At 39.8% G+C, this 576,716-nt stretch overlaps 15 protein-coding genes, 2 long non-coding RNA genes and 1 pseudogene across 39 annotated transcripts; 8 read left to right on the top strand and 10 right to left on the bottom strand.

Annotated features, from left to right (window-relative positions):
- Nucleotides 1-9,366: 9,366 nt before the first annotated feature.
- On the bottom strand, nucleotides 9,367-31,453 carry amacr (alpha-methylacyl-CoA racemase). 2 transcript variants are annotated; one of them, XM_031754556.2, is made up of 6 exons: nucleotides 31,341-31,453; nucleotides 27,750-27,999; nucleotides 27,177-27,320; nucleotides 24,453-24,613; nucleotides 15,961-16,147; nucleotides 9,367-10,151 (listed from the first exon to the last, which is right to left on the bottom strand). In XM_031754556.2, exons 2-6 carry the CDS (start codon nucleotides 27,994-27,996, stop codon nucleotides 9,742-9,744), a joined length of 1,149 nt encoding a protein of 382 aa, XP_031610416.1. In that variant the 5' UTR covers nucleotides 27,997-27,999; nucleotides 31,341-31,453; the 3' UTR covers nucleotides 9,367-9,741. The 2 variants fall into 2 exon arrangements, with proteins under 2 accessions (XP_031610416.1, XP_031610415.1); XM_031754555.2 differs by lacking the exon at nucleotides 31,341-31,453 and adding an exon at nucleotides 30,986-31,130.
- A 26,690-nt stretch (nucleotides 31,454-58,143) lies between these two features.
- LOC120440936 lies at nucleotides 58,144-60,040 on the bottom strand. The gene is made up of 3 exons (XR_005613643.1): nucleotides 59,905-60,040; nucleotides 58,386-58,590; nucleotides 58,144-58,267 (listed from the first exon to the last, which is right to left on the bottom strand). It is a non-coding gene; the product is annotated as an uncharacterized LOC120440936 (long non-coding RNA).
- A 12,378-nt stretch (nucleotides 60,041-72,418) lies between these two features.
- LOC116331705 (lysosome membrane protein 2-like) lies at nucleotides 72,419-101,001 on the top strand. Of its 2 annotated transcripts, XM_031754471.2 has the most exons (13): nucleotides 72,420-72,859; nucleotides 85,352-85,509; nucleotides 87,266-87,413; nucleotides 87,607-87,798; nucleotides 87,939-88,030; nucleotides 88,560-88,679; nucleotides 92,302-92,480; nucleotides 95,321-95,439; nucleotides 96,100-96,173; nucleotides 96,264-96,315; nucleotides 97,166-97,318; nucleotides 97,466-97,507; nucleotides 97,829-101,001. In XM_031754471.2, the coding sequence occupies exons 1-13, from the start codon at nucleotides 72,737-72,739 to the stop codon at nucleotides 97,937-97,939; spliced, it is 1,563 nt and encodes a 520-aa protein (XP_031610331.1). In that variant the 5' UTR covers nucleotides 72,420-72,736; the 3' UTR covers nucleotides 97,940-101,001. The 2 variants fall into 2 exon arrangements, with proteins under 2 accessions (XP_031610332.1, XP_031610331.1); XM_031754472.2 differs by lacking the exon at nucleotides 97,466-97,507 and having other exon boundaries at nucleotides 72,419-72,859.
- Nucleotides 101,002-103,223: 2,222 nt separating this feature from the next.
- nup54 (nucleoporin 54) lies at nucleotides 103,224-118,712 on the top strand. Of its 2 annotated transcripts, XM_031754552.2 has the most exons (14): nucleotides 103,224-103,374; nucleotides 103,762-103,869; nucleotides 105,323-105,406; nucleotides 106,100-106,180; nucleotides 107,585-107,749; nucleotides 112,942-113,159; nucleotides 113,246-113,433; nucleotides 113,533-113,729; nucleotides 114,407-114,461; nucleotides 115,084-115,177; nucleotides 116,336-116,443; nucleotides 116,706-116,825; nucleotides 117,539-117,649; nucleotides 118,122-118,712. In XM_031754552.2, the coding sequence occupies exons 1-14, from the start codon at nucleotides 103,332-103,334 to the stop codon at nucleotides 118,248-118,250; spliced, it is 1,701 nt and encodes a 566-aa protein (XP_031610412.1). In that variant the 5' UTR covers nucleotides 103,224-103,331; the 3' UTR covers nucleotides 118,251-118,712. The 2 variants fall into 2 exon arrangements, with proteins under 2 accessions (XP_031610412.1, XP_039470938.1); XM_039615004.1 differs by lacking the exon at nucleotides 105,323-105,406 and having other exon boundaries at nucleotides 118,122-118,258.
- A 1,692-nt stretch (nucleotides 118,713-120,404) lies between these two features.
- LOC116331851 (serine/threonine-protein phosphatase with EF-hands 2) lies at nucleotides 120,405-126,988 on the bottom strand. Of its 2 annotated transcripts, XM_039615002.1 has the most exons (18): nucleotides 126,536-126,988; nucleotides 126,109-126,179; nucleotides 126,003-126,020; nucleotides 125,657-125,784; nucleotides 125,119-125,173; nucleotides 124,764-124,939; nucleotides 124,546-124,660; nucleotides 123,870-123,916; nucleotides 123,612-123,778; nucleotides 123,395-123,431; nucleotides 122,836-122,985; nucleotides 122,374-122,724; nucleotides 122,101-122,286; nucleotides 121,882-122,024; nucleotides 121,568-121,674; nucleotides 121,272-121,435; nucleotides 121,081-121,168; nucleotides 120,405-120,877 (listed from the first exon to the last, which is right to left on the bottom strand). In XM_039615002.1, the coding sequence occupies exons 2-18, from the start codon at nucleotides 126,158-126,160 to the stop codon at nucleotides 120,693-120,695; spliced, it is 2,169 nt and encodes a 722-aa protein (XP_039470936.1). In that variant the 5' UTR covers nucleotides 126,161-126,179; nucleotides 126,536-126,988; the 3' UTR covers nucleotides 120,405-120,692. The 2 variants fall into 2 exon arrangements, with proteins under 2 accessions (XP_039470936.1, XP_039470937.1); XM_039615003.1 differs by lacking the exons at nucleotides 124,546-124,660; nucleotides 124,764-124,939 and having other exon boundaries at nucleotides 126,536-126,986.
- Nucleotides 126,989-133,263: 6,275 nt separating this feature from the next.
- Nucleotides 133,264-136,670, top strand: gsdf (gonadal somatic cell derived factor). The gene is made up of 5 exons (XM_031754438.2): nucleotides 133,264-133,495; nucleotides 133,968-134,125; nucleotides 134,229-134,321; nucleotides 134,411-134,541; nucleotides 135,219-136,670. Exons 1-5 carry the CDS (start codon nucleotides 133,371-133,373, stop codon nucleotides 135,366-135,368), a joined length of 657 nt encoding a protein of 218 aa, XP_031610298.1. The 5' UTR covers nucleotides 133,264-133,370; the 3' UTR covers nucleotides 135,369-136,670.
- Nucleotides 136,671-141,566: 4,896 nt separating this feature from the next.
- Nucleotides 141,567-160,286, top strand: aff1 (AF4/FMR2 family, member 1). 2 transcript variants are annotated; one of them, XM_031754500.2, is made up of 19 exons: nucleotides 141,567-141,805; nucleotides 145,962-146,082; nucleotides 146,926-147,771; nucleotides 149,662-149,703; nucleotides 149,843-149,929; nucleotides 150,575-150,608; nucleotides 151,757-151,814; nucleotides 152,465-152,606; nucleotides 152,698-153,606; nucleotides 153,693-153,781; nucleotides 153,868-154,081; nucleotides 154,250-154,344; nucleotides 154,429-154,492; nucleotides 154,588-154,724; nucleotides 155,606-155,677; nucleotides 156,005-156,098; nucleotides 156,221-156,258; nucleotides 156,370-156,584; nucleotides 157,261-160,286. In XM_031754500.2, exons 1-19 carry the CDS (start codon nucleotides 141,789-141,791, stop codon nucleotides 157,380-157,382), a joined length of 3,396 nt encoding a protein of 1,131 aa, XP_031610360.1. In that variant the 5' UTR covers nucleotides 141,567-141,788; the 3' UTR covers nucleotides 157,383-160,286. The 2 variants fall into 2 exon arrangements, with proteins under 2 accessions (XP_031610360.1, XP_039470408.1); XM_039614474.1 differs by lacking the exon at nucleotides 141,567-141,805 and adding an exon at nucleotides 141,927-142,083.
- On the bottom strand, nucleotides 160,286-184,130 carry LOC120440940 (macrophage mannose receptor 1). 2 transcript variants are annotated; one of them, XM_039614473.1, is made up of 50 exons: nucleotides 183,921-184,130; nucleotides 182,791-182,936; nucleotides 182,581-182,693; nucleotides 182,160-182,293; nucleotides 181,214-181,437; nucleotides 181,030-181,136; nucleotides 180,828-180,946; nucleotides 180,580-180,715; nucleotides 180,308-180,390; nucleotides 180,074-180,193; nucleotides 179,863-179,964; nucleotides 179,629-179,787; nucleotides 179,446-179,528; nucleotides 179,103-179,247; nucleotides 178,969-179,013; nucleotides 178,716-178,883; nucleotides 177,718-177,837; nucleotides 177,507-177,617; nucleotides 177,391-177,423; nucleotides 175,941-176,078; nucleotides 175,657-175,803; nucleotides 175,419-175,553; nucleotides 175,134-175,291; nucleotides 174,834-174,978; nucleotides 174,684-174,738; nucleotides 174,483-174,549; nucleotides 174,015-174,148; nucleotides 173,883-173,926; nucleotides 173,579-173,752; nucleotides 173,306-173,460; nucleotides 173,110-173,223; nucleotides 172,883-172,998; nucleotides 172,392-172,546; nucleotides 170,424-170,629; nucleotides 170,157-170,334; nucleotides 169,841-170,065; nucleotides 169,522-169,691; nucleotides 169,373-169,443; nucleotides 164,312-164,412; nucleotides 164,079-164,198; nucleotides 163,811-163,948; nucleotides 163,563-163,717; nucleotides 163,337-163,436; nucleotides 162,981-163,216; nucleotides 162,345-162,528; nucleotides 161,979-162,227; nucleotides 161,691-161,870; nucleotides 161,494-161,550; nucleotides 160,786-160,928; nucleotides 160,286-160,701 (listed from the first exon to the last, which is right to left on the bottom strand). In XM_039614473.1, exons 1-50 carry the CDS (start codon nucleotides 183,961-183,963, stop codon nucleotides 160,657-160,659), a joined length of 6,486 nt encoding a protein of 2,161 aa, XP_039470407.1. In that variant the 5' UTR covers nucleotides 183,964-184,130; the 3' UTR covers nucleotides 160,286-160,656. The 2 variants fall into 2 exon arrangements, with proteins under 2 accessions (XP_039470407.1, XP_039470406.1); XM_039614472.1 differs by lacking the exon at nucleotides 183,921-184,130 and adding an exon at nucleotides 183,111-183,223.
- Nucleotides 184,131-186,112: 1,982 nt separating this feature from the next.
- Nucleotides 186,113-199,807, bottom strand: klhl8 (kelch-like family member 8). 2 transcript variants are annotated; one of them, XM_031754562.2, is made up of 12 exons: nucleotides 199,595-199,807; nucleotides 197,289-197,508; nucleotides 195,843-195,904; nucleotides 194,754-194,919; nucleotides 194,234-194,554; nucleotides 193,849-194,035; nucleotides 191,882-192,025; nucleotides 191,282-191,393; nucleotides 190,913-191,081; nucleotides 190,666-190,825; nucleotides 188,461-188,662; nucleotides 186,113-187,673 (listed from the first exon to the last, which is right to left on the bottom strand). In XM_031754562.2, the coding sequence occupies exons 2-12, from the start codon at nucleotides 197,484-197,486 to the stop codon at nucleotides 187,550-187,552; spliced, it is 1,845 nt and encodes a 614-aa protein (XP_031610422.1). In that variant the 5' UTR covers nucleotides 197,487-197,508; nucleotides 199,595-199,807; the 3' UTR covers nucleotides 186,113-187,549. The 2 variants fall into 2 exon arrangements, with proteins under 2 accessions (XP_031610422.1, XP_031610423.1); XM_031754563.2 differs by having other exon boundaries at nucleotides 194,405-194,554.
- A 2,065-nt stretch (nucleotides 199,808-201,872) lies between these two features.
- On the bottom strand, nucleotides 201,873-209,880 carry sdad1 (SDA1 domain containing 1). The gene is made up of 22 exons (XM_031754582.2): nucleotides 209,668-209,880; nucleotides 209,460-209,564; nucleotides 209,281-209,379; nucleotides 209,072-209,182; nucleotides 207,862-207,933; nucleotides 207,670-207,770; nucleotides 207,517-207,574; nucleotides 206,465-206,539; nucleotides 206,189-206,290; nucleotides 205,944-206,013; nucleotides 205,733-205,836; nucleotides 205,425-205,482; nucleotides 204,996-205,054; nucleotides 204,828-204,904; nucleotides 203,956-204,053; nucleotides 203,793-203,869; nucleotides 203,301-203,430; nucleotides 203,121-203,212; nucleotides 202,782-202,963; nucleotides 202,523-202,607; nucleotides 202,175-202,336; nucleotides 201,873-202,078 (listed from the first exon to the last, which is right to left on the bottom strand). The coding sequence occupies exons 1-22, from the start codon at nucleotides 209,755-209,757 to the stop codon at nucleotides 202,031-202,033; spliced, it is 2,055 nt and encodes a 684-aa protein (XP_031610442.1). The 5' UTR covers nucleotides 209,758-209,880; the 3' UTR covers nucleotides 201,873-202,030.
- A 4,406-nt stretch (nucleotides 209,881-214,286) lies between these two features.
- On the bottom strand, nucleotides 214,287-266,020 carry ptpn13 (protein tyrosine phosphatase non-receptor type 13). Of its 3 annotated transcripts, none has more exons than XM_031754713.2 (49): nucleotides 265,664-266,020; nucleotides 255,288-255,407; nucleotides 252,168-252,334; nucleotides 250,348-250,413; nucleotides 247,917-248,102; nucleotides 247,568-247,655; nucleotides 244,935-245,567; nucleotides 239,661-239,753; nucleotides 238,301-238,400; nucleotides 237,587-237,779; nucleotides 235,790-235,864; nucleotides 235,520-235,691; nucleotides 233,070-233,220; nucleotides 232,796-232,934; nucleotides 232,499-232,651; nucleotides 231,899-232,081; nucleotides 231,593-231,755; nucleotides 230,934-231,357; nucleotides 230,273-230,376; nucleotides 230,105-230,158; nucleotides 229,566-229,655; nucleotides 229,127-229,234; nucleotides 228,840-228,971; nucleotides 228,266-228,732; nucleotides 227,710-227,841; nucleotides 226,732-226,825; nucleotides 226,543-226,628; nucleotides 226,263-226,434; nucleotides 224,402-224,616; nucleotides 224,204-224,302; nucleotides 223,747-224,120; nucleotides 223,489-223,648; nucleotides 223,219-223,374; nucleotides 221,638-221,809; nucleotides 221,277-221,487; nucleotides 221,028-221,110; nucleotides 220,828-220,889; nucleotides 220,476-220,631; nucleotides 220,057-220,222; nucleotides 219,905-219,961; nucleotides 219,712-219,815; nucleotides 219,548-219,603; nucleotides 219,357-219,454; nucleotides 219,118-219,266; nucleotides 218,940-219,030; nucleotides 216,626-216,963; nucleotides 216,008-216,223; nucleotides 215,859-215,921; nucleotides 214,287-215,751 (listed from the first exon to the last, which is right to left on the bottom strand). In XM_031754713.2, exons 2-49 carry the CDS (start codon nucleotides 255,400-255,402, stop codon nucleotides 215,674-215,676), a joined length of 7,644 nt encoding a protein of 2,547 aa, XP_031610573.1. In that variant the 5' UTR covers nucleotides 255,403-255,407; nucleotides 265,664-266,020; the 3' UTR covers nucleotides 214,287-215,673. The 3 variants fall into 3 exon arrangements, with proteins under 3 accessions (XP_031610573.1, XP_031610574.1, XP_031610575.1); XM_031754714.2 differs by having other exon boundaries at nucleotides 227,725-227,841; XM_031754715.2 differs by lacking the exon at nucleotides 227,710-227,841.
- Nucleotides 266,021-269,014: 2,994 nt separating this feature from the next.
- mapk10 (mitogen-activated protein kinase 10) lies at nucleotides 269,015-307,746 on the top strand. 2 transcript variants are annotated; one of them, XM_031754591.2, is made up of 14 exons: nucleotides 269,015-269,285; nucleotides 279,820-279,891; nucleotides 281,011-281,180; nucleotides 286,032-286,161; nucleotides 286,623-286,681; nucleotides 287,055-287,193; nucleotides 287,851-288,016; nucleotides 289,185-289,256; nucleotides 295,275-295,457; nucleotides 298,595-298,719; nucleotides 299,438-299,464; nucleotides 301,145-301,208; nucleotides 301,462-301,539; nucleotides 303,756-307,746. In XM_031754591.2, the coding sequence occupies exons 1-14, from the start codon at nucleotides 269,283-269,285 to the stop codon at nucleotides 303,896-303,898; spliced, it is 1,431 nt and encodes a 476-aa protein (XP_031610451.2). In that variant the 5' UTR covers nucleotides 269,015-269,282; the 3' UTR covers nucleotides 303,899-307,746. The 2 variants fall into 2 exon arrangements, with proteins under 2 accessions (XP_031610451.2, XP_031610445.1); XM_031754585.2 differs by having other exon boundaries at nucleotides 269,270-269,285; nucleotides 279,820-279,917.
- Nucleotides 307,747-309,576: 1,830 nt separating this feature from the next.
- Nucleotides 309,577-385,946, bottom strand: arhgap24 (Rho GTPase activating protein 24). 9 transcript variants are annotated; one of them, XM_031754553.2, is made up of 10 exons: nucleotides 385,463-385,946; nucleotides 375,455-375,670; nucleotides 357,482-357,569; nucleotides 325,925-326,047; nucleotides 320,394-320,601; nucleotides 316,729-316,861; nucleotides 315,190-315,263; nucleotides 314,995-315,116; nucleotides 313,706-314,876; nucleotides 309,577-311,554 (listed from the first exon to the last, which is right to left on the bottom strand). In XM_031754553.2, the coding sequence occupies exons 2-10, from the start codon at nucleotides 375,653-375,655 to the stop codon at nucleotides 311,290-311,292; spliced, it is 2,385 nt and encodes a 794-aa protein (XP_031610413.1). In that variant the 5' UTR covers nucleotides 375,656-375,670; nucleotides 385,463-385,946; the 3' UTR covers nucleotides 309,577-311,289. The 9 variants fall into 9 exon arrangements, with proteins under 9 accessions (XP_031610413.1, XP_039471162.1, XP_039471165.1 ...); XM_039615228.1 differs by lacking the exon at nucleotides 385,463-385,946 and adding an exon at nucleotides 385,064-385,080; XM_039615231.1 differs by lacking the exons at nucleotides 357,482-357,569; nucleotides 375,455-375,670; nucleotides 385,463-385,946 and adding exons at nucleotides 327,193-327,284; nucleotides 328,502-328,695.
- A 2,545-nt stretch (nucleotides 385,947-388,491) lies between these two features.
- LOC120441011 lies at nucleotides 388,492-395,694 on the top strand. Its single transcript, XR_005613711.1, has 3 exons — nucleotides 388,492-388,657; nucleotides 390,891-390,935; nucleotides 393,409-395,694. It is a non-coding gene; the product is annotated as an uncharacterized LOC120441011 (long non-coding RNA).
- A 1,125-nt stretch (nucleotides 395,695-396,819) lies between these two features.
- On the bottom strand, nucleotides 396,820-398,333 carry esm1 (endothelial cell-specific molecule 1). The gene is made up of 3 exons (XM_031754623.2): nucleotides 397,803-398,333; nucleotides 397,369-397,512; nucleotides 396,820-397,183 (listed from the first exon to the last, which is right to left on the bottom strand). Exons 1-3 carry the CDS (start codon nucleotides 398,107-398,109, stop codon nucleotides 397,089-397,091), a joined length of 546 nt encoding a protein of 181 aa, XP_031610483.1. The 5' UTR covers nucleotides 398,110-398,333; the 3' UTR covers nucleotides 396,820-397,088.
- A 956-nt stretch (nucleotides 398,334-399,289) lies between these two features.
- On the top strand, nucleotides 399,290-457,984 carry LOC116331850 (probable E3 ubiquitin-protein ligase HERC1). Of its 5 annotated transcripts, none has more exons than XM_039614893.1 (80): nucleotides 399,290-399,465; nucleotides 402,131-403,136; nucleotides 404,128-404,223; nucleotides 404,319-404,501; nucleotides 404,872-405,084; nucleotides 405,560-405,658; nucleotides 405,779-405,875; nucleotides 405,979-406,122; nucleotides 406,258-406,385; nucleotides 406,705-406,849; nucleotides 406,954-407,125; nucleotides 407,302-407,436; nucleotides 407,530-407,695; nucleotides 408,465-408,590; nucleotides 409,007-409,228; nucleotides 409,933-410,085; nucleotides 410,277-410,409; nucleotides 410,653-410,856; nucleotides 410,965-411,183; nucleotides 411,553-411,726; nucleotides 411,909-412,023; nucleotides 412,160-412,277; nucleotides 412,492-412,690; nucleotides 412,800-413,100; nucleotides 413,197-413,245; nucleotides 413,333-413,378; nucleotides 434,194-434,447; nucleotides 434,575-434,769; nucleotides 434,881-435,001; nucleotides 435,091-435,331; nucleotides 435,451-435,608; nucleotides 435,714-435,866; nucleotides 435,970-436,067; nucleotides 436,221-436,316; nucleotides 438,080-438,247; nucleotides 438,367-438,606; nucleotides 438,696-438,779; nucleotides 439,041-439,266; nucleotides 440,363-440,651; nucleotides 440,996-441,756; nucleotides 442,127-442,340; nucleotides 442,995-443,164; nucleotides 443,882-443,965; nucleotides 444,696-444,882; nucleotides 444,956-445,083; nucleotides 445,209-445,417; nucleotides 445,624-445,883; nucleotides 446,019-446,071; nucleotides 446,171-446,368; nucleotides 446,866-447,031; nucleotides 447,133-447,382; nucleotides 447,864-448,092; nucleotides 448,179-448,453; nucleotides 448,945-449,072; nucleotides 449,322-449,449; nucleotides 449,901-450,128; nucleotides 450,380-450,507; nucleotides 450,721-450,920; nucleotides 451,077-451,191; nucleotides 451,316-451,447; nucleotides 451,600-451,698; nucleotides 451,839-452,012; nucleotides 452,101-452,385; nucleotides 452,489-452,554; nucleotides 452,666-452,791; nucleotides 452,884-453,022; nucleotides 453,258-453,439; nucleotides 453,670-453,825; nucleotides 453,920-454,042; nucleotides 454,136-454,238; nucleotides 454,479-454,648; nucleotides 454,738-454,876; nucleotides 454,954-455,123; nucleotides 455,247-455,416; nucleotides 455,648-455,813; nucleotides 455,912-455,988; nucleotides 456,084-456,336; nucleotides 456,494-456,646; nucleotides 457,024-457,329; nucleotides 457,432-457,984. In XM_039614893.1, exons 2-80 carry the CDS (start codon nucleotides 402,162-402,164, stop codon nucleotides 457,615-457,617), a joined length of 14,421 nt encoding a protein of 4,806 aa, XP_039470827.1. In that variant the 5' UTR covers nucleotides 399,290-399,465; nucleotides 402,131-402,161; the 3' UTR covers nucleotides 457,618-457,984. The 5 variants fall into 5 exon arrangements, with proteins under 5 accessions (XP_039470827.1, XP_031610527.2, XP_039470824.1 ...); XM_031754667.2 differs by having other exon boundaries at nucleotides 411,906-412,023; nucleotides 441,020-441,756; XM_039614890.1 differs by having other exon boundaries at nucleotides 411,906-412,023.
- Nucleotides 419,573-424,514, bottom strand: LOC120441121 (annotated as a pseudogene).
- A 29,333-nt stretch (nucleotides 457,985-487,317) lies between the features above and the next one.
- Nucleotides 487,318-555,000, top strand: LOC116331823 (potassium/sodium hyperpolarization-activated cyclic nucleotide-gated channel 1). The gene is made up of 8 exons (XM_031754631.2): nucleotides 487,318-487,878; nucleotides 493,927-494,350; nucleotides 517,514-517,675; nucleotides 529,507-529,725; nucleotides 534,826-534,972; nucleotides 539,116-539,356; nucleotides 544,684-544,848; nucleotides 553,913-555,000. The coding sequence occupies exons 1-8, from the start codon at nucleotides 487,523-487,525 to the stop codon at nucleotides 554,998-555,000; spliced, it is 2,802 nt and encodes a 933-aa protein (XP_031610491.1). The 5' UTR covers nucleotides 487,318-487,522.
- The last annotated feature ends 21,716 nt before the right edge of the window (nucleotides 555,001-576,716 follow it).

Genomic DNA, 576,716 nt, shown 5'->3' with positions numbered 1-576,716 from the left:
GGTGGGTAACCTTTTGTGTGGGACGTGGCTCACGTGTTTACTACACTCACTGAAATGGCAGCTCAGGTGCTTTTATATTATTATGATGATTATTTTGTTACATTATTGTTACATTTTTCACCACCCCTGTTGCTTTCATGTAGTTCATTATGTCTATTATTTTAAGGAACATCTCCCTTTTTCTTTCAGTTCCATTCCTGCTTTAATTTAAGGTTAAATAAATCTCTTCTTGTGTAAACATTATAAATAATAATTGGGAATTTTACTTTGTTATGAAGCCAAAGTACTTTGTAACCAAAGTTTTACAATCAGAAAATTGTCTGAGGTAAAAAGTCAGTTGATCCACTCTCCCTCTTACTGTCACCATCTCATCATGTGCTTATTGGAGCCAAGTTTTTATTGGTGTTGTAGTAAAGAAAAAAAGAGGCTGATCGTCAAGCTCTTCAAGCGTGGATGACGACATTAGAAATAACAGAAGGCCCTAGAATGCTGTGACCTCTAAATACTTAGCGGAAAACCTACAAATATCTCTTTACATCAAATTAGTCGACATAATGAGCTAGTTGTAACTGATTTTCTAACCAGTAACAGTTACCTAAGGCTGCTACCTCAAAAGAGCAGTTTCAAAGTTAACTGTCTTTCTCAGAATTAGCATCTTGTGTGTATCACCAGAGGGTATAAACCTGGAGACAATCAGTCTGCATGCAAGTAACACACAAAACATCCTTTGTTCTCACTTCAACCATTCAGACCGCATCCTGAAAGTATATTTTCCAGCAGTTGTCCGCAGTATGTATAAGTCCCCATATCTATAATAAAGCCACTGGATTAATCTTGTTGGACAAATCAGTGCTAAGCAGCGTGACAGGACAGCCTGAAGTGATGTACCACTTCCCAGAAGTCTAACACAGAAGTGTTACTCGATTGAAACAGAAAAAAATGACCAGTCCAGAATAAAATGCTAACAATTACATTCATTGAAGTTAGGAAATCCTGAGCTATTTGTACTTGTTTCTTTTTTTATGAGTTTAAATTCATTTGAAATAGTATTTCGTGCCCCTTATCTCATAGCTGAACTTCTCTTGTAACATATTATATCATCAAGATTAAGCCGTTTCCAAACATCTTGAGTGATTAAAAAACAAACAAACAAAAAAACAACAACAACAACATAGCTCTTGATTTACTAAACCGCTTGGTTCAGATTTCTGTGAATTATCAGCAGGTCCACGAAAAAGTCTTTCATGTGGTCTCAATCAAATTTCCAAGACATCAAAACCGACTCAGGAGAATTTACTTTGACCGCCTGTTTCTTTCATAGTCACCACTCTTTTAACCTAAAAACAAACAAATAGAAAAAAGGCAGTTTGGAAGCGCTGAACTCTTATAGCGAGTCTTTAGAAAATGTATATAAAGGACAAGTGCCAGTTAAAATATGCGTCACAGGAAAATGCTTTGAGCTAACATGCTAACATTTATGTTTACCCAAGGGTGCCATGCTAAAATGCAGAACTTTGTTTTGTCTCTAATTTACCCTCTAGACATAATGAAACATGGTTTAATTGTTGAGGTTGGAACAATTAACCCAGTGCAAAAAGACTTCCAGTCCTGTGGAAGTATATGGGAAAACAGCTTTCTGTCATGACCTCCACAAACACTTTCCTGTTGGGTTTTTGGTCTCAGTCCATCTTTTTGGGACTGCACGCTCATTGACTAATGAGTTATCGATCACAAGTCATTATCCAGTGAGTGTGCAGTTTCAAAGACAGACCAATCCTTTCTCATCACATCCAGTTTTTTGCAACCAAGAGGGAGCAACTGAAAAAAGAAGGGTTGAAAGGCTTTAAACGCGGACTTCAGAAACTAGCAGCTGATGCCATGGTCTTCTTTCATGCTTTTGGGTCTAAAAATTTACCCCAACAACAGTACAGGAAGTGATTTGTTTTTTAATAATTCTACCTAAACTTGATTAGGGCTAAGTCTGTGATTCATTTTGGTCAGCAGATGAGTGATGACACAGGCAGAGAACTGTGTACTGCTTCATCTCAGCTACTTCACATGAATGGACTGCATCTCTTGACTGTGTTTGTGGTTTTGGTGCTCTTTGGAGCACTTTTCAATAGAAAATAATCACTAGTATACTTCCTGATGTGTGATTATTTTTACAAAGAGAGAAATATCCCCTAGAGAGAAATTTCATGTTTTTTTTTCATAGCTAACTGTTTTAAACATTAACTTACCATCTCATAGTTGCCTTTTTAAATTACCAAGAGATCTTCGAGAAATGATGAAAGGATTATCACTGTGCTACATGCTGACATTCTCATTGTTAAATAAAGGCATAATTCAAGGCATCCATCCATCTATCCTTCAGATCATTTGTCACTGTGCCAGGAAACATCAAAAATATATCAAATACATCTGGAACTTCTTACTGATGTTGTAGAGTTTGAATAAATTCCAAGCTTTTGATTTCAATCATGAATAATAATTTTGAGATTATTTTAGTTTGACTTTAGGGCAAAAATTGGTCATGATCAAGAGTCACTTTAATGGGCTCTAACACAATGCAACCTACTGTTTATATGCACTGTGTGACAGAATATTAATAAACATGGATCATGAAAAAAACAAAGCCTCAGGCAAATGTGTTATCCAAACAGAGGATAAGATATAATATCATTAATTTTCCATTAATTGGATTGGCAGTGAGCCTACAGGAAGTCATCTGAAAGGCTGGATTAAGGGGGTGATTAATGACCTGGCTGTGATGCCTTAATTACAGTCGTCACACGCTTGCCTGGATGCACTCACATGGTGAACCATGGCCTGAAATGTACAAACTCTTTGCCGGCTGTGAATGCTGCGGTAGTGTGTTGGCCAGAATTGTGTTATATTCCCTCTCCTGTGTCTAAAAATACCTAACAATGTCATCTTGTTAAGTTTATTCACTGTAAACGAGGTGAGGGCCAAAGCTTCGGCTGCATGTGGTTATTTTGTGCTATTTTGTAAAGTAAAAGTGTGGATAGGCTATAACTGAAGTATACTGCCGGTGTCATTCAGTAACATTTTGTTCAGACAGTTCAGGAAGACAGATGTAGGAGTAAATTTCTGTAATCTGTGAACTTTAAGTACGACTGTGCCCTTTAACGAGGACCATCTATTTCATCTTGGGGGGGAAAAACATCCCCAAATTATTCAACAGCTTCACTACTACAAGGGTAAAACTTCAAAATGATGCTGATTATGTTTCAAGTAAAAAAGCTCTTGGTATCCGGGATATGTTCCAGTTGATAACAACCAATTATGAATTAGGATGAATATGCCCTTTTTTTTAAAATTCGAAGGGGAAAAAGTTTTTCTGTTAATGTAATAAATGTATGGAATAATACCAGTGGTGACTTTAATTTAGGTGGCACTTTCCAGTTTAAATATATGTCAGTTAAGAAAACTACAGATACTTGATTTATTTAAAATGAATATAATTGTGAAATACTGTTTTCTGCATTGTCAGTTTCTGGTGGCTAAACATTGCATTATGTATGAGAGGTAGGCACAAATAAGCTGTTGTTTCTGCCTACACTCTTTCTGCCTGAAATATAGCAGTTCTTTTTTCCCCTTGACTTTGGAAAATACTCCTTGATGTGCTATAATCACACAGAAATAAAATGAATGGATGAACCAACCTTAGAATGCATGGATAAGAGACACTTGCAATAATTTTTCAAGATCATAAATCTATTTAGCCCCATCACCAATTTCTTAAAGATTCTTTAATTTAACTTTCACTTAATCAAAACTGTAAATTACAGAGTAAGAAGTGCTTTTATAATGATGAGTCAGTAAATACTGACAGCGGTGAAACTATTAGAATAGTCTTTCTTGGAATCTGATGCATCTATGTGACCTTTATTTAAAAAGCCATGCTCGACAGCCTTTGAAAAATGGAGATAGGCTTTAAGAGCAGATGAGACTTCAGAACCTCCACTGGACAAATGATGCACTCAGTGAACTGGTTTGCTTTAAATGACTGCTGAAAACTAATTATGTCAGCATCTCCTCAATCCTTTGTTTTACTGTTTTTGGAAATATTTTCCATATGATGTATCTATAAAGGTCTATATGTTTGACTACTGGAACATGTACACTTATCTATAATGTGTGGTTTCATTCAAACTCTGAAGCACTTTGTACCTCTGTGTTTTACAAAAGTGCTATACAAATAAAGTTATTGTTAATGCAAAGGCTCCTCAAAGCACATGCTATGATGGACGACTCGTACATTAAACCATGAAATCACAAGGGGCTTGTGGTTGACTACAGAAGTACTTTCAGTTAATCAAGTGATGGTGCATGTGATCCCTTGGGGTAAAGGTGGGAGCAGTCAGATGTAGGAAGTGAGAAGAAAAAGGTCATTTTCTTTTTCTAATGAATGCTACTTCCGGCGGCTCCCTTATGCACACAAGGGGTCATCATGGCAAGCAGCTCCACATGTTTGATTTGACAGATTTTTATTATTTTTTTTTTTACACCAGATGCCCTTCCTGAGACAATGCCAAAGGGACTGGTTTCTCTTTGTGGGATCAAACTGGGGAGCTTTTGTTTTTTTAGGTGAACATGTAAACCACTACACTGTAGATCCACTTTCTTTGAGACTGCTCATACTGACATACACAAGAATGTGTTCTTGGCTACATTGTGCATATGATATTACTTTATAGATTAGTTTGTGTTTGTCATGTTCATATTTAGAATAGACAACCAATATATCCCAATATTCAACTTTATGAATGCTGAAATGATACTTAATAAAAAAAGATGTAAAAAAAACATACCTAAAAAGAGACAGATCCACAAACTAAAGCATCAAGACTTCTAAAGCGTCTGAAGTCTGAGGAACAGCTCAAAATGTTGCAAGGCAATTAAAATCCTTATTAGAGACTTATTTTTCCTCTTCTTTAACTTTGAAAACCCAAGTCTAAAGTTACCTTGCTAAACCCCATTCCTGCTTTATAGTAGAGACATCTGATGTAAGCATTATGGAGTCTGTGTGGGCATCAAAAGAACCGTAAGAGACATTCTAAATACAAAGAAGATTTCATGATATAGTTGTGGTCAGAGCTGCAGATACACTCATCATTGGCATAAATGTCATGGTAATTTTGAGCTTTTAATGATTTGTTTGAACTGTTCTTTTCCCAGAGTGGAAGGATTGTACAGCATGCATCTTTAATAGCTTTGAAAACAAGAATTAGATGTACGAGTTTGAATTTATTTTGGATTTTCTCCAATCCACACAGGGTCAAAAGAGAGTTGAGGGTGGGGCTTTGGGAAGGCCATTCCAGAAGTTTAGCCTTCTTTATCTATTCCAAAACACGGTTTGATGTGTGTGCCTTGCTGGAGCACCCAGTTGTATCCAAGTTTTAACTATTTGGTTGTTGACATCAGGTGAAGCTAAAATTGGAGGTGGTTCCATCCAAATTGTGCAATGTACCAGTACTACTGGCAGCAAAACAGTCCCAGAGCATGATGCTACCACCACCATGCTTTACAGTTGGTACAGTGTTCTTAGGTCTCACACACTCTTGTCATCGTAACCAGATAGCTCAATCTTTGTCTCGTCTGACCAAAAAACTTTTCCTCACAAGGCATTTGGCTAATCCATATGCTGAAAATTTTAATCAAGCTTGAAGATGTTGACTTCAGAGCAGGAGCTTTTTCTTGGTCAGCACCCTCTCAGTCCATGGCGATGTAAAACTTGCTTCACTGTGGACAATGATGCTGGATTTCCAGCAGTTTCATGGCAGGGTTAAGCTTTGGTGCTTCCTGAGTTGCTAAACAATTTCCTTACATCTGAGGGTGACAGTTTATATACATCAGTGACATAACTGAATAACTTGTATTTATGTACAATTGTTTGCACTGATGGCCTGCAGTTGTGTAGAAATGGCTCCATTAAGCTTTTGGAACTGCCAAAGGCACGACATCAAGCCTACTGAAAATTTGTGGATTAAATTTTTGACATGTAAACAACTGTACTGACAACAACTGTACTTGGAACGGCTACAGCTCAAGCAAAGCATCCTCATAGCAGATCACTTGTTTTTCTCTGTACACTATAACAGCTATAGTTAAAAAAATCACAGCATTATTTTTGAAGCCATTCTCGCTTTACATTATTCCTTAAAACTTTTGACAGTCCTTCACATGAAAGCGTGTTTAAAGGTAATCCCATGATGGAAGCTCACATTCAGTTGCCCTGTATTTGACCTGACATGATGAGAGTCAGATGTTTCAAGTCATAACGCAGACATTCCTCACATTCCTACATGTCTCAAGGTCTTACACTGAAGCACAATCTGTAATAGTACATGCAGAAACAAGTAAAAAGTGACCAGGTAAACAAAGCTGGCAACTCTGCTATTGTTAGATGGAGGGAAACACTCAGTTGTAAAGAGCCAAAGACTATGTTAGCTTTACTGGGAAGTAGTGGGAATGTTGCCAGTCTATAAAAGCCCACTGTGACCAAAGTGTAGTGCTACATACTGAGGATATATAGATACTGTATACGTGGCTCAGGGAGGACTCCTAATTAGGGCATATTACAATCAGTTTCCACTATTTTTCCAGGAGAAAGTACCTCATTATCATTTTTAAAAATAATTGTTTTTTAAATTCGATTTTGAATTTGAAGGACTGACCTGAAATCTTTGCACACTTCTGCTCTCTCTCAACCAAATGACATTTGTCCTTGTTTACATGTATTCCAAACGCAGCCAGTTATTTTAAACATACGGTGAATCATTAAAGCTTTGCTAATTTTGCAGACATTAAAGCACACCGCTCGACACACTGGGTCACTGTTACTTTTAGTACTTCCTGCTGTACTTCCCTGTTCTGTCTTTAAAGGATGCGATCACAGTGGAATGATATATACTGTACAGACAGACGTGTTGCAATACTCCAGGAAAGAGGAATATATTTGCATTTTAAAAAGGCATTGTGGTGTTTGCCAACTTTCGATGAAGTCGGGGGGAAAAAAGACTGATTTACTTCAGGGGCAAAATCATTCAAACCTTTAGCGGCATCAGTGGGCTGCAGTGAAGTGATGCAAATATGCAGCAAGATGACTGAATAACTTGTGATGTACAAAATGTTACAGATGAGAAAAGAAATGGAAGCTCCTAAAGAATGCAATATCTCCTGTGAGGATTTCCTTAGCCTTCTGTATGTGTATTTTAAAATTTTCAGCTTCTTAGGAAATACTTTAGGGAGCCATCTGTAATAAGACTGTAATATACACACACCTACACTATTTTTTTCAATTTTTAGACTGTTGTGAAAGTATGTTTATGTTTCATTTATGTTTTCAATCCTCTGGAAACCCGTTAGCACTTTTAACATGCATGACTAACAACAGCTATGAGTGATTGCAAGTATTTATGAATATGTAGGGAGGGAAATATCTCACTTGCACATCTTTTCTTTGCTTCACCATCTTCTCTGCTGAGCAGATTGGGGCTCTAAAATTTAAATTTAAAGGTCTGTATTTATTAGTAGTGGGCTTTAAATAAATATTTAATAATATTTCTGAGATGTTACTGACTGTCTCGAGGCATACTAAACATAACTTTGGTAATTTCTCATGTTCTTCCACATCATTTGTATTTAGGTAATGCACTGTTTACTTGTTCTTTTTACATAACTACAATGTTAGTCAATCAATCAAAAACATACATACATGCATGCATGTATCTATGTAACTCTTATCCAACATAGGGCCACAGGGGGGGTTGGAAACATTGGTATTTAAATGATGCTCAGTTGCTTCTAAGTGTGTCAAGTGTGTCAAGAAAATATTCCCCACACCATTACACCACCATAATGATGAACCACTGATACAAAGCAGAATTGATTTTTACATCAATTTCCTGCAATTCAAGACTCATTGGAGCACGCAATGCGTTATCATTCTTTCACTGTCAAATTGCAGCCTTTTGCCTGTTCTTATCTAACAGGAACAGCACCCGGGGTGGTCTTCTGCTGCTGTAGCCCATCAGTTTCAAGGTCTGAGGTGTTGTGAATTCACAAATGCTCTTCAGCATACATTGACTGCAATAAATGATTATTTCAATCTGGCCTCTTGCATCAACCAAACATTTTCACCCAAATAACTGCCACTCAGGGGATATTTTCTCTTTTTAGGACCATTATCTTTGAACTTTAGAGAGGGCTGAGCAGGCAGCCAGCATGCCGAGTCAGCCGTTTCTGAAATACCAACATCTGTGCCCTGTTTAAAATCACTTAAATCAGCTTCAGTCTCCATTCTGATGCTCAGTTTGAACTTCAGCAGGTGACTGGCTAATTAGATTAGGATTAACTAGCAGCTGAACAAATATACCCAGTGAGCTACTGAGTAATTTATTTAGTCAATCTGAACCATCTTCTGAGCCTCCTAACTAGAGCTTGCAGACTTGCATTTGTAGCTTGCAACAGAGATATTGGTAAGTGACTTAAACTTCACTTACACGAAAAAGGACGAAATTGCCTGTCAACATAATCACTGCAGTAGTTTTACTTTCACTTTGTAGGCGTAACGTTTCCTGTCTCTGAAATGTGCAGTTAGTGCAACACAAAAGTCGGATCTACTGAATGTTAGACACAGCTCTCCATGTTGTTTTGAAAAGTTAAGCCTATGGAAGTCCCTCAGAACTTCATTCTTTCAATTAGCCAGCAGGGGGCAGCTCCTCTGGATATAAACAAGCCTAATGCTAATTGAAAACTTCAGTAAACAGTTTACCGATGAGTCACGATCACTGGTTTCTGATCTCATTTAATACAGCTTGACATTCATCGTGTAAATTATGGCCTTCTTTAGAATAAAAAAATGCAGGGTGAGCTTTGAAACCCCAAGCCAAAGTCTTGAAAAGATGATTTTAGTGGGTGACATCATGTCTGGCTTTTTTCTAAACAATCTGTGTGTCAGAATTAGTGCACACAAATCAGAAGCTGTTGAGGGAGAGCAAAACAACAACAAAAGTCAGATTAATTTAATGTTATTGGCACTGCTGAGCTTTCAGGAGATATCCAGTCCTCTTTCGCTATGTATGACCATTGTGCACCCTGAGCTGGTTAATTTAGCAGATATCAGTAGTTTATGATTAATAGAGTAGTTGTGCTTTGCAAAAATGTTTTTCTTTTAATGTGAAACACTCAGGGGGCAGTAGTAGCACAACAAAATATATACAAAATATCAAAGAACAATGAATATAGTTATTAAAATTAGTAGCTACTAACCATCTGATCAACATACCAAAACCACATATTCTGAGGACGTCTTGTCCAATCAAGACACATAGGCAGAAGTGAATTAGTAAAAATCTTTGTTTACTTTGTACACAGCAGCCTCCTGTGGCCTTGGAGAACAAATTTAAAAGGTGGAAGTTAAGCGATATTTCAAGTTCTTGAGGTTGAAATCCTAGCTTATGAAAAGAAAATAATAATTTTCTTAGTTTCTCTTTTATTTTGATTTGTACACAGTTGTGTTAGACATAATCCGAATGGTAGATCTTACTGTTAGTCACTCAAATGTGCTCTGCATGTAGTTTTGCTTTATCCAAATCAGTTGTTTATATCCAGTATGACAATCACATGGTTAATCACTGATTCCTTCAAATCTTAAAAGCTGGTGCCACTGTGTGATTTTCAAACATTTATAACTTGACTGTTTTGATTGTTTGTTTACAGCTTTGCCTTCACAGCATTGCACTCTATGACTCCTGCTGACAGCATCTGGTCTATCTGTGGGGATGTGAAGCCGTACTCCTGTAGGACCTTAGCCGTGTGTTCTCCAGTAACGGGGTCGGAGGTGAGGCAAGGCTCAGCAGGAGTGCGAGACAGAACCGGGGCTGGTCGGGGGCTTTCTTCCCCACTGGAGTCCTTCATGAAAGAGCCTCTTTCCCGGTTATGTGGGTGTGAGCTCACCTGGTCGAAAGACAACACAGGTGTAACACAGGCATCAGTCCCATCAAAAATCTCTGACCACTCCGCCTGGGTCTTTGAGGCAAAACGCTCTGTGAAGATTCGTCTGAGCTCCGGCCAATCATCAAAGCTCATCTGAGAAGGCAACTCTCCAGCATCCAACTCTAAGCCTAGAAAGAAAAAAAAACAACAAAAAAAACCTTTTTATGACCCGAAAGTAATATCAAGTTAAATAAACTTCAGTTTAACAAGATGGTGCAGAAGCAGCCAACACGTTCATCTCAATATGGGTTGTTGATCTTGCTGAAGGTCCAAGTTGGCCACATGATGTAATCATTTTAACCACCCGTTACTGCTCTACTAAATAATGAATAGTGTGCAGGATTTAAGCACTGACTTTTACATAGCAGTTTTTTTCTGTAATTTCTTATGCACACTCATATTTCTCTTTCAACCAAATACAGAAGACAGGAGTGATCAGCAGTGCACTATTTTTATATAATGAATAAATAAAGGTACATAACCTCCTAGGACCTGGCGTCCACATATGTGGACATCACATTTTGGGTTGTTTAGACCAAAATACACAATTTTGCTCTACAAGGGCCTGATAACCACTTACGAGGACATTATACTGCCACTGTTCTATCGAAATTTAAAACAAATGTCCTCATATGTGGATCTCATTTTTCTCAGAAACACTAACCAGGTACAAAAAAAAAAAAAAACAATCAGGTAATTCTTTGTTTTTACATTCATCAGGTCCTAATCAACCCAAATAGCAAAGAGAAATTAAAAATGCATGACAAAGTTCAGGTCTTAGGAGGTTAACACACACACATATCTATCTATCTATCTATCTATCTATCTATCTATCTATCTATCTATCTATCTATCTATCTATCTATCTATCTATCTATCTATCTATCTATCTATCTAATGTGTAATATGAAAAATATGCAAATATATATAAAAGGTAGCACTATGAATAACAGTGAATGCAATCATTATTCTTGTATTCTGGAAAGAAAATTGAAATTGATACTAGTTTTACTCTGTGTGGTCCCTGGCTCAGCTGCAGAGGAGGCGTGGGGCAGTGAGCTCATGGGGGCAGTGCCAAGGAGGCTGTAGGGACAGGTGGCGGTGATCTGACTAATACATATTAAATATAGTGAAGCCGGAGACCAGAGGAGGAGTGTCTGCTGTGCTGACAACTGACTGGAAATTGAGGAGTGCTGGAAGTGCGGGTCCTTCGAGTGAGGTCCCAGCAGCTCCGGAAATTCCCCCCACGGGAGAGTTCCCACTGGAGCAGTTTCGTGACGACAACCTACGCTCAGCCTTTGACCTAGACATTGCTTGGAATTAATGGTCACGTGTTGCGCCCTGAAGCCGTGCTGACCTACTCACGCTTCGTATTATTGAGAGATTATACGGTTATACCGTGTGAGTCGTGACGCTTGCACGGGAAACACACACCCAGTTGTTGCTGCCTAAAAGCCGCCAGGAAATGATTTTCGAGGCGGGTCATTACAATCCCATGACAGGGCATATGGGATATGATAAAACTCTAGAGTGAATAATGGCCTGATTTTATTGGCCGGGCATCCGAGTGGTTGAGCGACGATGGTGCGGAATGGTGGTCTGGAATGCCAACTTGTTAACCCATTCCAAAAGCACCTTTGTACCCACTACGATTAATGGAGGTCCCGTTTTAATGCATTGGCATGGACCTCATCGGGCCATTTCACCAGAGTGCACGTGGCTTTGTATTAGTTCTGGTAGATTATGCAACGCAATACCTGGAAGCAGTGCCGCTGCGCAACATTTCTGCAAAGAGTGTGGCGCAGGCGATGTTTCAGGTCATCTCCCGAGTCAGCATCCCGAAAGAGATACTGACTGACCAGGGCACGTCGTTCATGTCTCGCACAATCAAAGAGCTGTACGAATTACTGGGCATTAAATCTATTCAGACCAGTATCTACCACCCTGTCTAGGAGGCACTAGGGAACATGCGAAAATATATAGATACATAATACGCTAGGCTTTCTTGTAATTTTTTAAGTGGTCTTGAACAATAGTTCTCCAGGCTTTCTGGATGTCTAATGACCAGGTCTTTTTTTGGACATTGGCTGCTTTTTTACTAATTTTCAGTTCAGTCTTTTTTGACCATTTTTAGAGAAAGGTTATGCCACATAACATTGACTTATGAATTACCCAAGCATCAAAAAGGCACCTAACTCAGGGGATGATAGCTTGACAGGCATACAATAGTTTTTTCACCATTGAGCTATTAGCTGAAAACTTGACATATGTGCATGATGTACATTATGTTAAAAAAATGAGGAAACTGGACAGGTGGACAGGAAAAAAAAGTGACAGGACCAAAAAACTCTACAGAAGATGAGCAGTATCTGAAAGTCACGTCCTTATGAAAAAGGGGGAAAAAAATCCACACCTGACAAAGAAGCTGAGAGATGCATCTGGCCCTTCAGTTGATTCATCCACTGAAGCCTCATCAGAAATAGTCTCAGTGGAAGCGTGGCTCTAAAAAAGCCATTCTTGAGGAAGGCAAACAGGGAGAGAAGGCTGAGATATGCTAAATTTTCTGTTTGTGCCTGCATTTCAGCCAGTGGTGTTGGGCATCTTTTCAAAACTGATGGAATTATGAAAGTAGAAAAGTACTGTCCGATTTTGATCCCCCATGTGATTCCACCTGGAAAGCATCTGATTGGCAACGGCTTCATTTTTCAGCATAAAAACACACTGTCAATGCAGTAAAAGCATACCTGGATAGAAAGAACCCAGACCTCAAGATTACTGAAAGAGTTATCACTGAAAAAGATATTACTGAAAGATCATCTTGACAGAGAACGAAACAAAAAGCAGCCAAATCCAAAGAAGGGCTTTGAATGATCTTCAACAAGTCTGGAGAAATATTCCTGAAAACTACTTAAAAAAATTACAAAAAAGCTTGTCCAGGAGAATCCAAGCTGTGTTGAAGAGTAAAAGTGGTTGTAAGAATTCAGTTTTTGCCTGTTTCAACATCCATCCATCCATCTTCATCTGCTTTATCCGAGGCCGGGTCGCGGGGGCAGCAGCCCAAGCAGAGAAGCCCAGACCTCCCTCTCCCCAGCCACCTCCTCCAGCTTATCCGGGGTAACACCAAGGCGTTCCCAGGCCAGCCGAGAGATATAATCTCTCAGCGTGTCCTGGGTCTGCCCTGGGCCTCCTCCCGTGGGACATGCCCGAACATCTCACCCAGGAGGCATCCTTGTCAGATGCCCGAACCACCTCAACTGGCTCCTTTCGATGTGGAGGAGCAGCGGCTCTACTCTGAGCCCCTCCCGGATGGCCGAACTTCTCACCCTATCTCTAAGGGAGAGGCCAGCCACCCTTTGGAGGAAGCTCATTTCTGCCGCTTGTATCCGCGATCTCGTTCTTTCGGTCACTACCCACAGCTCGTGGCCATAGGTGAGGGTAGGGACGTGATCGACCGGTAAATTGAGAGCTTCGCTTTTACACTCAGTTCCCTCTTCACCACGACGGACCGGTGCAGCGTCCGCATCACTGCAGCCGCAGCACCAATCCGTCTGTCGATCTCCGGCTCCCTTCTCCCATCACTCGCGAACAAGACCCCGAGATACTTGAACTCCTCCACTTGGGGCAGGAACTCATCCCCGACCCGGAGTGGGCACTCCACCCTTTTCCGGCTGAGAACCATGGCCTCAGATTTGGAGGTGCTGATCCTCATTCCCACTGCTTCACACTCGGCTGCGAACCGTTCCAGTGCGAGCTGGAGGCCTTCACCTGATGAAGCCAACAGAACCACATCATCCGCAAAAAGCAGAGATGAGATTCTGAGGCCACTGAAGTGAAGGCCCTCCGCCACTTGGCTGCGCCTAGAAATCCTGTCCATAAAAATTATGAACAGAACCGGTGATAAAGGGCAGCCCTGGCAGAGCCCATCACCCACCGGGAAAGAGTCCGACTTATTGCCGGCAATGCGAACCAAACTCTTGCAACGGTTGTATAGGGATCGAATGGCCCGTAGCAATGGGCCAGACACCCCATACTCTCATAACACCTCCCACAGGACACCCCGAGGGACACGGTCGAATGCCTTCTCCAAGTCCACAAAACACATGTAGAGTGGTTGGGCAAACTCCCATGCACCCTCAAGTATCCTTGAGAGGATAAAGAGCTGGTCCAGTGTTCCGCGACCAGGACGAAAACCGCATTGTTCCTCCTGTATCCGAGGTTCGACTAGCGGACGAACTCTCCTTTCCAGCACCCTGGCATAGACTTTCCCAGGGAGGCTGAGGAGTGATCCCCTGTAGTTGGAACACACCCTCCGGTCTCCCTTCTTAAAGATGGGGACCACCACCCCGGTCTGCCAGTCCAGGGTACTGCCCCTGATCTCCACGCAACATTGTAGAGGCGTGTCAACCAGGACAGCCCTACAACGTCCAGAGCCTTCAGGAACTCGGGCGGACCTCATCAACACCAGGGGCTCTGCCACCAAGGAGTTGTTTAACTGCCTCAGTGACCTCGCCCCGGAAATTGGCGGGTCATTCCGTCATCCCCAGACTCTGCTTCCTCCTCGGAAGACGTGTCAGTGGGATTAAGGAGGTCCTCAAAGTATTCTTTCCACCGCCTGACAATTTTCTCAGTCGACGTCAGCAGCGCTCCGCCAGCACTATACACAGTGCAGGTAGAGCACCGCTTTCCCCTCCTGAGATGCCTGACGGTTTGCCAGAATCTCTTCGAGGCAGTCCGAAAGTCTTTTTCCATGGCCTCTCCGAACTCCTTCCACACCCGAGTTTTTGCTTCAGCCACTGCCCGAGCCGCATTCCGCTTGGCCTGTCGATACCTGTCGGCTGCCTCCAGAGTCCCACAGGCTAACCAAGCCCGATAGGGCCTCCTTCTTCAGCCTGGTGGCTCCCTCACCTCTGGTGTCCACCATTTGGTTGGGATTACCACCACGGCAGGCACCAACCACCTTGCGGCCGCAGTTCAATGCAGCAGCTTCGGCGATGGAGACGCTGAACATGGTCCATTTGGACTCAATGTCCCCAGTCTCCCTCGGAATGCTGTTGAAGCTCTGCCGGAGGTGTGCGTTGAAGATCTCGCGGACTGGGGCCTCTGCTAGATGTTCCCAGCACACCCTCACTCACGCTTTAGGTGCACCGGGTCTGTCCAGCGTCCTCCCCGCCACCTGATCCAACTCACCACCAGGTGGTGATCAGTTGACAGCTCAGCCCCTCTCTTTACCCGAGTGTCCAGAACATATGGTCGCAGGTCTGGTGGTACAATTACAAAATCGATCATCGACCTGCGGCCTAGAGCGTCCTGGTGCCATGTGCACTTATGGACACTCTTATGTTCGAACAAGGTGTTCGTTATGGCCAAACTGTGATTTGCACAGAAGTCCAATAACAAAACACCGCTCGGATTCAGATCAGGGAGGCCGTTCCTCCCAATCACGCCCCTCCAGGTCTCGCTGTTGTTACCCACGTGAGCATTGAAGTCTCCCAGCAGGACAACAGAGTCTCCGGGTGTGGCACCTTCCAGCACCCCCCCCAGGAACTCTAAGAAGGCTGGGTACTCTGAACTGCCACTCGGCGCATAAGCGCAGATGACAGTCAGGACCCGTTCCCCGACCCTGAGGCGCAGGGAACAAACCCTCTCATCCACCGGGAAAAACCCCAACGTACCGGCAGCAAGCCGAGGGGATATTATTTGTTTCAACAAATCGCTGCATTTATTTCCAATTTTCCAAGTAAAATATGAAGAAATGAGGGCTAGCTCGAGACTTTGGCAGTGTACTGTAATACTTCACCTTGCTCAAATCTTGATCAGAGTCATGATTGGATGGGTTACAGACAGTTTTCTGATTCATTCATTTTTGGATTGAACATTAAACTTGATTCTTAGCCACCATAAATGTTTCCTATTGTTGATTCAAATAAGTCAACAAACCTTTAAGCAGCCGTTTGTAGAACTGAGGTTCAATGGCACCAACAGCCATGAACTGTCCATCCGAAGTCTGGTAGGTATCATAGAAGGGAGCTCCACTGTCCAACATATTTTCTCCTCTAGACCGGTTCCACAAACCAATACTACGAGATTTCCATAAAAACGAACCCATATATGCTGCTCCTTCCACCTGAAGAGTATAAGACAGGAAGACAGAAGTTCATATTTCATGTCACTGAAAAAAAAAAGAAACAATTTTCTGTTGTTCATTTTTATTTTTTCCTTTAATTCATTAGTGTGAGTGTAGATAACTGTCACACATATGGCAGACCAAGGATATAGCTTTTTAAGCAGAGGTTGGCATGAAAATCTTTAGAGAACAGAAAATACAAAGCAAAGATGAAATGTGGTGTCAGTGCAACAACGACACACACAAATTACATTTTGAATACTAACACAGCTCCCTGTATTCACAGCTTATTTAAGTCTGAAACTGGTGCTGCTTTCACTGCTGCTGAGTAAACAGAAAAAGCTTGATCAAAAAAATAATGAATGCATGACATGAAAAACGCAAATAATTACATTGCTGGGAGGGAATCAGTCAGCAATAGTCCTTCTGCAGAGGCTGCAGGAATGATAACTACTATCGCTCTCTTACTGCTGATTACAATCACTTTGTGTGACCTTTAATTAACAGCATGCTTATTTTAAGGGTTACACGAGCAAATACATGTAACTAGGGATTTATCAATACATCAGCTAAACATACATACCACAAAGTTAACATTTAACTATGGCAGTGGCTGAAGTTTAAGTTTTGAGTCACATCAATCTTGTGCTTGGACTTTGTTTTTTCCCTCACGTTTTTTTTTTCTTTTCTTTTTTTTCTTTCTTCTCTTACTTGCCTGCCACTAGAAGGGTCAACGACAACACAGAATTAGAATGCACAAAAGCACTAGTACTGGCCAAACTGTTATCATTAAAAGCGGTACTGGCATCAGCCCTGAATTTTACAAGCTGTGCATCTATAATATAGTTCTGTGAGTCGTCATGGACAAAGCAGAGTGGAGAAAGATCTCCAGCTAGTCGGGGCTTCAGTGATTTCACTGTTACTCGCTGCCAAAAAACCCCCAAATTATTGCTTGAAGTAGGGAAGGCGCTCTGAATGTGCATTTTCTCTTTTGATGATCTTCACTCATGAAAAATGCATTTCTGGTTTAGAACTATGAGACCATAAGTGTGGAGATTTGAGAAGCAGTGTTAATAGTCCGTTTTTCCTGTGTACCTCATACTGTATACAGCAGTTGAATGAAATAGAAGTGGTAAATGTAAGTCTCCATAGGATTAGAGAGCGCTATAGGAGCTTTAATAGGACATTGTTCTCACTAACCCTCTTTCTTTCTGTGCGCGTTTTGAGCTGCTGCTAAATAACAAGACCTTTAATCCACTCATCCCCTCAATAAAATCTCTAAGAGCAAGAGCTGACACAAAAATAGGAGATCATTCTCTCTGTCTTTATTTAAAGCTATAAAACCTGCAATCATTGATGTCTTTAACAGCTTGGAAGCAATGCAAACAACTAAGGAACATGACACTGACATATCATAGATTTTTAAATCGATTTGGCAAACATTAGCAAGCAGCTGCTTATTGGACTTGTGTCTGTATCCACCTGCTGAACATGCACCCAGTATTTATTATCTTGAGTTATATTTAGCTGTGTTTGTGGTATCTATTAGCATCTAAATACTGCCTGTCTGTTGTCTGCTGCCAAGTATAAAGTGTAGTGTTGAGTGAGCCTTCCAGAGTCGTTTCTCTGAAAAGAGCTCGTAGGGCAGTTTGAATGAACACTGAAGCTTCAGAGTAGATTGCTAAACAATGGGGAAAAAAATCAGCAGAGCAAAGGCAGCTGCACACACAAGTAATCACACCTTTAAGTGACTCTTTCCATTGTCACATTGGTACACAATCAATGTTTCTAAATTGCCCGAAATTGTCTGTAAAGTGCCCACAGGTGTGAATTTAAATATGTCCACGTATGTCAGCATGGTAGAAAAGCACATGCTCAGCGTGTAATGCACCCTGCCTTCAGATTCAGAGCGTGCTGGCACTGGCTGCAGCCCACCTAAGCATCAAAACAATAGGCATGTTAGGTACGGACGGACAGTAATGGACAGTAATAATATAATTGATAGCAGACCAGAGAAAAATTGAGAGAAAAATTAGAGATCATGTCGAACACGTGTCACAGTTGGTAGTTCTGATGCAGTTGGTGTACTGCTGGGCATTTAATCAGCTCCTGCACCGACACATAGAACAGGCCACACAAGGTGTTTTTACAACCTCACGCTTCATATGAAGAATATTTTCCCATTTAAAGAGAATCCAAGGCAATATAATAAACTAATCAAATTGATGTTCTGTCTATGTAGTATCATTAACAACTTGAAAAACAACATTAAATATTTTTTGTCAACATCTGCATTATTCTATGCAGATGTTGAAAAAAATGACATCTAGTGGTGATATATTACACAATCTACCTTTAAATAATTATTTTACTTAATCATTTAAAGGTAGATTGTGTAATATATCACCACTAGATGTCAGTAGATGTAAGTCAACAGAATTCTGTTTTCTCAGCCCTCCCAATTAAAGTGGATAATCTTAGCTACAGTGGCCACTGTAGGACAAACAGCTCTGGCCACTGTTCATCTTTAGTGAGCGTAGGCTGCCAGTCTGCTGTTTACCTTACTTACTTTACTCTGCTGTTTGTGGCCATGTCTATTTACTCTGGAGGATTCTGTAGAACTTTTAGAAACGACTCCCATACAGGCTGATGAGTCAGTGAGGCTAGCTTCTGTCCAATGACAGCAACTGAGGTGAGTTGTTGAGGATATGCTGAATTTTTCTGCTTTTGCTGATGTTAGTTGCCATAAGTGAAACTTTCTTCGAAGTGGATCTAATTTTGTTTGACTCAAACCTTTCCAAAACACGTCCCATCTACTTCAGACATTGATGGGTGTTCTGCTAAGGATCCAAATAAGTGCAGTGCTTGAAAGGAATTTCAATTTCTCTAGTGTTCTTTCAGATGTTGTAATTTCTACAATTATATGGTAGGGTTTGTATGGCTTTGTAGTCCATTTAAACGTTTCTAAACATGCACCTAAATGCACAGATGACTGAGGCTTTTATTTTGTAGACAAAGCTAATCTGCATATAGTTTCTCTGTAACTGTGATCAGTTCACCATTTATATTCCTTGCAACTGTGTCTAGAACTGTGAGGCTGTGAATCAAAACACTAATTGCATTAATTGCTGTTATTAATAATGCCTTTAAGTCCATCAATATATCAGGAAATCAGTTTCTTAGCACACAGGCACAGCATCTCACTATGAAGGAGTGCATCTGCATTATTAACTGCAGCAACAAAAAGACACTAAGCTGGCTAGTGGGGGAGAGAAAATGCCACATGCTGAAAGGTTAGTGAATAATCAGAAGCTTATCAAGGGACTGACAAGTGGGTAGGATGCACTTCATCAGGACCAACAAAACTGCAGGAACTAACCTCAACCTTCAGCTTGCCTCAAAACTTTAGGCTGAAGAGCCATGAGACTGAAGCAGCTCATTTAAAGCTGGAGGGGAAGGAGATGAAAAACAGGTGGGCGAAGGATTTCTGTAGAGAAATTGATTGAGACTGCATAAAGAGCAACAGGACAGAGCCACAGCTCTGGCACCACCCCACAGCTTTAAGTCCACCTGCACCAATATAACATTCTCCTCTTGGAAGCCCAAATGAACGAATGCTCCTAGTAGCAATACCGACAGCCATATCAGGCACAGAATAAAGCTGTAAGTACTGGCACAAAATGCAATAAGTTTCAATAAACTGCCAGCCTCAAACCTTTGAAAATCAAGCTTGCAAGAATAATTTAAATACTACAGTATCTTAATTTTGGGTTTTGATAGGGTGTTTTTTTTACAAATATGCACATCACAAATAATAACACTCAAAATTGCCCTTCAGTCACAACTTATTACCACACCTATTTAGGACATCTCAATAGTAACAAAACCCCCAAAACACTAATAAATCTGGCCTTAAGAATTCTACAAGTAAAATAAAAATACATTAAAATTAAATACAATACGAAAGATGTAAAATTTTAATGTGCAGTCCTACATTTTCGATTATTAATGGTCTTTTCCCAACACCTCTACAATCTAACCAACTGCCTCTATTCTAATTGGAGGATAGTTGTTTTTTTTAAGTTGTCATAAAAGCGTAAAATCTAGTCAACATATATACTGATCATGTTTGTATAGGATAGGATTGTAGGTAGGATAAAACCATAATCATGTATGCATTAATAAAAAATGTAATTTAATATACATATTATAAGTTTCATAAAAAGGTTGAATTTAAACCAAAGGTTTTATACTGAATTGTAATACTCTGCATTACGCATCCCTCATTAAGTGGACACTGAGTGCAATCCAGTAAATGTCTGCGTTGACATGCATATGCTTATGCCACTAACAACCTGTGTGTGAGGACACTAAGTAACACAGCATGAAAACTGAAATCAAACCAGACCAAACAAACATAAAATGCATTAAACAGTTCTATGAATTTGAATACAGCACTAATACATACACTATATTGCCAAAAGTATTTGCTCCTCTGCCTTCACACGCACATAAACTTAAACATCCCATTCTTAATTCATAAGTTTAGTATGATGTTGGCCCACCCTTTGCACCTGTAACAGCTTCCACTGATCTGGGAAGGTTTTCCACAAGGTTTAGGTTTAGTGTGTTTATGGGCATTTTATGGGGCTTGCTTTGTGCACTGGTGCACTGTCATGTTGGAACATGAAATTGTACAAAATATCTTGGTATGCTGGTAAGAGCATTAAGAGTTGGTTTCACTGGAACTAAGGTGCTGAGCCCAACTCAGTCCGGTTGCAGCATGCTTTACACTACCGCACCCGACGCTTTGCATTGGGCATGGTGATGTAATGCTTGGATGCAGCTGAGAAAACTACTAGTTGTAGTCAATCAAGATCACTAACAAGAAGTTTAAAGGCCTTTGCCTTGTCAGGTTAAGACTTTGAACAACCTTCAGCATAACTTTACATGAGCTCTAAATGACTGTATGTACAGTCCCAATCAAAAGTTTAGGACCACTTGGAAAATGGCAAACAATCATATGCTTACTTCAACATGCAACAATAAGAAGCTCCCACATGCAATTTACTGAAAACAATGCTTAAACTGAAACAGGCTGTTTTACAGCTGATCAAAAGTTTAAGACCACAAGCCTTTAAAAGGCCAGATCTGGGCAAAAATGTGGATTCATTGTCATTTTCTGTCAGGTAGTCACACTGTCATGATGTTCTGATGGCAAAGGCAAAAAAACATTCCCTTTTTGAACATGACTGGGTTGTTGAACTGCATAAGCAGGGTCTCTCGCAGTGCACCATTGCTGCTGAGGTGGGATGCAGTAAGACAGTCATTTGGAATTTCTTAAATGATCCTGAGGGTTATGGAACAAAAAAGTCAAGTGGAAGAACCCAAAAAATTTCACCAGCACTGAGCCAGAGGATCCAACTGGCTGTCTGTCAAGACACTGGACGGCCATTACTGGTGCCAACTGCAGTCCCATAACCATCAGACAGCATCTGAGACTGAAGGGCTTCAAAAACAAAACGTCTTCAAAGGCCTCGTCTCCTTGAACACCACAGAACTGACCGTTTGGACTTTGTAAGAGAGCACCAAACATGGGACATTGAAAGGTGGGAGAAAGTTTTATTCTCTGATGAGAAAAAATGTAACCTTGATGGTCCTGATGGTTTCCAACGTTACTGGAAAGACAAGCAGATCCCACCTGAGATGCTTTCTACGCACCACAGTGGAGGAGGCACCATAATGGGGTGCTTTTTCCTTCAGTGGAACAATGGAGCTTCAGGAGGTGCATGGGTGTCAAACGGCTGCTGGCTATGTCCAGATGTTGCAGAGAGCATTTCCTGATGGGCCCTTGTTTGTGTGGTAATGCCTGGGTTTTTCAACAAGACAATGCTACGGTACACAATGCCCGCAGGACAAGGCACTTCTTCCCCTGATCTAAATCCAACTGAGAACCTTTCGGGATGGATGGCAAGGGAAGTTTACGAAAATGGACAACCATTCCAGACAGTAGATGCCCTTCGTGTGGACATCTTCACCACTTGGAGAAATGTTCCCACTCACCTCGTGGAAACGCTTGCATCAAGCATGCCACAACAAATTTTTGAAGTGATCAACAATAACGTTGGAGCTACTCACTACTGAGTTCATGTTTGGAACTTTCATTTATGTTTTGGGGGGTTTACAGGTTTTTTGGAGGTGTGGTCCTAAACTTTTCATCTGCTGTAAAACAGCCTGTTTCAGTTGTTTTCAATAAATTGTATGCTCAGAAAAATGTTTCGTCTCAGTCCCACTTCTTCTTGTTGCATGTTGAAGCTCTACTTGGAACATTGTTAAGATCCAAATATGCAAAATATGATTTTTTGCCATTTTTCAAGTGGTATTAAACTTTGAGCCTGTATTAATAGCTTTTACCTTAAGTGGATCTGATAAAACCCCAAATAAATTCAAACTTGTGTACCCAAGTTAAAAATGTAAAACTATTAAACGTCATCCCCTCTCTGATATTTAGCACTGCATCTCAAACCTCTCTACAGCCCAAATAACTTTCACTTTCAGAACTTGTGATCAGTGAACAGTTCCCCACAGGGGTGAGATGTGCAGCTTCTTTCGACTTGCGAAATTGCAGCTATCTACTAAAGCTGCTGTCTGGCACATCCTTCAGTTATGAAGGGCATCTCTGAAATTACATGTACAGTTTGTTGGCTTTGCAGCTGATGGCACAGCTGCTGTGCTGAGCTGATAGAGTGTGTGAAAAAACAGAGTGAAAAGATCATCTCTAACTTGACCGTCATTCCTGCCATCAATTACCTGTGATCCATGAGTCTGTGAAACACATTACAGAGCTGCATCGTTTTCACGTATTTATAACTCTTAATCTGAAAGGTTTGCTGCTGATCTCAGTAAACATAATCAAGTTTCCTCCTTCCCTGTCCAAAGATTTGCAAATATGAGTAAAAGAGAAGTTATGAAGTGCAGAGGATGCTATATGGGAAAGCAGGAAAAGTCCATCCTAAAAGCAGACTGTTGTCTTAGGAATACAGAGGCATATTTATTTATCATTTTATAAATACACAGCATTTTATACCGTTGCATTTTTACATGATTTCATAGTAAACACTGAACTTAAATGGAACAGCTAAGTGAAAGGGCGTTTTCTTGTTAAACTGTTTACTGCACACACACACACACACACACACACACACACACACACATATATATATATATATATATAACACATTACACCATACCTGTAAATGTTGTTATATGTTAAAGTTCTGAAGTCGTTTTGTTTAAGTTCATATTATTCTACAACGTTACACTGAGAGCAGCAATAAATAGATAAATACTCTAATAGGCTTGAGAGTATACAGGACCGCTCAGTTAGTGAAGTATTTTATATAATTATTATTTAAAAGTATCCCGCTTCTTGCCCTATGGCAGCTGGTATAGGCTCCAGATAGTCCGATCCTGAGTTGGATAGGCGGAAGAGAACAGATGAATGGATGGATTATGTAAAGTCAGAAAAACTGTAGAATTGCTGTAACTTCAAGCCACATTGGTAGCTATTTTTTTCTAACAGGATAAAAGGATTGCAAACGTATTGCACTAAACAAAAATCTCCAAAGGATGTTGTGATGTTCCTGTTTAAAGACAGACTCAACTCTGTTTATCTGAACAGTGCAGTACATTTGATGTGAGGGCTGTCAGTCTGTAGTTGCACTTCAGAGCAAAGAATACTGCTCATTTTTTTTCAGCATTTTGACAAATCATTTTAAATACTTGTCACTTTCTATCACTTTAATTCAGCCGACTGGTTATAAACATTTTTCTGTCATAAGACAAGCTCAGAGCACACATTTATATCTGTCTCACACCCACTCGCATTTTTCTGACTGCTTAAACCAGATGTTTGCAAGGAATCCACCTAATGACTTATCCTACTATCACAGGAAGTACAATCACTTGCAGATGCTCACACGGGCAGCTGTGTGGACATCACACTGATTACTTTTTTATTATACTACAATAAGTACATTAAACTAATTTTTCATAGTGTGCTTAGAGCCTAATTGTTTCCTATTGTCTTGCAGGGGGAAAAGTATAACAGCCACAAAGTTTACCACAGTGCAGTGCAACATAAAACAGAACACATAGTCTTAAGTTTGTGGTGCTTCTGTAAGTCTGAATATGTACCAAGCACTTTGTACCAAGCACCTTCAGCATGTTATGATAAAAATAAAAATTTCATACTACTACATTTATACAGTTCATGATAGTAAATGTTTACATCAGTGGTGCTTACCATGCTAGCATCAATGATCTGTCCTTTCCCTGACTTTGTCCTCTCCAGCAGCGCCAGGACAATCCCCAGAGCGCACGTAAGACCGCCGCCTCCAAAGTCTGCTAACAGATTCAGTGGAGCGTAAGGCTTCTCTCCGCTGCGACCCAGCCGGGATAAAAGGCCTATGACAGGAATGAAAAAGTAGAAGCTTTACGCAGAAAAAAAACTATAGTTTAGCTTAGTGAAAACAAAAGAGCCACAACAAACAGCAATGCATTAAAGATATTTAGTGGTGTGCAAGTGAACATGACTCCTTCAAAGGGTTTGTTTTTCTTCTAGTCTTTCAAATCCATTGCTGGCATTGTTAAAGCAGCATGTAACCTTTGCTTTGTATTTTTTTTCCTCCTTTTGCTTTTCCTGTAACAAAGGAATAGTATAAAAGGAGCTCGGGGCACCGGTTTAGCTCACTGGGATGACGCGACGACCATATGCTGTATAGCAGAGTGCGTCCGGCCCAGGTTCAAATCTGACCCGTGGCCCTATAATAAGGCCAAAAAAATACATATTAGAAAAAAGAAAAGGATCTTGAATGAAAAGCAGACTGTCAAGCTAGACATAAACTATGAGAGATAACATTCACAACCATCTTCTACTGCATAGGGTGCCAAGTAAACACATCTACTATTGCGGATGTATCCACCCACTGCTTTAGTTTGCATAAAACGTCCTGGTGTATGTGTGGGGGAAGCACACACACAGAAAAAAACTCACAGCTTCATATACACACATCTCACCTGCCTTACAGTATACTAGATATACATTTACCAAGGTCACTTTTTATGCTAAACAAAGCCACTCGCTGCATTTCACCTCTACCGTTAAGTGCCAAGCTAAGTAAGATTGAAAGCTTTTCTGAGCATCATTTCTGATGTTTTCTCACAAACTACCATATAAAACCATATTTTTGGCTCGGCTTACATTGATGTCATCATTCCCTTTAATCCTTTATAGACATGGATAGTTTGGCTTGGTGTGCTGCAAAATAAAGCCCAAACAGACTATCAGAATTTGTTATCTAGACCTATAAAATGCAAAGACTCTCTGAAAAAAATAAAATAAAATAATGCTGCAGTTAGTGAGTACAATTTATTACCCAGCATCTGGCCATGAAAGTGCAAGAGGCCATGCAGACGGCCTTTTTTCATTTCGTAAAACCACCAAACGTAGGTGAAAGAGAGGAGAATATGTATGTGTGGGGGTTAAATGCTTTTTAATATATTTTCAAAAATCCATCAAGCTCATCTGCTATAACCGGTGCCAAGTGATTGATATCAACGATATGAATAAAAGAAATATCTAGAACCTCTTCTGAAATTCTCATTAATGCTTTAACAAGACTGAACAAGAAACCTTTAATAAAGCAGTAAATCCTGCTTTATTAAAGGTTTCTCGGGGCTTGTTTAATTGGAGGCACAACTAGAAAGTACGTTTACATTATCAGACCTCATTTGGGAGTTTGTAGTCATATGCCCACTGGTCATTTCCAATAGATAGACACGCTCAACTGCTCATTAACACAAATATCTGAGTAAGAGCACATAAGAATGTATGTATGCTAGTCTGCTGAAATGCAAGCTCTGCTCCAATTACACCTTACGATGCCCAAGTATAGCAACAATAAAGGAATCTTTACCTTTATCTATCTGATCAGCCAATAACAACTGAGTGTATTTCGGCACGCAGACATGATCAACACAACCACCACGACATCAGAATGGGGAGGAAAAGTGTTCAAAGTGGCTCTGAATGTGATATGATTTAGTTCCAAGATGTGCTAGGCTATATTTCAGAAACTGTTGATCTACTGGGATTTTCCCACACAACCATCTCTAGACTTTACAGTGAATGGTCAGAAAAGCTCCCTGCCTCCAGTTCTTCTGGTGAGATGCCGACATCTTTCTGAGTGACATAAACCCAAACCACAGTTCTCGGAGATTCACACAGTACACTCTTGCTAAGATTTGGATTTTTTTAGGGTTATCCCAACCTCAAATTATCAAGAGGGCTCCCTTGTCATTTTGATCCCTTGTCATTTTAAACCCTTTTATTTAAACCTTGTGTCAGTCTGCAGTCCTTTACACAGTTTATAGCGCTGCCATGAAGCAGCAGAAAACCTACGTTTTAAAATGGGAACTGGGAATGTGAGTACATACCTTTTTATATATAAATTTTAAGTTTGAAGAAATGGTTCTAACTACACTGTTTTGAAAAAAACTAACAGTTTAATCACAAAGCCACAGAAGGATAAAAAAGCCTTTGTGGTTGTTAAGGTAACACCACATGGTATGTAAGAAAATGTTAACATTTCTATTTAAAGAATTTTGAAATTAAGCTATTTAAATATGTTGGGGTTTAATGGATTGGCCCATATTCTCTCAATGTATCCTGGTTCTGCTCCAAAACACCTCACCTTGGAAATGACCAGGAAGCATCCTAGATCAGTGCTTAAACCACCTTAACTGGCTTCTTTTTTTTTAAACATGAAGGAGCATTGAGCTCATTTCTAACTGTGAGATGCAGACGCCCTTAAAAGGGCCTGTTTCACAGCTCATGTGCACACGTAAAAGAAGGAAAGCAGATGATAAAATAAATGTCAATTAATAATAAATACATATAAATACTTGATGAAGTCTGCAGTCTTATGACTCTAAAATTTTGATCTGAAAGCATTAACAGTTGTGTTACCTGACATGGCAATGTAGTTGATGTCATGCCCAGCTGCGGTGGCATAAGATCCACTCTGACCATATCCAGTCAAGCGAGCGTAGATCAGCCGAGGATTTTCCTTTAATAGCTCATGTGGACCAAGGCCAAGTTTCTCCATAACACCTGGGCAGTCAAAATTAAGTCCACATGTAAATTTAATCACACATTACCTTTTCTGTTTCTGCTACTGCTTATGTTGGTTCTCAAAGACTTTCATATTCCTACGTGGCTCGTCACCTTATGTAAACCCTTTGAAGACACATAACAAGAGTCAATGGCATTTAAAAATTAAGAATCTTCTAAGAGTAAAAAAAATAAGAGCATAAATAAAACACAAAGTTTTTTATATAACTCAAAGAGCCTTACTTCTGTGTTACATTAGGATATGTAGTTTTCTTTCCCTAAATTGCCAACTTGTTATGTAAGTGAATTTAAAAGAATTAAGTTGTTTTTAAACATTATAATTACTTAAGTAATTCTGTACCTAAGTACCATAATGTTGCAGAGAGCTCGTAAGACCCCTTGTTGGCACTATTGTGCTGCAGGTCTCACCTTTGCGATACGGCTCCAGGACCACATCAGACTTTATGCAGAGCTTCCTGAGCAAAGCTATACCCTCCGTGGTCTTCAGGTTGATGGCCACAGATCGTTTCCCCCGCGCTTGTGTGTCCAAAGACATAGGAACTTTGGTCCGGTCCACACGGATCACCTTGGCGCCAAAGTCTGCCAAGATCATGCCGCAGAAGGGCGCGGGTGCCAGGCCTGCCAGCTCAATAACTCTAACCCCAGCCAGTGCCATGGACTATAGGATCAAATAACAGAAACTTCTTTCAGTATAATGCAATCCAATGCAACACCAATAGCAGTAGTTGGGGGATGGGGGTGGGGAGGCTAATATCAGAGCCTGTGATGTTAGGAGAAATTTAAGTTTAGCTGACAAAAATCTGTTCAGACACACATACAGTATAAACGTCTGCCAGTCTATGTCAAAGTGTTTGCAAAAATATGCAGTTCATATAATAGTACATGTCTCCAGAGCAGCAGTTTTCCATGATGACTCACACACACACACTCAAACTGAGATGAAAACAATAACAGCAACACTGTACTGGCTGGTAATGAGGAACCTTTAAAACTAACAGTAAGTGTAGCTTCATTTCTGGACTCAGTAACAGAAATGGTATGGTCTTATTATGCCCTGCAGCTCGTAGTGGGTGTCACATTGTCACAGAGGAGAAAAAGCTGTTAATAACAGCACAGCAGCAGCCCCATTCCTGGACCGGTAACATCAGTTGTTGTCATCTTGTTTCTATGTCGCTCATGGCCTGCAATCACATGATCTTTTATTATTATTGCGCCTACATTTTGTGGGAAAGACAGAGAAAAGGGGGTCCTTTTTATGCTTTGCACATCCCTCAAACATCTACATTTCTGATGCTGTGGTCATGCTGCAACACAGCAACATCATTTTTTTTTTTTTAAGATGGAAAGCTTTGCAATCCATCAAAGGGAAACACACAGGCAACCGGGACAAATCTCTGAAAGTGCAATTTCGGGTGAAAAATCCTTGGGCGACAATCCTTCTGTTTAGGGGGAATGAGGTCGACCTTGGGAAGGGTGAGAAATCAAAAAACTGATTTCAAAGGCCACATCGCATCACAGGATCCTTAGAACGCTACTCTCTGTGTGACTGCTATTGGCAAAGGAGCCAGACTGTGTTAAGAAGCAATGACACACAGCCTCAACACTGTACCTGAGCTGTACTGTAATGTGAATTTGCCTGAAGCTGAACAAAATAGTGAGTTTTCTTATGGCACACAGTTTCTATATGAAATGAAAGAAACACAAATTTATTTAAACGTTGGTAATCCAAAGACAAAGACAAATTTGAAAAGAGTTCAGAGGGATGGATGATGCTCATTCAACAGAAACACCCTTCACCCATATTATGAGTATTGATATTGCATCAACCAGAGCTCTGGATTGTCTCTATTGTGACAATAAAAAAAGTTTAATTTATACTACACTGTCATATTAGCTTAATAACTAAATAACTACAGATAGCAGCTTATCTTTTCTGAAAGAAAAAAACAATCAGACTTTTACTAAACATCAGTTTTGATATTGGCCTTAAAAGTCCTATATTGGTCGGGCTCTACTGCGTATCTGCGGACTTTCTTAAGAGACCTACCCAAAGTTAATTGCAAAATTGGTGAGGTTTTAATGTGGTTGGTCTGCTAAAAACAAAGCAAGAAAAACTGGAACTGCTACTATTAAGGACATTGCTGTTAAGAAAAAACAATAAGTGCCAGATTGACTGCCACAGTCAGTGGAAGTGGAAGTGATCGGGAGCAACAGCAACTCAGCAAAAGTGGAAGGCCACCTAAAATCACAGAGAGCAGTCAGTGGATGCTGAGGTGCATAGTCTGCAGAAGTAGCCAACTTTCTCCAAATACATGAGTCAATCACGACACGTTTCCAAACTTCATGTGGCCTTCAAATTAGCTCAAGAACATTGCATAGAGAGCCTAATGGGATGGGTTTCCATGGCTGAGCAACTGTATCCAAGCCTTACATCACCAAGCGCCAAAGCCTTGGCTGAAGTGGTGTAAAACACGCTGCAACTGGACTCTATAGCAGTGGAGATGTGCTCTCTGGAGTGATAAATCATGCTTCTCCATTTGGCAATCCTATGGATGAGTCTGAGTTTGGCAGTTGCAAGGAGAACGGAACTGACTACATTGTAGCAAGTGTAAAATTTGGTGGAGGGAGGATTATGGTGTGGGGGCTTGGATTTAGACCTGACCTCAGACCTGACAGAACACCTTTATACCTGCAAAGGGTTGGCCAACATCATTTTAAACCCCATGATTTTTAAATGAGATGATGTTCTTATTTTTTTCTTTGGACCAAGAGAAATGGTTTAAGAAAGTGATAAAGGAGGTCATCTACATCCACTCTGAATGACCATCACTAAGCAGACACTAACTATCAGCCACCTACAATGCAGTCTTGAGATCCCTCCCCAGGTGATTGAACCCCCGTTCACAACTTGACCCATGTGCCCTTAATAGCTCACATTGTGGCAGAGGGTGGTAATGTCTCAAAAACAATTCACACCTTGGCCCTGTGACTGTAACAGCCTACGTCTGTTTCACACCTTGACTCATCCTGAGGTATCCACAATAGTGAGGACACGGGATCATTGAGAATCTCCAATAGATCTTTCAGAACTGAAGAACCCTCTTGTCTAAGGGGTGAAAAGTCCAGTTGCCTTCTTTCCAAGCACTCAAGACTACCAGAAGAGGAAAAACTAAACCACAGACAGTTGAAATTTTGGCAGTGGAATACCCTTCATGGTGGGCTACAGCAACAGAGCCGTTTAAACTTTAGACTTTGAAACTGGACCATAGTATTTTATTCAAAGGTCAAAGTGACATCCATTATCAGTGAGTGCAACCATGCACACTACCGTCCACAAAAGTCCACAGACAATATACCATTCTATTTTTATACTGAAATCCTTTTTTCCGTTACTTTATACTGTCTATGGCACCATGCACACGCAGCACCGTTTAGTACACAAGTAACAACACTGCACTGCCAACAAACCCAATACTTTTGATCTAATCATTGACTGCAGTTTGGCTCAAAATGGGCCATTTCTCGGTTATGTTATGCGTTATGTGCAGTCGAAGCAACAAGCGGTAGCTGCAGCACCACTAGTGGAGCACATCTCCACACTGCGTACAAGACTTTGTATAGCACTAAGGAGCAGTTCGGCTTACTTTCAAGGAGAAGACAGGAAACCTCTGCTGAACCTCTGCGTGCACGGGGCGCCTGAGCAGACTGACGTTACAGTGACCGCTGGATATGTCAAAAACACTTGGCGGTGAATCACGTGTGGACTAAACAACAACTACATGCTTACGACATAACAGTAACAAACTTAAGAAAGAAACACACACGAAACAGTCATACCAAACCGCTCATAACTGTCACAGAGTTACTATCGTCGCTAAATCTCTAAAAAGTAATTCTGGCCAAATTACACAGGCGCTGTGTGACCCACAGGCTGTACAAAACCTCTCTATAAAAATTCTTACTAAAATACTGTCCTCCAAACCTCCTGCTCGTCCTCACCTGTTCAGCCGAAGTGATTTTTTGTTGTTGAGGAGAGGTTTAAACTGAATAAAGAACTCCGAAGGAGCTAGTTTTTATGCAGAGTGGTAAACTCCGCCTGGCTGGGCTTCTTGCGGTGTACGCCGGTGAATAATTAGCGAATACCGTCTGTTGTGAAGAAGCGGCTTCCTGGTGACCTCAGAGAGACAACTGCTAGATTTTCTGGGAATTGTAGTTTCCACATGTCGCTAACGTATAGGGTAATTTTAAGTGAGTGACTGAATGAAAGAGCCTTCAGCTCCACAAAATAAAATATGTAAACACAAAATATTATTTATTTCCATTGTTAAAGGTTATTCTCAGTATATAACAACTTACCTTAGGTTTACAGACAGTATTCTGAACAAGCTCAAAAAGGAAGCTCAGATTTAAAATGATTGCTAATACAACACAAACATCACATCTTTAGCATTTAGAAGACAATTTTAATTTATTTTTCTGCATCACTTTGGGTAATTAGTATTGTTAATATACTGTAGCGGGCCAGGGCTGTTCGGGGTTTTGAGACCACACCAGGTGTGGTTTCAGCTAAGAACATGAAATTGAGGCTATAAGTCACACAGGTTCACCAAAATTAGATAATCGAAGACTGGAAAATTGCATGATAAGCCTCAAATTCACTAAATACCATAAAAGCATGGATCCATCCTGCCTCACGTCAAAGGTTCAAGACAGGATGGTGGTGGTGTAATGGTCTGGGGAGTATTTTCAACCAACTGAGCCATCATTTAAACACCAGAGCCTAGCTGTATATTGGTACTCACCATGTTAATCATCCTTTTATAACCACAGTTTACCCATTTTCTGACAGCTGTATGTGTAGCATAACATGTTAATATGGACTAAAATCCCTGAGAAATGTTTCCAGAATCTTGTTGGATCTGTTCCGCAAAGAGTTAAAGCAATTCTGAAGGCAAAAGGAAGTCCACCCTAGCACTACCAAGGTTTACCTAATTAGTGAGTGTACTTCATCTGTGGTCAACTGTTGGCAGCAGTAAGGTAATAACCAGTCATCTTCAGAGCTAGGTGTGTAAAGACGTAAACATTTATTTGAATAAAGTAGTTTTTCATACTGTTGCTTATGGATTGATTATAGCATGAATGTTATTGGTCATCTTTCAGCTCTCATCTTCAACATAACCATTTTTTTGAGTAATTTTGTTATTTACTATATAGCACAAAGTACAGCTTGGGCTTGAAGGCATTTTGACAAACAAGAAGAGTAACCTAACATCAATGCAAACAAACCACATGATGAGCTCACGGACCTCACACCCACCCTAACTTTAATTCAGAGTGAAAAAAGACCCTGTGTTAGAAGTGATGGTGTGGTTTTCTTCCACTGCTCCTCTACTATGACCCACTACCAGCAGTTAACAGTGAGGAAGGCCACACACACACCAGAGCAATTTTCTGAGCTCACATATAGTCTGTGCTGAAGATCTACGACCCGAGGCGAAATCCAGACACTGCTTTCATTCTTTTTGTTGTCTCACTCCTTATTCTCTAACGGCATACTTAATCTACAGCGTTTAAATTCAACACAAGAAAAAAGAAATCATAAAAGAAAAGTGCACCAGAGCAACAAGTAGTAGCTGAAAACCCTGTGAAATTATTTTGCATTTATTGTGTTTCGCAAAGACCTTCATGGGAAATTGTTTAACTCACTTTAGCCACTTTTAATCGATTATTGGTCTGATATTTCACCACCTGCAGGTAATATCAGATGCATCAAACAACAAAGGTGCTACTTTTGTTTATTAACCTGTTAAATTACATTCCCCAGAAGCCAGCACTTCAGTTGTTCACTATTTCTCGTTCAATGTGAGAGAAGATATCATAATTTCTTTCAAATTATCTCTCAGACACACAGCATGTGCTCCTTCAGGATGCACTTTGAGATGATGTTAAACATCCTGGTTTCAATGTCACTAACAGTGAGGTCATTAGTTGTTTTTCTTTGGTTCTTTTTCATGTGTTTTCTGCTTTTATCGGTATATTCTGTTCATCTGTACTTTGCTTTTTTTCCCCCATTTTTTAAAATCTAAAATCTTCATATACCTTCGGAACATGTGCATCAGTGATGAAGGCCTTTGAGTGCTCTTAAGAAGCCAGATGGCCCTTCTGTGTCTGGAGGACACGGCGAACGTGGACAGTTCATCTCCAAAAGTTGATTCTGTTCATCTGGACGTAGCGTTTTGTGGGAGAAACGTTTCGTCACTCATCCAAGTGACTTCTTCACTGGTTGTTGATCAATGGTCATGAGAATTTGGATAATTATGATTAAGGAACTGACCTCCCAGCCCATTGTTCCTTCAGTGGGCTGGTTTCAGTCATTATGCAAATGTACTGTTTATAAGATTTGGGGAAACCTGCAGTCAGCTGAGACTGAAGAAGTCACTTGGATGAGTGACGAAACGTTTCTCCCGCAAAACGCTACGTCCAAAACAGTTTTACTTCTCAGTCTATTTAAAATGAGCTTTGGCTCAGAGAAGTCAGCTGTGTTTCTGGTTCACATATGGCTTCTTCCTTGCATCTCATAGTGATTTTCAGTCTTTTCCCTTGAACACAGAGATTTCTCCAAATTCTCTGACTCTTTCGAAATATTTTTGTGTTGAGAACATTATTCAGAAATTGTTCCACGATTTGTTGACAACTTTTGCAGATCAGTGGTGAAACTCAGCCCATTTTGGCTTCTGAGAAACTCTTGCCTCCCTAAGATGTTCATGTTACTGACATGTTAGCACCTGACCTAGTTAGTTGTCACTTGCTTTTCCAGCCTTTTGTTGCCCCAGTCTCAGTGTTTTTAAGATGTTGGTGCCATCAAATTCAAAATAAGCACGTATTTTCCATCAAATACTGAAATTTCTCACTTTAAACATTTCATATGTTTTTCATATTCCAGTTTGTGTTGTATAAAGTTTCACCAAAGCCTTTCGTTCCTCGTTTGGCTCTTGACAAAGGCGGTCACCCTTTTCTCCCTTTCCCTTATCTTTCCTGCTTGGTTTCTCATGTCCTTGTCTAGTCTCGTCTACTTCTCTCCTTTTTACCCTGGAAGAGTCTCATGGTCTGTTCTCTAAAACCTAAAAAGAGGAATTATGGATTTGATCAACTGGTCCCTGAATGCAATTGACACTCTCTTCTCGATGACAAGCCTGGTTTCGGGTGAGCCCGAGTGTCCTGGAGCGATGTTCCTTGCCGGATACACGATGGACGGGTGGAGGAACTGGAAGGGTCGTGTGTCTGGCGAGATTGTCAATCGAGGACACTGAAGACATCTAACTTTTCGGAACCATGATAACGGGGTTCTTGCTGATCGGAGCTGGCTTGGCCCTGACTTATCGAAAATTAAAGAAAGCGGAAACGGCTGTTCAAATCCTCACAAGGCTGCCCAATATGATGATTGGAACGATGGAGCGAGTTTCTCAAAATGGGCTCATTGAACGCAGCACGGATAAGATCTTGGAGAAGCTTGCGGCTGTTGTGAGTGCTCAGACTATGCTCTTTGAGCGCAAATTTAACAACGTCTTGGAGAAGCTCACGGCTCTCCAACGGGAGACTGAAAGACCAGTGACGGACATTAAGATCAACTGTAAAAAATTGACATGCATTTGTTCGCACTAAAGGAAAGAACACCAGCGTTATTTCATGCGGCCACCATGTCGGCGTCAGCTGCGGTCTCAAGGCTGGAGCTGAACAAAAACAAATTCTCTCCCTGATAACAAACTGTGTTCAGACTCTTCCTTCCCGTTCCACGTCTCCCAATCCTCGATTCCAAACGCCTTCGTCTGCTTATCTCCAAAGCTGAGGTCAGACGGCGGGTCTGGCCCAACACTGATGAATAGCTGCAGGGCAGGATGGCTGTGACTACATCGGCTTACTTCTCACCCCTTACCCATACCTGTTGCTTGTCATGTGTTTCATGGTGTTGTGATGTGGACATTTATGTGCTCTCTGTGCAGAGGAGTTTTTTTGTTTTCTGTTTTCATGCTGACCTCCCACAGAAGCCCAGCATGAGTAGAGGTCTCTTTTTTCCCCCTCCTCCACTTACCCATTGTATTGTACATTTCAGTGTTTTTCCATACTACTACCTGTCTCCGACCTGTCTTCCCATGTGATGTCTGTGTTGTGTATGTACGGTCGGGGGGGATTAATCAGCAAAATAATCATAGAATTCACTGCAGGGCAACTTGCATGTGACAAAAAAAGGTTTCTTGACTCTTGAAGCCTTTTCCATTTTTGTATTGATTTATTTGGGCTTCTGGACGGCCTGTTTTGTCCCTGCAATGTCTCTGCTCCATGACTTAACTAAGGTTAATTTTAGAATGTGCCAGTTTGCCTCCTTGTTTCTTTGCAAATGCCCCTGCTTAATAAACAAAAACAAAACAAAACAAAGAAACAACACACATAATAGAAGATCCCACAGAACGGGTTAGGTTTAGTGATTTAATTGTATCCCATCTTTACAGGATGCAAATTACTGTATAAATGTGGTTGCAAATTTTGTTTTTCAAATACTGTTCATGCCTTTAGTGCAATTACCCTTTTTCAGTAAGTGCTCTCAAGAAAATGCTGGTATGCAGGCATTTATTCAAGGATAAAAATGAATTTTATGCTGCTGTTCCAGATTCATTAGCGTTCCATTAAAAAAGGCTGTAAAATGTCAAGGAAGGAGCAGTATGTTATTATGATTATTATTATGGTTTACTTTTTAGTCTTCCCTTTACCTTATTCCCCTGTAAAAAGCAGCTTTTAAGGTCAGTGGCGACTGAACATTTACAGGTTTTACTGCAGAAAAATCACGTCTTTGCACATTTAACAGATGGTATTTTGACATCTGTTTTATGTGCTGAGCAAGAAGTATTAATAACAGATCAGTTTTATACCGAATCAGAAAACACACACTCTATCAAGGAGAAGCAGTACTACCTGTATACTTCACATAATAATACCTTCTGAAAAAAAATTGTGGTTACCAAAACACAACTGCGGGCTTAGAATGTATTCCATTAAAATTTTCCAACATGAATCTACAGCTTATTAGTTGCAGTTTAAAAAAATAAAAAATTACATTTCTCGATATACACACTTTTTTCTTTTTCATAGCATTTGCTTTCTCATAAGCTAAATGCAAAGCCACCAGCAACAGCTGGCAAAATTAACTTTGTATAGAAACAGAAATCAGATGGGAGGAGATTGTCAGGTGCTGTCCAAAGGCAACAGAATCCACAGTTTTGAAGGTTAGAAAACTAAATATTACATATTGTTGCAGTTTACAGTTTTACAGAGCTGAAGCCCTTTTCATTGAGAATAGACAGACTGAAATGGCAGGTTTTCTAAATTAGTCTCTCACACAAATATGCTGTGAATGACTGGCAGCACGTCACGACAGATGTTTACTGCGTCTACACACACAAGCTGATAGCACATGTTGTGAATGACAGATCGCAACAAGGCTTGACTCTGTGTTTACATATGGTATAGAATAATGTGACAAACCATATATGTTAATGTTAAAAACTAATCTGAAATCAAAATGTTGAAAAAACTAAAAAAAAAAAAATTTAAATTTAGTTGTATACATGTCGAAGAATCTTCAACTCTTCTTAGTTTTGATTTTAAAGTTTGGTTTTAATATATCTTTAAATATAAATGACACATGATTGTCTATTTTTAATTACGTGCATCTTGTGTTTAAGTTATATAAATGTTCTATGTTCCCTCTTGTTATTCTTTTTAAGAAAAAGAACAAGTGTACCTTAGGGATCGTTGTCAGTTCTGTCGCCGTGGTTTATACTTGGAAAGCAATATAATAGTTGTGTGACAGAAGGGCACCTGGCTCAAAGACAGAGTTAGCAGGACAGAACCCAAATTTTTATTTATTTATTTTTATCAAGAACACATTTTGCTCTTGTAATTACAGGAACAAGAGCAGAACCCCAGAGACTAATGAACATTTTAAGAGCTTTGAATTTGACAGGATTTTCAGACAAAGAAACAGGTAAGTTTTAACTTAGATAAGCTGTCCTTCAGAACAGTAAGCAAGCCGGTAAATTGTGTTTCCTTTGTGATTTGCAGGCTGGGGAGGCAGCAAAGTCTCCAGAAAGCAGTGCTGGTGAAGAGTGAGGTGAGTTTGAATATCCTTCCTCTGCAGGTGAACAACAAGGTCTTGGCAGTAGTGCTGGCAATCCTGCAAATTATGGTATCGATCCAATGCCAAGTACATTTAGTTTAGAATTCAGTTTAGTATTATTTTTAACCTATAAAGGCAGTTTATGTATGGAGAGAGCAAAGTTCATAAAATATGAGATGAATTATCATCAATTTACCAATTCTGAACACATTTTAATGACCTCTAAATCACAGATTTTTACTGTCCCTAATAATAGTTGTAGTTAACAGAATAAAACACACCTTTTAGCTATTCATGTATTTTCAAAATGTTTTTTCAGTACCTGTAATTTAAATGTGTCTGTCTTTAAAGCACCATAAGTCAAATTCTGTTTTAAATGTGTTAAATAAATAAAACAGGCTTGACAGTCAACAAAAAATTATTCAGAGATTTTTCACAAATGAACTGGAATTATTTCCAGTTCATTTCCAAAAAACAAATCAACAAAAATAAATAACAAAGGAGTATGGAGTATCAGTGTTGGTGTCGATACTATCATATTTTGATCAGTTCAGTCACTTTTACCCAACACGTTTTACCAGCCAAGAAACAGACAGGGAGAGAAACAGGAGTGGAGACAAGAGGAGGTCAGGTAACATGAAGTAAGAGTGAAAAATAGGTTGAGCGCCAAGTTACCAGCGCACAGTTGACTGGTGAATAGTGAAGAGTTCAGCTGGCTTTTTATCCACAGAAGATAATAACCTAATGAGTATACCTCCTGAGCACCTTGTGGGTGAGGTGTTCTGGACATGTCCCACCGGGAGGAGGTCCTGGGGCAGGCCCAGGACATGCTGGAGAGATTATATCTCTCAACTGGCCTAGGAATGCCTTGGTTTTCCGCCAGACAAGCTGAAGGGGGAGGTGGCTGGGGAGAGGGATGGGCTTCTCTGCTTGGGCTGTTGCCCCTGCGACCCGGCCCCAGATAAGCGGAAGAAGATGGATGGATGGATGGATGATGTCTTATTTAATTCCTTCTGTAATTTAGATCCAACAACTTAAGTGCTGAAACTGTACATATATACATTTCTGTGTATTCTTCCATTTTCCATAAAGCAGCCAGCAGTTCCAAATTCACAGTGGTCTGTTACTTCAGATTACCAGTATAAACTGCTCTTGCAAACCTAGACTCTGGTCCTAGCTATCTATCTACAATATGTTAATGTTTCTGTTTTGTTTTTTTAAGACTATGTTCAATAGTTCCTTCATCTATTTATTTTGTACTTTTTTAATCCAAATGTGAATAAAATCTGTGCTTTTCATCAGTCTAAATAATGCACATTATGTATGTGTTTCTCTTATGTTAAACATCTGCTGAAATTTTGTCCTCTTACATAAGAGAAACATAACTCTGTGTTTTTTGTCTATGCATTTCTAAATTGGGTGAGTCAAACCAGCAGATCACGACAGACACTATAAAATGTAAAACATAAATGTGCCGCCCCACCAACACACACAGCTATCACCAATTCTGTTCCTAATTTTTATGGACAGACTAATGATAGCCAGATGTGCTGGCTGTACCAGGTCAGGAACACCCTATCCTTAAACTTGACCCTAGTCTACTCAGGGCAAAGTAGATAGCACCACAAGAAGAGCGAGATCAACAAATATAGAAGTTAAAAGGCGCATGACTCATACACCTGACTCATATTTCCTTTGAATGTACCAGTAAGAAGAAAAATAATGTTTTATTTCGTGTATTTTGTGTTCGTTTCATGCTAACTTGTAGCAACTTGTTTAAAGAGGTGATATAGTGTAATCTCCACAACAGTAACTTCCATTATTTTCTTTATTGTGATGGTAATATCAGGGTTTGAAATGCTTTTCAGTAGGCTTATATCACTGGAAATATTGTGTATTAAATGAAACTATTACTGTTAATATTAATGAAACACTCTTTTCCGGTCTATGCATTTCTTTATTGGGTGAGTCAAACCAGCAGATCACGACAGATACTATAAAATGTAAAACATAAATGTGCCACCCCACCAACACACACAGCTATCACCCATTTGTTGTTTTTATTCTTAAGATGAATTATTCTTGAATGAAGAGACATTGATTTGACACAAGTAAAAATATGGTTGATTATGTTTATTGTTAGTCAAGAATAAGTTAAGTGAGGGTGAGAAAAAGAAAAGAAAAAGGATGAAGAAGGGAGGGGAGAAAGAAAAAATGAAGAGTGATGGAGAGGACGAGGAGAGATGGTACGAGAGAAAGGGAGAAGAGGAGAGGTGAAAAGAAAGGGATATAAGGGAGGAAAGAGAAAGGAGGAGAGAAAACCCCAACAATCCCCTCTGAGCAAGCACTCGGCGACGGTGGATAGGAAAAACTCCCTTTAAAGGAAGAAACCTATTGCAGAACCAGGCTCAGGGAGGGTCATCTGCCTTGACTAGTTGGGGGGTGAGGGGGGGAAAAGAAAAGAAAAAGGATGAAGAAGGGAGGGGAGAAACAAAAAATGGAGAATGATGAAGAGGTGGAAGGAGAGAAAGGGCAAGAGGGGAGGTAGAGGGGTGAGGAGATGAGAAAAGCGGTGGAGGAAGACCACACTGTAAAATGTAATTCTAGATGTTTGTTATTTCAACATATTATTCTATATCAGTTTGACGATAGATGACTGAAGTTGTTGTTATAACATAGAATTACAAGTTAAAAACGTCCCAATTACACCAAAAAAAGCTAACTTGAAAACTCATGTCCAGCTAAATCAGAAACTTATGTGAACTTGACAACGTGGGTAAGTTGAGCACAGCAGGATTCAAAACTGCCTCACGTGACTGCTACCGAGGTGCATCATGGGGAATTGGCGGTTAACGACATGCTCACTTTACTTGGACGTTTTCTAATCGTCTTCTTTGGAATATGCTTTCAAGGTGAGTAACATTGGTTATAACTATAAGGAAAGAGAGCTACAAAAGTTGGAACATGTTTTGAATCTATGGCATGATGTGTGTTTTTCTCTTTTACCGAAATGTTTGCTTTAGCTAATGTAACTTTAGCCGACAAGGTCCAGCTTGTGTGTCATGACCAAACTTGACCTAATAAACTGACACATGGCCTTTTTTATGGGTTTAATGTGGCACTGACCTAATCACAAGTATTGTGCCGCTAGCTTTAAGGTTGTGCACTCAACCACTGTTGCGATATTAGCAAGCTAACTCGGCTAATTAATAAAGCTTATTTCATATTGTCTCTGTACTTGTAAATTTCTTTCAAGTTCACAGGCTGTTGTATTTTGGTGGAAGTTCATTTTGGCAATATTTCCAATAACTGACTGGGTTCAAAAAGAACTTTTTGGCAGGACTCCGATGCTTGTTGTCATCTGTTTACTCTTATGTAATCACTTAAGTTGTTATTAACTGCTGCATGCTAAGCTGCAAGAGTGCACTGAGGACTGAGACAAAATATGGTCTACAAACCAGCATTATATTTTTTATCAGATAGTCCTCCAGTGTGTTTATTTTTTGCTTTAATTCTATTGTGCAGTTATTTGTTACCCTGAAATGCTTTATGCTTAACAACAGCTCACTATTTTGACTTATTTTTGAACTCTTGTGATCAGTATGACTAGATTGTGTGAGTTTCCATACTAAAAGAGCTGTAGTGATAAAATAATTGGCATCAGAGACACTGATTTTTGGCATGGTATACTGCAGAAGTTTGGGGTTTTTTTGCATAATTTACCTTTTAATTAAACTGCATTCTCTGTATTGTAACAAAACTAACATTGTTTATATGTCAGAAAATTAGCAAACATGAATAAATGGCGAAAACAATATAATTATAACATATATTTTTATTTTACTTATTTTAGGTCTGTGAAGCCAAACTTGATGCTGGGGATTTATTTTTGTCAGTGGAGTCAAATGGTAAGTTACAATTTGTGCATTTTGTCATACTGGAAACCCACAGATTATATTGTAACTTAATAGCTCTGTAGAACAAATGATATAAAGATTGTAGTGTCAGGGTACTTCTTAAGAAGTAATATGGCACTATTGATGATCACATGCAGGTGGCATAAACTAAATATTCAGATGTGTTACCAACAAATGATTCATTAACAAAAGCAATGGAGCAGACTGTTTAGGTTCTTGTGGTTGTAATAACATCCATAACTGCAGGTTTGTCATTAATTTATCTTCACAGGTCTAGATGATCACATCTGTCTTTGTCATTTAAATGAGGTGGACTTGCAAACTTTGCGCTCTTTTGGGTAAATTGCTGTCCACTACATATACACAGAATGTGCACAGTATTTCAGATCTAAAAAGGGAGTATGTAATGGACTTGCTGGCTTTAATGTAAAAAGCCTGTTGTGTAACTTTAATGAGGCAGTTGGACTAAAACAGTATTGCTCATCAAGGTAAACATCTGAGGAATAAGGAAACTGTTACTTGTCCTTTTAGTGTTCTTTTAATCGCACGTTTACTAAAGTTTTACATCACATAAGCCATTTTCACAATCATTCTACTTTAAAAGATTTTGAGCTTATTGTTCTCTGAACTTCCTTGTTTGCTGAACGGCAGGTAAAGTGCATCTTTTTGTTTGTTTGCTTTTGTGTGTTTGTGTTTTCTCTAATGGGCCTCAGATGACTGTTTGCTTGAATTTGGGTCTCAAAGAATCTTTTTTTTATTCTGCCTGCACTCTCCACCCCTCTTCTTCTATTGCTCAGGTTGAAGCAGAATTTGCCCGTCTTACATCTGTTGGCCTGAAAGGGTTCCTTTTTGCTGTGCTTGACCATTATGGAGAGGTTCGTGGAGCTGTACAAAATCAAGAGTGGCATAGGAGGGCTAACTAGGCTCATAAGATGCTTCGGAGATGATGTAAGTGTTCAACTGCGAAATCTAATCCTTTGTTTAAGTTTTAGGTTATCCAGTTCAACTGATGAACTCATTGAAAGAAAGCTGATAAGTAAAGTCTGTCATCATATTTCACAACCGGACATTTAGTGTGGTAACTTTTACAGAATCTGTGTATATTGGTGGTAGGTTGGATATCATATTCTACTTGAATGTCCTGATAAGCCTGATTCAAAATCTCCAATGATAATCATATATTGATGGAATCATGTATCAAAAAGCTGTGAATTTGGAGCTGTCTACATGCTTCATAAACACTGTTTAAAAAGTGTTTTTGTTTTCTTTTTGACTTCTTTGACCAGAGCCCTACACAAAGGAAGAGGACAGAGGACCTCATTTTCTAAAGGCAGATCCCTCACACACTTTCAAGACTGTGAAGGTTAGCATTGTTTCTTTTAGTAAATTTAATAATGACAGCACCACAGTGGATTTTAAATGAAACGTGGCATCTATGAAACAATAGATGCCACATAATAACATGTGTACTTTTTCCTCACCAAATGTATTATTACAAGATCTTTGACACTGGATTTGGTCTGGGTTTCAGAGAAACTAACTGGCAAGCTAGCATTGATATTATTAGTGTCTTGTGTTTATTCATGTCTTCACCAGGGTCTTTGACATTTCGCTGCTGTACTGTTCACTTCAGCTTTACGTTTGATTTCTCACATTGTATATTGTAATGGCAGAGATATTAGGATATTTAAGGGGCTGCAGTGGCTGCTACAGCTGTGGGGGCAATACTTTGGTGAAATGTCCTGGACCCTGGAAAAGAGACTGTGTAGACTGGGTAAGCAATTAAAGGTTACTGGCCCAGAGTCATTGGGCAGCCGGGTAAAGGTGGATGTTGATATTCAGTGCCAATTATGCAACCTGTTCAGCCATGTCTATATGCTCTTTTTCATGCTGTTAATATAGGGGGAAAAAATAAACTTTAATCAATAAACTGATTAAAGAAGCATTGTCTATGGAGCCATAATCTGATCCTGTAGTGTAGCTGCAGTTTGCACATTTCATGTATTCTCAGCCAGATTTGGTTTAGAGCACAGCCAATATTTAGCATACGTGAGATTTAAATTCACACACTGGTGATGGCAAGCTACATTGTAGCCACAGCCACCCTGGGGCGCACTGACAGAGGCGAGGCTGCGGGACACTGGCACCACCGGGCCCTCTGACCACCACCAGTAGGCAACAGGTGAAGTGTCTTGCCCAAGGACACAACGACTGAAACTGTCGGAGCCGGGCTCGAACCCGCAACCTTCCGATTATAAGACCTAACTGTCAACTCTTGAGTCACGATTCAGTCATCCACCCATGTGTGAATGACTGAATGTGTAAAGCACTTTGGAATCCTTAGGGGACTAGTAAAGCGCTATACAAATACAGGCCATTTACCATTTAAATTGAAAATTTTGTTTGAATTCTGCAATTGAAGACATGCTCAGTTATTTATGAACATGGTCTTTGTTTAAAGCAAGAAATGGATTTGTAACATGGGGGTGCATATCTCATTCTGAAAAAACTTTAACTACTAATAAGTGTTACCCAAAGCCAATCACCATCATCCAAGGCATCAGTATGGCTCTTCTTTGGAAAGACATGAATTCTTAAGCACAAGGGATATTGTGTAATTGTAATTGTGTAATTTTGTTTGGTTTTTTTGTCTTTGAACCCTTTTATAGCCGACAGGTATTGAAGACACGTTTTCTAAGAGGATGAAAGTTGGCATTGCGATGGTGAAAGAAGAAGACATCATCGATGTGTTGGTTGTCCTTGAGGCGGCAGTAATCCTGTCTAATCTGAGGAATGTCTCAAGTGCCATTTCCATGCTGATGGGCCTTCTTTTTGCCTTCAACATAGACTATCCAAAGGAACTTAAGGACATCTTTGAAGTCATTCAGAACATCCTAATGAACATTGGTGGAAGGCAGTGCATCTCACTAGTGCATGGTCTAAGAAACAGACTCTTGCAGAAAGCCATGCAGAACTGTAATTGTATGCTGACAGCATACAATTGCCTTGGTGTTAAGGACAGTTTTTATTTTACTGTTTGTTTTTTTATTCTTGCAAGTTCTCATTCTCACTTTTGTATGTCACTAAATGACTACACTTTACATTCCAGATTAAACAATTACTCATTTGTTCATGGTTTAAGAAACTTATGTGAACAACAATATAATGGTGGACTCTGCAGATGCTTATCTCATGCAAGTCAGTAGTTTTTCCTTTGTTTTGCAATTGAGCAGACTCAAACTGATGTTTCTGAAATATCCATATTATCAAATGTTTCAGAAGCCTGCACTCATTTTCAGAGATATTGGTTCTGTGGAATTTGTTGCAATTGTAAAAGAAGACAAGTACAAGAGTTTGATGTCTTAGTTGTTATAAACTGATCTTTACTGTCACTTATCAAAGGTTTTGTACTATTTTAATATTTCAAGTTTTATGCTAACAGGTGTGACTGAGCACAATGAAGTTTAAAAATTTTGCAAATGTAAAGAATAACTTTTCTAAAATAGCAAGTGTCCCGTTGATACATTACATTAATGCAGACTTTATGTTGTTACTTCACAAGAATCACTACTGCTCCTAGAGTATTGGTCAGAATTTAATCTTCACCCAAACTGGGCTCAAGACCAAGTTCAAATTTATTGTTTCACAGGAGCAGCCTTTGAGTTTTGATGGATTGTGAGCCTGATGAGCTACGTCACTGATTTTTCTGTTTCTCAGATGACTAAGATGGTACAATAAATGGTGAATGTTGGGTGCTCATGAGTAATTGTCTTGTCATGTTCTTAAAACAAACTTTCTGTATGAAATGATCAGATACACTTTAATGGAATCTGTGGGGTTTTTTTTTTTCTGTAAACAACAGAAAATTAATTTAAAGGAATGTAGATATTTAAACCTGAGATCTAAGATGAACCTAACAGGTAGTTTTGCTGAAATGGATGTTAGAAAGCTAAAAAAACAAAAACAAAACTTAAGATGTTTAATACACATTTTTCTTTACATCCAGTCACTCAACTCTGATAATTAAAATGAAACTGATTTACAAGTTCACTCAGCTACCTTAAGGAGCTCAGTTAATTAATAAACTTAAATCAACTTAGCTAACAGATTATGTTAGTTAAGCTAAAATAGATTCCTAAGTTAAAAGAACTACTAAAGTATTTGAATTAACTAAAAAACCCAAGTCAACTGAACTAGGACAAGAGTTTAAACAATAGATTATTTTAATTTAGCTGAAAGGGTTTTCCCAAGTAAAAATGACAATTAAAGGAGTTGAACTGACTAACAAATCTCAGTCAACTAAACTAAGACGAAAGTTTAGACAACATGTGATTTTTCATTAAGATAACAATTGGTTGTGTTATAAGAACAAACTCTATTTCTTGACTTAACTTAAAATTTTAAGGCAGCCCTGTACCTGATATTTTTAAGTTGAAACAACAAGTTATATTTTACAGTGCAGGCTATGCTGCCTTATTGTCAAGTGAGGAAGCAGGAGGGTCCCTTCTCCTGAAAAACCAGAAGCGTTTCTTCTTCTTTTTCAGGCACTGTTCCTGGAGCTCTTTTTTCTGTAGGATGAGGGTTTTCAGGTCTTCAGTTGTTACTGTAATTTCCTCCTCAAGTTTCTTGCATTTTTTCTCCAGTTCTTGTAATTGTGCTTGTTTTTCTTCAAGCTTTTCTTTCAGATCTTTAGATTTTGCCTCCTGTATTAGCTTTTCCTCGTGCATGTCTGTATTCCTCTGTTGTACTTTGTTGTACATGTCTTCTAACTCCTCATTTCTGCTCTGGATTTCTTGAAGCATACACTTCAGGTCATTATGCGCTTTCTCCAGTTCTTGCTCTTGAACCTGCATGTCATTGTTTTTGCACTTCAACTTGTTATTAAGTTCCTTGAGCTCTGCGTTCTTCGTCAGCATGTCATTGATCCTATACTGCATGCTTGAGCATTGTTTTTTCAGTTTTCCCCTTTCTCCTTCTAGTTCAATGGTTTTCTCCCTCATTTCATTATGACATGCGTGTATTTCTAGATTTTTCCTTTTTAAGTCTTGGAGAATAAGTTGTGTCTTTTCCTGCATTTTTTCCAGTTGCTCTTTTTCCTGAAGAAGCTCTTGGTTTTTCTCCAATGCTTCATCAAGCTGTACTTGCAGCTGCTGATTCAGGTTGACAGCGTGTTCGAGATTCTCACAGATCTCCAGATTAACAGCTTGTGCTTGTTGAAGCTGGTAGCTGTTCTGCTTCTTTTCTGTCATCAGGCTTACAATGCGCTGCTTAGCTTGATTAAACATTATTCCCCTTATTTCTTGTTTTTTGGGTTTGTTTGTTTGTTTGGTTTTTTTAATTGAAGCCAGGGCTGCCCTTTGCTACCAATTCTGTTCCTAATTTTTATGGACAGACTAATGATAGCCAGATGTGCTGGTTGTACCAGGTCAGGAACACCCTATCCTTAAACCTGCCCCTAGTGTCACGGTCCTGGGTCGGTGACCGAGTGTTTTGAGTTTCTTGTGTCTCTGAGTTTTGTATTATGATCTTAGTTCCCTTTGTTCCCCCAGTTTATTCTTTAGTCTAGTGTCTTAGTTTGGCTTTCTTGTATTCTCTTTAGTTCTCCGAGTATTTAATAGCTGCCCTCTATGTCTCTTTGTTGTTGTTCTGTGTTTCTTAGTTGCTCTGTCTCCCCTAGTCTAGTTTGCGTCTGTGCTACTTCCTGTTTTACTTTGAAGGTCCATGTCTCTTGTGAGTGTATTCTACTTTGCTCCCTCGTCTCGTCAGTTCTGATTTCTCCCAGCTGTGCTCTCCTTCTGTGTCTCATTCCCCTCGTTACTTCCCAGTGTATTTAAACCCTGTGTTTCTCTGAGTCAGTGTCGCGTCGTCCCTCAAGCTGTGTGTTTCCTCGTGTGCCTCGCCGTCAAGTGTAAGTTTATATTTCCCAGTTTAGTTTTGTATGCTTTCCCCCGTCAGCAAATAAAGCTGAGTTTTTGAGTTCATCCCTCGAGTCTGAGTGCCTGCATCTTGGGTCCTACTCCTGCCTGCCACACAGCGTTTCATGACACCTAGTCTACTCAGGGCAAAGTAGATAGCGCCACAAGAAGAGCGAGAGCAACAAATATAGAAGTTAAAAGGCGCATGACTCATACACCTGACTCATATTTCCTTTGAATGTACACTGTAAAAAATGGCAGTGAAATTGACATAAAAACCATGTAAAATCCCTACAGAAATGTATAGTAAACCCCAAAACACAATTTTTCTGTTTTAATCACAGTGAATTTTTGTAAACTATTAAACAGAATTTTTTTGTTATATTTATAAGATCAATGTGTGATTATAATCAAATTTATTTGTTAAAACTACAAATATTGGGAACAAAAACAGTGAAATACTTTAATACTCATAACAAAACAATGATGTTAATCTGACATGCAAATATTGTAAAAAAAAAAAGTTTTAGTCAGTTGTTTTTAAAAAATACACGAATTATATGTAAGTCACTTTACAAGTTTATACTGTAGGCCTGTAACGGACCTACTTTTAACATGATTCATGAAATTATGCAAATTCAGGTATAGGGCTAATAAAAATGTTTTCACAGAAAATGTCATTGTGAACCTGAGAGGTTACATTCTCTATTATTATGCTATATAAAGATATACAATTATAATGACATTGTCGATTTTTTAATCATTCAGGCTATTTGCAGCCTATTGTAGAGTAACCTATAAGAAATTATTATTATTGATAGCCTTAGTAACACTTCTGTTCAGTCATAATCCTTGTATTCTTTATGTTTCTTTTAATTGTAATGTGATACTGAGACTAGACTACTGTTTTGGGGTTAGGTTAGCAATGTATCATATCACAGGCTAAACAACCTAACAGTGCCTCCCATAGGATGTCTATGGTGCCTCCTCTCCACAGAGCTGTAGGCTACTGTAGCCTGCACTGAATGCGCCTAATTTTGAATGTGCATCTGTAGTTCGTCTCTGATTGGATAATGATGTGAGGGCGGGAGGAGCGGGAGAAGAGCTGCTAGTTCACCGCGAATGAACCAGCATTTTCACACTTTTCTATCTTGTTTAAACACGCTCAAAGTTCAAACCTTAGTAGAAAAATAAGTCCAGTTTTATAGAATGGTTGTATGCATGTGTTTACAAAAAAGTAAGGAAAAAGTGTAGGAAGCATAAAGCATGTTCCCCAGATGGTATTGATGACATGTACAATCTCACCCTCAGCCCCCAAATGACAGTACAGATTATTAAGAAAACACACATAAAACCATGTCATCTGCTAGTTCAGCCAGTGATACAGGGAATGATAGTCAGTCTTATCTCAGAAACATGTCTCTTTTACCCTAAACTGCAAGTACAGCTGCTAATTCCTGCCTCTATTATACAGACTACTTGGATTTGAAGGGGAAAAGATCTTCTGGACTACATGACCACAATTGGTGTCAGCAAAAGCAAGACGTTCCTTCAGACTGATGCAAGGCTTTTTGGTTATATTTTGTCTTGAATTTAATATGCTTTTATATGATTTTATTCTACAGGTGTTTCTTCTCCATAAACCCAGAAAAAGGAAACAAAAAAGAGAACAAAAACTTGAAGCATCTTTCCAACAAGAGCCCTCGAGTCCTCACCCTGATTCAGGATCTCTCCGACCACGGGTGGCGTTAAGCCTGAATATTGACTCTTTGTGGACTGGTAGCTTTTACTTTGTTAAATCCACAATGTGTACTTTGAAACTTTTTCTGGTCAAGAGTCCGCCACCTGCTTGTTTCATGAAGATGTTCTTGCTTTGAAGGAATGTTCCACAGTTTTGTTTGTTTGTTTGTTTTTCTATAGTGCTGTTACTGCAGTGTTTATAGGTTTGTTTCCCCACAGGTGGTTTCCTGATGTTTTGGTATGGTAACTACACATGTGTTTTCTATGACCAGGGCCATGGTTGTGGTGACAGCAGAGTGCGTGTTGCGCGGGATGGTGATTACGGTAATTTTCGCACAATATGTCATTTTTGTTTTAACAGGTTACTATGTAACTTTTTGTGGCAGAGGGTCTGCCACATGCTTGTTTCATGAAGATGGTTCTTGCTTTGCGGGAATGTTCCACAGTTTTATAGCATTTTGATTGAATTGTGTGACTGTTGTGTAAGTTGGAAAAAATGCATCCAATTGTTGTCAATTGTTTTATTGATGATGGCTGCAAAATAAATTTCCCAAAAGTGATATTTTCCTCACTAGTCTTTTCTGAAGATGTATTTTTGCATGTTTAGGTGTAGGCATAGCAGTAAGAAGTTTGCAGGTTTATGATTTAAACTTATACATTAAAACATAAAAATACAGCATAGTAATAGATTTTATGTATAATATACAGAGCAGCTCCATTTAAAATGCACAGTTTCACAGTTGTTTTACCAGTTCAAATGAGTTTTTTGTTTGATATTTCCCTGTTAATTTTACAAATTATGGATCCACAATAAGCAATTATTACATGTAAAAAAAAAAAAAAAATACAGGAAATATTCTATGAATATACAACAATTGTGTGAAATTATTTTCTTTTTTTGTAGATTTAACAGTTGTGAGTTTCCCAGCTGTGTGGTAACCCCAGCTGCCAGCGTTTTCCTGTAAAAACAGCACTTTTTCTTTTTTACAGTGTACCAGTAAGAAGAAAAATGTTTTATTTCATGTATTTTGCGTTCATTTCATGCTAACTTGTAGCAACTTGTTTTTTGTTTTGTTTTTTAAAGAGGTGATATAGTGTAATCTCCACAACAGTAACTTCCATTATTTTCTTTATTGTGATGGTAATATCAGGGTTAGAAAAGCTTTTCAGTAGGCTTATATCACTGGAAATATTGTGTATTAAATGAAACTATTACTGTTAATTTTAATGAAACACTTTTTTCCGGTAATTCATATGTTGCAGTTTGGCTAGAAATGTTCTTTGTTCTTAACTATGAAGGATAAAGACCCGCTTTATCCATAATGTGAAAGCTTGTTGACTCTGCCTAAATATAGCAGAACATACTGTGATTTTTCACTCTCAGAGCAAATACACAGAGAATGAAAGGTCCTTTATATAATGCAGATGGATGCAGCTGGACATGAGGTTTAGACAAGATTTATGGGGATCATTTGAAAAATGCCAATTTTTATTAAAATTCAGGGAACTGCTTTATTGCAATATCATCTGCAATATTTCTTAAAGAGAAAGCAGAGCGGGGAAGAGGAATATTCCTCAAAGGAAAATGATTTATTTGCATTCAGCAGCCATGTAATATATGATTATAGTTTGTTGCTAATTTACTACTCAAGAGTGAACATATTTATACAGTGCAAAACCTTTCACCCAGTCTTTGCCAGTCTCTGTGTGATTAAAAGCAAATTTCAATGACTGGATCGTCTTTGATTCCTAATAAAATTGAGTAATATTCCATCTGCTCTTGTATTATTGCCTGGGGATGAAAAATACCACTTTCTCCAAGAAGGTGCATCAGCAGTTAACAGAGAACAGCAGTCTGCACGGTTTCTGAATAGTGTTTTCTTATTCGTGCAGGTGCTGTGCTGCAGCCTAAACATCTGTGATTAAAGAGAAGCAGGTCAGAACCATTCGCAGCCGGTACTTCCGAGTGGATATGCTGCCACTGGAGAGACAGAGTGGGAGAAAAAAACATGTTTTGCTTAATAAATGTCTCCCTCTGGGGTTATCTAACCTTGTCATTGAACTCCACACCTACATTCACAATCCAACCACCTGTGTACTAATTAACAACATGCATACATAGCATTGAACCTGAATTCTGTTGTTTTCATGTCAAATAATTGAAACTTAACCTTAGAGCAGCTACACGTCTATTTACCGTACTTGTAATATTGTTATCATGTTGCCTTCATTTACCACCTTCATTTATTCACATTCACACAGATGAAAATCACTAATCCAAATTTATCAGCTGCATTAGTAGCTAATTACAAATTGCACTTAAGTGATCTCTTGTTGTTATGTAAAATCTCAAACTCAAGCAGGGTTACCTGCGGCACAAAAGTAAAACTTCAAGTAAGGAAAGCCAAAGAGAAATAATGTGAATAAGAAGATCTCTGATTGAGAGTTTCTGCTGCAATCAACGAAAACAAGTGAAAACAAAGAACTTCAAGTTGATGTTGCACTGTAGATTTAGGCTATTGCTGCTCCTGGAGAAAGAAACCATGTTCTGTACAATCTATACTTTTTGGATTATAATACTCTTTTGCATCCATAACTGAGCTGCTCATCAATGCCATTACAAACCCTAACGAGGCTTTGCAGATTTCCATTTCAGAAAGCATGAAGCACGTGAGCCTGCAGCTGCTGTGGCCATGGATACAGTAATGGAAAGAGGAACCGGCACTTCCAAATTTTGACAGGTGACTCCAACAAAAACAATAAATTATCACCATAGTGCAGTAACCACTGTAACCAATGATTCATGTCTTAATGAAACTGGGTCTGAAAAAGACTTTTGTTTTTTTGTTTGCTTGTTTTTTAAATCGTATGCTATGAAGGGGCCACAAACATGATTTTAATAAACAGCCTAATCTGCATTACAGGTCAGGCCAGCAGCGAGCAGAGACATGAATTCTGTTCAGTCACCGGAAGGCTTACATTTTCAAATGTGTGTTATTTCATCCTTCACTGGGTGGAATACTTACAATGAGCTGCCTCAAGGATCTTCTGTGAGTTATGGAGATATCTTGGGATATCTGCGGAGTGTTTCCACATATCATGGTTTAATTACCTCAAAATAAACATTAAGATTATTGAATTTGTTTGCGAGACAAATTATTGTAAGGTTCAGTAACACAAATCATCAGTTGATCTAATTTTGCTGTTGATTTAAATGGAAATATTTAACGGGGAAAAATACAATCCCGAATGCTGAAATGCCTTTTCTTATTTTTGTTTTTAATGATCATGTAATAGACACAGCTGGGTGCACTGTTGCCATTAGGGCCATTCTGCTAACAGCAGCTCTTTCGATTTGAAAGACTGAATAGTCTGGCTGCACTTTCTTGAGGAATGTTCATCCAATTATAGCCACAGACCCACACACCTCACACAAAGAGGTAAATAACACTCCCGCAGGGCAAAATCTTGTAGATTCTAACTACAGCTCAACAGCACTTCGGGCATCATCATTTTGTCTTTGTTGTGAACAGACGCGGCACAATAGTGACTTTTTTTTTAGGGGCTGGCAAAAATTCTGTAAAACCCGGAGCAGATTTCGCGAACGCCTCCCTGTCAGCCACCCTGCAAGTCAAGACGCTGGAGTTTAGATTCAGCTGATGTGATTATGTGACAGAAGAGTAAAAGGTTGCTGCAGAGCTCTGCCTCCCTCTGTTGGCTAGCCATTTAAAACAAGTTGTGTTGACAATGTGTTGGATTAACTGTGGAGCAAAACTGCTAATGATTTAGTGCTTTGTCCAGGGAGAAAAGCTATAAGAGAATGAACTGTTTCTTGTGTGTGTGTGTGTGTGTGTGTGTGTGTGTGCGTGTGTGTGCGTGTGTTCCTTTACATGCGTTCATGCAGAAAATGATCTCTGCAACACCTCTAGGTGTGCAGGCGAGCTTCAAAGCTCTCTGTCAAGCAGCATGCAGGAGATTTCGAATGCTCGGATTTAACTTTGATGAAACGTTTTTTCCTAGAAGCGTTATCTTTCTGTTTATCCAGAATTTTGATATGAGATTAGGGAAAAATGTAACCGACACATTGTGTTTGTATCCCTTGATATTCATCAAACTTCCCATTAATGTGTATCTATACTGTATTTTCGTTTATCCTAAAGCTGCAGCTATAAAACCCTCCTCGGCTGTGCTTTCACTTGAGGATGCAAAGAAAGTCACGTTTCACATTCAACAGCTGGCAACCATTCAATACATTTAAGAAATTGTCTTCTTTTCTTAGCATTCAAGCACTATTACTTACAGATAAGTGTCAGAAATCCAGTTAATATCTAGCTAGACTACCTGGAATTACATTTGAATAATGCAGTTTCTTATTAACATGGATCACTAGAGGTGGAGGCTTAACAGCATACTCTGTTTGACTGTGTCCAGACGCATTTTAATAGTTTATAACCAATCTTAATGCCTAAAAACACCTTAAAAGCACACTAAGTTTGAATTGTACAACTATGAAATGTACTGTCGGTGATTTTTTAAATTTACAAATAATCCACAAACGATGGTTTCTGGTTCACATAGATAGATAGTTCCAACATTAACATGCAGCAATGTGGCTTTTCAGTATTTGTGTTTCAGGTGTGTTTTTTGAAGTCGTCCTGTGTGCATAGAGCAACAACTATCCCACTGTCATTCTGCGGAGATGAAGGGATGACAACATTTCTGAAAGCGCTGACACCTGCTGACAGATAGATGAGACAGCGAGGAAGCACATCAATCTGAAACAAGAAACGCGGAGGAGGAAGTTCTAATCTGTGCATGCATTTCTTTTCTTTTTTCTTTATCTAGCAGGTTTCAGTTGAGCTTGTTGTTGTTGTTGTTATTTAGTTATCTTTGATTTGATTATATCCCCACACGCTAATACGTGCATGGGCATATGCAGCTGGACACATGCAGGGAGAGAGGGCAGCGCAGGCCCCTTTAAAGATAGAGTATGCTCAGAGGGCTAAATGTTTTTCACAGCCACGTTTGAAGGCGAATGATAAGACAAACAGGATACAGAGACTTGGCAAGTGCCAAAGTGAAGATTAGGACGTAATCTTCAGATTGTTGAATGTGAGAGTAGTGGAAAAAAAGCAAATAAAAAAATACACTTGAGAGTATTCGATGTGTCTATTTTTTGGAGACAGTTTGAGGAATTCCTTTTCCTGTTTCATCATGCCCGCGCCTCAGCGCTGCAGAAACAGGGTCTGTAAAGAAAAGGCTTTTCAAGAGTGTACTAAGCTTTGATCTCAAACCCATCCCATCAACACCTTTAGTGTGAACATTGAAATGAAGCAAAGACTTTGTGGAACAGACAGGCTTATAGCAGCAAGTGGTTTAGGAATGACCTCTTCCTGATTAGCATACTGTACGCTGTGTATGGGTTAGGGATGCAACAATACCAATTTTTTCAAACCGATACGATACCGATACTTGGATCTGAGTACTTGCCGATACTGAGTACAAAAACCCATACTTCTACCCAGAGATGGGCAGTAACGCGTTACTGTAATCTGATTACTTTTTTCAAGTAACGAGTAATGTAAGGGATTACTATTGCAAAAACGGTAATTAGATTACCGTTACTTTCCCGTAGGAACGCTGCGTTACTGCGTTACTAAAACCTTGATTTTTTGCCAGAATGTCTCATGACAGTGACGTAAGCGAGTGCAACGTTTGTGACAACAGCTGTCTGCAGATCAACAATGGATAATATATCGAGTGCGGGAGAGAGTATGAGCATGCAGTGTTTAAAGCGTGGAAGTACTGACCTTACTTTGAGTTTGATTCCATAAAAAGTGACAAAAACATTAGTGTCCACTGTTCACTGCGTGGCAAGAAAACTTCTTTTTAAACCCCTAAACTTCCAAGCAAGCACCGAGTGCGCTACGACATAATGTGAAATTCACAGAGAAACTCGCGGATTCATCCACTGACCGCTGCGGCACACCTGCACCAGAGTAAACCTCCGCCTACCCCACTCCTGCTTTATAGGTGAAAATAGAGCAACAGGGTCGCTGAGTCTTTGATTTTATTTATTTTCTGCTGTGTTTTACTTGCATCTATGCACCGATACCACTATCGGTATCGGTGCATCCCTAGTATGGGTGTTTCGCTCTTTAGATATATTAAAGAACCGTGTTATGCATTTTTTTCAAGTATGTAATTTATCTGTTCCGTTGTTCCTAAAAAGTATCCGTTGTTTAACAAAAGTAGCATTGGTCTATATTTATTATACTAGTAATAGCGTATAATATATGCATAGGTAATATATATTAAAATCGAACAAAGAACATTTTTGTTTTCTTTGTTGCTTTTTTTAATGAATTTATTTTTATATTAGCTCTTCAAATCTACACTTACAGTTACGTATAATTCCTGTTTAGCTCTAAAAAAAAAAAAACCCCATAACAAGTATATTTCACTGGATTTGAAGTTCCTGTTTGATGTCGCTTCAAACTTAAAACCTATTCTTAGTCTATATTTTAGCTCAACAGTAGAAATCGGGGATCTGTGAGTTTGAGCATGGTGCGTGACAAAAGTCGATAAAGGCAAGGATCTTTATTCGTTGCACAAACACACAAATGCAATTACTACCGCGTGATGGTTACTGTCAACATGGACTTTGCACAGAGGAACACTGAAGGGAGAGGGAGAGCATGTGCAATAAATCTAATAATAGCCAGCAGATGAGTCTGTAGGAATGCATTTATCTTATATGTTTAAAATGCTAGTCATTTTCAAGTAATACCACCTTATAAATTATAAGGCCTGGATTGTGAAAACTTTGGTCACTTAGTGTCAATTTAAGCGGCCAGCACATAAACAAAGGGTTGGAGAACAAAACAAAAGCCCAAAAAAAGAGCAAAAACTACTATTTTAGTGTTTGCGTGTCTGATGAGAGTTGGAATTTTGTGATGATTTACTGTAACATGATGCCAGAAGTACTGGAAACTGGAGGTTAGATTTAGCAGTGTATTGTTTACCTGCTGTGTTTGTGGCCATCGAGGGTTTTCTGACATTTGCAATGATTTATGATTTTTGTTTTGTTTTACCAAATGATCATATGCGCACAAAACAATAGGTTCAGAGTTGGCTTACCTACATGTTACAGCAATAATATATTTTTTCCTTGCTGCCGTATAAGAGATCGGATGCCAAGACAATTCCAGGATGTCGGTGAGTCTCTGCTTTTCTCTCTGTTTAGATTTTTGTTTGAGAGAGAGCGAGACACATCAGCAAATACCAGCACGAGAGAAGGAAAGGAAATCAATAATGGACTAGTCGCAGGTCTGTGTGACTTCCAGATGATTCCTCCAAAGGTCACTCTGGTTATTTGATCAGAGCTATAAACAACTTATTTATCAGTAAAGTTGTGGCCCAGTATTAACTAAGGTGCATTATTAGCTAATTATCTTATCTCTTTTTTAGCCCTTTATGGCTGTTCTTTTAAATATGTTTGGGGGAAATCTTGAAGAGGCAGACACAAGAGGCATTTACAAAATTTACTGCTCAGAGCACAAACTCAACTGTCATTCAGCGTTTTCTGTTGGATACAAGTGCGCACATGGCAATAAAAAGGGCCTGAAAGCACAGTGAGCAGCAAAGAAAGCTAATGATTAACGTGTATAAATAAAGGGTCACTGTACTGAAATAACGCCTGTACTCTTTTTTTTTTTTTAACTTAAGCAAATAATGCCGATTAGAACTAGCCCAGCGCAGTATGTGCTAATGGGTTAAAGATGGTGTAGAACAATGAGAGGAAAACAGTGTTTAATCATAAACTAACACATCAAATACTTAAAAAATAAGACAGAACCTGACATTTTACAGGCACATCTAGCTTCAGCCATCCACAGCCAACACATAAACCTTAATTTAAAATGTGTCATAAACATAGGAAATGCACTGTAACTGACAGAAGAAAAGTCACCTTTAAGAAATACACCTATTAAGAAATACAGCTCACACACTGAGTCAGTTGTGTCCTGCTGTGTAAAAATGAATTCACAGTGTGTTAGCATTTTAAAAAACAGAAATAATACACATTTTTTATTAATACTGCTAATATTCCTCCAGCAGAGGAGCTTCTGTCTGTGTACAGTTCTGTAGTAGATCTTCTAACTTGCATCTATGACTTGAGGCTGAATCAGTAATGTCTTTATCCAATGATGAATTTTTACTTTATCTTATGAACTGTTCTTCAAGCCACACCAATTTGAAGAGTTGCCCGCTGTACCATAATCATTTACTTTAACTTAGTAATTAAAAAATAATAATATTTTAAAAGCTGATCAAATTTATAACATTGCTATTCACAAGAAACTGCTGTGGTAAAATACTGCCTGATTCAATATATATTTTTGCCTATTAGAGAAGAAACAAATATATATACTTTTACGTGCATGTTACATATTTTGGACAGAGCTGTGTTCCTGTTAAGTAAATGCACCTATCTATTGTTTTCATTTGTTTCATCATATTTGAAGAAATCCCCTGTCTACGACCTTGGCGGAGAGCACAGGATATGTGTCCCCATCAGTCATGCTGTAAACCATATGTTTGTGAGCACAGTCTGGACAACAACTCTCTAAAATATACTTTTCCATTGAGATACTGTGTTCACTCATTTGGCCTTATTTGGTGGCTTCCACATATAGGCACGTTTCAGCATCCACAGATTTGTGTGATAGTTTTATTGCACTGCATTTAATAACATTTGTGTTTGTGTTGTTTTTGTGTTGTGCTTTATGATGTTATAAAAAAAAAAAACACTCATACTGTGTGTGCTTCCTGAACTAGTACCTGGCAGACAAGCACAACTCAATAAAATTTGTTTTTATAATAACAAACTTGCTGCGTGTGTCTGTGTTAGACAACCTGCACTTTACAGAGAACATGCTAACTTTATTGCTCCCATGATTGCTATTATGCAAGCCGATGGCAGTTCAGATAAATATTGAGTTATTTTAAGCTGTGAAAAAAAAAAAAAACAATTGGTAATAAATCAACAAAGAACATGCTGTAACACACGTTTAATTGGAAATGCAGACAGAATGTAACAATGGTGCCAGCTATTTTGGGGTTCCTCTGTATCGTCTCAGCCAAATTGAGGGAAAGGTCATCTGGAGAAAATTTCAGTAACTAAATGCAAAGTGATGAATTCGGAAACAAAATACAACATGTGTCAGTGAATGTCATTATTTTTAAAGGGGGAAAACCCCAACCTTTAATCTCATTTAAAACATAGTATTGCATCAACCTGTTACTCCTTTGTTTGTGTTGGGTGGGGCGTTCTATAGTGTCCTTCGATGTTTCCTGCCCTGTATCCTCAAACTGCGTGGAAAAACATTGGGAAATGAGATAAACACGCATGCTACGTCCAAGGACACGATGCATCCTGTGCAGTGGACGGTAAGGATCTCAAAGTTGAACGGAGGCGATGCGTGGAAAATTCCTTTGGTTCACTGGCAAAGAAACAAATTCAAATTATAAAGGTGTGAGGTACACGTGATGGCCCGTAAAGTCACCTTTCATATATTACAATTTTGTTTTTGAAAATCTAAATGGTTCACTGTTAATTTTTTGGTCAGTACATTTACTTGACAGGTTCTTGGATAGCAAACTCAAAGTATTTGTAGGCCAAGATAAACAATGTTAAAATAAACTTTTGAGCACTTCACTAAAAAAAACCTTCTTCAGAAAGTGTTGCCTTTAATATATTTTCCTTGAGAAAGTGTCATTGTGTTGAATTTCTGCCTTAATCAGTAGAGGAAGAGCGAGGCCACCGAGTTTTTCTTTTTCCCCCCCAAGTCAGACAAAAAACTGATTTCAGATGTTTTGACTGTCCTGTTTGAGATCTTTTCCCAAAGTTGGAACACAATGAGAAGTGACAATGATGATGTGTGAATTAGAGAAGAGAGAAGGTGCCTTCAGTGGAAAAAGAATTGGAAGAATGAACATGTTTTATTCATTGTAACCGTGTCACCAAACATACAGACTTAATCATCCAGAGTACACGGACTGTTTTTCAAACCAATGCAATTTAGATTTTACTCTAGCCTGCCCGATGAGGCTGAGTTGTAGTCGTAAGAAAATTAAATAGCAGCAGGGAGTTTGTGGCAATATTGTTTCCTGTAATCTTGCTATAGCCAAGATGTAATGCATATGATGTTCTTTTGGCAGGCTTACATGGCACCAAGACCTGCAATCACGCATTTCTGATCATGCATTTTATTTCTTTTATTTTAGTAGCAAAGACTCTTTCACATCTTTGTGGAAGAATTTTGGCCCATTCTTCTTAGCAGAAATGTTTTAATTCAGCCACACCGGAGGGTTTCAGAGGTTGAGCGGCCTGTTTAAGGTCCTGCCAAAGCATCTCAATTGGATTTAAGCCTTGACTTTGGCTAGGTCACTCCAAAACCCTAACTTTTATTATTTTAGCCATTCAGAGTTGGACTTACTGGTGTGTTTCAGATCAGTTATTTTCCACACAGATCCAGGTAGGTTTGGCTAGGCTAAATCAACACTTTTTAAAAAAAAACTGGCTTCTGCCAGTGCTACTCTTCAGCCCAGCAGACACACCTATGGTATTCATTTGTAAATCCTACGTCACTCATTCTCAAGTTATTGAGAAGTAACGTTTGAACTTTGCAGAAACATAAGCAGTAAAAGAACGCTGTGTTAACATCTAAGCTAAACTTAAAACACAGCCTGCAATATAACAGTTGTTAGTAATAAAGTCACCAGCAACAAGAAACTCATTGCCTCCCCTGACTCACCTTAACGTGTAATTGTAACAACTGTATCTTCTGAGAACATGATGGATGCATCGGCATGGCACCTTGATGTTCAGCAGTCCTGTGGGCTTAAATTAACAGGTTTGGGTGCTGTGAGAATATGTCAACAAATCTGGGCACACAGATGGACCTTGAAGTGAAACAATACAAATTCTGGACCAAAGGGGGGAAGGCCATGGCAACTATTTACTGTTGCCTACATTGTAGCTGGGTGACTTTACCAGGTTGCAGTGGTGCAGTGTGGGAAAGAAACATTTAGACAGAAGTCACAATAATTTCTTTTGTGAGCTAGGGTAGATTTTTTTCACAGTCACAAAACTAACACTGTACCTTTTTTTGGATTTTTCATGCCAAAAGAGGCTTTTGGTCCAGCAACCCTAAATGTCTTGATGAGAGCCAGGGGCGATTTTAGCCCATTTTTGGGCAAAATGAATCAAAGCACCCCCAAAGATTTCTTACTTTTTTTGACAATATTTTCTGTTTTTGGGACACACTACTAAAAATAAAAAAGGCATACAGTACTTAATTGAGATGGAACATTTTAACAACAAAAGTATAGATAACTCGTCCCCCCTCCCAAAATGGTTTGTTCCAGCTCGGCTCTCCCCTACTCTGGCTCTAGCACCGTTGCTGCCACAGCGATAGTGGCTGAGACGCAGCGGAGCGGAGGTGTAAGTGCCTGGCTTAAAACAGGACATATTAGCTGCATTTAACCTTCAGTTACTCTTTATATATTTAGGTAGGAGTCAGGCCATGTTTCTTTTTAGCTGAAAAGCATTACACCCAGGTAACCTGCAGTGTTGAAAACGTGTTTCCCGACTGTGTTTGCTGCCCTACAATCCGTCCTGCTCTGTAGTAAAATCATCGACATTTGACCGTCCTGTTTCTCCCATTGAAATGTATACAACCTATTTAAAATCTAAAACTTAACATTATCCGTAGCTACTGCTGTTACAACTGTCCTGTTTAAAATGTAATGAGAGAAAATGGTTATTTTGTCATATATGCATGTGCTGATATTGAACCCAAGGAAGGTACTAACTAGCTAACTGACTGGATGCCCATTAACCTTATAACTCCTGTTGTGTGTGTGTGTACAGAGACACAGCCAGGTTCATATTGGATATGAGGAAGTTTTTTCAAAAACAGGAGCCACATTCAGGTAAAAGTGTAAAATCAAATGATCCATCAATAAAGGATAATGTTGGATCAGTGTTTCAATATTTACATCCTTTATTAGATGTACATGTGGTTTGGTTATTTGCCTTTTGGTTGAAAGTACACTGAGAGAGGACTTTTTTATTAGTGATCTTAATAGTATTTTTTTCATCTAATTGAATACAATCTATTTGTGTATGATTGTCAGTCCATAGAGGGAGAGAGGAAAGAGGGGAACATGAGGAGAAAGTACAAGATCAGGAAGAACCAGGTAAGAAAACAGACAGGGAACAGTGACAGGCAAAACAAAAAAAGTTAAACTGGCAAAGAAAAAAAACAACTAATTTTACTCGTACAATCTGGAAGTTGTGTTCTCCCTATATTAAAGCTGCTATACAGAATCTGCAAAACAAACTGGGTGGTCAGTCCTGGCACTGCATTACCATATTGAACTTCAGTCAGAGGAAGTCACAGTTGCCAAAAACTTTTTGAAGCTCAAGAGTGAGGCTGGTGCCATCCCAGATATGTTAACATTGTACAATCTTCTGGATAATCAGATTTTCCCCACACTGAAAACTGTTATTCAGGTTGCCCTAACAAACCCAGTTAGCAGCTGTATCTGTCAAAGGTTTTTTAGAGTCTTGAGTCAGCTCCATACCTGGCTGAGAAGGACCATGGGTCAAAGCAGACTCCAGCACCTGGCTGTGATGTCAGTTGAGAAAGAGATGCTTGACAGACTTGACCACCAAAATGTGATAGACAGATTTGCCAACCTCAAGGTGAGGCGACGTAGGATAAAAGAAAAGAAAAAATCTGCAGAGCCATAGTAGTATCTGCACTAAAGATCTTTTCATACATTGTACAGAAACAGAAACAGCTTTAGTGAAGGTTACAAATGATCTTCTTATGGCCTCTGACAGTGGACTCATCTCTGTGCTTGTCCTGCTAGACCTTAGTGCAGCGTTCGATACTGTTGACCATAATATCCTATTAGAGTGATTAGAACATGCTGTAGGTATTACAGGTACTGCACTGCAGTGGTTTGTATCATATCTGTCTAATAGACTCCAATTTGTACATGTAAATGGAGAGTCCTCTTCACACACTAAGGTCAATTATGGTGTTCCACAGGGTTCAGTGCTAGGACCAATTCTGTTTACATTATACATGCTTCCCCCAAGGCAGCATCATTTGAAGACATAGCATAAATTTTCACTGCTATGCAGATGACACGCAGCTCTATCTATCTATGAAGCCAGATAACACACACCAATTAGTTAAACTGCAGGAATGTCTTAAGGACTTAAAGACCTGGATGGCCGCTAACTTTCTGCTTCTTAATTCAGATAAAACTGAGGTTATTGTACTCGGCCCTGAAAATCTTAGAAATATGGTATCTAACCAGATTACTCTGGATGGCATTACCTTGGCCTCCAGTAACACTGTGAGGAACCTTGGAGTCAGTTTTGACCAGGACATGTCCTTCAACGCACATATTAAACAAATATGGAAGACTGCTTTCTTCCATTTGCGCAACATCTCTAAAGTTAGAAATATCCTGTCTCAGAGTGACGCTGAAAAACTAGTTCATGCATTTATTACTTCCTGGCTGGACTACTGCAATTCATTATTATGAGGATGTCCTAAAACCTTGCTGAAAGGCCTTCAGCTAATCCAAAATGCTGCAGCAAGAGTACTGACAGGGACTAGAAAGAGAGAGCATATTTCTCGTGTTTTGGCTTCCCTTCATTGGCTTCCTGTTAAATCCAGAATTCAAAATCCTGCTCCTCACATACAAGGTCTTAAATAATCAGGCCCCATCCTATCTTAATGACCTTGTAGTACCATATCACCCTATTAGAGCACTTCGCTCTCACACTGCAGGCCTACTTGTTGTTCCTAGAGTATTTAAAAGTAGAATGGGAGGCAGAGCCTTCAGTTTTCAGGCCCCTCTTCTGTGGAACCAGCTTCCAGTTTGGATTCGGGAGACAGACACTATCTCTACTTTCAAGATTAGGCTTAAAACTTTCCTTTTTGCTAAAGCATATAGTTAGGGCTGGACCAGGTGACCCTGAATCCTCCCTTAGTTATGCTGCAATAGACGTAGGCTGATGCATCCCATGATGCATGAAGTTTTTCCTTTCCAGTCACCTTTCTCACTCACTATGTGTTAATAGACCTCTCTGCATTGAATCATATCTGTTATTAACCTCTGTCTCTCTTCCACAGCATGTCTTTATCCTGTCCTTCCTTCCTCATTGTGACGAGTAAAGTTTACCTTGCCTGGATGGGCAGCTCTCTGGGTGCTCAGCACCCCCAAAGCTCTGATCCTAGAATCGCCCCTGATGAGAGCTTCAACCAATCATTTTATCTTTGTTAATTTCTTGCATAAAATACTCTTAGAGTGACAACTGAGTTTAATTGGTTAGGCTGAGCATGAATAATTTATGTCCTTTCTTGGAAAGGCATTGCTCCCTTGCTCTCCAGCAGCACTACGCCTCTGTGTATGATTGAACAGAATTATAAATGACAATTGCAGTGGGAATGAGTGGAGTCACGTGGGGATCCACAGGTAGGTCAGGTCAACAACTTTGCACATTGCCATTGTTGTAAAAAAATAAAAGTAAAAAATAAAAAATAATGTTAGAGAGCCCAGAGTTCCCTCCTATGGAAAACAGTATGGTATGTGCGCAAAAAGAAATATGTATGCAATGAAGAGTTGAAATATTGTTGCACAACCCAAACAATATGAGTAAATGAAACCACTACATACTTACATAGCTAAAGTAATGCAAAATAGACTGAGAGACCGCATGTTTTTGTTAAACAACACAATCAGGTGTTCAAAGGCCAACAGGGAATCCAATTGAAATCAAAGCTTCAAAAAGAAATTGTCATGTTCTTTCTTTTAAACAAGTCATCTGACCAGAGGACCTGGGGGGCCTGAAGGGTATAAGATGACATCAATCTATTCAAAGCCCTCAGTCATAAATCATAGCTGCTTTTTTGAGATCGTACAGTATAATAAGGTGTACTCCTACTTCTCTTAGTAAGAAGGCCTGTTATAATTATCGAAACATTATCACAGAGTCTCTGATCCCCCTCACTAACGAGAGCTCTTTAGAGTTGGATATCTCTAAGATCAAAGAGCTGTGCAATGGGAGAGCTGACATCTGGTGCTGCTGCCCACCCACTTTTTCAGCTGCTGGGAAAAGGGGGAAAGGTCAGGTGGAGAAGCAGGTGGGAGGAACCGCAGATATCTGGGCACCGGAATAGAAAGAAATGCAGATGTTTGAGCTTTTCTGAGCACACAGACTCTGTGTAGCGAAAGTGGTTTTTGTTCATGTTAAAAGAGCATGTTAATACAAGAACTAAAAGTCAAACACAATTACTTGAGATTGCTTAACAACTAAATATTACTCAAGGCCACATTTCCTGCCTTCCAGAAATCCCATTCCTATAAAACTAAATTGCCTTTGCTAATTATACTGTGATACCTTTGTGATCAGAGGCAGCACTTTATTTTGAATGAAGCGGCGTTTACATTTAAAAACAAAATATCAAGAAAACTGCACGACTACAGGTCATCACAAGCTACAGTACACCTAGTAACGGTTGCAAGGCTGGGTAAAGGGTTGGGCTGCATCAAGAAGGGCACGCGGTGTAAAATCTGTACCAAGCCAGAACACAGATGGATCCATCTGTTATGGCAGCCCCATGGGAATTAAGGGAGAAGCTATGCATGTCAGAGGAGGTGGATGGGGTGCCTGCAGAGCACTCAATTTTCCCATGAACTTTTTTTTTTATTTATTTATTTTCTGCTTCTACAACAAAAAAGGGGGGTTGTGATTTAAAATGTAAATGAAAGTGACATGCAATTAATTTGAATTTATAAAAATGTATTAATTTAATACATTCATTTATTCAAATCATATATATTCATTGAAACTAGTGAAAAGATTCTCACTTGCTTTGTTTGATATGTTATTTTTTTTAATCCCACACATCCACATAGCTGAACTTTTCAGCTGCAACTGTTTCAGAGGGAAAGAATCTGCTTCTTGCATTAGATGATAACAGCTAATTAAATGAATGACTTACAAAGAAATGTACTTGTTTGAGTGGGAGGAATGTTTCCACATTCCTCCACCCTCTCGCCATACACATATGGGAAACACATGCTGCTTATTTTATTCTTTTTTTTGAACATCTCTCGCAGAAGAGACAAATAAAGAAGCAAAAGTAATTGTTTTCACACTTCCAATATGCCAATGTGACTAATAAACCCTTAAGTTTCTTCAAACATTGACATGTTTATGTAACTACTGTCTAATAAACTTGACATTGTCTTTCTGTTGTTGTTAAACTGTAAATGTATGTATCCTGTTATGTCTGTCAATGTTTCTATGCGCAGTGGAATTTCAAAAGGGAGAGCATGCTATCACAGCTGAGTTCTGCTGATGCGTTTTCCTGTTATGTGTAACATGCTTGATGCTTATACATAGCTGGTTCTAAGACTTTCAGCACGCTGTAGCCTATACAATGAAAACCACAGGAGGACAATATAAGACAATGGATATATTTCCTAATGCCTATTTATAAAATTAGGCCAACACATGAAAAGGGCTCTGGATTTTTATTCTTCAATAGGGTTCTCCTTTGAAGTTGTATGTATATTATGACTGTGTTTGCATTTGAACCTGTTTTCCAGGCATGTTATTTGCATTCTCAAAGCGCCTATTCCTGTATGACAACACACCCTGTGGATGTACAAAGGGAAGTTGCAGACGAATAATGGATAATGGCAAAGGCATGTGCCTTTCAAGGCTGAGCAAAGTGTCTCAGTACAAAAACAAGATAGTAAGACTGCAGATTTACTTCTGTGAGAGAGAGAACCAGAGCGATGAAAAGGTCTGCAAGAGTCTGTGATAATGAGTTTTCACATTAAAGTCATGCAAAGAAGAAGCCATCAGACAATGTGATCCAGAACAATTCTGTCACCTTCTTTGGTCAAAGCCCATTTAAAATGCAGTGAGGCAAAGTGGGAAACTGTTCTGTGGTCCGACAAATCGAAAAGTTAGCTTTGTGGAAAGCACAGATGTTGCAATTTCCAGCATCCTCGGCAGAGAAATCCAGACCTCAGCCACCTCTTCTAGCTTATTCAGGGGAACACAGAGGTGTTCACAGGCCAGCCAAAAAATATAATCTCTCCAGCTTGTCCTGGATCTACCACAAAGCCTCCTCCTGTGTGGACATGCTCAGAACACCCCACCCCGGAGGTGCCCAGAAAGCATCCTAGACAGATGCCCGATTCACCTCAACTTGCTCCTTTTGATATGGAGGAGCAGCTGTACTCTGAGCCCTTCTCAAACAGTATTGAATGGTATAAGCACTTTATTATAATAATGCATCAAGTGATAATATGAAAATAGTTCACAAGGGCAAAAGCAAATTTCAGCTTATAGATTTGCTAAACAATCGAACTTTATTGTTTAAACTGGCAGGCACAATTTTCAGCATAAAAAAACAATTTCTCATTTCATAATGTGGGTCATCCAGTAAAAGTAAAAGTGCACAGCAACAAAAATGTTCACATTTACATTACGCCATACTAAATTACACTTACTAAGATGTCTGCAGATAACTATGTGCAACTTTAATTTCTACTTTTACAAATTCAAGAAACAGCTTTTGCAAGTCAATAAACACTTCAGCTTAACCGCCCCACCACACACAAAAAACCTCAAGATGATTCGCTCAGAGTGAGCCTGAAAGTGCAGACTTGTGCTTGAGAATTTCATTCCAATCATGTTATGCCTTCCTCTTTAAAGTAAATGCAACTAAAGTGCAGTAGTACTTAAAAAGCCACACCTCCATTAAGACTGTAATACTGAGAAGGATGACTGCACTTCCTAATATAACTTGATTTCAGAAGCTTCCGATGGCACAAAAAGATGCATCACATATAAAGTGGTAGGTTAGATCAGTGGAAGTATTTCCATTTTCCTCAAATGAGCAACTTCAAAGGCTTTTATTGTTGTCTACACCCTCTATATGATGTATTTGAACTTCTACACTCAGAGAGGAGATTTGGTATAGTTCCAAGTGCAACACCGTAAGAGTTTATATCCTTTATACTCTCATATCCTCATTTAGGTAGCCCTTTCGATCTTAAAGGTCTCAGCATGTGGACCAGGTGAAGTCATTCAGTGAAGTGGAAGCCTCCTTCCAGTATCATCAGAATGGGCACCGGATTGTTTCACTGGTTTTGGTATTTATCTCATAAAACTGTTATTTACACTCTGATTTACAGTTGATGGAAGTTTTCAAATCTCACAGAGACACAGAGAGATATACAGTCATTATTAGAGCTGTAGCTGAGAAAAAGTTGTATTTATATTAATTAATAAACACATACAGCATCCAGGAATTCAAACTAAAGATGAACTAAGAATTATCTGAACTTAAGAGAGGCCAAGGTCTCTACAGACGCTGCTGAGGATGTGAGGCCAAAAAAACGACTTCCTGCACCAGCCACATCCTCCAGGTAGCATAACCTGCCTTTACGTCCAGTACAAACCAATTCAACCTGCTAGATGGGCCAGACGCTGTAGACAGAAGTCTAGTGTGCTCTACTGGCAGTCACAATTCACCAAACAGGAATTACATTTTAGGGTGCTTCAACACGTCTACTCTGTCCTGTACTTTAGTATATTTGAGGCCAAAGTCTACTGCATTTTTATGAGTGTGAACTTGGTGCACTGTTGCAAAGCACAGTATAACAATGCAGACCTGTATAAAAGAGCTAATACCTGATGTGGTTAATATCAGATGTGAAATGTACTGTAGCTCTCCAAATGCTGACTGGTTGGACAAAAACTTTCAAAATCACCAAGAAATGAGGAAAGAAATATCCAAGTGTGTTGAGTGTCACAATGTGAGGAAATAACTATGCTGCAAAAAGCTTTAGCAACCAGATTAATGTGTCTGAAAAAGTGTGTCTAATGCAGTGGTGCTGCTGTGGCCCACACCAGAAGCAAAAAAGAAAAAGAAAGAAGAGTTATTGCCCCACATACTACAATTATTATGGAGTATAGGAGTATTATAGGTGTATTATGACCCAGCAACAACCATAAAAATATCTGAATGCATCAGCATGTCACAACACCGACCATATTACTGATATGTAATGGGGACAGGAAGACCCTAATCTTCCTTCCTATTAAGATCATGATGCTTATGATCTAACAGGAAACAAGTATGTGTTAGTGTTAGTGGGTGAAACACTATTTCACCCACTAACAAGTCACTCTATCTGACAAAACATTTTTAGGTTATTAAATAATCTGGTATTTAGTATATTACACAATGTGAAACCATGTCATATTTTACAAAGTTATTTTGGGGTCCTACAGAAACACTAGATTTTGTTGTATCAAAGCGAATGAAGAAGAGAAGTCAAACGTCATCTATCTCTGGTAAACAGGTTAGCACAAGAGCGTTTGCAGGAGAGGCTGTACACGAGAAATACCTGAAGCATTTTAACCCATTTACTGAAAGTGACAGGGATCAAAGCGATACATGTATTGCCAGGAGGTATGAGTTTTGCCAACCTCTGGAATGCAACCTGGAAGGAAGCAAGTTACGGCAAATACAGGCCTATGGGGAAATTACACCAATGAATTACAGATTAGACCAAAAAAACCCAACCCATATATATATATATTTATAAGCAACCATTAGATGTATCAGACTGACAGGGTGATTGGCCTTAACATATGCACATGATCAAATCACAAAAACCAGAGAGTGACGAAAAATTATTATTCTTTATCAATATGTAAAGTTACAAAACAGCTCTCAGCACTACTTGACCTTATAATTCATAAGGGGGTGTATTGTGTAAACAGACTGCCATAAAGAGTAGTTTGTATTTCAAAGCTGGTTTAATTCAGTATTTGGAAAACATTTTAATTGCGGGGCAGGACACAGAAATCCTATAACCTGAAAGAAGTGCTTAAAAGCCTAAAACTAATGCTTACAGAGGGAATATACTTTCACCCAATTACACAGTGTGTCATACTTGAGAAATGTCACTGGCGCAAAGGGAATTCACATGATTCCAAAGCAGCAGCACCCACTACCACTACTAATAGCTGTTACTAGTAAACTACATTCACTTCTCCATTTGATCAGTCACTATAGTGAGTCCATGTCTAATTTTGCCACTCCAATAACCCCGTGACAGGATTACTGCAGAGACTGGGAGTCGTTAGCGTCATGTGATAAATGCCCCTGATTTTAGCTGGATTTATTGTGTCTGTGAGATTTATTATAAAACAAGTGAACAGCACAGAAATCCTGATGAGTTATCCTGACTTCCATTAGCAGATCACAGATTTCCTAAACCAAACACAGCGCTCCTGGTGCCTCGCATTCCTACCGCCGCATATGAAAAGCAGAAGAAACACAAAAAGATTTCGCACAGCGTATGTTATCTGAAAAATCAAGTATACACAGCAGAGGACGCTTGCGTTTGTGAAACTTAGATTTGACCTCACATGAAAACTGTGTTCTCAAGAGTTTCAGGGTCATCTTATAAAAAAATGCGCGGCAGGTTTTATTCCAGAGATAGGTTTCAGCCACTGTGGGAGTGAATGAATGCGCTCTCCAAAGGCCTTCTATAGCGGTGTACACTTGATACAGTAATTGAAAAACAAGCAGAATCTGTGTAATATGCAGCAACGTATAGAAAACGCATTTCACAGACTGTGATTTCTGCATCTGGGAGAGGACACACCTTCAATTTTCAAGGGAAGTTAAACAGATGCCTGTTATGGATGGATATGCACGCTGGCCTGACATAATTCAAATGCAGAGCACCGCAGCCAGCAAAACAACTGCCCAAAGGGATAGTGACAGATGATGGACCTCAATTTACATCAGGCGAATTTGAGTTATTGCTAAAGTTGAAAGCAGTCAGACATCAATAATTCATTCCACTGCCCAGCCTCAAATGTGTTGGCAGGAAAACTGCAGTAGCGAAAAAAAATCTCCAAAAACAAATAGACCAGCTGGTGGCTTGTGTTATTACAGCACTGTATTGCTAATTTGTTGTTAGGTACACAAACATATGGCCCACAACTACCAAGAATAGACTAGCCATTTCTGATAAGAGAGGCCTATACTAGACTGTCTCTAGTAAAAGCAGAGGTATCTCAAACTGGTCTCATCACTGATGTAGCCGGTGAACGCAACGGGAACATGTGATGATATGTAAAATGGGCTTTGTATACAAAGAGAAAAAGAGGGGTTCATGAACACACTGGAACAAATGCTGGAACAGACTCAGATAACCATAAGATTATCATGGACACAAGGCTGATAAATGGAATAACCTGAGCGTCTGAGACGGCCTTGAGCCAGCCATTGTTTTTCTTGTAATTTTTTTTCCCATATGGCATGGTGTCACTGAGTTTGCATCACTCATCTGACTGAGGTGAACATCCCCTTTACAGAGATGTGGATGAATGACGTGTGGCCCAAAAGACAAAAACTACTCATCCTGATTCATTGTTTCCTCATTTTGCTCCCTCCATAAGGGGTTTTTTTTTTCATAAATTTTAGTTTAGTTTTTTTTAAATACATGTATATGTATATTTATGTATATATACATATATATTTACTGCTCAAAAAAATTTAAGGAGGCACTTTTTAATCCGAGTAAACCATCAAGTCAGTTAAACATCAGGGATATTGATGTAGCACAGTGGGTTGTTAATCACTTTCAGCTGCTTTGGTGTTCACCAAATTAGACTAAAGGAACAGTTGGAGCAGATATGGAAGGAAAATTTCAATGTGGTCCCAGTGGTACTAGGAGCATTAGGACCTTTAACCCCAAAACTGGAAAAGTGGTTTCAGGAAATTTAAAGCACAACATCAGAGGTCTCAGTCAAGAACAGTGCAGTATTAATAATGGCTAAGATACTGCGCAGGACCCTCAAACTCCCAGAGCTCGAGGATCATATATATGAAGCTAAATTCCATCTTATTTTTAACAATTATATTTTTTGTAAATTTTAGGTTATTCACTAGAATTTGGAATCGCACGTCTTTTTCTAATTTTGACGTTTCATTTGACCTAGTTTAATCTATTTGTAATTTTTTAAATAGTTTTTTCTTTGTTTGTCTTTTATTAGGTGTTTCTAGGAAGCACTCTGGAACACTGGTTTTGAAAAGTAACGGTTTTTTAAATGGTTTAAACCAGGAAATATGTGTGATGCAAGCTTTTGTTCTTAACAACTTTTAAGAGCAACCCATTTTGCTCTGTGGGCCAGACCAGTGGAATTCCCCTTTTTGTCAGTGTAAAGTTCAATTACTCATTTAATCCTTGAGATATCTTAACATAAGAAAAAGAAGTCCAATTCTTCTTTTTCTTACAGGACATCTCATTTTTCTTTCCTACATACAAAGAAATGCTGCTGTAGTAAATGGACCCCCCCCCGCCATATTTTTTACACCTTATTGTAGGAGTATTCGTATTATGTAAAGCTTTGCAAGCATTGATTTAAAAAGTCACCTAGATAATGAAACAAAGCTATCCATTTTATTTTAATTTCTGCCTCAGCCTGTAGTTAGGCTGTTTTCCCACAACCGCAGTGGAAAGTAAGGCATGTTTATGGAAAGTAGTCCAGCAGCCTTTAGCTCACGGTTTGATTAAATAGAAACAAATTTCTTTGGGTTAACCACTTCCAGCTCACTGCAGAAACTACTATCTTATCTGCCCTTGAGCAAGGTGAAGGGCTTTTGACATAAAACAGTAGCCGGAAGCGTTGCGCGTGTATATGAGTGAAATGATATCCGTCTGGTTCGTCAGCTTTTTTAATCAGAGCACGAGAAAGTGTCACGTTTTCTGGTGTCACGGATAGCGCTCAGAATACACATAACGAGAAACGTAACCACAGCCTGAAAGCATGAATATCGCCTAATCAAACTACTTATGATTATTGCTAGCACACTTGTACTTCACTGGCGTGTTCTGCTCTGAACTATTCACATAAAACAATAAATACGTAATTACTCCTATGGCTTTCAGTCATAAAACCCCTCATATTCAGCTGTCCTTCAGTCACCTACAGTGAAACCGCGTTTCAGTTTTGGAGCAGTTGCCTGCAGCTGCGCTAACAGTGATACGTTTAGGGTTGCTCTGCATGTGGTGGTGCGTTCACGGGGCGCACGCCCGCGCACACACCCTTGCTGGCTCGTAAACCCTATCAACCAATCGGCGCTCCCTCGTAAGGAGGGAGGGAGAGTTTTTACAGCCCGCTACAAATACTCGTGGCACATGTTTTATTTTAAGGTCGCCGCTTCAGACTGACTGAGAGGAATGGGGACCTCATGGTAGTCAAAAAATAAACCTTTCACTATCAACAGCAAGTCACAAAAAACTTCCTCGCAGCTCTCTGTAATTTTGGAAAACTAAACACTCAGCACCTTGGAGATATAGCCTTGAAGAAACTTTTCTGCAACTTTTTTTCAATAAGCCAAAGAGGGGGGAAAAATTTCTGTGTCTGCAGTGGGGAAACGTGGGGACATTAAAGTGTCCATCCATCCTTCAAGAGTCCCGCTCGCATCTCTCTTCCTGCCACCTGCCAACATGACACGGAGATCGTGTACCATTTATGTGGTTGGGATCACCTGCGCCGTCCTGCTCGCGGTTGGGATTGGCTTGTTTGCAGGGCAAGTTTTCCGCACATTAATGAACAACCGCCTGAAAAAGGTAAAGGGAAAACACACACACACACACACACACCGTTATATTATTCTACTTTTTAAAGCTCACGTGCATGCATGGCTGCTTGAATGAGTGATGACGTGCATTTTCCCCTGTGAATGGGCTGTTGTTTACAAGGAGAGTGTTGAGAATGATGAACACTGAAATGATGCCATTGTCTGTGTGCCTGTGTGTGAAACCCTTACTTATTTGCATACCCTCCAATTCTCTTCAGACTTTCCAACATGGGCTGTTTTTTCCTGTTGGTTTGATTGCATTCATTGTTTGCGCTGGGATTCCACATGTGCCCAGCTAAACTCTGAATAGAAACAAGAGTAAAAGAGTTGTTCAGCGACTGTAACGACTCGTCAGTTGTTCAAACAGATAGTGATGGGCTACGTGTCTCAGAAGGAATGGCTCACACAAGAAGCCGAACCGCGTGAGGTGGAGGGGGATGGGCCAAAAATGGGCTGTTATGGGTTAATTAGCCTGTACTATGCAATCAGCACTTTCTCTTCTCTACAGTTACCTCAGTCCCAGTTCGTGTTGCATGAGCACACACATAACTAGTACTTCTTCCTAGGGAATTACTGATCTAAAGAAATTCCTATCGATCTCTTATGATGTGATATGTATATCTTGTCCCAACAAGTCACTCCCCCTGTGCAAACAAGTTACTTTCTTGTCCACACAAGATAAGAAGTCAACTCAAATGTAACAACATAACTTTTCATTGACTTAAAATGAAGTGTAACAAGTTAAGATGCTGCAGCCACTGTAGCAACAGAAAGACCTCAGTTTCATACGGGACTGTAATGAAATACCACACAAGATAATAAGTCGTTCTCAAAAGGTTAAATAAAACATCACCCTGAGGGGACCCTACTCTATGAAGACATATGTTACAGGAAATTGTGGATGCAAAGAAATTTGTGTTGCTGGTGGTGTTCCAGTTCAAGTGGTGGCCCTGTGATCTTATGGCTTTTGTTTACATGTTGCATTCTTATATGTTCCAGATGGTGTCGTCAGCAAATTGCTGTCTTCCCAGTGAGATTGTTATGTTTAGCGCTATTGAAGACCATGTTGGGAGGGGGGCTGTGCTTAAACTGAGGATGTCACTAAAGCAAGTGACACTCTCAGTTTAAGCACTCAAAGTGCTTTCTTACTATAAGCCACACATACACACGCACACGCACGCGCGCACACACACACACACACACACACACACACATATACAGAGATAGACACTTTTAAGCTAGCATTTACACACTGACAGTCTGCAACTGCAATGCAGGTTGGAGGAGCCAGATATCAAACCACCCTGTCAGGCATCCAGCATAATGCACAGTCTGTAAACTCAGCGACCTGATTGGTACCTATATGTTACCCTATTTCCCACCAATTGGCTGAAGCCCTGCTTTACCTAACAACAATGAGGTTCACTCTGTCAGCTGTTACTGATTTGGGAAAAGACTCCCATGTTAACTGCTAATAGTCACAACCTAAAATGTGCAGCTGCCTGGTCAACAGGTTGTAATATCTGGCACTAATTTGCATAAAATAAGCAAATGTGCTTTATCTTTTCAGTTCAGACAAGATAGGCTGCTGGGTTCATTAAGTTTGTTAACGTTGCACATACACTTACATGCATGCTTATTCCATTTAAAATTGGTAAATGTGATAACAGGATTTTCTGTAACTAAAATATTAACTGTGTAAACTTTGTTCAACATGCCACACCAGTGCAACAGGTAAGATAGTTGCCAGAGATCTTTAATGCCCTTAGCGGGGATATTAAAGATTCAATTAGTAGTATGTGGAAAAATAATAATGAATACCTTTTGTAGTTCCCAGCATTTGGTATCGTTTTTAGCGTTGTTTTTAATCTTAAATCTTCCTACTTTGTTTGTCATGGCAGTGACAAATGTGCAACTCTTAACATCATGGACTTGGTTCTGATATTAGCTATTCTAACTATGCTAACTACAGTTTATACTGGTCAAAAAAGTTAAAGGAAGATTTTTAAGTCAGAGTATAGCAGTCGGTTAAGTAGCAAAGGGGGTTGTTAATCAGTTTCAGCTGCTTTGGTGCTCATGAAATTAACAACAGATGCACTAGAGGGGTAACAATGAAACAACCTCCAAAACAGGAATGGTTTTACTCGTGGAGGAAACTGACATTTACCTCCTCATTTTTTCTGACGTTTTTTTTTCACTACTTTTGCATTTGGCTAGAGTCAGCGTCACTACTGGTAGCTTGAGGTGATATGAGGACCTACAGACGTTGCACAGGTAGTCAAACTCCTCCAGGATGGCACATCAATACGTACCATTGCCAGACGGTTTGCTGTGTCTCCCAGCACAGTCTCAGGAGTATTAGGAGTAGGAGATTCCAGGAGACAGGCTGTTACTGTAGGAGAGAGAGCTTGACTCTAGACGAGCTAGAGGGTCCTTAACCCATCAGCAAGACCAGTATCTGCTCCTTCGTGCAAGGAGGGACAGTTTCAGCACTGCCAGATTACCTACAATATGGCCACCAGCAGGCCACTGGTGTGACTGTCTCTGACAAATCAATCAGCAACAGACTTTATGAAGGTGGGTCCTTTTAGTGGGTCCTGTGCTCACCACCTGGCACTGTGGAGCCTGATCATTTCCAGAATTGGTAGGTCCATCACTGGTGCCGTGTGCTTTTCACAGTTGAGAGCAGGTTCAGCTTCAGTACATGTGAGAAGGAGGAGAAGCTGCAGAGAACATTCAGCATGTCTAGTTTGGTGTTGGGATAGTTATGGTCTAGGGAGTGTGGAGATTCAGAAATTCTTTTATTGCTGCCATATAACCTGCATTATTAATTGCATTAATAACATATTTTACAGCATTATTCTATTAGTAATATTTCTTACAGGGTTCATATTGTATTGAAGATGTTTGTCATCACATTGACCTTTTCTATTTACAGGTTTAGTTATGATCAATCTATACACATTGCATATTTGTGCTTATTTGGAGTTGATGTTCCATCCAAAAGGGTCTTAAGCTTCACTGGTGCGACTGTCCAGGTGATACATGCTGAGGGAAGATGAGAACATAGAAGGTTGACTGCATGCATGCTTACAATACACATAAATCTAGTAACAGGCCTGAGCGAAGGCCCAAATGTATTCTGCTTCTTTTGTAACCTGTTGCATTTTAGTCTACTTGGTGACTGATGACGAGGGTCAATAATTAGCCCTTAGAGACCCTGAAGCTTGAAATTTATTGTCTTGTATGGAAGGTGTTATAGAAAAGAGAAGTTTTATGTCTGTTTATAGCCATTAAAGATGTACAAGATGTACCATTGACTGTAAACAATGTATTTTTAATCTGTAATTGACGTACGTGGGGGTGTGATCCCCTATGCTATAAAATCAGCGTCCAGTGTATTTTTGTTGGAAGACATATGCTGATATTTCTTCTCCTGTGTTATAAACTCGCCGTTTGAAACTCATACTCATAGCAACGTTAACTTAAAAATTGTCTCCCAGACAGACCCCAGTCAAGTCATCCTGTTTCAGGAGTTCTGTGGTTTTAGAGCATTCTCAGATGGTTTATCTTGAGTACCAAAGGTGAAAAGGTCAGAGGGACACAATTACAAATAAATAGACCGTCAGGGCCTCGTGCATTCAGTGAATTTATGTTTATTCAGCTGCCAGTCATAGTTCCTAGAAAAGAAAATATGAATTAGCAGGTCATGCTTTTAAAAATAATCCGTATTGGCCAAGAACATTGCAATCTGTGCATCTTCAAAAGAAAGTTTGCATTCTCAACATGTAGAATAGCTACTGTTTTCACTTCCTTTAACTCTTGTTTTTTTAGCCAATCTGTTTTGTAGTACATTGAACATTGGTCTTTGATTTCTAAATGTTTTAATTAATTAAAGCCAACTGAAGCACTTAGTCTTGCTGCATAAGCTTAAAAATGGGTCCGAAACTTATCAAATTGGACGGGTGCATTGAATACAACAGTTTTGCGATCAATGTTTGATCCAGCATCTGCTCAACATTGAAAATATTTGTAGTAATGTTCATCGTATCTTTAGTCACTGAGGTCTAGGCATTTCCATGATTTCCAACATTTCAGATGTAGGAAAGTAGTGGAGGTTTCCCAAAAGGTTCACTTTACCTTGATAATAGTGCAGACATGAAAGACCCATTGGCCCACAGTCAGTATTCTCATATGGCACACCTTCATGCTTGTTTTCATATCAAGACTTCATAACAGGTATCAGATTATTCTTCGCAGAGAGGCTCAGGGCTGACTTTAGAGGTCGACAGCCACATGCAAGACTTTCTATTGACGATGTGGAAATTTTCATTTTCTTTGACCATTAGGCTTGGTGTGGAAAATGGAGATAAAAACAAAAAGGTAATGAGCTGAAGATGAGCTTCTGCAGTTAGTATATTTTGATCACAGATGTCACAGAACTGATTAATGTCATTAAATTATTTTCACGCTTGAACAAGAAATTTGTCAGAATTTTTAGTTGTCTGTAACAGAATAGTCTTTAGTGGCTAAATAACACAATTATGTGACATTTATATTAATCAGCAGCGTGTCAGTTACAGAGATAAATATACTTTTTACTCAAAGTCTGGAGCCTTAAGAAAATCTCTATGTAAGTGGATTGCACAGTAGCTCTTTCTAAAAGAGGTTTAGGTACTTTTATATGCTCATTAGTAAAACTCCAGTACAGTCAGTTTCTAGTCCAGAACAAAAGAAGAACATACAGGTCATTAAGTTATTGAGGTCAAGAGACTAGGGGGAGGGTTGGTGTTTACCATTATTCTGAGGAGGGGGGTCTGGGGGGTCCTACTACATGCCTTGTAGAGTGTACTGTTGCAGTTCACACAGATCCAAAGTAATTTTGAAAAATGTTTTTTCTTTTTCATCATTACTGAGATAATATGACAATGTAGTTTAAATAGTCAGAGTACAATTTGGGTTACTCCTTTACACATTGCACAACTCTGCTTGGATCAGCTGAGATTTGTGGTTGTGCAGAGTGTGCTGTTTAACAAGGTGCAAGGTCAACACACATAACATGACTGAAATTAGATTCTCCCATCTTTTCTTTATCTTTTTCAAACTTTCATGTTTGAATGTTGCTACTCAGATATTAATTGATACTAAAAACAATTACAGATGCACCAATCATTTCCACCAATATTGATGCCAACAGTGTCATCATCACCTCCTTTATCTGACACCACACCCAAACAAGCAGGCGCACAGCCCTCGCTTTCGCTAGCAGATAAATACATGAAGAGCAGCAAAACAAACTTGAAGCATCGTAAACATGAAACAGCTATTAGCTATCATTAATATAGCAGCGAGCAGAAATGATGAAAAATAAAAACACTGTATTAAATTGGGAGGGAGGGAGGCAGCAAATGTTAATGGTCCTGTCCATATATAACATAAATAGTTATTTGTCTTAAATGCGATATCTTTGTCTTAAAGTTCCTGATTAAAGTTAAGAAAAGTCTACCAGCAGCCAGATAGAAAGGGTAGAAGTCTACCTTAAAAATATTTAATCTGCAACAAAAATATGATTCAAATTAACCAGAAGCAGATGAAGTAATAGAGGTTATTCCTACAAACATTTGCACAGATCAGTATTCGGTATCAATATCAATGCTAAGCGTGAAATGATAGCATTTTGACAACCTAGTCTTTGGTTACAATCTTTAGAGTTCAGATTAGTTTCCATTTGAAAGACACATTTACAGGGAGTGCAGAATTATTAGGCAAGTTGTATTTTTGAGGAATAATTTTGTTATTGAACAACAACCATGTTCTCAATGAACCCAAAAACTCATTAATATCAAAGCTGAATGTTTTGGAAGTAGTTTTAGTTTTAGCTATTTTAGGGGATATCTATGTGTGCAGGTGACTATTACTGTGCATAATTATTAGGCAACTTAACAAAAACAAATATATACCCATTTCAATTATTTATTTTTACCAGTGAAACCAATATAACATCTCCACATTCACAAATATACATTTCTGACATTCAAAAACAAAACAAAAACAAATCAGCGACCAATATAGCCACCTTTCTTTGCAAGGACACTCAAAAGCCTGCCATCCATGGATTCTGTCAGTGTTTTGATCTGTTCACCATCAACATTGCGTGCAGCAGCAACCACAGCCTCCCAGACACTGTTCAGAGAGGTGTACTGTTTTCCCTCCTTGTAAATCTCACATTTGATGATGGACCACAGGTTCTCAATGGGGTTCAGATCAGGTGAACAAGGAGGCCATGTCATTAGTTTTTCTTCTTTTACACCCTTTCTTGCCAGCCACGCTGTGGAGTACTTGGATGCGTGTGATGGAGCATTGTCCTGCATGAAAATCATGTTTTTCTTGAAGGATGCAGACTTCTTCCTGTACCACTGCTTGAAGGTGTCTTCCAGAAACTGGCAGTAGGACTGGGAGTTGAGCTTGACTCCATCCTCAACCCGAAAAGGCCCCACAAGCTCATCTTTGATGATACCAGCCCAAACCAGTACTCCACCTCCACCTTGCTGGCGTCTGAGTCAGACTGGAGCTCTCTGCCCTTTACCAATCCAGCCACGGGCCCATCCATCTGGCCCATCAAGACTCACTCTCATTTCATCAGTCCATAAAACCTTAGAAAAATCAGTCTTGAGATATTTCTTGGCCCAGTCTTGACGTTTCAGCTTGTGTGTCTTGTTCAGTGGTGGTCGTCTTTCAGCCTTTCTTACCTCGGCCATGTCTCTGAGTATTGCACACCTTGTGCATTTGGGCACTCAGTGATGTTGCAGCTCTGAAATATGGCCAAACTGGTGGCAAGTGGCATCTTGGCAGCTGCACGCTTGACTTTTCTCAGTTCATGGGCAGTTATTTTGCACCTTGGTTTTCCACACGCTTCTTGCGACCCTGTTGACTATTTTGAATGAAACGCTTGATTGTTCGATGATCACGCTTCAGAAGCTTTGCAATTTTAAGACTGCTGCATCCCTCTGCAAGATAGCTCACTATTTTTGACTTTTCTGAGCCTGTCAAGTCCTTCTTTTGACCCATTTTGCCAAAGGAAAGGAAGTTGCCTAATAATTATGCACACCTGATATAGGGTGTTGATGTCATTAGACCACACCCCTTCTCATTACAGAGATGCACATCACCTAATATGCTTAATTGGTAGTAGGCTTTCGAGCCTATACAGCTTGGAGTAAGATAACATGCATGAAGAGGATGATGTGGACAAAATACTCATTTGCCTAATAATTCTGCACTCCCTGTACAACAAGCTTAATCTTTCTGGTTCATGGTTTGTAGCTTCCACTTATATACCCATATTTTAGCCTGCATAAAAAAAAACCTATTTAGTGAAGTGTGAAGTATTTTGTCTGTAAAGTAATGTGATATTTTTCTTGTAAGCTTGTAAACTTCGCTTGGGTTAGGGTTGGGCATGACCAAACAGTTTCAACATACCCAAGGGTATTTCTCAAGAACAGGGGCCTGTTCTTCGTACCTCGCTAAGCAAGTTAGCCGGATTTGAATGTTGACGATTTGGCGTGATCTTGGATCGTTCGGTTCTCCGAAGCTCATCTGGGGCTTGCTGTCATAGCAACAGAGCCGTAAAAGTAAGCCTGCTCGGGAGCAGGTTTACTTTATGTAAACAGGATTAGATCGCGGCCTCTCAGGTATGTCCGCTGCAGTTATATGAAAGCAAGAGCGATATTTCGCCACTGTTTTACCATAAATAAATATTATCAATGTAACTAAAGATAATGTATTTGATTCTTTTATTGATTTCATACAGATACATACAGGTCATTTCCGAAAAAAAGGGAAATGTACTATTAATCATTCTATTACATGTAGTAGATCATGTCAGATGTAATTCATAATTTAGAGTAGTAATAGTAAATTACTACGTGCAATCAAGATGAGAGACCACGGCTAAAAAGCGAAGGTGGATTTGGGAAGTCTGTCGCAGCCATGTCCTGTCCGTTTGTACGCGAGCAAGGAAGGTGCAAGATTGATAAGGAGAGTTTACAGAATTTAGCGTATATTGCGGGATAGACGGGATCCTTTAGCTCGGCGCGACGGTGTGCTCATAGAGAGATATCGATTCTCCCGTGAGGTTATTATTACTTTCTCTCTCTCTCTCTCTCTCTCTCTCTCCAAATATATGTATATATATATATATATATATATATATATATATATATATATATATATATATATATATATATATATATATATATATACTACTGTACTGTATATACTTACTCCCGACTTACTGTGCATGCTTCAGTCACCCCTTGCATGGGAACAGGTAAAAGTGATGGAGTGTTATTCAAACTACACACATAAAAACCCACAATGTCAATAAATGTCACAGTACAAAAGGGGTGTGACGAGGGGTGCAGGACCACCACCTGTCTTTATTTGCTCTGCCCTTTTCTTGGTTGCTGTTATAAACAAACAGATTATTCCAGGGTCTCTTGTCATAGACTAAAAGCAATATAAGTGATAAATATTACCATTCTGTAGAATATTCTTATATTTCACTTTTACTTTTTCCCATGTTCTAGTGGGTCCTGTTGTGGCTCTAATGTGAAAGAGGATATGATGTAATATAATATAATGTGGAATGAAATAATATCACATGATATAATGTAATATCATGGATCACTTACGAGTGTAATTTGTCAGCAACTTTCTGCCAGCCCTCTCTCCTTGCTTTTGCAGCCTTTGCAGTGTTCCCCTGCGTTTTAATTAAACTCTGAAACTCCTGATATCCCTCAATCAAGAGTTCTTGGTCTGCTGCCGTGAGATACTGCGCGCGCTCCTTCGACATCTTCGCCGACCAATCACAGGGTTGCCGATCAATGTTTCTACTATCGATGCGTAGCCCCTTTTAAGCCACCCAGTGATCTCAGATTACTTCAGCCAGCTATACTAATCGTCAACAACAGGTGCGTTCGGACAACCGGATTAGCGAGCTCACGGTTAGCGCGATGATTTGATCTTGGATGTGTCATTTGATCTTGGATGTAGTAAGCGAGGTACGAAGAACATCCCCCAGGAGATCTTTATCGGGGGCGTTTTTGGCAATTTCTGGAGCAGTGGTTTCTTCCTTTGGATTAGCCTTTTAGTTTACGCCTGCATTGATTGTTTTTGTTTGTTTGTTTGTTTGTTTGTTTGTTTGTTTGTTTGTTTGTTTGACCGACCGACCGACCATGTCAACAAATGGCACATTGAGTTGATAGTGTAGGCCTAAAACTGGATCTATACATATATATATATATATATATATATATATATATATATATATATATATATATGCCTCGAGGTGACATAGCTCAAGTGAACTTCTTACCCACTGGCATTACTGGACTGAAAGTGAAGTAATCTGTCTGTAAAAAGTTGTTGAAAAAATGTCTTTGTATCTTGCATAAAGTAGATGTCCAAATCATCTATGGTTTGCTAAGATGAAATATGTGTAGAGGTTGGAGCGGGAATTTTGATGACTTCGGCCTGTTTATGTAAACACATGTTCATATGTAAGTGTTCAAGCTCAAAATGAAAATGAAAATGTTTGCATTTTCCCAGATGAACACTCTGGGATTTACCCAGGGGTTGCTATATATGGTCATTGTTGTGGCTTTAATGGTCACATTAAATCATATCAAGTCCTGTTAAAACAAGAAATGAAAGTTTTGCAAAGTACACCATGTTTAATAAAAGAATTCGTCTTCACTTGTTCAAGCAAGTAGACAGATGTTTGTTAAAAAATGGCTGGAGAAGATATCAAGTTTCATTTTTAAGTGGAAGAAGAATGTATCTGTGGGAGTGACACACAAGCATTTAACTCACATGGAGACATACTCAGTTATCTGCTAGTTTGGCAATATGATATATTTCAGCTGCGTCGAAATACTGCCTTTTCCACATTGCACCAGCATGAAGGATCTCTTCCCATGGATACCCTCCCAGCAGTAGACTGTCTTTGTGTGCTAAGCCTCTTTCAGGTTGAAAGATTTATTGGGAAACTGGCTAGGCTGGCAGCCTCTCAGCTCATATGTGACTCCACCAGGGTCAGTATCAGTGACCTACTGATGAAGTGATAATGAAAAATGACTTAATCCTGAAAGGAAATTTCACCATCACTGCACAGACTTCACTACAGTTTTTGACTAGTGTCCCCTCTTTGGACTTTGACTGGATTTCTTTTGCTTATTGGTTTTATTTTGAAAATGTTAACCTGCTTAATGAAGCTGGCGAAGATGCACAACTTGCAAGTAAAATAAGCTTATTTATATGTTAACTGAGGGAAATGTTGTTGCCAACTTGTTAGTCATACTCATAAGTGTGAACCTCGTTGCAGTGTGAGGGGAAAATCTTTCAATTAAGAATTTAAACATAAATATTTAATTCTGCACCACCATGATGGTTCCTTCCACATCTGTTCTACTAGCATGGCTATAAATTTTATTAGTGTAACTAGCAAAACATGCCATATAGGAAAATACACAAAAAAACAAGTTTTACGTAAATTTAGAGGTACGTGTTGTAGGGGTTCAGTCCTGATGGTCATCAAAAACGTCTTCAGCTTTACTGGAATGAATTGTCGTCTGTTAAGCTTTATGTCTGTGATACTTTATTTCGAATTCTTTATTGCGTATTTAGTGTTGACCCAAACAAAATTCTGTCTCGGATAGAAATTTTTGTGACTGTAAAGCTACGTACGGGCAATATACATTAAACGTGACACGTGAAACGATTGTAAATGGCGAATGTAATATTGAATTCGCAGTGGGATGATGAAATGAAGATAATCTATACAAAGATGAAAAGAATTGGGATAATTCTTTTTTTAAATGCATGGGTGTTAGTAATTGCTGTATGTGTGATGATGTCTGTGCAAAGTTTTGCTCAGATTGGCCCAACCATTCAGAAGAAAATATATAGATATATATACATATATATGCTGAAATCATTATAGTAAGATTCAAGTTGCAGGATCATCACAAAATCAAACTTCCACCTTTTGGTTGTGTTTGTGCCAAACCATAATTTTGCCAGTCACTTCTGCAGTTTGGTTGTAAGTGGGTTTTATGGACAATAGAAAACTAAATGGACCTTGATATCTTCTCGATGGTTTCAATAATATCAGGGCTGGTCTACAGTTCTTTGGTTGGCTTTGTTGAATCTTTTAACCACTACTGAGGCAAACCCATTTAGAGCCTACAAAGCCTGTGCACCATGACTGCAGGACTTAATGAATACCGTGGCCTCTTGCTGTGCCCAGTGTTGTTCCCATCTATGTATGTGAATGTCTGCACATCAAAGCACTAGCTTTAAGTGTATTTATGTATTCACCTGTTGCATGTGTTTTCATATGGGGAGTGGTGTAAGGAAAGCAGTGGTAGATACTGAGATAAGAGGGGTTTTTTTCTGTTCCTGTTTTCCATGTATTTTATGTGCCATGCTGGGAGGTTTACCCTATTGATTGTTCAAAGCCTGAAATAAGAACACAGAAAGACCACGCTCTCCCTTCCTCAATCTAAGGTGACAGCTTTATTGTCCTTGGCCACTCAGCTAAACTTTTGTCTCTGAACAAGTAGAGGGGACCCCAGAGGAAGAGGGGGGAGGAGGAAGAGGGGGTGAGTATTCCCCTAAAGCATCAAGCAGTTCTGGACCTATTTCTCCAGCTATTAACTTTAAGATAAATCTGACACAATTAGGCCAGAGTGAGATTTTCTCTTAATGTTCTCTTGAAAGAAATGCTAATCCTCTCAGAGCCTTCAGTTTTTGCCTCTTTCTTTGCCAGTATCTCAAAATGTTCCTGCTACCAGCCAGAGCATCGTTGTCCGCAGGCAATGACGTTTGCTGTGAGAATGAAGCAGGATAGTTGCCTGTGTTCCACCTCCAGGGCCTCATAAGGGCTCAGTACCCAGGAATGTGGCTCAGTTCATTAAGGCTGGAGTTCTGCACAAACAGTGTGCATCCAGCTTTCTGCATCACATGATTGGTTAGCGGCTCTCCCCCAACTGCCTGTTGCCACAGGCAACCGCTAACAATTGGAGCAGTAGAAGGGTCTCCCCTCATACCATTCATGTGTGCAGTCAGTGTTCTTGTTTGTACCGCTCAGACAGCATCTCCCCTCCACGACCCCCTACGGACGATTTGTTGTTACTATTTGTTTTTATTAGAAGCACATTGTGGAAACTTCATGTTCAAAATGTGTTGGCCGTTGCAAAAGTTTCCACTGTGTGCAGGAAATCACCTGAAAACCACATAAAAAATTATGTCAAACTCCTTATTGAATAGAAAAATGTTTTAATGCCGTATGTAAAATGTGCAGTCAACGTTTTTATATTAATTACTCCCAAAAGATTTGCTTTTCACAACCATATTTGTGAGTTTGAATTACATATGATGATGAGTTTTCAACTAAAAGGTGTTTCTTATGTCTCAACAGGAGATCGTGTTGGTAGAGGGCAGCCGCGTGTTTGACTCATGGAAAAAACCTCCCCCTCCTGTCTACATGCAGTTTTTCTTCTTCAATGTGACCAATCCAGACGTGTTTATTGCAGGGGGAAAGCCAGAAGTTAAACAGATTGGACCCTACACGTACAGGTAAGAAGCAGGACCAGAACTTGTCAACTTCTTGTTGATATGAATGTTAGCAAACAGATGTTTATGGTGAGTGTAAAAAAAAAAAAAAAAAGTCTTCTGAGAAATCACTGAAAGCACACAATCTGGTAAATGTGCTCTGGGTAGAGACTGTAAATAAAAGATGGATGTAGCCACAGGGACATGACAAATTCCTTTTTGGCTCAATGTTTTCAAGCCTCAGTGTTAGCCTTTTGACTACCACTGTATGTCTTTTTGGAGCCAGATGTTGCCATATTTGAATGAAAGGCTGGAATGCTAAGGTATCGGTTAATGCTAGCAACCTCATTAGCAAGTTGCAATCATAAACTGGGATAGACAGACATGTCAGATAATCAATGCTAAGTATTAAACTGATAAAATACTACAATTTCACTCGTCAAAACTAAACAATAAACTTCTTAGGCAGTATGTACCAAGCAGTACGCAGCATTATGTGCACCAAATATGAAGAAGTCCAGTTAGCTTAGGTGAAGCCTAATAGATACTAGGTGGCTCCAGTGACCTGCGTTAGGACTACAGTTGGCAAATCTGATGTGACAATTAAGGGTGGGTCTGACTGTGAAAGGGCACACTAATTATTTCTTGTTAGCCCATAAGCATGCAGTTTCATGTCACAGAAAAGCATTTAAGACATGCTATGTCCAAGATTTACAAAGAAGATGTAATTCTGTATTCAGTATTATCCAAAATGATTGTGTGAGTCCGTAACCTTACCATGAACGTGTTGATAGAGGTTTGTCTTATCTGGGAACGTAAGTCTTTTTGCAATTACAGCTGTCGTCATCTGGTGGGCTACAGATTGAATGCAGATTTTTAGGCACTTTTATAAAGGCTTAATTTTTCTAGCTATAAACATGGTTTATTAATGCTGTAAAATTTGGCAATTGATAGTATAAAATGTATTAAATATATATAATACCACTACTACTGTGTTGCCATATACTGTGCATGTTGAATTTCTGCTTAGGTTTTCTAGATTGGACCACAGCCACAGGTCAAACCCTCAAACTGTGTCAGCATGCGGCCTTCTGCTTTTCTGCTTCCTCTTTTGCGATCTATTACTTTCTTCTTGTCTTGTCCTCAGGAGGCCTTTTTTATTTTTTTGTGTGGGTTGCTGGTTTGTAATCACTAGTCATCAAAATCCTGCACTCACTTAAGCCCTAAATGATGATAATTGCTAAAGCACCAGAAACGTTGCAACAGCCAACATTGCCTGTCAAGATAATCTATTCCTAGAATGTCATTTTAACAGTTTTGGGTTGGTTAATTTCAAAACGATGAATGATAAAACTTTTGCTTCACAGCAAAAAGGGCCTGAGTTTGACTCCCCAAACTGGCTGGAGCCTTTCTATGTGGAGTTTGCATGTTCTCCCTGTATCTGTGTGGGTTCTCTCTGGGTACTCCGGCTTTCTCCCACTGTCTAAAGACATGCACTTAATGTGGTTAGGTTAACTGGGCATTCTAAATTGCCCATAGGTGTGAATATAAGTGTTAGTCCTGCGTCACACTGGCAACCTATCCAGGGTGTTCCCCGCTTCTCACCCTATGATAGCTACAATAGGCTCCAGCACCCTCCACGACCCTGATAAGTGGAAGAGAATGGATGTAGGGATGGATGAATGGTTGCAATGTTTTGCTAAAATATAAATGCAGTGCTACGTTTATGTGGTCTGCGTTTGGAGATTTTAAATGACATTCTTTTCCCACGTTTGCACAGGGAGTACAGGTACAAGGACAACGTAAGCATGGTGGCAAATGGCAAAATGGTCTCCGCGTATAACACGAAAAGCTTTGTGTTCCTGAGGGAGAAATCTGTGGGTGATCCAGCTGAGGATAACATCACCACTGTCAACATCCCTGCCTGGGTGAGTCATGAACTGAAAAAGTAGAGGAAAGTGGAAATCCAAGTGGGTTAAAGAGGACTTTATGTTCTCTTTGTTACTGAACATTGTTTATTGTGTCCTCATTTCCATCTCATTGTCCACCACCACCCTCTACCTTATCCCGTATTATTAGTGCTATTTTTTTTCTCACAACTGCTTCCATTCCTGTCTCCAGGCTGTCATGAACAATGTGAAAGATAGTTTCTGGAGGACCTCCATGGTTTCAATCTGGATGAACTCTCTCAAGAGTGGTCTGTTCACTACACGCACTGTGGATGAACTGCTTTGGGGCTACGAAGACCGTCTGCTGGTTCGCGTTGCTAGCACCAAACCTGAGGTGGAGACGGTGTTTGGACTCATGTACAAGGCATGTAACAGCTCTTTACAAGCAATATAAAGCAATGAAAAGAAAGTTGTCAGAGCACATCCTCCATGAAGTCTTGAAGATGTTTTGTTTCTCCAGAAATAACATTTGAAAAACATGTTTTAATTATTTTTTTTTTTTAGAAAAATGGAAGCAACGATGGTGAATTTATCTACCACACTGGAGAGCAGAACTACATGGATTATGGCCGGATCGAAACATGGAAAGGCCAAAGGTAGCACTGATGCAGTCTCACGCAAACACACTCTTCCTCTCTGTCTTCATCCAGAGTGATGAAATTTTATTGGGTAACCTTTGTATTAACAAGCCTGTGAAATCCATTTTTTTTCCCTTTTTTTTGGCAGTAATAGAGATACTGTCTGCCTGTGCCTTTCATTCTGTTTGTATCTTCATCCTGGTCTTTGCCCTTAACACAGAGCACAGAGCAGGATATCCTGATGCCTTAAAAATGGCCTTTACTGAACCTTCTTATCCAGTTTTATTGTCTTAGGTCCCCTGGAGTCTCTAATTACCCTTGTGCTCCTGGGAAACAGTGTTTTTTGAACTGTGACTTTCAGATAAAAACACATTTGATCATCAAAACGTACCACTGCAATTTACAGTTATTAAGATGAAAATGATAAATTTGTTTTCACTGGACGGGATTATTTTGAAAACAAGATTTGTTTTCTTTTTTCTTTTATTTTTTTCGATTTTAAATACAAGCCTGCATATTCCAAAAGCATTTTTTTGTTGTTTTGTAGGGAGTTGTCTTTCTGGAGCTCTAACTATAGCAACAGCATCGTTGGATCAGATGGAAGTGCTTTCCACCCCCTGCTTGACAAGGATGAGCGCATTTACATCTTTACTCCAGACCTGTGCAGGTACGGTTCAGCACCACGGGGCATTCCAGCCCTTTCGTGGTTTACCAACCACATCTTAGGTTTTGTGTGGTGGGTAGGGTCAGATCCTTCCCTAGGAAATTATTCAATCAGACATTTTATTTTATCCACTGTGGTGAAGTTTTGTGCACCAATTTTTATCTTTTCTGTACTAACATATAGTGAAAATGTAAAAACTTAGTAAAAACAATTATAATTTCAGAATGAGCACAGCTTTATTATTAATCATCAACAATGTTTCTAGAAGGCACCAACACCAACAAACGTGATTGATCAGTCCAATTTAGTTTAGTTTTTAGCTACTATATATGTAGCGAAACCCAGACCTTTTCTTTTAAGAAATTCAAGGCTGTGACCGTGTTTTTTTTTTTTTCCTGTAAAGTTGGTCTTTTTATCACAAGTCTATAGGGAAAAACTAATTTTTAGAGAGAGCCTCAAGTGGCCATTATAGGAACTGCAGTTTTGACTTCTTTTTTCTGCTCTTTGAGTTTGCCTATAGCTGAAAATTAATGTAGCTGGCAAACAGGAGGAGGGAAAGGGCATCAGCTTTGGCCTTAATTTTATTAGTCATGTTGTAAAAATAAAGTGTTATTTCAATTAAAGAGTCAAACACATGTAATGTGGCTACCATGGTGATTTGTGTGGGCCTGTCAGTTTCTATTTAGTGTGCCATTTAGGATGTTTTACATGGGGATTGCATGTTCTATTTGTGGTACATGACAAGCAGACCAGGGTGGAGGCTTTCACATCTACTATGGAAATAATGTCCACAGCCTTTGGATCACATGGTATGTTATTATAACATGCTGACCACTTCCAAACAGCTCAGTGGGTGACCTCTCTCTACTGTTGACTTTTTCTGCTTAAAGCACGAGGACTGTTTCAAACACTTAAGTGGCATTTTCCAGAAAACACCATGAAAAGGCTTCCTTATTAGGAGAGTTTCCGTCCGGAACATCAGGGAGAGGGTGACAGAGGGAATGGAAGGACAATTGTGGGAATAAGAGTAAAAAAAGGAGAGAGAGAGAGAAAGAAAATGCTTTTAATGGTTGATGATTGATGGTAAGTGATGCTTTGTGCTAAGCACAGCACATGTATTTCCTCTTGGACGTGTTTGTCAGAAATGTTCTCAACTAATGCTTTTGGGGAAATTTATAATGCTTCCTCCAGTATTTCTGGGATGTCTTTAGGGAATGTTTGACGACTGCTGAGAATTGCAATGAGTACCAAATTTAATCCCAAACCTTGTTTGTTGCAAAACAGACGTGCTGCTTCCCTAGTGTTCATAGCAAGAGTTTGTCCTTTAGAGAGCACAAGCTGTTTCGGACGTCTTCCTCATGTTGTTGAGCGTGGAAAGAATCTGTTGGAGTGGAATGGTTGCACCTTTGACTCTGATTGGACGTGTGTCAAAAACCCTTGGACCAAATATTTACAAAGCACTTTCACCTACTTGTTCTTGGCCTGGTTGTGTCATCATGGCGTCTGTGTTACTGTGACTAAAGGGAATACGCCTTCCCCCTTTATTGTACTTACTACAATAATTTGAAGTGGAAGTGCTCCATTAAGTCACACATGACGACCTTTCACACAGAGTCTCTGCCCTGTGTATAAGTCACTCGCTTAACATAACTTTGTGTTTAAAACACATGTTTAGTTAAAAGAGAACATCTGGGACTGATGCATAGCAGCAGGGTGGTGGCCTCTCGGTCCAGAAACTGACAGCTGAGCTACCAGAAAAAATGAATTGGTAACGTGTCATTGTTCGAAAACCAGCTTCACCATCCTTTTGCTCTTCGTCATCATTACTGACTTCATTAGATGGTTTTATTTCATTTAAAAAATGTTGAAAAAGAAAGTCAAAAACACACGAATATTAAATGACAGAAATAGTAGACTCTCTTATATCATTTTAATTTAACCAGCCCTGTGACACTTTTTCAAAGCCTTCATTCTGTATTTAGTGGTAACTCTAAACAAAATTCCATCGCAAATACATTTTGGTGAAGCTTTAAGTTACATATGAGCGATATGTGAAAATGATTAACCCTACAGAGGGCTGAGTTTAAAGACACCCTAAAAATGAAAGAAAAAAAAATGATGCACAGCAACTACGCAGCAACTCAAAGGCTTACTTAGTAGTAGCCTGACAACATCGGTGCATGCTCCTAATGAGATGACAGATGGTGTCCTAGGGGATGTACTCCTAGATCTGAACCTGGGCGTCACTCACCTCCTGTGCAATCTGAGGTGCGTAGGATGGAAACATAATGTCACAGAAGTGTTCTATGGGATTTAGATCAGGTGAGCATGTGGTCCAGTCAGTGGTAACAAATTCTTCAGCCTTCAACACCTGCTTCCATAGTCTCCTGCACATGAGATCGGACATTGTCTTTCACAAGGAAGAACCCAGGAACCACTGCACCAGTGTGGCGGCTCCAAGGATTCATCCCGACACCTAATGGCAGTCCGGGTGCCGTTGCCTAGTCAGTAGATCTCTGTACATCCCTCCATGGATATGCCTCCCCAGACTATCACTAACCCACCATCAAACTGGTCATGCTGAATGATGCTACAGGCTACAGGTTCCTCCACAACCATTAATGTCTATCACATAAAATCTGTTTCTGATTGTTTGGTCAGAGACATTCAAACCAGTGGTCTGCTCTAGGTCATTTTGTAGCTCTGGCAGAGCTCAACCCGTTCCTCTTTGCACAAAGGAACAGATACTGGTCCTGCTGGTGGGCTAAGGACCTTCTACTGCCCTATCAAGCTGTCCTATGGTAACAGCCTGTCTCCTGAAATCTTCCTTTAATTTACACTAATTTTTAGAGATGACTTTGGCAAAAGAGATGCAACATCAAAGTTAGGTGTTTTCACATTATCTGGTGAGCTGTTTGAAATACTTCTCCAATATATTTAGGAATTTAGTTGAGAAGAACAGTGTTTGCTCTGCTTATCTAAAATGAATTCACACTGTAACAGTTCTCATTCCCAGCAGTGTAAGGCCAAGGATTTTCACTTGGCTTCTCCCAGGAAGGTCAAGGGAAAGGTCTGTACAGTATTGTTGCACGATTGGTGGGCTGCACCCTCTCAACCAGCTGGCAGACACTGTATAGAGTGCTTTGTTCTCACTGAGACTGGTTGGGATTCCCTCGACAGGACAAAGCTACAGATATGCAGGGCAAGGATGAACTGCTCTCAGTTCTCTTGGATGTTGGGAAAAAAACCACACACACTGAAAGATTTCCCAATGTCTTTGCTCCCAGTAATAAAAGAAGGTTAACACCACAATATATCATTTGTCTTCCCTCCTCCCCTTACAAGTCTAGATTTAATGATGAAGGAGCCCCAGCAGGATTTCAGCATATTGTTGAAATCAATGTAACAGATAACAGAACATTTATTTCTCATGATCACATCACCTGTTATGAAGTTCCTCACCTAAGCTGCAGTCCTTAAAAAGATTAGTTTGAAGTATTCAGCATTCACGCTTGATCATGCTGAGAATTTCCAGCAGTCACGTGTCACTATGAAATTCTGTGGTCTGAGTGAAGTTGTTCGTTAATTGTTTTTGTGTAATGTGACCGTTCGCTTTATTCTCCAGGACCATCTACATGGAGTTTGAGAAAGATGTCGAGGTGAAAGGGATCCCAGCGTACCGCTTCACACCACCACGCTCTGTCCTGGCCAGCAAAGAGGAGAACCCTGACAATGAGGGTTTCTGCGTCACCCCAAAGGAGTGCCTGGGAACTGGCGTCCTTAAAGTCAGCCCCTGTCGGAAAGGTAATCGGTGCAGCAGTTTCTCTCTGAAACTTTCGATGCATCGGTCATGATTCAGCTCCAACATAACAAATTTTATTCTTTTCTCTAATTTCTTTAATAACGGCACAAAAGCTTTGCTTAGACTCTATGTCCAATGTAGTAGCCATTAAATACTAATGGCTACTACACTGATATCAATAAAGTCCTTCTTTTGTTTGTAATGCTAATACCCCCTAAAATACCCATGTGACACAGCTCTCCCCACACCTCAGGCGTCATCTGACATGACTGACCCAGTAGCAGAGTGGGCGGTAAGCCCTGTCACCTGATTCTGCCCTTGAATATGACCGGGCATTACCTCAGTGCCTTTTCATAGCTCAGCTGTGCTTCATCTCTCCATAACTTCCTGTAAAATCACAGTACTTGTGGTTTTAACATTTCTTTTACATATTTAAAGTTAAAAATATGGAATGTTTTACATGGTCAATGCAGCTGATGGCCCATACTGCACCTTTCTGTCACAGCATGCAGCCATTTCTAACTAGTTTCACAGAGTTATTCCAGCAAGTGAATATCCAGGGGCGTAATTTCCAGGGGGGTTGGGGGAGTTATGACCCCCCCAATAATCAGACCCAACCAATATAACCCCCCCCCAATAAAATTATGAATTATCTTGCATGATAACAATAATAATAATAATAATAATGATAATAATATTACTACTACTACTAATAATAATAATGATACGTTTTATTTGAGGGCGCCTTTCTAAAACCCAAGGTCACCTTACAAGAGAAAAAGAGATCAAATAAAACAGTAGATTAAAATAGATTGTAATAAATTAAAATACAGAAACCAGCAAAATACAACCACAAACAACAAATTAAAAACAAAACAAAACAAAAAAAACCACGATTTGACAGCAAGTAAAATCTGTATTAAAGCAAGTAAGCCAGTTTAAACAGACACACACACACAGCACAAAGTTACGCCGATGTGATTATCGAGCCCTGTTTTTTTCATGTTTTATTATCAAGGTTTTATTATTGTGAAGCGATACATTTTAAAAACTTCATGCTTTGCTACAGAATAATGTAACTGTGCCAAAGATTAAAACGGACATCACAGATTGGCGTTCTCAAAAGGATTTTCATTGTCCACTAAAACAAATGGAATGACTGCAGTTCACTTTAAAGGTAAATAGCTAAGTATTTTTGAGCTTATGAATGTCGTTTAGCCATAAAGAGAAATGTGAGTGCATGTTTATGGCCCGGAGTTAAAGAACAAACGCAGTGAATAAAGGCCACTATAAGTATACCAGCAGAGGTGTGTGTTAGCACGCCTGCGGTGACCTTGTCGGTTGTCATGTGAACAGCCTCTCAGGTGACTGCATGTGTCCAATGTTTTTGTCAAACGTCTGTTGCTAAACAGGAGAGCAGGAAAACTGTCACCTCTGCCCCACTTTATCAGCACCTCTAACTGCCCCCTCCCTCCCCCCTCCTCTCATGTCTGACTTTGTTGCTGTTGCTGCTGCGGGAACACCTGGTTCTTACACCCTTGGACCATTTGTGTTTGTTGGGCCACCCACCAAAAATGGCTCACTCGACTTTATAATAGCAAGTTTGACCGAGGTGATATTGTAGGAACATGAAGTCCTCCATTGACAATATAAGGAAGGAACTCAGAAAGACTAAGAATTTTTATCTGGATATCAGCTGCCGCCTTTAATTGCTCACACAACAGGGGTTATTGTCCATGTGTGCTGATTTATTGTTTGTTTTTGTTTTTCTTGGACCCCAAGTAACATGTTGCATCCCTGTCAGATCGTATCTCACCAGCTTCTTCGCCTTTTGATCTGTTTTGTTATTGTTGTCATGCCCTGATTAGATCAAACTTCAAACATTAAGGAAATGTGGCATTAAAATGTTTTTTGTGCTGCCGCTTTAGTGGCGACAGTTGTTATGTCATCTTTGTGGTGCTTAACATGTGTAGATTCACCATAGTCGTGTGAAAAAGAGGTTCGAAGGTTTTAAATAAGAGGACATAAAACACGATCTGAACAACAGCATGTGACTTTTCTACTCTGCTTGAGTACTCAAAGTGCTTTATACTGCAAGCCTCATATCTATATAGCATTGAGACACAGTCACACTCAATTCAGGGTTCAAAATCTTGCCCGAGGATATCTTGGCCTGCAGATGGGAGCAGCCAGGGCTCGTGCCACTAGCCTTCCAAGCAGTAGACAACCTGATCTAGATCCTGAACTCTCTTCTTTTAAAGAGAAGAGGCTTTCTCCTTTTCAATCATTTTTCTCACTGTAGAATGACGGACTTACTGGAATTTTTCGAAAGTGGCTTTATAACCCTTCCTATGTTCATGGACAGCAACAATAGCTTCTCTAAGATCATCGCTGATGTCTTACGCACCCAAATTTTCCCAAAACTAGCAAACTGCCAAAACATCTATGTTTAGACAAGTGCTCACAGTGGCTAATGATCAGTTAATCAAGTGCGTTTAATTCTAAGCACCTGACTGCTGCTTATCCTCTTGATTCCAATAGTAGCAGTAAGGTTGTACTTGTGTTTTTCACACACTGCTCCTGCGTTTTGGCTTATCATTCTACGCATACTAACCTAATTTTAAGACCAGTAAGGACCAGATGATTTTTTTTTTATTATGTCCTGATACTCACAACCTTAGAACCGAAAGAGCGTGTTTTCTTTTTTACGACTGCATTGTAAATGATGAGAAGTGCACGCTAGAAACATGTATTTTGCATTACAAATAGCACAGCATAAAATATCATGGACACCATCTTAATATTTTTATATGATAATATATACATTCATTTCTTCTCTCAGGTGCACCAGTGGTTGCCTCCTTTCCTCATTTCTACCTGGCAGATGGCAAATATGTGGCTGCCATTGAAGGACTGTCACCTGAAAGGACACATCACCAAACTTTTCTAGACCTAAACCCTGTAAGTCTTCAGGCTTAAGGTCATCGGCTTTAAGTTGTTAGCATCCAGCTATAGTTTGTAAGGCATAACTTGTGTTTTGTTGCACCACAATGCTTCAGGTCATGTACCAGCAACATCATATACTGAACAAGGTTAAAAGAAAGCCCAACAAACATTAAGATGTGCTGCTCCGCCACCTAGTGGTGGAGTTCTGAAATGTATCAGCTGTGCTTTATTGTGTGTGTGTGTGTGTGTGTGTGTGTGTGTGTGTGTGTGTGTGTTCCTGTCTAGCTATCTTTGTGAGGACCGAAATCTGCATTCTACTATACTTGTGAGAACCAGCAGTCACTTGTGAGGACACACAACCGGTCCTCACATTTTTGAAGGCATTTAAAGGCATTTTGGGGGTTTTAGTGTCAGGGTTACAATTAGGTTATGGTTAGGTTTAGGGTAAGGGTTAGCGTTAGGCATTCATTTTTATTGGTTAGGGTTGGGGTAAGGGGCTAGGGAAACCATTATGTCAATGAGGGTCCTCACTAAGATAGCTGAACGAGGGTGTGTGTGTGTGTGTGTGTGTGTGTGTGTGTGTGTGTGTGTGTGTGTGTGTGTGTGTGTTTGGGGGTGGGGGTATGTGTTTTTTTAAATATATTTGATGTCTTTATATATTTTTTTTTCTCACAGACTACTGGAGTGATTGTACGTGCTCACAAAAGAGCACAGGTGAACGTCTTGATGCAGCGAATCCCTGGAATCCCGTGAGTAGCACACACTTCTGTCGTTGTTCTAAATGTATGTGTCTGTGCTGTTTTTGATTACCAACCATATTTTTGCTGCACTTTTAACAGGAGCACTAAATTCCTGAATGAAACAGTATTTCCTGTAATGTTCCTCAATGAGGTAAGTGATATTACACATGCTGAAACACACAGGAAACTCCTAGATTCTTATTATGAGGTGCAATAAAGAAATTAAACAGTATGTCAACATTTTGAAAAAGACACGTGTTACTGAGAGTTAGATGATTATGTCGGTCCAGCTTAGCTTTACTGAGCTGAGTGTGGCTTAGAGTAAAGATGGAAAACAGCTGGAAACAAGCGACCTGGCTCTGAACTAATGTAACCGGCACAAGGGTGCGATGTGCAGAGAGTTCAAGTAGTAACTGTCTCCCAGCCAGGAAATAGTCCTGCCCCATAACCTCCCTAAAGAAACAGATGGGCCTCACAGCAAGAATGTCCTGTTTTAGAATCCACCAGCCTGCTGGGGCTCTTCTGTGTGGAGTCTGCATGGGTTCCTCCCTCGGGACTCCTCCCCTCACACCGATTGAGCAGTTAGAAAAAGACGGACAGATGGGTTTTGCATTGATTAAGCACTAAACACAGTGCTTAATAACACAACGAAGTTATGTTTTTCTGGTGCTATTACAGTGTCTAGTGCAGGATTCTAGTTGAGATAAGAAGAAGCCCAGCTCATTTAAATCAGGCATTGCCAAACAAATTTGGTGTTTTCCACTGAACATGTATCTCTCAGTTATGTATCCACTCTCAAAGGGATTTCTTTTCAAGAGATTTAGACAAGGCCAACCTAATCAAAAGTAGATTTGGTTCCCAGAAGTCAAAGCCTGACTAGATTTTCCCACATTTTCAGCCTTGATGCTTTAGTGCTGATTGGTTTCTTCATCTTCTGTATGCTCAGCTGAATTCCCCTCTTCCTCTGATGGATCTTTTACTCTCTCTCTCTGAATAAACAGAGCGTGGAGATTGACGATGCGTCCGCAGAGAAATTAAAGAAGCTTCTGCTGATTAGCAATTTGGTGTCCAACTTCCCTCTCGTCATTGTGGGACTGGGTGTTATTCTGCTCTTGGTCTTTGTCATCCTCCTGTGCCAGGCTCGCAAACAGAAGGTATGAGACTGCTTCTTGCTGAGTTTGATCCTAACAACTTACAATTTGCCTGCTCCTAATGAGTCTTAATTTTTGCACAATTCATTCAGTTGCTTAATTGCTCACTAATAATACCGAGCTTGTGTTTCTCACTGTGTTCCTGGGCAGAATGAAGTTAAGCGCATTGTGTTTACCAAGCCTCTTTATGCTGTAAGTGTTTATAATTAAGTTGCTGCTTATTATATCTGCTTTTTTTATTTATTTGTCTTACTTTGGTTATTATTTATCACCTAAGTGCCTTTTTTCATTAAATCTTTCATTGCACAGCTAGACCAGTTTCACCTGACTTAAAATAACTCTGCTAATGTACAGTTAATGCATTGAATATTAATACTGCCTGTCTTTTTAATTGTCGTGAAATGGCATGCTTGAGGGCATCAACCACTTCCCATTACAGGTATAACTTTACAAATTTAAATAAGACGTAATTAGTTTCTAATGCTGCTTTATGTCCTTAATGTCCCTCTACAGTCTTCTGCTGAAGACGACACCGCTTACTCTCCAGTTAATGATAAGGAGAAGGAGGATCCCCAGAATGGAACCTACATTGGTCTGACACCTAAGGCTGACGTGGAAGCTTGAGGATGAGCAAGGGGGCTTTGCATAGAGGGCTCAGGTGAAAAGTATATGTTTTTAGTTTCAGACGTCTTTTATTGTATGCTCTTAGGTTTATTTAGAGAGCGCTAAACTCTATTCCCAGACAAACATCGTGTTTAGAACACTATGGTGGCTTCTTCTAGCTGCTGCTAATTATGTAAAAATAGTTGAGAACAGTCGTCCAATAAGCAGAGAAGAAGAGTGTGCTCTGTGGTGGTTCTAAAACAATCACACCCTTTAAATGATGGAGGTTCAAAACTGCCAAAATTAAGCAGACATGGAAAAAATGACTCAGTAAATTAAGGTTAATGGAATTTATTACATGCATTTGTAAATGATTGTGTTTGCTTTTGTATTATTTGCCTTTGTACTATGGCTCCATAGTGGTGTTGTTGTGATTAACACCTCAGTCACACTCAGGCCAGAGACTGGTCACCAACCCCCTGGCAACCTCTGGGGAAAAAATGTGTACCGATTGGGTAATACTAATCTTCTTTTCCTCATGTGGTTGCCAAGCAATTGCCAACTGGCCTTTAGGCCTGTGTGACTGGGGCCTTCTACATTCCTCTGAAATATTAAAGGATGCACAAATTCCTAGTGCCAGTCCCAAATCAGGAGGGTTGCAAGAAGGGCACACAATTTGAAACCTGTATTGAATCACATATTCAATACAGGCCTGCTGTGGCACCCCCTTGGAAAATCAGGGAGCAGCTAGCAGTACTCATATTATTTACATTTGTCATAATTATTCTGTTTATCTACAATCAGATTTAATTTAAACTCTCTGTTGTTTTTTTGTGTTTTTGGGGTGGGTGGGGTTTACATTACGGCTAACAAGTAGTTTTTCCTGTTTTAGAACCACTCACTGCTTAAGGAATTGAGAGTGAAAGTGGACATTATATTCTTTCTTTTTTTTAACATAACATTCATTTTTGCAGCCAAAGAGGCTTTTCCCAGACTGCTTTTATTATTTTATTAGACTGCTTTTTATTATTTTATTATTATTATTTGCTTTTTAAGTGTCCTTGTTGTCCACTGAGTTACTGAGTGTCACTAATTAGCTAACATAAGCTAATGTAAGTCTATTAGCAGCAACCAATCCAGTGATGTCATATTCTGTACCGGACGCAATATAGCACAAAGTATGTTCTAAAAACTTTAACTTTAAACACATATTTCTTCAATCCAGCTTCACAGACAGTTTCTAGAGGTTTATTTTGAAAATCAAACATGTTTGGCACAACAGTGCATTCAGATCATAATTATGATTATAACTTTTTTTTGAAAATTTGGCAGTTTTGGTCCTCCATACAGAGTTAACTTCCTTTCATTATTTGTATGGCTAAACCGATTTGTCTTGCTTTGGAATTCAGATTTTATGGAATGACTACTTGTACAAGCGCACCGAGGTCATTTGGGGAGCAATGTGATGAAATCCTTAAACTGATGTTTTTTGGGGGTGTTATATTTCACTCTCAGGGGATCTCATCTTAGATGCTGTAAAGCAGTTATTAAAGCAGAAGAAAGAAAGCACAATATACTGGATGATAAATCAGTGTTACTATGTCTCATTTCCATTTCATTTTCATTTTAATGTTACAAAAAAAATGTCACAACTTAATATTTTCTGCTCATCCATGGCGCATATCGGATATCTAACAACCAGCATACCTGAGAATCTTCAGAGTATGGAATTTGTTTGTATATACATACAGTGTAAGAAGTGATGAACTGCTTACATTCCTCTCAGCGTATGATGGGGATGAGTATTGGACAAAACACTGTATATTTTGGAAATTTTAATTTGTAAAGTAAGACATACTTTGCTTTTTGTTTTTTTGTGTTGTCTTTTTTTTTGTAAATGTGTAATTGTAGAAATGTTTGAATTAAAGACATTTCATGTAAGAACTTTATAAATGTTTATAAAGCTCTAAAGCAGGGGTCTGCAACTCCAGGCCTCGAGGGCCGGTGTACTGCAGGTTTTACATCTCACCCTGGGTCTACACACCTGAATCAAATGATTAGTTTATTACCAGGCCTCTATAGAACTTCAAGACATGTTGAGGAGGTCATTTAGCCATTTGAATCAGCTGTGTTGGATCAAGGACACATCTAAAAACTGCAGGACACCGGCCCTCAAGGCCTTAACCACGGCAGATTTGCTTGGGTTGAAACCATCATTCAGAAAGTACACAATTTGTGTTGACAGTATTTTGCCCTGTGTAACTGTGTATTACTAAGTGATATAATGAAATGTCTTTTAGATGCTGTAGTGGTGCCTTTAAAGTTACTAGATTTCTTGTTCCTTTTAAAGATTTTTGTTGCGTGAAAAGAATACTGTGCCATATCAACAAATCTACTCTCAAGTTTTTTTTCCTTCTTCTTCTTTTAGCTACCAAAAAAATAAATAAAAATAACAAAACCTTTTGATATTTCTAATATCTAAAAGCAGGGTCTAACTGTAATTTAAAAACTCTCTGCCTGACTAGCAGGTTGTTGTGCAGGGTCACAGTTTTCTCACTCGATGCTGGTGATGAAAATGTGTCATTATAATGTGATCTGGAAAATGCTGCAGAATTCCTCCGGTAGAACTGTGACGAGTCCGCCTTTCATTACTACTCTTGTAACATTTTAATTAAAGCCTTATATGCACTGTGATAATGATAATGACTATATCAGATATTAGTGGATTCATGTGATTACAGTAAAGTGTTTAACATGTACACTATAATAAGGAAAAAATGATTGCATTTTAGAAAATTTGTGCACAGCGTTTTATATAAGAGTTACAAACTCACAAGGAGATGAAAGACGGGATTCATCTGAATCCCTTTGCAAAATACACACTATACAGTATAAAAACACAGTTGTGGTTAAAGAGAATAAATTATTTTGCTATGTCGATAAAACCAAAACACATAAAGCGGAGCATGGACTGTTCGCTGCTTCCTGAAATTATTGTTACTGCCATAAAACACATACTTGTTTTGAAATGTTGAACGTTTTTATTCTGTATACAAAAAATAAAAAGTAGTTTCAGTACATGTCTTGCTGACTGGTGTTTGTCTCTTTTTCTTCTTTTTCTTTTTTTAGTGAAGAAGTCCGATTAGAGAGTCTGCCCCAAGGGGCAGAGAGGTAGTTGGGAATAAAATAATATCAGAAAAAGTACATCGCTGATATTCTTTGTTTAAATTACTGGATCTGGAGTGAGCTGTGCCCAGATAATGATGATATAACTTACACCACAGAAAAGCCAGAAAATGCTTTGAATGACATTTGATTTCACTTTTTCAAATATCAGTTAGCAGATTTTTCAGTTGGCATCTCTGAAGGTAGACATGAAATGTGCAGCTTAAAGGCGCTGCTATGCTAAACACATGTAGAGGAGAGTTATTGGAATGTTTTTTCACAAAGAGTTTAGTTTTTTTTAATCTGCAACCCGAATTCCAGAAAAGTTGGGATGTTCTTTAAATTTGAATAAAATGAAAAATAAAAGCCTTTCAAATCACATGAGCCAATATTGTATTCACAACAGAACATAAATAAATGAGCTCATTTCAAATTTGATGTTTGCTACAGGTCTCAAAATACTTGGGATAGGGGCGTGTTCACCATGATGTAGCATCTCCTTTTCTTTTCAAAACAGTTTGAAGCACGTCTGGGCCTCGAGGTTATGAGATTCTGGAGTTTTGGTGTTGGAATTTGGTCCCATTCTTGCCCGATAGGTTTCCAGCTACTGAAGAGTTTGTGGTCATTTTTCGTTTAATGATGCACCAAATGTTCTCTGTAGGTGAAAGATCTATACTGCAGACAGGACAATTCAGCACCCAGTCTCTTCTCCAACTAAGCCATGCTGTTGTAATCGCTGCAGTATGTGGTTTTGCATTGTCCTGCTGAAATACACAAGGCCTTCCCTGAAATAGATGTCATCTGGAGGGGAGCATGTGTCGCTCTAAAACCTTTATATACAATATTGGCTCATGTGATTTGAAAGTCTTTTAGTTTTCATTTTGTTCAAATTTAGGAAACAAAATATTATTTCCAAACTTATATCATGCTAGTTGTACACCTGCTCAAATGCTTGTTAGTGCAATTATCTGATCTGCAACTTAATGCATTTAGGCATGTAGAGATGGCCAAAATGACTTGGAAAGAAAGATGATTTAAGGGAATTTGAATGAGGCAGGATTGTTTGTGCCATGTGGGCTGGTCAGAATTTTTCAGAAACTGTTGATCTGGGATTTTCCCACACAAGTATTTCTAGGGTCTAAAAACTATCCAGTGAGCTGTAAAGGTCAGAGGAGAATGGCCAGACAACTTTGAGGAGAAGATTATCTCTGAACGCATAACACATCAAACCTTAATGCAGATCTGCTACAGCAGCAGAAGGCCACAGCGATGCCACCCCTGTCAGCTAAGAAGGGGAAACTGAGGCTACAATTCACACAGGCTCACCAAAATTGAAAATAGAAGGTTGGAAAATGTTTTCCAGTCTCAGTTTCTGGTGCAACATTTGAATGGTGCTGTTGTAAACATCCCGACTTGTATCAGCTGGGCAGGCTGTTGGTGGTGCTGGTGTAATGTTATCTTCTTGGCACATTTTGGCGCCTCTTAATACCAACTGAGCATTGTTTAAACATGACAGGCTGCCTGAGTATTGCTGCTGACCATGTCCATCCCTTCTAACAGTGTACCCATTTTCTGGTTCCAGCAGAACAATGCATCATTTCACAAATCTCAAATGGTTTCAAGCTAATTTTTTGAACATAAAGAGTTTATTGTACTCAAATGGCCTCTACAGTCTCCAGATCTCAATAAATAGAGATACAATGTGCTAATTTCCATCATGCATGTGTAGAAAATAAATCTGCAGGGTGCCCAAAAATTGATTCCCAGAATTTAAACAGTTGTAAATGACATGCTGGCTTAAAATCTTCCAGAAGGAAGATTCCCATTGCAATGTAAAAAGCTAAAATAAAAAAAAAACCGATATAATTATATAACATATATTTTATAATGTTGGTACAGTATTGCAGAGTAATAATCATACTTGCAAAGCAGGTCATTTCTTTATTTATATATAAAACCCCTTCATACCCCCTCTTGATTGCAATCTATTTACCAATATAATCAAATATATTGCACATAGAAGACACACGGAAACATCTCACTTTTTGGCACAACACCGGTCCTGTTCCTTGCCACAAATATTTTTCATAAAAGTACTCTATTTGTTTCGGCGGCTGTTGAATTAACATTTTGGGACAGCAGGTGGCGGTAGTGTGCCACCCAGTTGGACCAGAGTCAGACGAAGAAGCAGCAGCAGCAGAAGACGAAGAAGAAGAAGAAGAAGGTGTCTGTGGTGACAGCACTCAACATGGCGTTCAATTTTGGCGGTGCCACGAGCAACCCAGCAGCAAGTATGGATATTCTTTAGTTAATTGGGAAATACTTGTAAGAGCTGGTAATGTGTTACATATTTCATGTCGAAGCTAAAGCTGTATTAATGCTTGTACATGAGTTATAAATAGAAATGGCAATGCTAATGGTTCACCCTCAGTTGTTACGGTGGGTTCGTCTACCGGCTAACGACAGACCTCACGTGAAAACGGAGAGCTTTTACACTTGAGTCAGTGCAACTAATGAACTGTAGTCGGATTTGTGTTCGCGTGTTTCGGTGCTAATCTGGGCTCCAATGAGACCGAGCTCTTGTGGCTAACCGTTTTGGATGCCCGTGTGTAAGCTAAAACAAGCTAAACTCACCCAGTACTTACAGCGCTCTCTCGTTGTTTGTTTGTTTCTAAAAGGCACGTCCGGGTTTTCATTCGGTTCATTTGGAGCCAAAACTACGCCATCGACAACATTTGGCTTCGGGACCCCAGCCACTACCACCACAGCCTCATCCGGATTCGGTAGTAAGTCCACAGCTCAGACCCAGATTCCTCCTTGCGGGGATTATCCTGTGCGTGGGGCATTATCATCACGTAACCGCCACCAATATGAACATAGAATGGGTTTTTTCCCAAACCCTTCTCCTCAAAGCATAACTGAGCCCACTGGGTTCCCTCAGTCTAGGGCTCAAAGGTTCTGGGTTGTTTTGTTTGTTTTAAATTGGGCATTTCTTCACCTCTCGATGCATTTTGAACACATCTACCAGTTGGTTTCTTGGGTTTCCTTTTTAAAGCTTTAACACTGGCAAACTAAGCACTCACTATATGGTGCACCTCACAGATACAGGCAGCTGCTAATCAGTCCTAAATAACAAACTAATTAAATACTCAAATGTCACTTATAAACCCAAACTGCTTGGATGGATGGTATCACACAGCAAGCCATATTATTTGTCAAAAAATTCATTTTAAAATGCTCAAAAGGGCACCAACGCTATAAACATTGTCAGGGGGTCCAGTTCATGATGAGCTTGATGAAGACCACCACCTGAAAGGCATTGGTGGTAAAGCAAGCATTCCTGGAGCTTCTCCAAGAGGTCTGGTTATTTGGATTAGCAACCAAATGTGCATTTTCTCACTGTTTAGCAAGTGGTTGTTGGCTGTTGTTGCTGTGAAATTGGTCTCAAAGAAGAATGCAGTGCTGCATTGAAAAGCCTCCTTGTGATTGCTAACAGATAAGTGGTCGCATATAGTTTGCATGGAAGATACACCAACTGCTCTCCATGCACTAGTAAAACTGCGAAAAGTGTGACACAAACTGTAAACTGGGAGTGTTCACCTTCAGAGTAAAAGTTGTATGTTTTGAAACGTATTGGTTGAAATGCTGAGGCATATGTCATTTGAGGGCAACAGAACTGCGTTTCTGGTTTGTCGCACTTTTTCCAAGTTTCACTACTACTCGACAAGTAGTTAGGTGTTTGCAGACAAGTCATCATCTTCCATAAGATGCTTTTGATGCAGCATTTTCGTTGCAACCGATTTCACTCAGTGACAGCCAGCAGTCTTCAGCAACCAATCGCCAATCAGGGAATGTCTTTTTTTTCCCCTTGCAACCAGTGGTTGCCACGTAGTTGCCAGCTAGCCTCAAAGCCTGTGTGACTGGTGTCTAAATAGGGCCTTACTAGTATTCAACACAGACAGTTACATACAGTCCAAAACTACTAGGCTGTTAATGTGGTTTTCATAGCTGAAGTTGAGCATTTTATCATGGGAGTCTGGGGATTCACTCACATCTGGGAACTGGAATTGTGGGCACTTTAGTAAACGGTCCCTTTTTAAAAAAAATTTCCTTCAGCGGTTGCTACATAGAAGTTAAAGACCCTCTTCTGCTGGCTGTTAATGTTTCGTTTTACTAACTAATGCAAAATAAAGCCATGCATATATAATGTATTATTTCTGTGTGCTTTGCCTTCATTAGCTCTAACAGCCCCTGGTTTTGGGGCAGCCACCACCACCACTGCTGCACCAGCCACAGGCTTTAGCTTTGGCTCCACCAACACTGGTAAGATGCTCATTGTTCAGACGCGTAGCTTTTCTTTTAAGACACTTGAAGACTGTTTTTACAATAAATGAGTCCGTGCTGAATCTGGCATTGTGTCATTTAATTCCATGTCATTCTCTCTTTCTCGCTGCCTGCCTGCTTTGGCTGCAGGATTTGGGGGGCTGGGAGCTGGAAACACCACGGCTGGTGGGTTTAGTTTTGGGGGGTTCGGTTTAAATGCAAACCCGGCAGCAGTCAGCTTTAATGTGGGGTGCTTTGGTACAGCAACCACCACTGGCACAATTTTCAATTTTGGTAATAGCCTGGCTAGCACAGGTAGATGACCTTTGTGAATCAGTACACTCTGTCTGTAAACTTACATTTCCATCCATTGTTTGATATCTGTGTGGATCAAGGATCGTTTTATCTTCACCTGGTGATTCATTTCATGAACACAATACATCGCTGTGATTGCATGAAGAGACAAAATGTTGAATTTTTTTACTCATTTCATTTGATTGCTGTGAAGAGTCAGTACACTTTCACCTTTGTGTAGAGGTAAATCGCTATATTGTAGTGAAATTCTCATTCTCTTATTAATGGTAGCAGTTGTGAATTCATTCTGTCATTCTCTCACCTGTTTTGTTTGTTGGTTTGCTTTTGGGGGTTTTTGTCGCCTCGTTGAGCACATTTCTTTTCTCTTCTTCTTCTTAGGCACATTCGGTGGCTTCGGAACAACAACGACAACTGCTGCTGCACCAGGGGCAACATTTAGCTTTGCTCCCCCTGCAACGGGTTAGTTATAGAGCTGGTTTGAACCCCCACTCTGCCTTATTACAGTTAAATTCATTTCAGTTTTATTTATATAGTGCAAATAAAGACCCTACCATAATAGAGATAAAACCCCAATAATCAGACGACCCCTAAGAGCAAGCACTTGTCAGTGAGAAGGAAAAACTCTTTTAACAGTACGAAATCTCAGGCAAAAGCAGACTTCGGCCGGGCCAGCCATCTGAGCTTAGGTGGTAAACATCACCTAGGCTGTGCTTACGTTTGATTTGTGCTGTGCCGCTCTACGTAATGCTTGTTTCAGTGGATTCAAACTTCAAATTAGGAAGTGTGTCATGAGTGGCAGTAGCTTACTGGAAAAGGATAGAAAATTTCCTTCATTTACTCACACCTAAAAATGCTGCTTCCTGTCGAGTTGCAAACATCAATGAAATGTTCACAATTTTATTTATTTATTTTTTTTAGATTGTTACTAGGGCTGTTCGATATAACTATATATATATTGGATGACGATATAAAAACATCTATCGTTGCATTTTACGCTATCGTTTGTTTCGTGGTGTCGCAAAATAAACTGTTTACGGCAATGTTTTTTCATTATTTTGATGGTCACTGTAGTGGCTATATTAATTTCTTAAAGTTCTCTCTTTCTCTTATATTTAATATAACAACGCTACAGACGGACAAGCGCTTGTTTTTATGCATTGTCATTAGCAACAACGACGGTAACACCACCGCATGTCCTCTTGTTTATTTTCCACATAAACCTTTCACAATAAAGCTCAAGATCCTGTTGAGACTTTTCAAAATAAACTGAATCACGTGAAAGATGCAGAGTATTTATGGATGAGAAGCAGAAAAGAGCCGTCAGGCGCTAAAAAATAAACCTTGGACTCAAACGTAAGAACAGGCTTTTCCCCGCAGCACGCCGTGTAATAAATACTCACAAAGAAAACGGCGGCCGTTACAACTTATGTCTAAAAATGTATCGTTTCATGCATCTGTTAAAACACTCGACTCCAGGTACATGACGCGCAGCTGGAAACACTTCCCGCAAGTCGAGCTGCCCGAGATTCACAGAATTTACAGAAAATGTTACATTTTTGTGATTTATATCGTTATCGGACGATAGATGTCTGAATATCGGGATATGAGATTTTGGTCATATCGCACAGCCCTAATTGTTACCACAAATTTTCTGGAACTCTTATATCACTTTTAAGGCTTCCGTTGTAAAATAACAAATGCTAAAACTGCCAAAAGTCCTTTAAATTTCTGCGGTGTCTCTCTGGCAAAGCTGGAACCATATTTCCCAAATATTTGGCATTGTTTCCTTAACTGGTTTTTCATGAGCACTTGTACTTCCTCAATCATACTTCCTCCCTGTGTTTGCACATTGTTTTGTTTTAGGAAGCCTGTTTGGTAACACGCAGAACAAAGGGTTTGGGTTCCCGACTGGGCTTAGCACAGGGACTGCTGCAGGAACGTCGGGATTTGGAACTGGAACTGGACTAGGAGCAACTAGCCTGGGTGGCTTTGGAGGCTTTAATATCCAGCAGACTCAGCAGCAGCAAGGTAAGAACCTCAATTTCCCTGCAAATAGAGGAAAAATACAAATGAAATGTATATCTGTTGAACAGAGTTAGAAGCCAGCCACAGCTATTCAGACTGATATTCTGTTAGAAACAAATTTTTTACAAAGTTCAAAACTGGTGCCAATACATTGTTGTTATAATTATGCAACTTTGGGTATCATGAAATTGGAGACATTCCACTAAATTCCACATGAATTTCTTGCATCTTTTGTTTCTAGTAAAATGTTTTTTGAATACATTTGAAGAATAAGATAAAACTAGAAAGCGAAAATTTCTGAAGAAATTTTAACTGTGTCTATGCTACTGCCCAGATCAGTTGTCCAAAGACATCAGGATGTATGTGTTTGGAGCAAAAAACTTGAGTTTTAAGCAGAGAGTCATCAGCTCAACTCCTGTGAGTGGCAGGAGGGGATGAGACACACACACTCTGCAGTTGGGGTCAGACACAGAGATGGGCAAACAGGAATTAAGCTCTGAAACAAATGATTGCCAAGAGAAAACTGTAGGTCCGATCGCAATAATTCTTTCACCGTGAGTGGCAGGAACTTCCACACTACAACATATTAAATTTTCATGCCTGTAGAGTGTATCATACTGACGTGGTGACAGTGTAAAGACACCCTTCAATGTTAAGTTTGAGCTGAAAATTGAGAGCAGTTTTAGAATGGTCGTCTATGGGGGACAGAGAGGGAGGAGGCTGCGCTTTGATGGCATTTGTGAGAAAAACGTAAATCTGATCTTGATAAGAAACACATTGGATGAAAGAAGACAACGATAGCTACATTTTGATGTATAAATTATTGATGTAGGGCAAACGGTTTGGGTGGGACAGGACGAGAAAGACAAATTTTTTCAATTATTCTCCACACTCTGGTTTTTTGGCAGTTGACAGTTGGGCGAACATTCCGTGAAAATCCCAATTTTCCTAAAACTTAAACTGCTCTTGTGAAACAACCGTAAAAGATATCGCAACGAGGATTTGGTCAATAAAAGTCCAAAATCTTGTGACCCGTTTAAAGTTTAAATGACGTTTCTACGACAAAGTATGGCCGAGCGGTAGGCCTTCAAAGTGGCCTGGGTTGGCGCCACCAAAAGTCATAGCACACCATTCCAGATCCAGCTGCACAAAATGATATAACATATGTGAAGCTTGTATCAAAACTGTGGGGTGAGTTACGTGGCGAAATTTTAGGCAGAAAAAGGAGAATAATAAGCAGCATAAATCTGTCGAATAGTAATAAGTGTGCCGTTACATAGGCACACTTGATTAAAAAAAAGAAAAGAGAAAAAAAAAGAATGTTACGTTATGTTATGACATCATCATGATGATCAAGGCATTTCATATGCCTTTGAGCTGTGAATCCTTAAATAGGGGTAAGAATCCCATACTTTCATGCAGTTTTCTTGCAACACTCAAGATTGCAGCATTCAAAGGTACGCCTGAGAAACATTTTAAAACAGTTGAATCTTTAACACAGTCACTTCAGCAACACTCCAACATGTCTCAGAGTAAACACGCTGGCTTTACTACAATGGACCACCAAAATCCAGAGCCAAATTCGGAAGAAACTCATTTCCAGCTTCCACTCAAGAGGAAGGCAGGCCCGGATTATGTTGCACAGAATTGCACAAGTGCCGACAGCTGCTTTCCACCAAAGAAAAACAGACGAATCTGTGAAGAAAAAACTGTGTTGAAAAGACAATCCAGTCAGACCTCAAAAGGCAGCAAAAACAACTCTGAGAGCTACTCTCCAGAGAGAAAGAGGAAGAGGAAGAGAATAGACACTGAGAAAAAAGAAACAGCAGTGACTCCGAGCATCCAAAAAAGTTGGACGCCAAGGTCTATCCAGCACCAAGTTGGGGAAATGGACGTTACGACCTCGAGCGATACTTTAACCTCTGAAATCGCACCAAAAAGAAAACAAAAGTCCAAAAGAAGCCATAGTGACACAGAGCATCCAAAAAAGTCCAGAACTATCGATCTCCCAGGTCAGAAAACAAACGATACGGCCTTGAGTGGTACCAGAACCTCTGAAAACACACCAAAAAAGGAAGAGAGGCCAGAAGACCAGAGAGAGAAAAACGTGTGGCTCATTGGGTCCATCGACATCAGACGAGCCGAGGGTGAAACAACAAAGATTTTCGGAGAAAATTTTGGACTTGATGCCAAAGTCCAGTGGTTTGGCGAAGGAGGAATGCGCTGGTCGGGAGTCCTTCCTCGTTTTTATGAGGAGCTATCCACACAGAGCCCACCTGACATACTGGTAATCCATGCTGGGGGCAATGATTTGGGACTTTTTTCTGCTGATGAACTTTCTTCTGTCATTGAGAAGGAATTGATGCAACTGCACACAGAGTTCCCCTCAATGACAATTGCATATTCATGCATCGGCGAGCGTCAAGTGTGGAGACATGAAAATCCAGACGAAATCAATGAGGACAGGAAGATTGTGAATGCCAGCATTAGAAAGGCTGTCGACCGCTTTGATGGAGTGGTTATTGAGAATCCGCCCTTCAAGCTTTTCAACAACTCCAACTGCTTTGGAGTTCATTTTTACACGAAAGCAAATGAAGTGTTTCTGACAAGCATCCGCACGGCCATCAAGAAAAGTCTTAAGTCACATCACTGAAAACTGACTTGAGACATTTCTTTCACAGTCCAGAAAACCATACGTTGTTCATTTTAGGCAATGTGAACAACATATAGCTAACATGTGCTCTCATTTTTCTTTTCCTCTGCCTCTCACCCCCAACCAGTCATGACAGATGGCTGCCCCTTTCTTAGCCTGGTTCTGTCAAAGGTTTCTCCCTTTTTATAAGGGAGTTTTTCCTTTCCACCGTCGCCCAGTGCTTGCTATTAAAGGGGATCATTTGAATGTTGGCGTTGATAGTTTAGAATCTAAACTAAACTAATAAACATCAAACTTCAGGTGAGGGGTTCACATAGTAGGGAGCACTACAAGAATTACAAATAAAAACATGTAATTGGCGGCTAATCAAAATAAAGAAAACAATAAAAAAAACATCTCTTACTGCTCTGTTTATTTATTTAAATGAACACTTGTACTTTTTGTCATAGAAGAATAAGAATATTAATATGAATATGAACACCAAGGCGTTTCCAGGCCAGCCAAGAGATATAATCTCTCCAGCCTGACTTGGGTCTGCCCCGGGGCCAAATGCCTGGTGGCACCCTTGCCTCCATGGGCACCTTAACTCATCACTTTTGGCGCAGAGAATGTATTTTATGATTTAATACTAGAAAGCGAAAATTTCGGAAGAAATTTTAAGTGTGCCCATGCCGCTGCTAATCAGTGTAGTTTGCCATTCATACGGCTGCTTTGGGTGCTCTTCTGAGTTTTGCCCTTTCTCCACCATGAACTATGGTAAAAACAAACACCGCTCACGCTTCACAGATGACAGCTTACAGTTTTGTGTAAAGATGAAGTTACTTCGTACAGCGCCGATTTGCAGACGCTGTGCACACAGGTTCATGAGCAGAAGTCCCATTGTACCACGGCAGAGCCGACAAAGTTTGCATGAACACGCTTTGAAGCATTACGTTATGGACCACTTTTCACACATGGTTGGTGTACCCACACAGCCAGCTGTAGCTTTTCAACTCACAGCCCGACACACACCCAAAAAACAGCCGAGAGAGCACAGACTACGCCCGAGAGGCGTGATTGCAGATGCCGCTCAGGTGGGTCCACCTCCCCTGCAGCGGCACTGCAGACCACGCCCCGCCACACACATCAAACATGTAAAATAAATATTTATGCACTTTCACATTCACTTTTTGTTTTTTGTTATTTTTACACAGTGTTCTGAATGATGAACAGTGGTCTACAGCCAATCTTGTGTATTATTATACAAACTTTGGTTGTAAGATTCAGATAACTATTTAATAAAAGCTAAATATTTTATATGAGAGTAAGAAAGAAAAGTATATCTTTGTGTTCACCTTTCTCTGTTAATGCCCTACCTGCCCCCCTGGCAAAAGCTTTGCTAGATCCGCCCCTGCACAGTTACCAGCTGTCAGCTACACAAAATAGGAGCTTGGTGTTTGTCTCTCAGAAACAGTTCATAACTTCCCTTCAACTCATTCATGTCACCTAAATTGTAAACCTGTTTCTCCATCACCAGTTCAGCTCTGATGATTCAGTAAGGACCTCTCCTGGTTTGGACCAGTCCCTTTTTCAGCTGTGGCTCCAGCAAACATCAGCTGATACTAGAAATTAAAATCAAATGAATTCTAACAACAGCTGATCAAGCTTAAACGTGCTGCTGTTGTTTAGCGCGATAAACAAACAAGAGCGAAAAGCCGATCATTGATCAGTTTCATGATTGAAGTTTCAACAGGCAGAGAATGACAGGGGAGGCTTCGTAACGACAGAATAAATCGTAATATTTTCTCTGAATGTGGGACGATTCCGTTTGTACGGCAACTCTACGAACTAACCCTTATGAATAAAATAAAGTTCGACGTTAGTAACTTAGCGCGCACACAGCTGTATAGAAACTCCCGTCGTGCTAGCTAGCACGCAGTACGATTGTAAAAGGTCAGCACAACGAAAATAAACTACACCTAAACTCGGTTTATATCTGACCCAAATAGAGTGCAGTTCGTAACTTCTTACCTGAAATTCAGTTCACCTCACACTCCTGCCTTCGGTATCCCTGATCCACGATTGAGCTCCGCGTTAGCCACCACCGGTCGATCGGCGGTCGCCTCGCCGCCTCGTATGTCTCTTTCCCCGCATGTCCTTTCTGTCACACACCGGTGGATAGCTGCCCTCGGTTGTAGCTCCGCGTTAGCCACCACCAAACAACTCAGTTATTTTTTCCACATCGACCAGCATCATCGGCCCATATAAATGAAAAATAAGTCCAGCTAAAACACAGACTCTTGGCGAGCGATCGGGTGATGAAACGAGTGTCAGCCGCCTCACTGTAAGCCAAGCCCGGGTGCTTTTTCACGAAGGGTCGCTAGCGGCGCTAGCTAGCTAGCCGGCTATCAGCAACACATAAGAGAACTGTTGCTAATATGGGATGTCTTGATAAAACGAGCAGATATTTGAAGTTTACACACCTACATTCTCGCCTGAAAATATCATAGTAATAAGTAATTAATGAGCTGTGACATGTTTTACCTCTCGTTCCCGTGGCCAGGAGGCTTGTTCGGTCAGCAGGCGGGTCAGAATCAGTCCACCCAGCTTTACCAGCAGGTCACCGCTCTGTCAGCTCCCACCTTGTTAGGAGATGAGCGTGACTCCATACTTGCCAAATGGAACCAGCTGCAGGCATACTGGGGCACAGGGAAGGGCTACTACAGCAACAACAACCCACCTGTGGAGTTCAATCAGGAGAACCCATTCTGCAGGTTCAAGGTAAAGACAGAAAGCTCAGTACAGTGTGTTTGGTTTGTTTTGCTTTGAATTTTACATTGTAGTCATGTGTATCTTGTGGTTCCTAGGCGGTGGGGTACAGCTGCATCCCGATGAGTAAGGATGAAGATGGTTTAGTAGTCTTGATTCTGAATAAAAAGGAAGCTGATGTGAGAGCTCAGCAGCAGCAGCTGGTCGAGTCCCTCCACAAGATCCTAGGAAACAACCAGACCCTCACTGTCAACGTAGAGGGTGTCAAAGCCCTGTCGAATGACCAGTAAGTCATAAATATGTGATTATTTTTCTTTTTTTGTTTTTGTTGTAGTAGTAGTAGATCACGTAGAAACACTCTTCTTGTATCTTCTGTCCTTTTTAGAACAGAGGTGATCATTTATTTGGTTGAGCGCTCTCCCAATGGCACCTCCAAGCGAATCCCAGCGAGTACCCTCTTCAGCTATCTGGAGCAGACTAATATAAAGGCCCAGCTCACTCAGATTGGAGTGGCCATGTCAGTGACACGCACAGAGCTGTCCCCAGCACAGCTCAAACAGCTGCTGCAAAATGCTCCTGCAGGTAAATGTGCATTTGGTGTGTTCTTTTCTTGTGTACAGCGGTCCCTCGTTTATCGCGGGAGTTACGTTCCAAAAAGACCTGCGATACGTGAAATCCGTGAAGTAGCCAGCTTTATTTTTCACAATTATTATAGATGTTTTAAGGCTGTAAAACCCCTCATTACACACTTTATGCACTTTTCTCAGACAGGCATGAACATTTTCACACTTTTCTATCTTGTTTAAACACTCTCAAAGTTTAAACCTTCGTAGAAAAATAAATCCAGTATTATAGAATAAAACCAAAGGCACCCGCGGTTGCCTTTGACGGTGCAAAAGGTTTCGTCGACATTGTTGTTTTGGTTGGGGAGAAAACTTACAAACATACAGTACAGCACTTCAGAGTCACACTGCTAGCGATCGAAGATTTATGTAAATTTGACAAGCTGAACGCATTCTGTACTGTATAGAAGACACGGCACGATATTGATTGACAACGCTCTACAGCCAATCAGGACGCAGAATATAAAGCGCTGTTGAAAAAAAAAACATGCAAAATTGTACACAAAAAATCCGCGAAACAGCGAGGCTGCGAAAGGTGAACCGCGTTATAGCGAGAGACCACTGTAATAGAAGAAAGTGTCATTCTTTTAAGTTGGTTGTTTTGAATAGTTGCCAATAATGTTTCTTCCTGAGCAGGAGTGGATCCTATCATTTGGGAACAGGCCAAGGTGGACAACCCTGATCCAGAGAAGTAAGTTGGTTGTGGTATTATAAGTTTTTATTATAATTAACGCAAAGTTACACTAGCTTATAAAAAGCAAGACATCCAGCTAAATAATATAATTTTATTTAACTTAGTTGAACCAATATGGAAAATGACAGATAAACATGAATCGACTCCAAGTCTTCATCAGTCTATAACAAACAGTCTGAACTATTTATCTGTTATGATAAATAATTCAAAATCTAGTCTACTACATGACCCATAGAGGGCACTAAAGTATAAGCATAAAGTCTGGGCTGACAATAAGATAACTGTTCTATATTGCAAACCATTGAGGGACCAGCAAACGCTAATAAACAGCAATACAAGAATAGAAAAAGCACACTAGCATAAACATCCATGACCCCATTTCACACATTTTTAATAAATTAGTTCATATTAGGAGAAATCTTTTTGTAAAAGCCTGAGTAGGAAAAGCTGAGGCACCAATTCCCCAGATTTGATCTAGTTCCGATAATCCATAGTTTCTAAAGTTTTTTTTTAGGGTTTGTTTTTTTTTTTTGTTTGTTTGTTTTTTTGGAGTTGTTCACATTAACTACAAGTTTAAAAAATTTAATAAAAGCTGCTGCTTCATTTTGTGTGTCTCCAGGTTGATCCCAGTGCCCATGGTAGGATTTAAGGAGCTGCTCCGCAGGCTGCAGATCCAGGAGCAGATGACTAAACAGCACCAGACCAGAGTGGATGTGAGTGTAGTACTCACTGTTCCTGCTGTTTGTGGTTTTAATTTTCCAGATTTTTTTTTTTTCCTTTTTCTCAAAGGACTCAACATGGGTGCAGTGCTGTTAGTAATGACATGAAGGTTCTGCTTTAATATGATTAGAAACACCCGTGTTTACCTGCTATTTCAGGTGGAAACGTTCTGTTAACAACAAAATCTGTTTGGAAGCAAGTATATTTATATTGTAACACTTGGTTAGGCTGACCCCAGCATGAGACACACACAGTTCTCAATTGCACTTTCAGGGGACGTTTATTTACACACTGTCCAGATCGCTCAGTTCTGCTTTGGATCTCTCTCCTGCTCAGCCCAGCTCTGCTCAGCTCTGCTCCACTGCGCTCTGTCTGTACTGCTACCCCCAGGCCCCTGCAGCTACTGCAATAGGAGAAAGTGTGATTAGTATGATGAAAATCAGCTGTGTCGGCCAGCCTCCCTTGGCACTGTCGGCTGATGATTGCTCCACCCCTCCCTGCAGCTGAGCCACAAACCACACTCCACCACATACATATGTATATCATAGGACATTTCAAACTAAACTAGAACATGAGTTATAAATAATGTTATAAATGTCAAAGTTCTCTTCACTCTGTTAAACGCTGCTTCTAAATGAGTCACATTAGTATCTGTTGTAGCGAGTGGACCTTCAAGTTGCATAGAGGTATTAGCCACACTGCTTTAATCAGGAAGAGAAAGGAGCAACAGAAACACCTGGATCTTTTTAACCTAAATTTCCTGGCAAAGCCACTTAGTCAAAGTCACGGCCAAGCACAGGAGAGACGGCTACATAACTCTAAAGAAGTACTAAATTTAAGCTACCCTGTGATTTACAGTCAGCTCTAATATCTGTGCAGATTGAGCATCCTTGCCAGGTCAGGTTTGGCATTTTTCTCTGTTGTCCATGGCTCCTGCATTCAAATAATAAATTAATTTTGCTCCAGTTGAAACTTTTTCCAGGTCTTTTTGCATTCGGGCATGAAATTTTGGATGTGTGAAGACCTCTAATATCAAACATGTGCTTGTTATCAGTTTTAAAAAAGCATAAAGTACTTGCAATCAAAATAAATTCTTGAAATGTCAAAGCTTCATCCTCACTGTTTTCAACCATGCATGTGTGGACTTGCAGATTATCTCCAATGACATCAGTGAACTGCAAAAGAACCAAGCGACCACAGTGGCAAAGATCGCCCAGTACAAGAGGAAGTTGATGGATCTATCTCACCGAGTGCTGCAGGTAGCTGTCTCACTTTTTTTATAAGCCATTCAGACATCCTTGCATCTCTGTTAAACTCTAAGCTCAAAATTCACTGTTTATATAAATAAAAATAATATAAGTGTGGGAATTGAAAAGTAGAACTTTGTTTTGCATGAAATAAACTGATGTCATATCTGAATGAATGCCTCAGCTGTCTAAAGCTTTCCCTTCACTACTTTATCAAAGTTTTTTTTCTTTTTTCCTTCCATATTTATCTCTCCTCCTTTGTTTTCCTTGGAAGGTGTTGATCAAACAGGAGATCCAGCGAAAAAGTGGCTATGCTATCCAAGTGGACGAGGAGCACCTCAGGGTGCAGCTGGACACCATTCAGTCTGAACTCAATGCCCCCACACAGTTCAAGGCAAGTGTGTTGAAACTGTGGCTGCACAGTGAGATGTGTCAAACAATTAGAGTTGCTATGAAATATTTTTGTAATCAGGTATTCTATCAATTCTCTATTGACTAATTGAGTAATCGGATAAATACTTTTGTCTTAATGAGCCAATGGAAATTATTCAAAAGGGGGGAAAAAGACTCATACCATCAGCAGGGCCTGGTCACAGGACCTCGGGGACATATGGGTGCAGAAGCCCTGTGAAATAACCTGGTGCCTGTCCATGAAGAGCTCTCAAAGAATCTTAAATTGCACTCTGGAATAAACTTGAAGCCAGTGTAGCTGCATCAAGATTGGAGTCGCATGTGAAAACTTGGAGGATTTTGTCAGAAGCCTGGCAACAGCATTTTGAACAATGTGCAACAGTTGTGGGGAGGTTTTGCTAAGACGTGTGTGTATAGTGCATTGCTGTATTCCAATCGTGACGAAACAAAAGCATGAATAATCATTTCGAGTTTGGGACGTGACACAATGGAGCTTCATCTGTTAGCTTAGTTTCTCTTAGCTGAGTGCTACAAAGAAACAATGCAAAGATTTTTCACTGAGAATATTTTTGTAAAGTTTTTCAAGTTACTTGATGAATCATTGCAGCCCTAAAATGAATAAACAGTTCTTAGCAGCTGATAGACGTCAAACATTTGTTTGTTTTTTACAGTGTTTGTTCTGTCTTTGTCTTCCAGGGTCGGTTAAATGAATTAATGTCCCAAATCCGGATGCAGAACCACTTTGGAGCTGTGAGATCAGAAGAGCGTTACAGTGTGGACGCAGACCTCCTCAGAGAAATCAGACAGGTGAGTCGGAATTCTAGCACCTCTGACCTGCAGTTGTTGTGCAGGCATTCCCATCATGTGTTCAGTGATTCCGGAAACTCAGCCCAGGACTTAAAAAAAACACTAAGAAGGAGAACATTAAAGTAACTTTTGAGTCTTCCGATACCAAGTTGCAACAAGCAGAAAGACTTATCATGATGGTAACATCCCGTCAGGGTTCTCACCCACCTTTCTTTATGCGGGTAATCTCTGAGGTGCTGACAGCGAAAGACAGAAGTAATCACTTTTGCACAGGAGCGTTTTTTCTTATTGCAAATAAGTGTAACATTGTAAAAACATTAGCTTCAAGGTCTGTCTCAGAGCTTCTGTGTTATTACTGGTGGCTCCAAACTGAGGAAGACTGCTCTAAACTTGTGGATGAAGGCTGAGACAGCTTGTTTAAGTTGTCTTCTCCCAGTAACTGAAACACTGTCTCCTTTTCTCTCTCTTTCAGCACTTAAAACAGCAGCAGGAAGGTTTAAGTCATTTGATCAGTGTCATCAAAGATGACTTGGAAGACATCAAACTTATAGAGCACGGGCTGAGCGACAGCGGACACATGAGAGGAGGCATCCTCAGCTGAGTCTGCCCCACCAACCTGCACATGCTCAGACACACAATCCTCCAAAAAAAATGGTGCCTCGGCCATTTAATTTAGAGGTAATCTGCACTGTAGTTCCCCGATAACCCCAGTGATATCTGAACCTGCCTGCTCAGATGATCATTTTGACTAGAATGTGCCTTTAAGTCCCCACGCGGACAGGTTTATCATTTGCCCCACTTTCTGTACCAGGTAAACACTGACTGGTTAATCTGTGCTTTCTCAACTGACAGAGCCCTAATGGAAAAGACTCAACAAAGTCTAATAATAGCTGGGATCCCTTATGTCAAATCAGATTATAATTATAAGACTACAAATGTGACTGGCATGTAAACAAGTTGTGTATGTCACCAGTGAAGACATTGTAAATACATGTTTGTATTTCTTTTTTCTTTTTTTATTCTCCTAGAATGTTAATAAATTTCATTTATTGGAAAAATTAAAGCACAGTGAACTTGCATCTCTTACACACATACTTTAAACAATGGCTAGTTTCCCTATTAATCTATTTAATTTATTCTTGTAAGTCCACCTATTTTGTGATTTGAGCATTTTCATTGTTTTGGTGCAAATATAGAAACACCTGACGGTCCTTCTTTAGCTCTTCAGGCCAGCCCTTTCCAACATCTCATCAAAGCAGGGCTTGAGTTGATAGGATTTATGTCTCGGATTCACATCCCTGCCGAGATGAAAGACTGATTGGCAGTTGAACTTATTAGGCAGCTTTCATGCAGATTACATCCCCTCATCTAACTTCTACTTCAGTAGCTGGCAAAGAGCCAAACATCTGAATTCTCCAGACCCGGCAGCCTTTGCCTCTTTCCTTTCTTATTGTAAATATTTAATACCTATTATTTGTCATTATCTGTTCATCTGCCTGTAAATATTTTTGGGAAAAAGTCCACATACACTACGTTGCCAAAACTATGTGAGCCACCCACACATTACACATAACAGCCACAGGAGCTTTTTATGATATCCCCTTCTAAATGGAGTTTCCCCACCATTGCTATGAAAACCATTCCCATTCTTCTGGGAATTCTTTTTGCAAGATTTTCACCCAGAAGAACATTTGTGAGGCCGGACACTGATAAGAGATAAGAGTGCTTGGATTGCAGTCTCCGTTCTACTTTCTCCCAAAGGTGTTCAGTGGGGTTTGAGGTCAAAGATCTATGTGGACCAGTCAAATTCTTTCATATCTAATTTATCAAACCAGGCCTTTATGGACCTTATTTTGTGCACTGAAGCATAGTCATACCTTAGTCCTTCCATGGCTAAGCAGCTGCATGCTAGTCTTACATCTCCAAGAAGTAGCATACAGCTTTTATACTGATGTTAATCCAAGAGGAGGTTTAAAATTGTGCAGTTATTGAGTGCATAGAGGGATGGTAGCATTTACACTTGTAGCAATGAGACTTAAAAAAACACCTGAATTCAAAGATTAAGAGGTGCAATTAAGCAGCTTTCATGCAGATTACATCCCCACATCTAACTTCTACTTCAGTACCTGGCAAAGAGCCTGCGTCTGTATAGTGTATCACAGCTGTTATCACTAACAGAAACTGAGGTCAAGAAAATTATGACACATCTGTGGGCTGCATCTGCTTATCACTGGGGAATTTCCTGCAGTATGCCCTCCTACACCCACTCATACAGCTCACTATGGAACCACGAAAGACCTCATACTGTATCTGTTTATCCGTTAACACTTTATAATACAGCCTGTGACTAAAGGCATAATTCCCCAATAATTAAATGAAGTTTCAGTGTATTTTATTTGAAATTGCAATTAAAATGTATTTACCTACAAATACTTAAATGTATGTACACTAGAAAAAGGGAGTAATAACTCATGTTTTAATTAGTAACAAACAAATATATTGTACAGTGCATTGTGAAGTACATTTAATTATGGGGAAATTATGTCTTTAATCAGTTGGTAGTAAAATACATTGAAATTAAACTTAATTACAGGGGAGTCACGCCCTTATTCACCAGCTGTATTAAAAAGTGTTACCATTTTTCCCTCTCCTGTAGTAGTCTCAAGGAACTGTGAATAAACTATGATGTGTATCTGTAACAGTATCTGCTCCAAGGATGTTAATAGTACACGGAGTACAAATAGACAAGCCAGTATTGCATGTGTTTGATGTTTTTATTCACCAACTAAACAGGTGAACTTTCAGTTAGATAAAAACTTTAAAAATACATATATAGAAAGTTCTTAAAAAAGTGGTCAAAAAGATCTATGTTGCAATGCAAAAATAATCTTTTTAGTTCATGATGTAAAATACTACTAGTACTACAACTATTAAACTTTTCATGATTGTGCATCCAGGTAAAAAGTAAACACAGTCCTTGATGTTCTCTGTGCATCATCCGGGTCATTTCAGCTGGTGCAGCTACAGCTCCCGGTCCCGCCTCTCAGGAATGTGCAGAGAGGTCCACCAGACGGAAAGCCTCCATGAACTCATTAATATCGATGCTTCCGTCCTTGTTAAAATCGATGCTCTGGGCCAGGTTTGCAATGACATCATCACTGATCTCTGTCTTGAGATGAGAGCTCAGGAGTTTCCAGGTTTGACGAAATTCCTCGTAAGAGATCAAACCTTAAGGGGGATGTGGAGGGAGAGGAAAATTCACAAACGTGCTTTATTGTGTTGGTGACCTTGGCGCTGATCTCAGGTCTTTCACCCATTCACAGAAATAACAGGGCACCAAGAGCATATAAAAAAGCCCAAAAAAAAAACAGTCAAGCCGAGTAGTACACTGCTTATAAACAGTAAAACTGAGAGTTTGGTTGTTAACTAACCTGAGTGATCTGTGTCTATGATTCGAAAGATAGTTTCCAAGTTGGAGTGGTTTTTGTACATCGTCTCCAGTAGGCTGGTATCTGATATCTGTCAGGACAAGATGTGTGTTTTGTATTTTGGGGTGCCATACATTTTTCATGGTTTTACAGCTCTGAGCAGAAGGGAAGTAAGTTAAGAACAAATGAGTCACCTCTAGTTTGGGCTCAGTGATGGAGAGCTCTCTTATCCACTCCTGGTAGTCCACCATGCCATTCTTGGTGCTGCTTACAAGCTGTGGGCGCAGCACTCTCCAAGGCAAACCCAGCTTCAGCACGCTCTCTGTGGCACTTGCCCAGTGACTTGGAGAGATTATCCCTACGAAAAAGATGGGAAGAATGACTAGCCCTCACGCTCTCATATGCTGCCGTTATGATGTGTTTTATGTTTTGAGGAAATTAAGTATTAAACATTCTGAATGCTATTTAGTGTAAAGCAATTACAGCTAACCTGTGTTGTTGGGATCAAACTCTCGGAAGGCACTGATGAGATCTGACTTGTGTACGAACAGCTGTCGCCTCAGAGCTTGTAGAGCTGATCTCTCCGTCCAGCCAACACTGCCGAAAAGCCAAGGAGGAAAAGAAAATCCTCAGGGATTTCATATTTATTAAAACAATGTGTACAGCCATCTTCAGCAAAGGTTACCATTTGATTTTCCACTTTTATTTCAACTCAAAAGAACTTTTTGTCAGAAAATCTCATGAAAAACTCTTTGAATTGCTAGTGTTAAAATAATGCTTGACTATTTCTTTGTGCTCCTTTACCTTTGTCTCAGTGTGAGCTCTCTGCAAGTCCTGCTGGCCTGATACTGAACGAAGTGAGGGACCAGATCAGCTCCCATTCTTATATAGGCTCCTCTATTGCTGCCCACCTCATAGTAATTTGAAGCCGAAAAAATTGTTAGTACCTGGATACAAGAGAAGAGATGTTGGGGAAAAAAAGGTTTCTTCTGTCACTCAGAAACCTGTGCTTTATGTGCTTACCCTGCGGTTGTGGCAAAACTCATAGCCATCCTGTTTGCATTCATGGGAGCGGATGAGGAGCTGCAGGTTGTGTCTTCCGAGAACCTCCTCTGTGACATCTGGGCCCCAGTAGCAGCCTCCACCTCTCACTTCATTGGGAATGCAGCCATTTTGGGGCATAGGATCACTCCACAACAGGTCTACCATCTGAACAGAGGGTATCAATCTGCCTTCTGAACTGTATGAGCACTCTGAAGAATTGGTCTATGTTTGACGATGCTCACTGCCACTTACTTGTTCCCACTCATGCTCGTAGGTCTCTATTCCTTCTTCACACTCTGGGTCTGAGTCAGAGTCTGGCTTCTTCCTTTCTCCATACGACTGGTCAAACCCAGCCAACCTACGTCTTTTCTTCAGCTCGTTATCCACGGACCAGTTCATTTGCTGATGGCTGATGTGCAGGTTATGTAGTGAACGTCGTGGGGGGCCTTGAGATGGGGTTGAGCTGTGGTGAGTCAGAGATCGCACCCGACGTCGAAAGTCCACTGGAACGCCGGCGTCTCCGTTCCTGCTGTTCATCGTCTGGCTGTTGCTGCCGTTCACTGCTAGTTTAGTCATCTTTGGAGGTCTGAGGGCTGACACATACTGTGCATGTTGAAAAAACAAAACACAGATTAAGTATGCAGACATTTCTGTTTCCTTAGAACAAAATTGAACTTAAAACACAATGAACTGAAAGTGAAAGGTCTTTCTTACTTTGTGTCTGTCCACTCTGGCTATTACGTTCAGGTCTGTTGTGTCGGAGATCCCTCCATGCACAATCAGCACCTTGTGATCAATCACAGTAGCCAGAGGTAGCCAGCTGAAGATCTTTTGGAGAAGCTTCAGGATCTTCTTGCCGTGCACCTACAGATCAAGTCATCTTTATCATACCTTATATATAGTCACGGTCAGTATTATCATAATCCATCCTCTTCTGCTTAAGAAATTCAGGGTAAAGGTGGGGAGGTTGGAGAGAGAGAGGCAGGGTACAGCCTGGACAGGTCACCAGTCTTTCACAGAGCTAAACATACATGGATATAGACAAACATTCACTCCTAAGGGAAATTTTCTGGCAGTAACTTTTTTTTTACAGATGTAAATTAAAAACAGTAAAATTGAATGCATGTTTAAAAAATACATGAAAATTCCTTCTTTTTAAAATGGTACATTGTAGTGTATTTTTATGCATTTTGTTTTTTAAAATTATTTGTTTATTTGTTTACTGTTTGGGTGTCAAACTGAATGCTAATATTAAAGTAAGTTTAAGCCTTACCCTATATTTTCCCAAAACCTCTTTAGTAAAGCCATATCTGGGATAACACACAATGAATGATAAAATTAGTAAACACATCACATGTTGGATCGATATAAAAATGATTTCTTAAAGCTAGACTATGACTGTATTCTGACTGAAGATGTAAAACAAAAAAATAGAAAGAAAACAAAGAGCGCGAGATTAAGAGAAGAAAGTGTTCTGCAGACTGGCTTACCTTAGGTTAACAATGTGGTCCTCATGGTTCCCTCTGTTTAAATGAACATCATTGGGGTAGAGTAGCAGGAACCCAAACAGGATGAGCAGAATCTCCAAGGAGTTTTTGCCACGATCCACAAAGTCCCCATTGAACACATACGGTTTCTCAGGAGATGGCAAACCATTCTGGACAGTTTTAAGAGGAAATTTTGATCAAATTGAACATCTCTGAGTGACAAACCTTTTTGAAATGTGTGGATTGTGTAGCCTAACCTACTTTATAGAATATCAATAGCAGATCTTCTAGCTGCCCATGGAGGTCTCCTGGAAAAGAAAACATAAAACCTGTTTTTATCATACGACTGTTGTGACTACAGTAGACTGAAACTGACAAAAATAACCAAATAAATCATGTGGTAATGATCATATCAACAACAAAAATACAAACCATAAATATGAGGTTTAATTATTTATAAAGTGTTACATAAATCAATATATTTGTAGGTGTTTGCCACCATAATAATTTACCCATCAAATAATTTCACTATTTTTCTTACTTTCCCATTTTATTTTATTTTATTTTGTTACACATTTTCTTATATTTCTTCCCAGGACATATTTATTTGTTTAATTTGTCATAGAAAGTCACACATTTATTTTTTGTTTCATTGTGCAAAAAAGACAATAACAACAAAGCAAAGAAATAAGTAATTAATTAAATAAAAAAATAAAATAACATGGAAAAATACATGGAACTGAAAAGCAAAGCTACAAACCATGCTACAATCATTTAAAAATGATTAATGTCTACATAGATTTCTGATCTGTGTTTAAGTATGTATTACTCTTGATTTTGACAGTTTCGGTCCTCCACAGATGAGTGCATGCTCAAATAGTAGGAAATAAAAAAGGCACAGTTTGGGGGTCAAATCTAGGAAAGGCCTGTTGTGTACCACATATAGTAATCTCCTTGGTGTGACAGGAGGAGAGATGACTGATGTTTGGAAGAATTCTTAGAAGTCTCCAAGTCTCCCCAAGAATCTGCAGAACATATCGTGCATGGAGCTGCTACTGGGGGAAAGAAATCATGTATGAATAAACCGAGTGTGGAAGAATAAGGCAATAAGGTCTATATCTGCCATCACTGTGCCTAATGTGGCGCTGTACCTACTTGCTTGTGCTTAAAAGCCTCCACAAGCTTTGACACTCCGCAGAACGTCATGGGGAAGGTCAGGTGGGGCCCCGTGTAGCTGTCAGGTACATCTATACTCTTGTAGCAAAAATATCTTTCCCATTCTGCATCACGGCAGATTTCGTTCTCACGAAAGATGTGAGAAATTAGATTTCCTTCATTAGAGACAGAGGAAGAAAGAAACGGACGTGGATCAGTGCAGTGAGGAAAAGCTACTTTTGTGCTTCTCAGCAGGGAGCAGGCTGGGTGAGCTCGGATTAGCTCACCGACTGTAATCTAATGAAACCTATAAGACCGCGAATGAAACTGTGTGTAATAAGAGTCACTGTCTTACTTTCACTGCTGGCTGGGGTGAAGTGGTCCATCAAGAAGCCAAAAAAATTGTACAGCTGCAGGAAGTGAAAAAAGTAACCATAAAAAATGACAGTTTATGAAATCATACAACTAGTCCGGTAAAACTGTACTTAAGCAGAGTGGACACTGGAGCCCCTGTCAGTGCAGGTATCATAGTTAGCTGATATTGATGTCATGTTTTCTGGTGTCTATTATCTATATATCAAAGTATAGGACACATTAAAATTATGGCCTATGGCTAAAAGAAAAGTGAAAATAAAAATAGCATGGCAGACAATTAATGTCTGTATTAAATTCAATAGTAGTAAGTGATGTGATGACCTATCCTATAGTTAAAGCAAATATGCCAGTTTCATAGTGGTGCTATCAAAAACAGGCAATACATCCATACATAGCTGTGCAGGTATTCCAGTCTCTACCAGAAAATTGCATGGTTATAAAACACCTTAGAAGATGGCTAAAAAATTACTTTTATAATGCATATATGACACCGACTAATATCAGTTGCGTAAGCTCACCTTGATCTGATCTTGTTGTCCTGCATATTCAATAGACTGGAAGATGTTCCACGTGCACCTGCGTCTGATCTCCAGCCGGGCAACATACTGCCGATACCAGCGCTGAATCAACAGAGCCGCTCTGATTGCTGAAGATTTCGAGAGAAATAACAAAGCACTCATCTTCCATTACCAGTACTTTTACACTCTTAGTGAGATCCAGGTTAAAACACTTACCAGTGGCAGCTTTACCGCATGCATAAAAGTGGGGTTAAATTTACAAAGTTAAACTTACTGAGAATTTTTCCAGAGAATAGTTTGAACTATACACTATAAAAGGTACAGCTGACTGAGTAAATAAACTTACCTGGGACTGAGATGCTCACTAAAATGGGAGAAGAAACTGAGTTGTAGTTTTACAATTTAAAAAAAGCATTTCTTTAAAGAAGAAAAAAATTGGAAAGTAGCTGCACCTCTGTCACATTTCTTCTGCTGTACTTCTGATTTTCTCAGGCCACAGCCCATGACCTCTTTGCTGTTGTCACTGTCAGAGACAAAGACAAAGATACTTTCACGTGGTCTGAAATTTCTGACCTTGTGTTTTGCAACCCGGGAATAGTGCAATACTAGATCTCAAGATACAAAATAACATCCTATACTTATTTTTACAGTTTAACTGACACTTGATTCATGAAATGTTCCCAGTAAATCCAAAACAGCATTAACAACACAAGTAACATAAATGTAAGTACCTTGGAAAAACAAATTATTCCTTAAAATGACTGAATTTATGATGTTAACCATTAATAGAATAAGAACCTTGGCATTTAATATTAATATAAAACTGAAGAATACACAGCAAAATTAAAACAAATCCCCACACTGAACATTAATACTTACCTGGCCACGTCCCCTTCCGTTCATTACCTCCTCTCTTACACCTTATAAAAAGGAAAAGGAAAAAAGTATAGGTTATAACTTTATGACTATTTTGTTTTCCTTGTGTAGCAGCATGGGAAACTGCACGTCCTCTCTCCACAGCTACAGCACCCCAGCCATCACAACAATACACCAGTAAGTGTCTCAGACAGGCTCCTGCGATCGCTTAAACAAAACAAGATGCAAGTGGATTAGGATTAAACCTTACTACAGCTGGCATCTGCGCTGAATAAACACATGACGGCTCTAATAAAGGGCAGCAAGTGTTTTGAAAGGAGGCTTAGCTGCAGTAAATACAGATGTATTCATGAATGAAGTTACAAGTACAGCGCAGCATGTACTCTAATTTGCTCTCTTTCAGTTCTTGCAGTAAGTTTTTGCTCACACCTAGCCTCAGTGTTTCCAGGCCTCTCTCCCTGAAGGAAAACGTTTTTCAATTTTTAGTTTTGTAACACTATTAATGCGTCTCAGGCGCTTCATAATATGACTGGCAGCAAGACAATTGGATTACATTACATTGTTGCACCTTTATTATGTTCCATCTGCAATACATTTCGCATGTTGTTGCATTTTGATACAGTCTACAGTACTAATATTTGTCTTTATTAAAATGCTACCACTGAAGTTTCCCCATCTTGCTGTGTTAAATGCTGCCACACCTCCCGTGCCCTGTTAAGCACCAATGAAAATTGTTCATTAAACTCAGCTTGTTTTCAGCGTCCTCAAGAAAGTCGTCTGTGATGTCTGCTTCTGGGACATCACGGTAAACGTTTGTCTGTGTATAAAATCTCTGTGTGATCCCAGCCAGCAGCACCTGTTGGTGCTGTGACTTTCTACGACAAGGAAGTGGTGGGAGACGTCTGCTACTCAAGGACTCTCATTCATACATAGCTCCAAGCTGTCTAAAGCTGGAGAATCCCACAAGGGCTACTACAATAGGGAAAGAAAAGGAAGTAAGAAAATGAAAAGAACTTTTTTTGTCCACATTTGTAGTTTTTTTATACCGCCCGTTCTGTAAACAGACTGTATAAGAATGATGGATGCAGCTCTGAGACAGAGTAAAGTAAATGAAATGTAGTGCATGAGTCAACTGGTTGCAAAAGAAAGGAATATTTTATAAAATCCTATGAAAAAAATCCAAATGTATGCTTAATTTATTACATCAGCAAATATTTGTTAGTTAGTTTATATTGTTAGTTATGAGTGTTTAATACAGCATAATATTTACTTCCTAATTTATGGTTCTAGTTTGATTTAAACAGACAATTCAGCAGGGTACAATTATTCGCTGTCATGGTTTGTCTGGCCGGATTTAGATGGACTCAGGAATGAAATTTCATGAGTTTATTTACAGTGCTGGTACAGATACAAAGTCTTTTAAAGTGTTCAGTCCGATAGGCACAAAACCCAATGGAAGGAAGTTTCTGTGAATCCAATTCCCAGATTCTCTGAGTCTCCCGAAACAAAATCTACAACAAACACTCTCTCAGAACTCCGCTGGGGTTTTCTGGGCACAGAAAGAGACTCACTCCAAATCTTCAGCAACTAAAGTGAAACAGAAACTTACAAAGAGGCGAGGTGAGCACTACCACAGTTTAATAACACTCAGGCAATGATTGAAGGTCAGGACCCAGCTCATATAGCAGACAGTTGATTGCCAAATAATTTGCTGGCGCTTGATTGATTCAGGTAGAGAAGAGGGTGGAGATCCCAATAGGAGATGAGCGTGCGGTGGAGATGAAGCCAGCTGCGGAGGTGTGCAGATGGATAGTGAATGAGCAACATCTTCTAACTTTCCACAAGTACTCATTTATTTAAAATATCAAAAATAAAAGTGCTGCCTCTAACACACATTACTGCAGAGCACACTAGTCCGCGTACACCCGGAGGAATCCATTACAGAGAGATGGTACGAAGAAGAACAAAAAGGGGGTGACACACCAGTAATGAGACAGGAGGCGCCTCCATGTAGCGATGCACTGCATTACAAAAGCAACTGTTACAACACCCACACACAGAGCAACAAGCACACAAAAGAGAGAAAACAAAGGGGAAAGAGAGAAATGGTGGAGACCCACAGGAGGACTGGAGCCCCGTGACTATTCACCACCCAAAAACCAAAAATGGCAACAGCCAGTACGGGCATAGTAGCTATGTCCATCTTTTATATACAGTCTTCTACACCTTTGTCATCTTGGGCATCTGTGTCATGTAAAATCACTTTTCCCTGTCTTTTGCCTTCCCTTTCATTAATTCGCCTCTTGATGTCTCAAAAGTGTCCTGTGACCATTTAATGTGTCTGATCTCCATGCCAGATACCACTGGATTAAAACCATTCAAGTAAGCTGAATGTAAAAACTAGCATACAAAAATGCTACTCATGTATTTTCAGTCTGAAGTTGTTCATATTACAGATCTTTAAAAAAAAAAAAAAAAAAAAAAAGCACTATACCAGACTTCATCTGCACAGAAAGTACTTGTTTGCACATGTTTCAATAAAATTACTGGTTTGGGATTTCCACAGGGTTGGATGACATAAACAGATTTATATAGAATAGCATTACATAACTATGTTTTGTGTGTGTGTGTGTGTGTGTGTGTGTGTGTGTGTGTGTGTGTGTGTGTGTGTGTGTGTGTGTGTGTGTTTTGCATGTGGTAACAATCTACAAATTAAAGCATTCCAGCCCTGAGAAGCTGAGACGTGTGGAAAATTTGAGACCTGAGGTTAAGATCTTTGCAGTGTTGTTGAGACCCATACAACATCTTACGCAAGACTATCTTCCATATTTAGATTATGTGGGTTTAAAAGGCTATAAAATATTGTTGCAATAATATGAAGCAGTTACATTCTGACAGAGGTATTTGTACTTTTACGTAAGCAAAGTAGACCTACAATATGTTCATAATTAAACTCTTTCCAAAAACAAGTGTTTAAATAAATTCTGTTTACAGACTTCTACGTTTGGTAACACTGTATCAATTTGCCCCAACAAATTAACATACTATATTTTGTAAACTTATCACATTATTTTGATCATAATATGACATTCTATTTTGAAATTAAATTTAAGAAAAAAATAGTACAAGATACTGAAGAATAGAGAAGGGGTATCTTTCTGGTAGTACAACCCTGAGTGAATATATATTTTCCAAAACTGTGAATTGAGGTAGAAACATCAAGGCACATATTTCTTTTCCATATAATACATAGATATAGATACATGCATACATACATGTAAATATATTGAACAGACAGTTGTTTAGCTTAGTGCAGGTCTTTATCTCAGGTGAAAGACAGACCTGTTATATCACCACCAAAGGAAAGTATTGCAAGCAACAGCTTGCAGCAAGAATTCCTTTGGCAGCGTGGAAGAATTCTTGTTTGGTATCTGCAGGCTGCAGATAAGAGAACCAATTTGGGCCTCATGAGAAAGTTTGGCTGATGCAAATTTAGTTGTTAGTTGAGGAATCTGAAGAGACGGAGGTCAGCTAAGGACGCAGAACTTGTAGCTGCCATTCCATACAAGTCTGTGGCCTCGCATGACCCACTGAACTGTGAAAGGTTTTTTTTTTTTTCCAGATATTAACATCACCTGCAGCAATCATTGTTGCTTTGTATTACATTTCTTCCCTCTGGATCCTGTCCTTGAAAAACAGCTGCAGAGGAATAATATCGTTTTTTTGTTTATCAGGGGAGATTTCTGCCTTTCATGTGATGCCCGAAAATGTGAGGTGTGATACAAACTGATAATCACCCATATGCAGAAATAAATGCTAGTTTGTTGCAGTTTGTTGAAACCAACTGTATTTTTCCCATGATTATAAACTGGGGGCCTGTTGGTGGGTCATCCTTTGCCATCTTTGACTGTTCGAACCCAAATGTGTAGTGCAAAAAACACACATATATGATATAAATGGTTTATTTTGTTGTTTTAGTCAGGTTTTGAACCTCATCACAGTACAAAAACAGTGTTAGGAAAGGTTACAAGTGATCTTATAGCCTCTGGCATTACTTATTTCTGTTACTGTTCTACTAGACCTCAGTGCAGCATTTGATAATGATGACCACACTATTTTATTACAGACATTAGAGCATGCCTTGAGAATTAAAGTTACAGCAGAGTAGTGGTTTGAATCATATCTATCAAATAGACTCCCGTTTGTTTATGTAAATGACGCATCTTCTTCACACACAAATGTTAGTTATGGAGTTCCACAGGGTTCTGTGCTGGGAACACAACTTCTTTACTTTATACATGCTTTCCATAGGAAGTATCATTTAAAGGCATAGCATTTCATTGCAAATTTACATAGTACCCAGCACTATCTATCAGTGAAGCCAGATAAACACACACAACAGTTAAACTGCAGGAATGTCATAGAAGACATAAAGAATGGGATGACGTCTATTTTCAGTTTCTAAATTCAAATAAAAGGTTATTGTATCCACCCCTGAAATTCTTAGAAAAATGATATCTAACCAGATACTTACTCTGGATGTCATTATCTTGGCCTCCAATCACACTGTGAATAATCATGGAGTAATTTTTGACTAGGATGTCTTTCAGTGAACATATTAAATAAACATGTAGGACTGCTTTCTTGCATTTGTGCAATATCTCTAAAATTGGAAACATCCTGAATGGTGCTTAAAAATTACTTCATGCATTTATTACTTTTATTATCTGCTTTTGTAATATGTTATTTTCAGGCTGTCCTCAAAACTCCCTGAAAAGTCATCATTTGATCCAAAATGATGCAGTGAGAGCGGGGGAGAGTACTGCATCATTGTACTGGAAATAAAGAGCATATTTCTCCCATATTGGCTTCTCTTCATTGGCTCCCTCTTAACTTCAGAATTTAATTTAAAATGGTTCTCCTCACATACAAGGTCTTAAATCATCAGCCCCCATCTTATCTGAATAATAATAATCATACACGTCCCCCTAAAAGAGCACTTCACTCTCAGACGGCTTACCTGTGTTTCCTAGGATATTTAAAAGCAGAATGGAAAGCAGAGCCTTCAGCTGTGGGACCAGTTCTCAGTTTGTATTGGGAAGACAGACACCTCTACTTTTATAATTAGGCTTAAAACTTTCCTTTTTTATAAATCTAGAGCTGGAGTTGGGGTGATCCTGAATCCTCCCTGAGTGATGCTGCAATAGCCTAGCCTGCTGGGGGCTTCCCATGATGCACTGAGTGTTTCTTCTTTACTCACCTTTTTTACTAACTTGGTGCTTACGCACCATTCTGTATTTAATGAGTAGTCACTATTTATCTCTGACTCTCTTCCACATTCTTTGTCCTGTCTGTCTTCCCTCACCCCCGACTGGTTGCCGTTACTGTCTGGTTCTTACAGAGATTTCTTCCTGTTAAAAGGGAGTTTTTCCTACCCACTGTTTCCAAGTGCTTGCTCAAGGAGGATCATTTGAATGTTGGGGGTTTCTCACTATTATTGTAGGTTCTTTACCTTACAATATAAAATGCCTTTTGAATTAATTGTGATAAAACTTTATAGGGGTGTAGACTGGGGTCTGATTAACTATTAATTAAAATCTGACATACAGCCATCCCGATCTTCAAGGTCAAAAATTTACTAAAGCTTTATAACCTAATATATTGTGTAGAAAGTATTAAAATTTAAAAGATCATGTCACATTTTACAAGTTATATTAATGGAATATAGAGCTATTTAAAACTGTTTTCTACTTTAATTTTTTTTGTACTGACAACATATAAGCATATAGGGAATGATATATGGATATTCCTAGTATGACGCCACTTTGGACCTCTGATCTCTTCCTCAAGGTCAAAAAGGGTAAAACTTTCATAAAATTGTGCTTAAAATTCTGCTGCCTTTGTTTGTTTTTGCAACATTCAGGATATGACATCACATTATAGTTTGCATCTAAATATCATGACGCCTGATCTCACTTTTACTTTTCACATCTGCCTTTCTTTCAAGTTGACTGCAAAGTGCATGAAGTCTTTAATGAAAGTATTGTAAAGAGAAAGATAAATAACTGCCTAGTTAGAAATATAATAGTTTTTATATAAAAAGCTCAAGTTATTCTTTTCCAGTTTTTTAAAAATCAGTACCTATCATTCATGACCTATTCTGACATAATGTTTGTATAATCAAATGAAACATCTGTCACGCTACCCTTATAGGAGTTTCACTGCACTACAAACTGCTTAAAGTATGTTTTAACAAACAAAGAAAACTAGGTAATTATAGAAATGCAATACTGCCCTCAGAGTGAGCTGCCTTGGTGAAGGACAGTCTCAGAGTGCCTCTTGTTAAATTAGGTACTTCACTGATAAGGTCATTTAGTCAGGATGTTTAATGGACTGCATTACGTCGAGAGGTGTTCATAATTTTCCTTCAACTATGGAAATAACAAAAATACATAAGTAATAATAATAGAAACACCAACTTTAAATATAAATTCAAACCTTTTGTCAACATTAAACCTGATGTCAGACATACTATAACATGAGTACATGTTTTTTTATTACATATGTGTACCTCTTGTTCCTCAATTTTTTTGCCTGCAATTGTGACCTCTCTTTCTCCACCCGTTAATCTTCGTTCATTTATTCTTTCACACAGAACAGGGGAAAAGTCTACAGTGTTAACTATGTCAAGGCCACCTTGGGGTACAAGCAGATAAAAACCGTGGTTCCCAGACCCTGACAAACAATACCTAGGGCAGCATCCCAGTTTTGTCGCTACTATCTCCTCCTCCGACCAGACGTTCGGGACCAACCGCAGCTTTTGTCTGCAGCCAGTCTTATGTGTTCATCCACCATGGCCTTTGCATTCATTGTCATGACATTACTTTTGGGCTCTTCCATGATGATGGCATTTGTCTTGGATCCATCCAGGAAAGAACCCGAAGCTGCCGTCTTAGGTGACAGGTCAGTATCGATATCAAATCAGAATCTGTGCAATAACCACACCACGATTTTGCCTGCCTATGTAGTTTTTGTTAGTACAGCCATCTATTTGTATGACGTTTTAATTATGTTTTGGGAATGTTTCAAGGAAATCTTTCTCTATTGTTCACAAATCAGAGTGAGCTGTGTGCTGATGCACATGCGGTGAGGTCACATGGGTTAAATAGTAAATTCAGTGTGTGATTCAGGGTCATGTTGCCCAAATGGTTTTCAGGGAGAGCTGCACAGAGACATAACAGACTGTTCTGTTCAAGCTGCAGTAATGAAATCAATCACATTTGTCTCACTTCAGCCAAACATCTGCAAACCACTAGTCCACAAGGGTATTTGAGGGTATCTAGAAACAAACTACTTTTTCTTTTAATGTGGTAAAAACAACAAAGATTACTTTCTTTTATTCTTTTTCCAACACAACATTGTACGTTATGTTCAGGTGCCAAGGTGAGTCATGGCAGTCCATCAGAAAGAACCTCCTTAGGGTTCTGAACTTGCAGACTGAGCCGCAGCTACCTGCCGGTGCACTGGACAGTGTCAGAGAGCAGTGGAACCGAACCTTCAGCAGCGTTTCTCACACAGCCAAGCATACTGCAAGTATGTGAAATCAAAAGATACACAGAAAAATGTACCACCCTCAACCTAGCGCTTAGTGGCAGTCAACTCTAAAGTCTTACAGTGCCTCTATATCTCCTTCCAGCCCCAGCAGTCCCAGGCTACTCTGCATCAGCTGATAATGGAAACAGTGCGAGCCTGAAGTGTTGTTCCATTGCCTCAGAGATCTTCATGAAAGGTGTGTAACAATACATTGTTATTTATGCGTAACAATAATACTGATATGCAGCATTTTTCAGTACAGTAATCAAGTGTTTAATTTTCCAGATCTGGGCTGGGACAGCTGGGTGATCCACCCGTTGAGTCTTACCTATGTTCAGTGCGCAACCTGCAACTCTGCCATGACCACTGTTCAATGTCCATCATCCCAAGTAAATGTCCAGGATGCCAACACACAGGTATAGTTAACAAAGACATTAATACAAGAGAATAATTCACTGATTTATATGTTTTGTGACTCACATTTACATCTATAGATATTTATATGTTGTGCTTTAGTCCCAAAAAAACAAAACCTGGCATAGGAAATTCTCATAGGTGTGTGGGAACAGCACAATGCTTAGATTTATGATGTACTTTGTTATTTTCTCCTATGCTGCCTAAGAACAGCACGTATCTTACCATGGTGTGCTCTGGAGGTGAAACAGCTGCATGTAGATAAGCACGTGACCTTCTTCTTCCTGCCAACATAAATGAACTTTACCAAAAACAAGCCAAGGCATTCCCCAAAGTTCATCAACCAGAAAAAGCATGACAGCAGGAGAGTATTGTGGAAACAGAACAGTAAATAACTATCAAAACTAGAAGTTGAATGGTTTGTTATTTTGTTTAAATCATTTTGTATTTAAAGAAAGTAAAAATGTAAATCATTTCTTGACACCGTTCTTGCTTTATTTGGTGTGGAGCAGAGCAAGTCCTGCACACAACAGATGTTTGCATTTTTATCACCACAACTCTAAATGTTTATGTTTTTTTCACTGAAACAGTACATTTTTTTTAAAATGCTTAAGCATCAGCTCTATAATCATGAAAATATGCACCATGTCTGATTCCTGCTCTCTTTATCTTTTCCCAGGACCAGGTGCCATGCTGTCAGCCCACCTCCCAAGAAGAGGTGCCCATAGTCTATATGGATGGATCCAGCGCCATTGTCATGTCCTCCATGCAGATGACCCGCAGTTGTGGCTGTGAGCTGGGCAACTCTGAGGATCGTGGCAAGGAGTAGGCTGAAGTTTGTTTAACAGTCCTGAGTGTGTGGTATGAACCGCTTGGCTTTTATGCACACATCAAAAGAACAAAATATCATATCCATAATTATGTTCTCACACAAACGCTGCTTTTGTAGGTCGTCTTTCTCTTTTAAAATAGAAAGTGCATTCAGCACTGGCTCCAGGAACCAAAGCAAGTCTGGGCTTTCCATTCCTGCAGCTGTGCTTTATTAAAACAGGAGTTTTGGAAAGCTGGACACTTATTGTTCAACTGATTTAACAGTAATTACACAATCTTGCTTGGTGATTATGCACTACATTAATGTCTTGGTCTGTAACCGTTGAACCAAAGGAAGGTCCAGCCAACACATGTATGGTAAATCCTCACAGTCTGTCTTTAAATAAATCTCATGTGGACAGGCTACTATTAATAGCTGTTAACTATTACTGAGTGTTCCCTCAAGAAATGTAAGACTTGAGCCAGACCCTCTCACAAGAGGATCTGGCTCTACTCTTAAAGCAGATCGTCTCTGATATGTAAAACGATCTTTTCTCATTTCTTGTTGTGGAAAAGAGCTAAAATTCAATCTTCACAGATTACCTTTCATGCTCACAAGATAAATTTAGCAATCTATTAATTTCTCTGGGGCATGGGCACCACCTTCCATTGGTTAGACTCTATATTTTCATGTTTCAACTGAGGAAAAAGAAAAACAACGTTGGCCCGCAAACCCCAAAACTGCAACTTTAATATTTCATAATTAAACTATTTACTGGTGATATGACTGACATGCTTTAACAGAGGAGACCAAACAATCTTCTGTCCACATTTAATTTTTATTTTTATTTGTCATATGTATATAAATTCTGCCAATTGCAACAGTTAGATTTTCAAAATTGAGATTGTTATTTTCGAGATTGGCTGCTTCGTTTTTATGTGTTTGTGGCATAATTTACATTACATTATCTGACTGCTTTTATATACATTTACATGTACATTTACATACATTTACATACTGAAGAATTCTTGTTTTTTTTGGTTGCTTGTTTTAAAATTTATGCCTTTTTGATTAAGACTGGTGAGAGTTCTCGGTTGTAATTTTATTTTGTTATATACTCTGGCTTACTTTACAAAATTACCACCATGTTTTAAGCAATGTTTCACAAGTGCTTACAGTGCTATACAATAAAGCAATCTGACTAACACATTTAAATAAACTTTTTTTTATTGTGCTCAAGACACTGTTTTCACATCTTAATCATTTGTGCCATTCAATAAATTCTTGCTTATTCCAATAAAAGATTATAAATGATTGAAATCAGCTAATTTTTGTATACTTCTCAGTTGCTATTATGTAAGTAAAATTCACAGATTAAACACAATGCTTCACAGTAAAACACAAGAAACAGAAGTATAACATGTCACAGCAATGTATTGTAACAGTCGCAATTGTGTGGTGTCTCTTTAAGACCACCTAAGTTAATGTTTCGTGATGTCACAAGTATGCGCCACTGCCCCCTGTAGAGTGTGTGAGAAGCGTGCTGGCACATGGACTCAGATGGACCTCATATCTTTACCTCCCTAACTCAAAGTAAAGTTACAGGTTGTATGAACACTGCTCGCTTCATGTATGATAAGACAGCAGCCGTTCAACCGGGCCTTGTAAGGTTGGTGAAGAGTGTGTTTATTAAAGGACAAGCACTGTGGAATTCCCAGTACCAGTATGGTCGTGGGCTGAGTGGTCCTCTCAACCACTGAATACAACCCACGTTACAGTATTCTTTATATTATTCTCTGAACTGACATTTTTAAATAAAACTTTCCTTATACCAGCCCCTCATGGCTTACTGCCAGCCACAGACTTGCTGTTAATTCAAGTGGGAGGGAAATAGTAGATGATGAGGAAAAGTTGGCACTGTACTCTATAAAACTAGGTGTTGGTGTGAGGGAGAGCAACATGTTGCGTACTTTTGAGGAGCCTCTAATGTTTTTTTAGCTGCTGTACATGCAATCCTTTCCTGGCTGCAGTGAAATCCTTACATATAGTTCTAAGTTTAAAGTCTGTGAAGATTCAGGTCTGTAGCTCAACATTGGCAGCTGCCTCGGTTTTTGATTAATGCTGGACAGAATGCCAGGACATATCGGCATATGGTTGTCTTTTGGCATACTGTCGCCACTTCTGCTGGCTGTCGGCGCAATTGAATGTTCAGAAAAAGAAACACTGATCAACCCGCTTCCCAGGAGGGTGATACAACCAAGTGACTGTTTAATGGAGTGTACTGGGATGACGTACATCAAAAAATTGCAGCTTCAGGACAATCATAATATACGGCTGTCAGACTCAACTGAAGGTAAGGAGACACAACGTGACACATCAACTCTGGGTTGGAGGCATGGGGGGTGTTTGTTGCAAAATCAAATCTCAGGCTGTGTTCTGAAAATAACTCCTGAGAGACATCATCACTAGTTAACGTGGTTCTGCTCCATCTATCTCCGCCTGACTGACCTGTTTTATATTTCGCATGTGTATAGGCCTTCACAAACTAGTTTCCTTTCCTAGGAGACCTCGGGGAATACTGTTGGCCTACTGACCTCAAGTGCAACATTGGTGAGAGCTTTTTGCATGCCTACGTGGTATTGCCTGTGGAAATATCTGCTGTGGGACATGAGCAACTGGAGGTCAAAGCCACTGCTCCATCTGCAACCACACTACATGTACATAACAGCCCTACAACAATTGCAGAGAGCTGCGGCCTTCGTTACGACGTCACACAGCATTTCAGCACACAGAACCCCGGGACATCGCTCTGCGTCCAGGTTGCTACCTTGGAAGATTCACTGGGGGACACAGTTCTTAAATGTCCTCCATATCTGGTCACCTTCTGGCAAAGAAGTCCAAATCAGCACCAACAACAAAGTGCTGGATAAAATATCAGAGGTAGAGGTATCCAGATCTTTTAAGTAAAAGCACCAATTATGGTATTAAATACTACTAAAGGTCCTGTATTTTTAGAACTTTTAATGGAAGTATTAGATGCAAAAATACAGAATGAATAAAAAAAACAGCCCCTTTGTCACAAAGGAGATGGAGCTCACTCTATAACTTATGGTGATTTTCTTTAAAAATTGGCATCTTTTTCTTTTCATTAATTTAAAGCTGCCACAAATACCCACAGGGGTTAATATAAAATTGTCACAGAGCTTGTTTTTTTTAGCTAGTTTTAATTTGCTCATACCTAGAAGCTGAAAGTGTTACATTCTTATTGGTTATATGAACTGTTTGGACATTTTACTTTATTTGTTCTTTTCATACTTTGTATGTTAAAAGCTTACTTTCTAAACTATCTAGTAAGTAAACCTTTTATATTAATAGAATAGAATAAAATATTCACTATTTCCTCGTGAGCTGTTTTGAAGTAACAAGTAACAAGTGTGTCTGGAAGTGGTTGTAATTTATACTTAAGTGACCAACAGCAATAAGGAAAATCTATTGTGGGTCTCCAAGGCTCAATAATAAAATAGGGTATCAGAGATGCTAGTAATGGATGGTTATGCCTGGACTGTAGTTCTGGGGTAATGCTGGGGCAGACTTTAATTTCTCAACATTCTTAAGCAAGTTTAGATTTATTCTCTAGTGCGCTTGATGTGCATTTAAATCCCTTACCTGAATGAACAGAAAATGAGAGTGCTGTGAGTGATAGTAACAATATTATCTACTATTTTGACAAAATGCATTTAATGGACTTGCTATGATCACTGAAGCTGTATACTACATTCTTTAAGGATTATCATAAACACACCATCTTAAATAGGTTTTAAGATGATTATCAAACATATGAGCATGATGATGTGGGTATTATGAACATTGTATGGCACATATACTTCTATTATCCACAGTAATATTCTTACGATATATATTTGGTTCATGTGACTTTAGTTGTAAGGGTGTTTCGTGGCGCTTGGGCCAAAAGGAGCAGATGGGGAATGATTTTAGATCTGTCAAGCGCTCGGAAACTTTCAGGGCAAACTTGTTGCTCTGCTGATGTATTCAAAGGCAAAAAGTTCTGTAAATGTTCTCTCTATTAAATGAAGAATGTAATGATGTTAATGTTGTGTTATGAGGTTGAAGGCTGTATTATTAAACTATTTCATTTTCCTTTCACTGTCACATCTTTATTGAGTTTAACTATTTAAGAAAGCTATGATAAGATATGATAGTAATTATATTTTTGCCCCCCCCCCCCTTCCATTTTCTCTGTTTCCGCTTATCTTATCGTTTATTTTATGCAATTGTTATGCATAAAATCCTCACAGTGTATCTTATTGCATTTCATTACTACACAAGGACACGATATACTGCCACCTCCTGGGTATGATGTAAACTAATGGAAGTACTGGAATGTAGTCCCGTTTACCGTCCAACCACTGGATGGCAGACTTCTTACAGGGTAGAACTGATCCAGACACACAGCCAATATAAATAAATAATTTACTGCCATCAAAAATAACTACAACTAGGGTGTACAAGTAGGGTGAAACACCAATTTCTCTGTGAAATGTTAAGCATTATTGCTGTCTTTTAACAAACACCATATTTTCTTGTCCACGTTTTTGTATCAGCTTCAAGTAGGTCCATGTTCCATTGCAGTTTTTGTGATCGGTCTCAAAATAATATTCAGTCCCTGTTAGTTGTTTAAAATAATATTAACCTGGTGGAATTATTCCTAATGATCAAAACGGTTACCAAAAGATCCATTCCTACTGCATGTTCAAATGATAAGCAGCAAAATATGAGGCAAATCTAAGTGAAATTTTTCAAATATGCCATTTTTCTATGTAAAATATCCTTCTTGTATTTTTCTCCTGAGCTGTAGCGGAAACTCAAAACCTAACATAGGAAATTTTAGACAGAAAAGACCTAGTATTAAAAAAAATCAATTTGAATTGACTAATCAATCGCAGCATTAGTTTGGCCACGACAAAAAGTCATGCTCAGCAAACCTCGGCAAATCTCAGTGCCAGAATACATCAACTGATGGCTCAGCTGATACCCTTCAACACATGCAATTGGAAAATTTCATGTAGTCTGGCTACATTTACTGAACATCTGCAAGCTGTGTTGCAGCCTACCCCATCCCAGCTCTCTTCTTTCTATGCATGATGTAATCAATGTCATATCTGTTGTTATTGATGTCTGTTTTGTACAGATTGAAATGGTTTGGGTGCGGAGTGGGGGAAAACCTTTTTGTGTTACAGTGTAGACACACTATTAAGCCTAAGCACTATTGAGACTTAAATGAAGGATGAATTCTGTTGGTTTGCTCTGCTGGCAGGCGACCAGGGGCAGCATAACATAACCCTCCTAGTGGGCCTCCAGACGGACCTTTCTCAGCCTGTATTAAAATGGAAATATCATGAAAGGTGTGACTAAGGTGAAAAGTGAGTCAGGACATTTTGCCAGTCTTAATCACCACCAACAAATAATCACAAGAAAGTGTGAAAAGAAAAAAAAAATGGTAGCTTGTGTGTGTGTATATCAAAAGCCAGTCATACTTGCCTTTAAGCTGTCTGCTTCTTACGGAGTCATTTTTTAAGTTCGATGGATACATATCGCCAAGGACAATTTATTCATGTGTCCCCTCAAATGATCTTATTTATGAATATATATTAGTCAAATTTATCAAACAGGACCACACAGGACAACGGGGATGATTTCCCTAACTCACATTTCTTAAATCCCTATTTTTCCATTACATATAAGCATGAGATCAAATGATTATTTGCTGTAGGGTTTTCAATACTAAAATTATGGCAAGAGCTCACTGTAAATAATAAATATTAAAAAATAAAGCATTGTTTTTGCTTGTGCAAATTTTATGTTTTATTATATCATATTATAATAAAATTACTTAGATCTATTCTCTATCTTTTCTTGTTTTACGTCAACCTTCTATTCTTCAGGTACCGACAACCAAATTAAATTACAATGGAGCACATAACATGTAAATATAAACACAGGTGGCTGTACCATGTGTCTCAGGCAGGGGTAATTGTGAAAAGTTTGCGCAAACTGCTCTAAAGAAGAAAAAACTGTGAATAATGTTGCCCCTACTGGACTCTTTAGACACATTTATTTTCGATATATACTTAGAAAAGCAAATCGACAGCTTTAGCAATCTTTCTTAACAAATTTGAGTGTATAAAACTGAGGTTGGTCCCCGGATGGCTACGAAGAGTAGAACAATCCAGTAGGCAGACAGAGTGGACAACCCAAACACGTAGTGGCAGCAGACAACTATCAAACAATGTCGCCCTGACAGTTTTTAAACTAACAGCCCATCTTCACCGGTAAACAATGTGACCAAGTGAGAAGAAGACCTCGGCGAGGACTGTGAGAGACGCATGACAACCAACTTTGGTTGTTGTGAGACGCACCATGACATCTCAGCCGAGGTAGGGAGACACAGCCGACGCTAGCAGCTACTAGCTGAACGCTAGCTTCCCAGTCCGACCCGTCGGAGTAAGTTAATTAGTTAGATAAGGTCAGCCTGCTCGGTGGCAGCGCTCCGAAGGGTTTATCTGAGCCCAGATTTAGCTTGAAACTTTGTTGAAGTGTTAGAGTTAATTGTTATTTTGTTTACAGATTAATGTCAAACTAAAAGCCGTGCAGGGTTTTAGCTCGGTAAGCATTTCGAGGAAGAGGTGGAATCAGCTGGAAACTGCAGGGTCGTGTGAGTTTTTGCAGCTGGGTTAACGGGGCTTGTGTGTTTATAGCAGCTGTTTTGTGTTTCCAGACTGCACATTTTACGTTCATGTTTGGAGAAAATGTACCGCTTCATAACTCACGGATTATCAAACCTCAGGCGTCGTTTCTTAAAAACTTGGATTTAGTTGGAAAACAGCTGGAGTCGGAAGTATGTGGGCGTCCAAGGCTCTTTAAAAAAAAAAAAAAAAAAACGCCGTGTGTGTGTGTGTGTGTGAGAGAGAGAGAGAGAGACTATATCTGAATATATCTGAATATATCTGCCGAGACCAGTTGTGGGTGAGGGGAGGGAGACGGGATAAAAGGCACACTATTAAGAAAGAGCTTAATAATAACTGATTGAGTGCAAAATGCAATGAGAGTGTAAAAAGAGGTGAGTCTAGAAGAAATGCTCAATGATTCATGGGAAGCCCCCAGCAGCCTAGGCCTATTGCAGCAAATCTAAGGCAGGGTTCAGGGTCACCTGATTTGCTCCAACTATAAACTTTATCAAAAAGGAAAGTTTTAAACCTAATCTTAAAAGTAGAGCAAGACCGGGAGTCTGTCTCCCAAACCCAAACTGGGAGCTGGTTCCACAGAAGAGGGGCCTGAAAGCTGAAGGCTCTGCATCCCATTCTACTTTTAAATAACCTGGGAACTACAAGCAAGCAGTCTATGAAAATGTATGCAATGCCTTCTAAGGATACTGGCCAAGTGAAGCTTTTATAATGTAAAAAAGCACTGGTCCCGGCACAGAACCCTGTGGAACACCCCATTCATATGAACAAACTGTTTGACAGATATTCTTTGAACCACTGCAGCGCAGTACTTTTAATACCTATGTCATGTTCTTATCTGTATAGTAAAATATTGTGGTCTATGAAAGTGAATGCTGCACTGAGGTCTAGCAGGGCAATCATAGAGAAGAGTCCACTGTTGCCACAAGATGATGAAGTCTAAATCCTGACTGCAACTCTTCAAATAAACCATTCCTCTGCAGATGACCATTTAGCTGTTTTACAACTACTCTTTCAAGAATTTCTGAAATAAGAGAAACATTGTTGAATTAGCTGAGACAGCTGGGTCAAGTGAGTAGTTAGTATCAGGTTGATGGTTTTGAAATTTCTCTGCCCCTGATTGGCAGCTCAAGTTCTCTATCTGTCCCGAGTGTCTTTATGGAGGTCATTAAACATTTCAAAAGGGCAAGAGAAAGTTGTTCACTAAAGTCACAACTACTGGCTATTTTTTTTTTTTTTTTTTTTTATAATAATTGATTTATCTAGAAAATAAAAGCCATGGGTTCATTCTTAAAAACAAAAGTGGAAAGCTAGACTTCTGCAGTGAAGGAATCCTTTGGTTCTGCTGGGGGCACTTCTGTTGGCAACCCCCATGCCAATAGGAGTGATGTGAATGGCTTTTGGAGTCACAAATCTCAAACCAGTTATAATGACTTTAACGAAAGAAAGAATTTAAAATGGGGAGATGTGTCAGTGACATCTTCCAATTACTTGATTTGAATATAAAATCAATCTAAAAAACATATAACATGAGTAGTAATCCTCTCCCCACACTTTTAGACAACACAGTAATAAATAAGTAATTGTTTTTTTTATCCTTTATTTATTTACACCCCCCCCCCCCCCTTTTTTTTTTTTTTTTCCCCCAAACACCTCAGTTGTAAAAGGCTGATAAGGTATTGTTATCACACTGCCGGATGGGAGGGCAGGGGGCGGGGACACCTAAGTTTGTGAATGCAATAACTCCACATAGGAGCTCCAAATTCATACCATAGGTGTAGCTACTAAAAATCTCAGACAAGTTTGAGTCTCCGGGATATTGACATCTAAACGTGAGGTCAAGATCACTTTTTCTGAAAACCTTTTGATTGCTATAAATCTAGAATTAGGCGACATAAGATTTTGAAATTGATCCCAAAGGTCAGTTTGTGTCTACTAGGTGGCTGAGAGGTAGCACTGACGGTAGTATTTTTGTTTTTTCTTTTCTTGTTTTCCATCAGTCATCTGATAAATTACCAAATGTTAAGGCAAAAACGCTTCAGAGGCAAAGCAGTGTGGTCAGTCATGACATTGACTGTCAGCCATTTTCAGCAAAGTTTCAAGATGTAATTTTACCTCATACTACCTGTGGAGACTTGACTTGAGTATCCTTGCCATAGAGGTGGTTCTGCATTATCTTAAATTTGAAACAGATTAGAAGTATGCCTAACATTTGGCAGGATATATTTATCTGATTTGAGTGCTCAGCGTTTGTGACTGCTGTCTCACATTGCTTTGAATTTGTGTTGCCACTGACACTCTGCAAGATTTTTCATTGAAGTGTGAACTGTTAGAGATGTAGGTGGAATTTGCTTCCTTTGGCTGTTTCAGTATCAGTACTGCTTTCTTGTGGGTAATTATGCAGGGTTGTTATTTTGCTGTTTTGTCCTGCAGTCACTTAGATTGTGGTATTTTGTCTTCTGTGAGTGGCATTTGTATGCTAGAGCTCACACTTCTGTCTCCCAAAATTCAATGGAGTCAGCCAGACTCCTCAAAGTAGTTGACATGAGCCCACAGAGGGTTATATGGATTTTTTTTTTTTTTTTTTTGAACACCTCCACCCTGCTTGCTGGCTGCTGTCTTTCTGTGTGGAGTCTGCATTCACCCACCAAAGATATGTATGTTAGTTTAACTTGTGATTCTAAATCAGCTATAGGCTTGGAAGTTCTCTTCTGTGTTAGCACTGTGACCTGTCTCCGGTGTAACCCACCTGTCACCTTTTGACCGATGGAATACTCTCCAACTACATTCTCAAATCTAAGCTGGATAAGCAGAAAAAGTGTATGAAAGAACAGTTAATAGAATCTTTTTAATGGTAATGTTTATTGTAGACGTGCTATCAATACAAATGAAACTCAAGTCTGTGGAAAACACGCTCTGTTGTCTTTGATTTTTCAGTATTTACCATTTACCTTTTACTTTCTATAAGGTACTTGGGTTGTTTCACTTGTGCATCATTGTTATCACCATATACAATCTTCAGAACAAAAGCATTCATGACTGTTTTGGAAGACTATCCAGTAATTTTAATACAATTAGTTGTATTGTTTAGCCCTTACTGTTTTTGCGGAGGAGCCTGTTACTGGTTTGTGCTTTCAAAGGAGTTTGGCCTTATGCATTTGGCTTAGTCCCAAATTTTTGCTGTTACACTTGTTGCCATGGAGGCATTCCACTGGGGCCGCTCTCAGCGAGGATGATAACACTGTTTTGGGAAGAAAACAGAAATTTTAAAAGGTACATTAAATGCTTAGTTTGCGTGAGTATATCCAAAGTATGAAGCATGTATTGATTTCTTGGAAATGCTTCCATTATAATTTATTATTGTAAACAAGCTTTCTGCCAATGACAGAATATCAGGACTATTAGTTATAATCATCTATTTGATGTCTGAAGAGCTGCATGTTATCTTTGGGGACTAGAAAGAACAGATGTGAATGTTTTTGGTGAATCCTCAGGGCACCTGTGAGTCCAATTACAAATGTCTGTTGATATGACTGATGGCACCTTCTCCCATTAGACTTTGCTGCTCTGTCTCTGGGGTAAAGAAGAGTATGATATGATGCCCTAAAATTGTAGTCACTAAATTTTAGGATCTCTTAAGCCAAACCCAGTTTCAGTAATAATGTCAGAAAACAAATAAGGGCTGCATTACAGTCTCAAATCATTTAGTTAACCATGTCTCCATAGTTTGATGGTAAGCTTTCCGTTTTATTTTCGATCTCTGTGTCTGGCTATTTTGTTATGCTGGTAATGGTATTCTCTTAAAAGCAGGGTTCAGTTAACATGTGACCTTCTTTGTAATCTTCTGCAGTGCACACGATGGAGAGAGGCACCTCCTTCGCCTCCGAGCATGGCAACAGAGGGTCCAAGAAGCCAGCCAAACCCAAGAACCTAAGCCTGAGAATGTACCCCTTTTTGGGGAGCCATACAAGGTAAAACATGCACCTGTAGGTTTTAATTATTGTGGTTATGTATAGCAAGGTTTTTTTTGTGTGTGTGTGAGGGTTTTGGTTTTTTTAATGTTCACGACTACATTGTGACAGTATGTGCAGAACAGATTTAGGCAGTTTTTACATCATGAATACAATATCTGGTGTATTTCATATGCATTTAAAGAGTCCTACCAGATATTCCTTCTTTAGTCTTTGCAATACTGGTACATGACCCAGTCTTTACCACTTTCATTTCTGTCTTTAAATCTATTCAGTCTCCTGGAAAGTGAACATTACTGATCATGCTTACTCACTATAAAGAGGATTTAAAAGAGGTTTTTTTCCATTGCCTTAATTTTAATTGATGGTTAATTGTAGCGACTTTTAGAAAACTATTGGATAAGAATAAAATATTATTGGGTTGTTTTTTGTTTTTTTTTTCTCCAAGGGTGAAAAGAGAAGGACTATATGTAGCCTGAGAGGCAAAAGCCAAGGCCTTGTGGTCAGCTTTTTATTTAGTTTTTTTTTTTTTTTTTTTAATTCACCATACTCCCTCTCCTGTGTGAATTTTAGGATCTAGAAACCTGCTAAACATTTCTTTGTGAGTTTTACTACATAAAAGTGAAATAGGAAATATTTCCAGGACAAAAATAGGATTTGATATGCTGATGGATTCCTCTCAGTTCATCCATCACTATAAAGTTGATTACATTCAAGAAAATGTGCTGAAGATTTTTTTTTTTTTTTTTTTTTTTTTTTTTGAATATCTATTTGTTAATTTTTGGAAAAATGTTTTATGACCTGAATATCGGCCTTCTATTAACATGTTGATCCTTTTTGTAGACAAACAAAGGAGATGAACTTTCCAATCGAATCCAGAGGATGCTGGGCAATTATGAAGATGTGGATACTCCCTCACCCCTTTCCATTGAGACAGTACCCACTCCCGCTTATGCAAACTTCTCACAGTCTGATCAGGGTCAGTTAAACACAGATAAATCAACCAAACCTCCATTTCAGAACCAGGTCCTTTCCATGTCCACCCAAAGCCAGAAGGAGCCTTCTAGTAACTCCTCGCACCCCATGAGAGGAGTTACCACCACTTCCCCGACTCACCATGGACATTCATCCACTTTCTCAAAGCCACCTTTAAACCACAGTCAGGGCAGTCAGCTTAACCACTCATCACATCATCATCAACAACAGAAGAACGAAGTCTTCTCAGACCTCAGGGACCGTGCCAGTCTTTACCACGAATTGTCTGATCAGTCTGACGATGTTAAGCCGCTACCCTTCCTACATTCCAGTGACCATGATCACATGGACACTGACACTAAGGACACTGTTGATGGATATCAAGGGTCCACAGACCATGCCCCTCAGTCTTCCAGCAATGTCGATGTTTCCACATTGAAAATTAAACAATCCCCTAAGGATGTATCACTGCCTCAAGCTAACAAAACTAACGCACTACCCTCCCAGACTTTTCCTCTCCTCTTGTCGTCTAAGCAGCCCAGTGTAGTCATGACCCAGAAGCCAACAGCATACGTGCGGCCCATGGATGGGCAGGACCAGTTGATCACAGAGTCACCTGAGCTAAAGCCTTCACCAGAACCATATGCTCCACTGCCAGAGTTGATAGGCAAGTCTGACCTGGGTAAAACAAAGAAAACGCCACAATTTTTGGAGGTGAGTTAATTGTCTTAGATATTACACCTTAGCAACTGTGAAATGTGCAATTTTTTTTTTTTATTAAAAAAAATAATGACAAAGTACTCAAATTTATTTGAAAAAACCTAAATGAAATGCATTTATACAGCACTTTATCCAATTTTGCCTCCCATACTCTTGTTACTAATGGCTGGCAGTGGGCTACCATGTTGCTAACCCAACTTTCAAAACTTTGTTGGGGTTAAGTGTTAACAACACAATCTCTCCTGGAACAATAATGCTTAAAGAGGTTGATATGGTGCTATGGTAAATGCACTTTTCGGGATGCGTTATAACTAATAAATAGGTTTGAGTGTATCGAGCCAGGAGAAAGTTAGCTTGGCATAGATGCCACACAGTCAGTAAAAGTTAAGCTTGTTGTTTTTGCCTTATCACTTGTACCCGTATAAAGCAAACAAGACGAAACCTATCAGTTGGCGAAAGAAAGAACGAGGTTATTTGGTTTTTACTCTCAATGCCAAGCTAAGATTTCTAGTTCATGGCTGGAATGTCATATTCATCATCAAGTGGTAATGTTGCAAGAAAACAAATGTCAAAGTATTCATTTAAAAGAAATGTCAGAAATGTTAGTAAAAGATAAAAAACTTTTCATACAATTTCAAGGTTAGCTACTGCCACTTGAAGTCATTCATTCTGTTGAGCTTGTGATATTAAGCACACAAGAGTCAAGAGCTGGAGGGAATTTGGTTTTGTTAATAATGTGCAATATTACAAATACAGTCGTATTACAGGCGAATTATCTTTAATGTCTCCACAATTTGTGGTGATTCTGCTTGATTGTTCACTACGTTGAAAACATCTTGTTCTTTTTTTTTTTTTTTTGTTTGAGAATTTGGCAGAACTCCAGTTGAACTCTATTCATCGGTTCTCTATCACACGCACAAACATACACCCAACCCTTGCACCTGCACTGCTCCGCACCTCCCCCTTACCCTCCTGCAGCAGCAAATCGGTGCTGAATGAGCTGCAGTATTTTTGCTGCTGGGACAAATCCAGTGCAAGATAGCTTCACAGTGACTCACTTGCATTTCTTACTAACACCTCATCAGCATACGGCTATAGATGTCTTATGAACTGTTCTGTTGTCAGAAGCACAATGTAATCATTATTGTTTTATTTTACGATCGGATCAGTTCTACAATATTTATCACAAGAGCATGGAAACTTCTGAAAATGATGCAGCGTCTTGAAAGTTTACTGTGTAAATATTACAAAATGTCTTTTGAGCACGTGCTCATGTCTTTCTCAGGTGGACAGTATGATGTTGCAAGCAGCCTGTGTTTTGTGTCTGTGTTTTGTGACCTCAGCTGGCTCTGATAAATTCACCCCTAGGCTCAGCAGAACAATAAATGAGCTTTGTCACCAACTTGCATAACTGCTCTGGGGGCCCATTCAGTCTGACCTTATCTCAAACACTATCCATTCAGAAGGAAAAACTGGGAGAGACTCCTGAAAACAAACAGAAATGTGGCATGTGGACTCATGTGTATGTAGTATTTATCTAATGTAGCTGCCTGATATAGAGTATTGACTGTTGTTGTGTATTTTGAATGTTTAATCAGAAACACACACCTCAACCCATTGTTTAGTCAAATGTCATACATATGAAATAAGATTTTCCACCCTCTTATGCAGAAGTCTTTCTGTATCTAGCACAGGGATGAAAGTCTTTTTTTCTTATTATCTTATAACAATATTCATTACTATTACTTTTGAAAACTATACAATTTTTTTGGAGTTAATGATGTAAGATGTTGAAGACAGATTTGCTGATCTTTATTTTGTTTAAAGATCTTTGGGTGCTTTCAGAATTGAATAACTATTGTTTTGGGGGTTTTTTCTCCGTAGACAAAGACGGATGAAGCTCGATGTGTGGAGGACATCTTAAGGGTAAAAATACCTGCTTGCATTCTCATTTTCAATTCAAAGGCAAAGGATGAAATTAACAAACTTGTTGGGACTCCAGTGAGAGTGTATGCAGCATGCACCACACATACAATAAATATCCCTTTGTTTTTTCTCTCTATAGGAAATGGCTCATGCTTGGCCACCTCTCCTAAAAACTATACGCACACCAAGCACAGATGAGCCCCCCAAGTCCCCTTTCCAAGCCAAGGTGAAAAATCTGTCCTGATTTTATGTTTCACATGTCTGTATAAGTGCAGGGGTCTTGGTTGCTTTATTATTTCATTTTTTCAAACTTGCAAATATTGTGCAGAGGTTAGTAACTGTAGTCTTAATTCTTCTAAGGTGCTACAAAGTATTTTGTGGATTTTATATATCTTATAGTTTTCAATGAAGTCCAGATTGGCCAAGTTATTTTCTTTTAAACTATAGTCGTGCAAAAGCCCCCTCAAATTTTGACAAATTGACATCAAGTACTGTGGTGTGATTGAGTCACACACTGGCAATAAGTCCATGCAGCTGTGCAGTGGCTCTAGACATTAGGAGATAATTTACACATCACTTTTATGCTTCCCCAAGGATCGATATTTTTGGCTTTCACTAGTGTCAGCCAAAGGTCAACTTCTCAGTTACACAAGTCAAATAAATCTGTGATTAAATCAGCTTTTCTTTTGTGTTTCTCTCAGAATATTTTTTTCATGACCTCTAAAATCAGCACAAAAAAAATCTTTAAAAGCTGTAACATAGGTCTTGTTGCTAAATTGAGCGTAAATGTGGGCATTAATGTGCAGATATAGCTCAAGTACAAGTATGACCTCGATTAATGCTAGCATGTTTTTTTTATCTGTCTTTACAGGAAGCAAAGCATGCCTCTTCATGTCCAGGACAGAGTGAGTGAAGCAAAGAGGCATTCAGTCATGAATCAAGCAACATTAGTTAAAAATGCTGTATTCTATATTATCTTGAAAAATCGGCAGTGAATGCAAACCAGGTGCTAGTCTGTTATGTTTGTGGTTGATGGTGGTAGCAGGCGGCTCTGTCATGTGATCTATTAAACAGGCTCTACAGGCTCTGTTCTGTGGCCACAGATTTGAGAAACCACCCACAGTTTTATTTCATCTTATCTAAATGAGAGAAGTAGTGAACGGTGTTTTACTTCTTAGTTTGCAGTTAGTATTGTTTTCACCATGATGACTTTCATTTAAGCAACAGCACACAGCTCTGACCTATCAAGGCATAGATGGAGGACCTGTGAGGGTGTACTATTGTGTCTGGCACTTAAACATTGGCATCAAGTCCCTTGGGGGTCCTGTGGTTTGTGAGGTTGCTCAATCAGATTGAGATCTGGAGAGTTTGATGACTCCATCATTGCCTTGCACCCTTTGTAATATTCCTAAAGCTTTGCTGTTTCTGAGCTATTTTACAGTGTAGTCTGGCATATGGTAATGCAGGAGTAGGCTCCTGCCTGGGGAGTGCAATGCGCATGTACACCCTGGTTTGCAAGCATTTTTTGATAGGTGGTAGGTGTCAGTGTATAAATACTTAAATGGTAGGAATCAACATAGCATTGTAACAAGATGATCGGTGTCATTCATGTAACCTTTCTGGAGATCAGTGGATTTCTCCATCAACGTTTTTACATGAAATGAATTAAGTACAACTATGGTGCTCTCTCAAAGATGGAAAAATGTTCTATCGGCAAAGTGAGTGGAGACGGTGTATTAAGTCTTCCTTTAGCTAGACATATTGGTTAAATGTCACCAAATTTCAGGTCCTACTGGCAAAGGCAGATGTGCAGTTAGACTCTCAGCTGTTGAAGTACCTGCCATCAAATATGGGGGGTGCAGTGTTTTACCAACACAAGTTAAATGTACACACATCGCAAATATCCATGTACTGCATTAATTCCATGATATGAGACATAACCTTTAAAATCCAAACTCTGCCACTAGATTTCAGTGCAAAGTTTACAAAGGCTTAAAACCACTTTGAACTTCCATTGTTTATTTTGTGGTACTAACTTGTTTACTTTTTCCAGGAAACCATGACTCCTCACCTCCTGAATCATCTCATCCCAGCCAGCAGATGTCCTCATCGTAAGTGCCGTGGTAGATAGCTGAAATGTGAATTGCCAGCCAAAGAACCATGCTAAACGCAAAAGGAAATCACTGGTTTCATGGAATTTATTGAATTATTTTTCTAAAAAGACTTTGTTTTTTTCCTCCACATTATAAAATATTAATAGCTGTTGTTATTGGCTACTCAGAGAAAAAGGTTGACTGGCATCAAGATCAGAAAACAAAGAGCATAAACAACTGCACATAAAGATCATTATGCATTATGGATTATTCGGGATGATGGTTTTTACTATGATTAATCATCGTGTGTTATATCAGCAAACGGTGGCAAATTTTATTCCACTTGCCTCACTCCATATTTAAGTAGTACTATTTAACTTAACCCAAGCATATCAGCATTATTATTGTTATTATTATTATTGCTAATGAAAAGGCAAAAAAGTTCAATGTTACTTGAAAAAGTCTAAAGTGGTCTATTATCAAAAAAGTAGCAGATTAATTTAAATAACTGATTATTTAACTCAGTCTTTGTGGCTCTAAGTTTATTTAAAAAAACGGCAGTTATCAAATTATTCCTCTCATCAATTTCTTCCTGGCACATAGTTGCCGTATGTATTACTACTAGAGAAAAACTGAATATTTATCCAGTGTTTGTGTTTTTGCTGAAGTTCATTTGAAGCAGCACATTCCAGCGGGGTAGAGTCGATGAGCTCCAGTGAATCAGAGAGTAGCTCGGGATCAGATTCAGAGAGTGAAAACTCCACTGTGGAGCCACCTCAGCCCCCAGCTGGCACTTCAGTTAAAACTGAGGTAACCATTCATTTCATTTATGTACATGTAGAGAATATATTACTCTCTTTCTGTTCCTAAAAAATTTTCTAAAATCAACTTGTGTTTGCAGCCTGACGCCTCAGCAGTGAGCCATGAGGACTGGCAGTTGGGAAACTGGATCAGGTCCAGCCAACCAAATTCTGGCAGTGAAAGTCAAAGCGCGGTACTTGTTCCTGAGAACGCTTCTCATAAAGAACAACAGTTCACTCAAGACTTCAAACACTCCAGCGTTCAGGTGGTTGACTCCACTGGGGAGTCTCAGCCTCAGCTTTCTTCTCACCAAAAAGAGTTCGCAGACAGCACTGCCATTTCTCAGCAAAGCAGTGAAAGCTCTCAGGACAACTGTTGTCTGCAAAGTCGCCAAAAGTCTCTCTCTGCTGATGTGAACAGCTCAAAGAAATTCTCAAAATCGGTGAAAGGAGGTTATCCAGACCGCACTGATGCAGCAACCCCTGTGAAATGTGAGGAAGCTGTAACAGCTCAAACAAAATACCCGTGTTTCACAGATAGACCCAAGGTAAAGACGAAAGTAGGACACTGCAAAAAAAGCAAGGATGGCAGTAACAGTAAAAGGGACATTAAAAGGAATAAACTCGGTTCACAAAATATTCCTAACTCCTGCCCCAACCAAAGCCCTGTTCAGCCTGCCCCACCAGTCAGCATCGGTTGTAGCAAATCCGGCGCAGAGACCATCTGCCAGAGGGGCACCGAGATGTCTCACAAAACAACCCACAAGCACTTAGAGAAGCCTGGGCATACAGCCAAGGCTTCTCGGGAACTCGAGAGGACTCCCAGATCCCTAATGGTGAAGATAGAGCTAAGTCTGCTCTCAAGAGTCCCCCAGACCTCTGGCATTCACCAAGGGATTCCCAGCACTGCAAAACAATCGGCACAGGTCACGGATCCAGATAAAGTAGGCAGTGGTACTTCTGCAACACACAACCACACTAAAACCAGCAGGAAGAGTAAACCACAAAATGTGAGAAGCATGAGATTTGGTGCAGTTCTAGTAAACATACATGTGCACGGAAAGTTTTTGTTTTATTGCTTGATTTTCCTCTTTAGGCTGAGGTAGACAACAAAGGTCTTCCCAGGAAGAAACAGAAGCTGGAAAACAAGAATGCTTCCTTGACTAAAGTTTCTGTGAAACTGAAGTAGGTCCCCTAAATTCGTCAGATCTTTATCATTTAACCGTCTTACACTGTGTACCTTCAATTGTCCTCAATCGTCTCACCTGTAGATGTTCAAGCCATCCAGCAGAGGCCCAGCAGCAGAAGAAGGCCAAGAAAGATTGTCAGCACCCTGAACCATCTGAAGATACTGCTAAAAAGTCAAAGCTTCAGAAGAGCCAGGCGAAAACACAAGAATCGAGTAAGAAAACAGAAAAGAACAAGGCGTCGCATAAACACAAGAAGAGCAATGGAAAGTGCACAGAGCATCCACAATCTGAAAGGGTAATTAGCCAAAAGTTAAGAAGTTTACTCAGCTAACTAAAGTTATTACCTTCCTTCTTTTCCTTTAACCAGTGATTTGATTAAGTGATTTGTAATCTAATCAGAATACTTGGCTCTTAGTAAGCGGAATCACTCCAATTTTAACCAAGATGTACCCTGCAATCCTAGAATAAGTCCCTAAAGGTCAGCTTTGCTGTAACATCATCATCACAGCCCCTCAGCAAAGCTGTGGCTAACAGGTCCTTGCTCAAATTTGAAGAGGGGTAAGATTCATTGCTCATAATGTCAGCTAATATCCTGCTTATGTATTTTTGGAACTCCTGTCACACTAGTACTTTATCTCACAGACAACATCCAGTGAAGCATTACATAAAAGAGGCCAAAAGACTGAAGCATAAAGCAGATGCAGAGGTAGGTTTTCTTTAACTTGATTTTATAAAGTCTTATCCAGTTCAGAGTCATACAACTAACTAATGACCAATATGTACATGTTTCTCTCTCCGTAGTCAGATAAGCTCAGTAAAGCTTTCAACTACCTTGATGCTGCCATGTTCTTTGTTGAGAGTGGCATTGCCATGGAAAAAGATCCGCAGACGTTGTTGTCTTCCTACACAATGTTTGCAGAGACTGTGGAACTCCTCAAGTAAGAAACTGCATGTACCAGAGCTTGTTTGCACTATTATAACTTTTGTTGGTATAATGGCAAAGCTACAGAGTAAAAGTGCTCCAGGTTTTGGATACATGTAACAGTTCAGCTAAGTTTATTCTAAAATTGTTAACATTTTGAATGGAGCCCATCTGATACAGTAATTTTACGACTGATACAATTTTTTTTTTTTTTTTTTTTTTTTTTTTTTTTATTAATCTGATATTCCACTACAGATTTCTGTAACATTTATTCTCTGCCTATCTGCTTGGATCATCTGGTTGTTGTTTTTGTAGTGTTTGAACCGTGTGTTGCAGGGAAGCTGCAGAGTGTCCTGTTGTGGGCAAACTATGTAACAATGTAACAGTGTAACTCTTTTTTTAAAATTTCATTTATCCACTGTTATAATCAGCTAGATAAAACATAGATAAGTGACTGATATCAGCCAGTAAAATGAGATCACAAGTAATGTGGACTCGAAGTACTTTTAAAGTAAATAATTTATGTGATGCAGAAGCAGTCTATCATAATGTGATATAAAATCGTAATGTTCCCATGACAGCCTTATAGAAAAACAATAGCATCTTATAATGCTGTTTTAGTTATTACAGGCAATTTTTACTGTGCTAAGCCTGACACCAGGATAGATTAAAAATTCAAGAGTGAATTAATAGTGGAACCAGAGGCATGCCTGTTAATCATGTCGCCAAGTTATAGAGCAGGGAAAAATGTGCCTTTTAACTTTCCAGCAAAACTCAAGCAGGTAATTTATATTTCTCTAGAAGAAGAAGACAAACACTTGTCACAGTGTAGCTATGGTATTTGTATTTTGGTTCTGAGTTTGATCCATGACTTGATGTGACTTTCTAATTTCGCAGGTTTGTGCTGAAACTTAAAAACTCAGTGGACCTTTCTGCTCCACCCCCAGAGAAAGACTTTCTAGTTTTATGGTAAGGTTTAAATGATGATTAATGTGCTGCTTTCTCCATTCATTACAGTTTCTGAGACCCTATTAACCTATGAAGGTTTGTCTTGATGCCTCCTCATGTAACGTTAGTTCAGGCTGTATCACTGGAAACTGACTGATGTAGTAGCATAAAGTTCTTATTAAACAATTCCCACATGTCTAAACATGTTGTCAAAGAAAGCGTAAACAAATAGAAATAAGAAATTAGGAGTTGTAGAATAGATGGATAATATTCACTATTATTCTGTTTTTGTTTGTTTTTTTTTGTAAGTCATGTGACCTATAAGTAACAGTCATGTGTGTCCTGTAGTTTGAAGTGCCAGTCTCTCCTGCAAATGGCCATGTTTCGACACAAACACAAAGCTGCACTAAAGTATTCAAAGACCCTCACTGAACACTTCAGTGTAAGTATTTAAAGGAGATGGCTTGTAATGGCAGATTGCCTTATTACGTGTAGAAAATGGCATTGATGTATGAGTACAGGAGCTGGTCAATATTTGTTTTGCTGATTAGATTTCTCTTACAGAGCTCTGCTCAGGCAACACACAATCCTCAAACATCCAGGCAAGTCATTTTCTTTCTATATTACAGTAACAAGTACATTGCTCTCAACTGTGTAAAGCATATCATAGAAGACATTCTGTACTTATATTTTTTTTAACCTTTCTCCCTTAGAGTGGGAGACAACCTGTCCACCTGCCTGCCATCTCCAGCCACCACCTCAGGTCCTAGCTCTAACCACAGTGCCAGTGGGTTGGTTGTGGGCAGTACTGTGCCAGTTCCTCAAGCCATTGAACAAATGACTTTCACCTATGTCAACATCACATCATTGTTTTTGAGTGCTCATGACATCTGGGAGCAGGCAGAAGAGTTGGCACGTAAAGGCAGCGGTAAGAACAAAGGAAAAGAGACCGAAGGTTAAAGAAGGTTAAAACGACCTGGAAAGCACAGTGAATGTTTGTAGTGTGGAGGGCCTTAAAGGCATGGTTGTGCTTTTCTAACCATGCAGGACACTTTATTTGCTTTAATAATGATGCAAATAGTTACTTGTCGGATGTTCATAAGCAATTAATCTTTTGATTTTAAAAACTCCAATAGGTTTACAAGAAACATTTTATCAATCATAATCCACAAAGCGTCATCATCACAGGCAAAGGATGCAAAGTTGGTCAGCCAGTAAAATGTAGTTGTGCAGCTGCAGTGAGAAGGGTTTTCCCCCTCATAGCTGGCATCTGCTTGACAAGGATTTAGGACATAACAAAAAAATAGTGTATTTTTTAAATACACTATTGTGTGAGAAACTAAGGTAATTTTGAGAGAATCTGCAAAGTAAAGATAGTAAACTAAGGAAATATTGAAAGATCCAGTTGTTTTGCTTGCCCTGTTGCTTTGTTGTTCCTGTGGGCAGCTGACATTCTCAGTATGCATCACTGACTAACTTGTACTGTGCTACATCACATTTATTTAAAAAAAAAAAAATAATAATAATAATAATACTTAAAATTGTTTGACTGACTTGTTTTTGTTTGTGGAGCTTTCCCATGCTTTTGTTTGCATGTGTTTCAGGTATGTTGGCAGAGCTGGACACTGTTATGGGGCCCTTAAACCTGTCTTCAGATATGACCTCCATGGTCCGCTACACAAGACAAGGTGTTTACTGGCTGAGGCTGGACAGCCAAAAGGTATGACACTGAAGGCCTGTGAACCCTTCAAGCTGCCTCTCACTGCCTTAAATTCACTTTGGTATGTTTACCCTGATCACAACCTCAGCTTACCCTCAGGCTTGTGCCATTTTTGGCATGGACACTGACTAATCTCGTCAACAGTATCGATGCGGATGCATGCTCTAAAGGCTAGATTTTGGATTCCCCATCAAGAAGACGACACACACTGATGCTCTTGTTCTTCCTGACGCTTTGTTTTCCTGGCACTTTAAAAAACATGGACGTATGCTGAAAACCACACCTTCACATGATGTCAGAAAATACTTACAAATCGGGGCTTAACGGCGTTTGGATGGAAGCACATCGGATATTTGTGAAAATGGACTTTGGTCCTACTTGGCAGATAAACACAGTTCTGGTGGAAGTACTCACAAAGGTGTTACTTATTTATGCTGATTATACCAACTTTTGTTATTGATGTCAGGAAACACAGCACTTAAATGATATTTAGACTCAGTTTTTCCTGGTTGATTTTATTTCGTATCTGTTTCATTCTGAAAGTTAAACTTCGGCTTTTGTATCTTGAATTTTTTTTTCTGCTAAAGACCATGAAGTGTGTTGCAGAAGTGCCAGATGGTTACATTAAATTGGCATTTAATTTATTCATTTTAAATTCTCCATATTGGAATCTGTTTTCTGTTGTTTCAAATTGGCTTTGTCAGATTGACAGCACTGTGGTTGTACAGAGACACAATGCAGGTGCAATAAGGAGACTAAATGATGAGCATATGCATTAATCACAATCAGATGAATGAAGGTAAGTTGGGGTACAGCTGACATATGAACAAAGGTGAGAGGCAGAGTTGGAAAAACTATTATTTCAGAGGAGCTGTATCTGCACAGGCATTTTTAGAAGCTGTTGTGTATCAGGTGCAAGTGTAGTCTTGTTGATTTCAAGCTATAAACATTTCATTTTGTGTCTTACCTTTCTGCTCCTGTGAGGAATGCTGTTTTTGTGTGAATGATGATTGGGAAGTACCTGACTCACTGGTGAATCATGTTTCGTGGTTTTTGGAATAATGGTGAAGTTGTGGTACGGGGTGAGCTGGCTGCTGTACCGTTTAACTGTAGTGCGTAGTTTGTTAGACCAAAGCAGACTTCATTTTATTCCTGTCATCAAGTCAAAGAAGATTGCACATTTGGCGTTCTCCTCGTGGAAACTATAGCGTACAAGTGTCAAATAAAAGCACGCTCACATTGAAAGAGTTTCTGGTCCATGTGATCATTCCTCCTGTCCATGCTGGCTGTTAAAAGGTACACAATTCACAGTGCTGTTTTTGTGTAGCCAAATTCTTGCTACATACTGTTAGTTGCACATGGTTGGCACAGACAACCAGGTATGAAAATATCTTGCAACCTGATCTCATCTCAATTTGTGCATTTATGAGGTGCAGCTGGCCAAACATGGTACATCCTCAGGACAAAGGAAGCACAGTGCTACTGTTATATCACTGCTAATGCCTAAAGCTTTTGTTGAGCTTGCTTAAAAGAACAGAAAGGTAGAGTCCTGGCTGAAGTCGGCCATTACAAGCCAATATGGTCAGATTCAGTGGACACGTCACTGTTTTTAACTTGCATTTTTCCTTATATGCTCTTGATGCAGATCAAATGTAAACACAGGTCACTGGATCTGCTTCCAGAGATGCAGCTGAACACAAAAAGGGAATTTTGAACAAAAAGATCAGATTGAGTTCGGCTTACAAAAGCATTTTTATGCAAAATGAGGACTGTGGATTTTGTCCCCTAACACTTTCATTTTTATTGCTTCATGAACAGAAGGAAACATTTCAATATCCAGTGATCGTTTCCATGCATGCAAAATGTGAACCTAGCCTTTAACCAAAGGCGTGTCTTCAAGTCCTTGTGTAAACAAAAGAAAAAGGTCTTTCTTTGGCTGTGATGGTGGATGTAGTGGTTCACTTTAAGCCTGTTTGTCAGTCTGTGTTGCCTTTAAACTAGATTGTTGTATTCATTAACAAAGGTGACTCTATGTAATGTTCCCTTCAGTTTTTGCACCAGTCAGCTTGATTTGTGTTCTCACACTTTGGTTGGCAAACTTTAACTTAATCAGTGGGAAACCATAGCTTACTAATGAGAGTTTTGAGTATTTTGTACTTAATTTCAGCACATTATTGTGCAGAAGGGCTGTTTCCAAGACCAACGTGACTGTGGTAGTCATTATTGTTTACTCCAAGTTTGGCTCAAAGCAATACAGTTTGAGTTGGTAACATTAGTTACACAAGTTTTGTTTGTTTTTTTTTTCTACACAGGGAGGGGGATACAGAAATGATTAGTGAGTAATTATTGAAGCAGAAAAAGAAACTTTGGTTTAGACTAGTGCCATACGTGCCACTGGGTTTTGGAAGTTTCACTTTTTAAATTGGTCGTTTCAGTGTAGTTACAAGATTTAAATAAGGGCTGAAAAACGATCAAAGTATTCTGAATTTTATTTTCTCATAAATAAAATTATTATTCTTTTGTAAGTAAGGACCGCGTACACTGGTGCCATGGAATGTGGGATTACATTTTATGTACAGATCTTCAGCAGTTTCTTACCTTGGATGCCTCCATGAATGGAAACTGCAAAATTTGTCATTCAGGATTTATAAATTGTGCAACTTTATCAGTTTTCTGAATTCCTGGGTTCTTGTACTTTCTCATCTGCGGCTTTATTCTCATTATCTTTGGTTGTTGGTGCTTCATTTATGAGTTGCGCCACAACAGATTTGTCCAAATAATTATTTACTGGAAACATGTCTAAAAATGGTTTTTGAAGGATGCTTGTTTTTCATTTTGTAAAATATGTAAAAAAAATAATAAAATTTTGTGTTGCAGTGTACAGACATGAATAAACACTGGAAATGAAAACACGGTTGTTTACGTTTGTTTATTTAAAAAAAAAAAAAAAGAATAATTTGGCACTTTGCTATAAAATCAGCAAAACAGCAACTGGCTATATATCGACATCATTACTGCTGCATGTGGAAAAATGCGGAAATGTTATCTCACTATATTTTAATGGTATTAGCTTATTACAACATGTTGACTGGCAGCGCTGATTCCTCACAGCAAAAAGTTTCTGGGTTCAAATCCACCGGCCAGCTGAGGCCTTTCTGTGTGGAGTTTGCATGTTCTCTCTTGCCCTTTGAGAGCAGGGATAGTCTGCATTGTATAAAAATAACAAACTATATTATTGATTTGCAAAAAATATCAGTGTTAATGCAAAAAGCTTGACGATTTATGTGTCCGATTCTCCTACAAAGTTGGGGTTGGTAAAGGCAGGCTGCAACACAAGAATGACATGAGTTTTAGCACTGACATCAATACATTTGTTTAGCCAACCATGATGGGCTAATTAAAAACTTACCACATCAGTTTTACTGTTCCTTGCTGGCCAGCTCAAGGTGCTCGGTTTATATCCACGCACACTGAAGACGTAGAACAGTAGTCCTACTATTATGGTGACGACCACAATGACTGCAACGACGACGCCGGCTATCAGCCCTACGTCTGTATGGAGACAAACCAGCTCAGGTGAGATATTAACCAGCTAGAATCACCCCAATGTCTTACTTTGCTTATACCTATGCTATTGTATTGTATTCTAACATGCTCAATAGTTGTGTCTGGATGTTAAATTGGCAACAAAGACAACATAAGGTTGAGGCAGATGGGAAATTTTAGAGGAAATAAAACTTTAGTCTGTGTGTGGTACTAAATAAAATACGGGGATCAGTACACTTGTTAATTATGGCAGGGGACATTATTAACGGTTGCCATGACCATTCATCCACAACTTAGTAACTGAAATCCACACTTAAACCTGTAAGGCTGCAACAGGTGAAAAGTTGGGGAATTTCCAAAGTAGTTGTGATTTTTGTCATCTGGGGACCACGAATGTCCCCAAAGTCTGAGAAATCCAAATGGGAGATTTTGCTCTACAAGGACTAGCTGATTTAGACCTGTTGTTGTTGTTGGGGTTTTTTGTTTGTTTTTTATTACATGCATGGCTTAAAAATTATTTGCTGGCATGAGAACCAAGATATATTGTAAAGCAACCATATTTGTCACTTACTGTTAGCTGGAGCTTCAGTGGGATAAATTGGATTTTTGTTCTCATCTGTTTGATAAACTGAAAGACAGATTTACAAAGAGCCTGTTATTCCGCTGCTTCTCATTACCAAATTCAATAAGCGTTATTAAAGCTGCAGAAATTGCCTTACATCTGTGCTGCATTAAAATATCTAAAAAGGGAAATAGAAAAATGCTTACACTGAGGGTGGCGGCAAGCAAAACTTTTCTTCTCCAGGCAGTTGTTGTCATTCCAGCGTCCATCTTTGTACATCTCCACACAGTTCTCGGCCATGTTCCCTGGGTGAAACGCTGCATTGGGCTCATTGGGAGCCCAGTTGAGGAAGCTTACAGAGGTCTCATCGGTCCAGGCCCAGCCAACTGGAGGTTTTAAAAAAAAGTTGATGCATTTTACTGAATTAATCCCTGGTACAATAGCCTTGTGAAAGCAATGAGTCTCTCTCTTTTTCTTTCCATTTTTAAACTCACAATTGTTATCCCTAGTAAGGCCAATCCAGAGGTTCATATTTTTGCTGTAGTTGAGGCTCTTGATGAATTCCACCTCTGCTCTGCTGTGAATGGAGACCAGCGCCATCCTGGCTGCCTGGCAGTAGTGTTCAGAGTCCGGCCAAGAGAATCCGACCTCACCGCTGTACACATAGTAACAGTACTTGCCATAGGGTATCGCAAACTCCAGACACTTCCCATCACCAGGGGCGGGAGTGGTTGGGGGTTTCTCTGAGAGACAAGTGTTATTATTAAAGGTTATATAAATGAAAAAATATATAATTAGTCAGAAACTGACTAAAAGCAATTAAAAACAAAAAAAAAGTTCAGTTCTGATTGAGCTTGTACCTGAGGTTTTCTTGCAGATGTACGGTTTCTCTAGGTCACACTTGGTGTCGTTCCAGGTCCCGTGGAACATCCTTGAAGCATGCATACTCACACAACCCTCATCCTTAATGTTAGTGGGCTCTCCTGGTCCCCACTGAGTGAAAAAAACTGGCCAACCATCTGTCCACATGTAGGAACCATCATCCTGCATCACAAGGCAACAACATATGATTAAAGGTTTAGATTGTTATGGATCACACAGTGCCATTAGACAAGCATCAAGGAAGTGACTCCATAAGTGCAGAAAAAAAACAAAGAAATACCAGTGAGTGAAGACACAGGAGGTTTAAATCCACAACTGATTACTCAGCTGTTGTTTTTTTTAATGGCTCTGGTAGCTTCTTTCATATTAGAGATGTCTGCCTTTGATTCCCAGTTTAATCGAAATGCATCTACTTTTTTTTAAAGTAAATCTTCCTAGTAATATTTTCTCAATACTTTTTATAAATGTAGGATATTTACTTGCAATGAGGTATTTTCAGCTTCTATAATTAGTGGCTTTCCTGGAGTATTTTTGTTCTATTTGTAGCATATTTAATGAGAATTCTTCTGAATTCTACATGGAACAAAACTTTTCTGTTCCTCTCTAAACAGCACCTTGCGCTTCAGTCCAATCCAGGCATCAGCTTTTCCCTGCAGGACTGCTCCAGCCACAAAGGCCTGGTCGTAGCTCATGTCAATGCTGGCCAGATTGCCTCCCTCATTCTTGCAGGCTGCCTGAGCTGCATCCCAGGTCGCTGGCTTCTCCACCAGTTTGTAACAGTTCAGGTACCATGAGATGTAGCCTGATGGGCAGGGGCTCTTTGTGGGAGGAGGCGGCTGGATACTGCTTGCTAATATTTAGGGAGATTGACAAAAAGGTTTAAGCTAGCATGCATTTAAAATGTTTTCTGTAGTCTGTGAAATGCAATTGCATCTAAGCAGGAAGAATTATCTCTGGAGTGTTTACTAACATTTCTTTCTGGAGCAGACGAAGCTGTGATTCTTATCACAGTTGTCATCGTTCCATTTGCCAGTTAACAGCGGGCTATGAGTAATCGTCACACAGTTTTCCTGTTGAGCAAACCAAGAATAGTCAAGGCTAAATGTGTCCTTTCCCTGTTTATGAGCCCACAACTTTACAGTACTTTCCCATCTGCTTCACTCGATTAGTGATAATCTGAAGCAAAGTGTCCTCACCGCTCCATTCGCATTGTTGGGCTCTTTGTCATTCCAGTTGGTGTACAGAACTGGGCTGACCCCATCGCTCCAGGCGTACTGATTCTCCACCAAGAGATCTGACAGACCGATCCATGTGGGGAGCTCCAGGTCCCTCAGGTAACTAGCAACAAAGTCTGTAGGAGGGAACAGAAATGTAAAGAGTCGTCTCTGTGGAGGAAACCTCTGTTCTAACAATGTTATGTTTAATGGTTATATGCTGAGCTTACCATTCTCATACTGGTTATCAATGACTGCCAGGTCTCCACCTTGCTCTCTGCACCAACTTCGAGCATATGACCAGTTTCCTTTAATATCATTCTTCTTTCCTTTGAACATGAAGCACTTATTGTTGAAACGCAGCCAACCTACAGGGGAGGAGGAAAATCGTAATGAGTAATAAACAGAGAAAAAATACTCCAGCTGATGTGAAAGAACCTGCAGCATTAGTCAGCCTGTGTGATTTAACCAAATTTGTATTTAAACTGTGTATGTTACCTGCAGGACAGTTGCCCTCCCAGGGCTGTGTTGGTGGAGGCGGGGTGTGAATATCTCCAGGGAACTTCTTACATACATAACCTGCTGAAGCCCGACCACAGTTGGCATCGTTCCACCCACCTTAACAAGTCAGAGTATATTGCACGCATCATTATAGTTAAGTCATGAAGACACATTAGCTAAAAAAAATAGTGTATTTGATCTAAATTGTCAGTTGACAGAAGGTGCAGTACCTTGATGTCTGTTCATCTGCACGCACTGCTCCTCCCCGTTAGCATTGTTGGGCTCACCAGGAGCCCAGTGAGTGTATGTCATAGGGGAGTGGTCGACCCACCTGAGCACATAAAACAGAAATTTAAATTTCACAGTTTTACATTTAAACAAAAGATTTTCCTTATCTTCAAATCTGTTAAAGTATGTTGAATGTTTTTAACCAGTAGTAAATTTGTGAATTTGGTCTAAATTTACTAACCAGAGCAATGATAACAATGGTCACATATATGAATACCTAACTTATCATCATCAGTGTGACAGCAACGCAAATTAGGCCAAACAAAAATAACACAGCACAGATTGAATGCATGTTTTTCTCTTTGTAATCAGTATGGCATTGTAGATAAGTGAGATAAAGATGAGTCAACATGTTCCGGTATAAGGGCAAACCTTTCCTTCATAATTTGATTCAAACTGTGGGATCTTTGAGGTTGGGGCAGCTGTTCTCTAAATAAATCAGGCAATTCACGTGGTGTTCATCTAAGCAATGTGCATGTTGATGAAGTTACTCCTGCCGTCCCACACGTGTAAATATGTGCATCGTTCTCATTTTTTCTGCATACTGTGAGGTTGCAAATATTTATTGAAGTCAGATGAAATAATCTGACTTACAGTCAGCTGTGGGCACCTTACAGTTTTTGCATTTTTATAGTACATAAAAGGAAAAAAGGAAAAGCAAAATGTATGAAAATCAATTTGTGAATTTGTAGGGCCCCGTGAGTGCCCAGCACTGAATTAACACACAAAGATATTTTCTGTCTCTTGGCAGTTCTCATTGTGGACTGATTTTTGTGTATAAATGTGACCAAAAAACTAAAACACAGCAAACCAAAGACTGTAAAACTTTGCTATTTGTAATACAGCCCTGGCTTATGCAAATTTTGTTCTGACATTTTCTCTCCCTCAGCATGAAGTTCTGATCTGTTACATTAACCCTTGTGTTGTCCACGGGTCATTTTTGTCCTCTACAGAAATCTTTTGCTATCAAAAATATGTTTTTTATTCATCAAATGGTCTGAAAATAACAGAAGTTATTCATTACTATACTATGCATGATTGGAATAAGTTTTAAGTAATTTGATTTATTTATGGGGTTTTTATTCGATTTTATAACACCTGTTGTCCTCGTGGACAAAAATGACCCCAAAGTACAAAGTGTTGCAAAAGGTCAGATTTTCACAACATACTGCTATCAAACATCTTTGATCTTGGATCACTGATGTTTGGGGTCAAGCACTGGTCATAACAACCACAACAACAACAACAACAGGCAGCACAATGAGGAGGCAGGTGCTCTATATTCAATAAAATGTTATTTATACTGCGCCAAATCAAAACAACAGTCGCATCAAAGTGCTTCGTGTTGTAAGGTCGACCCTACAATAATACATACACAGAAAGTATGCTCACAAGCCTCCATTGCACTAGAGATTTGCATACTTTGATGAGCATACTTTTTTACCATGTTGTGCAAAGCAATGACCAGTAGGACAAAGCACATATTGTCCTCTAGTATAATGAGGAGGAAGAATCAATGTTCAGGAAGATCCAGGGTTAGAAGATATAGAAAATATTGTCAATATTTAGAGCACATGCTACCCTTTCTCTGAAAAAGCACATCACCCACCTGCAGAAGTGGAAGAAGGCTATGAAGTGAAGAAAAGTGATGAAGAATCTGAACTATGTTCAAGTAGGTTCTTGGGCATCCAGGGCATTGTAGTCTGAGGAACTTGGAAAGAAAGTGACTGGGCTTCTTGAAGTTTCTTGAGTTTTCAGAATGTGAAACTGGAATAGAAGATGTGTCAGAGGACTGCACATCATCCATTTCAATTATGATGAAGACAAAGAATCAAGCAGGAAAGAGGAGTCAGCTGAGACGGAGGAATATTTGCAGTAATGTGAGGAAACATTGATCTGGTCTTCTAACATCCCAATGACAGACGATGCCTGACTCTCTCATGTGCCACAGAGAAAGATAATCTATCACAGTCCAAGCACATATGCCAGGTCCCATACTCCTTCATTGGCTTTCTACTCGAGTACTGAAAGCATTATACACAGTGTTCTGCTTGTATTCTGCTTTTTAACGTTCACATGCCAATGGATGCATCAGAGACCAAGTTGGGGTTCAGTAACTTGCCCAAGGACACCTTGGTAAGAACTCCAGACTAGAGCACACAGAGACTGAACCAACAACCATCCAATTAGCAGATGAGCTGCTCTACAGCTAACTCAATGATGAACAAGGAGGGACAACAAGAGGGGAAAAAAATGGATCGAATGCAGCTGTAGTCTTATGTGGGTATGTTGATTCTACATCCGGTGGAGTCGCTACGGACAGTTTATGACATCCTGAGTCTGGTAGAGCAGTTTTAAAGGTGACACAAGATTAATCATAGAAGCGCAAAAAGGATATAATTTCTTGATAAAGACACAATAGATGATCATCGTGCAGGGCCCCGCCCGTCGGGCTATATGATCGCCCGACTGGAGATATCACTAGCTCCGCGACGTTGGGCTAGCGATTTTGCGAGCCCTGTCGTTCATGACACAAACGCGCTCCCATTTGAGGTGTATGGAACAAGTGGGTGTTTCTCCTGCTGTGATGTAAGATCCTGATACTGATGTGACTGTATGAGCACAAAGTCCCGTTCAGAGGACTCTGTCCATTCCAACAGAACATCCCAAGTAAACCTATGAGATAAAAACATGGCAGTATGTGATGCCAGGTCCAGCTGTACATGGAACATGCTAGTGTACCGATGGCAAACGTCTGGCCTGCAGTCAGGACACGCGAGTTGTCCCTAACATTGCAGGTTTCCAAAAGAAAACAATCATCTGTAACAACTTGTTTACTGTATATGACCCTTGCCTGCAACTGCAGAAAAGAAAGCTGTCCATGATGGGACCAGTGCAGAGGAATAAACCTGAGCTTCCTCCTGCACTTGTGTCAAATATGGACATGAAAGTTTGCCTTCACTCAGACCCATGCCCTGGTGTCCTACCATGCCAAAATATAGAAAAATGTCAGGTAATGAGTTGGAATAAAGTTGAATAAAACCTTGAAACACAGAGATGGATGATATTTTATACTTATGGCTTTATAAACAGTCAAAGCAAACAGGGTCATTTTTGACCGCAGAGGACAACAGATGTGATTATTTGCTGCCAGTAAAAAACTTGAAGTAGTTTAAAACGGCTTTCTAAATTAACTTTGACATATACCCGTCTGTGATCATCTGCTAAAGCAACTGACTCTGGTTGTGAAACGATAATCACAATAACTGATGATTTGATTTATTTTTACCCGAAAACAAAGAAAAAATTCATTTTATGAGGTTTTTAACAGACTTAAATTTGAAATGGAATAAAAAAATGTGTCAGAATGTTTGAATTAAGTTTTAATTAAAAGTGGGGAAAAATCCACTTCATAGTAATTAAGTATCAATCAAACCAGATGGGGACATTTTTTGACCCCTGAGGACAACAGGTGTGATTATGTGCTGCCATTTAAAAATTATAAATGGTTCAAAAAAACTTTTTCACTAAAGTTCAACATAGAGCACTCTGTAGTTAGTCAGATAGTCAAAATTATCTGAACTTTTAAATATTTTATTTTCTTGTTTTGTTTCCACTCGAAAACACAGTGTATTTTATGTAAACAAGGTCTGGTGGCCCTAAAATGTAAAATGTTGGGTAAATTTTGTGTTAATGTGTTGGTCTTAAGTAAAACTAAGATGTAACATTGAATTGATTGACAAAGTATACTTTATATTTTAAAAACAGTCAAATGAAGTGGGGACATTTTTGACCCCTGAGGACCACAGGTGTGATTATGTGCTGCCATTAAAAAATGTAAATGGTTCAAAAAAATTTTTTCACTAAAGTTCAACATACAGCATTCTTTAGTTAGTCAGATAGTCAAAATTATCTAAACAATTAAATATTTCATTGTCTGATTTTATTTTCGCTCAAAAACACAGTGTACTTTATGTAAACAAGGTCTGGTGGCCCTTAAATGTGTAATGTTGGGTAAATTTTGTGTTAATGTGTTGGTCTTAAGTAAAACTAAGGTGTAACACTGAATTGATTGACAATTTATAATTTATACTTTAAAAACACTCAAATGAAGTGGGGACATTTTTGACCCCTGAGGACAACAGGTGTGATTATGTGCTGCCATTTAAAAATTATAAACACTTCAAAAAAAAACTTTCTCACTAAAGTTCAACATACAGCACTCTGTAGTTAGTCAGATAGTCAAAATTATCTAAAAATTAAATATTACATTGTCTCATTTTATTTTTGCTCAAAAACACAGTGTACTTTATGTAAACAAGGTCTGATGGCCCTAAAATGTAAAATGTTGGGTAAATTTTGTGTTAATGTGTTGGTCTTAAGTAAAACTAAGGTGTAACACTGAATTGATTGACAATTTATAATTTATATTTTAAAAACAGTCAAATGAAGTGGGGACATTTTTGACCCCTGAGGACCACAGGTGTGATTATGTGCTGCCATTTAAAAATGTTAAATGGTTCAAAACAAATTTTTCACTAAAGTTCAACATACAGCACTCTGTAGTTAGTCAGATAGTCAAAATTATCTAAACAATTAAATATTTTATTTTCTTGTTTTATTTCCGCTTAAAAAACAGGGTGTATTTTTGTAAACAAGGTCTGGTGGCCCTAAAATGTGTAATGTTGGGTAAATTTTGTGTTAATGTGTTGGTCTTAAGTAAAACTAAGATGTAACACTGAATTGATTGACAATTTATACTTTATTCTTTAAAAACACTCAAATGAAGTGGGGACATTTTTGACCCCTGAGGACAACAGCTGTATGGAAATCGGGAGGACATTATGAGGGTTAAATACATGAATACACATGAAATATCCCTAGAAATATTATGATCTGACATGGAAACTCTGCTGCTCAGAACAGTGAAAAAAGAAAATGACACAAAAAAGATCTGTTTAACATTTCTTTGCTTTGGTGCAATTGCTTAGAAACATACTTACACGTATTGTCCATCTACTGTGCCAAACATTCTCATTCCAATCCAGGCTGCAGTAACCTTTCCTGTCCCCACCTGAAACGGCAGCAAAACTTATCACTGATTTTTCCACAGTAAATAATCTCTAATGAAGTTAAAGATTTAAAAACATACCATGCTGTTAACATATGCTTGTTCTTCTTTGTTTAGGATGGACACAAGTCTGGCTTTCTCTGCATAGCACCGTGTAAAAGCTGTGTGGAAGTCCACTATGTCGGTGTCATTGTAGTAATAGCAGATGTTTTTGTTCTTCCTCCAGCCGGGGTTCGAGCCACAATCGGGAGCTGAAGTTTAAAACGTTAGGAAAAAACAAACACTCAGACATTGTGAGGGTTTGTGAGGGTCTGAATTCATATAAAAATTGCTCTATCCTTAAGGTAAGCAAATTCATGACTTGATCCCTCTGTAGAGAAACGACAGGTGCCTTAGTTACCTGGTTCAGGGGATGGGGGCTCAGGGGGAAGGATGGGATCCTTTCCTTTAGTAATCTTGCATATCCAATCCTGATGAGCGTCACAGTTGAGATCGTTCCACAACGAGTAGGTGCCATTCGCGTTGCTTACCATCTCTACACAGTCCTCCCGACCCTCGTGATTGTTTGGCTCCCCGTCACCCCAGTTGGTGTGGGACAGAGGCGTGCCATCGCTCCAAGAATATCCTGCAATAAGGGAGGAGTTGTTCTTTAGGTTTATTCTTTATTTGGCTTCCATTTAACCAGGTCCAGTCTGCAATACATATATTTTGCTCACCTCCTTCTATTGGGTTGCTCCTGAGACCAATCCACTTGGTAGTGCCTTTGCTGTACAGGGCAAGAAACTCTTCTTCCTCCTGAGTGTGGATGCTGGCCAGATTACCACCTCTGGCGATACAGTCCTCAAGCGCTGCTTCCCAGCTCTTCTTCAAGGACCAGTCCACGTTGTGGAAGAGCTGCAGTAAATCACCCCTGGAAAATGAATCACTGACCTTCTCTTGCAGATAATCACACTTTTAGATGTTCAACTTGGTGCTGTTATTACCTTATAACAGTGCCTGAAATGGGGTTTGGCTGTCCAGCCAGCACCACAGCCCTGTGCAGGAGGAGGAGTCGGGGCCTTGGTGGGCGGGCTGATGTCAGGTCTGTATTTTTCACATACGAAGGCATATTTGTCCAAGCACTGCTTGTCATCCCAGAAACCACCAACCTGACCCGTTGTCATAGCCACACAAGTACCACCACCGTTGTCTAAAGACAGAAAGAGATTTTGGTTTCTTGTGTTTATTATTGATAATAACAATAACAAAAACTAAATTATACAATTCTGGAGAAATTAGGGTGGGATTGTTGTTACTGGCGGACTCGTTCTGTAGTTTGCCTCTGGTGCAGCGAAAAAGTTGGGGGTAAAAGAGGTTGGCTAACAATTTTTGGGGGGGGGCTTTATTCAGTAAAAGGACTAGATGTTACAATCCCTAACAATGCATTGCTTTTACTGGAGAAAATCTTGGGGGATGGCTGTTATGAGGAAAAGCAGCCCAGAAACTTTACCAGCAGCACACATCGTTGTGTGCCTCAACTTTCGTTCTTTTACCCAGGCTAATCTGCCATTTTTCCTTGGTTAGGTTTAGGGATTAGAGTTCTGATCTAAATTATTAAAATTTGGGACACATCGTCAGTAGTGGACCTTGGATTCATCGGGTGTTTTGGCCATTTTCACTAGACACCCTCATCCAAGGAGGCCCTGCCAGGGTTGATCAGGCCCCGGAGTGTGTCACTGGTTTATGTTAAAATTGTTATTTCTCTTCTTCTTTCTCCTGTTTAGTTTTCTACAGTTTATTCTGTCTATTCACTGCAACTGAGAAATACTTATGTCTTTAACATTTATGGAGCCTCATTTCTTCAAAGGGACAGAAAAGGTGATAGAGAGGAGTAAGACCAGTAAGATAAGATGGGAGAGAGCAGAGAGGAGATCCGGAAGGGGGGCGCCCGATCTGGCTTCCCACACCTCCCCACCAGATTGGGCTGTACGCTCTACCTCCCCACTGCCTCCCAGTAAAGGGAAGAAGAGCGGAACATTTTTCAGACATTATATTTCCATCCATCCATTCGCTTCCGCTTATCCTTTTCAGGGTCGCGGGGGGCGCTGGAGCCTATCCCAGCTGTCATAGGGCGAGAGGCGGGGTACACCCTGGACAGGTCGCCAGTCTGTCACAGGGCCAACACACAGGGACAGACAACCATTCGCACTCACATTCACTCGCACATTCACACCTAGTGGCAATTTTGATTATCCAATTAACCTATCCCCACAAGCTGCATGTCTTTGGACGGTGGGAGGAAGCCGGAGTACCCGGAGGGAACCCACGCAAACACGGGGAGAACATGCAAACTCCACACAGAAAGACCCCGGCCTGATGGTGGAATTGAACTCAGGACCTTCTTGCTGTGCGGCAACAGTGCTAACCACCGTGCCACCGTGCTGCCCTTATATTTTTTTAATATATATTTTTTGGCTTTATTAGATAGATGCAGTGAAGACCGACAGGAAAGTGGTGGGAAAGAGAGAGGGGGAGACATGCGGCAAAGGGCTGCAGGTCGGACTCGAACCCAGGCCGGCCACTATCAGCCATGCGGCATATGGTCGCCTGCTCATCCAACTGAGCTAAACCAGCCCACCTCAGGGACATTTACCTTGTTGTAGTAAAGTTGTCCCTCTGAAATAATTTTGCACAAAGGAAAATGTTTACAGTTTTCTGTCTAAGATGAGGAGAAAAAAATCTGAAATATGTGTTGATGTGTATTACACAATATATACCAAAAAAAACCATTGTGAAAAATGCCCCATGCTGTACTTGAAGCCACAACCTTCAACATACAAAGCAGAGGTGAGAGAAAGCTGGTTCTCCATTTAAGGTCAATGGGACTTTAGCACCAGAAAAAGTGAAATATTTCAGAAATGCAGAGTGAGACAAGCTAGCCAGCTTTATCTAGGTCAGTGTTAGGTCAGTACCTGGCTGGTCTCTGTCCCAGTGAGTAAAGCTGAGCGATGAACCATCATCCCAAATGTAGTCCACCCCTCCACCTGCCCCCCCATGAGCACGCAGGCCAATCCACCAAAAACCAGTCTTTCCTGACAGCGCCGCTGTAAAATGTGACTGCTCATAGCTGCAGGAAAACAGAACAAAGAGATGATAATGACAAAAAGACAATGACGTACAAAAAAGACTATTGGGGTGCACTACCTCAGCTGGAAAAATGTGCCCCTATACAATTTTGAAATTATTTGAATTCCAGAGGAAAAAAACAAGTATGAAATATTCTGTGAATCACAGGGGAGGAAAATTCTTCTTCGTGAGTTTTTCAGAGATAAGAGTGTTGTTGAGTGACACTGGATTATAGCACCATAAGTATAGGTTAAGATTGTATGCATCATGATCCAGAATCTGTAGTTTGGCAATAATAAGCAACCTTATATCACCCTCAGACAGACATGTGACTCACATGTCTTCAATATGCAGCAAGACGGCATCCTGCTCCTCACAGAAGGCTTTAGCATCAGACCAGCTCCTAGTCGTCTCCTCCATCCAGTAGCAGGAGTAGCGATATGCTTCCCAGCCCTGACACACACATTAAACACCTTATTACACATCTGGCATTGTCACTTCTGCAGTGCGAGGTTAAACTTGAAAAGGCAGAGAAATGTGACATTAAGTCGACGTTTGTCGCACCTGAGGACATCCGTACACAGTGGGCTGTACAGAAGGCGGTGGGTAATGTGCTTTGGGCATTTTGCAGACGTATGTATTGAGTTCTGTGCAGGTCACGTCGTTCCATCGGCCAGACTGAAAGAAAATTATGAATAATGTCAAAAAGATCACAACTGACTACAAAGATCACTTTATTTGCTTTCACCAGGTTTCTCACCTGGTGCAACATCTCAACACAGTCCTCACTGAACCCATCATGGTTGTTGGGTTCCCCTGGAGCCCAGTAGGTGAATGTTGCTATGTGTTGATCAGACCATGAGAACAAGCCAGCATAAAACAGGTCATTTAGACCAATCCAGACGTCACTGGTGGCTGTGAAGGACAAAAAATATCAAGTTTAAATCAAGTGTGACATAAGAATGTAAAAGGCTTTTCTAAACCTTTAACATCTACTTTAGTTTAAACACAGAAAATAAGTGTAAATCCATACCCATGTACAGGTAGCCTTCCAGCCAGCTCTGCTCTGTCATGGAGAGGATGGAGACAAGTTCAGCACCCAGAGCCCTGCAGCTGCTCTGAGCATCATGCCACGTCTTTTTGTCTCCAAAAGGTTTGTAGCAGAAGTCCCCAAACTCAAACCAGTCAGGTCCTGAGCATCTTAGCTCTGTGGGAGAGAGTGGAAAAAGAAACGGCAGAATAACAACACAGAACAGATTAACTCAAAAATCATCATTATTTCTTCAAAAAGTGGAAGCTGAAAGAAATTATGAGGTTCAAACTGCATGTCAACTCACCTCCATCTGCAAAAGAGTAAGACACTGCATAGTTTCCATCATATCTGTTGAAAGTAAAGGCATTGAATCAGCCTCTCGGGACTGCCCCGCTACTAAAAAACAAAACAAGAACTAGGAACCTCATCTACTCACTGCCGTGAGGTGATGCCATTCCTCGTGGATCCAGGGTAGAAGTTCTGTCCGTCAGCTTTTAGCAAAGTGCAGTCTCCTCCAATCTCATTCAGCACCACTCCAGCATGGATAGCTGCTGCACAGATGTTTGAGTCCTGTTTAAGAAAGAAGAGAGAGGTAATGCATTGCACTGCCAGAACAACATTAAGAAAATCTTTGAAAAGACATCAGATTTCAAAAGGGGAAAAACATGCTGGTTATCTTTCTGGGAGACACAAACATTCTGGCAATGGTACGTACTGATGTGCCAACCTGGAGGAGTCGGACTAGCTGTGCAACCTCTGTTGGGTCTAGGTATCAATGGTGATACCGACACTAATTAGCAACCTCTGCTACTTAACTGACCATATCAACATCCCAGAAGTTTAAGTGACGTGATGCTTTACTCTAATTAAAAAGTGTTCCTTTATTTATGTATTTTTGACATACCCCTCGATACAATGTAGTGCCGTACACTGTGTAATCAGCTTTGGCACAGTCTGCTGGACAGTGGACACTGAAAGACATATGAAAATTAGTTTAGAAATGTGTGACTAATAATCCGAAGAACAATGACACAAAGAGCTACAAATTCAACTTTATTACAGTATATTTGTTTAAAAAAAAGAGGAAAAATATATTTTTACTTACGTCATTTTATCATTAGCAAAGTTGAAGTTGGGCTTGCTGGCACATGTAACTGCATCTGTTGAACAATCGATATTTTATAATGACAAACCGTATAAATTTAGATTTGTATTTGAAAAAAGGTTTAATCTGGAGTTAAGTCAGTTTCCTTACAGTCTGGCGTGCATCCTAACACTTCAAACCGAAGGCCTGCCTGAATGCTGAACTCCACTGGAAGGATGCGGATGAACTGAGCTGACACAGGCGTCCCCAGCAGCTGAGTCTCAGGAGTGTTTCTGTCTGTTGCTCCTGGTAAAAACTGGAAATGAAGGAGAGAGACAGAAAATTGTTATCATGGATATTTAAACAGATAAACCTGTCCAAGAGCTCCCAAGTGTGGCTTTGAACAGTCTTGATCTGGCAGGTGGTAGACCACAGAAAGTCGCTATGCAGTTTCGTGTACTTCTTACTCACATTCCCATCAGCTGTGTAGTCAGTCCAGGTCAATCCATTCATACTGTGCTGAATCTTAAATTTGGTGACCCAGTGGTCATTCTGTGGGCAACCCTGAATTACAATCCCTGTCACTTTTCTGGTCTCACCAAGGTTTACCTGAATCCAGCTTGAAGCAGCTGTAAGAGGACAGAGACAGGGTACAAGATAAGACCTTTGTTGTGCCAAAACCAGAACCCTAACCTCAAGTTTTAACTAACAATTCAAATATTATTACACATGTGTGATCCCTGGGTTGGTGCATACCATTTCCTGATGGCATCCAGCAAGAATTTCCATTCAGACGAGCTTTGTTAGGAGTGAAGGAGCCAATGGAGGAGGAAGCAGAGAGCATGGCATCTGAGATGTTGCCATGTTCAAGACCCAAGCCATGCAGGCACACTGAGCATTCAAAGCACAAAAGCATGAAGCCGGAATTGCACTAACTCAAGATAAATATGTAATACTACATGAAAATGTTTAGAGAAACCGATGGAGAAGTTACCTTTTTGTTCACAGCTGTAGATGAGCTCAAGATATTTGGAAACAGTGGGGCAGGGGTCTGGGTCCACATTGGCATACGCAAAGCAGAACGGATGGTTGTCACACATTTTTCTGTACCGAGGAAGGATGCCGTCTACTGTGCAGCTGCCTAGAATATAGTAATATCAATATTTACTTAATTAGTTAATTTGATTTACATTGATGCATACCTGCAGATAAAGTTTTCAAAAAAATCACTGAATCAAATACAAATCATCAATATATGTTGTAACAAATGTGCAGCACCACTTCCTGAGCCATCGAAGTGTGGACAGATGTCGGCATTCTTTCGTCCGTAGAAAGCAGACTGGATGTTAATCACACTTTCCTGTGGACAGTGAAGGACAGCAGCGGAGCCCTGGCACACCAGTGCAGTCAAAAAGCCTACAATAAAAAGTTGATGCGTTATTCCAGTGCAAAAGTAATATATATTATAGATGAGGGTAGACTAATTAGCCTAAATATGAAAATTTCCCAAGTACCTTTAAACAGAGCAAGGAATTTTTAACACAGCTTTTCCAAATATTCTAGTATTAATTTGGAGGCTTACAATTTTTTACTTTGCACATAGAAAAAAAATATTTCAAAATATTTCACCAAAACCAAAAAATTATTAGCCTCCCTTATACCAATAGTCAGTTTTGCATTTTTTATATTTTTTTGCGGGATAGCAGCCTGCAGGCGTTTGTTGTAGTTTTCAGCAGGTCTCACACGTCTCCTGAACGATCCCAGTCCATTCTCTCAACCTCCTGCAGATTTGATGGTCTTCTTTCATGGCTCTTCAGTTCACCCCACAAATTTTCAAGATGTTCCAAGTCAGGACTTTGTGAACGGCAGTCAGTAACGTCCACTTTGGTCTTCTGGTTGTTGCTCTTTACCAGGAGTGATGTACGTTTTGAGTCATTGTCAGTGTTCTTCGGGTTGTAAACCTCTCCCTTCTTTCTCTAAATACAAGCAGTGTCTCTGTGGGCAAAGAGCTCTAGTTTCATGTCATCTGACCAAAGGATATGCGTCCAGTGTGCATAACCTTTCTCCAGGTTGTCTATAGTATACTTCAGTACGGCTTAAACTCATCTTTTCTGCAGAAGCGGAGTTTTTCTTGGTCTGTAACCTCACAGTCCGTTCCTGTGTAGAGTTCTAGTGATTGTCCTTTTCAAGATTATAATTCCTGACTTGGCTGAGTTATTCATTAGTGTCTTTGCAGTTATTCTGGGGTATATATATTTCTCATTCTTTGAAATCTTTCACTTTCTACATCTGCCAGGTTTGATTTTCTTTATAATAGTTTTCACTCCAGTTCTTGAAACATCTCCTGCTTTGTGGGCAGCGACAGTTCTTTTTCTCAAGTCTAAACTGATTTCTTTTGTTTTTCAGGTGATAAACTGAGACAGCAGTTTTTTATATTGTGTGTAAATTGGAAGATAAACCTCAGTTTTAACTTGATTTTACAAATTTTAAGCATTAAAAATTTACAGCGCATCATTCCACGGCAGTGGATTGTGCTATTAGTCAGTAAAAGGGTTAGTTTTTCACAAGGCCATTTTTGCTTTTTCTGTAATAATTCTGTTATTATGTGCAAACTGAATGCTTTTTAAAGAAAACTAGTATGTTTAGAAAAGCTATGTTGGCAATCTCTTGCTCTGTTACTCAACTGTGTCTTTTTATTGTTTCAAATTAACACTGAGGTTGCTGTTACCATCATGAGGTGGAGGCGGCTCAGGTGTTCTTCCTGGAATAAGTAAACATCTATCAGCAATCTGAAAATTGTCAAATTCTTATTTTCCAAGCATCATCTGGAGCATCATTTCTCACCTCTCCGCTTGCAGACATATCCTCTCTTGTACCCACAGTTGTCATCATTCCAGTAGCCATTGTTTATGAGCATACTCAGACAGTCTTCGCCATAATAGTCATCTGGGTTCCCTGTGAGAAAGGACAAGCATATTTTTCACTTTAGTTTTTGTTTTTAGTCTTTAGTTTTAAGTCTGTAAGTATTTATAGAGCATCAGATTTGGCCTTTAACCTGCATTCCAGTGGATGAATCTGAACGGAGAGCCATCTGTCCACTCCCAGCCACCTTCAGTGATGGAGTCATGACCCCCCATCCACATAGAGATCCCAGTGGGACTCTGCTGGATTAAAGCTGAGAGAACATTTAAAAAAGCAACAAATTATAGCAAGTTGAGATTATTAATAGATCTAAAGAAAAAAAACAGTAAAATGTGAAGATAAAGATAAAACACCAGACTAATGAGCAAAGTTCTATGCCCTTTTCACTCCTTGGTTGCAGTTATGTGTGCTTTGTTGCACCAGCCACACCCAAAAGTGGGAGTGTACCTGTACACCCAGTCAGTCTTTGAAGATGATTTACAGTATTTAGGGGAGGAAAAGTCTCCAGTGCCCACTAGTGGTAGCATTGAAAAAGACATCACTAGTGACACCGCTCCAAAATTCTATAATACATGAAAGCTACACAATATCCAAACTGCAAAATTTTTCAAGCATAAATTTCAAGCAAAGATCTGCACATATTAGCTCTGAAACACCTACAAACTGAAAAGTGATAAGTTGACTGAGAAATTGAGAAAAGCAGTTAAAATATGTCGTCTAAAATTAAAAAAAAAAAAAAAATCACATTTAGCATATTATTACACTGAAATACGATTTAAAATGTCATAATTTCATATTTAGGAGCAACAGCACGATTCAATAGAATCCATTAGCCCTCAAGTTATCAACCTATTTTAGCAACTCATATGAAAGAATAGGATCATTCATAGCCCCTTTTTATTTCATACAGTTACAGTTCATTCAGTTTTTTTATCTGTAACATGCATTCTGTAATCTTCCTATGTAATGTATTATGTTTTTTAATCGTTTTGTATTTTGATGTTGATGTATTATAGTATGATATGATTCTAATACCCAAATATTAATGAAGCAGTGCCTCTGTAACTCTGTTTAACAACAAATGACCATCTTTTTCATCTGAACAGTGAAATAAAGATGTAAGGATCATACCCTGTATGAAGGTCTGTTCAAAGGGCTCAGTGATACTGAGTAGATCTCCTCCCTGATTGACGCAGTCAGCTCGAGCCTCTGCCCACGTCCTCATCGACAGGTAGTTAAACAGGTAGCAGTAGTCATTAAAAGGATCAGCGGTCCAAGAACCGCATTTATCGTTCCAGCCTGTAACAAACACAACTGCTCACACATTTGCATATTGAGATAAATGTATTTAATCATCATTTGTCAGTGTAGCTTAAAGCCTGACCTGGTCCAGATGTTGGAGGCTGAGGAGGAGGTCCTTGTCCCTTGGCTACAGAAATACAAAACAAGGATTAACTCTAAATATAAACTCAATATATAAAGTTAATTCAGGAAGAGGCAAAAATGCATTTATCACACCTTTTTTGCAGATATAATCCCTTGTGGCTGTGCAGAAGTCATCATTGAGTTTTCCTGGATCATTGTGAGTGGTTCCTGTGATGTGCATACAGTCCTCATTATTCTGCCAGTTGTCAGGCTGGTTTTCCGCCCATGGGAGAAAATCCTGAGATCAAGAGAAACCGTGAGTATTTTCATGTGTAAAATTTTGACGCTGTAAAATATTATGAAGGATAGAGGATAATCTCAAGAAAAAGTTTTTTAGGTATGTGATGAATGTTTTCACAGTTTTACACAGTATAACAAAATAGGTTAGAAATACATTTTTTGGTCCCAAATAGGTTGCTCTGGCTTTAGCACTTACTGCAGGGGTTCCATCGGTGTATACAAACTGGCTTTCAACATTGATGTCATTCAAACCCACCCAGGCTGCCCCTGGCATGTGAGCTATCAAAATGTCAAGACAAAAACACATCAGCATTGATAGAGTGTGTTAATGAAATACTTCACTTTAGTCATAGTTTGATGTGTTCTCTTAGTAACTCACCAATCAGGAAACTCAGCTCTTCCTCTGTGTGGAAGCTGGCCAAGTGACCCTGCTCTCTGGTACAGTGTGCTTCAGCATCTTGCCAGTTTTTCACCATCTTGGTCTCAAAATAATAGCAGAAGTCCCCATACAACAAATATCCAGTGTCACAGTGGGACTCTAAAGCAAATCAACAGTCATCAGTAAACGTGTGGTCTGTCCGCAAGGAAAGAGAGAGTGTGAAGTTTGACTGACCAGGAGCTGAAGTTGGTTTCGGGTTCTGTCCCCCAGTCATCTCACAGATGTATCCCAGGCTCTTAAAGCAGTTGGTTGTTTCCCATTTGCCGTCATAATTTCCTGGATGGGAATGTTTAGGAACGTTAATCGGTCTTGTAATAGCAGCCTCATTCTAATGACACACGTAACGATTAGCTTAGGAACAGAGCAACAGAGCACCGATCCTTACCCGTAAAAATCTGTCCACAGTCCCAGAAGTTCTCAGTGTTTCTGGGCCAACCGGCACCATAGTTTGAGAAGGTTATTTCGGTTTTATCCACCCATTTGAAAGTGCCATCCTGGTCCTTATCTGGTGATGTTACATATATAAATAACTTTAGATTTTAGACAGCTTTCTCAGTAATCATGTATAAAATGGCAATGTCTTTTTTCACATTTTCATGAGCACCAAATCATAGAGGACCTGATAAACCAATCCAGATGTCAGGTATGTCCACTTGATGAAAGTCTGGGAGCTTCCCATTCATGAAATATTGTTCCTCTTGACTACACATGAAGAACAGAACAAACATGGCAGATGAGAATCACCGTGTGTGATCAAATGCCTGAACTCACGAAGGCTAAATTCTTAAGACCAGACTATGCACCTTATTATTATTTAGGAAGTTGGTAACACTATCACTGGTCAGAATAGTCTCACTTTGATTGGGAACTTGCAATTCTCTTTTTCTTTACCTGTTTATAATCAGGAGGTGAGCCCCTATATCAGAACACTTGGTAAAAGCCTCGTGCCAGGTGGTCAAGAGATTGATATTACTGACCATCCAGTAACAACTGCCACCAAAGCTCTGCCAGCCAGCAGGGCAGATGGCTGCAGGTGAGAAGGGAAAACAAAAGTCGGAAATAGTGAGAGATAAAAACAGAAACCAAATAAAATGCTTTCACAATGGTAAACCTTGTGTTTCCAAAACAATCAGTCTTACTATTCAGTGGACGTTTGCACATGTAAGGACGCTCGTATCTGCAGACATGGGACCTCCAGTCTCCAAATGAACTGGTTTCATCCTTGATCATTGCAATACAGCTGCCAACCTGAGTGTCACTGTTGGAAAATGCAAGTTTGAAGCAAGATTTAGTCAATTAATATTGACTTTGAGAGTCTCTTTCAACAGTATGAAACCTTACATTGTGGGTTGACCTTCAGCCCAGTTTGTGTAGCCCACTTGTGTAGCATCAGACCAGGCAAGCTGACTGTTCCCCACTTCCACTTGACATGAAATCTTGTTGCATTTCTGGAGAAACAAAGGTAAAATTATCCATTTAGAAAGAAGTAAGTCTGTTTCCTAATCCCACACTATGCCTCTCTTACCAGTGTAGAAAGCCCAATCCAGAGGTCAAGATGTGTTTCACCCATGTTTGCCGTGACGAACTGGTTTTCTTCTGCTGAAGTAATGGACACCAGGTCTGCTCCATCCGCCACGCAGTCATGCCTAGCTGATGTCCAGCTCTTTCTTGTGTCTGATTTAAACTTGTAGCAGTTGGAGCCATACGCCATCCACCCGTTAGCTAAGTCACACTGTGGGCTAGGATTTGCTGAGGAGGAAGGAAGAAAATATGTTAAAGCTGCTATAGCGAAGAATGATTTACGATATGTCCTTAGGCACAGACTAAGCTCTGGCCACATCACACAGCCAGTGGTATGACATGTTTGGGGTGTTACGCTCATACTCATAGAATCAGGGTTACATTTAGTAACTACTGTTTTTTAAAGCCAAACTTCTTAGGCGCACTACTATTTCTCTGGTTGTTATTCCCAAATAGACATCACAAACTTTGCACTTGATTTATGGGTATTATAAACAATTAAAGTTTAAGTTGAGAAACTTGCAGATTTGTTTAAACAGCTGACATTTTAAAAAAAAAAAAGCTGTTTCCAGCTTATAATGGCATGGTGTACTTATGCATACTAATTTTGCATGCACATGGTAAAAGTAACCAGAGATTTTGAGTATTTGGCCCCAATCCCACCACACAGAGTGGTCTCAGGTGACATGAATGTTCAACACGCAGATTTTATTATGGTTACAACATACATGGTAACTAGGAAAATGTCAAGCAATTTTTTTATCTTGTATTGTTGGCGTGGTGTATAAACAACAATGTTAATACATCACGTAAGTTTTACACCACAATCCATTATATCAAATGATCACTGCATGCGATGTGTGCAAAACTTGTATAAATAAAACTGGATTGAACTGCATGGCTAAAGAGGTGATCAAACCAATTTCCCTCACTGTACTCTTTTCACTTACAGTTGATGTGTTTGCAGATGTATTTCCTCTTGGTATCGCAGTTTTCATCATTCCACTCTCCAAAGTTATAGCCTACCAACTGACCACAATCCTCATTATCATTCCAGTTATCAGGCTGGCCTGACATCCAGAATCTGAAATAGGAGCATAATGGTTAATTATTATGGATAAAATTAAGAAAGATACCTTACATATCTTTCATTTATTTCTTAGTCTTCCCTTTTAATGATCAGGTATTATGTTAATTACTTTCAAGCCTTTCTGATATGCCCAACCATGGCTTTGACCCTCAAGTCAGATAAGGAAAAGCTCACCCACAAAGATGAGTACACGTGCAATGGAAGTTGTGTGAAAGAGAACCATGGTTACTAAATAAAATAAATAAGTTGGGCTTCACTGGAGTAGTAAACGCATTACATACGACAGATATTGTATAAAAGGACTCCCATCACTCCACTCCCAGACACCTTCCACGGTGTGGTCATTCAGGCCGATCCAGTAGATCTCTGAGCTGATTTGTGTCCTCACCCATAACTAGAAACAGGACATGAAAATATAAAACCAGAGAGTGAGAAATGATACAACATTATTTATGTAATCTCTGTAATGTCTCCCATTATTTGTTTCTCACCCGCTCATGAATGTCCTGAATGCTCATCAGGTTGCTGTTATGCCCCAGACAAAATTCATTTGCCTCGAACCACGACTTTGTATCAGTTGAAAAGAAGTAACATTTGTTCTCATACTCCCTCCAGCCTGACTGGCACTGGCTATGAGCTGAAAATATTGAAAGAACACAGCATAGCAGGAAAGTTAGCATGTGAGGCAGCACATTTCCAGCCATAGAAACATAGATATAATATGCTCCTTTTCGGTTATGATGTAATACTACTTATGGGAGAAAATGATCTCTTCACTATGATCTCTCTCTGTTTTTTTAAAAAGACATACAGAAAAGAGAAGTTTTGGTGGATGACTGCACTGATTGAGAGACTTCACACGTCACTGCCAGCTCAGCTCCACACAGCATGGTCTGATGTTTAGATATTTACATTACTTCTCCGCTTCATGTGAATTTCTGTAATGGCTTTTATTATAGAGACTGTGACTACTTTGCTGGGTTGATAAGTACACAACTCCCCTAGTTGATGAGCTGAACGCTGAATGCTCATCAATCATAAAAGTCGCATGACAGAGCTACAGTCTAGCCATGTCAGTCAGTTTGCACAAATCTTTGGGTAAATGTTTCACTTTAACAGCTTTGCGCATGATTTCCACGAATCCTTAATTAGTCAAGCAATCATAAAAAAGCACTGAATTCTAACCTAAATCTAACCATCAATTAATAAAGAATAAAAATTAAAAAATAAATCAAGCTTTTCCTGTGACATCTGCAGTTAAATATACTGCGCTAATGGAAGTAATTATTACATTTAGATTCGTAAGTCTGTTCCTGAGACTTTGGGTCACATGATCTTCTGGGCATCATGTTCTTCAAAATGCTTTTTTTAAACCAATAATTGCAAAACGTAATTATTATTCCCGCAGCTAGGTTACATCAGAAAACTTAGGATTGTAAAATGTGCAGTCCATATTTCTGATGTTTTGCTTTTTAAGATGATTAAAAAAAATCTCTGTTTTTCAAAATAAAAAACTAAATCATTACTTTCTGTGATTGGCACACTTTTGGGGGGAAAAAAGAGGAAAAATAAGATTGTCAAACATACAATTTAAAAATGTAATTATAAGAGCCGGACTTACCTCCAGTAAGAACAGCAGCAAAGCTCAACAGCTTCAGAAGCATTCTTTGTCTGTTTGCTTTTTTAATTAATATTTTTGGTGTCTTAAGGAGTGCTTATGCACATCCTACTATTGCAAAGTCGTTTCTCTAACGTCCCCTGAGCCTGGCAGTGTATGTGTGAGCGAGTGATGTGCTCTAGCTCCAAGTGATGCCACCTCTGAGAAGCTTTTCTTTGGTTTTCCTCTTTTCAGCAGTCTTCCAGGGTCCAAAGACTGAAAGTAGTAAAACAGATGTGACGGTCATTTAAAAACTGCAGCAGTCTGCTACTGTGAGTCAATAAAACCCAAGCCAATAAAAATGAATAAAAAATAAAGATGGGTGTTTTGATTTCACCATGTGGTATTAACCCTAACAACAATTATCAGTAATAAACAATGTTTTTCAATTGAAAACCGAGATTTTTTTCTAAACCTATTTTTACATTATTTCATTTCAGACTGTTGTTAACTAAAACTTTTTTCCTCGAATATTTTTAAAACACAAAACCCTGATTGTTCTTGTACGAGTAAAATGTCATTGCTACTCAAATATCAAAAATTTATCAGCAATTAATTTGATGTAACTGATTTGTTACATTGTCACAAAATAATTGGTCCAAATAGCATGTGAGGTAGGTTTCTCATAGTATATAAAAATGCAAACACACCAGTTTTGAGATGTTTTTGTTTTTGTTTTGTTTTTTTACACAAAAAGATCCAAAGATTAGTGTGGCTAGTAACTAGTGCAACTATTTGGAGAAAGAGCGCACTACTCACATTCCACTGCAGAATACACAGGTTATAAACAACCACGTGTCGACTGTCAATAAACATATATGTACAGCCAAACCTCTGCCTTGAACTGTTACTTTTTAACATGGTTTATAAGGATGTTACAAAACAATACACTCAAATTTGCAGTTAAATTCTCATTTATTCTTTTATTGCTACAATTATGTATCATATTTAAAAAAGTGGTATGAAATGCTAAAAAATAAAAAAGCTGTAACAAAATTTTCTAAGAAGCTGAACTTCTACTGTAAACACAATAAATAGAAATGCAATCAGGAATAAAATGGAAACAACATTTGATATTTATTAAAAAAGAACATGTATATTTAAAACAAATTCCACAATTATGAAAAAAATTATGTCACGCAAAAGTGGGTGAAAATGTCAGGCCACTAAATTAAGAATATTCATTAGTGATCTGCTAGAGAATCTCAAGCAGTGGTGGAGTTCACATAAAGTTAGGGGACTGCAGATACTAGAACTAGACCTTTTATTTAATGAAAAAAAGGAGTAAGTCTTAAAATCAGTTTAGCACAATTTAACAGGTAGCCAGTGAATCTGAAAAATTCTGTTGTCCTTAGCCTGCACCAGCATTACTAATCATCTGCACTCTCTAGATATTTCACGTGCTAGAAACTAGAGGGGACATAGATCATAGAAAACAGGTTTAATTTTACATTTTAAATTTTAAATTACCTTTTAAGGAAAAATATGGGGTCATTTTGAGTCTGTAAATATCTGGCAAGTGAGGACACCAGTTGATGGACTTTTGGGAAAGGAATGTTCTCCCATTTTACTCTGACAGGATTATACATAGTAATTAAAAGGGGACCCAAGATAGATCCTTGGGGAATACCACAGATTAAAGAGAGGACACAACAGGTATCAGGCTATATAGCATCACTTCCTCATGCTACTTGCTTGCTGCTAAATATCAACAAGCAAGACCCATAAACAGCTTCTGCATTTGACCAAAGTCACTGTGTCAGGACTCCTGATAGAGGTGCTCATAAAATGAATGAGTAAAGAGAACAGAACAACCTCATAGGAGGACAGTGGCTGACAGTGAGGGTAAAACAGACAGCTGGTTAACTCAAGTAACATATAATTCAAATGAATAATAATGATGAACAGACTAACAGCACAACACAGTGAATAAATTCCTATTTTCTTTTCTTTTTTTAATTTTTGCTTCTTCAGAAAACCAGATATTGCATCTATTAGAGGAGAGTATCTTGCAGAAGTTTTGTACTGTCTATGAGGTAAATGTACTAACTTTGTAATATCCACTGTTGTTTCCATGATTGTTGTTTTTGTTTTAACATTTTAAGCCAGAAGACAAACATCAGATTATTCCAGAAATAAAGAGGAATAATACCAAGTAACATTTACATATATCTTTATTGTGCCAACTGATACCATGTAAATAAACCACCAAATGGAAGCAGTCAAAAGGAGGAAGAACACCAAGTTTACACAGCAAAGTTTACAAAAGACTCATTTACTAATAAAGTTGGCTTCAATTTTATTGTAAAAATGATATTAATAATACCAGAGAGAAATCTGCAATAATATGTATTTTACTCATACAAACATTATCAGAAATAATATTTTCTTTCTTCATATGGCAGAAATAAGCATGTATTGATGAACAACTTGAAAATTTTTAAATTCTCCATTTCTGACAAAAATATACTCAAGACTTCACATCTAGTCTAGGAAAATAGTGCACAGCAATGGATTAGTTAGTAAAGAATAATGCCAAAGATACGGCTATATTGGTATACAAAAGTGTTCATATATTAAAATATAACGGAACAACCATCCACAGACACAATCTTTTACAAATCTGAAAACACTGACAGTGTTTTCAATGTCAGCCTCTGTCAGTTATGACGAGATCTCGATGCAATAATGGAAAAGAACCAAAGAGGTGCACCATATTGCTTTAATCACTCATCTCTCAGTTACAGTCATAACACCTTTCTCAGCTCTAAAGTCGAGGTAAATGAGTCGACTTTCAGCAGATTGTTAAACCGGACTGGCATTTACAGTTTTTGTGTGTTTGGCACTTGCAGCAGCGTAATTCACCAGTCAGTCGCTAATCATTGATTTAGATTAGTGAGCTCTAAATGATTATCCAAACACAATAACGGAGAAAAAAAAATACCTACAAATACTACAAATACAGCTGTTCTAAACCTTTAAAAGTTTGTTTTCACTAATCTGGAAATGCGAGGGCAACAGTCTTGGACATTTCGTGGCATTTTCACATCACATTTCAGATTCATGGGAATAATTTAAATGAACTGGTGCACAGGCAAGTGTTGAATCCAGTATGAATACCTTCAAACTACTAATGTGTCACATCTCTCTGAAAGATTACAATGGAGTACAGAGAGACTTATTAGGACTGATGTGAAAAATGCTTTCATACTGGCCGACTAAAACGTTCTTGTTCACGATATGAATCAAAGCACCCCTCTCATTCTCATGTGGTCTGTATATATACATGGCTCAGCTACTATTTTCCCTTAAACAGTCAAAACTCAGTCAAAGCAGGGAAACAGAAGAAAAGTACAGTACAAAATACAACATCAATGATTGTACAGAACACCTGCAGGAGTCACAAAGAAAAAGATACGTCTTCAAAGTCTCTTTTTGTCACAGAAGACTTCAGATTTGTCAAATGTGCACTTCAAGTCATTAAAATCTCACTGAACAAACTAAACATCGGGTGAAATTTCTCCGATTTTGTGCAGTGATCGGATGTAACGGTGGCCTGGCAGCCAGTCGCCTGATTGTGCCTGGAGTGGAGCTCACATGCAGTTGACCACGTTGCTGGAGCCTTGTCCGACGTCTCTGATCTGGCTGACGTGAGACGAACAGACAGCGACTCCAGCTCCAGCACGGCAGTGAGACACTGAGCCCACCAGCTCCCATCTGAACAGCAAAGGTACACAAGTCAATAGACAATTAACAACAAGAACACTGTGGACTTCTAGAGGTCATTTTAAAATTCCATTTTTTAGAAAACTACTCAAGTCCTTCAAATGTTAGATTATGCGGTACATATATAATGTACCGCATAATCTATAATTATGGACTTTACGGAGTATAGCTCAAATAAACAATCAAATTACAATGGTAGATGGTTCAAGTCCCTAAAATATTTCAATATCTGATTAATAACATTACAATATTTTGCAGGTAGGAGACTAATATATTGAAATCAAGTGATTGGTTTATTGGTATTCAAGCTAGGCCTGATACCAGGAACCAAATCAGCAGTTGTCATAATCATCTTGTGACAAGATGATTGATGATGTTGGATTATTTTGCCCACTGCCAGTAATCCTACTTTCGTCAGACTCTCTTGATAATACTTTTTGGATTATTTTAATGTGCTTGAATAAATAGCTCATTTATATGAATTTGTATTGAAAGACTGTGAAATGTGTCAAAACTTACAAAGAAAAGAATAAAGTTTTCTAGATTTAACATTTACAAACAATGTATGTAAAAAGGAGTTATCTAATAAATACTATACCTCATTTTTGCTTTTTTATGTATATACATATTCTTGAAGAATAATAGTGGGGAAAAAACAGGTATTTTAAACAGGAATGCATCAGAGCATTTACTGATCAGTTTTCCGCCTACTGAATAAAGTTATCCTCTCACACCTCTGTACACGCAGAAACACAATCCCCATTCTTCTCCTACTGACCTGTTCATTCGTGGCTCAAAAGCCTCCACTGTGTTCAGGTAAATGTTTCCATTGTGTCCCCCGACTGCAAACACTCTTCCCATTACAGTGGCGACCCCGACCCCTCCACGTGGGGTGGTGAGCTCTGACACGTACTCCCAGCGGTGTATTCGTGGGTCAAAGCGCTCTACGGAGCTCAGTGGTGAGTTGTCATCAAAACCACCTTTGGAGAATTATAAGATAAGACAGTCGTGAAAATGTTATCTCTTGGGGATTTTTAGGATATTGTTATAAAATATGAAACTCCCATGCGTGATAAAAGGCAGCATGAATTGCTGAGAATATTGGTAAAACCTCACACTCAGGTTTAACACCTGTTTTTTTTAACTCTGTCTCACATAAAGACGGCATTTAACGACCTCCCCAGTACACTCAATGATGAGTTTTAACACCTCAGTATAGATATCAACACTATGACCACTATTAGAATACCTTCTGGGGCCTGTATGTCTGTGTCTATATGTCAGGTTGGGTATCAGACGCCACCTCTCTGGGAACATCTCAGGCCCTCCAAGGTTTGGAGGCCTATCTCCCCCCACCACTTCCCCTGCCGGTGGCAGACGCCCTCAGACATCGGTGCGTTGGTGGTTCTTTGTGTCTGGGGATGGGCGCCCATGTACCCACCGGCTCACTCCTTGGCGGCTGCTCATTGGGGCCTGGAGCCTGGGGCTCACTCGGGCCACTTCGGAGGCGGGGTGCCCTCGGCCTCTCGGCCTAGGGCTCGGTCACTCAGGCACAGCTGGCTGCCGGCGGAGCCCACGGGCACGTCACTGCAGCCCCCCCCCTGGCTTCTGCTCCGCGGCTGCTGAGTGACGCCTCATCTGGGACTCTCCTCAGCTCTTTCGGGGATAGTGGCGCGGCTGCCCCTCTGTTGGTCTTCCTTGGTCTCTTGTGTTCTGGGGGCCCCTGGATGTCTGGAGTTTCGATCTCCTCCATACCTGCTTCATGCCCTGGAGGACGGGGCAGTGGCCCCCCACACCCTCTAGCAGATCATTACATGAAGGAACCTTTTAAAAAAAACAAGCGCGTCCATGCTCTCAGGTGTACACACAGGTGATCACACACAAACTACACCCTTTTTGGCTCCTACCTCAAAGCACACTGTGCGCTGTCGATCTTACGTGCTGCACAATAATGTTTAACATTTAGTATTTACTGCCATATTCCCATATATTGTTGTGATGTTGTTTATCCTATTACTCTCGTTTTCTTCTGCTTGTTTTCTTTTTTCTTTTTCAACAGGTGATCCAGGTGATCGATATATGTATTTTTTTGTCTGCTTGCTCTGTTGGTTTTTGTTTTTTGCCCTTTTTTCCCCGTCCCTCTTCTCAGCTGTTTTTCTTTCCCTGTTTCTTTCTCCCCTTTTCTTTCTCCCAGTAAAGTCTGTCCCGTATTCAGCAAATGAAAATAAAATAAACAATAAAAGGTGAATCAAATGGACCATTACGGCAAGGCTGGGATGGTCAGTTTGGTAAAGTAAATCCGTTGGGCATCTTTCTTCGCCTTTAGACAATAATTCTGATGGCAAAAGAGCCAAACGGGACAGGCAAAAAAAAAAAAAAAAAAAAAAAAAAAGAATACCTTCTGGGGGGTTTTCAAGGGTAGCTGCAAAGGCAGAGAGAACCCTCACCAACTACTCAAACAAACATAGTTATTTTGTTCTATAAGCAGGCCTGAAATATGACAGAAACTGCGTGGTTCAAAAAACTAGCTTCAAGGGTTAGTCCTGGTAGGCTTGAAATAACTAAAGAGTCAAATAGCTGTATGCCATTAACCAGGCAGCTATACAACAGTATTACATGTTTTTACCTGAAGCTATTTACCATGTAAAATTTCATAACAGACACTTCAGTGAACCTCAAACAACTCTTTAAATTGAGGTGGTGCAATAAAATCCTCTTCCTGTGAATCAGTTACCAAACAGCTTTACAAATGATGAACTTTCGGCTTTCCGGATTCGAGCGTTTGTTTATAAAACTCAGGGGTGTGTACATCAAGCATGTGATCTGGGTTCACCAAAGAAGCACCCATGAAAGAGGAAGAAAACATTGACAAACTGCATCATATAAAGTCAGTGCAGTAAATTCCAACAAACATTATTGGACTATCCAACGAATCAGCCTGTAGAGAAGAATATGACAAGCATTCTCCTACAGTTCCTCTTACCCACTACATAGAGGCAGCCATTAAGTTTACTGACTCCATTTCCAGCCCGACGCTGTCCCATCTCGCAGACCTCAGTCCACTTGTTGAGATGAGGATTAAAGCGTTCCACACTGGACAGTGACGCCACGCCATCGTTGCCTCCCACAGCATACACAAAATTCTGAAATTGGGAGAGTACAAAGTAGTTACGTGCTGATTACATATCACAGATCAGATAGATGGTTTTTACTTTTCTCTTCAGTTTTACCCCCAGTGCCACAGATCCAACTCCTCCCCTCGGAGTGTTCATCGGCGCCACGGCACTCCAGCAGTCACTTTCGATGTCATAACGCTCCACGTCGTTGAAACAGGAGTTGTCGTCCAGACCTCCAATAGCATATATAGGACCACCAAGGGCTGCCAGGGCTATCCCCCTCCTGAAATACATATGTTCATGAAACTTGCCATACAGTAAATGCTTCACAGAAAGAAATGTACATTCCTTACTATGGAACAGAAATTTATGCAATCAAAATTTTATGTTTTTCTTCTTTCTTTGTGATCATAACATTAAATATTTTTAAATCACTCCAACTTTTCTCCAGGAGTTGCACTGGAGCAAATTTCCGATTTATACCTTTTGGTGTTCATCGACGCTTTCATCATCCACTTGTTAGTGAAGGGGTCAAACATCTCCATGTTTCCCAAGTGTTCGTTACCATCATGGCCGCCAACAGCATAAACCTTGCCTGAAGAAAACAAACGGTAAACAAACAGGGAATTACGATCATGTGACCAGAATATGAACTGATACCATTAATACTGGCATACTGCACACTAATTAGAAAAATCACTGATTGGCCACATCTTATAAGTGCTATCAGTATCAAGCATTAGCAGCAGATCCTTAATGTCCAGTTAACTGGAAGGTGCAGCTATCCTGGATCAGACTCATCTGTTCATTTTTTTTTCTTCATGGTTATGATTTCTTCCTCCTCAAGAACACTTGCCTGGAGCTCAGCACCGCTGAACAGGAGCATCCAAGTGACAACCATATTAATATGAGACAATTTAACTGTGCGAGTGATCAGGAGGATGTGGCTCATCTGTGCCCACTTTTGACTTTACTGAGTATGTTGTACTCTAGTCCCTCAGCTTCCATACCCAACATTTCATCATTCAGGTGAAAATGTTCTTGTTTACATTCAGTAATGCAATCATATTCAATCTTTCTTACCTCCTACAGATATTACGCCCACGTGACGCCGTCTGCTGTTCATTTCAGGGCCAAAAAACCAGCTGTTCTTAGTGATGGAGTAGCACTCAATGCTGCGAAACGGGTCACCAGAACCGCCCCGGCCACCCACGCAGAACAACACTCCTGAGGAAACAATTGGACAGATAAAATGCCTCTGAGCACTTCAGGAAGAAGATGAAAAACACTTTAGCCAAGATGGAAAAGTTAATATAAATGAGAAGTTATTAAAAGTTTTGAAAGATGTATTTGAGCATGAGATTCAGGGCCCTTATTTTTCATGGCATGGCAGCAACTTCTAAAATCAGCATCCCCATTTGTGCAGTGTTTTTGTTACAATCCCAGAGAACAATGCACAAGTGGACAGAGCAACACACACATATTAAAATTACTCTGCAGAAGCAGGAGAAAGCAATTTGTTAGTATGCGAGTGAACATTAGGTCTTGAATTTTTTTTGCTAAGATAAGTGTCGAAACATCAAGCAGAGCATTGCTTTCACTTTTACACTGTCTTACATTTCTTTTAATAAAAAACATGTTTGCAAACAAATGAGGTCTGACATCAGTGCAAAATATAAAGTCTTTCACTCCATTTATTGTATCTGCATGACGGACATGACTCAAACCTGTAGCAAAATACTCGGAAGCCCTGAGACACCCCCGCTTTTTCCCCTGTGATGTTTTGCACACAGTGCAGGTTTTGCCACTTTCGCAAAATAACTGTGGAAAGGCATAATATGTTTACCATTTTCCCAAAGCCTTTGTCCATTAAACACTGTGAGTAACACAGTGTTTAATGGACAAAGGCTTTGGCCAAATGGAATAGGACTGCCGGTGGTTTTAGTGCATTTTTGTGAGACACACTCTACAGGTTCACTTTATGGACATTTGAGGTTAGCAAACATTGCATTGTTTCTCTTGGCCTTCATGCATAAATTGCATTTCAGGTTGTGGTGTTTTCAGGTGGCTGAAGTATTGCCAATTAAATGTCCAGCACCTTCTGTTGTGTCAGAAGTTTGATTTTTGTTGTACATCTTCCTTTTAACATAGTTTTACTTGGCCAGATGAATCCAGGAAACCTCAAACTGCATGGTACAGGGAAGAGCTGTGATTGGCTCATGCATACATGGAGTCAGACACTGATTCAAATCTTTCCCTCCTGAACGTCTACTAGGGGTAACTCGAGTTTCTGTTTTCTGAACAGAGTAATTTCTGTCGTATTTCAGGCCTGCTTCAGAAGTTACTGGGGATGGTTTCTGCCTATACAGCTAACCAGGCCTACCCTTGGAACAACCTGGAACCTATTCTAAATGGTCATCAAACCTCGTCTTTGTTGATATATACCGAGGTGTAAAACCTCGTCATTAAGGGTACAGGAGAGATCATTAAATGTCCTCTTTATAGGGGAAGGAGTCAAGGAGCCCTTGATTTGCTTTTGCATTGTGTTCAATTGACAGAGCACACATTTTCAATATCACTCAATCATGTGTACATTTAATGAATTCAATTAACTGCGCAGACTTCAGACTACTATAATATGCCTCTGCAGCTCAGGAACAATGTCTCACTGCCTCCTTTTCAATTTTATTATTACGTTTAATTCTCAAAATGCAAGCACAGTTACACGTTACAGTGACTACTGACTAAGCGAGGAGCATGAGGAATGATGAGATAGTCTGGATTGTTTCAGTGATATAAACAGATTCATCAGCACGGTGCTACTTATTTCTAGCTTGACTATAATTAAAAACCCCAAACCATCTGTCTATAACAGCAGATTTGAGGTACTAATGTAATGTAATGTAAATGGGTCCAAAAAGCCACTTGATTTTATGTCTGCAAGTGTGCTTTTGTAAAGATAAGAAAATGTGCTGTAATGTTTTTCTAAATGCCATAAAACAAAAAAACTTGTTACATGCTCACAGCAGAGCACCACCATATAAAGGTACCTGCAGTGTGCTTCCGGGGTATAGTACGGACTGAATACTCAAAGTCTGGAACCACCTTGTTGTTGAGGTGCAGGTGGTAGTTCCTGGCTTCATCCATCAAGTCACGACAGCTCAGGTTACCTTTGATCATCTCGTCTTTTGCCACTGTTCCAGTCAGAAACTCTACTGGTAGTAGGGGCAGGCGCACCTAAGGAAGAGACAAACATACATGCGGGTGTCATGCGGATGCTAAAGTGATTATATAACACTCCTTTTACTCACAGTTATTCACCTAAACATTCAGGTAATCAGTAAACCAGGTGATAAACTCTGACTTCTGACACACATTCAAGAATACAACACTAATAAAAAAAAAAAACAAACCCTTTCTAGGTCATTCTCAAACCTGAGACATGATCTGGTCCAGCCAGGCCTCATGATGCTGTGGGTTTGCGTTTAGCCATTTCACTGCTGCATTGTACACCTGTGTCTCCGAGTGAATATTGAGGTCGCTGGAGGACAGTAATGTACGCAAGTGCTGGGGAGACACACATGTGAAGTCCTCACACTCCACTACCTCTGTGAAGTGCTCGCAGGCGTAGCGGTCAGCCATGTCCATCAGATCCACACGATTGTGGCTCTCGGCAAAGGTTCGAACTGCCAGGCAGTTGGTGGGATGAAAGTGTGCCTTCATGTATTCACAGCAGGCTCTCGCCACCAACTCAACCTATTCGAAAAAGGAAATAAATCAACTTCAAATATTATGATTTGCATTATATAGTTCAGTGTTTTTCTAGATTAAAACTGTCATTATGCATTAATTTGGTAAATCAAAGTTTAAGCAAAACTATACTTGAAATGCAGGACACCTCTGTTCATGTTATAATCAGCTGCTAGTGCTTGTAGTGCTTGTTGTGCTTGTCTACCTGAAGGATGCAGGCAGCATAAAGCAGTGGCTGGACATTATCCACAGTTAAGGTGAGCTTGGAGGAATAAGCAAAATGCACCAGGTCCTGAATGGCATCCCCATCAAAGTCCTTAATTTCTATCAGTTCCTGCTTGGCTTCAGACATCTCTGACAGGAACATGGCCCTGAGGAAATGAAACAGTCACTTGAAAACAAAGATTAAAAACAAAGCACCAGCTAATGTTTAAAAATGCAACCATGGTTCACGTTAGTAGTCAAAAATAGACACTTTGATAGCAGTAACCTTTCAGTCTATAAAACCTCATTTTAGCTGAAAATAAACTTTAAATACTAAAAAGAGTTTGGATTTTTAAATAAATTATTGTAATGTAAATATTTAAAAACTTTCAAATACTGTTCATCTGCAGTATATGGTTGGTTTTTTTGTTTTTGGGCATGCCACTTTTTTGTGAGAACACACTGCACACCATGCTGTTGCAGGTTTTGAGCTGACAGATCTCTGGGAATCATCTTGTTGGTGCAAAAATACCAATTTATGACTCTAGATAACAGTGTTATCAGTTCTGGCATTTCTTTTAGATTCTACTAAAGAAATATAAAATATCATATGTTTTGTGAGAGCTGCAAATAAAACTGAATGTCTGGTACATGCCAGCACAACACTGATTCCTTCCCTGAGTTGGTGCTTTTTGTAATCCTTGAATGATTCATAGTTACAAGGGCTAAAAATGATTGAAAAAGCAGCCAATGTCGTAAAGAAAAACTAAAAATGAAAAAATAAAAGATGGAATAAAGTCACTGGTTTGCCAGTTTTGGCCATTGTTATCTTATTTCTTTGCAAATTGGGCATGATGAGGGAGTTGTGGACCGTTCTTAGAACACAATATACAAAATCAAACCATACTGTGTTAGATAAGAATTAAAACTAACAACTGAGACGATAAACCCATAAGTAAAACTTTGTGTCCTTAGGTTGTACATTTTTCTGTACAAGCAGATATCTTTTTTTAAATCTAAGAAGTCCCCTCCCTTTATGGCCGTTAGAAAAAAAATCCAGGTTTAAGACACCGATACAGGCAAAACACACCTGAAGTAAGGGATAACACAGGCCAGCACCAACTTGTGACACTGTATCAACCTGCTGCCGACCTAGAAAAAAAAAGAAAAAACAAAATACATGATACAAGCACACGTTGACATTTTATACATTAGAGCTACACAATATATCAAATTTTAATCTCAATCAAAACTAGTTTCCTTCAGTGACACTGAAAAATGTGTGCTCCAACAGTGCAACAAACTCAAGCATTCCCTAAATCATTGCCTGACTATATGTCTACATGTGCCAAACACCAGAGTTCCCTTTACCACCCAGCATCACTTTTCCTGGAATAGTGTGGATGAAGTCGGAAGTTGATGAACTTGTTCCTTTAAGTGAATCATCATCTGCTGTTTGGGTTAAGTGCAACCAAAATAGATTCTGTGCAAAAGGTTACACCACAACACAACCCACCTAACATATTCAGCTGTCTGAAAACACACCACAAACTGCAGTATGATAATGCATGAAAGCCAAGAAGAACAATTCAAGGTGAACCTGACAACACCAACTCAGACGTGCACAAAAGCTGTGCAGTGCGACAATGCATTCATGGAGCTCACAAACACTGACTGAAATCACAGACGCAATTGCATTCTTTTTTGCTAAAGATGTGTGTCCACTAAAAATGATGAGTATATGGATGTTTCAGGAGAATAATCAACTTCACTAAAAAACATATTTTATCCCCTCATAGAGTTATGTGTGGTGATATGTGGCGATAGCTGCGCTATATACAAAATGAGGGACCTCACTGCTGTCAAGTGCTTTGCTACAAGTTTTATTCACATCATGAAAATCCAATAAATAGAGTGAAACGTTAGCTTCTAGGGGATGCACTTGAGCAAGATGAATAAACACCTAATTTAAACACCTATTTAAAGAAAGGAACACAGCACAATGTAAAAGTGAAAGCAGTTTCTGGTGGATGTAGTTTTCCTCTTAGGGCTGCACCCAATCAGGTGGATAAGGGGGACTAATTTTACTTCGAAACACAGATTTGTGCATTATTAAGAATGTAATATGGATGTTATGATGTATTATACTTCCATGAAAGTGCAATAAAAATGTCTTTGTCATGGAAATCAATAAATTATCCTGACAAATAATCACAATCTCAATATTGATCAAAACTAATTCTACAGCCCTAATATAAATAAGTTACTCCTTATTACTCCTTATCACCATGTGATAAGGAGTGATGGTGATGTGATAAATCACATCCCCATGTGATGTGATTTTGGCATTAGTTTTGAAATTTTGAACAGGCCAATCTAAAACAAAAAACAAAAACAAAACAAAACCCAAAATAAATCCCACTCTTTATAAAACAGTTTTCATTTCACACTGACATTACAAAACACACAAAAAGCTCCTCTAAAACAAAAAGTATAAAGGAACAAATCTTTCTCGAGTCCAGGTGTAGAGGCCCACCTTCAGCGTGACGTCACAGAGCTCACCCACTTCATAGAAATGCCGGAGCGAGTTATGGAAGTCCTTCCAGGCTTCATGAGCCTCAAAGACAAAGGACCCGTCAGGCTCACATTCTGATTTCAAAGCCCTGTTTGCAGGCCGCTTCTCCTTGGACTTCAGCTGTTTGGCATGGTCTGGCACCACATCCCCCGGTGCCATAGTGGGCTACAGGAAACAACACCTAGATGGTAAAAATAGACGCCGGTAAATACATAAAATCATATTCACTCCACTTAGATCTTTTTTCTTTTGCAGTGTATTAACAATACAGATGTTTTAATTTGATTTGATTGAAATCAGATGATTTTCTGTTAAAATAACTGCAAATTTTTACACATAGGTGTCTGCTACAAGGAAAACAGTGGAATAGTGAATCTCCTCTCCCGTCTCTATATTCATCAGGCTCTATCACTGTTCATCTTTTCTCACTTTTATTGGATTGTAGCGTTACGACTGTTAAAAAAACAACAACAATACTAACAGTCTAATCACAGCCTGTAATCAATAATAAGAAGCGCAATTTTTAAATTCCACTGACTTCAACTGCATCCAACAACTGCAACTCAGCACAAATAACAGCAACCTTCAACAGAGGCAACAAAGAGGAAGTGAGGGGTGGGAGACATGGCCTGCCAGCTGAGCAAGTTTTGTCAGTATTCCTCCCCCGTTTTAGTGTCACTTCTTTCACTATTTTTGCAAAACACAGGAAAAGCAGTTCTCTAAAACACACAAATTACACTTTAGAAAGAAAAAAACTCAACAATTTAACCCATTAAAAAAAAAAACCTACCTATCGCTGAATCTGATGAACAATTTCCACAATTGATATGTCTTTATTTAAAAACAGAAAGTGAGAGTAACAGCTGAAGCCTCAAGCTCCACCTACGCCTTACAGATGATGTACTGTCTCGCTTTTTTTTTAGCTATGCCCCTGACACTGAATAGCCTCAGTGTATCGCCCCCTCATCACTAGTCCTCTCACCTAAAAGAACAGAAAACATCAAGTCCCATCATATGCATTATGATCAAACCCAATCGCCACTTCTGTTCTACTTTGTAGGCTTGTGGATAGGCTTCAACATACGTAGGGATGCAGCAATATCCATTTTATTTAAAAGGCAAAAGCTGGGTTGGCCTAAGCAACCGTTGGAGTTTTTAAGATGCTAAGATGATCAGACTGTGTTATTTTATTTATAAAGAGGAAGTGGAATGAGAGAGTCAATAATTTAACGACAGAGGCAGTGCACAACTACTGCTCAAAGTGCACACAGAAGGATGATAACAGCCACATTTTCTCATGTGACACGAAAATCAAGACTCCCACTGAGGAACTAACGGGACCAATGTGAGGCACTGAAGTACACAAAGACAGTCACGCTCTTCCAAAGACCTACAGTTGTCATGTCAAATTACTTCACCTAAGGGAACACTACAAGTGCCCTTAATGAGGCCAAATGTTGTTCTTTGTCCTTTGGCATTAACTGACTAATAAAGCTGACAAGTGAGTGCACACTGAGTTAAGGGTTTTTTTCCACCACATTTTAAGAGACTGAGGGTCAGGCAGCTCTTGAAAGTGTGTGATAAATGTCGAAGGGCCAATCTGCAATACAGTTATCTGCACAGAGTTTGCATTTACATCATCTTCTCTGCCATAGATAGCATTTAGCACACTTCATCTACACCTATAGATTATTGTCGCATTTATCAGATATTATATCTTGTACAAGTATCATGCTTTAACTAGCCCTCAATGCACTAAATATCCTGCACCAACTTAAATATTGCATCTAGCTGTTCTGTTTAAAGGACAGTAACGACAGGTTTCATCCAAGATTATTTTACCACAGGTAGGTTCTTAAACTCGGTCAAAACGGTCGACAAAACAACTGAACTTTAATCTCTGTCGACATACATTGAACCAAAGGTCAACAATTTGTCAATCGAGACGCAATTACGGTTTAGTCTCCACAATATTAGCACCACTTGTTACAAATAGCATGCACGTTTGGGTCTTAAAAACCAGGCGAAATGAAATTACTCTGCTGTACATTATAAATCTAGACAGCTAGGCTAGCAGCAGATTATTGGCTAGCTTGTTTGCTAAAAGCAGCTACTAGACAGATTAGCATCCGCATGACAGCTAACGTTGTCTGACAGGAAGCGGACAAGATGAGGGCACAAATTTAGCCCCCAAAAAGTTACAGCAGAACTGCAATAAATAAGTTAATTTCCACAAGCGTTCATATGAATTATAAGAAAAAAAATACCTCATGTCGCAGCGAGAATTAAGATGCCGGCTTCATTGAGGGGAATGCTTTGCTGCTTGGCAGTGGCACGTTTGTTGTGATTCCAGGTGCTTCATGGGTAATGTAGTTTCAAAGAAGAACAGAAAAAGAAGCAGAACTAACTAAATGTAAGCTAAATAAAGCGGTCTCTGTGACACCCTGAAATATCCCCCACACACCTGCCTCTCGGTTCTGAGATACTGACACTTTAACGTTGATGTCTGATATCTGAGACATTACATTTGATACTGATATTTAAAAACCTCAGTATCAAATTTCTTACAGTTTAATGGTGCCAGCTTAGAAGTTAAAGCATCTAAAAAGCAGTACAACAGTATTATGGTACATATTAGAGATGGCACGATACCACTTTTTTATGTCCGATACCGATACCGATATCATAAATTTGGATATCTGCCGATACCGATATGAATCCGATATAGTGCGTTTTTTAATCAATAAAACTGTTTTTTTAATATCTTGCTGCATTTTGTATAAGTTCATACTCAAGTTTAAATAAACAATAACACTAAAGCTATTCTGTTATACCTGTATGTAAAAAATACACTGCACCCAAAATATTTTATAGTTCAGCAACACTGATCAATCTAATAAACTTAAACCTACTCCATCCTCCCTATTCTGGTATTTTAAAGAGTACTTAGCAGAAATATTAAGCAACCTAACTAATAGGGTTGCAAACTCCCAGCAAAAAAAAATAGGGAACCACCCCCCACCCTCCACGTCATGATGCTTAATCGATGTAATCAACTTTAATTTGATGCAGGGTGAAAAAAAATGCACAGAATTAAATTATTTTTCAAGAATAATTAAATAGATTCAACATCTTTCTTCAACAGAATTGCAGACTGCACAGATGGTATCTTCCCAAAGGAAAAAGTACTATAGCTTACTAGGGTATATTAGACTTAACAGTTACTATATACAGTAATGGACTTCTATACATTTTACATCAGATTAAAACTTTGGGTGTAAGATTCAGATAATTATTTATTAAAAGCTAGACATTTTAAATGAGAATAAGAAAGAAAAGTATGTCTTTGTGCCCCCTTTTCCCTGTTAATGCCCTATCGGCCCCCCTGGCTACACTTTGCTAGATCCGCCCCTGCACAGTTACCAGCCGTCAGCTACGTAGAAAAGGATCCTGGTGTAGAAAGTAATATTAAATAAATTCTAACAACAGCTTATCAAGGTTAAACGTGCTGCTGTTGTTCAGCCGCTGGTTTCCTCCTTCTGGTGCAAAGTGGGCCAAAAACAAAGAAGAGAGATGGACTCGCGACAGAAAAGCCGATCAGCTGATCATTAAGCAGTTTCACGATTGAAGTAGCGGCAGGAAGGTGAGGGAGAGAGAGAGAGAGAGGCAGTCGCTCCATATATCGGTTGTTAAGCTTAACATGGGAACGCTTTACAAACATTCAGAGATGAACTTACACACTTGCTTTACTTCTCTCTGGGATAACTTCCTCGGAGATGAAATGCTGGTTTGGTAGCGAGGCTACAAATACACACAGCCGCTCTATCATGTGATGCACACTGCTCCAACGTGCTACGGTTATGAGCCGAGTTACACCGTGTCGCAAGTTTTGTGAGGTGTTTTTTTTTTTATATTTAATGTATCGGATTACATTTTTAATTTCTCACCGATATCCGATCCAGTAATTTACGTCAGTATCGGACCGATACCGATACTAATATCGGATCGGTCCATCTCTAGTACATATATACATACACCAGAAGCTACACAGGACTGGGTTCCACTAGATAACACTTGACACAAATAAAGCCCTAAAGTGGGGAGTAATGTGCAAAGTAAGGGCATTTAAGATTGTAATTACAATTATTATACAACTCCATTCTCCAATAAAATCTTACATAAGATCGCACATTAACACCTTTGTACCCTGAGCGTTCTCTTTACTGTACAGCAGTGTATGGCTGGGATTTCAACAGCACCCTGCAAACAACACTGAAAACAAGTTGTGGATGTTTATATACAAGCAAACATGGAGAGGCATGGCTTAAAAATATGCAACAGTGTTCCAGCAAATAGTATCAAAATTAATAGCGCTGTGTTTAATGTAGTTAAATAGAACAGAGACCTGGTACAAAAACACAGTACACACTCAGTCAGTGCTTGTATTGTGACATACGAGATACTTACATTTAACTTACACTGTGATATTAAAAGTATATGGTGAATAAAAATGACAACCAACTCAAGTAAAACACATTCACACAATTATCAGAGACCATTTATTTCGGAAAATGTGTAAATTATGCTGTTTATCCACAGAAAAAAATACATGTTAAAGGGTGTAGATTTTTTTAGATTTTTTTTTTTTTTTTTTTTTTTTACACAAAGGTTAGTCAGCAGCTACAACACAATGTCCTTTTCTCCTACTTGTACTGCTTCTTCTTCTTCAGGAGAGCCTCTCGTAAAGCAATCTAGATTAAAAGACACAAAAAAAACCCATTTCCAGTTCAAATGCCAAAGTAGTTTCTTGTTTATGTACACATTTGTAATAGGCATGTGTGACTTACCTGTTTCTCTCTGAAGGAGCGTTTGCCTTTAGTTCTGACGTTCTGACTGTGCCTCATCATCATGAAGTTCTTATTTCTCCTCTTCTCCTTGTTGCTGCTGCTGGCGTGTGGGTTTAGCTTGGTCCGCTTCTTGACAAAGTCCTTCCTGTCTGTCCGTCCCGCCTAGGAAATCAAACACATCGTTAGGCCAAAATGCTAAGAATAAATCAGGTTTACACTTTGGAAATGCACTGAGAGTTTCTTAATCTCCCCAGAGTCAGTGTTTCATATGGTTTCATATGCATGAACTGATTTTTTTAACTGAAACAAATCTGAATCTGCTCCACATTTGCATCACAATTTATTCACCATTGCTGTTGCCAGTCGTGTTTCCTTGTCCGCTTTTGGTTTCTTGTGCAGTCTCTCAATATCTCTCAATGTCAGCAGCTCTCCTCTGGGGAAAAAATAAATAAGATGGCCATCATTCTCAACAAGCTAATCAACACAAAGGCCCGCAGGAGACTGTGAACCTGAGAGTAAAACTGTTTTGCACAAACTATTAAGATTTCAATAAAATACATTTCATTTTATGTGCCTTGAATGTTTAAGGTTCATTTCATGCCCTTACTTGTCTCGCTCGTCATCACTGTCCACATTTTTCCTCTTCTTGCCTGGTGCAGCATTGACCTCTTTGGCCATCTGGACCAGACTGATCTTCTTGAAGTCATCTTGGGTGAGGAGCCTGCTGGCGCTGACCGCCGCTGCCTTGGCTTTTCTTTCTTCAGCTGTCATGCTTTGAAGCTTCTCTGCCTGATTTAAAAAAACCCAAAAAAAACCCAAAACAAACAAACATGAAAAACCAGAACAGTTTTATAAATATCTGCATTTTATTTCTACTATGAAACAGTGTGAATAATGAGGTTTTAGCAATCTGTCAAGCTATGTTTGTTAATTTTTTTAAACTCACCACTTCTCCTGTATCTTCATCAGATGAGTGGTGAACGTCCACCCACTCCCCATCTTCATCATCATCACTAATACTGGCACTCTCCCAGCCGTCTGTTATATAAAACAATACAAATATATTATTCACACATTCCGTACGTACACAGAGAGCGCGCAGGCGGATATTACAACAGTGGCCAACCTTCATCGTCCTCTCCCTCTTTGTTCTCCTCCTCCACCTCCAGGACCTCGGCTCCGGGGATATAGTCTTTAGCCTCGAGCTCTCCGTAGTCTTTGATCTTGGCCTCTGCCGATGCCTCAGTGGGTCTCCCCTGAATGACAAGTAGGGTTTATACTTACAGACGTGTAGCTTCAACTATTCTAGGAACTGGAAAACATTTATGAATATATAACATATTGTCCCAGGTGATGAGAACGGGCTGATCGCCATCTTTTATCTCCTTTGTACTTCTTGAACGTTAAGAACAATTTTATGGTTTATTAACATTCATTTTACATTAGATTTTTGAGTGTGCTGCCACTACTTGACTAGTTAAGTCAAGAAAACATAGCAACTCACAATTCACTCAAATGTTCATAAAATATCTTTTTTCCTCATTTTACTGCAAATCGGAAGGCAAATCATCATTTTTGAAAATGTTTTTAAGTTCATATAGACTCCTATGAAGCTCACCCTATCCTTTCTGTGCAGCATCTGTGGATTAAGACTCCTGAACAACTGGATAAGTCCTCTGGCAGACATCATTACATCTGAAAATCAAGGCAGTGTACATCATGTGAACATGAATACAGACTTCAACACAATCACAAAAACTTGAAATAGAACAATTACTTACTCTTGTCTTTGTGGGTCTTGTATTGGGACAGGTCCTGCAGAAGGTCCTCATTGATGGCGAGCGGACAGCGTGCTGCCACCTCCCTGATGGCATTGAGACTGAAATATAAACAAAAGTCAGTTTTATTATAAAATTATAGAGTGATACTAAAGAGGTAGCTACAAAAACACTGTATATACACTCGCTGGGCACCTAACAGACTTCTCACTGATGAAAATAACTAAATCACCCGATCACATGTCTGCAACTCAACTCATTTAAGCACATCGTCATGACGACCTAAGAAAGATGATATAAGTGACTCTGAAGTTGTTGGTGCCAGACAGGTTGGTCTGAGTATTTCAGAATCTGGTGTTCTGCTGGGATTTTCCCACACAACTATTTCTAGAGTTTACAGAGAATGTAAAGAAGAACAACATGAAAGCATGGCTCTATCCTGCTTTGACTCAACAATGGTACAGGGTGTATTTTCTTGGCACACTTTGGGCCCCTTTTTATCAGTTAAGCATTTGAACGCCACAGCCTACCTGAGTTTGTCCCTGAGCATGTCCATCGCTTTATAACCAGTGTACCCATTGTATGGTAGCTGCTTCCAACAGGATAACACACCATGACTCAAAGCTCAAATCATCTCAAACAGTTTTCTCAAAACGGGACAATGAGTTCGCTGTATTGAAATGGCACCAGATCTCATTCCAACAGAGCACCTTTGGAGTGTGGCGGAACAGGAGACTTGATTGATGTGCAGCTGATAAATCTGCAGCAACCATTTGATGCTAAATAAAATGGCTGATCGGGGTATGTTATAGGTTTAGTTTGACTCATTTTGTAATTCACAGCATCTTTTGATTATCGCATAAAGATCTACTTACCCCACAGTCATGACTTCCCCAGAGTTTCTCTCCGTCACAAAGTTGTTGGCGATTGTCATGATCACAGGTTCAATGATCTGCAGCAGAACAGTTTTAAACAGGATGAACAGTGTTAAACTACCGTGTTAAATCACCTTAAAACGACTGAGTAAATGTGAGTAAATGTACCTCAGGGGGAACGAGCTGGTGGGAGGCCTGAGCAGCACAGAGAAGAATCTTTGTCACATCTGCAAAGACAGCAGCTAGTTAGAAAAGTCTCATGGATGAATGATTTCTCATGAAAATTCTAATTTAAATGTTAATAATAATAGCTTAGCTAGTACTGCTATGTATCAATTTAGAAAATTCAACTGAGAAAGGACACCAATGTTTATATCTCATCTAGCTGGTGGACACTGGGGGATGAACTTTTTGTTCTCAGGTAACACGGTACAAACAGACATTGCTGATGAGGTATCACTCACTAAAGCAAGAGCCAGTTATTTCCATTTTATTCAAGAGAAGGCAGCAGACATCCCCAAAACTGGGTCTAGATGAATAAACAACAGTACAGGACAGAAAAGAGCATCTGTTTCTTTAACTGTGAGTTGTTTTTACCTCTCTGATGAGGCTGAAGAAACCTCTGGATGAAAGGGTAGAAATTAAAGAGGAAGAGCTGTGAAAGAAAAAGAACACCAAGTGTTTACTCGCTAGAAAAAATAAAAAAATAAAAAACACTGCATACCTCACTCATGCCTCAACAGCTGCGATTTAAATGTGGAGTTCAATAGAAGCCAGTACATGTTTTACCAGACCTGACACACAGGACTGAAGGGTGCATTTAAAACTGGGTGAATCTGACTTGAATAAACTCATTCATGAAAGAACAAAAAAAACAAAAAAACAAAAACAGATGAGTCACCGACCTCGTGGATTCCAACCAGTCGGGATATGAGCTCCATCATCATGATCTTAACCTCGAAGCGCTCCTTTGAGTCTTCCAGCTGCTTTAAGAGCTTCTCTGAGAAATCTAAAGAAAAAAAAAAAAAAAAAGATTTTTATGAATGGAAGCCTAAATGACCTTGAGGCAAATTCTGTGTGTTCCATTTGCTGCAGTGTTGCTGAACAATTAGATACCTTGAGGGTCGTGAATAAGGTGAACTGCAGAGAAATTAAAAACTTCTGCTTTCTTCTTCTTTTTATGTTTCTAAGAGAAAACGCGAGAATAAAGAGTTAAAACAATTCATCCTAGCACAGCATTAAATCATCTCTCAGTACTGTTTTCTAAGTGTCTTCTTGTCCTCTGGGTCGTGTCAACCATCTTAAAGTTACACAACTGGAATTAGAAACAGTGCCTTCAGTAGAAGGTAAAACAGTGGCACCTTGAGGACTTTCATAGCCTTTTCCAGCTTCTTCTTGTTCTTGGAGGTTTTCTTGCCAGTGGAGAATTTCGCCATCAAGTCTCTCGCTGATGGCCCTTCATTCTTTACAAACACACACAAAGAAAGCCCACACCAAATCTTACTGAATACTGCACAACAAATCCAAACCATATTTGTCTGTTTCAAATGCATTCTACCTTAGCATGAAAGAAAAAAAAAAATTCCATATTGTATCATAACATATCATACATCAAACTATCCATCTTTGGTGCTTACCTCGGATTCTGAGTCACTCTCATTTTTCTCATCTTCATCTGCTCCCAGGAAGAATTTAAGGCCTGCCACGAGGATCTAAACAAGAAGAGTGGCTGGTCATAAGTGCTAATGTTTCCACTTAATCAATATCATAAGCAAAGTATTTTAATATATATGTAGTTAGGGCTGTGCGATATGACCAAAATCTCATATCCCGATATTCAGACATCTATCGTCCGATAACGATATAAATCACAAAAATGTAACATTTTCTGTAAATTCTGTGAATGTCGGGCAGCTCGACTTGCGTGAAGTGTTTCCAGCTGGGCGTCGCGTACCTGGAGTCGAGTGTTTTAACTGATGCATGAAACGATACATTTTTAGACATAGGTTGTAACAGCCGCTGTTTTCTTTGTGAGTATTTATTACACAGCGTGCTGCGGGAAAAGCCTGTTCTAACGTTTGAGTCTAAGGTTTATTTTTTTAGCACCTGACGGCTCTTTTTTGCTTCTCATCCGTAAACACTCTGCATCTTTCACGTGATTCAGTTTATTTTGAAAAGTCTCAACAGGATCTTGAGCTTTATTGTGAAAGGTTTATGTGGAAAATAAACAAGCGGACACGAGGTGGTTTTACCGTCGTTGTTGCTAACGACAACGCATAAAAACAAGCGCTTGTCCGTCTGTAGTGTGGTTATATTAAATATAAGAGAAAGAGAGACTTTAGGAAATTAATATAGCCACTACAGTGACCATCAAAATAATGAAAAAATATTGCCGTAAACAGTTTATTTTGCGACACCACGAAACAAACGATAGCGTAAAATGAAACGATAGACGTTTTTATATCGTCATCCGATATATATCGTTATATCGAACAGCCCTATATGTATGTATATATATACATACAATATATATGTATACATATATATTGCTTCCCCCCCCTTCTCTCGTTGTATATTGTTTTCTTTACTTTTGCACCTTTGTGGTTCAGCTACCCAATTTTGCTGTGTAAGAAACCGCACAATGACAATAAAAGCTCTAAGTCTAAGCCTTAATACCCCAAAAATATACCTTTGTCACTTTGGAGAAGCACGTAGTTGTGATAACATTAACTGTTTTGGGATCATTCCTGCAACAAAAAAACAAAAACATGTTTGAAACAAAATAATTATACATTGGCTGTAAAATAGCCGCTTTAACGTTTCTGTTTCACTTTGAACCCACCATATGTTCCTTTTGTACAGCTCCACCATCACATCTAATGAGATCTTTGCTGCTATCGGATTACTGTCTCTCAGCATGGTGTACATGAAGTTCTGTAACATCTGTAACAAATGACAGCACAACACTGTCAGTGTAGACCATGTTACAAAGACTACCAAACAATATTAGGGTGCACAACAGCTGTGTACTTACTGTGTTGACCTTGTTGTTTTTATGTTTTGCGTTGATGTTTTTGATGTCTGCTACAATGTGTGTGTACAAAGTCTGAAGAGAGAAAAACATTGTTTACATGAAAGCAACAAAAACAAACATAAATAAACAGAAGCAATCAGAAGACTGTCCCATTGGTAGGTCTGCAGAAACTCTAACAGCAGAAAACCAAGTCCACAGACCAAAGTTATTAACTCATCACTACATAAGGCATTCACCAGTTAGCAAAATTAAACTCACTGGCCACTTTGTTGCAGGTACATGTTCAAAACAACCTGCTGAAGTTCAAACTGAAGATCAGAATGGGGACGAAAGCTGATTTAAGTAAAAATATGCAGTGAATAGCATGACTGCTTTAGGCAACAGGAGCTCAAATAACCACTCAGTACAACCAAGGTCTGCAGAAGAGCATCGCTGACTGCAGAGTACATCAAATCTTAGTACCAAATGAGTATCACAGCAGGATAACACACCATTTCACAAAACTAAAATCATCGCAAACTGGTTCCTCAAACATGACAAGTTCAGTTCACTGTACTCAAATATCATGTACAGCCACCAGATCTCAATCCAACAGAATGCAGGCTTTTTTAAATTTTAAATTCCTAAGTTTAAAAAGCTTAAAACCAACTAAAGCTACAGAACATGAACAAGCAGCTTTAGTAGCTTTATGCCTAAAACAGCTGTGTACTGGATTGAGTCAACCAGCCAAGTCGTAAAAAAAAAAAAAAAAAAAAAAAATCACACTCATGTTTACAGCAGCAACCTGTGGAAAAATATGAGGCTAATATTTTCTTTTTATTATTGCTCTAGCATACTGTACGAATAAATGTGTGTACATATATAGAATAAAGAATCCTGGCCAACAAATGGATAAGATGCCCCAGATAGCATGGTGGCACGTTGGCTCTCGAAATTCTTAATGTCAGGAGTTTCACTTCCTGCTTAAATCTTAAGAAAAAAACAGCAACCTAAAATAATTTCTATTATCCACATATCACGAATGGTCCTCATGCTCAGTATTGATGTAGTTCTTGGGCAAACTGTCTACATGTTTACACAGACAAAACTTTTGTTTATCTTTATAAATACCTGAACAACAGCTTCCCAGATTGCTCTCTCAAAATACTGAGAAAAAAACTGCAATGCCCCTTAATTACACTGCTGTTTGGGGGAAACAGCTTAGTCTTACCTTCCTAAGCAGCTTGTCATGACATCGCAGCAGCTCAAAGAAGAGCTCTAGGAGGCCTGAGGCATCAATCAAGTCTTTATTCCTCAGAAGGATCAGAGCTTTGCAGAAAGTCTGACAAAGACAACAGAAACACATATAAACCATTCAAGTCTTTAGCAAAACTCAAGTGGCGGGTTCACATGAATCCTGGTGTATGAACCCAACCTCACCATTCGTAGGTCCGGCTCCAGGACTGTGTGGTAACTAAGTAATAACTCAGACAACTCTTTAGGAAACGTGGAGAGCTGCTGGGGGAAGCAGTGACCAACCTGAAGGGCAAAGAATACTTTTATTGAGACAACTTTTAAGCTCCAGGACTATCCACTGCACCAAAAACACACCGGGTTACCTGAGCGAGAAACATAACGAGGTTTGCAAGCTCCTTGTTCGGTTTGTCAGGCTGCAGCTTAAAGATCTGCACATTGGACTGATAGTGTCGGTACTGTTGCAGAAACTGCGGACGAAAACAAGAGGATTACATGAGTAAAAAAAGGCTCACATTTCCCAAACAACTCTCCCAGCTAATACGTTTAGCAATCTTAGCTAACAACACTCACCTCCTCGACGTACGACTGCGGATCTCTTTTTATGAGATTCTGAAGTTGAGGCAGATTGTTTGGTAGTTTGTTGTTCTGTCGACCCGACATGGTTTAAGATTATATTATGTATGTGTTGCAGAATAATGAAAAGCAGCACTTCTTACAGGGCGAGCATGGCCAATGTGTACGCTGCCATTTAATTTGAGGGGATCCAAACGTCACATCCGGCCACACTGTCGTCACTTGTGTTTTCGGCTTTGAAGAAGCCCTCGTGTACAAAAATGGAAGGGGAGATAAATCGTTGAATTCAAAGAATGTAAAACAATGCAGAGTTTTTGTGTGATAATATTTTGATTTTATATTCATAAGCGCTCTTTATATTTTGCACCAACTTTTCTTGCATTTAAAAATCATGTAAAATATTTTTTTCAGTATACAAAGAGCATGCCTCTTTGTATACTTGAAGACAGTTCAATAATAATAAAGATAGAAAAATAAAAATAGAGAAACATGTCCAGTAAAGTCAGAGAGCTTTCCAACGAGTTTTAAACGGCGGCCCTGAGAGACTGCAACTTAAGAAAACACCAGCAATAAGAAAAACGCTGTAAAAGAACACAAAACACAACGGAAAACACCACAACAGCAGCACTCATAAGCTTCAGCCTCACATGGCTCCTGCACTGCTCCATTGACTGTAATGGAACAAGATGTCAGACGTGTGTTCCTAGCAGTGAACCCCAGGAAGGCTGCCGGTCCAGACGGATTACCTGGCAAGGTGCTAAGAGCATGTGCCCACCAGCTCACCCTCATCTTCACCAGAATCTTCAATCTGTCACTGGATCAGGCAGCCATCCCATCTTGTCTAAAATCAGTCACAATCATTCCAGTGCCGAAGAAGTCTCCCATCACCAGCCTGAACGATTACCGCTCTGTGGCCCTCACGCCAGTAATCATGAAATGCTTCGAGAGACTAGTATTTCAGCATATCAAGGACTACCTCTCCCCAGAATTCGACCCCCACCAGTGTGCATACCGTGCAAACAGATCCACAGAAGACACCATCGCCATAGCCCTCCACGCTGTGCTGAGTCACCTAGAGCAGTGGCAGAGCTACGTCCGAATGCTCTTTGTGGACTACAGCTCAGCCTTTAATAAAATCATCCTGGACATCCTCATCACTAAACTGGTCACTCTTGGCCTCCCTCCACTCACATGTGCCTGGATAAAGGACTTTATTCCAAACCGGCCCCAGACTGTAAGACTCGGCCCTCATCTCTCCTCCGCTCACACACTGAGCACCGGCTCCTCACAGGGCTGTGTGCTGAGCCCCCTCCTGTATTCTCTCTACACCCACGACTGCAGTTCGACCCACGACAACAATCTCATCATCAAGTTTGCAATGACACCACGGTAGTTGGACTTATCTCAAAGGGAGACGAGGCAGACTACAGAGAGGAAGTCCTGAAGTTGGCAGCCTGGTGTTCAGAAAACAACCTGGCACTGAACACTAAGAAAGCCAAAGAGCTCATTGTCGACTTCAGGAGACACAGCACTGACTTATCCCCCCAATACATCAATGGGGAGTGTGTGGAGAGGGTCCACACCTTCCGGTTCCTTGGTGTCCTCATCTCCGCTGACATCTCCTGGACAGACAACATCTCAGCAGTTGTCAAGAAGGCCCAACAGCGGCTGCACTTCCTGAGAGTCCTCAGGAAGTACAAGCTGGACTCCAACCTGCTGCTGACCTTCTACCACTCATCCATTGAGAGCCTGCTAAAATACTGCATCACAGTATGGTACGGCAGCTGCACTAAGGCGGACAGAGCGAGGCTTCAGAGTGTAGTCAAGGCAGCACAGAAGATCATCGGCTGCCCTCTCCCCTCCCTGATGGACACTTATTCCTCCCGCTGCCTCAGCAGAGCAGCAAGCATCATCAAAGACAGCTCCCACCCTGGTTTCAACCTGTTCAGCCTGCTTCCCTCAGGGAAGCGCTACAGGTGCATCAGCACAAAGACCCACAGACTCAAGAACAGTTTCTTCCCAAAGGCCATAACCACCCTTAACTCATACACGCACCGATAACACAGTCCCAACCCCTCATTTTCCCATTTCCCTCTATAAACCACCACTGTGCAATACCAAATTCTATGTGCAATAACCCAAATTGTATATACATAACACTATTTATTTACATATTAACTTTTTTACACCGGACTGTTTATTTGTACATTTCATATTTTTTTTTCTGTTAATACTGTTGATATGTATATAGTGCTGCAGAACCATGCAACCCCCCACTCCCCCAGGCTCTGAAAGCCTGGCCAGCCAACATTGTAGGGTCGACCCAATCGGTGTGTCTGCGCTGAGCTCTAACCAACCTGAGATCTCATTGCAGGATTACATGAATCCACGTACATTTGCACACATACAGAGATAAACTCCACCAAAGAAACCAAATTCCTAGAAATCCAAACAGAGAAATGTTTGCACACACATATGATTATGCCAACCAACCTCATATCTCCACGCATGCACACATTAATGCATATACTTTGCACACATACAGAGTCACCCTCTCTCAAAAATGTTATTCAAACAAATGTTGAAGGAACATACACACACACATATGAATATGCGCAGAGGTACACAACTTTTTTTCCAACTACAGTACCTTGAAAAACCTTCACACATTTTGTCACTTTACAACAACAAAAGTTAATGGATTTTTTTTTAGATCTTCTGTGATAGACCAAAACAAAGTAGCACATAATTGTAAAGTGGTACGAAAATGATACATGGTTTTCAGAATATAATAAAAATCTGAAAAGTGTAGCTTTGATTAGTATTCAGCCCCCTGTACTCTGATACCCCTAAACAAAATCCAGTGATATCAATTGCCTTCAGAAGTCACCTAAATAGATAATCAAGTTCATCTGTGTGTAATTTACTCTCATTATAAATACAACTGCTCTGTGAAGGCCTTAGTAGTTTGTTACAGAACATGAAAACCAAGGAACACACCAGACAGGTCAGGGATAAAGTTGTAGATAAGTTTTAAGCAGGGATGGGTTATTAAAAAAATATATCCAGAAAATGGAAAAGGTTTGCTACAACTGCAAGCCTACCAAGACATGAGTGTCCACCTAAACTGACAGACTGAGCAAGAAGAGCGCTGGTCAGAGAAGCTTCCAAGAGACCCATGGTCACTCTGGAGGAGCTGCAGGTGGGAGAATCTGTCCACAGGACAACTGTAAGTTGTGTACTCCACAAATCTGGCCTATATTGAAGAGTGGCAAGAAGAAAGCCATTGTTGACCGAAAGGCATAAAAAGTCCCTTTGCAGTTTGCCAGGAGCCATGTAGGGGACGCAGCGAACATGTGGAAGAAGGTGCTCTGATCAGATGAGACCAAAGTTGAACTTTTTGGCCTAAATGAAAAGTGCTACGTGTGGCGGAAAAATAACACTGCTCATCACCCTGAAAGTAAAACGTGGTGGTGGCAACATCATGCTGTGGGGATGCTTTTCTTCTACATTGACAGGGAAGCTGGTCAGAGATGATGGGAAGATGGATGGAGCTAACTACATGGCAATCCTGTAAGAAAACCTGTTGGAGGCTGCAAAGGACTTGAGCTTGGGATGGACACTGACCTTCCAGCACGACAGTGACCCTAAATATACAGTTGGAGCTTCAATGGAATGGTTTAGATCAAAGAATATCCATGTGTTAGAGGGGCCAGTCAAAGTTCAGACCTAAATCCCATTTAGCATCTGTGGCAAGACTTGAAAATTGCTGTTCACAGATGCTCTCCATCCAATCTGTCTGAGCTTGAGCTATTTTGCAATGAAGAATCAGCAAATATTTCAGTCTCTAGATGTGCAAAGCTGGTAGAGCCATACCCCAGAGACAGTGATCAGACACATTTGTGCTGTTCCACAAACGTGATGTTTTTATTGTAGTCACTGTAGCAAGTGAGATCATGGAGAAATAAAACAGGAGAGATGGAACGAAAAGATCAAACAACTGATCTTAAGTAAGCTTTACTTAGTTTTTTTTAGGCAAAGAGTTTGCATAATATTTTTGAGTTCTAAATGAGAACTACTGAGGTTGTACAGTGTACTCAAAATAAATAAGTTGCCCTAACTTATTCATCTTAAGTAAGCTATACTTGATTTTTTTGAGTCAGTGAGATTGGATAGTTTTGAGTTCTAGGACCTAATTAGATTACACAGTGCAGGAAGTACAGAGCCCTCTGATAGGCAGCCAGGCAAGACTTTCTACAAAAAAGAATATAGACTATAATAGATTCAATAGATATAACAGAGCGGCAAGTAATGCTAAACATATAGCACCATTAGTAAAGACTAGGTCAATTTGAAGTACAATGTTTTTAGGTTTAACAGTCACTTTACCACTTTAAAACCTAACTATTAAGGAGTCCTGAGAAAATAAAGTTATAAAATAACTGCGGTTCATAGATAGCACCCGAAGGAGAGTTATGTAAATATATTGTCAACCCATATTGACACAATGGGAAGCCTCTCTTTTACAGAATTACGTGTGCCAATGAAACATTTTGACAGTATGCCTATAAGAAAAAGCAGCCTTGAAAGCAACCATAAAAATGCTGTCCAGTATGTATTGGGCAATATAAGCTTTATTTTGCATATCTGGGTAACTAAACAGCCGTTTAAAACAATCATGAATATGTTTGAACACATAGCAATATTTCCAGAATTGTTTTACAATTATAAAACACTGAATTTTGGCACCACACGGTGGTTAAAAACTGGTAAAAGACAAGCCATCTCTGCTCCAATACCTCCTGCTTGAACGGGATGTAGCGGATGTAGGCAAGTAGATTAAATCAGGGCATTTAAGATGAATCACTACATATAGATGGGCATGGATTACATGAGAACCTGTAAGACAAACATTGCAAAGGAGTCATCAGACAGTGAACACAATGTAACGGCTCTAATGTGTAATCTCTGTTGAAGACCACTGAACTGTTGACTTACTTATACGGTTGATTTTGGAATCACAGTTTAAAGAGGTCTGCTCTCTGATAAAATATAATCTCAAACTACAGCTTTAATTATCTCTTGAAAAGTCAATAGCCTCCATAGAGATTCAACATCAAGATCCTTCTTATTCCGTAATTGTGCAGGAACTGTGTGGAGCGCAGATGTAGTCGTTCTAGTAACCCACAGTTATACAAGCTGTAATCTCTCTCCCTCCAGTGGTGTTCATTAGTAAGCAAATAAGGAAAAGCCACGTTAGGTTAATGCTTCTACGGGTGATGTTTAGTATGTGATGGCAATCTTCTTATAGACAGAACAAAATGCACACATTTAGGCTGACAAATATTCTCAAAAGTATGCTAAAATGATTTATGTACTTAAAAAAAAAGAAAGACAAAAAAAAAGGAAAAGGAAAATATTTCATTCTTTTTTTCCCCAAAAAAATGAAACATTCCTCTACATGTTATTTAAAATGTATCCAGTTTAATTTTTCAGGAGATGAATATGTACACTTTTAATTTCATCATTTGCCTCAGGCAGTGAGCAGTTTACTGTATAATAGATTTACAGAGCAAATACTGACATAGTATTCTGTCAAGGCATGTTCCAGCATCAAAATAGGCTTCAAAATACATAATATTGTTCCACATAAAATAGAAAATCGCTGATAATATTATAATTATTTTAGGGTATCCAAAAATCTGAACACCCCCCCGCCCCCATCAATGTACTCTCGTGCGTGATAATTACAATGACAATCAGCAGTTCTTATAGATGCATTAAAAGGGAATAGCAGCCAGACGGGGGGAGGGGAGGGCGGACAGGTAAAAAATATACTTCTTCTAAAGGATTTACTCTTGAGCAATCAAATAGATTAAGGCAATAAAAAAAACAAAAGAAAAGAAAAACAAGACTTGTAGTGTAATTTGGCAACTCTCATTTTTGCTTTGCTTTCATCAAAGAGTCACCCAGCCTCCACATGACAGCGATTCAGGGTTTCTACTATCCTGAGATGTTTTCTTCTGCTTGAAGGCATCGGAGGACATAGAGGATCACTTGATAGCAGAAAATATACTGCTCCTGAAAAAAGAAAAGAAAAAAAAAGAGGGAAATTTGAATAGAAAGCTTGGGAGCTACTAAGATGTGTAAATACTTAGTAAATGCTACTAAGCTTAAAACCAAATCACCTCTGTTTGGACCATTCCTTGTCTCTGAAGCCTCATGTTCCTGACAACGTCTGAAATATCAAACTACCAAAAGAAAAGAAAAAAAAAGGAGATTAGAAGTGATACTGAAAAAAAGTTATTATTAAATTTAGAAGATGAAAAATACTGACATCTGCATCTTTACTGATGAGACCCAGAACCACATCAATGCAGATGAGGGTCCCTGAACGACCAATGCCTGCACTGCAGTGTGTGATTATAGGCCCCGACTGATGAACGTGCCGCATGTAGGATATGAATGTGAGCAGCTGCTCAGGTTGTGAAGGTGTCCCATGGTCGGGCCATCCAGTGTAGTTTAGATGAGTAACAATCTGGTTTTCATTAGTCTGGAAAGAAAGAAACTCATATGTCAATGTGGACAATTCAAGTAGAAACATCTTAAATTAGGGATGTCAAACCTAAGGCCAGAGGGTGTGAAACAGTCCAGGAAAGAGAAAATTAGGAGTGTGTAGATTTTGGACTTTCAACTGTACTTTATCAATAGCGAAAGCTGTAAAACTAAGACCCATCACCCCTAATTAACATTCATATTACACCACAGTAATAGTCTGATATTAATAAAACTAAAAAATTAAACTTGATGTGAAAAAACATTTTAACTAAACTAAACATACAAACTAAACTTTTGAAGAAAAAAAAAAAAAAAGCCACGATGTAAAATTTGACATCCCCGTCTTAAATTATCTGCACAATCGATCTATACACCGATATACATGATATATATTTACCTGGACATCTTTGACCTCGATGAGACGGATGACGAAGTTGTCCAGGTGCTGGTCTTTGATAAGTGTTATCTGTAATCTGTCATCCACCATCTCTGCCGTCCTCGGCGTGTCCGGCCAGTACCGCTGACATTTGACTTTCCCCCCCTCAACCTCCTGGGTCATCATTGCAATCACATTGGACTTCTGCTCCCACACCATCTGCCAGAAGTCCCCTAGAGTAGTGGGTAAGGGTCCTTGACAGGCAATGTACATGAAGTTCTCGTCCTTCACCGACATATTAATGAAGTTGGCGTTGATGTAGCCTCCGTCTTTGCCGAGGACAACACGAGTTGTGTCAACTAGAAGAGACATCATGAAAAACAAGTTTCAGGATTAAAATTTGAATTCAGAGAAAAAGTACTAAAAAAAGCCATTAAAGTGCAGTGGATGTACTGTATATAAAAGACGATGTAGCCTCAGACCATTAATGGAGGCACAAGTGCTGTGGTTGGAGCATGAGGGGACAGTAAACATTTTATTGACAACTTTGTGGTTTCAGTTGTTAGTTCTTATTTAATAGAGAACAAAGTTTATTTTGAGATGGGACTACTTTGCACATGACAAGTCCCTACAGTTCAAGTGTGGAGTGTCTAGGGGTGGGGAAGAGGGAACTGATAAAGCATAGTATCATAATATATTGAGTGGCAATATTGTATCGATATATCCATCCATCCATCCATCCATCCATCCATCCATCCATCCATCCATCCATTTTCTTCCGCTTATCCGGGGCTGGGTTGCGTGGGCAGCAGCCCAAGCAGAGAAGCCCAGACCTCCCTCTCCCCAGCCACCTCCTCCAGCTTATCCGGGGGAACACCAAGGCGTTCCCAGGCCAGATGAGAGATATAATCTCTCCAGCGTGGCCTCCTCCCAGTGGGACATGGCTGGAAAACCTCACCCACGAGGCGCCCAGGAGGCATCCTTGTCAGATGCCCAAACCACCTCAACTGGCTCCTTTCGATGTGGAGGAGCAGCGGCTCTACTCTGAGCCCCTCCCAAATGGCCGAACTTCTCACCCTATCTCTAAGGGAGAGGCCAGCCACCCTTCGGAGGAAGCCCATTTCCGCTGCTTGTATTCGCGATCTCGTTCTTTCGGTCACTACCCACAGCTTGTGGCCATAGGTGAGGGTAGGGACGTAGATCGGCCAGTAAATTGAGAGCTTCGCTTTTACACTCAGCTCTCTCTTCACCACAACAGACCGGTACAGCGTCCGCATCACTGCAGCCGCTGCACCAATCCGTCTGTCGATCTCCCGCTCCCTTCTCCCATCACTCGTGAACAAGACCCCGAGATACTTAAACTCCTCCACTTGTATCGATATAGGGACACCAAATATTAGCATCTTATTATATAAAATGTCAATAAAATTATAACTCTTTAGTACTAGCATAATAAATCAATTACTTTTTCAATCCAAAATAGCATTCAGCATGCGGGACGAAGTTGGTAAAACTACAATGGACATATCAAAGAAAGAAATCAGGAAAGTGCTGTCTATATAAAAATATGGACCCATTTTGGAATTTCCTAAAAAAAATAAAAGAAAAAAAAAAAAAAGATGGAATAAACACATGGTATTTAAAATGAGGTCCACATCAAAGTAAAATACTCTTGGGATAATACGAGTATAAGGGCTCATGTCACAAACTGCCAAAACTTGCTGAGAATGGCAAGGTAACCAGCTCAACCCAAAAACCAACCAACACTGGGCTCACTTAGTTTGACAAATCTAGGCCCCAATTTAGAGGAAGTCAAGAAATCACCTATTTTATGTGAAAATATCTGCATCCACACAACACAGAGAAAAAATATGAATAGGGAACAGCATGTTAAAAACACTGGAAGCCAGGTGTGCGACACTTCTCTACAGTGAAGTCAAGGGTGACACTGAGGAAAGTTTGCGAAAGGGTTGCAATAAGTTGTGTTGGAAAAGGTCATAAAGTAGAAAATATTGCAATATATGCTATTGTAATGTGACAATGTATTTGAAATTCAATACTATATGTTGGGTTAGTATCATTATAATATCTTATCTTGTATTTTTGGCTTTCAGGTGATTCCAGTTACTCTGACAGTGACTTTGCTTTCAGATCCACACTTCGTTTGTCATACATGGACCAAGATGGGGACCGCTAAAACGCTCAAACTGAGATTTCACAACAGTAGTCTACAAACCAGTGGGTGATGTCACAGTGGCTACATCCATCGTTCATACACAGTTCATGGTCCATGATATTAATAGTGATCACATAGGGAACTGCTAGTTTTTCTTACAGGGGACAATATTCTTATAGCGGTTCTTCTTCTTGTTCTCCTTCGTCTGACCGATCAAACAGTCATCCAGCGGCTGGAGATTCTGAAGATTCTGCCAGAACGGAAAATGGATATTCAGAAAAATCTAATGAAAACTATTGTCATTTATTCTTTGGCAATGAAATTCAAAGAGTCATACTTCAAACTCCTGTAGAGGCACTTTCTGTTCCAAAAGTCCCCTCATCGTGCGAACCACGCTGTTGAGCTTTTGTCCTGTGTACTGGCCATCAGGGACCACTCTGACAAGGGGCAAAGAGGTCAGCTCGTCCTCTGTGATGATTGGCCCGTCTGTGCAAAGACATAAACGAGGGAATTAAAAGTTTTGTAAGTAACTTATGACAATTATTAGCATGTATTGTCTGAGACATTGACTCCTACCATCTTCTGACTTTGAGTTCATGTTTTCAATTGGCAGTTCATCGCTTCCCCACGTGATTTCATCATCGTCTGGCTGCCCAGCACTCATCTGCAGGTAGCTGTTGGTTCAACACAAACAGCCAAGAGGTCTTAATATAAATGATGTACAACCTTAAATGTGATGAGTGGACATCTAAAAAGTAAAATCGTACTTTTCATTGTGTGGATCGTCAACACTTTCCTCATTCCATCTCACCTTTCGGGAGTTCTGCAGTAAAAAAAAACAAACAAAAAACAAATGACACAAACAAAACAACATCATAAAAAAACAGACTGTTGTTTCTGTGGTTTCTCAAATGATTAGTTTGATTTGTACCTCAGGAGAATCTTCTGGTATAGAAGAGCCATCGCCGTCCGTGTCCTCCGAAAGCTCTGTGCTCTGCTCGGTCTCTCTCCTCTCTCCCAGTTCACCATCATAGTCTGTGAAATATGGGAATGTAGTCCATGTTGTTGTTTTTTTTACACATTTATAACTTTCCAGTTCATTCTGCAGCCTGTGTGTGTTATACCTATTGGTGGTATGACAGGACACAGCTTAGTCTTCATGCTACTGTCGCCACTCAGACCTGAAAGAAACACGAGCAGGTTGCTTTAGAAAATATTCAGAAAAAAAATACACTCATAAGACAGAAGTTTAAAAAATACAAGTGCATGATTTTACCAGTATTTCCATTGCACTTGTCGGAGTTGATGGGTAGAGAGGCCAGGTATGTGTTTGGGTTCTGGTCTGGTGGTCTGGATACAATAAGATGCACCAGGCCTTTAGTTTTACGGATGGTGGTGACAGCTTTGGTATGGGACACACCTGTCATTAGCTCTTCATTCACCTACAAGACAGAAAGCCAGTCAGTCAGTATACAGTCTCAGAAAATCCACAGAAAATCCTTTCTTTACTTTGTAGCCAATTATTTACAGAATGTTTACAAAAAGAAAATGCTTTTTGTAAACATTTTGAATTCGGTGCTATTGTAACACAGAATTTAAGAAATTCATGTTAAAAAAAAAATAAAAATCTACAATTAAATCACAATGTAATGTGTTTTGTTCAACAAAGCACATCGCAAGTCCAAAAACACTCACTTTAAGCAGCCTGTCTCCTACTTGCAGCTTGCCTGAGGACTCTGCTACTCCTCCTGGTGTGATGGATTTAACAAAGATCCCCCTCTCCCCTCCAATTACAGAAAACCCCAGACCTCCTGACGGCGGCTTCTCCAGATCTACCTTTATGAGCTCTTCCTGCGTTTTCAGCAAACAAATGTGCAGTCACCTTTGATTTGTCATTCAACACTTCAGTAAGTTACTTTTTTTGTTGGTTTGGGTAACTGTCTGTGTTCCATTAACAATAACACCTGATGAGCTGGGAAAACATAACCAACAGAAGAACATGTTTTCACCCCCAGGCACCAACATAATTAAAAAAGAAAAAACTCACCTCTAAAGGACAAAGTGCTGCGAGACCTTCTGTATCTCTTAATTCTTCCCCTTTAAGGAACCCTTAAACAGAAAACAAAGCTTTCACACCATCTTTAAATGTTTAACAAGTAAAAAACTTAATATAAGTAAATTTATTCTTATTTAGATCGATTTATCAGTGCATCTGCAAGTCACATTTCTTTAGATTATAAAGCATACCATTCATGGTGGATGAAACCGTTGTGCTAACATTGTTGTTGAGAAAAGAAAGACTTTTCTGCATAGAAACTGGCTTTCCATCCCTGTTAGAGTAAATAAAAGAAAATAAAAGTTACTGAGATTATTGTTAAGATCTTGTATTTTCTGTAATGTGCAATGCTATTAAGACAAAAAACATAAAAACAAGCACCAAAAAAAATAAAAAAATAAATAAAAAAATCACAAAGGATGGATGTTATTCTTTTTTACCTCGTGGCCTTTAGTGTGAGTTCACTGGGGGAGTGCTCCAACAGCTTAGTGCTCTCACTGAGAGTCAGGTCCTGGGTAGGGGCCCCATTGATGTAATGGATTAGGTCAAGTGGCATTAAGCTTCCTTCTTTAGAGGCTAATGAACCCGGAAGAATATCTTTCACATATAAGACTCCATACAAACTGTCACTACCACCATCCAGTACCAAACCTGGACAATGAATAAAGAATGAAAATATTTAAATTTGATTCTTAAGAACTCATTTCTGATGCAACATTTGGGAAGATTTTCAAGACATTAGTGGCTGGATATGAGACACACCAGTGATATTTTCTTTTCTTAATCAAGGTTGTTTCTTACCCAGTGGTTCTTGGTTCATCTTAAAGTAAATGTCAGGCAGCAGATGAGCTTCTATGGGGGGTTTAGGAACCTCCAGGACCCTCCCTACCACCAAGTCAACCACCCGAGGGGCAGCACGCACAAGATTGACCACCTCAGTGTGGCCCATATCGCTCACATCAGTGTTATTCACCTGCAGACAAAAAAACCCCAACCCATTCATTCAATGTGTAATGGTTTGGAAAACACAAAGAAACAGAGAGCCAGACTGTTTCCAGTTTGTATTTGATAACCTCCTCCATATCTCTGTGTAGGTTTTCAGTCATCCAGGTCATAAAAATCCAAGGAGCTTGGAAAGAAAAGCGACTCGACTTCTTTAAGTTTCCATAGTGTTCATTGATGTAGTTTCATTCTTTAGTTGGATACCTACAACTGAGGCAGTGGAGACTGTCAGAAAACGACTACAGCAAGACAGTGTCTTAGAAAACAGAACTAGCTTTACCCCCAATCAGATTTGCACACTATTAGACCTCTGCCTTAGCGCCACATAATTTAAATACAACAAGGATTTCTACAGACAAAAACATGGATGTGTCATGGCCTACCCAGTGTCATCCATTGTAGCCAACCTTTACATGGAGCTAGTAGAAAGTAAAGTTCTTGGCTCTTTCAGAGGGACAGCACCTAGCCACTGGTACAGATATATGATACAGACTGTTCACATCAACAAACAAAGTCACCAGGGAAGCCATTTCTGGATCGTGCTGTGCACACTGAGGGGAATGGAAACCTCAACATTAAAGTTTAGCCCACACACACAAACCAGTACCTACTTTTTGACTCCCACAACTCTCTGGAACACAAACTTAGAGTAAACAGGACTCTGCAAAACCGGGAATAAAACATTCCCTCTAAGCTAGACAGGAAAGAAAGGAACACACACATGTAGAGAAAGCTCTTAAAACATGTGGTTATCCCAACAGGGCTTTCATCAAATCAGCAAAGATGCACAGTAAAGAAGGTCACCAACTAGGGAGAAACAGAAGGACAAACGGAACAACATCCCTTATGTAGCAGGTTTGGCAGAGAAGCTCAGGAAAATTTTCTCTGAGCACGAAAACCCAGCCACACAGTCAGACAAAAACTGGTTCATGCCAACTCCCAAACACATACTAAACAACAGGAAAACCAAACAGCCACCTCATAAACACATGGCACAAGACAGAAGAGCCACCTCGACAGGACATCTGCATCTAAAGGAAAAAGGTCACTCTTTAAATGATGCTAATGTTCACATGTGAGACAGAAAAGGCAGATAGATGGCTTCTTTCACTCCTCTTGCAAACTATGTCCATGTGAATGACCAACCTTGAACAGAGGGGGTGGCTTACGACACCAGCTGTCTGCCATCTATAATCCAGTTTTGAGATCCCTTCCCAGGTGTGTTAACGCCCACTTACATCTTGCGTCAGTTGATCTCAATAAGTCACACAATAGGGGGAGGCAAGGTCTCAAAATGGTTTCACCTGAAACCTCTGCTGATAATGATAATCCACACCCTTTTTCACACCTTGGCACATTGTGAATAATGGGAATTTATACCGTGATCATTCGGTCCCCGGGCCTGAGCCTTCCATCTCCTTTGGCTGGATCCTGGATGATGTCATGGATGTAACATCCATGATCATTGCCTTCAGTGAGGGTGAAGCCAAGGCTGCCCTTTTCTGACTTCACCAAAGAGACCTGTAGCTCTACTTCCTAACAACAACAAAAAAACATAACTTCAGTAACAGGAATAACATCTTGATCCACATTTTAGTGGAAACCCTCCTTAAAAACTCTTAGATTATGATTCCCTTCCTCAGTTCTTACTGGGACAAATTCATCTCCATCCTGTCCATTGCCAGGTGCAGTGAGGTTCAAGGGCAGAGGTAGTGGAGGAGGCAGGGGATCTGGGCTTGGGGAAGACAGGGAGGACACCTTCGGAAAAGTGGATGACTCCAGATCAGCTCCCATCGGGGATGAAAGTCCCCTGACCAAACATCCACAAAGCCAAAATTTAGCAAAAACACTAATAATCACATTTATAACTGATAATGCTAATTGAGTATTTAAATTTAGATGCATTACCGGTTGCTGAGGTCTGATCTTGTCATTGACAGATTTGAGGAATAAAAAGCTGACTGCATGTTGTCATCCAGATGACCACTGCTGTCGTAGCGTCCCAGTCCCGGGTTGCTACTGGAGGTCTGGTAAACACCCCGCTCCCAGGTCTGCCTGCTGTTCTCCACAGAGCCTGCGCTGAAAGCTTCTTCCACCTCCTCATCCCCATCGGTGCTGTCGCTGTAGCTGTTGCGTCGGCCAGGGGTTCTGTGTAGCAGCCTCTCCAGGGCGTCTTCCACAGGGCCCTGTTTCTTACTCCCTGGAGCAGACGTGAGCCTTTCTAAGTTCAAGCTGGGCTCTCCAAACGTCCCTGGCGCCTTTCTAGGCGATGGCTTAGGTGTCTAGGAAGAAATTTGGTTCAATTTAAGTTTTCAACTAATGCTTGAAAGACTCTCAGTGATGAGGAAAATATTAAGTGACTCACCAAAACTGCAGTGTCCATCTCAGGAAGAATGCCATGCTCAGGTCTACAGAGAAGCAAAGTCACCTCTTGACCAGTTCCTCTCAGGGCGGATATCACCTCCTACACAAAGTGTAAAGGAACCACAATTTCAGACATATTATGGCTTCAAATAACTTAGTTCCCATTTAAAATCACACTGAAACAAATTGTATTACATACATGTTGTGAGAGTCCTTTGAGTGGAGTTTGATTGACACGCAAGATGACATCGCCCACTTTGATACGACCGCTTTCTGCAGCTGGCTGGCCAGGAAACAGTTTTTTAACCCTCACCATGCTGGAGCCAGGGGGTTCGTTGGGGATGTTCTCCTCTCGGCTAAAACTGAAACCTAGGCCTGATGTGTTTTTCAGCAGGCACACCTCAAACACATTATCTGTGAAACAGAAGACATGAATTTGCAGTTATTGCCATAGATGGTCGATGAATGGTCACACAGAATAAGAAAATATAAAACCAGACTGGATGAATTATAACTTAGTATAATAACAGCCATGTAATACACTAACAACCTGTAGAGGGTGTACCCAACCTCTTATAATTACATGCAAGTAAATATAAGGAAAGGATGTTCTATTGGGGGGGTGGGGGGCTCAAAACTGGATTTTATTGTCTGATTTGGTATAATATTTAGTATATTGGGGACGTGACTAAAAACATACAACTTCAGCACACGCCTGAAACACAAAACAAAAAGTCCATTCCCAACTTATATTTATAACCAGTTAGAGAGAGCACAAAACTAAAGAAAGTCCAGCTGTTGTTGCAGAAGAGCAATTTGTGTAGATTCTGCCCATCTATTCAGCTCTAATAAAACAGTAGTGTGCAAACAATGGGTTCTACACACATGCTCATTTGATTTTAAATCTTGGTGTAACACTGCTAAAAAAAAACCATACATTGTATGACCAAATTTGATTATTTACAGGTGGACACAAGTATCAAAAAGAAATGGTGTATATACTCTTAAAAAGTCTATTAGCCTTTCAGAGTAATTATAAAGTAAATGTTAAATCACATATGTTCAATAATGTAGAAATTTACTTTAGAAGTCTGAAACTACTCTTTTTTTTTTTTTTCTTCTTTTTAAATCATTTGCAAACAAGTCTCCAGTAGTACAGGAATTACTATTCGTTTCCATTACATGTCCTGGATGGACCCTTACATTCTCACCTACAGCAAAGCAAACTCGTATTGCTTATGGTTGCATAAGAGTTAGAGGAGGTTGTCTACTATTCCTAAGATCAGTGGCTTGATCTGCTGTGTCCATATGTGGAAGCATCCTTGGACAAAATACTGTAAAACGCCTCTGAAGCACCTATCTGGGCTTTAAAAAGTGGCTGCAGGTTGCAGTATAAAAGTAATTCGAGTGCTAGGTGAGGGTACAAAAACAAAAAAGCAGCACTATAGAAACTAGTCATGGTAAAACGACTGTAAATTAGGAGAGGGTGGAACATTAATCAACTAACCTAACTTACTTGATGGTGCAGTTAGATTAGTTATGCAGATAAGTTAATACATCAAAGAGCTGGGCAGCAGAGTGGGGCATGTGTTGCCTTGGAGCAAGAAGGTTTGAACCTGCCCAAAGACCTGCCTGTCAGGTTATTCTAAAGTCCCATTTTGGTGCAATGGTAAGTGGTTATCTGTCTCTCTGCGACTGCCTGTTGAAAAGATAAGTGGCTAAATTTTTTTTTAAAAACCCTTAAAATTACAACAATAGCGTGGTGTGCCAGGATGAGAGGCTGAAGCAGAGGGTAAAAGAGTCTTCATGCATTAAACACGTGAAATTCACTGAATCGCACAGGAAAAAATTGGCACCAAATGAATATTAAATGTCTGAACCTAGCTTTGTTGCAGTGCTACGAAAGAAGTCAAAGGATAATCCCTCAACCTGCACTTTGCTGTGCATTTTCAATGATGATTAGATTACTGAAATTAGACCACAGAAAACAGGAAAACGCATTATAGGGCGAGTTAAAATTGGATCCCCAATCCCAAAATAAACCACACCACATCCTTTACCTTGTGTGATGAAGCTGTACTCTGGTTTTTCTTTGGCTTCGAGTGGCTGCTCCTTGTTCTTGGTCAGATTTCTGTCGTAGCCGGTGGCAAATGGTGGAGTGTTCTTAGGTGTGAGGGGAGCGTGGATGCTGTTTGCAGGTACGTGACCCCTCTCCAGCAACAAGTGCACTGTCTGAGCCATGCAGGAAGTAAAACCTAAGTGTCAAGATGCCAGCTAGGCAGCAACATAATTTAAAGATACTGCTCACATGGTGGCTCATGAGAACTGTCATCCCCTCACCTGCCCGGTGTCTCGGAGAGCCTCTACCGCTTGTTGATGAGTGGCCCCCTCCAGGCTCTTTCCATTGACGGCCACCACACGATCACCTAAGCCGCAGACAGACAGTTGATGCCCAAAGATGAAAGAGTCTAAATTTCATCCAATTTCATTTTTTCCTTTGTGCGACATATTTGTTACACCAGTGTCTACCTTTCTGTATCCTTCCATCAAGCTCTGCAGCACCTTTTGGTATAAGACCTTTCACATAGATGCCTCCATGTCGGACAGCAGTGCCAGCTCCTCCCTAAGATAATGACAGAATTCTTAGTGAAATGAGCCGAAGAGAAAATACGTAATTCTTTATTTTTCTGTGGGGGTTGATGGCAGGGTTGGATGTCTTTTATATGATAACTGCTTTATCTTTATTGTGGCTTCAGAACTGTAAAGAGAATATCAAACTTTACAAGATAAGTATTTTAAAGTAATTTTAAGAGAAAATTCAAGACCAGAAGTTTATATTTCGAAGTTTTTTGGATCGGGGGTTGAATAAAGCTTATACTTTGGTGCATAAGAACTGTCACAGGTGGAGTAGATGATGATTTTGAAGTTTTGCAAGTTTTGTCCAAAACCAATTTAAAACTTGGTCTTGGACACTATGAATCATGACAACATGACAAAAGCTCCTTTTCCTCTTGTTCAAATGACATTTTAGGTGGATTTTGTGATTCTGGAGTTTGCTTAGTTATTAAACAAAGCTCTTATTATTTTTAAATCTTCTAAAAACTTAAACAGATGTCAAATTTAATTGATACATCAATGTTTGCATACCAAATCAGTATTCCAACCACACAAGTTCACCTGTAACAGCAGTCTGAAGACACAATAAAGTGATTTGTTAAAGTGGTTTAGTGGTTTAATTAACCCAAGTCAATCATATTCAAAATTCCAGAGAGACTAATTAGAGCAGTGATTACTCACATCATTTAAAATCCCTACTGTAAAAGATACCGTGACATTTCTTTCTGTCAAATCCTTCTTGATTAAAAAATAAAGTTCACATGCACGAGGGTTAGTATTACCACAAAAACGTCCAACACACGGCAATAAGAAATGAAACCAAACCAAACAACATGTGAACTGGATGAGTCGGGGAAAAAAAAAGTGCAAAACAAAGAAAAGGGTGAAAACCTTGCCGAACAGTACCGTGACACTTAAGCCCAGGCTGCTGTCTTTTTTGGACAGCTCAATGTCATATAGTTCTCCTGGATGGAGACTATTGACCCCTGAGGCATTACCATTTAAATTTTCCATGATGTTTTCCTGCAAACAGAAAATAGGGCATTACAGTGAATTATCACAAGCCTGAACATGCAGAAAGAAATCAAGGTGAGTGAGTAGACTGACTAAACAAGCCGATACAGTGAAAACAAAAAACAAAAACAAAAAAACAAGGAATATCATGCAGCATACAGTTGCAAACAGCCTTTCATTGACAGTGTAAATGCAATGACAGGCAAATGTTATAAAGAACAGGCAGTTAGTTGTGCCAAGCATCAGGTTATATGTAATGCTTGTGTATAGAAAACAAACAATCATATTCTGTTCAATTAACATAAGCAAATTTCTACTAGAAGAAGACACAATTTTGTGTATTATACTTAACAGAGCTCCTAATTGAGAGCCTAGGGCAATGTATAAAAGCAGGGAATCCATTGAAATGAGTCCATTTAAAAAATAAACAAACCTTTTTGACCTTTTGTTTCTCTTGACTACTTGAATAAGTCTCCTCGTCCATGTCTGAATCTCCCCGGTCAGAATGCTCAGAGACTTTGGGAGCCTCCAGCACTTTAGATTTTCTAGTTTTGGGAGGTAGAGCTGGTGGTGTAGGATCAGGACCTACATTTGGATGTTGGGCAGTGGGTGCAGTTTTGGCAGCACTCCTTTCTAGGTACTGCTGAACTCCACTAGCAGGGGCTTGGTTGGTTTTAGCCATAATGCTTGTCTTAGAGTCTTGAGAACTGAGGGCAGTGTGCTGTTGAGCTGGTGATGAATTAGATGACTGTATGCCAGCACTTTGTTGTGGAGGGCTGGGGCTTCTTGTTCCTGCATGCTCTTCTGAGGAGGTATCAACGTCTAGTTCTTGTCTCTGGGCAGAGTTAAGGGACTTAAATGAAGACCTGTGCTGGTAGGGTGAATATCCTCCAGGAGATTCTGTCGGAACAAGTTAAAAACAACAAAAAAAGTTTTGGATAAAAGTCAGGATCAATCCTGACAAGGGGCACATGAAACAAAAATTATACTAGTAACCCTGATTTTACCTTTGTAGAGCCTCTCTTTGGGCTGTGATACGACGAGAGTAACGTCATCAGGAGAATTCTGAAGTATATCAACCACGGTCGTGTGAGAAAGTCCTTCTAGGCTTTTCTCATTCACAGAGATCAGCCGGTCACCTGAATCAACAAGACCACCGTTGCTCACACAGACAACAACTACTCATATTCACAGCAAGACAGAAACAAACTTAAGAGCTAACCATCAGCACAAGCAGACAACACTATCATCTGAATACGGAAGGTAGAAAGTGGCAACAAAAAAAGTAGCATACCGGGTTTGAGGCAGCCATTGATATCAGCGGGACCACCGGGAGTGATGGAGCTAATGATGGTGCCAAGGTCTGCGCGGCCAGAGTTCTCTCCTCCTACAACTTGAAACCCTACAGGACAAACACACACGCGCAAATATATGAACCCAAAACTATAAACAGTTGCATGCAAATGTAGAGGCAGCTTCTGGCAAACACCATTTTTGTTTATTCAGCTGAAACATTTGCATACAGCAAAATTACTGGTTATCCAAGTCCTTAAAATAGAAAAGCAACAGCTTGCCTAAGGGGGAGTTATTCACTTCTTTTAACTCAGAAATCTGTCAAGTATAAAGCATGTCCAGGGTTCCCCGGGCATTTCCAGCTGTTTAAAGCAGTTGTCAAAACAGCAGAGACTGTGTAAAATAAAACCAATTTTATGAATATATTCATTCACTCTTACCTAGTCCGTATTTCACATCTTTCTTCAAGTTTACAGTTGTGATCTCTCTCTCTGGAGATGGTAACGCATTAACCTTTTTCTTTAGGGAATCTGTCCAAACAAAAAACATTAAATACATGACATCTTTTGTGACACAGTTACATCCTTTTGTGAGTTTGGTAAGCAGGGAAGAAAGCGCAGGCCACTCTGAAAGCACTACACTGTAACTACTAATCAGCTCAAGAGGACATACAGTGTAGCTGAAGGGCTCCCTCTTTAGTAGAACTGAATAACAAGCCTGAAAAGCTTGGCTAAGCTGGGATGAAAGTTGGGTTCAATGCCAAGAATTAAGCTATTAAATGGTGGGAGCGGGGCCAAAGCCAAGGTCCACAGGCATCGAGCACTGAGATAAAAGAGACTGGACTTGTTTTGTGTATATATTCATAGTTTGCTAAATCTCAGAGAGATATTGTTGAACAGACTAGAGTTGTAGAGAAAGAATGCTAAAAATGAGTAATAATTGGCATCTGTGGGAACAAGAATCGCATTTCCTTACGTACCATTCACAGATGCTGGGGTTGAAGGTGGTCCAGAGGAATTGTGCATGCTAACACCTGTGAAAGAATGTAACCCACTTATAAGAGCATTCTTTCAGTATTTCAGTATTTCAGGTATGACCTCTACAACTCTGATGCTCTGCACCGCTCTTCACAGGTCAGCATTCTTACCTACTACATATGCTTGGCCGGTATCCTCTATGGAAGAAGAGTCAGATTCTTTTTTGGACATGGTGCTCCAGGCTGCGCTGCTGAGAGGTGCTATGCCAAATGATCTGAGAAAGCAAAATACAGATGAGAAAAATGAGGTGTCTTCTACAACGCTGAAGACACTCTCTTAATAACATTAGGCCTCTGAAATTTCTAAGCTAAAAAATCACAGGTGATCTGTGAAGCTGACACAAGGGGGAGCAGCTGACACAAAACAGACTTGTTGCTTACTAAAAAAGGCACAATGACACAAACACACACTAAGGCGCATGTACACCCACACACAGACCCCCAGAGGGTCAATTACAGGCTGGAGGTAGAGTTTTATATGTCTCTGTAGTGCAGAGTAGTCTCAGCAACAGATCCTCAGTAACTTTAGTCTGGTCTGAAGAGACCGACAGTGAAACCTAAACACATGCGCAGGATCCCATACTGGGGGAAAAAGGCATAGAAGGACCAATAAAAAGATAAGAAACACATAGTTTTCTTATTTATTTTTCTTATTTCTTATTATAAAGTTAAATTCAGCATTTGCTCATAATTTCCTTTCATTACGTTTCATTAAGCATATGGGAAATAATCCGGGTCTTGCTTTTGACATGCTTTGCTTTTCTCAACTCACTTGTCCTGTTGGTGTAGGATGGAGTCTGTGTCTGAGCTGGCTCGCTGATGTTGCTGGAAGTGAGAGGCCAGTTGGTTGGCTTGTGGCTGACTAAGTCCGCTGTGCGACTGACCACGATACGACTCTGCCAGTCTGTCCTCCGGAGACTCTGGCATTTGCCCGAGGTTGTGGTGGGAACGACTCATTGCTCGGGGATTGGAAAGGACCGTGGAGGCCGCTGGATTGAACCCTGGAAAGTGAAGCTCATCTTGGACTAATACTGAGCCAGACAGTGCCTTATTGAGGGCTGCCTCTGAGTATGAGATTCTCTTCAGTTGGTCTGGGTTGGAGCGTGTCGATAGACTTGGGGCCAGGCTGCCCGAACTCGTCGTCATACCTACGGCATCTCCACTCCGAGAGTCGAGGGAGTACTGCATACTGTTTTCTGGTGAGCAGGAACATGAAAGACATAAAATTCTGTCATTCTATAATAATAATATTCATTAGTCCTTATTAACATGAGGCGGGTAATTCCAAAGAGCTAATTTGTTGATCTATTCCAATTAGTGTTGCCTTTGACAGATGCATCAAGTTAACCCTCATCTCTATTAAAAAACCAGCAGTGCTTAGCTGTCTATATATTCACATCTTTCTAAATATGAGGTGCTCTTCTTGCTTACCTAGGTCTTGCAGCTCCTGGTTGTTTTGGCGAGCCTTCATCTGCAGGTGGAACTTATGCTGATCCGAACACAGCTGTAGCAAATACTGACATGTCTTGTTGCTGTCTGTCTGAAACAGGTGCTTAATGCCATCTGATGTGTTCTGAAGGCAAATCTTCTTTTTCTGGAGGATTACAGACAAAAAAGAATAAAAAAAACGAGAAAAAACAAAGTGAAAATGGGCATCAATTGGATTACACTATAGTGGAAAACAAATATTGGTATACTGTGGTACAGGTTTATGTAGAATAAGAGACAAGCACGTACTGCAAACGAAATCTTCTTTGTCTCCCTCCAGGGGAACCTTAGCACTGGGGTACGATTTCCATTAAGGACTTCAAAAATGAGCACCCCCTTGGAGTAAACACCCAGCATGATCCCTGTCTGAGACCTCTTCTCAGGAAGTACTCGATGGAAGTGGACTCCATATTCTGTCAGCTTCTGGCTCATCTTTAAAGACAAGAGAGACAGTACTAAGATACTGAAATAATAATCAAATTAACATAGAAACCAGGAACTTTCCAAATGAGAACCAGACGGATGTTGTTGTTTTTTTTTAAAATTAAGGTCAATGAAGAAGCAAACATCTGTTTTTGTAGTCTCCAGTAAGACAAAAAATACAACAAAATGAAATGTAATCAGACACTTTGCTCTTGTTACGGTACTTATTTTTGGTCAAACATACACCGCATGTCAGTCCTTCTACTGAAGTAAACTCTTTGGTATAAAATAATAATTTACATCACAAAATAAAAACCTTGAGTTGCAATTGATTACTGAAAAAAATAACTTCAGCCAGAACTGAACATATTTTTGATATCTATATGAAAACTGAATTTAAGTGCAGTCAACTTTATTATTGCCAACCTTAAGGAACTCAAACTCCGCCTCAGATTCTGTTGCACTGTAGTAGTTGCTGTGAAGCTTTGGCAGATCCTCCCTGATGGTGGCCTGGCTCACTTTGTCCAAGACAGACATTGGGAGATAGTGCTCCATTCTGAAATAAGTCTTCCCATGGAGCTGCAGGGATCGAGATTATTTTTAAGATACTTTCGTTGTTTTATATATACAAGAGTCAAATGAAATACACTTTTTTTTAAAGTCATAAGAGAAAAGTAACTTTTAGTTGACTGATAACAAATAGATAAACAGCAGAGTGGGTACCTCAGGTTGATAGTCACCAAATTCAGCCTGCAATGCCAGAGAAGCCAGCAGCATGGCATCTTCTGTGCCGCAGCGCACTCTTTCCTCCAAGATGTCCTTCCTCAGCTGTAGGTAGTACTGATGTTTGGTCATAGCGTGCCTATAAATCCACAGGAAATTACTGTAAGTGGTTAATATGCCAACGTGAACACACTGTGTTATTTTTTTTGTGTAACCACAGCACACATTTGGCATTTAGGTTTTCCAGCTAATTGTGTGCAAAATGTGCACTTACTGTATTAAGTTGATATCATCAAGGAAGAATTTGATGCGGAAAAAAAGGTTAAAAAGCATGTCAGATCTCCTTTTCTTGGACTCCTCCTTCCATCCCTCTGGGGCCACTTTGGATAATTTGGCATCAAGATCAACGAAGAAAAACTCATTTTCTGTGTGTGATTTTCAGGATGAAAGGGTTAGAAAGTCAAGTTAGGCTGGCTTCAGTTTTGCATCTTTACAGGAAATTGATCAAAATGAACAACTAAAACCAACCAAACCGATATTTTTTATGTGTATTTATACACTTTTTAACTTTCCACTTCAAAAATGAAAACATTTACTTTGAATACAATTTGAGCTATTTTTAAAGAACTGTTTAAATGCTTTTTTCTTATGTGAGAATGAAGACCTCTGGGGGCAACTACTAAAGACTAAACAAACAGAGAACAACTGTGAAACACTTACCAAAATCCCAAAATAACATTAAAGCTGCAAGCAGCGATATGAGGGCCCTCGCACCCCGGCACGTCGAGCCAAGCCCAACACCTAAAACCAGTGCGTCCGATCTGATGTCACATTGGTGGAATTCATGCATTTAACCACCAGCTAACGATTCATCTCATTCAATCATGATTATAGTTGTCCCACTAGGTGGCGTTCTAACCATTACTGACAAATAGCATAACCGAGTTTTCCGAGCTCAAGTCTCATCACGCCTGCGACATTTGGGAGAGATTGGACAGATTACTGCTTTTTGGCGAGTGATTGGAACTCCACGTGCTGCCATGACCATCCCGTTTCCCTGGACGTAAAAAGCTTCGCAATTTAACATCACAAAGGTCTTTAGATTCCACGCACAGGAGATCGCCTCAATCTGATGAAATCCCTTGGAGGAGTTCGTCAAAGTATGAGGCCTGAAAAGAAGGGAAATTGTCGCCAAAATTACACATTAATTTCAAAATGTCTGACTTCCTGTTGGATTTGGGATATTGCTCCAAGAGACTTTTTTGTACATCTTGATATCTTCCAGAAGCTTACCAGGTTTCAGACTCATACATAAAACACAGAGCAGGGGCTGTTGATTTGAAATTTTGTAGGGGCGCTGTGGAGCCATTTTGCGCTATTCAATGAAAATGGTAAAATAACAAGAAAGCGCTCATCACATTGGAGGTATGCGCCAAATTTCAAGACATTTTAAACTTTCCAAGCCCCTCAAAAGCCACTTCAATGGTCATGGTGAACAGCGTTACCACCAGGGTGCGCCGTTCAGTTTAAAGTCACAATTTTCTCACTGAAGCATCATGAGGGACTGATGGTGCTATTCACTGCTTTTCAGGTGGCCACGATGAACCTGTGAAAATCAGTACAACAAAATGAAAGACATGACATTTCCTGCTGCCACTAGGTGGCGCTCCTCGTATTCCTGACAATGGGCACATCAATCTGTTCAGGGCGGGTCTGACATCATGCCTGTAAAGTCTGGTTCTGATCAGACTGGATTTCATTGAGTTACACTAATTTGTTTCTTCATGGCGAGACATCAATGTTCGCCACGCTGCTGGGGTCACACCCTTTCGCGAAAACTCACAGTTTTCACTGTAAGCCAAGACCAACTCCTTAAGGCTTTCCTGGAAAAATTTCAGGCTGCAGATGTCACCCATCACAATACTGTACACCAAAGTGTAAAACATGACATTTCCTGTTGCCACTAGGTGGCGCTGTCCCTGGTGTCAAATATGGCAGTTGAAATATGTTCAGGGTGGAGCCTTATCATATGTGTGCTCTTTGGTCCACGTCGGACCATGTATGAGAGAATGAGAGACAATAAGATTTTCGTGGCGAGTCATCGAAATTCGCCGTGGCGCCACGGCCTCACCGTATCACGAAAACTCAAAAGCTCCGCAATTTAACATGGCCCAGGTGTGCAGTTGGCACTGTCCAAATATATGAGTTTCTATGACAAAATCCCAAGGAGGAGTTCGAAAAAGTTCGAGGCATGGAAATGGCAAAATTGGAGCCAAAATGTCACTTTCACTTGAAATGGCGGACTTCCTGTTGGGTCTGCGTCAATGGTCCCATTGACTTTTTGTTCGTCTTGGCATGATACACATGTGTGCTAAATTTCATACATGTAGCTCAAAAGATGTGTTCGTAGGGCTGCATTTAACAACGCATAGGTGGCGCTACAGAGCCATTTCCCAGTGCTCATATATAAAACCATTAAAATACAAAATTTTTCACCAGACCTGGCATGTGTGCAAAATTTCATGAGTTTTTGAGCATGTTAAAGCCCTCAAAAAGGCAATTCATTTCAATGAAAAATAATAATAATAATAATAATAATAATAATAATAATAATAATAAACAGAGCAGATACAATAGGGCCTTCGCACTCGAAGTGCTCGGGCCCTAACAAGAAAATGCACATCCATTCTCTCACACACACCTCAAACCACAAACATACAATACCTTTGAGGTATGCGAGGCCGAAGAGATGATGCTCCACAAGTCCAGTGTGGGCAACCACCATGTCAAAAACGTCTTTACACACTGCCTTGATGTCACAGCTCAGCTCCAGCTTTTGGCCATTGAGCAGCACCACACCCACCTTCCTCTGCACTTCTTCCACCTTCCCACGTTTCTTGAGTTAAAGAAGACAAAGGATGGAGTAATGGTTTACAAACAGAAATAAAAACATGAATTCTCTGGCTTCAAGGTGGCATCATTTTACATTCTCACCATTATTGATGAGGGAACAGATAAGGGCACGCAGGGCTCGCTGGCCATCTTCACAAACTCGGGTCCATGAAAGTTCTACCACATAATAAAAAAGTCACTGTTAGATTTAAGTTTTATTTTACCAGCACACTAAAGGGTCTTTTGAAAATTACAACTGCCCTCTCACCCATGATATAAAATATGCATAACACAAATACTTCACACTCAGCTGCCACTTTATTAGGTATACCTATTCAGTTGCTTGTTAATGCAAATATCTAATCAGCCAGTCATTTGGCAACAACCCAGTGCATTTAGGCATGGAGATATGGTGTAAACGACCTGCTTAAGTTCAAGCTGAAAATCAGAATGGGGAAAGAAGATTCATGTCAATCTGAATGTGGCACGGTTGTTGGTGCCAGATGTGCTGGACTGAATATTTCAGAACAGGAAACGAAGGCCAAAATTCACACAGGCTCACTAAAATTGGACAACAGAAGACTGGAAAATATTGCCTGGTTCAGTGATTCTTGATTTCTTATGAAACATTCAGATGTAAGGGTCAGAATTTGGCCTTAACAACATGAAAGCATGCATCCATCCTGCATTGTGTCAAGGCAGCTGGTAATGTTGTAATAATGTGGGGGATATTTTTCTGGAAAACCTTGGGTCTCTTAGTACCAAACAACATAACCAGCTTGAGTATTGCTGCTGATTACGTTGATCCCTTTATGACCACAGTATGCCCATGTTGTGACGGTTACTTCCAGCAGGATAGCATGCCACAAAGCTCAGATCATCTCAAACTGGTTTCCTGAACATGACAATGAGCTCACTGTACTGAAATGGCCTCCACAGTGACCAGATCACAATCTAATGGAGCCCCTTTGGGATGTGGTGGAATGGGAGATAGGCATCGTGGATGTGCAGCTGACCAATCTGAAACAACTCTCTGATGCCATCATGTTAATATCCACCAAAATCTCTGAATAATGTTTCCAGCACCTTGTTGAAACTGTGACACAAAGAATTAAGATACTCTGAAAGCAGAACTGGTACAACCAGGTTCTAAAAAAGGTATAACTCATAAAGTGACCAATTGTGAAAAACACTTTGCATTCATATGATGCTTTATAGTGTTGTACACATTTCCTCGTTGATTTTTTGTTTTGTGTTTTTGCTATAATTGAATCTCACATGAGTCAGAAGAGCAGGACTCCTCTTCCTAAACAGATATGCAAGAAGTTTTTCCAACTGGAAACCTTCACATCCTAAATTCCACCAATTATAATCAACCACGAACTCACTAAAAAGTCTAGTCCTGGCAAGGGTGCTTAACTTATTGGCAATATAATAATCTAGTATTTGGGGTATACTCAGAACAGCAACACAATTGTTACCATGCTTACCAATTGTGTTAACAAATACTGCTAAATTAGACCATACTATAAGGAAAAAAGGGAGAAAGAAAATCCACACGTCCCACAATCCTACATACTTTTAATTACTATAAGGAGGCTGAAATGAATTATGTACTCCAGTCAGCAGTTCATCTTTAGAGCATCAACAAGTTTGCTGCCAATGAGCTCATGTGAGTCAAAATTATACATCCATCATCAAATATTGCAGTGCAAACAGGCTTCAAGGCCACAAACACTAAGAACTTGGATGCCGTTCTAGAGTTACTGTGCTCCATAGTGATAAAGGAGCCTTTCTATTTAAATAAGAATGTTTTTGTAAACAAAAAAAAAAAAAGGCCAAAACTGCAAGAAAGATTATAATTAACAGAACATCAGTAATACTGTTACATGTGCAAACCTTGGGTTTGCGGAGAGGTACAGAAGAGGTATAGAGAGACTCTTGAAGGGCCAAGGGGTCATCTGTGGGGTAGAGGTTGGCCCTGGACAGCCTGTGGGCCATGTGGGCTTGAAGCCGCTGCACTTCATCCTCCTGCCTCTGCAGCAGCAACTCTGCTCCAACCAGAGTGTCATCAGCTGCTCCCTCATTTTGCCTGGAGGGAAAAGAAAAGAAGAGGATGGGCGTCAGAAGAGTCTGATGCTGTCTACAAGCAGAAAGGAAGCCATTCTCTCTGTGTGCGTGTGTGGTGGGGTTTATGTGAAGATGTGTCTTCTATTTGCATACTTTGTTTCATTTTTTTAATGTAACGGACAAGTTTAAAGCTAGCAGCAAAATGGCTCTTTGTGTACAGCTGATGTTTTTGCTTTAGCATTCTGGGGAAAAAGGGAAGAAAAAGGTGCTCTGCTGCGGGACATATTGTTGAGCAGGCTGAACAACAGCAGGCAGTTCTGATCTATAATGCCAGAGATTAGAGAGAGACAGAGAATGTTGAATGTGGATGTCACATTAGATGACCTCACTAGTGAAACATGGAGCTGACCTTGCCGAGCCACACCAGCTGTATGTTTGTGGCTTAGAGTACCAAACAGGATAGCTTCCACGTTCACCAGGAGTTTTGTGAGGTGGGATGGGTGAGGGGGATGCATGAGGGGGGTGGGAGAGGCTGGGCATTACCTGTGTCTGTTTGCATTGTGGCTTGCCAGCGACAACGCGTCATGTTCAGTTGGAAGTGCCAGCTGGGAGCCATACCTGCCAATTTCGCCAGGTTTCTTAGCTAGAAAAGACAGCAGAATGTCAGTACAATAAACAAAAACAAAGGAAAATGCACATCAATTAACACGAATACTTAGGTCCATAATGTAAATATGCCAAAATTAGCTATACAGGCTAATTTTCCTCTGCAGTCGCCAGTAGGCTGGTGGCATTTTTTTAAAACATAAAGAAAAGAAAAAAAAACCCCCCAAAGATGCAAAAGCATCCAAGCATAGAGGTGCACAAAAAAACCAAAAGGCTAAATGCTGTTTTTACATTTTTATAGTCAAACAGACACGCATGCACATATGGTGCTGCAAATATACCTGCAGGAACATGTCAAAGGTGCAATTATAGAAGAGTAAAATCAGCAAAACAAATGGGATCTCTGTTGCCTTGCAATAAAGTGTGCTGCATTACAGCAACAGTAGGTGTAACAAAGTAATGACATACAGTTTTTCTGTCTTATAAGTTATTACTGAATGCATGTTTAAAAACAGGTTTGAATTTAGTAACACAAACTAGGTTAGAGATGAATTAGAATTCCGCTACATTCTAGTGAAGAATATAAATACACAAGTTTCTTTTTCAGTGTTAAACTTTGGTGCAGGGTTACATTAGAATGGGCTTCAAGTCTTTTTGGCCTTTAACTAAATTTTGCAGCAGGGATTTGTTTTTAGTGATATGGAAAAAGTTAGCCAGTTAACGTCTTAACCTTTAGGCTGATCTTAACTGAACTCATCATTGACTAGCTCTGCCTTCTGCTGTGTTGACAATTTTAAGTAAATTAATCTTGAGTAGTCCTAGTGTGGAAACCATTATGCACACTACTACTACAATAACAATGAGGTGCGTTGCACAATTTCATTTTTCACTGACAGTAGAAAGGAATTCTTGCCTTGTGCAGTCTTACATAGTGAAAGACAACATGCAATTTGTTTAGCGGCATCAGGCAAGCAAATAACAGCAGCTGATTGGAAGTTACCTCAACATGGGAAACTGGCACGTCTGCTGCTGTGCTTCTAAATCAAGCAAAAGCAGCGGCACTTCACTTTAAGCCTAAAAAGTGCACTATGAAGTCACCGTAAGCCACAGCTCAGTATGGCTCTCTCGTAGTATTATTAAGTGACTGATTTATTCTCTTGCATGCACATAGCCAAGATGAGTTACATGTGTGCAGCACCTATCACCTGTTAGTTACATTTCACAGTATGCTATGTGTGGGTGGGACCGCCATTAAAAGCGTAATAGTAGTAAAGGATTTGTCAGTGGCGTCTTTTACCTTGCCTGTAATCTGGATCAGAGGAGGCGAGTGAGGGGCTTTCACTGGATGAACTGTAATCACTGTGGTACCTGTGGTGGGTAAGGACTGGGTCTGGCAACAGAGAAAATTATTTGAAAATTATGTATTTTACATACCACACAGTAATATAATAATAACAATAATAACAACAATAACAACAAAAGGGATAACTTCATGCACTTAATACAAATTAAGGTGTTAAGGTGAAGCCGTGTATTTGTCAGTGTTACATAAAACAGAGGTTTACAATAAGTTGTATGAGACTTTATGGGGCTAGGACAGCATATGAATTGATGGGTGCATGTTTTCATTTACTCCACAATCTACTGAAACCAAACGGTGACACTAAGCCTGTAAAATAACACACACAAAGCAGGATTTAGTCATGCTGTGGGTAAACACTCCTAATGAAAGGCATATGTACCTACAAGGAAACGCAGATTTAGCAAGTGTATGCAGGCATGCCTCCAGTCAGGTTAGAATGGTTTTTTTTTTTTTAAATTTAAGGCGTAAACTTTTGTCTTGCTAGACTGGGTGAACCACAGCAAGTACAGACCAGTTCTCCACAGTTAAACTTTTCTCAAAGCAAAGCCCAATTAACTCAATAATTACCTAAAAATCTGTGGTAACTAAGAAAAAAAACCAAACAAAAAATATGATTCAATCTGAAACTTACCCTAATGCATCATGTGCTCTTTGCATTGTACACAGAACTTGAAAATCCTGCTCCTCAGTACCAACTACATAGCTTGAATGAATGGGATTCCCAAGTCACTGCTAAGGCCTTTTATTTTACAGTTTCACAAAACAACAAAGTTCACCTTGTACTGATCTCTGTCTTACGTAAACATGTTAAGCAAAAAAGCATTGTGGCCCGACAGCTACTATAATGTTAGAGGAAGGAGGACTGGTTGGACTATCACCCAAAATAGTTTTCCATCTTCCAGTGGACGGTGACTCATCATTTCCTTTAACACAAAAAGGTGCACAGAGGAGCAGTCTTGTGTAATTTACAGCAAATTACCCATGCAGTCACAATGACTTACATTTCTGCTTCAAAGCCCTCACTGAGACATACATACGTGCAGTCACCTGCCTTTATACTTAGGTGAGTTTTAGAAACGCTGAGGTGAAGAATACAATAAAGAGAAAAATTATCATCATGAAAAAGCTTTTTCTAAGAAGTGGAGCTTACAACAGCTAATAAAAAAAACATTTATCAATATGGATTACTTAACAACACTTTACTGAGCTTCACAGAAAGGAGGAAACATGATAAAATGCAATAGAAGCATTTGATTTTAAAGGAATCTACTTCTACTATCTAGCTCCCATTACTCAACTACAATGTTTTGCTATAAGTCAGAATGAAACTGGAGGTTATTTCAGTTTTATCAACCTTGTCAAGGAAAAAAAAAAGAATTATAACCCCACTGTTTAAAAAAAACAAAACAAAACAAAAAACCAACCCCACACCCCGACTCCCTAAGTCTGGTGAGGTCCTGGAGGTGCTAAAAATAACAGAAAAGCTTGGAGCCTATCCCAGATAAATTTCATCCAGGGTGGGGCACCCATTTTGACAGGTCGTTGGTCAATCCCGGCAACCACACTCTTTCCTCCTCATCTAACCCGATTGCCTTTGGACTACGGAAGCAACCAAAGCACCTGGAAAAACCCATGCAGAAAAGTTTGAGCCCAGCTGTGAGATTACAACGCTGTGCTGACCCGAGCAAAATATAAATATATTTTTATGAATGTGGCAACTTGAATCTGTACACAGATTTAAGGTGATTCATGTGCCACAAACTCTTTTTGGTCATGGAAACCGCTCTAAATGAGTTAGTTGTAATGAAGACAAGAAAAAAAATCACCCAAAAACCCCCCAAAAAACAAGTAATTCCCAGGACCAACGTTTCAGTGTGTCAGGCGGTGCTTTTAGGTCATTTCAAAAAGTAACAGAGAGGGTCACGGCTGAGTGGAGAGTGAGATTTTCCTCATAATGTACATGTTTAAAAGTAAGCAAGGGAACAGAAGGGTTAGAGAAATGCCGAGTTCAAAAAAGATGTAGTGCATAGCTCATTCTCAGTGCCACCAATTATACCAGCTTTATTCACAGGAAAATATAAAGGAAACCATTAAAGGTAAATAAATAATGCAATAAAATCCTTCTTTTTCTTAAAGATTGTAATGACAGAAAAAAAGATGAGTACTTCTGTTGCTAGTATGTTTTGTTGTAATTAAATACTTTGCGTGAGAGAGAGCACTCCCCACATACTTGCTGGAAAAGCAGCCTCTACATAACAGTGTCTACATACTTTAAGGCAAAGAGCGTCAATTCTAGGAAAGAATTATCAAAGCATGCATTTACCACCAAACTTTCTCCAGGCTGCACTTCATCTTTCATTTGTCCTCACATACATGTTTATCTCCATGATCTGACTTTATGTAGGTGACACCTCTGCATGTGCTACAAGTGTCTACAGTCCTTCAGCTTTTAAGTATTTTACACTGAGAAAAAGACCCTACTCCGACTGTGCTCTGAGGTTATTTAGTGCCTGGAGGTCAAGGGACATTGGACATTATTCATAATGTGAAGAGGAAATAAGTTAGGTAGCTCAAATGGTTTAGAAATAACAAACATTGAACAGCTTTTCACAAAAAAACAAACACTCAGTAATCTCACCTCCTGCTGACTCAAATAGAATAATTAAGACAATTTCAAAAGGCTGTGATTTACAGACACACCTCCCCTTCCTCTGGAGCAGCAGCGTTCTGTACTGCTGTCCAACATGGACCCACCACGGCAGAAACCCACATAATCTGCTGCCAAGTGCCGGAAAAGTCCAATAATGTTAGGAATTCCCTCATCTGCTACGCATGACTCCTATTACAGCCTCCAGTTCGACAAGGAAAGCTTTGACTTATTTAAGACTGACACCAAAAATGGTGTGTGGGGGTTGGGGGATTTCTTGGAACTGTTTGAGACAGAAGAGCCCAGGTAGAGACATGCCCATGCACACAAAGGCATGCACACAAGCACACAAACGTGAGCGTTGCAATACATTTAGACAAGACTGGTAAATGCACGCACACACAGGAGGGCAGTCAAGGGCTGTTTAACCCTGTAAAACCTGAGACCACTGACCACTGCTGTGCCATCACTTTCCTGCAGAAAAGAACAGAAAGAAGTGAGAGAGAGGGAAAAAAGAAAAGGAAAAGAGGTCTCTGCCAAGAAACACATCCAACAAGGCCCCCTCCAAATGGTTCGTACTCAATTAGGCCCCATTCATGGTGTAGCCAAAGAACAGTTGGCTCACCCTTCACAGACACCCTCAGTCACTTCTGATGGCAGTAAACAAAGCTTCTCTCCAGGATGCTTTGTAATATCCATCATTTAATATTAATGAATAGATCAACCCTCTCAGTCTTCTCTGCACATTCACAAGCAATCACAAACACAACAGTAATGCCATTTTCCCCACAATTCCTTGGTAAAAATCTCAATTTTTTAAATTTTTACCACAATGTTAAAGCCTGCAGCATGTGACAGTCATCCCAAAGCTTGAGTTTAAATTTCTTTCAATATGTGGATCTTAAATTGGAAATATCTACTGGTCTTTTTTTAGTGACTCTTTAAATCTGGACCTTGTTTTTGTGTCATCTTAGCAGTTATATGAAGGTGTTGCGCATGCGACCCATAAGGTGTGAAGTGACAAAGTCTTGCACTTTCATGAGATGAAGAAATAAAAAAAAACCCCAAACCCTCAAATCCTCTAAATTACAATCAATACAAAGGAAAAGGGAGTGAAAGAAAAGAAGGCAAGAAGGTACTTGCTGGGGGATGAAAAGCCACAGTCGGGGAAAAGAATGCTTGGTTGGTGGTTCAGTCAGCATCAAAAATAGCTGCGAGAAAAGCAGGGAGGCTGAAGGCTGGAAGGAGCAGAGAGTGGGGATGTTGCAAGAACAGCAAGAGAGCAAGAGGTAGAAGACAGTGGTTTATTGTATGAAATCGTTCAAGCCTCATGCGCCTTGAACGGCTCTCAGCTGGCCAAGAGACATGTGACTCACTGCATAAACTTACTTTACTAAGAATTTCATAATCTCCAACAGGAAACTTAAAGCTCTTATAACAGATGACTGACGTGTTAAACAGTTCTGCTTGATGTCCTTGATTTCAGCATTGTTCTATTATTTTAAGACTTTTTCTTTCAGTCTGTAACACACTGAAAGTACATAACTAGTCTGCATCTATCTTTTATATGCATGTTTATAGCCATAATAAAAAATTTAAAAAAAAGAAGAAAAAAAAAAAGGGATTTTGTATATAACATCTCTGACAGTCAGCAGCAGGCTAGAATTAAGCCAACCTATAATTACTGGTCACTGTAGCAGTGACTCATTCTGTCTAAACCTTGCTGCCCAGTCAACCACCAAGCCAGCACCCAGTTCCCCATACTTCACAACACTTACGTGGTAGTTACTACAGATGGATACGCAACCTGTAACTAGTCCAACTGTCCGGTTGCTCACTTGATCCCGTTGCTTTAACTTTTTTTGTCTTTCAGATCAGGTCAGCTGATGACTCCATGCTGTGCCTGATAAAGCCATGCACTACAGAGTCTGACACTTCACTTACATCAACTGACCCTGAACTGGTCTGGTTTACTTAAGACTTCCTTCCTTGCCACAGTTGCAGACTAAACCCAAGAAATTTGTTGTGGCCAACCACACACATAACAGCAATCTTACATCTTTACACACTATAGGCCGCACGTTGTATGCTCCGACAAAGGATTCCTAACCACACATGACCAAAAGCTCAGATGTGTGTAATGAAAACAACCAGGTGCTTGTTGTTTGTGATGTGTTGAAATAAGGAAAGGCTTACGTCAAAAAACATCCCATGGCATGAAAACCTGAAAACTATGTGTAGTTTGCAGGTTTTCAGACTAAACAGCTTGTTAGTCATTCTGTTTATATTCAATCAGCGCCAGCTTCCAAGAAAAGGCCAAAACTGCCATGATGGGGTTTTTTCCTAAAAGTGAAAATCATTCACAACACGTTGTCGAGAGTAGGAGTCACAACCATACCGTGATACCACTTTGAATTACATGATTCTGGTTCGTATTTTGGTTTGAAAATTTTTCAAGGAATTTAACAAACACACAAAAAAATCACTTTAAACTTAACCCTGAAAACATTCCTCTGTACAAATTCTCTATTAAATTAAACCCCTAGTTTCAGCATACTCACCATCCACTGCTTGTCTTAGCGCCTGAAGTTTCCTCTGTTTTTCCTTGATCTTGTCATAGGCACCGGTGATGCCCGAGCCTACAGACAAGGCTGAGTGGTGATGAGGCTTCCGACTGTTCAGCCCATCAAACTCAAGGTATTGAGAATCCCTTTCTCTTAAAGCTTGCAAAGGTGACTTGCGCCTGCCACTGGAGTGTGTACTTAAGGCACTACTGCCTCTTCTTGCATCCTCCAAAGCCCCAAAGCGAAGAGCCTCTGGGTCAATGCAAGCCAAGTCCACAGAGGAAGCCCAGGTCTTCCTGGGCTGACTTAGCTTCAGTTCCCCACTGTAGAAAGGCAGAGATCTACGGTCCAGTTCCACAGGCCGGCCTTTTTGCTGGGGGTGAAAGGGGTGCAGATGGGGATAAGAACGCTGGGAATGGAGCGAGGGGGGCTTTGGGTAGAGTTCACTGGGTGAGTCAGAATTGGTGTGATAATTAGACAGGGAATACTGTAAGGCTGCCCCGTCATCCCCCTTCAAAAGATCCTGGATTGGCAGTGAGCCCATGGAACGACTAAGGCCTCGGTTTAGAGAGGTTTGTTCCTGAGTCTTCGCTCTGTAGCGCTCCAGAACCCGAGGGGCAGCACTCCTCCCTAAGAGCAGGGGAGAACCAAAATTTTAAACACCAAGCAGATACAGAGGCTGACAAGTTAAAGTGCTAAAATAGCTTCTTTTTGTCCAATAGTATATGACTGTTACACTTTTGCATGTAAAACAAACAACAGCAGCCCAAGGAATAAAAAGCTAATATTACTACAGTTCCTCAGTTTGTTGAGAAACTATGTTTCCATTGTTTTAAAAGGAAACAAAATTGTGGCCCAATAACTAACAATTTCTGCCACAAGCATCTTACAATCTAGCACTGCCTTTCCCTGAATAAGAACGTTTGCTTTTACCATCCATAAATTTAAAGTTTGCCTTTCCAGGCATATAAACACTACCAGTAAAGTCTGTGTTTTAGAGAGAAATAAACCAGTGAAGTATGCAGGAACAAAACAAAGGGAAGAAATACAGAAACAAGAGGGTAATCGGGCAGATGTTGAGGCCTGTTAAAATAAAAAAAATTTCCTGCATGTGGGTTGGTTTTAATCTAGAAAGCATATGTTTGGAAATGCATTAAAGATAGCCAGACTTAAGTCTTCCAGGAACTCAGGAGGAAACCTGAAAAAACGTGACTGAGTAAAACTGGAATTTAAAAAAAAAAAAAAATCCAAAATTTATGCATGTCTTTGATTTGTCAAAGAGGTGAGTTATACCCCTGGACACGCAGCCAGTCCATCACAATGATAACATGCACAGCATGTGTAAAAGGAAAAAAGACAATATCTGAATTCCCTAAGCAGCAATGAGAACTTGGAGCCACTGGGTTAAGGGTGACAGAGAGAGAGAGCTGGTCCTTTCAGAGGAAAGATGCTTAAGAACTGAGTAATACTCTTTGCATGTACTTTCCCTAGGGCTGGCTGGGGATCAACCAGGGAAACAAAGCACTGATACAAACAGGAGACCAGCAGCTACACTGGTGACTCCAAAATATGCATCTGTAATCAATGCCATGCCGTGCTTACATAATCGGGATGGAAGCCATGTTTGTGCTCTGCTCTCCTCTTCATGGCCTGGAAAAATGCCCGAGTTCTCTCAGAAACCACTGGGAAGATTTGTTCATATTTTCCTGAATTAAATCCGATTCGAGGTTGTAACTTGGTGTTCCTCTCTCCGACTACTTTCACTTCTTTCCCACAGACTCAAAGAGTGAGTATGTGACTGACAAATGGTTAGAAAACAAGGGGAGCAATTTACTTCTGATTCTTTCTTCATTAAAATATAGTTTTAATAAACATCTGGGCAACCAGCATCAACTGTTAAGCCCTCACAGCTTAAAGATTAGGAGTGAGTAAAACTACCCGGCCAACATATTACGATTGCGACCCCATGAGCTGCCATTCTTTCGTGTTTTGCCAAACATTTTAACCGACTTATGGACATCTGAAGGTGTCCCATGGTTTTTGGCACCACAGAAGGAGTTCAGTAAGTTGTGAGAACCCCTAGCACCCTTTTGCAATTTGATTGTTTTTCTTTCCATGAACAACTTTATACCGACAACAACAAGTGGCCAAGTCTTCAGAGATGAAGACTTGGCCACTGTCAGTATAATCTTCAACACAATGGCAATTCACTATTCATCTAACATATACCAGATTGTTATTTAATCTTCCATGTCACAATGTTATTCCCTGTATCTATCAGTGGACACATGTTTTGGTTCGTCTCTGGACTTGCTTGACAAATTGAATTTCAAAGTGTTCTCAAATGTTCCAAACAAAGCCTGCTTATCTAGGATCTGGTGATTTGTTTTAGAGAGAGGCTGAACTTGTGACCCTCATATGAAGATTACACAGAACGTAGGTAAACAAAACATTTAAGTGCAACGGACTAATATTTGCTGAGTTCGACACTAAAAATAAATAAAAACCTTATCGCGTTGGCAGCCTTTTATCCGCCTGCAGCCAACAGATACGACTCAGTGTGGAAATTAATGATTTTGAGCACACCACTGCAACATTACTGTGTGTCACTTATGTGCGGCTCATCTTACCTGAGGGCAACCCTTTGCCCCTCAGCCTCTCCCGAATCTCTTTGCTCCGCTCCGGAAGAGATTCTCTGTCAGTCAGCAGACCGTCCAGCTGTGAAAAAGACAGAAAATGAAAAACAAAGAGTGAGGGTGAAAGAAGGAAGACGTCCTGAAACATGTTCTATCAGCACGACCACATTACCTGTTGTATAATTCAAACCTAGTGCACTTTTGGAAGAGCTTGTTATAGCTCTTTAACACACACTTAGCGAAGAAGCATCCTTTCTATAAAGGCTTCCTGACAATTTTGCAAATATGGACTCCTAGACAGGAATGCTGAATTTCATTTTATATACATCATCACATTTTATACCTGAGAAAGGCTGCCCAGCACTGTCCTGACGAGTCTTCTGATATAACTGAAAGGAGGGTCACAGCTGGAGTTTCGGATGTGTTTGCTGGAGATGTCCAGGACTGTGCGCAGTGACATTCGACTCAATGTAATGTCATCACACATGTTGAGGAGTAAACTGTTTATGTGTTCTCCCAGCTCCATAGGCTGCATAGAGGAGAAAAAAAAAGGATAACACAGTTAAGCTACAAACAGTGAAAAGAGTATCTTGTTCTCAAGCATCCTGGCAAAAGGTTGGTCTAGATTTTAATTAGCATCACAGTTACTACATAACATCAAATTACATTTTATGAAATAATATCAGAATTCATCTCTCTGTTAAACAGAGAAATGTTTGGCTGCTTTTGGACCGAACACTTTATAGCCAGTATGCAGTTGGGAGGGCTCAGCAGATACATAACAAGCAGTTGTTTTGATCTACAGTAGATGCACATTCACAAACAGGAACTGAAGCAAGGCTAGGACACCACCTAATGTTGTCATTCTTTAGTTTCTGTTAATCCTGTTTTCAGCTTCTTCATTTTCTGTTTTTAAAAATGGGAAATTTTGGTGCTGTATTCCTGTGTTTAACCAAACAAGGTACACTTTCATCTGCACATATCTCAAAACCTTAAACTTTGTCTTATCATGAGAAAGTACCCAGTCCCTGACGGAAGCTTAAAAAACAAAAACAAAAGGCCCTAAAAACAGATTTCTGAGAGGTGTGATGGTCCCCACTTCAGCTGTTTGTAGAAGTAAAAACATGTATACTACCTCCAACAGTTATTACATTTTAAAACAGTTTCTGTTATCCAATAGTGCCTTCTTTACATGCATTTCTGTTCATTCTTCATGTTTTTCAACAAGTCTGATCACTTTACATCATGCTGGTGTATTGCCAGGGTATCACAGAAGTACTGTGTTGAGTTTTAGGTCATTTGGATGAAAAATTCTCCTACTTTAGATAAAGAATTGGGTAAATGATAAGATTTTAATGATACCAACTCCAGTATTGACTGGGCTTGTATCCCTGATTCTTTATCGATTTCCTGGGTAGTTAAAGAAAAGAAAGAAAGAAAAAAAAAGAAGATGACTCTGGTGCCGAAGCACCACTACTGTGATTTTTGCCTTGTTTTGCAATACATGACTGTCAGAAAAACATACCAGCAGCAATAACAGGTACTGATAAGACTGGAGGCATGTTGGAAGCTTTTCTTAGTTTCCATCACCAGTACAAAATATTTTTTATGCACTCCATCATCTTTTATTTTTTCATATTTTTTGGTACTGTAGCATTTGGCTGTGGGCAGTGAGCTAGCAACTCATTTCCATCATTTACCTTATCTTAGAAATAAAGGGGAGTTTTTCAACAGAGCTGAATGTCGTAATCCACCCATTCCACAGAAAAAATGCTTTGATTTTGTTTTTTCCTCCATATATCATGGGATTTTTCAAAATACGGGATGAACAAAGTATTTCTTTACCTATCCTACTGGAGAGTTGAGTACAATGACATAAAGTTATGTGTTTTAAATGCACACAGCAGCACCTTTAAAGGTGACAGGAAAGGCTGATGAGATGTGGATGGATGAGAGTGAATGGAGCCTCAGCCTTTCACTGAAGCGGAGCAGATGGCAAACTTGAGTGTGAGATGCCTCTAAACTGTGGGCGGTATTTTCTCACAATAGTGAGCACGCTGTGCAGATTATCTTTTACACCTGACTGACTCTGGTCGAGATATGAGCACAATGTCTTCAAACCATCTTTGTAAATTCCAGAGTGCCTTTACCTTTTCTTCCATTTCTTATCTAGATGTGAAGATCATAGTTTGGAAAAAGACAGATATGCCTGAAACCTCATTGATGATATATATACACACACACACAGGTATCTGTGGAAGTATTTGGTACTAAAATAAGCCTAAGAGGGACATGCGCTACTTTCTCCTATTCCAGTGTTCTCCATCATTTCGGTAGCATGCCTGTGCAGGTTTGACAGCTGAATTTTAAGTAATGCCACAATGCTCAATATGATAGATACTATTAAACCTGGACAAACACAGGTGTGTCTCTTCCAGTAAAACCCGTTCAACACTTACTGTATTTGCCAAGTGTGCCATTTAAACACCTGATGTCATATCTTTAGTCCAGTCTCACACAGCAAACAATGTACTAAAGCATCACTTCTACACTTTAAAATGTGCTGCTATCCAAACTCTAAGATTTTTTAATGTATATTCAGTTCACTGAATATAAAAAAATAGACTTTGTTAAAGTGTACACAAAATTCCATATCCAAAGCTGTCCAGGTGGCCGGATTGGAGCCTTTGGTGGGCCACTCTGGACCCCCAGGCCATATGTTTGACACCCTTGCTCTGCACATTTGGAAGGAAACGTCTGTGTTAAAGATTTACCTGACTATGGGGGATCTCATAGTCCGCCCCCCAGAATAAGGTCATCCCCAGAGAGTACATGTGCATCTGTGAAAAATAACACCACTTAGGAATCATATATAACATTATATTTCATTCACTCAAGACAAAATGCACGCAACAGTAAATATATATGTACAAAGATGAGGCACAAAACCTGAAAGCAAGTCAAAGATAAATGGACTAAGGCTCAACAACTGCTAAGAGTTTTTAGGGGGGGCGGGGGAGGAAAAAGAGGACAGGAGCTCTCAACCTAAATCCAGAAACATTTTTCCATTTTCCCCTCCTTACTCCTCTCCGCTCGTTGCATGGAAGAGAAATTACTTCCCCTGAATGTTGGGCTTGGTAGAGGAAAGAATAATTCAGTGACTGCCAAAGAATGCAACACTGCCTTCAAGGTCTTTTAGGAACACATCACAGAGTACAAATTTAAAGAAACACTAACACTTTCAGAAAACGTGTAACCTTAGACGCTGTCGATTAAAAGCGACAATATGACCTCTATATGTCAAAAAAGAAAAAGGAAAACTTGCACATGACGTATGTTTATCCGCAGTCTGATAATGAAGGAAACAGATTATATTCTCTATACTGAAATAACTGAGCTGGGGAGACAGGCCCAGGGTTGGAAAACTGACTCAGCAAAAAACCATGTTGAGGTCTGTGGGTCTGTGCCAGAGACGGGAATCCAGTCATGCAAGGTTTTTGCTCTTCACCAGAGAGGCAGAGTTAAAATGAGGGGGTGTGGTGTACTGTGATCGCTCACAACTTCAAATCTAAATCTTCTACATGCTGTCTCTGCTTTTCCAGTGAAGATATGCTCTAACCATACACACTGACTGTTAGTATTGTCTATACCCAACATTTAACACGTAACGTTGCAGAACAGACTAAATGTACCAAATGGAGAAAATGTACAAAACTTTAAAAACGCAAGACATCTGACAAAACAAAGACAAAAACTCGTGATAGACAATACAGAGAGGACAAAAATAGCTCTGCCTTGTTTGTTCATTTTCCATTTAGCATGTCATTTGCATGTCTTTTGAAACTCTGAATGCTAAGGAAAACAATGACTAACATCAGCAAAATGACGTAGGCAGGATCTTAAAGAAAAAGAAAAAGAAAGCAGGACACACAGCTATGCACGTAAGGAAGATCTGTCTGCCAGTAAAGATGCCAAGTATGTGTAAACCTTTCACAGTAATGATGCTTTTTCACAGCATTTCTAACCATTTAATGAACAATTATTCGTCATGCTTGAGTAAGTGAAACCAATAAGCAAAACAAGTTATAAACATTTTTCTAAGAATCATGGTGATTTTCTTTTGGATTGTGCAAAAACATCTTTGGGAAAGACAATTAAAAAATTCCTCTGTGCAGGAAACCCCCCGATGAGCACACAGGTGTTGACACATATTTCTCTAGCCAGTTTCAGGCTATTAAACTGATGGTTTTGTGCCAACAAACCACCAAAAGGCAGAAAAGTTAATCAGGTCTGACTTAAAAAAAAAAATCTCCATTTAAGGGAGAAAATGCACCTATGTCATTTGTTAGGATACAACCTACATGACTTGGTAAGAAAGAGCGAATGTAAACATGGCTATGTTTAGAACAAGGGGTACTCAACAGTCGCCGACTGGTTAGATGACACCAAGTGATGGTTCGAAATGAATGTTTAGTTTAAACATAAGATTTCACTTAAAAATATGGGCAACAACAAGAGATTAGAGCACACACACACGTAGACTAAACAATTTGGCAGATGCTGTCGCCACGTGGTGTATTATCATGGTTTATACCTTTTCTATGTCAGAAACAGAAGTCAAGGAGTTCCCCTTCAGGACCTCTGGTGCTGTGAAGGCTCTTAAGTCCTGCTGGGTGACATACTCATCTGTGAATGAGATGTTGCCAGATGGCATGAGCAGGAGGGACCAGGGAGATATAATGAAGCCCATGGCTGAAGGGTCTGGAAATGGAAACAACATTTCAATGATTAGTTTGCCATCACGGTTGAACAGCAGAAAAAAAACAAAATAAAATAAAAAATAAATCATACTTTATTCACATAAATTCTTAGCCATTACCACATATTCACACAAGGACAGTGTTAAAGTCAATATCTGTGTTTTTAAGCTTAATACTAGCATCAAATTTTGTCTAAGCATTTACAGCCTGGATCCAGTGACTGTACACATATCCAACCACAGTGGATGTTTCTCGCTATGGCTTTGGCGTTTATGGAAATTCGAGATGATTGAAGTAAACAAAAACACATGTTGCTTTCTTAGTTGGCAAGAAAATAACTGTTGGGGCATGGTTGCAGAAAGGAATGGCCACACAGCGTAATTCTCTTTTCCTAAAAAGCCACAGCCAGTGCGATGTTGGGAGAAGGTTTTAAAAATACACAAAGGAATGTTTGAGCAGCGCTGCAAAATTCTTTTCTTTGACTGATAGTTAACTCTGAGACGAGCAGGGAGACAAACACAGGAATTTGATTTGACGCAAAAAAAAAAAAAAACCTCCTTTTACAAAGCTGGCTTTTACTAAGTAAATATAAGTTTCCTGTTTAAAAACTCATGTGACCAAGATCTTACTCAAAAGTAGACTGGTTTAGTAGTAAGTCTATCCCATGCAAAGCTTTTGCTGACCAGACTGACTCAGCCTGAGCACACACATTTCATGACAAATTTTAATACATTGCAAATAATGCAGAAATCATGCTAGAAGGATAGTGCTTGTCAAGCCAACAGAACACCATGCAATGCAACATTACATAACCTATCATCTTCAAATGTAAGTTTTTAGCATTTTGAACTGCTCACTAAGCTTAAGGAACAGGAAATAATTTTGAACAGCTATATTTACAGCCCATTCAGCTAGGAATGAGAACTAAGCAACTCATCCAGTTGAGAGCTGGTACCAAATTATCCAATTCATCAGAATCGTATGCCTCTAAGCTAAACAATTCCTTTTTATCAGTGCTGGCGTGTTTTTCTGACAAGTGAGCATTACAAAATGAGACTCATGGTAGCTGAGCTTTTGAACACACAGGTGCAAGCTTTTTTCCCCTATTTGTTTCTTCTTTAATAGAAAACTGAATTTGTGCTCTTAATAAGAACACTGACCACTTAACTTTTTTCCCCCAAAGAGTCCTTAAGTCACTCTCACTGAAATAAAATCTCAAAGTGAAGTGTTTTACATAGTAAAAAGAAAATTAATCATAGATGTGCAGCAGAGAAATCCACAGCAACTGTGTTACGCTATCATATCAGACCAAATCTCTGAGGCACTCCTCTAATATATAGATGGGACCATCATGAAGAGAAATTCTTACAAATTAGAAACACTCACCCAACACTTATTCAAACAAATCATTCTTATACAAACATACAAACCACTACTGTTTACACAAGAGAAAAAAACTGTGCTAGTGGTGTTTGACCACATTAGTACACTCAGAGTGCAGGAAAATCTTGACCCTACCTTTAACCACAAAGACAATGACAAATCTGGTGCAAAAAGCAAATATCTAACACACTTCACCAAAAAACAAAAACAAAAAAAAAACCTATTGTTTTCTCTTTGTTTAAAGTGTTTCTTGTCATAAATGGCCACAACTTCATCTAAGAGAACATCCAACACAAATATTAAAGTTAAATGGTTACTAATATTAATCCACTCTGCCATAAATGTCGTTACATAGCTTTTAACTATATAACAGCTAGCTTAAACATCTGCTCATCAAATTGTAGCTTCTCTATGCAGTCTAAAACTATCCAACTAAAAATATACTCAGCATAGCAACACAACTACACAATAGCAAAACAAAAATTATGGTGCATTCATATCATTGTTCTCCTACAAGTAAGTCTTGCCACCTAGCACCCATATGGAAAAGCCTTTGGACACATATTTTGAAGTATTATATAAATCAACCACAATTTCAGTGGTCATGAGACAGAAACCGCATGTATAGAGTCAGAAGTCAGCTCTGATATAATTGGTTAAAAGGTATGTTGACATGCCCCAAATATTCTTCCCACGGGAAGAGATGCTTCCATCAGGACTTCTGAGAGAAAAGACTTTAAACCAGGATTCACTCTGTGTCTCTCTTCAAATATCTCTGATTAGAAGAGAATATCATAAATAACTGGTACATCAATGCCATGTCAAGACTACTTTTATCGAAAATATTCCAAATATCAGTCTTTCATTCCTGTCCTTAATATCTTCAGAGCTTTATCTCAATAGACAATAAATTTCTGCATAAAAGTATTTGAGCATAGATTGCTTGTAATTAATGGTGAATATTTACAGGCTACGCTGATAAGAGAGGGTTCCTACAGCATTACCAGTACTGTCTGGAAATGAAACCAATCAGAAAAACTAGAAGTTGAACTCAAGCTGGTTTGTGCAGACTGTAGAAATGCACAAAGTCAGAGGTTGACAGTTTATTTGACACAGTCCTGCCCTATGTAATCAGGTGCAATTAAATGTTGTCTGAACACCCAGGGACTGCAATGTCTGCTGACTCACTTCCTCTGAGTCACATGTTGTTAAAATTTTTCTTAAGTTACAAACTGATATGATTGCAAGGAAAACCAAAAGGCATTTATAGGCACAAGTAAGTCACAAAGATTATTTAAATACATTAAATACGGCAGATTTAAAAATCCTACTAATTATGTCGTTCTCTGATGCAAAACACTGACAAATAAAAGTTTGCGTTGATTCAATGTTTTTACAGATTTTACAGCGAGGAAATAAAATTATGACAATACAATTTGACACTGAAAACTCACATGATGTTTTTTTTTTTTAAAGAAAACAACACAGATAGATATATTAATTTATTTTGAAATAATAATGCATGATGATGACAGAATAAGACCTCTACCTTTGATTCCATGTTCACCTACCTTTGTGAAAAAGTTCTTGGAGGCTCTCTGCACTCTGACTCAGCACTGCCCAGACCTCCTCTTCCTGGAGAGGACCTCCTCGAACCTCCAAGGCTTCTGCCAGAGACACATGCATGTTCTCTGCAGAAATACAGCAAGACGAACATGAAAAATTTTATTTACACAAAAAGACCTTCTGAAATCTACAGAAATACATATTTTTATCAAAATTAAGATTGCTGCCTTGAAATTTTAATGCTTCCGTCCAAGTTTTATTTATTTTTTGAAACGATTGCAAAAACTTTAAATATTGTTTTCTGCAAATTTCCCCCATAAAGACAACATTGAAGCCTGCCCGTACCCTTTAATTTAATTGTTTTGACACCTCAGTAAATATCAATAAACATGTTGTTTAACACCAATTACAATAGTTTCCGCATTTTTCCAAGGGTAGTTGCATAAACAGAGATCACCCTCACTAACTTCTAATGCACACTATAAATAGGCCTGAAATACGACATGATCTGCTCGGTTCAGAAAAGAGCTTCAAGAGTTACTCCTAGTAGGCTTTCAGGGGGTGAAGTAAAAAATATAGCAGACCTTTAATTCAGTCCATTCCATCAAATTTATTGATTATTCGTCCACTGATGTTGGACGAGAATGCCTAGCTTGCAGTCTCCGCTCTAATTCATCCCAAAGGTGTAGAGGTCAGGACTCTTTGGAGGCCAGTCAAGTTCTTCCACACCAAACTGGCTCATCCATGTCTATACGGACGTTGTGTTATATTGGAACAGGACAGGGCCATTTCAAACGTGTTCCCAGAAAGTTGGGAGCATGAAATACTCCAAAATGTTTTGGTATGCTGAATATTAAGAGTTCCTTTCACTGGAAATAAAGGGTCAAGCCCAGCTCCTGTAAAACACCATACTACACCACAATTCCCCCCAAACTTTACTTGGCACAATGCAATCAGACAAGTACCGTTTTCCTGGCAACCGCCAAACCCAGACTCATCTAGTCTAGTGCAGAGGTGTAAATTGTCACTCCAGAGAACACGTCTCTACTGCTCTAGAGTCCAGTGGTGGCCTGTTTTACACAACACCATGCAATAATTTGCATTTCGCTAGGTGATGTAAGGCTTGGATGCAGCTGCACAGCCATGGAAACCCATCCCATGAAGCTCTCTACGGACTGTCCTTGAGCTAATCTGAATGCCACATGAAGTTTGGAGGTCTGTAGTGATTGACTCTGCAGAAAGTTGGTGACCTTGGAGACGTAAAATCATAGTTCACAAAGTGCTTGATTTTATACACCTGTGACTATGGAAGTGATTAAACACCAGAATTCAGAATGGGTGAGTGAATACTCAGCAAACAGAGATTTCTTGATTAGAAAAAAAACAATCAGGCTCATGAGTGCAGAGATTAATTCAATTGTCAAGCTCTGCAATGCAACAACAATATTTTAATGGCTCTATTTAACACCTTGTGCACACTCGTTTTTCACATTCCTGGAACAAACCAACAGCGCCTCACAAAATACTCTCAAAATGCTTTCAGAGGCACAGAAGTCATTTCACAAAACATTCTAAGTATTTTTAGGTCAAACCCACACAGGAAGTCAACACAACAGGTTAGACAGGATAATAAAGAAGGAGCCTGCACAAATCCACAAGATGACACATATAGTTCAGTCTCATACACCTAAAATGGATTTGGTGCTCTCAAATTCAAGGTTATCAAAACTCAGTGACTCCAAATACATGAGTAACTAAATAATCTATCTTAAAGGCAAGTCCCATAGTGAGACATTTCACTCATGCTACTCTGAGAGCTGGTGTTATGCAAGTAACCAAAGGTTACGAAACAAAGACACATTCTATACTTCTAACAAAAGCAAAAACACTTCACAGTCCATTTTAAGCTACAACATTCCCATACCTCAGTTAAAACAAGCATCTCTATTAGAAGCCGAGGTTCGTTCCCATGCACGTAAAATGACAAAGGTCAAATAAAGTGTATGCATATCTCATATGTTAGGCATGTCAAGCGTGAATTTGTAGGTTTGTTTTGTCATGTGCTCTTGTGAATGTGCTTCTATCTGTCCCTGTCAAGAGTGAGCATGCCCACTCACAATGACTGGACAGAAGCATGTGGGAAAGCACTTAATCCACCAACTTCCTCAAACACAAGTACACGCATGCACAAGAAAAATTGGTTGACCCAATCTGATTTTAACAAATACCTGACTATACTCAGTCATATATACATATATATATTCTGTTGTTACATTCAAAACTAATTCTACTAGTGTCCCACACTCAGTCTCTGAGTATAAGAGGCTACACGCAAACACAAGCATACAATCCTGCAGCCTCTCAAAACAATCTAAATGTTGCAAATGAGCATCTCCTTAGTTTGCAACCAATCTACTTTAGAAAGTCTTTCAGAATCAACTGGATGCAGTTTGTCTACGGTCCCTGTGTGTATGTTTTATTCCTTTTCCTCTGTGTCCTGTGTGTCTTAAGACGTTTTTCTGCACGGTATGCAAAGGGGGAATGTGCATTTTAGCAGTTCCTCTGGCTTTTTATAATGAACCAGCTATTACTTGCTAACACAACTAAACCATGAAAAGTACTTTGTGTATACACTACTCAAAACACCAATTACTAAGTGTACTGGCCTGGCTTCTGTGTGTGTGTAAAAAAAAAAAAAAAAGAAGAAAGAAATACTACAACTGTTTGTATTTGATTACAAATACTACTAAAGGTCGGAAATCATTTTTATTCATGCACTAAAACTTAACTAGATTCCCTGCCACATAAAAATCACCTACAAAGACCATTTTAAACAGGAAAATAAAAACTATTTGCTGGATGGACACATTTTAACCACTGATTCAAAAAATCTACTATCTCATTATTTGTGTTTTTTACTGTCTCCACTGTGCAGCTGTTTACTTTTTCTGGCCTGTTTTGGTTTTATGTACTGTAATGTGATTCTAACCTCTGTTCTAAGCTGTACAACAGGAGCTTGTTGGGAACCAGTATTAACTTAGGTGGGACAATTGAATGTATTTCATGTTGCTTTTTATTTTTCCTGCATCATAAAAGGAATCAGTCATCTGTTTTACAAGAGCATCCGCCATAAGTTTTTGTTACCTCCATATTTCTGCCAACGCAAGACAAAAGACATCTTGCATTTCTTGAAAGTCAGCAGCTTCCAGAAAACTCATATTTCACATTCCCGGAGAACGACTTCATGTTCCAAAAATTTAAAGACTTTAAGGACCTTTTAATACATTTTTAATAAATTTAAGATGTAACTGTTGCAACTTAAATACCTTTGGGTTTTTGACTGTTTACCCAGCTATAATAATTCTTAAAACTTTAATTGGAGCTCTGTTACCTGAAGATTCAAATTTGTTGTCATTTGCTAGATTTTAGACAATTATTTCAAAAGACTAACCTACGTATTGTCGAGGTCATAAGGTGAGAATGGACTGAAACAATCAATAGATTATGTAAACATACAGAATAATTACACTGTTGCTCACCTGTTGAGACTTCACACCACAGTATCTCAAATACTATACAACAACATACAGGCTGGTACAAGGTGCATAGTTAGCATTAGTGGTTGTTAGGAGGATTCTTCTTGAATGAAGTAATTGTACTTTTTGGCACTTCTAAGATGCTTTACAAGAGGCAAATGAAAATGACAGTTTTATTTTTTAATTCACGCTTTTTAAATTCAGGCATACTTTAAATTTTTTTGTATTGAAAAATCCAATACATAATACAAAATGTTTCTTTCTCTTATAGTATGCCAATAAATATATTTTAAAAACAGAAGAACTATGGGAAAAAACAAAAACGGCATGTTCAGAGATATACATTAGAAGTAGTTAAAGCTAAAATATTATTGGATATATGGATAACTTCGACATTCCACCCAATTCCATGATACTGTTTTAAAGGGTCCATCTGTGAATAACTTTGCATGTACAGGTTTCTTTCACAAAAGACAGCAACACCACAACATGTTATATTACTAGCTTTGGCTGCAATTGCCTTTTATGGAATTAAAAAACAAAACAAAACCCACATCTGCCAAGGGCTGTATATTCTTTTCCATTTGGCACTTAAAAACATGTGTTAGCCATCTTGTTAGAGCAGCGGTCCCCAACCTTTTTTGCGCCACGGACCGGTTTATGCCCGACAATATTTTCATGGACCGGCAATGAGGTGTCGCGGATGAATACAACAAAATAAAACTAGTGCCGGTACCGAAAAAAAGAAGATTTATTCATAACACACGTGAAAAGACCCAGGAAAACCGAGTTAACGATAAAAACGATAACAAAATAACGTTGAAAACCGATAAAAACCCTGAAAACCATACATTTCACACCTGAGCCTCAACTCTCGCGGCCCGGTACCAAACGACTCACGGACCGGTACCGGTCCGAGGCCCGGGGGTTGGGGACCGCTGTGTTAGAGGATCTCGGTGACCTTAAACACTGACCACCAAAATTCTAATCAGTTCAGCCTTGTATCCAAGTGAGTTTTGTGTCTCATTTAAATACATTTCCTCAAAGCTTTCAAGAGATATCACATGAACATAATAGGATGTGCAGATACAGACATACTATCAAACTGTAGCGGCATCCATATCTGCCCAGTGTTGGTGGATGTCTGCGTGTCAGCAAAAAGATTACAGTTAGTGATGTCACTGGCTGACGTTATCATGTCAATTTTCTAAATTAAAAAAAAAAAAACATTAATACAATGCACTTATTTTTTTTTATAGTTACAATTTACCTGCCAAAGAAAATCTAAGAAATGCTAAATAAATAAAGAGAACAATTATTTGCACTGCCACTGACTATTCGCCATGTTGGTATTATAAAACATTGGTATTAACCCAGAATTTCACATCCATATAGCACACAGACTAAATAAATAAATAATAATAGAGCTTAACAATAAATCTGGAAAAAGGGGAACATATATTCCACTTATGATATACAATAGGAATAATATACGGTCAAATCAGCCCATGAAACAAAGCATCTGAAAATTACACTTTCTGTTTTAGTCAAAGCTATATTTACCTTAGACTTTTAGCTTTCCTGCCCAATTACTGAGTCATTAATCAAACTTATTGCTTCAAAGTGAAATAATGCTTTAATTTATTTAAGAATTATAGTCCTACGTTTATTCATGTAAGAAATGCACAGATTTGTTCTCCTTGCTGACCGGAAACACATATTTACAAACACGACATACCACAACAATGCAATACTATGTATTTAACCAATGTATTTACCCCTGCTTAAACCTGCGTACATGATTTACATTAAATCTACCCTACAAACCACTGAATGAGAAAATGGGACAAGGAATATCTTCTCTTATCTGTAGTTTTGCTTTGTTTTTTTTTCTCTTTAAACTCCAGCTACTGTGCTGCACTGACAGCTCTGGCTAATCTTCCCAATCGAGTGATGGAATGATACCAATGTAAGCAAAACAGGAAGCTCCAGTTTTACAGACTAATTTACCCTGAGCAGAAACTGTGAGCTCATTTCACTTCATTCAAACATAAACAACCATATTTGCGTCTTCGTGCGCATGTGTGTCACATATAAATGGCTCTGTTGTGTTGGTTTGTAGTGCAATTTCTCCAGGATATAAAAATGTCACTGTAAAGCTGTAAAACATTGTTGCTTTACAGCATATTTCCTGATGTGGAAATATGCAAATATCGAGGGCAATGCAACCGATTCAGAGAGTGTGCCTGGTGTACGTGGTTAAAATATGCATTACTGTGTTGCATTTATAAAATAATGTGTGTTTGTAGTGAGGATTTAAAGATGTAAAATTCAGATCACAAAAAAAAAGGGGGCTTTCACACAGAGGGCACAACAGCAAGAAGGAATAACCTGCCAATATCAAGCATCAGCCTTACTTCACACTATGCCTGTTACCTTGTTCTGGCATCAATGTACAACTAGCATTTAAATATGTTAAATATAAAACAGCCCATGTCATTTCTCACCAGATTGCTTTGAGCTGATAGTAAGGCAACAGCAACTCAAACATCCACTTCTTAAAACAAAGGTAAACAGAAAAACAGTTAAGAACAGGAAACTGAGGCTACAGTTTACACTGGCTCACTAAAATTGGACCCTAGAAGTTGGGAACAACTTGGTCTGATGAGTCTTGAACTCTATTGCAACACTGAGAAAGTAGAGTCAGAATTTGGCATAAACAACATGGATCTCAAGACAAAGGGTGTCCAGCTCAGTACCAATAAGTGTACCTAATGAAGTGAAGGTGAGTGAATGTATTTAGATGTGCTTGATCACAACTTTGAGACAAGATTTCATTAATCAGAACTCAACACAAAAGTCCCGCCAAAAAAAGTCAAGAAAAGAAATCCAAACAGGAAAACAAGCATAACTGCAATAAAAGATCAACCAAACAGCAGCCACTTAAAACATGTACCAGACTGTGTAACGTCACATTAAATTCATTTTCATTTTCTGTTGAAAAAATGTACTTAAAACATTTTTGAGCTTAAAATCTTTCATATTTGGATCAGATATCGGTCTGACACTGACTCAAAGAAGTAGCTCAGGTATCTGTGGAAGCACTGAGCACTGGTAGCGATCTGTCCAGTTCCATATTGTTCTGAATTTATTTTGCACTAGTTGCTAAAAGGACAACTCAACATACCACTGCTTGTGTGAGAGGAGAGGTCCTTAAGGCAATCATAAATTCAGGCACAGTTAAGCCTGTCACAATGAGCTAAAATGAAATGGAAGTAAATAAATCAGGTAAATAACGTAAACAGGTGAACAAAAGTTTATCTTATATATCTTGGCCCTGTTAAGTATTTGGTTTTTAACCAAACAATGGCAATTTAATACAAATGTTTACTTATAAATCTATTTCTTATATTTTGTTTTATAATTTTACAAAGAAACTAAGTAGAAAGGTAAGCTTAAGTGTCACGTGATGATGACTTTCATTTCTCCAATCAGTTCAACCAGTTCCAGGTATTAGCACACAACCAAAACTTATCTGTATCAGAACCGCCAGCCGAGATCGTGTCCCTACCGCGTAAGTTGGCAGCCAATCAGATGTAGCAAAGACACAAAAAGGAACTTAACAGCAACCATGTCCACACCTAATGTTTCATTTGAAATTTGACTGCATTACATGATATTACTGCTCTGAGGTGTTCCTCTTTCCCTTGGACCAAACCTGCGGCCTCATTTGGTCTAATGACATTTCCCTTTTTTGCAAATTGCAAATCTCACAACTGTGAAAAAAGAAAAAAAAAAAAAAAAAAAAAATCACAAGAACATGATGGGAAGTATCCAAATATCAGTACTGGTGACTGACAAAAACATGGCATTTACCAGTGTCACTGGCTGATATATCATATTACATTATATCATCAGTAGCAGAAAGCATCTGAAAATCCATTTTTCCACTTTTTGTCACCAGGGAACTGAGAGACCTTGGACTAAAACTTTCATGACAACTGAGGGAGTGTTGTTGGGTGACTATGTGTGAGGATGAGAGAGAGTAAAAAGGGTTTTACTTAATCTCTTAGGTCAGCTGGAGAAATGTCAAAGGCCATCGGTCTAAAGTCGCACCAAATTGTGAGCAAATCCCATTTAAGTGGATAATATGAAAAATCCAACATGGTTGTGGTTCTATGAAACTCTCTGGGGATAGAAGTGTTACAGAAACCATTACCATCCCCTAAGAAGACATCACAAAAGAAAAGCCGTGTACCAGTGTTGTTACGTCTGGCACTATGAACTCATCTGCTATAAACTGGGTCACCAGCCTGTTCTAGCGCTGTATTTTATTTCTGAAAATAATATGTGAAACAGTTTCCTTTCAGTGAATCTTAGTCTGGAAAAGAGGGTTAATGAGTAAGCAGGCCGAAATTCTTATGCAGGAATGCAGGTTAACCATTCTAGCCATCAGGAGGCGTGAAGTTGGAGGCGAAGTGGGATACTACCCATCTTGCTCATTACCCATGAGAATGGGGAGAGCGGGTGCTGTGAAGCCCGATTGTTTTGTGGCCCTTGTTATTTCAACAGAGACCTACAGTGGAATGTTTTTTATCCTCACTCAGGCTGCTGTGCAGGCCAGCTCCTCTCTCTCATTGGACTACGGTCCTGCTCATTATTGAGGGTGCTTAGGAGGCAGCGGGCCAAAACAGCGAGACCAGACAGCCTTCACCACCTCAGCACCCCATTCTGTTTTTCAAACTGTGGAGATGTTTGTTCCCAGATATTCCTCTGAATTCCCATACCATAGCTAGGAAAAAAGGGGAAACTAAACAAAGATTAGTCTGCTGCTGTTCATGTTTAAAAGCCTTGGCTACAGTCACAAGGATTTTAAAGAAAATAATCCTTGGAAACGTGATAATGTTCTTTACTCTGCACTTTTCCTTTCCTCCCACCTTCCGCTGTCACGGCTACCAGTCCACAAAATGGATTTGAAAACAATCACCTGCAGCTAAATAACAGAAGCACACATAATTCCAGTTTTCCTGCTGTCTTCCAAGTTCATCCCTCAGCAATAAACAAAAACCTAACCCTGCTCGAAATCATCTGAAAACAAGCCTAGCTGCACTTTGGGGGCAATGTGGCATAAAAGCACCAGATTCCACTCTTCCTTCCAAAAGCACAACTCATAAGATATGAGAAGGAATTTGTTCATATCCTCCAAACATCAGAGCTGTGGTCTCAGCTGGCAAGCACATCTGGAACAGAAGCTGGTAAGAGGTGGTGGGGAGGGGAGAGGGGTTACCCTGCGCCAGCACTGAGGTGAAAATCGTCCTGAAGGTTTTACATGCCAGGAAAATTCAGTACCAAACTCTGAGTGAACCTCTATTCCCTGAATCTTACTGTACTGTGCAGCCTGCAAGCACATGATTCGTATTTAAAAAACACACCCGTGTGTGTGTGTTTTGAATTTGAAGAAAGGCTTGATCAAGATATCTTTCGCGAACACGCCTTATGACATAAGCAATGAGAATTCATACATAGCTAACTAGGCTGCAAGCTACTGAGTTCATAAAATGCAACTTTAAGCCAGAATTATGGTTTGAAACCCTCAACCTTCACTACCTGTTAAAGTAGCTGATGTGGTGCTCCACTGCAAAAATTAATTTCCAGTTGTATTCACAGCTGTGTCCTGCTCATGTTTGCTTATGAAAGAAACTGAGCAGAGCATGAGTGACTCAACTAAATAAAATGGGAAAACCCAGTGGTGAGTTTTCATTATTTTTGACTGACGTACAATCAGTAGACATGCTTTTCCACATTACTTATTAATGTCTAAACAGGGATGCTGACAATTACAGCAATGGGACCAGTACCTTCCAAGTACGTCCTGTTAATCATCTCTGAGTGTTGGTGTTTGTCTTGTTTTTTGGTTGTTTTTGTTTTGAACAAAGCCAGGGTAGGAACCAGAAAAGAGAGCTTAGACTATTTTGTTGAATATCAGCCCAGCTCTGGACCAACAGCCCTCACTTCTCATTTTGGTCTCGACCTCATCCGCTCCATTTCTGTTAATCACAGGGTTGCTGTGAGTACAGTGACATGCAGAGCATGGTTATGCAAAAAAAAAAAACCTCACTCCAGCTCCCCCCCACCTCTTCCCAGCACACACACACAAACCCAACCCACTGTCTATATTCCTATTTTTTCCTCTTTTTCTTGACGGTGCCCCATTATAGCCACTTTAAACCTGGTCAGGCACACAGCCTAACCTGATCGTCTGCAAATTGACCTCTGACCTTAGGTTAATTACCATAGAAAAGCGGTGAAGTTAAGGGGGAAGGGGGCCAAGCTGCCTTCCCCGATAAAACCTTCAGTCTGTAGAGACACTATACTGCTTCACCTTTTGCTAGGGTTTAGAAGGAGAGTGTACGCTAAAATGTTATTTGCATTTCTCATAATTATCCAAAAATGTCCAGGTAGAATCACTTGAAATAAGTCAGTCTGCTAGTCTTGTGCTATTTTTGAGGTGGTGTTTCCACCCTCGCAAAATTACAATACGATGTGATTAGCTTAGAGATGCTCCATTTGTCAGGGGTTCTGGACTAAGTTAACAAGACATGACGCATAACTTTTAAGGTCGAGACATATTAGTTAAATATCAACAGCGCAGCCAGCTAGTAGTTCTGACGATGTTAGTTTTGTTATTAGTTTAAAAAAAGGGGGTGGAAAAGACATAAAACCTCCGGTATTTGAGGCTCCTCACGAGTTACTCAATCCCTCGGTTATCCCGGTTTGGCTAAAGTTAGCTAGGACACTATAAAGTTTGTTTACATCACTTTCTGAGCGGTTCATAAGAAGCTTACCGGCGAGACGAGCTACAAAATCAGCTGTGAGGGAAATGTTGGTGCTCGGACGAGGTTATGAGTGGGCATACAAACGGCACCAGACGCCATCCCATCCACAAAGCAACATCTTGGATCGTAGCTGTCGGCGAGGCAGGCAGACAGGCGGAGAGGCAACAGGTTTACCTTTCCGCGGAGCAGTCACCTATAAAAATCCACTTCCACTGAAGCTGGCCACAGCGAATGAAAAATGAAAAAAAAAAGTAAAACTGGTCTTCTGAAACTCCTCAGAAGCTGCGCTTGTTGGCCACTAAACAGTACTGCTCTCACCACCAGAGAAGCCAAGTTACCATTACTGCCGAGGAGTGGAACAACTCCTCCCTTTGCGCGTGGGCTGACTGGAAGTAACCAGACACCTTACTGTGGCTGTCTATTGGCTCTCCGCGAGGGGACTGTCATTTAGCCGTTCCTATAGTAACACAGTACCAAGTCATGGAAGCAGAGTATGTATCCAGGTCGCCGACGTTTCTTAAAAAGTGCTCTTATAAAATTAAATATTGTCCACTGAGATACATTTAATAGTTGTATAATATAGAAGTTTTTTTTTATTACTTTAAGATAAATTTCTTTGAAATACACCACTTCCATAGGGTTATGTATGGTATATGTGTGAATCTAGTAGTGAATTTTGTGTATTTTAATATAATTGAAAGGGTGTTTTTTAAACAGTTCTTAAACCATGGGAAATTACGACGGACCTGACCTGTTTCCTGTTTAAAATAATTCCAAAATTAACCATGATTTCTGTATATCCCATAACATCAAAATGAGTCAACTAAGCAGTCAGGAAGCAATTCACTGCTGAGTACTTCCTTCCTATAGGTGCTCTTGTCTTGATGGGCTATTTTTGTGGTTTACTTTGCGCCATCTTGTGACATTTATTCCTCATTACAACCTTTAGTAGCCAGATTGTGGCCAAGGGTTATCTCTGCCTGCCTGTGCCTGTTAGTGCTCAAAGGCATGATTATTATCACCAGCCATTGCCTGCAGTGATAAGGCTTGATTACTTGACACTGATTTTCCACTTAGATTGAAACCAGTATTATCATTTCAGCAGATGATGCCATTGCATATAAACCATTTCATTTTTTGCACAGGCATGTCTCTGTAGGTGCATACTTAGTCTATTTCTGAATGTAATAAGACAAATATTTTATGCATTCGTTATATTTTTAGTCTTATTTGTAGGAATTGTTATACTTTTATACGTATAACAGTCTGTTGGTGGGGATCTTACAACATCAGCACTATAGATCACCAAGCACAACAACTCAGTAACAGAGACAAATATGTTGTAAAAAATAAATAAATAAAGGAGAACAAGAACAACCAAACCAGAACAAGAATCATTAATACATGATATGCCTAACCATTATGGCTAACTATTATGACGCCCTCAATAATCCGATAAAATGATGATATTTGCAAAGATAAACAGCATCTTTGATTGGCCCACCAAAGAATATGTGACAGAAGATAAGATTGTCTCTTTATTTTCAATTCACTGCATTTCTGAGGATGCTCAGAATCATACTCAATCATTTGTTAGCTAGTTAGTTATAGCTTTCCTTCTAAAAACATGTAATATTTGGGGAGGCTGCTTAAGTTTTTTTCCACTTTTGTTACACTGTTATGATAAACCGTTACAGCTGTTGGAATGTCCTGTTGTGTACCTGTTGTCTCCTTTGACTGACTAGCCTTTAATCACTCTACATTACCTGGAGCAGAGAGGCCTCATCTGGGGACAGAGTCTGGATAAGCAAGTTCTCACTAAGCCTTAGTAAGGAGTTCTGAATTTTAGATTTCTTCTTCCTGCTATTTCTGTCAGTACTGTCCTTAATATCTCCTTATTGGCACTGGCCTGAGCCCTTGAGGCAATTTGCACTAAAACCCTGAAAGAGTGGATATGCCTGTCATGATAATCTTGAATGTGGGGCACCTGGAACTCTGTGTGTGTGTGTGTGTGTGTGTGTGTGTGTGTGTGTGTGTGTGTGTGTGTGTGTGTGTGTGTGTGTGTGTGTGTGTGTGTGTGTGTGTGTGTGTGTGTGTGTTAGGGTGGTGGTTTTCCAGTATGTTTAGCCTTTGGTTCCAGCTGGAAAGCATTAAAAAAATCTGACCCTCCATTGCACTTACTTTGAAATTTGGTCCTCTATCTGTGTCGAGTTAAAATAAAAGCTTGGCAATAAATTGTCTCAGACACTTCAGAAGTAAATGTATACAGACTGATGTTTTGAAGCTCTACATGCAAATCCCCCTATTGTCCCCAATGTTGTGTCAAAGCCCTTTTAACTTATAAGACCTGACCTCTGTACTCGACAGTGATGAATTCTCACACACTGAAATTCACTCAGAGGCATCAGACCAGATTATGCTGGTATTTTGCTAGTTTGTGATTACAGTAAGTTAATTCAGTGGTTCCACAAGCCTGGGAACAAAACAAAACAGCAACCACTGCCTCTGAGTTTCCGTGAAGCTGGTGCATTTATCAGCTTGGTTCAGGAGGGATTTTTGACAAATTATGACAGAAAGGGATTTTTTGTTTTTCTTTTTGGTTGCTTGGTTGGTTTTTTACAAGAAAAGACATTTTATCAGCTACTAACAAAATGAGCAATGGAAGATAAGCATTTAACAAAGTAAACCAGTGGCAGAGGCAGACTATTTTTCCAGAGTTGGTCTGGCTGAGACTATTACATTGATGTGATTATCTCCTTATCTTCTTCTTTTTTTTTTTTTACTTCTTGGCTGGTAAATCTCACTTAGGCTAAATACTCAATGTTTTGGTCCCTCTCCCTTTTAATTTACATATGCAGGTTTCCATGCAGAAGTCTCTGTGTGGAAGCCTCCTCACAAAGCTCACAAAACAGTTTAAATGTCAGCTTTGTTTAATGTGTTTGTGTGTGTAAAACTATTCCTCTAAAAAAATAACACTGTACTGGTAGTATCTGTAGTACCTTGCATATAGTCTTAGAACTGGCAGTAGTTTGTTTGAAGTGGTCAGATGAGTGGAGTAGTCGGGGCTGGCAGCAGACACGCCCCTGGAAACCTGAGCAATAACAGAGCTTCATATCCTCAACGATCTGCGTGACCGCACCAGCGGGACGGTACAGGATGGGATGAGAAGATGCTCTAACACGCCCCTCCCATCCGGGGGGACAGCTTCCATGTGATCTCTCCCTCTCCCCTCTCTGTCCTGGCTTTGACGTCAGACGTGCTCCTGTTCGGTTGCCATGGCAACATCGCCCCCCCATTCCCCCCCTCTTCCCTCCCTCTCCTCTCTCTCTCTCTCTCTCTCTGCTCTGGTGAGGTCCACAATGGTACAGCCAGCATCTTGCAGCACAATGGTTGCAAGGTGGTGAGCTGAGGGAGAGTGATTCAGCATCAGCAAACCTCGGTTCGGTCCACCTCTGCTTCTTTTCCCCCTTTCTCTCTCGTCTTCTTTTTCGGACCCCTTTTTACCTCTCCCTCCTCACATCAATGAACGTTTTCATGAAGCCTTCAGCTATGGTCTCCGCAGTGTTTCCCGTCGGGATGTTTTGAAAAGGACAGGCACAGGACTGGGATCGTCATCAACTGGCACGGAATGGTAAGGCCGGACGGATTTGTTTTATTTCAGTGTGGATGCGATGCTTGGATCTCGTGCCTGGCCGGAGGGTGGAGTGATGAATATTGATCGGAAGGGAAGGTTAATGAAGTCCACTGGTGATGCCTCAGTGAAGGGGGGAAAACGGACAGCGATTGATAAATAAATAAATAAATAAATAAATAAATAAATAAATAAATAATCAACCCCATCTTGAGTCATTCATAGCCGCGTGTGTTGTTCTATAACTCACTAACAGGGCTGTGGGGGATTTCATAACGACGCGAGCCCTCTCCTGACAAAATATCTCGCATCTTGCATTGCCTTGAACGCACATCGATAATAACATCATCCAAATTGGGTGAGAGAGAGAGAGAGAGAGGGGTGGGGGTGGGGGGGGGGGGTATCCAGGCTACCTCCCTTTCCATACATCCACACAGTCCGATTAGTCGGCGTTATGTATGTTTGATTGGCGGCTGAAACTGGATGTTGGCTGAGTGATGCTCTTCATATCTCTTCATAGCCTTACACAGGCTACATATTGGAGGCCTACATGCAGGGCTTGTCCCTCCTCCTCCCCCTCACAAGTCAACTGCGCACCTTGTGCATTATGCAGACCATCAGTACTTCACAGAGATGATGGGGGGGGCTTGCCTCATGTCTTTCATAAGTGCTGGAAAACTGTGTCCTCCTGCAAACAGTCTGTGCTATAGTGGTGATTTATAAGCCCATATGGGTGTCTCTAAGAGTCGTGGTTTTGCTGCTGTGATTGTTTATAGTGTATATGAAAAGAAACAGTTGAAGTAATTTCTGGGCTGTTTGTCATGAAAGCTGAACTTCAAATAATCCTAATCCTGCAGAGAGAGAGAGAGAGAGAGAGAGAGAGGTGCTGTTCAGCCCTAATGTGGGCTGCATGCTGTGTAGTGGATTAAATGAGATGAAGCTGCAGAGGAAGGTAATTTCTCTAAATCAGCTTTGTCCTGAGTGCTCGATCATTGGGAAGGCATGGCAAACCCACCTCACCTACTGCACTGATTGCACAGGTATGCAGACATGAGCAGGGCTCTCTGTTCTATTACTATTTCTTGTTTTTGTGCAGGCCCATAGTCATGGACTAATTGCTGGCTTTGTGCTGTGCAGTGGAGTCAATAGATGTTTGAAGGGATCACAACAAACTCTTCATGTTCATGACAGGAGGGAAATAGAGTTTTCTTTTTTTCTTTTTTTGTGTGCCGTGACCTTGTGTGCTGAATTATTCAGGAGCAGGCTTCCATGTTTGTGAAAGTGCTGCAGGGAACAGGCTTAACAGTTAAACAAAGCTTTTTTTATGGGTGTCTCCGCAGCAGCTGAAGAGTTGCTTTTTATTTCTTTTTTATTGGATAAATAGGCTAAAGGTTCTATTCTACCCTTTCTCCTCCTTGTCATCTTTAGCTGCCAAAAAGGAACTCCCCCCAAAACACCTCTGGTGAATTTCAAAAGTAGCTCCAGCATTATATAAATTCATATTTTAAAAAAACAGTCTATTTGATTTGATGTGATATTGACTAGCAGTGAGGCAGCTTGTTTATATAACGGAGCATCATCAATAGAAATAGTCACCAGTAGACTAATATTATGCTGCACCATTGCACTCATTTTTTTCCACCATTCTGTTTTTGTTTTGCTGAGTCTGGAGCATCAGTGCAATAATCCTTTGTTATGTAATAAAATAAGGCAGTGCATTAAGTTGAGATAATGGAGGGATTTCAGGCTTTATTAATCAGCAAAGTAGGGAATGTTATCTTCTAGCCATTATTTGGTTGGTCACTCCAGTCAGTTTCACACAGTCTGTGGTAATGTCTTTAAATGTCCCGTTTTGCCCAAATGGCACTCCTAGTCTTAAATATATTCAGCTGGCAATGCTATATAACAGCAAAGTCATTACAAATGAAACCACAGGGAGGAGAGGAATGGATAAACAACAAAAAATAATAATTGAAATTACTGTAGAGATTCATGGTAGCGAGTCTGAAGCTGAAAAAAAAACCTTCCTCCTCCTGACAATCAGTTACTTAAATATCCACATCAGTCATCTGAGGGCCTGTCTGTCATTGCTCTCGTTTATGGAAGGTCAAACTCATCATTAGATGAGGATGGGTTACTGAGGAACGCTGGCACAGTCTGCCATCACCCAGTGACCCCAGCTGAGCATTGTTCCTAGCTGTGGATTGGTGCTAATAATCCATATTACAATGACAGCTCAGTTATTAACTTGGGTGAATTAAATTCAACAGTTGTCTCAAGATGGATAATTAAACAAGAGAGGAAAAAATATGGAAAACGCTGGCTGTGAAAAAATGTAAGCAAGTAAGGGAGAGAAGATTTATTTAGCCAGCCTGAAGTAGATTAAGACGTGCTTGGTAAGTGGTCACACTTAAAATCACATAACTATTAGTAATGTCCTAGATATAACTGCTTAGAAAGCTGAAAAATGTGCTCCGAGGATATCTTTCATAGCATGCTCTTATTTATTTTAGTTTTAAAAAATGAAATTCTCGCTGTGTGCCAGTTTATTCCCCCCCGAGTCGCAGTATTGCTTACAACTACAGACAAACAGTGACAATATGCCTGCAGCATGGGAAATGCAGTTATGTAATTGGATTTGATCTGACAAATATGCAGCTTTTATTTGCCTTTACAGATAGCTGCGTGCAAGACTTTGAGCTGTTTTAGATTTGATCGCAATCTTCTCACACTGCATATGAAGATAATTAGGAGACAACAAAGGTCACCGTGGAAACTCAGGTGTTATCAAAGGACCTGAGGGTGGAGGAGTTACATAAATTCATCAACACAGGGGGGTCGATTTTTGTTGTTTTGCTCAAACTGAGGTGTTTACAAGTATAAAAGTTCGGAAAGTATGCCACAGTTGAAACAGAGCAATAGAAATGTTCACAGTTCACATGACAGTGCTGAAAACTTCTCTGTCATTATGCCAAAATAAAAGTTAAAAGTGTTCAGGATGCCATTTTTGCAGGATGCTCCAGTTGTGGCTCTTCTTCTTCTCCTTCTACTGAATGTGTGTCAGGTTTTGCAAGAAAAGCTGTAAATCAGATGATTGCACTCAGCACTTGCCAAAGGTGTACATGTCGTTACTATGCAGCCTATCAGAAAACTGCAGTGTCAGCGTGGTTTTTCGGCCAGCGTGCCTGCTGTTTACCTAAAGCAAATCAGAGGATGCGAGCAAGACTACGTACGAGAGCAGAGACAGAGGAGGTGAGCAGATTTGCAGCTGTGAAGAAACAAATCGATGGGTGTCAGTGAGCGTTCGGATTCTGACACCCCTTAGATGAGTCAGTCCAAGTCTTGTTCTCCTGCCTGGGCCCTGCAGTTACTTTTCTGTTTTCCCCGAGCCCAAAAGGGGGAGGCTGTGCTGCGTTTAGCTCAGGCTGCACAAGGAAAAGACGAGGCATTCGCTGCATACTGCAGGAGAGGCTGAGGCTGCTGAACCAAGCACTCACAATGGAGCTCCGAGGGAGGGGGAGGGGAGACAATTGCAGGCAGGCTGGGAGCCTGGGAGTGGGAATGGTGGGAGCGAGGGAGGGACAAAAGACAGGAAGGGTAGGGAAAAATGCAGGCTCTCATCAGTGCGGACGATGGAGGGAGGAATAAAGAAACAAGGGGGATATGTGCAATGTTGTGGTGCGAACTGGGTGACATCAACAAAAGGAGTGGAGTGGGAAGATGGAGAGAAAAGATGGATATGAGAGCAAACATTGGTATCTGTGGACATTTTGACTGGCACATGACTGGCTTTATTGTGCTTTATCATTACTTTTTAGTAGTCAATCAGCCTGACAGCACAGACAGTGCCTTTGCTGAACAAAGAATACAGTGGGGAGAACCGTAGAAGCACAACAATGCCATCCTGTAGCAATGTGCGTGAGTCCAACCAAAAAACAGGCGTAAAATGCCCGCTGAAAGCAGGTGAGACATAGCTACCACACAAAGACGAGCATCATTATTGCCTGTTTCCAACACCTGCACCTCTAACACTGTTCCTGCCGGTGCTTATTACTACACTGTACCATTGGATAAAATACTTTTTTTCTCTGTCTCAGAGGCCGCTATGACCGCTATGTCTACCATTTCTCTCTATGAATATTTTCAAAAGCAGAAATGGCAGACATAGTCAAACACACCTTTCAGTCCTGAGAGACTCTTGGTAGATATTGGCATGACGCCCCTTGGCTGCAGTTCTGCAGCTAGTAATGAAATGGACCCTCATGACACACAAGAAATATCTCATAACAGATCCTTTAATAATAGTCTGTGGGCTTTTAAACTTACCACACTTGAAAGGTCAGAGTCAGAAGAACTTGACGGTACCCCAAAGCCTCTTAGCTTTACTGCAAAGGTTTTGTACTGGTTATTAGTTTGGATAAATAATTTTAGTATTGGTGTTGACCACAATATTAATACACTGAGGCCCCAAAAGGAAAAAAACCCCAGCAAAATCTGTTTTTGAAGATTACTTTTGTGTTACCTCAAACTAAGGTTTGCCTTTCCTTTGACCTGGGAGACAACTAACACTGTATCAGGGCCATGTATTATAGTAGACCACCTCCAGTTCAGACCATATTAAAAGGAGTAACTATTTCACTGTATCCATAACACTGTATCTGTGATTAGGTGAGTGCAGCCTTTGGATAGCACTTGTTAAAATGAATGGGTGCAAAACTGTCTACTTTTTCAGCTGGCTGGGCTTTGCACTAAAGCGACTGTATTCCTCAACTCCTTTGTTGAGTTTGTAACTAAACACTAGCATGTTGAACTTAAAAGAGAAGAAAGACACCGTAGGAGGAGTCAAAGATGGAATAATAATCATATTCGGTCACAGCTTCACCTGTCTTAGCCATGCATCTGTGGCAGGTGCATCTGTGACCCCAGCTAGCAGCCTCACAACATGAGCACTGAGCACCAGATACACTGCAGAGCATCCAAGCTCTCCTTTCTTTAACATCTGCAGATACTTTTTTTTTAAATGGCCTGGATCAATACAGTAAGTGTTCATACGGGGTAGAAGGGATTTACCGCGAAGGTTACTGCAGGCCACACTCAAAACTAACTTACAGAGCGTGGTGGTCAGTTTTCTCTTTTAATCAGTTGCTCTAGTGTTTCTGCTGATCATGATCAAAGATGCACAATTTTGATAACCTGGCGTGGTAAAATATGATCTGCATTTTACTGTAGAGCTACTGTAGTTTGCCTCACCTATAGTGATAATGTGATTGGTTTGGTTTATCAAGGAAAAGCCTTCACCATGTACATTTAAATATCTGTATATATTAGAGCTGAAAATCACTGTCATACATTTAGTATTTTATGTGTTACACACACAGACAAATACACCAATACTCTCTTTGGAATAGTTCTATGTAAAAGACTATTTGAATGTAAATTGTAAACTATATAACACTATATAATATAAACCTTTCTGCCAGGTATGAGCAAAAAAGAAGCATCAGAAAATCTCAAACCTCCTACAGTTGATTGAACAAGAATTAGGAACTAATGCTGTATTTTAGGATCCTGCCTCCTACCTAAAGTGATCACTAGTTGCCTGAGGTACAGTTGTACCCACAGGGGTGGATGTAACACAATGCCCAGGATCCAAATAACAAGGATCAGCTACAACTGCAGGCAAATGCACGTACACACAACAGCCACTCCAGTTAATCCTGAAACGTACCATACATCATCTACATTAGCCAATTTAAGATAATTAAAACCTTTCTGCATTTCCATGCTGTCTTTTTCATTGTTCCGTTCTTGAGTTTCTCTAGTTGTCTCTTAATGGCAGTTGGTCACTTTTTTTGTAATCATACAATAGATTCATTTCTGTAAATGCAATGCTGCTTCTGAGAGAGTTTACTTGTGGCCTATGTGAAATAGCCTGAATTTGTTTGCACTGCATGATTTCTCCTCTTTTTATGTCTCCTATTTTTTTTGTGGATGACTGTTAGCAATTTTTGAAAAGATGACTGAAGGTGACGCTTACATAAAAACCAGAGCCAGTACTTGTAAAACTCTTCATTTTACTTTTTAAAATGTATTTATAAACATTTTTAATCTATTTTCTTTCTTTATTTTATTTGTTAATGATTCCATTTCTACAGCCTGCTTCCCCATCTAATAATTTGGGACTTAATAACATGCATAAAATATAAAGTTATTGTTTCAGTTATCTATGTCTCTTGTTTAGTTTAAGAAAAAAGAAAGAATCAGAGCTAAATCAATGTGTTGCTGTTTTTGTTTAAAGAAATCTGCATTAGTAATGATGCTTTTTTGGGAACAGTAAAGTGACTATACTAATAGTTATTCAAATATGTTAAAGCAATTACATGGTCTGGAACTGGGACTGATGGGAGTTCACTCACCTGGCTCAACTGGTCCTGCATTTAATAACTTTGACACAGGCTCTCAGTTGTCATTTTCAAACTAGGAAAACAAAAAAACTAAAAAATGTCAGACATGATGGCAGTGCTACTAAAGTCCTACCGACTGCTGCCGTTTTTATATAGTTTACAATGCCAAGACTCCTCAACATCCTATAAAGCTGTTGCTTTCTTAAGCGTGATGCAATGTAGAGTAATACTTCGGAGACAGTTCTCACCTTCATAGAGTCAATCCAGGTTTCAAAAGCACAGAGCTGGAAAGTGAACTTCCTGAAAATGAAAACTTTGTTCTTTGAGCTCCTGAAGCAAGATATTAGCACCATGCAAGGCATTTATGCTGCCATTAGCAAAGTTAGCTTTCTTTTAAAGGGAATGAATCCGACATGAGACACTGTACTGTTGGAAATTGTATCTGCACTGCTCACTCTAAGCTGTTTTCTACACTCCTGATAGAAACCCCTGCAACCATATTAAACATGCCCTATACATCACAGTCTTCTGCAGAGCAAGGCTGAAGGTGAAAGGCACTTTAAAGCAGAGTAAGTCATGCTTGTAACTGCTGTAGTGTTATAAAATCTTCAAGGTCAATTCATTGTAATGTAGGCAGGTCTTAAAACTCATCCTCACATTATCCTTACTTTTTGCTTATTCAACCTCTCAATCAGCTGATGCCGGCTTGTACTGAGACGACATATTGCAGTCAGGATGATATATGGGCATTTTAAGGAGTGGTAACTGTAGGTGCAAGAAGCATTTCTGCCATAAGGACAATCAGCAGAATGTAATCACAGGGTTAAACAAACAAAGCACAAAATCTGGTGGGGTTTTTTGTGTTTGTTTTGTGTGTGTGTGTTTTTAGCTGTGGGCTAACGTGGGAGGGAAGAAACTGTTGTGGTGCGATTTGTTTTGGTCTGTCATTTTCATTGCTTCTTCATGAATAACTTTTCCTGATAATTACCCAATTTTGCTCGTTTTTAACGACGTGCCAGACAGCCACGCTCTAATTTTAAAACTGTAATCTCCAAAAAATGTTGGCTCCCAGGTAAATTGTTTATGGTCTGTACTCAGTCTCTCCTTCATCTTTCATTCGCTCTGATGGAAATGTATTCACCATCTGCTGTCTGTTAAAAGTCTTATGGAAACGTGTTGCATTAGAAATGAAAGCTTTTTATTGAACTGTTTATTTATCATTTTTTTTAAAAAGCAAAGAAAGCATAATTAAAACGTGTTTTACTAGTTTTTTTTATGAGGTTGCAATATTTTTAAATGAACGTCTGCATATAAATATGCTGTTAGGTTTGACAGGACTGTAGTGTGCAGGATCCCGCCACCATCTAGGTGGTGTTTACCAGCGTATACTGCTGGAAGACAAACAGTTTGGCCTGTGAGGGCTTTAATAGCTTATGTACTCACGCAGGTAAAGATTAGAGCAGCACAGATACAGCTAGCCCCGTGCCAGGGCTGATTCAGTGTTGACCTGTTAAATTAACAGCAAATATTATGCTACTTAATGTGGTGACCGGGATGCTAGTCAAACACACACATGTGGAATGACATTACTATAGTGGTTTGACGCGTTGGAAACTGTGGGCTCAAAAATCACATATCTTTCTCGTCTCATTACCCTACCCTTTTCTTTGTTTCAAAACAGATTTTAAAAAATCAGTTTATGAATGATTATTAATTAATTTCTCCTAATTTAATAGCACAAATTCCTACCACACCCAACAGTGAAATTCACCCATTTACTTTAACACTTTTTCAAGTGAAATAAGCTGAACCAGAAATCTCCCACCTTGGAGTCCCTTATCTCTTTTCTAAAAGCTGCTCTGCTCCCTTTGGATTCAGCACACGCATTAAAGTGGGAGCTATGACAGTATTAGAGGACAGCTAGAGTTAAAAGAGACATTTATGTCCATTTGCTCCTCGGAGAAAATTGCAGAGTCGGATCCTTTCAATGCTTTGCGAGAGACGAGGACGTCCTCCAAAGTGTTTGGTGACATTTGTGTAGTTTTACAACCACATGTGAACTCCTGAACTACTGAAAAAGGTCTTTTATCCCCCCCCTCCTTCTCTATTTTTAGTAGCATCATTAACATCATGTATGAACTTATTTGAAAGACGTGGTCTTTAGCCTTCTAGGACTTTCATTACCTGAAAACCCCTCAAAGATAGAGTCATTGTGGGCGAGCTCTCCCTCCAGCTTAATGTGGGAGCTGCTGTCATTCAGAGCTCATTTCCTCTTTGCTTCACTCTGGCAATGAAAAAAAAAGCTAAAGAAAATGGGCAAATCTCCAGTTAAACCAAATTTACCCATTAGCTGCTGTTTCACAGTAAAAGCCTCAAAGCTTTACCAAAATTCACTGCACTGCTTTTATGCAAATGCAGTCCTTGATGGTACTGGCTTTTGAAAAAGCTTTTTCACCTGTGATGGTAGTGTTAAATATATTCCTGGGAAACCGCTTGTGTAATCCTCTTAGTTTCCAAACTGATATGTTCCTGTAGGTTGAAAAGGTTAACAAGTTTAGTATTCTTGTGTTAAAATAGGAGGTTGGATAAATGCATACAGTGTCAACAGGAAAATGGTTGACATCACTTTTTTTATTTGCATTTGCGGCACTAAGATTGAAAAATCAGAAAAACATGTAGTTGCACAACTTATATGTCACGGATTGATTTCTATGACATGTCATTGTATATTGAGATCAACTATCAATGCATATGCACATGTTCACAAGAATAATTTTTGGGGAGATCAGACCATGCAATGTTCAGAGAAATTCCAAAAGAACCCAAGCACTACATCTCACACTCTACAGGCCTCAGTTAGCATGTTAAATTTTGAAGTTCATGACAGTACAATTAGAAAAAGAGTGTCTGGAAAATTTTCTGGGAAAAACCTTTTCAGTCTTTGAAGTCAGCACCACACGTGACTTTATGTGAGGAAAATTATGACTGATTTTAGAGTCACCAGTCAATTTCCTTGCTTTTCCTTTGAGTAGTTTGGCCAGCTGTTCCTTTTTCTTCCCAGTGTTTATGCACACATATTCTTTGGACACTTGAGACCAAAGTGGAGGTGTTTAGCCTTAATATAAAACCTTACATTTGGCAAAAACCAAACACAGCATATCAGCACAGATACTTCATATCAGCTGTCAAGCATGGCGGCGGAGGGATGATGATTTGGGCTTGTTTTGCAACTGCAGGACTTCGATGGCTTACAGTCATTGGATGGACCATAAACTCCTTTTGCATACCAAAGTATTTCAATTTCAAATGTGAGGCCATCTGTCCAACAGCTAAAGCTTGGCAAGAATTGGGTAATGCAACAGAACAATGATCCCAAAGTGAAAATGACCCCAGTGACGTGAAGCAATGTAAACAAGAGTGGGCCAAAATTCTTCCACAATGATATAAAAGACTGAAAAAGTCACACAGAAAAAAGCTGAAGTGGTTTTAGAAGCTAATGAATGGGGGTACTAGTTTTTAAAGGTGCTGATCAGTAAATTTTTTTAAAACTTTGGGCAGCTATTTCTTTCGCTCTCCTGTCTTCAAGGTAAGCTATCTAAAATTTAACAAACCAGATCTCACACAGAGGGCAAAAGAAAGCACGTTTTAAAAGATATAGATTTTTACTGTTAGCTTTAAATTTACATTTACACAAAACCTGTAATAATCAATTTTAAAGGGAAAACTTGCTTTCAGGTGTTTTGGAATTCAGCAGCAAATATCTTCTCATCGTCTTTCACTCATCAATAGGACCACCTCTTCATGTCTTATTTTCAACACGCATTGATCACTGCAACCACACTGGAATGTGCTCTGATGAAGAATCAATAACTGGTCAGTTCATATTTATCGAGGACTGGGAGGTGACGAATTGTTGTTTTTCTCATTTTTATTGAGAATGATGGGAACAGAGTAGAGAGGACACAAGTGAATTTTCCTGGTGGGTTTCAGTCCCCACACGGGGAGAGGTGTGAGTGTTGTTTTGCAGAAATACAATAATAAATCTTTGTTTTGCCGTGACAAATTGCCACTACCCACACCCACACCTACATGTGCTCACTCTCTGCTTCTCCTCTGTTTGTGTCTTTCAGGTATTTATGAGCAGACATTTCTTATATAACTGCAGCCAACCAGTCCTGGATGTAAAGATAGCCTTTTGTCAGGTGTGTGTTCCTTACAGGTAAAAAAGGTACAGTATTCATTCACTTCCATTCCCTCTATTCTTACTCTGTATGTTTTTTTTGTTTTGTTTTGTTTTTTCTGTGTATGCAAAATGAGCTCTTAAGCAGTTGTGTGCTCAAAAAATAATTTGAAATGTTTAATTAAGAAAAACAACACAATTTGTGCAAAATGGTTTGATTAAGAGGTTTGAAGCCCTGATTTTCTACTTTAGTTCAACACCTCCACTATTTATCTTTAACCGAGGTCTATACCAAAAAGAAAACAGTATAATCTGCTCATTACTCAAGCTTAATTGCCGTCTCCTCTTGAGTTCCCACAGTGTAAATACAAAACTCAGCTAGGGTTGTGATTCCATAAGATAAAAAGTCTTTATTTTGACTCTTTTTACATGCATTGTGTTGCTTGTTATAAGGAAAAACCACACACAGTTCAGTTGGAGCTCAGATAGATTGGGATGTTTGCATTGCACATGAGATTCTAGCTGAATGTTTAAAAGCTGCTAAAGATACCAGATATACAGGAATAATCTGATCATAAGTTTGGAGGACATCGACCTTCAGCGCCTTAAAGCAGATTTATTAATCTCCCATTGTGCACAAAGAAGATGGTTCAACCATAGCAGTGCATATGCAGTAACTTTGCTTGGTTTGTGAGCTGTGTTATAATTACCAAGTCTGTAATTACCTGATATGCTTTGTTGTGGCACCATTTGGTTGCCTGCTTTGCCCAAGTAATTACAGCCTGATTGCCGGGTGAAATGTAGTCAAGTAAGGACTAAAGCTAATGTCGTTAGAGGGGCTATTACAGAGATTATATTTCTGCATTGAATTTGTTCAGCTGTAAACTCAGCTAAGCCATAAGTCCTGTCTTGTTTATTCTACTTTACCATTTTTACCAAATAGACCTTAACGCATGCTTTTTTGTTGCCTTTACAGCAGTTAAATGCATGTTATGATGTGATGCTCTTCTTAGATATTAATGATGGTTATTATGGCTATATATCATATAACAATGATATCGATTTTAAAATGAGTAACCTAATAAAAACAAATGTGCAGTGTAGATGTGTTACATACGCATTTTATGTCATCCCATTGAAGGGTTTTGGAAAACAAGTGGATGTGTCATATATTGCCAAGCATTACAACATGAGCAAAAGCAAAGTGGACAACCAGTTCTACAGTGTGGAAGTGGGAGACTCTACCTTCACAGTTTTAAAACGCTACCAGAATTTAAAGCCCATTGGTTCTGGAGCTCAGGGAATTGTCTGGTAAGTGCTCAATGGTACATTTCTCTAATGTCTTATTTTATATCATATGAAGCTGTTTGATGGGCTTTGGTGTAATCTTTAATGCTCAGTTAACTCATTGCTAGCTGATTTTCTAACGTTTGTTTTTAATGTTGGAGTGAATTTGTGAGGTTTTCTGAATAATTTTGCTAATTTAATATATATTAAAGTCATATTTTCTATTCTTCTGAAAAGCCTGGAGAGATTTCTTCTTCTTTGTTCATTTGCACAAATGTTTGGTTTAAACTTTATCGAGGCATGCAGATGCAGTGATTTTAACTGTTTGAATTATCTGTGTCTGCTGATAAATGTTAATATCTTTAATGTTATGAAAAAAATAATCATTAAATGATGTTTTATGTTGACATTGGGAACATAGACTGTATATAAAAGATGGATTTTAACTTTTTTGCCTTTAGAACTGACTTAATTCATCATGGCAGAGGTTCAGTAATGTGTTTAAAACATACATTTTGGTCCATGGTGACCTGATAGCCACACAGTTGCTACAGATTTTTCAGCGGCACTTACATTATAGGAATCTCCCATTCCAATCCAATAGAGCATTCCAAAGGTGCTCTACTGGACTGAGTCACATTTGAAATGATCATGCTGGAGGCAGCCATCAGAGGATGGGTACACTGTGATCATAAAGGAATGGACATGGTCAGCAACAATAATCAGTAAGACTGTGGTGGCTAAAAGTTTGTACCAAGTTGTCCAAAGTGCGCTAAAGGGTTTTCCCACACCATTACACCACCGACAGCCTGAGCTGTCGACATAAAGTAGGACTTGAATGCAACATCATTTCATGTTGTATGCAGCAAATTCAGCTCAAAGGCATTTCAGCAGAAATATTTCAGCAGAAATCCCAGACTAATTGGACCAGCCAACGTTTTTCCAATCTTCTGTATAATTTTAGTAAGGCTGTGTGAACTATAGCCTCAGTTTCCTCTTCTTAGTTGACAGGAGTGGCACCCAGTGTGGTCGTATGCTGTTGTAGCCCATCTGTTTAAAGGTTCAGCATGTGTTCAGAAATGCTCTTCTGTGTGCTTTGTTTTTAACAAGTGGGTATTTGGGGATGGTTGTGCAGGAAAATCCTAGTAGATCAGCAATTTCTAAAATACTCAGACCAGCCAAACAACAGCTGTGCCACAGTACTTAAGTCACCTTCATTCTTATGTCCGGTGTGAACTTCAGCAGGTTGTCTTGACCATGTCTATCCATCCCTTTCCACTTATAAAATTCAAGGTCATGATGGTGTTGTTGCTAAAGGCAAGAAGTATGTTACAACTTGGAGAGGTGAACAGCCATTTGCATTCACACCTACAGCCAATTTGGAATCGCCAGATAACCTAACCCCACGCATGTCTTTGGAGTGTGCGAGGAAATCAGAGAGAACACATGCAGACCTGTGACAGTGCTGACCACTGTGCCACCATGCTAGCCTTGATCCTGTCAGCAAGCCAAAATACATTGAGTTACTGATTAGTTAATTAGATGTTTGCATTGACAGGGAGTTGAGCAGGCATACCTACTAAAATCCGTGTAGCTTGAGAGGCTGAAAAATAAAGCCAAAGTGCCCTAAACCTAATTCAGGCGACTGGCAGGGGGGCTTCCTTATTAGCTGCCTGTAAGAAAGATGCACTGGTGCAGAAGTCTGTGGGAAAACAACCCTACTTCTCAGTTGATCTGTGACCTCAATAAACACTTTCCTGATGAGTTTACAATCTTAATTGCTTGTTTTAAGCCACATTTGGACTAAAATTGATAGCAAATACTTAAAAAAGCCAAAAAGACAGTTAAATTGTTGCTACTTTAAAATAGTAGCAACATTAATAATACCACGTGATAGAAGTATGAATTGTAGTTGTGGTGTTTCTGAATAGACTTTCATGAAAATTACACTCATCAAATATCAAAATTAGCTTTTTTCCCTTAATATTTTCCACAGATTTGAAGGGTGTAGTCTTGTATCCTTCCCGGTGTCCTCCAGTGAGCTGGTGGCATATCGTTTATTTTGAATATGGATGTATGGGCCATAAGAGCCTTACAGGGTGGGCATTAAGTGGACCCTTAATCCAGATTGCAGAGGAAGCTTGTATTCATTACAAGTCAACTCACGCACGCCCTGTCAGAATGCAGAGGAATGTCTGCCAAGCCTCCACTTAAAGGAATGCGTCTTACAGTCTTTGTGAAATGACCAGACAGAACTATAAGTTCTATTTATGTTAATGTTGTGTCACTGAGGGTGATATTCTCGTGCCACAAACTCTCCCTGAGATGACTTGAGCTGACATTGTTTACTTCAGTGTATATTGTGTCGTTTTTGAAGATTCGCTAGCTCTCAACTCTCCTGCCCTTCACTTGACCTCTCTCATTGTCCTTCCTTTGCTTCCCATGTCCTCAATCCCACTCTCCTTCCGCTCCAAAGCAATTTCGTGCATTTGCAAAAGAGCTTGGGCAGGCTGTAACTGCTAATGCTGGGATTGTGCCCATTTTAAGGATATTGTCGAGATGGATGGCAGGGAGCGGAAATCTAATTGAACCTGCTCTGCTGTGCGCTGCTTGGCTGTGTCCACAGCTGTCATCTGGTGTCATATGGTGATAGTATTAAAGCAACCAAACCACATAAAACCACAGAGAATGATATAAATATCCTTGACCATATCCTGATCATACAGATGAAATTGGTTGAACTATAAGGCCTCATTTAGATGTTCACAAACACATAAAAGCATACTAAATGACTTTGACATGTGTATTTATCAAGATAAAACAGGTGACTTGCTGTGTCTTAACTTCAGCATAATCCCTGACTGGGTGACATAATCATATTTACATAAACATCTGTCTGATGGTTTGCACAGATGGTTAAATGCTTACACATTTTATAACATACATGGGCTTTCACTGCAAACAAATAATATGCATACGAGCAGACAGAGATCCACAAGCTTGTCTGGAAAAAATCAGCAGTGACTAAGTACACATTCTGCTTCTCTTATGCAATCAGTAGAGTCTTGTCCCAGTAAAGCCTGAGAACATGCTAATGAGGTAAAAGTTGTTCTTGCTTGTCTGTGCCGCAGTTAAAAGTCACTCTGCTAATGTTGTCGCCCACAAAAATCCCAATCTGTGCACATCTCTGACCTTATGAGTTGGTCAGAATGAGCTTTCCCAAGCATCTTAGGACAGATGAAGGCTTTAAGTAGTTTAGCTGGTTATGACATCATCTTTCACTCAGCTACAAATGTGATGACTGGCTCCAAATCCCTATTGGATCAATGCTTTTATGAAGGCTCCACTGTTTCCATGGCCACACATCATCTCTGGCCTGCAGTCTCCACACAGTCATGGCAAACCACAGCGTATCCCACCCAGCCGTACACAGTCAGATGCCTCGAAACTCAATTTTATAGCTTCTCGTCAGAAAAGGCACATTTTGAGGTTGAGCCGAGACAGTGAGATGACATTTTTATGGCAGCTTTTTCTGTATTACCGTTCAACGAAGGCCAACATAAACTGCCACAAACAGCTAAAATACCTGAGGCTTTCAGAAATTGGGATTGTGTTGAGCCAGCAAAGCACCCACTCTGCTGTAATGGTCATCAAACTGGTGTCAGCCGTTTTGTGGAAGGAAAGGGCATCTACATATACCACACATTCTGCTGTGTGGTTTAGTTTCATTGGTAACACTTCAACTAGATAGATAGATAGATAGATAGATAGATAGATAGATAGATAGATAGATAGATAGATAGATAGATAGATAGATAGATAGATAGATAGATAGATAGATAGATAGATAGATAGATAGATAGATAGATAGCTCAAACTAAATACCCTTACTTTTTCCTCACTAATTAAGAGGTTAAGTAGCAACCACTTAGCAGTTTTAGCAGTTTATTCAGGTGTGTATTAAAACAACACCAAGAAGGAAAGACATCATCAATGATCTTAGAGAAGCAACTTTTACTGTCCATCAAACAATACAGTTGATGATCTCCATGATCTCCTCTGTATACCAAAGTACTCTAGAGTCAAACTGAGCCTGTCTGTCTGACATACAGCAAATCTAGATGTGAATGGCTGAAAAAGAAAGGAATCGGGGCGTTGCACTGGGCCAATCAAAGTCCCGACTTCAACCTGGCTGAAGTGCTGCAGCGGGACTCTAACAGAGCTGTGAATAAACGAATGCCAGCAAGCCTCACTGTAAAGGAGACTGGTCCAAATTTGCTCCATGATGATGTGAGAGACTGGTAAAAGTCACAGAGAAAACACTTAACTGAACACTTGCTAAAAGTAGTACAACAAGCATGTTGCCTTAATTTATGTTAAATAAATCATTTCTTTCTACCATAACTGTGAAGACAAAATGCAGAAATAAATACAATAATAATTATTAATAAAAAATAAATCAATTGAATATAAGATTAGATAAACATTTGAAATAATAATAATAATAATGATAATAATAAAAATACAATATGAGAGTAAACACATTAAATGAAAAAATAATGTATACATTTATGTTTAATCACAGTTTGTGATGAATTTAATGGGCTACTTATTGATTTTAGTTTTATTAAGTATATAACTTACTATTACTGTAATACACAGTTGTCAGACAGCTAGCAAGTTATAATTAAGCCCTATAATCTTCATGTATTAATAATAAGTTCTGATTTATGTTATTTTTACAGAGAGAAATACGTTTAAAGCTTTCATCTTTCATCTACTTTTTTCCTTTTGTGTCAGTGACTGTTGACATTAAGCCATGGATTGTTACAGTGTGCAAGAGGAATACTGATCTCTGTGGTTTGTTTTCTGCAGTGCGGGCTATGATGCTGTCCTGGACAGAAATGTAGCCATCAAGAAGCTGAGCAGACCCTTCCAGAACCAGACCCATGCCAAGAGGGCATACCGGGAGTTGGTGCTCATGAAATGCGTCAATCACAAAAATGTAAGCGATTCAAACGAGAGGTAACAAAGGACCAAAGGAAAATGTATCCCGACTTGAATGAGATGCAGTTTAAAACTGCACCCCAGTCTGAGTCTATTTCTGGCTCCTGCTAAATCCCTTTGCTACAAAAGCAGACAAGTCGCAGCGACGTTATGACCGTGCTAAATTCCATGCCTCCAGAAATGTACTGAACTGGCAGGAGACTGAAACAGAGAGTGCTTCAAGGCATGGATGTAATCACCAGTGCCGCAGTTTGTGCTCTTCTGTCTCTTTTTTCCATCCTCCACATTTATCCCCACTCTTTTGTTCCATTTCGGCTCTCTGGTTTACTCTGTCTCTCACTCAGCGGCGTCCTTCAAGAGGATCATTACTAACTTCTGCCCACAGTCCCTTGCTTTAATGTCTTTTCTTGTATTCTTACTGCTCTTTGTTGACCCTGTTCATGCTGTTCTCTTTTTCAGATTATCAGTTTATTAAATGTCTTCACACCACAGAAATCATTAGAGGAATTCCAGGATGTGTAAGTATATTCATGAAGTATAAACGAAACGTGTTCATTTAAAATGCCAGACAAAATACAGGGAGTCCATTTATACTATATTAGGTGCTTATTACTCCTTTGCACCTCATTCGTTTTGGACAACTATTCGAGTGGAATCAGTGAACGTACTGTAGGTGTAATGTGAGGCAGCCGGAGGTGTCCTGTTTCCATAATGAATGATAAATGAGAGTGAATTCACTTTTAGAACAATGTCTGTGTAAATAGTACCACAGTGGGAGTTATGGGCCCACGTGGAGGCTTTCACTTTCTCAGCAGTAACTCGTGGGCCACACATCTCACAACTGTGTCAACCATTCATGCATAAATTAAACTTTTTTTTGTTGTTTTTTAGGTATCTAGTGATGGAACTAATGGATGCCAACTTGTGCCAGGTGATTCAGATGGAGCTTGACCACGAGAGAATGTCCTACCTGCTCTACCAGATGCTGTGTGGTATCAAACATCTGCACTCAGCCGGCATTATTCACAGGGTAGGAGAGCAAGCCTGCTCCGTCTTCTTGTTCAACTGCTGGATTTGGTTTGTGTTGTGTGCTTTTAAATCTTCAGCAATGTCAATTTATCATACACGTTTTGTGCCATCACCTCGATCGCTTTAGTGAGAAAACACTACAGAGACCAGGGCTGAGAAGCGGGAACAAGTGCACACTGGACTCTGCAGGTTTCGCGTCCCGCCTACATGAAGGCAAATGAAATTCCGGGGCAGACAGCATTTGCATTCGTAGAAAGCACCTTCCCTAAGTCAATAATAATTTAGTCCCGACATTGCTGCAGTTCAGAATAACCTCCTGTAAAATAGCAGATTGTTGTTCTAACACCCCGAGTTGTGTGAGGATCAAACAAAGAAAATATGTGTTGATAGAATTTTAGAGTTGCTGGAAGGTTTGTTATCATCAGAGAGAGGCAGTCTAGTTCATCCTCGTTCTTTCATTCCCCTTATTTTCCACGTTTTTGTTCTATTCCCTTAAATGAAAAACTGAAGTATTAAACTAAAGATTTTCTGAGTCTCTCACATGAATCATTAACAAACAATAATTAAGGCAAATGCCAGTTAATAGACTTTCTATGAATAACAGCAGGAAAAAAAATCATTAATATACATTTTTCTCATTTCCTATTGCTTTTGCCAGGATCTCAAACCAAGCAATATAGTGGTGAAATCAGACTGTACCCTGAAAATCCTGGATTTCGGTCTGGCTAGGACTGCAGGCACCAGTTTCATGATGACCCCGTATGTGGTGACTCGATACTACAGAGCCCCAGAGGTCATACTAGGAATGGGATACAAGGAGAATGGTGAGATTAAACAATAACTAGAAACATGTGGGATTCAAACTGAAATGCTTTAAGGGCTAGAGTCATGGTACTTACTTCTTAGTAGTATTAGTATTTGCTTTTGGATCCAAGTACAACTGTAATTTGTACACTGCAAATTGTAAATAAAAACAGAATGTGATGATTTGCAAATCTCATTAATCCATATTTTATTCACAGTAGTACACAGAAAACATATCACATGTTTCCACTGTGAAAATGTGCTATCAAAAAAATCAAAAACGCTCAAGCTAAACAAATGGCTGGAAAAGTGGTACAAAAAAATGGTAATAAAGTGGTAATAAAACAAATTTGCAACTGCTTGGGTCGTAATATTTTTCTTAAAAGGGAAATTATCTCAGTTTAAACACTTGATGTAATTGCTATGTTATATTGTGAATAGAAAATGAATTTATAAGATTTTCAAATCATTGCATTCTTTTTAAACAGCATCCTATTTTGGGGGGGAATTTTTCTAATATGGTGATATCATCAATTACACTTTGTAGTTTATTGGCACTTTTTTGCACTTGGTTATGTTCTTGCTGTGGCAGTGAACCAACATAAAACTGATGTGGGGGAAAAAAAAGCCTTTGGAAGGTTTACATTTTAAGACGCTAATTACACCCAGCAGCTGCGAGGCTCTATGTGTTTTTAAACCATCTACGATCTGAACAATCAAACTGCTCACAGATGATCGTTTGATGATGATTCTAAATTAAAGTGCCATATCATTAACTTTAAAACCTTATCAACAATTCTGGTCGAGTGACTTAAAGTGCTGGAGTTATGAGTCACTGATTAAAAGCCCCCAGAACATGTGACTGAGTGCCAGCCTCAGTGACTCATTAGCCATATTCCTCTGAAGAAGGGAAGCCTGAAAGCTCCAGGGCTTTGAATTTCCTGCCACTAGTTAGTCTATCTAAGGCGCTGCTTCACTGTGCTTCACTCTGCTCTGTCTATCTCTGTATTCCATTCTGATTTGAATCCTGAAACATGCCTCTCACTAATTATTCCTCTCTCAATTAAAACCAGTTAGCATCTGATCACTAATGCCAGTCTATGAGCTGTCTATGGACTACACTAACCTTTGCTTTCCCTCCTTGTGTTTTGCTCCCTCTGTGTCTCATCCTCACCTCTATGCGTGCAGTGGATATTTGGTCGGTGGGGTGCATTATGGGAGAAATGGTGCGCCACAAAATCCTTTTCCCTGGCCGGGACTGTATCCTTGTTAACAAAACAGATCAATTCTCTGACTGTAACTTTTTACATGTTGTAGTTTTGCTCATGAAAGTCAAGTGACACTCACACTGGAAATGTTTTGGGTTTTTTTAGTTTAAAGTAGAACCTTCCATGTTCAATTTTAATTGATTGTAATGCTCCCTGAAAGCACCTGAGAGTATCTGGAAGTGCTATGTCAGCTAAGGAAAAAGAAGCTGCCGCCATGCAAGCAGGTAAAAGATCTTAGAAATATAACTTTTAAATGGTGTTTTGGTCAAGCAGATACCGAGCCTGATGTTTGCTGTATGTTACTGAGGTGAACTAAACCACACTCACATCTGGCTGGTTTGTAACACATATTTATAGCAACAACAACTTATCTTCTTTAACGCTTTTCACTTAACCTAGTAACATCATAAAATGCTCTTTTCAATGCTTTTTTTCACTGGGAAGAGGAAATTCTTTCTTACCTCATTTCTGAATATTTAAATGTGTGCTCTTAGAGTGCTACCTGGTGTTTTCTCTTGCAGTGATCGGGGTGTGATTGCATCCCGGAGAAGATTTCCTTCAGTAGGGTGGATTTGAAAAAATAGTCCCTGTGCTGGAGTTGAGGACATGCGCACATATGCGATGAGCACATCTACATGTATGAGTCAGGAATGCTAATTAAATATTCAGTAATGAGTGAATAATATTGAGTATTCCCTTTGAGCATGTGTAAATACCCGCCTGGTTGAACTCAATTAGCAGTGTGTGGAAAGTTCAAAGGTTGAAAGTGTAGTCGGTTAGCACGTTAGCATGCGTAACAGTTTATAACACGGCCCCAGTAATTCCCCTGTAATTAAATGGAGTTATTTGAAATTACAATGTAATTATATTTACCCACAAATACTTAGAGACAGATACACTTTGATTGTAAGTGCAGACAATCAAACATTTTCCCATCTTACATCGTAAAAACACTGTACTTTTCAGGCCAGAGGTCTTATTATGGATTGGATTAATGTTGACTTTTGAATATCTTTATTTAATATTTATAATGTTGATGTGCATGATGGATGTTGTATTATTCAACTGTCCTTTTATTCTACCAATATATATGTGATAAGGACTGTTCCCACTCACCAACTTAAAAGAAAACATAAATACCATCAAAACTTGTAGGTGTGTGACCTTATATTGAAGGAGCCAAGTCTAACTTGATTCATTTTCTTTCACAATCACTATTCAAAAATAACTTTCAGGAAATTTCAAGTTATTTTAAATTTTAAGGTTAAAGCCACTCCATAATACAAAAGCACAGCATGCTTACAATGTAAGATTGGCAAATTTTGCTTACTTTTCTACAAAATTATGTAGAAGTTAGTAGTTAGTAGTTAAACTTACTTGCAGTATAATTTGTATTTCCTGTCCTAAAAAATGCCCGGAATTCTAGGACTACTTAAAATAACTCATGCACCACTTAAATGTACTTACTTACTTAAAATTACTTACAGACCGCTTGAATTTACTTACAGTATATTTTTTTTTCTTTGTTTCCTGTAAAATCCTGACTTGTCATTCCTTATTTTAGTGTACCTATCTTTGATTTGTAAATAAATATAATGACACTGTAATTTCAAAGAAAATACAATGAAGTGCCATTCATTTACAGGGGAATTAGTAAAGAGCGATATGATAATCTGTTACCTTAGCAAGTAATTAAGATGAAGAATAAAGTGCTATAGGTGGTAAACATTCAGCTAAGGTGATGCATGTTTAGGTGTGAGTTTTGGGATAACCTATATTTTATCAGTATCAAATCACACATGCCTTATAAAGACTGAAACCCAATGAGCTCCATAAATTCAGACACACAGATTGGCTACAACATACTGCTGTAAGGCTCGTGTCTCATCCCCAGCTGAAAACAGTTTCTAACAAATACGCAATTTAATTTGGAATAGGAAGTAAAAGTTTCCGACTCTTTACCTGAATTCAGGGGGAACAAATGGCAGTGAAAGCAAAGCCATTTTCACACGTTTTGTTGTTGTCACAAGTCTGAAGCAAACCATCTCCTGATGTGTTTTCACGTGTCGCACACAACAGGAGATTGCTTCAAAGTTGTTCTCACCAGTAGAAATACTCAGCTGATTTAGGCGGGGGTGCTGCCTGAATAGAGAGTACAGGGTGCAGGACACGCAATGCCCTATTGTTTATTGTGAATCCATTAAACAGTTATCTGTGCTATTCCCAGTGAGGTAGAGACCATTTAATGTCTGACACCAGTTAATTGGATATTGCCTTTTAATGCGTGTCAGTCAAGGCTTTAATATATGTATGTATAAAAGAACCTTAGTATAATGACAGATCGACACAATTCTTGAGGCACACTGCACTTTCTTTGCAGTTTGCATGCAGTTCCAGTGCCTACCTTTTCAAATATGAAACATGAAGCTCACAGGTTTTGCAGACTGTTTGCAGATTCTTGTAAATGATTCACTTTTTGCTGTTTAGGAACCTCGAGCAAATTCTGTTTGAGGGTCAATATTCAGATAATTAATGAATTTATTAGGATCAGAAAACAAACAAACAAAAAGCAGCACATATACCATACAGTGGTAGTACCACTAACTGTGCTCTCTTTTCATGTACCTGCTATAGTGTTTGACAGTGAATTGAGATTGATCACAGCCACACATGGCAATGGTAAAGGTAATACTCTGCTGTCTGCCGCCCTGAGCACTGGGTCCCTGAAAGATTAATGTTCTGGAAAACTAGAGAAACCCAGCAATGAGCCAAGCAATATCTTTCTCCTCTGTCTCTGCTCCCAAAATGACCTAAAAATTCGTATCATTTCATCACTCCATACCTTTTTCTTTAGATCAATAAAGTAGAGTCATGCACACTTTTGTTAATCTTCTGCTTATAGATCAGTTCTGGACTGGTACCCTGTTGTCGCAAATCTTAATGTACTTCATTGATTTTTCAACTTAGAAATATTGACCTGGCTAAAGTCCACACGTCCCAGAGTGTCTGTCAAATGATACAGAGTAGGTAAGAGTCTACCGGTAAAAGCCCAGTGGGCTACAGGGTTACTGGTTGTTCTGTGATGGATGAGTGGAGCAGTGTGTTTAATAAGTTATATTGGAGTTGTCGGAGGAAAGGTGGATTTTACTGTGGTCAATAAGCTTGAAAATATATTCTCTCTAGAGAAGGTGAAATGATTTTAACATTTCCTTCTGTACAGAGGTCTTACGTAGGTATTTTTTCTACTTAGTAATCATACAGCCACCATTACCTCCTTTGTTCTTCAATTTTTAAAATGTGGCTGACTTGACTTTTGTTTTAAAGTACGCTCTCTGCAGAAATGATTAAACACTAGCGGATACATAGTTTGGGTAGAATTGCTGACTGGTGTTGGCCTATTACATGACACAAGTATTGGGTCGCGCTGCTTAATCTTTGAACTTGGGTGTTTTCAATTTTGTTGCCGCAGGGGTATAAAATCAAGAAAGAATGGGTGGTTCTGAGGAACTCACTGAATTTGAGCGTGGTACTGTAATAGGATGCCAGCGTTGCAACAAGTCAATTTGTTCCCTCCCAGATATTCCACAATCAGCTTCCACAATCTTCCACTCCCCCATGAAGTGGCAGACCATGGTTGCCAAGTGCTGAGGCACATAGTTAGGCACTCCAGACCTCCTTTGGCATTAACATCAGCACAAAAACTGTGTGCTTGGAGGTTGGGGAGGCATCGGTTTCCAAGGCTGAGCAGCTGCATGCAAGCCCTATATCACTAAGCGCAAATCCAAGTATCGGATGAAGTGGTGTAAATCATTGGGTTCTGGAGGAAACTTGTCCTGTGGGTGGGCGAATCATGGTTCTCTATCTGGCAATCTGAATTGTGACTGCATTGCCAACTGTAGAGTTTGATGGAGGAGGGATGAACTACAACAGCGATTGTGAGCCAGGCCCTTTTGTCCAGCAGCACTGTGTGACCTCACAAAAGGTCTTCTGGATGAATGGGCAAAAATTCCCACAGGCACACTTAAAAATCTTGTAGAAAAACTTCCCAGAAGAGTGGAAGCTGTTAGAGTGGGATGTCGGAAAAATCTCCTGTGGGTTTAATCAAATAGGGAGCCTAAAACTGTTGTGTATACAGCATTGGTATGGTATTAATGTATATGTTATGATATACTATAGCAAATGAAGCTTGAACAACACAAAATAGCTTGTTGTCCAAACAGGGCCAAAGGTTGCAGGGTGTTTAAGCGTTATGTGTTAACTCTGTTGTCACACCTAATAAACAGCATATGTTCCTTATCCTTTTCTATTTTCCTAAAAAATAAGTTTAATATATTACACAGCATTGGTGTGTTATTTAATTTTCTTTTGAAGAAATAGTGGTAGATTTGCAGGTACTCTGTTCCTGGTTGAAATTCTCAGTATTTCTAAATGGGGACTTTAAATTGAAGGTCAATGTGTTTGTATCACTGGTCTGCTTATAATGATAGAATAATCAGAGGGACATGAATGTGCCTTAGAGTATTTTCACCCTGACAAAAAAACCCTCCCTGACCATTTAAAAAAAATTTAAACACTTTGCTATTTGAAAAAACGGAGAAGGAGGAATTTTCATTTAAAGAAACACGCAACACATTTGTGCCAAGTTAGGAGACATAGTTTAACAATTGCCAATGTGTTCTGTATTTAATTATATTAAATGGATCAAATTACAAAGTGACAAAGTGGGTTGGATTGGCTCCTAGAGAATTGCTGTTGGGATGTACACCCTCTCTGCAGCTTTACAGAGCTTCATAGTGGTTTTTTAAACACTGTTGAGCTGTCTAGCCCCAGTGCATTGCTTTAACTGTTAGCAGGGGGCCTGTTTTCTACAAAAAAAGAACAAAAAACAGCTGTGATGACTCACTGTAAGCGACCTGCCCTAAGGACAGATGCAGTTAGCAGAAAGCTGGTGAACATCTGGTCGCTAATAGTCACATATTTCCCTCAGCAAATGTTTGTGTTTGTGTGTTTATGTGGGTGCGTGTGACCTTAGTGGATATGTGGTCAGTCGGCTGCATCTTTGGAGAGTTGATAAGAGGGACAGTGCTGTTCCCTGGGACGGACCGTATCCTTCCTCCCTCTGTTAGAAATGTAAACCTGAAGGCAGCAGGAACCCTGCAGCGTTTTTCGAGGGCAGTTGCGAATGACTCTCAGTCTATCGAGTATCATGCGTTTTGGCACTGACATGCTGAGAAAAAACAAAAAAAAAATCACCTCGAGGTGTCAGAGCAAATCCAACTGCTTGCTGAAGAGCCGTGGATAAGAGTCTTAGTGGATTAAAAAAACCCACCTTACTAGGCACTGGGTGGATCATGGCCAGTGTGCAATAGAGACAAAACGGAGATGGAAGTGTGAGACGTTCCAGCAAAATGAAGTAACAGGGATCTATAGTGGCCTCTGGCAGCTCTCTGCCCTAACTGGCACTCGGTGTGAGAACATTAGGAGGGGAAGGTTTGGAGTGTGTCGAAGACTAAGAGAGAAAATATTTGTTGTCAGGAAGGAAGTAAAAGAGAAGCTGATACAAGTATACTGGACACATGGCTACATTTATACCGTACACGTGTCTTTTAATCCAATCAGTCATGTTTTCATCAAAAGGTTTTTTATGTTTTTTATTTTTAGAAACACTTAACAATGGCTGGAGACAAAGAAAAACAAAAAGAATAAAAGGAAAAACATTTTTTTATAGAAATCTTGTGTTTTTCATCATTTAGAAGTCAGCTGTTTTTTCCCCCTAATCCTAATGGATGCTTATTTTGGTGGTTAAGTGGGACACAGCTAACTTGAGATTAGAAATCATTTATTTATCTTGGTCACAGCACTTTGTAGCACTCCTCCTTGTGCTTTTAAATGGAAAATGAAGTCAGAATTGTATTGTAGAGCGATACCTGAGGGGACACTGAGCTTTGCAGGGTGACAGGATGCTCCGTATTCCATGTGTGTTTCCCTTAATCTTGGCCTTCCACACCAGATATTGATCAGTGGAACAAGGTGATCGAGCAGCTGGGCACGCCCTCGCCAGAATTCATGAAGAAACTTCAACCCACAGTGAGGAACTATGTCGAGAACCGGCCAAAGTACGCAGGCCTCACCTTCCCCAAACTCTTCCCCGACTGCCTTTTCCCTGCTGACTCTGAGCACAACAAACTCAAAGGTGAGAACCTGTAATTATACACAGGGAACCTGACAGGCAAGCAGTCATTGTTAAGCAGTGATTCTGTTTTATAGATCAGGCATGTATTTTTAATTTGTGTAATATACTAGGATATTAATAATTAGAGCTATTTGTATCTATTTGAGCTATTTTGCTTTATTTTGTGTCTTTGTAATATATTGTCTTATTTAACATAGCTGTTTTTTGAGCAACTGCGACCACACAATTTTCTCAGGGATTAATAAAGTATTTCTGAATCTGATTCTGACATTACAGGTGACTTTGCTTCTGACTTTTCATTTAGTTCATTAGGTTTATATCTTTGTTTATAACTTCCACAACTTATGACATTTGAATGTTATTTGCATGTTAACTCCGTAAATATGCTATTCTTATTCTCAGCATCTTAGCTGCTCTGTGAGTACATATCACCTAGCAGCTAAGATGACTATACATTTTGTTCATTTCATGTATACTGTAGTATGTGAAAAACTAAGTATAGCCTGCTTCTATAGAATATAAGAGGGTAAGTAGTAGCCAGGTGCTGCAAATCAAATGTACTTGATTAATTTGTCATCAGCAAACCGAAGATTTTAACAGTTTGTTGGTCTTCCTAGGAGTGGGCATCTCAGCAAATTAACCCCAATGTTAAACAGTGACCATGAACTGTGTACCAAAGTATTCTAGAGTCACATGCAAGGCCATCTGTCTGACAGCTAAAGCTTTGGGTGATGCAACAGGACAACGATCCCAAGCACAGCAGCAAATCTACACTCAATGCCCAAAAAGTCTCAAATTCAGAGTCTCAAAACTCAATTCAGTTATTGCTGCTAAAGGTGGATGCACAAGCTACTGAATCGTCAGGTGTATTTAGTTTTTTAACAGGACTGTACTTTTACATTTTATCTTTGGTCCTCCTCCGAGCATCAGTAAACTGCAGTATGTTAATCCTGTACTGTGTGAGCCGATTTCAATCGACTTCTTATGCAGAGTGTTAACTGAGATGTTGTTTCTTCTGTCTCAGCTGAGAATTGAAGACATCAAAAACATTTCCAGTGAGCTATAAAAAAAATGCTTTAAAAAAAAATATTTTGCTCTCCCGCTCCCACATCAAAGCTCTCGGATGTTGAAATTCTAATGAATCGCTTTTGTATTCGAGCCGCTCCCCGCTGGAGTGACACTGTTAAAGGAATACACCGAAGGAGACAGACAGAGTGAGAGGGTGTGAGACCAAGATGAAGTGTTTTGTGTGTTTTGTTTTGTGACAGGTAGGAAGTGAGTCAGCCATGAGAGAAACATCCTTTGGGTTTTATTTATTTTCAACCTTAGGGGGAGGACGAGTCATAGTACTGTAGGACAGAGGGAATGAAAGAGAGGTAGGTAAGGAATAAGGAAAGGTGAAAGGGGAGAGACAGAGGAGCTATTTTTTCAAGTTTATCATTTTTTTGATGCTGTGATGATGCTCAAAGGGTACGCCCAACTCATGTGTCTGTACTTGCTTCAGCTTCTTCGGTCCTCTGCTGCTGCAGATTTATTTATAGTGAAGGTCAAGTGTGTAGGAGAGGAGGTGTCGTGTGGTTTTAGGGTTTCAATTTCATATCAGTTCAAAACGGCCAGAGGATAGAGTCTGTCCGAGTGAGTGACTGGTGATGCTTATTGAAATTTTTGCTGATAGATGTCCAATTTACTGCAAACTGCAAAAGAACCAGTTGACTGAAAACATCTGTAACAAACAGACCTAATGCTTCATTAAAAAAATACATATGGGACAAACTGAGGAGATATCTGGATGGTTGATTATTAAAGAATTATCTAGCAATAATTCAGATTTCAACCTGTCTGCAGATTAAATACTTAAAACCCAATAAACCCTATGAAAATTCTGTGAAGCCTTTTTGATTTATCTGCTCTAATAACAAGTAAAACACAAGTATAAAGATAAGTTTGGCACAATTTATTCATAACAACAAAAACAGTTATAAAGTTACAATATCAGTTACAAAGAGATACAGAAGCATACAAACACATGGCCAAGCCTGAGTTCTTACATCTGCTCATACAGTCATGCATCCATGTAAGCAAAATTTAAGGAAAAGCTGACTTACAAAGAGTTTCAACAGTTGATTCAGTCAGCCAAAGTTTAGACGCTAAAAGCTCAAACGTGTCATCATCTTGGGACTTGCAATAAGAGTGTGGAACACTTAAAAGGCCCTGACCTGATCACTGGAGAGGCCCATCAGCTATATAAGCAGGTGCCTGGCCATTCATATGTAATTAGTAGAAGTTTAAAATTTCATGGGAAGCCAGTGATGGGAAAGAAGATCAGATGGACATTCGGTGGCTAGTTTTTGCCTTGACTAATTGAAGATGGGCTAAAGAGGGCTGAGAGATGCGCATTCAAAGAGAATTACAATAATCAAGATACAAGAAAAACTATAGTGTGTAATAAGAGTTTGAGATTATTGGCTGACTGTATAGCAGATGGTCTGATACTGCTGTTTTAGAGGACTAGTTCGACAGATGTCCTTCTTAGAGAAGCTATCAGGGCCAAACATGAGAACCTCAGTTTTGTCACTATTGAGCCGGAGGAAATTTGGTTAAGGAAAACAAAAGAAATAAACTGGAAAATAAACAAAAATAAGAAATAAACAAACTTTGGCCTTTCTATTCTCAGGTTGTGAGATTACCGTACTCATCCTCCAGAGGTCACCATTAATGCATCTTTGACTATTAAAGACTATTATTATTATTAGTAGTAGTAGTAGTAGCAGTATTAATATTATTATTATTATAATAATTCATTGAATCTTGGAATCTTGAATCTTTATTTAATTTTTTGACCATCGATTACCTCTAATAACCACAATGCATGCTTGTATATATTTTAGATGTTACCCATATCATTTATATTAACTCAGGGTAAAATTAAACCAAGATACTGCACTTTGCTGCGAGAATCTGGTTTCTAGTCACAAGCTCCTGTTAATTATTCTCTTTAATCCCTGACATTTCCCGGTTTCTCTCTCTCCTCCCTCTTCCATTTCCTCCGCTGTTTGGCATGTAATACTTTCTTGTTTCATCAAAACATCTGAATAACGTTTTTTCCTTTTTAAATGTTTTTTTTTTTCAAACTACAGCAAGCCAGGCTAGAGACTTGCTGTCTAAGATGCTGATTATCGACCCTGCTAAGCGGATGTCAGTGGATGAGGCCTTACAGCACCCCTACATCAACGTGTGGTATGATCCGGCTGAGGTGGAGGCGGTGAGTAGGACTTCAGCAGAGCTGTGTATCGATTACCATCCCAAGCTAAATCCTCCTCACCCCGCCCCTCCCATGTTTTAATTTGTACGCACTGATAGTGATTTATAGCATGACTAAACTGCATTTTTTTTAACCGCTTGCTATTTTGATTACTTTTGTTCACATCTAATTTGCATTTTTTTCCCTCACTTATATTTTTAGTCTTTAGTGCAGAACCAAACGATTTTGTAGATTTCTGTAAAATAACCCAAAGTCTTTGCTGGTAAATTTTCATGCTACACTGAATGATTTATATATAGTGGGTTGTTGGGTCTTGTAACATGAGAGGGGTGGTGTTGCTGGTTGATTTGGTGAAATCTGGCGTCTTCATCAGCGCCTCATTAGTATGAGGTGACAGTGAGATTGGGTAAAAAGCCATCTGCAACCCGATAAACTTTTACAGCAGTACAAGTAATGAGAGCATGACCAGCTGATGAACGTCAGTGCTGCTGTTCTACTACGTGAAATACCCTGTTGCCTAACACACTCACTGTATAGTAGTTTTTCCTCCTTTACAGAAGATTTCATGACTACGGCCTTGTCTTGTCATCTGGTGTCTGATGGTTTTTAAAGATGACTTTGTTGCTTCTGTTGATGTATAACATGGCTGTGAATGGCATTTCAACACGTTTTCTGCTGTTTTCCCCCCCTTCTCTAATGTCACCTCATCCTGATGAAGGCCAGAGATAACATCCAAATATCCATGGTAAATAACAAACTCCCTACATCAAAGAATGCACTGCAATTGGACGTCTTCGACTAAAGAGTGTAAATGAAAGAAGATTTTTGGACACATGTGGTTCAGTGCTTCTGCCATATTTGAAGATATTTCAAATTAAGAGTAAAGAGACTGTGTAATGCAAAGTGAGGAGCAGAAAATGCCAATCAAATGAAACATCCAGAATATCTGGATATTGCAGTAATCACAGACTGTATATAAAAGATGGAAGTAACTTCTGGGTCTGAGAAGTGAAGCCAGTGCAGAAATGACCCTACTGTTCTTTTGATCTGTGGTGTATATGTTTATTTAAAAGAGATAATGCATCTAAATTACCACAAGCGCTGAAATTCATCATGTAACTCTGCCAGATTTAGCCACATGGGCTAATTTTCATGTGTAGCTCCTGCTAGGTTAAAGGTATATTGAATGAATGAACAAAACAATGATTGTGAGCATAATTAAAAGACACAAAAACATATAAAATAAAACACATACCAATATAATATATAAAAAAACGAATATTATTATTAACTAAAAGTAGCACAGTGCTATTCAGTAAATACTATACTGACTTTATGGTAACTGTCAGGAGTCTTTTTAGTACATCAACATGTTATTTTTGTAAATGATGGTTCAAATTAAAGTAAAATAGATGATAAAGTGAGTGCTTTATGGTGCAACAACCTAGTGACTAACTCGTTCGTTCTGTAAGAGTACACAGTGTCCTGGTTTATTAGTCATTTTCACTCCATGCTTTTCATTTTGTAAATCAAAATGCAGCAGACTTCAAAACAGATATCCACCAACTACTGGGTCACATCAGGGTGGTTATGTCCATCTTGTATATACAGACCGTGTGCTGATTTTAGTGGAGCTCACATGTGAGCAGTCACTGTCAAACTGCACATGCTTCACTCTGCATATAGACCAAAACTCGTATGTCACAGGAAACCTAATCTATTCATTTGAAAAAAAGTAATAGAATACAAGGTTTTAATATTTACTGTAAGAATTTCTTTTGAAGAGAGCTCCTCAGCTACTTCCACAGCTCCACAGCGTTAACATCTACAAACAGTTGGTTTGTCCTGCTGTGGCCGCTCAGTGCTGACCCATAACAGTCCCCTCAGGGTTACACCAGAGAGGTTCGTTGGTGGTCCTGTCACCCGCACTGACAAAGATGGGCAGGATTACGATGTTGGAGTCTGGGGAATGAGTGAACGAGTAGTTAGATGGGCTGACTCGATGCCAGTCAGCGTATTCTCGACCTAGTAGACGCGATGACAAGTCCCATGAGGGAGGGTCTGGGGGGGAGAGCACTGGCGCCAGATGTTTTCTTATCTCACTATCCTGTCAGATATTTAGTCCTGATTATAAAGAATGACCTAATTTGATACATTTTTTGTGTATCAATGGCAGACAATGAACTTATAATGCATTTTATGGAAGCAATACATTACTGCTTAATTTTTATTTAAATTTAATTCATAATCAACATGTGCCGAACGTTTAGACCCGGCATGCTGTTTGTTTGTTTTTTTCCTTCCATTTGCACATTTGAAAGATGCATATTTATAACGTGATCTTGTAGGTATTGCACTTGGGAGTAATGCTGGGTCGTTAGCTGAAATGTTGCTAAAATGGAATTGTGTTCTCTCTCCTCTTTAGCCTCCACCTCAGATCTACGACAAGCAGCTGGATGAAAGAGAACACTCCATTGATGAATGGAAAGGTGAGTGCTGTTCATCTGGGCTAAAAATAGAAACTCAACAAAGCACAGATATGGTAGAACAATAAAAAGCTGTATATTATATATGCAGTAATGTTCTCGATGTAATCATTTTTTAGTGTTACCATGCATTCAAATGATCTTGTTTTTTCAGTAGTTAAGGGTAATATGAACACTGTCTGCATAGATCGGTACAGATTGCACATATTTTTGTCACTTAGTGTGTTCTACTACCTTTTTTTCGCACCCCTTGCAGAACTAATCTACAAAGAGGTGATGAACTTTGAGGAGAGAACGAAGAATGGCGTTGTGAAGGGACAACCTTCACCTTCAGGTACTCTCAGTGCATAAGCCTAACCGCTCTGTAAGTGAATTTAATATAACCTTACTGGAGTTATCCCTTGTAATTAGAAAAACCCATTGTGCTGTTGACCACATGTCTCTGTCCCTTGCATCTCAAGTTAAATGTTGTTCAGTTCAGTGATGTCACTTTGTGCCTGATGATTTGTGAAGATTGCTATTCTGTGATTGCTAAAATTGCTTCATAGTACAGGATAATTCAAATGCCTTTATGATTGTATGTTTATATGTATTACATTACTGTGTTTTAAGCTTTGGGTTTTGAGGGGTCTGTCTCAGGAAATGTCAGTCTTAGACTTGGCTGCAAATGGCCTCAGAGGATTAAAAACTGCTATTCTTATGATGTGCCACAGGATGGCAGTATAGAGTCACTTTGAGCATACTAACCAGCCCAGTCAGCATTTGCAGAGATCCATCTAAAAAAACCAAAAAAACTGCTTGTTTGAAACCACAACCACACTTCATGAAAACAGTAAGAAGGTAGATTTGGAAGACTGAAAACACAAGGAGAAGAAATTAAACAGAAACAGACGCCTCAGATCACAGAGCGCCTTTCTGGGTGTCCTCTTTCAGTCCGTTGTACAAAAGTGAGTGGGATTTTCCCTCTTAGAAAACTTATAAACCATCTCTCACTATAAGCCGGGCAACAAACATCCTTAGTGCCAAATATAGTTAAGTAATATGGTGCTCGTTTTTGCTCTCTCTCTCGGCCCGTCTTTAGAAAATTCACGAGCTTCATCTTTCTTCTTCCTTCCATCTACTTGTAATTAAGCAGATGGGCCGCTGTATAGCGTCTGACGCAGTGCAGGAGCTGCAGACGACAGTGTCTCATTGCAGCATGAAGAGAAGACCTGCAATCACACACAGTCAGACCCACTTTGTGTGTTTAGATTATGATATTTTTAATGATGTTAACAGAAGATTTATCAGCCCAGTGCTGCAGTATTTATTTGCACGACACTGTGCATTATCTCATTATCTCCAAGAATATGAAAAAATGAGCAACAGTTTAGTGAGTGTGGAAGATATGCGTGTGGGCGTGACGCTGTGATATAATTCAGACTTTTTTAGGAGTCATAATCACATATTACTGCTTTTGCCACAGTTTCTCTAAAGGTTAATAATATGAAGTCATGACTTAAACTCCCATCTTATATATCGCTATGTAACTAGTGTGGATTATTGCATGGTACAGTACTTTATGCTGTGCTTCTCTCACACATGAAGCTTTAACTGTCACTTCTGATTAGTTACCCTATAAAACCGATGCGCGCTATTAATCTTGCTTTATTTAAACAGTTACTCCCGACAGGAAACAGACACAAACAGCAGACTCACAGCGTGCAAATCCTCTGCACAAATTACTGCATTTGGTCTGTTTCCTGCATCTGCTTTAAAGTCTTTTTTTAAAAGCTGACAAAGCAGGAACCAACTTCATAGAGGTATAAACTGGTCACTCCGTGCTAATAGACAGAGCATGTACTCACACACACACGCAGTTCCAATTAGGCTTCTCAGGATGTTGGAAACAATGTAATTTTTTTTATGCATAATATCATTATGTATATTACTCAGCATTAGTCTGTCCAGATGAATACTCAAGTTATGGATGGACCCCAACTCATACTAGAATCTATCCATAGAGGGAAAAATCTCTTATGTACTGGGCTGTAAATATGCTTTATAACATTGGGCATCTATGGGGACTAACTAACTTTGGGAGCCAGGTTCAAGGAATTGGGACTTTTGTGTTGGCTTTATTTTTCAGCTCCAGAGGTTGACATTTGTTACACACACAGACCTGTATGAAGGCATAAATCATTTTAAGGTATATAATTAAAAGGAAATAATCAAATAGCAGCTTGTTGGCATATAAATGACTACAACAAGCCACGCTGATGAACTGCTGAAACACTGAAGCCTTTAATGATATTTCCTGTGGAACCCCCCGGACCCACAGCTTAATTATCTTTGTCTCATTACAGATGCACTGTGATTGTGATGTCCCACAGATGTTGTAAATGTTGTTGACATCTCTATCTCATGGAACAGCTAATCATGAATCAGCATTTATCTCACTCTAACCTGTGTGTGCACTCGTATATCTCCTGCGACTGTTTCTCTGCTCGCATCTTGGCCAGGACTCTGTTACGTTGTAACCCCCCGCTGCTGTTGATTCCCTTAGCACAGGTGCAGCCGTGAACAGCAGCGAGAGCCTCCCTCCCTCCTCCTCAATCAACGACATCTCCTCCATGTCCACCGACCAGACCCTGGCCTCAGACACTGACAGCAGCCTGGAGACCTCTGCAGGACCCTTGGGGTGTTGCAGGTGACTAGCCGCCTGCCTGCGCAACCCCATGTTCTTCCGAAGGTGAAGAACCCAACAAAAACGACCGCCGGAAAATACGAAGGCAAAACAAAAAGACAAAAAAAAGAGTAAAGATCAAAATTAATATATTAAGAACAAAAATATGAGATATAGGAATCTGAATTTATGAAATCTAAAGCCTGTGCATTGTCACTGAAAAACAGCAGCGGTATTCAAGTAAATGAGCTCAGATATATGTTAATGATCCTCTAGTTGCTTTGCTTATATTACCCCTCATATTCTTGTATATGGCATCAGATCAAAATGACCAAGCGCTTAGACTTGCATCTCCTGTAAAGTGCATATTGGCTGGCTGCTGGTCTCCCAATTCCTTACAGACAAAAAAAAAAAGCAACCAAAAGAAAAGCATTTATGCTCCGATCATTGTGGCAAGGTGGGCTGCCATTTTTGCTCATCACTACTGCTAAATGGGGACTTTGCTCTCTTTCCTCCCCCAGCCCCTCTCCCCTATTCAGCTCTTATTTAATTACACTGCTGTATTTTAACATCTAGGCTTTGTGTGAGACACCGCCACCCGCCCCCCCCCAAAATGTAAGGTTTCCTGATGTGTTTTCATGTGGTAACTCTGCAGGGACATGTTCCTGCTGTCACCAGGAGTGACGCCCCCCCCTGTGCTAATTTGTAAATATTGTAATTCTGTACAGCTGAAGGGCACACAGAGTGGGACTGACGGCCAGTAAACTGGGATTTTTTTCCTTCTATTTTTCCGACTAGCACACCTTGCCACATCACCGCTTTCCACTTCAGTTGCCCCTGCCTATCGCTGTAGTCCTGCATGATTAGATTTAAACAATGCTAATCTCACTGTATGCTAACGAGTCTGTATAGAGACTTTTGTTTATATACAATGTAAACTAACTGGGCACAGTAGGACGTGTGAGTGTGTGTGTGTTGGTGGACCACAGGCAAGCCAATAAGACACTGATAAAAGTCGGGGCTGTTTAGGACGGAAAGGGCCAGTACACACAGAAATAAGTTATTCTGATTGTGCTCAGACTTCACGAGACAGCCTTCAAGAAGTCTAATTTGTGTGTAATGTCCCTTTTTATTTCCCCTGGCAGTGTATGATCGGTCCCTCAACCACAGCCCTGCATGTCATTGTTTATCATTAAACCCCCACAGGCACAGGAGTTGGATCGGTTTCACTGTGGAATAACCACAAAGAACCTTTTCCCCTTTTTGTTTGACTCTTTAAAACATAGCAGAAGTGATACAGTACGGAGTTTTTAAGACAGGTGATGAGTGTTAACCTTGTAGCTATGGCTCATCTTCTCATCTGCTTTATATCACTGCAAACCACACAAAAATGTCGCAACACGAGAAAGCACCCATTAAATGATTTCATAGGCGAAAGATTCTTTAATTTATTGATTTATATATTTTTGATAGATGGAATCTGAACATGGCAAGTGCCTTTTGGAATGAAGCATTGCAGGTGCAGAAATGATATATTTTTGTTTCCCTCTGTTTGTTCTTGTTCTGCCTTAAAACTGTCTGAGCCCCAAAGCTTAACTATGTTTTCCTCAGTGTTTACATAAAAAAAAACCCTCCCACAAATTTTTCTTTTTACGTTTTAATTTGACCTCCTTGGGTTTTTTTTTAAAATTTCTCCTACAAAACCAAATTAGCTTCCTTAAAATAGTGTAACCATATTTTCTCCAGCTGGGGTGCAATGCTCAAATATTCACATGCAAAATGCATTTGCACTTTGCAAAGGCTTGGCAGCTGTACTGCTCTCATCTCAAGTTAACGTCACATCTCACATTTATCTGTGCAAACTCAGTGTTCTTAAATGAAACAAGAATATAAAACAGTTTTTGCCAGACTGAAATAAACTGAGATCCACTATGGCAGAGTTTATTTCACCCACTGTGAACCTGCATGGGCAAGTTAGGGTAATTTGGCATGGTAAGACCTTGGAGCTGGATTTATATGGACAAAACATACATAATTCCTCACTTTGGGCATTTTATTTTGTTTCAAAAGGTGTTTTGCGATGATCCGGTAAATGACAGCAATTAGGTTAGATGAAGAACACGAATGCTCACACTGACTTGTAATGAAACACATGGGAGCCTCCGCATGTATGAAATAGATTCAGTCGCTGCCATGACTTTAAGGAGATGTGGAGACATCGTTGCCACATATTTATTTCAGTGACAGTATAAGTCTGTAACCTTCAGTTCAGCTGCTGCTGCACAATGACTCTTTTTTGCATGGAGTTGTTATGTGTACAATCTCTCACAGTCCTCCACATTATGGAGATAACTTCAAAAAGCTACTTTGTTAACACTCTAACTCCCTGTGGCTTGTGTACAGTGAACCACACACAGACTAACAGACTAACCTTCGCAGAGCTCAGAGGGTAACTGAGGTTGGCGTCTCCAGAATAAGCTATGGCTAGCTTGGCTTTTTGTTCAGGGTCTGGCCAGGGCAATCTTTTAAAACAGGGTGCAACTTTGATGAAATCCTTTGTTTAAAAAAATGTTTTGATGAATTTCTCACAAAAGGGGCGCAGAGTCGACCTCTACACCACAAACACACAAAGTACTGTTGCAGTTTTTTCTACAGGGCATTTTTAACCATCCGAACACACTCTTCTTTCTGTATCTTTATATGTTCTGGTCACGGAGTACAAACACTAACATTGCTAATGTTTGGGGTTTTTTTCACTTTTTCTGAATGTGAACTGTTTGATCTTTTTATAAGACGTCCCTCCAGACAATTCTGTTGTGATAAAAGGCGCTTTAGTTCGGGTAAATAAAGTAGAAGATTGAACTGGGTTGTCAGCGGTGAATGTAGAAATGAACGGTTTAACAGTCACGCACATCATTGATGCTCTGCTCATCAGTGTGAGTGTGAGAGAGAGAGATTAAATCAACCAGCATTCAACACAAGCTGCAAGTCTGAGTTGAAAGGTGTGATGTGGCGTCTGGAGAAATGATTTTGCAACACATGTCTTCATTTTTCTTTTTTAAATTTTAATACGAGATCATGACTTTTGTGCAATTATTTTGAAGAATGTCAATGGCGAGTAAGCACAGTTGTGTGTTTAGTAGTAGTTCATGTGTGTATTCATGTTCTGTCACTTTGAATTGAATTAGAAAACCACTGTCATTCCAGCCTTTAATTTTTTGGAGGGGGTCTTAAAATGACCTCTTATGGATTCAGGATTAGTTTGCAGTTTTATTAGTAAGCTTAAGAGCATTCACACACTATGAAAAATGATTACATGTCACAAGTTGTACACAGCTGTGCCAACTTAAAAACAAAAACAAACAATCTTTGGATCTCCAGCTTGGCAATTTTCACCTTTTTCTTTCAACTTCTATTGTAAATAATAACAGTTCAACAATGCAATAAACACTTTATTGCACTCAGACAGGGAGGCAAGCTACTGCAAGGGGTCAGATGCTAAAATGTTTAGAGTCTTAAATGTGGAACTCTACAATGACGAAACCCTGTATAGCTCATCTGAGTCAGGTGATGTTGTTATTCAGTTCTTTTCTGATTCCTTCTCTCTTGTTTCTTTTACTCCGTGCTGTTTTAATGAATCATTTCTTTGACATTGTCAGGTTTAAAACAAAAAAAATCAAAAAGAAACAAACAACAAAAAAAAGAAATGGTATTGTTTCAGGCTGATCTCGAAGCTTCAGGCTATAGCGTTTCAAGTAAAGTCAAAAACAAATGCAAAAGAAAAAGAAAAAGAAAAAACTTACTGAAAGCTGTTACTGTAAACACATTTTAAAGGAACTGTGTATGTAAAAAATATTATGTATTATGTATGTGGTTGAAAATAAACAAAACCTTTGACCTTGGGCGTTCGTGGACCTTTTCTTTTTACCTGGAGACTCATTTAAAGGCACTGAAGATTTGTTTCAGGCCTTGCTGTCAATAGGAACCATTTATCCAATATGTCACTGTGACCCCTACACAGAATCTAATGTGCTTTCAGGCACTTTCGGGTGGATACACAATCTTAAAGCGGCGCCATTAACTAGTTCTCTGACAGAGAAAAATAATGTAGCATGAGAGCGCAGCATGAGAACAAGTGCACTGACCTTTCTCAGTAATTTCAGGTTGATAAAGTATACCAATGAAATGAAATGCACTCGATGGCCACTTTATTAGGTCTACCTGTTTAATAACGCAAATCACTGATCAGCCAGTCAGTGGGGCACGATGTCAGTGCATTTAGGCATGTAGATATGTTTTACATTACTACCTTAAATTTAAACTATGCATTAGAATGGGGATGAAGGTTGATTTAAAGTGATTGAAAACATGGCTTTGTTGTTGGTGCCAAACCACGTTGCAAAACCATTTTTAGAGTTTACAGAGAATGGTGCAAAAAAGAGAAAATATCGAGCGAGTGGCAGCTCCCTGAGCAAAAATGCCTTTTTGATACCAGACGTCAGAGGAATATGGTCAGACTCCTTAACATGCAGGCAAGCGCAACTAAACCAAGGTATGCAGAAGAACATCTCTGAATGCAGAACATATTAAACCTTGAAGCAGATGAGCTACACCTGTTGACACACCTGTAAACTAAAAACTGGAAACAGAGGCTAAAATTGCACAAGAGGACACTAGAAAATGTTGCCTCCTCTAATGAATCTCGCTTTTTGCTGCGACATTCAGATCATAGGGTCACAATTTGGGATAAACAACATGAAAGCATGGATGCATCCTGCCTTGTGTTGACAGTTTAGGCTGCTGCTGGTGGTGTAAAAGACCGGAGCGTTGTTTAAACACCACCTTGCTGACCCTGTCTATTCCTTGGACCAAAGTGCGGGTTTCTTGAAAAAGAGTGCACTGTACTCAAATGGCCTCCAGTCAGATCTCAATCAGAATGAGGAGCCAACAAATATGCAACAACTGTGTGATGTTATCATGTCAACATGGACCAAAATCTCAGAAATGCTTCCAGAAATTATTTGATGCTGCAAAGAATTAAAGCAGTTCTGAAATAAAAAAAAAAAAAAGTAAAAGGTGTGTAGTGAGTGCAGATATAATTTCTAACCTAGCTGTGCCTTTTGTGGTAAGACAGTAGACAGCATCACTGGGCATCACTACTTTTGGTAATTTAAAATTTTTTGCATCAGCTAATACTAATTTTTCATGTACTTTGTTAGCAGCAGTAGACATCAGACACTTGAGACTGGCAGCACAGGAGGCCTCAAGGATGTCTTTTTTCCTGTTCTTTATTTGGACACATTATGAAATACAATCAAGCACCAATCAACACCACATGCAACTTAGGGCTACAAAACATTCGGAGTGAATATTTATAAAACAGCTCGTTTTCAGAAACCTCTTTTCCAGATAGGTGTGTGCATCTCGAGGCAAATTATGAAAGACTCACAACAAAATTAAGGATTTTGATTTTTCTTAAAGAAAAAAAAAAAAAAGGCACACATTTTAACAATTGTTTTTTTAATGTGAATATTTTCCACTTTTCTCTAAGTTAAATGACTCAAAATAGTTTTTTCCCTCTAAACAAAAATAATGACAAATAAAAGTCCACTCACTAATTGCGTTAACGTGAGGTTAATCAGATGTTCTGCCTCGTCTTCAAACATGTGAGTCGCACATTTAAAAAGGAAAAATGACAACAGAGACTGGCATTAAAATCCATCTTTATTCATATTAAGTCATTTTTAAAGTTCCTTTGTGTATCAAGTATTGTCATGAAAACATTCCACTATCCCCGTCCACTCTGTCTGGCCCTCCATCCATAATCCGCCCTTTTGTGTGGAATTCACAGAACGAGGTGACACTGTCAGCTTGGCTTAAGCCCATTATTTCCCGGTGAAGGCTGTGAAATGAGAAGCGCAGGCTCCCCTCTCCCTCCCTCCTTCACTTGTTCAGGCACTTTTCTCTTCTTTTTTTTGACTCCATGTGCACATTCCAGATGTCCTGCAATGACCAGCAGCAGGTTTAAAAAGAAGCCGAGCAGCAGGTCCGCGCACACGTGTACGCACCAACTCCTCTCTGACGCAGGTCCATTCCTGGTCTGATCTATCAGAGGTGTCCCGTTTTGTAATCATTAGCAAATCCACATCATGTGCAGACATTTGGTTTAGGGCTACATAAATACACTTCATCCATATACAGTCACTTTACAAACATTCAGTTAGTGTACGCCGACCCTCGTAGACTCATGCAACCATCATGCACATACCACTTATTACTGAACTTTGCAGCCAGGCTGATGATGTCATCAAATTAGAGGCTTTAAAATCCCAATTATTTCACAGTAATGACCCACAAACGTGTGCTGGCCTAGAAAATCAGCAAATTGTATCTTTAAAAGCTGCATCCCATACAGTTTCTTATCTGAAATTCTGAATTCAAGACTTTAAAGATTTATGCCAATAACCCACTGTGCAACACCTTAAACTGTAATCTAACAAGCTACAAATCATTCTTCAGTATCAACTCAATTCATGCCATATCCATCTGAATATCAGTAAACCACAATGCAAACTATCTAATCTAGTCACGTCTGCATTTATCTATACAATATTTACAGTACAGGCTCTTTTTCTTTTGGTCATGGGTAAATACAACAGCACAGAAGCACAGGCACACGCATCGACATATAGACCGACAGAACATCCAGTACCAACTTGCAGAGACTGAACAAACATTTAAGTGCAAAAGAAAAAGACAGAAAAAAAACTGATAGAAAATATCACACTTTTATAGCTTTGCTTAAATATCACGAAAACAATGAAGTGTCAGTTTTACTTCTCTTTACAACATATGACACCTGTGTACATGAGCAGACGCAGAATTATATTGAACACTAAGGTGTTTTTTGGTTAGATGGTAAAAATGAATAAAAAGGAGGAGTTTGGTGTGGTCTTTTCTGCATTTTCAGGTCCAAGGTTGGTGTTGGTATTGTTCTTCTTTTAAATTTTTTTTTAACATTTTGTCTTCCCTTCTATCTCGGAGCTAACATAAAATGGTAGTACCATATGTCCTCATAGGCTGCGGTGTACTGTCCCTTTGCTCCATTTCCCAGCCAGACAACTGAACAAACCCCAACCACTTCTGGGAGACTGGAGTGTGTCCATGAGTGTCTGTTTAAATAAGGCTATATACAGATAATGTCACTCTGGCATCACTCCAGGTGATGTCTACATTTATAAAGGCGGCTTACATCATCCCTATATCTCCTATTTCTTAAATTAAAACGTGCCGTTACCCCTTGCAATGTGTTTTCCCTCCTTCGATCAGCAGCCAAATCTTGTTGAGAGTCTCTCTAAAGTTCACATCATTATAATAACCCAGTTCCTGTCTTGGCTGGCATCTTTTTTCAGCCTTCCTTCACTGTATCCAGATGGTGTTGTTTCGCTCTGGTCGGCGGGGATCGGTGGCTGCGGCGTTGCCAGTTGCGGTGAGGTCACTAAATGTGGAGAAAAACTGTTCCATCTCTTTCTGTAGCATCTGGTTTCGGCGCTCGGCGTCATCCTTGGCGCGCTCAGCGTTGCGCAGCTTGATCTCCGCCATGGTGTACTTCTTCCTCTCCTGGTCCAGCTCCTCGTGCAGGTTCACCATTTCAGTCTCCAGCTCCAAATTACGCTGCTCCAAACTGCAAATGAGGCATACACGGGATTAGGAAAAGATTAGTAGTGCCGTAGTGAACAGAGGAATTGCTCATCTCAGAGCACAAGGGCAAGTGTTAGTAGCTGCAGATCTTTTTAATTTTCTTAATGACCTAATGAATTACATGCAACCACAATCACTGGGGCTGTGGAAGTGTATAGGTGCCAAAAAACCAAAAACAAACAGGTGCGCCATAGTTTTCCATGTTAATATAGCCAACTTTAAGATGAACTAGAGCTCAAAGATGTAGGGGGAATTTTTCTCAAATTTGACGTTCAATCAATCTGAAAGCTTAAATAAGTTATGGATTATTCAAGAAAGGGCTATTTTGAGTGACTTCTGGGTACCTTTTCTTCCTGTTTAGTGTTCAGGTTAGATTAGAGATATCAAACTTTGATTTTCAGTGGGCCAGAGCAATTCAATTTGATTCAGTTTCCTTTATATAACACCAAATCACAACTGTCGCCTATGTGAAGTGCCACCAGTGAAACTCTTCTTTTTGTCAGAGTAAAGAACTACACAGTTAATGCCTGCTACAATGTTACATAAAAAAAAGAGGTGTAGTTTCAACCATACGTCTCAGTTTTGCTTTGCATTTGCAGCAGCAAATGAAACAAATCTGTCAGCATGACTTGTAAGTAGAAAGAAGTAATTGTATAAAACTACTTACTTACTACTTTTTCTTTTATTACTTTGGTACAGGATGAATGTAGAAAAGCTGTAAAACTTAACAAAACACAATTTATGCCCAGTTTTACATTTTCCAAAGCCATGCAGTGGGCTGAATTGGAGTCACTGGCGCCCGACTGGTTCTGGACCCCGAGCCTCGTGTTTGACAACCCTGAGATGAGTTTAGTTCTGAACTAGTTTTGGTCCTGTCTAAATATGGTCATGACCATCTTAAAAAACAAACATACAAAAACAACAGGTTGGCAAAGGTCACCAAAAGGCTTCAAAATGGTAATCAAACCATTATTGTAGGTATTAAACATTATTTTGTGTATTTATGTTTAGCTATAGCCTAATTTTAATGGAAATGTTTTGTGGAATTTTAGGCCTCAACTGTTGAAACAAAAAATGCTAACACCCAGGAGTGGCTCTTACAAGATTGTAGCTAAATGGAACAGAGTGAAAAAGACAGCTTCTGATTGGCTATTTGATCCTCACAGGAGCGCTTGCCTATTTTGTTGCTTTCCCATAATACGACAAAGCCATGTGGTTGCCAAAGACTAAGGCAGCTGTTCAGACCCGTGTACACTCCTGCTCATTAACGGGAATGCCCACTAATAAGATTTTGATTGGTGGTTACAGTTTTATTTCATCTGCAGCCATCAGCTTAGATGATCTGCCAAAAGGCCACTGTGACCTTTGGACAGTAATGAGCCAACAAAGGGCAGCTGGTGAAGCAGGCAGGAGGTTACAAGGGGTAATGAGATAATGATGGAATCAGGTGAGGGGCATAAAAAAGAAAAGATGTGGGCAGACAGGAGGAGGGTGTAGTCACTGCCAGTGAACTTGAACTCTGCGCTTTAATGAAGTGGTGAGATGTTGATTTATAGAGTGGATCCTGATGCTCTAGAAAGGTTTATTCACTGCCTTCTTGTGAAATGGAGGGAATGGTGGATGTAGTAAAAAAGGAAAGAAGACAGAGCTGGGTGGAGGATGTTATGTTTTATCACTCATGTACTGGTATGTCTCTGTCAACCTGACTAACGGATGCTGCACTAAAAGAAAACAGTGGTCTCTTAGAGCCACCCATGCAAAACAACATTTTAAAGCAGGATTATAGTTGGGACACATTTTTTCTGTTCACTGCTGGCATAATACAGAACAAAGTAAGGCTGTGAAGAGCTGTAGCATCTGACTAATGTGTGCCAGCTTTTCATATCCAGAGGAAGGAAAAATTCAAAATAGGGACTTGTTTTTTTTAAGTGCTAGATTAAGAGAGGTAGCCTGCACCTAACCTCATTTTAAGATTTGAAATTTCCTTTTTTCTCTTTTGATGCGACTGATCTCTACTGGTCTAAACCTTTGAAGATGACAGTATGATACAGAAGAAACCTCACTGGTTTATATGCCTGATCACCTGAGAAAAAGGATGGATAGCTTGCAAAAAAGGCCACACATGGAGCCGTACCTTTTTATCCTGGCCTCATACTCGGTCTTCTGCTTGTGCATTTCCTGCTTAAGACTGGCCACTAGACTGTGCAGGGCGCTGTGGCTGCCGGGTCCGTTACCAACAGGGAAACCGTCGCTATTATCACTGCTGCTCGTGCCCCGACTGCTCCTCCCAACGTCTCCACTTCCTTCTCTGTTGCCATTTCTGCCCTCTCCTTCTCCTTCGCCAGACTGGGGATGCTCGCAGTCCTGTGGTGGTCCATCCAAGTCTTCGTAGTGCCCTCCATAGAAGTCCTGCTCTGGGCAGGTGGTTGTGGAGGAGCGACAGGAAGTGGAGTTGTCAGGGAGGGAGATTTCACAGGAGGAAGTGGACCAGGTGGCACTGTCCACGCTCTGCTTGTCCTCGCAGCTGGTGTTCAGACACGTGTTGGCGATCTGGTTCTGCTGCTGCAGGTTGTGATGGTTTAGCTGCACATTATCGTATGTGGACAGACGATTCTGATTGGTTGTCTGATCTCCGCCGTGGCAGTCACGAGCTTTGCTGTTCTCACGTAACATTACACAGCCATTCGGCTGCCAGAGGCTGTTGCGGCTGTTCGGACTCCCTGTGACAGCGTCAGTCCCATGAATGCCCATGCGTACAACTCCAGTCCCATTCCCTGTAGTGCTGTTTCCACTCGTGACGCCGCTGGTGCCCATTTTTGTTCCCGGGCCTTTGAGTGTGCCACTGCGACGCACTGGTAAGCTGCCACCTCCACTCTGGCTCTTTTCCACAGTGGGATCTGAAGAGGGTGAGGAGCTGAAGGATCCATTGGTAACAATGCCACTGCCTTTACTAAAAGCTGGATTCTTTTTAACGGTCAGTGGTGGACTGCGGGTGACGTCGAAGCGTCCCATGACTCCATTGCGGGGGCTTGCCGATCGTGGGGAGCCACTGTTGTCTGCGTGCTGACGGTGTGAAGGAGACTCATTGGCTTCCCAAACACACTGCCGCACAACGTGTGTGTTGTTGTTCTCAGCATTCTGAGACACTGTAGTGATGGCTGAGGTAGATGTAGTGGTTTGTCGCCGTGACTGTTCAATATTGTTGTTGACGAGCTCAAGGGCAGTAGGGCTGTCTTCATCTCGGGGGAAAAGCACGTCATGGTGACCAATCAAAACAGCCATGAGCTGCTGGACCAGAACAGTACCTAAAAAGAAACCAAACATCATCATCAACTTTCTTTTAAACTCAACATTCATCTTATTTAAGATTTAAAACTAAATATTAAGAAAGTAAGACACGTGTACCTGACATTCAACACTCACCTTCCATAATTGCTACTGGATCCTCAATTTTTGGCCTCAAGATATTTGGCCCAAAGACTGTGGCCAAGTTTTGGACACTCATTTTATTCACCCCTGAATATGACTGGACTTCATCAAGAAACCTAGGGAAATGGAAAATATCAGCTTCTCATGGCTCAACAATGTAAAACTGTATCCAATGTTAATTATCAGTACCTGCAGATGTATTTTAGGAGGTTGTAGTTCACTGGAGGTAGACTTTCCACAAGCCTTCTCAATTCCTTCATACCCTGCAGATAATAAACGGTTTTAAAGTAACAGAAACTCAGCAAAATAATCATTCATAGAAACTTTTGCAACAGATTGTCTGTAAAGCCCGTGATTGATCACAATGTGTATAATGGAACAATCACACCCAGGATCCAGTGGGAAATGAATCAGTGGAAAAGAGGGGGGGCTTATGTAAATATATACTCACTGGTCACTTCATTAGGTACACTTATTTAGCAAACATCTGAACAATCAATCACACGGAAGAAACTCGAAGCATCCAGGTGTTTAGATACTGTCAAGACTGTTTTGAGCTGACAGGAAAGCAACGGTAACTCAAATGACAACTTTTTACAAACAAGGAATGCAGCAGAGCATCTCTGAGTGCACAGTACAGTGAACGCTGAAGCAGATGGGCAACAGCAGCAGAAGTCACTGTGTGCCACTCCTTAACTGAGAAAAGGAAACAAGGGCTACAGTTTGCATGAACTCACCAAAATTAGACAATAAGATATTGGAAAAATCTTGCCGAGTCTGCTGAATCTTGTTTTCTGCAGCAACCCTCACATGGAAAGGTCTGAATTTGGCAGGATGAAAGCATGGATCCTGCCTTGTATCAGCTGTTCATGTTGCTGCTGGTAGTTTAATGGCATAGGGAATATTTTCTTGACACATTTTGTATCACCCTTAGAAAAACCCGAGTATCATTTATACACCACAGCCTACCCACCAGGATTGGTGCTGATCGCTGCTTCCATCCATGCTATTTTATTTTATTGCAGCTTTATATTTAATTAAAATCCCTTTGCTCTCGATACAAAACCTTGACTAGAAAAAGCAAACCAGATATAAGAGGATTTATCATTATACCCATTTATAAACTATCTATATGGATTTGCCACTGAATCAGAAGTGGTCTCAGTTAGGTTACTGAGAATAAAGGATATGTGGAAACGCTCTGAGGCCTTTTCACTGGGAAAAAAAAAAAAAAAATAGTGAGTTCTTTTCCATCCATCTCCTTTCAACTTCAAAGTCCCAGGAGGGTTAAAAAGCGGGGAAACTCTCATCCACACTTTACCATATGTCTTCTCGTACCCATCTGTAGCATATCATATACACACACAGACAAAAACCACAAACAGGTTCAGAAATGCTGAAGAGGGGAAAGACACCAAGGGAGCAAAAGGCTAACCCCAGCCATGCTGTCGACTGTGCCTCATGGTCTGAGTGAAATCCTATTTAGATGTTAAAAGTCAAGACGGACTCAACAAAGTTATTGTGTGAGAAACACAGGGCTGAGCGTGGATGACTGGGCGGCAAAAGAGCAGATTAAAAGCCAAAGAATAAGACTTCTGTGAGGGCTTTTCAGTACCAACTTTTATTGTTATAAAGGTTGAAACTTAAAAAGAAAATCCCTATGGTGTGTGAAAGCTAATTTGCCGGTAGATGTGGGTACAAAGAAAGCAATCATCGCATGTTTCTTACCATTTCGTCATCTTTGCCCAGGAGCTTGGCGCAGGACAGGAACTCATCGTACTTCTGGAAGGGGATGACGGGCTCGGGCAGCTCTCTGAGATACAGTTTCAGCAGAGAAGCTACTGTGTGCACGTCTGTGTTACTGTTGAGAGAGACAAGACACCCATAAAAAGTTAGGGCCATCATTTATCCTGGGTCAACCGCATGGAGACAAACAGCGATCACCATGAGGCCAACTCCAACTTTAGGTTTCACACCGTAGGGGAAAAATGTCAAGCTGTAGTCGTTTATTTAAAGTGTATGCATACAACTGACAGTACTGACCACCTACTGACTGCTAATGCAGGTGGTACCATCATTTTCCAGTTTTTATTTTCTATGTTTCGGCACTTTCTGATTTATTTAATACGCCAGCACCAGCCTAAACGTCTGCCAAGAGGCCACTGCAGCCTTTGGAGCAGCTGGCGAGGCAGGCAGGAGGTTGCAAGGCAGGAGGTCACTAAGGAGGGAATCAGCAAGATGAGGGACATCAAAATCAGACACAGGCAGAAACACAGGAGGCTGTAGTTTCTGCCACAGCAAAGCCGAAATAGAAGCGCAGAAATGTGTTACTGTGCAGAGGATGTGATGGACGCACTCGTCAGTGTGAATTTGAATTTCAGGAAGTGATGAGATGTTGATTTATAGAGTCGATCCTGACAGTTTCATCCAGGTTTTATTTATGTTATTGGTGGGAGTGGCATGATGCCATGAAAAAAGTGATCCACAGTTCGGCAGAGGACGGTATGTTTCATTACTCGAGCATGCCTCTGGATGAAGGCTGCTGCATTAAACAATCAGTGCTTAGTCTCCTACAGCCACCCACACGCAGCATAATATAAGAGCAGGTGTATATAATTGGGAAGTATGATTTTTCCTTTTTACTGTTGGCAAAATACTGAACAAAGAGATGCCTCGGAAAGTTCATGTGGCGACTACCACGTCCCTGCCAAAGGAAAGAAAAGCACGAAATAAGGGTTTGTTTTTTTCCCCAGTCCATTAATCCAGGACATAACTGAGCTGAATTTACCGTGAAGAGTGTGATTTTCACAGTTTACTGATCTTTATTGGTCTGAAATAATTACCTGTGGAGATAACCGATATAAATGAGAGCTTGGCTGTCTTATAAGGCTTATCAAGTGGATAAGTAGTTAAGAAAATAGATGGACGGGCTTCAAGTGCTTTTGAAAAAGATCAGAGCAAACACAGTGATGTTGCCTTTTCACAGTCACAAAGCTTCACGGTGATCCAGTGAAAAGGCACCTTTCACTTCAACGTCCCTGCAAAATGCATAAAGCGAAAGCTAAAAGTCTGAAACCCGTACTGATGTTTAACATTTTACAATAATAAACACAACCTGCAATTCCAACTTTCAGATGTCTTTTGTTTTTATATATTCTCAAATCTAAGAGCAGGCCTTTATGCATTTTGCAATATTGTTCTAACTTCCCAAAATCTGAGTTCAAGTCCAGACATACTTTTAGCTGTACAAATAAGAAACATTTTGATTATCTTGGATATTTGCACCTTCTGTATCTGTAGGACCGATCTATGTTTTAATACAAAATTTGGACAAAGTGGCGGTTCTTGTTTTGTTTTAGATACCCTGTGCATCTAAAACTGTCTACTGAGGCTGCTGTTCCTCTGGAACCGGATGGGGGCAGTTTACATTTACACAAGTTTAAGATACAGATTTGCTGTTGTACAATCAACTACTTTCAATACGCTAAACGGACTGCATTGGCTAACTTCCGTCCATCCGTTACGGCTTATCTTCCATGACTCCATTGTTAACATGAAATGCTTTAAAATAAGCTCATATTATACCTCGTACTGTTACTTGGCTACTCTGCAAACACTTCTTTAGCAAACACATTTCTGATATTGTGACATCCCTACTTCTATGTTAGGTTTTCCTGCCCTACTTGGGATTTTTCAGAGGGCTCAAACCTTTAACTGGTCATTGTAAACTGGGAATGAATATTGTGACTGGTTGTCTGCCTCTCTGTGTTAACACTGTGCTGAATTGTCGATCTTGTCCAGGACATACCCCTTTTCTTCCCTGACAAAGTGGTGCCATCTCACAAACTAACATATAGGTGTCCATCCACCTATATGTCCTGTTAAGTGCTTATCCAATGCAGGATAATGGGAGTTTGGCACCTGTACCAGCTGTCACTGGGTGAGAGGCAGGGTTGAATCCAAATCTTTTTTCTGTGAGGCGGCAGTGCTAATCTCATCACCACTGTACTGCTCAGACTCTTATTTTTGTCTATTATTGCTCTGTAATGATGTTTGGGAGAAAACTGTTGCATTCTTGTTTTCTTCATACTGGACAGAAAAATTTGTCTTTGATCGATTTAGATTTAGCAGAAATTGGGTGGAATTCAGTAAGCTCCAAACAAGATGATGACTTTGGACTGATGGGACGCAGAAAAACTCATTTGTGCACAAAAATGTTCCTCTGAGCAGACACGTCAATGAATTGAGCTGTGCCGCTTTCTGTGCTCTCCACACACCTACTCAGTCCAGAGGTCTAATTCAGCAACAGAAAATACTTGTTAAGGAGGTCAAGGGGCATATAGGTCCTTAAAACATATTATATAATATGGTAACTGCCTGCATTTGTTTATTATCTGTTTGGTTGTGCTCAAAAACGCAAAACCGGTTCAGTTGTGATTATTTGAAATCTGAATAATGTGTGGCAAAATGCAACACACAAATAACTGACAACAGACTTGTGTTTTCTCTAATGTAATGAGGCGATATTCAAGCTGTTGTGTTCAGAGGGACAAAACGAAAATTAGCAAGTTAAACACCTATGTTTGATAACGATGACAGCTTCATCTCACAAGCTAACATTCCACCAGAATGACCCGAGAGTGACCTCCAAGTGGTAACCATAAAACTGACAAATTGGACATTAGCCATGCAGTAGAAGAAGAATCTCTCCTTTTGCTCAGACAGCCAAAGGAGGCCAAGTGCTAATATGAATTATGACAGAATTTGGGAGACCTGCAGAACTCCCACAGTAAAGATGGCTGAACAATGAGGCTGTGTTTTAAATATAAGACATGAAAAGAGCTGAGGAAATTTGTTCTGATATATCATCGTGTGCAAGAGACATCTCACCAGGTCAGGTATGAATATGGTGCCTGCAACTGTAGTTTCTAAAACATAATCCTTCATATAATTCACCTTATAGATGGACAGATAGTGTGCAAATATGAGGATGACCTCTCCCTGCATGGAGGGGAGTTATCATACATTTTAACTATCGTGGATTTACCACATTGGTCTTTGTGATAGCGCTGTTTAAGCAGCTTGACACTTATTCAGATACTTATCTTCAGTTTAATAAATCATAACCAATAAAGTTTTTGCCGATCTTCAATTATCACATTGCTCAGACTTAAGATACATATTAAATATTCCTAAATTAATGATGTCTTTCATAATTGATACAGGTTTCGAGCAGCTGTATCACTCAAGTTTCTCTAAGCAGATACAACTGAACCCTGTACTAACCCGCCCACTTTTTTTGCATTTCAACTCCCCGATCTGAACGTATCAAGTCGACATTAAAACGCACTGAGGAAATCTAAACCAGCCTGTACGGGCACATTTCTGCTTACCAATCAAAAGAGGGCTTCTCTCCACAGTCAAAGGCATCCTGCAGCTCTTTGACCAGGTTGGCCTGTCCTGGCAGCCTGAAAAGGCCCTCTTCCTGAAGACCCCTCTGCCGAATGAAATCCACGCACTGCTCTACCAGCATAGGGGCGAGCTTGTTCCCAAACCGGCGTTCATACCGCACGGTCTCTTCCAGCTTCTGACCAAAGATCCCTGAAACACACACACACAAAAAAAGTTTACTAATGCTATAAAGGTGATAAATGTCAACTCTATTTATGCCGTTTACATTTTTTATGCAGCCAAGCTTATAATTTAATACAGTGTGTACAACATAATTTATATTTTATCTGGAGAAATCAATGCCGTTTAATATGTTGAACTCCCTGACATTTCTCAAAGAATTACAGAGGCCATTAGCATGCCATCTACAGCTCCAGTAACATCAAAGAGGGCAGTTAAATCAATTGAAAGGAATTTATGATAAGGTTTTCCTGACAATCCAAGCAAATAAAATGTAAAATATTCTCTCTCGCACACACACACTTAGTCTGATGATCAAATCTCTAACTTCCTGAGCACCTCTCGCCTTTTGTCCGAGGCAGACGCTGTAGAAAAAAAAAAAACAGCCTGATTTCCATTTACAGCCGTCTCATGTGGATGCAACACAAGAGGGGATTAAAGCTGCCTTCCTGAGAGATTTGGATCTGCATACTTTTCCAGTCTCCAGATACAGACAGAGCCTACTCTCTCTCACACACACACACACACACACACACACACACACACACACACACACACACACACACACACACACACACACGGTACAGTCGGACACCGGAAACAGATCCAGCCTACCACCATCCTCCTTAACACAGCACGAAACGGCTTCAAATAGACAGACACTAAAACAGACACTAAAAAACTAGTAACTTAAGATTTTCAACAGGTGTATTGAAACTTTTCCCACAAACTGCTGCAAAGGCTTCAAAACATTTCTCATTAGAAGCGAATGTGATTACTCACCCCTCTTAAAAATGACGCAACTTTTAAGTTTCCAGAAAAAAGGCCTGCTTATAAGTTTGTGATAAGAAAACATACCAGAGGTGCAACTTTTCAAGTGCCTGCAGACAAGCATTTTCCAAAAACCAGCCCTAATCTTTGCAGAAATGACAGAGAACAAAACAAAAGCAGTGGAATAGACTGGATGCATCAGTTTGACAGCAGGTCAGCCAAACTGTTCTCATTTCCATCTCTCAGAAAACTGTCTTTGCTTGATGAGAAGAAGCTCCTCAGAAGTCTGGAGTCACTCTGGGATTTTGCCACTTCAGTCTTCACAGCAACCCAAATATGACAAAACAGTGAAATATCTGAAGCTGTGGGTCCATTTTTCCAAATATTAGACAGATCAGAGTGGAATACAGAAGAGCTCAGCTTCACTTTAGTAAAGAATCATTAATATCCGCGAGTAACGAAAGGAGAAGAAAAAAAAAAGTGAGGTCATCCCTCCAGACGTCCTGGTCATGAGTCTAGGAATGTTTTCCTGGGTCACATGTAAATGTGTGTGTGTGCACCAGCTTATGCAGAGTATGAGCAAGTGTTTATAAGAATATTTGGCGCTCCCAATAGTGCTGGATACGGGACAAACCACAAGACCTAAGCATGCACATGAGTGACATCTCTGCAAAAAATCTTAGTATCTGCCAGCTACACGGGATCTCACACACACACACACACACACACACACACACACACACACACACACACACACACACACACACACACACACACACACACACACACACACACACACACACACACACACACACACACACACACACACACACACACACACACACACACACACACACACACACACACACACACACACACACACACACACACACACACACACACACACACACACACACACACACACAAGCATAAAAGTGATTTTAGTTCATGGACAACATACAACCTGTTTTATCAAATACAAACCAATGGAACATTTCATGATAATCCATATAAACACATAATACACCTCCAATTGCTTCTGTGACCTATAGTGTAAAGGTCGAACATGCAAACGTGTAAAACATTTGCATTTCATGAACTGCAAATGTACAAAACTGATGAGACAAATCTGGGATGTCCTTAAGGAAATAAAGTTTAGATTCAACAATATGCCTCCAGACAGAAACATGCTGACACAGCTCTATTTGTTTTACCATCGCTCGGTGTGCCATGGCAGGACTTAGGTAATGCCTTCGTTATTAGAAGGTTTAAAAAGCGATGATGATTCAGAGCTTTGGTATGGATGAAATCAACAGTTAGGACAACTACTCTCGGGGTGTGATCTGCATTTATGATTAGAAGAATTAACATCATTTAAAATTTGCCACTTAATTAGACACAATATGGTTAAAAACGTTTTTTTTCCTCCTACTAATAGCCTATAAATACTACTTAATGCGCAGAAGCATAACATAAAGGCAGCTGATGGCTGATCTCACATCCTGCACCCGACCGACATTTAAAAACAAGCTGAAAACTTTCTCCAGCTTTCAGTTTTATGGAGTTGAGATCAAATGAATTTTAGAAGAGGACACTGCAAACCGAAGCCAGAAGACGGATAAGCACCACACTGTTAAGTACATTTATCTGTGGGGTCACACATTTAAAAGCAATTTTTACTGTAAGTTGTGACAGTTTTGGAAGCCACACTGAAGCTGAAAGTGCACAAGCGCGCAGGAGGTGAGGAGCTGAATTAATAGATGAAAATTGTTATGACCACCACTATTAGTGAAAGTCAGTGCGGCACAGGGATCAGACAAAACTGGACAGAAATGGCACAGCAGTCTGGAACAGCTGACATTTAAACCACAGAGAACATGGCTTGGAAATGAGGCATTTTGAAAATGTTAAAAGAAGCTCTTTTCAAATTCAAACTCCAAACACTTCCCCAAACGACGAAAAGACAACTGACATTTACCATGACACAGATCTCCAAAGATCCAGACGGAAAAGCCGCAGCTGCACATCTCACACTCTTTCCTGCTTCAGTGTTTGTTGCGGTTAATGCCACATCGCAGCGAGTGGCATCACAGCATGACGGTAAAGATTTCAAGGAGGGCTCATTCATTCTGGCAGTCGCCTTCCTGTCACTTACTGAACAGAGTTTCACCACACTTCAGGATCACTCATCAGCCAATCCGTGCTCAGCTAGCTTCTGCTGCTACTGCAAAATGTGAAAAGCTGGAATATGTGTGTGTGGTGTGTGCGTGCATGTGTCTGGGCTCTGTATATGTGTGCATGATAGAGACAAAGACAGCCTGGCTCTGGTCCAGCATGGAGCCACCTTTCGTGTGGTATCTTTGACGAATGGCTCGTCCTTTTGAAGAGCAGTCAGCTGCAATAGACATCAAGCTGCCTGCACTGAAAACAGAGGGGCCAGCTCTGCCTCCTCTATTCATTTTGTTACTGAGAGCTGCCTGGACTGGCTGTCCGGTTACAAATGCTGCACTTGTGCACTGTTCTTACACAAAGTAGGCCAATGTCTGCCAGTGCGGTGGATAACGAAACCACGGCGGCGCAGCAGGAGGCTCGGTAATCAGCGCACTAATTCCACCAAAGTCAGGAACAACTTCATGCGAACAATTACAGCATCGTGCACTTGAGCGATGACTCACAGCTTATTTTATGATTAGATTTCAGTTTACTTGACACATGTAACCGCTATAAAATGCATTTGTGTCCTTTTATTAGCATGACCAGGCTGGGTAAAAATGAAAAACAAAAATTCTATGCGGTGATTCAAGAAGCAAAGACTTGGATTTGACAGTTCAAAAGACACTGAAAACATTATATCAAGTAATGGCCAAGTACTGTGATAATTCCACCCGGAACACATGCCATGACGCCACAAGGGGGAAAAAAAGGTTTTAAATGCCAGCACACTCTTATTTTATACTCAGTGGACTTTACCAGCTCTTTGTGCCATAGATTGCTGCTGGAAACATCCAAAATACACAGTTGCTGCAGATTTGTCCAGTTCCACCACATGCCAGAAATGATGGATTTAAGATCTGCTGACTGTGGAGGCCATTTCGGTACAGTGAACTAACCCATAGTTCAAGAAACCACTTTGAGATGATTTGAGCTTTGTAAAATAGCATGTCTTTCGAATGGAAGCTTCAATCGTTAGGGGACACTGTGATGATGAAGGGATGGACATGGTGTCCAAGTGTGCTCAGAAAATACCCGACACCATTGCACCACCACCAGCAGCCTGATCAGTTGATACAAGTAATCTATGCTTTCATGCTGTTTACACCAAATTCGGCATGTTGCAGAAATCACGACTCATCCGATGAGTTTTTAAAAATCTTCCGTTTTCCTATTTTAAAGTGCAGGTGTGAATTGTAGCCTTAGTTTCCTGTTCTCAGCTTGAAGGAGCGGCAGTCAGTGTGGTCTTTTGCTGCTACAGTTCATGTGCTTCAAGTTCAATGTGCTGTCCATTCAGAAATGCTCTTTTGCATCACTGTTCAGCAGACTGGTCATTCTCCTCTGACCTCTAGAACAAACAAGACACTTCCTGCCAGAGAACTGTCGCTCACTTGAGGTTTACTCTTTTCCTCTGTAAACCATAAGGACGGTTGTGTTGGACAACAACCATGGCACATTCAAAGTCACTTAAATCACCTTTTGTCCCCTTCTACAGCTGTGTTTGAACTTCTGCAGGTTGTCTTGCTGATGTCTACACATTCAAACAGTTAAAAACATAATTATTCAAATAAATGTTACCACTAATACTAATTCTTATATATGTTGTGTGCTCAGATGCTCTTCTACATATCTTGGACATGCAGAAGAGCATATCCACACTATGTAACTAGTAGTTATTTTACTTACCAACTTACTTATCAACATGAAGTAGTCTGGTATTGTCTTCTGATCTCTGGTATCAACAGGTTATTTTCACACAGAGAATCTGGGGTAGTTTCAGTGTAAACCCTAGAGATAACTATGTGGGAAAATCCCAGTAAATCAGCGGTTTCTGAAATACTGAGACCAGTCTGCCTGGCATCAACAACTATGTCACTTTCAAAGTCACTTAAATCTCCTTTCTCCTCCATTCTGATCCTCAGTTCGAGATTCAGCAGGTCATCTCGACTATATCTACATTGTATAAATATATTCATTGGTGTTTTTCATCACAATCGTTTGTTACTTCTGATATAATTCAAATGACAATAAAGTAGGTAAACTTTGAATGCACATTCCACAGGTATGCACATTGTATAAATATATTCATATATTAAGACTTTTACTTGCCCAAAACGGATTTTGCTGACCAAAAGGTCCCTTTTCAACATATCAGCTTTATCTGGCCTAAACAGAGAGTGAGTTTATACTTTCAGGTAGGGGCTAGAGCACAATGCTGTGAAGAGAAGATGTGGGCTGGATTTACTGGAGACAAAACATCTTGAACATCTTCGTTTCACAACTGCTGGAAACCAGAACAGTATGTACTAACCTCCACCAAAAGGCGCCCAGATGACTCTTCGGATTGTCTTCACCCAGTCTTCCATGTCATTCTGGGTGCTGGCCATAAGAAGGTAGGTCTCATGGTTGGCTGTCATCCGTTCTCTGTCTCCACCTGTATAAATAAAATGGAGGAAAAATTTAAATGATGCAAGATCCTAAACTGCACACTCTCCAGCAAGAATTAAAATAACATGAATCGAGAATAACGTTTTTCAGCACAACAAGAAATCACCAGCTGGCTGCAAAACACATTTCTGAACAGAGACTAATGACAAGACAAGACCTTCTGGTAACCAAGGTTGCCATTAAATGTCTTTGTTTGACATAAATTACTTGAACTCCATTTCACAACTATACGTCTTCTGAAACACGCGCACCACACAGTCAAAGGCAAATGCTTGTATCTCAGCATGTTCCATTAGAGGTTGGCTCTGTATCTTGATTTAACCTGTGGATAATGGCCACAAGCACTCTGCTGTCATGTCATACCAGACAGACTGAAGTGGAGACTCTGTACCTGTTTCACATAACCAATCTGGCTGCAGTGATCACTATGACAACAGAGCCTTTTTCGCAGCTTTACATCAGCTTCATCGAGATAAACAAAACAACTCGCTGCATTTCACAGGGATGCACCGGGCCTGCTGCAGAAGAGACGAGCTCTTAAGAAGACAAATGAGGCGTCAGACTAGGAGTTTAATTATTTATGACTCTGACCACCAGGGATCCTGCCACATTGATTGCATCAGATGGATGAGATCTGCATGTTGCATATGAAAACTATTAATAGACTACAACACAACATGACAGGCCAGCAAGGGGGGGGGGGCTCAGGTTTGCTCCTAATGAACTGAAACAAAGAAAGAGAGGGATAAAAAGAGATGCCTAAACTGTTTGCCGGCTCACACAGAGAGTCATGCATGTGTTTAATGTGAATGTTGCCTAAATAGTGCTTTCAACACCTGAGCTGTCAGTTTGGTGCCGAGCTTTGACAGTTAGATCGATCTTTCTTGTCAGGCAGCAGATGCCAGCGTTCGCTCAGTTTGCCATGTTCACTTTGTTTATAGATGACAAACTCCCTGCACAAACACACAATGTGTACACACGACAATAAGTAGACTGACTACACTTAATGTAGAGGATAAGCTTCTATCATCTGTTGGTATGTCATATTTGAAAAGAAGTTTCAGATGAGTTAAAAATGCAAGGCTAGTATCACGTTACGAAGTGTGTAAATTTAAAAGCGCCTTCTGTTACCTGTAGGCTTCTCGAAATCCCATGACTAACAGCACAGACATCACAGCATGTGTCAGCATGTATCAATTTAGTGGGGTGGGGCTCTCTGTGTCCTGAAGAATAGGTAAAAAAGGAAATTTCTGTCTTCCTATCTAAGGACAATACATTTGCTGTACTTTTGCATGACCTCAAGGTTACTGGTACATTACCAGCACTCCCCAACTGTGCTAATCAGTTTGATACAGAAATAAGCAGAGTAGAGGTTCCTGGCACAACTTCATCACTTCCAATTTGCATGGAGAAGAGGAAAAAAAATTGGAAGAGGCCAAAACTCCAGCAACACTTGAAATGTATGTGTTTTGGCTGGTAGACTTCACCAAGTTGCTAAAATTTTGACCTTTTTATACAGTAAAGAATACACAAAAATCTAACTAAAATAACTGGCAATGTTTTACAAGCAAAAAATACAATACAGGAAATAAATTTTTGCCAAATTTGACACTATTCAGACTTTGAAGACACCTCAATCATTAAGTTAAATAAAATTTAACCTCATCATTAACAGTCAAGGATGATAATTAAGGTTACATGTGCCATAAAACACGAACTAATCCAATAGGGCGCTACCTTTTGTTAGCAACTATTAGATTATATATAAAAAGCATAAAAGTAGTTATATTTGAAGCCACTCTTTAAACCATTTTATTAATAAAATAAATGATCTGGCGGGTTGCTACTGTTCATTAGGTTCCTAAATATCATTACAGCAGTACATGTAGCTGTTTAGCCTATTGATAGTCAATCTAAGCATCCATTAATCACCCTTAGAGTAAAAGGGTCTGATCAATGCTTGCAAAGGTTTGCAATTCGGCTCTCACATTAAAGTCGTTTAAGTTTTGATCTTGTTTTCGATCTGTATCCAGAAACTAAGAGTCATTCTCACAGTAGTCTAATGCGCTCTCTCGCTTTCCTAACCCAGTGATTAGTCACGACCCGCTATTGATCGTTCGCAGAGCTCCCATTAATTAATTACACTTTGCGCGAAGCGGATACGATTCATTAACCTTGCCACGCCCACACATTTACCTTTGAAGACACTTGACGTTTGTGTTTATGCATGCAGAAAACTTATTCGGACGTTCCAGTAAATGTTTGAACGTGGCCATTCACGAGGAAAACAAAAACAAAGCGGCAGCTTTGGCTCACCTCCCAACCGCACAAATCACATCCGCGGCGTCATTTTACCTTCCCTCGACCTGCGACACGCAGTCGGTCAGTCATTCAGTGAGGCTGTTTGTCAACGAAAACACAACCAAAACGGTGCACTAACCGGTAACCGAGGCGCTCACTCGTGCTCGCACATGGGAGTGTTTCTTTGGCCACCGGCGTAAAAGCTCCGTCGCTCCAAAACACTTCGCTTGGACCGCGCCTCCGCTTTTAATTCAGCACGGAGTCCTCCGTGTAGCAAACTCGAGAAAGCGGGGAATAAAATATTAGCTTTAATTCAAAGAGCGGGTGAGAGCGCCACGATATCGATGAGTTTGCGTGTGCCTACCGTTTCCGACACACCGTGTGAGACTGTGGCGACCAGGGCCGTGCAAAGCTGTTTCGGGTTCCAGGGCGAATGAGTTCCCCCTTATGGTCACGTGTCACATTCAACATAGTAACTTAATGCTCACAAACCAGTAAATATGAAATGAAGAATTTGAAAAAGTGCCAGAGGCTAGTTTGTATAATATAATTTTAGATGTAAAGCAGACATAAGCAACCAATTAAACAACAACATAAATACAATGTATTTTATTTTTGCAACTATGACGTTACATATCAAAGTTGAATTATTTTTAATAAATTATGCTATAAAATCAAGCATTTTTAGAAATAAATGCACATTATTCAAATTTTTGTTGCAGTTGACTATCAGTGTTACATTTTGACATTAATATGATGTAATTTAAAACGTAAACCTAAGCAGCAAATTGAAGAACAAAGTAAAGGGAATGCATTTTATTTATGTGGTGATATATCAAGGTCAAAGCATTGTTAATATATTATACTGTCAAATATAACACTAAAGAAACAAATAGGATATTTTGTAACTGTGTAACAGCCTTACATTCGTTTTTACATTTGTATCACTGTCACCTCAAACACCTTGAGATGACTGTTGTAAATTGGTAGTGTATAAATAAAATTGAATTGAACTGATTTGAATAATATCATTTTAAACTTAAAGCAGACAATACAGATGTGAATACTGCAGCCATTCCCCAACTCTCTGTGAAAGGTTCTCATGGCCATTGATCAATGGGCTTTGATCAGTGGTTGTTGATCGATGGTCACGACAATTTGCATATTAATGATCCAGGAACTCAGCTCAAAGTCCATTGTTCATTCAGTGGGCTAGTTTCAGTCATTGTGCAAAGGTACTGTTTATAAGGTTGGGGGAACCTGCAGTCAGCTGAGACTGAACAAGTCACTTGGATGAGTGACGAAACATTTCTCCCAGTGAAAACGCTACATCCAGTTGAACAGAAGACCTGGATGATTGAGCATGCATCAAGACGACTTACTGTGCAGACTTATTTGTGAAACACTAAGCCACAGTGCCTAGAGATGTATTCTCTCTAATGGCCTGCAGGGGGCAATGGATCCAAAAACAAGTAGGATTATATAAAGGCGAATAAGAAAATCTCCCAACTGATCATGAGCTGATGAAGTTATGATCTGAATCGCTAGTTTATAGCGTTTAGCATCAGGTACATTTTGTAAATTTGGTTCACTATGGAGCAAAATCAATAACAAAGAAATGACTACTGTATGAGCAGGCAGTTCAACCCCTTGCTTGTGATACCTAAGACGACTAGACATCTGGTCTATGAGTGTAGTTCACTGATGTATTTCTTTTATAAGCTGCCTATAATGCATATTAATTAACAATTAATTCTTCTTAATTTTGGTCTTTTCATGCGGTACACTTGCCTTGAACAAGGCAAAAAAAAAAAAAAAAGTATTACAGGCTGATTTGACTCATAAGTTTACAGTGCATATTTCAAAAAGAGAACCCAGTCTTAAGAAACTAAAATCAATTCATATATGTACATTAAAGCACAAATGAAGAATCAGTTTACCATGCAGCAGGTCCAGTGTAACAGCAGTAATTAATTAGGCTGTAGCAACAAGGAAATGGCGTATGTGTAACACTTTATACAAACTGCCTCAACAAGGTCAACCTGACGTATTTCTCAACCTGAGCATGTTATGATTCTGAACCACTGCCTTGAGTCATTACCCACAGTCACACCAATCACTCCCACTGGCCAGAAAGGTTTCTGACTCAGAGGCATCTCCACCCTGCCAGCATTGTTTGCGTTAATTGTCATGCAAAGTAATTGCAATTCCCTGGTGTCCCTTCGAGTTCCTCTGTCCACATTTAAAATCAATCAGCCTTCCATTACTTGCATGGACAGACAGAGCATTTCCTCTCGGAAACAACAGTTGTGAAGCCGTTAAACAAGCGTGCAACAGGATTAAGCAGCATACCATGGGCATTACAGCACACTGCTCTTCCTCCTGTCATTTCCTGTTGATGATCCGCTTTCTTCCATAGCGGCCTAAGTTGGCCTCATAGTTTATAAGGTTGGGTGAGATGTCACACTCACTTAGCACATGGAGAATATAAACTATTTAGGGCTCAAGTGGTAAGTGTTTGGAGAATCTTACTATTTAGAAGCACAGAGCATTTAGATAATCCCATCATCTCCCAGCATGCAAAGGTCAATCACTGATTTATGCCCTAAAACTATTCTTATCCACTTTCAGTGACATGGAAATGGTGGTAAATAATTAATAATGTTAACTTCAGAAAGAAATGAACATTTAGCTCACAAATCATGAGCCAAAGGTTAAATTCTGACTATAATAAATGAAGATAATTTTTGACTGATTCTTTTACGGACAAAGTATTTCTCTCATACAATTCTTGGGCTGATGGTAGTTCAACTGGCACTATGTAAAAAAAAGACACTTTTATGACTTTATAAATGATATCAATCTCAGTAGGTGTTCATATGCAGAGACGGTCTTCGTGTATAACACGACTGTACCTGAAGAGACAACCGTGGCAGCTGTCACAATTCGCCTGATTTGCCATGCTTTGGCACACTGCTCCCAAATTTTACAAAAAAAAGAAAAAGAAAAAAAGAAAGGAAACCTCAGCTTTCAGACCTTTACTTCAGAAGCAGCTTCCATTCAGTGAGACATAGACATTAAGATTCCCTGTTCACACTGAGACTTCATAGAAGAAAAGTTAAGGAGAAGGGAAAACACCATATTTTTCATGTTTTAGCAGTAACTCTACTGGTGATATTCTCTGCAGTGGAGCATGTACCAAAATGACAAGTTAGTTTAGTCTTTCCATCTGCTACTTCAAGATCAGCATTACCAGACAGAGGATTAATACAATCAACCCCAAAACCTGATACAGCAACAAACACAGGAAAGACACAGCTAAACTGAACTGCATGCAGCTGCAAGAAGGACTGTCAACTAGACCACTTCGCAATAAACTCCTTGTTTTTTTTCGAGAACAGCGTTCTGTGAACAGATGAGACAAATGTTGAACTTTTTGACAGAATGTGAAACACTGTGTTTAAATAAGTATGGTATTGCATACATACCAAAACCTCAAATATAAAGCCTGGTGGAGCAAGTTTTGTGTTCATGTTCAGCATCCTGGCCTATAATACTGGTGAGAATATATACAGACTGTATACATGTGACCTCTGTGAGGACAATGGTAAAGCTTCAGATTACTTTAAACGTTCAGTTTCAGATGCTTTTTTTCCTCCTCTAGGATCTGTATAATGTCACAGAGATGGGATAATAATACAGTCAACTCCAGCACACAACTCTGATAGGGAGTGCTGCAGCTCCTTTAAACTTCACACACTGTTCTGCAACAACATAGAAAACTTTTAGTGGATTTTCAGTTCAGTCAGATTGTTCGTCTATACGAGTTGGACAAAAAAAAATCCAAATGGAGCACAAACTTTTCTTGCAGCTGTGCATAAACTACATTAACAACTTGAGAGCACATCTCCAAACAAAACTATAGCCTCTCACTGACAACCTGGGATCAGGTTCAGTTACCTTTACATGTGAATGGCAGGCCATCTTAGATGGGCTCAGTGCAAACGGCTAACAACTGTTCATTCCAGCTGAAACCACTGGCTTTAATAAGTGGCCAAACCAGCTGCACATAGTCTTTAACTAATGGCTCAAAACAGGTGGGAGACAACAAAGGATCCCACTGTGCTGTAATTGCTCACAAATACCTGGATCCCCCATGCACTTCACTTTGACTTGCATGTCTGCACTGAGCCCTCTAGGAGCCACAGTGGAGTGCATCTGTGTAGAGCGCCACAGTGTGGCTAAAGACCATAGAATATATGGTTATGTTTTGTGCTGATAAACAGTAATATGTTACCAGGCATGAATGGCCCAGGATACTCACACCCTGTAGTTACAACAAGTATTATGATAGGTTACATGAATAGTAAACATATAATATAAGTGGATGTGAAGCGCCTGTCTTTTGGCTTCAGTTATTTATTTTGGAAAGTTCCAGTTACTATAAGATTGACGTCTTTCTCATATAAATATATATTTTACATCAAATATGGTGACTGCTAGCTTAGCAGATAGACTGTAACAATACAATGCCTGAGAAAGTAATTGTCTGGCCCATAAACTCATGTAAAAACACAACTTGATTTAAAGTTTATATGCTTTTGAGTTGTTGGCAGGCAGATTTGTCAAAATGGTTTTTTTTTTCCTAAATACCTTCAGACAGCCCATCTGTTTCCCCGCCTCCAGGCTTTGTGCAAAGCTAAAAAGCTACCTAGCAGTTGTAGCCTCACATGTGAAGAAAAGACATGAAAACAGAATATCAGTTTTCTTGCACATATGTCAAAAAATAAGAAACTTATTATTAAAAACGATAAAATATTAATGTAATGTGGTTCTAAAGTATAGAACGCACACCTTAACAGTATTACATTTCCATATCTTCAAAGCAGTTTCAGTCCATTGAATTGATAATTGCAAACCTCACTCCTGCGGTATAACCACATAGAAAAAAATTAAGGCAAAGGGAGCACAGTAGGTGTTAAAAAAAGGGGCCAAAATGAGCTAAATATTCCGCACACACAAACGTGGAATAGATTTTTGTCTGCAGACTTGTTGTGAAATGTTAAGCTCTTCCAGACCCTGACTGCACATCTTGCCAAGTGGAGGAAGCAGCTGCTGCTGGCAGAGAAAACAATGCAGACACTGTAACTACCTTGTTTAGCGATAAATGACAAAAATATGTGTCATAGTTCTCCCAGCCTGTGTGTGTCCATGTTGAGATTAAAAGGAGCACATCAGCGTCTGTTCTCTTTTGTCTTCTGGAGTCGTCTTGTTTGTGTGCAAGCAGGGGCAAGTTGAGATTAATAATAGGTCTAATGATAGTCTTCTCCGAGGTCCGCGCATCATAAATGACTCTAACATCACAGGAAGTCGGTCACTGGGTGGCGAGCTACGCTACACGGCAAAGGGAATTGTCCATTCATACGGAATGATGAGCATTAAGAGTGGAAAGAAAAAGGAAAAAAAAACAAACACTTTTCCCATTTTCTTTTTCATCTTTTGTTTATGACTGTCGGCACCCTTATCTACAGGGTCCATTTCACTCATGAGTAATATCATCTCCAGATGGTCTAAACATGCAGCTGTAACAAAGAAGCCTGTAGTAAACAAGTTAAGGAAATACTTAAGCAGTAGCAGGACAGAGGCTGTGCATATAAAAGCTTTCAAAAGGCTCAAAATAATAAACTCGTTACCGTTACCTTGATGGGATGACAATAAATTAGTTAATCCATACTGGGGTAAGCTATGAATCGACTGGTGAACCACCTCCATCCCTCGTTCGTTATCTCCGGCAAACCCAGGGTTGGAGGAGGGGGGAAATAAAGAGGCGTCCTGAATGAGTTACAAAGTCCTGGCTGTCTGAGTCAATGTGAGGACGGGAGTTTCTGACTGGAGGAGCTGCTCTGCCAGTTTTTGGCCCGGCTCAGAATGAGTGAGTGAGCACAGCTGAGAGGGTGTGAAAGAGAAATGGGAGGGAGGGAGGGAGGGGGTGGGAAGGGGAGATTTGGAAAAGCAGGGGGAGGTTGGTGAGTACACACACACACACACACACACACACACACACACACACACACACACACTTCTGCAGAGCACTGTAATGGGAACAATAGGTAGAGCTCTCTGAAGGCTTAGGCTTAACAGAGGCCAGGGTTCTACAGAGGGCATGACCCCCATGAGCAAACATGCAATCTCCCATTCCCACCACAATGCTTTTTTAACATTAAGACTATAATGATGTGATCATATTGACCTTTCAAATGTGCAATCAGGCATTAATGACAACATAATCAACATTTAGAGTGTATGTACAAGACTAAAACTTCTGCTTTTTTACTCCACTTTATATCAGTCGATGCAATTGATTTATCAGAACTAAAAACCTTACATCTTCGGTGTACTAGTGGAAAAACATCAGCAGAAGGTCGAATGAACACTCGGCTACAAAGTATACTGGAGATTAAGCTGTTTAATTTGCCTTAGCTTGCATGGCTGATTTACTAAATACGAAAAAAATATACACCAGCTTTTGGCTGTCTCTCTATCTTGGCTTAAACTAAGAGTCATTCTCTTTTAAGATAACAACATAAATGTATTTGCAAAATGAGTCATCATCAGCAAAAATGGAAAAAGTCAGTGCATGCTTAAATCTTCTCAAATGTGAGGATTTGCTACTTTTTTCTGAACATATAGATCATCAACTCAAAAAGGTCACCTGAGGAGCTTAGGCTAACCTTTTTCATTTCTTGTGACATTTTATACAATCAAAAATAATTCCTAAACTTACATTATAATAAAGTTACATCTTTTCTGTCTGTGTTTTGAAAACGTTAAATCATCCTTCAAAGTATTTTCAAAACAGCTCTACTCTCTTTACAAGTCGGCCATGCTGCTGGTGATACAGCTCCCCTCTCTGCAGCTATATCTTCCCACGTATTTCTAATGGGTGTCCCGTTTCACGTAGCCCCCCCACCCTCCACCACAGCAAGGTATCGACGGCTAATTCTCACCCTGGTGTCATGGTGGTCCTTGCCTGTCAATAGATGTAGTCTGAAGACAGACATCACAACATTAGCCTGAATCCCTAAAGACCTCGTCTAGCAGAGAACACAGACTCCATAGATGTTTCTATGGCTATCCATTACCATCTGATGCCGAATGAGTAACGTAGTGAATAGGAGTGGGGAGGTCAAAGGGGACGAGGATTGTTTGGCTCTACTGTCTCTCTTACAGGCGCCCGTAGGAAAGTGGATAATCATGGCATCAAAAAAAGGAAAAAAAAAGGAGACTAACAGCCACATCTCAAAAATCGCTGTATTATTTGCTTTTGAAAGGCTAACATGATACCGTGTCTAGTTGACCCCACAAGAATATGCATAGTCGAAGTCACTGGAAGGTTGTCATGTTTTAAGGTGTAGTTGCATTTAAAAAAAAAAAAAAAAAAAAAAAAGATCAAACAAGTTATTATCGAGTTATTCTGCGAATACACATTCACCTCTGTCGTCACAGGATATGAAAAGAAATCAAATCAAATTGCAGCTGTTGGGTAGAAAAAGTGAGTGGAGTTTTAATGAGCTGTCATGAGCACAAGCAGGGAAGCAATGGGTCAGTCCGTTCAGGGAGGTCACAGGACTGTCAAAGAGCCAAGTGTCTCTGTTCTGATTTCATGCCAACTAAATAAAGAGCTATGTCTGTGTGTTCTGCCAAGGCTGCTGTAAATATACCATTATGTAAGGGGAATCAATTTCAACTTCTGAAGGAAGGAAACACGGCTCAAGCAGGCCTCAAAGCCCAGAGCTTGTAACATAAGTTGGCATGATAATCATAAAGGCTAGACACTAAAGCAGAGGTGCAGTAAAGGGGAGTCACACAGTCAGATTTAAACAACCATACTTGCATTTTATTCTTTAGGTTTTATCATTAGTGTGTGATTTAATGTAATATAAGCTTTTTTCAAAGAATGTTTTAATATTCTTCTTCCAGAAAAAGAAAAGGATAACGTTGGTATATTCACGCCTTCCTCCAATGGAAACTGTTGGCTGCCTTCGGGGTGGGGAAATTTGAATCAAACAGTCTAAAATAAACTGTTTTGCTTTGAAAAGCTGCTGCAGGGGTGTAAAGCATACGCGATTTGCAGTGAATGTGCTAATGGATGGGAAAAGACCAGAAGAATCCTTTAATATGTGACTTGTTTTTTTTAAAAGAAGGGTCCAAAGCCACAAAAGACAATTGTAAACATTCCCAAATGATATTCATGTAAGTTCTCCGGTGTCGTTAAGAAACCACAATCATTCTGTTCAACCTATTTATTGCCGTGGCAGCATAAAGGGGACTTAACTCCTAACACATTTAAGTTATTCATGATAACAATTTAACGAGCGAACCTTTTAGAGAACTGACAGCTTTAGTGGCTACTAGCTGCTGGATTGATATTTCATTTAAATGTTAGGGAGTGCTGAGTTTTGGTGAAGGCTGACAGCTGTTGTCACTTGACCACTTGCACATAATGCTGGGAGGTTAAAACAATACATTAGTGATACAGGGATAATGATGCTGGAGGGAAGCTTCTGGAAAGGTGCAGAACACGCAGATCCAAGACAAAAACCTCGAATGGCTTCACAGAAGTCAACCCTCCCACAGATATAACGTGCTTTTAGTCTGGTATCGTCATCACCACACTGTCTGAGAATTTGTTTTGTGTATAACCAGAGACACTTTGAACAGCTAAGCTCTCTGTTGGGCTGGATTGTATCTGACAGGATGAGTGGTATACTGTATTTTTTTAAGTGAATGCATTCAGTCTGTGTGGAAGGAATACGTTGTCACGGTTATGTAAACACACTGGATCACACTATAACAGATTTGACAAATGTGTCGTGCACCCCTGGCTTGGGAGACTGTAAATCTGTGTGGGTCTCCTTGCCAAAGAATTCAGTGATGTGAACTCTGCACTACCAAAATGTTTGTCCGACATCTAAAACGTTTTTGATTTACGTACAGGATGCTGTCACGGGTAATTCCCACACAAACAGTGTAATATCGGATTCCACCCATCAAAGGACTTTTGTGGTAAAAAAGCAAAAAAAAAGGCATGTGATCAGCCTCAAATATCCGCGTTGTTAACAAGGATATTTTTAGATGATGCAGTTTGCTACTTGATTACTGAAATCAATTACAATATTGTTGATGGAGCCACTGGGAGACAAACTTCCTGGCGCTTGAAGATTGCAGTGAGCTTTTCCTTTATCCTCACCAGAGAAAAGAACAAGGAGTGGACTTGACAAAGTACCTGTTGCCCCACTCAGTAATACCTTCTAATATCAGCTTTCAGCACTGATGAGGGCCTCAGGGTAGATGCACACCTGCAGTCCCTGCAGTCAAAATAAGTAGTCTGAGTCAGCCTGGCCTTTGGGAAGCCCTTTGAACCTTTCACACAGGGCTGTGGAGACGTGACTTCTGGTATATTTTGACTAATGGAGGCAGAACAGACGGTTGAATCCATTTTCCCCACGAGAACCCATACATTTAAAAATATATATGCATGCAAGCTTTTCCCTAGCTCAGCTCTTGTGAAGAATAGAAATTCTGAAAACACAAATTATCTTTTCCCTTTAATTTCATTCACCTTGTAAAATGAAGTCGTTTTGGACACGTCTATGAGAAGTATAAATCAGTATTTTCATTTCCTAGATTGCTGTAGAGATGCAGAGAGATTGAGGAGCCTGTCGGAGCAACGTTATTTTGATAGAGATGAATCTGACTGACAGTCATCATTTATCATCCTGGACATGAGATTCCCACCAATGCATTTTCAACTTGGTGACTATGGCTATAAAACAAGAAACATGAATATGGATAACTATTAGGAAATGTGTTTCCAAGTTACACTGTGCACTTCTATAATAATCTGCTTAATAGGGTCAGGTGACTGGGTGAATATGCTGGCTCTAAGATCAAAGTTTCACAATTTTGAGGAGATTTCACCAGTTTATTGAGTTTTAGTTCTATATTCACACATCTGAAGGATGGCTTTGCATTCATTTTTTAAGATGTTGCTGAAATTGCTTGTGGAGATCTCTGCACCCCTTACTCATGCTGCATAAAGACCTCTTCAAATACACTGATTGTCATCTTTCTCAAAAAACCCTTTCTGCACCATAAAACACTCAGGTATGAAAATGTCTGCAATCTGGACATTCAGTTCTTAGTGTGAGCTTCAGTAAGTTGGACGAACAAGTGAGTCTACATATTGATCACTGCAGCATTGCTGTCTACACTCCAAATTCACAGCACTATTCCCCCGACAAAGTTGGCTAAAACACTGCACTGTCTGCTAGAAAGGGATGCGGCGCACTGGGGGCAATTAAATAAAAACATTGGAGAGACAAAGAAATGCAGATGATGATGAAGACTCTCAGTGTTGACCTTCTGCTGAGGTTTTTCCACTAGTACAGCAAAGACATCATAAGGTGAGAGGCTACGACTGCAGTGATAGGTTGCCAATATGTTGCAATGTTGCAGATGGACAGCTATCCACACTCCACGCCAAGTTAGAATCCCCAGTTAATTTAAACACACGGACGTCTTTGTACTGTGGAAGGAAGCCAGCGTAGCTGGAGACAACCCACACAGACCTGTGGAGAATATGCAAACTCCACAAAGCTGATATTATTAGTTGGCATCATCATTTGCCACCTCCCCACCAGTTAAGTAATCAAAGAGACGTGTTGGTTTCATTCAACACTTTTCACATTTTTGGTTTAAAGGTGACAGATTTCAGGATGTCTCGGCTAAAGTCAGGAGAGTCAGTTTGCGCTCTTGGCTTCTAACACATCACTTTTATTGAAATACTCTTTACAACTTCCCAGACTGCTTTAATTCACTGTTCCCACCTTTGCTCTCCTCACCGCCATCATTCAGCTTTTTCTCATGTGTAGCCAAACATTATGTACAATACAGTATTTCTTTTGTGTAGTTTCTCTTCTCATTTGTTGCCTTGGATTTTCACATGAGAATGTCTTAACTAGGATGGATTAACAAGCAGCCTGGGAGCTGTGAGTTCAGGACTCTGTTCTGTTATCTGCCCCAAGCAGCCAAGCAAAGTGAAATTTGAACCGGCTAGGAGAATGTTCTCCACCAAGCATGATTTTTCTTCCTCTGGCAAGATTTATTTTAAAGCTACATATATGCATAGTGCAACCAAACTGATACACACTTACATGTATTGTGTATGGTTTATGGATGTTATTCCTTTTAAAGAATTTAAATTGTAATTTACATTTACCCATTGTATTTTCACCGGAAAACCACAGAAGGAAAAACTAGGTTTTTCACAATTTCACAATTAACTGGAAATGACATGGTAAAGATAGAGAGTAGGGTTGCCAAATGCTGACTTAATAACAGCATACCTCCGAACCTACTCTGGCATTAACATCAGTATACTGATGCACTAAGGCTTCACAGCCTGTTATCCATGACTGAGCAGCTCCTGTAGGTGTAAAAAACAAAAAACAAAACAAAGAAAGAAAACCCCACACTAATAATGCTTTACAAAGATCTAGCATAGACAAAGATGAAATAATAGTTTAAAAATTAACTAAACTCAAACAAATATTGTGGATGATCAAAGTTATTTCTAATTGTGAAACCAACCTAAACGAGCTGCTTTTTTGTGGCTCAAAGTCTATGTAATAAGACCAAACAAGCTACTTTTGACTCCTAAAATATTTCTAATTCAATGAAAAAAAATTGCATCAAACCCTGACATCAAAAACCACGAACATCAGACTGTAGATTCTCACCTGATGTGAGCAACAATCAGAAATGGGTGGCAAGTTAACTGAAATCGTGTGAGGACAGGTTGAGCTGTATGATTCAACTAGAAAAACACAGGGAAACAAGGCTAGGGCTTAGAGCAAACTAAGTAAAATCACAGGAATTCGCGGTACTTTGTAAAAATATGCCACAGTTACTTGTTTTGAGCTATCAGTTGTAGTCCTCCTACAGCAGGGACGACACAATACAATGAGTAGCTGGTAAAAATACCAGCAGAAGCACATAATTCTCAAAAAAGAAAAAAGATTATCTCATGTACTTAGTCACAACCTCCATTATTAAAAACTTATTTTAAATGATTTAAAACATAATATTTTGTTGAAAGGACACAAGGTATAATGTTTTAGTTAGCTAAAGCTAACGTATATTACTTTGCGTTAGCTTTAGCGTTCATATAATGTTAGCTACTGCAAACATTTTAGCCTATGAAACACCACAGGCTATACCAACTGTCTCAAAGAAAAAGGTAATTTGGGATAACTTCAAGTCTTACTACTTTTCTTATTTACAAGTCAGGGTGAAGCTAACGCTGCACTACAGCATCTGTAGGCGTATGCTGCCCCCATCAGTTTTGAAAGAATTGCAGCCTTGGTACATATACCGCCTATGGTACCCAGTGGCGGTCCTAGCCTATTTGGCGCCCTGGGCGAACACTCCCTCTGGCGCCCCCCCCCCCACACACACACATATGAAGACAGAGAAAATATAGTATGCAAACGGCTACTAAACAGACATCATAATTCGTCATACAATGAGAACAGGACAAATCAACAATTGACACTGACTAATTACTATTATATTAATATTATATTATTGTATATATTGTTTGGAGTTTAGTCTGTTACTGTAACTATTTTTACCATTTCTTCTTGGAGGAACTGTAACCCACATAATTAAGAAAGTATTCTGATTCTTAATGTTTTAGGATACATGACCTGCCATTATCCAATGACACATCTGCTTACCTGTATCTTTTGGTCGTTTCTCCTTGTAGGAGCCATAATTAAATGTATTGAATTTTAATGATCACTGGGTTTTCATTGTTTGGTTGCTATGGTGATGTGTAACGGGAGTCACGTGGGTGGTAGCGGTGACATTAAGAGGGCGTTGTCAGTCTGTCTTTCACTGGTTTGATTTTGACAGAGCAGGGCTGGGTAGCTGTATTTTTGTTGACCGCAACACACAACGAGTTTCCCTTGTTGCATTAGAGCCTGTGATGTTTTAAGAGTTTGAATCATGAGCCGATCACATTGCTCTGTAAACTTTTCAAGCACTTTAATAAACAAGCAAGCAATTCCACCTCTCGCATTATTGCGTAAAGTTCTGGCGCGTCAGGCAAATAGGCAGGCTCAGTCCCCGGCCTCTAGCGACTGTGGAAGTCGCTACACTCCTCTTCATTTCTCTTTTTAAACTTTAAAAACGGGTTGTGTGTGAGACTTTAAATCAACAAAATATAAAATATACATTTTAAATTGTTATTGATCCCTTTACTCCTGGTCCTAAAGTGTATATTTATTTTTTAAATATTTATTGTTCGTTTACTTGCACTGCTGTAACTGGAGCCTCGTCGTCTCGTCTCTCTCTATACTGGACTGTATGTAGCGGAGATAACAATAAAGTTTACTTTGACTTCAGCAGCGAGCAGGCCGAGGGCTCTCGCGCTCACTTTTCGTGTATTGATTGATTGATTGATTATGCTTTATTCATCCCGAGGAAATATAGAAAAACATCGGTGCAAATTATAAGTCTGTATCATAATGTCTGGTGTTTTTGTGTTGTTGCTTTGTTTTTATTTTGCGAGTTGGTTATTAGATGCTGCTCCAGCCAGCCAGAGAACCCCCGCCGCCCGCCCTCTCCTCCCTGTGCCGCAAGCAGCAGGCGTACCCGCAAACGGAGGGCGCCCTTACTCCCAGCAATTGGGCGATAGAAAACCGATCGGTGCCTATGCCATCCCCAATATGCGCTGGCATGATGTCGGGGCAGCATGAGTACGAGCAATTTTTTTTTTTTGCCGATGCCCTGATGCCGCCCCCCACCACGATGCCGCCCCGGGCAACCGCCCGTGTCGCCCGTATCTAAAACCGCTACTGATGGTACCTAAGTGCTGCCCCGCCCCCCAAGTACTGATGTGTTTTAAGAATTTTGGTATCAAATGGTGTTGGAAGTATTGTTTGTATGACATCCCTAACAGCTAGTGTACCATTAGCCATGAATATTTACAGGTTTCCATCTGGTCAAACACATTCTGTATGAAATATTAATGCCTAGTTTACTATATATGTTATTAATTCTTTTGTCAGAAATAGTTAAATGATCACAAAGCATATTTACAAAAATGATACCAATGGAAGGAAAATTAATAACTTCTTTCTTCTCAAAATCAATCACAGCTGCAAAAACTGTAAACCATAAAGTGTAACTTGTAAAACACCCATATACGTTACCTATATATATATATATATGTTGTCATGGGTGTCAACCACGAGAAGTATGACATATATATATATATATACATATATCATATATGTCAACCATATATATAGTATGATATATATATATATATATATATATATATATATATATATATATATATATATATATATCTCCCACAGAAAAAGAGAAATTTGCAACTGAACTACAAGCAGCTTTGTGCCTGTCGTCAGATCCTTCACTTTGAATTAAGTCCAAAAAGCATATCATAATGACACTGTCTAAATCAAATACAGATGTATTAGTTTTCATTATTGGTATGCAAAAAGACACACCTGGGTTATAGTTTAGATCCATGGGATGCAGATGAAGACGCGCCCCCTCTCAGGTGAAGGCTGAGGTAGCGAAAGCCACGCTCTTGCTGCTTACTGGTGACCCCCACGTGCCACTTCTTCATCTGTTCTTGTTGTGCACCACTAGCAGCTCTATCACCCTATTTTTCTGCTGAAACACAGTCCGCTGCACTTCATATTCTCCCCCACCTCTCTTTGCTTATCCTCCACGTCATATAAGTCTTCTACAACTTCATTTTGCTAAGTCAAACGCAGGTCAATGTGACACATCGATCAGCGGCAGATAGGCGAGGTCAGGCCAAGGCTAGTGTGTCTGCATGCCTCTCAGGAAGACTTTTTCTCAATATACAGTATACTTCTGTCAAAGGAGCTGAAAGAGCGGAGGAAGCACATTTTTGAGACGCACGCGAAACGACTGCAGGACAGAAAGCGATGAGTGAAACGGCGAACCGGAGGCAAGATGGTGTGTCTGCTCTTCTCTGAAGAGCCCCTGAAGGAAGTGAGTGGGGTGGGGTGGGAGCTAGTGGTGGAGGGAGGTGGGTTGCATCATAAATCAGGCGTCCCTCCCCGGAGTGGGACCTGTAAATCTGGTGAACGAAGAATGGGCACTCAGCCGAATGATTCATCCACAGTGCTCTATAAATACTGCTGTAGGGTCGGCAAGGCTGCTGCTACTGGTGGCCAAGAAACCCAGAGACACTGGGGTTTCTCCCTCTGGACGGAAGGTCTTTAATAACCCCCTTATCTTTTTCAGTCCAAGCCAGACTTGTAGGTGAACTACACATTACTTGCTTCCTTTAAGTGGGAGAGAAGCTGGCGGAAAAGGTATTTAACATTTAACACCAACACTACCTGTTGGGAGTCAAACACAGGAAAAAAGGGAAAAAAAGACATGTGGGAAGAGATCTAAATATTTACCCAGAGGAAAAATCAGTTTACATACCATTGGTCTGGACATTCATATGAACTGACCCCGACAGACAAACACAGTATAACAGTCCAGCTGAAACTTACTTCAGTGGAGGCCCAAATGTGTACTCACTGAAACCTGGCCTATCAGATACATGGTGGGGGGCAGGGGTTGTGGAAAGACATTGGAGTGGGAGTCTGATAGTGGACATTGGTATGCAACTTTCAAATACCAAGCCCCCCCTCCCAGAATAAGGCTGTTATGTAAGCATCTGTGCTTCCTGTCCTGCTTCTGTCTCTGGCTTAAACTGTTTTCTGCATTTTCTTGAGAGGATCGAGAGGCATGGATTCTTACAAACGGGGATGTAGTGATGCAATGGATACAAGAAAGGAGGAAGTCTGGAATCCTAGAGCCTAAATGAGAGTGAGGAGGACATCTCAAACATCTACTACATACAAAAGGCATGCAGCATATTGTCTGGAAATGCCGGCCTCCCTTTTCCTGCTTTTTGTCACGTCTGTCCGATCCAGATGTAACATTACAATTATGGCGTGTTTAGCTTTATGCTAAACAACACATGTACCACTTATTGTCCTTCACAGATCGAATGCAAAGTAGTTTGCTTGCACAAGCTTGTGATTTATCATCTTTTGAATGAATGACAGCTAATGGAGGACACACCATTAAGTGAAACGCCTCTTTTGTAAAGTATGAAAATGTAGCAGGCGACATTTCATGTCCATTCATCCAGCATGTTATCCTCTAGGGCTGTTTTTGCAAATGCCTTTTCCCATTTACCAGCTGATCAATCATGGCTTCATGAAAAATGGCCCTAGTCAACACAGGGTACAGTCTGAGCTATTATGTGGACTCTCATGGGTTTTATTTCCACCACTAAAACACACAAACTGCACATTGTGTTGTTATAGAGAAACGTAAGTGGGCTGAAGCCACTAATCAAACTGCTGTTGATTTGCTACTAACATATAAAACCAAAAACTATATTTATGTTGCGTTTTGCGTAGGAAGTTGCCTTCCTGCGCAGGAAAAAAAAAAAGTATTTTGTTGACTGTCAAACCATCAAATTCAATGTGCAGTGGTTTGCTGTTGATATTGCAATCCCTCCTAACAATCATTTTACTTAAATTTGTTGAATCAAATCATTTTTATGCTCTTTAGATATTGTTCTGATATGAAGTTTCAATCACCAGTCAGTTAGCATACTCTAGTGTAACAAAGGAAACAATGTGTATGACAGACTCTTTCAAACCAAAGATGACCAAGTAAGTGTGGCAATACATTAGGTTCTTATTTCTACAGTGAGAGGCTCAAATGGCTGTTGTTGGTTGGATTTTGTTAAGCCTCAGTCACACAGGCCTAGAGATCAGCTCCTGAACCCCTGGAAACCACCGGTAGCTAACGAAGTTAGTTAGTATTCTCTGACCAGTTGCAAGTGGTTGTGATGAAAGCCATAGTCTTATCAGTGATCCTCTGGCAAACATTGGTTGCTAGGGAAAGATGTATATTCTCCAACCGATTGGTGACTGGTTGCAGGAGATTGTTGGCAGTCGCTTATTTAAACTGGTCACAGAGAGGCAAGTGGTGTGCACCAAAAACCTTGCTATTGATTTGGTCGCTAAAGGAGGGTCTGCATGAAAGACACAGACTGGTCTGGAAATATTGGCCAACTACTCACTGAGCAATAGTAAAACTATGAAGAACGCAACACAAACCGGCTTCCAAATAAACGTTCCACCTTTTGAAATGTGTTGGCTGCAGCAGTAAGGCACAATATTAAGAATACTCTCTGTTTCTGGTTTCCATTTCATTTTTTCTACTTCCACTAGTGCTCAGTCAGTAGTTAGCAAGTGTCCGCGGACAAGTCGGTGCCTTCCATGAAAACCACACAACAAAATGCTCATAACCAAAGACACTCAGACACTTTCACTTGCAATATTTTTAATGCAGTACCACCTTTATGACCAATTTCCTTCAGCAACCACTCACTAACCAGTCAGGAAATACACATTTTTTCCTTAGCAACTGGAGGTTGCCCATGGGTCACCGACCGGCCTTTAGGCCTCTGTTGACTAAGACCTTAGAAATGTGGGATAGCCATCTCACTTTGTGCTGCTGCTATGACCTTCCTGTGTTCTACGAGTATTGTAGCATGAAATGACAGTCTTATCGATGTGGAGTGATAAGAAAAAAAACAACAAAAAAACAGAATGAACCCACACAATAGCTGGAGATAAAATATTCAAAATGAAATGTTTTTGGATTCCACAGAGAAAAAAAAATAAAGTTAAGTTGTGTCTGCAAAGCCTTGTTTGTATAAAATCCTTGAGCTATAATCAAGATCACACCAAAGAAAAAGCAGCATAGAAATAAACAGAAAAGCCTACCACTCAGTAATGGGCATCATCGCTCTGTCTGGGTACATCACACTTTATGTCATACCCAGATTTGTTAGATCTGCACAGTTTGGTTTGCAATAATTGTTCAGTCTGTAGGCTGTGAACAGTTCCCAATTTAATGGTTGCAAAACCTGAGTTATAAAATGTACAACACAATTTATACCCTTTTTCCCCAATTACAATGAAAAACGTTAGTGAAATTAACAAGTCTCTAAGAGTGCAGTGTGTGTGTGCGTGTGTCATTACAGAGATTCTCTGCTCTCTGAATTATAGTTGACAGACAGATGTGCGCTGTCATGTGGAGGAGGACGAGTCGCACATTTCAGCTGGTAGTTTGAGTTCCTTTCAAAATGTGCAGCTTCTTGTGTTTCACAGTCCACTGAGATTCACAAAAGCAGCTCTCTGTCATTTATGTGAAACTGCAGCACAAAATGACAACAACAACAAAAAACTCAATCATTTACTTTTTTTGGCAGGCGTAGGACTCCTGTATCCTTCATTTGGGGTAAAAAAACAGAATAGCGCACATGCTCTGGTTTTACAGTTGCCAGATGCAGTTTTGGCTCTGGCTATTTCTTTCAGCATTGTTTGCTAGCACAAGAAGACAGGTCACATAGCGGTCTTCTGTCACTGCTCTGAATAAATCCATCCATGGTACACTTAAGAAAGATGTCACTGCAAAGTGGATCTGGATTGTTAGCACGGGAATATATTTTACAAATTTCAGATACCTCCTTAATCACTTTAGTGATTGAGGTGCAAATTCCATACATCCTTGTCACAGAGACACGTAGCTCAGTTTTTCTCTTTAATAAACCAAATAAGAGCAGGCAAGCACTTTTGTCATTCTATGGATGATCAAGCAGCTTGGGCTCCAGCTCCGACAGCCCAAACTCCTGTGAGTGTGGGACACCTTGGGGAACTTAGCGACATTTTTCTACAAAGCCACATGAAATCAAGAGCAATTCCTGCTACCCTTACAGCTACCTTTGAGGAGGAAAAAAGATTATACTTGTGCTTTGAGAGCCAGCAAAAATTTCTACTCTTCAAATCAATTTGCCAGTCAGTCAGAGTTTCTTTTCCAGCACCCTGTCAGATGCTTTCAGGGAAAGGGAGCTGTAATCTGTTTGAACAAACCCTTCAGACCTCATAATGCTATACTACCACCATTCACCCATACAGGGGAAGTGATCCTAAACACGGCTGACACCGGAGAGCCTTTTAAAATCACAGCAAGCCAACGTCATCCAAACATTTTTTCAATGATAGTAATGCGTTTTCTAGCTATTTCAGCAAACTGCAGAGGAAGTTTACAGACGCTGTTGAAAAACTTTTGAACTAAAAACGTGATTTGAGCTAATGCGATGGACTGTCATTACATACAAAATATAGTAGTAGCCAAAAACATAGGATAAATTAGATACCCACCTCTAAGCTCACTTTGTCACTGGCAGCAAGACTTTGCCTACTATTGCCAGCCATCAGTTAGCCATTTCCACACAGAAGGAGGATAGTGAAGACAGATTTTAGTTGGACGCCACTTCTGGTTAAAGATGAATAATTTGGTCAAATGTGCATTTATTCTACTGGCCACTGCCATAATTTGCCATAACAACTTTGTTCTCTTCTAACGCAAAATTTAAGATAATGCTTGACTTTGTCATGGTGCTAGTGAGCCTTGAGCTAAATGCTAACATCAGTATGCTAACAAACACATGCCAAAAAAATATCAATGCTGTTATTTTGTTAATAATTCATGTACTTCTTTTATTATCAATATTTTAAATATACATTTGATTTCATTTATTTATATTTTAATGACATATTATCACATTTTAATAAGAATTTAAAAATTGCAGTGATTAAGTGACAAAACCAGAGCAATGACCCGTGTTTAGGAATGCTGTTCAGTTAATGACTTCCAGTTAGCACTATATGGTTGTCCAGCCTGCAGTCTCATTGCTTTGGCACACTCAGTGCTCTCATAACATTGGTTTTTGCCAAAGCAGACAGCTGTTTCAGGTTAAAGCACTCAAACAGCTGGCGAACACAGGGTAGCATTTAGCTGCTAAATAAATCTTTAAAAAAAGAAAACGCCAAAACAAAACAAAAAAACAAAATAGGCCAGTTAATATGAGATTTATATTTATCTTTTGGGCAGACACATCCCAAAATTAATGGTAATGTGGCTGTATTACTATTACTTCTTGATATTTAAATAGGCAAGCATAAACTGTAATTTATGAGGTGATTAGGCCAACTGACCAATGTCAACATCGTCACAACTTGTTTCTGCTGCCCTCAAGTGGTCAAAAAGAGGCAGGGCACATTCTGAACAGGTCAATCTATAACAACTGAGCCTTAAATTACATATTTTGGCTAAGTGATAAAATGATTGTGTAGAAAAATGTAAACGTATTGTATACAGAAATACTTACCCATAACTGTATAGAAAGCCGTTTCCTTTTTCGCAAGATAATTGTGCTAAATAAAAAGTTAAAAACACCATCAAACTTACTTAAATTGTTCAGAGCAGAAAATACAACAAGCACCAATTTCAGTAGCTTTTTATAGTTTTAGCAATCATTTCAGCTTGTGTTGAATATTTTACATTAGGCCAAAATGACGGACTGATCTAACAGATAGCTACTGGGATAACTGTATAAAAAGAAAAAAAAAACATCCCAGTGTTAATACGATGCATTTGGTCTGTTATTTCAGTAACCTTCATATCAGATGCTTCATCTTTTCAGAGTTTGTGCCTCAGCACTCAGTTCTAAACACTCTCTGAAAAACAAACATCCTCCCCCGAAGTCCTTCCTGGGGAAAAATGTCACTAATGAGGCACTGTGTGGTTTTGGAAAACACCATTCTTGATGTTGGATGTTACATTAGAGAGAACTACTCAGTTATTGAATTGTGGATCTAGAACATTAAGGAGCATTTAGTTTACAGATGCCATGAACAGGTCAATACGAAAAGGTTATGGGAAGAAACTACTATTGTGACTTTTTACACACACACACAAAAACAAACCAATCCAGTGGCTATTACTTTTTTAATAATATTAAATCATCATCAGACACACTTACTTTAAGCTGAGCATTGACCCACGATGTGTGTCTGAAGGTGGCCTTCTGTCTCCAAGTGCACTAAAAAACATCCCACAGGCTCTGACAAGACAAACTAATGGGAGATGTACAGTGATACATGCAGGAGGAATTGACAAAATGTCTTCATATGCAAATATCAAACTAATGGGAGATGTACAGTGAAGGTTGACAGCTTCATATGCAAATATCAAACCATTAGTTCTACAGGCAACATCATTTTGCCAAAATAATATCAATAAAATCTATTACACTTATAATGCACGAACCAATAATGTTGCTCACATTGCTCCTAGATTTCTGGAGCATTAGATGCTGTGTGGGCACTATGCGTCCGAATGACGATTAAATCATCATATCAGAACATGGAGTCTGAAACACAGAAAGCATGCTCATCTCTGTCTGTTTAATTTGACCTAATGTATGTGTGGATTGACTCATATTCAGTGAAGTGGGTGTAGGAGGTGGTGTCGGGTGGGGAAATTATTTGATTTTCACAAGCTTTTTCCATTTATGTAGCAGGGAGCTGCCTCACTGTGTATGCTGTTTGGTAGCTGGGTCTGCTGCACATTAATGGAGATGCAGACAAGCACCTCTGTTTTAGCTTTTACAGCCTAAAAAGAGATAATGTGTGTAAATAAGCTATGGCCAGGAGTCCCACAAAGTTGCATTTTACTTAAATGAACAAAAGTTTTCTCAGTCTGAACCTTCAGGTAACGGTTAGGGTCGAGAAAATCAAATAGTTTTTGATGTGTGTAAGTTATGATATTTATTTATCTGCCCCGTTTCAAAAGCTAAAAAAAGAGAAATAAATCACATGTTGGAGTAGCAGAGGTTTAAGGCTTGGCATGGGATTAAATAACAAAAATAAAAATACATACAAGCTTAAAATATTACCAACAAGGTATAAAACTGTGTGGGTTTTTTTCTTTTGCATTGCAAATTAATGCAAAGGAATAAGGAGGAAATGTGCGCTCGGAACATTTGCTTCTCTTTGGATAGCAGCTTGAAATAGAAGTGCGGATAGAAGTCGTGAGCAGTGTTATGGGGTTAAAATAGCACCTGGTATTTAGAGACTTCATAAACACGAGGCCACGGTAGCACTACAGATGGATGCATACGCACATGATATCATGAGAAACCGATTGGGTCTGTCAGCCCTGTGAAATAATCACGACTACAGTAAAAAGACATTGGGCTAAAGTTTAAAGCTGCATCGACTGCCTTCAGTCAGTGCCAATATAGAAGAAGCTATCTGTGACTAATAGGACATGAGAGCCTTTATGAAAACCACCTCCGTGTGTCCTGACACTGAAATGTCAGCACAGCAGATTCATAAGTGTTCTTAATGACTCTACAGGGGCTTCTTTAACCTTAAACACTGCTGCCTGTGGGCTTATATTGTCACTCTGTCATATTTCTTAGCCACAGTTTTTTATTTGAAATCTTCCATCCATCACTCACTCATCAAGTTTGAGTGCTTTTAATTTAGCCCCACACTTTCTCATAAAAGATGGCACAGCGGTCCATGGTCTTGAAATTGCACGTCTGTCTTCAGCCTCCAATAGTTATCAGTACTATTAGCCCGACATTCAGTCATTAGTTCAAGTTATTTAATAAGAAGGCTGACGCAAAGTATTAGGGATTCCTTCAGTGTTATACAGCACGGCCAGTTTGCGTGTCATTCACTCAAACAAAAATAATGATACGAATAGTCTCAGTTTCAAGTTTCGAGCTCTCTGGGACTCTTAGCTTCCTAACGCATGTGAATACAATTACATCAGCATGATTATCGGAGCAGGCGTCCACCTCAGTGACAGATGATACCCACGGGTCTTCAAGGTGCCCTCCCCAGAGCTGTTGATCAGACACAGATGGGAAGCAATCACAAGAGCAGGATTCAATTATTATCCCCACCAGCTCTAAAATGAAAATTAAATATTTACACGAAATATATTGAATAACTATCAATGAGGATATTTTCACACAGTAAAGGACTCCAAGCATTTGGACTTTTTTTTTTTTTAGAAGCTCTTCTCTACTTTTAGTTGCAGAGTGTTGGCAAACACTATCAGAAAACAGTATGTTAAAATATGTTTCCCACTAAAAAAAAATAAAAAATGTAAAACTAAGGTTAAATCAAAGTCATACTTGCACTGGACTTGCACATTATTTCAAACAATATTTGAAAAGGACATGAGGTCATGTTAACTCGCAGCACAAAGGCTAAAAACTTCTGGAGCTGATATATTTAAAAACTTGCACATTTTCTGTGTTGTAATGAAACAAAAAAGTCTCATTTTTAAAGTTTCATATCAACCTTAAGGTCACAGATTTCAAAAGTTTTTGTTTTTAGGTAGCATGTGGCATTTTTACTGGCATTGCAATGTCTAAGAAAACCACATGAGGGCACTATACCCTTTCTTAAAAAAAAGGCCCCAAAGCCGTAGATTTACTCAAACCCAGAAAAACATTAAAACACATTCACTGTGAGAAAATGCTGAGAGATGAATTGCTTATAAACAACAGTTTGTCAGCTTTTCAGTTCACTCACTCAGTAGCATTTAAGCTCGAATCTATCCACAACAACATGACGGAGTTTCTCTCATGAATGAAGGAGTGGCAGTCTCTGTAAACGAGCAGAGTACTATTCCCTTAATTAAAAAGCAGCGGTTTGCTCGGTGACAGAGCCGAAGACTGAGCCTGGGGGCAAACACAGACAAAGTGACACACTCGGAACTCTTGCTGGAGCTTTGTGCTTTTTGGAAGCTTACAAAAAGACGTGCATGCATTTTCTCCATCAAAACCACAGCGGGCAGTCTTTCCAGCTCAGATAATTAATCACAGTTGGGTGACAGGGAAGTGACATTTAGCAGCGGCTTAGATGTGTAGAAAGAACGAGCAGCGTATGCCTTTTTTGGAAAGATAGTCGTAATTTGCTGCTCTGCTTCCTCACTGCATTGTTCTGAGCTCTGTCATGCCATGCAGAAATATTATGATGATGATATCTGACATTCTTGAGAGGATTTAACAGCATTGCAGGAAATAGAACTGCAGCGCGATCCTTGTCACCGGGACTTTCCGATGTATGGCCTACATCTAGACAACACTTTCTGTCTATGAGAGCTATAGCACCTCCAAGATCCTCCAGTTGGGAGGAGGATCCACAGGCACACATTTGTCACAACATTACTCATGTAGTTTAAAAGTGTCCAGCACATTCACTTTGTTGTTATTCGCCTTCTCCCTAGCTTGGGCCCATGAGAGTTTGCACACGTTGTGACGTGTCAGCGCTGTGGCTGCTGTTTAAAGTTTGGAAAACAAAAGGTCCACTGTGTCTGTACCGGTGTTTCCCTGTCAAACAGCTGAAAATGAAGACAGTCTAAATATTGTTTTCACTGTGGTGCACTCACCTCGTAAGCCCCCTCCCCTTCTCCTTTCTTTCTCACCTCCTCAAGTTTAACACACACATCAGCCAGATGCGGAGGGAAAGCTAAGAGCTGAAAAACATCACAGAGTGCTCAGCACAGGTGAATAAAAGTCTGATGTGTTTTGCAACTTTTTTTTCCAGTTCCTCCGAGGCAGAGTAACTAAGTAAAACTTTCCAGAAAAGCTAAAAATACAGAGAGCCTCCCCTCCCTGTATTGAAGCGGGATGCTTCTATTCAAACCCCTTGTTGTCACACTGCTCAAATTTAAACCTCATCACCACGCTTGCAGACAACAAGCATCTCTGTAGAGCTCTTTCACCTCATTTTGCATACACCCCTCTCATCACTTTCTGTCTGTCTGCCAAATCCTGTCTGTATGCTGTGTTCAAACTGCAGGGCCGCATTTAGACCAGTGGAATAAATGTGTTGTTTTTCCCCTTTCATTTGCTCTTTCTGCTTCTCTGAGACTTCTTTATTAGCTTCCTCATAACAAGCCATGTTCTTGTTTTCCATCAGTACGAGGCTGCAGTGGATGACGCCGGATGGGAAAAACTGTTTTGTAGTAGAATGCCGAAAACTCTCTGCCAGGCGGTTCCATCCTAATTGAAAGACCCTTATTGTGAGCAAGTAAAGTCACATTTTAATCCGCATGTTCTGGTCTGTGTGTAATTTTACAGCATCTCAGACACTGCCACAGCAAATCTGCCTTTAATAGTTTAAAAATGAAAGCTTATAAGGGACACTGATGTCACAGCAGTGAAGTAAGGCCCCATGTGTAAATCAGAGGCCCCAGTCACACTGACCTGGAAACCAGTTGGCAACTACCTGACAAATACAGCAGCTAGGGACAAAATTTGTACTAGTCACTATGAAATTGATTGCTAAAGCCCCAGTCATGCAGGCCAAGCGACTGCTCAGTGCTAACCACCAATCACTGGGGAAGAATGTGTTTGACCAACAGGTTGGCGAGTGGTTGGCGGAGGTTTCTGGAGTCACTGGGTAAAACTGGTCTCAAAGAACAAATAAAAAAACGCCCAGAAAAACTCATTGTGATCGCTTTGGTCGCTAGCAAATTTCTGTGGTCAATCAAAGTTGCGCCTTGAAAGCGTTCACCTCTTGCAACCTATTTGACCCAACAACAGCCAGCAAAATCCAGCGACTAACCAACAGGTGGGGAAATGCACATTTTTCCCTAGCTACCAAAGACTGCTAGTGTGGGTCTCAGGCCTGTGCGATGGAGGCTTAAGCCTAATTATACAGATTACATTAAGAACAGAATTGACAAGAAGAGTTTTGAGAAATATGCTTGTTTGTGGCTGAGATTTAGGTAAAAAGATTGATGTAACTCTCATTTATCTATATGGTGGTTACTTTAGCTTATCCTGGAAAAAGGGTTTCGGTGTGAGGGTTAAACCAAGGCACAAGGGATTAACTACAAAGACTGGTGGGTGAAGTTTATTAACTTTGGACAAGCAAGTTCACAAATATCCTCCCAAACAGTTTCCACACCTTTTAATAGGAAAAATGGCAAAAATCATTGTTTTGTAAAAGGTTGAATTTATAAATTCAATGCTATAAATATCTCAATTTCACAGCTGTCTAGAAAACTTAGCAGGCTTTTTAGCTACTGGTGGAAATGTTAGCTACAACAGTAGATACTGCTGTATGAGTAACATTAGAGGTGAGTGAGAGGTGAGCACATTTAAACAACAGAAGTTGACCCAAAGTGATTTAGAGATTTCAGCAACACTGTCCATGTATTTACTAGGTATCAGATCAATAGCAAAATTTGCAGCATTGCACACTACTAGGTGACATTACTTAGTCATTTCACTTCCCACTTTTGTATTTGTGCTGGCAGCACACTTTAGAGATACAGCACAATGAAGTAAGTACTTAAATTAACAACCCCTGAATTTACAATTGAATACAATTTAAGTTTATCTTGCCTCTCACACTTTAATCTATCACAACAATGACTATCAGCACATGTTCTTTTGTACAGTACTGTACAATCACTGCCAGATGCATTATGAAAATACACTTGAGCTCGCTGCTACCTTTTCACTGATATAGTTGGCTGTAAAACCTTTAATACGTACTCTAAACACCGGAACCTTTTCCCTGCAGCCTTTAAGTCATTCCAGCAGTTCTGAAACAATGAACATCATATCAAGACTGAAACTCGGCGAGCTCTGAACGATATCGAAACGCATTTCGCATCACTTAGCACCACAAATGAAACAAACAGCTTTATAAAAGCCTCACTTCCCAACAGAAGTAAACGATATGTAGCTTATGATGAGTCAGTATTACAAGGCAGCTGGAAACTGCACTTTACAAGTAGAGAGAATACACACTGGAATTTTAAAAAAATTCCTTTTCCTTCTTACAGAAGTTGTAAAGAATGTATTAAGGTGTACTCCCATGGGAAAAAATAACTGTAGAGGTAAAGACTGGAAGAAATGTACCACATATTTTCTAAAAAGAAAATTATATGTTTAAACGCATAACCAGTTACTGTTCACGTTCTTCTTCTTAACGATGCCTAAAATGAAAACAATAAAATACGGCAGCTTTGGCCCACGTGGACTTAAAAGTTGTCGGAGTAATCGAATTGGTTTCTGAATTTTAGCAATTCTCGGCTAGAAGTGACAATAAGCTAATTTGTCTAATGCTGAAAACCTGTGTCGAACTAGTAATAGTGAAGTGTGATACACAAAACTTAATGTTTTCACTTCTCTTTTTACATTTTTTTCACAGCTGAAATGCACCCCGGATTTAGAAAGACGGGTTTATGTTTTTAACTGAACTGTTGCAGGAATGGAGCCGATGCTAAAGCTAAAGCTGTTTTTAGGAGACTTGAACTTGTGTGTGCAGAAGAAAAGAAAGAGCCAGTAATACAAATTAAAGATAATTATACAATTTTTTAAACTTCACATCTTAAATCTAAGATTCCACCGCGTTTTTGCAGTAGCCATATTATGGACTGTTTACAGCATTATCAAAAAAACAAACAAAAAGAAAATGAATCTTGCACCAGTCCTTTATGCACACTTTCAGTTCTTCATCTGTTTGACACCATGCTCCTGAAGTCGCTCACATTAAGACAACCTCTGATTGTCTGCCTCTCGCCTGGCTTCCACAATCAACACCCTTCCCATGCAGGGAGCGTAAGCCCCATGTTCTCATGCCTGATGGTCAGATAGGAAATTTGTGCTGAGGTAAGATGTAGGACTTCCCTTACATGTCTCACTGAGTCACTGTGCCCTCCTCCAGGCCCAGTTTCAGTCAGCCTTTTGCAGAAGTTTGAAAAGTCTCACACTAGCTGCTGTGTGAATTACCAGCTTAAGTCCACTCTCAGTGTGCCTCAACAAAGTCTCCCAGCTTATATCTGCGTGCTCGCTGAATGCAAATAGCATCAAATTACATAATGAGCAAACCTTTAGATGCTCACTGTGGCTTTATATTGAGAAATCCTTTTTGTTTCACTTCACTCTTGTTGCATCATACTATTCAGTAACAAATACAACATGTGAAACGCAGAATCAAATGAAACTGTCGCACGGTTGCAAAACAATCATGTGCAGCTTTGAGGAGTATTATTCAAAAGTTCACCTCTCCAACTGAAATGTGAATGCTGAATGAAAGAGTAGCAAATGAACTGATCTCTGCAGGAAGCGCTTAATCCTCATCTGACGTTAAAAGTGTTAGACAGCCAGCAATGAAACGACAAGAACACCATCAAGATTTTTTCAAACACCCTGTAACACCCACGTATTGACCCCTAATACCCCAATACTTGTACCACTATCTGCTTGGTTTGCGTGTGTTCAGTGAGAAAAAAACGTCTTGGCAATTATACCTTGGTTTCCTCTGAGGGACACTCAACTGGATACACACCAGGGAAAAGACTAACACAAATAAAGTATGAGTGCTTATAGCATACATCCGGTGTTTTCTACTGGGTTTTTGAGATCAACTGGGGCTGTTGATGCACTCTGCTACTGTATCTTTTAACAGCTGTGTCTGTTTTCCCCCTGTGAACGTGCCTTTTAAATATCTATTCCATAAGCTCACATTCTCAGCATTACTCTGCCTGGGAAAATATCCCACATTTCCTTCATGCTGTGCTTAACCACGTTTTCACATGTTGTAAGAGTTTGAATTAGCCTCTGATTGAAGCTACAGAAATGGTAAAGATATGTGTAAATGACTGTCATTTAGTTATCGCAGATGTTATATAGGAAAATATACAAAACATCACATTTATTCCTGTTATTGTTCTCCTGGGCATCCTCAGCACATACAGCATGAACAGTCTAATAATCCATGGTTGTTGTTTTTTTTTATTACTCTACTTTGTTGCATTCAAGCCAAAATAAAGACAAAAAAAATAAAGTGGAAATCTGTATATTTAAAAAAGCTGATCATGAAGTAAAGCCCATAATGTTATGTAAAAACAGACAGACGAGCTACAGACCTCACTGTGATCCCTTAACAAGTCCCCAGTAGAAGGCAAGCAAACAGTTAACCTCATGTTTTTGTTCCTTCTGCTGCCAAGTAAAGATTGCTTTCACCATTCTGTCCTCGGTAAAAGCAGGAGTGATTAAATTGCCGTAATCTCATCCTACCTGGAATGACCTCGAAAAGAAATTTTCCCCCTTCGTCGCCGCTGATTGGATGCTCTGTAACTTTGTTTCCACGTAAAAAAATGGCTCCCTGTGGAGAATAAAGAACAGAAGCGATTTTTAGACCACTCAAAACAACATTTACTGCCTTTTGGTTCATAAATGTTAGTTATTTGTTAGCAGGTATTTTTTGACACAGTCCAGATGAATGTTCAAAGCTTTTTTTTGTGAAATCTGTTGATCAGTATTAGTGATTAATGATGACATCAGTTCACTTCCCTACCCAGACTACACAAATTAGCTGTTCTAGTCATAGACTGTATATAAAGGATGGATGTGGTCACTATGACACACAGGCTGGCCATTAGAGGATCTGTATGTTTCTTTCTTCCTTTGAGAATGTCTTGAATTAGCCCACTAAAAAAACCAAAAAAACAACAAAAACAAAAAAGGTTCTTTGCCCTCCTAAACATGAAGCAATCATTTTGAGTAAAATGCCTCTGAAATATTTCAAGTTTATTTATTGAAATAATTAATCACATTAATTAATACATTTATTATTCAATTAAAATACCAGCATAAAACAGATTTCCACTGTAAACTATAAAGGGCTTTGGTTATTAGACTCTTGCAGTTTTACCGTTTATATATAATTTTTTCTAATTTTTATTGTCATACGTTGTGTTGTGAGACGGCCCAAATGGAAGGAGGCAGGAAGCAAGCTTCCATAAGAAAAGGTTACTCAGAGACATGAAAGCAGACACAAAGTGCTTACCATAAACACCATGGCAGAGCACAGCTGAAGACTGAGCTGTTTAATCATAGACTGATTACAGATGGGAAACAGGAGAGAGAAACACAGGTGAGCACACTTAAAAAAAAAAAACAAGGACTATCACAAGGTAAAACTAACGCAAACCATAATGGAAAACCAGACTTCAAAGTCTAACAGGAAGTAACAAAAGGAGACTAATCCTAACCCAATCACCTGCATCTGACAACACAGAACTTTGGGGTGGTACAGCAGGAGGTAGAGCAGGTCATCTGCTAATTGGAAGGTTGGTGGTTCGATCCCTGACACTCTGCATGCCAAATATCCTTGGGGAAGATACTAACCCTAAGTTGCTCTGTGTGTGAATGTTAAGCATAGAAAAAAAAAAAAGAACTTGTGTTAATGTGTGAGGCAATAAAGTATTTTGTATAAAGCACTATGAGTGTTTCAGTGGAGTAGAAAAACGCTTTATAAGAACTGGACCATTTACCATAATTAGGAAACACAAAGGAACAAGGCATAAACACCGAACAAGCCAGAGGGAGGAACTGAGAAGGAAACACTGACGCAACTTAACACAGATAACCTTAACAAAGTAGAAGTTGAAGCTAAATTAGGACAGAAGTATTAAAACTAAGACTAGAAGGGAAAACATATATTAATATAAAACAGGGAAGAAACTTGACTTGAACCGCAAAGAGGAAACTGAATGTGAAAATACTAACATGGGTAAATTAACTTAAATTACGCCACCTGGCTAATATGTGTTGGTCCCTCTTTTGCTGCCAAAACAGCCTTGAACCATCGGGGAATCAACTCCAGTATCTGGCACCAAGATGTTGCCGACAGATCCTTTGTCCTGCAAGTTTTAACTTTTTGGCAGGGCACGTTATCCTGCTGAAAGAGGCCACAGCCATCAAGGAATACAGTCTCCAATGAAATGCTGCGCATGGTGCGAAACTATGATTAGGTAGGTGGTACATGTCAAAGTGACATCCACATGGATGACAGGATCCCAGCAGAACAGTCCCCAAAGCATCACACTGCCTCCATCGGCTTTCTTGCCATAGCACATCCTGGTGCCAGGTGTTCCCCAGCTAAAAGAGGCAACTGACCGTCCACATGATGTGAAACAAACATGAGTCATCAGGCCAGGCCATCTTCTTTCTATTGCTCTTTGGTGCTCATTGTTAGCGCATTTGGCAGCAAACAGAAGTCAGCATGGGGATTCCTGACAGGTCTTTGGCTTTGTAGCCACATATACAACGAACTGTGTATGGTGCACTGTGTATTCTGACGCCTTTCCATCAGAACCAGCATGACCTGTTTCAGCCATTTGAGTTACAGTATCTCATCTGTTGGATCAGACCACACATGCTAGCCTCCGCTCTCCCTGTGCATCATTGAGCCTTGACCACCTACAACTGTATCGCTGGTTCACAACTGTTCCTTCCTTGGACAACTTTTGAACCACTACAGACTGGCAACACCCCGCAAGAGCTCAGATTTGGTGATGCTCTGACCCAGCTCTCTAGCTATCACGATTTGGCCCTTGTCAGACACTCAAATCCTTATCTTTGCCCATTTTTCCTGCTTCTAACACATCAATTCTAAGGACAAAATGTTCACTTGCTCCTTAATATATACCATCTGCTAACATGTGGTATGACAAAGAGATAATCAGTGTTATTCAATTCACCTGTCAGTTGTCAGAATGGTATGCCTGATCAGTGTATGCATCTCTCAGGTCCTGTGTCAGGTCTTTGCTGGATTTTCTTTTCCTATTTCTTAAGGACATGACTTTCAGATACTGTTCATCTGCTGCAGATAGTTTTTAAAGCCTACCACTTCTTTTTTCCTCTACTTGTTCAGTTTACTAAAATTTATAATGACACCATGCTGACATATTACAGGTTTTCAGATAATAGTGCTTTAAAAAAATCACTTTCTTGGTGCAAATAAACTGTTTTATGCCTGTCAAATTGTGTTATATTTCGCAATTTTTTTGGTAGATTCACCTAAAGAAATTGAAACAAAGTATGTGTTTTCGCAACAGACCGTTTATCACAAAGTGTCTAAAGACAGAATTTACTTTGGTTCTTTGTCATGTTGTCTGTTATGTGTAGACACAACACTAGTGAATCCCTTGAATTAGGTGGCAGTTTTATGCTTGTATGATTCATAGGTCAGTGTTAAATATTTCAACAAGAGAACTTTTGGAGAACTATTGCTCAAGACCGCTTAAAAAAAAAAGAAAGAAAAAAAAGTCTGATTTTCTGGCAGCAAAATGTAAAGAAATAAGGGGTGGCTCAAGACCTTTGCAGAGTACCGTAAATCCTGGACTACAGGCCCTACCGGATTTTAAGCCATATGCGTTTCACTTGTAATATGAGATATTTACACAGAAATATTACACGTGAGGATTTTTAACGTTTAATTTAATCCGTAAGGTAACATAAACATGGTAACATAAACATCATGGTAACATACAAAAATACATACTGCAAATGCTTTTTTCCCTCGAACAGCGCCTGTAACACGGCTTACCTTTAAGTATACGTACGTATCGGTAACACACAAATTACGTTGCTTATGGTTTTTTTACGGAACAGTGCACAAACAACATTACAACGTCTCTTAACAACCGATAAAAATATATACCGTATATATACTACTTATCATTTTGATTGGTCTACTGTTACCAGGCAAAATGTTTTTGGCCGCATGAAAAAAAATATGCATTAGCCGCACGTCAGTATAAGCCGCTGTGTTCACAGTGTGGGAAAAAAATAGCGGCTTATGACCCGAAAACTACGGTACTATATAAGAACTCAATAAATAACAAACACCAGCAGTAAGAGACTTCAGAAGAGGTAAATAAATAAATAAATATATAACTCAACCAGAAAACACTAAGAACAATGAAAACCAACAGAACCCACTAAGTAGTAAAGAAATCCAAAAACTCAAAACCCTGGATTCAAGCCCCAGGACCATGACACTGGCTTCACAAATGATACTGCACCATAAATTCATGCAGTTTAGTAAACTTACCAACTAACAGCCAGGTGCTTACATAAGCTATTTCTAACAGAATGACAGACTAGTGCCATTAAATGTCACCAGTAATTATTGTGTGGTTGAATATTCTTTTCAGATTACAACAGATTCAGTGAGTTTTTGTGTTCATTAACAGGTTGGACATCAATGGCACAGTGCAGCATCTGACAGTAATTAAAGTGACCCCCTTTGTGGGTTAATGCTAACGCAGACAAGATGTGCAGAAGTGACAACGTCAGTACTCAGGACTTGTGCACATTAACATGATCAGAGAGAGTCAGTTTCCTTCCTGCTCGCAGAAAGAAAAGGGGACTTTTTTAATGAGCCATAACTGTGACAATCAGGAAGTTGAAACCCTACCTGAGGCCACAGATGAAGCGCTTTGAAGGAGGCTATAAAGATGTTCAAAAGAGAGGGAAATAAAGGAATGGACTCGACTGATGTGGCTGTCAGCAAGACAATATGACTAGCTTCAATATATCAGGATTAAAAGCCAAGGTTTTTTAAGAGGTTCCTTTCATAAACATTGTTTTAGTTTGAGGGAAATGAGAGACGATTTAGATAAACAGTGTGCATTTGAGGAGAGATTATTTTTTAAATGCGTGTCACATTTTGAAAAACCCCCAGAAAAAAAAAGACGAGGGCCTGTTAAGCCTTTCCATAACATAAAACCACAACACCACAGATACTCCTCTCCTCCATTTTAAGCCACAGCCACACTTTCCATGCATCCTCCCTGGTGGCCTGTTGTTTGCTGCAGACAAACCCAACCGCAGGCAGAGTAATATTTACCCAGCAAAGAGCACGTTTGCCTGGCCCAACCCAACGCGAGACAAAAACCCAACCTATTTCGGGGTGTTTTGTGCATTTTTACATTGTTGTTAAGTGGAATGAGGTCACTTTTGGAATCGGCGCAATGACACAAAACCAATTATCTTTTATTCCCAAACAAAAAGCCACGCACACACATATGGGACAAAAGTGACTCAGAGAAATCCATATGAGCAAAGCAACAGCAGGAGGCTCAGGCTTGTAAGCAGCAGCCCAGCCTCCAGGAGGCTTTTTCTGAGGCTGCGTCCAACAGTGTCTTCTAACTGAAATCTAATTTCATGTGTTTTCTGAGACTGCAAGCAAATACAAGAACACTGATTGCGGCTTTTTTCCTTATAATGGAAGAGAGTACAGAAATTTCAGTTGGTCCTGCAGGTCAGACCAGCCTGTAAAAACTGCAGCTATTACCTTCCACATGTGACATTGATTTGTTGGTCATAAACCCAACAGCTTACTCCTGCTGATGTGCCATGTTTGTTTTTATTGAGGTTATAGGGTGAATGTCCTCTCTGTGGCCCTTACCATTGGCTGTCTCATTAATTACCTTTGGCTTCTTCAGTAAATTAAAAGGAACGAGCAAATATCTGTGACTTTACCAGCTTAATAATCACCACACAAGTGCTAACATAGTAACAGTCTTTTAGGATTCGTACTAGGTAAGGTGCAGTGAGATTTTTTTTCTGAAAACAGCTACATTGTCTCAACTTTTAATGGCATGAATTCAACAAGGTGCTAGAAACTTTCCTCAGAGATTTTGTCCATACTGACTTGATACCATCTCCCATTCTACTACATGCCAAATGTGGTTTATTGGATTGAGATCTGGTGAACTGAACATCATCATGTTCAAGTGACCAGTCTGAGCTAATCTGAGATTTGTGACAGGGCATGTTATCCTGATGGAATAAGATGGGTACGCCGTGGTCATCAAGGGATGGACATGGTCAGCAACAATACTTAGGTTGGTTTTGGTGTTTAAACAAAATTGATAGTCTCATTTTTTTTGCCTTTCCTAGCCAACAAGAGCCAATGTGGTCTTCTGCTTAACGATTCAATGCCTTCTCAGAGATGCTCTCCTGCATACCTCTTAAGTAGTCGGACCGTTCTCCTCCAACCTCGAGCACCAACAAGACATTTTCACCCAGAGAGCTGCTGCTTACTGGATATTTTCTCTGTTTTGATCCATTCTCTGTAAATCCTAAAGATTGTTGTGCTGGAAAATCCCAGTAGATCACCAGTTTCTGAAATACAAAGCCCTCCGTACATATAACCTGCTATCAACTCCATCTCACATCACCAACAACACCACCATGTTCAGAGTCACTTAAATTACCCATCCTGATGCCCGGTTTGAACTTCACCAGGTCGTCTTTACCACAATAATAACACTACTAATAATAAAATATTGAAATACTTTCTCAGAATCACTGCATAACACGAAGGAATCATTCAAAGCTAGTAAGAAGAATCAACTGCTTCAGATAAAAGCTTAAGAGTGAAGTCAAGCTGCCATCTGTTTTTGGTGCAACAGGTAATTCATTACTTGGCTTGTTGTTCAACTGACTTTGTAGACAGTAATTAGTGTTCTCCAGCCTGGCTAACCTTTTACAGCAAATCAAACTCAGCTGGAGCTTAGCTGGAGACCTACAACTGGTCTGCCTTTCTGGAGTACCATATGTATCCATTAATTTGACCTTATGTATTTATTCTTCACCATTTCTGGGTCTAGTTTTTTTTTAAGGGGCAAAGAGTTACTAATGTTTTTCCTGCTGCAAGGTTCAATAATGCAATAAATGTCACTATTCCACTGTTACACAGCAGGTATTTCTTGCACCGTACCACATTCAAAAGCAACTATAAAATAAAAACCACCAACTGTGACTGCATAACCTTCATAAATATTAATATGCCAGTTAACTAGAGGGAAATGGGAAACTTCTTCATTAATTTTTATTTACTTGTCAAATTAACGTTGGGTGAGTAATACGAGAAATTAGACAGAATAAATGATAGACTGAAATTACCACAGGGAACCTAAATTGGTGAATTACAAAGCAAGGGCGATTTAATTTAACTGACTGTATGAGCTGCCTGGTTAAAAAACAGCCACATGTTAGATGCGATGCAGCCGATTGAGTCCCAAGCTTAAAACCCACAGATTTTAAGATGTTATCTTTAATAATAATATGAAAATAGTCTGAAAATGTATAAACACTGTAGTTTTTGATAGAACTGCAAACAGTACACACAAGTTACATTTTACGGGTGTATTCCATCAACTACAGTAAAACTATGGTAAAATAAAATAAAGTAAGAAAATACTTTTTATAGGCTACATACACAGTTCTCCTTGCACAAGATCATATCTAATAACTATTTGTATCACAAAATCATTTCCAGGATCCACAAAACAACACTCTAACAACTGTTTTCCTCCACAGTGTAGGCTGTCGGTCAGTGACATTACTTAACCTCATTAAAGCAGCAATTTCTTTATGTAACCCTATTAAAGTCAGACAACATCATTAGTTTATGCGTTTATCTTTTGCAAAGACCTAAAAATACGCCCACATTGCAAGAACATGCTGCTGAAGTCAAACGTGTCCTCCATCTTCATAAGTTGAAGAAAAATCACAAGAAATTGGCAAAAGAGATTCTATCAAAGAAGCCTCTTCGTATCGTTAACTGCAGTTCATTTACTTCAAAGCAAGCATTAACAACATGTATGACAGCTACCTTGTATTAAGCTACAGGGGCTAAATTAAGGTCATTAGTCATACACTTGTCTTTGCGTCACGTTGCTAAAATAAGGCAAGGCCTTAGAATGAGATAATGCACAATAATACCAACGAATAATAAGACAGATTGTATCTTATATTTCATTTAAATGTTGCCACTGAAGTCTATTTCAGTCCATTCAGGTCTGCCTTAACATCCTGTATCTACACCTTTAACCTCCTAAGACCCGAACTCTTCCACGGCATGCATTTTTAATTTCTCTTTGATATTTGGGCATATTGGGGCCCGATGAATGTAAAAACAAAGAATTACCAGATATTTTTTTTTACCTAATTTTTGTTTCTAAGACAAATGAGAGCCACATACGAGGATATTCATTTAAAATTTCGATAGAACAGTAGCAGTACAATGTCCTCGTAAGTGGATATCAGGCAGTTGTAGAGCAAAAATGAGTATTTTGGTCTAAATAGCCCAAAATGTGATGTCCACATATGTGGACGCAGGGTCCTAGGAGGTTAAAACTAGAACCCAGGTGTAGGAGATACTTGGCTTGCAAAGTCTACAAACAACAAACCACTAAGGCAGGAGGCATTTTCCTGTTAAATTACTTTGCAGCTAAGGCCCTCAATATAGTCCTTGTACTGCAGCACATTATATATTCCACTGTTAAGTAGAAAGAGAGAAAAAAAAAACTGAATACAGCTGCACCAACCACAGAGAAGGCATATCCCTGCTCATCAACTATGCTTGTACTGAAGTTTGGATGTCTCCTACATGTGATCTGTTACCAATATCCTTCTCTGGATGCCCCGACAGCAGGAAACTCAAAAGCTGTCTACAGCCCACAAATCAAGCTTCACTATCACAGCTTTGTTCTATTAAACAAATGAGACAAGCAGATGCGTAAAGGTTTCAGACATCTCAAAGCAGACTACCAGAATTCTTACAAGATGGCCTTTCCCAGGACTTGAAGATAAGTGGATACTATGAAGGACCTATAAAGCCTTTAGAGTGGATCATAGAAGACAAACTGATAACATATGTGGTTTGGTGTACCACAGGAAATGAATGAGGCAGATGGAAATGAGGTCAGCAGCACGTTCCCCTTACTGATTTTATCCTCTATACAGATCATATTTGTCAGATCAATAGATAAAAAAGTCAAACTATAACAACTGAAAGACATAACATGGCATGCTGAGAAAACAGAATAACATACGGTTCCATAGATATATGAATGATATATGTACAAGTACGAACATGCTCAGGACTTTCTCAAGAACCTTGAAACAACCTTATGCAATTGTTTGTGCTTTAAAATAACCAATAGGTGAGTTCTTCCTCTGGGAAGCATAACTGCAGACTGCATGTTAAAGTTACCAGTTTTTTTTAGATATTTGAAAGAGACATAGCTGTGCATAATTTTAAACACCACTGAGATAGCTTCATTTAAAAAAGTAGTTAGCACTTTTTAGTATTATTTCTTAATGCAAATGTAATACAGATTGGCAGTGGTGTGAGCTGACCTGTATGTTCATGAGTGTGACTTCATATATTTCAGCTTTCAAAAACAGAAGGAAGTAAGAATGAAGGCAGAGCGAACAACCCATGAAAAAGTGACATGCGTGACAGGGGTCGGCTTGACTTCAAAGTTGCGTCAGCGAGGTCAGATTTAAAGTTAAAGCAATTCAAGCGGCTGACTGTTAAGCTCTAAAGTTGATGGCATTAATTATCTGACTGAAACTTGATTCGGGTTTTAGGCCAAAGCCACCAAAGCATGGTTTTGATTTATTTGACACCGCAGGCTTCACTAGGCAGACGTGAAGACGATGAACTTGATGTATAAACTACAAAAGAATGCAGAGAAAATGGGATGGCATTTCTGTTAATAGAGGAGAATGGCAGAGGAAGCAGAAAGAAGCAAGAGTTTCGATGTTGGTTAAGAGTATTCTGATTTAAAAATCTCCCAGCAAAGCAAAGTTAAAATTAGCAAAGACAAATTAAACCTATTAAGGCAAAAGGCACAAAGAAAGTCTTTAGACCATCCAGAGGTGAAGACCAGTTTTCAGTATATTTGATACCCAAATCTGCCCTCAAATCTCCTTCGGGGGGTCTTAGAGGAGACAGGTGGGAGGAATATGTTATAACCTGATATTGCTGATATGGATTTTTGTCCAACAGGTCACTCCTTGCTCTGACTGAACAATGACCTTCGCACAAAGCGCGTGTGGTTAGCATATGCAAAATGTGTGTTAGTTTGTCCACATGTTTGGTTACCCATTCATTATTAGTCATTCATGGGAAACCAGATCAAGGAGAGTTCTCTAAATTATACAGAACATCAGCTAATCAACATTCATGAATGTAAACAGGTGCTAAAACAGTTAAAAACTTCACAAAATCAGTTTTTGCACATTTATTTTAATAATTTACTGAGGGGGAATATTTGTGTATCTCGCCACTAGAGGCATCATTAAGTTAGGTCTCAGTCACACAGGCAAATTTGTATTTCCCAAGTAGTAGTTTCTGTTGTTATGAAATCCATTTCTAAACCACCAGCCATTAGAAGAGTTTGGTCTAATGACATCAACAGCTGGTTGGCAAGTGGTTGCTAGTGGTTCCCCTTTTCTTGTGGTTACTTTGATTGCTAGCAGGTAGCTGCAGTTGCTCGGAGTTTGCTCATTTTGAAATGTTGATTGGTTGTGGTGCTATTGCTCAACTTTTGATTTGATCATCGACCAATTTTTTTCCCCATTCAACGGTTTGCAGAGAAGCGTGGACCAAGGCGTCAAATGACTTGGACTCGAAAAGTCAGACTCGCAGCTCACATGACTTGCCTCCAGTTTGGACTCGAGTCAGACATCACTGAGTCATTAAAAGCACCAGGTGACTTTCAGAGACTTGACTTGAAAAAAAGGCTCTAAGACTTGTGACTTGACTTGGACTTTGACACCAATGACCTGGGACTTGAATTGGACTTGAACTAAGGTTTATGGACTGATGAAAAGACTTGATATTTCACCCCAAATCTAAAATTTAACACGCATATTATATAGAAAGTGTGCACCATTGGAGGTGGATGGTTTTATTCAAACCACACTGTGGGGCCTTTTGGGTTGAGGATGGAGTCAAGCTCAACTCCCAGTCCAATCCAGTTAACCAGATTTTTTGGTACAAAAAGTCTGCAAAAAAAAAATGTTCAAAAGGACAATGCTCCATCACGCAGTCCAGTTTTTTTTCCGTGGTACATAAACTATAAAGTAGTCAACAAAAACATGGCCTGAAGTTCACCTGATCTGAACAAAACATGCAAGATCAAATCACAGACAGAGAGGAGGGAACAACTTCCAACTTTGTCCGACAGTTGAAGTTGCTGCAAGAATGGTGGTGCTTCTCAAAACACTGACAGAATCCATGGATGGCTGACTTCATCTCCTTAGCAAATGTTGTCCAGGCTATCTTGGTGATACTTGTTTTTTTTTGTGTTTTGAATGTCATAAATGTATTTTGTGTCATGTGAGATGTTATATTGGTCCTACTGGTAAATCCAAGAATAACATGCAGCTTATCTCAGAACTGTTAAGTTGAAAATTTATTCTTGGAGCTAAGTTTAATTGAGCTGCATTTTATATAGGTGCAATTTCAAACAATTTGTGTATATTTTCTAAGTTCAGTATTTCACATGTGTTGAGAAACATGGTTGTTGTTCAATAAAAAAATTACATGGTCTAATATTAACATTTAGCATATAACTGCAACATTAGTATTATTATTAAATTTTTTTTTTTTCTGTTGTTATGAAATCCACTTGAAATTCAAAGTTTCAGACTTGTGACTTTACTCAGACTTTTACACCAGTGACTTGAGACTCGACTCTGACTTGCCTGACATTACTTGAGACTTGACTTGTGACTTGAGGATAAAGACTTGAGACTTACTTGAGACTTGCAAAACAATGACTTGGTCCCACCTCTGTCGGTTTGCATTGCACTTCTTCAAGTTTCACTGCGGCTCATTCATTAAAATGGCGAATGTTTGGAGACAAGTCATAATCTTTAATGCAAACTACAGAATACTGCAGCAGTCTAGAATTTAATGTAAACCATCGGTTCCTTATTTTGGACAAAAAAACAATGTATCACTAGGAGTATCAATATGAATCACACCTTTTAGCAACAAATCTATTGTTAATATAAAGATAAGCTATAAATTAAATATAGTGAGTCAACAGATGTGAGCCAGTGCTTACTGTGCTGCGTTATGACCAAAGAAAAGTGAAGTATTCTAAGACAGACAGAACAAGAAGCTCTGCAGTTCAGTTTTTTAGTGAGTTGGGATTCGACGTGAGTAAATATTCCATGCAGCTGCTTTGCTCCAGCAATACAAATACCACTACATCTGCACATACCTTAAATTCACTGTTTTACCCTCTTGCACCATCAGGTATTGGAAATAGAAAAAGTCCTTAGGCTACAAAACTTACAGGAACTTGTTGCAAGTCCAGTGAGACTTAATTGACTTCTTCATCCATCACTGCAGAGCTTATTAGACATGCAGTCACCCTACAGGAGTTAAAGGAAATAGCTTCTATGCAGTATATGCAGCCTAGGAATACTGATAGACGGGGCTGCCTTCTATTAATGATAAACTTTTTTCATGCTCTAATATATTTAGGCTAAAGGAAATGTCTTTGCCCTAATATTATTGCCCATCCATAATTTTAAACAGCCCCCCATGCATGCAAACTTACTGAACCACTTTAATGGAAATATTTTGTCTATTCCCAGAGGATGATGTCAGCAATGCTTTTCATGATGTTAACACAAGGGTTTCTTGATAATGTCCACTTCTTGGTTCACATGCCTCATACATTCAAATATAATGCAAATCAGATCTGCTCTGGATTTGATGTGACTGGCTGGAACCCTGCCTGCTATAAAAAGCTTTTATTACTCTGTGATGCCTCAAAAACATCTTTGTCAATGTCAAACGAGGGCTACAGAGTTACCGTTGTCATCAAATCAGCAGCAACACACTGTTGCAGAATGAAAAATTACTGAACTGCAGTGGCATTTTATTTACTCCAGTTAAATGCCAAGGTCAAATGGTTTTCAGCTTAAGCAGGGAAAACAAAAGGACTTTTAGTACACAACTGCACTGCTGCATTATTGATATGATGTAATTTCTTATTAAATCCAGCTACTTCTCATTTCGTCTGCCTCCAGATGTGCCCCCCTACACGCTATGAATATTAACTAACCTGTAAGACATGCAGCAGCTAAAATCATAATAAACTTATGAAATTTTAATGTCTTTCATTTCTTAAAACATTAAATCATTTCAATGTATTAATTCACAATTCTCTCATTCATTCACAATGCTACTTTCCTTACATCCCTGGCACATAGATACAAGGCTGAGTGGTTTGAATTACAATAACCATACAATCTCACCCACTGCATGAATAGCGTCTTTGTTTATGGCTCAGCCAGATGAAATCCTAGTAAATGCATGTGTGCATCTAAGAATGCGAGTGTGTACATGCGGGCTTGTGTGTGTGTATTCCTTCATAGACGAGTAAGTGCAGGCAGATGGCATGTTGACACTAATCCTACACGTGCTGTACCCTGTACCCATGCTTTTCCGTGACCCTTCGCCTCCATCTGACTCCCATTCTTCAGATTCCTCACGTTACTCAGAGAGGTTCGGCCTAACTGTATAGCATCAACATGTCTGCCTACATCAGCAATCATTTCAAATAATGTTACAGTATCTAAAAACATCAGAATTCCAATGAGTGGCAGTATTTGAAATCAAACAAATGTTATGAAATGTTCATTGCATGAAAACAAAACAGTGGTATGTCAGGTATAAAGTCCTAGCGCATCACATATGACGACATATTACAGTCATTCTGAGGAAATCACATTTTTTGTTTTTTATTTATTACTTGATTGTCAGAGTTGTTTTTTTCCCACAGCTTCCTGACTTCATAATTACAAAGATTATTCAAAGTTTAGCTATTTAAGCTTTGACTTTAATCTCAAAAGACCCATCTACTTCATCGGGATTTGTAAAAACAGGTTGCATGGCAGACACCAAGTTGGCTGCAAAGACAGGTACCCGTAAAGCAGCAGTGAAGCTATGAAGAGAGCGACTCAAACCAGAAACGGGGAATCTTCACTTCCAAAGTAAAAGTTGTGCTTTACCACTGAAACCAACCTGTTTCAAAGGGTACAAATTTTTACTTTGAAGGCAAATTGTTCTCAGAGTTTCACTACCACTTAGTGAGTAGCTAGTGAGTATTTGGAGACAAGTCAGCAAAGTAAGGGTTACCATGGCAATCTGCTAGCGGCCAAAGCCATCTCAAGAAGGTTTTTGGTGCAGCATAGTTTACCTCTTTGCTACCAGTTTCACGTAGCAACAGCAAACAACCTCCAGCAACCGCTTGCCAACCGGTTGGGTATTACACATTTTTTCCCCTAGCGTCACTGACTGCTCGACAGGTCTATGTGACTAGAAGTTTAGCAGTCAGTTTTATAGTAATGCTAATTTAACTGGTGGCATTATGTTTCTAACTTGACTGTAGTGGTCCCAAGAGCCAAAAAAAAAAAGCTCTTGTAGGATTAAGGACTGATATGACAACTCGAGCTGTTTGGTTAGACTAACAAAAGGATTAGAGGAACTAACCATAAATACTGTTAGGCTTTCAGTATCAAAAATAGATAATGAAACCTAGCACTCTGCCTAAGATAGAGAGAAAAGTCATAATGATTAGTTACATAATTACAAGCAATCACTTACCAACTTTTCTGGTAAGTCTCTGTGTTAAAAAGCCCCCATAATTCTTCACAATATTAGCAACTAATATTTACTGCTTAAGAGTGCAGTGCTAGCACATTGTGCCACTGTAAGTAAAGATAAAGCAGTTCATCATGTCTAAATGCTACTATTTTCCAAACTTGTCCCCCCGTTTTTCTTTTCTTTTTTTCTTTTTTTTACAACTGTGTGTACTTTAAATTCATTTATTGTGAGACTTTATATTTTTTTTTATATTTTTTTTCTCAAAAAATGTAGATTCAGTTTGTGGCAGAAACTGGTTAAATATGGAATTTTTTCCTGTCTAATCATTTAACAAATTGTTAGCCAACAGAAAGTAGCGCATGTTCATGTGTCCGCTGAGGTAGCACCAATTAGGCTAATGTGATGGGTAACAAATGGACACTTCACAGCATGTGAGAGAATTAATCAGTTGCGTCTCTGTTGGATGTGGTTAATAGGTTAGCGTGGGTAGATATTACTCCACCATATATAGTCTAAGTAAAGTGGAGGATCTTAGTGCACCTCGTGTGTTTGTGTCTTTGCCCTGATCTTAAACATCAGCGTTCGAGGCAAAAAAAAAACCCTGTTTCTGGCAGTTTTCTGTTTCCTCTCAGTCCCGTTGGTATTCCTCCTTTTTTAGGTGTTGGAAATTCTACACTGGTTATCTTGTATTCTGTTCGGTACGCTGTCTTTTTGGAGTGTTCTGTTTGTGCTCTTACATGCTTCTCTGCTTTGGAGGTCATGGAGATTTGAGGACTTTGAGCACACTCCTCTGTACCTGACCTAGTTTCACTAGAAATTTCCCATTCTCTGCAAAAAAAAAGTAGCTGAAATTTATTACAGCTTTAGAAGTAGGGCAAGAATGGAAAGTTGCTAACCAAAGAGTATTCCACAGGTAGATGGAGTTACAGGGACATTACAAATAACTTCTCTGAGCAGATGATGATAAATATAAATATCATGTTGTTTACTTTTTTTGACACAGCTTCAAAACCTGGCCTTCCCAGAAAAAAAGAAAGAAAATCTCTCCTCCCCCTGTATCTGGCCTGCGGCCCACCTTCAGGTCTGGAGCTTTAACCTTTAGAGACTTCTGCTGCTGCTTTTTGGGTTTGGCTGAGGCTCAGTTTCCTGGGAAATTGGCCAGGCAAAGAATTGTGGGTTAGATGAGCAGAATAAAGATTTCAATTGTGCACAAGTGATCAAGTTTCCACTGGAAAAAGGAGATATTGTTTGGTAGGAATAAATATTACAAAAGGATGTGGTCTTTTGTGTATTTGCCAACTAGGAGCAAGCTCTGGTGTAAAATAACTGCAACAAAGGAAAAAAAACAAAAAACATGAAACATCTGCTAACTGATATAAAGATTAAAGGCATGATAGGAATATGAAGTGACAAGCTACTCATGAAACACACTCTTAGAGTATTTATGAACTAGTATTTAATAACAAGTTACTATCCAGCGTCATTATATTTGACAGCCAAGAAAGGGCCATTGACTCTTTCATCAAATTCAAGAAATTAAACAAGGGTCTTACTGAACTAAACTTGCGGAATCAATATCTGCTCTCTTTCACATTTCAGAGATTTCCTCTGTACTTCTGGCAGCTTCTTTTTCCAGTCTACACATGCTACGTGAGAGGGAGTTCCTTGTTACAGTAATGTTAGAGATAGCCTTAAAACTCGTGTTACTCATTGTCTATTCTCATTTCAGGATAGCTGTGTGTGTGTGTGTGTGTGTGTGTGTGTGTGTGTGTGTGTGTGTGTGTGTGTGTGTGTGTGTGTGTGTGTGTGTGTGTGTGTGTGTGTGTTTCCATAAAGACAAACTGAAAACAGTTTGGTTTGAGAGTCAAAACAACCTCATTTGAACCACAGCTCGATGTTATCATCTCACCTGGCAATACTGTAGCGTGTATCTACAAGAAATATGGTGGTCCTGAGAGCGAATACAGCAAATACAGAAAGCACAAACAGACACTTCACCACTGCAGGGTTTAGAGTACATATTTAGATTCATATCTGATCGTACTATTAGAGTGAGCAAAACATTTCCAGCACATTTCCCACTGTTGAATGGCTGACTTCATAGTGACACACTGTATGCCAGCCATCATTTTATATTGAGGCTAGTCCTTTAGATTGAGTCAGAAAAGTAAAATCACCACTTGTGACGGCTTTAGAGGGGTGGCTTAAATTTTACTGAGGCTTAGAATTATCATTAGTGGCAATTGCAAGCTGCTTTAAGTAAATGCTTTTATTGTATTTGTATCTTACTTAGGACCTATCAGCATGTATCCATCTGTGTGAAACACCCACACGCTTCCTTTTTCACAGGACTTTATGCAGTCCTGTTAAATAAAAAACAAAACAGCTTCTATAGCTGTCAAGGTGGTAAGTAAAAGCCAGGTGCTACTAATCAAATGCACTTGATCTTTTGATCATGAAATGTAACCACTGCTATTAAACCGAATGTTTGACAGTTTGCTGGTCTGGAGCTTTAAGGTGTGGCAAGGAGAAAAGGCATCGGCAGTAATCTTAGAGAAACAACTGTTGCTGCCCATCAATCTGGGAAGGATTATACGACCATTTCCAAATAATTTAAAGTCCATCATTCTTCAGTGACAACGATTCATCACAAGTGGAAAACATTCAAGACAGCTGCCAATCTTGGATGTGGATTGTCCCTGAAAATTCACTCCAAGGTCAAACCCTTGGAGAGCTGAGAGAAACGGCATAAAACCCAAAAGCGCCATCTCTGCTTATAGGCCTCAGTTAGTGTATTAAATGTTAAACACCATGATAGTACAATTAGAAGAAAACTGACCAAGTAGGCCTTGTTTGGAAGTGCTGCTAAGAGAAAGCTTTTTCTTCTGTAAAAAGAACATGGGAACAGCTTATGTTTGCAAAGTTGGATCTGAAAAATTCACAAAATCTCTGCAACAACCTCTGTGGACGGACCAAACCGAAGATGTCTGGTCATATAACTCAGCGCCACGTTTAGTAAAAACCAAACACAGCATATTAGCACAAACACCTCAACTAACTAGTAGATTGGTAGATTGGTGATGATTTGGGCATGCAGCCACAGACCTGGGTACCTTGCAGTCACTGAGTTGACCATCCTCTGTGTACCAGAGTCACATGTGAGGCCATCTGTCTGATAGCTAAAGCTTTGCTAAAACTGGATCACGCAACAAGCACATGCAAGCACAGAAGCAAGTCTGCAATAGCATGGCTGAAAAATAAAAGAATTAAAGTGCTGCGATGGCACAGTCAAAGTCCAGAGCTCAACCTGATTGAAATGCTGTGTTGGAACCATAAGAGTGCTGCGTATAAACAAATGTCTGCAAACTTCAGTGAACTGAAGCAATGCTGTAAATAAGAGTGGGCAAAAATTCCTCCACAATGATGTGGGAGACTGATATCATAAAGTATTACTTTTTAGTTTTTCACAGGACACAATAGAGTCTTGTGAAAAACTCACTTTTTGATATGACTGTAAGAACGTACCTTGCTAACCAACCATGCTTACAGTAGCTAATAACTACTAGGTGCATAGGTTAAGGTTTCAGAGCCCATAAAACAAACTTCACAGATGCTACAAACATCTTTTACATACAGTCTGGTCATGAGTCAAAGAGCTGTCTGATCCAAAAAAACCCTGAATCATCATACAGTGAGAACTATCATCTGCATATGTGTGGATGTGTGCCGCAATTTTTATGTTAGTTCGTCTTCTACACTCACAGTCTTACCAGAGCTTTAGTCTCCTCCTCATCTTTGTAATAGTAGAGCTGATCCCCTTTCAGCACAAACCAGCGACTGTGCCACGTTTTGACAAAACCTCCTTGCTTCCGGAGCCACCCACACCTGATGACATTCGACTTCTGATCCTCAGTACTGACATGACCTCCGCTGCGATGAGGACTGCCGTGAGACACACACTGGTCATCCATCACAGCTACTCCAACCTGCAAGCAAGCAAAAGAGTTCCAGATTGATTAAACTCACAGAAGCTGCAAGTTCCACACAAACCAAACAGCACCAGTATTTTTGCAAGATGTCAACCATCATTAGAAGGATATGGAAGTTCTAATATATTTTGTCTGTTTTTTTGTGATTTGTATTACCCTATAAGCTTATCGTACAGGCCTCTGCATTGCTGGATGTGAAGCTTGAGGCACTCAGACAGAGTTGAGTGTTGCAAGGAGACAAAGGGAGAAGTGGAAATGTGGGAGGAGGAATTCATAAGCCAGATAACAAGTCCACAGACCAAACCTCAAATCTCTTTTATCTTATTCAGTGTGTCACCCACCTACACATGTTGGCCTGCTAGGTCTGATCTTGTCCCAGTTTTATATTTTATCTCTCCTATGTTTAGTGCCTCAATCTCTTGAAGTTGCAATTGGCAAGATGCATTGCCATTTTGCTGATGACTTTTAAAGGTCTTCATAGCCAGATGCCACAGTGAACTGACCTGACCACAGACCTACATGTGGAGGCTTGCTTTTATTTTAGTTTGATCCATTTGTACAATTTGAGTTGTTGAACCTTATTTATAATGTGAAGCACTTCACTTTAAGTAGCTTTAAATAGAGAATAGTTTCGGCCATTTAGTGCTTATTGACTAGCATTAGCATTGCTAGCAACCTAAACTAAGATGATAAAAATAAACTGCTTAAAAACGGTTTGTCATAATAGCATTAGCATGTCGCTGTTGGTGTGCAAAAACTAAAGGCTTACAGGGCTGCTGACATGGCTTTAGACTGTTTATTAAGGTGCAGCTAGGCAATTAAAATACTTTGTACAAAGTCAAAAGTTTTTGTACAGTTCTCATTTTTTACAGTTTTATTTAGACAACAACAAGTCAACAAGATTAGAATATGTTAAAAGATAGGCGACTGAAATAATGTAGTTAGCAGTACCTAAAAGATTAAACTGGTCAGAAGCATTTTGCTGCTGGTATACTTTCATCTGTGCGTTAACAAATCATTTTCATCTCTTTCATCCCATTTTTTTTAAGTTATGATTTTCCCAGAATTGGACGGCTAGAATGACTGGGCAGAAACAGTGATGCATTTAACCCTTTAAGAAATAAGTTTACTGTCCAAAAAAATGCAGCCAAAGTGAAAGAAGTTGTTTTTGTTGGTCCTGAAATCTGTGAACTAGCGCTGAAGCCATCTGAATCAGCAGCAATGGGAAACATTCATGCACAGAATTTTCTTGGCAATATCAGAGCAGAGAATTTTGCTGAGCTTGTGGATAACATCAACTAATGAGTGCCAGAATGTCACTGAAATTGCACTTTTTACAGTCTCATCTCGACATTTTCCCACCAAATCTGGCTGATGTCACCAAGGTATAAAAGTAATGGAAAACCGACACCAGGAAAAATTGAATCAGAGCATGATGACCCACTACTGTTTGTTCTTGCAAAGAGAGACGGGTGTGCAGTGCATGCGCAAAAGCAAGTACCTCAAGCATTTTTGTGGATTTATTTTGAGCTAAATTGACAGAAATACGCTTTGAAGAGATCCTGATATCGTCTTCTCTTGTTTTTGTCCAGAATAAACACATTAAATCAGTTTTTGCAAACTTCTAGCAATGGTGTTGATACATTATATTGAGATAAACATCATTCACGTCAAACATCAACGATGTGTATCTCAAAAATGTTACATGCAAGCTTAAATCAGATTTCATGTCTGAATTCAGTCGGAAAAAAAAGGATAAATAGCCCATCTGAAGTTCTCAGCAACAAATTTTATTTATCAAAATATATTGTCTTTGTGGACCTGTGTAATACAAGTCAGTGCAGTCTGCATCTTAATGTACCCTATAACTCCTATAAATATACACACCTGCATCATCATTGACATATGCTAAGACTGCTGCTGTCAGCTGTAAGCACTGCCATGTTATCAGTGGCTCTGGTTGTGCTTGGCTTGGTGAATGTCCAACCATCCCACATGGACCAGATGTGGACCAGATGTGGATCAGAAGCAGCTCTGCAGTTTTCCAGGCAGCAGTGGAGCAAGTGCAGCCAGGCTGCTGGCGAATTCAGAACTCTCTCTGGTTTGGTCCAAGTAAGAATGTCACCAGTGCACGTTCATGCACGAGCATACTCGCGCTTTTGCACTCCTCGAAGAAAATAGCTATTTTCCCATTACAGTGCGGTGACTACAACCTACTTATTATCTTTTATCCATCTGAAGTTCATCTTTGTTCCACTTTCATGCTAGATGAATACATAGAAAGCATGAGTAGGGCTTTTCTGTCAACAAAGAGCTCAGTTCATTCAAAGAAAAATGATGGTGTGGGCTCATCTAACACTAATATTGGTGGGAATAATCTCTGTTTCCCTGCATGCATTTATTCGTCATTATGTTGGCCAGTCTGCAAGCACACAAATAAACAGAAAAACCACTAATATCAAAAGTCACTCCAGATTCACTGACATGCTCATAGAGTCACCTGCTGTATTTTGAGTATGAAGCCATAGCCCCTCATTTTTATGCCTCCTGCATGGGGCATAGCTAACAGCACTGCTGGGACCAGCCAGTGGTAAAACTATGAATTGAAACTGTAAATAACTCAGCCCTTTCTTAATGTGAATATCTTGGATCTGGCTGACAATAGAAACACCATTTAGATTTACATTACACTGTGGCCCAGTCCAGGGGTAATAAATTGCCGTACAAAAGCATAGCCATTACTAAATCTATAAATTACCTGACAAATGGAATAGAAGCAGAAGAAAAGTTAGTGTTTTTGTCGGCCCATGCAGGAAACGCATGATGAATGGTGACCTTTGCAAAGTTACTCATTTTAATTGTTATGGTCTCACTAAAAGCAAATTCATATTTGTGGGTTACATAAACAAGTCTAATAGAATCAATAGAAAAGAACAGCAATAAACAGATGAACAATGTACAGTATATGTATATGATCATCAGGTTACAGTTATGATCAAATGTCTGCAAAATAATAACATTCTCGTCACCCTCAGGTATACTTTCTGCTCAGTACTAATTAGTAAATATTAACATACTGACAGTGGTTATTTTGCTAAATGGGCTAAATAGTTTTTTCTTCATTTAGCAGTCTTTAAAAAGCAGTGAAACGCATGATGCTTTATCACTTATGCACATCACATTCCTGAGTTTTAATTGATAGAAACCCAATGAAGCAGATAACCATTTCCTCAAAAGCTTGCATACATGTCACAAATAAGAAATCATAACAGCAGCAGATGGTTTATGTGGCCATCAAGCAACAACAACCCAAACAAGCGCTAAAGTAAGCTCAATGACCCGTTTTCCAAACCAGCCATTCGTTTTGGAAGACACCTTCCCAGTACGTGCTTATAGTTGTGGCTGTAAGCACATTTATGAAGCACCAGCAAAGTCTCTTCAGAACACATCACTGTTATATCGATTCAGCATTTTGAAAACCACCTCCAAGAGCTGTATACTGTGTCCCAGTAAAACACCTGTGTGTACAGATGCATGTGTGCAGCAGCGTGTCAGTCCCTTGAGCCACAGTCTCAAAATAAACAGCGGCACATCGGTACAGTAATATTAATGACTTTTTGGTCTCCTGGCACAACCCCACTGTTAGGAAAGGGAGGGAACTAGTGATACACGAAGACAAGAAGGCTTTCAGATTCAGTCTGCTTTATACTTGAAAGTGCTTTCTTTTACATACAACCATACAGTACATTTCAAATGAAGACAGTAATGTCATCAATGTTGTTTAAGTTAGAGGTTGAACCATGTATTTTTTGAGGTACAGTGATAAGATCAAGCATGATACAGAATTTGGCATTTAATTTCCAAAGCAACAATTTATCATTTAAAACCAGAAACCAGAAAGAGCAATTGTTTATGAGCTTTTCAGCAATTTGTATTTCTGACCTAGTTGGCAACACTGTGCAAAGACACGTTCTTGACTCTGTACCACCAACTGCTCGGCTGTGATGCTGCTCTTATGCATGTGCTGCAGACTGAGCTGAGATCATGCTAAACAATAAAAAGAAGCAACATGCACTCACTGGCTGCTTTCTCAGGCGCACCTGTCCAGCTGCTTGTTAATGTAATTATCTCATCAGCCAATCGCGTGGCAGTAAGTCAATGCATTTAGGCATGTACGTATGGTCAAAACAACTGAAGGTCAAAAATAGCTGAAGTTCAAACTTTCATCAGTATGGGAAAGGAAGGCAATTTTGTAAATGTTGCACGGTTGTTGTTGTTGTTGTGAGATGGGCTGGGAGTATTTCTGAAACTGCTGATCTACTGGGATTTTCCCACACAACCATCTTTAAGGTTTACAGAGACTGTTCTGAAAAAGAGACGATATCCAGCCACCACAGTCTAGCTGGGTATTGTTGCTGACCATATCCGTCCCTTTTATGACCACAGTGATGGTTGCTTCCAGCAGGATAGCACACCACAAAGCTCAAAACATCACACACAGGTTTCTTGAACATGAAAATGAGTTCACTGAAGTCAAATGACCTCCACAATCACCAGATCTCAATCCAACAGAGCACCTTTGGGATGTGGTGGAGCATCAAGGATGCGCAGCTGACAAACCTGGAACAGCTGCAGCACCTAGTTGGAGCTACGACATGAAGAATTAAGGTAGTTGTAATATATATATATATATATATATATATAAATATGTCCGATAAAAATGAATGAACTGAGAGCGCACAAGTCAAGCAGAAAAGAAAGCAGGGACTGATTTCTCTGCGTTGTAGTGAGAAGAAGTCTTTCAAAACACCATCACTGCTGGTCCCTTATTGAGCACAGACGCATTAATAGGCAGTCTTTGTCCATGGGAAACTGAGCCAGGTTGCATCAGCTTCATGGACTTTGTTGATTTAAAAATATACATGTGTCAATGAAATAATAAAAATACAGGCAGCGGATGTATCATAAGTGATGACAGCTGTTTTTTGAAGCAGGCAGAAAGGCACCAAGTGGTACAATAAAGCATTGTTTCATAGTACATAACCATGTGTTAAAAACAAAAAGGGGCTCTATGTTTAGCTTGCCGCTAAGGGTTCAACATATACAATTCAACATATACAGCCATAAATAAAGTTATGGCAACCTTTACACATTAGTTGGCCAAGTTTTAAGTGATGTCATATGTACCATATGTTGGCTACATCATGGATAACAGTATAGCCATACGCTAGGAAATAAAGATATCTAAAAGGTCGAAAGGAAGGTGACCAAGGCTGTAAAGTCTCTGAAATGTGACACCAGAGAGCTTCCTGTCTACACAGGACTGGTCTCACAGCATCAGGAGGTTGCTAGTTTTCACTGCTTACACACACTGTTTGTTCCCCATATGGGAAACTACTGAAGCTAAGAGCACACAAAAAAGGCTTAGCTGCTGTTTGACATGTTTCTTTATTTGAACTGAACTAGTTTGGAAGAAAGGAAGGTTGAGGCCTTGCTGCACTGTGTGGCTCTTCCTTTGGGAAATTAAAGTTCTGCTTTTCTCGCAGATAAAGACTACAAAAGAGCTAGCAAAAGATATATTTGGGCTGTAAAAAACAAGATATTCCACCCTCTGCTTATTGGAACTATAGAGATAATTGCATAAATGGTTGAACTTTTTGGTCTTGGCAGAAAATTCTGCCACATGGGCCACCACAGGAAGTGAGTGGTCACAACAGCAGCACAGAGCACTGCTGAGAGGTAATTGGATTCAACAAAGTTAGAACTACTGACTTTCCCACTGTGTGGCTGCCACAAAGCATGAGGATGAAATGTTAATGTTAAATTACATCTTCTAACACTGAAATCTGTGCAGTGATGTCAGGCAAATTACCAACCATGTACTAAGCATCAGTACCGTGTACTTTTGCAGTCAAGCTTTCTGTTGTTGCATGACACATCAGGGACAGTTCCTGTGTAGTCAAGCATCCAAACCCAGCTAACCTACATCTAGAACTCGTCCAGCTTCTGTACTTGTGCTCGTCATGAGCAGGGCTTAATTTTTAAAATAGGCGTGTCAAGCATAAGGCCCAGGGCCCAGAAGCGGCCCAGCATAGACTCCAATCCGGTCCACCGGAAGGTTTCAGAAAATGTGCATAGATATGAACTATTGATGAAGATTTCCCCCACTGCTAATGTTACTACAAAGTAGTTAAGAAAAAGATAAACAAGTACAAACACATTAAAGTTCCTGTGTTTCACTGTGACAAAACACAGAACTGTTTCTATAATTTTACACATTAATTATGTAGAAAAATGAAATGTATCGTTGAAGTTTACTTTATTTCCTCTTGTATTAAGATATCTCAGAGATTAAATGTTTAGTTACATTTTTTATACTGACAGAAGAGAGTTTTACCAGTGCAGCCCACTTATGATCAAAGTGGACTGCATGTGTCCCATGATGTAAAAGCATCTTATATTGAAGCTTGTAGATGACATTTGGTGGTACATCTGCTTCAAGTTACAGTTACCCCTCTTCATTTAATACTGCTTTGGGTAGTGCATTAAGGCACCATTGCCAAAGCACATCATATGCCTGGTTTTGCATCACAAGTTGCTTCTGAAAAAACAGCATTATCATTCGATATCCTAGGAAGATAAGTTGGGTAGTTTAGCAGGGAAGCAGTAAAAATACAATGTTTGGCTCACTTTTCAATCCATCATGCTTTTAGAAAGGATAGAGAATAGACACTACTCTCCAAGTAGTCGCATGCATGCATCTCCAACATACAGACAATTACCAAGACTGAAAAACCTGCCAAGAGTCATAAATGATGTTCTTTGGTTGGTCTGCAGCTTGTGTGTGTGTGTGTGTGTGTGTGTGTGTGTGTGGGGGGGATAATAAGCTCCTCAGGTTTCTAAGAAAGTCACATTTTTCAAAACCTGTTGTGACTTATTTGTTCATAGAAAGGTCACTGACAATCTCAGCTAAGTAAACAATCCCCAGCTTGAAGTATTACTGATTCACTGATAGACAGAAGAGATAAATTCATTGCAGCAAGCACTGTCATTACAATCTGTCTGTCATCAGTCCTCAGTTCTGCATTTTCAGCAGCTGTAACCTACTTTGAACCTGGTGCTTGCCAGTAAAACCAGAGTCAACTTTCCTTGGGTCATTTAAATCAGTAGTCCAAGAACAAAAAAGCAGCAATGGCTCATCTCCCTTTCTCTGTCTTCACCATGGTTGACAGGTGAGTGACTCCACCCTGAACTGACAGACTGTGTGTCATGAAGCTACATTTAAATTTTTTTTTTTTAATGTTCACATGCATATGTACTAACTGTGCTAACAGCACAAAAGACCACAAAATACGCAAGATGAAACATGAACTTGCATTACCAGTCAGTGCCATCAACTCTTTAAATATCTCTAACCGCCCTCACCCCCTCTCTCGAAACGCAGAGGGCCTCTGTGACCAGCATGTGTTAAAGACAAATATAACTCTCGGCTGCCAAAGCTGCTACCTCGAGAGCAGTCTGTTTCTATTAGACTTCTGTTATAAAGTCACAGAGGTGAGAGGACGGCATGCTGCTTGCTGCGCTGTTGCTGTGCTAATCACCGGAAAGGATGTGAAAGAGGAAGGGCTTCAGAGCAGTCACAGATGGAAGTACTCGCACACATGTGAAAAAAATAAATAAGGATAATAATCCATTGCTCCATTCAACACTCACACAATTTAGGTCTACGGAGATTTAACGTGGGACGGGGTTACGGGGAGGTCAGGATCTGAGGAGCTATCTTTCTTTATAGGGTAAGAAACATCAATGATTGCTTACTACCCACACAAGTCATTGTGAGTCATACAGAAAGATGGATGGATGGAAGCGAGACGAGAAGCAAGGAGGCGAGGCGAGCAGTGTAATATATTACAAACACTAAGGGTCAGTTCTTGGAGAGGAATTTCTTGGAGTTCCCAATAAACTGGCTTTATTTTATGAATCAGTGTGACGAGTCAGCTTCTGTTTTGTCTACACAACAATTTAGACACCATGTGTGCCCCTCGTTCTCCACAATGCTGGCTTTTTGGTATGATACACTCATTTCATTAGCATACCCCCCACCCACACAGATACACACACACACTCATTTCCCTCCATGCCATGTGTCACAGTATGTCTGGGAACAGAGCAGCAACCCTGTGGAGAGATGAAGGTGAAGACTTCACATTGACCCCTGACTCATCTCACACGTTTTTGACACTGTGACAACTGAATGACAATACTGTTAATTTGGCTGTCTCCACAGTACGTGAAGAGGTTATTTTCCTGATGGGAAAAAAAAGGACGCCACGCAAGATCATACGCTGCCAGGTGAGAGGTGCAAAGTAAAAACAGCTCCCAGTGACCGCAGTCATTTTCACTAGTGATGTTTGCTGGAAGGAGTTTATGCTGACTCTCCATTATAACCTCCATAAATGTCACACAAGATGCTGTGCCTGGCAACAAAACAAAAAAAGCAAATTGTCAGTTTGAATATAAAGATTAGCCATATCTAATCTTTTTTCCAAAACATGAAGAAAAGTTAAAAAAAAAAAAAAAAAACACCTTTAGCTATAGGACTTCCAATCTGAACTCCAGATTTGCTGCAGTTCAATCTTTCTGGTCCCTGCACCCTCTTCAGTAAACAGACATTACATGGCTAGACCTGGGAACAGTCCCGCACAGCAGCTGACACGGGGAACCTGATCCCTGAGCTTTCCAGCAGCACAGCTTGTGAGCTGGAGACATTCCTGGCACACGGGAGTCATCATCCTTCCTTCTACTGTATTTCTCTCATGTATTTCTTTTCCATTCACACTTCTATTTTACCGATGTTCTGTCATGATCCTTTGAACTCTTTCTTTTCTCCACCACGTTACTCTCTTTGCTGACTACTTTTTCCATTTTAGTAAGCTGGAATGAGTGACATTCTCTCTCTCTCTCCCACACACACACACACACACCAGCTCAAAAATGTTTCCAAACAGTACTGACTATCTTGTGATCAAATCGTACCAGCCAAGATGCCAAGGTGTTCTTGGTCCAGAATATTTAAAAAGAATATAGGATTCAGGATAAAAAGAAATATAACAATTGATAGGTTATTTTCATATGAGAGGTTAATTATACAAAAATTCAAACTAATGTGGGACAAGGGCTTAAAATGTGTGTGGGAATTCAGGCCTTACCCCCCTTGGTCCCTGTACTCCTGGCACACTTTACTCAGTAATATCAAACCACATCAGTCTTTGAAATCAGGCAAACATGTATGATGTGTTTTTACCATAAATCAAATGCATCCACAGATAGACAAACTTCTACGTGCTAAAGTCAAAAGTACTCAGAACTGAGGTCACAAGCAAGTCTTACCATTTAAAGGATTATTCTGTTGGTTTAACTGTACGGCATAACAAAACCTGCCACTTACTAATTTTCCCCAAAAGACAGCTTAAAGACAGTTTTGCGCTATATTGCACAGATTCACAGCAGCTTTGACGTTTCCATTGTCAACATGGCAGTCACCGCAGGTGTCACTACTTCACACTACCTGCGGCAATAAATCACTCTAATGAGCCATTAACCCAGCGATGGCGCTTTAAAAAAAAAAATGTGCCAAAGCAAAACCACATGCCATATTTACTGTACCGTAGTCTAAGGTGAAGAATGCCCTGTTATGACTGAAATATAAATAGTAACAAATTGTCCGTTTTGCTTACAGCATTTTCATATTCATAACAAAGAGTCAACAGATTTACTGAACGGACTCACCTTTCAAACGAGCAGCCCTGTTGAATCCCACAGCTCGGATGTGTGGTGATGCCCAGACACCGTATCCTCTCCAGCGACAGGTCAATCAATCAACTACAAGACAAATCCCGCTCACACACAAGCTCAAGTTGTCCTCATGCTCAGCTGCTGCTGCTGTTGTTGTTGCTCCCCTTCTGGACTGGCACAGTGTATGAGTGTGTGTGCAGTGTGGATTGAGTTAGCCGAGGCTCAGTCGAGCTGTTAGAAACTTTTCCCCTGACTGCTCACACCATCTGCACGCTGAGAAAGTCTCCGCTGTTGGACAGGATGACTGTTGCGGTCAGCACAGTCACACACACGGGGCACCATTACAGCTGGAGTCCGCCCAGGCACGTGCACACGCACACAAACGCGCTCACGCCGTCTTTCTCAGCACCGCAGTGTCTGCAGTCCCAGCTCCTCCAGTCATCCCGGCTGCTGAGGCGCTCACGCTCGGTGTGAGGAGACAGCAGTGTGTGTTGGTACAGAGAGGTGGGGGAGGCGGGGAGAGGAGGAGTGTTAGTGTGTGTGTGTGATACAGAGAGAGAAATCATGTTTGAGGAAGTCTCAAAGAGAGAGGGAGAGCTCCGACTGAGCAGTGCCCCAGCTGACTTTCTCTTTTATTTCAGCATACAGAGCAAAGTAACCAGCAGTTTTGAAACTTGTGCGGCTCATCTTAAAATTTCAACAGCCAGGAAATTTCCCACAGCAGGCTTATAATGCGGAATAAACAGAAAAAATCTTGACTTTTCCACACACCATCTGTGACTAATCCAGCGTGCATACACACCCAGGGTTTTACGGGGTCTTCAACATGACATGTACAAACGACTGCGTGCAGGCAGCTCAGCAAACATTTATTCAGTCACTCTGTCCTCACTTTGGTTCCAGCCCAGCTGTATACATAGCCCCTGGAAAGTGTTGCTTTTTGGGGGGTTGGTCTAAAAGTTGTTGATGTTTTGTTTTTTTTCTAAATTCAAAGTGCTGCATGAGATAATTCTGGTGAGGAGGAATTTTTCATTCTGTAATTAACAAATAAAGTAGTGCTTGGGATGAGATCGCATGAGCTGTCACAGTCTGAATCACTGTATCTGTGCTCCTGCAGGCAGAACTTCTCACTTGTGTGGCAATTTCCGATCATTATACTTCTTATTCAGCATATTTTACAATAAAGAGCAATACGGCTTGCTAACAAGGCTAGTTATGATCACACTAAACCACTTTTTTAGGTTATATGAACAAATATTGCTGCTCATCTGTTTTTTTATGCTATTTACTTTTTTCTACTTGGAGGGAAGGCTCTCTTTAATGAGCTTACCATTTGTATCACTATTTGTAAAATAGCTTTCGTACTTAAATGATTTGTTTTGCATGATCTGTGCAATATGTGATGACTGAATGAATCAATAAATATCAAACATTTAATTTAAAATTGGTGATAAAAAAAAAAATGCATTGGCTATTTCAGGCCCCCATAGCATAATAGCATAATGTCAGTAAAGGAATAGAATAAATTTTTTGCATTTGAAAGAAAAAAAATATTCCAAGCTCAAATGTATAATTTATAGAACTGGTCAGCATGGAAACTAAATTTTATGTTATCACCACAGGACCAGCATTTATAAATTCCCAATTTATCCCCTGAGCCTGCAAAATGTGCTCATTACCAATGGAGAGACGCAAATTCCAGTCTGTGTAGGAGGTAGCCGGTGTGTCCACAATAATTACTTCCTCAAAATCAAATCATCTGCATGATGATGAGTTTGTTTGCAAACTCACAGGTAATAAGATGTGGGCAAATTTGACCTGTTGTGGTGTTGCAGTCTTGTGGAGGAGCTGGTTGAGTGAGGTGACGGAGAACTTTAAATGAAGTGCTGACAACTGTGGAGGAGATAATATCAACAAGCAAGGTCCCAGCTGGGTTCCTGACATAGTAGAGGGTCAAGTGAAGGCTCAGGCCTTTCTTTATTATCTATTAGCTGGCTGTGGGCAAGAGAGAGAGATCTATGACCTGTTTAGCACCAATCATTAAATTGTGATCATAATTCTCTGGTCATTAGCCATGCAGGCCGCCAGGCTCCACTTATGGGAACATTAGCTTGTCCTCTGCTTCACTTTGGAGTGAAATATCTCAACAGAACTGCAAATGCTTTGTAATAAAATTTCAGTCCCCAGAGGTTGAATCTCACTTATATTTCCTTTATGGGTTGTAATGAAGTTGACACTTTTAAAGCCAGTTAAAGTCAAGTAAATTGCATCGCTGTGATTTTTTTTCTACAGATGTTCATGTTGTGATCATCACTGTTACTGGTGGTTTTAGTCAAACTTCTAAGTCAAGGCGACTGTGCTCATTTTAAACTTCACATCTATAGTTTTGTATTCTGCTAGAGAAGCTTTGCATGGCTCACGGTTGTGAAAATAAGTCTCATTTATCAGTTGCTATCTGAAAGAAGCCCTTTTAACTACCCTCACCCTCTCTTTCTTCTAAGTGGCCATCCCTCACAAACACAAGGTGTGAACAGCAGGTGGGTGGGGCTTCTACACACCAAGGTTGGGGGCACCCACTCTTACTGACATACAGCAGCGTGTTAACATGCTGACATCAGTGTTGACACTAGAGCACCATTTTTAAGAAGCATTTTTGCTAATCAGATGACTAAAGACTGTTGGCACATCAATCATTTAGCTTTATTTTTAAAGCTCTTGTCCCTCTAATTCAGTAAAAATAAAAAAACAAAGCTTTTTAATATCTGGCAATCAAAAATAAACAGAATTCCTGCTTTGTAATAAAATCTAATCACTTTACAAAAATTAAGCATCCTTATGAGAAATCTCACTAAATAAAATGGAACAAACAACAGCAGGCTTGGAGCCATCTGTCCTCGGCCATCCCTCAGCGTGTTTTATTATATTTGCAGGACGAGGAATGCTGAACATGAAACAGTGTGACCTTGTGACGTAGGAAGTGGCCATCTGTAAACAAGCTGGAGCTGCATCTACTCCCATGGGATATTCTGGGAGACCTCATCTGATAGACAACTTATGAGATTAGTATGGATGAATCTTCACAGAGGAAGCCTCTGGGAATGAGTTTTTCTCAGTGTGTCTCCTGTTCTCATGGCCTTGCAGTCAGAGGTTTTGGACTGGTGACTTCTGGACAGACAGCAGGAATCTCTGGTGAGAAGAACCTACTCACTGTGAATTGAAATATGGAAATGTTATTTGTTTTTCAGCTTTTCAGCTTCATTTCTCCATTTGTAAGTTTCCTATTCACTTTTTCCCCTTGTGTAAATTCCCAAAGAATGAAAGCAGTAGCTGTGTGATCTTCAACTTCTGCAAGTCAGTGTGTCGTGACAGTAAGTGGGTAGATAACCACAGTGGGCAGGTGTCTGGGAGCACTTCCCTCTTAGCATCATAATGAGGTTTAGTTTGGCAAAAATCTAGAGAGCCTTTACAGAAAGGTAGAAAGGCTTACGTGTTAGACTCAAAAGCAGATAAGCAGCCAGTAAACAGAGTCTCATTTTACAGAAATAAATGCCAGCTCACTAACTAAGGATGCAAGATGCTCCATATAGCTTCAGTGGCTGTAATCAGTACCCCACAAAGCCACAAAGCAGACACACAGAGGTTGTAGCTGGTTGGCAAACGGTCCTGACAGAGAGAAAAAACAAAAATACACCAGGCAGATGCAAAAATGACTTAAATAAATGGTGAATGATGTTGGTGCTTTTTTGACTCTGAGTGAAACTCTTTGACCCACTTTTAAAGGATGTCTGTGTTTACAGCTTGTTCACACTGCCCCCCAATGGTAAAGATCAGTTATTGCTTGATTTCTATTCAAAAATCACACAATCAATGACAGTGTCAATTAGAACAAGAAGGGAAAAATACTATAATGAGATCCCTTTATTCAGAACAGCTGTACAGGATAGTATTAAACTGTACAATGGACAGCTCTCCATAGCAAAGTTACCTCCCTGTTTGTATTTGTATGGCATATAGAAACCAAAGTATGACATGATAAATTATATCCGCTCATCTGTTAGTCTGTTTGATCTGTGTCACTCATTCATCCTTGTGAAACCAGGTTAATGGCTACATATCTGACTGATGCCATCATTGAGGTTATGTTCAAACAAGCCATATTAGCTTTTTTTTTTTTTAGTTTACTACCTTGTTTTTGCCTAGGTAACTCAAATGTATGAGAAAAAATTGCTTAGTTTACATGCTATATCTGCACAGCTGTGCCTGAGCACTGTCTCTGATGACAGGGAGCTGAATGCACAAAGCTGTATCAAGGACAAGGACAGAAGAAATGAAAATGGAACACGATGTGAAGATCTGAGTGCAACAAACTTACCAATGAATTTTGCAAAAGCAAAAACACATTTTAGCCCGCAGGTATGACTGGCTACAAAAGAATGCAGACATGCTTGTGCTGGCAGGGTCGAGCTTTGGACAAAGATAAAGTGAAAATGTTTAAATTGAAGTATTAGAAATGATATTCTAATATTTAGGTAACTGCATTTTTTATGTTTGTGCCAATGATTATTTGGGTGTTGTTGGTTATTTATGACATAAGCTTGGGTTTGCTGCTGCTTCCCTTCACTTCATCTCCTTCACTCAGCAGTTTTTGGTCCACATTTTGTGTATTTTACTGGAAATATGTGTGATTGCATGTGATGCTTCTATTCAGTGATGTCATTGAGATGTCAGAAATGTGTCCGTTTAACTTAGCAAGCAGATGGGTGGACAGATAAGATGTTCAAATGTGTATAAAAATTTTGAACTTGAATTTTGACATTTTCACTCTTTTTTTTTTCCACACACTTGTGTTTTAAATTTACATCACCTTCATACAGATACCACCTTCAGCTATAAGATAAAATGCATCTTCTCAACCTTCCTCTATTGCCAGCTAATTTAAACCTCCCAGTTAAACATGCACAGTAAACAAGTGGTGCCATTCAGAAGCCCTAATTCGAGGTGCATTCATTCCTTATAAAGTCATTTGGCACATTCTGTAATATACTGAGTGCTGGTGTTTTGAAAGGAAGTTTTAAAAAAAAAAACAGACACACAAACACACCCACTCACAAAAAGACATGTTCATTCCATTCCACTTCTTGCAGCGTATTTATCTCACCACGGGGCACATTTCTTTTCCTTCTTTCTCTTAAACTAAAAAATCCAGTTGACCTTGAGTTACATGAAGTGCACATGTCTACATATGCTAAGGTACCTGAAATATCTAATAGCACCTGGGTAAAAGTAATCATTATGTATCAGTGGTGTAAGGTTACCATTCTCTTTGTATACAATAGTGCTCTCTGCTGGCGGTCTCTAAAACATTTGAAATAGGAACTTCTGCAAGCATGTTTATTTTTCTCTTTTTATTCTTGTCCGACAGTGCAAAAAGAAGCCACCAGAGGTCCATGTGTCTCTCCAACAATGGGTAATCACAAATCTATGTATTTCAAAACTCTGTTCACGTTCACTAAAATTAAAAGCTTTTTAATGGGCATTTTTAAAAAAATGCCCATTTGTAGCTTTTTAAATTAATTTTTTTTATCATAATGTGGACTGTGGGAGGAAGCCGGAGTACCCGAAGAGAACCCATATAAAAACAGGGAGAACATGTGGACTCTACCCAGAAAGGCCCTGACAGTGGAGTCAAACTCAGGACCTTCTTGCTGTGAGGCAAAAGTGAAAACCACCGTGCATACAAGCTTTATTTATATATATATATTTAAGTATTTATAATAAAAGCTATATTTGTTTAAAAAAAAAGATTGATAATTTGTGTGTGTACCTGTAAACACACAAGTTGTATTTCTAATCTCAAAACCTCTCCTATACCCCGTTTCACTGATATTTCATGTTTCATGTACCCTAGCATTTGCTCATCTTAATCCTGCCCACACATTATTTGCCTGCAATGCAACTCCCACTTTACTGTAAAGTAACATGATGAAGCAGTGTTTATTGCATAGAAAAATAACACACTACTTCTTGCACTGAGATAATCTGACAGATGGTGTTAATTCAGACTTTTGATTTTGGAGTAAATTAAACCTCAGTTTCGTGAGGGGTGGCAAACCCAGGGACCAGAATTAGCCAAGACTCCAGGCCGACCCACTGTAAGGGAGGGCATCCATTTTCAATTTTAAAATTTATAGTCATAATTTTACAGTTTTTCCTACTGATAAAGACCTCACCCGTGGCTTTTCATACACCAAAGTAAAAGTAATAGATAAGCAAAAATAAATACATAAGATATTTGCTTTGAATTAAGAAAAACTTTATGTTTTATAATTAAAGGACAGTCTTGGCAATGAGTTACAAGAACTTTGTCTGTGATTTTACATATTTAAGCCTTACAATTTAAGCCCAAAGAGTGGTGCTCACAAATTTCTTTCATTTACTACAGCATCATTTCCTCATTATGAAGAAAACAAGTGAGATGTACTGTTGAAATTGCACTTCTTTGTCTTATATCAAGCTACAGTATGTCAATGATTAAATGTGTCATTAAACTTCTTCACACTGAAAAAAGGGGAGTTTCACTTGTCCAGTCCACTTAAGCTCAAACTGGACTGCATGTGGCCCACAACGTAAAATGAGTTTGACATCCTTGATATAAAGTAAATAACTTAGCAGTGGATTAGAAAGGCGATTAAGTCAAATTCAACTTCTATTCTGCCTGCAACCATTAAATATCTGCAAGCCACTTAGCAACCCACTTCCTTTTATGTTTACAAACCCCTAACCCTAATCAGTGTCATGTCTGTCACAGATACGTGTTCTCCTCAATGTCTTGCTGCTGCTCTCACTACATCCTTTATGAACGCACATGCAAAGGCGGGGCAGTCCCGATCCACAGCCATGCTGTTAAAAACCAGTTAACGAAAATGCATCTTGTCAACTTTAGTGGTCAAACTATAATTTAATATCAAAGTTTGAAATATGTCCCCATTTACTTCTTTATTTCCAAAACTAAGATGCAAGGAAGGCTTTGTGACTTTATGACTACGTTTTTGCGCAACATTTCTTGTGAAAGATAAATTTGTGACTCATTTGTTCTGATAGTGTTTAATGCCCATAACTGGGAGTAAAGGAAATGTACTAATGGTAAATATTTCTGATTTCTGCAGAAAAAAGGACATTTGCCAGGAGAACATTTTTCTAATGCCAGAAAATTCCTTACTGTTTCCAAATTAATAATAATAAAAAAATGTATCCCCTTTCATTAAGTAATAAAAAAAAAGGTCCTTAAAGCAGTAAAGCAAAGACTTAAATGAATAAATATCTCAGGCAATTATGAAAAAAAAAAATCATTTATTTCTTTGTTTTGTTTGTTGGCTACTAAAAGTAAGTCTCCATATTCTGGAGGTGTGATGATAAAGCTGCTGGGGAATGTTCCTCCTCACGTCACGTCATGATGGAAAAGACAATCCCCCCCAGGGGTCAGAAATCTGTCAGGTCGCCAAGGTCAAGGCTCTGACCTGTTGTTTTGCTGCTATCAGTTTACTACGTGAGGTTTCTGAGAACCATTAAAAAAAGAAAAAGCGAGAGAAACCATTGATTAAAAGAACCAAAAGAGTTGATTAATCTGACCGAATTTACGTCATTTGAACAGACCAGGATGGTCGCGACGTGCTTCTTGTTGCTTAGTTTTGATTACCTGCAATCAGTGTAATCAAACTCATCACTTAATTTCCTTGTTTGCAGTGTTTGTCAGTCTACTGCTACAATAAACAACCTGTTGAGGCAGAGCCAAAGTATAAATACCAGAACATCTATTTGCAGTAAATCAGTGTTATTTACTACTCCATTCACGCACCTTTGTTTCTGCAGAGGCGGCAGTGACGTGTTCAGGGAGTCAGATAAAGGGTATTTCTCACCAACTCTTTCCTGTTATTTTCCAGGGTCCTTTGTTTGGTTGCGGGACCTCGGCCGGTCGGTTCTCAGGGGAATGAGAGGAACATTTGAGCCTAAGCACTTGAATGTGTGAATGCTCCTGCCTTCACACACAGACTGTCCCATACCTGTATGTATGTGTGTGTGTTTGTGTGTGTGTTTGTGTGTGTCACCTTGTCCTTGGACTGAGAAGCAACACCCATACAGTGTAATTTGTGTCTTTTTCAGGAAACTTCATCCTTTCTGCTTTTTATGGCTATTGGTCAAGGAAATGTGAGGATTGGGAAATCATGAATGTTCCTGTAAATAATAATACGGATATGCTGATACACTCCTGTTCATCATATTTATGATTTAGAAACAAATTCAGACTGGCCACATTTTAACTCTGCCGTAGTGTTTAGAGGTGAAGTGTTGATTGAAACGATAATATAACGGACGTGAAGCGTCCTCTAACTAGCTCCCAAAACAAGGACAGGGCATGTGCAGTTGTGTGTCACGTATAAATTCCAGAGCTTTCGGAGTGTCACTTGAAAAACCCCATGCTTTTAAATTCCTGTCTTGGGCAGACACAACAACAACAGGAAGAAGGACCATTTTCACAGGTGTCAGGAAGCACAGGAAATAAACAAGCTGAATACTGGAAAACATTTTTGTACCAGTAAGAGTCAGAGGTGAGGCTAATAAGAGTTATTTTTAGCTTGGCCAGTATTTTCTTGAACTTTTTTTATTGTCCTGGATGTTCTGTAGTTATTTTTGTTTCAATCTCCAGCAGAGTTTCTATACGTTAATGCTGCCTTATGAAGGATTACATACGATAAGTATCGAATCAAGTGCCACATGTAATGAATGATCATTAATGCCATGAGGATTCCTTACAATTTTAAAGAATTAATTTAATTTCATTGAACTGTCACGATAAGTGTTATTAAAAACCAAAATATATATGTATATGAATACTTTGACATTTATCAGAGTGTTACATTATTGTTTTCAAATGTTATCATGAACTCATATAGTTAAAAAATGTGCACAAATGTTGAGCCACCCCTCATTTCTAAATATTTTGCTACAGACAAAGGTGCAGCAATATAATAGAACATATGTAAACATACACGGGAAGACAGTATATAAGACAGTATAAAAGGCTAAAACAGGGTTTGAACAAGTCTTGAAAATCAATATTTGGTATGGCCACCTATATTCTTCTAATCACCTTGAACTCTCTTAGTGGACATTCAAAGCTCTTCTTTGGATGCTGGCGGATTTTTGCTCTGTTCTCTGTCAAGATGATCGCACACCGCTTCAGTAATGTTGAGGTCAGGGCTCTGAGGGTAATCCACAGCTCATAGTGTTCAGTTGTGCATTTTTCTATCCAGGTAAGTTTTTACTGCACTGGCAGTGTGTTTGGAAGCATTATCGTGCTGGAAAAAGAAGATGTTGCCAATCTGATGCTTTCCAGATGATATTGTGTGATGGATCAAAATCTGTTTTTCAGTTCCATGAATTCTGACGAGATCGCTAAACCTCTGGCTGAAATACAGCCCCAAACCGTGACAGAGCCTCCACTGTGTTGGTTTTACAAATTTTGTCCCTCTGTCCTGATCCCCTCTGTACATAATGATAATGATTTGAACCCAAAATTTCACATTGGGATTCATCACTCCATCAGACTTGTTGCCAGAGATTTGTCACTATAATTTGGCATACCACAGCTTTTTCCTTTGTTTTCTTGACATCCACCCTTCCACTGAGACTATTTCTAATGAACAGTAGATGATCAAATAAAGGGCTAAATGCATCTCTCAGGTTTTTTTTTCTTTTCTTTTTTTAAGGACAGACTGCCCACACTGCAGACATATGCTAAGTTTGTTGCTAATACCTCAGTGGGAATCATATTATTTATGCAAACAATACTATTTTATGCCTGTCAAATTGGGTCATCTTTAGCATTTATCATGGATTCAGCTAAAAAATGGAAACAAATGAAATGTTTTGTGATAGGCTGCTGATAAAGGCAGCCTGTCTCCACTTGGGAGCAAAAAATAAAGAAATGAGGGGTGGCTAGTACTTTTACACAACACTGTTTGAAGTGCTTTGTATAATCTGCACAGAATTTGTTCCACTGTTTTTCTGTAGATTTTAGGATTTAAATAAAATTGTTAAATCTAAAGTTAGATACCTTTTTCTGAAAAGTGTGTATTCTTAATGATGCTCACTGACTTAAAATTTGTGTCTATCTTCTCTGGTGTTTAAAGAAACCGATGGGTGAAATGGAGAAAAAAAATCCTGTAAATAAACAATATTATAATGTTTGCTTTTCTTGTTCTTGTTACAAAACTAAAAGTTTGTGTCCTTCATTACATAGACTGAGAAACCTTCCTTCTTTGAATCCTCTCTCTTTCCTCCTCCAGTTTTTCTTTTTGCATTTTTGGATTAAAACGTAATTCATTGATTGAGAGTTGTGTTCTGCATGGGAAAAAAGCATATTTTCCCATTTGTGAAAGCTAAGAAACTAGGGCACCCCAAAAAAATGAGAAGTCAAAGATGTCTGTAAAAAGTCTCAGCAATAAAATCCATTTTTGCTCCTGTGTTTGGATACATCATGTCACATCATCATGGGAAACCACACTGACAGGAATTCCTTTTGCTCAAAATATGCGCTTCTCATCAGACTTCTTAATATTTTTGCACTCCTCAAAAGACCACTTTCCCCTCCCTTAAATAAATACCAAGGTTTTCTATCCGTGTGACACTTTGGTCCAAATTTACAACTATATCTGGACAGTAAATTTTCTGCACACAAAAATACTCTGGGAATAAAGAGAATATTCATCTGAGATAAAAAATGATGTCTTGGTTTGTGGGGGGTTTTTCCTGGTGGAACCCAGCCTACTGCAAAAAGAGAAAAACCCAGAGGTATATGAAGAAATGGCAGAGCTCCCTGCTGCAGTAATATGGCGATAAAGCACACAGCCAAGCAAAGCCTGGAGAGGCTTCTGGCTTACAGTGATTAATCTGCTGTGTCCAAACAACTCTGTCGCCTTGCACAATGTACTTACAGTTAACAACATGAATGGATTCCACTTATTTATGGGCTTATTTGTCCTTTATATTTAATTAGTTTAATCTACAACTGCACAATATGTTAATTACCATGCAGTAATTAACGCTTTTACAACATACCCACTCGGTGTTTCATGTCTGGCTTGATTTAACAACCAAGGCAAATTTTGTATTGCTAAATTAGGCAATTAAACGATAACCTTAAGTGATAACTTTGGTTTAATTGCAAAAGCATTCTCTACCACACCCGGTGTTGTGTATGATAATGCCCATTTTGGATCACTGTACAGTTCAACTTTGACAAACAAAGGCACTCTAAATGACACTGAAGCTAATGGGAAGAGACTGCAGGGTCATTTTCATTAATTTATTGAGGAACAAAGAAAGATCTGGAAAGAATAACATAGTCTGCATATTTCATTAGAAAAGATAATGGTGTCAAACAAAAACCAAGCAAACCAACTAAAAACTCTAAAAGCTGTAACAAAGTGTTTTTTCTTTCTTTCTTTCTTTCTTTTTTTAAAATTTGTTATCTGACGTATTCTAATAAAATATATCTTTCAGTTCATTTATAAGTTAATGCTACATTTACACTGAATAGATTCAGTCTTGTCAGCACTTGTCAGCGAGGGTTGAGCCGCTTTGGAGCAGTGGATCTGTTTGTGTTCTGATCTGTGTTCTGCACAGCGTTCACTTCTCCCGAGCCCACCTCAGTCCCTGAGAATACAAGTAAAGGAGACCATTAGCCTTTCAGTTCATGCAAGTGATACATCATATTCAGAATTTTCATTTAGTCCACTTGGCAAGACATTCAACTTCTACTATCCCATAGAGAAGTTATTACTAATTACACAAAGCCTTCAAACCTTCAACTTTAAATGAAAATAATATTTCTCCTTTACCTGCTTGTGGTTCATTCTTAAGCTTGCTGGCGATTTTGGCAAAGAAGGTGAGGGTGAGACAAGCTCCGGTCTCTCTGTCACATATGCCTCCCTTGCAGTTGCAGGTCTTACGGCACTCAACCCCATAGGTTCCATAGGGACAGTCTGTAAAGAAAGAAAACGTTTATTATTTAGTGGATATTTCTACAGCATAAACTGCAAGTCTCAGATTATACAAGGTATAATCATCAAGTTAAATATTCAGCAAGGATGTCCGCATCTGCACATTCTTACAAATGTGTGCTGTTATTTGGGAGAATTTCTAAAACCTTGGGCAAAGGCTGTAATAACATAAATGGATACTGGGTTTGGTGCAGTAACATCAGTGTTATCAAACTGCAGCATGCAGAAACAGGTCCCAGATTTTTTTTTAAGGTTATTTAATGAGAAAATACCTTTGCAAATTCCATATTCGTCTCCATAGTCGTCTTCATCCTTGTAGAACTCGCAGAATAATCCTGGTCCGCACTTCACTCCGTGCATCCCCGACACTGTGCGGTAGCAGTGCTCCCCTCTGCCGGCTGCACAGACCTGGCAACAGCCGCAGTCATCCAGGACCGTCCGAGAGCACCGCTGCGTCCCGCCACACCGCTCCGCCGTGCATCTGTCGGGGCAGTTCACCGCGTACTTCACACTGGCGCTCCATGCCTCAGCATCATGCACCACGAGTGAACACGACACTGTGATAAGCAGAAAAAACATCACTGCACGCGGAGGAGCGGAATGAGCAGAAAGCTTGAAAGGGGTGATGCTGTCCTTTGGATGAGTGTCCTGGTGAGACTAGAGAAGCTGAGCACCTCTGCGAGACTTAAGCGGAGTGACCTGTGGTTCATCAGGTTGCATGGTTATCAGCAATGAACAACTTTGTTTTGCACATGGCTCGCTCTCGTCAATTTCCTCATTCCGGTGTTGTTGTCCCCCCCGTTTTTTTTTTGTCAGTCAGTTTTGTCAGTCCCTTTTTTTAGAAATCCGGCTTGGAAGTGGGATTAACTCTGGACCGCCATCCAGGAATTGAAATTCGTGTGAACTGATGTCACAAGTTTAGTTTGGTTTGTTTTTGTCTGAGTGGGAACCCCCGGAGCTCCGATAGCATTAGGTTTGTCGCCACTGATTCAACTTTAGTTTTGTGTTAGTTACTGGGCCTGTAGCTGTGTGACAACTCTTATTCGTTAACAGGTTGCACAATAGGAGATACATCTTTACACACATATGAGTTTCTTGAATTCAGATTGCATTTAATTTTATGTGCACCTGAAATCACAGAGGAAAGGCTTTCAAAAATAAATTCATATAAATTTACAATAATGTTTAGCTCTTTGTTATATTTACTGCATTCATATTGTTGAGTTTTATAGTAATAAAAGGGAGATTGAAACGATTCTGATGACAAATCTTTGCTCCCTCGTTATTTTTTAAGTTAAAAAGAGCTCCTTACGTTTCTATTTAACCTAAAAGGTAAGGCTGGAAAAATACTATTATTGGACATCAAGAGTAGCAATCATCACAAGATACTAGACATAAGCGACTCAGGAGAACAGAAATGAAACGTGAGAAAGAATTAACCTGGTTCCGAGCCCCAGGGTCGCTACAGATCCTACATTTCCCATAATGCAACAAAGTTTCAGAGGCTCATTCGTCTGCGTTTCTTACTAATTTTCATTTTGCCTAATTAATACTGTTAAGTGCATACTTCCCGGAAGTATTGTATCTTTATAAAACTTCTATAATTTATAATAAGATTTTTTTAAAGAGCGGTTTAATGGGGTATAATTATTTTTGCTACAACTGTGGTTTAGGAAATTCAATGTGGCTACAGTCTGTCTCTTGTTTATCCACTCGGACTGTTTTTCTAGCCATGCAGATTTTTTTTTAAACAAAAACTCAAAGGTGTTAGTGACGTTAATGAGCTTCGCTCCGAGACACACGGTGGCGGTAACACGGTGACCAAACACCGGCTGCCATCGGCGATTAAAAGTCGTCCGAAGAAGAAGAGGGGGAGCGAGGAGAAGGTTGATGATGATATTTGCGTCCAAGGGAGACCTCACTGGGACACAGCAGGTAACGCAAAACATTTACTGGCTGTGTTTTTACTGTCAATGTGCCTTATATGTCTCCCGAGCACTTTTCATTTTAAAATTACCTTTACGACGTTAGCGACCCACGCGGGGGTTTATTTTACCGGGAGCTGACAGGCACCAAGTGGAGGGGCTTGGTCGGGTTTTGACAGCCATGGAGCAGACTAGCAACTGCACTGCAGCCAGCATTAGCTCAGCTGTCACCGCAGACGCAGAATAATGTTACCGGTGTTTGTGAATGACACGGCGGAATCTGCGCTTTACGTTTGCCGGTGTTTTTATGGGTGCAGGTCGGTAGCTACTATGTAACAATGAACCAGAGAGACGTGAGCCACGTAACGGTAACGGTACTAAATGTTGATATAAGCTTTAAAGCGAGAAGCCAGCCCGTAGGACTGTGTCATGCTGTTAATTTAAATACTAAATGTCCTACCGGGTTGTCATTAGCGTGGGTGCCCAACTCATTTATGCTAGAATTATTATTATTGTTAAATTGTATTTATCATTATTATTATTATTATTGAATTTCATTTATTTTTAACCGGTAGCTTGTTTTATGGTGAACAAATTTCCTTTGTTATCCAGTCCTGGTTTTGATTAACAGTCATTCAAGTATTCATTATGCTTTTAGTGATCGGGGTTGTCCTGGCAACGGCAGCCCAAACGTCCCTTAATTGGGTCGGCAACTTCCTCCAGCTCATTCTCGACAACTTCCAAACCCCATCGTGCCGAAAGGGCGTCCTAGTGTCAGCTCACCTCATCCAGCAGTCAGTATAAAGGAGGTTGCGTTTAAAATCTTGATTATTTTCATGTGGATTTGAGCTCAGCTACCTTGCAAAAAAATGTAGTCTTAAAGTAAAAATAAAATAAAATAATAATATTTGAGAAAAATATATAGATTACATTAAAAAAAGATGTTTTGTATTGTTTTATGGGAAAAGCATTTGTTTGTTCCATAGAAAAGCACATTTAGTTTTTAAGGGTTCCGAGACAGAATCTGCTAAATTGTCAGATTTTTATCATCTTGGTCCAAAGGATTTTTTTTTTGGAAGATATCACTGGGAGTTACTGATATACTGCTGTCCCCCCCCCCCAATTGCTTGATCCCACCTATGACAGTTGCAATTTTTATTGTATAGCACATTTTTATATACTTAAACTCATTGCATTTAATGCGGAAAAAAACAGAAAAAACAAAACCAACAAACGATGTAGGTTTATTGAGCCTTTGTTTTCATTTTAACCAATTGGGACCTTTGGCCCAAACTGTTATCTGCTCTAGACAATCAGGAATGGAAGAAGTGTTTTTGTGTGTATACTCTAGATACTATATATAATGTAGATTGACATTTGCTGACTAAAGTCTGAAATGAGCTGCTTGGAATAAGAAAAGAGAACTAAATTCACATCGTGTCCTGAATGTTGATATCCTTAAATACCAGACGGTCTGCAGTGTGTGATGGTTGCGTCTTACACTGCTGGCAGTTTCTTGTTGTCGTCTGACCATGGAGCTCACTACTATATCAATGCCTGGTGTTATTTTTGGCCAAAGTGGAAACCATATAGCCCCATTGGCCTCAGGGACAGCAAGAGAAATGAGAGTCTGTGACAGGACTATGGATACATTTGTGTGCTCACATGTTGAGCAACCGTTAATTTACCTGATTTTACTCATACCTGCTTGTTTTGGTACAATTAGAACCTGTAGAGTCATCCAATAATCAACATAATGGTAATCAAGATGGCTAATATCACTGTTTTGTTCACCATTAACTAGAAGTATTAGTTCATGTATGTTTAAAATGTTTAAAAAATGATACTGTAAATGTACGAGTGGGTATCAGGTCTACTGGTTAACCTGCTTTAGAATATTTAAGATGAATTTGCGTAAGCAGTGTTTCAGGGGAATGTCATGCCTACTAGTGCTATGAATGTTGACCTCCGTATTGTGACCGTTACAAGGACTGTCGTGGTTTAATTTCTGTTATGAATGAAATGACTTTCAAGGGGTTGGATACAGTTAACCAGCTGGTGTCTGATTATCTGAAAAATATTATGAGTGAAATCATTATTTTCCCTACTAGCTGGAAAGCTGCTTGGCTGGAGATGCATCATTTCCAGTCGACAGAAACAGACACGCTCTTATTTTGGTTGGAAAGCCAACAGAAATGCAGCAGATCACTGGGTGAGGATGTGGGGTTAGGTAACCAACTTTAAATGAATGAATTATGAATTTAAATTTGACATGTGCTATTTTGTATTGCATCCCTTTGTGCTTTGTGGCGTAATAACTTGTAAGACAAATGCACCCTCATTAATGTGGGTGTGCTAGTTAGCTGCTATCATAGGGTGAGCTGACCTATTTCAGTGATACCCACCGGGCCTATGGCAATATCCTGGATGTAGTGTATGTTGGACAAGTGCCGACGCTAAGGAGAAACCCGACACCTTCACACTGAATGCACTTGGCAGGAAAACGCATCAGAACACTGGCTTTCTGCAGAAAATGTTGCCTGTAAATTTGTGATGAAGAGAGATGTGCATTTCTTTATGTTAATCTGTACTGGAGTGGATATGTGTCAATTTTCTATATTAGACTTTCTTTAAGCCTCATCCTCTCTTTTGATATGTTTGGGGTTTTTTTTTAGGTATACATCAGAGTATAGATAATGCTCAGACATGGTGCCTTGTCAGACCCATGTGTTGCTGAAGTGGCAGGAGCACTTCAATAGCTCCTGGGCGGCAGAGGACAGCCTGCAGACAGCCAGGAGGCATGGTGCTGCCACGCTCTACGATAAGCTCCTTCACAACAAGGAAGTGGTGACCCTCGCCCAACCTGTTCAAGAACTCGCAGGCCCACGCCTTCCGGACTTCGAATGTGAGTCCAGCGCATCTGCGGAGAAGGAAGAGTACCTGTCCTCCCTGCTTCGTAGCCAGCGATGGCTGGCTCACCGCGTGCTGACGCAAACCTCCTACACCCTGGGTCTCCACCACAGGCTGGTAGTTCTACAGAGAATCTACTATGCACTTCACAGCAAATACCATGACAAATTCCGTGTGCAGCTGCCCTCCCACTCCAAAGACAGCGGAACTGAATGTGGGCAAATTGAGCCGGCCTCAGAGACTTTCCTACCAGGGGGAGCATCCAAAATCAAGTCGGGTACAGATGTTCTGATAGAAATGGGTGTCAGGACTGGCTTGAGTCTGCTCTTCTCACTACTGCAGCAGAACTGGAGATACGCAGCTTCTATTCATCCAGAGTCTGTGCTTTGCAACGATGTGCTCAACACAGCGTCCTCTGTCCTGACTTCGCTGCCACCACTCTCTCTGGCTAATGAGAATAAGATCCCGTCAGTGGGTCTGGACTGTCTGGCACAGGTGGCTGACTTCCTGAAGAAGACATCGGTGAGCAGCGGGAACGGTGGCGCAGACCCGACTGGTCGGAGGCTGGCGCTGGAGCTGCTGCTCGGCCTGGCCATGCAGAGAGGCTCCCTGAAGTTTCTGCTAGAGTGGGTGGAGGTAGCCTTGGCTGCTTCCATGTCCTCTTCCACCCCTACACTGTCTTCCTCCTCCTCCTCACTGAGCTCCCAGCAGTCAGCCGGTGTGGGCTTTGATGTCATCTATCAAACTCTTCTCCAAATGAGGCAATATTCGGTATGCGACTTGTTTTCATATCAGTCTTTGGATAATCGTACTTTTTTAATGTAACACTCGGTCACTGATGGTATTTCTTAAATTGCATGAGATAGATTTGTCCTGCAATCATGTGATATATTGGGCATATTAGTTTACTGAAGTTTAAGTTCAATCAGTTCACATGCTGTGGCTCTGTTCCACTTTCAGAGTGATTTGAATTAGAGCCATGGTTGCTTCATGCATTTATTTTTGGTAACTTTCACAGCCTTTCATGAACGTACTGATAAAAGCCCCATTGTCTCTAAAGTAGGAAAATGGCTCTTCACGTTCATGCTTCTGTAGGCTGTCCTTTTCAGAAATGAAGTGTGTCATTGAAGCTTGTAGAGATGGGTTAATGTGCAGATAAGGATTAGGATTGAGTCAGCCTTGCTGTCCTCTATAGATATGCGCATTGAGTCATCCTTTAGCAGGTTAATCAGCTTTGTAATATTTCTGTACAAATGGCAACCAGAGATGGCCGTTGCCAGCGACTTCATTATATTGCACATTATTTATCACGTAGAGGTGGTCAAATTCAGTCTAAGTATTGGAGTCATAGCTGGTGCTGCTAGGCTGAATTACATTTAATTGGCCTTATCTAACAAAGTGGCTGGTGAGTGTAAAAGAATAAGATTGCTGATTTGTTTCTAGTGAGACAAAAAAAGTTGAACACAGGCTGCTGCTTTCTCCACTAACTAGTGTGCCTACAAAGAGCTATGTTGTTGCCTGCTTGTGTTCAGTCTCTGTTTGATCATGCTGTGGCATGTCGCTGTTCTTAAGGAGAGAAATGTTTTTCCTTCTGATACATACTTCAGGTTTTGAAATATTTGGTATCCAAAACAACAGACTGCAAAAACAAGTTCATTTTGTTATAAATCCAAATCTGCATGCAACATTTACACACACTGAATGTCAGATTAAAGTGAAAACATACTATGCTGAAGGATCAACAACAACTATTTATTTCCAGGGTTTTCGTGGCGATCCCGTCAATACTCAGGTGCTTAAGAAGGATGCAGATGGACATTGTCGACTCTCCCAGGCAGCTCTCTGCTTATTTGAAGAGGTGAGTGAAATCTTATTGACATGCATATCGACACTATTACGAATTCATGGCCGTTTACAGTAACTGACCTGAAAGGCTTCTCTCTACACCGACAGATTTGTAACCTAGCGTCCTACTGCTTGTGCTCGTGTAGCACGGATGCAGCTGCTCCCGGCACTGAGAGCAACACAGTCATGGTGTATGTGTGGGGCAGCAACAGCAGCCATCAGCTGGCAGAGGGGACACTGGAGAAAATCCTGCTGCCAAAACTGACGCAGGGCTTCAGTGATGCCCAAATGGTATGACAAGCCACAAGGGTAGGGCTTACACTATTTAAATGAAATAATTAATGTTCCTATTATTTATTGAAGTTTTTACACTTGATAATCTCTAATTTTGTTGGTGGTATTAATAGGTTTTCCACATGCCTCACACTTGAGATGGGTTTTATATTTTTTTTAAAAATGGTTACAGATGTTAAAAATCCCAACTGTGCGAACAAAACAAAAATTCCAAATAAAACAGGTGAAAATGCTTTTTGATATGAGTGCTGTATTGAATGTGGTGTTGTGAGTTTATAAAATTGAAAGCACACCAGAACTACATTAATAATTCATTAGAATTATCTTAGCGTGCCAGTTTACATCGTCCACTTTAATCTTCTGTTAGATTGAGGCAGGCCAGTACTGCACCTTCTCTGTGTCTGCGGATGGCTCAGTGAAAGCATGTGGAAAGGGCAGCTATGGCCGTCTGGGCTTGGGGGACTCCAACAACCAGTCTATGCCCAAGAAGCTTGTACTTGAACCACACAGGAACATTAAGAAAGTGTCCTCCTCCAAGGGCTCCGATGGTCACACTTTGGCCATCACTGTCGAGGGAGAGGTGAGAAGTTAGAATAACTGCTAGTAAATATTTTAAAGGTTTGTATGCTGGATTTGTGACACTACAACTGCGATATAATGTGTATACACTCACCAGAGATTTTATTAGGTACATCTTTCTAGTACCAGGTTGGATTTTTGTCTAGAAACTTGCTTTAACTCTTCATGGCACAGATTCATCAAGGTGCTGGAAACATTTATCAGAATTATTGGTCCATATTACCATGATAGCATCACACATGCATTAATGATCTGTCGAACAGGTGTACCTGATAACATTGTTAGTAAGCGATGGAGCTTTCCCGCTTTTCTAAGGCCAGTTTGGTAATATATTAAACTTCACACATTTCACACCCACTCAAACATCCGTATGTGTGGGTGATGATTTACACTTGCTTTTATTCACTGTCTTCCACTACCACTACATTTTAATTAAACTGATTAATACAATGTAAATTGTCAAATATTTCTTTCAGGTGTTCAGCTGGGGTGATGGAGAATATGGGAAGCTGGGCCATGGCAACAGTGCTACACAAAAGTATCCCAAAATCATACAAGGACCGCTGCTGGGCAAAGTAAGCAGGAAATGGCAGCTTGTAGGGAATAAAAATGTTGGTAAAATGTTATAAGCCAATTGATTTGAACATAATTATATAAATAGTGGTGTTTTTTTTTTTTTTTTTTTTTTTTTACAGGTTGTTGTTTGTGTGTCTGCTGGCTACAGACACAGTGCTGCTGTGACTAATGATGGAGAGCTTTATACATGGGGTGAAGGGGACTTTGGCAGACTTGGTACACAGCTTATTTCTCAAATTGCTCGATCTTGTCTCAGCCATTTCAAAGTGATGTCATTCCTCTGGTAGCATAGCAACAACCTCTGATGTCCTGTGTCCAGGTCAAAGTGACAGCCAAAGTCGGAACATGCCCACACTAGTGAAGGATATCAGTGGTGTCGGGCAGGTGGCCTGTGGCAGCTCCCACACCATCGCTGTGGCTCAGGATGGGCGTACTGTGTGGTCCTTTGGAGGAGGGGATAATGGTGAGTGGATGGTATACTGTTTGATTTAAACACAGTTTAATTAAAGTACTTTTAAAGCATGTTTTCATGTTTGTGACAGTGCCACAGCAGTATATGTTGTGCCCGATCGTGCTCAAATATGACTCATCCTTGCAGGTAAACTGGGTCACGGAGACACCAATCGTGTGTATCGGCCCAAGGTCGTAGAATCCCTGCATGGATTCATCATCAGGAAAGTGTGTGCTGGTAGCCAGTCATCTCTGGCCCTAACCTCTGCAGGACAGGTGAGATGAAGTGTTTTTGGTTAGATTTAAATTAATTAAACTGCCTTTTGTCTGTGAAGTCTTTGACAAAACAGATTTTGTAAAACTAATTTGTAGACAAAAAAGAAAAAAGTTTGGTGAAGGCTTTTATTTTACAGGGAATACCAAAGTCTTATTAACAAATGTTGCTTTCATTCTCTATTAGCACTTCTTTAGTATAAAGTTGTAGTTCTGATAATGAATTCATTAGTGTTTACCGCATAATTACTACAGACAAATATTCTGTAGATCATTCCATCAGTAAATCATAGATTAAAAAACAAAACATTTCTTTCTTTAGGTGTTTGCGTGGGGCTGTGGCTCATGTTTAGGATGCGGCTCCTCTGAAACAACAGCTCTGAGGCCCCGGTTGATAGAAGACCTGAGCATCACCAAGATCATTGATATCTCATGTGGAGACAGCCACTGTTTGGCTCTGTCCCACGGTAAGACATCGTCAACAGCTCACACTCCCTTTATAGATGATTATTACACTTATAATAAAAGAAATGTGCTCCGGCTGCAACGAACCTGGTTTTCTTGTCATCAGAGAATGAAGTGTATGCGTGGGGAAATAACACCATGGGCCAGTGTGGGCAGGGTCACACTTCTACACCTATTTCCAAACCCAAGAAAGTGCTTGGTTTAGAGGGTGTTTCGATCCAGCAAATTACAGCTGGCACATCTCACAGTCTGGCTTGGACCGCAATTCCAACTGACAGGTAATTCCTTAGCTAATCATTAAACCAATGTACAGTGTAGCTTTGTTGCTCTGTGGTGTCTAACTGTATGACTTTAATACAGTTTGAAGCAGAATGTAAAGAAATTGGAGACCCAAAACTTTTAAACAGCACTGCGTTTCTTATTACTTATTAAATATTTGTGCTTCTGTTTTCAGGCAGCTTGTGGCGTGGCACAGGCCCTTTTGTGTGGACTTGGAGGAGAGTACGTTCACTTATTTACGCAACTTCCTGGAAAGCTATTGTGATGGAATTAGTAACGACACCCCACCAGCTCCCTTTGTTTGTAAAAGGTGTGACATTTACATTCAGTTAGCAAAACATACTCATCTACCTCAAGGAAATTTCATTCAAACTAAAATTATATGAATTTCTCTGTGCCTCAGGGACCACCATCATTTTATTTTGCTGTGCATGAAGCTGCTGTCCATCCACTTGTCCCTGGCCCACGCCGGAGGCACTGGTGCTATGGTTCTGGGTGCTCAGGGCAGGCCCCTGAGAAACCTACTCTTCAGGCTAATAGACACTGACATGCCAGACTCCATACAACAAGTAAGCAGACTATTTTTGTAGTATTCTTACAGTGACGTACAGCAGTAGGGCTGTGCTGGTGCTGGTTTATAAACCGAAACATTATGAAGCTTACTAAGAACCCTATTAATCTGTGATTTTCAAGCTTCCTGGTTGAATTTAACCATAAGTCAGTTTCATGAAATATTTTGGCATGGATATTTATTCTGTGCCAGGAGCAGGGGATGCACTCCAAGACCAGGCTTATATTCATACCAGTTCCTTTTTCAAGTAATTCAGTTCTTATATGTATTTTACATAATTTTTGTTAACCTGCATTAAAAAAAGAAACACACAGGTTACATATTTCCATTCAGTCGAGTACTTTTACTAAACAATTCATTTCAGTTTTATTTCTCTAGCACCAAATCACAGCAACAGTCCCCCCATAGTGCTTTATATTGTAAGGTAAAGACCTAAAAACATAGAGAGAAAACTCTGTTACCATTATTTTTTTTTCTAACTATTCAAGGGACCTTATTATATTTTTTGTCTTGTTCTAAGATGTGTGTTATATGTATTATTGCAGGTTTTAAGATGATTGTATATGGCTGTTAAATTGACATCAGTGGTTAGGGCACTATATTAATTCCAATATACACGCGTATAAACTTCATTGGACAAAAAGTTTTACAAGCTTCCATTCTGTGTAATCACACATGTGGTCAACCTGTTTATTTATTGAAGGAAGCACTAACTGTTGATCTCATGTATTTTGATGATGATTGTTACCCTTCCTATCAATCCTCAGGCAGTTTTGAACACGCTGTCTATTGGTGCGTCCCTGCTGTTGCCTCCACTTCGGGAGAGAACGGAGCTGCTCCTCTCACTCCTTCCTCAGGGCCCTCAGAGTTTGAATGTTCTTTCCAAAGGACAGGTATGAAGGTTCTGTTTTAGCAGTGCTGCAGTGACAGGATGTGTATTTTCCACATTTGTGTCTTAGCTCATTAGAAATAGTCTGCATTGAATTTTTAACCACTGTTTATTTTGTGTATTTAAACTGTTTTAAATAAGAATTCCTCCTTCACTGCTAGTTTTTCCTGGTTTTAGTAATGACAGTGAACTGGATAGCTAACAAATGGATGGATATTTGGAGCCAGATAACAGTGTCTGCTAAATCGATGTGCTTAGTTGGAGTGTTGCTTGGCAATGTGTTGAAGACTGCTGGAACACTGTGAAAACAAGTGATAGTGAAATTGTTAAGACTTCTCTGCAGCAATGTTTCTGATAAATTCACATTTAAATTATGAAGAGCTAGACCATCTGTTCTTCTTCGCTCTGTGTCTTTTAAAGCGTCTTCAGTTAGACATGGTCCTCAGCAGCCTTCAGGACCAGAGCCACGTAGCCTCTCTTCTAGGTTACAGCAATTTTGGAGAAGTGACAGCCCTGGGGCCTCCAGTGACTCCTTTGTCGGTCCGACAACCGTCTTCATCCAGCTCTGTTGATGCCTGTGACCCTCTGCACTTAGCAGAGGTGCTGCTGAGAACCCTGCTGCTTAGCATAGGATTTTACACGGTAGGAAATAGAGGCAATTGTGTGTGTCTGACTTGTCTGTGAGTTAAATGGGGAGAGTTTTCACTTTAGGTTAAATTAGTGCTTTCAGGGTTAATTTAGAATTTTTTTTTCCCATATCAAATTTTTTCTTTTTTTGTTTTCCTAAATTTATTTATTTTTTAACTCAGTTAAGGGTGTTTGTACTGAATTGTTGAGGTAAATGAAGCATAGCTGAAAGCTTTTAATTTACTAGGCCACCTAAATCCAAACCCTCACCTATGGTCATGAAATCTGGGTTAAGACCAAAAGAGTAAGATCACGAATATAAGCGTTTGAAATGAGGGCCCTCTGTAAGGTGGCTGGGGTCAGCCATAGAGAGAAGGTGCTGTAAGAAGCATCCACAGAGATCTTGGAGTACAGCCCGTGCTCCTGTATGTCAAAAGGACACAGGTGGTTTAGGAATCTTAGGTTTAGGATTAGTCCTGGTTGCCTCCCTTTGGAGGTGTTCCAGGCACACTCAATCAGGAAGAGACCCCTGGGTAGACCCAGATTATGGATGGATGTTTTAATAAATAAAGACTTTAATCAATAGTCTATCAGTGGGGTTTGATAAGTAGTTTTTTTAAGTTTTAGCAGCTTGTCTGAATATTGTGCACACTTTTACTGTTCAGTCAGACTGTTCCTGTTCTTCCTAATGCTTTCCGTTGATGTTTTTCTTCACACAGGAGCAGCAATTTGGGGAACTGGAAAAAAACAGCGACAAGCAGCTTGTTGGTGATAGTCAGGGACAAATGGATCCTCCCTCTCACTTTCACCAGCTGCTTTCTGGACTTCACAAACACCTGCTCGCTCATTGCTACATCAGTTCCAGCCCAGAGGTAAACAAGGAACTCTGCCAAATGCAAAGAAAAATGAGTGGTACCTCATTAGAAACGAGCACTTCAGTAGAAAGCGAATTACACATTTCTAAATGTTTCTGGGTACAGTGTGCTGGCATACCAAACCTAGTATTTTACCCAGTGTTCTTAGTATTGCAGTTGCATTTAAGTTTGTATTTTCGGCTCTGTAGGATGACAGCAGTGTAGCACTGCTTCGTGAGCATCTTTACCTGCTGCTTCCCTGTGCTACTGAGACACTCAGGAGATCAACCAAATTGTTAAAGGAGATTGCCCCAGACAAACAAATCATCAAAAAGCTGCAAGGTAAGAAAAATGGTTTTGGTGTTTGGCAAGTGTGTGCTATTTTCACCTAGCTACACCACATAAAAATTGATTTTCTGCTGCTCTTTTATTCACAAAAAAACACAATTAAAGTCACTTCCCTTCTAATCATTTAAATATCTGAAAAGCAATTTTTAATCTCTACTTGGCTTCTATATTTATTGTTTATGTTTATCATCACTTCAGTTAGCTTAATTCCTTTACTCCTCTCACCTCTTGTCCCAGTGGTGTTATACAATTCAGTGTCTGGCAGCCTGCTGTGCCAAGTAATGTACTCCTTGCTCCTGCTGCCCCTGGGCACAGTTCAACCTCTGCTGAGCCATCTACTGGGCTTGCTGGAGCAGCTCAATGACTTCAACAGGTTGCTGCCAGAGACAGTCTTGCTGGAGGAACAAGAACTAGGAGTGAAAGATCAGAAAACCTGCTCAGGTAAGCGCAGTGCCCCTTAGATTTATGCTGGACATGTATTTCTTTAGTATTGATTGCTGCATTACTACACTAGACCAATCTAACAATCTCAAGTGATATTTCTTATAGATAAAAGTGAAGAAAACACAAGCATTGGGCCGCAGGAGGAGGAGGAGTGCAGATGGGCCTGGCTGTTGGACCTGGAAAGGTCTGTAGCGCTGGCAGTCGGCCGCTGCCTCGGTGGTATGCTGCAAGGCTCGCCGCTGTCCCTCCAGGAGAAAGCGTCAGAGGTCTGGCTATCAAATGTCCTCTTCAGGAATGGCCTGGAGATGGACTTTGAACAGCTGGGTAGGAAAACATGCTGTTTGCTCTTCAGGTTTTCACATGTGCAAATGCTTCATAAATCCTTAATGCAAGATTTATTTTGCACCATATTACCATGATCTGTTTGGTAATAATAAAAGCCTTCATTTAGCTGTGTAAAATGGCATTAGTTATTTTTAATAGCTCCAGGCCAAGAGGATATTACAGTCACGGCAATTGTTTTAGTTTTAGTCACGATAAAAATATATACATTTAAGATACTGTGCCACACAGAAGCCTGACCTTTTTTAAATGAAAGGTATCATTATCGTTATGCTTAAAGAACAAAGAAAATAGTCTGAGTCAATCCTGAGCAGTTTTCGTTAACATTCTACATGTTGCTTTAATCTGTAGACTCGAGCATGACATGGCTGACCGAGGTAGTGCTGCTGGGCAGTACTGATGCCAGACTCACAGAGCTGAGCTTGAGTGAAGAAACCCGGACTTTACTGGAACTGGCACTGGGCTCATCCAGAGGACTTGCAGGTGGCATATGGCAGAAGATGGAGGATTATGCTCACGGCAAAGGTACTTGTGCTTGTTTATGTGTATAATTTTGAAAGTGTATATTGTTAATAATACAGCTTATATTGAACTAATTTCCTATTTTCAGAATCTTGTATAGATGTTTTTCAAATTTTAGTTAAAATGTGGAAAGTTTTTCTTTGTGTCTTTTTAAAATTGATCTGTATTGATTGCTTTGATAGCAGAATGGGAGAATGGAGGCTCTTCAGGTGATTGTTTGCTGCAAGTTGTGTGCCGCTGCTGTCTGGCTGCTCTCCTGAAACACACGGGCCTGCAGAGTGAGGCCTGTTGGCAGGACAGGTCAGTTTACTGAAGCAGTCAAAGATGTATTGGGCAACACTGAAGGGGTTTCTAGTATGTCAAACTTTTTCTTTCTGTCTCAGTGTATATTATTGTATAACCTGTTCCACTGTGTTTATCTACTCTGCTGAGACAGCCATGAGCCCTGTGAGATGCTGTTTGACGTCTATGAAACCGTTTATAAAATCAGAAGTGCTCTGTTGACCCTCAAAAGCAGTTCAAGGATGACACAAGTAGAAGCATCTACCAAACAGGTACCATTACAGTATAATTAAATATATGTAATGCTGATTTCATTTAACAAATTTGTAAACAGTTTGTCTAAAATGTATGTTTTTGTAAATACTGCTGCATAATTGTGATTAGCTTCATTTCTGTCCATTAATTGATTTTTAACTTATAGCAATCTGATCATTTTTATCAGGTAAAATTACAGATATGTATTTAAAGCATTTACTTAAACTGCAGATCTCTCAGTCTCCTCAAAGTCCTGATGTGGAAAGGCAAGAGCCATGTACCTCAGTGGAGCAGGTGGGGAAGGATAATGAGCAGCAATCAGTAGGACACTGTAGCCGGGAGGTGCAGGTGCCCCCGTCACCCGCAGCAAACCACAACCAGGAAGAGGTTGCAGACGATGACAGATTTGGCAGTCGTGTTTACCTGTCAGGTTAGAAATGCAAACTGTATTTGTTCTTGTTCTAGTAAACAGCACAGCCACACGCACAGAAAGAAATATGACACGTCTTATTTTCACACATCTTTCAATGTCTCTGCAGAAGTCCTAGAATCATTCATGGCCACCCGGGAAGCCATGCAAGTGCAGCAGAATGTGACAGTCTACGAGTCATTCGGCACTTCCACCCTTCAGAGCAGCGTGGAGAGCCCCATCAGCCCTGAGGGAGAGCCTGATTCCAAGCAGCAGTGGGAGAAGAATGGGGAATCTGAGGAAAGCTTGTCTTTCCCTGCTGCCTGCCATCTGGTGGTGTCCCGATGCCTCTTCCTTCTGTTGGGGGTCAGGCCTGCTTGGGTGGAACCCAGCGAAAGGGAGAACATTCAGGCTGTGAACACTGGAGGGAGGTAAAGACTGTGGTATGCAGTGTGTGTTTGTTTTAGTGTATTTGTGTTCTGTGTTAGCAGTTTTTGCACTAACTGTCCACAACATCTAACTTTCAGGAAATTGTCGGCAGAATCCCTTACAGTGACTGCCAGTGGAAGAAAACAGGTCACTATTGTACTATCAAAATCTTCTCAAAATTTGGCTTTACAGCTCTTTATCAGTATTAATATACTGCTCTTATGTCTTATTTAGTCTGACCAGTCCAAAAACACATCTGGATCTGCAAGGAATAAAATGGGTAGGTGGACAAAGTTCATATCATCTACTGTATAGTCTGATTATGTTATAACCTACATTTTCAGGCAGTCCTTTTGTACGCTGTCGTTAAGAGATGGTATAGACACTGATTGTTCTACTACAAACACAAACCCAGACAGCTGAAGTCTTAAATTATTGTCAGGTAACCCTTGGAAAACAAGACCCAAGTGCTCTTTTGCAAAAAATGGGACTTGGGGATTTGTACTTCAACACTTTCTTTAAAAATAACATAAACATTTGTAGCAGGCAGAATAAATAAAGACTGATAATAATGATAATAATAATATTATTATTATTATTATTATTATTGTTATTAACTAGAAAGTGCATTTTCTGAAGAAACTGCAGTGTGAATGCTTGAATGTGAATGTATGCACTGAAATGAATTAATTGCTGAATTTAAGTTAAAAATTTTGAATGAAATGAAAAATACAGAAGTTTTCGCCTGGAAAAAAAAAAGTGCTGAACTGCTAAAAGCTGACATCCACACAGAAGAAGTTGGAAAATAGCTGAAAAAGTTTTAAATGTAAATTAGAAAAACCTAAGAAATGAGAAAAGAAAATTTAGAGTCAGAAAACATCTGAATGAATATTAAAAGTTCATATTCTTTAAATCACTGAATGACTAAAATGTGATTCCTCCACTTGGATCCACACAGTTTAAAAAGTTTAAATGTCTGAGCTTTGAAAGACACGGTGTTGGAAAGAGAAGAACAATGGCTACGTTTTGAGGGTAAAATGATGGCTGTAGAGCAAACACTGTGGACACAGCAGCAGTTGAAAGAGAAGTGTTTAAGATGAATCTTGGCAGAGTGAGAGACAGAGCTCCTTAAGCAGGCAGGTGTGAGCCTGGTTGCTATAGTGACTGCACCCAATGGCTCCATACACACAGACATGCGCCTCACTTTTGCTGCTTAGAATGAACAGAAAAGTCAGCCCGAAACAAATCGCTCCCAAATGAAAAGTACAAGTCGTATGGACAAAATTCTTTCACAGTGAGCGGCAGCAATGTCTAGTCTACTGAATTCTCAATTTTCATGCCTGTGGAGTTTATTATATGGATGTGGTGACAGTGTAAAGACCGCCTGTACTTCTGATTTTCAGACAGACTTTCTGAGCCATTTTAACATTGGAGTCTATGGAAGAGTTGGAGGGAGGAGGCTGTGCATTGGTGACATTTATGAAAGAACCATAACACCTATTACAATAGTAAACACGTTGGATGAAAGAGGACAGCGATGGCTACGTTTTGAGGGTAAAATGATGGCTGTAGAGTGAACATTGTGGACACAGCAGCAGTTTTAAGAAAAGATTTTAAGATTAATTCCCCCCCTCCTCTCACTCTAGCAGTTGAGCTGTCTCACTCTAGCCCCAACATTCCGTCCCATACACACCCATTATAAACTCTGAAACGGCTGAAAAACATCATGAAACTTAAACTGGAACTGAAGAAAAAGTATAATAGATATTGAAAAGATAAATACAAGTTGAATAGTTGAACGTCTTGGCTTCGTTTTAAAGTTTGAATGGTGGCTCTATGTCAACGTATGTGGAAGTAGATACAGTTGAAAGAGGAGTAAGTTGAAGGAGAATTTGAAGGATCTCCCCATTGAAATACATGGGAAATTTTGTTGAAAAAAGTTGAATAAATTTAAAAATATAAATGTTAAAATGAGAAAAATACAAGCACACATGTCCAAAAGAAGAGGAATCTAATGGTGTTTGAATGGTTTTTCTAAGTTGAACGGTTTTGAAGGAGATAGAGTCCAAAAAACGTACGGAAAAATAATAATAAAGATTCGAAGAACAATACTGTGAATGCTTAATCAGCATTCAGACTGATTAAGCATCAGTCTGAATGCTCATCAATATGAATCCTCATTCATATATGTCATGTGACAGCCTAATTCGTATGACATCATACTACGATGGTTCTTTCAGATCAAAGGCACATATATGCCTTTGATCCCAAAAGGCTTAAATAGGGGTGCAATCCTAAACTTTTAGTCCGTTTATTTGCAGCACTCCTGTTCGCAGCACTCGTGTTCGCAGCATTCAAGCGTACGCCTTAGAAACATTTTGAAACAGTTGGCTCTTTTACACAGTCATTTTATCAAGACTTCAACATGTCTGAAAGAAAGCACAGCGAAAAACCACAAGCTTACGCTGGCTGTCCTCTCGAGGTTGCACAGCCAAATTCCCCAAATGACGTTTTACCCGTCCGAAGGGCATCTGCTGAAAGTAGGCAGGTAAACCAAACTCTAGAGGACAGGATTAAACAAATCCAAGCAGAAAAGATTCAACTTGAAGAGCAGTGCAGACAAATGGAGACCCAAAATAAACAGCTGGAAGAAAGGCACAATGGATTTGTCAAGAACCAACAAGTCTTGCAAGTAAAGCTTAATGAAGCACTGCACAGAAATGCAGAAATGGTTCATGACTATAAACAACTGGACACTAAATACAGAGAACTGGAGGCCCGAAATAAAGACATGGAAGAAAGGCACAAGGAATTGCTCGTGAACCAACAGAAGCAGCCCAACGTGGACATCATAAATGAGGGCTGGGGAGTAATGTTTAATCAAGCTAAGCAGCGGATTGTAAGGCTGATGACAGAAAAGAAGCAGAACATCCATGAGTTAAGAACAATGTCCTGCCAGCTTCAACAAGCACAAGCTGTTAGTCTGGAGACCCATGGGAATCTCGAACACGCTGTCAACCTGAATCAGCAGCTGCAAGTACAGCTTGATGAAGCCCTGGAGAAAAACCAAGAGCTTCTTCAAGAGAAGAAACAGCAAGACATAAAGGGGAAAGAGATGGAATGGAAACTTTACAACATGAAGAAACAAAATGAAGTCTTGCAAGTAAGGATTAATGAAACACTGCACACAAATGCACAAGTGGTTCATGAGAAGAAAGAACTGGAAACTGAATACAGAGAACTGGAAGGCCGAAATAAAGACTTGGAAGAAAGGCACAAGGAAATGCTCGTGAACCAACAGAAGCAGCCCAACGTGGACATCATAAATGAGGGCTGGGGAGTAATGTTTAATCAAGCTAAGCAGCGGATTGTAAGGCTGATGACAGAAAAGAAGCAGAACATCCATGAGTTAAGAACAATGTCCTGCCAGCTTCAACAAGCACAAGCTGTTAGTCTGGAGACCCATGGGAATCTCGAACACGCTGTCAACCTGAATCAGCAGCTGCAAGTACAGCTTGATGAAGCCCTGGAGAAAAACCAAGAGCTTCTTCAAGAGAAGAAACAGCAAGACATAAAGGAGAAAGAGATGGAATGGAAGCTTTACAACATGAAGAAACAAAATGAAGTCTTGCAAGTAAGGATTAATGAAACACTGCACACAAATGCACAAGTGGTTCATGAGAAGAAACAGCTGGAAACTGAATACAGAGAACTGGAAGGCCAAAATAAAGACATGGAAGAAAGGCATAAGGAAATGCTCGTGAACCAACAGAAGCAGCCCAACGTGGACATCATAAATGAGGGCTGGGGAGTAATGTTTAATCAAGCTAAGCAGCGGATTGTAAGCCTGTTGACACAAAAGAAGCAGAACATCCATGAGTTAAGAACAATGTCCTGCCAGCTTCAACAAGCACAAGCTGTTAGTCTGGAGACCCATGGGAATCTCGAACACGCTGTCAACCTGAATCAGCAGCTGCAAGTACAGCTTGATGAAGCATTGGAGAAAAACCAAGAGCTTCTTCAGGAAAAAGAGCAACTGGAAAAAATGCAGGAAAAGACACAACTTATTCTCCAAGACTTACAAAGGAAAAGTCTAGAAATACTCGCATGTCATAATGAAATGAGGGAGAAAATCATTGAACTAGAAGGAGAAAGGGAAAAACTGAAAAAACAATGCTCAGGCATGCAGTATAGGATCAATGACATGCTGAGAAAGAACGCAGAGCTCAAGGAACTTAATAACAAGTTGAAGTGCAAAAACAATGACATGCAGGTTCAAGAGCAAGAACTGGAGAAAGCGCATAATGACCTAAAGTGCACGCTTCAAGAAATCCAGAGCAGAAATGAGGAGTTAGAAGACATGTACAGCAAAGTACAACAGAGGAATACAGACATGCACGAGGAAAAGCTAATACAGGAGGCAAAATCTAAAGATCTGAAAGAAAAGCTTGAAGAAAAACAAGCACAATTACAAGAACTGGAGAAAAAATGCAAGAAACTTGAGGAGGAAATTACAGTAACAACTGAAGACCTGAAAACCCTCATCCTACAGAAAAAAGAGCTCCAGGAACAGTGCCTGAAAAAGAAGAAGAAACGCTTCTGGTTTTTCAGGAGGAGGGACCCTCCTGCTTCCTCACTTGATCATAAGGTGGTGTAGCCTGGTTTTCCTCCACCGCTTTTCTATCTCCTCACCCCTCTACCTCCCCTCTTGCCCTTTCTCTCCTTCCACCTCTCCATCATTCTCCATTTTTTCCTTTCTCCTCTCCCTCACCCCCCAACTAGTCAAAGCAGATGACCCTCCCTGAGCCTGGTTCTGCAATAGGTTTCTTCCTTTAAAGGGAGTTTTTCCTATCCACCGTCGCCGAGTGCTTGCTCAGAGGGGATTGTTGGGGTTTTCTCTCCTCCTTTCTATCCCTTTCTTTTCACCTCCCCTCTTCTCCCTTTCTCTCGTACCACCTCTCTCCATCACTCTCCGTTTTTCTTTCTGCCCTCCCTCACCCCCCAACTAGTCAAGGCAGATGACCCTCCCTGAGCCTGGTTCTGCAATAGGTTTCTTCCTTTAAAGGGAGTTTTTCCTATCCACCGTCGCCTAGTGCTTGCTCAGAGGGGATTGTTGGGGTTTTCTCTCCTCCTTTCTATCCCTTTCTTTTCACCTCCCCACTTCTCCCTTTCTCTCGTACCACCTCTCTCCATCACTCTCCATTTTCCTTTCTCCCCTCCCTCACCCCCCAACTAGTCAAAGCAGATGACCCTCCCTGAGCCTGGTTCTGCAATAGGTTTCTTCCTTTAAAGGGAGTTTTTCCTATCCACCGTCGCCGAGTGCTTGCTCAGAGGGGATTGTTGGGGTTTTCTCTCCTCCTTTCTATCCCTTTCTTTTCACCTCCCTCTTCTCCCTTTCTCTCGTACCACCTCTCTCCATCACTCTCCGTTTTTTCTTTCTCCCTCCTCACCCCCAACTAGTCAAGGCAGATGACCCTCCCTGAGCCTGGTTCTGCAATAGGTTTCTTCCTTTAAAGGGAGTTTTTCCTATCCACCGTCGCCAAGTGCTTGCTCAGAGGGGATTGTTGGGGTTTTCTCTCCTCCTTTCTATCCCTTTCTTTTCACCTCCCCACTTCTCCCTTTCTCTCGTACCACCTCTCTCCATCACTCTCCATTTTTCTTTCTCCCCTCCCTTCTTCATCTTTTTTTTCTTTTTTCACCCTCACTTAACTTATTCTTAACTAACAATAAACACAATCAACCATATTTTTACTTGTGTCAAATCAGTGTCTCTTCATTCAAGAATAATTCATCTTAAGAATAAAAACAACAAACGGGTGATAGCTGTGTGTGTTGGTGGGGCGGCACATTTATGTTTTATATTTTAGCAGTATCTGTCGTGATCTGCTGGTTTGACTCACCCAATAAAGAAATGCATAGACAAAAAACACAGAGTTATATTTCTCTTATGTATGAGGACAAAATTTCAGCAGATGTTTAACATAAGAGAAACACCTGCATAATATGCATTATTTAGACTGATGAAAAGCACAGATTTTATTTACATTTGGGTTAAAAAATTTTAAAAAATCTATAGATGACCCTCGAGTGGCACTGCATTAAAAATGGGGATGATTCTGTCTTGAAATGACTGCATGGACTCAACACACACCTAAATCACTCTCTGTGATCACAGTTCATTGTGCCATCAACAAATACAGAAAAAAAGCTTCAAGTCATGCCAAGAAGAAACCATAAGTGAACATGATCCAGAAACGCTTCAATAGCAGACAAATCAAAAAGTGAAATTGTTTTTGAAAAACACGGACATCGCATCATCCATACTAAAGAGGGATTACCTGACTTTCTTACAGTTGTAATTTTACAGTTACAGTTGTAATGTTTGGCTGTTTGTGTGCAACCTACCTCTTTCCCCTGAACTGAAACATAGCGGTCTCTTCCAGACCATTTCTTCAGATCTGTGTGTTTAATCGTGTAATTTACGTCCACATGGAAGGGAGGATAGATTGTGTCGTTGAAGCCACATGAAATGAAGAGTCCCATCAGGAAGAAGATGGCAGCAAATATGAATATCACGAACCTTTGTGGTCCCTGGAGTGTAAAAACAAAACAAAAAGAGTGGTGTCACACAAGAAAATATAGTTAGTAGAATACAAATGTTCACATCAGGTATTTCAATTTTGTGCCACATTTGACTCCAAAGGTTTTCTAAGGAAAATTATCTGCTGATTGCAATTACAGATAATAATTTTCATACCGCCATGCTTTGTTGCAGCAAGCCAAATACTTTGATCTGGATAGTGTCGTGAAAATTTCCTTAATAAAAGGCAAACCATTGGTGAGGTTTTATTTCATGTACACATAAGAGAGAGTGCATTCATTCATGCAGTCTCTAAAAGGAATGTGGGGCTGCACGTTCCTTTATACACTTGCACACAAAGACAACTACACAACTCGGCTCACCCTTGGACCCCCCCAACTTCCACTACCTCCAAGAATGTCAGTCATGCCATAATAATAAGAAATCCTTTCCTGATTGTCCTGCTCTGAGTGCCGTGATAAGTGTCTGTCCCAATATCCTTCATATAAACAATGCATACATTCCTGATTAAAAGTTTAAGACCACTTAAGCTGCAACAAGAAGAAGTGGGAGTGAGACAAAACATTTTTTGCGCGTGCAATTTATTGAAAACAACGCTGAAACAGGATGTTTTACAGCTGATCAAAAGTTTAGGACCACATGCCTTTAAAAGGCCAAATCTGTGCAAAAATGTGGATTCATACTTCATCACATCACAGCAAATACCTTTGTGTCTAAGTAACTGAGAATAAAACCCAGAAAAACATGAAGGAGATTTTCCTGGCCTGGCTTTTTATAGCAGATAACCTTAAAAATATTCTGCAATATTCTGCAGTTTTGCATAATTTTAAAAATTTCTTAAGCATTGAACAGCAGAAATTAGGCTTTCTTGTTCTTGAAGTATACACACAGACAGAGAGAGCTGTGCATGAAGTGTGATTTTATCGTGGTGGGAGCAAAACAGCAAAAGTAAAAGGGAATTAATGATGACAATTTCTAATGGGCAGTTCGCATGCACCTTTTGAATATTTCCTATTTCTTGTCCAATTACCCAATTAATTAATGAAATAATAGAATAATCCATTTCTGAAATAACTGATGAATGCTTGCCAGACAATTACAATTATCCTGACAGCAGAAAGGGAAACATGAGGCATAAGTTCTCATTTACCAAATGTGAATTTAATTACAAATAATATCTTGTGATATCCGTTGGAGCTGAAAGGATGTTCAGGTTCAAGCTTCACATATTGACAAATTTATTGTACACTTCAAATTGTTGTTCGATAGAATAAATGTTAAGTCAAATCAGTTTATTAATGAGCACATTTAAAAACAACAAGTGTAGCCCAGGGTTGGAACACAACTAAAAACCTGTTAAGACTCAGTCTGCGTTAAGATAAGATAAGATAAGATAAGATAAGATAAGATAAGATAATTCTTTATTGTCATTGCACAGTCATACATAGTACAGTAGTACAATGAAATTGGAAAAACTGTTGTTGTGGAAGTTTTCCACTTAAATAAAGCCTGCAGATGAGCGGTGAGCGGTAGCTAACATTCTTTAATCAAAACACACAGAACAGAAAACCAAGCTTGATGGAGAGCCTGCATGACCACGGGGCAGGGTCAGCAGAGTCTCACTGAGCCTAGTGTGGCTCTCAGTTAAATACCTTCTCCAGGAACAAAAGGCAGTACACAGCTGTTTCACACCTTAAGATTCACACTCCCTTGCTACCTCCCAGAGTCCTTGAAGAGACAAAAGACTGGTCCTCTGGAGTTCCTGTTTCCCCCAACATCCTTACTACACCCCCTACCATTTGTCTTAAGTATGAGTGTCAGACAGGTTAAAATCACCAAGGCATTACAATAACGTGATTAATACATAAGTGAAAGAAATTCCATTACAATCTCCTACGTCGGCACTACATATAACACAACACGACACGATATGACACATCACAACGCAACACAAACAACACAACACAGTATATTAACTTAGAAATAAAAAAGAAGAATAAGTGTTATGTGTATTGCACACTGTTATTATTGCACCTTGTTATAAATATTATTATTGTTATTGTTTTAAACATTGTTACCTCCCCCTAAAAAAAAAAAAAGTCCAGGCAGGTAGCCAATCAGGTCAGCTATTTGCATTGATTAGGGCTATTGCCCTGTTGTAAAAGCTGTAAAAGCTAAATACCAAGGAATAAAAATTAGTTTTCAAGCAGGTTTTGAAGCTGTCAAGTGCTGGTTTGGTCCTAACTGGAAAGAGCAGACTGTTCCATGCTGATCCATTTATTGATTTTTTTTTTTTTTTTTTTTTTTTAAAGAATAAAATTCTAAAATGCACTGGGAGCCAGTGGATAACTCCCCACATTTTTGTAAAGGGGTTTTCATATTGTTTTTGAGAGGGAGCTAGATTTGTGAAAGATCGCCATAACAGTGAAAATAGCATATTTTTTCAAAATTGAAGATAATGTAAGCATGGCAGTTGAAAAGAGTACTGGGTCCACCCAATTTTAAATCTTCACTCCAATCAAAATAGCAGAGAAAGTGAAGTATGTCACAGAAAATTACATTAACAACAAAACAAAACAAAACAATGCAGGCTAATTGCTGACTGCTAATGCTACCAGTCATATGCAAAGTCTTGAGTCGAATGTGTGACCCACCTGCCCCTGGGACTTTCAAATTGCAGGAAACCAGCAGCAATGTGAAGCTGTCACTTTGTCCTCTGAGTAAAACTGTGTTGTGTTTTATGAATAGAAAACGCCATTAAATAAGTGGGGAACTAAAAATTAATCAGTAATGAAAATTATTTGATTTTTCAATACAGTCGTCACAGTGACTGTAGATAAGTGCGTTTACATGTGGACTTTTGATATTTGTTGGACCCACTCTCATGAGAATGAAGTGAGACAGATGCTCAGGTCAGTTAATCAGAAGCATACCTGATGTATGTATACGTATGCATACCCATACCGCATCCCACCAAAGTCAGCTACTATTGTCTCAGTCCCAAGAAACCCTGCTTTGGACAGTCTGATCACAGACTTGTTAAACTCAAGCAAATGCTGCATGAATGTATTGTTAAAATGTGACTAGTAGTTAAAGGCAGGGTGAGACTAGAAAAGTGCCATATGTCGGTAGAGGTGGGAAGTAATTAAGTACTAATACTTTCTTACTGTACTTAAGTAGAACTTTTCAGGTATCTGTACTTCAGTGAAGTAGTCATTTTTTCTGACAACTTTTTACTTATATTCCCTAAATTCTTAAACAAGTATCTGCACTTTGTACTCCTTACTTTTTAAAAGCAGGCTTGTTATTTTTGATTTAAGGCATATGAGGGAAGCTATTAGCTCGTCACTGCGAGCCTTCAAACATCAAACTGATTTGAACCAAAACAGTAACACGTCACAGGCAATCCTATTCGTTTATCAATCGCCAGGTGATGCCACAAACCGGTTGGTTTGCTGTACTGTGATGGAATTAAAGTAAAGATGAGTGTGTGACTAGTGCACAGTGGTTGTCTAGTAAACAGTATGGACAGGATGGAAATCAGCCAGGACAACTAATGAAACATCTGCTTACATCTGGTTGAAGTCAGGTGTATAAATCCACATAGAGCAACAGGCCAGCTGATCACAGCCTGTACATTAACAAAATCTACTGGAGCTCTTAATAGAAATGATAGTGAGTTGTACTTCTTTTTTTTCCCCCACATTGAGCCATTCAAAGCATCAGCACTGACGAAACACCAATGAAATCCTTTACATCGTCTTCTTCTTTTTACCATCTGGGATGAGTGAAGGTGATGTTGTACTGTTTTGCCCAGCGTGCAAACACACGTTTCTCTGTAATAAAACGATGTTGGCCCTGACTTCGCCTGTTCTCATGCTGGAAGTATGTTGCACATTCATTAACCCACCAGCGATCGTAGTAGTGGTATCGCACCTTCTTGATTCCGGGCGTTCTTATGGGAAATAAAAAACATTTCTGGTGAAATGGTTTTTAACATGTCTGTGAGTTTTAATAATGGGTTGAAGTTTTGTAAAAGGACAGCATGAGTCTTAATGTTATACTCACCCACAGTGATTGGGTGGAACCATCCCATATGCTTTGATGTTATCACATATCTCAATGGCTATGACCATTGTGAACCAGCCTGTACTCAGCTACGAGTGAGATTGGTCTCTGAGCAGGAGAAAAGTGATATATGAATGTGATATAATTCAACAAGAAGAATAAGAAAAGACATTTTGTCAGCACACTTGATACTCACTGGTCATATCCTGTCTCTCTTAGGAAAAGATCATCAAATGTGAGCATCTTGCTAGGGGTGACAGTCAAATAGGAGATGTTTCTGTAGGTCATGCTGACTCTCTGGAGCGATCCATAAAAGGCTGCTTTGGGATCTTTTCTTATCTTGTACGGAGGTCCCCAGAAGATGATCACAGAGTGGCTGTCTGTACGTCGTAGGAACTCATTGGGGTTTCGGAACACATAGGACACACTGGAGTGGCCCCCGACATCAGATTCATACCCCGTCGTAGGAGCGTCGTTAATGCAGATCACCCACTCAGTGTGGTCGATCTCATCTCCCACTCCACTACCCAGGATGTGGCCAGAGCTGGTCAAAAAAGCACAGTTATGACATTGCATGGTCATACTCTGAGAAGGAAACATGAGAAGGAGCTTTTTAAGTAAATGTGTTCAAACAGCAACTGTCAGGGACAGTGGTGTGGAAATATGAGTCGACAGATTTTCATCTGCACTTGCACTATGTCAGTTGATTTATTCTTAAAAAGTGACAATACTAAAACAAAGTGCTAAATCTAGTCAACATTGTCAACAACAATATGTTAATTGGCCTTTTTTAGCAACACGGCTCATTTAAATGTGTGCAAGTTCAACTTTTGTTAACCTGAGAAATGACAAAAGAAAATTTAGAGTCAGAAAACATCTGAATGAATATTAAAAGTTCATATTCTTTTAATCACCAAATCACTGAAATGTGTGAGAATCCACTACAGAAAGATCAATGCTGTAGGTTTTAATGATCCAGTCAGAAAAGATGATTCTAAAAGTCATCAACTGACTCCAAATGCCCAGATCTGAACCACCTGTTTGCTGGAAACAAATCCACCATCAAACGAGTCTAAATTTTATGGGCCAATCAGAATGCTTGATCCAGTTGTCCAGGACTAACTACTGACTTACTATTACTCTGTGGCAAGACCCTGTCAAATCTGCCTCGGTGCACCTGTAGAACAACTGCTTCTAAATCCAAGACCCTAACTCCCATCAAAATCATTTTCAAATGGTGACGATCCTGAGGACTTGTTCCATACAACAGTGTGTTCTTCATGTTCCTGCTGTCAAAAATTTGGCTACAGGAGCAATTAAAAAAGTGGGGTCTTTCCTGCTGTTGAGACAAACTCCTGACTGAAAATACAATGTATTTCTGTGGGTCGGTTAGAGGGTTATCTCTCCACTTGATCCACACAGTTCAAAAAGTTTACATCTCTGAGCTTTGAAAGACACAAGCTGTGTCCCAAAACGTCGGCTGCATCCTCCGGAGGCCGCATTTGAAGGCCGATTACGTCACAGCCAGGCGACGAAGGCTGTCCCAATTCGTCGACTCCTTCAAATGCGGCCGACAAATGCGTCCTTCATTTCCCCGAATTTGAAGGATGGGTCGGGTGTGTCCTTCGTGGCCCACCATATCCCAGAATTCATAGCGCGGCCCAGCCAAATTTCAGCTGCCAACAATGGCAGCCGCTACTAAGTTTTAAAATTAGTCTTATGAATCTTTCTGGGTCACAAAATAAACTTCTAACAAATTTTCAAGCGAGAAAGTAGGTGTGTAAATTCCAAATATCTGCTTGGTTTATCAAGACATCGCATATTTGCAAAAGTACGCAGACGTTTTCGGAGACGTCTGTTACCCACCTGCTCGATAGCAAGCCGGGGGGTTCAATGGTCACTCCAGTCGGCGAGAGCAGCGGACTCCCGGCTTCATCGTTTTCAGACCCCCGCTCTTTCGCTACTCAGGTTAAACATGATATACAAGTCACTCGGATAACTTAAAAATGTAATTGTTTGGCTCTTTTTTCGGTGTTTTATTTGTTCCGGAGTAAATCGGGTTGGCTGAGATCAAAGTTATTAGATTATTAGATTAAATAAAACTTTATTAATCCATCGGGTGGGTTTCTCCGGGATTTTCACACAGCTGAATAAACGTCAAACAGAAAACTGATTAAACCGAAGTGTGAGACGGTCGAGAATTTACGCCAGTGTCCTGTTATATTTTAGATAGCAAGGAGCAAACAGCCGAGTTTATTAAACTCCACCGAGACAGCGGTGACGCAAATCTGAAGGCTAGACTGTCCCATTTCACAGCCTCGCACTTCCGGCCTTCTTGGTCTTCGAAGGACCCGGCCCACGTAGACCGCGAAGGCCGGGTCCTCCGAAGGATGTAGCCGACGTTTTGGGACACAGCTACAGACAGCAGCCCCTCTCTTCTGCTGCTTTAAATGAACAGAAAAGTAATAGTGAAATAAATGCTTCCCAAGAAAAAACTGCAAGTCGTATTGACAAAATTTTTCACCCTGACTGCCAGCAATGTCTAGTCTACCGAATTCTGACTTTTCATGCCTTTGGAGTTTATTATATGGACGTGGTGACAGTGTAAAAACAGCCTGTACTTCTGATTTTCAAATGAACCTTCTGAGCCATTTTAACATTAGAGTCTATGGAAGAGTTGGAGGGAGGAGGCTGTGCGTTGGTGACATTTATGAAAGAACCATAACACCTATTACAATAGTAAACACATTGGATGAAAGAGGACAGCGGCGGCTACGTTTTGAGGGTAAAATCATACCTGTAGACCAAACGCTGTGGACACAGCAGCAGTTTAACCCTCTGGGGTCCAGGGTATAATTGGCCGTTTTTGACTACTTTTGATTTTACCTCTATATTTCACCTTTAAAATATGTTTTTCTTGCCTTGTTTGGTATCATTATTTTCAGCACAACCTCAAATATCTGAAATTTGAGTTATTTTTTCATTTTGGTATACTATATTAGCACAGTTGATCTAAATTGAGACAAAAAATTCAAAATCCGAGTGGAAAAAAGTTATATTTTTTACTGTAAAACCCACAAACATGTTTAACGAATCATTTTCATAACGTGAAATGCAAATAGAAATTGTACATTTCTAAAAATTATGCACAAGCTTTGCAAACAACAAAGTTATATGGTACTATTTACCTAAGAATGCAGCCAAGGCCTCAGGCGTTTTTTATATAACCATGTAAATCTATTTACAGAATCAGGTGTGCTGCATCAAATAAGAAGGCACACAAATTATTTGTGCAAGTCCAAAAAATGTAGTTTGTGTTCAGTATAAGACAGGAGAACACCACAGGCCTAAACCCTGCAGGTCTGACAGCAGGAGGTGCATCAGTCCAGTTTTCCATGTGGGAACAGCGTTTACACTGGAATCTGCCTGTGACAGCTTTTTTAGAGCAAATGTGAAATTCAGCAGTCTAACTGACACACAATACAAAACAATAACTACACAACAAACTAACTACAGCCTCCAAACACGCTAAACGTCACTAATGTCTCACATGAAAACTCGCTCTCTCTCTTTCTTTCGCTCGCCCGCTTTCCGTTGCGGGTGTCACTCCTAAAAACTTCCCCTTCTCCCTAAACAACCAAAGGTCACATGTTGCCATATCATTTTTTTGATTGGCTGACATGAACTCTAACACCAATAGGGAAGGGGTGTTTTTTCTTTTTCTTTTTTCACTCGCAAGCGGAGTTTGCTAGCGCTGTCTGTAGAAAACGCTGTTTTTACCGTTCTTCCCGCTGTAAACACCGCTGTTTTGTTCAGAAAAAAACATCGCGTGTATTTTTTATCATAACTCTGGTTTTATGTGGCCCATCGACACAATTCAAAAACTGGTATATAGTTTGAAGTCCGCACTTTCGAGCCAAGTTGAAATGGAGACTGAGGCGCTGCATCTTGTAGCTGTGTCGTCTTAAATTGGTCATGTGATTTTGACGCGCCGGCGCGTCCGGCGACCCCAGAGGGTTAAAGAGAAAATTTCAAGATTAATTTTTTCGCTCCTCTCACTCTAGCAGTTGAGCTGTCTCACTCTAGCGGGAACATTCTGTCCCATACACACCCATTATAAACTCTGAAACGGCTGAAAAAAAGGATGAAACTTAAACTGGAACTGATGAAAAAGTATAATAGATACTGAAAAGATAAATACAAGTTGAATAGTCGAATGTCTTGTCTTCGTTTTAAAGTTTGAATTGTGAGAATTTGAAGAGTCTCTCCATTGAAATACATGGGAAATTTTTGTTGAAAAAAGTTGAATAATTTTAAAAATATAAATGTTAAAAATGAGAAAAATAGAAACAGTCATGTCCAAAAGAAGAGGAATCTAATGGTATTTGAATGGTTTTTCTAAGTTGAACGGTTTTGAAGGAGATAGATGCACAAAAACGTACGGAATATGATATAATAATAATAATAATAATAAAGATTTGAATAACAATACTGTGAATGCTTTTCAAGCATTCACACTAATAATAATAAATTTTATTTATGAGCGTATTTCAAGTCACCCAAGGACACTTTACAATAGGATAAAGCACATAGTAAAACAATGGCAAAATAAGAACAGTAAAACAAAAGCACAAGATAAAATTAACAAACAGTGGATTCACAGTGAATATGCAGATTTGAACAGATGAGTTTTGAATTGGGATTTAAACTGGGGGAGAGAACCAATGTTTCTTATTTCTGGGGGCAGAGAGTTCCACAGCCTGGGAGCAGAGCAGCTGAAAGCTCTGCTTCCCATGGTGGTGAGGCGGAAGGAAGGTAAAGCAAGCTGGATAGAAGAAGAAGTTCGAAGTGAACGGGCAGAACAGGTAGTGGTTAACAGGTCAGAAAGGTAAGGAGGAGCGAGCTTATGAATGGCCTTGAAGGTGAGCAGAAGAAGTTTGAATATTATCCGGAATTTCACAGGGAGCCAGTGAAGTTCCTGAAGAACAGGGGTGATGTGCTGGTAGGAGGGGGTTCTGGTGATAATGCGAGCAGCAGAGTTCTGAACCAGTTGAAGCTTATGGAGGGATTTTTGGGGGAGACCATGCAGAAGAGAATTGCAGTAGTCAATACGGGAGGTAACAAGACTGTGGACAAGAATGGACGTAGACTGGGTGGAAAGAGAAGGAAGCAATCTGTTAATGTTGCGTAGATGGAAGTAGGCAGAACGGGTGAGATTATTGATGTGAGATTTATAGGAAAGTGAACCGTCTAGGACAGGGGTCTGCAACCTTTTACACCCAAAGAGCCATTTGGACCCGGTTTCCACGCAAAAAAAAACACTGGGAGCCGCAAATACTTTTTGACATCTAAAATGAAGATAACACTGTATATATTGTTTTTTATCTTTATGCTTTGTGTGAACAACTAAGGTGTGTTGCTTATGAAATCCATGAAGTGCTACAGAGAAAATTAAATTATATTTATGTAATCAACACATTTTGAACTTTTAAAGAAATATAACAAAAAGAAAGACACCAACCTGAACTAAAATGATCCAGCAAACAAAAACTGTTGTCAGCCGCCACCCTTATATCGCCTTTGGGCTGTTGGAGCCTTGACCTGACTCTTAAAAAATAATTGGAAAAAAGCACTATGCTGCTGAAAAATGAAAAATAGATATTTGCAAAATTCTGCCTAAATATGTATTTTACCTGGTTAATGCGTCGCGGCGGGCGTGGTTTGCAGCGCCGCTGCAGGGGAGGCGGACGCACCTGAGCGACACCCGCAATCACGCCGCTGCCTTTACGCCTGCGCAATCTGTGCTGTTGTGTTGTTGGTGGTGTATGTCGGGCTGTGAGCTGAAAAGCTACAGCCGGCTGTATGCGTACAGCAACCGTGTGTGAAAAGTGCTCAATAAAGAGATGCTCAAAAGCATGCTCATGGAAACATCGTCGGGTCTGCTGTGATTTGTTTACAATGGGACTTCTGCTCCTGAACCTCTGCGCACAGAGTCCGCAAATCGGGGCTATACGAAGTCAGTTTACGCAGGACTGTAAGCTGTCATCTGTCAGGCGTGAACGGTGTTTGTCTTTAACATAGTTCACGGTTGAGAACAGCTGCTGACATAATGTGGATCCGAAGATCCATAATTGGCCTACCTGGGGTTGAAAGTCTCGATAAATGCATGACGTTTTGGTGGGTATACCGTCTTCCGCGAGTGTGAATAATAGAATATAATTTTATTTTTATATTTCAATATCACAATAATCTTCCAATTTAGAACTACGAGTTAAAAAGAACTAACATAAATAAAATACACTTCAGCCAAATACTTCTAATTTATTTGCCCAAACCACGCGGAGCCGCACTTTAAGGACTAAAGAGCCGCATGCGGCTCCGGAGCCGCAGGTTGCCGACCCCTGGTCTAGGATGACACCAAGGCTCTTAACCTGAGGAGAAGGGAAAACTGTGGAGTTATCGATGGTGAGTGAGAAATGGTTCGCCTTCAAAAGGTTGGACTTGGTGCCAATAAGGAGGATCTCAGTTTTATCCTCATTGAGCTTTAGAAAATTAGAGGTAAACCAGGATTTTAACTCGGATAGACATTCTGAAAGGGAGGAAGGTGGGAGGGAGGAATCAGGTCTGCAAGAGAGATATAACTGGGTGTCATCAGCAAAACAGTGAAACTGAAGATCAAATTTGCGGAAAATGGTACCTAGAGGGAGGATGTATATTATGAAGAGAAGAGGGCCTAAAACTGAGCCTTGGGGTACACCAGAGGTGATGGGGAATAGACGAGAGCGGAATGATCTTAGTTGAATAAACTGGGAATGGTCGAGGAGATATGATTGAAACCAGGCGAGGGGTGTGTCAGAGATGCCGAGAGAGGAAAGTCTGCTTAGAAGTACAGAGTGAGAAATGGTGTCGAAGGCTGAGCTCAGATCTAAAAGGACGAGAATGGTGAGAAGACCAGAGTCAGCTCCGATTAGAAGATCGTTAGTGACTTTAAGTAAAGCAGTTTCTGTACTGTGACATGAGCGAAAACCAGATTGAAATCTCTCGTACAGGGAGTGCAGAATTATTAGGCAAATGAGTATTTTGTCCACATCATCCTCTTCATGCATATTGTCTTACTCCAAGCTGTATAGGCTCGAAAGCGTACTACCAATTAAGCATATTAGGTGATGTGCATCTCTGTAATGAGAAGGGGTGTGGTCTAATGACATCAACACCCTATATCAGGTGTGCATAATTATTAGGCAGCTTCCTTTCCTTTGGCAAAATGGGTCAAAAGAAGGACTTGACAGGCTCAGAAAAGTCAAAAATAGTGAGATATCTTGCAGAGGGATGCAGCAGTCTTAAAATTGCAAAGCTTCTGAAGCGTGATCATCGAACAATCAAGCGTTTCATTCAAAATAGTCAACAGGGTCGCAAGAAGCGTGTGGAAAAACCAAGGCGCAAAATAACTGCCCATGAACTGAGAAAAGTCAAGCGTGCAGCTGCCAAGATGCCACTTGCCACCAGTTTGGCCATATTTCAGAGCTGCAACATCACTGGAGTGCCCAAAAGCACAAGGTGTGCAATACTCAGAGACATGGCCGAGGTAAGAAAGGCTGAAAGACGACCACCACTGAACAAGACACACAAGCTGAAACGTCAAGACTGGGCCAAGAAATATCTCAAGACTGATTTTTCTAAGGTTTTATGGACTGATGAAATGAGAGTGAGTCTTGATGGGCCAGATGGATGGGCCCGTGGCTGGATTGGTAAAGGGCAGAGAGCTCCAGTCTGACTCAGACGCCAGCAAGGTGGAGGTGGAGTACTGGTTTGGGCTGGTATCATCAAAGATGAGCTTGTGGGGCCTTTTCGGGTTGAGGATGGAGTCAAGCTCAACTCCCAGTCCTACTGCAAGTTTCTGGAAGACACCTTCTTCAAGCAGTGGTACAGGAAGAAGTCTGCATCCTTCAAGAAAAACATGATTTTCATGCAGGACAATGCTCCATCACACGCAGCGTCCAAGTACTCCACAGCGTGGCTGGCAAGAAAGGGTATAAAAGAAGAAAAACTAATGACATGGCCTCCTTGTTCACCTGATCTGAACCCCATTGAGAACCTGTGGTCCATCATCAAATGTGAGATTTACAAGGAGGGAAACAGTACACCTCTCTGAACAGTGTCTGGGAGGCTGTGGTTGCTGCTGCACGCAATGTTGATGGTGAACAGATCAAAACACTGACAGAATCCATGGATGGCAGGCTTTTGAGTGTCCTTGCAAAGAAAGGTGGCTATATTGGTCGCTGATTTGTTTTTGTTTTGTTTTTGAATGTCAGAAATGTATATTTGTGAATGTGGAGATGTTATATTGGTTTCACTGGTAAAAATAAATAATTGAAATGGGTATATATTTGTTTTTTGTTAAGTTGCCTAATAATTATGCACAGTAATAGTCACCTGCACACACAGATATCCCCTAAAATAGCTAAAACTAAAAACAAACTAAAACTACTTCCAAAAACATTCAGCTTTGATATTAATGAGTTTTTTGGGTTCATTGAGAACATGGTTGTTGTTCAATAATAAAATTATTCCTCAAAAATACAACTTGCCTAATAATTCTGCACTCCTTGTAGATGTTATTATTAACCAGGTGTAGATGAAGTTGAGCTGCAACCACTTTTTCGAGTATTTTAGAAATGAAGGGTAGATTGGAAATCGGAGAGGTTGTTAAAGTTGTTAGGATCTAAAGAAGGTTTTTTCAGTATAGGAGTGACTAGAGCAGTCTTGAATAAGGAGGGAACGATACCGGTGGTGAGAGAAGAGTGAATGATAGCAGAGATGAGTGGGAGTAAAGAAGAGAGGCAGGATTTCACAAGCCCCGTGGGCATGGGGTCAAGATGACATGTGGCAGGCTTTGATTTACATGTGAACTCGGAAATATCGGATAAATCAGGAAGATGAAAAGTGGAAAACGGCTCAAAAAAGAGAAAAGGTTCTGAAAAGGGCGTAGACACAACATTTGATCTGAGTTGCTGGTGGATGTTATTGATTTTCGTAGTCCAGAACAGCATCAAGGAGTTGCAGGTTTCAGAGGAATAGAAGTGTGGTGGTAAAGCGTTGGGGGGTTGAATTAGTTTGTTGAGAACTGAAAACAGAGTCCTTGCATTACCCTCATAAGAACTGATAATACCAGAGTAGAAGCTTTGTTTGGCCTTGCTGCTGGAGTCTTTATACTGAAGTACATGGTATTTATAGATTTCTGAATCAACAGTTAAACCAGATTTCTTATATTTACGCTCTAGCTGGAGGTCAGAGGCAAACCAGGGAGCAGAGCGAGCGAAGGAAACAGAGTGGGTTTTTACAGGAGCCAGAGAATCAAGGACAGTGCGTAGACAATTATTATAATATAACAACAAATCATCAGGAGTAGAATAGAAGTCCGGAATTTGAACATTGTCCAAACTGGTAGTGAGAATGTCCATATCAATGTTCTTGATGTTGCGGAACGAGATGAGACGGGTTGGCTTGGTAGAAGAGCAGCAGAGAGTGAGGTTAAATGAAAGGAGGAAGTGGTCAGCTATGGGGATTTCAGTAGCAGAAAGATTCGAGGGAGTAAGACCAGAACAGCAGACCAAGTCCAGGGTGTGTCCTTTAGAGTGAGTGGGAAAGTCAATAAATTGTTTAAATTCAGAGCCTTCGAGACAGGAGGAAAAGTCTCTGGTGAGCAGAAGGTCATTATTGTCCATGTGAATGTTGAAATTTCCCACCAAGATCACATTTGGGGAGAGAGATGAAAGATGGGTTAGTAGATTAGCAAAGTCACTGAGGAAGACAGGGTTAGGTTTGGGGGGGGCTACAGGTATACAGTAGCTATGATGGTGGGAATGGGTCCAGTCAGCTCACATGCAAAGACCTCTAGAGAACTAAAGGTATCAACATTAACTGGCAGGACTTTCAAGTGCTGGCGAAAGAAGATCGCGAGACCACCCCCACGACCTGAGCAGCGGGGTTTAGAAAAGTAAACAAACCCCAGAGGAGTAGATTCATTTAGCTGAGAAAAGTCATCAGGTTGTTGCCAGGTTTCAGTTAAGCAGAAAAAGTCAAACTTATGGTCAGATAGGAGGTCTTAGATGAGAGGTCCCTTATTTGTCAATGAACCAATGTTTAGAAGACCGAAGTTGAGTGGAGTATTTTCTTTTTTGGTAATCGCGGTGGGCGCCCTGGGCAGGTGGGCTGCAAACCTTTTGACATTAGGACATTAGGCAAAACCTTTTGATCATTATGACAGCCTGACTGTCTTAACTGTTCTGCATATTCTAATAATATTGAAAAATGTAATAGTTTGTTGCCTGTCAAGTCAAGATAATATCCAGAGAAAGATGTTAAGAGAATGAATATAAATGAGATGTTTTATAGTCCTTCATACAAAACCCTCTCTTTGCTCTAGGTTTACCTCTGTGTTCTTTGGGGATAATGAAAGATGCTTGGGATCGCCTGCGACAGTGCATCAGCCCATCCACCACCATGTCCCACTACAGCAACAACACTTTGCCTATTCTTAACCAGGTGTTTCACTTTGTCTGTGGAAACCTGGCCCATTTATCGCCCTGCTCAGTGGTTTTTTCCCCTGGTCAGAGTTGTAGTCTGGCAGATCCAAAGTCTATTACTTTTGCCATTCTGCAGCAGCAACAGCGGGCTGAGGTAATTCAAATTTTACTTTATAAGACAAGTTATTAATTAATGCTGTTTGTTGTGGGCCCAAAATGGTGTTCTGTAAGGAACTTAAAAGTCTCTCTTATGATCTACAAACTCTGTCTGTTTTGATCAGATGCGGCTGGAGGCCTTGTGTCAGATGTCAGCCTTCCTGTCTAAGATGGAAGAAAAGAGCTGTGAATCCACAGCATCCAACCAGTTTCCTGCTTTGTTGCATTCTGTGCAGCTACAGTTCCTGTCTGGATGCTTTGCCTTAGGAACACAAATCATTGGCTCCCACTCTGCTAATTATGAGACCCAGCACTACATGGTACATCTTAGACGTTTAGAAGTAATGAATATGCTTGCTAATCCAGATGGAGACACTGAAAATTGTAGCCATGCTTCATTTTGCTCTTTTTCCCCTCTTTTCTCAATGCAGTGTGGCACACATTCAGCTTCTTTGGATACACAGAGAGAGTTACAGTCTGCAGCCCACACCTTCTACCAGCAGGTGGTGCGTGTTCTTAAACAGAGAGTCCTGTTTGAAAGAAAACATCCAGGTAGGTTTCTTCTTACACAGTGTTGCAGTATTTAGGTTTTAGTATATATTTGATAGTTATATTTAACATATTGTCCCTGTCACACTCAGGTTCTTGCCAGCACCTTCTTCTTGCCACAATGTTTGCACTGAATTTCTGTTACCAGCCTGTGGATCTGGTGCTAGTCATCAAATGTGGCATCCTGGAAATTCTTTCCACGCTGACCAACAACAGCTGTGTGCTGATCAACCAGGGCTGGTTTGCAGCCACAGCGTCTGGATCTATGCTATTAGGTGGAGCCGTGAGGCTCGCTTGTGCCCGCCTGCTTCAGATATTGACTGTAGCTGCAAGGTGAGAATGAAGAGGTTAATAAAAAATAAAGAAAGAAAGAAAGTATACAAGATTACTACTTATTTTATTTTCTTTACCCTTGTTTAAAATTTGCATAACAATTTAACCTGTGCTTACAGCTCGTGTGAGGATTTGCTGCCTATTGATGTATCCCAGGCACTTATGGAGGTGATGTGTGAGCAGCTCCAGAACATCTTGTACAATTTCCACCAGCAACAGATAGCAGAGATGGGAACAGCCGGGAAAACCGATGTGGACTCCTACACAAATCTAGTTGGTCGGGCAAATTTAGAAATAATAAAGGGCGGATATGGCATTTGTAAAGCCATTAAATCAAGTCACCCCTCTGAGCATGTTCTTCCTTCTCTTTATGTTGTTTTAGGAGCAGAAAACAGCAAAGTGGTTGAATCCCAGATTGCGGATTTCTTGGTGTTTCTGAGGCGTGTACTGTCATTAAGAGTAATGAAAAGACTTTCTACATTTATAAGATGGATCGATCCACTCATGGCCATTATTTCACACAAGTGCTCTTTAGGTAAGGCAAATTTTTTTTAAAAAAAAACAAAAAGAATCTGTGTTAATACTGTTAAGACTGAACTTTGCTTTTAAAATTAATATCACAAAACTCTGCTCTTCAGGATCTCCACGCTTCCAGAACCTCCGCACTAAGCTTCTGACCTTCCACGTTTTAGAACGACTGTTACCTGCTTGTTCTGAGCCCGTTCACATTGAACAGGTATGATGTAAACATGTAAATGTAGTAAATGCAACAATTGAACAAAATAGGTCAAGAATACTTGAGTGTTCTGAACAGTACCAAGTTGGCATGACATGTTAAAGGTGATGAATGCAGGATTACCCACTTGTATTTTTCCCTGTTTTCTTGTAGATTGTTAAACAACTCTTTCAGCTCTTGTCTGTTTATATGTGGGAGGAGCCTCTAAGTCAGAGCAACCATGAAGAAATGCCTGAAAAAGACACAGGGGTAAGACATTATGAACACCATGTACTGAGTTACATATTAATAAAGCTACAGCATCTTATCGGCTCATCTTAAGCATGTGCACTTCTCTATATGTCTCACTTATGTTTTATTATTTGTGTTTTTACTGTGATCTGAAGTGATAGGAGTCATTTTTTGTTTTTTAACTGTGCTTTCCCTGCACTGTAGACTGATAACCTTTTGAGAGAAACGGTTACACAAAATAATACTACACACCCTTAAACTTGTGTGTTTTTATTTGCTCGTGTTTTATACTGTCTTGATTTGCAGAAAAGAAATCATGTCTGTTGCATAAATAATCCTCCTCTTTGTATTTAAAACATTAGATGACATTTGAGTATTTTTGCAGTCTATTAAATTTTTCATCCAGCCAAACAAAAGCCACATAAAAATGTCAAAAAGTGCCTTCACTTTTACTCTGTTTAAAATAGCCAAGGATAGCAGTAATCCAAGAGGAAATGCTGTTTACGGCAAAATGAAATGCTTTCCTGGCAGTAATGAAACTGAAAACAGTGGGGCCGCTCGATGGAACAGATGGGCCTGTTCTCTGTGGTTGGCTGAGATGAAAAGTGTCAGAGGATAGAAATGTACAAGTATGATTAATTATCAAAACTATTATATCAGGAATGTGAAATGAATATTAATAATTCAAATAAAGCTAAACTCTATAATGTTTTATTATTATATTTATTATTTCATGTGAAAATGGGATTTTCCTGTCTTTGTTTAATTTAAGTTTAACTTTCAGTCATGCATTTCTAGTTTGTTTTTTTTTTCAAAATTTTCTTTTTTTTCTTTTTTTTTCTTTTAGAATTAATGTGTGATTTCTAATTTGTCTTAGTGTGTTGTCCACAGCAGTTACCACCCTCTGTATGCTACAGAAACACTTCATCATTAACATCTTTTCATTGACACACATTATATTGCAATATTTGCTTAAGATTACTTTTGCAGAGAAGGTTATGTTTTTAGTAGTGTTTGCGCCTGTGCGTGTCACTCTATGGACACAGTAGCTCGAAAAGTTTGGAATTCATTCTGATAAAGCTGCAGGGGTGTAGAGGGGTCATGTTAACAGTCCATTAAAACTTCACCTCTATCCACCAAGGTCGTCAAGGTCAACTTAACGATTTATTGGTAGAAATATTTTTTAAAAAGCCTTAAAACTTCCATTCTTCCAAGTGTGATGTGTATCGTCAAAATACAGAAAGTACTGTTTAAAGATTTAAAATATCATGTCACATTTGACTTCTGACCTCTCCTTGTTAATGTCAATGGCTTCATCTGAAGGTCAAAGTTATAATAATGCTATATGTATGCTATATAACGTTATATATAAACGTTAATTTGGACCTCTGACCTCTTCTTCAAGGGCTATCTTTTTTTTTTATCAGATTTTACTGCCTCTCTTTGTACTGGCAATGTTTAGGAAATGATACTGGTGTATGTGGTTTCCAAATACCACATTGTAGTTTGCACCACAACATAAAGATTTGACCTCTGATCTTACTTTTACATTTCACTTCTGCCTGTATTTCAAGTTGATCCCGAAATGATTTATTTATTTTTTTTTACTGCACAACAAACTTCTGTATGCGCAATTAAAAAGAACAAAGAAAACAAAATTAATATATAAATTATACATACAGTATTCATTTAGTAGTAAATATAAACGTGTTTAATACATAAAATACATGTTTAATATTTTATCAGATGTTTAATTATGTATCAAATCCATTGTTCCGTAGAATCCTGGCAGCTATGATGAATGTATTCCCATTGGAGATTTTTCCTTTGACCCACACAAACTAATGTGCTGTTCTCTGGAGAGCGGGAACATCCTCTCACATGGTTCTGGAGGGAAAGGCTACGGTTTGGCAACCACTGCCATTACCTCTGGCTGTTTTATATGGAAAGTGAGTACTAGTTTACTCTGTACATGGACCACAATTACACAGTTCAAAGTTTGTTATATTAAATATTAATTATATTTTACAAATGAGAATTTACCACATTATGCCGCTTCTCTCCACAGTTCTACATTACCAAAGAGAATAGAGGCAACGAGGGAACGTGTATTGGTGTTTCTCGCTGGCCAGTTAGAGATCACAACCACCATACAACTACAGACATGTGGCTGTATCGTGCTTATAGTGGCAACCTTTACCATGGAGGGGAACTGGTGCGCACACTTCCCTCCTTTACACAGGGTGACACCATCACCTGCATCCTGGACATGGAGGCTCATACTGTATCATTTGCTAAGAATGACAAGGTTTGGTCAAATAGTTACTATCAGTATTCCTCAGATTGAGTGCTGTGCTCTTGTTTAATCTTTGTCTGCCTGTTTTCTTTTTCTTTTAGGAACCAAAGTTGGCATTTGAAAGTGTGGTCGCTAATGAACTGTATCCTTGTGTCTTATTCTACAGCAGTAACCCTGGAGAGAAGGTACTCGGTGTACTGCACAGATTTATTAGATTTATTACTTATTTGAATCTGATTTATAATATGCATGGGTAACGTTAAATATCTGGAAACACAAGCAGCTACACATACAGTGCAGTGACCTAACATCAAATTACTGGATAATTGCTGCACTGGGCTATACATGGAAAAAACTTGTGGTGTTTCACATACTGCACTATATGTTTCAAAAATATTTTTTACTGCAAAACCCCCCAAACACATGAAATTCTGTACTCGTCACAGGTAGCTCTGAGTGATCTCCAGATGAGAGGCATGCCCAGCAGTCTGCTTCCTGGAGACCCTCTCTGCAGCCCCCGGGCTACTGTGCTACTCGAGTCAACAGTGCAGCTGCTGCGTCGGCTCCACCAGTGTGACCAGTGGTCCCCACACATAAACCAGTATATTCATACCCACCTGGAGCTCATTGGTCCCCTGCTGAGAGAGGATAACTCAGGAAACTTCAGTACAGGTCATTTACCTGACATTTAGGTCATTTAGACAGCCTCCCCAATGGTCACGTTTAACTTGCTCACTTCTAAACACACCTAACTTAAGTTTTCTTTAAAAAGTTAAGTAACACTTTGCTAGTATAGAAAACTCTCTATTCACCTGTCTGTATTTATCTGTAAGGAGAAAGACTGATAGGCATTAATTCAGATATTACAGTGGTCCCTTATCGCAGGAGTTATGTTCCAAAAATAACCCGCGATAGGTGAAATCCACGAAGTAGCCAACTTTATTTTTTACAATTATTATAGATGTTTTAAGGCTGTAAAACCCCTCACTACACACTTTATACACTTTTCTCAGACAGGCATGAACATTTTCACACTTTTCTCTCTTGTTTAAACACGCTCAAAGTTCAAACCGTAGAAAAATAAGTCCAGTATTATAGAATGAAACCAAAGGAACCTGCAGGTGCCTTTGACGGTGCAAAACGTTTCGTCTACATTGTTGTGTTTGTTGGGTAGAAAACTTACAAACATACAGTACAGCACTGCAGAGTCACACTGCTAGCGATCGAAGATTGTAAATTGTAAATTTGACAAGCTGAATGCATTCTGTACTGTACAAGAGACCCAGCACGAGATTGATTGACAGTGGTCTACAGCCAATCAGGAAGCAGAACCAATGTGCTGTAAAAAAAACAACAACAAATAAACAAAAAAAAAACCATGGAAAAGTCTATACAAAAAAATCCACGAAACAGCGAGGCCGCGAAAGGTGAACCGCGTTATAGCGAGGGACCACTGTAATTGTTTTTGAATCTGTATACAAATGTAGTGATGTGCACCAACTGCAGTATTAATTAATCTTTAAACAAGCTGCTTTCCCCACACTGGTCTATTTATTTATTTCGAAATAATTATGTTTATGCTTTATTTGTAATTTTTTTGTCCTTATTATCAAAATTCACTTGAAGTCCATTTTCACTTGTTTAGGATTTTATTTAGGTTTAAGGTTTCATGATCTACTTGCAGTGGGATACCAGGAGTGTGTGGCACTTGTTTGCCAAATGGATGTTACGCTTTGTTTTACTGTCAGTGTCTTATGTTCCCCTGCAGGCCTCAGTGCGTCACACAATGAGAAGGAAGAGAACGACAAGGACCTGACTGGTGATCACACAAAGGACGTCCTGTCACACTGTCGGTTACTGTCTGAGGCCAAGCTGGCTGCTCTTTGCACTGAAGTGTGGCCGGTATTTGCTCTGATTGGAGGAGTCGATGGTGGTCTCCGCGCTGGAGGTCTCTGCCTGCACAAGCCCAGCGGGCGTCGAGCTATTCTTCTCGGCGTTCTGAAGGAAGGAAGCTCTCTCGCCAAGCTACAGTGGGAAGAAGCAGACCTCTCTGTCAGGTATTACAAAATGCGATCATATTCCCACTTACTTCTGATGAATTTATTTCTTTTTCGTAAATGACGATTCTCATTAACCTCCATGAAATGATTCTTATATTTTCTTGTCTTGGTCCTTTCAGCATGTGTATGATTCTACTCTTTCCCTTTCTGTTAGTTTGTTTTTCACTCTCTCTACAGTCTGTCTAACATTTTTACTTTATTTTCATCATTTAGCCCTCTGATCTTACTTTTTTTCTTGCTTCTTCCTCTTCATTCTTAAATCCATTAATCCCTGTTGAATCCGTCCTGGTATCACTCCATGCTGTATCTGTGGGTTCTTCCCATCCTTCCCAATAACTAAGCTCCATGAATTCTTGGTCACCCAGCGACACGCCGATCATCTCACTGGATCCCTGTGACATATCCTGCTGCGATGTCACCCGCCTGGGAGGCCTCAAACCAACCGTGTTGTTAGATCTGATTTATTTGATGGGGCTGCTGGAGGAACAGGGTTGGCTAGGTGCTCACGTGCCCCCGAGAAGGAAGTACTCTGGGGAGAACATCAAAGAATACCTGGATAAAGACATGCAAGATGATGTCACGTGGCTGACAGAAAATGAAAGGAAAAAGGAGCAGAAAGATGAGAGTGTCTCGTCACCATCCTCAACCAAAGATGCAGCAAAGATCGCTGACCTGCAGGAGTTGACCTCTCAAGCTCAGCCTCTGCAGGCATTCCAGACTTCCAAAACAGATGCCTTTGCACTTGAACTTAGGGCACTCAGAGTGTCATACCTTCTCACTGGAGGTTTGAAATCCCTGACTGTCATTTTCAGCTGTGAGAAACTGTCAGATCTGCTTCTAGTGCCAAAACACGAGCCCCCCAACTCCTCGGGGAGTTCCCTATCCAGTCCAAACTGTGACCAAGCTAAAGCCGGCAGTAAACAGTGGGATGAAAGTGCTGAGCTGAGATCGGTGCTGCAGTATGTGGTGCAGAGCATGGTGAAGTGGGCAGTCAGACACTGTCCCATCAAACAGACTGTGTCTCTTGCTGATTTGGAGAGAGTTCAAGTCATGATATACAAGGGAGCTGTTAAAGGACTGCAGGAGGACAAAGAGAGCAAAGGTATGTCAGTGTTTATATTCACCAGACAGAAAACAGACAGAAAACACTTCATAGAAAATATAGAATGCAAAACCTACATGCTATAAATATTTAATCATTAAGTCTTAATAAAAGACCATAGTTAATAGGTTAAACAGACTATAGCTACAAGGTAAAAAACTATTGCAGTATGTTAATGATCACTATTCAGACCTAATATATTTGCATCTTAACTTTGAATTTTTCTTATGATGAACTTGACCTGGTTCTACTGTTAGACTTGAAGTTTACCTGTGCTTGTTGCCACTAATTTAAAAAAATAAATAAATAGAAAAATTTGGATAGTAAGAAACTTGGAGTCATAAAACCTTCACGGTGTCTTTTCCTGCAGAATCAGGACACCACTTGTCTTCTCAGCCCATCTCCAAGTCCTCAAGCTCTGTGTCCTTGTACAGCGTGGGCTCCGAAGGCACTGCCGTCTTTGGCCAGTCAAACAGAGCCTCTGCCTCATCCTCTAACACTGATTTGGCATCCTCTCTCCCAATAAATCTTCAGGCTGACAGCCTCGATAATTTCAACCCTTTCCTTCCCATCAGCCTCCTCCAGTGAGTATAAATTGTGACAAATATGTTATTTTAACTTGATTTAAAGTGATTGTGTAATCCACATGAAACACCAAGTCTGTTAACTTCTCTGACAAATATCACAATAATTAGTCTTATTGTCAGTCCTCATGTTGTTGCTGATTGCTGCAGACCTGTGTCTTTTGGCAGCAACAGCTATTCTGAAGTCCAGGGAATGGGTGAGTTAGGATGTATATGGAAAAATGAGTGAGAGATTTTGCCTGCACTCTCTTTAACCAAGGCTGCAGCTCTGCCTGCTTGTTCTTCTTCTAACTCAACCACCTGACCGTAGTGTCAGTGTTACGTCTGCTTTCAAGAGGCGAACAGAAACACAGCTCTAGTCACGTGTGTTAAAACTGCAGATAACATTTAAAGCCCTCACTTCTGCTTGTTTTAACAAGAAGAAGGAGAAGATTTTGACCAAAGACTTCAGAATGATATAGGTTAATATAGATGAATACATAATTAGTTTTACTGTGACTTTCATATATGTAGCAGTGAATCAGAATGAATAAAGCTCAACTGATCCTTTCATTTACTTAATATGTTAAATGTCTATTGAAAATGTAACCCTACTGGTGCAGCGCTGCTTCTGCTTTGTCATTACTCTACATGCTGTATCCTCACTTCCTCTAGGCACATGGTGCTAACTCGGTTCCCTACGCTTACGGGACTGGTTAGCACTCCCCCTGTGTTGCACCCTTGCTTCAGCCTTGCCAGCTCTGCTTCTTGTGATGCCTTCACAGAACAGCAGACTAGCTTCATGGAGCCCGGTCCCTGCAGCACACAGGCCAGAAGCAGCCTGGGTAAGAATGAGCACAGAGTCAATGGTGGGGAGAAAAAACCCACGAGAAAAAAAAGTCATCTAATTTAAGAAAAATATCTGATTTTAAGGATTCTGAGCAATAATGGAGTGTGTAAAAGAAAATGTCTTAGTGTCTGAGTTTTCCCTCTGATGACCTCATACTATTACTATCATGTGATAATTAGGTTAATAATGCCCTGAAGTTTATTTAAAGGAACACAGTAGATCAGTAGTAACTAAGTTGGAATCGTCTGTCTTATGCACGGTTATAAATGTTTAGCCTTTGGTCACAGCAGACTTGCTGCTCAAAACAGCATGTGTTTTGCTCTGCTGTTAGTCAGATATTAATACTATCAAATGCATGCATGCACTCACATGCTTGAATGGCACCTTTGTTTTTCATTGTCATTTATGTTGGTGGCATTCTGAGTTAGGTCCTTTAGACTAAAGGTCTCCTCTGTGTTTCATATCATGGGATAGAGTGGGATTAAAGGGCTAGTTGATTTGCAACTTTAATAATTTATTATCTACAAGCCTGCAAGAAAGTGGAGTTCTTTACATAAGATGAGGAGGCCTTTCATAATCTAAACTTGTAATAGGCAGCATAAATAAATAAAAACAATTGCTAAATTACACATTTACTTCCCGAAATGGAGCTGTGGGCTTGTTTTTGTTTTCTGTTCTTTTGTGCACTTTTTCTTATCTCCTCAATCACCAGAACGGACACAAATGTTTGTCACCAGTCGGTTGCTAGAAATGGGATTCTCTATGAGACATATCTACTGGGCCATGGAGGCAGCAGGTACTGCTTTGTGTAGTGTGTCTGATGCCACAACATTTTTGCTTCATGTGCTTTATCTTCTTAATATCTGTCCTTTTACTGCGTGTTTCAACCTTCCTGTAGTATCTGAAATAGGATAAGTGTTGTCGTTTTGATTGAGAAAATGCATTTTCTTTGATAAGAAGCTCAGTTTTCTAGTTTTGGGATTTTTGTGTTGCTGTTCATTGGTGGACATCAACTGAGACTTTCCAGTTTTTGAACTGGGTTTTTGTGAACAATCCGCACCTCAGTGGCTCCCCACCTTGGCATTACTATTTACTGATGGGTTTCAGATTCTCTTCACCACTTGTGGAAAAGTTTTTGCACAGTTCACTTTCTTTACTTTGCAGTATTTCATAAAAACCTCATCTTCACAGAAGATTTGCATTGTTAAAAATGGACCAATTCACAGTATTTTGTTCTCATATGGTACACATACACATACATTATGAGCATGTAAGCAACTTAAAGTATGCAAATATTGTCACATTTTTGGCACCACCTTTTTTTTATCTAAAGTTTAGACCTTCACCCTTTATATCACAGATTTCGCTCTTTTGTCACACCTGTATTTGTCAGATGTGCCTGGTCATCTCAGACTATAAACAGTAGCGGTCGCATGGTGATGTCTGACATGAATTAGCAATGCAGCACTCTGTGATGCATCTTTTCCCTTTGAACTGACAGTTCAACTTCCCTGTGGTTCCCCCAGATGTAGCAGGTGACTTGGACTCACAAACCATTGAGGTGTTGGCCAGCTGGATGCTAGAGCACCCCCTGACTGAGGAGCAGCAAGTAGCTGAGTCACCAAGACCAGAGGGGGCTCCTGAGACTCCGTCCCCAGATGGGCCAGAGACAGTTCAGTGTCCCGAGCGCCCCACCAGTCACACCACTGAAAGGTGAGCGATCCAATGAACATACACTCAGTACATTCAAGGAGTACACTGACAGCCTTGGTTATTTCATTTACAGCCTGTTGCCCGGGCTCGACTGGATAGAAAGGGAGAACTTCTTGGATGTCCACCTCACTAGGAACAGACCTCCTCCGGCCCGGCGGCGACGCTCAGGCCCCACTCAGAGGACCTCGTTCCGAAGGGCAGGTCAGACACAGAGAAAAATCCAAATGAAATGCAAAAAATTTGAACTATGTTCAAAGATCAGCTGCGGACAACATTGCCTTTTAATATAATGTATTTTCAATTCTATCGAAATTTTTCATTTTCAGACTTGCCATCACCCAGCCCCCTCCCCCAGTTGTATCAACAGCACACAGCTGTCAGTGATTGGCCGGAGCAGGTAGAGTTTCACCCCTACTCTGCTGAGGAAGAGTCAGAGCTTGGCTACATGGATGATCCATACCATGAAGAAAGTTACGAGGACCTCCTCACCCCTTCATTCTTCAGCTTGGAGAGAGACACACTCCAGATAGTGGAGGTGACACATAAGCACTTAATGTGCATCAAAAAATGTCATTTTAATCTATCTCAATCTCAATATAAGTGACTGAATTGATATCCAAAGTTTGTCCAGTTAAGCAAAGATTTGGCTTTTATGCTTTTTGACACTCTAAGTCCCTAATGCATAACTTTTTAGGCTCTTCTCTTACTGTCCTTACATGTATTTTACTTTCCCCCTTTTAGGCTGGAGAGGAACACAGTCAGATGGTTAAATGTGAGCTGTGCAACACCCTCACCTTGCAGTTCAACAATCACATAAAGCGGCGACACCCAGGCTGTGGGCAGAGTGCTGCACGCAAGGGCTATGACAGCACTGGGGCCTACGTGGATGTTTGGTTCAAAGGGGAATGTGGCTCCAACTTCCCCTTCTACCTCCTCTGCAGCACCTGCAGGGAAAAGTACCTGGCTGCAAATGCAAGCAATCCAAACTCCAAATATGAAAGGTACAGGAGATAATGTACAGATGGGAAATGGTAGACTCATGCAACATGCTCCACATGTAATGTAAGGAAGAAAACCTTTTGGATTTTCTCCTTTTCTCACTTTTCATCATTGTTGTGTCCTACTTTTTGCTTTAGGATTAAAGGCCTGACATCAGATTTAATTGGCCAGATGGACAGCACATCTGATGGTATGGAAGGTATTTTTTATCTAACGTGAGGTACAACAGAACAATTATCTTTGACTTTATAGTGAATATACAATATGAATGGTCCTTCTGCTTGTGTAGATGACTGGGAGATGAGCCACCAAGATGAGTATGACACAGAGAAACTGACAGGACTGGAAGATTTTGGGCTCCTGCTCAGACCACTCGGTTTGACTGAGAAGAAGCTGGTACCAGACCCCATTGCCTTTACAGAGCCAGATCCACTTGGAGCGCTAGTTTACAGTTCAGCTTTTCCTCCAAGAGCACCAGTTCCCAAAGGTATTATTTCATTTTGTTTTGTTATACAAAGAACCAAGTGCTGTAGTTTTTGTAGTTAAAACAGAATTACAGAACCTTGATGCATAAAATGATGTCTTTTAACAGGTACAGGTACAGAACTGAAAAACAAAATGATAAAAAAAAATGTGTCTGCATATTTGTACATAAACTGCCAGACATTCACAAAGAATCAAGCCATAAATACTCAGAAGCTTACTGTCCACTGTTTTTTATATTTTGGTGAATGGTTTGCTAAGTTTTTAGACTTGTAACACACGCCCACATTCCCTCTGTGCATGTTGGCAGCGAGACCCCAGGATCAAAACCTAGTTTTATTCGCTGCTGGGTGGTGATTCATCGCTCACTTATCATAGCGCGACATCTGAAACACAAACAGTACTTCCAGCTGTCTTATTGGATCTAGGATTGTGAATATCTTGCAAAATCATTTTTTTTTCTTTTAATTAAAATGTTTTTACATATTTCTTCCCCAATAGGGAATGCCCTTGTCGAGCAGAAGACCTCTTTGAGCCTTGGACAGCAGGCAGTGTCACTGAGGGACTCTCATGATAGACTGAAAGCATTAAGGAGAGTCACATCCACAGCCCAGATTCTGCTTGCTTACAGCATCGTGATGAGAGCGCTGTCCCAGACTGCCTCAAGGTTAGTATGACTCTAAAATCGACAACATTGTTTGTATTCTTTTTTGAATTTTATTCTTTTGCTGAGTGGTTTCATGAATCCTTTCCTATTGTCATCTTCAGTGCATCAGTGAGTAGCCAGTCTAACGGACTTGAGTCCTTGGGTCTGGCAGACATCCGTATTCTGGTGCGTTTGATGACTTTAGCGGCAGGTGGCAGGGCTCACACCTGTGTGGACGGTCGGTCCAGTATGAGAGGGCTGGTGACAGATGGCAGCAACTCCACCTGCCTCACTTTTCTTACCTCAGCCATTGGCAGCGTGGTGTCCCACAGTCCTACTGCTTACAGAGAGCTGGTGGAGATATGCACTCAGGTTAGTTTTCTCCCGTCAGTCTGCTGATTATAGATAATTCAGGTTTTGATTTCTAAAAGCTTGATAATGTCATGTGATCTTGTGTAAAATCAGGTTCAGTTCAGTCTCATGTGCAATTTTGGTGTGTTGAAGGTTTAAGTAATTATAGCCTCCATGGGCATCCAGTAAAGGATGTCCTCTTTAAATCTTTATTTATGATCTAGCTGAGTGTGATCTACAGATAAAGATAACTCAAGTTATAAGAGGAAAGTAAAAAATTAGTTTCCCAGTTGACCGCTCTATTTTGCATGAGTCACTGGAAAACACCAAAGAACAAATACAAATAAACTTAATCCTAATTTTTAATTTCATAACTACAACACTTTACTCTGTTGTTTGACTGAGCACAAAAATCAAAATAGTATTTATTTATTAATATGGTTTGCCTGAGCTTAAAGAAATTCTAAAAACGTGAACATGTGTTTAATGTTATTTCTGTTAGGACCTGATGGCAGCAGCTACAGGGGTTAATATTGGAGCCATCAGTGACCCACAACAAAGAGCATGCCTGAATGCCAGCTTAACAGCTGCAAACCCGGGAGCCCAGCAGCAGAGGGACTATCATGACCAGACGCCGCCAACGTTCCTGGTCACACAAAGTCTGGTGTCCCTGCTAACTGAAAAGAGTCATCACTGTTACACCCCAGACAAAGCTGAACACGAGACTAATGGTGAGAGAGAGACTGTTTGTTATACTTGATGCACTGCGTGTAATGATTTAATGCGCTGTTACTAAAGTAGCTCTCCTCTGGCTCAGATGCAGGAAACCAAGGGGGCTCTTCTTCTTTGACTCCCTCCTCTCTGCCACACCTCAGTGCCAAAGTTGGCCCTCTGGAGCTGGCAAATGCATTGGCAGCATGTGTCCTCTCTGCTCGGCTAACCAGTAAACACCGCCAGTGGGCAGCACAACAGCTGGTGCAGGCTTTGGCTGCCACAGGAAGGGACAGTTCTCATCGACCTCAAACATACAGCGACCTGGCTGGTGACCTGCGGAAATGCCCTCTTAAGAGACTGGAAGGACATTATAACAAGGTGAGTCATATGCGCATCCTTTTTTTGTTGTTGTTTTTTTGTGTGTTGTGTAAGATGTGTTTTGTAGTTTGTTTTGCTGGAAAGATTGAGTTTTAATCTTCTCCATTACCATAGGCCTGCTGCTAAAAAAAACACCACTTAGAATATAAATGATTACACTCACAGCTGTAACTATGACTTTACACTAGTTTATACTGCTTGGGATCTTGCATTTCTCATGTAAATGTGAAGTATATAGTAAAATGAGTTGGCATGTTCTCCCTCTGCCTGTGTGGGTTCACTTCCAGGTACCCACATTAAAGACATGCTCAGTGGTTGATTAGTAATTCTGTCTCTGTGTGATAACCCTGCGATGAACCTGCCTCTCGTCCTATGATAGCAGGGATAGAGTCGATCCTCTTGTGGCCCTGAATTAGATAATCAGTTAAGAAGATGGATGGATGAGTGAATGTAAATTAAAAGTACGTTTTCACTGTTTCTCTTCTGTTTAGGTGGCCAGCTGTTCCTGGAGCAGTGAGCAGAGTTTGTTGGCTATATGTTCTCAGGACAAAGTGGTACAGCTATGGAGCATTAGCCACAACACCGTGGAGCTACAGACCACCTTCTCCTGTATTACCAGGTTATATACTTATTTGTAGTTTTGCATTTTATACACAGATTTATCATTTTATGTTTATTTTCTGGATCTAACTACCAAAGCCTTAATTTACAAAGTCTAATATACTTGCTCATAAAGTTTTAATTATACTGCATTTCGTTGCCCTGTACCTGTGACATGTGCAATGAGAATAAAGTTGAATTCTATTCTATTCTATTCTAATGGATTGGTGTTGCTGTAACGTATCCTTTTTCCCATTGATACTTGCAGTAAGACAGACCGATCAAGCAGTGAGAGGGCTGGCAGATGTTATCACATGTCTCCTGTGTACTGGAGTACAGGGGGGAACTTTTTGGCTGCCCCTGAGAACAAACACATCAACATCATGAACATTAGAGGTAGTTTTCAGCAGTGTCTGATTTTTCAGTTACTTGCAGATAATAATAAAAACATAAAGTTTATATTTAAGTTCTGTAATAATGTCAGATTAATGAAGAACTCTTTCATAACTAAAAATATAATTTGCTGCACGAGACATGGAAGAAGAAAAGCTTGGTTATGTTTTAATATCAAGCTTGAATGCCTGATAGTTACATTCCTTCAAAAAATAATAATTAAGAAATAAAATTAAGAATTAAATTAAGAAATTAAAAAATAATAATAAGTAGTATCTGTATAGATAATAGTTAAACAATATTTTAAGGTGAAAATAAAGAAAATGTAGAGAAAATTCTCACTTTCTGCAGATGAATATGACACGACTGACAGAATCAACGTACATTATTCTGTGACCTATCAAAGAAAAACACAGACTTCAGCCCATGTGACTGTGTTTTTGCTGCTTTTTAGGATCGCTCTGTCACGTGGAGAACCAGGATTCTCGGGTCACTGCTCTTTGCTGGGCTCAGGCCTTCAGTTTGTGGGTGCTTGACCAGTCTGTAGCCTGTAAGAATAGACCCGCTGAGAGCCTGTTGGTGGGACGGCTGGATGGCTCCCTGTGCTGGCTGCAGGTCACAATGCAGGAGACAGACCTGCTTGTGAGGAGCACTGAACTCACTGCCTGCCACAGGAACGAGGGTAAGAAGAGTCTTACACACAGCTGTTGCTGCTTAAAAACAAGGCTGGTGACCAAAATTGAATCAATATATTAACAGGTGTTAAATCTGAGACGCAGCTAACCTTTCCTGCTTTAATGCTATGCTAACTGCCTGCTTGCTCTAAATAAATATAAATTATGAAGACTTACAGACTTAAGAGTGATATCTATAAAATATTCTTAGTAAACTCTCATCATGCAGAAAAGTGCAATAACCTCATATGTCCTCTAGCTCCCCAGTGTGTAGCCTGGCACAGTGAGGACAAAGCGTTTGCAGTGGGCTATCCCAGTGGGAAGATCCTGTTGTCCACAACAGAAACTTATGAGAATGAGCAGCCTGTAGTGCTGTCTCTCTTCCAGGTTTGCCATCCACACTCACTCTAACTGCAATGTATTAGTGAGCATTGCAGAAAATTTGGTCTCGATATTGTGGCAGTTTTGGGTTTTTTTTTTCTCTTTTGAAAATATAAAGTCATCTGTCATGTTTTTTATCTTTTGCTGTGCCACATGATTTCACTTTCCTAACATGAGAGGCTTACTGACTGCTCAACTACCCTGCTCTTTACGATATAGGACAGCGTGTGCTCCTTAAAGTGGGACCCCACAGGACACTTGCTGCTCTGTTTGGGGAGGTCAGAGGTAGTAAAGGTACTGGGACGCTCTGGGAGCTCCTGGGTGACCCTCCACAATCTCTTCCACACCAGTACTGTTAACATTGCTGAATGGTGTCCACTCCCTGGCAGAGCACCTGATCCCAGACTAATGCTGGCCACGTATGTTTAATACATTTTTCCTTCATTTTATATACCAGTAACTACTGACAAAAAGTTTTGTAACATTTTAGAGAAGGACAAGAATAAGAAGAAGAAAATTCGTGTAGGTTTCATGCTGATCATTGATTTCTGTCTGTCTTCTCTTTGTTTCGGCAGAGGTTGTCAGAATGGCTCCGTGTATGTCTGGACACTACCACAGGGGGGCACTGTTGTATCGTTGCCCAGCATGTTGAACAGCTCCCTGAGCCAGGACAGAGACACTGAGACCAAGGTGAGTTTGGATCTGCTGCTAAAGCTCTTTGGTGCTGTTAAATTTGTTTCATTGCTTTCATAAAATCACCTGTTTGTGTAACCGATTTTATCTTATGAAATCATCTTTCTTCTTCTCTTTACAGCAGGATAGTGCAAAGTGTGCATTTGTACTTCATGGCCACATTATGGCAGTGAAGTCCCTTTCATTTTGTTCCAGTGGATTAGCTCTAGTGTCTGGCGGGATAGGGGGTCTGCTCAACATCTGGTCCTTACAGGTCAGAAAAAAGAGATTATTTGTGTTTGCCTCTTAAATTAGTGCCAACATCCCTAATTATTAAGTCCATCTGCTTTGTGTGGTAACGAAGGAACTGCTTCGCGTGATTCACTGCAAAATTGTAATCCATGTGTTTCTTTCTGCTTGTTACAGGATGGTTCGATGTTACAGACTGTTACCGGTTTGGGTTCAGTTGTCAGCACTACGTGGATACCAAACATGGGGGTTGCTGCCTGTTTTGGGAGGTCAAAGGTAATATGAATCACTCAAAGCCCTAATGTGTGGCTAGTATATCTCATTTATTTCTATATTTATAATAACATTAACATCTATGATCATTTTAATTCCCTCAGTGCTGCTTGGGTAAAAATATCTGTTCTGTCATTTCCCAGGATGTTTTGTTGATCTGCTGCACCCCTGACTGGATCAACCAAAATCACGTGCTAGCTTCCTGTCGTATGGTCCTCAGAAGCCAAAACATTTCGGGTCTAAATCGGGCACCTTGTTTGGCTGTCTTCCTGGAGAGGCTGCCCCTGCTGCTGCAGGAGCAATACAACTATGAGCGGGTAATTTATTTAAACTGCACGTTGAAGCTGTATTGGAGCTGTTTCGTGTTCTACAACTGAGTCATGACTTTGAATGTCTTCTCTGCAGACCCATGTGGGAGCTGGCGACCAGCTCGTCCACAGTGCCTTCCTGCAGAGCCTGGCCTCCTTGACAGTTGGGTTGTCCTTAGAGAAACACCTGTGCTGTTACCCACACCCGCCACACCACACCTACCCCGATGCTCACTCCTGCCCTCCAGAGTGGACCTGGCTAGTCACTTACGCCACCACAGTGCGCAGTGCTGAGGCTATAGCCAGTGGCACTGCCTTCCCTGAAGCCTTCATTGTTTCAGAATTTCAGGATGTGCAGGACAATCAAATTGCCAAGGCACTGGTGAGCAGGGACATTCTGTTTGATGCTGTTGCTTTGTCTGTATTATATTATAGTCTCTCTTGTATTGACTTCTTGCAACTTTATGCTCTCCTTTGTCCTTTAGGACAATAGCAAGTGGAGTTTCAGGATGGATGAGCAGCTGATGTCGTGGGCCACCAGTAGACCGGAGGTAATAGTTGTGCCATTCTTAAAAACAATTCAGGTGTGAAGGAAACGAAAGAGACAAACATTAGGTCATTCGATTGACTGAAAGTGCTATGTGCCCTCCTGTGTTTCTAAGGATTGGCAACAAGGGGGAAAGACTGAGGTGTATCTGTGGGGCAATGGACGTTTCGGGCAGCTGGCTGGAATGGGAACCAATCTTAAGATGCCTACACTGGCACCCTCTCTGTTACAGACACAGCAGGTACTGTTTCACTCAGGGTGCAGTCTTTGTTCCTGATTGCTGCTCTTTTATAATGCTACTTCACTTTTTTGGGCAATTCAACTGTCTTTCAGGTTGTGTGTGGTCAGAACTGTACCTTTCTGCTCCAGTCCAATGGGACTGTACTGGCTGTAGGAGAAGGACAATATGGCAGACTGGGCCAAGGGAATTCTGATGATCTCTATGTTCCAACTATTATCTCTGCTCTTCAAGGTAAAGTATTCCCAAAGGGGGTAAGAACCAGTCTGCGCTGGTCTGCTTTTGAATCTCTCAGTGTTTTTTGTTTTTGTTTTTTTGTTTGGTTTTTTTTGTCCTCAAGAGATTGGGAGGAAAACTAGTTTCCTTGTAGTACTGCAGTTGGATGTATTCACTTGTAATTAGGCCTAACTGTTAATTTCCTCTAGTTTGTAAATTTATATCAATCTAATTTACACTTGTCTGTGGGCAGGGTACGTGGTGACACAGCTGGTGACATCTTGTGGGTCAGACGGACACTCGATGGCCCTGACTGAGACTGGGGAGGTATTCAGCTGGGGAGACGGAGATTTTGGAAAACTGGGTCATGGCAACAGTGAAAGGCAGAGGAGACCCAAACAGATAGAGGCGCTACAAGGAGAAGAGGTCGTTCAGGTATCGAGGAAGTCTTTGCACCAAACTTGTCATGTGGTATTTTAATGTTTGTTTTCAATAAAGTTAATCATCAGTTTATTGTATTTTATTAAATGCAGCCACTGTGTGATTGCAGTGCTTCTTAATTTGTAGCCTAAAAAAATGAATATTTTCAAAGTTCACTGACTGAGTGAATTTAAACACAAATATTTGTTGACATAGATGAATTTAACACAGCTTTGCTTTGTTAGCTCGCTTGTGGCTTCAGGCACTCTGCTGTGGTTACAGCCGATGGGAAGTTGTTCACCTTCGGTAGTGGTGAATCTGGCCGTCTGGGTCAAAGGTCGACATCTAACAAAATGCTACCTGAAAGGGTGGCTGCACTAGAGGGATATCATGTTGGACAGGTAAATCATGGACAGCATTGGCTTTGAATGTAAAAGACTTCAAATGTAAATTTTTATACTGGAAAAAAAATCAAACTTTGGTTACGTTTCTCAGGTGTCGTGTGGTCTCAGTCACACTTTGGTGCTGTCTCTTGATGGCATGGTTGTGTGGGCATTTGGAGATGGAGATCATGGTAAATTGGGAACTGGTTCTTCAACAGCAAAATACTACCCTCAGGTAGGCCAGCGCTACCAAAGATTCACTTTTAGGAATCCTGGAAGGACAAAAAGTTTATGTTTGTGTTATTTTTTTTTTTTTTCCTGTTTGTAGAAAGTTGAGCAACTTTGCAATAAGAGAATTAAAAAGGTCTGTTGTGGAACTCAGTTCTCTGTGGTCTTGGCCTGTGATGGACATGTCTACACATTTGGTCAAGGTACATTTTACTGTCAAAGTCAAACATGTTATGTAAACCGACCAGTGTTTGCATTATTGGTTGAAATATTGTTTGCAAGCTTCCCTAGATCCCCAAAAGTTCATTCTTTGCGTCTGGGTGTTTTCAGTGGGAGACTGAAAATGCTTCCTTACTTGAATGATTGAGTGTACATCAAGATAATTTAAACTTCCTGCTACCAAGGAAACTAAAACTTAAAAAAAAATGCATTACTTTTTTCAGACCGCTTGATTGGCCTGCCGGACTCCATGCTGAAGAACAAATCCTGTCCCCAGGTGGTGCCGTCCCTTGAAGGACTGTTTATAGAAGACATTGCTGTGGGCTGTGAGCATGTGCTCGCCATGTCCTCCACTGGAGACGTCTATGCCTGGGGCTGCAACACCGATGGACAGGTAATCGGTGTGCTCTGAAAATTACAGGCTGTGCTTACATTGCACATCTTAACATCTTGCCACCTTGCGTTTTAATGCTTGTGTTCCAGCTTGGCCTTGGGCACACCAACCCAGTGAAAGAGCCCACGCTTGTCACAGCCCTCCAGGGTAAAAACATCAGGCAGATCTCTGCTGGCCGCTGCCACAGTTCGGCGTGGACCACCCCTTCTACCTCGATGAAGAACTCAGGTACAGACACACTCAGATACACTATAATGGATGAATGGGAACACACCTGGTACTGAATATTTTACTTTCATCTTCAGGTGGCTCTGGAAATTTCCAGTTAGGCCTTCCACAGTCAGTCCCTCCCCAGTACACCACTCTGAAAGACTGTAGCCCTGATGTTCTCAGCATGCGCCTCAGGGTACTCTACCACTTTTCTGATCTCATGTACAAATCCTGGAGGCTGCTCAACCTGGACACCAAAAATCCGGTACCTGTAATCCCTTTTTTGCTCTTTGTAATGTGTTAAAAGAGTAATTCTTAGGACTAAATACTTCCTGGTAATAATTGTGCATCTGTTCCTTTTTATTGTCCTTTCCATCCTTATATCCAGGTGTCCACTTCACGCTATAATTCAGGAACAACAGCTATTATACGAGGGGAGCTCAGAGGCCTTCTATCACCCAAGGTCAACACTCTGCCTCTTGTGCGCTCGATTGGCAGAACAATGACCCAGGGCAAAACATATGGGCCTCAGATCACTGTAAAACGGCTTTCCACAAGGTAAGAATGACCATGACATTCAGCGTGTTGGCAGCATGTGAATGTCTTCAGGAGCCAGCTGGTGGAAAAACAGGACTTGGCCAGAACGGCTTGCTGTGTTTCCAATTGGCCGGCCAGGATTAATAATGGAATTTCAGGGCTTTTGTTTGGCACCTTTGTTGTTTTTGACCTGTTACTTGTTCTGTGTGCCCATTAAAACCTTCATATTCCCTCACTCTCACTCCTCTGCAGAGGGCGTTCAAGCAAACCCATCTTCGTGCAGATCGCAAAGCAGGTGGTGAGCCTGAATCCTCTGGAGCTGCGGCTGCCGTCACGAGCCTGGAAGGTCAAGCTGGTAGGAGAGGGAGCTGACGATGCTGGCGGAGTGTTTGATGATACCATCACCGAGATGTGCCAGGTGGGGATGAAAGCTGCACATTAACGTCAGAGATTGCTAATAATGCAGGCTGGAACGTTCTTTACTTTAACTGATAAATGGTAATGTGTTTACACCAGGAGCTGCAGTCTGGTGTGGTGGATCTTCTGATTCATACTCCCAATAGCTTTGCAGATGTGGGCAGTAACACTGACAGGTGCACATTTAAAATAACAAAATAAAAACATTTATGAGTGTTTTAGAAGTGTAACAGAACACGCAGCCTCTTGTACTAACTGAATATCTTCACAGGTTCCTGCTTAATCCAGCGGCGCACTCGGATGACCACATGGTCCAGTTTCGCTTCTTGGGTATCCTGATGGCAGTGGCCATCCGCACTAAGAAACCTCTGGACTTGCATCTGGCTCCTTGGGTGTGGAAGCAGCTTTGCTCGATGCCACTCGGGGGAGCTGACTTGGAAGAGGTGGACCTGCTCACCTACCGCAACCTCCAAGGCATCCTTCACCTCGAAAACAGTGGAATCACTGAGGACAATTTCCATGTGGTAAGATATTGTGTGAACTGGGTTATTGCAGAATGAATTAATATTAATGTTTCCTTTACTCCTTCCTCCTGAGCTTTGTGTTTTTCTCCAAGTCCTTTATTTCTCAACCCTTCACCTTATTCCCATTATTATTCCTCTGTGTTATCTCCCTCTGAAGATGATCCCACTGGATTCGTTCGTGGCCCACAGTGCAGATGGAAGGCTGGTACCTGTGGTTCCCGGAGGTCAAAACATCTCTCTGACCTTTGGCAACCGGACTGAATATGTGGAGAGAGCTCTGGAATACAGACTGCATGAGATGGATTCCCAGGTTTGAAGTGTTGTGGGATGATTTGGCTGTGACTGGCAAAAATATAGTCAAGCGTTGACATGAAAAAGAAGTATCTGAGAATGCAGCCTGCAAACATACTGATCAGGTCGCTTATTTTATGCCTATAGTTTAGAGTAAATGTTTCATGTTACAAAAACTTTTGAGTAGAGTTTTGTATTTCATTTATTTGGTACATTTTTGTTTCAGTTCAGTTTATTTGTGTTTGCTTGTTTCATTTTTAGTTTAATTCTGCTTTATTTTTTGTGCCCCGGTCTGCCCGCCAGCTTCCATTAGTGCTCGCTGCTCACTCTGTTTGTTGTTCTTGTTGTTCTCGTCCCTCAGAAGTATCAAAGCTGAGCTTGTTCTGTTATGTCCAGGTGGCAGCAGTCAGAGAGGGCATGTCTACCATCATCCCCGTGCCCCTCCTCGCCCTGCTGACGGCACAGCAGCTCGAGCAGCTGGTCTGCGGCCTGCCAGAAGTCTCCGTCGAGATGCTAAAGAAGGTGGTGCGTTACCGCGATATCACCGAGAGCCACCAGCTCATTTGCTGGTTCTGGCAGAGCTTGGAGGAGTTCACGAATGAGGAGCGGGTGCTTTTCCTACGCTTCATCTCTGGCAGGTCCAGGCTGCCCTCCAACCTGGCTGATATCACGCAGAAGTTCCAGATCATCAAGGTGGACAGGGTAAGGCAATCACAACCAGGTGACGAGGCTGGTTACATGAACAAATACCAAAAGTAAGATTATTAAGGTTTACTTTTTTTTCTCTCTGCTGCTCACATTTAGCCCATCAACGGACTTCCAACCGCTCAGACCTGTTTCTTCCTTCTTCGCCTGCCCCCATACACGAGCCAGGCCATCCTCGCTGAGCGCCTGCGTTACTCCATTCACAACTGCCCCTCCATTGACATGGACAACTACATGCTGACTCACAACACCGACCCAGCAGACAGCTCTGACACTGAGGACTGAAGCAGAAAACTCCAGACTCCAACGGGATGATGAATGTTTTTCTCTGATGCCATGCACATTATGCACTGAACACAGATTTTTATTCACCAGACTTGTACGGTTGTGATGTTTATATGTTGGTTAATTTAAAGATATGCTTAGATTTGAGTTTCTTTTCCAGCTGTGACAGATGTTGTAATTATTGCAGTGCTTATTCTGAATCAAAACTACTACAGGGAAAACAGTAAGATTTTTAAAAAATCTACGTGAATAAGCCACAGTTAAGGAGTTAAGGTGCCTGTTGTTCGAAAATGTGTAATAATTTATTGACCTCTGAAACATACTGTAATCAGTAAAACTGTAAAATAAAGAGTGTTTAAATAAGGAATATGGTGTCTAAATAACATTTTCAAGTTGAAATAATGTAGGAATAAAAACAAAAGATCAAATGTAGATTCATATTTTTAAATGCACATATGATGTAGGTTTGGTTTAGTTTCTCTTATGTTTGTTTATCTTTGTTCTCTTTAAATGCACTTTAAAAAGTTTGGAGATCAGTAAAAAGGTTAAATGTAGATGCAAACTATAATGTGATGTGTAGAATTGACATATACCATTTGCGATAGAATTTTAAAAATAGTTTTAAAGATAAAAAGACATTTTCTGAAAGTTTAAGAGAAAATCAGAGGTCCAGAGTAACGTGATATTTAGAATCCCCATATATTATTCCCTGTATGCCTGTGTGTGGTCAATACAAACAATGGCAGTGAGAAATGTAGGTTTAAAAAGCTCTATATGGGAATATTATCACTTTGACCTTCAGATCAATTTATTGACCTTAAAGAAAAGGTCAGAGGTCAAATGTGAGATGATATTTTAAATCTTTAAACAGTAATTTCTATATGTTGACAATATCCACCAAACTTTTAAGTTATAAGGCTTTTTTGGGTCAATTTTTAATCAATAAATAATTCAACTGACGTTGAACGTTTGTGGATGCAAGTTGAATTTTAATAGCTTTAAATCCCTACAGGTTTAAGTTTTATCACAATTCATTCAAAACCTTTGGAGCTGTTTGCAGACAGAGTGTTACGCATGCATGCGAATGCTACCAAAAACCAAACCTCTTTGGTAGCAGTAAATATCTCCATATCCCAATGCAATATAAATCAAGTACAAATAAATAAATGGATAAAAACACATACATCCATGATTGTGATTGATTGTGAGTTATGTAACCTATTCCAAGGTAACTGACTGAGAGCTCTGCTAAACTGCACTGAGACCGATGTGTTTAATCAGTTAATCAGATTAGATCATTAGATTAGGATGACAAACTTCATTTTTTAAACAGAATTAAAAAACAATTTCCACCGCCCGTTACAAGAAGATCACCGAAGCTTTGAATGAAGCTACACATTTGTAACAGAATCTAACTGAAAACACGGTTGTGTAGTCAGTCAACTTTCTCTAAAACAAATAAATCCTGTGAAGAATCATGGGGCATTAAAAAAGTACAGTAAGAAACAAAAACCAGTTCCAGTGAGGGTTTCTGCTGAAAATGATGCACCTAAAAATATTTTTATCTTCTTTAACTGTTTATCACATAGAAAATATTTTTTCTTTGTAAGACCCAAATATGAATGGCATCAAACTGGTTCGGTCATTACAACAAGACGAGAGTCCAGACAAGTTAGTGACTTAAACATAGCAGTGCCTGAGCTCAGCTTGCCAACATACTCACAATACTAACTGTTCGATCTCCAGGCATTTGTAATAAACAGTGAGAAAAACAGTGCCACTATAGATGATGGTGCATCTGTGTCTGTGTGATTAACCAGTTTTTCTTCGGACAGAATAATCTCTGGGATACAGTTGATGTTAAGTAAACAATAAATGACAATGGGGGAGCTAGAATACTAAAATGTGTGCTATTTCCTGCAGTCATTTCTATTGGAAGCTAAAACTCAAGTAACTGAAAAGAAACACAAAATTACTGAAAACTACTATTTAGCTGTCTTTTTGCTCTCACATTTACTGGTGCACTAGTGGATGGTCATATTAAACCCGACCACCGTTTCAAACAATTGAGCTCACCATGCCCGAACCTCTTTATTTTTCAATTTTTAAATGTTTGGTCTGTATGATGTCAGTGAGAGTAGATATCCCTAATTTGGTCATCACAGGCACACAGCCTCGGCTGTGAACACGGACAGTTGGTTGATTGAGCAGCTGCACCAAAGCTGCTTCGTTAAAAAGTCCAAGAGTCCAAAAAAAACCCAGCTGGGAATGAAAGTGTAATGGTTCCTTTTAAAACTGTTGGCAAGGTTTATGGGCAAAGCACACCACAGCCCAGGTATGGTAGGTCCAGGTGTTGTTTGTTGCATGTTTATGAGGCTGAGTCAGTCTGCTTCAAGCAAACTGGCCACAGTGCCCTGAAACAAGTCCAAAATTTGGACAGGTAGGTATTAGATTGACGTAGACAGGTAGATATTAGACTGCAAGACATAACAGAGACAAGTCACTATAGGTCAGATTGGAGAGGGATGAATAAACTCAAAGGGAAGCAGACTTCATGCCTCTCAGAATTCAAAAGTTAAAAAAAGCAGAAAATAACTGAGAGACCTGCGTGATCTGAATTCTTCCACCTTTGCAGAAAATAATATGTTAATGTGGGACTGCATTATTCATACGAGAGAAAAAAAACAAACTGGAAAAATATGGTCATTTCTTTCATTTTCATTTGCATTAACCTCTACTTAAGAAAAAAAAAATAACCGAGAAAGCAACATCTTCCCGATTGTACAAAAAAAGAGATCTTAATCCGGCTCCCTTGGGTCTAATGTTGTCCTGAGTCAGCACAGCTGGTGCGTCTGCAATTTGTCTGTGCTGGTGTGAGGTACGTCTGCTCTGACCTTATTACCCATCTGTTTTCCCTGTGTGCTGTGTGGCCAATAAGGCACAATTCAAGTCAGCAGCCCTGCAGCTGAGAGGGGGAGGGTTTCTCATGAGAAGCCTCGGCAGATATAAATAAAAGCGCCATCTATCAACCTAACAGGTCCGCAAATTTGAGAAGGCAGGGCAGAAAAAACCAAAAACCACAAAAGCATCAAGGACTTGTTTCACAGATTTGGTGCAGTTGTACTACTCTAATAGATATTCCTGTTGGGAAGTACATGTCATTTCAGGTATTTTGTATTTAATTCTCTTTGCAGATGGTTGTAGACGCCGGGGTCATTTAGGGAGACCCAAAAGGGCATTAGACTACAATAAGTAATCACAAATGAAAATATCCTGTCTGGAATTACAAGCTGGAACAATGTAATCTTAGCCAAAGGGGGATTATCTGGATATGAAAGGTTCTCTGAACTCTCTGCCGAAAGAAACAATTTGTCTTACTATATGTTATAAACCAAAAAGCTAAAACATGAAAACTACTGGCAGGTGATGTGACATTATTGGAAACTGGGTCCTTGCTTAGATAACCCGGCTAAACTTTGCAAATGCAGGACAGTGTGCCCCCATCCACCTCAGATATCCGCTTCTGATATCTTTTAGGTATGATAAGGTGGAGCAACACAAGATTGGAAAGGTGGTCTTAATGCTGTAGTGGTTGTCGTGTTTTTTCTAAATGTTCTTAATCAAACATGGTAGACACACAGTACTTCCTATTACCACTGGAGGGCAGTCTGATGGTTGCACTTCCCACTGCATCTACCAAGTTCAAGAAATCAAATAGAATCAGGGGAGATCATTAACACACACACACATGCACACACACACAAACACAGATCCTGCATAGCTGATGATGCATTATCACTGTTAGCTAATATCTGTCACTGTGTTTCTGCTAATTTGATCACTACAAATAGATGACAACCTGGATGAGCTAAAATGACTCCAGTGACAGACCTTTTCAAACCTGAGCAACAGTAGCACATAGAGCTCTGTGGATTCATGCACTTTTTCCTACTAGCCACGCGTGCAGATGGATTTAGTCTGCATCATGAAATTATTTAAAAAGAAAGAACTGCTTGCGTGTCACCGCTCTAATTAGGTCACTTACATTTGTTTCCGCCCAGGTGCAAACAAAACATGTACACTGAGTTTCAAAAGGAACCCTTGGATATCTCCCAATTTAGCCACATTTTTCATCCATCACAAATCACAAAAGGGAAGCCAAGACTGATTTTCTTTTCTTTTAGTCTGCCAACTCTGTCATCCACAAATCGATTGTTTGATTTCAAATCCACACTGGTGGTGCACAGAGGCAAAAAAAAAAATTGGATTGTAAAAATAGCAATTCACCGTCGCTGCCACCTACCAGCTTCAGTTTAAATCTATTTGCTTCCCAGGAGCCAGACCTTGTAATGTTTAAAGTGTTCTTGAGTAATAGTTCTCCCGGGTTTCTGAAAATCTTTTTGCATTTTTCTTTGGACTTTGGCTGCTTTTTCACTCACTCTCAGTCCAGTCTAGAGAGAGGTACAACAGTGAGTGTTTACAACCAGCTGTAAAACACGGTAGAGACTGTGTCATGGTTTGGGACTGCATTTTAGCTAGTGGTGTTTGGGATATGGTGGATATTATGGAATGCAAAAAAGCACCATTAGATTTTTACCCACCTGGAAAGCACCCGATTGGCAACTGGCAACTACATTTTTCAGCACGATCCCAAACACTTCACCAGTGTGCACACCTTGGATAGATAAACACACAGTGGAACTCTTTCAGTCTTGGCTATCCAGAGTCTGTACCTCAACATTACCGAAGCAGTGTGGGATCATATTTACAGGTAATGAACAAGAGGCAGCCAACATCCAAAGAAGAGCTTTGAATGTCCTCCAGGAAGCCTTGAAAAGTATTCCTGAAGTCTACTCAAAGGAATTACAAGGAAGCTTGCCTAGCAGCGTGCATGGTGGGTGGCTTAAGACAAAATTAATATACTAAAGTCATTCTTTTTCTTTGTTTTCTTTTTTACAAAATAGTTGATGTACAAAAGAAATCAGAGGATCACCAAAACTGGGAGGTAACTTTATCGTGACCTTTTTATGTGTCTTTTCACAGTGTTTTTAGTGCAAGTGTGTGAGACACATTAACAGTAATTTTGAAGCTTAACCAAGTTATGTGCACAGATCATATTTTCTGCTCTGTTAGACTGAGGTGGCAAAGGATGTTTCATAGGTTTTATTTTCATTTGTAATAAAAATTCATGCATCTGGAGAACAGAGCAGGTACCCATCCTGAATTTTTAATTAGTCAAAGGCTGGTGTGACCTATATAATCTCACTGAAGCAAAACAGGAGTGACTGGTCACCTGATTCTCCACCCACTAACACCCCCTCCTGTTCCCCTCCAAAATCAGAGAAGCCCATTTCATCTCGGTAGTGAATGAATGGAGGGCTGCTTTGAAAACAAGGGCACTTGGGTGCGGGTCAATGAATCGCTGAGTTAATGTGCTGATGTGACGTGTGCCTGGGCTTGTTTGAGTGTACAGACTGACACCCTCTCTTCTCTCATTACAGGACAGGACAGACAAGGTGTGACCCGTGTCCCTCTGAGATACTTAAGACTCTGGTACGGTTTCAATCAGTGATGTCATGTGTGTGTACTTGTCTGGTTGCCAAATTACAGTCGGGATGTTGTGATATGTGCCAAATAGGTGACAGGAAGGAACTGAACACATGCACAAAGGCGTTATCTGTCATTTCAGACCCACGATTTGATAAATACTGCATCTGTGCAGCAGCTGTGTCTTTTGCAAATACACCCATTACCTAGACCTTTCTTAGTTAGACGAATAATGCCGTTTCTGACCTTTGTCATAAAGTTACAGCCAGCATGAACTGGTGTAGTTTAGCCTAAAGATGGGAAACAAACTTAACCAAAAGCATGGAAATATATGCGCTTGCCTGAGTGTAAATAGTTTAGGGGATGTAAAGTCAGTCGTCCTGTCAAATACACCCTCTGTTTTATAGAAACCGCTCATGAACAACTCAAACAACATGACACAGTCCAAAGTGCTGACCTTTTATCAAAACCCCAGTACCGCTGAGAACCTGCAGGAGACACTAGAACAGATCTAAGGGCCCAACCACTTACCCTGATAAATTGTAGCATTAGTTGAATCGGCATGGGTTAATTTGCTGCTTATCATCTTTAACATTTGTCTGTAAACATATTGGACACGTTATGAAGTTTGCATTAAATGCAATAACATGCTCAACAATGTGTCCCAAACTCGTTGTGTCCCAGAAACTGCAGTTCTTTAGGTGGCCAATTGAGGCTCCAAAAGCGAGACCGCATCCATGCTAAACTGCCAAATTTACTGCAGACCAAAAGTTTAGAGCCTTTACAGTCTGATACCAAAATATATGTGGTCTCGAGAGATAATTTATCTAGGGTGGTGGGTTTGTTTTATAGCAAACCCTTTTAAATTTAAGGAATGAAGGAGTAGAGTGAAACATTATTTGGGGTGTAGCCACTTTGGCTAACAGGTAGGAATCAACTAGGCTGCTAGCTTAATTCAGCTAATCAACTAGCTAATATTTACTGCTGTCGACTGAGGAGTTGGTGCTGTCATGAAAACGCCCTTTCACCACTGTCGGTTTTAATCGCAGTTTCCCTCGAATGGCCTGCGGAGTGACAAGCCAAGGAGTGTCAGGGAACTTAAGGAGGATTTAAGTGACACTAGGTGGGAACCTGGTGAGACTGCTCCGATTAATAATTCAACAGTGTCTGAAGGGGCAACACAATCTCCTCATACTACTGAACCTTTCTGGAATGAACCAAAAATACGACTCTAAAACAGGTATCAGGTGTAGCTGTTTAATTCATTGGGTTAAGTAGATTTTAAATGGCTATTTTTAAAGTGTTGGTTTGGTGTGTGCCTCTAGGAATAGCAGTGTCATTCTGTCAGTCCAGCACTTTGGTCTTGACTAACAGATGCTGAAAAGCAATTTCAATGAAACTTTATGTTCTCCAGCTTTTTCAGCTTTTTCTGCATCTCGTCCTTTAGTGATACTGAGGAAATAGTCGACTAAGATGATGATTCTGGCACATCTACACCACCATCGGCCCTTTGATTTTTTTTCCCTAATAACCTTGAATGCGTCTGCTCTTACACTGCCAGCCTCTCAACATTTCTCAGTACCACTACACTGGCTTCAATCTAATTTCACCATGAGCGTCATCAGACAAATAATCTCATCTGAAAATGAGACTGCCCCACCACTTTGGCCAGCAGCTGCAGTGCCACCAGATCTCATTTCAAATACATTAAGTATTACCTCCAGGCTTTTAAAAGGGACTTGATCTTTTTTAAAATATAATTTTACCTCCTATTGAAAATGGAGTTTTTTCATATTGAAATAACATTTTAGAGGACAGTGTTGCCTGAGGCCAAACACCACCAGGACATGAGCAATTATGGATGTAGAACTAAAGGATGGAGGATATAAAACTGCGAATAGTGCCTCCAGTTGTGTCTTTCAGAATAAAGTGCTATGAATTATATGAATTAAGCAGTCTAAATAATCAAGTTATTTACCTTTTTATTTTCACAAAGGTGCCTAAAAAACTCCCCCCACACAACTTACTCATTTCATTGTGACTGGGCTGCAGTTTGACATCCTCATCCCTATCACAAAAGGGAGATCCTGCATGTAACTGACACAAAATACCCTCTGAGGCTCAGTGTATCCTCTTTCATTTAAATCCATGTTATGATACGTCAGCTCTGCTAAATGTCTGTGTAGCTGGAGCTAGTTGTCTAATATCTTTGGCTTACAAACACTGCGCAGCGGAGAGTCCATCCATCCTTTGGCTCACAGACAGTTCATCAACGATGGCTGGGGCTTTACCTCCTGTGGGCATCAGCCCGGCTTCATACAGCCAAAGCTGGCTGGCTGCTTCCAGAGGTTGGAAGCCAATACTAAACAACAGAGCTTTCATTTTCAATGAGTTATTACGCAACAACATCTGGGCAAGAGACCTTTGCAGGAACAGAAATTTCTTTCAACCCCTCGCCCTCCCTTTTATTTGCTAATGATGTTGAAATCGGGAATCATTTTGTATTCTCAGTAATCATGAACATCTGGTGTTTGCCATCTGGCTAAGTTGCTATCGGAAGGGCTTGACCATGATTATTAGACAAAAAAAAGAGATATACAAATGTACAGGCTGCTTTAAGCTGGGCTATTTTTTGTAAAGTTTATGTAAACATACTTCCACGTGTACAAGCGGTGGGATGAAATACAAGTAATCCATTTTTGTGCTTTTGTTTAGTTATTTGGATACTTTAACAAAATTGAAGTTTTAATTGCAAATTAATTGTAATTTTTTTTACCTGCATTAGCCCTCAGACCCTCACATAGATATGTGTTTCTGGGACAACATAACCTCATTAAATCTCTCCACCACAACCACACAGAAATAAATACAATGTTTGCATGCTGTAGAATTGGGACAGAAAAATGATGACACAGGACAAAAAGGACCAAGTTACGTTCCCCCTGTGCTCAAAATACCAAAGAAAGTAGGTCTGTATCATACAGTGTAAACGTGGCACCTGCTATAATGCACATATATCACAGACCCACAGACAGTATGTCACACACTAACAGGCATGCATTCGTGCGCGTATATACTGGGCTGTGTGGCAGCCTACACCAGCCACCAGACAGTGTCTGCAGGGTAATCACGCAGACAAAAATAGCTGTGTGTCAGCCTTTCTTGTGATTTATAGTCCTTTAAAATCTGCACTACCAGAGATGCTTTCCTTCTTCAGTCACTGTAAACATGCTGCCTGCTCCAAAAAACACACATGAAACACTGATTTGACATGTTGGTGGTGTGCCTTTATATGCAAGTTTAACTAAAGCAATGATGTGCAAGGAGATATAGTAATATAGTTCATACAAAATGCACTTTTACTTGGAGCAGAACACTGTAAAATGGGTGTAATTTCACCCAAAATATGAATCTCTGCTATCTTTAACCAGAAAACAGCTAAACAAAACTTTAAAACTGTCCCGTATGTGACTTAATGTCCAGCGTAAGGTCTATTAGTCTAATGGTGTAATGACAAGCTGAGGAAGATTGCTGAGACTTGTTGCTCTCCCGTGAATATTGCTAGATGTTCCCTGAGACAGCTGAAACGATGCTGAATGCCGGCCACACGGACCTGATGATATCCATGTGTGGACTTGCGATCGATTTGTGACAGCTTTTTAAAAAAAAGTCGCAGCTGAATAATTCAGTGTTGTCACTCCAGGTATTATCCACCTTCCTCTGATCTTATACTGTACGTTACATATTCATGAAGCTACAGTTTATGAACCTGACCTACATAAAAGTCTTTGTATACATTTGTGCTGACATCAAAGGCATGAAGATTATATTTTAAGCAGGGCCCGTGATTTATCTACTTGGTTAAACTGCAATATTAATCATGCAACAAACTGAGCCTGATCTATAGTCTAAAGTCTGCAAATGCAACTAAGTCTCTCTGTGCCAGAGATATTCTTCTTTATAAAGAGAGATAAAGAACAAATAAATACAGATTTTATTAGTTTGCTGTGTATGAGAATCTAATTTTTCAAGGCGCATTACCAACCATGTACATATGATGGAGTCATGCAAGTATGATGCATAAAGCACTGGTTTGTTAGGGGTAATAATCCCAGAGATTTAGTCTCAGCTCAGGTGGATTGTCCTCTCTTTGCACTTGAGGTGTCTGTGATCACATCTTATCCTACAGTGCCGGTGCGAGTGTTGTACACACTGCTCTTGTGTTACACACAAAGTGTCAGATGCCCCGTGCGTGCACTTGTAAACACATCCCGGTTTGCAGACAGAGAGAGGTGTCGCTGGTAAACTCGAGCGCTTCTGACTACCTTTCCAGAAGAATCACGAACAACTTCGCTTCACACTCAGACTGCACTCTGCTGGTTTGACGGGAGATGGGTTAGCACTGTTATAACAAAGCGAAAATGCGGATTTAAAGGAGTGATGTGGTTTCCTCATGTATTAACATCCTTAACATATAAGGAGGACACAGCTGAGCCCATAGGTAGCAGCAAAGGATCTCTCATTCATCATTAAAGTGATTTACAGTTCTGCACATCTGAGGCAAAAAGTTGAACATATTTCTTCAACTGTATGAAAATCCAAAAAAGATGAAATGGCTTCATGATTTCTGATTCTTTGCTAATGCAGTGCATGTTCTGATTCATAATTCTGACCATACATGAACCATCACATATGTCTGTTTATTAGTTTATGTTTTTATGTTTAACTAATAAATGTAACCCTTTGTATTTGAATCTATACTTCCAGCTTCAAATAAAATCCATGGAGAGGCTTTTGAAGAAAATTTGTTCTTTGGCACCCGCTGCCAGTGATGGCAGACATTAAAAAAAGGAAGTGTCAGATGTAAGTCGACATCTGTGTTGGGTAAAAACCCAGAATCACTGTAAAGTATATTTATAGCAATGAAAAAAACAACAAAACAGACAGAATTGCGTAATGAGATGAATTGAGGGAAATGCACAGGGATGACCTCCTGGAGGAAGGATGGTGCCAGGGGAACGGGGGTGGACCGGGAGCAGTACCAGCTGTTTGCCACGTGTTATGCTGCCTATGTTGTTAAGATGATGGTAAAGTCAGATTATGCTGTAGATAGGCTTTTAGTGTTGCTGTAGAAAGGATTTTTTCGGAAGGCAACATGTAAAAAACCAACCAAAGAACAAAACAGCAGACCAACAGTGAAACAAATAAAGAAATTTTAAAAAATTGTGTGCATGTAAGACTTGTTGCGTATAGTGTTTATTTTTATTCATATGAATCTGTGCATGTGCGTACGTTTGTGTCAAGCCAATGTGCCTAGCTGGAATAGCGTTTTCAATTAAGGCGATGTTTGGGCAGATCAATCACGATATAGCTCGCTCTCTGTGTGGCGGACCCTTAGTCACATGTCCCGCACTGCTGTTGCTGCTGCACTCTGCAGTTTTTATCATAGCAGCGTTTCTGCTTGGGGTCCTTTCGTATGGCTGGAAAAGCACACAGAAAACAGTCTGAGGCACGTGTCTCTTGTACCATTGTCGATTAGTGACACTTTAGAATTACCTTCTAAGAAACCGTTGAGAGTACCAAGGGCGAAAAAAGGAGATTTTCAGCATTTCACCTTATGGCTTGATGTCCATAAAAGGGGAAACGCTGAGATCAGTTCAGTGACTGTATGCTCTAGCTGTGAAGCCTCATTTTCTTGAAAGCCCCCTTATGGCCTGGGTGCTGCCAGCTTCCTGCAACTGCTGACTGTAATATACAGTGACAGTTTGTGTCCTCTCAGCTGGAGCCTTTATGTAGTAACTGATAGCTTTTTGTCAAAGCTCTTTCACATGTGATGCATGACTATGTGGTATAAGTGGGTGGACTGGCTTAGAATCAACTTAAGTCTGACCCTGCAAAGCAGATTTATTACAAGCTTGTAAATGAAAGCAATGGATAATAGACTAAAAAAGAACATCTGCTACCCTACATACGATCCACCAGCCACAAAAGGGTGACAACTAAGCTCTGTTTTGATAGTGCAAGAACAAAATGGTCAAATTCTTTAGAATAGAAACCACAATAGTTTCTCAGTGATGCAAGTGTCTGCATACTTGTAGAGTAGGTAATTATATTTACTAAAGGTTTGGTCCAAACCCTGCAGGCTTGTGTATGATCAGCCCTAACGAGGGCAACAGAGACAGATATTCATTAGTGAGTTTAGGCATAGACTTCCCCTCTAAAGCCAGGGAGATTAATTATCAAAATGGCAATAGTTTTATACCAGTGAAAAGATTAAAGCAATTTTCATAACCCACCCAGTGTTGCAAACGTAGACTGACAGCTTTGTTGCCATGCTAAAGAATGACCCCAGAGGTCATTTGTCCAAGCAGCTTATTACAGGGTTGGTGCTAGATTGGATCAGCTGAAGGGATGCTCTATCCTGCTGTGATTGGTTATTTCTCTGTCAAGCAACTGGTGACCTTCTGGGCTTTCAGGAAGATCATGCTTCAGCTTAATGGGTCAGTTCTGTCCTTGGCTAAGTAGCTTGTTTAACATTTTGTGTAACTGCTTTGCAGCTCACAGATAGCCCAGGAAATGGGATTTTACAAGACTTGACTAAAAGCACAAATGATTTCACAAACTGTCAAACAGGCCAAACATGCAAATTATTAAAAATACTAAAAGAAAAAACTGAAATCATGTAACGTTGGTCTTTTTGCAAGCATTACAGTTTCACTCCTCTAAAAAATGTTATATATAGAAGGATTACACAATATCCCAAATACATTTTGCATGTCAAAGTCATAATATGGAGGAATAAGTGGTGACTAAAGATGCCAAGTAAATGTAGTAACATAAAGTACAGTTACACACACTGAAATCCCGAGTCTTATTGCAATGAATATAAAATCATCTACATGGTAAAGTGTGTAAACTGTACTTACATGGGTTGCTTCAGACTTTAGAAGCAAATTACTGATATAATTGTCTCGATCAAAATGTTTACACGGCAGATTATCTTAGACAACGCGGGTGGAGCAAAACAACTTAACTGCACAGCCTCAAATGAGGACTGGAGATGGAGCTCTTCTTTCAAATGTAATGTCAGTATTTGTGGACCAAGCAACTCCTGAAAAACAGCATCCGTGTCTTTTGCCTGATCCGTCATTCTGATGTCTGCACTCAGCATTTATTTATGCCGGCTTCATGCTCAGGTAGTGGATAATCATCTTGAATGTGCTCGAGGGCCTAGAGTTCGAGGCCACAGTTAAAAACCAACATTTATACAAGAACTGTTATTTGCTGTGTGGAGTGTCTCTAGATCTAGAATAGTATCATTTGGTTTCTGCCCTTGTTAATTATTGATAGTATTGTCACATATAGTAATCAATCTCAGTAGGCCCGAAGCAGGGAGTAATGTGGTTTTCTGGATTACTGCACTAGACTTACAGCTGATTTCATTATTACTGGCGACATCCTATGAAATTTTCATAATCACATAAAATGATATTAGTTCAACTTCAACTACTGAAAATGTATAAAATTATCATTCTTGAAGTTCTTCTGTTAAAAGTAGTATTTTAGTGGTTATTAGTGCAACAGAAAGGAAAATGAAATAATAACCAGTCTGAATGAAGAGCAGAACGAGAAACTCCAAGTAACCGAGGTACCAAGGTACTGGCCCACCACCTCCCAGTTTGGTGTTTTGGTGCTGATGGTGGAGAGCACTATCCCCATAGATGTTCCATTGGGTTAAAAGCTACTGACTGAAGGCGTTAGGATATGGTCGTCTTGGTCATTTTGCTCCACGTCATCTTGAGCAGAGGCTGGAGTCATTATAAAGTTGGAAGAGATAATGACGCCTTTTTTATCAAATAATAAATGTGATTCATGCGATTTGCTTAATTCTGCCTCTGATGGGACAAGAGGACCACAAACAATGGCAGCAGAATACTCTAACATAAAAAACCCCTCAGTCCTTAAGATTCACATGTTGGGTTTTTTTTGTCATGGAAAATTATACTAAATTTGAGCAAACAAGCACAATCACATGCACATCTAATGAGGACAATCGATGCTGATAGTAAATTATTTTTTATTTACTTATCTAGCCCGGATTTATGTGTTTTTTATGTATTTATTTTGCTTTTTGCCTTGGTTTTTTGAGATTTTTTACTTTTTTTTTTAATTTCTGTAGACTCTTAAAATAAGTTTACAGATTGAACTTCAAAACCTGACTAACTTTGGAAACTTATGTGGTCTTCATTCTTCAGCTAGGGTTAAATTGGGATTTAGCAGGTCAGGGAACCCTGAGATAAAGTGTTGCAATGCAGCGTGGGGAAAAACATAGAAATAAGTCGGAATAATTTGTGTTGTGCGGTCCAGTTTTTGATGTTTCTTCATGTGAGGCTGCGATCAGTTGATCTGTGCTTCTTCTGCTGTGAGATTCACTGCTCTTTGTGGATTTCGCTGACTCAATTCGACAAGATCTGAGCAGATGTTTGTGAGTAACTGCTCATTACTCTTATGAAGCGCTGGCGGGATGCTGAATTTCCACGACCACAGCTTTATTTACACCATGAGTGCATCACAGGGATAAGAAGGAAATATGTGATGAGGGTGTAAGCAGAACCGTGGGATGTCATTATTTCCTTTTTACTCCATGCTGTCAGCTGGAAGCAACGCTAGGTGACAGCACATGAAAAATGAACTCACCCAACAGTTTTATGTAATCGTCCACAGATCAGATTTAAAGACATATTTGATGAAGGTTCTGGAGTATCCACTTTAACCCACAATCATGAATAAACTCTTCTGGACATGAGTAAAAACCATGTGTGTGACTTATCTTTACACCATCTTGAAACCTCACTCTGTATTTCACTATAGGAAGTGTCTTCTGGCGTGACCAATTACCGAAGCTCCAATACCACCATGTCTGACATGAGGTCCCCTATAGTGCCACGCTCACCTTTGACATTTTAAAGCAAATTAGTCTTTGTTCATTAAAAATAGACAGATATTTCCCATAACTACCTATTGTTCCACATATAAGATAACCATATGACCTAACACTGCACTTAAATCTGAGGATTATTGGGATTTTTAAAGTAAAAGACTTTGCTGCTTCAGTAATTTCAGTGACTCACAATACTCGCATGAATTACGTGCTGGGTAAAACAAAGACACTGATAAGAAATACTTTAAAAACGCAGACAAAAACCCACTAAAATAAGACCGGCAATTACCACCTGTCAAATTACACTCCTCTAAGAGTGAGAAATACAACAATCAGATAAATCCACCCAAAGAGAGTGGGGATTAAAACGCAGTAAAAACATATCAATCTAACTCTCAGTCTGCTATTAGTCATTTCCTTGAATAACACAAGCATTTACAACAACAGACTAATAACTGTGCTTTGCCTGTCACATCCTCTGGAGAAATGCGAGTCGCAGTAGACGAGACGAGAAAAAAGGAGTTTTGACACCTAAAACTAACACTTCAATCCAACAGAGTCGTGCTAAAGTGTTGCTGGGTAGATGTCAGGTCTGCTCATGTCAAGTCTGGGGAGCTAAGTGAGTCATTAGTGATAGATTCATTAGCTTGGGATCGAATTGGGGCACCTTGCCATTGTGGGCTTTTTAATTATTCATAAGGATGAGCTCAAAGGACTTAAACATAGATTTAAAGCTCTGACCTGGGCCTCTTTTTTTGTCCCAATGATCCTAATGATGAATGAAAAAACAGAACACAGCTGCACCTTTACAAAAAGGAACATATTTAATATACGTGTTATTCTCCTTTCTTATTTTTACTGCATATAAATGTTTTTATCTCTTCTTCCATAACGTGGACGTACTTTAAGTGTACTCAGGTATGAGTGTCTCCCATGTTGACAGTGGGTACTCAAGCAGTCTTGCTGCTCCTGCAAATCAGAATCACAACCCTGTGGTCATTCATCAGCACGCTACAGAAAACTTATCATCACAAAAAAACTCAGATAAAAGAGTCAAAGCTTTAATCAGGGTGGCTGTTTGAACAGGGACTACACGCAGTTTAAAAACCTGATTCCTGATGGTCAATTAAACATCAGGGCTTTAATACACTAGGCTGTGGCCAGGAGGCTCTTATCTCACTTTCTGGTAGACAGACAACAGAGTAAATAATTAACTGGTTTCGATAGCTGTGGTAATTTAAGACATTTAAATGCACCAGCATTACACTTTATACCATGGTAGGTAAAACCTAAGCATGCTTTAAAAAATACACATCAAACTGGATCAATTTGTACTTCTGCAGACCTAAATATTACTATTTTTCCCCAGCAAACAAAATCCACAAATAAAATGAGCGGCAGGGAAATTTTGCCTTCAGTATTATTGTTTTTATACGGCTGGGTCAAGAAGAAACTGAACACAGGGCTCCAATATGAGCCCATACTCCAAATGTTGCTTGTTTGGTTACTGGTGGAGTTCCTCAGAAATAGAAGGTGAGGAAAGACATTTTGGCAAATTGCTGAAGCGGACTCCATCAAACCTGTAATTTACTTTCCATTAAAGTTTTAAATATAGGTCAATTACTGCAAAATATGGTCTCGTATTAATGGGATACACTGAAGGTGAATAACACAAACATGTCACAAACTGTTCTTACAGTGAAACATTCCCTGTCGATTACTTACATTAAGACAGTTTTTAGTGTGGGACTGATAAATTTATGTGATGGTGAAGTGTCAGTCATCCATGTCCATCTTGCTACAGTTCACAAAAATCACTGAACTTACAATATTGGCCATATTTTAGTGGAAAGTGCACACAGTGATCAACTTACGAATGGAGATTAAAGACACTGATTTATCTTGGAGATAGAGTAACTGTTTGCACGCCTCATTGAAGTCTCTGAGGATTTTGTGCAGGATGGCCAATCAGGGACAATAAAACATAACTTTTATCCTGTACATTATAATAACCTGTGAGTTGTGGTAAATTACTAACATTCTGATTTGTATGAGAACCTTCTAAAATTTTATATTCAGTTATGCAAATGAGGTGTTTTTAAAGTATATATCAGCCTGCATTCTTGGTCAGACCTGAAATATAAACACTAAATGAAATAAATGTCCAAATCCTTATTTCGTCTTCTTGAACTATTAGAGCTCATTTTAGGAATATATGCTTAAACAATAAATCAGAAAATACAGATCCAGAAATAGAAGAATGATGTTTTTTTGTTATACCAATCAGAGGTTTTTATTATATTAACAGAACACTGTAAAAAAATACTTGTATAAAAATAAACTGGAAAGTGATGGGTATAAATGCCACTAAAGTGGAAAAAACAAAATTAAAAAACAGTTGTTTAATTGTAAAATTCCTTATGATTGGAGAATTTGTGTGTTAAAAACAGACACCACCATTAAACTGACAGGGAACATTTTTTGTTTTGAATTACAAGGTCTGTGAAACTATATTTAACATGCTTATAGAATTTGAATAAGTATGAAGTAAAGTGAATAATAACTCAACAAAATGTAGCAAAACACAAACATCAAAAATGATATTTTTACAGTATGTTTTTTAGTATCATCTGGTTTCATGGAAGTAAAATAGCCCAATAAGTAAAGGTGAGAATGTTTTCATTGATTTATATTGAGTAGTACTGATGCATATTTGTTAAAAAGCCAAAAAACCCAAACACATTTCTCTGTTGCTACACGAATGCTGATGAATCACTATTTAAACAGATTATTTATTCAAACTGTGCTTAAATCTGGATTTAAAGCCTTGACCTGGACCTCGTTTTGGTACATGAGCTGCTTAATATTGATTTGTTGCTAATACAACATATCAGTGAGCCTGCTCCAGCGTGCTGATACAGGAAAGGCATTGGAAATCAATTATGCTGTACACAGTCAGCTGGCCACATGAGACACTCAAATCAATTTTTCCCTCTCAATATTCAGCACGAAAATTCTGAAGTGACTTTTAATTATCTTTGAGGATTTCCCGTCTCTGTTTCTGTCAGTACCTCTTAATACTACACGTGTTCACATGTTTAATAGACCTTTCTCACAATGGGCCTTTTGACGTGTCAGAGGAGGAAGAGGTGGGACTAACAGACCAAACTGATGCGCCCTGCACACACGGCAGCACTGCCTTGGAACTGGCTCAGCCACAGTAACTGATGTTATTAATGTTTACTCGGGTTTTAACCAAATCTGATAAGCATTTTAAAAATAAACTGAAACAAACACGTAAACTGTAGGATTTCCACAAGATTAGAGAAGCATGTTAAAATTTGGAAACATTGCACTTTAAGAATTCCTCCAGCTATTTAGTCTTGATTTAACAAAGTACTAGAAAATGATAACGCCCATCAAAATAATTGCCTATTTGCTTTACAAGCTTAGCATACATCCACCAATTTGCATGTGGCTCTTGTGGTTTTGGTCACGGCGTGTGGAAACAGGATGTTGACTTCAGGGTTAACCCTGGGTTTTCTGTACTACACAGGGTGTTCACTTCTTATCAGGGTATATTGCCTTGATAACTTATGTGGTAAAACTAACCAGATTAGAGATCACCAGCTATGAAATCATTATCCAGGAGCAATCAAGTCTCCAAAAAGGAAGGTCTAAATTTTTCTAACAGAATCTTTAATGAGAAGTAGGCTAAATTTGATGAATATCCAAGTGCTTGAAGTGCACATATATTCATTCGATGCTGTTGATATTCAGCTATCACACAGCGATTGTCATCCCACATAAGGGATTTATTTGGAGCGACTGTGTTCTGCTTTCATGCTGCGTTTACACACTTGATATTTTTCTGTATTTATTTCGTCCTCTGTAAATAACAGTTCCCCATACATCCTTTTTTTTTTACTAAGAAGGTGGTTCACGTCTTACCGGGACATATCACCATGGTAACTTGTGCTGTGAACTTAACCTGCTCCAGAGTAGATTACGTTCCAGATTAGAGATTAGTAGGTATGAAATCACCGCCTGCTAACCAATCAATGTCCGTGGGCACTGACCAATCAATTCTCTGGATAATAGTGTGACCACTCCTGGAAGATCCCTTGAACCTCTGCAGAGGTAAGAAGGTCTAAAGGTTTTTGGACCCTCCTTTGTGTTTCCCTGAGGAGCATCAGTAATAAATATACACTGATTAGGTTTAAAATTACAGCCACCTGCTAAATGTTGTGTTGTTCCCCTTCTTACTGCCAAAACAGCCCTGAACCACTGAAGCATGGACTCCACTAGAGTCCACATGGTACCTGGTACCAAAATGTTAGCAACAGATCCTTTAAGTCCTGGAAGTTGCAAGTTTGGGCCTTCGTGGATCAGATTTCTTTGTCTAGCACATCGCACAGATACTCAATTGGAATAAGATCTGGAGAATCTGGAGGCCAAATCAAGATCTCGAACTTGTCATTATGTTCCTTAAACCATTTCTGAACCAGTTTTGCTTTGTCACATGGTGAGTTATCCTGCAGAAAGATACCACAGCAATCAGGAATACTTTTTTAATGAAAGGGTGCAACAATGCTTTGTACCCTTTTTTAAAAGAACATTCACATGCATGGCAGCACCCAAAGTTTCCCAGCATAACATTGTCCAAAGCATCACACTGCCTCCACTGGCTTGCCTTTTTGCTACAGTCTGTTGTGATGCCAGGTGTTGCCCAGGTAAGTGACGCACCGGGTTGTCCATGTGATGTTAAAGAAAACTTGATTCCTCAGACCATACCACCTTCTTCCATTGCTCCATGGTCTAGTTTTGATACTCATGTGCCCATTGGTGATGGTTGATAACCAGTTCTGTGTGACCATTTATTCCAGTTGCCAATATTAGAATAAATGAATCCAGATAATGGAAAGATACCCTGGGTATTCTGAACTCTCTTTGTTGTAAAGTAAAACAAACAATAATCTCAAAAATGACAAAGGTAGCACATGAGGAACATAAGAGACAGCAGCCACACGCAGGAGAAGACAGTCAGGACCATCAGCTGGAAGCAGGAAAAAAAACTAACACAAGACACAAAAGCAATGTTGTCACATTTACATTCATCAGCAGATTTTTTTTAATAAGCGCTGTGTGCGTTTTCATTTTAAAAATAATACAGCAGGATAGAAATTGATAAGATTTTACTTTTCTAAGAATCCTATTATCTATTGGGCTTATATGTCTTTAGAAAAGTTGGCCTTCATAAGTTAGCATTGTAACTGTTTTGTTATCTCTGAGTCTGAACAGAAGCAGAGTAGAAGAAAAAGACTTGAATGTGACTCATGTGTGGAAAAGCTACAGCATCAAGAGTTTGACATCACTGTTTTGTAATGTGCCACAGTCAGAAAAATAACTGAAAAATGGCACTGATGATCTTGGAGGTACAAGATAGAGTGGACGATTTAGAATCTCTGACGAGAGGGCTGGTTACATATCTGTTTTTATCACTGAATGTAACTCCCATTCAAAACTGTGATCAGGAAGTGTCAGAGTTGTGATACACCTTAGACAAACACAAATTTGATTTGGAGATGTGATCATTTGATTTTTGCAGTTTGCTGGGGAAACTTTGAGATTAACAAATTTCAGAGATTAAGAGATTTTTGCCTCTGTGACATGAGTTCAACTCTTTTTGTCCATCTGCAGTGAGATTCTCCACGCTAAATATGATACTTTCATGTTAGCAGGTTAAAGAGGGTTTTTGCACTCCTGACACATACGTTTGTTGATTTTACATTGAAATTCTGACCACACAAAGACATTTGCTATATTCCTTTTTGTTTACCCTTTTTGTATGTGAACCGTATAATCAACCCTGAACCCAGTAACTCTCAAGGTGAGCGCACTGTATGTGGTAATGAGCAGAGCTGCGGGGACCCTCTTTCTTCTGGGAGATTTAACCTTGCTGTTCTGCTGAAACAGCACGCCAAAACACCAGGAAGCCTCATAACCATTTCAGAATGGGAAAATTGAGAGAACTGAGGGATATATTGGGGCTTGGGGCAGTCTGATAAAGAGGAAATAGGAGGATCAAAAATGCAGAAATAAGTGAGGGCTAGCACCACTCGTAGGGAGGTGGGGAGGCGCAGTGTTTAAACAGGAATAATGAGGGATAAGGTAAAGGATGGATGAGGGAAGTAATGACGTCACAGGTTACGTATTGCTATGCTCTGCAGGGTAACCCTTCACTTCATTTCCCGAGCCCAGGACCAGGAATACATCGTATCCTCTTACCCTAAAACGCTCTGAATTCATCTAAAGTAATTCCCTCCTCTTGTTCCCTGCCCTAAATGCAGACAGACACACAAGCGTGCACACACACAGACGCACATTTGTCTGTCTGCAGCTGGCTATGGTCTGCGCTGTCTGGTAGCTGGAGCACTTCAGATCATCATGGATTACTATGAGCTTTTCCCAACAGCCTCTAAAATCTCTGGCTTTCAACATTTAGGCGATTTGACTTTTTGGAGCCATAATTAACATTTAGATTCCTCTCATACTCAGCCAGCTAGCACTCAGCCATTGTTTTACTCTGCGGTTTCTGCACAACTGACACGTGTACACACATTTCTGATGTTACGAGGTTCTAAAACTGGAGAAGATTATTTGTTCATCTGAAAAGATCATTCTATTAAAATACAGTCCATCTGCTACTGTTAAGGATGTTTATCTTCAAGTGTCTACACATGGTGCACAAGAAAAATGCATGAAATCAAAGCTAATGACAGAGACAGTTAGGAAAAAAATAAATTGAATAGACACTTTAAATTCTGTTGAATATTTCCAGAATTTACTCTGCGAGGTTAACTCAATGCATCCGACAGGTGCTGCAGAGAGAAAGGAGAGGCACATATAGAACACATATTCACCCTCGCTAATGGAGCAGATAATAAAAGCTCTGAGGCAGACAGGCGAAGAGGCAGTGATAAGATGTTTCTTATATTAACATATAAAACAGCAGTAAAGACACTTTCAATCCGAAACTGCAAAAAGCTAGAGTTGGCAAAAAAAAAATACTGCCAACATAAAAGCTTTTGTTTTATTTTTTTGTTCTCTAAGACAAAGTCGTCTCCAAAGATTCAGAGGGATGAAGACCCTGAGTTGTTCTGTTTTATTTCTTGGAACAGATACGTGTGTGTCAGTGTGAACTCAAACAGTTATTGGTGCATTAGCAGAAGCACTTTGCAGACACTTTTGTCTTGAAATGTATACGTGAGGGTCAATGTATGAATTTTTTTAAGGATTATTTTTTAAATGTAACAAACCTGTTGTAATAGTGTAGCAATTACCAACTTCTGTTGTGAAGGAATAAACTGGTTAGTGTGATGAGATATCTATCAGATCACATTAAGCTAGCAGAGAGAAAAAAATTGCCACTTTCTGTAATTCACAGGGGAAAAAATGATTCAGTTTCTCACTTGTTCAAGCACTTTGGCTGGCTGTACAAAAAGTCCAAGCACACACACACACTCACACAGCACACACAGATGTGGTTAATGTTAAACACTTTACTCAGCAAGGCTTGGTGGCTCACTTCATAACTGTTGTGAAAGACGCCACCCATCAAGGGATCAACGGACGTCAGTAAATCCATTACTAAAAATACTTGCCAATCCTTTGGGATTACTACGCTTAGCAAGTGGACACTGTGCATGCCACAAATCTGGAATTAGGCAGAGAAAGGCTGTCAATGGTGCATCAACACCTGATCCACTGTCTAGGCATATGCGTGCCCGGGGCAAAGGTGTCGTTAAGTGTGTCACTTCAACTGACCTGCACCATATGGTACACTGAACTTTGTTCACTTTCTTGAAAAAGGTTGGTAAGAATTAAACTAGTGGGAATGCCACTTAAAAGCTGTAATTTTATAATAAAATGCGTGCTTTAAAAAGACTTTAGCAGTTATGTGCTAGAAATACAGTATGACTGTAAGCTTTGTAAAAATGAAATGCATGCAACAGAAATACAACAGAAAGAATACTGTCACTACAGTTTGACATACCATACCATATAAACTGGATTTGTGTTTGTTTTCTATGTGACCCCCAGTTCACACACACAGCAGGCAATATATGGATCTATTAAGAATAAATACAGTATATCTAATTATTTTTAATTTAAAAGATCTTCAGTTTTTAGAATATTAAACTAGTTTGGAGCATTTTTGTTTTGTTTTCCAACATAATTTATGGTTGATAATAACCCTAAAATCTGTTTTCATAGCCCTTTTCTATTTCTTTGTCTATCATAATTTATTTAATTAGTTTTAGTTCAGAATATGTTGAGCTGCTTTCTTGATGTTTAAGCCAGATAAACAGTAACGTGTGTTGCATAAAGCATGTCATTTCCATATTCTGCTGGATATTCGACATCAGACCAATACAAATATTTATTTGATATGATGTGCAATATAGTTTCAATTATAAATATTTAGTATATTCATGCAACAAAGGCATCACAAGTAAAAACATACTGGACCAAATGCACAAAGCAATTAAAACTGTAAGTATAAGCAGAGATAACCGAGAAAGGGAAAAATAAAATCAAAGCCATTTGAGTATGCTGGGTTGCTAGAGTTGAGTGCACTGCAGCAATCTGACACAGATTGGATCTGGATGGCTGGTACACATACCTGTAGGCCTTATGAGGAGAGTAGGAACAAGTAACCAAGGCAGAGTAGTTCAGGTAATTAACTGAAATGACAAAACAGAGTAGTAAATATAAAAATAAGAATGTCTTATAAAGACATAACTCTGCATTCAGTTCTGTGTTAAAAAGTTTTGAACCTATACAGCTATCCACAGACTGCGAATGCAGAGTTTTCCCATCTATACCATCCATCTCACACAGAAGGAAAACTGAATGAAATCCTGCATACTTACAAATGATATTCACTTTGTGGCAGAAGGTGCAAACATAACAATATGTTATGTTTAATAGGTAAAAATTTTCATAACTACCTAATTTTGTTGCATTTATAGGCACTAAATGATTGTTAATTCATGTTGTATGTTTAAAGGTTGCATGTTGTCAAGAGCTCAGTGATGTAAATCTAACTAAGCTGCAGTAACAGACATTTCAGCATTACAGCATTTGTCCCACTATGACTGATGAAGTCACACCCCACCTACCGCATACTGCTGCTCTACATCAAGCTAATGCATAATGATAATAATGATCCTGCAATTATTTCAATTTTAATTATTGCCACAATTTTATTATTTATAGATTTTTTACATAGTAAGAATATTTTAAAAAATGGTGGTTGACATGTTGGCTTATAGCTCACAATTAAGAAGTAAGTAAGTGTAGCTTCTTTTGGACATTAGAATCGTCCATTTCTATATTTGCATTTCTATCTGTTGCTTTTGGACATTTCACAAATTGGGCAGCTCATTCTGATGATTATAAACCAATAACCGATCATTTTTATCACAGTCATCTTGCTGACTGAGCTTCCTAATGCTCTCATTTGTTTGTACAAGTCAGTTCGCTGATTAAGTCAACCTTGGCCTCAGCTGGTCCCTTTCCAATGCCTCAGTCTCATCCCGGAGGTCCATGATACCCTGATAGTCTCAGCTGGAGACAGACCAAAGCTTTCAATCTTATTACAACACTACCATCTTCCCAGCCCCAATCACGGTTTAATTAAAGTAGTCGGCCATGGGACAAGCGTCCAACGGGGACAAGTGAATTAGTAGTCACGTCTGGCCCAAGAGGTGGAAGATTTGTGTTTTTTAATTTGTGTTAGTTATTAAGCTTGGTCTCTCAGATGTTTCAGTGAGACTACAATAGGTGATTTACAGCATTTACATCCACAGGTTATTATTCAGTGGACAAGAATTTGAATACAATGGAAATGGTAAGACTAGAGTTCATGTATTCCTATGTGACAGGTGTCTGCTAAACCTTAAAACAATTCCTGTTTGTAGGAAATCTGGTTTTACATTTAATGTCTTGCAGAAAATGAAATGAGTCCAAGGAGGCACACAGTGCCACTATCCTGAATTCAAAATCCTGCTCCTCACATACAAGGTCTTAAATAATCAGGCCCCATCTTATCTTAATGACCTTGTAGTACCATATCACCCTATTAGAGCACTTCGCTCTTGCACTGCAGGCCTACTTGCTGTCCCTAGAGTATTTAAAAGTAGAATGGGAGGCAGAGCCTTCAGTTTTCAGGCCCCTCTTCTGTGGAACCAGCTTCCAGTTTGGATTCGGGAGACAGACACTATCTCTACTTTTAAGATTAGGCTTAAAACTTTCCTTTTGCTAAAGCATATAGTTAGGGCTGGACCAGGTGACCCTGAATCCTCCCTTAGTTATGCTGCAATAGACGTGAGCTGCCGGGGATTCCCATGATGCATTGAGTTTTTCCTTCCAGTCACCTTTCTCACTCACTATGTGTTAATAGACCTCTCTGCATCGAATCATATCTGTTATTAATCTGTCTCTCTTCCACAGCATGTCTTTCATCCTGTTTTCCTTCTTTCACCCCAACCGGTCTCAGCAGATGGCCGCCCCTCCTGAGCCTGGTTCTGCCGGAGGTTTCTTCCTGTTAAAGGGAGTTTTTCCTTCCCACTGTCGCCAAAGTGCTTGCTCATAGGGGGTCATATGATTGTTGGGTTTTTCTCTGTATTTATTATTGTGCTATCTACTGTACAATATAAAGCGCCTTGAGGCGACTTTTGTTGTGATTTGGCGCTATATAAATAAAATTGAATTGAATTGAATTGAATTGAATTGAATTGAATTGAATTGAATTGAATTGAATTGAATTAAATTGAATTGAATTGAATTGAATTGAACTGAATTGAATTATCCTGCAGAGGGGTGATGCTGTTGTTGGCAAAAGCAATGACTGACAGTGCAGGGGTATGTAAGGTTTCATATCTATCAGTGTAAAACTGGATGTAATCTTAGACACACAATGCAATTTCAAAAAGGCCATTGAGACAATCAGAAGAATCACAAACACATTTTACAATGTAGGAAGCGGGTTATTAAGTACGCAATTCTCTGGATATTCATCATAATATTATGAAGCTGGATTAGATCCCACTAGGATCAGATTAAACTCGCGGCTTAAACTGCAACATACTGTATGTTAAAGTGTTTAATACAAATTTCCATACGAGGATGGAAATCTCACTATTGATCTGTTCATATTCAATATGTGTGACTTTTATTTTTTACCTAAACATGATTAGATGTGTAAAGAAAAGTCAAATAAAATTTCTGAATAATTTGTTTTTCTAATTTTTGACATTTTTACCCCGCTCACCACTTCTCCTCTGGCTGAATTATGGGACAGATTTGGATGCAGGATGACGCTGTGAATTAATCATGAGGTTTGGACAAACCCAAACAAAGGTTTACTCCCAGATGAATGTGTTCCTCCGTGATCCACGTTCTCCACCCGCTAAAGTTATTTGTGTTGTATTTATTCTCTGACATGTGAATGGGCCATCTGTGATTTGCACTTGTTCAATATCAGTATTACTTTAAGCCATAAATCTTATGCAACATTTTTCTCTAGCAGTACCCCTCCCTGTCCCATTAACTGTGTAGTTACACAAGCGTTGTGTAGTAGAAACAGTTGGCATGCCAGCTAATCCAATCCAACACTAACCCAGCTGAGAGAGAAAATGAACAAAAAATTAAGGGATGTCTGTTTCAATTATGATAACATTTGGATCATTGCATAATAATCCACTACCAAACATGCAAAATATCTGAGCTAATGTCCTCTAGTGATATACACAGCCAGCTGTGAGATTTTTTGTTTTGTTTTTTTGTATTGACAGGAAAAGAGTGGCTGCGTGGGTTCAGCTTGGGTATACGATGCCACATTGTGTAAAAAAGTACAGTTTCAGGTGATACGAAATGCTTCTGACAACCACACTTAATTGGACAGCAGTGGCTCAGGCCGTAGAGCAAGAGGTCTGTCACTTGGAGGGTTGTTGGTTCAAGCCCTGGCTCCTCTAGGTGCCAAAAGCACAAAGTACTGTGTGCATGTAGAAAGCTTAGTTAGAGTGCTATCTATGTAATTGTCCAATAAGTTATTTAAAAAATGTCAACCAAGTTTATATAAAATTTAAAAAGGTCAAAAATGTATTTTTCCTTCAGAAAAACAAACATTTTCTCAATAGAGTATATTCTATTCAGCAAAATTTTACATTCAAAATCTTAATTACACTCAATCAAATCAAAGGTAACAGAAGATGGATACACAGTGTTCATATAGAGATGGACATGGTCATCAACAATACTCAGGTAGGCTAAATGAGTTTTAAGAATGCTCATGTGGTAAGGTACCCAAAAAGTGCCAAGAAAATATAGCCTGCACCATAACTCGAGCACCCTGAACCTGGATGGATCCACGGATTCGTGTTGTTTACACCAAATTCTGACTCTACCATCTGAATGTCATTAGAAATTTAGACTGCTTAAATCAAGTAACATTTTTCCAATCTTCTTTTGTATGAATTTGGTGACCCTTTAGTGGTGCTCTGCTGCTGTAGCCCACCTGCTTCAAGATTTGATGTGTCGTTCTTAGAGAGCTGCTCTTCCTGTTTATTGACTTGAATCAACCATTCTCCTCTGACCTCTGGCTCCAACAAGACATTTTTGCCCAGAGAACAAGTGCTCACTATGTGTGTATTTTGGGTTATTAATATCAGCACCTTCATGTATAAGTCCAGTTTTTCTAGTTGGCTTTTTAAAGTTAGAGGTACTTTAATTGATTTATGTTCTTTTGGGTAGTCAACAGTGCCTCTGTTTAGGCTACTGGGTTAACATACTCAAGTGCAGGACTCAACAGGAGGTTGAATAACTCAAAAACAATCTCAGGGTGAAAACTATATCTAAAGCCAAGTCCAAGAGAGAATCCTGAGTAGGAAGAACAAATCCAAAGCCGAAAATCAGAGTAAGAATCAGAGAAAGCAAAGAACACAAAGAGATTAAAACAGATGGAAAGGACTATTCGTACACATAGGGTAATCAGGGAAGTGGAGACAGCTTGGGGATATGAGACACAGGTACAAGCAAAAAAACCAAAACGATATTTACAGTTAGATACAGGAGACAAATTTCAAAGTAAAACAGGAAATACCCCCCCAAAAAATCCCAACAAAAATAGAAAGATGAGAGAACGTACACTGAATGCAACACAGAGGCACACTGCCTTGATAACCTTCTAATGTGACCATAAGCTTTCTGAACAGTAACAGTAGCAGTTTAGTAACTTTAACCTAAACCATGATTTCCCATGAATCTAAAAAACTGTATTACCAGTTAATACCATCAGAAGCTTGTTTTATTTTATGTTAATGGTAATTAATGTTCCTGGTATACTGAACAATGCCATTGGGGACTGGAGCCATGTTAAAATAGCTTTAATGCATTTATAGCATGACCAGTGTATAATGGCCAGTGTCTCATAACCAGTCATTCTTACACTTACAGGAGTACCTTTTTTCTAAGAGTTCTGCACCCTTTCAAAATGTGCATAAATGGACACACACACACGTACACATATGTACACAGTACCTGAGTGTAAATATGCAAATAAATGGATGTGTTTATGTGCCCATCTGTTTGTGTGTGTATTCTAAAATATCTCTTATTCTTAGACCTATTGATAGTGTGGAAATGAAGAAAATCTCATTTCATGCTGTGAGTCTGACATGAAAATCACAGCACTAGATTTTCCCATGCATAAGGCGAAATTTTATCCTTCACAAAATATCCTGACTCTTAGCAGTAATGTCTAAACAGCGTTTCCATGGCAGATGGTTTGTGTGACAGGCTGTCCTGCAATTATGCCATTAAGGGGGAAGCCACTCCCTGTGCTCTCTCACTCTTTCTGCTTCTCTTCATCCACACTCCCAAGCGAGCAACCTATAAAACCGCAACTACTCACTATTTCCTTTTATTAATTAATAACTCAGTTATTCTTTTGATCAATTATTTAATGATTCAGTCTTAACAATGTCAGAAAAAGTGACAAAACATGAACATTTTCCAGACTTGATACCTTGCTTTGCAAATAATAAAGAAATGTATCATAAATTTGGATGTAAAAAAGCAACAACAAAAAAAAAAAGCAAATTCCGATTAAAGTACGATTAGCTGATCAGAATTCCTTTTAACTTGTTGGCTGCTTCTGTAGTTTCTGTATTGCTCCCGTTCAATTTCCCATCTACTTTCTCCAGCCTCCAGTCTTTACCATCCTTCACAACAATTATTTCTGCACTTTATTCTATTATTTTCCCACTGCAATGTAATTCCAGTACTCAGACTCACAGCCTTTCTTTGGTCCATCTTCTTTCTTGGTCTATTCCTCATCCTATCTTTACCTGCAATCCTTGAGATTTATTCTGGATAGAGACCTAATTCTAGGAGATTTACGCAGTGATTCCATTATACATGTTCGGTCAACCACGGTTGGCATAATTAGAGAAAACACCCTTTGGAAACAGCATCAGTGGAACAGTTGGTCATCTCTTAATTTACACAACATGTCAGAATGCGCTCATTAATTCAGACGTTACCTGATTAACTACGGAATTCTCCTACATGGAACAGAGCATCTCCTTGTGGTGCATATAAAAGTTTCTACGCAGCCTATACGTCAAGTTTGGAAATAAAGCAAACTGCAGCAGGTAGTTACAGGAAATGTTGGATCCGATCTGCAACACCTTAAAAACTGCGATATCCACAAGATGTTTAACTTGTAGTTTAATGTGGCCGGTGGCACCCTCTTTACAATCTGTTTCATCCAGTTGGCTTCTATTGTAACTTCTCAGCAGGAAGCAAACCAGGTGCCAGGCGAACCATAGGAAGTACCCAATGTATATCGGTTTATTAAGAAATAAAATAATAAAATCAGCCCTCATTAACTTGTCATGCGTGTGTTTTTTCTTCTATAGCAGCGGCTTCCCCCTGCCGTGTGTGAAACTGTTGGCAAAGGAGGGGACTGGAGACGGAGGAGGGGGGTATCGTCAGCCACATTATGTAAATAAGGTGCAGGAGCATGTGCCAGTTAAACCGCAGTGTCGTGCGAAGTGAGATGAGGCACAGGCTTTGGACGGCAGAAGCCGGGGGCCGTCGGTAGATGGCGGTAACCCAAGAAACCTGATCCACCGGGTTCTCGGCCACTCTGTCTCAGTTTGCAGCACTCGCGTTGAAGGCAGAGGAGCCGAACAGTTTGAAGGACATCAAAAGAAACAGGAGAGCTCGCGGCGCGTCCTCTCTCCCCCCCCCTCTCTCTCTCTCGAGCCGGAGACGGAACGCGTAGTCTCAGAGAGAAAACAGAAGAAACCCCCCCAAAAAACAGAAAACGGGAAAACTAAGAGCGCCATGGAAGACAAATCTAATTCGTTCTCCAGCAACAAGGAGGAGAAGGCGGATGGGAATAATGTTTTTCAGAGGCAAGACTCGATACAGAAAAATAACACGGGGAGCCAGAACCTGAAGGACCATGGCAACTCAGTGGGCTTCAAGGGGGAGCGGGAAGAGACCATGGTTGGTTTTGATGATCTGGAGGGGGCGTCCAGGCAATATGGTTTTATGCAGAGGCAATTTGGGGCCATGATGCAGCCCGGAGTCAATAAGTTCTCCTTGCGTATGTTCGGCAGCCAGAAAGCTGTGGAGAAAGAGCAAGAAAGGGTTCAGACGGCCGGATACTGGATCATTCATCCATATAGCGATTTTAGGTAAGGGCTGGAATAGACACCTGCTCAAACCCCCTCCCCCTCCCCTTTATTTTATCCACCCTCACTGTCACCCTAAGGTCTGCAAGCTATAGCCTCCACTTGTTATCGGCACTCTCTCACACACAACCTGGCCCAAAGCGCATACGCTAATCTACCTCTGTCTTTAGGCAATCAGGCTTCCGCTAGTCGGGGAGGGGAGGGGTGCTTCTGTCAAAATGTGCTCAGTGATTGTGTGTGTGTGTGTGTCTTTCATTGCGGCATTTTTAGTGTTATTATTATTATAAGAGAAAAGGGAGGGACGCATTAAGGCTAAAGGTGTTTCAGTGAAACGTCCTTGGGTAAAGGATGGTGAATGTCATGATTGGAGAACACACACAGAGCTCAGCCCTCCTGACTGCTTCACACCAGCGGCGCAGTGGCAGCTTCTCATTGCGACACATTCCCTGCTCGTATAGGGGCGACCGTACCTGGACACAACGTGACAATGCCATTGCACCATCGGCGGTTGTAAACATTTCTTTGTAGGCGGATGTGAGCCGATGGGCCTGCGTGCAGAAAGGGAAAAAATGCACAGAATGCGGTAAAATCGTGCAGGGAGACGATTAAGGAGAAGATGGCCGTGTTTTGAATTAATTAGTAACAAAAAAACCTGATCATTGAGTCTTATCAGAGAGTTTTTACATGCATTTTTTTAAGCTGACTTGAATGAGGAAATGTGATGGAATGTGTTTGTTTCAAAGGAACCGCAGAAGGATCGTGCCACACTTCCTTCCTCGGCACCCACTAAATGTCATAGTGGTTGATCATTTGGATTTGGTCTTTGGTTTGTCTGATTTATTTATTTTTCCTCTCAGCTGCACCAGCTCTCTGGCTTTATTGCAGCAGAGAGTTTGAGTTTCAGACCAGCTGCCTCCAATTTGCTTACATTTCCATACACAGTAAACAAATGAATCCAGGTAAAGGCGGTACGGGCTCACCCCCCACCCTCCTCTCTCTCTCTCTCTCTCTCACACACACACACACACACACACACACACACACACACACACACACACACACACACACACACACACACACACACACACACACACTCACGAGCTGCATGTTTACAGTTCACCTCTTCACCAATTAAGCATCTCATCTGGTCCAGCCTCTGCACCAGTGTCACCTGGCACAGCTTGGTGGTGACAGTCATCCCCGTTTTCCGTTGTCGCAACATGTAACGTGTCGGGGCACGTTGTCCCCCCCCCCCCCACCCTTCGGCTCCCAGTGCCTTCAGCTTAGAGCTGTCCATGGTCCTGAACTTAGAGCAGGCTAGAAAAATGCAGCACTCCCTTTTTCTGCAAGGCTTTCTTTTGCTGCGGATTTTTTTTTTTTTTTTTATGGCAGGTGATTTCTTATTTTAAAAAAGGTAAAAGGTTACATTTCCTGCTGGGTTATTTAGCTACATACATTTGTTGTGATTAATGAGATACCACATGGTACTCATGGTAGCGCTAAACTCTATAAATCTTCATGCCCCACCCCTTCCAAGATCCCCCCCGCCCTTTCCATGCATAAGAATAAAGATAACTAGGCTATCATCGCCTCAGCCACACAAAGACACACTCATATGTGCTTGCCCCTCTGCAGACACAGATGGACAATGATGGTAGGCAAGGATTAGCACAACACAACAGTCAACGAGCTTAACAGACTCTGAAAACAATTATGTAAGAAGATTGACCCCCTCCAAAAGATAGCCAAAGGGTATGACCACAGCAGTTCAGTGAAATGGATACCTGTTCCACAGCTATTAGTGAGTCAAGAGATTAATTAGTGGTCCCAAAGTGAATGGGCTGCATTTGTTATATTTGAGGAATTTCAAAAAATACAGTGGGGGATTACAATGAAAATCAGCAGGAAAAAAAAGGCTCTGTAATGAGAACATATGTGTGATTGCTCAAGCAGACTGGGCCTTCTTCTTTCTGCAGTATTAGAAAATGTTTCTCTCACTCACGCTGGCAGAGGCACCCTAAGGTTACTTCCTCATGACATTTTCCAGAGGGTTGTTTTTCAGAAGACGCTCTTGTCCTCCAGACAGTGCAATGAAACGACCCCCTTCTATGCTGCTGAGATCGCCTCCTGGCTTGAAAGTGCTACCTTGAGGTTTTCATCCCAGTTTGTGCTTGCGCACAAATGATGGAAGAGACAAGGCTGCTTCTTTGTTGCACGTGGCTCCACGTACTATTTCTTTTCTTTCATTTTTTTATTCTTTTTGCTAGGAAGTCTTTGCCACTTGTTCATTAATCTTATACTGGTATATACTCTTATCTTAAAGTTATGTGAGCAAAAACAGAAGACACAAAACACTATCTTTAATGAAAAGCATTACGTAAGTACAGACCATGAATGACACCAAGCATTCACACGGGCTTTATATTGCTTTGTCGAGTGTTGAAACTCAATATTCAACATATTCTTTGTACACAGTAGCTGCTTAAAGATTTATGGCAGGTTAGTAATATTCATTATTAATAGATTTTTGAGAGGGCCCATGCACGGCCTCGTGCACCTCTGGTTTTGCTAAAGGTGGCTTTGTCATGCTCCATATGCTGTTGTTCAAAGACGCTGTGCAGGTTTTAAGCCTTTTCAAAGTAAATTCTCATGTTGCAGTTCTTTTAATTAACAGAACGTAATTGTAGAGTCAATTGTGTTTCTTTCAGATAGTGTGTACTCTAAAACCTGCATTCTTCTGAGTGGTTAGAGGCAGAAATTTAACAGTGTAGCTTTACTACCCCTAATTTATTCCTACAACAACAGCCTTATTAAAAAGAAGAAAGAGGCGAGTAAAGCTAGTTTCAAGTATTTAATCAAGCTTGAACAAATCTTTTCCCACATGTTCTGTTTTACTCATCTCGTCATTCGTAGATGACTCTGACATCCTTTTTTTTTTTAAACCAAAGTCTTTCTGTTTTTCTCTCTGAGCATGTGTCGTGCTGTACCACGGTGTACCTGTTACATTGTAGACTGGATTGGGCCGGGTTGTGCTGAGTAGGATCATGTGGACTTCATTGTGTTGCTTGGCAGGAGTGGGTCTGGCATTGATCATGATGGATCACTTGTTGTAAGAAGGAAACCTACAAGACAAAATGTGCCGGCTTGATTCGAAGCAGATTTTTTTTTACTTTCTTGTGATTAATCTGCCTCAGCTGGATTATTAGAGGCTCACTGCTTCCCCTTTTGGGGTTCTGTAGCTTCCAGCTCTTGTTATAAGTGGAGCATATTGTCTCAAAGTATTTTTTCTTCGATACACTCAAATCGCATACGCTTTTTTTCTAGTTCATGCTGCGTGAATACATCCGGCAGAGTGACCAGAGTGCCACAGTTTCTCCGTTGCTGCAGAGCCTACAGTGTTTGGGAAATGTCTCCCATTTTAAACAGTCACAACAGCAGCGTGTTATAGCATTCAGACCAAGTTTTTTTAAATTGATTGTAAACTCGGGATAAAAGATGATTAGCAGAGTGCACATTTCATCTGGATGTGAATCCATAGCTGGGACGGGGCTTGAGTGCTGAAATGGGCTGGAAGGGGAGGCTGTACTCTGACAGCACCGGGTGAATGTGGAAGTAGAGTACTTTAGCTGGGGCCCGAATGCATTGCTAGTGTTGGTGCTGCAGTTACAGTTAAGTGCACTGCGCTCGGTTACTGGTTTAGCTGGGGTGCTTTCTTAGAAGTGGCACATTAGGCCAAAAGCTTAAGCTTAATGCAGTATCAGAGCTGCCTCTGTGACTAGGTCAGTAAAACAAAAGAGCCCACCTGCACTGGTCTTACCATAAATAAAAAAACTGTTTTTGGCATTTAAACTTCCAAATTAGTATTTTCATTATTTCAATCTGATAACTTAACCTAAAATGAGTAGTTTATTACAGAAGCAGAATACAGTTAGACTTTGGTACCTATGCCCCTGGGAGTGATCTGAGGCACATAGAGGAGGATGGTGGGGTGGTAGAGGGGCTAGCACACCATGCTGTGTGGGCCAATGCACTGATGCGTCAAAGGGAGAGTTTTGAAGTTACATACTCTGTTGTTTTTGACTTTGGTATGTGATGAGTTACATGTAAACTCTAGTAGCATTGGGGTTTCACTCCATTTGACAGATTTCTTGTATTCTTCTTCCTGATGACAAATATTTCAAGGTTGCTTAATGTAAATCTTGAACTCACATTTTTGTGTATTATTTATTATTTAACTATTTTTGCTCTACCGTTGTTCCCTTTTTTTAACTATAAATATGTTTGTGTTCATTGATTTTCTATCATCCTTGATCCCCTTAGATTAAAGTTGAAAAAGATTAGTCATGGTAGCCTCTTCTGTAAAACTGAAATATAAACAATTACAAGAAGAAAAAAGTCACACACAGCATGACATATCGGGTCAATAAGCTTCAGCTTATTGAAAGGTTGATACAATGGCACACGTGCTAAAAACTATAAAAGCACAGCTTTTGTATGTTTTTTTTTTTAATGCGCTCTTATGACTCATAATGCTATAGCTCGGTCCTCGTGCGCATTGTACTTGTTGCGTAACTTTGTTGTTATTGTGCTGACCTGAGAGGACTCAGTTTGCATCATGGGTTAGCATGAACTCAACGAGCTCAGCAGTTCAATATCTGCTGGGGTAAAAATACCTATTGTGGACCTTATCAGCCACCTCAATGTTTAGTTGAAGTGAAGACAGTTATCAGACATATGATCTGTGGGTATTTATAAAGCCAAGGGCTCGGCTTAATTTATTGAAACAGATCCATTACTGGGTGGCAAGTCTGCCAGACAGGCATCCGGCCAGCCAGTTCATTTCTACCTTCAACAACAACGTGATGGTCAGCAAGGCAGAGCAAAGGCAGGCAGTCAGGGTGCGGGGATAACGTCAGTGGAGAGTTTTTAGAGTGAGATAGGATTGCTGAAAGCATCTATTTTCATTCATGGTTGTCTGGCCTTTACTCGGGGCCCAGAACACTTTGTGAAAAGAGCAGGGTGCTGATGAATTACTTCTGGCTCTGTTCATCGAAAGGCAGAGGGCAGGGACATTAACACAGCCAGGAAGGATGGAGAGGGTCTCAGTCTAAAGGGCCCTTAATACATATAGTAATCGATAGCAGTACATTACTGGATGTCCTTGAATCGTAATTAACTTTGAGCCAGAGAGTTTTGGTACGAACTCAAGTATATACTTCTCGGAGCGAGATCTTAAGCTTGCATGTAAGAGCCTTTCCAGATCTGAGCTGAAAGATTATCTAATATTGTCGGCTGTTTAGATACTTGGGAAACATGTTGCATGTTATCTGCTGATAGCAGAAGTGGCAGCGTAAGATCTATCAGGCTGTATACCTCTGCAGGCTGAAGCACTGGCTAGGCTGCAGTGAAGAGTTTCACAGGCAGTGACTGATGTCAGAAGGTGGCTACTGCTGACTTTTATAATCCCCTTACCTCTCTGCTTCCCACATGAAGTTGGAGTTGGAGCAAACTGGCGTTATAGCTATCGTAATGAAACTTGTTTCACACTTTCCCTCCTTTCCCTCAGAATGAATTGAGTTATCGCTGATATGTAACCTTTTAAATGTTCTAATAAAAGAAGGGGATGTAGCTTCGTGCTCTTGAAGCTTATCCCATTTGTAGGCAGCAGAGTATTTGAGCAAGTTCAGATTGAATAAGAGGCCCAGCTAATGTTAGAAAGTCATGTGACCTGACATGGTAAATACTGTATTTAAATGTCAGAAGAGAGCAGAGTAATCGGGCATTTTTTAAAGCAGAGCTTTATAAATCAACATTGTGCAGTGCTGCTCTTTTCTGGGACTGTTCTACCTTTTCATAAGACATGCAGTGACAGAGTGAACAGTCACCTCTGACCGTATGCTATGCACTGGGATAAACAGAATTATACATATAAACAATATCGGCAGAAGAAGCAGAAAAGAAGCATGATTTCTTTTTCCCTGTGGACTTCAGTTTTGTGGCTACAGCATGTTTTATCCCTTGCATTACTCATTTGTTTCGGTTTTTCCACAGGTTCTACTGGGACTTGATAATGCTCATCATGATGATGGGGAATCTAATCATCATTCCTGTGGGAATAACCTTCTTCTCAGAGCAGACTACAACCACCTGGCTGGTCTTCAACGTGGCTTCGGACACCATCTTCCTGGTGGACCTGGTCATGAACTTCAGAACGGGGATCGTCAATGAGGAGAGCTCAGAGATCATCCTCGATCCCAAAGTCATCAAGATGAATTACCTGAAGAGCTGGTTCGTCGTGGACTTCCTTTCCTCCATTCCAGTGGATTATATATTTTTGATAGTGGAGAAAGGCTTTGACTCAGAGGTATATAAAACAGCCCGCGCCCTGCGAATCGTCCGCTTCACCAAGATCCTCAGTCTTCTGCGTCTGCTAAGACTGTCCCGACTCATCAGATACATACATCAGTGGGAGGAGGTGCGTATATATTTGTCTTTGTCACATAAATAAACAAAGTTGTGCGGTCTCTTACTGTGATTGGGTGGGGTCCTTGCTTGGGATTAGTCAGGAGACTTACCTTATCTGTAGGTAACTAGTGTAATCAGTTTCAGTTCAATGATGGGTGAAATTAATTTGAAATCTGAAATCAGAGCAGATCCTCTCAATAGGAGAAAAATACTGCACGTCAACCAGGTAAGGAAATCCCAAACAGCTGATTCTGTTCATCTGGATGTAGCGTTTTCAGTGGTGAAGCGTGACCAGAGACTGAAGAAGGTGGATGAGTGATGAAGTGTTTCGCCACTGAAATCGCTACGTCCAAATGAACAGAATCAACGTTTTGGGAACACATTTAACAGTTTACCATTCCAGTGTTCTCCAGTGTAAAAAGATGAATCTGAGGCATAGTGAGCAACCTTCTTAATAGTTTAACTGTAGTGGATTTTGTGTAAATATCACAAGGTTATACCCAAAGGATATCACAGAGAGTGATGCATTACTTACCCACTATTGAGTCACTGCATGTCTCACACTTTTTCCAACCTGAATCCAGTGTTCTCATCCTTCTCCTAAGGACTAAGTAACTACACATCATCATGACCCTATCATTTCAGCTAGTGGATCCAGTTTAGATATCATAGAAAGTCATTACCGTGTGTACGATTTCATAGTTAAAATGTAAATAGGTGAACATAACGCTGTCATTTTTAATCAACTTGACTCTCTCTTATTTTAAATGTCCTTGCAGCAAAGCGTCAGGGACACGTTCCTCCATTATTGTTATACTTGCTGTTAGTCACGCTGTTTTAGATTGTTTGATATGCACGGAGTGTATTAAAAATATATCAGCAGCAAGAGGAGTGCAACAAGGCATAATGTGCTATGTGCATGGACTGTATATAAAAGATGGATGCAGCCTCCAGGTTTGAAAAGTGGAATTTGTATGAAAGTATACGGGAAGGTTATAGGGAGTAGATGACGCTGCTGGTTCATGTGTCATTTAACAGCTCAGTAAGCCCATTCTTAATTAATCTAGTGCCTCATTTGCTAGCTTCAGTCCATCTTTATTCTACAGTATTGTGCTTATTTTGTAATTTATGGTTAAATTATGTAAGATATACCTGCAGGTGGGGCTACCTTGTGCCTTACACATTTGCCACTATATTATATGAGCATCCAACATTCTTGGTTTGTCATTTGGAGAAATCAAGAAATCATTACATTTGGTTTAAAGTGAACAAAACAAACAAACCAAAAATACTTAACTACTTACCAAAAGTAGTTAACAAAACTGGAATCTGTAAACCAGAGATGATAAACTCATTTTTCATTGTGGGCCACATACTGCCCAGTTTGAGCCTTAGAGTGCCAGAGCAGTGACTATCCCCCATCTGTCAGTGCAAAGATGTTTAACTACACAGCCCTGAGATATGTTAATATAAGACAAAGAATTCAATTTTAACAGCACATTTCGGTTTTTCCTCGTGATAAAGAAATGCTGCTGTAGCAAATAAAAGAAATGTGTCAGCCACATTCTTTGGGCTTAAGTTGTAAGAAATACAAGCGTCAAGTTACAGAAAATGTTCTGGTAGCTCGTTGCCCAGACTGCTCTGTAATTATAAAACAGAGAGTTTAATTGTTTAATTCACAGAAATTCCTTTTTTTTAACTGCATTAATAAAATGCATAAAATTCTGTAACAGAAAGTGAAAAAACAGGAACTTTTGTGTTATTAATTACTTTGGTGTAGTATCTATATCCATGGGGGAGGTCTTTATCTGAGGGAAAGCTGTAAAACTAATGAATAAATACAGTTAGAAGTCCAAAACTGATCCTGCCCTTCACATTTCCAAAGCTGTCCAGTGGGCCGGATTAGAGTCTTTGCGTGTCCAATTCTGGCCCGCAGGCTATATATTTTACACCCCTGCTATAAACCAATCGATGACATCACGGTGGCCACATCTGGCTTTTATATAAAAGCTGCTGTTGTGCCCGTGTAAACATAAGCTCCAGTCAGAACTGTGCCTGATTCCTGGTACCCATACTACGGATCAGTGAACTTTTATAATACAGAAAAAGATCATCTTTCTGCTTAAGTACCAGCGAGGCAGCTGACTTTTACAGTGTTTATGGTAGCTTATAGCTTTCTGTCAGTGTGTGCTTTAAACATTTTTTATTATCCTTACTGCGTAATGTGGCATTTGAAAAACAAAACCATTATTCATGCTTCAGTAAAGCATTATTAAAGCTTTGCTGAATACGGTTCAGGATTCTCACACACACATACAAGCACACATACGTCACACAACATACACTGAAAGTGAGCGCACTATAGATGGTGGTTGCTTGGTGTTATTTTCCTGGTATGCACACTATGTGGGAAGCTGATTGTGAGGTTCAGCATAGTTTGCAGACTTGTATACATTGGGAGGATGAGACAACGTTGGACCAGGATAGATGCACAAATATTCAGTGCTGCAAGGTTAATGAGAATCTGCAGTGAGGATGCAGGCAGCCAGTGCAGTACAAAGTACACAGGGATGTGTCATAATGCCTGGCTGCAACAGCAGAGCTTACAGGCCTGCGCTACTCTCAGTTCATCTCTCTCACGTCATTCGTCTTTGCCTCCAATCATTCCGCTGCTTATCAAACTCCGTGGCTCCTTCTTTCCCTCTGGTTCGCCCCCTTCCCCCCAGTTTTCTCACCCTCTCACTCGCACAGCATGTCCTCCTTTGGCATGTTGTCTTTCTTTAAGACATGTCCAACCCCTGTGCACTTAAGAAGATAGTTTAGTATAGAAGCTTGCATCAATTTACTTATTTCACTGTAACCATATTAAACGAGCACACCGAATAATAAAACAACGGTGAATCAGACACATCCACTGGAGATGCGAGAGGGAAGAAAAGGCACTCGGTGGAAACATTCCAAGCTGTCGTAACATGTTAGGTGTGGGATGCAGGATTAGAGCTTTAATGGAGGGACGAATGTAGTCTCCTGCCATTGCAAAGATTTTCAAGCTGTGAACCTTCGTTACATCAGCCATGGGATGGACCCAACTAGTTATTCAGTCAGTTTCTACAATAAGTCATCCTCCAAACTGTACGTCCATCCGTCACTCCTTCATCTGGTGTTTGCTCCCTTCCGCCCTCTTCACTCTGTCACCATCTTCTCCCTCCATCTGTGGAGTAAAGGAGGCTGTTATTGCACCAGTGCGGGCTGGCCATTCAGTCTTTTTTCATTTTTCCATCTCTGCTAATATCCTAGTCACGGTCTCTATCAGAGAAAACCTATTCTTATTCTTTAGGGTTGTTACACTCCTAAAATCTTCATTTTTAGTTCACAAGAGCAGAATTTTCCCATTTAGCGTGATCGATACTGAAACTGTATCTAATATATAAAAAATGAGTCACCTGCAGGTATGTTTGAATGATTTAGCTATGAAATTTGTCAGTAAATACTCCACTTTCCTTTATTAAAAGTGCTTGTGGCAAGAAGGATCCTGTTACAGGCAGTTTTGCTGGGGAGTGGATATTGGGTATTATGGTTGCAGTAAAACAGTTGAACAGCTACAGTATTAGGACCCAGTCAGGACCTGACGTGCCTTATTTAACAACTCGCACAACTGCCAGTCATTAGAAAGACATTATAAACTCCACTTCGATGACTCTGCCTGTGCCAATTTGGAAATGTAATAAAGATGGAAGGAAAATGTATGCAGTGAAAAAAAAATACCATTACTAGTTTTTTATGGCAACAGATATTAAGACTTGCGCAGTGCTTGGTGGCTGAAAAGACGTCTACTTGTACAAGAGTGCATGCTGCTGTTTGTACTGTATCCAGTTGTCTGGTTCTCTGTGTGTTTTCTAAATCATTCATCATGTGCGTGTGCAAACATAATTATTGCAATGTGCAGTACTTAGGGAAATTGCAGTGTACAGTGTGAAGGTCACGTAGAGCAGTAAATTCTGTGTGCTCAAACAATCTGAGTGGGGACCAACCGAGGGGAAGCTTGTGCACTTTTTACACATATGAAAGTAACTACTGATTTTTCATACATTCACATCAGCAGTGTTGGTCAAGTTACTTGAAAATAGGAATTAGTTACTAATTACTGATTACTTTCACATTACTTTATTGATTACTTATTTTCAAAATGAATTAGTTATTTTATTACCTAGTTACTTTTAAAAGCTTTAACTTTAACTTTATCTTTATGCAAATTGCATCAAGCAGTCCTGTTTAGCAGGAGTGGGGCCGGTGGAGGTTTCCCCGGTTCCGCAGCGGTCATGTCAGTAGGGGGGGGGATCCAGGGGACTTCTATGTGAATGTCACATTCCCGTGGCAGCGTGCTCGGTGCTCGTTAAGATTTGAAGTTTAATTTTCCGCTGTAGAAAGAAGTTTTCTTGCCACGCAGAGTGTACAGTGGACACGAATGCTTTTGTCACTTTCTACACAATCAAACTCAAAGTAATGTCAGTACTTCCAAGCTTTAAATGCTGCATGGTCGTACTCTCTCCTGCACTCCATATTATCCACCGTTGATATACACACGTCTGTTGCTGCCACGGACGTCACACGCTCGTACGTCCTTGTCATGAGACACTCTCATAAAATCACGGTTTAGCAACGCAGTAACGCAGCATCCTTACTGGAAAGTAACAGTAATCTAATTACTTTTTTGCAATAGTAATCTCTTACTATACTTGTTACTTGAAAAAAGTAATCGGATCACAGTAACGCATTACTGCCCATATCTGCTCATAAGTGCTAAAAAGTGCAGAGCTAAAAATGTAACTTTCTGCTCTTCTTTTCTCCACGTGCCTAAATGCACTGAGGCGCTGCCACGTGATTGGTTGATTCAGCACTGTGCCATTCACGATGTTAAGAAATCCTACAGCTCATTATTTCCCATAAACAGAGGATTGGGAAAACAAAAAGTCATCTAGCTTACCTCTCAACTATAGCGCCTCATTAGGGAATTATGTGTAATTATTAAGAATTTAACAACTGAGAAAAATAATGAGAAGAGTTATCTGGTTATTTTACACCTAATTTCACATGATTTTTTTTGTTTTAACTTTCAAGGGCATTTTGCCCCCTGCTCCTATTCATTTCTAACCCTGCTTCTCTTATGTTTCTCTTATTATTTCATGCCCTCACAGACACAGAGCTAATTATCCCAATGACCTTAAAGTCACAGTCGTGTTTTTTTTGTTTTTTGCTCTCTCAGAATGTTGGCACCTTTGGATATGTGCTAATGCCAGGCAGATCTTAATGACGTGTATTACAGGGAAACAATTTATATACTATCCTATTCAATGCTGATTTTAGTTTGTTTTATTTAATGAAAATGCAAAAGGATAACATTTTTAAACTGCTGTAGAAAATCCCCAGAGCTCCCAGTGCCACATCTGGCTTATCACAGTCACCAGGCCTCCCGCCAGATCCCAGCTCAAGCAGGAGGGCTCAGGTTGGGCTTGTGGCAACATACCATCCCCCAAGGGGGACTGTACCCTTTTTGAGGGTACCAGACAAAAAAACCAAAAACAAAACAACAAAAAAAAGCCCCAAACATCTGTCATACAATATTTATTGTTTATTGTACCTTTAAAATAGATTAAAAAACTGTTAAGATAAGATAAGATAACCTTTATTAGTCCCACATGTGGGAAATTTGTTGGTCGTATTATGAAAACAGAGCTGCCACTACTCCCGTTGCTGTTATGTGGTCTAAGATATTAAATAACCATTACATCTGTGGTTAAATATGCTTCAGTTTTTAGCATAAACCCCCACTTGTATGTGTTTTATTTGTCATCCCTTTTGCTGCCCTCTTTGGCCAGGTCTCTCTTGGAAAAGAGATTTTAATCTCAGTGATACTTTTTACCTGGATAAGTAAAGGATGGGTCGTGGTGTACGGTACAGTGGAGTTTATATAGTCGTAAGTATGTTTTCAGTACTTGCTGGTAATGCATCTAGATTGCTACTGTTGACACCAGCTTTTCTTCGTGTGTGCTGAGCATCCACATATGTCGTGACCAGCGTTGACTTTGCTGCCCTGAGCTGCCTTCAAGCCTCTCTCTCCTCTTCTGTTACTTTGATCTGTTGGCTGATTTCATGCATGTGATAGTTCAGTTTTCAAAGGTGGCGTCAAAGTGCTGAGACACTAACCAGCTGCTTGTAGGAAGCGTCACCTCCCATGTGCACCTTCACTTTGTCAGCACTGGAGTCACAGACGAATAGTACAACCTGTTTCTGTTACCGAATAAGTCAAATTGTCCTTTTATTTCCCTTCTAAAAACATTTAACCTGGTATTATTAATAATGCACTTTATCTGCAAACACTGCTGGTTCAGGCTTTTTAGTTGCATACTTTAAAAACAAAAACATGTACAGTAGTATCTGCTACAGATGACTGCAGAACGTGATGCAAGTGATCTGATTAATTAGAATCTGCCTGTAGGGATCTGTCGTCCTAAGCAAAGGTGCTTAATTCACTGTCGGTAAATTGATCTGAAAGGGGGGAAAATGTGAGCCAAGCCAACTGACCCGAGTATCCAGTTCACTGAAGAAGAGGCTTTAACTGCATTTCCCTGGCTATATTTGGTCTCCACTGAAATATCCCATGCTATTTGTATGACAGCCTGACAGCATACCCTTTTACACCCTGCCATCTTCAGACAAAATATGTGAACGCACTGATGTTTGTCAGTTTGTGTTTTCATCAGTGGCTTATGTTTCAGATTGATCGGTATGCTAAATTAAAGCCAGAGCAGATCATCGGACCTCTGTCTGTAGCTCATTTCAAATAATGCACAGTGAATTAAACACGGGCTCGCAAACAAACAGCCACGCCAATTATTAAGTCAGAAAACAGCTTAACTTTCAAAGATTAAATATTAGCTAATTTATTTGATTAAATGTGTTTAATATGTCCAAACAAACGTATTAAACAAGACAAAGAAGGTGTCTTTGCTAGATAAAGGATTCTTTATAAACAGCTGATTATTCAACTAAGTACTACAGGCACTGAAAATTAAGATATAACCTTCTTAGTGATGAATAGAAACTGACACGAGGTACTGAAACAGTAAGGTGAAAAAGGCCGTAGTGTTCTGTGAGCCATTGTGTACTGTAGTCTGCCACGATAGCAACAAATACTTTGGTGCCAAAGCAGATTAGTGGGACTGTTTGCAGAGTCCTGTGGACTCGATTCACCTGTCTCAGAATAGGCAATGCCAAGTATTCGGTGCCTTAAGGTCTCTGCCCTGGTGTCATGCAGGGACACAGGTGCATAATCGCACACACACACACTGAAAGTGTGCTGAATCATAAAGTGCTGACTCATTTGTGAGGTTAAAAGAGAGATCATGAAGAGAAAAAGAGAGGAAACAAATAGAGGAAAGCACCGGGGGTGGGGCGGTGGGGGTTATAGTTTTCCATTCTAATACTTTGTTCCTTTGTTTATTGTGCTGACCCTGTTTTTTCTGTAATTACAGCTTGTACAATTATGCAAGATGAACGAGAAATTAAATTGGATGCAGTAATGTCTTTTTTAGTACCTCTGATAAGATACATCGTCCGCCAGTTTGTCAGCAACAATCTTAAATAAAGACAACATGAATCTATAAAGAAGATATACAATCCTTTTATCACAGTGTTTACTGGAGGAAAATTAAAAGGAGCCTATCCTCATCATTACATCCTCTTAGTTTAAGGACGCACAGGCAGTAGTGGTGAGGGACAGCTGCGCTTCTCTCCTCTGTGAAGGAGCAAAGGCACTGGCTGATGACGATGTACAACTGCTTCCTGTTTCCTGAGATTTGATGTGATGTGATGTGAGAGTCTGGGAGTTGTTGTGAGATTGTGTCATATCTACCAAATGTGTTTATTTTTATATGTGTATTTCATACCTGTGAGGCATTTTGATGTATGGATGCTGCTACAGTGTACAGTATTTTTATAATACTTAATGCTGATGAAACAATAGCATGGATAGGATCACTGCAAATAAAAAATAGGAAAACATGTGCACAATAGTATAGTTTATAGAGATGAATTTAACAGCATTAAAGCTTTAAAGGTGGCAGCACCACTGAAAGTTGAGGCAGCGGAAGTTGAACCGTGAACATGTTCCAACTGCTGAGCAGGTGTGAGCTAGCCCAGATTTTCTGTTGGGCTAACTCAAGAAGCAAACATTGCCAAGGCTGCACAGCTGGTTGTTTATATTTAATGTCCCAAGATGAACAGGGGGCATTGATTTTCAAAGCACAAAAACAATCTGCTCTTGCTTATAGGTTAGGTCGAGGACACTGCAGGACAGGAAGACTTTAACACCATACTTTATATGGTGCATCATAGTTTTCTTGGTGCCTGGTGATGTGCACGTCATTTGTCAAACTGAGCCAGCAGCCAAGCAGCAGCTTGTGTGTGAAGTGATGGAGGAGATATGCTGTGAGGCTGGTTGATCAGGCCCCTGAAGATATTGATGAGTGCATTAGCTTAACAGACATTTGAAAACAGAAGATTCACGTATTGCAGCTTTGATAAAACTGATGTCCACTGTGATGGTACCATGACATTTTGACTGGACATTTCTAGTCTGCATTAGGATATTGTTACATGAGAGTCTAGGGACTGCTTGGATCTAGGGTTCTGCCTCTTGAAACATATGCTTTAATGCTTTCTCTTTTCTTAACGGTGGCTCTTTTAGCTCAATCTTCTGTTATGCATTTTCCAAGTCATGTTGCCGATGGACTCTACAGACTTTTACTAAATTGATGACTAATTACATAAAAATGGCAGTGCTATTGTTTTTATGAACTGAATTAAAAATCATAGACCATAAAGCATCTGCAGCATTATTACAAATGAAGAAAGGCAACATAAACATGAAATAGCTACATCCTGTAAATCCAAATGCTGTGTTTATGAGGGGTGGGCAACTAATTTGGGAAACTTGTGGAGAAAGGTACCAGTGAGATGAATTCAGTTCTGCTCAATATCAATTTTATCTCTTTATAAAGTGCCACTGGTAAGAGTAGATGCTACATTTAAGTGATTGAAATGTGAAATCTGCGGCACAAGTGCGCCAACATTTTATCACTAGCCCCAGCAAACATGCTGTTAACTCCATGAACTCCCTCTCGTAGTCTCTTTCACGGCATGCATTGCTTCCAGCTCCTTAATAAACTCTTTGGTTATCCCACGTACAAAGAGGAGTCGCTGAGCTGTCATGGAAACCCCAGATCCAGAGCCAAGTAGAAAAAGTTAAAATTGAAGATGAAGGATTTTAAATTGTTTTCCAATTTGTGTTTGGTGTTTAAGATTTTTAAATGGCTTGGTACCTTCCACAACGCTTTATTTTATTGACTTTCACCCAAGAGAATCCATAAAATCCAAACTGATGTAACTCCTGAAAGACTCACAGACTTCTAAACACTTTGTGTGTTATGCAATTTACTTTTCGTGTGACTTTTTTGTGATATTCTGCCTGTAACCTGCCAAGTGACTGCAGATGCAAATTAGCTTTAAGCTAACGCTGGTACAATGCTTCAAGTGGCAACATTTATGTTAATATTGTACATGGTCCCTTTTCAAATAAAATCAAGAATTTTTTTAAAACATTTTTAAAAAGAGACTGATATCCTAGAGCCACCTTGTTATGATTCGCCTGGAGAGGGGCAGGTTCTCAAATGCTTCTTTTTTTGCGGGGTATGTTAGCGCATTACTCTTTGGAAAACTCCCCATCAGTGAATTGCTTACTGCTTATTGTTGTTTTTCAATTTTTATGGGAAATCAAAGAGCTGGTCTTGACTGCTGCATCCCTGGATGTGTGAAACTTGGTAAAAAGTCCTTGTTGCAGCTTTGCTAGTAAAGGTTTAGCTGTACGTTCTTGCTCTGCATTAGCCAAGTTTTATTGGAGATTATGTATCGGAATTTCAGGAGCAGGACCACGCCTCCAAACACGCCCCTTCCGGTTGTCATCTATAGAGGTTCCCCAAGTTCTGCTAGCTGTTCATTCTCATTTACGTGCCCCACCTTCCCTCCCTCCTTGTTCTCAATTCTTTAACTTCTTCACTCCTATTTAGTACATGGGGATCCGCCAGTCCCCTTCGAGGCCTTCCCCAAACCGCAGCTCAGTTCATGTCCAAGCATTCACCTTTACCTACTAAAATGCTGTCAAACCTAAAATGAGGACGTGGGCCCAGCTAGTGAAACTCTTCTCTGCATGTTTAGTCCCAAGAGTGATTTAAATTGTCATCCACAAACTAAGCACACTGCTTTATCTCAGACTTCAGTCTACATCTTATTAAAAACGTCTGCATTCTGCATTAAATGACTGACAACCTTCATGGCTAGCAAACTGAGATATCTCATCAAAGTTTGTGCTTATTCAAATACAGTGAAGCTGCATTCGCTTCCACAAACCTGCTTTTATAATTGATAAAAAAAATAGCATTCCCCTTTGAAATAACCTGAAAAGTAACCCATTCTGTGAGGAGGAGTTATCAAAGAGGGTTTGCTGGCTGAAATGAGAAAACTACACTTATTTATGTTTAATTGCCATTGACCTCATGCAGGCCGGTCAGGGATAACCAAATGGACCAGATGTAGCTCGGGGCCATACAATTCCCAAGTCTGGTTATAATAAAGCTAGCTAAATTAAGTGCTTAAACAAACAATATTGGATACGACTCTAAACCATGTGCATATTTTCTGTCTAGTGTTGCTAACCATTTAGCCAGAGAACACTCTTCTCAGTCTTCTATGAATTCTTGCTTACAGTGTTTGCACATGTTTATTTGGGCTATCCAAATCAAACTGTTCCATAGCGTGTGGATGGGTGTATTGCTATTGAAGGATCCACACATTTTGTTGGTCACTGGTATAAACACACAAGGGAACTCCACCTTGTACTGCAGAGCATGCTAGGTTTCTGGAGGCGAAGCAGACTTGTTTTGTGTTGTGTGTGGGAGTCGCAGGCTGCAGGCTGCAAAAGAGCTCTGTCACGTGTTTTCATGTGTGACAATGTGCCTGTCACACGTTTCATATTTTGTGTGCAGAGGGCCTTCTACTCGCTTAAATGAGAGCTTGAGCCCTTCAGACATTAAACATGTTAAATGATCTTCCCTTGCACAGACAGGGATCTTCTTAGCTTCGTCTCTTTCTTCCCATTTTCTCACACACAAATACACACACAAACAAGCAAGTCAAGTCCCACACAATAGCCTAATGGACTCCTCCAGTCCAATTTTGTCAAGCAAACAAAAATGAAGGACAGTGCTTCTTCCCCCTCCATGCTGTCTGTGTTCTTGTCCTCTCTGTTTTAAGACAAAGCTCTGACGTTGAATGTAATGTGCCTTGAACTGTGTTCTTGCTCAGCTCACAGAGGGAAGCTCGCTCTTGGCCCATAGGGTGGAAAATCCCAGATTGCACCGCTTGAAAGAACGTTTTCCTCCTTGTTCCCTGCAGATTTAACCAATTTCCCCTTTGCCAAGTCTCTCATTACTCCTTCTGTTGTTAGTTGGTCTTGTTAACTGTAGTAGACTGTTTCCAGTAAATTGCTAGACCATATGGTTTAGAGTACAGAGTTAATTGTCAGGCTCAATGATTTGAAAGCAGACAGAAATGTATAGTGCTCTGCGGCAGAGCTAAGATTCATTGAATCAGTCAGAGGTTTGGTTAAAATACAATATGATGCAACATACATAACATATATAACATATTTAACAGCATACATATAAAAACAGAGGGATTATGGGAAATATGAGATTTTAAAATATGGGTTCTGTTAATAAAAAATACATACGGTGTCATTCCTGCAGTGTCAAATATTGAATTTCTGCAGCTCATAAACAGAACAGCAGGAGGGAGAGGGGGCCTAGGAAGCAGTGAAGTCAGATGAGTTGGAAATAGGGCAGAAAACTGAATCAAAATAATGAACCATCACACTGAAAATCCAATTCAGTTTTATTTATAGAGCACCAAATTACAGAAACAGTCACCTCAAGGTGCTTTTTATTGTAAGGTAAAGAGAAAGACAGAAAAGAACCACAACTATCAATGACGCCTTCTGAACAAGTAATTGGTGACATTGGGAAGGAAAAACTCCCTTTTAACAGGAAGAACTTTGGCAGAACCAGATCCAGGGAGGGGCACTCATCTGCTGTGAGAAGTTGGGATTGCAGGGATTGCATTTTTATGCTTTCAGGATAGGCAGATCTGTAGCATTTTTACTGTGTAAAACTAATAATGTGCTGCAATTACTGCAATACAACAGATGAATATTAGTTAAAAGGGACAATATAGGCCCAACAGTTAATGGTCCATACAGATATTTGACTGATACTTAACAGTGGCGTGTGTTGGTGTTAGTTTTCCAAGTGTTGTAATAAAATCTACTTTTGTGTGCACTGTAATATTATATACTTTCTGTTATGGCTATTTTGTAGCTGAATGACCTTTTTGGTTGTCGCATTTTAAGGAATGCCTGATAGATTCAGGCCCAGACGAGGCTTTTGGAGCTTGATGACCTTAGCGTCTCCTGTTTGGTGTCCTTCATTTTGCTCCTCCAGAGGCTCAAGGACAGCCTGTCTGGGTGCTGATAGTGCACAAGCTCACTTATCTCACTGGGGTATAAGACGTACTCAAAATGGGGATGACCATACGTGTTAAATCTGGAATATCCATAATAAATGTATCTGTATTTCATACTGTACGTCAACATCTCTTGAAAGTTTATTTCACCAAGGTTAGATTCCTCTGCCTTTACGAACAACTGCTGGCTGGTTTTACAGGTCGCTTTGTATCGTAGTGTCATTATAAGCTGTGCACGATGTTCAAAATGTTTTATACTGCTCTGTTGGGAGTACTTCTGCTTATTGCATACTCTGTCTGACTCTTTTCATCTCTTACTGTTGCTGTCAGTCCGTCTCTCAGTTCAGCCTTTTATTTGATATAAGATATGAACGGACATGTCTGCACAGTAAAGACGGCAAGACAGAAAGCGACAGGAAACAGAGTCATGTGTGTATTATATTCAAACTACCAACTGTTTCTGGCTATAATTTATAGTAATTAATACTTCCAATCACCTTAAACCACCCTTCTCTTCTTATACTGGTTGCAGCAGCACCAGAGCAGTGAAATAGAGCCAGCTTTTTATCCCAACAACTGCGGCTTATTTTTTATCATAATTTTGTTTTTGAAAACACATCGTATTTCAGTATTTAGCAAAAAAGAAGTCCTGATTTCTGTTACCCCTCTCTGGAGTTCTGAGTAGAAAAAAGCTGTCAGTGAAAGCAGCTTTGATCTTCTGTCCATTCCCATGGGATATCCCCTCATGGAGACTAGTTTCCCTCTGCAGGGTGCGCACAGTACAGAAAGTTGTCACATGACACATCAAGAGTCCTCCAAATGAACTATGCTGGTTGATTGTTTCTGCAGTCACACTTCATGTGCTGTAAGCCGTGCTGCAGTGTTTCCAGTGTTTCAATAAGGGCAACAAAGTCCAAAGCACAGGCACACTTAACATCAGACTGGTACATGGGTTCAAGGTTTGTATGTGAACAGTTACATTTTTATTGTCACTCGTTGTTTTGTTTAATTTTCACTCGCTTTTTTCATATTTTTAAGGCATAAACACTACTTAAGAACAGAAAAAGATCATGTTGGCGGTTGAAAGATACCCATGTTAGCTCCATTTTCTTGGTTTGCAATCAATGTATGGGTTTGTTTTTTTACTGGAATACTGTAACAGAGGGGCAAGTGATCGGTGTAAGGAATACAGTAGAATACTTTGAGTACTGGTTGGTAGTGATGTAGCTGTGCATGTAGGAAGTATCTTGGTGACATATCCAGGGTCACAGTGAAAGACGAGATGCCTGGTACGTAATGCTACAGTCACACACTGGAAAACAGTGGTTGGAGACCGTGCTATGACCAAGTGTGACCGCGTGCTATCAACTTGTGCTTGTTGTGGTTGTTTCAAACATGGGGACCAGCTCCATGATCATCTGCAGTCACTTGGTGACTTCAAAGTGACTTTGTACGAGCAACTGAATTATGTCTAGTTTCTAAATAGTTTCTACAGGACTGCAATTTAACTGCAAAATGACAGGCACTTTGCTTTTATATATCAACAAAACCAGAAAACTAGTTGGCAACCAGCTGAGTTGAGTCTTCTATTGTGAAGATATGTGTCACAGACAAGGTTTGCTCATCAGCACAGACTGACTCTGGCCACATTCAGAAATTAGATGCCAGTTTTTTTGCAAACGTTTTCCAACTTGTTTAATAGTGACTGCAGTCAGCTTGCCTCCCATCAGGCAACCTTTGCAATCACTATGAAAATATGATCACTCACAGGTTGAGCTGCATGCTCAACCTCTTGGCAACCAGTTGGTTACCAAAGCTGCTCAGTTAGTGCGGTTACTGGGCAACAACAAATTTTTCTTATTCGCAAAAGTATGACCTTCTGATTTTTTATTCTAGAAATCTGAACCACAAAAAGGAAAAATCAGAGCATTATAAAATCTCATTGTAAAATCCAGTTCCCACTGTACACAGCGTACAAAAATAATAATAATTTGAATGCATCATAAGAAAATGCCCTTGGATGGCAACACAATAATACAGTTTAAATATAAATGTCTTAAAAAAGACTAACACCCTTCTTGGACTTATTAAACAGTGTTGGGAGCTGGGTTGTTGACCCTAATCCTCATTTTATCTTCCTCCAGAGCTGAAATTCACTTCCAAAAAGCACTGATTCCTTTTTATATATATGTATACTGATATTGCAAACGTTGCATGGGCAAGAGGAACAGTCTTATTGGCTGCAGTTGTTTGGGTTTTTTACGATCCACTCAACTGCAAAAAGTTTCATTTTATTTGATGCTCTTTTGAGAATTTCCTCCAGAAACAAAAGAAAAAAGAAAAATTGCTGTTCTGTGATCTAATCCTTCATGACTAAAAAACAAAACAAAACCTAAACCATCAAAGATTCAGCTTGAAAAATAAGTGGTTGATTGACAAAATGGTTTGAGAATATTCGTCCTTATCAACCAACTAATTGAATAATTGACCAATCACTATAAACCTGTTTGTTATTGACTGATTCTGCATGAGGAGCGTAACGATCCCTTGATTGTTTAAAGGCAAGCGCCGACACTCATTGCAGACATCCTGTAATGATGCTTTGTGTGCAAATTAATTGATTACTAACTACTGAAGCATTAGGGTTTCACTTCCCAAGAGCTAATGTTGCGGTGGATCAACTTAGCGAAGCATCCTTCATCCATCTGTCATGATGACGTGCTCATGTGCTGAAATCCAGCTGTTTATGTGAATCTAAGCACATATATGGAGGAACCACTATGGCGGTAAACAAATGCATGGCTACAGTATGGACAGGACTATATGTAGCATGTCAGCTGTAGTCATGTAGTCAAGAGATATCTGGAACTAGTTAGTATGATGCTGCTCCACTGCTACTCAGATGAGTAATTATAACATCAGACTGCCCTCAAGGGTGTATGCATTCACTCTTCCATTTCCTGATTTCCTCTTTTATGTTTTTCCCTTCCTAAAACAATCATCCCGAAAAGACACACACTGTTAATGCCATCATATTTTTTTAACCAAGCTTCAGCTGCAACTTTGAGTATGATGATTAAAAAGAAATATATAAAAATCAGTCTAAAATCACATCACCAGGCAATCTCCATCCCTCCACCCCCAAGCGTATTGGGACGGGTGTGTCCTCACTGCACACTGTGATACGGTCCATCTTGCTGATATTTACATGAGCACAGCGGGTCACCCTGTGCAATCCAGTCAAATCCCTCCTGCTCTCACATGAGCACTAATCTTCCCTGACTACCTTCTTAGTACAACCACAACTCAGACTACAGCACTCTCTCTGTCTCTCTTTCACTGCTCTGCTGTGACATTTGCACAGATGAAAAACTTGCAGTCCTCTTTCTTTCTTTCTTTTTTTCTTTCTTTCTTTTTCAGTCTAGCCTTCATTAATGCCGATCTACTGGAGATGCACAGATTGTCTTGACTAAATTAGATTTTTTTTTTAAAAGTCTGATCTGCCAATTCAGATTTTGGCTATTTCTATTTTTACTGCTTTCAGGAACTATATTTGACAGCACAATCATTTTTTAATTTCTCCTTTAAAAAAAGTGTATTTTTTCTAAAGCAATAAAACAATATAATAACATTTGAGGTCTAAATGCTACTCTACTGAGCTTCTTCTTTCATTGATGCATTGTGCGCTTACATTTCTGAAGAGTTGCTCCTTGGGATAATTTGACTGGGAAAAAATCTGATCTACCCTGGTCAATGTGAACACAGAGTAATACTGTGTCAGCATTAGTATTTTCTTCTTTGATAGAACTCTTTTATTTCTGGCCGGGGATTGTTGTGTGAAAGATGCACGCTTCTCTGTCAGCTCATTGTCCGCTCACAGCTCGTTTTTTTTTCTTCTTTTTTCCTTCTTCCCTCCGTCAGCCTTACTTCGTAATGATGATTCCTATAATGATGCAGTGAAACTGTCAACAGACTTGCATAACTGAACAGATGACGTTAAAAATGGGTCATGTGGGAAAACAGTTATTCTTGAGGGCACTAACGTGTTTTGGACAATATGTCCACACATGCCTCTTTCACTTCCCAGCAATTTTCTCATTGCACTGAGTGCACTGAGTTATAAATGCACTGGTGCTGCTGTCCGAGCTATAAGTACTGCTTGTGTTTGTGTACATGATTTATTAGACCTGAGCTGATGTTATTTTGTTACCACTGCTCAGGTTACAGGTACAAATCAATAGAACATTCATCCATAAATACATTTACTTGTTGTCCTAATGCACCATGCCTGTCCTGCGCAGAGCAGGCTAATATAAGCCCTGCAGGAAATTTCTAGAAGAATGCGCATACATTAACTGCATACATGAATCCCTGCAGACTCTGGGACTGATGTCTATATAATTACAGTAAAATTTTTTAAAAAAAGGCTTAGCACACAGAGTGGATCACCAATGCTGTCCACCCAGAGAAGATCATAAATTTGATCCCTGTGGGTCTGTGAGCTTCTGCCCCGGAGGACGCTGCCTCTGCCAGTGCATCTGTGAATGGTAGAGCGCAGATTAAGGCAGAACAGAAGTGTTGAGGTTATCACGCTCACACGACCAAAATAGACGCAGAGCGGGTGAGACAGCGGGCAAAGCAGCTCGGCTTGCGGTGAAGTGTGATGTGCTTAGTGGAAGAACAAGAGAATAATGCTGACGGACACAGAAACGATGGAAAGCAGAGCAGATGATCAGCAGCGTTCCCATGAGGAAGATCTCCTTGGACAGAAAGATTGTGATCGACAAGTTCCGAGGGGAAGAGTTGTCTAGTTAAATGTGCGCACTGATTGGCTGGTAGTTAAGTTGCGAGGTGAGGAAGAGCATCAGGATCTGCTGCGATATCACACATCCAGTTTGAGCCCTTCGCTTTCACACATTTACTGGTGATATTTGAGGCACGTTAGCAGTTGTATTTGATGCTCAGAAATTTGCATCTGCTGAGGTCATGAGGGTACATTCAGCATTGGTAGATTAAATATGTTGCAGAAATCATATCAGAGTGGGTGCACAGGAATAAAAAGAGAACATTTGTGATTCCAGTAGAGGAAAAAACATCAGTGGCCCATTTTTTTGTTTCGTTTTGTGTGCTTCGTATTAAACTGGAGACGCTTCTGATTCACAGTGTCGCTGTTTTAGCTGCAAATGTCTGCGTGTGCAGTTCTTACTACAGTTCTGCTCTAAAATCATACAGTTCAATATGATTCTTGAGACTTGTTTTTATGTGAAACACTTTGGCTTCTCTAAGTGTGTCAGGGCTTTGTGTGGGATGAGTCCGTATGGTGAAAATATTTTGTTTTCATAACAACTAAATGATATCTGGAAGAGTAACTGAGGCTGTGATTTTTTTTAAAATAATCTTTTGTCTACTGTCTTTACTGATAGCTTAGAGATGAACTGCATGCAGCAGTTGGAAATAACAACTGCTTAAATAACCTACCAGGTTATTTGGTGAATTTCTATTTAATGCTACTTTTTACCTTCAACGTTTTATGTAAATTTTACTGATAATGCTGCTATTTTTTTAGTTTTAAATGCATGCATGAGAGCCTGCGGTGAAGAAGCAATGATGATTTAGGGGGTTCTTTACTATAGTAATAGATCACCGCTTGTTTTCTGCCTGTGTTAAGATCCTATTGATCACTATGTGGCTCTTAATTAAGTCTCTGTCTCCAAATTACTGCTGGGCCTCATTACCTAAATGTTCCTCTGCATTGAGATTCAGAGCTTTTTATGCAGCCTATGTACTTGCACGCATGATTTGGCAAGAACCAAGTTACAAGCATAACATTGCTAGAAAGGCTTTTCCTCTCCTCTTACACAGTATCCCAGTCTGTATGATAAGCAGATCTGCTGACTGATTAGCGTCTCAGCGCATACAGTATGTTGCCTGAAGCTCTGAAATAATGCCAGCTCTATTTATATTTATTTATTGCTGAACTATACTTACACCAATGTGATTACACATTGCACATTACAGTCATGGGATTTATGATTACTTCCAGCAGGCTGCTTTTCTTTCAGAAAGAGAGAGGGACCGGCATTGAAATGTTCTTTTGCCTATAGATAATATAGAATGTTGCTCATTTAGCCTTACATGCTGTTGCCTTTTTTAAATAGACCAAGCACAGTGGGCAAAAGCTTTTTAGCTTTCAGAAGAGGAAAGGCAGTAAATGAAAACAGGAAACTTGCAAATTCCCAGTGAATTCTCATTATGTCACGGTATGATTTTTTAGAATCCAAGTTCAACTGTAATTTCGTGATTAAGCAAAACCAAAAGAGATCCAGCAGGAGATTTACAAGATGATGCTAAGCAGGAGAATTCCAGATTTTCCTGGAAGCAGTTTTGTTATCCTTCAATCTAATAGCCAGTGGTGGATTTAATCTCCTCAAATTAGTCCCATGCTAATCCTCACTAACCTCAAACAGAGGTCACATGTCCAATTTGAAGATGCATAAAGAACAGTTTGTAATTGCGTGTTTCAGGCCCACAGCTTGATGCTTGGTGATGAGTAGTTCTCTTGCATGCTCTCTTCTCTGTGCATAGGATTCAAAATGTCTGCCTACAGTGCATACATCCACCAGACAGGTCGTTGTCGTGTAAGCAAGAACTCTCCGTGCCATACCTTGTGGGCAACACTGATTTGAATTATAATCCCTGCAGTATTATGTATCAGCATGCTACCTTACATAAACATATACCTGCAAAGTTTCGAAATGTTCTCTGCTCTGTTCTAACAACCCGTCAAAATGATGCAGAAAGACCAACTGCATGAGCGACCTACTGGCTTGACAGAGCTAGCGTGTGACTTTCTATCACTATCATATCAAATCTTGGCTGTTTGTCTCCAATGTATTACAGGATTATGCTGACCTATGCCCTAATCCCCAGTCAAATTTAAGCTTGATGCACTTAATTCTAAGCCTATATTTTGCCAAAGCCAAACGAGAGCATTGGATATGCTTTTGGCTCTGTGTCAGCTCTACCTTACCTGTGTTCATGAGGTTTATGAAAACGTTATAGTTGCTCAAAATGAACTCGGATCTGTCATATGACATTTTTTTGAGTCTAAATTTGGTTTCAAATGTTTATCTCAGAGCAGTTCACTGCCACCGAACTGCAAAAACTGTCAGTTTTGGATCTCAAAGCACAGAATAAACTTATATTAGAGCAACATTTTTCAAAGATTTTCCATTCAGTTCAATTTTATTTATATAGTGCCAAATCAGAACTTTATATTGTAAGGTAAAGACCCTACAATAATGGAGGGAAAACATGAACAAACAAACCTACACCATAGGCTTCAAGTCTTTGTGAAAACAGACTTATCTCTTAAATGGCAAACACTGAGCCTTGAGCTCTGTAACCACTCTGCACTGGCCGATTTATCAAGATTAAGAAGAAATTTAGACTTTTTAAATGCTGGTCTGACAAAAGTTGAAGCATTTTTAAAGAGTTTAGTAAATGGATCAGTTTGCTTCTTGCCACAATGACAAACGATTTGTTTCTTGCTTGCTTGCATAGTACATTTTATAACTCACGCCATACAGTAAAGTCCTCAGCTGTAATCACTTTTTTTATTTGACCAGCTGTTCAGCTGTTGTCAGAACTCTGGTGCTTTTATTTTTAGATCTGGATTGATTTCCCTTACAGTAAATGTTGAACAGAACACGGGCATATATTAATCACTCCTCTCCATCAGCGGGATGCTCAGACACACTGCTGACTGCACGAAACAGAACGTTGCTGATGGGTGATCGAGTAGGTGCATATTAGCAAATTGAAGCGCGTAGTTTTTAGTTGTGACACATATCCTGAGCAAGGGACCGGCTGTCTGCTACATGAAAGCTTTGCAAGTTGTGTGTTTTCTTTGTCTGCTTGAGTGAAACAGACGTTCAAACGTTCAGACCTACACTCTCTGCATTCCTTCCTTTGCCCAATTTGATACAATTCATGTTTTCTTAGAAGCCTTACAGTGAGATAAAACAACAGATTACCACAAAATAAGAAAGAAAGAGGCCGTCCAACACAGTTAGTTCTCGAAAGAGAAGTTGGATGATCGAGTATGTGCAAATGCTTTCTTTTAATTATGAGAAACAATCTGTAAATGCAATATGGAGACATTGTGTTTGTATTAGCAGAGTGCGCTTCAGTGAACCATCTCACACAGTTCAAATTTATCCTTACATATCTGCACATCACAGTGAAGGTTATCCTTTGTAATCCTGTGACCTGACCAGCGATCTACACCTGCAGCCTCTTCTTTAAAACCCTATTTGAAAAAAACAAAACAAAAAAACACTCCTGCCTTGTGGCTACCTCCTGCCGCTTGCAGGCTTTTCAAAGTGATGCCGCTGAAATGCAAACCCTAATAAACTCCACATTGTGTTAATGAGCATCTACATCATTTCCTCTCTGGCCTCTCTGACTCAGCGTGACCCAAAGGTCACAGAGGCTTTCCAGCAAAGTGAGACGGTCCCTGGGAATTTGTGAGACCTCCCTGTAACCATCGCACGTCATAGAAATGTACCCAAAAAACTTCATCCTTATTTTTCACTCTTTTGCTTATGTATTAACTGAAGAAAGAAAGTAGAAACAGAGTGATCAGCCTTTTCCTATTTCTGCCTGGTATGAGTCATTTGCAATTCAAACAGGGCCCACTACTTCCTGTTTTCTAGTCTTGTTGCAATCCTTCAGGAGCATGTACCTCCAGAAATAGCTACCTTTATCACTTCACGGCTACCTTATGCTCTGTCGCTTTCCTTATTATGTCATCAGGCTGTATGTAAATATGCATGCGCACATAACAGAGGGAGAGTGAGTTCTGCTAAAATAAGAGTACAGATATAGGCAGCAGAAGAGACACTGGGTGCACTGAGACAGCCGTCCTGTAAGCTAGTGGCTAATTTTAGCCTTTCAGGGCAGTGCACTATATCTCCCCATGGATGAGTTGAACCATAGAGGGATCTGAGCACCAGCTCAGCCTCTTGTTCTCTCCTCTGTTCTGTGTGCGGACACTGTCCTTTATGCAGAAAGGTTACAGGGCAGTCACAATAGACCGGGATGGAGAGATGAAGATTAAAAGAGCCTCTAAAACACCTGGGGTTTGGTGGTGGTGGGGGGGGTTTAACAGATGATTTTGCATACAAATGGCAAAACTGGTGCATATCAGCACAGCTTGAAGTCCATGCTCTTGCAGATCTTATTTGGGCTTTGATCTGATAGAAGAGGAACTAAATTTTATGCAGTAGTAGTAGTGTTTTTGTTAATGTTTAGGTGCACACAAGGACAGAAAAAGACCATAAATGACCAAGGTTTTAGATATAGAGATAACTATACTGGTGTGTGTTGTACGTACATGTTTACTTACCTGAAAATCTTTGATTTCTTGTGTTATATACAAATGTAAACCTTTGTCAGTAAAAGGAAACCCCCGAAACAAAAAGTTCATCAGTTCTCATTTAAAAAACAAAAGCGAAGCAGCTAAATTGCCTTTATATGTATAATAGGCAGAACAGGTAATGTATGGGGAATGGAAAGACATAACTTAAAATAGATAATAATTACCTGAAACGTTTCAATTCAACAAACTGGCGAATGGGGCAGGTTTATTATGCAAAACGAACCAGTCTATTTCCATATTTAACTTTTTATTTTGGGAGGGGGCGGGCGGGAGGAGAAATTGAGCTACGGTGTGAGGAAGATTATGGAATAACTAACCTGGAAATAAGTAATGGGTTTCTGATGCTAATGAGAAACTCTGAATTAAAGCCACAGCCAACCAGGCGTGAGTCAATTCTCTTCGGCCAGATCCGACGTAAATGAAACCGTTTTGCGCCGCAGACATGCTTACTCACCCCGCTGATGACTTTCTATTCTGAAACTTTCGGGCTCTGATTAAATAGCCACACCAGCACCGACACCTTTTCCAGCTCACAGCATTGAAACACACTTACGGGCTAATTATTCCAGAAGTTTGCACTTCCCCTCATCGTTCACCTCACTTGCTCTGTGCTACCTACTCTAGCTCTATGTGTCTCCTCTACTGGTCAGGCTTTTTTTTTTTTGGAAAGCAGCCATGTTCAGTTATGAAGAGCTCAACATCTGTGAGTGCAGAGATACGTGCACACACACACACACACAAACACACGTGCGGGCACACACAGACGCTGTGGCACCCAAACTCTTTGGAGGACAGACAGGCACACTGTGCCCTCAGCTTCAAAGGTGACTTTGTACTTTTGTGAGCGTTTTAAGTGTTTTTAATCTTTTTTTAATCTTTTTGTGTCCCTGAAATACCAGTGCATCCAACGTTTGAGACTCTTACAGATCTAAATCTGGGCCGCTGTGTCTGTGTTGCTTACTGAAGTTCATATTTCTTCATAACACTGTGCTTGTATTGGATTTACGAATGTCAGAATTTGAGTAAATGTTTTGGCACAACCAAGCAGATGCTGATGAGGTCTCTGTCTCTCCTTTCTTCTGTCTTTCTCTTTGGCAGATTTTCCATATGACCTATGACCTGGCTAGTGCAGTGGTAAGAATATTTAATTTGATAGGTATGATGCTGCTTCTGTGTCACTGGGATGGCTGTCTGCAGTATCTGGTGCCTCTGCTCCAAGACTTCCCCCCTGACTGCTGGGTGTCCCTAAACGGTATGGTTGTAAGTATTACACACTCTTCTCTTTTGTTTGTTATTTTTGGATTTTTACTGTATATAAGTTGTACAGCAGACTCGCTGTTTGACATCTGCCACATGTCAAGCCTGTGGAAACTATCTCATTCCTATACAGCAGTTTTCTAACTCTTATTTTTTAATCAAAACCATAAATGAGCAGATGTGATCAGATGCAGCTAGCTAACAATTTAAAAGTGCAGGGGTTTGTTGAAAGGACCTTTTCTAGTTGCACTGAAATGTGTCCAGCTTGTTTTGCCCTGTTAAAATGAACTCGCTACATCATTCTAATAACACACCTGTACATGGCCCTGAAAAATGGATAGCATTCTCAGTTTTATCATGTATATGAACAACATGAAGGCAGAGACACAAATATATTTTTGCATTTTTTTGTAGCACAGCTCTAGTTAGTCCTAAAATTACATTAGATTGTAACAGAGAGAGATTATAGAAATAAAGCAAAACATTGTTAAAAAAAATGGCAGCAAAGTGAAACGTTTGTCTTGTTTGATAGTGATTTGGTCTCTTTGGTATTTCTTTAAATTACCACCCATAGACTTTATAAACAGTCATGTGAAAAATAAAGTTTTCACAGTCCTGTGAAAACCTCAGCACACCTTTACTGCTTCACTAGGTAAGCAAATGGCAGGAAATGCACTTGTTTAATTGATCTTCAGCAAGTGTGACCACCTCTATAAAAAGGTTTTTGCTGGCCTGGAGCATTCAGCTGTGTGATAACACACGCCTCCCACTTCTTAAGAGTGGATATCCCAGCAAATTTATCCTAATGCTCAGAGACACAATCTGAAAAGTTACATCTCAAACTCCCCAGGCCTCAGTTAGCATGTAAAAGTTAAAACTGGAAAGGTTGCCAGGAGGAAGCTTCTTGTCTCTAAAAGAAACATGGCAGTATGGCTTAGGTTTGCAAAGGTTCATCTTATCAAGACATGGTGAAAGGTATTTGATAATGCACAGCGCCATATTTGTTGAAAACCAAACACGGTGGTGGAAGGGTGATGATTTGGGCTTGTTTTGCAGCTACAGGTATCCTCCAGTCATTGAGTTGACTGTGAAGTCCTCTGTATACCAAAATATTGTAGAGTCAAATGTGATGCCATCTGTCCATGCAAAGCACCAACTACAACAGAATGGGTGAAAAAAAAGAAACAAAGACTTCAACCCGACCTTGAATAATCGTCAGCTGGTGGTCTTTTCACAATGTCTGCTAATGTTATAGTTCCAAAATAGTTTCAAAGTGAAAGTTGCAGCAGTGGCACCTCAACGTCATTGTTAGCCCTCCTAGCAATAGAAAGTTTCTCTTAAAGAATTAATATAACTAGCTCTTTATCACAATAACACAAAATATCTCATCTCGAGTGTCACTCAAAACCACTTCCTCTTCCTTTTAAGTCTTTCTTATTACGACTCATCCCACTGAACTATTCAGCTTCAGACGAAAGGAGGAGCATTTCTGTATTTGTCAGACTAATATCAGAGACAGGATGGGGACACTGCGTGACATTGTGACATTGTCCTATGTGTTAAGTTCACCATCCCACATATCAAATAGAAACAGTAAATAACTAAAAAGTGTTGCTGTTTTTTGTTTGTGTGCTTTTTTAAAAATATCCCCAGTAATACTTGTCTCTGTATGTGGAAAAGACTTTGTGTTCACTAACACGTGTTAAACATATTAGTTGTCATTGTTAAAAAACAAACGAACAAACAAAGACACATGTATTTCATTTCTTCTCTGCAACGATCTGATCTGTATTTCTCACGGTCTGGTTACTGCCGTCATACCGCAGCCAGTTTAAACCAGGGACAGGGAGATGATGTCGGTGTTTCAACCATGGTTGCTGAATTTGTTTAAGTTGCATAAACAAATACATGCAAACCTCAATGAACTGAAACAACGTCATTAAGGAGCATGGGCCAAATATCCTCCACAGCGATGTGAGAGACTAATAACGTCATACGGAAACAATCACTTCAAGTTATTGCTGCTCAAAGTGCTTCTACAAGCTACAGAATAATGGGGTGCACCGAGATTTTCACAGCAATGAAAGCTTTCCTTTTCACGACTGTAAAAATGTAGCATAATGTAACACATTACTTTGTGTATTACTGTTTTTTGTATTACTGATTGTGACTGTAAATGTAACAGTAGAGTGAGTGGCAATTCTAGAGTGTTTTGGGGCCCTAGGTGAAAATTCACAGGGGTCCGTTTATCATTGACACCAGCAAAAACATTGAACGATCATCTAAGGTACTAAAACCTGTAAGTCTCACTAAAAATCCAGACTTACAGCTAATAGATGAGATTTTACATGATAGGGGGCTGTTAGCCACACTAAGTATTTATAAGTCTGTCAATAAAAGTATTAATAATTTGAGGCCTAAACATGCGAGCTTTGTTAAAACTGGCCATTCATTATCATCATTTTTCATTCACTTTTAATCATCACTCACAATCTATTATGAGCAGGTCAAACGCAATATAAGTGTCTTTTTTAAATTCGATTACAAAACCAAGTCTAGCATGATTTTACATTTGAAAATACATGCTGATGTAATCTTTGTAGTTATGTGTATCAATGTATGAAAAATGTAAGCCAGTGTGTCCCCTGTGTACAGTAGACAGCTGGACAACTGGACAGTGTCAGCACAGCTTATGTTTGATTTCTTTGGGGACTGTCCCCTCGTTTGGACTTTTTCTGTATCTTTCATCTTCCCTCTTCTCCTCTTGAGTTGAGGTCAAGCGGACTGTGCTTGCCCGTCTCGGACTGATGTGAGCGCGTGCGGACCTCCTGGATAATGCTGATTGTAAATACTCCCCCGCGGAGCTCTTTTGCCGTCTCCTCTCCCTCTTTCTGTGACAAATATTTCTGTGCTGCACGAGCGCACGAACTGTTCAGAGGCATCATACCGGAGGTGCAAATGTCAGCTTTTCTCAACGTCACAGCTCTCATCTTTACTTCGAGGCAACGAGTTGCCCAAGTGCGTTCGATACCAGCTAGCATGTGTTATTCATCCAAACAGACATTATCCATCTCTGTTTGCACCAAAGGAATTTGTACTGATGTAATTTCCCACAGAACTGTCACAATTCATCCTTGTTAATGGTAACTACGGGCGAACAGCTCCTCAGTAACCCAGATTCTTAAACTTCCTTTTAAACGGCAACACTCTGGGTTCATAATTACTTGTCGCTGTAAAACTTAATGATAAACATCTCCTTGCATGCACGCTGCGTGTTGCTGATCTTACTGAGAATAAAGCAGATACATCCTCCTTCTTCTATGCAAATCAATATCAAAGGGAGATGGTGTACAAGCCTAATTTCGTGCCCCCTGTGTGGCTATAGCTGCAGACTGCAAAAATTGCCTCTAAAACAAATAAGGCATAAATCAGTGCTAGAAGCCTGTGGGTGAGCTGTTATGACACTAAACCCTTTCTCCAAGCTGTATTCACTTGTATGTAGCTAAAACATTGCAAAGATGGCTTTGTATGTTTGGTTTACACTTTCTCTGATGGGTTAGCTACTTGCTGGTGAATTGGAAATTACATTTGTGAATGATATGCAATACTGTGCTGTGGAAAACTCTCAGGGCATCCATCATTTCTTTATATTTTGCTAGGAAAATGGGAAATAGGTGCATTGCTTGATTGAAATATGCACAAACATACACAGAAATACAGTATATAATTAATATGTCGTATGACCACCGTTATTCTTCTGACGCATCCGAAACTCTCTCAGGCAGCTTTCTTGATATTTGATATTTCTTTAAGCAGTCTTCAGGAATAGATATCCAGGCTTCTTGAAGCTCTTCTTTGGATATTAACTACCTTTTTGTTCTGTTCTCTGTTAAGATGATCCCACACTGCTTCGGTAATGTACCGGTCTGAGCTCTAGGGAGACCAATCCATTGTGTGTTTCCCCATCCTGATATGCTTTTATACTGTATCAGCACTGCGTTTGGGATCATTGTCTTTCTATAAATGAAGCCACTGTCAATCAGATGCTTTATGCATGATATTGCAAACAAGCTCAAAATCTGATGGTACTTTTCTGCATTAATTCCATCGCTTCCATCAGATTACCAACACCACTGTTGTACCTCTCTCCTGACCTCCTCTTGCAGTCACTCTCAGGTGGCTTAACAAACAAAACAAATGGGAAAATCCCTTTAAAATGGCCATGTACAAATACTGTGCGAAAAAGCAGCCAATGTCCAAAGAAGAACTTTCGTAAAGCGTGTCAAAGAGCACTTTTAAAGATTGGAAAATAGTCTGGCTCCCAGGAAACAAATTATAAAGAAATAAAGGAGGCGTCTGACTTCTGCACAGTGCTGTATATTATTTACAAATATTCATACAAATTTGCAAATCTAATTTGGGTCATCAAATATGTATTTGTCTGTAAGTAAGGAGGGCAATTTTTATCCCGCTGAGCCGCTTACAGCTGAACCAAATTCATCTTGCCCTTTAAAAAAACATTAAGGAGCATATGAGTTCATCAGTGAGTGCCAGTATTATGTTTGCTTTTACATTTAACCAAAAGCAGGCGTCCTACACATGATAATTGTTACTCTTTGTCAAATTTCTATCTAAACGACAAGGCTAAGAATGCTGAAATCGTAGAAGGGAAGGCTATGCACACTCCAATGACAGAAAGCCACAAAGAATGTGAAACTGTGGAAGTATATTTGGATTTTAAGTTCAAAATTCATAATTTTCTGGATAGCTTTAAGATTCTTCTCTTCTCCGTTTTATGAGGGGGCAATCCTAAAAATAACTCACAAAGAATAACCATGAGGCATTTTAGAGGCAAAATCTGTTTAAGCCAGTGGTACTGTAGGATATCTGCACATGAGCAGCTAGCATAGTGTTACTGATGGTGATGTGGCAGAATGAGCAATTTGTGGAATCTCTTCCCTGTGGATCTGTGCAGAAGTGCAGGCCTGTGCACTGACTGCTGTCTGGCAAATCCAAAGTGATAAGGCCAGCTCGCATGTGGGATTCCTCTTCTCACACCATCGCAATGCATTAGCATTCACAAGTTAAAAATCAGGATAAGGTATCTTTTCCTCAGTTTGCTGTGTTTGCTGCAGGTATAAATAAATACAGTTGAACGTTGTCATCAGGAGGTTTGTCTTTGTCTCTGTCCAAAAAAGGATAGCTTTAAAGCCATATATTGCATCATATTTTTTTCTGTTGTTGGCTCCGTTCTTTCAGTCTCCAGCTGTGAGTAGAAGAGTGAGGGCAACAAGGGCTGCAGATACTGCTGAGTGGTGCAGTGCACAGTCTAGGCCTGTTATCTTCCTGACTAATGGTCTGAGAGTAGCTTCTTACTCTTTAGAGGCTGCATTTACTTAATCACCAAACAAGATAATGCTGCTGTCACTATGTTGGCTCATGTTGGAAGGTGGTGGGCTGTGGCATTGGATAGGCTGTTGTACAGCTTAAAGATGCATGTGTTGGAGCATTTGTGAGTGTATGTGTGTGCCTACTGTTCCTGGCCAAGCTCATATCAAGAGACAGACAGCAGTAGCCCTGTTGAGGGCTCCTGTCTCAGAGAGAGCTAGAGGCCAACAGACAGGCGGATATACTGTAGGTAGACACAAGGGAAAAAAAGGGAAAAAAGGACAGAAACGCCTGGCTAACCATGCACAACTGCCCTTCAGTATCAGTCACCCTTCCTGGCTCCTTTTATCCATGGACCACCCACTTCATTTCCTTCCACTTCTTCCCAATCTCCCTGAATGAATCACTTCCAAAAGGCGGGTTCAGTCCTGAATTTATGAATTAATCAGACGTTTCACCCTCTTCCCTTCTCTCACATCACACTTCCCCTCAACATACACATGGGGCTTATGGAAGGAAAATGCAAGACTGCTTCAGTCCCTATGTGAACAGCTTGTTTTTGGATTATTTTTTGGCTCTCTATGGTAATCATTTATCATTAGCTGAAAGAATTGTGTGCTATTTGTCAATTGATACAGTAGGATGGTTTAATCAAGCTTGTGTGAGGGTATTTGGACCACAGCTGCTGAGCTTTCACAGGCTGTTGTGGGATCTTAAAAAATAAAGTTCTGTTGTGAGGAGAGCTTTGTGAGAAGACAAAGAAAAATCACCGTACCTCATTCATCGTAAAGTTCGGGTGGAAAATCACAAAAGCAAACATTTATAAATGAGAACTATCTTGATAATTGGTTAATAGTTCCCATTTTAAGCAAGAAATCCAAATATTGCCAAGTTTCAGATATCCAAATGCTTTTTTGTCTGTAACCTCTGAGAAGACTTCTGCCACGAAAATGTTAAAAAAAGAAAGAAGGAAAGAACGTGTACCACTGCCAGTCAGTAAAGTTGCACTTTAGATCCACGATTGTCCAGAATTGATCTTTGACCTATTAGATATAATAATCTCCTGCCTGTTCTTTCAGCTGCTGCCTCTAGGGGTCGCCACAGCAGACCCTCTCAGCTTATCACTTCATAATTTCATACTATCTGACTGTTATATAGAATATGGCCATGATTAGCATTTGAATTGTGGCTTCATGGTTAAAAACATCTTTTTTCTTGCCACAGTGACCTTGACCCTTGAGTACCAGATATCTGATTGGTTGAGCTGAAGTTAAAGTTTGCCAAAATGCCAAAATTTGAGGAATTTCCCTCAAACCTTTGAAGTGATTGTGCATTTACAAGAAAGGCGCAAACAGAGTTACACACAGATGAATCTGAAGATATGCCTCGGGCCACATTACTGGTGCCAGTGTATAAAAACCTGCTAAGGAGAAAGCTTCTGTAGAGATATGAAGTCCATTAGTACAGCTACAGGTGATGAACATAAAAGCTCATGAGACAATGACAACCCTCACACTGAGATACATCACCAGGTGCGCTTTTTTTGGTGTCGATGCAGGCCTGCACATCCCTTTACTCTGTCATCTGTGTTTAAAGGCCGCCGTGCCTTCTGTGCGCTCCCAGGGAGAACAGCTTGTAGTTTGATTATGTAATTGAAAAATGAATATTGCGCATTGCTTTTTTTTCCATGCAAGGACTGCTTGTTGGGTTTAGGGAGTTAATCGGTGATTAAAGTCATCAGTTAAGGCAAATTTGCTCATTCACTTATTTTCTCTGCAGACACGCACAAGCGCACGCAAAGGGGCAATTTGCCGAAAATGAAAAAATAAAATGTTTGTAAAACTAAAAAATATTTACAGGGCAACCAGATCTTGCTACACACTCTATTGAGTATAATTTGTGCTGCAGTGAAACTAAGTATCAGTGCGAATCTTTGGGAGTCCAGATGAAAAATAAGTTTAATTGCTGTCATTTGTCCTAGGACTGTTCTCTTTTTTTGCGAAATTGTGTTCTTTGCAGCAAGGCATTACATCCTGTTAGTCTCATAGTTTGTCAGTATCAACAACAACCAAAGCCTCTGGGTCGCACTGAACACGAGGATAATGGTGAATCATCAGCCGCCTTCCTGGTCACGTAACCGGTTTCATCTTGCGCGAGAGGACTGTTGATTCTGTGACTAATGAATTAAAATGCAAGCAAGTGGTTAAAATGCACGAGCGCGCTGTCAAAACAACAAGCACAGTTAAATTATAGAAACTTTGAAGTTGCTGGTGCTTAAACAATAGTGCGGAATGGGGATCGCTTTAATGTGTGTGGTAATGAAGTCTGAACCCGCGCTGCTGTTCTTACGGGGCTGCTGAAAGATGAATATGCAGTGTCTGATGTCACTTGTTTTCCTGCTAAAAAACAGAGCTTAATTATATTTAGAATAATGCTAGAGGAAGTGAATACATTTGTTGTGTTGGCAAAATCTATCCAGATCAAAGGGGGCTGTACATTGTGAACTATAGGAAAACAACTAGAAACTGCTTTTTCTGCACTGAGAGTGAAATGACTCACTCCTCCCAAAGGAAGGCTGTACAGAACCAGCCTTGGAGATTTCTAGTTCTCATCACTCTTTATGCATTAGATAAAAGTGTGCATGTATCTGTCCTTTTGTGACCACCCTAATCAGACAAAAAAAATGGGTGCTGAGCATGAGTGCCTGCTGTAATCATAGCGCACTGCCCCAGAACTGTGAGTCACATGCCGTGATGGCAGTCAAAATGCAAATTTAAGCAATCACACTGAGGAACAGCAGTGAGTGAAGAACAGCGAAGTGAAAAGCGGTGATGCTGTTGGTTTTGTTATGTTCGATAGGAAGCTCCTGTAAAGTCCACTTCGCAGACATCATTACCACAGTATCACTTCAGTGAGACAGCTCATGTTTGATATTATTTATCACAGCAGCAGAACATAATAGAGTTTGGCGTCTGGGATCCGAGCTCATCACTTCCCGTAAATATGTCACGTATAGAAACGGGGGGTGGGTGTGTGATGAGTAAACCCTCTATGGGAGCTTACAAGGTGGTTGCTGGGATGCTGGGGTAATGGAGGGGTTGAGACAGCAGACAGCGATGCAGGGCTGCAGCAGCACTGACGTGTCAGAGGGAGAGATGGGAAATTTTGCAGCTTAGATAGACCAGCAAATTGGCAGGTTGTGTTTGGTGTATGACACGAGGAGAATGAGGAGTGTGCATGACGCAGTTCGGCTGAAGCCTGAGTGCCTGAACTAACGTATGGGCTTTGCTCCATTTGTTAGGAGAGAATTTTCTCTCTGTCTGGTAAAGCCGCCTTTGGATATTTTGCTTCTCTGTCTCCCAGATGTCAAATCGCAACAATGGGCAGCTGGAAACGATCGTGATGATCAGTTCCACATTTGGAGAACTCACAATAATCCTTCATAACAGGCTCCATAACCTGCAGTGCCCCAAGCACGCAGCTATTATCCCGACTGCTTTAATGTTACAGTGAAATGTCAACTCAGAACTGAGCTACTTCTGAACAATTCAGTCTCTATCAGTCTGTTTAAGATAAAGAAAGAGCGAAAATTTGGCTTAAGGAATCACTAAAGTTGGTCATGTGAGCCATGCTTAGACACATGGCTATTTTTTTTATTAAAGAATCACTGACACTGCACTGTCAGAGCCAACTTACCAATATTATCAGTATATTCAACAAAGCAGCTCTGGAATAAATTTAATGCCACTTTGACTGCCTGAGTTATTTGCTCATTATTATATGACTTTGGACATGAGAGAAGGAAATATTCACAGATATTATACCTCGTGATATAATAAATGTGAGCTCAGCTGGTCAGTTTGCCTCATATCAAGAAAAATCTTTATTCATTTTACAAATTGTCTACAGGTCATTCATGATTGATTGACTCCTAATTAATTGTGCGTTACAAGTGATAGACCAGTGTTTCAATCTGATTAGGTGGGCGGATTAATGTAGGCAAGAGAATGATAAAGCTAATTCTGCTACTTTGGAGAGGTTTATGTACAAACATTGATGGGAAATAAGACAGCGAAGTTGAACAGACAGAAACTGTGAGGTTAGTCCCCAGGCCCTTAATGACCAAAGCACTGCAGAGATTTCTTTGTTGGAGCAGTTTATTTGTGCGACAGATTCATGCAGAGAAAAACAGCAAAAGGTGCAGTGAGTCATTTCGGACTTTGTGATATCATCTGGCAAAACCATGCCTCTGTTTTTCCATGCATACAAATATGTCAACACAAACACAGCCCGTCGTTGCTGAATAAACACTCACCCACCATGTGAAATATACACGTGTGAAAGAACATCTAGGACCCAAACTGCATTAGTTCCAGGTATATGGTTGGGTGACTTTGTTCTCTGTGTGGAAATACGTTATTGTGTGTATGTGTTGTGTGCTACAGAGGATGGGTGCTTGTGCTGAAATGCTAGCTGCAGATATTTCCAGTACAATGAAAGCCAGAATCCCTGTCATGGACTGATGACCTGCCACAGCTTTCGCACTGTGTTAGCTGGGATGGGCACCAGCTTCCTGCATCCCTAAGTGGGACAAGGAGTTAAGTGGATGGATGGATGGATGGATGGATGGATGGATGGATGGATGGATGGATGGATGGAACACTTGAACCTAAAGGTAATATTTCGATGGTTTAACACACACACACACCATATTTTATTGATTATCCTGTTAAGTATCCTGTTATCAAACTGAAACACACTGAAATTTATAACAAATCCTGTAATCAGTTCTGGAAGAAACAACTAATCTGTGTTGAGATAAGAACTGATGAGTCATCCAGGGCTAATGATTTGCTATAAATGTGCTCATTTACTAATTCCCACTTGAATAACTGAGTGGACTCAAGCAGATCAGGGAATGGCATGGCAAAAGGGGACAAATTGGCATGATGGCATGTGACACATGGATCTGAGGCAAATGGGAAAAAAGAGACTATCTTAAGTTTCCTATTTCTATCACTAGCTGTTCTGCTGTGTGTGATAGGTATTCTGTATGGAGTGCTTCCTCAGCACTTTATCTTTGCAGGAGGTGAAGCTTTTCGAGGTGTCAGCAAAATGTCTGTGGGCACAAGCTTTGTACCGGGGAGTCTGTCACATTTGTCTCCAGATAGTGGATTACTGAGTTTCACAGACATACAGTAGCTGCAATGGGCTCGCTTAGTTGCCCACTAGAGATTTTGCACATCTCCAGAGGGAAAAGGCATACTTTCACATTAGACATGCTGAGACTAAAAAAAAGCAGGAAAAACAGAAATGAGGGAAATCTGAAATGCAAATGAAAGGCCTTTCAAGCTATGTCCTTACATTGTAAAAAAAAGGGACTTTTAAAAGAACTGGTCATCCTAAGACTGCCAGTTAGGTTGGCTATTTCTTTACAAGTTTTAAAGAAAGAAAGAAAGAAAGCACTCAATCAATCAATCAGTCAATAGCTGATGTCCATCTTTTGCTCTTCATATAGATTGGTTACCTGCATGATATTAAAGCATATTTTCTAAAACTAACGATGACCATTTAAAGTTCTGCTTCCATGCATTTAAACTTTTATCACCAGTCTTCATCAATCAAGCAAGTTCTTTTCAAACTACTTAGTCTGAATTATGTGGCTCCCCAAAAACCCTGCTGGACACATTATCGGATAACAGTGGACCCATGAACTCAAGGTGCACTATATGGACAAAAATACTGGGCCAAATCTCTTAATCTTTGACTTCAGGTGTTTTTACTCCTATTGCCACGGGGTATAAAATCAAGTAGATGCCGCGCGGTCTGCCATCACATTTGTGAAGGAATGAGTCATTTAAAGAGGTCACTGAATTTGGGTGAGGTACTGCAACAAGTTAGTTTGTGAAATTTCTTTCCTCGTAGATATTCCACAGCCAACTGCATGTGCCATTTTTGCAAAGTGGAAGTGTTTAGAAAACACAGCAGGTTTAATCCGCTGGCATTAACATCAGCACCAAAGTGCACCAGGAGCTTCATGAGAAGCATTTCTATGGCTGGGCAGCTCCTTTGGATGTGATGTGTAAGTGACCCAGTACTTTTGTCCATATAGTCTGTTACTGGATACATAGTTTAGTTTAGAAGTTGTTTTTTTTAACCTTTGCAAACATGAACTGCTTTCCACCCTTTGATAATCTGAAAAATGAATAAGGTAGGTGCAGACAGAGAAAGAAGGTAAAAAGGTAGAAAGTTCATTCATTCAGTAAGCACATAAGGTTCAGAAGCATGAAGATTATGTTGGCTGAGCGTTAGTGATCCATCAAAGGAAAGTCTGTTGTTCCATTTTTATCTGCCGCGGAGCCTTTCTTCCTTGTCTTGCTTGGCAGTAACTCCCCCCAAACCTCTCTGTCTCTCCTTCCCTTTCTCTTTCCCTCTGGTTCTTGCAGAACGTTTCTTGGGGTAAGCAGTACTCCTATGCCCTCTTCAAAGCCATGAGCCACATGCTGTGCATCGGGTATGGTGCCCGGGCACCCGTCAGCATGTCTGACCTTTGGGTCACCATGCTGAGTATGATTGTAGGAGCCACGTGCTACGCTATGTTTGTTGGCCATGCTACAGCTCTAATCCAATCACTGGATTCCTCACGGAGGCAGTACCAAGAGAAGGTAAGAGTCCTGCAGTGGCACACATAATATTAAATACCGGAGATTTAAAAGAACACTGGGTATGATACATAGTATGATGTATGCATACACATCTTTAATGTTTTGTTGTTTTAAGGTAAGTTATGCTAAGTACCACTGAGATGGTCTAAAAGTGTTAATGTGTTTTTTTTTCTTTTTTGTGACTCTGTAAAGTCCTGCTCATTGGAGCTGGATTTAAATAAATTAGGCCTCAATAACACTGTGGACCAATAGGTTGAGCTCTCACAATATAAATATAAATATATCCGCAGCGATGACTAGGAAAGAGGATTTCCTACCTACCCCCAAGCAGATCACTTAAGGTCAACAGTGTGATGAGGTCTATGACATGAGCAGCCACCTCACTGTCTGTATGCTGCCAGTGGACACATTTTATTTTTCCCTTTTCCTTCAGTTCCTATTACATCATTACATCTTTTTTTTTTTTTTTTTTTTTTTTTTTTTTTTGTTCACGTGGAGGATGATTATCCAGCATTTCAACTGAGCCACCATCTGTGATCCCGCTGTGGGGCCTGGGCAATTCCCAGAACACCCAGCCATGACTGATGCGCTTTGTGTTTGCACGCAAGAAGCAGAGTTTAACTCCCAAACTTTGCCTGTGCTTATGCTGCAGAACGCATTGTACATACCACACTGTTGGGCGTGGGGATTAGTCCTCTATGGCATGTCTTCATCCACAAACAAGTTTAGGATTAAAATAACTTAATCTTTAACTTACAGGATGAGGTAAGAACAGTTACATCAGGTCACACTGATTTTGTAAGACACTCCTTTTCTTCCCAAAGGAAATAGTTTTGTTTTTTCAGATATGATTTAAAGACAGTGAGTCAGCTGAAATGCGATTAACAGAAAGCGCTAATTATCTTGTCTTAGTACATTCTTATTTACTATGACACGCTGTGTGTGTGAGAGCTGAAACAATTACTCAGAAATTAAGTCTTTAACAGTGTTTAATGCAGGGTTTATTCTTCAAGCCATTTTTTCACCCAGTAATGGAGTCTAATTCCTGCATTTCAGTATATTTTTTTTTTTTAAATTTTAAGTATTTGCTACTTTTCCATGTCAACTGATATCAGAAGTGGCAAAAATTAAATAAATAAAGACAATAAATCTTCATATATAAGTTGTTCAGTTTGTTATTTAAGACAATTTTTGAGTATTTGTCTATGATTTCAGAAAAATTATTTAGATATTATTTAAATAAAAAGCAATTAAGCAGATTAATTTAGAATATACAAAATAAAACTGATGTTTTCCCTTCAAGTTTTCATCATTTTTTAAAATTATATTATGAAAATGGGTTATAATGGGTCAGGAAGTTAAAATTCTTATTACCAATCACTTTGATTTTTTTCTCCTTGTAATTATTCATCTTTTAATAATCTATAAAAAGTTTCATGTGGTTTAAGAGCACACTTTTTGAATCCCTGAATTCAATGAATGTTGATCATATCCATCCACTAAGCAAGCCCTCCAGCAACTTGCATCCCTGTTGAGTTTATCAGAACATTTCCACACAAACGCACACGCACAGGCACGACTGGACAGAGGTACGAAGCACACATTATTTATCCTTCGGGAGATGTAGCCATAATTCTTATCAGAGCATTGGTAGAGTCACCTTGGCTATTACAGGACGTACTAAAATACCACTTCATTAATTTACACCTTGCTTATAAAAGCATTTAGCCATTGTCGGTTTATTCAAGTGTGATGGCCCGACCTTGCCAGCTGTCCTCATGGTCAGTCCAATCTAGAGGAACATCCCACTCGGTGCGTTTTGGCACCACATTGCAATCTTACATGTCACCTAAAACTTGAAATTAAAACTGCAGTTTCTGTTGTCTTTGCAAAAGTGTTATCACAAATACACACAAATTAGTAAAATGCACACTTATCATTAACATATCATAACAAAAGTGTTGTTTGACACATAAACTGAGAGCAGATCAGATGAAACTAACAGATTGAAAGAACAAGACAGCAAATAAAAGAGTTAGCTCAGTAAATAATAAAAAAAAATTAATGGAATGCTGACTGATCATTAATATGCAGATATAATTATGAATTATATTCACAGCATAGAAAAAAAATTTAAAAAAATCATGACAGCAGGTTGCCCTCGGCAAACAAGCGAGCCGTGCCAAGTCACTGTTTGAATTAGTGGCACATCTCCAGCTCAGTTGCTCCAAAGCAGATGTACATCACACACTATGTTTAATCTACATCCCTTTCCGTCCCTCTAACGTCACCCCAGGAATCGAACTGACAGCTTCGGGGCCGCGAATGCCATGTTCATGGTAACAGAGCTCCAGTGTGGAGCCAGGTTCAGCAGGGGCTGATTTGCTGCATGGCTGTGCATATCAGTGGAGCAGGCTGCAGAGCAGCAGGGATGGGTTCAGGGTGCTGAGCCTCTAGCCATTACATCTATCACTGCCACAGCTGGGGGGTTGGAAACACGGATGGAGAGATGGATGGGGATGTGAGGTTACAAGTTATCTGAGGCCGGAGGATGTTTATGACAAGAACATGACGGGCAGTAAGAAAGTAAAGTGATTGTTGTCGATAGGTTCTACTTAATTTGCAAAAACTCAAAAACTAATTTTGTCCAGACTAGGAGAAAAGCAAAACAGACCATGCAAAAGCTATAGAGAAGAGAGGAAACAGAGAAATAGTGGGAGGAGAGGGAAGGAAATGAGGGTTTAAAGTATGTATGATACAGAGACATGCCTGCTGTGAAGCCCTGGTGCTGCCACAGTGCAGCTGAGTTGCTCTTTAAGATATGTCCAAGATGCCCCACATTTCATATTTTGGTCCGAGGTTCAATGCAAAGCTAATGTAACTACCTCCCTCCTCTGAAATATTGCAAAGATAATTAAATAGTTTCAAAACAAGTTTCTGGAACATAAATGATTCTGTAAAGGAATACTGTGACCGTGCACCCATCAGATGTCAAACACAGCGTCTTGCAATTACATTTATGTCATGCAAGCACTACAAATGGGGTTGCATTTGAATGCGTCGTCCTCTGCGTGACACAGACGGGTATCAAATCAATTCCTGCTCAATAAAAGAAGCGTTGAGCACATACAAAGTGGATGAAGCATTTCAAGTCTTTGCACTAATTGCCTGCCCTCTTTAAACTGTCCTTCATGTCTTAGAACACATTCTGCAACAGAGGAGGTTTCATCATTTTGCATAATGCTGGTAAACATATATTTATGGGTGATGTTTAACTTTGCAAATTGCAGTGCGCCTGGGTTAAATTAGATCCACAGGAATGCCCCAGGAGTGCCATCAGCCAGGAAAGAAGTGGGTTCTGCCAAGTGGCACATCCCAGTGTGGGTGTTAGTCTGACTGGGCCCTGACTATTTCTAGAGAGAGAGAGAGAGAGCGTGAGAGAGAGAGGGAGGATAAAGAGAGAAATGGATGAGGTGGGATAATGAGGAATGTAGTCAGCATTTATCTAAATTGGTCCTTCAGAAAGTAATTAACCAATAAAATTACACGTCTGAATTAATATGAGAATGGAAATTAGTCATAATGAAAAGATAATGTGACGTTGAAGCTGAAGGCCCCATATCAAGCCCAAAATGTGCCCCCATTGCCTACTCTGTGCCCCACCCTGACCACCCGAGTCGAAATGGACCGGTTGAGCCCCTGCAGACACTTTCTGACTTCGGCTGTGTGAACTCAAAATAAATCAATTTCCCGCAAACAAAGCTCTGGTCCCTTATCACCTTTCTGCAGCCGGGTGAGAAATCAATGAGGGAGGCACTGGGACTCGAGTGGCTCCTCTCGCTAACAAATATCGCTTTATGGGGCTGCCTGCGTCACATTGGTCAAAGCCTCTCAAACTGAACTGTCCCACCAGCCTCACAGCTGCTGCTGGCTCTCACCTACAGTACTGCTCTGTTGTCTTTATAGAGGTTCATTTTCAGGTGTTGGGGCTATGGCCGTGCTCGCTGACTACTCAAAATAAATGAGCCAAAGTTTCTTCTGTGTTCCTGTGGGTCAGTACTTGCCTGCAGTATAATGCAGCTGGACATTACACTCCTGCTAATTTTTAGTTAATTACTGGAAACAGGATGTAGAAACGGGATCTTACGGGAAACGGGAAAAACAGAGACGTCAAGTGTACACACTCCCTCCTCGCTCCTTTTTCATGTCACACCATTATATAAAGAAATTCTACTTTTTTTTATTCGTAGCATCTCAAAAGGATTTATTCACTGCATGTCCAGTTAAATCTAAGGGCTTGAAATATATTCTTATTTGTTTGAACTGTATGTAAAGTGCAGCTAGTTCTCTTCTCAGTTATTAAACAACCCAAAAACCAATGCAAATTATTTGAAAATTATTATTTCGACATTATTTTCATATTAATGTGATAGTAGGTGAAAATTAAGTTGATTGTAATGATGAAACTTAAATGACGTTTTAATGTAATCAAGAAAAAACAAAGACAAAAACAGAAAAGGAAAGAGGAGTCATAGAATCTAAGCTAGAATCCTCATTGAATTTAATAATTCAATAAATCACAACACCTGTCACCTCAAGGTGCTCTATATTATAAGGTAAAGACCCTATGATAATATACAATGCGGTCAAAAGGAGAATTCTTCTTTGAAAATTACCCAATATCCTCTCATGCTCCTGGATACTAGGTATGCCTCGCTTGTTCACATTACAGCATAGCTCGGTTGCCTATTAGCACTGGGCTTCCTGCATCGGTGAGATAATCTGCTGCTACCTTGGTCTGACATAGCCCCGGGCCTGTACTCGTTCCTACTTTCTTCACCACCTGCCTCTCTTGTTCTGCCTCTCCCTCCCCACACGCAGAACCAGGACATGGCACTGTGACTGTGTGAGAGCACGCCTTGTCCTCAATACAGAGACACAAATATGCACTCTGTGTAGACCACATTTTTGTTGCTTTGCTGTTTATTAAAGGTGCGATTTCCAAACAAATATAAAACTCAAGACTTTACTGGGACTATCTGATTTTTTTTTTGCATGTTAAGCTGTTAAGTGATGACTGTTTTTCTTTGTCTCTTCTAGTATAAGCAAGTGGAGCAATACATGTCCTTCCACAAGCTTCCAGCAGACATGAGACAGAAAATCCATGACTACTATGAGCACCGCTACCAAGGGAAAATCTTTGATGAGGAAAACATCCTGAGTGAACTCAACGACCCACTCAAAGAGGTGACACAACATTTCAGAAGCCCTGTTCTTGAGTAACATTTATAAATCTGCAGATTTTTCCTTTCGAATACTCTGATTTTATTTTTGGAACCTTAATAAAAAAAAAATAGACACTGAAAGGTAGGTGTCACAATGTCTTAGTTTTGGAACATGAGTTAGATCTATTTTTCTTTTTTTCTGAACACAAGCAGTGAATCTTTATTTGGGTGCAGCACATTAAACTGAAACACCTGTCATCTCATCTTACAAGGTCAGGAAGAAAAAGAGCAAAACGGAGTCTCCCCAGGTGAAACTAGACTGGCTGAAAGTCAAAATAGGAAAACATTTCCTACAGAAACACTTCCCGTGCCTCTCTTTCACTTGTGATAAACTCCATGAGCTTGTGATTTACAGAGCTGTTAAACAACTGCCACAGAGGTAATGAGACAGAGCAATAAAGGTTACTGTGACGTCAAGCACCAGTTTTGGTCCTTGGATGACCTCCCCCATAAGCACATTACATGTGTAATTATGCAAAGGGATAATGGGGAGCAGCGGAGTAAAAAGCGAATGTAGGATAAATGTAGTGTAGGAATCCTGACCAGCTCTCATAAAGCCCCATTAAGTCACCTTGCAGAGTTATATGCTCAAGAGATGAATGCTACGGTGTGCAGAGTTGCTGCACAGTCCCAAGCACTTACAAGAAAGGTGCAGGCATTTAAAGGTACAGTAAAACACGGGCTTAGTTCAATATGTGCACTAAGCAAAGGTTAAATCCAGCTTAAACTGAGAGAGATCGATAATAGCAAACATGGTCACATCAGAGCAATTTCAGTAAGTCTTACATTTTGTTGTAATTTTATGTACAGTGTTTAAAAAAATTGTTAGACCACCTGTTATACAATCAAGAAATAATACACATATATCTTAGAAAAATATTAAAATATTTTAGTAATCTGCCAAAATTCACATTTTTATACCCAGATTGAAAATACGGATTCTTCACCATCAGCAAACATGAAGCAATTATTTTGAATAAGGTTTATTTCTTTAATTAATAAATTATTAATTGGTATAAACTGAATGAGTACTAGTCGAGTAAATTTAATTTAACCAGACTGAATAAATTATTTTTAGCTTCATTTGACTAAATTTTTTAACATTTAATGTTGTACTAAATAACAAATTACATGGAAAATTTAAATGTAATTAAATCTGGGAATTATTTTTTTGTACATATTTAAACTTCTTTGTGTAATTAATCAGTTATAACACTGAGTCACCAAAACTCATCTTCCTGTTCAGGAATGTAAGTAAATGACTGTAATTTGGCATCTCAAAAATAATAAAGGGCTTTACTGTTTTTTTCATCTTTTTTGTGAAATGTTATATTTTACAATTTTAATTAAATAGCTGCATCTACTGGTTGATGAACCATTACAGAAACTCACAAAATGACATGTCTAATTACTAGTACTGTTCATTTAAAGCACCTGTGACATATGCCTCAATCCGAGTGGCGGTCTAACAATTTTGATAATTACTGGAAATGTTTTAATATGAAAACCTAATTAGACACCAAAACTTGACTAAGCTTTATTACATTACAAGACAGTGTGCGTCTGACTCGTCATCTGTAATGTGGCAGCTTTGACTCAGTGTCAGCTGTTCTAACCCGTCTATCCAACAACTGAGGCGACTAGCCGTGGTTTCCCCCATGTCAGATGTGCAGCCTGTTTCCTCTCTGTTTCTAAAAGTATGCTCTTTATTTGATCTCCCATCACCGAAGTAGGTCACTTTACTGCTGATAGAGTAATATCCCCTTTATTACTTTAATAGACACTTAAACAAATACCACGCTCTAAGAAAAACAATAATTAAGCTTACCTACATCTTTATCACAATAACGACTAGGTCTGCTGGGCACCGTGCAGTTTAAGCTGTTGTGCACCTCATCTGTGTGCATTTGTCAGAGCAACAATACAATTATGTTTTCCTGTTCAGCTGTAATAAACCAGATGATTAAGTATTTTGTGGAGCAAACTTCTCCCATAGATTTCCATTCTACTGAGTGCTCTGATGCACTGCTGAAGGCCACTATGTTGGCATGCTTGGATGACGTATAAAATGATGAAATAATCGGAACTGACTTAGTTTGATTAATCTCTTTCTGTGAGCTGTTTTTTAGTACCTGAATGTCCCTTTCACTCAGGATCTTCTGGCCAGCAGATTATAGCTCTTACTACGTTTGGGTTTTTTTGTTTGTTTGTCTTTTCTCACCATATTTTGAATAAATTTACAGTCTAAAAATAGAAACTTCTAGTCATATCAACTATTGTCCTGTTTGTCATTGTGGTATGACCACTGCCTTCTTGTGTTTAAAGTAGGGTATAGTATATCTTACCCAGAGTGAACAGCTGGGTAGTAGATAGGATAAATTACTGAGGTTAAATTTTGGGAGATAAAGAGCAACAATCTAGAGCTTTTCCACAGCTCATTTAACAAAAATCAATTAATGTGGCTGTAAACCTGACCATCATCAGTAAAGCCAGGATACTTTCAGACAGACTGAAACCTAAGTGGCTCTGATTGCCACTGAGTATGGACAATCTGTGGGGTCCTGACTTAGAGGTCAATTTGGGAACTGAATTAGCTCCACTTCGCACCACTCAGACTAGCTAAGAATGCCGAATCAGTTAAAGCATACTTATAACTGATTGTGGCAAAGCCAGTTATCACAAGTCTGCAAAATAATTATGCTGCTACTGCTGCTGTAGGCTTAAACAATCTCCAGATTTTGATGTATATCCTATGTAAGATGAGATGACGTGTCTTTTCAACCAAAAAATTCCACCACTATATATATTTTTACATTTATGTCAGAATATTTCTACATCTGCAAAGCTTTTCCAAATTGCCCTGCTGCTTTTAACTTATTCATTTGGTGAACTGTAAAGATCATCCTAAGACAGGCAATCCATCAACATATTGAGCAGTTTGTTGCCACGGGCAGCCTTCGCTTTAAAGAAAAAGACGTGTCGCATTCAAGGACACTGCAACATCCAATAATTGATTGTGAGCTCCTAAAAAAGTATTACATTGATTATCTCTGGTAGCTGACAACCCGATGTACAATGTAGACGAGCAAAGATGAACACAATGGAAGGGCAAAGGAAAACAAGGACAAAGTAACCTTGACAAAAAATAATATTAAAAAGAAAAAAAAAACACGTTGTGATGGATCGCAACGTTTTTCTAAGGTGACTTTCAGACTGTTGAAAACAAAAATATCTGAAGCATGTATAGGGATTCAATACAGTTGAACTAGATGAAGTTTGAAGCTAATCGGCTAAAATATGCTAAACCAGAGTCCACACAGCCTAATAGCCAGACTGTTTTGCTGCTCTGTCTCTCCCCCTGCTCCCTTCCTCGCCTCTGTCTCACTGCCTTTTATTCTCTGCCATATGACAAATCTTTAAATAGGCATAGCCAAACATTGTTTTCCCTGGAGGAATCCTGATTGTGCATGAAAAGTGCTTACTATCGTATTCATTAGTTCTGGTGCTTGATTGAGGTCAGAGCCGTGGCTTTACCTGACACCGGCTTCTGAAGCTTAGCTAACATATTTTTTGCCCTCGTGGAGCCAGCAAGCATTTCTGAGATTGGTTATCTTTCTGTTAATGTCCTGTTGTCAGTGGAGGAGAGTTATCCCTCATGTGGGGTCAACAACACATTGCTGCAGATGCCAAGTGCCCCAGCTTTCCATCTGCACAGCAACAGAGATGTGTGGGTAAACAGACAACAAGCTCCTAATCTGCTGCTGGGTCTGAGGGGACAGGATGAGACCAGAGAGATGGCCTGCAGCCGGCACCAGAGGGCAAACTCATCAGGATATGAAATGTGTGCCAAAAAGTTTCTTCGCAGGAGAAATGGAAAGTGCTTTAGGAGCATTAGGGATAAAGCAGCAATATGCATTCCAATTCATTTATGTTTGCAGATACTGTGAAGGCGGCAGAGATGAAAGATTTGAGGTGGTGTTCTGTGTCAGGCTGCCGAACTGAAGCTCATTTTTCCCTTTTGGGTGGAAATAACTGAATTATTGATGGCATGATCTCATCTGTTAAATCAACACTTTTCTTTTTTCTTTTTTCCCCCCTCCACCAGGAAATTGTCAACTTTAACTGCCGCAAGCTTGTGGCCACCATGCCTCTGTTTGCCAATGCGGACCCCAACTTTGTGACGGGGATGCTGAGCAAGTTGAAGTTTGAAGTTTTCCAGCCCAACGATTACATTATCAGGGAAGGCACAGTGGGGAAAAAGATGTACTTTATTCAGCATGGCGTTGCAAGTGTCATCACCAAGTTCAACAAGGAGATGAAGCTGACTGATGGATCCTATTTTGGAGGTAAGAATTGTAACTATAAAGACTGAAAATTGAACTTCAGTTTTTTTTATATTTTTTTTCTTGGAGTATTTGCTTATTTTGAATTGTTTTCACATTAAAATCCAAATGTCAGCTACATATTCCACTGTGCTTCTTACATCAACGCACACTGTGTTCTTAGAGTTATACCATATATATGAGACTAGCCTGAGGCCCTTAATGCTTTTTGAAGTTAAGTTATTGTAAATGTAGATTCTCATTAACCAATGTTGGATGTTAGTCAGCTTTCGCTGTTATGTAACCTCTCATCTGGTTGCTGGAGTGGGCCAAGGCGTGGATCAGGCATCCCTTAGGACACACAGAGGTCCCTCCCCCACCCTCACACACACACACACACACACACACACACACACAAGCACAGACTTAGGCGCACATACATGAGCATGAACTCCTCTCACCCTATCTATATGTTCCCACTGCAATAACTTGGCACAGTGTAAAACAAGGAGCAGTTCCCCGGTTCTGTCCTCTGCTGTGCTCTGCTTCTTCCTCTCTCTTTCTCTCGGCACGGTTCCCACTCCCCATCCAAAGCATTCCAGATATCATTAATTTTTTAAATGTCAAATGTAATTTCATTGCACTTTGTTTACTCCGACAAAATCCGCAGGCAGACATTGTCGTGTCTCTGTGAAAGCAAAGCAAAGTTTCCTATTTTAGAGGTTCTTGCATATTTTATCTCCTGAGTTCATCCCCACTATGGAAGGAGGCTGAGGAGTCTAAGAATACCTTCACTTTGGTGTGTCTGTTCCATGCAGTTCACGTCTCAGAGGCGAGCCATGGAAGGAAGCGAATCAAAAAAAAACAAAGAAACGACATAAGAAAGAAATGCATTGCCTTTTTTTCCTCCCCTTGCTTGTTCAAAACACAGGAGTACTGACATACACTCTTTCATCAGTTAGCAAAGAAACCTGCTTCAGATATGGAGTTTCAGATATGGGTGGCTTTAAACTCTGCATTAAGTAATGTAGTGATTTGCTGGAAGTGCATGTGTGTCGTATTCAGGCTTTGTATCTCCGAGGCTGCAGCTCAGAGACATTTTGCTCAGTGACACAGAACAAGCAGATCATGTTTATGAAACTAAGGTGAAATGTCAGGATAACGCCTTTGGCCAACTAGGCTCTAATAAAAGGATGCTAATAGGATGTAATTTTTTTTCTACACCCTGGAGCCTAGCGTTGTGCTACAGTCAGCACAGAAAATATTAATTTATAAAAAAGAAAAAACATTAATTGAAAACTAAGAAAACAAATTAGGAAGCTGGAAACAGATTATGATTAGCATTTTTAATTAATAACAATGCTACATAGTTGTGTGAGTAACCATTTGAGCTTTAGCCTAAAGTACAATAGAAATAAGTAGTAAATAGCAAACTGTTCAGTCAGTATTAAGATGAAAATGTACGTTTTTCAGATTGGGTGTACTACCACTCCGTCCAGAGTTTCACAAATTACAGCTGAGTCCATTAAGCAATATACATAGAGGCTCTTTAGTGTTAGAAGTGGGTGATCAAACATGATGTGTCAGTCTCTGTGTTCATTCATAATCCACAATCTGAATCATTACTTTCCCCCCACAGTTCCAGTTAAACTCCAGTGATCACATGTTAAGGTGTGCATATTGTTACCTGAGCACAACGCTTACATTTCTGCATCCTCTTTTTCTGCTGACTTTGTTCTAAAGGAAGAGAGACTGAAATATACACATACAGCTCAGCTTTAATGACACAATTTGTACAACTCCCCGGAAAAGCAGTTCTTATGAAGACTGACCTCGTACGATCGTCAGATCGCCCACCCCCAAGTTCAGTTAAAATTTCAAAAAGATGGAGGGTTCACAGTGAACGATCAGCATCTAATATAAGCCTAATTATAAAAATGGAGAATATAAATTAAGAACATGCACTAACATTTAATGAGTCATGTAATAGTTTAAATTAGGGATGCAGTGTAAATTGTTCACCTAATAAAAAGGGGTGAACAGCCCCACCAGAGCTGCTGCCTTCTGCCCTGTTGGTATTTTTATTTCGTATTTGTTTGGCATTAGCCTTGCGTTGGGAGCAGCTGGCTATGCCCGGCATCTCACTCTTCCCCCTTTTCTCAAATGATTTGCACCCCCCTTACAACCAGGCCAGATCGTGGCCAGAATGAGAAATCAGCGAGGGGGACTGAGACAGCTCCAGAGTGGAGAGAGCGAGTTACAAAACTGAGCCCAGACACAGGAAACTATTACCATAGTAATGAGTAGGACATCTATGAGAACAGTAGGTCACAAAGCACCTCTGACAATGGTCAGTGACTCACCTGCATGCTAAAGAGATATCATAGTAATCACAGGTGACCGTGGTGAATGAGCTTACACATTGGCGTCACGCAGCTCTGTGAGGGACTAAAGAGACCACAATGCGGGGACAATGACCGACAGGAGATTTAAATCCAGATTCGGCTTTAATGTCTTTAATGTCATATGAGACATTTCCACAGCACCAGCCGTAAGTAGAGACGAGGGAAGAAGAGCTCGTTGCCACGAGTGTGTGTGACACAAAAGTGATGACAAATTATCCGCAATGCCCCAGGGTTCAACAGTGATGCTTTGTGACAAGGCAACAGACACGTGTCAAACCGCATCACTGGAAGTGTTAACAGGGCTCTAACTTATTCACACACAAAAAAACATACCTAGGAATGCCACGTGTGCACAGCTAGGATCCAGACAATGGTATTAGACTTACAATTGTGCTGTGGGTGGCTGAGGATGTTAATGGAGACTAAGTTTGTTCAGAAAAGACAGGCTCATATGTGCCTAATGTCAAACAACATTTAAAAAACTATAAGAGCTTACACAATATTGTCAGCATACTAGTATGGAAGTTTAGTATGAAGCCATGAGAAAAGAGAAAGAGAGATGGCAGATGAAGGCCAATCATAACTGATTTACATGGCGATGGAAAAGCTGAGAGGCAGAAAATGAAGAAGAAGAGGTCTGAAGCAGGTTATGGTTTTACTTGGCACACTCTGGGTCCGGGTGTCTCCAGCTGACTCCACCCACCTGCTGCAGCATAGAAATAGAAAATGTAGATGGGTTAGACAGCTAAGCAGTGTCTTATCTGAGTAACTGTATTTCTGGCCTGCATCTTAGCATAGATAAGATAGTCGCAGAAACCCAGAGAAGCCATAGTAGAGTTGACATTTTTTTTAGCACTATACATATGCATATGCACATATAATCAGAAACTATAATCAGTCCTCTTAAAGATGTTCCTAACTGTACTTAGACATGTTAGACATATGATGCTAGGCCAAAAAAAGAGTGTTACCTATATATTGGAGGAGAAGCTACAGCTAACTAGACTCAGTTCAATTTTAAAAAAAGAGAGAGAAAAAAAGCTCAGAACCAACATTTTTACATGCTTTTGAATTTAGTGAAGACTCTATATGCTATCAGTTCTCATTCAGTGCCATAGCAGGTCAAACTTTGGAGAGTATTTTCATTTCGCCCACTCAGCTGATTAACTCACCTTTGTTTTTAACTGAGTCACTGGCTGCTACGTGTCAAGCTAGCACATTAGTCTCTGGATGTCTCCAGTTTACTGGTATACCAGAGCGTTTTCTTAGAGATAAACCAACCACTCTTTGTACTTCACTCTTTTTGTGTTTGTTTATCCCCTTGAACATGACGCAGGTTTTTCTCTCTCTGTGCGTCTGCTTGCATTAGTGGATGTACCAGTGAAAGTGAATCTTTTTCCATTAAAACAGCACTAACACCTTATTCGCACGCACAGCTTGAGAGTGTTGCTCACACATCTTGCACTCTCTGTGCTCTATTTTCATGACAGCTCCTGGCAGAGCCCAGAAAGATCACACCATAACAAGTTAACATTTAACGATTTAATGAAGATGGAAGTCGTGCAGTGGACTGGACAAATGTGGGTGTGGGTTCAGTGGTGTTAAAGATTCAGAGAAAGAAAATTAAGGGAAGGATTGTTCACATTCAACTTCTGGATGAGCTCAGACGCTGTATATGTCAGATTTTACAGTCATATAGAATATAAAGCATTGTAAGCTTCTTGGTGGGTACCAAAAGCATCTGGTTGACTTCCTACTTCCAAATGGACATTTAACCTAATACCCTGTACTGTGTACTTTTGACCCGCTAATAATTCGAGAAAATCTGAAATAAATTCAAAATTGTGCACCCAGTTCTTGTATTTCAAGGCATTAAAGATGTATGCAGGACAATCGAGCTACCTTGGTAAAAGAAATAAATAGAAGCCCCAACTTTACACGACATTCATGCCCATGATACGAACTTGTACGCTCTGACCGCAGCTGCACCTTTGAGCATTCACAGTGCCTTCTCAGATGTCCATATAGCCATTTTCATAGGTACTAATGGACCTCCATATCAACAAAGATGTAGGCTTTTGAACTGAATGCTAATAACAAGCTCCCTCTCTTCTTAACTTCAGAGGATGCAGCATCCATCTTTTCAAAATAGTATTTCAAATTTCACTTCATCTGATCACAGAACAGTTTTACACTTCGCCTCAGTTTTGGCCCAGGAAAAACAGCAGTGTGTCTGGATCTGTTTCTTCTCCTGAGATGAAATGAGCTCATATTTTTTCACAAAACACTAAAAATCTCTCAATCTAAACATGTAGTGCATTTGTTGTCCATGTTAACTGTAAATTAAATGTATAAGTACTCTTTCCACACTGATGACAATAACACAAAACAAGAAAAATGCTATAGCTACAGTATATTATTGCTAATAATAAAATGTAATTACTATTAATAATGATGAGCTGAGTAATTTTCGTGTATATGGTACTCTTGTGTTTAATTTCACACATAAAGACAGGCATTCTGTGTTATCTAATGTGAAGAAGACTGCAAAGTTAATTATGATCCAATGCTGATGAATTCTTCTGTTCTATTCACATCTTGTCGTGTCAGTAAGAAATATTTCGGTCTCGTCCTCTTAACGCGGTGCATTGAGCCCTGCCCTGTTTTTTCTTAATAAAGCTTGGTACTGTATCATATTATTGCACTATTATATCTCCGCACCATGATGAATTATCTTAGCGTAATGCAAGTGACAGCACTGCTGATGGGCTTCACATTCTATTTGCATTCACATTAGCTTCTTCTCCTGTACCCTTTGTACTCAAGGCTCATTTATATGAGAATACTCTATGTACTGTAATTACTAGGATGATTCCCTCCTGTACATTTCACTCCTGTTACAGTTTCATCATGTGTCCTCTTTGTTTTCCTTTACCTGCCCTATAGAGATCTGTCTGCTCACCAAGGGCAGACGAACGGCGAGTGTGCGTGCAGACACCTATTGTCGACTCTTCTCCCTCTCTGTTGACCATTTTAATGAGGTGCTAGAAGAGTACCCAATGATGCGACGCGCTTTTGAAACGGTCGCCATTGACCGATTGGACCGCATTGGTAAGACCTACAAGCCTCATTTCTCTATGATTGTTCGGATCTCTTGCCTGTCATAGTGCCTTGTTGTCTTGTCTTTATCAGTATTTGTTTGCCTTCTTTCCTCATAAAAGCATTGTGTCTGCCATCTTGTGCTGCATGACCTGTATGCTCTCTATTGATTTCTTTTTTTCTCGTGTCTCTTTCTTTACCTTAAAAAAATATATATATTAAAAAAAATTTTGTTGTTACCAGCATTAATCCTTCTTAAGAAACAAAGTAGCGTTTTGTGGTTGGATTAACTGGAAGGCAGTGCATGTCGCTGTCCGGGAGGGAGTCAGGTCGCCCCCTCGTTGGTTTGGTGTTGACCCCCCCACTGGATGTCAGCGAGTGGATTGAAGCTAACCTCACATGCATGTGTGTCTGGCGCTCTTTCCACTCATCTGCACTCCTGGGTATGAGCAGCACCCCGCCCCATGTTAGAGTTCTCAAAATCAACGAGACAGAAACCTCATAAAAAGAAACAAAGAGCTGGGTCAGGTAACAAGAAAGCCCCCATATTCATCGGGTCCAGTCGAGGACCTTGTGTAGCTTAATTCAGTCATCACGTTATTTTTACTGTAGTACAGAAATGCTTAAAGACAAATTCAATCATGACAGATGATAGTTCAATACGTGATCACAATTCAGACACAGAGTCTTGTTAAAAAAAAGGGGCACATGTATGTAACACAAACAGGGCAATAATTGGTTGCATTGACCCTAATGTCGCACATTCTCCCACTTCGTTAAGTTCTTACGTCTGCTCTAACATTTTCTATAACATTTCATTATGAATGACCTAAAAGTAATAATTCAGCATGCTTCATGTATAAGTTAGGCGCACTGTTACATTACTTTCCACTTGTGTCACAGTGGAGCAGGAAAGATATTTAAGGAATATACTGCGGATTATTTTACTATACTTTTTATACGATGTGGTATCTGTGTAGTCTGATCCAACCGCTGGGCTGGGTAATCTCATTAGTTACTCTAAGAATATCTGAATTAATGTAGTGATCTTGTTATCCAACATCTATCTAGGTAAAAGAATTTGAATTTTACTGCACTGTAAAGTCTCTAAAGCCTAGCAGGAACGTTCTTACTTCTTATATAATGCTCTAGGATTATCGAGCTAGAAATGACATGATATCTCTACAGTAATATCTCTGAAGAGTAGAATTCTATTTTCTTTAAAAACATAATGCGTTTAGAGTTTTTCCAGCATGTGCTAGGTTTGCCCACAGATTTAATCAGGGCACCATACACCTTTTTTCAACGCAGCCATTTTGACTTTACACAGTAGGTAAACACAGGTGTTTCTCATCACTATAATTAAAGCTTGCGCACAAATACCACAGAACCCTAATTAATGTCACTAGAAACACCCGTATTTGAATACTATGGCATGTCTAAATGACTGCTCTGAAAAGAAGGTGGTTTATTAAGTTAATTATTCAGGTGCAGCCTATTTGTCAAAAAAAAAAAAACCTGGGTGATGTTCCCCATATGAAGGCTGTTAAATGTTTTACCTTTTTGAAGCAACACTGCTTCCTTGCTTTTATTGTAGCACATATGCAAAAAAAAAGCCAAATCCTCTCACTCTGTATCGCTACTGGCTTTACTAATAAAGCCACCTTCTTGTCTTGTCCATTTTTATTTATTTTTCTATGTCTGTTGATCGATTACTAAAAGAGGCCATAATGTTGTTAGTGATTTGTTTAACGTGGAAACAGTTTCACCTAAAAACAGGAAAATAAGTAACTAAATAAAAATTCTTGAGTTTGCAACTTCACAGTTTTCCAGTGTTGTCTCATGTTAGTTTTGTAGTAACTACATTTCTGTCAGATATTGCTGTTTTTTTCCTTGTCATGTCTTTCTATCTGTGGTTTAGTTTTACCTGAGACAGGCACATTAATAATTGCAAATTGCTTTGTAACCCAAATGTTGACTCAAAATTGGAATCCTGTAGTGTTGAAATCAATCAAACTCCAACAAGTGATGTGTCTCATCGTCATGACACGTGCTCCTCAAAATTATGTTCAAATTCAACTATAAGCTGGTGGGTGGGCAGAGGGGGTAATGTTGACTGATGACTGGATTATTCTAAAATTCCTGACAAAACACAACATACGTGTGTCAACAAAAAGACCCACTATCGTTTTAAAGTTTTGAGTTTAGCATTTTGTTTTTTTCCATTTTTAGTTATTTAAACTTAGAGATCACAAGCAAGAGGTAGATGTGACTGTGAACTTGAAAGCACTGCACTCCCATACTAGGGATGTCACAGTACCAGAAATTTAGTAGCTGGTACCAATACCAATAGAATTACACTATTGTAGGTATTCAGTTTGATTAAGAAAGAGAGAAATTACCCAGTGTACTTAAACATAAGCTGCTTTATGAAAAACATTAATACGACAAGAATGTTAGTTCTGTAAATAAAACCAACAGTGGAGACTGAAATGTTAGGATGGTTGCTGAGTAGCCTTCGAGGTATAATGTTAATTAGGGGTTGTAACATTATGTTATCTTGAGCATTTTAGGTAATGATATGTTTATGGATTTTACATCGGCAGTGCCAGCTGTGACAGACAAAAGGCTGATGTATATTTCAGGACAACAGCCAAAATGCTCTGGAAGTAAATAAGAACCGAACCCTCAGTCAACTTGATTTCTGGATCTGGATGTCGGTCTTTTAGATAGTTTGCTAAATTTAAAGTATTTGTTCCTGTAAAATGCAAATAAAAACTGCGTGCAGTAATAATTTTCTAAAATTATATGTTTTTGCAGTTCAAACTGTTTTCTATTTTCCTTTGTTAGCAAATTATGGGTGTTCGAGATTTGCAAATTCTTGGATTCTGTTCTTATTTACATTTACCCAGTTTCCCAACTTTTTTGGAGCAGCGTTTATATCACGTCCAACTTTTATTGCTGTTGGGGCAGAGCTATCACAGTAGCTGCACTACAGTACTCATCTTCTTCGAGTTGTAGTTTTTCCTGTGCTCATACTTACCCTTCTTCGCCATATAAGGCACGATTTAGCACGCTTATATATACAAGTACATGACTCAGTACAAGTCACTGCTTACTAAACATTTACAGAATTTTGGTATCCATTCTGGTGACATCCCTAGCACACACAGTTAGCAAGTTTGTATATCTCAAGTTAACTGCATGCTAAAACACGCTTGGCTTTATATTTCTATCCAGTCAGCCCTCAACAGAAAGACTTTTACATTACCCTGCTCCCTGCAATAAAGCACTAATAACCAATTGTGATTCAGTTGTATATGAGCATAATTTGCAGGAGACAAAGTTGTGTTATTTTGACTACCATATTTTTTCAAAACTCTTATAATCTTCTTTGATAAAATGTGTTAATTTTGCATCGCTGAGGCTTTCACAACATACTGAGTGCCCTTTGACCTCAATAAGGCCTAATTTACATTTGCCCTTTTTATAATAACTACCAAGCTTTTCATTCTAACTAAATGTTGGAAACTCAAAGTTACCCACTCTGACTGACACCTCTCAGAGTGATATAGATTCGATCCATCCTTTCAGACTAGCCATGAAGGGGGTTTTGTCTCATACGAGGGAAGACACTTTGTCATGATCTGTGCTGGTTGTATCGTTTCTATATCTGAACTGCATTTGGTTACATGCCTGTCTTGCTCTAAAAAGGAAAGAAAAAGAAGTAACCATGCTTTGAAACCAATAACGTGTTGTACATTTGACATTATCTTTTATCTATCTAAAAATTATTTGACCAGGAGTCCGTCTTGAGACGAGCTCATCTCGTTTTCAAGAGTGTCCTGGCCGACGAGTAGGCAACAGGTAAACACTTTATTCCAATTCCAGTATTCGAACAGGAGCAAAATGACCTATTAAAGCTTGCTAAATGGATCCAGTCTCAAATTCATCCTCCAAGAGTTTGAAATTTTACTCAAAGTCACATTGACTGTTTAACTCCAGCATCAGTGACACATAACTCAATTCACCCACACTAAAGCTGAAAACCTTTTGATGAACACATCATGTCAATGTCAGTAAATAAGACAATCAAGGAAACAAAAGATATCATATTCAGCGTTACATGTCATCTTTGATTTGCAACAGATTTTTCGCAGAATAATCAACTGGATTATTAACTCAGCTCAGACATTTTTAAATAAATCTTTGAATGCTTCGTTCAAAGTGTATTCACAAATGAAATCATGTCTGCCGATTAGTAAAACCTTTACTAATGCAATGGCGCATACAATCTTTGTTACATGCCGAGATCCCATTTCATTATTTATTCATATATCATCGACAGAAAAGCTTTGTTTCTGATTGTCTGGCTTAAAGTATGTGGGTTTTTAATAATTTTCAAAACTGACACTGATCTTAAGAAAGTCAGTGTTATCTTTTGGCTTAAACTTTAATATGGAACATGTTACTCTCTAAAATCAGAGACGTTTCTTTTTCACAGAGGGCAGCTGCGAAATAGTCCGCAATGGTCCTGTGGTAAATGCATTAAGCCACTTTACAGTCTTCTTTGACCAATATTCAGGCCTTTAAATATAAGTATGTAATATGTAATATAACGTAGTAATGCAATCCATTTGTGTATAACCTAAAAAAGTTATGCACGACATTTTTAAATACATCTGGGTGGTAGCTAGTAGCAACAACGGTACTTGCACTTGTACCGAAAAATAATGAATACTAATTTAGCAACTGCAGTTTGCTGTCAGTATGTTGGTATTGGATTTGTTGGTCCACATTTTCTGCAGGAATTCTGCATTTTCCGGCCTCTGGCTTGGCAAATGATTAAAATAACTGGAGAAAGATTTATACCCTAGCATAAAAAATTAGCTTAACTAGTGACAAAGCTAGCAACAGCTGCCACTTCTTGCCACCACTTGGGCTCCGCCCACATGTCATCAACTTTTGTAAAAACTTGAAAAGACTATCTGGTCTTTAAGTGAATCCTGCTTCCGGGTCCAGACTACTCTGCGTTTATTAAGGCTGTTGTGTTTTTAACATGTTTTGATGCTTTGTATCTTGTTCTCTTTAATCTGAACAAGCCCCTAAAAAATGCATTGATCAATGTCGGCCTCTCTTGGTTTTTATTACCACTGTTCATTTTAAAGCTCACTTTTTAAAACCTGCCCATGCAGCAGTAAATTAATGACTAACCTTGTATTGTGGGTCGATTATCTCAGTTCTCTCCTGACTGAAGGTTGGTCCGTTTACAGCATCCTGCCATGCAATTGCATTTGTGCCTAACCATCGGGATCCCTCACGTTAGCGTTCATGGAGTGGAAAAAGTTAGTGTCCATTCTCCAGCTTCATTGTGCTAATATGTTTATGTTATGCTAACCACAGCTGTGTAGCCAGCCATCACATAGCACATCGTTATATACCAGCTTGCCCAACTTCAGTAACCCCACAAACGTCACTAATATTTAGTTTCATGTCTTCATTTATTTCGGAAGTGATAGCAGAGCCGTATGTTTTAATTTTTTACGAAATCCCTCAGTCAAAACATGGTATATTATGTTTACGTGGAAACTAGCGAGCTAACTTCCTACTAACTTCTAACTCCATTAAATGTCATAAATTCTGTTTTCATGGATGTCTGGATGTTAAAATTAATTGTTACACCTGGTAGAGCAGCCACACTGATCATTTTATTACAGATGAAAGAATTTAGACAGTTTTTAACTCTCAGTGATGCCACGGTGTTCCTTTGACTTTGGGACCTGAAGCAGAGTTTGGACCTGGAAACGGCTAATGACGACAATAAATTTTATACTAGTTTTCAGTCGCTGTAAAAGGCCAAATCCCGCTAACATAAAATTCATAGAATGTTAGCTGTAGACGCTTTCTTAGCTTTTGTCATTTGATATTTGAGTTCCTGCTGACCACCAAAGTCTGCTAGAATATACAGTTTGTGATATGCACATTTTATTATTTAACATTTTATGGGCAAAATTTGGTTTCCTATAGAAACAAAACAAATTATAATTAGTAAAGAAACAGAAAAGTGAACTAGTACAGCAAAATCTGTATTTTTTCTTATTTCACTTGTGACATATAATAAAGTCCGTATTTCCAAAACTAAAATAAAGGGTTTTCTAGCACATGTAAGTCATTTTTGTAACTGTTAGCTGAAGCTAACTGTTTAGCTGTTCATTGAGGACTATCTCATGTGTGCCCTCTAGGTTTCAGTGTAATGGCATTACAGGAAGTACATCAAGTGAACGAGTTTCCTGTAGATTGACTCAACACAGTAATTTTTTCACACACAGATATCTATCTGTAAAAACATGAATGCATCTGGAGTTATCTTTCAAAGATATGCATTTTAATAGTCTTCATTGTTTATTATATATGATGTCTGTGAACATTATATTGTGTTCTGTGTTTTGTTTTTTATTGTTTAGTTGATGTTTGTTGGCTATCAAGCTGTTTTATGTTGAGTGTATTGAATGTAAATAGTGGGAATTTGGGACATATCTGATCTTTTTACTATTATTTCTTTTAATTTTGTCAAAGCTGAGTGGTTTTTACTTTTACTTTTTATTTTTTTAAAGCATATTATTTCCACAGCCTTTCTATTCAAGTTTATAAATGGGCTACTGTCCTAGTAGTAATATGCCCAAAGTGCCTAGCTGAAAAAAAAAAAAAATTGAAGGAAAAAACAGAAAGGGAGAAATGGATTCCTACCAAGTTGTATTCATTAGCCCGGAAAGTATTAGTGGAAAATATACACAATATGTCGGGTTTTGCCGAGCTTATAAAATATGTCTGCCTCTCAATCCTCTCAATGTATTTGTTTTTTGGGGTAAGTTTAATTCTGTGATCAAAGCAAGACAGTAATTCAACATGAAATAAATAAAGCTTATTTAGGTACAAATAAAGAGTGTATATAATATATAAGCTGAACGAACTATTGATGTAATGTAGACTCAGCCTGGTCTGGGCAGCTGAACTAAGTTAGCTTACAACAAGGGTTTTTTGTTCAATTTTTTCATCATTCTGCATACCTATAAATTGTATTATTCAATAGGATCAACCATAAAGCAAATATATGAATGTATGGGATGGCAATTTCATGTGCTGTAGCCATGATGCACCATGGAAAATAACAGCTCTCCAGGTAATGAACGGAAATAACTTGTTTCTAACAAAATAACCTAAATGTTGCTGCGTATGTGTAGCTAAAAATGCTTTATTGGCATTTTTCGAAACTGTCTGTAGGACAGATATAATTAAATGAAAGTAAATGCTTTTAGCTTGTATAGTATCAATATGCAGTAACCATACTGTACAGTAAACTAAGTTTGCCTGACTTTAAGTCTATTTTACTGTGCACAAAACACTGATAATGAGATACTTTTCTTTTCAGAGGTATACAGAAGAATCCCTGTTTCCCTGAAACCCAGTTATTGCCCTTGTCTCTAACTTGTTGGTGTGTTCAGATGTTTCTGTCAGAGCAACAAGCACACCAAACAATGAACATGTGTTGTCCTTCCAATCTACAGAGTTTAATCCTGTCACCTTTAAATATGCAATGAAAACAGACGTGTAAGTTAATGATAGTCTTATAATTAGTGTGTGGTGCTTGTTTTAGCTACCCCACCCTGTAGAGATTGCTGCAGTCGAAGAGAAAACATCAAACTGAGGGCTTTATCCTGAGAAAAATTCGTCAAAACATGACAGCAATCTATTTTCAGCTGCTACAGCAGCAAAAGTCCTGTCTTATAGTTGAATGCATGACTTACCAGCAGCCTTGAGAGGTGAAAGCCATCCAGCATATGCTGCCAAATGGTGAACTCAGTGGAAAAATCTTCTGCCCGTCAAGGACAGGGCTGAATGATTGATTGACTGTGGCTAAAGCCCTGAGCACACTAAAAGTCCACTTTGTCTTCTTTACCGGCAATGCTTTGCAGCTTGTCAATACACGGTCAGTAGTAATGACAGGAAACACTTCCTATGAAGACGTTTGGACACTATCATTCAAAGTAAATATGTTTATTAGGTCTTTAGATTTGGCAATTCCTTCTAAGATAGGCTCGTTTGAACATGTCTTTATATGCCCTTTTACAACAGTTTCTTTTTTTTACTCAAACTCCCAAAGCCACAAAAGTGGCTGGTGTTTAAAAAGCCATCTGTCAAGCTTTTTATTATTACGGTTCAAGACCTGTGACATGCTAGGAAAGACTTTCCTGTGGGCTCAAAATGCCCTTTATAGTGCATATGACTGGAGTACTTTTTAAAAGCAGTTTGTTTACAGTATTAAAGGAATACTGTGTTATTTAAATATGCAGACAAACTGCTTTGCACTAGTCAATATAAAATATAACTTGAAGAGAATCCCATTCATTGTGTGGTTAGATGATTAATATTTAGTTACATTTTATACATTATGTATATGATATATAATGTATAAAATAACATATATTCTCTTCTTACTTGACTTTGTTTCCACACTTTAAATGTTACGCAGAATGCCCTTGTGATGTGTTATGGCTTTGATGTCAATGTGACCATGTAGCTAGACCGCAGCTTTAAATTAAGCCTTAGACCCTTTTCTTCTAAAATATCTAAAATCAGTCATGTCATGTGTGGGTACAACTCATCAGTATTCTTCTGTGTTTCACTGTCCACTTCACAGTCTGTGCTATCACGTCACACTTTCAGTAATCTTTGTCTCCTTACGTGTCCTTCGCCCCCTCAAACTGTATATTTCCCACAGTCATTTCCATTTAATGTCTTTCAAAGGTTTATTCACTGTAACAGCCTTTAGTGAATGTGTAAAGATGCAGTTTGTGTGGTTAAAACTAGCGCATTTATGAATGAATGTGGAATGAATACAATGAAATGCCTCTGTTAAAGAATTGGCCTTGATCAAAGGAAGAAGCTAAAGTGTGATTAAAACCCACAAGCTGCGTCTTTACTGACCTGTATCCTGCTTTTTCCTGTGGTGCAGTATAGTTTATCCAAAGTTTACCGTGGCTGTGTGTATTCACTTCTCCTGACTGCGTCCCAACAGGGAAGAAGAACTCGTTGCTGCTGCAGAAGTTCCAGAAGGATCTGAACGCCGGGGTTTTCAACACACAGGAGAACGAGCTGCTGAAGCAGATTATCCGTCAGGACAGGGAGATGGTAATGATGGTGGACCGCAAGCAGTCGGTAACCGGGATGAACTCAACACCAATGTCAGGAAATTCCATTATTAACTCACCAGCCCAGCCGCCCTTCTCCACTGCTTTTGGCACCACTCAGCTGCAGCAGTCCTCTGTACCCCTGACCTACAGCGCTTCAGCTATTGCTAATGCCTCCGCTGCCCGCATGATGCCAGCCGCTGCCGTTGCTGCTGCTGCAGCACAGGGGCTTTACCAAACTCAAAGTGGCACCCTAAATTCCTCACAGACCCCACTACAGCAGCAAGGCGCAATCATGTCTCCCTGCTCCTTCACAGCTGCCATGTGTAGCCCGCCTGTGCAGACCCCTTTGGCTAACCGGAGCTTCCAGTATGGCTCCCCCACAGCCTCCCAGCTGTCCCTTATCCAGCAACCCATTGCCCAACCATCTCTGTCTACGCAACAGCTCGCTCAGCAGCCTGCTGCGCCAACTGCAGCCACATCCTCTGCAGCGCAGCAACAACAACAGCAGCAGCAGGCGTCACCTCAGCAGCAGCAGGTCCCTTCACCTCAGCGGGGGGACATCCACAAGAGCACGCAGGCTCTACAATCAGGCAGCTTGAGTCGAGACGTCCGACACTTATCAGCCTCCCAACCATCACTACCACATGACACATCTCTGGGGCCCAGAGTGCATCCCACCTCAGGAGACTCTCTGGCCTCCATCGTGCCACCCACAGCAGCGGTGATCCAGGGAATGAATCTACAGAGTGGCATCCGCACCACTGTGCCCCAGCGGGTCAATTTATTCCGGCAGATGTCGTCAGGAGCCTTGCCTCCCGTGCGCTCGGCTGCAGCAGCGGCAGCTGCAGCAGCAGTGGCAGCGGCGGCGTCATCCTCAACCCAGCACAGGGATTCTCCCGGATCTAGAAGAGATTCAGTGCTCAGCAGTACAGAGACTGAGCAAGACAAAATGCGTTTTGCATCAAATTTATGATCCCATTTTACCCTCCCTCTCTTTTTTTAAACAGAAATATGTTTCAAATCATTTTTAATGGAGCTAGAACAAAAGAGGTCAAAATGAGGAACTTCGGCATTGTTTTCTTTCTCTCCAATTTTCTTCTAAAGTAACCTCATAGAAATGCTGTATATATGACCCTTGTATTATATTTTAGACAATTTTGTCTCCCTAAACTTAAGAATGTATATTATACAGATACACGTCCTTTCTTTGATCATATATATATATACATATATACATGTATATATAGATGTGAAAGCGTGTGTGCACGTGTGTGCACGGGGATGTGTGTGTTTGTGTGCATGGGACCATGTCAAAAAAAACACCAACAACATTGGCAATGGCAATTTAAATCTGTAGTATAAACATGAGTCTTCCTTTCTGAGAAATGTAAAGAGTTATATATAGATAGATATATAAATTACGTTTTTTTATTTTCATTGATTTTTTTTTTCATTTTTGCTCTTGATTTTTTTTAAAAACTGGTTTGCATTGTGGACTCTCACAATGACTTTTTCATTTTCTACTAAAAGAAGAGCAAACTTACCTTCTCCTATTAAGCAGCTTTAGCACCACTGTGCAAGAATAAATGCAAATAATTCCGACCAATAATCTCAAAAAGCACACAATCGGTCTCAAACCATTTTCCTGAAAACTCATCTAAGAACAAAACAACAATACTGTAACTATCCTGTTGCTGTCCGCGGTGAAAAATACAGTCCGATGAACCACTACATCCCCACAGAGGCGCACACACACACAAACCATGGCAGTGTTATGGGTCCAAAGGGAATAGATAATAGAAATGCTGCTTTCTTTGTTTATTTTGGAGGAAAATGAAGTGTGTGCACAGATATGGATGGATGTTATTGTTTTCTATTTCTGATTTCTGATGGCTGAGATGTTACTTAATGTTGCTTAAAACTTCTGTGTATATTTATAGTATTTATAAACTAAAGATTATCACCATTATGCAATAGACTGTGACATAAAAATTAACTATATGTGTCCTGTAAATAGTTTTGTAGATCTAGTATTTACAGATACTGTGTGGTGCATTCTCTATCATAACAATGTCTTACTTCTATCAGGAACCTGGATATCATTTATGAGAGATAAACAAACCTTAATGCAATAGCTAGCACTACTTGATTGAGGGACATTTATAATTCTTTTCTTCTCTCTTTCTGTCTCTCTGTATACTACCCTTAGTCCTAGTGTAGTTTCTGATTTAACATCCAGTGGACATACAGTATACAGTATTTACCTACAGTACACAACTTCATTTCAGTGTCATCCTATTAAAAGCAAATGCTTCTTTTCTATAACGTTACTCCAAAGTACTGCCAGGGATCATTTACCACACAACTGGTATGAACATGTATGGTTTAGGTGTGAAAATTAGACTTTCTCTTTCCTTTTTTTTTACCCATTATATTTCCTTTTCTTTTATATATAAACCACAATTTAGATTTTGAGCTAACCAGCTCCTGGAGTAAATTTGTACTGTACTGCTGTCATATCACAATTACTGTAGTTGAAGCACAACATTTCTAGTACACGTTTTAGTTTTAAGACATCAGGTATTCGGTCACTCGGTTGTGCAGGAGGACATTTACACTGAGAGCTGTTTATAAACTGCTGTTAGTGACAGAAAAAACGAAATGCTGGTTTGCATTAAGGTTTCTGTCTCATGTAAATGCATTATGTGGGCTTAGCTACTCTAACCTGACCAGGACTTTGAGGCATGGACGCAGGGTCGAGCAAGCAATATTTTAATATCTGTCAAAGGGAATATTTTGAATATTTAAATCGACACGAAATCTCAGGATGACCAGTCGTTTTCCTGCTTATAGAAGACGTTGCGCTTATGCGGTCTTCTTGATCAAACGTCTCGGCCGTGCAGAATTTCTAGTCAGAGTCACCATGGCACCCGTGTCCCATCGGGTTAAAGTGACTAAGCCCTCACAGCAACCATTTTAAAAGATGGCTCTTCACTACAGGTTGTGTCGATAGTGTACCAATACAGTCAACCCCATCACGAAAGCATGCGCTGTCACAAATACTTAAAAAGATACTATCTCAAAAATGTTGACGTTAAATGTAATGTTAGATTATGTTTTTGTTCATTGTCTGTCTGCCTAGATGTTATCTGTGTGTGAACAGAAGCATTGACTTTTCACATGGACATTCTGAAGTATTTGTGCCTAAACTATAGCCATGTTCCATCCTTTGTTATGAGTGTGAGCTTGGTGCATATTGGGGTGGGTGGGTGGGACGGGGTGGGGTGTGGTCCGGGTCACTTCTGCACACTACTACGCAATCATCCTTACTATACTCTATGTGTTCTATGTCTCAGTGTTTTTAGACGAGAAAGGAGTAAGCAATGAAGATGGCCAAATGTCTCCGTTTATCCAATTGGTATCTTTACTTCCGGTACGAACTTTTAGAGGCAGGTGTTTCTAACATTCTAAGTCAAGCTATATAGATATTCAGTGAGGTTTATGTACAGTTTAAAAAAAAATAAATAAAGAAGAAGTGCAATCTTTAGACTTGCAGTGACACCAGTGAGACATTGTACAAATTTGAGCACCTTTATACCTTTCTTTGTAGCTAACCACTGACGTTTGGGTTGAATATCGACGCGTGGAAGGAAACTGGCCAAAGCAAAACATTTTAAGTCATTGTCTTTGTTTTGAATTGCACTTTCTGACTTACTAATAACAACATGTAGATTCTTTCAGCTAGGTTAGATGTCGCGGTGAGGGAGCAATATCTCCGGGAATTTGGGTGGAGATGTTCTATTTACAACGAAGAGCGCTTAATCGTGAATACGCCATAGTGTATAGGAACTAGTTCACAGTCGAGATGGACAGCGGCACTGTTGGTTTGTGCTGTTTTTGATACTTGCCTTTGGAGGGAGAGCTTCCCAACTATGTGCTTTTTTTCACTATACCAATCGCAACTAACATACTGGAATGGGCATTAATGGTGATGTATAACACAAACTAATGAGCTTACATATTAGCAGTATAGAGACTCTCAACAAACCAGCACATATATTTGTATATTTTTGTTTCTTGTTTTGTTGGTTTGGAGAAGAAAAAGAGAGAGATGCAAAAAGAACTGACAATGCCCAGAGAGGACGAACCAAATGTTTGATTTGGTTTTGACGACCACAGGTTTCATATGTTTACTGATGATATGCGTAGTGGAATGAGGGGCGGGAGCGACAGTGAGCTGCTCGGTCCTCTTAAACCCCACTCACATGATCACTGTTCAGCTCATTCATGTAATCCAAGGCTTAGAGTAAAAAGAACTGTCAGTCGGTTACTTAATACGGACGAAAGAAAGATAAATGTAAACTTTCTTACAAGAATATGCAGACAAACAGTGTTTGTCAAAAAATCTTTTTGATTTTTTTTTTTTTGTTTATTTTGTTTGTAAATAATAAACCTTGAAAATATAGAAAATAAACAACATATTGTCATTTAAACTGAGTGCGTGTCGTCGTGTTTTCACAGCGATGGAGCTTTTGCCCATTCGCAGGTTTTAACAAGTGTTAGATAATGTGGAAAATGGAGAAATATTCAGAAGGGATGAAGCAGTGATGGAGAGGCTCTGAGAGCATCAGGGAATACATTTCTGTCAGCACATTTCAACAAACTATTGGTCATCTAATCATAATACAAAGATAGATTTCTCAGTATCTATTCATAGGGGAAGAGTTACTAAATACATGCTAATGTAAGATGGGATTTATTAGTTCCACATTATTACAGCAGCAGACTGGGCAGAGCAGGAATAAACAGATGCAGCATGTGTCTGTAAAGTGTTTAATGCAGGCTAAATAAACTTTTATTAAAACTGTAGTATATCCAGTAGAGCAAACAAAAACTAATCTACAATGATCCTGGTAATGAATTCATTATTCTGCTCTGTTTTAGAGCAAGAACCTGTCCATCCGTCATCTTACTTCCACTTATCCAGTTCAGGGTCATGGTAACAGGGGATGTGCAGTGAGTTTTTACCAAGCGGTTGCATGAAAAACTGGGTCTCCTGTGGACATCACATCAATAAACTTACAAAAGATAAAATTAATATTGAGCAGAATTGAGTTTAGCTTGTTTGGCCGCCATCTACAACAGTCCCAGACACAAGTTTAATTGAGCTGATTTGTTTAGTTCCAAATCACGACAGCTCCCTGAAGGCGCTTCTCGTGTAATCTCCCAGACCACCACTGCTGCTGTACAGATGAAGCGGTCCTCTGCTTCATCTGTACAGCAGCAAGCATCTTCTCATCCCAGCGTATAAAATTTTAAAAAAGCCCTGCCATGTTATTGCTTTCAGCTTTAGTGCAGAGGCTGAAGTCAGTCATTGTCAGTATGCATGTTTAAATAGCTCGTGCTGTCACTGTGGATAAATGTGTAAACAGAACAATACCTGGGGCACTATCCAAGAACACGTGGCATAAACTTATGATTATGGGAGCCGATCTGAGTTGTTGTCACTGTCCAACACAAAGAGACAAACAAGCACACATTCTCCTAACCACACCGTGGGCCAAATAACATGACATGCATGTTTTGCACTGTGAGAGGAAACTCAAGCACCTGTCAACAGTGTTGACCATCGTGAACCCTCTGTAACTGATTCCATCCTGACGATCTGTCCACAAGGCCTCTGAAATAAGACGAAATAGACAACCCAGATAAATGTAGACGACGCCTCATCATCTTCTTGAATTTTTTTCTTGAGCAGTGCAAAATCGAACTACTGTGACTTCATGCAACATGACTTTTCAGTTAAGAAATAAGAAGACTACACCCATGACAACAACACGCTTCCTATTTACATCAGACTGAATATTTGAGGAGCAAATTCCATAAAAATATTCTTATTTATTTATTTGCCTTATAGGTTAGCTGCAGCACAGAGCAGGAAGGTTGACATGAAGGGTGCAAACAAGCCAGGCATCAAACCAGGGACTGACTGGTGTGCCCCTCATCACTTACTCACAAGTCATGCTCAGAATCTCCTATCTGCAAACACTGGTCTCAGCATTGTTGTGTTTTGAAAGCGGCATGGGATTTGAGGAGTTGCTCAGAAGGATTCATGAATGACACAAGCTGCTTAATCCCACCCCTGAGGAGGAGAAGGGGGAAGAGAAGGAAACACAACAGGGCGAGTGACATCCACATAAATGACAGATGCTCGTAGTTTCAGTATTACGCGGGGAGAACATGTGCCTTAACCTTGGTATGACCGTGACTTGATTGAATTTATTTACAGGGGAATTAAATATCAAAGTCTTTGGTTTAACCAATAGCAACCGAGTCCACAGCCATGTAAGTTAAACTACATTATTAAACTCTACCAAGGGCACAACAGCATGAAGCACACAGTGCTGTAGCGAACAGCCTGACTGAGTCCCCGACTGATATTAAGCTCAACCAGTGCTGTCCTGTTTTCATACAGAATATAATGCAAAGGAGCTGCATAATGCAGATGCTTGGGGTCATTTAGAGATGGTTTTTAGATTACTTTGTATGCTGTCTGCATTACATCTATCGGAGTAGATGCTCACAACAGCTAAAATGATGATGGTTTGGAGTTTGGAGCAGTTTGGAGTACGCTGCTGGAAATTTTAAAAACAATGACCCCATCATTTTCCACAATTCACTGCAAAAATGACCCTCTGATTCCCAAAGTACACATAACTAAAAAAAAAACAAAGTGACCCACTATTTATGGGAAAGAAGTTAAGAAATGTCAGCTTTGACTCTGTGTGATGTCACTAGTCTCAACTTACATACCTGTCAAGTACAAACTGTGGAGCTAGTCAGCATCACAGTACGTTTGTTTAAGTATGGCCATGGTGTGTCTTCTTATGTTGAGACTCTGATTGCTATGTTAGCACATGCCCCCATGCAAAGGTCAAATATGTGTTTTTGCCATCCAGGCGAATGCTGAGCATGCCTTCACAGAAGTCAGAATAAACAAACAAAAAAGAGGGGACAGCGCCGGTCAAGAGCGGTTCAAAGTCACCGCAGAACGGCCATCGCTGTCCTGTGGTCCACCCTTTCTTTCACATCTGATATTTCTCCTGTGTTCTGAGCAGGGCTCATTTCGCTCAGTCAGCCTGTGTATCTCTGTGTGTATGTTTGTGTTTACTCAGTATTTGTGCAAGCCCTGATTAGATGCACAGTGTTCTGGACTGCTGGATGAAAGCTTCCTGGGAGCCAAAACAGTGGACACGATTGGAATGCAAGTGCTGCCCTGCTGCTGTTTTGTCTCTGTTTGCATCTGCTATTTAGCTACAGATTACACACACACACCAGATGGTCGCTTTATTTTAATTGTAATTGCTTTTATTTTTTTCTGCTTATTATTTATAACCATGAATTTAAAGTAGTTGTGCAGCAAAACTACATTACCTGCATAATATTATGGGACCAATTTGGTGCCAAATTCCCCAGCAAAACTGAGGAACTGGACTCACCACTCTGCTGCCCCGGTGTCCAGGTTTGACTTCAAATTCTGATTCTAGGTTATTACACAGAAACAATCATACATTTCCAGGTAATTATCACTCTTCTTAAAGATTGTTTTAGTAGCTTATTTACATGGACCTAGATAGAAACAGCTATTTTATTATTATTCTATTTTATTCTATTTTGCATTTTTCAGCCCTGATTCAAGGTTATTACACAAAAACTACCACGTATGGCTCGAGGTAATAAGCCAAAACTTTAGCCATGGTATTTGTTTCACTTGCTAGCCTGTTATTAACTAGTTGCATATGTTTCATATTACTCAGTTTTAACTGAGTGTCACAGTGTTTTAACCACTTTTCAGACAAGTAATTACTTGGATTACTTTGTTAACTACGTGGTAATAACTTGCTGTTTCCATATCATCACATTCTTGTTTCCACCAATTATAACCAAGCTCTAATAGAAATTACTATTGCTTTTGTTTTGGCCTCATAGATGAACAAAGAATCCACACAAACACACACATACTAATTTTCATATATTTCACTAATTTTCAATATTTCATATTAGTGAGGGCATCTAATTGACATGATGCTTACCCTAGTGGCTTACCCTAACCCTAACCATCCAAAATGAATGCCTAATCCTAACCCTCAGCCTAAACCTAACCATAACCTCATAGTAACTCTGACACTAAAACCACATTTTGAGCCTCAAATAGAAATTCAAACTCATGGGGACGGGCATTTTGTCCCCATAAGTGATGATGGTCAACACACATGTAGTGAGTGACATGCCGATTTTCTGTCCTCACAAAGATGTCTAAACATGTACACACACACTGCATTTTTCAGTTTTCTACCATCAAACAAGAAGGTGAATCCAAGTGTTGAGATGTGCATGCGAAATTTATAAAGCGACAGTCGGCACAGTAAAAACTTTTACAATATACCCTCAACAGCACTGCAGTCCCATTTCTACCTAATAAATAAATTTAAAAATAAAATTTCACCAAAGTACTGGGCGATATGCACAAAACCAGCAGAATGATTCAGTTTACTTTATTCATTTTTTGGATTTTTGCCTGAGCCTTTTAACTAAAAGACAAATTATCCCAACTTTTCACATGTAATGTTATTAAAACAAGGTTTGCAAGTCCTATTTGCTAACATTGCGGCAAGCATGAGGTTTTCAAGTGCTGAGTTCAACAAAAGCTAATATTTCAAAGGCTTGCTGTAAGTTTAAAGCCCGATCATTAACACTTCCATCCTTGTTTTATGTTGCATTGCTGATGCAAACGTCAGTAGGAGGAAAAGGAGATAAAACATGAGCGTTTTGCATAATTACAAATAAAGGGCACTGTTGCCTTACAGTAAAAAGGTTACTGTTCTGCCCCTGTCTCATTTTGTTCTTCGCTCTTTTTTTGCTACATCACATCCAGAGTCGGTGTCAGAAACACCAGTTAATGTGCTGTGGACTGTGGGAGGAAATCAGAGTACCCAGAGGAAACCCAAAGTCACACAGGGAGAACATGCAACCTCCAAAAGGGAAAGCAGGCAAGTTTCAAACCCCAAACCTGCTGTGAGGCACAGTGCTAACCACTGCACCACTGTGCTGTGATGATGCTCCACGTCTGTAGGCTAATAAATAAAATATGGAGATATGAAACTGACTCAAAAAGGTTCAGATGAAGTTTAAAAGAAAAGAGCACTTGTCTAAATTTAGGGAAACATTTTTGTCTTCCTCTTATATAATCCAATATAGAGAAAATAAAAGTCGGCGGCTGTTGTTCACTAAAGCGGAAATTGAGTCATTATGTTACGAATGTTTTTCAAAGACGATGCAGTGATCTGAAATCAACAATAAAGGATGTAGCAAAAGAAAAGCCAAACAGCCCTGTGTGGGGTCTGCCTGTGTTTCATGAGAAGCCATATTTTTCTCATATGGGACAGGTTTTTGGTGCAGCCACAAAAAAGTTTTGCTGTGAGTTTGTGTAAAATGCTGAAGTTGCAGACATATAATTAATGTTATATTAGACACCATCTACAACAAGACAACAACATCACCCTTCTGTAACTTAATGTGACAGCAATAATCAGTGGTAAAATCACAATGTTAACCTCTGTTTATTTTTTCCCCTCTAAGTTTATTTTATTCTGAGACCAGTGAGACTATAAGCACTTGTAATATTGCCTTGTTCCCAAAATCCGCTTTTATTCAGGGAAGGCTTTCCTAAGCTTGGCTTTGAGCTCTACCACTTGTTCAGGCTCCCTGCTTGACAGAAAAGCACACAACAGAACACTATCAGTCATGGATTGGCCTCCCCAGAGCTCGAACATCAACATTACTGAAACCGTGTAGGATCATCTTGTAAAGAAACAAGAAGGCTTGCCTAAGAGAGTTAAGGCTCTGCAGCTGTGGACAATAAAGGGGCTTATACCCAATTTTGACTTTCAAGTTCATTAGATTTAACAAATACTGTACTTTCATGTATGTTTGCACATGTTTCAATAAATCACTGCACTTATTTTCTTAGCAAAATATAAATGGGTGTGTCAAGGCCGTTGCATAGTATTGTATATACTGCTCTGTTTTACTTCTCTCTGGTACCCAGATGTGCTGTGAGTCACTTCAACCTTTCACAAGAACCTTTGCTTCACATGTATTTAACCTCAAATCTGACTGCTGGACATTTGTCCTGACCTTAAGGTAGAGGTTAGAGCTTTCTTGTAAGTCACCCATGCACTCTTACACAGACACACACAAGCAGAAACAAACACGCATATCCCGTTTCTCTCTGGATGGATCCCTTCATACGCAGCATTAGCGATTGAATGATGAATGACAGATAAAGCCTCTTGAATGCTCTCTTACCCACAAAGTGATTCTTTAACAAAGACAGAAGAGATAAATAAGAAAGCAGGGGGAAGCCCTGTGGTAAAATTACCTCGGATTTATTTTTATGAAAGCTTTCTACATTGCTGATGTTGCCTAGAATGTAGCACTCAAAGGCCTATTGATGAACTGTAAGCAGATGGTGTTTGCCATCTCCTTCACGCAACACATCTCTCCATCAGTTACACATGGAGAATTTTTTTCCTAAGCCAATTTCAGCACAGTCTTGTTTTCCGTTCTTGTCCTCGTAACACAGAGGAAAACTGAGGAAATATGCAAGCTTATGCAAAGTTGAGAAGTTGAGAAGTTTTATAGTCAGTGTGACTGAGTTATTCATGTATTTATTTGTTTGTTTGTTTATTTTTCATTGTGAAATTTACAGAAAAAAGTGGGCAAATTACAGTGGAAGTAGAAAAAAGGACTAATCCACCCATTTTTTATTATACAACATCTACAGCAACATTTGAATTTCTAATACCAGCACAAATTGAACCATCAACATGTTCAAATGAAAAGACAAATACTTTGAAAGCTACTGAGCACATAGGCTTTTATAGTCTGTGCTTCACGAACTACACATATTAGTCTGCTGACTAATTGCATGGAAAATTGCTCCAAAAATTTAAAAGAACACTTCAGTCATTCATCGAATCTTGATGAGCCAGTTATTGCAGATGGATATCTTTACTGTGTGATTTGTCAAGACAAAAAAGCCATAACAGCAATCAGTAAAAACAAAATCATCCAAAACTCCGAGGGCTGAAAATCACAAAGCAGAACTAAAAATTGAAATCATACATGGATTAAATTTATCTTATAATGATGCTCAGTAGTGTGTATGCCCCCCATATGACCGTAAGCACCTCTGTAACAGGGGCATGCTTCTGATGAGATGGTGAATGAATGGCCTGCTGATGGATCTCCTCCCAGTCTGTGACACCATTAGGGTGACGTGCATCGGTAGTCACATTAATGTTGGCTACCATTCGAACCTGCTCTAACCTATGAAAAGGACAGTGGACCTGCTGGTTCTGGTGTTCTCTAGAGAATACCATTCAACCTGTGAGCTGTGAGCACAGCACTCATGAAGCCTGGCACTGACAATTTGGTCACAAACATGCGCATTAGTATCCTACTTTTGTGAGGTTCTGTTACTCCTTGTGTGCATCGGCTGGCGTTTCCGCCACACTCTCAAGATTGTTGATTGCAAGACCCAACAAACCTATCAACGTGCCACCCTAAGCTGGGCTAACTGTGCAACCTAAATGCACTGCAGGTACCGTCTCATGCTACCAGCGGTGACAAGGACGCTGACAAAAAGCAAAGGCAGAATCATATAGTAGGATAAAGAGAGAGCAATTGTCTGTGGCCACCACCTGCCAAACTGCTGTCTTTAGGGAGCTGTATCTTCTTGTGGTCTGTCACTGCACCTGTTGTCACTTTTGTTTGTGGCAAAGCAGGTGAAATGGATTCTTAATGGTTTACACTTCCTAACTGTACAGACTAATATCCTTGAACTTTAACTGGCTTTAAGTGTTGCCCTAATTTTTGAGTAATGTGTATCAGAGAAGTGACTTCCTTCCTGTAATTTTGTATCCTTTGTAGAAATCAATGTCTCACATTTTAATGAGGACTAACCATAGATCTTTATCCAAACACTGTCTTTTGGTTTAATTTATGATGCCAAATGCCTGTCATATTCTTTAGTCATCTCTCTGTAGTCACCTTTTGAGTCTTCTCTTAAGAGCTCTCAATCAGATCATTATCTTACAATTGCTTCAAGGACAACATTCAATGTCCCTTCACCAGACACACTCTTCCACTCCAGCAATAATCTGCGATTGCAAAGTGAGGAAGCAAATGCAGACTCCCAGGCAGACAAACGTAAACAAAGAAACAAACCTTCAAAATGAGAGGGTTCAGAATTACAAAGTCTAGGAAATGTAAAAGAAAAGCAAAACCACAAGAATCCATAAACAGCAGACAAGCACGTAAGGTTGAACACTGAACACAGGAATGACGGAAATATACTTACACACTGAGAGCTAATGGTGATTACAAATGAGACACAGATCCACACAATTAACACAATCACAGGTGAGGAAGTACAGCTGAATACAAGACATGGACGACAACTAACTATGTAAAACTAAGTAAGCAACAATAACTAAACAGAAAATTGTATACATAAAAGTAAAGCTGACAAGAAAACTCATAATTGCACGACAGTTTGGCCAATCAGAACCTTCAGACATTTATTTCTTACAGTTTAAAAACTATTGAGTTGTGCCATCAGATTTCATCTACTACAACATCATTTCTTTATTTTAGACAAATTGTACAGCTAAAATTCTTGACACTGACAGAAAGGAGAGTTTCACCAGTCAGGAATCTTGATGTCATCTGTAATTTTGAGGTGTAATAAAGTCCCATTTAACTCTAGAGAGAATAAGTGTAGTGATTAATTTCTGATGTTCGCATTAGAGTGAGTGAGTGAGTGGAGTACCACACACACACATTGGATTACTGACAATTTCAAAAGATGAACGGTTGTTCTTATTGAATTGCAAAAGTGGTAATCAGCTTTGGAAACCTAACATACTGCATTTCTGGACTGTTTTATATTATACAGTTTTTGAGCAGGCTTAACTAATTAGAAAATAAGATCATGTGTGAAGACAGTCACGCACACACAAACACACACATACTTGCATGCAGTGATTTGGCCCTTCTCCTTGCAATGAACAGACCCATAGCATGACTTTTAGTAACATAATATGCAATGTGAGCTTAAAAGCATGAAAATTGGGTTCATTTGTGTGGAATTAATTAAGTTTAAAACATGATGTCTGTCTGCAAAGCAGTTTCTTTGACTCTTGTTTTTTAATCCACTAAAAACATGCTTCTTCAAAGCAGGTGGAACTACTAAGTCATTTGTTGGAGGAGGCATGGAGTGTATCAGCAACAGCACACAGCTGATTTAGGCTGCCAAGATATAGCTGAAATGAGTAAGAGTCCAGATATGAGTGTGTCACTACAGTAAACAGAACTAATACTTGGCGGCTCAGCACTTGCTATATACTCCAAAGGAATCTTCACTTTTTCTTGCTTTGCTGTCACTGCGGAAATAAAGGGGCCGTACTGTAAAGGATAGTTACTGTTAATGGCAGTTGTCCAAAACAACTTCGCAGTAGGGGTGTAATAAGTTTGGGTTCAGTCTGGGTTTAATAAGAAGTGAAGTCAGCGAATGTGCTACTGAATACACATTCACATACAGACACACACACATATGGAAAGGCTCAGTTCACAGCGCACTGAACATGCCAGAGGGATATTTTCTACATAGATGCCATCGTACATCATCCATTAGCCGTTTAAGCAGGAGGGCACTGTGGTCACTGAGGGTCACCAAAAGTTAAGATACTGCTGCTAGTGTAATTGCTGTCTTGACTGTTTGCAAATTTATTTCCAATCAGCTTCAAAATCATGCCTGCACTTCCTCTGGTTGCCAGCAATCCACAGCCTGAATTTGCAGACTGTATGAAAAGCTTTCTTTGGATAATTGGATACTTCATTGCTCGAAATGTAAACAGTCTGAAAGGTCTCAGGCAGCCTAAAGATTCGGATACTGTATAACTGCTTTAAAGGCCCTGCCATACTCACATCTTTCCAAAATGGTGACTTTCAAACTAAAATGGTCCTTTGAGAAGAGTTTACATGACAATAGCAGTAAAAACTGCACTAAGCAGAAAATCAAGCCCTGTGTTATTTTGTCACACCTGCTCGCACTCAATTATGTGTCAGTGACACATAATTGAGAGCAAGTTATTGTTGAATTTGTGATCTACACTAATACACAATCATTTAAGGATGGGGCATCAGTCACTGACTGATCAAACAAATCTAGTAACTGTTACATAATTACTGGATTTGTTTGCATCACCCAGCAAATTAAACCGAACTGAACATCCCTCATAAAACATTGAGTGTTTTTCAGAAGCAATGATGCAAAACTGTTGTAGTGTGCTGTCATTTGAACAGGGCAGCATTGACAAGAGAAAAATCACTGCACTCCATCTATCTTTTTTTCTCCATACATTTAAGTGCACTCTTCTGTGGCTTAACATGGCCAAACATAAGCGTCAGCACTAAAAGCTCCAGCTACTGATCCAGGCCGAGGTGATTGATCACCCTTTCTCTGTACTCACAGCATTACTCACTGAACATTTTTTCTTGCCTTTAGGCCAACTATTAATCTAAAATGATGGAAATAAGGTTTTGTGAGGCTGAAGAATAAGAGAGAATAGACTTTTGCATATATTGTTATTGTTATTGTGCATTGGATGTTTCTTTAAGTGGCATGCGTTTTTATGCATTTTAAAAGGCATGTGGAAGTAATAAGTAAAAAAGACCCTCAGCTCAAAGTCTGTTAGAGAGTAGCAGATGTGGATATATTGAAATAAAGTCTAAGCAGCTCACAGTTGTACTTGAATAAATGTAAGCCATAGACTCAGAAAAGGAGCAGATCTCACACTTCATAAGACGGAAGCAAAGAAAGCTGGCAAAAGTTCTTAGTTTCTATAAATACCTATTGTGGTACTGTAGTATAGTACTCAAAATCTCTATTTTTTTACCTATGAACAAACAATCATGAGTCGAAGTACTATAAATAAATACCATAAAGTGTCGTTAGTACTTTGAAAACATAGTACAGTACTTGGTCATTCTTTCATAAGAATAGTTAAAGTGCATTTCCTAACATACCAACCAACATAAATAAATAAATAAATGTCTTTCCATATGGTGTTTACCCAGGCAGCGTGTCATGTGATTATATTACATATGACTGCATAAGTACACCACGCACCGAGACATTATGTGTTATATCACCAGTTTACATATGAACACAGCAGCCAGTAGGCAGTAGGCCTTTTGTGGATGATTTTTTTTTTTTCAGAGAACTACTCATAACGATTAATAACTACAGCGCAATGCTGTTGGATTATATCTGATCTGAGGAAATTACGTCTGCATTGTGTTCAAGCATGAATGAACTGAATCTGGTCTTAAAATCTGGCACATGTGAGGGCATCCAATTTTAACACAGTGTACTGATGAAAGGTCATTTCAGTTTTTGCTCATTTGCAAAGTGAAAATATTTAGGGCTGCGTGTATGCTCATCAATCGTGCCACATGATCATCATTCACCCTCTTTCCTGGTGGAGCATTTGTCTGTCATGGCAGTTGTGTTGTGTCTAAAGCATTCTTCCAAATAAAAGGACTTTTCCATTCATCAACAAACAAAATGATGCTATTTTTTTGAAATTGTCAGCATTTTGTACATATGCATTGTCTAAACATGGGTGCTTAGGTTTGCAGGAAAGTCGTATGTATGCATTTTCTTGCAAAGTATGCACAGATGAACTCAAATCCCCCCTCATTCTGTATCAGTTATTCATCACTGAAGTAAACTGTAATCTGGTCAGCTGGAGGGCACATGGATGTCAGAGGTTTCCCTCTGATATAGAGTCCTATCCCTATACTAAACTCCGTGCAGACATGTGACACCTAAAGCCTCCTGCGTAACAGTAAATAATCCTACCATCGTTAAAGCCATCCAGATTAAAGAAAATCCCTCATGAAACGACTTTTTGTTGTAGTTTCCATAACCATATTAATGACGATATTGTGATTCTCCGCACGCTTTCTCATCAGGACAAGAATTTGAATAGACTGCAAAATGTTGTGGTTGTTACACATAGAGCAGACTCAGCTACACATCCATCACACTGTAGTAAAACTGCTATGGATGGAACTCGGGGGATGTCAGCAGCCTGAGTTCCATCCATAAAAACAAATCCATAAAAAAATATGTATTTGTAATTTGATGGATTAAGGAGCGAATGACCTCTGCAGCCTGTTAAGTCTAAGCTGTGGAATCCCGACCCGTCTGTTAGACAACATAAGCTTTTATTTTATTTTTTCCCTCCCCATAATAAAAAATGAAAGGGATCAGATGTAATTCTATTATGGTGCTGCTACTACCGCTAGTTCCCCCAATAGTGCTATTACTCGTGCACCCGATTCCGTTAATATGGTAAAACTGCTGTAACTGAGACAATAAGTTAATGGTATTGTAGTATTTTTTTACAGTGATTTATTGGGTGTTTTTTTTTTTTTTAAGTCACTGGTCTTTAGGTTTTAGTTCCTCTAGCTGTTTCTTTTTAGCACCATTTACTTTTCCAGCATTTTTCTGCCCTGGTCACAACTTTTTCGAAACATGATACCGACATCAAAGTCAAAATTACTTTATTTTTTTCTTAAAATATTATCAGTTTGTCAATTTGAACATTTGATATGTTTTTTAAATTTCCTATTGGGAATAAAATATTCGCTTATGGGATTTCCAACAGTTCACAATCCAGTTTCAGTTAGTTCTCCTTTTTAATCTAGTTGCTATTTTATATGTTAGCTAAAATACTCATTTAAACCAAGTTTAATTCCTATAAATACGTTGGTACTGACCCTGCAACAGTGACAGATGACATATGAGCAACACTGCTGATGAAAGCGATATACAAATAATAAAATTATTTTTTCCTTGTTAACTTTAATACCTCCTGATTCTGTTTATCTGGACGTAGCGTTTTCAGTGGGAGAAACATTTCGTCACTCATCCTTATAAACAATACATTTGCACAATGGCTGAAACCAGCTCACTGAACTTTAGGTAACAAGTTTGAGTTTTTACTTTTTCCATGTGCTGCTTTTAAAACTTAGTTATGCTGACTTTACAATGTACATTAAAAATCATACACTGAAACAGTAATATGCATTTGTATATATTTAACTTTTTATTCAAGAAGCACGAAAGCTGGACAGTACTATCTTCATTCACTACCAAGCTATAGTATGCCAAACATACAAACACAATTCTAAACGTCTTCCTTTATTCTAAAGTCAGCAGAATCATGTGACAGTCACATACTGCCCAGTATATCCTGGTCTTTGCATGACAGGTGTGTGATGCAATCCTGATATAATCTGGCTTTAAGTTGGACCAATAGAGCCTTTTTTTTTCAACCATTAATATCATCATTATCATTGTAAGAAGCACATCTTTGTGGCCTATTTTGCACACAAGCTTGACAGCCTCAGGTTTTGAGAAGTGCTGTTGCAGTGCAGATTTGCATCCTTCCTCAGAGCCTATATTGAATTGCTGTCAAGGGCAATTAAGTGTTCACATTAAAGGGCCACACTATAGGTCTATGGATTCTTTTTCCTCATATGTGAGTATTTTCACATGCAGTAAATTACTGGGTCACATATTTGTAAATTTAAAAGAAGATAGAATAAATATTTTTGTTTTGCAAAACGATGCTGCACTCTGCTACAATCTTGTTTACTTTCCAAAAAGCGTTTTTTTTTCTGTTTTCATAAAATTTCTAAATATATATTTACCCAAATCAAACAGACTAAACTAAAGACGAAGTAAGAGTAAAGGAAAGCAAAATTGCAGAGATAAAAGTATTTTGCCATTTTGTGCAACTCATGCATGTAAATACTGCATAAAATAAGTCTAAGATTTACTAGGGAACGGTAAAGCTGAAAAGTTCAGAGAAAAATATCTGTTTGCCCTCATGTTCCAAGGCCTGCCTTTCAGACTCTGTCAGAAGCCACGTGATAATCAAATGGTTTCCGGTCTCATTAGAGGAAAGTATTACATCACAGAATGAACCGACATGTACAGATGTACAGATTTAAATGTACTCAACCAGAAATTAAGGATCAAGAGTGCTCTACACACTGGATAGCCACGTGGCTTTTAAAGCCACATCAACAAAGGTGCTTTTCTTTGTGAAAACTAAAGCTAATAGCTTGACTAATGGTCTCTTTAATTTTCCTACATTGCAAAATGCAGTTCAGAGTTTTCAGTTCTCTAGTTATTTAAGAAAGTGCAAAAGTATTGGGTCATCAGTTCAGTTCTTGAATAATTTTATTTTTGTTTCCCTTCCTTAAGAATGGCTTCTTGACAGCCACTCTTCCATTGAGACCATTTCTGATGAGGGTTCAGTGAACAGTAGATGAATCAGCTGAACAGCCAGATGCTGTTCTCTGGTCCTGTGTCAGGTTTTTGCTGGATTTTTCCTATTTCTTAAGGACATGGCTTTCTGACTTTCTTTCCTCAAGACATGGTTCCCACTCTTGCCTCAGGCTAGCGCTCTTCAGCCATCACACATGTGCCTTATCTGCCTGTAGTCAAGAGGCAGCTCCTGCATGCAGTCTCCACCAAATTTTCTATGTGGTATCATCCACCTGCTGCCCATCCTCCCACATCGTCCAGCACCTACCTCGAGAAAACCAGTGCCTCTCTCCGGAGCTTCTCCCTCGACACTCTAAAGTAAGCTGTTCCTCACTCACACTTACCACTCACCTCTGGAGCAACACTGTGAAATTCCTTCTGACAGACTCACCTGGACTAATCTCCCTCTCCTCTCTAGCCATGAATTCACGCCCAGTCACCTGCATCGATTCCTGGAAATACTTCTTGTTGTGATCTTCGCTGTGAAAGTTATTCCTTTGTGTAAATAAATCTGTGATCTGTGAAAACTTCCTCTTTCAGGTCACGCTGTAGAGTCCACTAAACTTAGACATCTTTAAGATGTGACAGATCAGGTACAAGGACCGGACTAAAACTGAGTGAAGAAACAGCCAACATACAAAGAAAAAACTCTGAAAGAACTATTGCTCAAGACTACTTTAAAAATTATAAGAAATCCAGCTCCTTGGAAGTCAGATCAGCGCTTCTCTTTCACAGTCCTTGAGAGCAAAAGATAAAGAAATGAGGGGTGACCCAAGACTTTTTCACAGTACTGTATCTTGTGCAGAATTTCATCTTCTGGATCCGCTTTTGCATGACATGATGATATTTAGTATTGAAGTGCAGTAGTTCCTAAAGTTTAAAATAACTTTGTTTTTTTCCTAACATTTACTCTGGTGCCACCATCAGGTTTGCATTTAAGAGTAATGCTTGAACAGCTTTAGGGTAGACTTCCCTGAAATATGATTTAAAAAAAAAAACATTTCTGGATAAAATATAGATCTGTCTGTAAACCGTACAATTTGTCAAGGCATTGTCAGCTTTGGCTCCGTTTCATTAAGAAATGCTGGTATACAGGACTGTATCCATAAAATAGCTAGTGTAGCCATCAGGTCCATGTTAGAATAATGATGTCAGCATTTCCTTCAAAGTGATTAGCGCAGCTATAGAGTCCTTTGAAGTCAAGACTATGTTGCCTATGTTGCAGTTATGTTTTAGTCCAACACAGAGCTCATGATTTTTATTAAATTTTCAATGTTTTTGCTAATAATCAGCCATCTCGGTGTATTTAAAATAGAAATTACATCACTAAAAGAGTAGATTAATTAGCACAGACTACTCCTTTGCAAGTGTATATCCTAAAGCCTTATTTCTATGTGTCACCATCTAATTCATGCTCTATTCATTCACCCGTGCCCCGATGATTTACGGAGGTGGTACGTGACAGTCATTAATCAGGTGTTTCCACGTGTCTGGGAGTGGTGATAAGTCCAAGGGTTGTGATGAATGCTGGTGGGGATGAAAAAGCATTGTATTTCTTCCCTTTCACAGTACATTTGTCATATTGATTCAGTCAATTTACATAACAAAGAGGCCAGATGATCTCTCTCCCTCCCCTACTTTGAGGGTGGGTTGCGTGTTTGAATGCATTCTGTGCTCAGATGTTCTGCAAAGTTTCTTCCTGTCAGCATCGTAGGAGGGAGCTATTCCTGGATCAGTGCTTTGTTGATTCTGATTTGGCGTCCCGGTGGTTTATTGACAGGAGGGAAACAGTTGGGCCACTTGACGTAAACTACTGGCCAAAGCTCCAATGACCTGAATGAGCGCAGTGGACAGAAATCGATGTTTTTTAGTAGACAAGTCAAAGTTTCTTATGGATTCCAGAGCTTAATTTTATCTAGAGAACCTGGATTCATTCTGCTGTCTCACAAATGCATGCAAATACATGCATGTCCTTTTTGTAAACCATTTGTCTTTGCCTCTCTTAAACTCAGCACACCGCACTCTGTTGGTGGCTTACTTTGAAAACAATACTTTATGGCTTTGATAGAGCTTTCTTTGCTTTCAGATCTGCTTTAATTTGTACGTTCTTGATGGCTGGAAGACACCACACCAAATTCTGACTCTACCATCTGAATGCAGCTGAAATGAGCACTCAACAGACCAGGCAACATTTTTATCCACTCCCTGTAAACCCTTGAGATGTCTGTGTGGGAAAATCCCAGTAGATTAGCATTTTTCTGAATTACTGAGGCCAGCCCATCTTGGGACAAACAACCATGCCACATTCAAAATCACCCTTTTTCCTCATTCTGATGCTCAGTTTTAATTTCAGCAAGCCGAAATACATTGAGTTCTTGCCGTTGTATTGGTTGATTACATCTAAGTGTTAATGAGCAGTTGAACAGGTGCACCTAATGAAGGGTTGAGACAAGACAGAACTCTGTAGAGACTCTGGTGAGGACAGAATTAAGTCTGACATTTGTAGTCTACAATAAAAAGGCACAAATGCATTAAAGGTAGAGCAAGATAAATGTAATTTTGGATGTTTTTGCTCTCTCGAGTGGCCTACAAAGATAAAAGGGTTGTTTCAGTTATCTAACCTTCTATTTGCCCTGATGTCAAATTACAGCTGGTCTATGGTCCCTGAATCCTGACAACTAGCTGAGTGGTGATCTGTCTCTTAAAAGCTTGTATTACCCCTGAGGTTAATGGCATTTCACAGAGGTTACTGAATCTGAATTCCTTGAGAGACATTTTCTCTGCTAGTAATGTCATAATCAGCTCCCTCCATGTTTCTCTGTTTGATGATCATAGTACACTGAGATTTGCTCAAAGTTCATGGTCATCTTTATGGTTGTGATGGACATCCTTCATCATGAAACATCTCTAAACACCAACTACAAATGAAATAGAAGCTGCTCGCGATCGTTTGGATGCATCGTTTTCCTGTAATGCTGAGTCCAGCAAGTCATCGGTCTTACATTTTCTATTGCAACACACAATACAATCTGGAGCCTGTTCTGTCTGCCGTTATTGCCTCGCTCAGCAAAGTATCCGCTTTCATCTACCGTATAGAATGATATCCATTTTTTTCTGTCATCTTAAAATCACACAGAATAGACAAGTGGCTATAGGAGAAAAAGGCCCTGGCATGTACCTCATGTTTTTTTGTTTGTTTAGTTATTTATTTGCATGTCCTGAGGAATAAAATGAGAGCTAGGATAGTGCTTTGGCCCTGGCCTTGGTTATATACTGCCTCTTCCCTGTGAAATTCTAAAAATAAATCAATTTATCCTCTCGTTTAGTTTTTCTCATGGAGAGGAAATACACAATTGCAATTACAGAGATTGGGTTACTCTTTTCTATTATAACTTTTATTATTTGCCACACACATCAAAGTGAACAGAAGTTGCATCCACACAGGAAGTGACTTGCAACAACGTGGCAACCAGAAACAGAAGCCAATGATAAGCAGCGACTTCAAGCAACTACAGGTGAAAACCGCAAATTGGGCAGGTCTGGAGATTTTTTTTTTCTACTTCAAAGCCAGCAATTGAAGTGACTACCAATGAGAGCACAGGATGCCAGTGATTGACATATGAGAGGTTGGTAAATACATTACAGGTTTGCCTAGGCACGCAGGTCAACACAGGAAGTGATTTGTAGCAACATGCTGACCAGAGACCATAGAAAGTGAATGAAATTTAGCATTTTCAAGCAATAACAGGCATAGAAAACATTGGTGACATGAAAAGGGTAGTTTTTATATAAGATGTTAACATGTGGAAGTCCCTTTAAGTTGTGTCTACACAGGGAATGAATCGCTCATTGTGCATTGCTACCTTGTGATATGACAGTCACCAGCATCCTGGACTCCTTGGTAGTTTGATCTTAGGGTCTGCTCACCTCACGTTGGCAGCATTTTCTTCTCCATTAGTTGCTTGAAGTGGCAGCACGGTGGCACGGTGGTTAGCACTGTTGCCGCACAGCAAGAAGGTCCTGAGTTCAATTCCACCATCAGGCCGGGGTCTTTCTGTGTGGAGTTTGCATGTTCTCCCCGTGTTTGCGTGGGTTCTCTCCGGGTACTCCGGCTTCCTCCCACCGTCCAAAGACATGCAGCTTGTGGGGATAGGTTAATTGGATAATCCAAATTGCCACTAGGTGTAAATGTGCGAGTGAATGTGAGTGCGAATGGT

This window comes from Oreochromis aureus, linkage group 7, assembly GCF_013358895.1.
Source record: "Oreochromis aureus strain Israel breed Guangdong linkage group 7, ZZ_aureus, whole genome shotgun sequence".
In the NCBI taxonomy this organism is placed as follows: domain Eukaryota; kingdom Metazoa; phylum Chordata; class Actinopteri; order Cichliformes; family Cichlidae; genus Oreochromis; species Oreochromis aureus.
Note: the sequence above shows the minus strand (reverse complement) of the source record. Positions and strands in the feature narration are given on the sequence as shown.

Bases quoted from the DNA above. Each gene is read 5' to 3' on its own strand.
- LOC116331823 (XM_031754631.2), top strand. From the start codon at position 487,523: ATGGAAGACAAATCTAATTCGTTCTCCAGCAACAAGGAGGAGAAGGCG. The intron at 534,973-539,115 runs GTGACACAACAT...CCCCTCCACCAG, and splicing joins TCAACGACCCACTCAAAGAG to GAAATTGTCAACTTTAACTG. The intron at 539,357-544,683 runs GTAAGAATTGTA...CCTGCCCTATAG, and splicing joins TGATGGATCCTATTTTGGAG to AGATCTGTCTGCTCACCAAG.
- LOC116331851 (XM_039615002.1), bottom strand. From the start codon at position 126,160: ATGGGCTGTGGCCTGAGAAAATCAGAAGTACAGCAGAAGAAATGTGAC. The intron at 124,661-124,763 runs GTAGGTACAGCG...TTCCCCCAGTAG, and splicing joins AGGCTTTTAAGCACAAGCAA to CAGCTCCATGCACGATATGT. The intron at 122,025-122,100 runs GTAAGCACATAA...TCTTGTATCCAG, and splicing joins AGTTTTGCCACAACCGCAGG to GTACTAACAATTTTTTCGGC.
- LOC116331705 (XM_031754471.2), top strand. From the start codon at position 72,737: ATGACACGGAGATCGTGTACCATTTATGTGGTTGGGATCACCTGCGCC. The intron at 88,680-92,301 runs GTACGGTTCAGC...TTTATTCTCCAG, and splicing joins TTTACTCCAGACCTGTGCAG to GACCATCTACATGGAGTTTG. The intron at 96,174-96,263 runs GTGAGTAGCACA...CACTTTTAACAG, and splicing joins CAGCGAATCCCTGGAATCCC to GAGCACTAAATTCCTGAATG.
- ptpn13 (XM_031754713.2), bottom strand. From the start codon at position 255,402: ATGCATGTGTCTCTGGCAGAAGCCTTGGAGGTTCGAGGAGGTCCTCTC. The intron at 250,414-252,167 runs GTATAAACCATG...TATTTTTCACAG, and splicing joins CTGTTTCTGACATAGAAAAG to ATGCACATGTACTCTCTGGG. The intron at 237,780-238,300 runs GTAATGCCCAGC...TTTTCCCTCCAG, and splicing joins CACAATGCAAACAGACACAG to GCAAAATGAGGGAGCAGCTG.
- arhgap24 (XM_039615228.1), bottom strand. The intron at 315,264-316,728 runs GTAAGAAACATG...TATTATCTGCAG, and splicing joins TGGGCAAAGATGACGAAATG to GGTATGAAGGAATTGAGAAG. The intron at 311,555-313,705 runs GTACGGCTCCAT...CCTCATTTGCAG, and splicing joins TATGAGGCCAGGATAAAAAG to TTTGGAGCAGCGTAATTTGG.
- mapk10 (XM_031754591.2), top strand. The intron at 295,458-298,594 runs GTGAGAACCTGT...TTCAAACTACAG, and splicing joins TGAGCACAACAAACTCAAAG to CAAGCCAGGCTAGAGACTTG. The intron at 298,720-299,437 runs GTGAGTAGGACT...ATCCTGATGAAG, and splicing joins ATCCGGCTGAGGTGGAGGCG to GCCAGAGATAACATCCAAAT.
- LOC120440940 (XM_039614472.1), bottom strand. From the start codon at position 183,189: ATGCTGTGTGGAGCTGAGCTGGCAGTGACGTGTGAAGTCTCTCAATCA. The intron at 177,618-177,717 runs GTTAAAGGCCAA...CCTTTCTCACAG, and splicing joins ATTCATCCACTGGAATGCAG to GGAACCCAGATGACTATTAT. The intron at 176,079-177,390 runs GTAACAGCAACC...TTTTTATTGTAG, and splicing joins GCCGCCTCCACCTCATGATG to GCTTTTTGACTGCACTGGTG.
- LOC116331850 (XM_039614890.1), top strand. From the start codon at position 402,162: ATGGTGCCTTGTCAGACCCATGTGTTGCTGAAGTGGCAGGAGCACTTC. The intron at 413,246-413,332 runs GTCACTATTGTA...TGTCTTATTTAG, and splicing joins CTGCCAGTGGAAGAAAACAG to TCTGACCAGTCCAAAAACAC. The intron at 413,379-434,193 runs GTAGGTGGACAA...TCTTTGCTCTAG, and splicing joins ATCTGCAAGGAATAAAATGG to GTTTACCTCTGTGTTCTTTG.
- gsdf (XM_031754438.2), top strand. From the start codon at position 133,371: ATGTGTTCATCCACCATGGCCTTTGCATTCATTGTCATGACATTACTT. The intron at 133,496-133,967 runs GTCAGTATCGAT...CGTTATGTTCAG, and splicing joins GCTGCCGTCTTAGGTGACAG to GTGCCAAGGTGAGTCATGGC. The intron at 134,322-134,410 runs GTGTGTAACAAT...TTAATTTTCCAG, and splicing joins CTCAGAGATCTTCATGAAAG to ATCTGGGCTGGGACAGCTGG.
- nup54 (XM_031754552.2), top strand. From the start codon at position 103,332: ATGGCGTTCAATTTTGGCGGTGCCACGAGCAACCCAGCAGCAA. The intron at 116,444-116,705 runs GTAGCTGTCTCA...TTTCCTTGGAAG, and splicing joins TATCTCACCGAGTGCTGCAG to GTGTTGATCAAACAGGAGAT. The intron at 117,650-118,121 runs GTGAGTCGGAAT...TCTCTCTTTCAG, and splicing joins TCCTCAGAGAAATCAGACAG to CACTTAAAACAGCAGCAGGA.
- aff1 (XM_031754500.2), top strand. The intron at 153,782-153,867 runs GTAGGTCCCCTA...TCTCACCTGTAG, and splicing joins AAAGTTTCTGTGAAACTGAA to ATGTTCAAGCCATCCAGCAG. The intron at 156,585-157,260 runs GTAAGAACAAAG...CATGTGTTTCAG, and splicing joins GTTGGCACGTAAAGGCAGCG to GTATGTTGGCAGAGCTGGAC.
- sdad1 (XM_031754582.2), bottom strand. From the start codon at position 209,757: ATGTCGGGTCGACAGAACAACAAACTACCAAACAATCTGCCTCAACTT. The intron at 206,291-206,464 runs GTAAGCACCAAA...GTGTTTGTAAAG, and splicing joins AGAGTGACTCAGAATCCGAG to AATGAAGGGCCATCAGCGAG. The intron at 204,905-204,995 runs GTACATTTACTC...GTTCTGCTGCAG, and splicing joins ACCAGCTCGTTCCCCCTGAG to ATCATTGAACCTGTGATCAT.
- amacr (XM_031754556.2), bottom strand. From the start codon at position 27,996: ATGGCACTGGCTGGGGTTAGAGTTATTGAGCTGGCAGGCCTGGCACCC. The intron at 27,321-27,749 runs GTGAGACCTGCA...TTGACTGCCCAG, and splicing joins CCTGGAGCCGTATCGCAAAG to GTGTTATGGAGAAACTTGGC. The intron at 10,152-15,960 runs GTTTGTTGACTT...TTTTCTTTCTAG, and splicing joins CTACAAACGGCTGCTTAAAG to GCTTAGAGTTGGATGCTGGA.
- klhl8 (XM_031754562.2), bottom strand. From the start codon at position 197,486: ATGGCACCGGGGGATGTGGTGCCAGACCATGCCAAACAGCTGAAGTCC. The intron at 192,026-193,848 runs GTACCTTTATAT...TTGTTTCCTCAG, and splicing joins ACCCCGGAAGCACACTGCAG to GAGTGTTGTTCTGCGTGGGT. The intron at 190,826-190,912 runs GTAAAACTGAAG...TCCCAATTTCAG, and splicing joins TTGGATCTGTGGCACTGGGG to AATTTTGTGTATGCTGTGGG.
- esm1 (XM_031754623.2), bottom strand. From the start codon at position 398,109: ATGTTTTTTCTGCTTATCACAGTGTCGTGTTCACTCGTGGTGCATGAT. The intron at 397,513-397,802 runs GTATTTTCTCAT...CTTTCTTTACAG, and splicing joins CGAATATGGAATTTGCAAAG to ACTGTCCCTATGGAACCTAT. The intron at 397,184-397,368 runs GTAAAGGAGAAA...TTGTATTCTCAG, and splicing joins TAAGAATGAACCACAAGCAG to GGACTGAGGTGGGCTCGGGA.